General features: G+C 43.0%; 4 protein-coding genes and 4 long non-coding RNA genes across 31 annotated transcripts; 4 read left to right on the forward strand and 4 right to left on the reverse strand.

Annotated features, from left to right (window-relative positions):
- Nucleotides 1–780: 780 nt before the first annotated feature.
- LOC118968478 (uncharacterized) lies at nucleotides 781–27,591 on the reverse strand. 3 transcript variants are annotated; one of them, XR_012129686.1, is made up of 6 exons: nucleotides 27,357–27,589; nucleotides 26,368–26,470; nucleotides 25,957–26,094; nucleotides 24,619–24,690; nucleotides 22,541–22,762; nucleotides 781–1,298 (listed from the first exon to the last, which is right to left on the reverse strand). It is a non-coding gene; the product is annotated as an uncharacterized lncRNA (long non-coding RNA). The 3 variants fall into 3 exon arrangements; XR_005056177.2 differs by having other exon boundaries at nucleotides 24,619–24,695; nucleotides 26,368–27,591; XR_005056176.2 differs by having other exon boundaries at nucleotides 26,368–27,573.
- On the reverse strand, nucleotides 13,655–16,897 carry LOC140848571 (uncharacterized). Its single transcript, XR_012129687.1, has 2 exons — nucleotides 16,790–16,897; nucleotides 13,655–14,226 (listed from the first exon to the last, which is right to left on the reverse strand). It is a non-coding gene; the product is annotated as an uncharacterized lncRNA (long non-coding RNA).
- Nucleotides 27,592–27,785: 194 nt separating the features above from the next.
- HPF1 (histone PARylation factor 1) lies at nucleotides 27,786–45,979 on the forward strand. Of its 2 annotated transcripts, XM_036998933.2 has the most exons (8): nucleotides 27,786–27,932; nucleotides 30,798–30,957; nucleotides 32,137–32,326; nucleotides 33,391–33,489; nucleotides 36,336–36,486; nucleotides 40,361–40,448; nucleotides 43,669–43,841; nucleotides 45,731–45,979. In XM_036998933.2, exons 1-8 carry the CDS (start codon nucleotides 27,885–27,887, stop codon nucleotides 45,860–45,862), a joined length of 1,041 nt encoding a protein of 346 aa, XP_036854828.2. In that variant the 5' UTR covers nucleotides 27,786–27,884; the 3' UTR covers nucleotides 45,863–45,979. The 2 variants fall into 2 exon arrangements, with proteins under 2 accessions (XP_036854828.2, XP_036854829.2); XM_036998934.2 differs by lacking the exon at nucleotides 33,391–33,489.
- A 3,898-nt stretch (nucleotides 45,980–49,877) lies between these two features.
- CLCN3 (chloride voltage-gated channel 3) lies at nucleotides 49,878–117,283 on the reverse strand. Of its 7 annotated transcripts, none has more exons than XR_005056144.2 (14): nucleotides 116,839–117,282; nucleotides 110,649–110,824; nucleotides 84,408–84,565; nucleotides 80,052–80,151; nucleotides 78,570–78,757; nucleotides 75,143–75,265; nucleotides 73,825–74,031; nucleotides 70,994–71,074; nucleotides 69,532–70,077; nucleotides 66,887–67,073; nucleotides 64,083–64,481; nucleotides 57,697–57,913; nucleotides 51,634–52,063; nucleotides 49,878–51,268 (listed from the first exon to the last, which is right to left on the reverse strand). XR_005056144.2 is itself a non-coding variant. In XM_036998831.2 (14 exons), the coding sequence occupies exons 2-14, from the start codon at nucleotides 110,806–110,808 to the stop codon at nucleotides 51,905–51,907; spliced, it is 2,592 nt and encodes an 863-aa protein (XP_036854726.1). In that variant the 5' UTR covers nucleotides 110,809–110,824; nucleotides 116,839–117,283; the 3' UTR covers nucleotides 49,878–51,904. The 7 variants fall into 7 exon arrangements, 6 of the variants coding, with proteins under 6 accessions (XP_036854726.1, XP_017498366.1, XP_036854724.1 ...); XM_036998831.2 differs by adding an exon at nucleotides 53,671–53,737 and having other exon boundaries at nucleotides 49,878–52,063; nucleotides 116,839–117,283; XM_017642877.3 differs by having other exon boundaries at nucleotides 49,878–51,826; nucleotides 51,964–52,063.
- A 12,190-nt stretch (nucleotides 117,284–129,473) lies between these two features.
- Nucleotides 129,474–316,192, forward strand: NEK1 (NIMA related kinase 1). 13 transcript variants are annotated; one of them, XM_036998866.2, is made up of 34 exons: nucleotides 129,474–129,950; nucleotides 136,377–136,535; nucleotides 136,924–137,020; nucleotides 143,272–143,369; nucleotides 153,676–153,759; nucleotides 154,510–154,577; nucleotides 154,712–154,798; nucleotides 156,774–156,828; nucleotides 159,091–159,291; nucleotides 162,617–162,677; nucleotides 165,043–165,194; nucleotides 178,224–178,283; nucleotides 178,516–178,575; nucleotides 178,872–178,946; nucleotides 187,997–188,160; nucleotides 197,149–197,196; nucleotides 197,775–197,877; nucleotides 222,613–222,696; nucleotides 223,119–223,202; nucleotides 223,647–223,724; nucleotides 224,295–224,390; nucleotides 242,153–242,284; nucleotides 244,052–244,117; nucleotides 244,199–244,421; nucleotides 257,274–257,426; nucleotides 270,456–270,632; nucleotides 274,439–274,556; nucleotides 279,494–279,582; nucleotides 280,229–280,476; nucleotides 293,523–293,674; nucleotides 297,094–297,299; nucleotides 298,337–298,467; nucleotides 299,109–299,241; nucleotides 314,907–316,192. In XM_036998866.2, exons 2-34 carry the CDS (start codon nucleotides 136,419–136,421, stop codon nucleotides 314,918–314,920), a joined length of 3,714 nt encoding a protein of 1,237 aa, XP_036854761.2. In that variant the 5' UTR covers nucleotides 129,474–129,950; nucleotides 136,377–136,418; the 3' UTR covers nucleotides 314,921–316,192. The 13 variants fall into 13 exon arrangements, 10 of the variants coding, with proteins under 10 accessions (XP_036854761.2, XP_073088923.1, XP_073088925.1 ...); XM_073232822.1 differs by lacking the exon at nucleotides 314,907–316,192 and adding an exon at nucleotides 301,345–302,858; XM_073232824.1 differs by lacking the exons at nucleotides 178,224–178,283; nucleotides 314,907–316,192 and adding an exon at nucleotides 301,345–302,860.
- A 58,587-nt stretch (nucleotides 316,193–374,779) lies between these two features.
- On the forward strand, nucleotides 374,780–530,040 carry SH3RF1 (SH3 domain containing ring finger 1). Of its 3 annotated transcripts, none has more exons than XM_073232831.1 (12): nucleotides 374,781–374,936; nucleotides 376,474–376,959; nucleotides 482,062–482,337; nucleotides 483,671–483,766; nucleotides 496,796–497,095; nucleotides 500,440–500,547; nucleotides 507,730–507,869; nucleotides 508,889–509,059; nucleotides 511,407–511,663; nucleotides 512,496–512,791; nucleotides 520,702–520,943; nucleotides 527,935–530,040. In XM_073232831.1, the coding sequence occupies exons 2-12, from the start codon at nucleotides 376,567–376,569 to the stop codon at nucleotides 528,101–528,103; spliced, it is 2,448 nt and encodes an 815-aa protein (XP_073088932.1). In that variant the 5' UTR covers nucleotides 374,781–374,936; nucleotides 376,474–376,566; the 3' UTR covers nucleotides 528,104–530,040. The 3 variants fall into 3 exon arrangements, with proteins under 3 accessions (XP_073088934.1, XP_073088932.1, XP_073088933.1); XM_073232832.1 differs by having other exon boundaries at nucleotides 374,784–374,936; nucleotides 376,479–376,959; XM_073232833.1 differs by lacking the exon at nucleotides 496,796–497,095 and having other exon boundaries at nucleotides 374,780–374,936.
- LOC108410131 (uncharacterized) lies at nucleotides 426,154–428,771 on the reverse strand. Its single transcript, XR_012129691.1, has 4 exons — nucleotides 428,632–428,771; nucleotides 428,031–428,149; nucleotides 426,635–426,743; nucleotides 426,154–426,503 (listed from the first exon to the last, which is right to left on the reverse strand). It is a non-coding gene; the product is annotated as an uncharacterized lncRNA (long non-coding RNA).
- LOC140848573 (uncharacterized) lies at nucleotides 426,732–428,633 on the forward strand. The gene is made up of 3 exons (XR_012129692.1): nucleotides 426,732–426,946; nucleotides 427,048–427,264; nucleotides 428,359–428,633. It is a non-coding gene; the product is annotated as an uncharacterized lncRNA (long non-coding RNA).
- Nucleotides 530,041–530,885: the final 845 nt, after the last annotated feature.

A 530,885-nucleotide genomic window follows, 5' to 3' on the forward strand; every position in this document is an offset into this window, starting at 1 on the left:
TCCAACAGGCCCTTTTATGTCACTTTTGTTCTTCTAACAGATTTCTGACTCGACCTGCGCTGGCAGGCTACGCGGTACAAACTGGACGCTGTGCTCTGGGCCGAACTGTGAGCACCGAGCGCTCGAACCTGGGGGTTCTCGTGACGCCTCTCGCGCAGTAATTGCTTCGTGGAATTTAACTTGGAGACCATGGATTGATCTCTTTGAGGATGCTTGGTTTAAACAGGGTGGTCATTTGCCCAAAACGTTCTCGAAAAGATGTGAAAGAAAATGCGTTTATGGCTCCCGTAACAAAACGCGCAGTGAAGAAACAGGCGCTCAGCAGCAGCACGCGCCCTTAGTGGCACCTTCACCTCCCATGGGCCCGTTAGAGCTCAAGCCCAGAAGATCCAATCAGCGTTGGGCTTTGCCCCAAATAGAACAAACTTCAATAAAGGGTGAAAACCATAATCTTTTGCCTCTGGATTTTTTTTTCTCTTTACATTGATTCTGAATCACATCACCAGGTTTGTAATTAAGTGCAAGTGGACAGTCGTACTGGACAATGTATAAATCATCCCCATCTGTGTAAAACACACAGGACGTATGTGCCAGAAATGATAGTAGAGACACTAAACTGATAGTTGCCAAGGAAAGCTCCGTGTATCTCTGCTGCTCATGCTTTTGGGGGGAAGGGAAGGGAAGGCCTTGGGTTTTCTGCAAAGGATTAATTTGGAAAAATCAGTTTTTTATCATCATAACTCATTTATATGTTCGCTCACATATATCAACATTCATTGGTTTGCTGATTCAAAGAGCATCAGATCCTTTGGTTTATTTATTATTTAGATACAGCATTCCAACCCAATTTTATGAGCAACTTTTTCAATCATTTCTACATCTTGATTATTACTCAGTTATAAGAGGTTTATTTTTAAATTTTCTTCAAGGTTCCAACTCTGTTTCCAAGGTAGCTATGTGGAAGTTGGTCACCACAGCCAAACTGCCTCCATGACTGCGGCAAGTGCGACAACCTGGTTTTCTGTGAAAATCGTCATCTCACAGCAGTGCTTCTCAAGAGTGGGTCTCAAACGCCTGCACCAAAATCCCCCGGGATGCTCAGCACATGAGCAGACTCCTGGTCAGCGCCCCAAGTGTATGAGATGCGAGTTTCTGAGAATAAAGTCTGAGAAGCTGCGCATTCAGGAAGCTCCCAGGAGATGTGTGTGCACAGTAATGCCAGAGACTCCCAGAGATGCTGGCTGGAATCAGCTTCCGCTCCTTCCCACTTCACCACTTGACTCATGCACTAGCACAAACTGAAAAAGGAAAAAGATTTAATTATATTTAAAGTTAAGGTTGTCTCGTTTTTCCTTTATTTGTTCAACAAATATTCATTGCATGAGCAGTATAAACAAGGCATTTGACTGGGCTCCAGAGAAACACTCCAGAGAAATGCAGAGAAACCAGTGCACAGAAGAGAAATGTTCCCAGCAGTATGGGACTAATTCGATCAGGGAAGGAAATCAACAAATCATTTCGTAAGTAATTGCTTGATTACAATGCTGACAGGTGCTGCCAAGAAGAAACAGAAAACATTAATGCCAAGAGGAGATGAGCCTGAGAATTTATTTTTGCAGGGTTGCCTCTGGGAAGGGGCACTCACACAGGGACCTGGAAACTGGGTGGGGGAGAGCATGCCAGGCGGAACCATGCCAGGCTCAAAGGAAGGGAAGACCTGACACAGCAGGAGTGCCCTGCTGCAGTCAGCAGGGCCAGGTCCTTCCGGCCTTTTGAGTCCTGTTGAGGACTTTGGATTTTATCCTGAGATCAATAAGAATCCATGAAAAAGTTTTGAATACCTGATTTTCCAGTGAGCTCTGCAGCAGCATAAATGCAGGAAAGAGGACAGGGCCATCAGAGGGCAGGAAGCCTCAGGTAGAGTTTTGCCCGATGACAATGGGGCAGAAATAGGAACTATGCAGTAGAAGTAAAGCTTGTAAGTGCAGGTGTTCAAATTATGTGTGATGAAGGCAGGGCCCCAGATCATTTAAAGGACCTTAAAATCGCGACAAGCTAATTTTGCCAATTTTGAAGAGCTCTAACAACGTGTGATTGCCATGTGTAATCAGTGACAGTCATTCATAAGAACAAAACTAAGAACATGAATGGACATCCAAATTGTTCGTCCCATCCCAAGCCACGGGACTTTACGTGGTTTGTGGCTCAACCCTTTGCTTCTCAAAGAAGTTAGATTTGTTTGGGCAGCGCCACTCTGATTAACATGCGAATTGTAATCACGGTGAAGTTGAGAAGAACAGCATTTAGATGCTGGAAAGTGTTATTCTACAAAGCAAACACCAGGTTTAAAAGGCAATGTGCTGTTTTAAAAGAATCATCAACCACTATTTCAGTCAAAAGCACAAAGTGAGTAAGAGTAACTAAGGACGTCCCAAAGGAAACACAATGAAACCACTTTGGAACTCATGATTGTGTCAGCAGGCCAGCCTCTCTCTTTATCCTGGTTTATAAGAAACAACGAAGCCCTGACTTTCTGTCCTCTGCACACGGATAATGTGGTTCCAAACTCTGATTTGGATCACACGCCATAGGAGTTATGCTCACACATTCGGCCATAACTGAGCTTCTCTGCTGATAGAAAGGTGCTCATAACAACCAGACTTCAAGACCAAGCGTCACTGACTTGAACACCACTGAGTCAAAATCTGTGAGATCCAATCTGATCTGAGGTTTACATTTAATATGATCACGATCAAAAAGTTTATCAAGCACATTTCTAACATAACCATGATTAGAACAATGTGTAGAAAAATCTTAAAATATAGAAGAGCTCAAAAGCAGTCATGATAAAAGCAATTAATATACTATTCACAAGTGTCAACTCATTAATACAAAAGGGCCAGAGTGACCTCTACTGAAAATCAACTGGGAAAGAAAAAAGGTAATCATAACGATGTTGCCACTGGAAAAATATTCTGCAGCATATTCCTGCTGTGACCATAGGACAGCAATTCCTGAACAACAATTTTAAACTTGTAAAAACGTACCCAGAAACTACTGGTGTTCTGTCTTCTATTAAACACGAGTCCACGCATTTAAGGCCCCTCGTCCCCTTAGAGCCACACACGCCACCTTAAAGAGACTGAGCAGTTTTCCTCCCTGGAGTAGCTCAAGCAGGCTGGCTCCTCTGAGGACCAGGCAAACGGGGGCCGCCTTTAGCTTCCACAGCACCACCAAGAGCTGGCTGCCCGCCACAGAGAGTCATCCCCCTCCGACGGCTGCACGCGGACTGTCCCATCTCCCCCAGGCCATTCTTATCTTTTTGTCTTGCATGGTGCCCATAAAACCCTCCCTGGGCAGCCCCCTGATCCTACCCCCCTCACCCACAGGGACGCGCTCCATGGAAGGGATAAACTGAATGTATGAACCGCCAGCAGCAGAACACTTGAAGTCCAGTCCCCACCATGTCCCGTTGCCTAAAGCTCCCTCAGCCCTGCGGGGGTGCCTCCTCCCTCGGGGTCTCCAGCCAGCTGACGCTCTCAGCAAGGACCAGCTGGCATCTGCGGGGGACGCTTGTCTCACAAGACCACCGACAGCCAGAGCGCTGGGAGAAACGCTTCGGATTCCAGGGCCACCCGTGACCGGGCACTTGGCCTGGGGGAGTGTCCAGGCTGTCCTGGGCCTGAACCGGCAGGTGGTATGGGATGTGCAAGGCTGTGCCTCCCTCCTGGCTCTGGCCCTGGGGCGCCCCTGCATGACGGAGGGGTGGACGGACGTGCCTCTCTGGCCCCGCTCTCCGCCCACCCGCACTGCCATCCTTTCCAGGCAAAGCTGAGCCCCGAGACGGGCCTCTGAGCTTCCCGTCCCGTTCTGCAGCCTCTGCTGGAAATGCAACAGTAGCCCTCTGTTCCGATGGCCCACAGAACAATCTTCACAGCGAGTAATACGCTGGAAAGAAAAGCACTATTTCTTTTTGTCCGGTTTTTAATGATTCACGTTAGAAAATAGGAAGAAAGCCTCATTAGTATTGCAGACACTCGCCCTCCGTAGCTGCCGATTTCAGTGTTCCTGCAGCTTCCCTATCTCAGCTGTTAATGGATAATAAAAATTATTAGACCTTCAATTTATATTCAACAGTTCCTCGGACATATCTGGGTTCTGCAGGAATAACTTTCTCCCCAGCACTCCCGTCTCCTCTGGGGCGGATGGGCCTCTTGGGAAGAGCCACGAACTCCCAAAGTGCCTCTGGGTGGGGCCGTCCACTCGCCACACGCTCCCGCCCACGGAGGGAGCCCTCAGCCCTGCCCTCCGCTGTGTGCGGGCAGAGCAGAGCCGGGCCGGGCCGGGGCCTGGCCAAGTGGCCCCAGGCAGAACGGCCTCCACCCCCAAGTGTCACAAGCTGCCAAACCTCACCCACCCAGGGGACAGGCCCTTCCCCGTACACCCCCGCGGAGCCCAGATCACCTCCTCGCCCAAACCCAGAACTGCTGAGTGAATCTGGAAGCTCAGCCACAGGTCGGCACCATGAGGGTGAGAGGGAAGCCATCCACGAAGGCCTCCTCTCGGTCGCTGTCTCGCTGTCTCTCTGATCCTTTCTCTCTCTGTCTCTCCCTCTCCCTCTGTCTCCCTCCCCCTCTCTCGGGAACTCTCAAAGACCTGTCCACAGTAGTTACAGGACAAACTGCTGTATGTCCACCCTCTACAATCCTCTGAGAGTCCTGGGGACACGGAAGCGTTCATAAAGAAGTTCACCCGTTTTGGTGAAGGAGGCTATACTCTGCTGACTGCCTTTAATACACTATCTTGTTTCGTTCTCATAACTACCACAGTACCGCGAGGAGTTATCATTATCCCCAATTTTAGGGACAAGGAACGGCCCTAAAAGCAATACTACCACTGATAAGAATAACAGCTAACATTCGCTGAGTGTTACTCAATTGTCAAGTGCTTTAATGCATTAATTCATTTAATCTTGACGATGATTCTCTGAGGTGGGCGATTCCATTATTATCCCCATTTTACAGAAGAGAAACAAACGAGGCTCAGAGAAGCTAAGTGACCCGACGCAGTTCGCACGCCGAGCAGGTCCTCCCGGCCGCCAACCCCGCCGACCGGTGGGGCCGGGCGAGAAGGAGCTGCAGGCTCAGCGGCTACGACACGGGCTCCCCGCTAAGCGTGGACTTCAGGGAAACAAGGACGAATTTTTTACTACATGCATCTCGCATGTACTACCCGGGACAGGATTATCCTAAAAAAATTATTTGTATTGTTCTAAAATTCAGACTTAATTGAACAGCCTATATTTAAAGTATTTCCAGGGAACCTTCTCATATCTGCTGCTGTATTCGAACATGTTTCTAAATTAAAATGATGTCCAGGCCCAGTTCTGGGGCCGGACTTTGGTCACCGCTGAAATTTATAGGCAGCAAGATCAATGCCACATTCACAACAGAAAACATAGGACCCTGAGCAGCATGACCTTCAGTCGCTCTTAAAGACTTACTCAAAGTCCAGGTCTGGCTCATAAGAAAAATTTTAATATAGACCTGGAGATACATGAAAAAAAAAAAATGAGACCGGGCCATTTGTCTTTCTACTCAGGAATGCCTTTTTCACTTGCGAGCAAGACCACTCGGTTTTCCCAGTATTGAGAGAGCCCCTGGGGCAGGGCTGGAGGGGCAGCGAGGAGACGGCGCAGCCCCCACGCTTCTCTCGGGACTCAGGGCCGTGGACCCACCGGGCGCCAGGACAATATTTAGATTCTGCTCACGGGACATGTTTGAATGGTCCCTCGAAACACAGCACAGCCTCCACATGACTCCGGTACAATAAAGGAATTTTTTAAAAAATCACCAGTTCGAACATTTTTGATGGCTTCTCTTTCAACATCAGAGAGTGTCTTCATGAGTCACACATTTGTGCACCCCCACTCGACATTACACAGTGAGTCTGCAGGAAACGAGCATCTCTACAACACTCACTATTTGCTGAAGACCATCCCAGATACAGCTGCTCTTTAAACAACTTAATTGAACAGCCTATATTTAAAGTATTTCCAGGGAACCTTCTCATAGTAAAAGCTGTCCTCTCCCCCTTAGCACAAAACATTTCAGGGAAGAAGAGAATCCTCATGGAGTCCTGGTGTTCAATATGGCTAACAGGTCTGGCCCTCTCGAGGGAGGAATCAGTCAGTGCAGGGGTCCAGTGACATGACCCCGTCTGATCTGCCAGTGGCGTAGGATTCACTCACAGAGGCGACTCCAAGGGGCATTCACATCGGGCTCGCCATTGGGCAGCTCTGTCGTCTTACCTAAGTCACTTAACCCTTCTCTCCAAGCCTCAGCGTTCTCACCTGTAAAATGGAAAGAGTAGCCGTGGCGGCCCCTCAGGGCTGTGCGGGATTCACGGGCTGGCCTGTGTACACTCAGTGAGCTTTACTGTGTCCTTTTATTTTTGGTCATGTGACGCCAAACAGTGCGCCTGTGGGCCTCTCCCAGCTTCTCCAAAGGACAAGATACTCCTGACCTTGGGCCAGTCCCCGTCCACAGGCCACCCAGCAGGTGACTACGAGGGCTGCCAGGCGGCTGCCATACAGCTGAATCACCGTTATGAGAACGCACCCATAATCGGATTTCAATGTTCTTAAGAAACCAGTTCTCAAGCCACAATTTGCTGGCTTCTTTAGGAGTCCTGCTGATGTGCAGATATTTCCTCAAATATTTAAAATCTTATAGATAGATCAGCTATTGAAGGAAACAGCAATTTTTTAAAAGAAAAGCTTATTCCTCCCTAAGGCTATTTACTATGTATTTAGGAAATAGGTTCATTTTGGAAGGGATTTTCATCTCTGTCAGTTAGTTGAATACTTAAGACTTTGACACACTACTTAAATTGGACTTAAAATTAGATTTTAAGGCAAAAACAATTCTCTGCCTTTAATAACACCATTTAAAATGCAAATTACATTGCAGATAAAAGGAACTGGAATTTTTGTGGCTTAAAAATAAATGGAATTCCGGAGTCAATATCATATAAATAGGTGTCCATCTGGCTAACCTTAGGATTGCCAAATTTCTTCTTTCGATTGTTCATGTTTAACAAGAATTTAAACAGCTCCCTCTTGTGGCCTCAAAGCCACTGGCAATCCAGAATTTGATCGACTTCTGTCATTTTATTCCCTGCACATTTACTTAATAAATTATGTATTGTCTACTTGCTCCAGAGATGGAGAAAGAGAGCAGAAATGGGGGGCGTGGACGGATGTCATCGCCTGTGAGACAGTCTGTATGGCTGTAGTCGGCTTTAAAGTTTCTGCCTGGAACTGGCGCATGGTGTGCATGCTGCTTCTAAATCAGGGCTGGATTTCTGCAAAATGAGGATTGAGCTTTGGCAAAACAGCTCACGAAGTGAGTGGCTACCTATGTTGATTGTTGGGCCGCAGGGTGGTCAGAAATCCTGGGACCCGACTCACCTGTTTTCAGCTGAAAAGCTCCAGATTGCAAAACTAACGTCTGAGGAATGGGAAGAAGGGAGTAAGATTTTAGATCTATTTGAAGACTGTGTTGACAGGATTTGACGAAGAAATGAACGCAAGGCGTGAGGTAAAGGAAGGTTTAAAGATGACACCCAACACAGCAGAGACAGTGAATCATCTACAGCCGTACAGAAAAAGGTGGATGTTGAATGAAAGAGCCCGACACAGAGAGATAAGCCTGCAGTTTCCACTGCCTCCCCTGAAGCTGCTGCGTGCCCGGCCAGCACCCACTGGCGGCATCTCACACCCGTACGGCCCTCTGTCCTCCAACGTCATGCTGCTGAGAACCAACATGGAAAAATCAAAGCCAAAGGTTTCGACAGAGGCGACGGACCCACAAAGTCATGTTTACTTGGATGTTCAAGGAACCGCATAAGCTCCGGGCAGAACATGATGGGACAGGCTTTTCCAGCATTCTGGTTGGTGTGACAGTCTGAACATCCTGGTATCCAGGTTAAGGGAGGTGAAGAGCAGAGAACTCATATATTTCTTTGGAAAGACAGAGACGCTCAGTGTGAATATATGACGAAAGAATTGCTGTGCCACGCAAAACCATGGGAAACATTACTTAGAATTTCCTGCTTATTTTATGCCCATTGTATTACAAAGTTTTCAGCTGCTGAGGTTGAAATAAAAATAGATTTTCTGGCCCCAAAGCAGAAAGCTTTTCCTAATCAGGAAAACAAATGCCAGCCTTTTAATTCTTGTCTGAGAGCTAGCATTGGTTTGAATAGGGAGCCCGGGCCTTTCAGCTGCGGAAAACTTGTTTGAATGTGGGAGGTCATCCAGGGACGCTGAGAACCCCCATCAGAGGATCTGAGAAGAGGCGGAGAGAACAAACCTCCCATCCCAGACGGGAAAGCAAGTACGAAGAGAACGAGGAGCGAGAGGGCGCTCTGCCGGCTCGGTGTGGTCGGTCCTTCCAAAGGCAGACGAGAGGAGAAGGTGCTTAAGCTAATTGTGTTAATGTTCTGACAGTTCCCTCACTGAGCCAGGAATCTCCACCACCTCAGCCCGGGAAGGGGAAACATTATCTTTCCTGTGGCTGGAGGGAGGCTCTTCCATCTGCTTTAGACGGGGTGTTAAGTTGGCCACTGTCAAGAGTTTGGTACATTTGTCTCGTGTTTCATTTTGGGCTTCAGGAAAGACAAACAACTCAGACTACAAGTCCTCAAGGAGAACATGGGGAGACCCCGCAGGTCAGAGGGACTCAGAACTTTCACAGGCCAGCCCGTGCCTCCTAGACACTTGCTGATCTGCCACAGAAGCCCAGGATGGCGGGCCAGAGACGCTGCGGACAGGGAGTCGGGAGCCCCCGCGCCCTGCGGGGCCTGGTAGGGCCTCTGGGCATCGGTCTCAGCTGAGAAGTCCGGCTGGCTCGCGGTCCTGCTCTCAGCCTGCACCCAGGGGCCGGTCAGTGCAGGAAATAAACGGCCCACCTCCAGCCCTGAAATTTAGAAAAACTAAAGAAGTCTTCAGCATCAGCGCTCCCCTGGGGGCAGCCGAGGCCCTGGTCAGGATCTCACCACGCCCGGCCTCTTCCACTGCACGTCCCCCCTCCTTCCCCTCTTGACAGAGGGTCCTGGGAGCCCCCTGACCCTCTCTCCACCGGCTGAGCTCACTCGGCCTCCCGGCAGCAGGGCTGGGACGCTGCGACCACCAAACTGGTGTCCTGCCTGCGTGCTTGTCTTCCTGAGGAACGGGAGGCTCTGAGGCCTGACTCCACAGCCTCTTTCTTTTCTTCGGGGAATTGAAGGGGTGGGATTATGAGAAGTCCCATCTAGGAAAATATTCAGAATCAACTTCTTGTGCTGACAAAACGAGGCAAGCCTCAGCCTACAGCTTAATCTCTGTGGAAACAAGGAACGGGTTCAAACGGCACCACCCTCTTCCCTGGACACCAGGCTGAGACGTCCTCTGGCCCACCTCCTGCGACCAGTCAGTCTGGGTACCTTTTATTCCTGCTTATTAATGAATAGTAAATTACTCAAAGGTACGTAGAAATCAGTGAAAATATTAATTGTGAAACAGACCTATCACAATTTCTCCTTCTTCATCATTTCCACAATAGTAAAAATAAAAGAATAGCTAAGGAAAGCATTTATTTAGTTGAACAACTATACATGAACCCCTCCTATGTACCAGAGGAGGCTTAGAGTTGGGGAAAGAAAATGAACAAGGGATATGCTTGCCCTTAAGAAATTTAACAGCTAGTACAGAGAGTCACAACATCTCTTTTTAAAACAAATATTTTGTAGTGCCACCATTATAATTCTGATATAAAATTCATTGGCAATTTATCTCTAAATTCAAAAAACCAAAGTAACACCCTAATTGTAATATAAATGGTAAAATATGATTGATACATTGTTACAATTATAAAATAGAAACAGAGAACAAGCTGTAATTTTTATTAATGCAGTTCAGTATGTGGGTGCCAGAAATAATACACATAGAGGCACCTTCCAATCACTGTGGCAACCAAAAACTTCCAGAAATTTCTCTGATGCTGCAAGGAGCTGATCTGCCTTCACTGAAAGCTACTACCTTAACCACTTGAGAAAAGGACATTATTTCTATGTGTTTGAAAGGTGGCATGTACTTCTAACATTGCAATAAGGCTTGGGGCTTATGCATCTTCAGGATAAATAGAACAAGACTAGGCAGGCGCACTATTGTCAAACGACACCCTGCTGTGGGATGTGTCCCTACAAGTTCACGCTGAAACCCTAACGCCCTGTACCTGAGAACGCTGGAGACAGTACCTTAAAGAGGAGAGTTAGAGTGGGGTCAGCGGGCTGGGCTGGTCCAGTACAACGGGGGTCCTTATAAGGAGAGGAGACTAGGACACAGAAAACGCAGGCAGTATGACAACCGTGCAAGGGCGTCAGAGACGGAGGTCGGCTGCAGGCAAGGGGCAAGTTCCTGGCTGTGGAACTTCCATTTTCCCTACAGCAAGTAAATGTCTATTTGCATGGTTAGCAAAAGTGTGTTCCAACAAAATGGGAATGAAACGAGGTACACTCGCCGTGTAAGTTGATAAGGATCCATCTGTAAAGCCTTGTTTTTCACGTCTGCATTCTGTTCCTGCACATGTTCATTCTGATGCATTCGTCTGCTGCTGCTCAGACCATTCGACTGCCTTTGCGTTCTGCATACTTTCACCACCACTGCTGATTCACAATAGGCCTGAGTTTAACAAGTAAAAGATGTCTCTCTTATCATCAGCTTTCCTAAGCATCCTCAGTCCTTGTTTCGGAATTGTTGACAGGGCAGCCATGTCTTCCCTAGTGTGGATCCGTACCAGCCACATTCCAATGTAAAGGGAGTGCACCTTTACAATGTAATCCCTTCCTCCAGCAGAAACAGGTATGGCAGCAAGAATGTAAATGCTGCCTGAATGTTGGCTCTGTGCAGTTTTCTTTTTACAGAAGCAGTTAGATATTTATTAAGCCTTTGTTATGTTCTGGGCTCTGCTAACTACTACAGAAATACCCACAAGTGTAAAAGGACTCTTGCTCCCAAGAAATGATCAGCTATCTGGAAAGACCTTAGCATAAAAGAAGCACTTGTTTATAAAGCAATTATGTACTAAACTCTAAGATACTGACCAGGTCTGCCCTGACTGGGACAACAGAGGCCCGATCAACCCCAAGCACCAAGAGCCAGCTTATGCATTCAACAGGGAACACGGGAGCGAAGCTCACCCAGCCCTGGGATGGCACCTGTGACTGGCAGGTACCTCGGCGGCAAGCACAGAAGCCCACATCATGGCTCTGGTGTTTTCCCAGCTCTGCTAATGATGTCTGTCGGCATTCCCAAGGCCTATCTTATTCATGAGCAGTAATGAGTCTGGAGACGAGGGTGGGAGCTCAGAGGACCCCCACGAGAAGGAAGATGAAACCTGAGCGGGGGCAGTAAACAAATATCCTCCGGCCTGGTTCCTGGCCCCCGCAGATGACATCAAGGATGTGTTTGAAACCCAGATACCCAGGGAATAACCACGCGGTCCAGGAAGGCGGTAAAGACAAGAAAAGAGCAGTCTCTGAGAGGCCCTGCCAGCAGCTGGTAGATGCCACGGACCTTTCTTACCGATATAAAGCAGTTTGGCACGGCCTCACCAGCGTTTGCGTGCTGACGGGTCACACAGAGGTGTAGCTCAGGCCAGCCTGACTCCTACCCGGGCCCTTATGACGCAGGGCTTAGCTCCTGGGACGTCCTCCTGCATTATTTCTGAGTGTTAGGGGTTGGGGTCTACATGCACAAACAGCCTCTCAAGTCCTTCCGATTCCCGGGCCCTGTGCTGGCCCCACGCCCGTCTGTGCTCTCTCCCGACGCCCCAGCCGTGGACGCCCTGGCGGCTCTGGAGCCTGTGGTCGTCGCCGCTCCAGTCGCCCTGGTCGTCAGAAGCACAGCAAACGGTTCACTTCCCTTCTCCAGGTCACCCTTCTTCAATCGGGAATGGACACCGAGCTGCAGGGCCCCCAGGCTGCACGGGGGCCTCCCCTCGCCCAGCTCAGGCGCCCCCGAGGAGGGCGGGGAGACACAGCGATGCCAGGGGCCACCCTTGGCACAGCCGTGTGTCGCGCGCTGCCTGCGGTGGTCACACAGACTGACTCAAAGGTCCCGGGAGGCATGTCAGCGCACTAGCCCATCCGATTACCAGGGAGCACCGCCGGTGAGACGCCTTGTCGAGCCGCCCTCGGCCCTCCTCTGGGCCCCCCAACGACACACCCTCCTCCCCTCAAGTCCCCGGTGAAAACCAGCTCCTTAGGGTGCTGGCTCCGGCTGGGCCTCCGCCGCAAGCATCTCCCAAGGGTTATTTTTCCCATCATGGCTTAAAAACGGTTCTTTCAAGCCCCAGATGTCGGGCATTTGGCCATTAACACTCCCTGTACCTTGAGTTTGATTTACACGTCATATTTCCTGGCTGCTCTCTTAGCATCAGTAAGTCATCGCAGGAGGACAGGAAAATCTGGCGTAGGGGCCACTACCCCGGGATTCCGAACCCCAGCAAGGCTCTCAAGTGGGAAATAATGGCCCACCAGGGGACAGGAGGGGCATAGGGGACAAGGATTGCAGAGATGACGAAACAAACATCCTCATCCTAGTTTCTGCCTTTGGCCACTGACCCAGTGGTGGCCAGGGCGCTACAGCCAAGCTGGCATCAGCAATTATTACTCGTCTTGCAGCTCGGGAGGGGCTGGGGGTTTGGGGGGATCCCCGCCCAGGGCAGGTGCTCTGTAAATTCGATGAGACCAAAAATAGTTGGCGGTAAAGGGGGGCGCCCCGTGTGTTCTCACGGCGGCCACGGGTGGCTCGCACCCCCGGCTGCTCCCAGGCCTCCCCGGGCCGCTCTGGGCTCTGCTCCCCGGCAGGAGCCTGGCCCCCTCGGCCTCGCTCCCGGCCTGCCAAGCTCCCTGCTCCCCGCGGGCCTGGGTCTCCAGGAGCTCAGGGGCTCCGGCTCGGACCTCCTCGGCCGCCCGCTGCTTCCCAGCACGGGGAGGGGGGGAGCGGGGTGGGGGGGGGGCACACACTGTGGGCGGGTCCCCGGTGACTGGCAGACGGCTGACCAATCACGCACCAGGAACAGAGGGGAGGCGGGAATGGGTGTGTCCTCCCCACGCCTCCCCTGCGCAGGTCCTCCCGAGAGGGACCATGTGCTGTGTGCACGGAAAACATCCCATAAACGTGCAAACATGCTCTTATTATACACACGATGGGCGCTTTTCAGACCAGGGGGAATCCTGGTCAGAAAGTTCCATTTTCCCCACAAGACCCTAGAAACTGAAAGGAAACAAGCCTCCTACTCCCTCCCTGTCTTCGGCAGCCCCCGACATGCATTTTTCCTCCCCAAGCCAACTCCAATGGACGCTGGAGAGGGCACTTAATTTCACATGTAATAATTTGTGGGCTCTGGTCTCAACTGGACCTCAAGTGTAGCTAATATAAGTAATAAAATCTCAGGGGCTTGCCAGCAAGAGGTATAACCTATGAACAACTGGTTTTAACAGCAATTCATTCTGTGACAGATGCTACGCGATGACTTCCCTAAAAGCATCCCCCGGAAAAAAAGGACCTCTGTTTGCACTGAATATCATGGCAAATGACAATCACAGCCCAATAGAAACTTTTTAAAAGCAATCTAAGATTTAGAAGAACCGGAACTGTGCCGAGAGCCTGGTAAGCGGGAGTGCCGGCTCCGCGTGGGTGCTGTGGGCCCGGGGAGCGAAGGTCGGGCATGCCTCGGCCTGGCAGCTGCAGGAGACGAGAGGGCTCTGCCACTTGGGGGCAGGGGAGAAGTAGGAGATGCAGACCGGTGCGACCATCCACAGCTTCGGTGGGACGGGATTGGGTGGGTGGCCCTACAGGAGCATTTCCTTCCCGTCTGCAAGGAGCGGGTCTTCCTTTCATGGCCTTTGCTTCCCTCTGACGGCTTTTATCCCCTCCCTGCAGCTGCTTCTAGTTGCTGTTCAACAGGCCAAGGTCAGCACTGCGGCAACCGCATGAGACCATTACATCAGCACCAGGACCCCGGGGTTCTCCAGTTTGACCATTCAGATCCACGCTTGTAGCAGGCACTGCCCCTTGCATTTGGATAAAAACTCTTACAGTCACTCTCAAATAACAAAGTCTTCTGGCAATGTCAAGTTGTTAATAATTAATCTTGATTCAGTGATGACAGGTCTAATCTGTTGCAATAAATTGAAATTTAATCTTCATTAAAAGTTACAGTTACAGTCTTCCCTCTTGGCTAAGATGCCGTGGGGAGATGGGGCTCGTTGCTCCTCTCTCCTTGCTGGCCCCCATGCCCACAGCTGGGCACCCACTCACTCAGGGGCTTCTGGGACCCCAGGAGCAGAATTCTCCAAACTCCCTTTTACTCCTCTGGACACTTTAATGCCTTCCACCTGAGTAATGGAGTAAGTTAAGAATGGCCAAGCTGGTTTTTGACTGCCCAAATCATCGATTCACTTAACTGGTGAATGAAAACATTCATTTGATTTAATAACGATCTACGGGATGTCTGCTCTACAGAGAGCACGCTGCTGGTTCCTGCATAAGACACACTCCCTGCCATCGGAAATTTTCCTTTCCTTCTAGTTCAGACGGCAAAACATACACAAGTAACCAGACCAAAGGGCCGTCGTCAAAAGACTTAGTGCTACGAGAAATTAGCAAAGGAAAAGGTCAAATGCGAAGTCAAGAATCAGGGATTCAAAACAACACTGCCCACTGCAGAACCCTGGGGAGAACTTTCCAAAACGGGAGGTGGCGTTGGAGGAGGACATAAACAAGGGAACACAGCAAAGAAAGGCAAAGGACAGTCAAAGGATGGGCTGACATGCATCCCATTTTGGTGGAGGGTATCATCTCAGTAGGAGGTCCTGGAAGATGGGTTGGTGGACCAGTGGGGACGTGTGTCCCGTTTGTGTCCTTCGGCCACCTGCCCCCAACCCACAGTGACCGTCTGGCAAGTTTCCCTTGGGCCTCCCTGTCTGTTACGGCAGCAGGATTTGACCTGGCAGCTCCTGTGCGAGGAGTGCCTGCATTTGCACCGTCCTGTGCGCAGGGGCCTGGGCTGCCCATCACTCTCCTTGTCCACACCCCAGAGGAATAAAAATGCCAGTCAAGGGTCTCCCACAGGCAGCCCACTTTGGACGAATCTTGTGGCACGTTCAGAGGGCGGGATTGTCGGGGGAGACGAGTGAGGGGAGAAAGAATAGTCAACAGAACCACACAAGGGAAGACAGACCAGGATGACCTAGGATGGATCTGTCAAAACTAAGAAATTAATTTATCTGCTCAGAGAAAAACAATCATTATGATTTTCAGTGAGCTCTCAGGCAGTGACATATAGCCACAAAGATGCCTTTATTTTTTTAAGTGTATATTACCTATTGTTATGTTTGGTGATTTATAAATGATATCCTGTGAAATGCTGAAGACTAGTGACTTTTTCTTCAAAAATCAACAATTTGAAGTGCCTCCCCTTCATCTCTCCAGTGGGACCACTTCTTCCCCACAGCTAATGTCTAAGATCATTAACATGCATTTAATCCTAAAATACAGTCATGTACATCATAGAAATTTGGCATTTACTGGACTCTTTTTCTCCTACTTTTTCTCCCTAAACTAAAAAGAAACAAATAAAATGCTAAGTGCAGCATTAGCAGCTACAGGAGGGTGAGTCAGAACTTAAACCGCGGAGTGTGTGGGGCGAGGGGTGGGGGCTTTGGGGGCCCGCCCTACATGTGATTCCTACAGGGGGTGCTGTGACTTCTGTGAGTGAGGTATGGAGGGAATTCCAAGCGCATCAGGCATCGACTAGTTTGTTTTCCACGTGGCTTTTACCATTACTCAAAATAGATACAGTCTCGGATTTTGGATTCTCTTCTCAAGCATTTTCTTTTTAATATAGTATCTTTTGAAACCTTGCTTTTAGTCCCTAAAGAAGAGACCAAATATATATAAACTGCCTCTGTAGGAGATTCAGAGTGAGGTACAGATAAGTTCTGCAATAAGGTATTACATTCAATTTTGTTTCACCTGGAAGACCACATAATTTTCTTTTTATAATAGCTATTACCATCCTGTAGACATGTTAGAAGCACTGGTATAGATTAAAATAAAGATATGCAGAACCTGGCCAGTCAGATTGGGTTATAATAAAAGTCTTTTTGGTTGACAAGAAGAAAAATAGTGGGTAATGCATGATTGTTGGTGTATTTTTCATACGTTAGACATCTATCACTTGTATATTGTGAATATGAACTATTGCTGTGAATTTTTAAATGTCCAAAAGAAATATAAAATATATAAATAGAGTTTTCATTTCGAGTCTCATTTTTATGGTATTTCCCACAGAAACATACTGTAGGTTTCCAGGTAAGTCTCTGGAATTTTTCCTAGTGAATACTGTCCATGTACCTGGGCTACATTCCCTGGCTTCATATGCCACATTTGTATATAGTTCTGACCTACTGAAAACTGCAGAGATACAATTCTGAGCCAGAAAAGTACCACTGTAGGGTTTTTTCCCCCAGAAACTGCAGTGGAGCCCTCCTGCGGCTCATTCAGTCCAGCACATTTTCCCCAACCTAAGCCGGAAAGCACAGAAAGGGCTTTCACTGGGGCTGTAGCTATGCTGATATGCTTTGCATCTAAAGGCCCTGGGAATAAACGGCACTGTGACAAATACGTATTTTCTTACAAAGAGAAAATAAAACCTAAGGAAAGAAGACCAGGGCTCACCTCTACTTAGCAGACGGCGTCTGACACCATTTCCTTCCATTTCATGATGGTGGTTCCCCTAGAGGAAAGGCCTGGGATCCAGGAGCCGTGTCAGCGGTGAGAAAATGCACATATTTGAAAAAAGGAAAACTGCCTATTTCCATGGCCCCAAGTTCCCAAATGTTAAATGAAAAAACAGAATTTTCCATTTATCCAGAAACAATGCGGCAGGCACCGTACACTGAGTGTTTGTACCTCCACCCAGCCCTGAGCCCCGAATCCATGTTGAGAACCTACTCCTCAGTGTGACGGTATTGGCAGGTGGGGCCCTAGGGAGGTGATTAGGATCGGTGCCCCTATAGAGGGCGTCCCCCGCCTCCTCTGCCTCTGAGATTACAGCGATAGGATGACCTTGGTCGAGGGTGAGGGTCACAGACACGGGGTCTGCCTACAGCCTGGTCTGGGGCTCCCAGGCTCCAGAACGATGAGGAATAAATGTCTGTTGTTAGGTGCTCCCCTGCCTGTGGCATTCTGTGTCAGCAGCCAGGACAGGCCAAGGAACTGGTACCTAGAGCGGGCCCTCCTGTAACAAGTGTGTAGAGACGTGAGAGCAGCTTCGGAACCGAGTAACAGCAGAAGCTGGGAGGCTTGTGAGGCGCAGGCAGGAAAAAACACGCACCGCCCCAGACAGACCACTGTGGACGGTTCTGGTGGGAGCCCAGGAGAAGAAGGGAGCTACAGAGACAGCCCGGGTCTTCTGGGAGAGTGTCTCAGTCTTCCCGAGCAGGATTTGGGTGGAGGTTTGGACAGTAAAGGCCATTGTGATGAGACCACAGACGGACAGTGGAGCGAGGGGTCCTTGTTACAACGGGGCAGGAACTTGGCTGCACCACGATCATGCCATGGTGTTTTGTGGGAGACAGAACCTGGGAGCAATAAAACTGGGCGTTCAGATGAGGAAGTGTCAAAGCGAAACACAGCAGGAACGAACAGCCTGCTTCCTCTCGGCTTCTACCGTAAACTGCGGCAAGAGAGGGATGGCTCTAAGGGGCAGTCGTTGATCCAAAGGGAAGCGGAACCTAAAGAAAATGCTGGAAAATTCTCAGCCTATCCATATAGGAAAAAATGAGAAAAGCCCACGTGGGAGGGAACACAGAGAACATGCCAAACATGATAAGGAGACCAGTCTGGGGCAGCCAGGGCAGCAGAGCCAGGAGCTGCTCTTCAAGATGGTGGGGAGACCGGCCAGCCACCCAAACACAAGCCCCCACCTGCTCTCCTGGGCCTCTCCTCTGCTCACCTCCTGTTACCGCACACAAGATGCCGACACCAGATCTGCAGGGTTTCCCCACAACCAGCTCTCCACACCTGTGGGGTGTCCTGCACTTTAACTCAGTCTTGACACTGTCTACCTGGAGATGCATCGGGTCCCACAGGGTGACGCTCAGTCCCACCAGCTGTTCCCACCCACTTCAGGTGTCTCCGCAAGCCCAGGTGGTCACCTGCACTTCCGACCGACCAGCTGTAAACCTGAGGTTCCAGAGACCCCAACTCAGGTTGTTAATTGGATAGAACGGCTCACAGACTCAGGGAAACACCTGACATTTACCAGTTTATTAAGGATGCGATGACGGATACGGACAGACAGCCAGGTGAGGAGATGCCCAGGATGAGGGCAGGGAGGGCCCCAAGCGCAGGAGCGTCTGCCACCTTGGAGGTGGGGTGCGCTACCCTCCCAGCGTACAGGTGTGTTCACCCATCTGCAAGGTCCCTGAAGCCCCTGCCCCTGGGAACCCGGGACTTCACGGAGGCTTCCTCCTGTAGACTCAACTATGACCTCCGAATCCAGCCCTTCTCGCCTCCTGAAAGTCCCAAGCTTCCCAGCATGGCTGGTCTTACTGGTGACCAGCCCGCATCCAGGGCCCACCCAGAGCCACTCAGAGAGCAAGAGATGCTCCTCGTGCTCTCATCGCTTAGGGACTCACAAGGGTTTTAGGGCCCCTGTGCCAGGAACTGGGGCAAAGACCAAGTATGTGTATTTGCTGTCAACTCCCACCAGCCAAGACCTATTGTCCAAAGTGATGGAAGAATGACTCCTGAGACAAGGAGAGCCTCAGAGTGGCTCGTGGCATCACAGGCCCAGAGGGCACGGGCCCCGGGGACAGACAGTCTCAAGGCAGGCCCACCGCCTGGTGTGCCTCCCATCATGGCTCTGCCATGCCTGCTGGGCCACGGCAGGCCCTGGTGAAGCTTCTGCCACGCCAGCAAGGCCTGGGAGGTAGCTACCTCCCCCATCCCTCTAGGGACACCAGCAGAAGCCTCAGGGTCCTGGCAGAGAACCAGCACAGATGGCCCCACAGAACTGAGGCGGTGAACCACCTCCACAACCCCAGACTGGAGTTGCCGGTATGCAGTTCCACTGTAGGAGAGCCCAGGCACATGACGCCAACCCAGGAGAGCCACGGCGTGGGCTGTGCCCAGCACATCGTGGCCAGAGCCGCCCAGAGCACTGGGGCCCAAACCCCACACGGCAGAGGTGGGTCCCTGCCCCAGTGTGTCCGGAAGGCAGGACCTCCACCCCAAAGGACCGAGAGGGCAGAACATTAAGTCAAAGATCACTCTCGCACCTATGGGCTGCTGAGGTCGGCCCTGTGGGTGTTTGCCCTTGCTCAGAACCCTTCCTGTCCTGCTTCCCCACTGGGACGGGAGCGTCTGTCTTACGCCTGCACCACTGTATAGTGGAAGCACAGACCCGGCTTCATCTTGCAGGGTCGCAGCTGGGGAGGAGCTGGCCTCGGACGGACCACTCCTGAGGCTCCCCGCACCTAATTTAGGTGCCACCTAGATGATCGGAAATCGGCTGCACCCTTCCTGTAGCTGCGCGCATCTCCTGTCTGCATGCCTCCCCGTGCTCAGCCGCCCGGTGCCTGCGGTGCTTCAGGAACGTCAGCCACTAACGGCCTAGTGTCAGCTGAGCATGGTCCTCGCGACTCCGTCCTGTTGTGTTTTTGTTATTTCCTGGTAACAACACTACTTGGTCAGAATTTAGGTCTGATCAACTCTATGACACTCAAGGAATACAATGACTGGGGCAGACCTTTTAAGGAGACCGATCTGCAGCAACGTGTCTGGAAGGCGGGTGTGTGGCGATGACTCACCGGCTTCCATGCCTCTTCCACGGGAGTGAGGGGAACCCTGACTATACTCCGTCTGCAGGCCTCCCTGGGAGGCCGTGAGCCCCGGGACGCGGCAGCTGGGTCACCTCCCCTCCTCCAGAGCCTGTCCCTGTCCAGTCAGGAGGTTTGCAGGGGCCAGGAGGTCACAGATGGGGTAGAAGTGTGCGTCAGAGGTGAGCGGGAGAGCGCGTCTGCAGCCTTCTGGCGCGGCCGCCGGCGGGTCCGCCTGCCCGAAACTCCTGCTGACTGCTGACCTGATGCTTCCCACCTCTTCTTCTCTGGACCTACCACAGTCACTAAATCTTTACCCCTAATTAGGTCCCTCATGTTCAACAGTCCCTAACAGGAGTCCTTTCTATAGGACAGGCCAGGGATGTGAAGGCCCTGGGGGCCAGGGTCTGTGGAAGCCAGTGTCACTCTTCAGGGTAGACAACAGCCTTACTCCACTCATCTCGTCCCCGGTCGGTGGGATGCGCAGTTTCCACTCAGAGCCTCGTGAATGGGCTCGTCTAGGGCTGTCACTCCTCAAACGTGTGCCCCTCTGTGGGCTCCCATGCCCTGAACGTGCCCCCTTGCTGAGGGTCTGGCGGCACCCCAAGGCCTGTTATCCTACATGCACCCCATCTTGGCTTTGATTTGCAGCAGCTCTCGTGACAAATGCAGAAAGAAGTGTTTATTCGAGAGGCTAGATGTGACATCTGTGGTCCTGAAAGCATTTAAAAGATTGGAAATAAATATTTCTTTTAAAAAATTTCTCTCTGCTCAGGAGCTTAAAGTTAGCTGACTACTAGAGTCAGTCAGTCCTCTAAAGAACACATAGGGACACTTGTTCCGTTCTCTTTCATTAATGTTTTCACTAACAGCCTCCCACCCAGCCAGTAAGTCTGGTAACTTGTGGCTCTGAGAGATCTGCTTTTCGCAGCTGCTGCTATTGCTCTGCGTGTTTTCTAAATCTGCACTGTGGTGAGGATCTTTTTTTCTAACATTTTATGTGGTAAGAACTTCAAACTAGGCCACCTTAACATTTCACTTATTTATTTGTCACTGTATAATTCTGGTAGCCTGTGTTTGAATTCTCACTCTTTAGAATTCTACAGAATCAGATCCATGTAACTTTTACATATACTTACATAAAACATATATATTTATTGAAAAATAATTGATATACAATATTAGTTTTACGTGGGCAACGTAGTGATCAACAATTATATACTTTACGAAATGCTCACCAGGTGGTAAGTGTGGGTACCATCTGTCACCATACCGAGTTATTACACTATTATTGGCTATATTCCCTATGCTGTACATTTCATCCCCATGACTTATTTATTTTATAATCGGCAGTGTGTACCTCTTGATCCCCTTTGACTGTTTTGCCTTTCCCCCAACCCGCTCCCTTATGGCAATGACCAGTTCGTTCTCTGTATTTTGAGCCTATTCCTGTTTTGTAAAAACATCTATTCTAAATATCATATTATAATTCCTTCAGGGAAAATCAAAGGTCGGGGCAATCACTAATTGTTAGAGTAGCAGTTAGACAGACCTGAGCAGGTGGGGAGAACGGAGGCGGCTACGCGGCCTCCAGAGGGTCTCCGCCCAGAGGCCACCTTGTCCCCCTTAGACCAGCCCTGTGTGGCTCAGCACAAACCGATGAGCAGCAGACGGGGTCCCCGGGGCCTCCCCGACCTTAGAGTGCACGCACCTCCGGAAGGCCCCCCCCCTTCCCTCATGTATCATTCGGGCTGCGGTTCGGGCCCCGCGGCGGTGCCCGGAGACACCCGTGGGAAGGATGACGAGCAGACTCGAGGCTGAAGGGGACGGAACAAGGCGGGTCCAGAGGACAGCGTGAGGATGACAGGAGGGGCGGGGGGAAACCAAGAGGCCCCGTCAGACACATGTGAAGCCCGGCCAGCGGCCGCCCACCCCGGGTCAGTCCCTTTGCTTTGCGGAATGAAGCCCCGCGCGGCTCTAACTCCCTGTTGGGCCTCTGGGCTGAATTCTTTCCTTCGAGAAGACAGGAGCCAAGAAATTCTACAATCCACCGCCTGTAACACAGTCACTTCTACAGAAGCCCACCGGCACCCTCACCAAGAGAAACATCTATGGCAAAGGACATTGGTGATAATGATTACCCTCAATTTGAAATTTTCTTTTCAAACAAAAGAAAAATAATCCATATAAATATAATTTTCTCTCCCCAGCAAGGTCAACACATTTGTACAAATCTATGGACATACTGTAATTAAATTCTGGGGAAACTTCAGTTTGTCACACCAACTAACTTTTATTTAAAAATAATTATCTTTCAATGATACAAATCTCAAGAGGATCTTATTTAAGACCAGTTCACTAAAAGAAGACAAAGGACTGGCAAGATGAGAATTCATGATTTTGAACCACTCCCTCATACGGGTGTTGGCAGAGCGCCCCCAGCCCTATGCTGGCTCACAGATCGGCCCCTGGGCACACAGCAACCACAGAAAGAGGCGGGCCGCGCCGGAGGGCAGGGGCAGGCTTAACAATGGAGGGGCTGACACAGGAGCCTGTTCCCAGCACTGCATGGCCAGATCTCTCCTCCCGCCCGCCAGGATCTTACCGATTATGCAGAGGCTTCATCTGGCTTCAGTCCTGTACCATCCAGAGGGTCTCGACACCACTTCACTGTCTCAAGGCTGTGTCCTCGGGGCAGCTTGTAGTGTGGGGAAGGCAGGCAGAACTCACGTTCCAAGGGCGGGGAGGGGTGAGGCACCTCTGACGGCACAGGTCCAGCTCAAGGGTTAACCAGCTGTGGCACCTCCTGATGGCCTCCCTCGACACCCTGGCAGACAAGAAGGTAAGTGACAGGAGGCAGCAGAAAATAATTATTGTCACATATCCTCATTTCCTGTTTTACTGACCATTTGGAAAACAGAGGGCCCAGAGCTCTCTGATTACAAGGGGTCAGAGAATACAGTCAAAAAGATGGAATCCCCAAGTCATTCCACAGGATAAAAATGCCAGTGGCTCTCCGAACTACGGATCTTTCAGTGCAGTTAGAGGGATGCTCCATAACTGCACTGACGGCTGCAGGGACAGTACTGCAGAGTGCTGAGACGACCCTGGCCTGGCAGACTATCTGGGTACGAATCCACTTTCCGTGCTCATGACCCTGAGCAGCTCAGCAAGCCCCTCTGCGTCTTAGTCACCGTGTCTGTAACCGTGAGACAGGGACCATGGGATTAGGCAGAGTAGGGTGAGGGCCTCTGGAGAAAAAGCGGAGCAAGATAATTCAGTCAGAACAATGTAACAATATGCAAAGAAGTCCCTGTCAAAACTCTGTGTTAAGCATTATGCAAAGTCAGAGTCACACTAATTCTCTAGGGTAAAGATTTGTATACATGACAAGGAATATAGACATTCTTCAGTGAAATCGCTTAAAGCTCAAAAGGCCAGGAGCAACTTGGCCTGGAATGTTTGAGTGTTCTGCAGATAACGAAGGGTATCTCAGCACAAACCATCACTTTATTCTATCAATTACATCGTGACAATGTAAAATTTACCTTATCCTGCTAAAAGGCCCAGTTTATTTTAATTTTAACTACGTGCTATTTTCCCTTCTCTACTAAAAGTAGTCTTTTGGTAAGCAATCTCAACTATAAACAACCCAAGCAAACAGACAACAGCCCAGCCCACCTTGAGGGCAGGGCAGGTGGTCTTACAAGTCTGCACTCCTAACTTCACCCTGATTCCTGAAAATTCTCAACCACGCATAAAACCCCTAGACAATGAGCCAACCACGGGCTCTCTCGTCCCCTCCTGGCGTGAGCCGGGAGCCCTGTCCTCTCACTCTATCTCTAAATGAAAGCCTGTCCCTTGCTCTCCTACCTTGAGCGTTTGTGAAGCTCACTCTTCGGCTTCGTGAACAAGAACCCCGGCATCAAACGGAGACAACAATCCTTGAGGTAACTACTGTTTCACGAGGATTAAATGAGTCAGTATGTCTAAGGCCCGAAGAACAGCGCTCTTGCACAGCTAATGCCGAGGCTGGGAGGGTGAAGCGGCAGAAAGTCCGAGGTCCCTGGCTGCCACGGGAGGAATGGTGGCAGAGGTGGGCAGTGGGGCTGAGACTCACAAACCAGTTGGGATAGGAACTGGCTGGAACTAGACTAAACTAGGATGGTATGCAATTTGACCAGGAACAGACCTCTAACTTCATTAAAATCTCATAGTGAAAATCACAGCCCTCAGCCACAACAGTTTACATTGTCAAGATGACCTCCCAAAGAGACCTAATAAGGAAGAGACCCCCTCTTCCAAGAATCTTTCCCTAGGAACTGTGACTATTCCACCCCCTGCTTTACATACTCATTTACAGTGAAGGCACTAACGAGGCGCCAGGAGAGGGCTGCTCTGCCTATGGGGCGGTCCATTCTGCTTTGCTCTATAATCTGTACCTTCCACCTCTTCACGAATTGGCTTCATGCCGCACCTGGAGTGCATTTGATTTCTGGCCTGTGTGCAGCCATGAACCCTCCACTGCCATGCAGGCCCAAGGGCTGGGGCCTCCCATGTTCTCCTGTAACATTACTGTATTGTTATGTACCAACCCTGGAACACTAAGTTGCACTAAATTCTGCCAAAAATTGCTATTCCTGTGGCTATATAAATAAAACAATGATAAATTAAAACACTTACCACTCATTACTTTGTTTCAAGATGGTGGACATTGACACCCTGAAGAAGTATTCCAGATTTGGTCAAACCTATCTGTTCTTTCAAAATCAGTGTGGAATAAATAAGCAAACAGAATGAAAGACATTAACTGTCAAATGTTGAATTAAAATAAAAGTTTCACTCACATTCTATCAAAAATGATGACAAAATCATCTGGACTATTCAGAGCAAAGTTGTAGTTATGAACTTATAATTACGCATAGCAAGTGAAGTTTTTATAGGTCTCATTTGCCAACTGGGTACAATTCAACTGAAGTATATCAATAATACATCCTCCAGTTAACATATCATATTGAAAACATCCACATTCCTCCACTCCTTGTGAAGCATCACTAAAACAAAATTATAGAGTGTAAAACGGAGTAGGACATAAACCCACAAGACAAAGAGAACAGGAGGAGAGAAAACATAAAAATGTCCACGAGTTCAGTAACCATGTGCTGAGTTGTCTCCCTCCAAAAGATGCATTTACTGTGACCTTATCTGGAAATAGGGTCTATGTCGGAGTGATCAGGATAAAATGAGGTCAGCGAATTGGAGTGGGCCCTCACCTAACGACAGGTGTCCTTACAAAGAGAGGAAAATTTAGACACAAACAGTTGCACAGGGAGAAGACCTCGCGATGAGAGGCAGAGACTGGGGCGATGCATGTATGGGACAAGGACAGCTAAGGGCGGCCAGCAGGTGCCAGAGCTCAGAGAGGTGGGCCCTCAACGCCCCAGAAGGGGCCCCTGTGACTCCGAGAGACTTAACTTTCCATTGCTTTAAGCCACCCAGGTTGTGGTATTCTGTTATGATAGCCCTAGGAAACGGACGCAGCGGTACAGATGGGCTAGTGAAAACTCACTCAGCCCAGAGCAAACTGAGCCCCTGAGTGTCGAGTGTGTTCAAAGAAAGACAAGGCCGGGAAGCAGCCTGGTCACAAGTTGCAGAACCTCACAAAGGCTCAGGAATTGGGAACACCATACATTCCAGATGGGGCGAGATGAAAAGAGGTTACAGGCCTGGAAACACTAGATCCCTAGACTGCCTCCTCCATCTGACGAGGCCAGAGGAACGTGCTTATCCTCCAGTCCCGGCCTGGCACCTGTGGAATTACTTCTTTTTGGAGATACTGAACGCGAAGGCCCATGCAACCAGGCGGTCTTACAAGTCTGCACTCCTAAGTTCACTCCTGACGGCAAGGGCGCCATGACAGAACAGTGTTTAAGGAGTGTGAGACCAGACCTAGCCTCCCAGCCTCCCTTCCCCGCTAGGCTCCGAGAAAGCAGTGCACAAAGCAAGGAATCAGAGGCTCACCCTTTGGAAGAAACAGCTGGGCTCTTGCCCCATCGTCCTATGCCGTGGGCAGCAACTGACCCCTGGACGCAACCACCGTTTTGGAGTATCACCCTTATTCAGGCATTGCCAGCGAGGCCCACACCGCTGGGAACACCTCTGGCACAGAATAGAGACCAAAGAGAAACAACTGAAAAAAATCTCAAAAGAATCAACATCCACGCAGGGTTTGTTAATTTTAAAAATAGAGCTGCCGGTTATTTTACCAGCAAAAAGGGTTTACTTGGGACCAGCAGAGAACTGCAATTCTGCACAAGGTATGGCAGAACGACAAGCACGTGGGAGAACAAAGGCGAGAAGGCTTTCGGAGAGACTGGGGAAGGTTGGGGTTGTTCTAACCAGAAAGCCATTGGAGGAAACTGGGAGGCCCACCTGTCCTGGCTGCTCATTGGCTGAGTTGTGAGCCTCTCTTGCGTGAACTGTTGCCAGGCCCTAAGGGGATGAGCTGGGGAACAGAAACTCTTCCCTTCTCCTACTGGGTGGGAAAGAGGCAAAAATAGTGCGGGTTGTAAGTCGCCCTTCTCTCCTGGGCGGTCTGCAATGGGCCCGGAGGGTGGACGCGAGAGCGCCCCCTGCAGGCCTCCCGCACCACGTCGGCCATGCTTCCTTCTCTCAATTTTCACAGGTTACATAGGAAGCACTTTTAAAATAAAATCCCATAATTTGTCTTGAGAGACAAGAGGAGCTACCCGCATGAAAAAAGAACACGATGTTATAAAAAGAGCAGAGATTAAAAAGAGCACTTAGAAATTAAAGTATAATAAATGAATGAAGATGATTTGAAAGAATATTTGCCAAATTGAGAAAATTAGAAAGTAGAACAAAAAGACAGAAAATTGGGCAGGCAAGAAAACCACCAGTCAAGAAGGCCCAACATCTGGACAATGAATTTCAGAAAAAGAGGAGAGACCACGAGGGAGGGGATGGTAGAGAGGGGTATCAACGACGCAATCCCGGCAGCTCGAGACCCAGGGCGGAAGACGGCCCCGGGAACACGGCCGCCCGCACCGCCCGCAGTGAAGGCGCGCTCAGCGACGTCCGGGCGGCTAGGGGGCTGCGGGGGAGCGCCGGCCCCTCCGAGGAGGCAGGAAGCGTGGGGCGGCTTCCCTACGACGGGCCTGGGAGCCGGCACAGCGGGCGGCCGGCGCCCCGACAGTCCGGCCAAGGCGCCCGCAGGGGACCCGCTCAGGGACGGGCAGGGCGAACGCGCGACGCCCGGGGACAGCGCAGCGCAGACCGCCCGCCCGCCACGCGAGGGACCGCGGGCGGTACGCTCCACAGGGAGGGTTGAAGGGTGACGGACGCTCGGGGCAGACGCCGCGGCCCGGGAGCAGGCGCAGGACGCTCGGGCGCGGTGAGACCTGGCAGGAGGCTGCGCCCTGCAACCCAAGGCGGGAGGCGCCGGGGACGCTGGAAGACGCGGGAAGCGCGCGCAGCAATGCGGGAGGACTAGCCGCGCGAGAGGACGGACGGACGGGCTCTGGGACGCGGTGCCCACGGCCCGGCGCGCTCCCGCCCCCGCCCCCTCTGCCCCACCGGTCCGCTTCCCCGGCCCCGCCCATCACCCCGCGGCCCCGGTGACGGAGTCGGAGGGGCGGGGAGGAGAGACCAGTACTCCGCAAATCAACCTGGGAGACGCAGCGCGGGCTGGGGCCAGGACGCACCCAGCGTGCCGCTTCCCGCCGCGGGCCCCAGAGTAGAGGGCGGGGCCACCGTGTCGGGAGGGGTGTGGCCACGGTAAGGGGCGGGGCGCTAGGGGCGGGGCCATGGTGACGGAAGGGGCGGGGTCTCCCCCATAACAGGCGCTCTCGGGCGGGTTGGGTCTCCGCTGGCGGCTCTTGACGCCGGAAGCAGGCGGCGAGCTCGGACCCGCGGGTGGGCGGTGCGGCATGGCGGGCTGCGGCGGGCGGCGCAGGCCCGGCGGGCAGGGGCAGCAGGTACTGCGGCGGAGGCCGTGCGGGACCCGGGGCGCTGCGGGCGGCGGGCGGGCTCACGCGTCCCCCGCCGGGGCCCGGCTCGCGCCGGCCGGGGAGGCAAGCCGGGAGCACAACCCCCGCGGCGGTACCGCGCGGCGGGCCGGGTGCTGAGATCCGAGGGCGAACAGGCCCCAGGGTGTCCGGGAAGGTTCGGGGCCGCCCCGGTCGGAGCTGCTGCTTGGCGGCGAAGGGAAGCAGGGGGTAGGAAGTGAGTGTGCGGGATGCTTGGGCCCCGCGGGGAGCTGGGCCTGGCTGGGGCCCGGGAGACGCGGGAGGAGGGGGGACCCGACCACAGAGGCACCGACGGGGGGGAATCGGAATGTGCATTTTCTCGTGCTTTTATAAGGTTTCTGGAATCCTGTAGGCACTGCGGTAGCGATGCGGAGAGTCAGGCGGGAAAGCAGCGGCACTGAGGGACTTGGAGGGTTTTTCTGGCCGTATGCAGACTGGGGAGGGTGAGAGCTTTGGAGGGCTTCGTGCTCTGGCCGTTCTTTATGTCGGGTCATGCTTTCTGGGAACACGAGCGTAGAAAGTGCGGCCTCTGGAGGGGACAGCTGTCCCTCAACCAGTCCGCAGTGGGGCCGAGCTGAAGAAACCCTCCTCCCTCTGAAGCTGTAGTGAACTACTTAGACCGAGTGAAGGCATTGGAAATGAAATGCCAGCGCGGCGATCCGTGAACACTGAAGCCAGCAGTAGTGCCTTATGTGCTAGAACCGTTCTGTGTAATTTCACGATCACATTGCGCACAGCAGCCCGGTGGTATGGGCACGACACGTCTACGCCCTTTTCGTAGATGAGCAGACAAGGCGCAAAGAGGTCAAGTACTCCCCCAAGGTAACAGCTGGGAATCGGAGGTCAGGAGCCAGTCCAGGCGACCGGACCACATGCAAAACTGCCTTTCCGGGAGGTAGATTATAAGGCTTTCTTCCTGACATCTTAAATTTGGGCCAGTCTCTGAATCTAAGCAAAGATGGGAGCGGAAGGGAGGTAGTCAGGACTCGGTCTGTACCTCCTGCCCTCTGCTTGGAATTAGAGAAGCTCCACGAAGTGGTCGGTTCTGTGCCCAGGAGCCAGCCCACCTGGGTTTAAATCCCTGATGTTCCCGTTCTAGTTGGGGACCGAGGGGAGTTAGTTCAGTTTCCTCGTCTGTAAAATGTGGGTAGTGGTGTCTAGATCCCCTGTAGTTGCGAGAATTAAATTAGTTACACCATAGAAAGTGCTTAGAACAGTGACCGGGCACATAGTAAGTGCACAGCCAGTGTTGGCACTTACTGTTCCTGCTGTTTGCTGTTATTACTGACATCCATTTTTGGATCTATATTTCAACAACCTTTTCCAGATTTTTTATGGCCTCAGGCATGCTGTAATCCTCGGCATAATGAATTTACCGTCGGTGTCTGCGTGGTCCTCTTTTCCGTACGTGTTAACAGTACGACAAGCACCTGGGAGCCCGGTGCCCACGTGAGGACCGAAGCCCTGAGGGTAGCGCTGCACGTGTTCCTCACCTGTCCTCCTGCCGGGCTTCCTGCAGCTACCATCCTGAATTTTGTTTTCTCCTGCTGTCTTGTTACAGCTTTATCACCTAGGAGGGCCTGCCCGAACAATATTTGTTTTTTACCTTCGTAAAAGGGCTGTCATGCTGCACATAATCTTCAAGGACTTTCTCCTCATCCATCATTATACTGAGACGTGCATATTGCTGTGTGTGGCTTTCCTGCTCACTAAGTGTAACAGTCCACTTTGTGAAAATCCTGTAACTTCCCGTTCTGCCAGTAGATGTTTTCATTTGTGGTTTTCTGCTAGTAGAAACAGCATTTATGAAGAACTCTCTGTGTGTGTCATCTCGTTGGTAAATTGTGTAGGCTTTGAGTGACACAGAGTAACATCAATAAACTGGAGCTTCCTGGAGAAACAGAGGAATAGAAATATGAGAAACATCTAGATTAGGATTTTTCAACCCCGGCCCTGGGGACTTGGGGGCCAGAGCTGTTTGTCAAGGGGGTCTGTCGCATGCAATGTCCCTGGCATCCGCCTCACTAATGCCAGTAGTGCCCGCCCCAGATTTGTGACAAAAAGGTCCCCAACATCACTGAACGTGTCCCCTGGGGTGCAGAACTGCTCCTGTTGTAGGCGGAAAGAAGGAATCAAGAGGCAGGAACTTCATCCAGAAAGAAAGGATCTGGGTTCCTAGAAAGAAAAGCAGATTGCTGCTTACACAACTGAAGATAAGTAAGCCCCAGCTAAGCACTTATCGTCGGAGAAACTTACCAAGTACCTCGGAGGCATTGTGGAACCTAGTGTACTTGGTCATGAGCCTGTACTGCAGAGACTGCTCGAAGTAAGTTTTGTGACCTAGTCCTGGCATTAAGGATCCTTTTCTGAAGTGATGGTTTTAACTGGCAAATGCTCTTGTATCCAGTAATTTCTGACAGTTTGCTTCTGGTTCTGTCACACAGTCTGTTTAAACAAAGGGTGTGATGACACCCTGCTTACCAAGTAAGGCAAAAATTCACCTTTTCCTTATTCCTCTTCTGCTCTTTTACCTCATCTACTTTTTGTTTGTTTTCTGTGTTTCTGTTATCTTAGAGAAATATATGTAAAGACTTGCTGTGGGGGTCCATCTTGACTATGTATTATAAACTGATTTTTTCCTTTTTTCTTTGCCCAAAACAGTCCCCAGATTTTACTCAGAAATACTATTTACACAGTTTTAAAGCAAACACATGTATCTCATAGAGTTGGGTGAACAAAAATGAGCAATATTGTTAAGCAAGGAAAATTATTGGAATTACTTTCAGAGACACAGTTTTATGTGCCAATTTTCAGTGTGGAAAAACAGGTGATGTGAAGAAGAGTAAATCCTGTAAAGCTGACGTCCCCACTGAGCTTCGAAAAGAAGTAGAAAGTCATTATAAGCTCTCAATGCCGGAAGATTTCTATCACTTCTGGAAGTTCTGTGAGGAGCTTGATCCTGAAAAGCCAGCAGGTGAGTCACTACAGAATCATTCTGCTGCTACCAATGGAAAAGACAGTAGGAAATGGGACCAAGGATCTAAGCAGTCATGGAAAGGAACTCTCAAAGATGTTTCTAGTAAGGATTACATAAAGTGACGCTCTAGTGATATGCCGCTGTCGCCTGTTTATGAGCAAAAGTAAACTGTTGAAATGTTCTACCGTGAGGTGGAGAAGCAGTCCCTTTATGCTATAGAAAACTATGAATTGGGCCATATATCAGAACACTTAGGCTGTGCAGTGACTCCTCCGAACAGCATGCCCTCCCTTTAAACTTATATATATATATATACACGTCTGCTCACAGAGGGGGAAGGTCGTCAGCCCTGTGCACCAGACCGCTGACCTTGTCATCTCCAGCGAGTGAGAGGGGTGGTTTAAGGGCCTTGTCACCGTAAGAACTAGTGTGTGCTGCCCTGGACTCCAGCCCAGCTGAAGCATCGCCTCCCAGGAAACTGTCTCCATGCCTTTGTTCATGTTTCCTCTTCCAAAGATGTTCTTCCTCTCCGCCCACCTCACATATCCAGGTCCTGCCTGGAAGGTGTCCCTCCCTCGTAGAGGAGCAGCGGGGACCCGGCTGATGCTGTGAAAGCGAACAGACTTCATGTCTGTGTGGTTCTGTTCAACACTCTCCCTCTGACCTGCGCGTCTGCCAGGATCAGGGCTGGCCAAGGGGATTGCCAAGGACGCGAGGGAATGGAGAGGGCCATCCGCTGGGGTAGAGCGAAGGGAAAAAGATGTTCTCTGTAAATGCACTTTTTTGTTAAGTGTTTACCTTGATGCACATATGTGCCCCTTGGTCCGGGTGTGCTGTGGGTGCTCCAGGCCAACGGCAGCACGCTCACGAGACAAGGTGGGCGTGTGCGGCCCCAGGATGCCCACAGGAGTATGCACGGTCTTGCTTTGGCCAAACTAAGACACAGTGGGAATGTTTAACATATAGTCAGTCATATATTTAAGAGGAAATCCCGCATGTAAGTGCCACCTTTTCATTGATTTCCATTGAGTGTTTATAACATCATGTAACTAATGGTTTTTTTCTCCTTTGAAGCTTTTTAAAGACAATTGCTTAGAAATAGTTTACAAATGAAAGGCATTGTTTACTATCTGCCTCCAGAAAGCCATTGTCTAAATAAACTAATTTCATTTATAGATTCACTTTCCACAAGCGTTGGACTCAGATTAGTGGGTCCTTATGATATCCTTGCCGGAAAACATAAAATGAAGAAAAGCTCAGCAAGCCTGAATTTTAACCTTCACTGGAGATTTTACTACGACCCTCCTGAGTTCCAGACCATCATTATTGGAGACAATAGAACCCAGTTCCACATGGGGTATTTCAGGTACGGGACCTTCTCTCCTCTGAAGTACAGCTCCCGTCCTCCTGACGCCCACAGGGAGACTCAGGGCCGCCCAGGCGAAGGGCGCACGCCCCTCACCGGGGCCCTAGCTGGCCGCCCTTCCTGCTGGGCAGCTCCATCTCCCTGGGGACGGGTGAACTCTTTGGGTCCCATCTCACTGGCTTTTCCCCCGTGCATTTTTCTCTTTGGGTTCAGAAGTGCTCTTTCAGCCCAAGAAAGATGTTTTCGAGCTGCCCCTGTGACTTGTCAGCCCTACTGTTTATCTGGGTGGCCCTCTGCAGGCCACTAGTGGCTGTGACTTTCCTTGACACGGTTTCCTCTCATAAAAGTGAGGATAATCGTACATACCTAATGGGAATATTAAGAGCATTAAATGGATACATGTAAAATACTGAGAATGTTAAGAAATAGAAGTAGGTTAAGGGAACAAAACAGCGTGTCCACTGGTATGGGTAGAGGTGCTGTCATTTAAAGTGGGGACCGGCCGTAGGTGACAGGAAGCAGGGGACTGGGGCCGGGGGCATGTGCAGTCGGGGGAACGCGTGCAGGGCCGGGAGCTGAGCGCCGTGGAATCCGCTGCCTTTAGGACGTCGGCTGAGTCACTTCACCTCTGTACGGGTTTCCTCAGTTTGCAAATAAAGGGATTTGGTTATGTGTGTAGATGGGACCCCTTCACCTCTTCTGTGTCCTAATCCTGTCCTGTTGCTTTTTTTGTTTTTGCCTTTTTTCTTTTTTTCACAGACTAAAATTCAGGCTAAGATGTCCGTGTATGATTTTACCTACTTCACTTGACAGGCCTTCTTCCCTTGTTCTTTGTATTTAGGTATAATAGTAACTGGGTCCTAAAAATCTTAATTTTAGAACCTGTTATATAAGTTAGATTGATCGTGGATATTCCTAAGAAACTTAAGTTTCAACATGGCAAATTCGTTGCAGCTTTTTAAAAACATTCAGATATAGATCGTTGTTGACTTAAACTTCTGGTTGCCTGTCAGTAAAAATTTAGCTGCCCGTTCCATGATTTATTTCATCTTTGGCTTAAACAGGGATTCTCCTGATGAACTTCCTGTGTGTGTCGGTACAAATGAAGCAAAGAAAAGTTGTGTAATTGTTCAAAATGGAGAGAACGTGTTTGCTGCAGTCAAGTAAGAAAACATTCTATCTCAATCCCTCCTATTTATAATACTTCTATTTTGTACTGTATCAGTCCATCACTAAGGGGAATTGTAGTAACCCCCAAATTTTATCTATGAGATCATCTGACTTTTGCAGATAATTGTACACTTTTGCTATTTTTCACCAAAAAATATACCTTTTATATAAATGCTTTAATGAAAGTATTACTTAATATTTCCTTCATTTATCCAGTGGCAAAGCAAAAGATTTTTTTAGCCCTCTTCATTAACACCATCGTTAAGAGTTCATTAAGAACCTGCGATCTGCTGCAGTGAAGCAGGTGCTCGTAAGGCCCTGGGAGGGCTGCCGGGCCTCCGGGAAGGCCAGCTGTGTGGCAGAACTGGCCACCCCCAGAGAGCTGGGAAAGCGTGGACTGCTGCACGAGAAGCCTCAGGACCACACGTCTGCGATGTGATGTGTGCAGTGAAATGGGTGCCCTGCCCTCTGCCCCTCAGCCCCCAAGCTAGGGCCTGGGCACAGATCTTGGGCAGCAGGTGTCCCTGGTAGGGAGGCAGCTGCACGGCCTCCACCTGGTGTGTCTCCTCCCGTCGGGTTTCAGTGAGGTGCTTGAGAGAAGCGAGTCCCGTGTGGGGCCAGAAGCGCAGAGGGGAAGTGCAGCGTGCTGCCGCGTGGAAGGCCAGTCCACGCTCTCCCAGCCACGGGCCCGACGCAGAGCCCCTTGGCAGCAGCTGTGCGGCGCACACTGTAGCAGATGGGGAATGCGGCCTTCACCACCTTGGGTGTAATAAGAGGTCCCATTTCCTGCGGCCTCTCCTGGTACCCTGCTTAAAAGACTTACTCCTTGCAATTTAGTAGCGTATGTTTGCAGAAGGCAGGACTCAAACTGATGTCAACCAGTGTATCTAATGGGCAGTGACACAGGAGGTGCCCAGACGGCCCTTCTGCTCTTCCGATTGGTACTGTGCTAAGTGAACATTTATGCCCTATCTGAAGAAATTCTGGACAGTTACACAAATATGTATGTATATTATAGGTTATTTATAAAAACAAAAAATTGGTAGAAAGGGAAAATCAAGTAAGTATAGAATGTCCATACACTGTAATACCAGGATATTGATTTGTTGATTTGGAAAGATGTTTGATACAGTATGTAAAGAGGTCAAATAATAGAATAGGGTAGAATGATTCCATTTTCAAATTATCTAATACAGGAAAAAATCTAGATATACTCAGTTTTTAAGTACGTATCTTCAGATAGCAAAATTAGGAATGATTATTTTTTTTCTAAAACAATTGTAGCAACAGCTGTGACCTCACAGACCTCCTAAGGTCTTGGGGACCCCTGGGGGTCCACTGGCCACTCTGTAACTGCTGTAGTTTGTGGCTTCAGGCCGGACTAGACACAGAACCTGCTGGTGGGAAGTCCTCCCTCCGACACCACGGGGTCCCCACCAGGACCCCACTTCACCACATCCAGAGCGGCACCTAGGAACACTTTCCAAATACGTGTTCCAGGAACATGTAAGCGTAGCCCAAAACGATACTTCTATAGCTTTAATTCTTGAGTGTGGAAAACTCACTGCAAGTAAACATTTTAAGTGAATGGACACTCATTTTGATGCATGCTTAATGAATGACTGCTTTGTGCAGAGCCCAAGGCTAACTGAAGTGTGTGGTGCATAGTAAAGGGTGCCAGCGGGCCCTCCGGCCCCCGGTCAGCCTGTTCCAGCTCTGCCCCTCCTGCCCGCCGCCCCGCATCCTGTGCCACCCTGTCTCACTGTGTTGGGTCGTAGGCTTCCTGCCATAAGCAATGGTTCTCAAACACTAGATTGCGGTAGAGTACTTCTGACTAGTGACCTGGGTGGTTCCAGTATCGGGTCACACGTGCTGTGCCAGAGAAGTGAGGGCGGTGGGACTGCTCCACCCCGGCCCGCCGGCCAGCTCCTCGTGCGGTTAAGGTGGATGTGTTCCTGGCTGGGCTGCCGGGTGGGCTTGGGGCTGTGAGTAGAGGATGGCGATGGCAGTGGTGGCTGTGTCTGTGGCACTTTAATTGCTAATACCCATGCTACGAACCTGCCAAGTCGGCTCCTCTGTGCTCGTCTCCAGGTTGTAAATGGAAGGGCAGCGCCCGCTCTGAGCACCTACGGTGCCCGGCCCGGAGCAGACTGCCCTGTCCTGGAGAGGGGCGCCCCCTGGGAGTCCGGTGGTGGCCGCCCAGGAAGGGATCAGCTTGTGTGCCTGGCTGCCTCTGGTGCAGCTAGTGAAGACCTTGCCCTGCTCACAGTAAACCACAAGGGTATTTCTGTAACTGGTATTTGTGTTTGTTCACATACCTTGAAATCACTTAGGATTGTGACTCTAAACTTAAAAATAGCTTTGCTTTCTGTTCACATTCTCTTAACTTCATCTTAACACAGATCTGAAAGTAACGTTTCTTAAACCTGTTGGCCTTAAGTATTATTTGTTTTCTATGGCTCTGTCTTAAAAACGCTTTTTGGTGTCTACATACTGTTCTCTTCTGTTTTGCCATACTTCTCCAAACCAGTACGTCCTATCTTAGTACCAAGTACATAATTAAAAACCTTGGCTATGTCCCAGCTTTTTGAATATCCCCTTTGTCGTTACAGTAGACATTAGAGAGATGATACAGACAGAATCGTGTTTGCTGTTTTGTGACTGGCAGCTTTTGGTTAATACTGCTTTTCTCTTGTCTGAAGAAATGTCAGCGATTTGGCGAGAACTGTCGGTGGTTGCCTGGAGACCTCCTCTCGCCTGGGATTCGATGTCTTCAGCCCAGTCCGTGTGCTTAGTTGAGCGGCCTGCCTAATAATGAGAGCTCTTACTTCCGTTTCAGATTATTTCTGATGAAAAAACTTAAAGAGGTAACAGACAGGAAGAAAACGAGTCTCTTGAAAGACCTAGATCACAGACTCACAGCGGCAGCCGGCAGCCTGGGCTTTGCCCTGGAGCAGCGGACCGCGAGGATGGCACAGAGGGACAGGAAGGTAGGGGCGAGGCCTGTCTGTCTCCGGCCAGTCTGCTGTCCAGCGGGGTCTTCCTCTCGGCCCTCCCCGGGTGGGTTTTGCCCTGCTCCCCCACCCTGTACTCTGCAGGGGCCTCCACGGCTGTCCAGGGCCCGCCTGGCCGGGTTTGGGGCGGCTCTCTCAGGGCAGCGCACAGCTGGGCACAAGGCACGGTGCCGATGCCACGGGGGTCACGTCACGTACACCGGTATTTCCCGCTCTGTTCGTTTACCTGCTGCTCATTTCCTAAGATTGAGGAAGGCAGCTTGGTATGTGACGTCCACTTCAACTTCTTTGACTGGTGGCGGTTTGCTGACCAGCGCAAGATGTTCGCGGGGGGATCAGGATCGGGTGCCAGCCTCGGAGCAGTGCCCTTCCGGAGGCGGCATGGGGGCAGACCCGTCATTTGCTCCGGTGAACGTGGGTCCGCAGCCCTCTCCCCCTCATGTCTGCGTCTCTGCTTATGCCTGCAGCCTGAGTGTGGTGTTGTGAACAGCAAATACTTCTGGATTTGGGATCCCTTTGGTTTTTCTCTTAAAATTCCAGGGAAGTTAACATACGGGCTGAAAGAATTCTGCTTTAGAGAAAATTAGCAACCCACAGGGGTGTGTTGCACAAGCTCTGGGAGGAAGGACATTGGTCGCTGAATGTGGCCCTGGTCGTCCCGCCCTGCCCTCCCCTGCCACGTCCACGGCGCTGCTTCTGAACACTCAGGCCAAAGGCAGGACTAGTCGTTCCCCGCCAGCCCGGGTGCCCTCGCTACTGGACGTCCTGCTTCAGCCCCTCCTCTCCCTGCCTCCCCTGCAAGACGCTCCGCTAGGTCAGAGTCGCTCACTGGGCACTGGCCATTCTCTGTCTGTGGGTCTCAAGGCCAGTAGTTCCTCAGAGTGCGCTCTGGAATGAAACTCATTGCAGTGGGGCATTTTTTACCTCGATTTTTGTGGCCATTTTACATTTCTGTGGCTGGTTTTCATAGGGAGCCTCTCCCACCTTGAGCAGAAGGCAGCATTTCTCACCTCTTCCTGTGTGTTCCCGGCTCACTCTGACCCAAGACAGTGTCTCCTGCAGACAGCGTCTGTCAGCACAGCCCCCCTTCAGAGCTCTACTTCCCTCCATTGGCCATGATTTACTGCAGATGACATGTCCCAGTTCTTCCCTGTGACTGTAAATAGATACGATTGGGCTTTAAAATTATGGGTGTGTCTGTCCTGGCCCTGCCCCAAGAGGTTTCTTTGTAGTATTTGTTCTTTTTGCAGAAATAGTCAGTAAAAACATAAAAAAAAACTTAAAGACAACCATGATTTTGCCCTCACAGAGATGTGTTCGTGATTCTGTTTCAGATCCTTTGCTATTATGTTTGTCATTTTACTGTTGTGAGAACTTCATTTAATTCATCTTTTTCTAGTCCTGAAAAACTGTTTCACTAGCATATGTGAGTTAGTGACTTTGTCCTTGTGTATGAGCATAGTACTTCCGTTTCTGGCGTAACCGAGCACCACACAGCCCACCGGAAACCAGCGTGTTTGTGCCGACCACGTGGAGTGCTCGGGAATGCAGAGTCCCTACAGTTACCACTCGGCCAGCCAGCAAATCGGCCACGTAGGCATTATCCTGCTCTGTGGATGGGTAAACCGAGGTTTGCAGAGACTGTTCCTTGTCCAAATCGTAAGGGGTAGATCTGAGATTTTGAGTTCACACTTTTTTTACTTAGCATTCTTTCCACACCTTCCCACTAACTGGCTCTGCCTGCCAATTTACTTTTTTATACCCAGACTGCATATTTAAAATGAACATTTACTTAATGTTGCTGTAAAATGAGGCACATCATTCCGTCTGCCTGACTGATGCCTCTGAACATCACCAACCCTTGGGCAGGGTCTTCCTAAATCTGTAACCCTACTTTTCATAATAAAATCAGGATTCTGATGATCTCATGTTTTGCTAACAATTGATACCTCAATTAGTATAGTTAATCATATGTGAAAAATGTGAAAATACCTACATACCATGGATTTTGCTGTGGGTCAGTCAGCCTGTGTGGGGAGAAGTCAGAAACTGTATTGTTCTTTTCTTTTTCTTTATCGATACTATTTTATGACCTACTTTTTATACTTCAGAATATATTATGGTTATCACCTAATATTGCTAAATTGAAGATCTACCTCAGGGTTTTGAATGGCAGCAGAGCAGTGTGCTTATGTTCCAAGTGTGGTTGTTTAAGACTTTTCACAAATAAACAACCCTGCCATTAACAACCTTTTGTACCTTTATTTGCATTTACTTGATTATTTCCTTAGAAGAAATTCCTTGGTGTAGTACTGCCAGGTTGAAAGTGGTTTTGTGCGTGTGTTATTTTCTCTGCTTTTCTTTCATTCTGCAGGGTCTTACTTCTTCACAGAACTGCCCTGTGTGAGTTACTAGTTTGCAGGCCCCACCACAGGGTGCCTGTGTCCTGCCCCAGGTGTTACCAGCCCCTTCAGTCTTGTCCACTCTGAGTATAAGGTGGGGTGTCACTGTTTGAATTGGAATTTCTTGGATGATAAAGGACTTGGGTTTCCATGTATCTGCTGGCCATATGTGTATGGCCAGAACTTTCATATTTTTCTTTCAGGGTTAGAATTAGTCCTTTCTTGGCCTTATGTGTATGGCCAGAACTTTCATATTTTTCTTTCAGGGTTAGAATTAGTCTTTTCTTACTTGTGCTTCAATTTAGGTGTTAGTCTGTTCCTTTATTTAAGACTCCTTTGTAGTTTAAAGATATTGGTCTTTATTGTGTTGTGACATGGATACATTACAGATGTTTCCCATCAGCTAGTTTGTCCTGTTCGCTTTATGTAGTCGAATGTCTAAGTCTTTTCCTTTTCCGACCCAAAATCATTTTAAAAATTTTGTGTTTTCCTATAGTAGTTTTGTGGTTTGTTTTTATACTGAATCCTGAAATCCAGCTGCAAATTATTTGATATGAATAGTAAGATATAAGCTAACTATAACTTCATTTGCTTTTCCCCCCAAAAAAACAATGGTGAGCAGTTGTCTGAGAACTTTTGAATAATCAGTCCCTTTTGTTGCTTTAATAAAAGGTAAGGAGAGAGCATGGTTGTGGAGACAAACACTAGAGTGGACTCATTGTGCAGCAGAGAATGGAGTTGGATTTTGGGGTTATGTCCACTTCTGTCTTGGGAGTTTTCACTGGGCTGCAAAAAGAAGTGCAGTATTTGAGGCAGGTGTTCTGTTAAGGAGAGGCCTACAGAGCGTGCCACTAGTGTAAGTAAGAAGGTGCAGCCTGGCAGGGTTGCAGTGGCGGGGACCGGCCCATGTTTGTCCCTAAAGGTCACCACAGGATAAAAGTTACCTGGCTAGGCATTTGCCTCCATGAAGGGCACCCAAAGCCGGAAGTTTGCAAACAAGCCGGAGTTTTCCAGGTAAAAATGGGGGACCTGAATTTGGCAAGATGGGTGAGAATCCTGTCCTACCGCATCTTCCTGCGAATGCTGTCCTTCCCCTTTGCGCCCAGTGCCCTCTGCCTAAGGGCGGAGGTGCCCACGGACACTTCGGCCTGAGAGGAGATCAGTGTCCCGGCTTCCCCTCTGCCCGGGGCGTGCTGGGCTCTCCCTGGCACAGTCGGCACAGGCTGGCTGCTTAGTTTAATTACTTCAAGTGCTCAGCTTTTAGCTGATTTTAAAGGAAAGAAGTACCATTAAGCTTTTGCCTTGGAGTCCACATTTGCTGAAATAGAATGTCCTTGGATGTCACGTTTGGACAGAAGTGCTGAAAGTCCATGTGCTGATTCTGGCAGCTGTTTGGGGTTTGGTTGTCCGTTTACCATGATTAAATTTTACTGTTTTCTCTTACTTAGGTTGTGGCAAAGACCTTTCACGGTGCAGGCATGGTTGTCCCAGTGGATAAGAACGACGTTGGGTACAGAGAGCTTCCAGAAACTGACGGTAACGTGTTTCTGACATGCATTGTGTGCGTCTGTGAGTGTGCATGTCTGTATGTGGGGCAGGTGTCCCTCATGCTGATAAGTGGTGAGTACGTGTGCCTTTGGAGGGACTGTGATAAAGAGCCGGGTGTTAGGGCCAGTAATGCCAGAATTGACACTGGTTTGTAGCTTTTTAACCTTAAGTGAATGATTTGACCACAGAAGACTTAGTCTTTCTCACCCGTGAAATGACTGATGGGCGAGCAGCTCGGGCGGCAATGGGTGGCAGTGTGGCAGGTGCTTGCTGGTAGTGCCTGGCTTTGCAGCTGTTGTTCCACATAAGGGTTGGGGCCTGGATGCCTGCCTTTTGAAACAGTTCTAAAGCATCTGTGCTCAAACCTGGCTGTTCAGTCTGCGGCCAGTAGGTCGAGGTGCCTCACAGAAAAACTGTTCATGACAGAGCAACTTTTGCTGTCCCCCTCACAGACGAGTAGGATGGGCTGCGCAGTATGGAGCCACCAGCCACGTGGCTACAGAGCACCTCAGATGGGGCTGTGCCGCTGAGCCGAATTGGCCATTTTGCTTCATTTTAATCCATTTAAATTTAAAAGCTGAAACAGTGCTAACTTTTTTATATTGGCTACATGTTGAAACAGTACTATTTTGGATATATTGGGTTAAATTAAGTATCTTTAAACTATTTTCACATCAGTTTTCTGGGTACTAGAGAGAATCTGTTGACACGGAGAGCCTGCGTGCTACTTGTTGGCCAGGCTGGTGTGTCCCGTGCCCTGCCTGAAGCCAGAGCGGGCCGGGCCCCGGTGGGGGGACTGCGGGCTCTCCCACTGGCTGTCGTCGGCTGCGTCTGATCTTCCCTTCTGCCCCTGGGCCATCTGAAAACTTCAGAGGACAGAACTACTGTCTCATTTGGGGAAGGTTGAGACTATCTGTCACAGTGACAGCAGTCTGGAAAGCTTAGGGGTGGTGGGTGCTGAATGAGTCCCCTGGAGTAAACGCCACACCCTCCCGGGTTGCGGTTCTCGAGTTTTACGCCCAAGATCATTGCTGTTTACCTCTCCTTTCTCCTGACATTCTGGGTGTTTGGGCCTTCCGTGGTTCAGTCACTTCTGGATGAGAAGTGGCGGCAAAGTACAAAAGGCCCAGGATCTTGCCATCGCCTCACGTCTGCCAGGAAGTGTGGCTGGCCGGCAGCTTGTCAGTGTGGGACCATGTCAGCAAGTCAGCCAGCTCGGCCCCCTGCCAGTTCCACCTCTGCAGCTTCTTACACAGAACATTTTACCTGGTAAACAAGATACAGTCTAGTGAGCAACTCATAAATGCCATGTTTGGCAGGTCGAGTGACGTGTGCAGTGTTTCCAGCCCTCCCCAGCCTCTCAGGTGGGCCCGCTCCCGTCCTCAGGAGGGGCAGGCTCCCCGGCTGGGCCCTTCTGGCTGCAGAGGGCTTGCCACCAGTGATTGCGTGGCTCATGCCTGGCTTACACTCTGACACGACCACTGTGGCTCATTAAGTGTCCAGTTGGTGGTGGTGGCTGGGAAAAAATAAGAGTTAGTATTGAAGCTCCTTCACTGACTATTCTGAGGAGTCAGAGAGGGTTTTGTTTCTGTATAGTTAACTTAAGGCTTCACTTGGATATTCTTTAAGTTTTGACTTCTGCTAAGTGAATTTTTGTATAATTTTTTATTGATGGAAAAATCAATGAAGTTTTAAAACATGTTTTTCCTCATTGGTGGTGAGTTGAATCTCTTTATCTCCATTCTTTAGTATTTTTCTAACTTAGTAATTCCTGTAAATTGCTAATTCTTTTCTAACCATATATGAGTTGCCAGTGCTGAAGATAGGAAATATGGTATCAGAAAGTGATAAGCTTTAAATTATCTGCAAACAGAAGAGAGCTGGTCTTCACTCCACGCCGCTGCTCAATGACTTGAGGTGCTGCCCGCGGCGCTGTGGGGAGACGGGACCTCAGGGCCTCAGTCAGTCCTCTGTGGCGCAAGGAGGGGCCCGATCTCCATCCTCAAGGCTCTGAAGGAAGCCTACGTGTTCCCTGGGGATGCTCTGCACTGCCCCCTCCAAGAACGGAAGGAAGCTAGTGAAGTTTATATAAAGTCATGTAAAGGTTTCAGACCAGAATCGGTCACTGTTTCCAGGCAGGACCACAGGTAGTAAGTGTGTCCTGTGTGGGACTCATCTGCCCGAGGTGGAAAGGGGGCGGCACACACTGCGGCTTTCCTGGGCTGTGCGGTGTGGCTGCCGGGCGCAGGCGTGGGTGCCAGTCAGAGCCACTGAGGGTCCTGTGCTTTGGTGTGTGGTCAGAATCGCTCAGGCGTTGTGCCTCACACTGTGACTCAGCATCGGTCACTCGTGGGTGTGACTGTCACGTTGTTTCAACCAGTCCCCCCTCCGGCCCAGCAGCCGCTGTGCCCACAGATGTCTCTTGGCCTGAGTAATCTAACCCATTTTTTCCGACCGGGGACCGTCCTCAGGGAAGCAGTGTGTCGGGACAGCCGGCCCGCTGGATAATGCTCCCTACGTAATTCTCGTGTGCTCCTGGGAGCTGGCACACGTCAGCACCCAGAAATGGGAAAAGTGGTGAAAACCAAAACAGAAGTGTTTTTAAGATAAAATGTAGATGAATGTTAGAAATGTCTATTCTTACCTCAAATAAGTCTGCCGGGCCACACTTCCCATCTTCGGTAAAGGTCTAGCTCCGCAGACTTCTGTCTTACATCGTTGCCTCTCCCTGTGTGTTTCTTTTTTAAATAATTACGGTTGAACAGGGCAAAATTAATAAACTTCATTGTCTGGCCTTTTTTTTTTAATCCAGCTGCTAAAATAGACTAGCCCAGGGGTGGGCTACTTGTGGTCTCTGTCCCCATATTCTTGTGGGTTTTTTTTCCAACCATTTAAGAAATGGTGGGACGTTCTCAGTCTGAGAGCAGTTAGACACGGGGTGGGCCAGGTCTGACTGTAGTTTGCCAATTCCTGTACTCGGCTCTTAAAAATCTTTGAAAGCTAATGTGAAATGGTGATCGCAGCTACGTCCACTGTGAACTAGTCACTTCGCTAATCCAAGAACTCTCATAGGCCATTTTTATGTTTGAATCTCAAGTAGAAAATTATGAAGCAGCTGTTTAAATTATGTGCCGCAGCTCTAGGAGGAAACCCCAGCTTAGCTTTTACCTTTGAGGGGGTCACAGACCCCTGGTGTCACTCCTTCCAGCCAACCTCCGGAGGATCTGCAGGGCGGTTGCCGAGGCACCAAACGATGAGGAGAGACTGAGGGCCTTCGCCCCTCTCCAGGAAATGACGACGTTCGTGCAGTTCGCTAATGACGAGTGTGACTACGGCATGGGGCTGGAGCTGGGCGTGGACCTCTTCTGTTACGGCTCCCACGTGAGTGAGACCATCCCCTCCTCCCACATACACTCGCACACACTCGTGGATGCGTCTCCAGCTCGGGTAGGAGGTGCATTCAGCTTGTCTTTAAAATGAACTTTGTGAAGTGCTTTTTAAGGCACATATCTAAAAATGTTTTTTATTTGGAGTTCATCCTGTCCTGACAGAGGTGAATAACAAGATAATTTCAGGTTGACACTAGTCACTAAATACCAGACGTACCACAGGACTGTGCCCATTTGTGTGTGTGGTGCCCCCGCTTTCCCAGGCTCCGTCCCACCCTCTGGGGCGGGGGGCGCTCTTGTGTCTGATCCGTGGGTGAAGAGCAGAGACCACAGTGCCTGTCTTACCCATGGTTCCAGGTCCCCACAGTCACTGCATCCAGACACAGGTCTTCCTGGCTCCAGGGCACAGCGCCCATAGCACCCTCTTCCCTCCATCGCATTTATAGGTGTCTTGCCACTGCACGTCACCGTGAGGGCCGCACAGGAAGAGAAAGAGACCATGTCCACCAAGCCTTTTATTACACTGCATTGTTAGGACTGTTCTGTCAGCTGTTGCTAATCTCACTGTGCCTGATTTAGAAATTAAACTTTATCCCAGGTGTGCATGTAGAGGAAAACGATGCATACAGGGTTCAGCACTATCTGCACTATCTATCATCTCAGCGTCCACTAGGGGTCCGGGATATTCTCCATGGATAAGGGGGCACCACTGTATTTTAAAATGCTTTAATTTATGTTACTTAAAATACAGGAGAGGCCATTTTATCTTTGCTCATTAAATAGGAAAAACCTACCTAACAGTTAAATCTGCTTCCTCGACCATGGTTGCTCCAAAGCATAGTGGCTGTGACACGTCTGGGGCTCACCTGCTTGGCTTTAAGTCACAGCTTCCCTTCTCAGTAGCTGGGTAGGCCCGGCAGCTTCTCCAGCACCTTCGTGTCTGTCTCCTTTCCTGTAGCGTCTGCGCACACACACCACAGACCATTCAGGCACAATGTGACCTGCGGTCTCCTGCCCAAAGAGGGGCTCAGGTTCACACAGGCAGGCTGCCTCCAGACGTGTGCAGACCAATAGTTCCCACACTGAAGTGCAGAGATCTCCTGAGATGCTGTTGGAATGTAAGTCGTCTGAGAGGAGGCCAGGCACGCATTGGAACCACCTGCAGGGCCGTCCAGATCGGTTCCCACCCCATGCCCCTCAGGTTGGGTTTCAGGTGGGTCCTGACCAGTTACCAGGCTGGGCTGATGGCACTGGTGGGGGAGTCTCCCCTGAAGACTCCACCCTGCACCTCACGACTGCCTCATGTGGCTTTACCACGTGACAGAGCGGTGCCTGGCCCGCCAGCAGACCTGGGCCTGGGCACTGGAGACTGTGACTGGTGTGAGAACAGTGACGTGAGCGCCACAGCACTGGGCACGCTGTGAGCGCCGCCTGGTTACCCCCCAAGAAGTGCCGACGTGCAGCTGCGGGAGTCTGCGGTGTGGGTCAGCCTGAGGCCGGCCTGTAGACGGGCCCGTGTGGTGGGAGTCTGGAGACGGGGCCACAGTGTCCCTGTGCCTACAGTGCAGACCTTAACTGCTGGAGACACAGCGGAAGAAAAGGGAAGCATTTATAGTTTGGGGCAGAAGTTGGTGAACCTCATCCAGGGTATAAAAGGAAGCTCGGGATTTTAACGCGAGTTTCTTCAGGCTACACTGTTAGTCTTACAGCTACAGGATTGCCTCCGGGGCAGAGCGCCAGGCGCCTGGCCGGTCACTACTCCCAAGGCCCCAAGCAGCTGCGGTGGTCTGGGGCTGCTCTGTGAGCTTTCTCGGTGTTTCTGCTGTTCACCTGGGCTTCTGCTGTATTCTCTGCTTCATGTTATGTTCCTTTATCTTTCAGTATTTTCATAAAGTCGCCGGCCAGCTTTTACCTCTTGCATATAACCTGTTGAAGAGGAATCTCTTTGCAGAAATTATTGAAGACCATCTGGCAAACAGAAATAGAGAGAACATAGACCAGCTTACAGCCTGAGTACTGCTGGCTGTGGTACAGAATATTCTAGAGCGTTGCTGTTAACTTGTGAGCTCTTTGTTTTTAAGGAATACAGAAAATAAATTGATAGAAACGCTTACTAAAATTTGTATACAACTCCTCTGGCCTGGTTTTTTTCATGTGCACATCAACAGCAGTAGAATCCTCTGAGGGGGAAAGCACAGCCTCATGGACCTTTCACAGGACGCCGCTGCCAGGGCCCTGGACCGCCCCCCACCGGGCCCTGACTCAGTGGCTCTTCCTCCCTGTGGCTGGGCTAGTTGAGCTGTGCCCCAGGCATGGGACTGGGGGCAGCAGCTGGGGGACCCAACCAAGCCCGGGCACAGCACGGCAGCACCGGCCACTCATGGGCAGGTGGTGCCCCAGGTGCATTCATTCAACAGTCCTGTGGCCGGCGTGGGAGGCTGGGATGGCCCTGACATAACCAGCACACCATTAGTGCACATGGTGAACGTTTCCATTCCACCTTATTCCACTGCACTCATAACACAAACCTGTGGATAGCTGAGTGCTAGCAGATTAAGATCCTCCTTAAGCTGACAGTGTCCTTGAAAACAACAAACCATGAAATGCGGGACAATGAACAGTGAAGTGGGCTACAGAGCCTGAAAGCCTTTTCCCTTTTCTCTGAAGTTTAAGGTAGAGAAGAGCTCGGGTCACCTAGTTCAACCCCCACATCTTGTAGATTGGTTGGACTTATCCCAGAACATCTGTGGGGTCACTCCAAGGGAACTTGCTGTCGGCTGTCAAAGCGACTTGAGGGCCGCTGAAGAAAATGCCCCAAGTGACGTGCAGGTAAAATCGCGCAAGATTCAGGGAACTATTTCATGCAATGCCCATGAGTTAAGGATTCTTGATTTTCAGACAACAGGTCCCGGGCTTGGGAAACTCATCTCCAGTGCACACTGCCCCTGCCTGCCGGGTCCGGCCCCCGCAAGTCTGAGCACAGACCCGTCTATGCCCAGCCCCCCTCAGTCCCCTGAGCCCCAGCATGAGGCCACCCATATTCACCAGACTGCTCGGCACTGTGCACTGCTACCCACATGGCATCCCCACTTGGAAGACTTTTTTTAAGGCATCATTGATAAAGACTCTTGCGAAGGTTTCATATGAACAACCCTGTGGTCACTACATTCACCCATATTAATCAAGTCCCCCTCACACCTCACTGTACTCACTGTCCATCAGTATAGTAAGATGCTATGGTCACTACTGTGCTATAGTCTTCCCCATGACTCCCCCCACCCCCCATCATGTGTACTAATCATAGTACCCCTCAATCCCCTTCCTCCCTCCCCACCAGCCCTCCCCTTTGGTAACCACTAGTCCCTTCTTGGAGTCTGTGCATCTGCTGTTTTGTTCCTTCAGTTTTGTTCACTGTTCGACTCCAAAAATGAGTGAAATCATTTGGTATTTGTCTTTCTCCACCTGGCTTATTTTACTGAGCATAATATCCTCTAGCTCCATCCATGTTGCTGCAAATGGTAGATCTGTTTTCTTCTCATGGCTGAATGATACTCCATTGTGTGTATGTACCACCTCTTCTTTATCCATTCATCTCCTGATGGACACTTAGGTTGCTTCCATATCTTGGCTATTGTAGTGATGTGATAAACATAGGGGTACATATGTCTTTGAATCAGGGATCTTGTTTTCTTTGGATAAATTCCTAGGAGTAGAATTCCTGGATCAAATAGTACTTCCAGTTGTACTTTTTTGAGGAACCTCCATATTCCTTCCCTCAGTGGTTGAACTAACTTGCATTCCCACCAGCAGTGTAGGAGGGTTCCCCTTTCTCCACATCCTCGCCAGCATTTGTTGTTCCAGGTCTTTTGGATGGGGGCCATCCTTACTGGTGTGAGGTGATATCTCACTGTGGTTTTAATTTGCATTTCCCTGATGCTTAGCGATGTGGAGCATCTTTTCATGTGCCTGTTGACCACCTTGAATTTCTTCTTTGGAGAAGTGTCTGTTCATATCCTCCACCCATTTTTTAATAAGGTTATTTGCTTTTTGGGTGTTGAGGTGTGAGTTCCTTATATATTTTGGGTGTTAACCCCTTACCAGAGATGTCATTTATGAATATATTCTTCCATACTGTAGGATGGCTACTTTGAAGTCTGAAACAGCATTAAAGCTACTGTCAAACAACAAAATCCCTCTGTTCATGACCCAAACTGATCCTCCCTGGTCTTTGCAGTTCAGGTGCCCATTGCTCCGTGGCCGCTCAGGCCGACCCCCTGGGAGGCACCCCCACTCCACTCCACATTCAATCCACTGGCAGACCCCGTCCGCTCTGCCTCCCAAACCTGAGGACCTGGCCACATCTACCATCTCCAGTGGGCCCAGTGCGGTGTGAGCCTCCGTCATCTCCCACCCGGGTCACCCCAAAGCACCCACCTCCACCCTGCCCCCCACAGTACGTTCCCCACAGGCAAGGGGTTACTCAGATCATGACATCTCCTATCTCACTCCCCATTTCATTCCAAACAGAAGCCTAGCTCCTCCACCCCCGTCCTCTCCTCAGCTCAACCCCTTTGGTCTCCTCCAGTCAGTGACCTGCTGGTGTTCCTTGAGCCTGTCGGGCACCTACCACCTCAGGATGTTTGCATATAGCATCTCCTCCTCTTGGAACATTCTTGTCACAAGATAATGGATCATCCCCTCACTTTCTTCAGTAGGTTCCTGCTCAAACACCCCCAACCTTGATCACCCACTATAAAAGTGTCCTCCCCATTGTTAATTTTTCTCTGTTAGAATGGGAATTTTTCCTGACTTATGTATGGAACAGAGGAATCATTTTTTTTAATTTGCTGGACTAATTTGTGATGATATTTATCAGCATCTGACATACTACAAATCTCCTTCTCTATCAGAATGTAAGTGTTAAGAACACAGAATAGAGCCAAGCACACAGTTATTCCACAAATGCTTGACGAATGATCAAATGAACTGAGTGATAAAGGATCTGTCCTCAACTTTCTTCTAAGGGTTTTCCCTTTTACTAGAAGTTCAGTATCGGATGACCACTGAGATCTTGACTAACACTGCAAGTGTCACCACCTCCTTGCAGGCAGTTCTGTTACCAAATGTCCAAGGTAACAAAAAAAAAAGTGTAAACTGTTTACAATTTCTCTTTATGCAAATAGCATTTTCTTTCTTAAAAAAGTTTTGAAAGTGAACTGAACTGAAATCTTTCTGCACACCTGCAACTTTTACTTGACAGACGGAGGCTCTGAACTACTGCTGAGACCGTGTGTGTGTCCTGCCACTCAGCCCAGCATCTCTTCTTGTGTTGCCCCAGCCTGTGGAGTACCGGGGGGCTCTGTCACTGGGGAGCCCTCCCAGCCCAGTGCCGTCCACACTGACCGGGCAGCAGGGAGAGTGGGAGGCTGTCAGAGATGTAATCAAAGGCCAGACCACATATTGTCAGATAGATTTTAATCGATTTTCTGATTAATTCATCACAGTGATCACTTCTACTGCGATGATATGCAGCTTTACTACACTAGTATAAATAATAACATAAATACAGCTCTAGGCCACATCACAGATTAACAAACTGAGCGTTCTTCATGAACCACGGCTGAGAACGATGATCAGTAAGAGAAGCTGACACCCTTGCTCATTCTCATCATACCTTTTCAGAAAGGTACTCAAATAAGGCGCTCCACTTGTGGTGTCGGCCTATTAGTTTGCCAGTCAGCCAGGCACATACATTTCATGATCTGTACTATTTCATTGCTTGGTTGAGAAATCAGACACACCTCAACATATCAAAAGGAAAAGTGGAACAGATAGTAACACCAAAGTAACACCGGATGCATTAGAGATACAGCACTGCTCCTGCATGTCAGCAGTGAGAAGGACCAGGGGTGGCAACACATCAAGAAGGAAATTAATATCCACCTTGAATATCCACCCTGAAATGTAGTCTATGAAGCAGGATGGGGCAGAAAGGAAGGCCTGAAATAAAAAAAAGAAACACAGAAAATAAAATCTGAGTTACGTTTAATGTAAGGAAGCTATCTGCAAAGAAACTGGTTTCTCCTTGGAAGGCTTGTAACTCAAGACAAGCAATTAAGTTCTACAACAGCTGATGCAGAGTTTGTGGTCCAGCCGTGCCCTGACGTGCCAGTGCACTTAGCTGGGGAGAAGACATGCAGAGCTGCCACTCCGAGGGCTCACCTGCATGCCCAATAAACTCTGCCCAGGTCAGCAGGAAACCCTGAGGTCAGCCCGAGGCGGGGAACGAGGGCCAAATACTCACTTTAGGCAGATGGCAATACTAAGGATGATGAAATTCCTAAAGTTTTGCTCAATTTCCAGTCATCATTCTAATATGGCTTCATGATCTTATAAGTCTTCAAGATCGTACAGATCCTATGTGACAGACGCATTAAGACCCAGGAAGTGAAGAATTACTTCCAAAATGTAAAACCTGCTGGTTGCCAGTTGTTTCAGAAAACATCAGTCAGCAAACATGAATTTCCTACCAAAAGTGCACACTCACAGAATATTTAGGTCACCCTTCAAACAAACAGCCTTTGCCAACAGTGAATCAAGACCATGATTAAGACACATTTCCAAAAACAAAAGTCCCGAACATACACCAGAACATTTTCAGGTCACCCTGCAAAAACGTGCACTGTGGATGTTCAAACATCACTGACACTTATGGGTGTAACCCGAAGAGTTAAAGATGAAGTTCACATTAAAATTTTAACTGCTACCTTTGCAATTTTACTGTTTTCATTGGTTTGATTTTCTTTTTTAAGGTCAGCACTATTTAATTTCTGGTTTTAATCGGCAAAGTGATTTGTAGTGTGTTTCAACTTTCCAGTTAATGAATCAAAATGGACATAATCCAGGGGATGGCAGTGAAATCAGAAAAGGTTTATGTACACACTGGATCATAAATAACCACAACCTCTTTTTAAACCCTTGCTCCCACTGTAAACTTTGTTTGTATCTCCGTATTTGTAAGTCTGAATTAGTCTATAAAAATCACATTAAAAAGGTAAGTTTAAGTGCGATATTAACTGATCTGTATTTTATAAATTTTAATCCATAAAAATATAAATAAGAATGGTAAATTTTTAAGAAAAGAAATATACATTTAGTGCAAGTTATGAATTACATTTCCTCTTCAGTGTCAGCAGTTAAAGTATCTTGAGGAAAGAAAAAAAAAATGACTGATCTAATTTCAAGAACAAGAAATTCCAGTGTTTAAACATGCAATCAACACCAGACACAGCTGCACAGGGTTCTCCCATCTCTTCTGTCACAGCGGCAGCCTGGCTCCTTACGCTGAATAGTACTTGTTATCACTATAGTTCTAGAGATAGAAACTTTGCATAAAACCAGCTTCACATTATCCATAGTCTGAGAAGAAAAAAAAAAACAGAAAGAAGACTGTTTACCCTTCCAGTCGAGTTTCACTGCAGCTTCTGACTCACACCGCACTCCGGGCTTCCCTGCGCATGGCTCCCGGGGCTGGCGCGACCCCACGGCCAGCAGACCCACACCCTCTGTGATGGCATGAGAGTCACCATGCATCTCAATGTGAGAAAGGACTGTGGCACACGGGCTCACCAACTCAGGGGGGGCTGCGTTACAGCTCCAGAGGGAGGGAGGGATCAAGGAGCTCCGGGACGCAGGGAGGTAATGCTCGGCTGTATGACTCATACCGTAAGCAGAACGGCTCTGGCACTCAGGGGCAAGGCCGTGCAGTCTTACAGACGGCTCACCTCGAAGGCACCCTCCAGAAGCGGGGCTGACCATGCGTGTCTGCAGGGCCGGAGGCCTGCCAACCACAGCCGCGTGCGTCCGGCAGACACAGGGGCCAATGCGTGGCTCTGGTGGGTGTGGACGTGGCGCCTCGTTTCCTTCTCTCGCCGTTCCCTCTCCAAGCAACTGCACTCCACCAGCATTATTTGCAGCCTGTGTTGCAAAAGCCTGGCTTTCATACTTCCTTTTTTTTTTTTTTTAAGGAGAAAACAAGTAGATGGTTCCCTCAGGTCAAAGAGTTGTGCTATTCAACAAATGAGCCTCCTCTTCCGCTTCGTCGCTCTCCTCACCTGTGCAGCTCAGTTGAACATTATTGACGCGGGGTCCTGGTTCGCCGTCTGGGCCATATGGCGCAGGATATCTTTTTTTGTTATAATGCCAAGGAGGCGCCTGAAAGGAATGGACAGAACATTGATATTAAAACGAACAGGAAAGAGAAAGCCCACATCTATAACTAAACCCTTTTTGTTGATAGTAATAGAGCAAAGCAAGCAGCTTGATTCTATAATTTCAGGAGTTATTTCATTTGGAAAGAACCATCCTTTGCTATAAAAAGTATTATGGTCAAAATAGGATGATGTCCACTCCACTGAGACTGAGGCCTGTGTCCTCAGTGAAGAGCTATTTTGGGTAACGTTTGCCAACAAAAAAGTATCACAAGACGGGAGGATGTGTAACAAAGAAATGCTGCTGATCCCCTCTGCACAGAAAATTCATTCCCATCATGGCAAGAAAGCAGTAAAATGTCTGATGACCAAATCCACTCAACATTCCATGTTTTAAAACCAAAATTAACTTCTAAAAACTGACTCAAGAATTGCCCAGTTGTATGCAGAATCTTCAGGAAAAGTGCGTACAACTGAGATAAATGCATATAAAATGGTCGGCACAGAACTTCAATCCCAAACCTCAGAACCCCAGAGATAAAAGACCGCCCAAGTTTCTAGTGCACTCATCAATGTTTTCCTTTTTTGATTTTGGCCAAAAAAGTTAGGATACAGCACTTCTGTGAAAGCTTTAGTTGCTCTTGCTCACATTAAAAGGTAGGTGAGACAGACCCTAGCTCATAAAAGACTATTGCAGGTGAAGCAGAGAGAATAATAAGCAGGCACTTATTATTCGGGTTAGTAAGTTTTTCAAAAAGGATCCATGAAACACTTGTGAAATATCAGCATAAACAGGAAACACAGTTGTGTACTTGAGAAAACTGGGACAGGTTTTATACAGGTGGGACAACTGCAGGACAAAATAATTCCAGGCATAGCTGCGAAAGCCAGACAATTTTTAAGTTAAAAGGTAATTCAAAATTTATCTTTAGTCATGAAACCACAATGACATAAAGCCAGCCAGTTAAATGCGTATGAACCTGAAAGCTGTTCACAGCGTTCCAGAAACGTCATACAGAAGAGGGACACACACAATCTAAAATCCAAGTACAATTTGCTGATGAAATGGCAGGACACACGTCCTTGACACTGGAGTTATACTGGGTACGATATTAGGGTCACAAACACATCCACGTTATACTCTAGAGAGTGTCCCATAAAAAAACCATCTACCTGTCAGCGATTCTAACACTGCTATGCTCATTAAAATCATGTATGAGCTTAGATTTATCACGAGATTACAAGATTAAGAAACATAAAGAAAAAGGGTTGGGTGGTCACGCAGACATCCCCGCCAGTCAGGCACCCTTCTGAGAGTGGCGTGCCCGCCCAGGTAGACGGATGTACTGTGCGCACACCAACACCGTCCCATCAGTCACTCTTCAACTAGCAGACTGCTGATAGCTCTAAACTACAAGCCCCCGTTCCGGGGGGTGAGCTGACGCCCAGGCCCTCCTGTGAGTGGGTCTTACACACCCCCCAGTTTGCCTCGGACACTATGGGCTGGAGTGAGGTGGCGGCATGCAGGTGTCGGGGAGGCAGACGCCCAAGCCAGTCATGATGCACTTCCCCCCCTGAGGCGCCTCATGAGGGGACCTGGCGCGTCGTCGCCCAAAGCGCCACATGCTGCTCAAGATGATCTAACATGTTCTTCTTTGTGATGATCCCCAAGACAATCCTGAAACACATCATTTATGCTAATAACTGGGTGAGAAATTAAAAGAGGTTCCAAACATAATGATATAGAATGAGTGAGAAAATTAAAACATGAACCATAAGAATGCTTTAATGAACTTTAGAAAATTAAAAACAAAAATGGTTTGAAATCCTAGGTCCCATTTGCATAAATTCTACTGACTTTCCTAAGTCACACACTATTATTATAGTATGTCACACTATTATATACATATATATACTATATACTACATAATATGTCACACTATTATAAATATTGGTGGGCTGTTTTCCTTTTTAAATTAAAAATCAAAATTATAAAAGTTCACAATGAGGATGACTGCAAAGAAAAGTACATTAGAGACAATATTAATACAGCTACCAAACTCTTGAAATAGCTTCATTTTCAGTGTTCTTTCCTTGGGGGAAAGTATTTTCTAATTTCTAAGACATCACAACACAGCAGCTATAATTTCAATAATTAAAAGTAGGGACGAGGCTCAGCTTTCACTGCCTATGAGTAGACTTAAGAAATCCCTCGAGTTTTACCATTACTGGAATTAAAATTAAAGGCAATGCACACTAAATAAATAATGCTGACTGATACAAGCAGCACCTTGTTTCCCAGAGCTGCCCAATGCCACTTCTTCAGTGAGTGCTGATGCGGTCATGATTGGGGGTCGAATGACTTCAACTCTGCCATTATTCCTACATAATGACTTCTCAGTTATTACATTATTATAACATCAAGCAAAATGGTGGACACAAATTCTCACAAGCATACTTCAAGACAGACTGCTTTTAGTAATTAAAATTCTAGTTACCGCAGTCAATGAATTCAGCTACAGTGAGTAGCAATAGAGACAGTAAATGTCAAAATCCTTAAAAAGCTTTATAATCATTAAATGCTGGAAGCCTGCCTAGGAGGCCCCTTAGAGGATGGGACATGTCCCCCGCGACCTGGTTATGTCAGTTTGATTCGTAAACTGTGGCTGAACATTCAGGTTTCTTCAAGCATGTCACCCAGGGACTTCGCTGAGGCCAAGTCGCCTTGCCCTACAGATGTCACCAAGCAGCTACCGAGGACCATGCTGGCTTCAGGGCCGGGAAAGTGGGGAAGGCAGGGGTAGGAAAAGGCAGAAATAGGTGCTCTGCTTTTTCTCATTACTGAAAAAGAATGATGTGCTGATCCCTAAGAACAAAGAGCACGGAACAAGCCCCCCACCACGGAAGCTCAGAACTGTCCCACACAGAGCGAACCTCCTTCAACGTGTATCCCTGCCGACCGCACGGGGCGGACAGGCAACAAGCCCTAGACTCACTTCAATTCGAAGCTGGAGTCAGGAAACCCTGACAATTACACAATTCCAGTTTAATTCTTACACACTCTCTTCTGTCCGTCCAGTTACATCCAGTGATTCATTTCAGTCAGTAGATCAGTAAACTTTGCCACAGCTCACAGTACACAAAGAAAACAGTTACAAGTTTATGAAGGACCAAAAGGCAAATTCAGAGGTTTACATGGTAACAGCCCTGATAAGGAGAAAATACATATACTCTTTCTTTTGCTCATGGAGATGACTAGATAGTAACATGGCCAGGCTCAGGGCTGCTTTACTAATTTCAGTGCAAAATTTGACTCATGTAAAGAACTACTAGCTGGTTTTTGTGGGATAACAAGTAATGATGTAACTTGACAGGGCATGAAGTGTCCCGTCTCTGTTCTCATTTTCTCCTTGCATCTAAGGTCCTGGACTTGTATCTCTTCCCCCAAATAGTTACTTTCCACCTCAGAGGACACACTATCAACTCTAAAATGTTGACAATTACCCAGAACTTTATACCTTCCACTAACACCAGAAGATGTGATTTCTTTTCTGGGTTTAAATCATTTAAATGAGAATAAAACACTACTTCAAATACTTTAAAGGAAACAAAGTCCCAAAAGCCACCACCGCAAATGATCTATATATTGATATACAAATACGTATCAATCTATTTTCCTTGAGGGACAGAAATAAGGAAAATGTTACCAAGGCAATTAAACCTACTCCTTTGGGAAAAGCCACCCCTACCCCAAGCTCTCTTATAAGCAGGCAGCATCAGGATTTTAGAATCCTCTCCACCCCGACCACCCCTTGCTATTTTTACACTTTCTTTTAAATGTTTTCCTTTCTGGTATCTGTGCTGAAAACCTGGGATCTCAGCAAAGTTAAAAGAGGTAATTAACTTTGTGATCATAGTTAATCATGACTACAGAATGACTTTATCACGTATTCATGTCATTTGATATAACAGGACAGACCAAACCAGAAACACAGAATAACCCAATGCAACCAAAAGTTTTCAGCTCAGCTTAGCTTCCCACTGAGCCATTTATGACTAAAAGGGTCCAAGAACCAGTAAAGCTTTATGAAAAGTTATTCCATTTAACGTGTCTTATTAAGTTTTTAAACAATGAAGTTTGGTACCATTAAATTTTTTTAATTGAACAACACTGAACAAAAGGAAAGTTATTTTACAACATACATTTCTTCTCCAATCAGCATCTGTGGTATTAATTTCAAACTCCCTGCTCTTAATCAAGAGCTTTATCCTTTTAATGATTTATTTCAGATCTCCTAGGGTTATTTTCACAGGTCACAGAGTGAGAACACCAAACATGGATCTAATTCTCTAGCTTTACTATTTCTAGTCCTAACCCAATACAATGCAATATGCTACCCAAGAAACTCTAAGCAGTTGGAGAAATCACAAAGAAGAGGTCACATCCTGCCAGTTATTAACAAGCAAGTCAGCAACAAGAGACTGGGTTTTAACATCAGAGAGTCTCGATTTCCTCATCTATGATTTGCTAACCACGAAACTGGGCAAACACTACGCCTCTCCAAGCTCCAGCCACCACATTGGTCCAGGAGAGTCTTATGCCTACTTAGCAGGGCTGTTAGGAAGTAACATGAGCAACATGAAGATATTCAAAAAGCCAACTTCCCTCCCTTCTGCTCTTTCCTCTGTCTAGACAGGAGTCATGTGTTTCGTCACCCAGGTGCTTTGAACAAAATGTTTTAAAAAAAAAAACCTGCTGTGATTCTAACTATTAATTTCGACTAGCTTCAGGCTGTACAGGGTTAACCATCCAAGTTCCTCCATGACCCGAGGATGCCCTTTGTTTCTCACTTCTGGCCCTTCAGTTCTCAGGTGCCCCAACAGCAACAGTGCAACAGCAGCGGGAAGGGACAAGCGGGCGTGCATGCGGTGGGACCCAGACCCAGCGGGAGCACCGAGCACGTCTGCCGAGGCCACCTTGGCTCCTCAATCCCCGTGCGTCCGCCCAAGAAGCCGTCCCGTGACTGTCCTGGAAAAACACTGCCATTCTATGCGTGAAGGGCAGGAAAATAATCAGTCGATACATTTTAAGTACATGAGTGTTTATCTGTCCTTAGCAGTTTATGTGAAAGCTCTGTGGATGAAGCAGAAAAGCAGAAACAGAGCTCTTGCCAAAGGAGGTTTCAGCTAATTTACAAATTTCATTTAATTACATATTATTTTCTTCATTACACGACAAATCAAATAATGGCTGAAATAGCAAAATATCTCAGAAGTTATTATTTATACTCTACAAACAAAGTACTTAGAAGAAAACAGGGTCTGGTCCTATTTCCTGCAGGCTCAGCCCACTCCTCCTCCAGGAGAGCACACGCTAAGCACAGCGCGCATGGGGAGGTGTTCAGCGCCTCCCTTCCAACATGGAAGCGTGCGTGACGAACGTCAGTTTGCGTTCTGGCAAGCAGCCGGCACGTCTCTACTCTGCCAAGTGTGCACCTGGCTGGCGCTCTGCCATTCAGCACGCACTGGCAGGCCCGCTTCCCCATAAGCACCGACTTTCACTACCTCTGGAACTGCAAACAGGTTCCACTCTAAAGTGTCAGTTCTGGAAGGGCGCTGGTATCCAGCCAGACTCACCCGTTGTGAGTGACGAGGCACTGCCTCAGCCCCAGCTTCCGGAAAATGTCCACCACTATCTCCATTGGGGTGTGGTCGGTCACTGTGAAGGGGCTCATGTCCAGAATGCTCCGGAGCTTCAGTGGCCGAGGGCTTTCTGCTGGGAGAGATGGCGTGTGCTGTGCAAAACACACACGTGAGCTGCCCACGATACCTTCCTGTTTTTTTCTGGCACTTTCTGAAAACAGAGAGAAGACCAAATATTAAAAACTAATAGGTTTTGTTTGGTTTGTTTTAAGGACAACCTATTATTCAGAGATAAAAAGTTAAGTAAATGTATCCCATGACTTTTGGTCCCTGCATTTTTTGCCTATCTTCTTTACCAAGAAGGGAAGAAAATGAAAAGCCACTTAGCAGTTTCTTCCTTCTGACCGAATGAGGACCACCAATACAAATCAACTCTGGGTAAACGAAATACTCTGGTATCACTGTTACAGCACCGTTTTCTCTGCTGGGGCGGAAGCTATTTCTAACTTTGGGGGACAGGCAGCATTTTGGAATGTGGCCTCGAACACCTGACGCGTTCTGAGACCACAGTCCATGACAGGAACCCACCCCCGAGTGTCACCTGCCTTTGCCAAGTGTCCCCTGCCCTGCAGGGGAGGTGGGACAAACAGCCCCTGGGGGTTAGCTACTCGTTCTCTTTTCTGATGTTAATTTTCTGGGTGAGTCATGAGCATTAACAGATGGGTTGAAACCTTCCTTGGTTACGTACATAATGGGCACAGACTGATCTTTCTGTTTCATTTGCAAAGGTTTGTTCATTTCCCCTCCAGGGGCTCTGCTTCAAGTGCGTCTGTCCCACACCTACTCCCACCTTTCAAAGCGCTAGACAAAAGTGGTTGAGGACAAAACACCACAGCGGAGGGACAGAGAGCACAGGAAGGAGGCGGAACCCATGAAATGGAGAGAACACCAATGTAAAAACAAAACTGTCAACTTCACGTTTCTACTTTGAGTCAATATTTATGTAAAGCTATGTACAAACATGGTACTTGTTATATTAAATGTATTTCAAACATGAATTTTGCTACAAAAATATTTAAGCAAAAATGATAAACACCAGTCCTAAAGTGAGAAGCAGATAAATATACGTGGCTCATAAACCCACACTGCGGGACATTCACGCCTTCCGAGCACCAGGGCCTCCTTTCACTTACTCATTCACATAGGATGGCACTACGTGAAACCAGATGGCCAGTACTCACTGACCCACCTCAGAAGCCTGACAAAAGCACGGCAAAGAAGGAAGCCCACAGCAACTGACACGGAGGATTCTTGAAAAGTGTTCCTTATGTTGCTTTTAACTCACAGCATCTGGCTAATGACTTATGAATGGTGGCGTGTAAATAACTGTCAGCATGTATGACAGACATTCTGAGCTAAAACTAATCCCAATCATCAGTCTTAAACATCTTAAAATAACAAATACATCATCACTGAAAAAATATGCTGGAAGACTGTTTAAATATTAAACACTTGATGATAAAACAATTGCAGAAAATTATAGAAGAAATGTATTGGCCTAATCAATTGAAATGTTCCCTTGCATAAGGCACAAGGCTAGTGGACATGCAGCCTGGCTTAAATCTGTCATATTAACATCATGTTGCACGGACACAGTGTTACTTCAGTCTGTACCGCCCACCAGGGGGTCACTGCAGTACCCGGCCACCTGCTAGGTTTGCTCTGTTGTGAACAAACAGTGTTTTGAACACCATTCATTCAAAGACCTTTGAAGCAGAAAACATTAACTGTATTAATTTTTGAAAGCAAAAAAAGTCTCCACACTCATAAAGAAGTATTTCAACCAACTAAGCAGGTATAAAGTTTCTTTCAACCACCATGAAGAGGAACAGGCTAGTCCGCTTCTCGCAGCTCATGCTACCGTTAGCACGGACGGTTTTGAGGCCTGAGGTGGACGCTGCCACGGAAGGGGAAGCCATTACCAAATTTGCTCTCCTCGGGACACAAGCTCAGGGTCTACCTGAACAAAAGATCTTGTGGAGGAGAAACCACCATCAGGGGGCTGCTCGCTGCCAGCAGCTCTGTGTGTCCAGTTGCCACATTTTCGCACATCAAGAGTCTCCCTGTAAGGCCTACAGGCCCAATAACACACACAGGAGTGAACACGTACACTTTTATACCCTGAGGTGGAAACTGAGAAAGATGACTCAATTCACTCTATAAATGTTAAAAATGGTTCATTTTAAACAAATCTATGAAACGTTCAGCCTCACTTATATATCCTGACACAAAAATGCAGGAGGAAACGTCCCTCCATTTGGACTGAATTTGAACACAGGAAGCCATCCTTCACAGCTGCTGGGAGCCTATGGTATAATCATCACTTGGTGCAATTTGAAAATCTTACAAAATTAAAAACACACTTACTTTTTGATCCAGCAATTCCATTTCAGTAATTTTCCTACATTTGTACATAAGACAAAATACCAAATATATGAGGCAGCAATTTCTGTTAATAGTGAAAGATTGGAAACACCTTAAATGTTCATCAATGAAGAACTAATTTTAAAAATTATGATGCAACTGAAGATACTATTTAATAGAATACTATGCCACTGTAAAAAATGGAACAAAGAGACTCTATACACTGATACACTGATTTGGGCAGATGTCCAAGAAAATACTGCTTAGTGAAAAAAAAAAAAAAAACAAGGTATAGAACTGCATGTCTTAGCACACTACTATGTGTTTAAAAGAGAGAAAATTATACATACTTATATAAGAGTAATATCTACAATACAGATGAAAAATACTCAAGAAAATACTAGCAAACTGAATTCAAAAACACATCAAAAAGATCATACATCATTATGATCAAGTGGGATTTGTTCCAGGGATGCAAGGATGGTACAATATTAGAATATCCATCAACATCATCCACCACATCAACAAAAAGGACAAAAATCACAGATCATCTCCATAGATGCTGAAAAAGCATTCAACAAAATTCAACATCCATTCATGATAAAAACTCTCAATAGAATGGGTAGAGAGGACAAGTACCTCAACATAATAAAGGCCATATATGACAAACCCACAGCCAACATCATACTTAACAGCAAAAAGGTCAGAGCTTTTCCTCTAAGATTGGGAACAAGGCAAGGATGCCCATTCTCCCCACTTTAATTCAACATAGTATTGCATGCAACAGGTCCTAGCCACGGCAATCAGACAACACAAAGAAATTAAAGGCATCCAGATTTGTAAGGAAGAAGTTAAACAGTCACTGTTTGCAGATGACATGATACTGTACATAAAAACCCTAAAGAATCCACTCCAAAACTACTAGAGTAACTGAATTCAGCAAAGGTGCAGGATACAAAATTAATACACAGAAATCTGTTGCATTCCTACATACTAATGAAGAACTAGCAGAAAGAGAAATCAAGAAAACAATTCCATGTACAACTGCATCTAAATGAATAAAATCCCTAGGAATAAACCTAACCAAGGAGGTGAAAGACCTATACCCTGAAAACTAAAAGACACTCATGAGAGAAATTAAAGAAGACACCAATAAATGGAAATACATCCCATGCTCATGGATAGGAAGAATGAATATTGTCAAAATGGACATCCTACCTAATGCAAGCTACAGATTCAATCAATCCCTATCAAAATACCGACAACATTCTTGAACAAACTAGAATAGTTCTAAAATTCATATGGAACCACAAAAGACCCCAAATAGACAAAGCAATCCTGAGAAGGAAGAATAAATCTGGGGGAATTACGCTCCCCAACTTCGAGCTCTACTACAAAGCCACAGTAATCAATAAAATTTGTTACTGGCACAAGAACAGACACACACATCAGCGGAATAGAATAGAGTCCAGATATAAACCCACACATATATGGCCAATTAATATACAATAAAGGAGCATGGATATACAATGGGGAAATGACAGCTTCTTCAACAGGTGGTGTTAGCAAAACTGTATAGGACAGCTACATGTAAGAGAATGAAACTGCTTTACTGTTTAACCCCATACACGAAAGTAAACTCTAAATGGATCAAAGACCTGAATGTAAGTCATGAAACCATAAAACTCTCAAGTAAACATAGGCAAAAATCTCTTGAATATAAACATGAGCAACTTTTTCCTGAATGCACCTCCTCAGGCAAGGAAAACAAAAGCAAAAATGAACAAGTGGGACTACATCAAACTAAAAAGCTTCTGTACAGCAAAGGACACCATCAGTAGAACAAAAAGGCATCCTACAGTATGGGAGAATATATTCATAAATGACATATCTGGTAAGGGGTTAACATCCAAAATATATAAAGAACTCACACCTCAACACCCAAAAAGCAAATAACCTCATTAAAAAATGGGTGAAGGATATGAACAGACCCTTCTCCAAAGAAGAAATTCAGATGGTCAACAGGCACATTAAAAGATGCTCCATATCGCTAAGCATCAAGGAAATGCAAATTAAAACCACAATGAGATATCACCTCACACCAGTTAGGATGGCCACCATCCAAAAGACATGGAACAACAAATGCTGGCGAGGATGTGGAGAAAGGGGAACCCTCCTACACTGCTGGTGGGAATGCAAATTAGTTCAACCATTGTGGAAAGCAGTATGGAGGTTCCTCAAAAAACTAAAGCTGGAAATACCATTTGCCCCAGAAATTCCACTCCTAGGAATTTATCCAAAGAAAACAAGATCCCTGATTTAAAAAGACATACCCCTTTTATCGCAGCACTATTTAATAGCCAAGACATGGAAACAATCTAGGTGTCCATCAGTAGATGAATGGATAAAGAAGAGGTGATACATATACACAATGGAATATTATTCAGCTATAAATCATTGGCAACAAGATGGATGGAGCTGGAGGATATTACGCTCGCTGAAATAAGCCAGGGGGAGAAAGACAAGTACCAAATGATTTCATGCATTTGTGGAGTATAACAACAAAGCAAAACTGAAGGAAAAGAACAGCAGCAGACTCACAGAACCCAAGAAGGGACTAGTGGTTACCAAAGGGGAGGGCTGGGAGGTGGAGGGGTGGGGAAGGAGGAAGAAGGGGATTGCGGGGTATCATGATTGGTACACGTTGTGTGTGGGGATCACGGGGAAGACAGTGTAGCATAGAGAAAACAAGTAGTGACTCTGTGGCATCTTACTACACTGATGGACAGTGACTGCAATGGGGTGTGGGGGGACTTGATAATATGGGTGAAAGTAGTAACCACAATGTTGTTCATGTGGAACCTTCGTAAGATTGTATATCAGTGATTCCTTAATGATAAAAAAAAGAGTAAATCTATAAATCACCTAAGAAACCAAGAAGACAGCTGCCTACAGAGAGTTCAACTGGTAAACTACGAGGTCCTGGGTGAGATTTCCACTAGAGATTCCCTTGAATAACACAGGTTTGTACTGCACAGGTCCACTTATATGTAGATTTTTTTTCAATAAATATATTGGAAAATATTTTGGGACTTATGACAATTTGAAAAAACATTTTCTTTTCCCTGAGTTACTTTCTTCTAAAAAATACAGTATCTAATATGTATAACATACAAGTATGTGTGACCCACTGTCTCTCTCACTCGTAAGGGTTCCTGTGCACAGTGGGCTCTCAGTGGCTCAGGTTTTGGGGAGTCAGGAGCTACAGATTTCTGGCTGCACAGGGAGCTGGCGCCCTATCCCTGTGATGTTCAGGTCAGATGTAATCCCCATATTAAGCACCACCTTAGAATCTAAAGGAATCTGAGGGAAAAGATTCCTGTATTTTCAGGAATGTCAGGACAAAATACAACAGAACTATATACTTTTTCAACCTGGCATTTGACCAAAAATAAAATCTCAAATTTTCACTTTAACTAGAAATGACAAGTTAATATTATAAACTTAAATCCAAAAACTAAAAAAGCAAAACCTTGTGAATCTGATATGAAACAAGCCAACTTTATTAAATGCAGAATGTACTCGGCAGGGTGCCCTGGCACTTGCTACTTAAGGCCTTCTATTATAGACTATTATGAATAACAACTAAACAAGGCTTATCTAACTGGGAAAAGAAAGAATTTGACTGTCTCTGGTAATAATGCGAAATCAGAAGGTAAAACTCTACTTAGTAGGAAAACCACTGCAGAAGCAGAAATTCCTTTCCTAAAAAACAAGACTTCAAGGGACATAAAATACAACTTTATCCAACAACACAACAAATGACATTTTATTGCTCTCCTTTCTTCCAGAAATCTATTATATAACTGTATCTATCTGCGAAGATACCTAGATTCCAATGTACACAGACAGAGATACAGACAGGTGTGTGTGTGTCTATTTTTTAAGAACAGTACCTATTGCAATGGTCAGGTCTCTTCTGAGTGCAAATCCCACTAGTCTCTGCGATTCCTTTGACATTATGACAGGGAAGCCATTGTAGCTGGTTTCGTTGATCATGTTTTCTACATCGTCCACTGTCATATTGTCCTGTGTCAGGACGGCCAAGGGGGGGTCATTCCTTCGAGGCCTCATGACATCGGCAGCCAGGGTGGTATGAGTGAATTCTTCTTTTGCATCCAAGAAAGGGTATCCATTTAACCGGATGTGCGCCTCATAAATGCCTTCCCTCCCGAAGGCATCGCCGACCCATTTACTGGTCATCACTGCAGCCATAAGGGGGACAATGTATTCCAGGCCTCCAGTGAGCTCAAAAACAATGACCACCAAGGAGACAGTCATCCGCGTCACGCCACCTGAAAAAGATGAGCACGCTGGTCAGGAGGGACGGGCCTCCCACTGACACTGGTGGGGCTCTGCTCTAGGCTGCTGAGCACGGTGCGAACGTAGGCTGGTGAAAAGGCTTATCATCAAAAACCACCACTGCTCTCTTAGGGCAATTAGCACTATTCTGTAAGACCTGGAGAAGCACCAATTTCCTTTATTTAAACACAGAGGACTATTAAAATATTTCAAAACCTGTTTACTTCTTCATTCATATAAAAACGACCAGAGCCAACCAACTAAAACAAGTTTGCGTTTCAGTTTCACTGCTGCAGCAACATGTATTTCACCCTTATTCAAGCTTATTATTCAGTATTACGGAATCTGATGAAGCACATCAGAGCTCACTTGTTAAATGTCTATTTACAAATTAAACATCTATGTGGGTAGAATATTAATTCAACACATTTATTTCCTCTCAATCTTTTCAGAGCAAGCGAAGTGTTTTGGTGCCTTGTGATCTATATGCTTCCCCCACCGGGAAGTCATTGCCATGAATTGTGTTCTCTGCACAGACGCCCCTGGCCCGCGGCCCTCCAGCTACTGCTGCACTTGCCCTGTCTTCAGCTCTTCATGCTTTGTTGCTGTGCTTGTCTCATTTTCCTACTGTAAAAAGACTTCACTCTCGCAGAAAACAGCACTTAAAACGCAACTCCTCTTCTTGCCTGAAGAGTCTCCCACTCCAATTCCAGTGACTCCACAGCGGGGCGCGTCCCTCTCAACAGCCAAGAGTCACTCTGGGCTCCTGCCTTTAATCCCCACACCCAGGCTCTCACCTAGTTAGTTCTACCTGATGTGCTTGGCCGACTGTCTATCCATAGGTCCCGTTCTCCATACCCTCACTATTACCAACCTGGTCCGGACCAACGAGACTCAGTTCCATCATGCTAATCCTATTTCACCTTACCTCCTGGACACCGGCTCCATCACCTCCCATCCCTCGTCCAAGCCATTTTCCCAGCTTAGCCTGTCCTAAGAACTACTTCCACCATACTGCTCCTCTGCTCAGAAACCTCCCAGGGTACCTTGTGGTTCCTACTGCATGAAGAGGAAGCTCTTCCTTTTTGTTTTTTAACCTAAAAGCAGGAAGAAAGACTTGCTGTATACTGTGCAACACACTATGCCCAGCATGTTCTGGTCAGTTTGCAAAGGCTCTTTTTAAAGTGAGCACTTGTTTACCAGGCACTGTGCTAACAGCTCTATGTGCATTTATCTCCTTTAACCCTCAAAACAAGCGTAGCAGATAAGTAGTTATTACCTCACTACAAAGATAAGAAAACTTAAAAATCAAAGAAGTTAAGGAACTTTCCCCAAGTCATCAACTCTTGCACAGATCTAACCAATCCCAAATACAAAGTCACCCTCACATAAATCACTACCTTTTCGGAATCTGACTCCTTCTTTCCAATCCAACTTCAATACTGTCGGTCTCTTCAAGGCCCTGTGAATACTAATTGACTCCGTCTCCGCTCGTTATATCCTTCACCAAACTCCTGTCCCTTACACTAAGCAAAGCTCATGCTACCCGACCCGCGCGCTCCGACCCCTCCCTCTGGACTGCCACGCTTCTCGCACTCGGCACCTTGTGAACAGGCCTGCGGCTCACTGCCGCCCGCTCAGCGCCGGTCCGGTCTCCCCCACTGCAGCGCAGGGCCGTGCTTTCTCCCTCTGTGCTGTGCTCACCGCGCCCAGCACAGCGTTGACACAAGGTGGACACTTAATAAACTGCTACTTGGGTGATAATGAGTCTGTCCTTCACTTTCATTTGATATTACACTTTTGAAGATCCATAATTATACAATTTTTACTCACTGAACAAAATAAGTCAAAATACCATCTATTATCAAAGTTCAGTTGACATTTTAAATATCAAAAGAAATAACTGTTTTTCATGTCCAAGAGAATAAATGGACTCAAGTATTTAATGGAGATATTCTGCTTTTCTTTTCACAAAAAGAAGTTACCTTTTTTCACTTTGCTGTAAACGCCCCATCAATGTAGGGCTGGTAAAGAAATCTCTTCCTAAGGCTGACAACACGCCACTGCAAAGCCCAAGTAAAGCTACTGTGAAGCTCTGCTGAGTGAAAGCACAGGAACGCTGCTGCAGCGGCCACAGGCGGGCCGGGATCCTGGACAAGATCCAAACCGAGCCCACGCCATACACCGAGGTTTGCTGGTATTAAGAAGACACTAACTATTATTACGTATTTGCATTAAGTGTCCAGAGACGGAAACAGTGAGGACTACACTGCAGGGCAGCCATCACCGATGGGCTGTGGCACTTCTGTTAAAGCACTCCCTCCTCTCTGGCCTGGCCCCAGTGCCCCTGCAGGAGGCCTGAGCACAACCTCACTGCCGCCTTCTCCCAGGTCCTTACCCAAGCACGCAGCAGCGCCCACCATGGCATACAGGCCAGGCGTGATGCAGTCAGCCCCCACCTCACACCACTCCTTGAAGATGAACCAGTCGTGGTGGTAGTACGCGAGCTGTTCCACAGCGATGCCCACGATCCTTCCCGCAATCGCTCCGATGGCCATGCTGGGGATGAACAAGCCTGATGGAACCTGGAACACAAACCAAGGGCTGAAGGAGGCAGAGATTCGCCATTGATGTACTTGAAACCCACTGGAACGCTTTTGATTCTTTTCACATTCTGTTTATGCAGTGAAGTCCTAGTACAAATAAAACTAGGGCAAAATCTTGTTATGAAAGTACCTTAACAATTCCATGAATTCAGTTACAATGCAACAAACCACATTCTCCAGGCCAAAAAGAAAGTAACCAAGGGTTATTTATCCTTTAGCTCAGGGGTTCCCTAATGCCAGTCCCTAAAAAAATCTTCATTAGTCCATGGTGAAATGGGGAAAGGAAAAAAAAGGACAGTATGAAGCAGTTTTCATAAAACTAAATACATTCAGTTTGAAGTATTAACCTTTAACCAAGATTAGGTCCTTCCTACATTATCTGCTGCTTGTCAAATGATAGAAATGCTATTCCTCTTAAAATGGTACGATGTAAAGTGGGCGATCTTATCAAGTGATATACATGCACACATATATGGATTAATTAAAAGGAGAAAAACATGTATTAAATTTAATGAGAATAATAGCAATAGCAAATACCTTGAGAAAGATCACTTAAAGATTATTAGAAGACCTATAACTCTGAATTGCTCTGGATATGAAACAAACTGAGCATAAATCAATGGTACATTAAGGGTGTGTAAGAATCATTAAAAGGACACCAAAACAAAAGGGATCAAAACACGGTTTATACTCTCCTGCTAGTCGGGATCCTTCAGCCGGAGTGGAGGGCAATGTGAGCTTAGCAAAGGCCTGCCAACTGCTTTCTGTAGCTCAGACAAGGCTAAGAAAGCCGAGATTTACAAAAAATCAACTTACTGCAGCAACAGAAGCTTGACTTGCTAAGGAAAAAAATGAGAACTTTGAGGTTTTCTTATTACTTAGTCTGACACCCTGGACAACTAAACACAGCAGACCCAAGGAGAGATTCTATTTCAAAAACTAACTCCATTCCTATTTTGGTGAAATTAAGGGGCTACTCCGCATAATTTACATCTGTGAAAGCACATGATTACCAGTGAATATAACTATTATTACATGAACTACAGGTGCAATAATTTAAAGAACAAGCTGATTCCTCTTATACATCATGACAGTCGTATAAAAGAATTGTACTTACCGGCAAATCACTAATTAACAAATGTTACTGTCACTTTCATAAGTTCAAAAGAAACAATGTGCCTGGACATAAGGCCAAGATGCCTTTAGTCCTTCATGGAAAAAGGCTTGGTGCTCACAGACCTGGTAACTTAACCCTGGGTCTGTAGTGTCCTTTCGAGCTAATGCCTTCTGGAGATATGGGAAGCGGAACGACAGCTCCTCAAAGGCATCCATATCCTAAACCCTGTGAATTCACTATGTCACATGGCAAGGAGAACTAGGTCACAGACGGAATCAAGGTGGCTGTCAGTGGACCTAGAACACGAGATTATCCTGCATCACCTGTGTGAGCACAGAGTCATCACAAAGATTTTTTAAACGTGGAAGAAGGATTTAGATGAGTTAGTGCCAAATGATGAAATAAAAGACTCGACCAGCCATTGACTAGCCTTTGAAGAGGGAAGAAGGGGGGGGCATGAGCTCAGGAATGCAGGCAGCCTCTAGGGGCAACAAAAAAATGGACTCTCCCCTAGAAACTCCACAAATTCCTGTGGACACCTTCATGAGGCCCACTTCGGACTCCTGATCTCCAGAACTATCACAAATGGGTGTGATTTTAGGCCCCTAAGTTTGTGGTGACGTATTACAGCAGCACTGGGGAACTGATATGTAAGTGCTCTTGAAACATGACCACAAATCACCTGACATTCCTCCCCACAGGGGGAGTGTCTGGCCCTCCACCTGAACCTGGGTGGGCCTCTGTGACCACCTGGACAAGCGGAGTGCAGCAGGAGACGTGCTGCGCGCCTTCTCCGGCATGATCAGAGATGCCCCTGGTGCGACACTTGCTGCTGGAGCCCTGAGCTGCCATGCAAAGCAATCTAACCACCTGGAGGTGACCATGCTGGAAAAACCACAGAGTGAGCTGTCCCAGGGGCCCAGAGGTCCAGCCCCCATGTCTGCATCTCCCAGCCCAGGGGCTAGGCGCACGGCAGTCTCTGAGACAAGCAGCCCCAGCCACGTCCCGTGACGACTGAGTGAGAGCGCGCGAACAGAACGCGCCGGCGGCGTCCTCCCCAAGCCACCGAGCCAACAGAAGAGCAAAAGCAGGAGCGCGTCTGCACAGCTGGGTCTGGGTGCAACCTGCCACCCAGACACCTCGCTCAACTATGCATCCTGAGGAATTTCTGTCATTATTCAAAATTAAACCGAAAAGATAGGGAAGAATGTTTTCTGCCTACACGTATTGAACAACCGCCTTCAGATAAAAATTCTCACTCCACATACAAGTTCTGAACATGCCAGGATGACTCACATGTGCCCTCACACCAGCACTTACCTTGATACCGAAAGTGAACACCGTCATCACAATTTTAAAGACGAGCGCCAGGCACAGCTGCCATATAGCCGAGTATACGCCAAGGCCTGCTGGGCGGTCGGGGATGTCATCGACGACCCTGCTGGCGTTCATGTCGTTCCTGTAGTCACAGAGAGAGGAGGCCTCCAGGGGGCCGCAGTCCGTGAAGAGCTCCCTGATGAGCTCACTGGTGTTGAGCCTCGTGTACGGGTTCGGGAAGGCGATCACGGCGGTGATGGCCGCCACTGCGATGACCTCCAGGACAGGGTACTTCCCAAACCGGGTGGATTTGCGCCGACGGCACCAGGCAATGTTCGCCCTGATGAAAAAGGCTCCCCACAGCCCTCCAAACACCCCGAGCAGGATGAAGGGGAACAGTTCAAACAGGTACCATGGCGTGTGATACTCCACATAAAACAGGACCAGGCGGCTGTTACCAAACGGGTTGATGGATCTCAAAACAAACGCAGCCACCAGGGCAGCAAAGAAAGACCTCCACAGGGTTTTCAGAGGAAAGTAATAGCTGACCTGGGAAAGGAAGGCAGGGGAACCAAGGCTTTGGCTTACACGACGCTCCTGACATGACCTGAATGGTGAATAGTACAGTTCTCAATTTTGCTGCAGCTAGAATTTACATGTAATGGGTTTTAACTGTGCTGAGAAAAATATCTATGTCTGACTGACTTTTGTTATCTCATGATTACAAATTTACTTATAAACAGACTGCAAGTGGTAATAATTATTTAAAATACCCAGCATATTTTTATTTTCAAAATGAGTGTCATCTCCAATTAAATCATGGTAGTTAAGAATAAATGTACCACCACCAATTCTGGTTAGCTCATGAGGAAGCATTTAATCTGCCTCTCCTATACCGAAGAAAAAAGAAGGAAAGAACACAAATGACTGGAAGAGAAAAGTACATTTTAAAACATTCCTAGTCACATTTTTGTATAAATATGTAAAAAGCCTTATGCGCCAATGAGAATACAAAAAAACTATTCCGCTGAAGAAACTAAAATTACTTTCTTAAACATCAGCAACTGCAACAGAAATGATCACCAGGAGAACTTACAAAGCCAATTAAGGAATTGATTAGACATTTTAAAACAAAAACTGGGCTATAATTCAGCCTAGAGAGACAGAGGGTTTTAAATGTTTTTGAGTCAAATTCGCATCTGCTTACTTTTAAGTATGTCAACAAAGTTAAAATTTTAGATAATCACTAATATTTATAAATGAACATCTTATTTCCCCCAAGTAAGAAACACAGCATATTACTTTTTATGTAAGAAGGATTGAAAAATAACTTTATGAACATAAATTTGAAACCTTGACAACAAAGTCTATACCTATTACGCTAGCTGTCAAACTGAAAAGTGCGCCAAAACACATGCGTGGTGGCCATCATGCATGACCTCAGCCACCGTGTGTCTCTGCCTACCTCCTCCAGGCTGAAGAGGACTCCTCCAATGGGCGCACCGAAAGCGACAGAGACGCCTGCCGCCGAGGCAGCCGACAGCACCTGCGGAAGGGGTGCAGCTGCTACTACCACCTCAGATGCCCCGGCAGCTACCACGCTGCTTGGACTTTTGAAGTGCTGCTTCTGAATTTAACTCACATGCCTCCCTCCTCCCCAAGCAAAGGCAAATATTTATTTCTCCTAAAAAGATTTTTTTCCTCTTCTGCTTAAATTGAAAGGTCATTCATATATCTGGTCAAAAAATATCTGTGTGAGACATACTAATGTGGATGTAAAGGAACAGAGGCAATGAATACAGACAATGCCCAAGGGGTGTGTGTAGGCGAACGAAGAGCGCGCTGGCTGGCTGGGGGAGAGCTGTATGTCCACCTGTAACAGGGTATCATCCCTCGGATTTCAGAACTACCTGCTCCACCGTTAATTGTTACTCTGCACCAAATCCTAGTAAATATCCTGGCCACTTAAAACCTACCAGAGGTTCTCTGTATTTTCACTACCCTAAGTTCCTCTGGAAATACACCACTGCCAGCCTGCAGAGCCTCATCCTGAGAACACAAATAGTGGCCACCTGCAAATATGCAGTCTCCCGGGCAGAACCCCTGCAGCAGTTAAAGGAGGAGCAGAGCCCACAGACTTCATGGATCCTCTTCCCAGACCCTCGTCTGTCCTATGGACACTGCCTACTCCCACCAGTGTGCAGCCAGCAACACACATAAATTCAGTGGGCGTTTATGTAACTACTTTTCCAAGAGTCTTTAATTCTTTTGTCTTCCCTCCAGTAAATAGTTGAGCTACCAAAGCACTTCCTCAAATGGTCAATTTTTACATTTTTCAAAGGGAAACTAGAAATAATCAAAATTAAATTATAAATGATTAAAAGCATGTACTCCACAGATAGGCTGCTCTTTGGTAAATAAAAATAAAACAAGTATTTGTTTTAATTAAAGTGTACATGGCTTCAAGAACATAAACTCTGTTTATCTGAAGGAGGAGAGAGAGCAAATTCAACTCACTCTTGTGTTTGCTTCCACTAACAGGACTGCAGACAACAAATGTAGCTGAATTTGCTGGCTCTGCCTTTACTGCAACAGGCAACAGGCTTTTTCAATGAGGCGAACACCCGAGCACCTGTCACTCACACACATTTAATGTTTCATGCATTATCTACGAAAGACATAATTTAAAAACACCACGCAACTCTGCACATAGGAAGAAAACCAAAATATGATGCCTTCATATTTCAGCTTTCAACTAACAAGTAAAACTCTAGCTATTTATAGATCAAGGTGACAATGTCATAAACAATACTAATCTGTACAGTGTATACCTTAAAATTTAGGTGTATTTAATTAACATTTTCTAACAAACCACATTTTGTACTTATAATGACAAATAAAAATCATCCCCAAAATGTCAAGGTACAACAGTGAGTAAAGGAACTGAACTGGGGTGACAGGTGCTACAGTTCCATCTTAGCCACCAACTTCCACAATGGAGTACAGCTACAGTTCTCCTTTGTCTGAACACACACAGACGTGTCCACACAGTCACAGAAGTGTCACCCTAACACTGTGCTATGTAATCATGGGCAAGTTAGCAGCTTTAAGCCCTGGTTTCCTGTCTATAAATGAGGGTAACCGGGCCAAGTCAATAGGAATTAACCGTGGAATTAAATTTTAACATGCAAGTACGTGCTTGTCACAAAACCAGATACACAGTAAGCAATCAATAGTATTAGCTATTTCTGTTCTATAGGAGAGCATTGGGATCCTATTATTATTCACACATAAAACTGTGACACTCTGAAATGTTCTTTTAGACCACTGACTGCCAATACAAGGACAAATATTTCAGTGCTAAATTAAAATGAACCAGAATTATTTCAACTGAAAAATTAAATAGCTTGATAAAAATATTCTACTTTTTTCCTTAAAAACAGCATAAAAAAAACAGCAGATGAAAGGCCTTGTGCTAGGGCCAGAGAACCCAGGATTCCCAACACTTGATGATATATAAAATATACTTCAAAAACACAAAGAGCTCTGGAACATGTAGGCCTGAAGAACAGACTGGCAAAACAGGAAGGGATTGGGCCCCACAGTCCAAAGCTAATACAGAAGATGGCAGGAGTCCACATTGCTTCTAGAAAATATCCAGAGCAATCTAGAAACATCAGGGGACTCTTTAATATGTACGGTTTAAATGTCTCCTGGAAATCTCAGATGATAAAGGAAACTGCCCTAAACAGGGGAATAAAGGACTCCCACGTCTCCTTTAATGCAAATCTCTGGTTTAGACCTCAGGAGGCCCCAGAGGCCCTCAGAACTTTCCCGCAGTGCTGCACACTCTCTGCAGATGGCACCCCCTCCCACTGGCATTAGACATGTCATGATTGCCCAATCCTGGAGAAACACTGCAGGCAGGGAATAAAAGCAAAGACACTGCTACAGTTGGGAATCACTTCAGAGGAGGAAAGGCATAAGACAGAGCAAAAACAAATGGCTCGACCTCTGTAAAATCCCATGGAAACCAATGGGCACAGGCAGTCTGCCTGACTTCTCTGAGACAGAGACAGGAGTGCCTTAGGAGCGATGGGCGGAGGGGGGAGTCTGGAGAAACATTACAGATTATTCAAAAAAGGGAAAAGAAGCACGAATAATTCCCAAGCTAAATTTTTAATCTGAAGACAAAGAGTTTACCCAAAAAGAGTAAAACGTAATCTTTACACCAGGAAATTCTTCAATGATGTAATAACAGATATTTATCTTTCAAATAAACTACAAAAGACTTACCTCCCTTTTTTTAGCTTCATTTGTGCTATACTTTGGAAAGAGGTAGGAAAAGATATTTCCACAGCAACAGGCAACATGAACCAGAGGACCTTCTTTTCCTAAACTCAGACCCGATGCCACAGCCAGTACTAATGTGATGGTTTTAATCATTAAAGTCCACTTTCCCAAGTAACCTCTGATGATGAATCCACTCAAAATAGTTTTAATCTACAATGGAAAGATTAAGATGGCTTAGTTTACTCTAAAAAATATGAGAACCTAATTAACTTGTTACCCTCCTCTTTTACTCACAAAACCACCTTACAAATTTTAGCAGACTATGAACAATTCACAATTAATTTTTCAAAAGCTTTAACTATTACGCTACATATAGTAAATCTGTACCATATTCTAATTCTCTTCCGAAGCAAAGATGGAAGTAGCCCTATCTCATGAATAAAACTGAAATGCCAGGGCACATTAAAGAGAATACAGACCTTAATACTAGGGTTATAATTACAATCAGGAAATGGGAAATCTGAGTATTTCTATTCTAGAAATATAGTACAGCTAAATATATTTCAGGCATTCTACATCAGGAATAAAGATAACATTTTTCTATATATCAAGAAGGATGAGTGACAAATGCTAAATGCTACATGATATGGTTCCTTATTAAAGATATTCTTAATAAATTCAGCTTGGCAAAGAACACTACAGTTTAGTTTTAAAAAGAAATGCACTTGAAAAATTGGTAACTTATTTAAGACAGAAAATTAGAAAGAGGAAAGAAATGAATTCACATCATGTTCAGCCCTAAGTATCCTGTACTATATAAATTACTGTTGTTAATTACTAAAACTCCCAAATTTGTATTATTGACATACTACAATCAAATGTTTATTTTAAAGTGGAAAATGGTCATAAATATTATCTGCCAAATTCAGTAATTATTAACTTTTCTAACTAAAAGGCAGTTATAAAAAGAGGACAACTGTATTCAAATCAAGCTAATAGCAAAGGTCAACTAGTCCATCAAAGAACTTTAGGCCAGAAGATATTGTTTTCCAGGTTGTTGGTGTTTAACGAGTCTTCTGATACTTGTTTTGTCACTTGCTAAATTAGTGACGAGGGAGAAAACCTCCACAGCACATCACCAAACGACTATGAAGAAGAATTCCTCTTGATGTCCACAGTCAGCTTCCATTTATTAAATTTTCTTCTTCATATTATAAACAAAAAATATCCCCAGAAAAACTAGTTTTGTCCCCCAAAGGCAAAAAGATAAGCAATATAACAATTACTAACTGTCTAATGAAACCAAACACCGATGGCTTACCTCCGGAATCCCAGAGCCACAGGCATATGGAGCAAAGACCTTCACAAGGGAAACGGCAAGAAAGGCAAAGCTCAAGGCCCAGAAGATATACATTATGTAGTTCATGATGTAAGAACCAGGACCCTAAAAGGCAAAGCATTCAATAGTATGAGCTTGATTTACAATGCGCCTCTACAGCCACTGCTTGCCACATAAGGAACTTGGGTGGAACTTGAAAAAGTCTCCTCACTTACAGCCACAGTAATAAAACTTTCATATGAACAAAATACTTAAGTAGAATTGAAAACGTATTTCTATACATACCAAGGAGCCTTAATCTACTTAATGTTTCTCCTAGTTTTTTTTCTGATTCCTAGGGTCTTGTTGCCAAAAGTCTCTGCTGTACTTCAGTATCTGCTCACCCACAAGCCACTCTCTGGAAATAGCTGGTGAACACAAGACTTCATTCTCACGGGATTTCATTCTGCTGCAATTCTCCTGAAGGTCAACTGAGAAACAAGACACTGCCTATCTTACCAGAAAAATCTATTCTTTCTAGCTCTAAAACTCATCTCTAAACAAATTTTTAATATACATCCATATATTTGTATGAAACCACAAAGACCCCAAACAGCCAAACCAATCCTGAGAAAGAACAACAAAGCTGGGAGTATTATGTTCCCTGACTTCAAGGTATACTACAAAGCTGCAGTAATCAAAACAGTATGGTCTGGCACAAGAACAGATCCCCAGACCAATGGAACATAACAGAGAGCCCAGACATAAACCCACACATCTATGGTCAATTAATATATGATAAATGAACCATGGATATACAATGGGGAAATGACAGCCTCTTCAACAACTGGTGTTGGGAAAACTGGACAGCTACATGCAAGAGAATGAAACTGGTTTACTATCTAACTCCATCACAAAACTAAACTTGAAATGGGTCAAAGACCTAAATATAAGTCATGAAACCATAAAACTCACAGAAGAAAATATAGGAAAAAAAATCTCTGGAATATAATCATGAGCAACTTTTTCCTGCATACATCTCCTCAGTCAAGGGAAACAAAATAAAAAATGAACAAGTAGGAGGGACTACATCAAACTAAAAGACTTCTTTTAGTTTGCAAAGGATATCATCAGAACAAACAGGCATCCTACAGTGTGGGAGAATGTATTGTAAACAATTTATCTGATAAGGGGTTAACATCCAAAATACATAAAGAATTCATACACCAACCATAAAAAAGAAAAGAAATCCTGCCAATTGCAACAACATGGATGGATCTAGAGGTATTATGCTCAGTGAAATAAGTCAGACAGAGAAAGACAAATACCATATAATTTCACGTATTTGTGTGGGAGAATATATTGTAAACGATCTATCTGATAAGGGGTTAACATCCAAAATATATAAAGAATTCATACCCAGCCATAAAAAGAAAAGAAATCCTGCCAATTGCAACAACATGGATGGATCTAGAGGTATTATGCTCAGTGAAATAAGTCAGACAGAGAAAAACAAATACCATATGATTTCACGTATTTGCGGAATATAAAACCAAAGCAAAACAGAAGGAACAAAATAGCAGCAGATTCATGGAGATACTGAGAAGTCCTAGTGTTTACCAAGGGGGAGGAGAGGAGCAGGGGTGGGGGGTGGGGGAGGTGGATAAAAGGGCACAATAATTCGCAACCACAGTATTTGGTCATGGGGACTGCTGAATCACTGTGATGTACATTTGAAATCAACATAAGATTGTATATTAAAGATATTTTAATAAAATTATTATCTCTAGAGATACATCCTCAAGAATGTGATATCTATGAGTTAAAATAATTCAACAAGGAAGTGACTGGAAATACAGATGAAGGGTTGCCAGGAGCTGGTAATTGTTGAAGCTGAGTGTTGGTTCCCTGGGCATTCCTGGTACTCTTCTTGACACTTTGGTATTTTGACGTTATCCACAGTTTAAAAAAAAAAGAATTCATATACCTCAACACCAAAAAAAACAAATAACCCAATTGCAATATTGGCAGAGGACCTGAACAAACATTTTTCCAAAGAAGAAATATGTATGGCCAACAGGCAAATGAAAAGATGTGCCACATTGCTAATCATCAGGGAAATGCAAATCAGAACGACAATGAGATATGACCTCACAACAGTCAGAATGGCCAATATCCAAAAGACAAGAAATAACAAGAAGTAACAGAAATACTGTATAACTCAGTAATTCCACTTCTAGGAATTTACCTGAAAAAAACAAAAAACAAAAAACCCTGATTTAAAAAGATACGTGCACTCCTATGTTTATTGCAGCACTATTTACAATAGCCAAGACAAAGAAGCAACCTAAGTGTCCATCAGTGGATGAGTGGATAAAGAACAGGTGGTACATACATACAATGAAATACTATTCAGCCATAAAAATGAAAGCAATCCTGCCATTTGCGACATGGATGGACAAAGAGGGTATTATGCTCAGTGAAATAAGCCAAGTGGAGTGAGACAAAAACCATGATTTCACTTATTTGTGGTATCTAAAAACAAAACAAAACGAACAAAGTAGCAGTAGACTCATAGCCAGCATGAGAAGTGACTGGTGGTTCCCATGGGGGAGGGGAGGGGGCAGGTGGGTGGGGAGCAGAAGGGAGATAAAGGGGCACAAAAATTCTCAACAATAATGTAAGTTGGTCACGGGGATGGAAGTACAGCATAAGAGAATATAGCCAATGATTCTGTAACATCTTCCTGTGTTGATAGATAGTAACTGCACTAGTGGGGGTGAGGATTTAATAATATGGGTAATGGTTGAACCACTGTGTTGTACACTTAAAACCAATGCAAGACTGTGTATCAAAGATACTTCAGTAAAAAATACATCTTTATACGATCATGTAACTAGGCATTATACAATATTCTAACTTCTAAATAGTCTCTATTATAGAACATCAAGAATAGTAAAATAAATACTGAAGTACTATAATGCCACAAGTAAAAATCTATGGCTTTCTTCAAGACATCTCCCTTTAGAAGGCTTATTTAACTAATTTTTTAATAATTCACATTTCCTGAACAATCATGGTGCAATATATAAGCATTGTTAATAACATTGACCTCGTATTTACCTTTTGTGGTTATACATATCCTATTTCAATCCTTTCCTACGATAAGAAATAGTTTACATCATAATTAAGTAGATTTGTCTGTGGCTATGCAGCTAGTTAACCAATACACGAGCTTCTTGAAACAATACTGACATTTTACTTGCTGCAATGTTTCTTTACATTTTCCACTGCATCCAATTACATTTCTTTCTTTTCCCCTTTAACGCAGTTGAAATCATCTAACGTGGTTAATTCTACAGTTAAATGAATTGAAGATTCATTTCACTATATCAATTATTAATTCACAAAGAGACAAAGCAAGACCTACCTCTGCCTGACCTATGATTAATTCCGCCCATGTTTTCCACTGCGGACATTTATCCCTCTCTTCGAACGTCGTCTCATTGGACCCCCAGCAGCACTGCTCGTGATTGTACCACAGGGCAGTAAGGCAGACGCCCTCCTTGAGGTCGGTCATCCAGTCAGCAGCAATGTCTATTAATCCAGCCAGTGCCCCTGTGAAAACATACTGGCGATGGTAAAAAACATAGATCCATTTTGGGGGAGTCAAGAACTGTCAAGTTAAAAGGGTCAAGGAAAGCTGGGGACTTCCTATAAATAAAGGGTCACATAGGGACTAATATTAACATGAATTTAAGACTTTCAAATCTTAGTCATAAATAAGTATAAATTTCTTTTAAAAAACTGTGAATAGCTATTCTTTAAAATAAAATGGTTATTCTTTGTTTGAAATTAAAACTGTATTATTCATTGTGATTTTTTTAAATGTGTTTTCAAGACACTAAAACATTTTCAAAAGACAACTACCTGGCAGTAGTTCCCAAGTCCGGTTACTGAAGTCAGGGTTCAAAACTTATTTAATAGATCTACAAATTACCTTAACCTCATTAAATTTTAATGTCTATTAGAAATAACTGTGAAATTCATAACATTAATGAATTAATGTGACAGATTTTCTGTTTTTTCTTAAATTACAGAAAATCAAATATATCAAGATCATTTTATTGACTGAACACAAAAGAAATACAAAAAATTTATGGTCAAAATCTAGGCTCTTCTATACAAAAATGTCAATAGGTCATATACATACTGGCCCCAAAATTCTTGTGCATACCAATTAGAGATATCAGTATTTCCCTCTATTCTCCACATAAATTTAATTTTTTTCTCACATTCTTCTGGATATAACCTTCCATGGGGGAAGCTGAAGGTCATTAAAATAGTTCTTAATGTTTGTTTTCCAATCTCCAACTGCCAGCTTAAAATCCACACATAAGGACTTGTGGGCACTCTAGCACGGTGGTTAAAAGTACAGGCTCTTGAGCTAAACTGCCTGAATTTAAAGATTTGCTTGGCCATTTACTGCAAGTACTTAACACTTCTCTATGCTTCAGTCCCCTCATCTGTAAAATGTAAAACAACAGCACTTACACCGCAGGATCGTCATGAGGGATACACACATGCAGGCTTTCAGAACAGTGCACAACAGGAGGTACTGAATAAAACTGGCTGTTTATGACGCTGATGTTAAAGAGATACTTTATGTTTCACCTGGTCCAAACCATGTATTTTCAGATAGAGAAACTGAGCCCAGAAAGATCAACCAAACTGGACAGACCCTTAAAGTGACAGAGCTGACACACCAGACTCCAAAGCCTCCTGCCTCCTAGTCTTATGTTTACGAATTTTTTTGAAGAAAAATCCAACAGTACCTGAAAAAAAAAAGAAATTATAAGGAGACTATTTATGGTTCTGTGAGTCAAAAAAGGACCGATGGCGATCTCCTCACCTGATGCCAGCCCCGTCAGCGTCACCACTAGCCACCCTGACCACGCGTCATAGAGACTTTTCGCCATTTCCCACGCTGACTCTTTCTTTTTGCTGTTGATCTGAAATTTGAAATGTTTATGCTTCATTTTTCAAACTACAAATAGAAGTCACAATTCTAGAATCCATCAATTTTTCTCAGTTATTATACATGGAACAATATTTTCTAAACTAAAGAATAGGAAAGGTGAGTTCGGGGCAGAACTGTGTCAGACAACTACTACACCTGTAAGCAGATGACAAGCATTTACTCAGAGTCTGTATTTCTAACAAGAAACTCAGAATGTGAGTGCAAACCACACAGAGTCTGACCTAAACTGAAACTGAATCAAATCAAGCTGGTATACATCTTTTATATAAACAGGATATAAAAGAACTCAGTATTACAACTGAAATGACTGTCATCCCATGGTCATCCTCTGGTGTTAGCAGTTAAGTACATTACCTTATTCTTTAAAAGGTTAGGTCAATGAAAGACAGTACCACATCCTAAATGTAGTCACATGAATACAGGGCTGCCACTAACTGTAGGCCTCTAACTGCAGGTCTGAGAGTTCCAATCCTGTCAGTAGGGTCCAGAGGCTCTCTTTTATCACTGCAGAGGGCAGAAATGTCCTCTATTGATACAGTGGAGGAGATAAGATTAGCAGGATCATAAGAGGTTTGATTTCCAGATCTCACTCTAGGAAGACACAAGAAGGCAAGTCTCGGATGTGAGGGCGATTTGGCTACGACATCTGTCACCCATTGATTGTCAGGGTTGGTTCGGCTGATCCAGCTGGCTAGGCGGATGTCCCCTTCCTCCCTCACCAGGCCATGTGCGTCCCTCCGGAAGCTGCATGCTCAGCTGAAGAGTATGACTTTCCCCAACAGAGGAAGGCTGCTTCTCGGTCACGGGTATACGAGTAGCTGTGCTCTTCTGCTAGAACTTTCAAATGAGCTCCCAAGAAGGCAGGCCTCTCCCCTCTTAGTAAGAAGGCACTTCTAGACCCATCCCTAACTAGTCCAAACCTCCTCCTGTTCTACCAGGATTGCTGCTTCAAACAGCCATATTCTCAGCCTAGGACTTTAGTGCCGACTGCCCCCCAGGAGGGCTACAGTTGGAATGCAATGATCTGGTCTATTTTAAGGCACAGGCTCCTTAAGAAGACTCCATAAGTTCTGGTTGAATGAGGTAACTTCACTCCTTCTATACCATAAGCTACCTAACACAGGTATTAGCTACTCTTTAGTACTGAAGGTAGGTCATTTCTTTCGAAGATAATCATTAAATCCCCTGTTGCTTTTTACAAGATAGCTGTAATATTTAATAAAATGTGATACGATTAAGTAAAAATTTAGAAATCATCTAAATGTTCATCAATATAGTACTGGTTAAATAAACTGTAGTACATTTAGGTAATGAAAAACTCTGCAGCCATTAAGAAAGAACGAGATATCTGCAGTGTTACATGCGTCAGGAGGACGCAGGGTAGATGAAAGTGTGTGTAGTATGCTACCATTTACCTAAAAAAGACATGTATATAATAAATACATTTGTATTTTAAAAAATAAAGGGATAAACCATAAAACTGAAAATCTAAATCATTACTTTCAAGGAAGGGAGGCAGTAAGGTGGAAGGGGCAGGGACTTCAAAACAAAGTAATCTGTGCAACCCTAGTGGGAGAAACATTCTGGACAAAAGGGACTCTAAAAAGAGAAAACACCACAACTTTTCAGTAAGCACACCACCAGTAGCAGTGTTGGCAATATTTTGAAACTGCTGTGTGTGCACTGTGAAGTGAATCGAGGGATCATACGTGGGATGGTGAGATTTTGGGTGTGCCTCCAAGGAGATAGAGATTCAAGACTAGAGGTATAGGCTACACATAATGCCCAACCCAAAAATAATAAATGCCTGTAGCACCCAGCCTGCCTATTTGCCATTTCCCTTCAAAGGAAAAAGAGCTCCAGGGAGAGATGGCCGACTCCAGTTTGGTGCAGAAAATGTGTAAGATAAGCTAGGATCGCTTTGTCTTCACAGAATACATCGGTCTAGTAAGGATATATCAAAGGACATAGGTACCCACCTAAATAAGCCCCTACTAGTCAAAAAATTGAACAAGGGTATCAATAGGATAATAATTATGATGATTAAAACACTTAAAATATGCTTATATCCATGAGTGCATGAAGATACAGAAACAAAAATCAAACAAGCAAACATAAACCTCATTGGTCAACTGTGAGGATGCTAAGGAACCATGATTTCACATTTTCTCCCTTTTCTGTACAATCTGAACTTCAGGGAATCCTGAAGTTTTCTTTATAGAAATATTTAAGCTAATAAAAGGTTTTCTTTATAGAAATATTAAAGCTAATAAAAAAGGAATGACAATTAGATAACCTCCATTTTTCAAATACTGTAAAAATACAAAAATCATATAACATTGATTTACTTCAAAATAATTTGGAGTAGGATGGTTAAAGGGTTAATAAGTTCATGGGAGAAGAATTAGGTAAGTATATGTACTGACAGAGAAAGCTTTTTTTTTTTACACGTTTTAAGAACAATAGTAAGAACATCTATGTGTAGAATTCCCCAGCTTTAGAAAAAATTATGCTTATATAAGCATAGATCAAAATGGTATCAACATATCTAAAAAGAGATGACTGATAATGATTAGCTAGGACACTTCATGACTACTTCATACATTATTAGGTTATATAAAATGTCTTCAAGGACTGTGGACCACTTTCATAAATAAGAAAAAAGGGGTGTGTTGTCATTTCTTTAGCTTCAGTTTTCTCTAAAAATTTTAGGAACATCAGTGATTTTTTAAAAATTGTTTAATGAAATGTCAACATTGGGAAGAACCACATAGTGAACCAGTATTTTCCAAATGATCACTATGCGAAGTTACAGTGAACCAATGGATTTTAATAAAAGCTAAAAAGTTCAGAGGCAGTTTCAGGTCCCATGCTGCAGCTGCCCTCTAAGAGATGCCACCTGTCACCCTGGTGTGGTGGCAAAAGAATATCCACAGTGACCTAAAGAGGTTATTTCCAACTACTATTGTGTCAGGCTAGATTTTTAATTAAAACAACTCATTACAAAAGACTGAATGAAGGAGCAGGTATGAGAATCCAGCAGTTGTTATTAACCAGCCAATAATGAGATATATAAAAATGTAACACAACGTCATGCCCTTACTAAACACTTTGTTTGGGAAAAAAATTATTTCTCATAAAAATGTATTTTTATGTTAACATGTAAATGGTGTCTGTTACTGTTATGTTTAAATAAACCAGTATTTTTTTTAACTGCTCTGTTTTGTATCTAATACAGTAAACATCAATTAATATAACCACATACACTAGAGCTCCTTAGGCATCCTCAATACTTTAGTTTTAAAGGGATATGAGATGAAAGTTTGAGAATCATTGGACGGGAACACTGATTTCATGTGTTGTGTGTCTTAATTTCGGTTATACCCTATTTCTAATATTTCCAGAAAAGGTAAAATATTGACTGGAGAATCTCAGAAGCAATTGCTTTTCAAAAAAAACATAACCAAATTTCAATTTCAGGTTTAATATATATACATTAATATGAAAGGTTGTAACTAATTTGTATAAGCAGTGGTTTTCATTTACAAGTATATTTCAGACCTCAAAGTTATAAAAGCCCTTGTGAAATTCCTAATTTCATTTTCAAAGAGATTTTCTTTTCTTAAAAACATTTCAATTACATTATACCAGTAAGTCATGATCAACAATAAAAAGGATCCATAGTTGTACTTTTTTTAGTAAAAGCCAATTCTTGTTTTCACTAGTAATTCACTTCAACATCCAACATGCCCTGCAGGACTCAATTTATTGAGAAATATCTCAGAATTTGAAACCAACAATGGAGATAAGACAACAGCAAAACCTCACAGAACTACCTTCTTTTTGGGCACTAAGACTTATGTAGCAAGTCTTCCTTTTTGCTATAGCTGCTGCACAGACCTAAACCTGCTGACTTGCACATCTTGAACTTGGCTTGATATTCTGAACTCTTGTGCATGATTCCCCTTTCCTTCCTATTCTGTTATCTACTCTGTTGCTGTTACATTACATCAAATCTTTTCTGGATACATGCATATGTGGTATAAATACACTAAAAAAAAAAAAAAAATACATTAAAAAAACCATGTATTACTTACTTATAAAATGTAGAGATTTACTTAAATGTATTTTAATGTATAACATTTTGGTGGACTGAGACACTGGCAGAAATATATTATTAAATGATTTAATTATGCAGTATATTTAAAAAATATTGAAGACACATACCCGTCTATGCCTTTCTCTGTCTTTACATTTCTCTCGTACCCAGTCAATAGTATGGAAATCATCGTATGTACCCACACCTGGAATCGGCTCATCCAGAAGGTCCAGCAGGTGTGTAGAACTGTTGACGCTGCCTCCATTTGTCATCGTGTAGTGAGTTCCTACAGAGCAAAAAAGAATGAGCCTGTTTTATGAGAGACAATGGTGACTATGTAACTTTCTTAGAAGCTCATTAGTAATTCATAAAGAAATAGTAACACTTAAAATAATTACAATAAAATGAAGGAAAACATTAAGAAAAATTATCCAAAACTTGGAAATAAAGCAAAGAGATTATGGCATATCCTTTCAAACTCATATTAGAGAATCAAAGAAAACCTGCGTAACAGTTTTCCAATGCTCAGAGGAAGACAAAGTTGTTTGAACTACTATGTACTAATGATTACAGCTTAGACTTTGCAAAGTTAGATAATGGCTTATAGAACACTGATAAACTGAAAATTGTGACTTTCATCTAGCAGAAATGTAAATGAATTCTGTCTAGTAGACAAATAATGCTGTGGTTTTTTGTATTTGCCCTGTAAGAAAATTCTTTCTCTCACTGACTCTGTTTTCAGTCTCACACACCCTCCTCTAAATTAGTCTTGTCATCAAGCTGGGTCCCTCGTTAGACTCAAACAATCTTCGACATGGGCTCACTGTATACTTTAACGTAAGTGTAACAGACCTGAAGGCACCAATAAGGACACTGAAAGACAATTCACAAAGAAGAAATACAAATGGCTCTTACATGTGATAAGAAGTTCCAAAAGAAATGCAGATCAAATCTACAATACTGTTTTCCTCTGTCCAATTGGTAAAAGTTTAAAAATTGGTTAAAATTTACTCTTCATATTTCTGTGGATCGCTTCCCTTTTACTTTGAAGTCTCAGACCCCTCCCCTCTTCTCCTTGGTTCTGGATGACATGTATACCTCACTCTCCCTGACTGTCTTTGGAACCCTTGTCTATAGATTCCCCATATATACATATACTTTTTTTTCTCCTGTTAAAAAATTTTTTTAAATAAACAAACAGTTGGTTAAAGCACTGAGTTAGCAAAGTTTTGAGCCAAGAGGTCCTGCCACAAAATTACTGGTTTAAATATAAACTGGCATAACCTCTTTGGGAAAGCAAAGCTAACAAAATTTAAAATAAGATGCTCTCCAACCCAACAAATCCACTTCTAGAATTTTCCAGCAGTTATACTTGTATAAACTCATAAATTATGCACAATGAGATTAGAACATCTTACTATTTGCCCTAGACAGAAAGCAGAAGCAAATGAATACCGATATGCTTATAATCTAAGAGCAAGTTCAGCAAAAAAGCGAGTGAGCAAACACTTTAGGCTCTGGAAGCCAGAGCCACAACTACTCAACTCCCCATCTTAGCCCAAAGCAGCACCGGCTGTGTGTGGACGGACGGGTGTGGCCGCGTCCCAACAGTGCCGCATCTACAGATCAGGCAGGGTTTGGCGTGACCCCGACCTAACATTCATACAGCACGGACCCAAGTCAACTGAAGACATTTATTAAGAATCTTCTATATGAATGGCAATCTAGATGACACAGGAGATACAAAGATAATAGGAGTGTTGCCCCTGACTTCAAGGTACAAGATGGGAGTTCCCAATCCCAAATATACCTTAAAACTAACTTCCAATATCAAAGCACTATAAAACCAATTTTAGTTGTGTTACCTATATTTAATCTGTTATAAAGAAATCTTAAGACTGTAGTATCTAGAACTAGGTGGGTTTAATCTAAGAAAACCTCTTGAAGAATATAAATTTTAAAATGAAATAATATGAAATAACTATGCTATGGTTAATGAAAATTACAGCTAACACATTTGATGTTATTAGATATGATTATACTTAATTTTGGAAAAATTAACATGATATGAATACTGTCTATGAAAGACAGTTCATACTACTGTTAGAAAAAGAGTTTGGAGGAAAGAAAAAAAGCTAGTTGAAAAACACTTAATGGTAATCCATCCAAGAGTGAAAATTACCAGATTTAGAGTCTCCCACTGTTGATGAAAGTAGACTAACACAACCATTTTGAACAGCTATTTGGGAATATCTATCAATATACAAAGTTTCTAATTGATTGTACAAGTATACAAAAACTTAGATTTTACTGTAACATTATTTGTAATACTGAAAATGTCAAATGAATAGAATGCCTCATCCACTGATAATTAGTTAAGTAAATCATGTACATACATGCAATGGAATATAATGCAGCAGTTAAAAAGAATGGGGGGATCAAAATATATTGACAATGAAAGTTGGTTACAACTACAGTCTTTAAAAGGCCAAGTGCAGGTCGGCACATTCAATATGAAAATTACTTTGCAAAATGTGTTTTGGCTTAGAAATTATGTTCACATGTATGCTTAAATACAGAGAAAGCTGAATTAACAGACATGAAACAGTTTGTTAATTACGGTCACCTCTGGAAGGTATTACTGTTAGGAAAGCAGAGAATGAACATTCATTTTCCACTTCACCCTTCTAGACTGACACTGAAAGCTACTTTTCTAAACAGACATACACACTGCATTTTAGTAAGGATGTGCAAAGGGCCATGAAATTAAGGAAATTCTTTTTTTTAAATTTATTTATTAAGGTATCATTGATATACAATCTTATAAAGGTTTCATATGAGCAACACTGTGGTCACTACTTTCACTCATATTATCAAGTCCCCCCGACACCCCCACTGCAGTCACTGTCCATCAGTGTAGTAAGATGCCACAGAGTCACTACCTGTCTTCTCTGTGCTGTACTGCCTTCCCCATGACCCCCCTACATTATGTGTGCTAATCATAATGCCCCGAAATTAAGGAAATTCTAATGTATCTGGCCATTATGTAAATGAAAAGCAACAACCACTATCAAAGGCCCAGATTCTAAGCTAAGTAACTTTGGATAAATCATTCTTAAATATTAAATATCTTTATGACATATAGTTTAATAAAGACATAAGCAAAGAAGCATTTGAACTTTTTTAAAGCCCCTTTAAAAAACTTAAAAGCTGTACATAATTTCAAATAGTTGATTTTAGCATTAATGACTGACTACAAATTCTATCTTCAAACTGTGTAGTAGGAATATAGATTTTATGTCAAAAATAATCTACAAGTGTATCATTTTAATGGAAATTTAACTAATTGATATAGAATATAATGAGTGACACTGTACAAATGTTAAACAAACACTGCAAAAATAAAACACAAGAAACCTATTTTATTCTGTGACTTTTAAGGAATGGAGCAAAATTCCCAGACTACTCTTGCAGTCTGATGATTCTGACTCATTTCATCTTGTTTACAAATAAAAAACTATCATAAATGTTAAGTCACTTCACAAAACTATCATGAGGCAAAACCAGAATCTAAACTTTCCCCCATCACTATAAACAATGCCTACCTTACATAAAGAGATTATCTTAGATTGATAAGAGGTTAGGGGAGGGGGAGATGTACAAGAAGTCACCATGCCATGTTAAGGACTGACATTACTGTTAGGATCTAAGCCAAATTAACTATACTGGAGGTTCCAAGCTTTGCTTTTTGATAATTCAAAGAGGTAGTAGGAACAAGCATTAATACAGCGTGATTAGTATTTCAGACAATGTAATAAACACTGAATATTATACTAAAAAACTGGTTTCTATTTACTTCTACCAGACATGGCAGGGCACTCATCTCACTATTTAACACATTTGAATGTTTGCCTTGGAAAGGTGTAAAACTCCTAAAAGGAGAGCAGTGTATCCATTTCAGTGTTCTGGCAGAAGTACTCTAGGAATAAATAATTAATCATTCTTGGTGGAGGGTTTAAAGGCCCAATCCCTGCAGTGGCCCACGTTCATTTACATAAAACACCTAAAGCTGAAAGTACACTAGCCCTTTCTTCCTTCCTCTACCCTGATTTTATTCAGTTATTTCTACTTCAACAAAGCCAAACTGAAAGGCCACAAATTTTCCTAAGAAAAAGCCCTGGAGAATACATACAGTAAGAGCACTTATATACATTGGCAAACTTGAGAATCACCAACTGTTTCCATATGATGATATTAAATTGGTGATTTAAAAAATGTTTTTGGAGGGAACCGTCCAAAATGTTGACAGCCTTCTGATATGATGATAACTGCTATGTTATTCTGGCCAAAAGTGCATAAACTGAATCTTCTAAGGAGAAACAAAAAAAATTCAAACTGATGGGAAGTCTACAAAATAAATGGCTTGCATTCTTTGAAAAAAAACCATCAAAGCCATGGAAGAGAAATAATGATCCAGGAGCTGTTCTGATTAAAGGAGACTAAAGAGACAGGACAACTAAACGCAACACATGCTCCGGGATATTTAGGGCCTAGACCAGGAAAAAACGTTCTTTTAATTAAAGGGCATAGTGGCACATGTGCAAACCTGAGATAGTTGGTAGACTGGATAATAGTACTGTATCATATCAAAATTTTCCGGTTTTGAAAACTGTACCATGGCCACATATAAAGGCAGGTCATCTCAAAAGGAAAGACACCCTACAGTATTTAGGGGTCCAAGTGCCTTATGTCTGCATCTCACTCTTACATGATTCAGAAAAAAGAATAAAGTACATATGCACCGTGTGTGTGTGTGTATAATAGAGTATTTATTTTATATTAGAGAAAAGCATACTCGATAGCGAGAAAAAAACAGACAGAATGAACAAGTGCAGTAAAATGTCAACCTTCCAGGAATCTGGGTGAAGGGCTACAAAGGAATACTTCTTTGCAGTATTTTTCAACATCTCTAAGTCTGAAATTAAGAAGATTCTTTTAAAAGTCTACTGTATTTAACAAACTTCAAACCCCACCCACCTATTGCCCTCATCTGAGTAGAGCTGGAGAGACATGGACTGCTGATCTTAATTACTGCTCTTCTTTGCAAGAATGAAAAGGAGAATTTCAATACCACTTAACACACATCATGTCCCCAGCTCCATGATAAGAATTCCCGAGTCATGTGCACCATGAAGATAATACGGAAACAAAGCATGTATCACTCCAACAACTTACGGACTCAAGCAGAAAGGCAGAACCTGCTCTTCTCATTTTATGAGGCAGCAGAAGCACAGCCCCACAGTAAACATTTCTGTTAGCTGTGTCTCGCCTTCAGTGACTTCCAAACAATTACTCTGCACAAAGTACTCTGGTGTCTAATTTATAAAACAATGTAGTAATTCAGAACATCTGAAAACAACAAAGGTTTCAAGCTCTTTCAACCAGAGGACCCTGCGGATCATTGCTGTGTCAGGGAGCTTCTATGCTGTGACCCTTGGAGCTTCTGGGGCTGCGACTACACACGTCGCGGTGGAAGTCAGCCAGAGCAGTTTGTCCCCCCAACAAACTGAAGACCAGTGTGTCTCCTCTTGCCTGTTTGCTTCCACCTGACACAGCGATGGCATCAGAAGAAAGTAGAGGAGCGGGCGGGGGGGGGGCACTGGCTGGCCATCTTGGTCTTGGAGAAGCCATAAAAACTGAGATTCACTGTTTCTAAGTTATTTCTAAAAGAAGCCTGGGTCTTTCTTGTTAACTCTTGCTATTAAACTGGCTTGGATAGCAACCAAGATGGATTTTGGTATGAAAGTACAAAGTTTTGCTGAGATAGAACTGCTCAGAGTATTTTTCTGGCTCTGATGAATGTAATTAAATGGAATCACCATGAAGAGAAGGCAGACATTTCCATCTGGCTTTAACCTCTTTGCTTTGATCCTATCTCTTACTCACCGTATTAGGTTATATTGAATGTGAAATCAATTAATACATATTTTTGTAACTTAAAGTCTGTTATTGCAAAAGGACTGGTAAATAAAATTTAAGGATCAGCTGACTATACATATAAGATTCTAACTTACTTTAGTATGTATGTGACATTTCACATATTTCCTTTTAGTTTGTTCTGCCACACAAGAAAACCTGAGTTGTACAGAGGAGGAGAAACTCTAAACTGGGTATGGAACATTCATATCTAAAAGGATAATAGATTTGCCTTCATATCCCACATTAGGAGTAATTTTAAAGATATTACGTGTCCTTAAAGTAAGAGTGTTCTGTAAAAATTCCTAATGTATCATTTATTTGTGTATAGTTCACAGCAGCCTAAGTCTGTATACAGTTTGGCTTATGTATGTTCAAATGAGATGAATACAAATAAATTATGTGTGTGTTAATAAAATTTTAGTCAGCAACAGTATAAGCTATCCAACCTCGCCTTTCAATTTCATCTTACAGGTGATTGAAGCATGTCTTGTAGGTAATGAACAAATTAAAGTTTTCTCACACATGAAGTGCACCTCTCTTTCCTGAAATAGTATTTCAAGGGTGGTTAATGAGGAAATTAATAAAGGTGGTGAGGTCACATTTCCCTGATCTCACCTTTGTCCCCAGTAAAAGCTCTTCTTATAGCTGCATTTTAATACAAAAATGACATGATTTACCCTGAGTTTCCCACTTCTCAAAGTATATGTAGCCCTCATTTATTCATCTGTGAAGACAGTAGCAGAGACGTACCAAAATACCTTTTGGAAATACTCATCCAGTACCTTCCAGACCTTGTCCTGTCCACAAATCTTCCTCTACCATTCAGGGAGGCATCCATTGCCACAGGTAAAGAAATACAGAACACAGAGAACAAGATTTAGAATTGTGGCTTCTGAGTTTTAAATTTAGGCTTCTAAAACCCACAGAAAAGACAAAATCTTAAAAGCCAATAACTGAATTGTAAGTGATGGATTTTTGAGTTTCAAATGGCTTTGAAAGTAAAAATGCTTGGAGTTTGGCCAATAAGCCATGGATTAAAAAAAGAACAGATGAAGAACTAACTCTACATAGCTACATAAGGATTGCCAGGGAAGCAAGGAGACAGAATCGAGCAAATAAGACAGTTATAATAATTAAACTGGCAATTAGCTTCAGCCTCTAACATTTTTGTAAGAAAAATGAGATTGTACTAGCCATACTGATTTATAAGTTTTTCATTACTTAGCACACTTTCTAAATACTATCTCCTTTCCTAAATGCATATGCACATCATTTTCAGTGCACTGTACATCACTGTTTAGTTGTTGTGACATACTACAATTTAAACAAACCTTTAGGTTAGTTCGCATTATAAACAGTATGTGCAATGAATATTTGTGTACTGAACCATCCTATTTTCCACTTGATTTAAAATTTTTTTACTTTTTTCCCTATCCTCATGCTGAGATATTCAATTTTAATAAACAGGTGTATCTCCAAACTTAAAATAACCACATTATGCAGTAATGGTCCGCAGGTCAGGATCACTGTTTCTGTAATGGGCCCCTATTGTGTCTGCCCACCTGGCGGCCTCTCCTTCCTTCTGTGACAGACCCTCACTTTCAGGAAGTGTCTGCCCCTCGCCGTGGCCATCTTGGTGAGGGTCTCAAGCAAGATCTCCTCCCCAGCCACGAAAAAGGCACACGACTCATCACCTGTCAGTAGGAATCTATTAATTTTAATGACTGAACTTCAAAAGGATATAGGATAGTTCCTGCTACCCAGACCCCAAGATCCAGGACTGTAAGAAAGTAGCTCCTGAATTTACGACAAGAAAAATAAACTTTTCTGGAGGTCTTACTCCCAGATGCCAGTAACTACCCTCCTACTACCTGATGGCTGAAGAACTGGAGAAAAGATCACTGCCCTTTCAGCGGCCTATGAGAGAAATGACATGGTCAGACTGTATTCTAAGTCACTCTTCAGGTCAAACTCCAGCTCTGTGACCCAGACAAGTTACTGACTACTGTCAGAAGCACCTGGTTTTCTCACCTGCTTCTAGGCTATGGCATGTGGACTGGAGATAAAGCACACAAAAAAATCTAATAAAATATGGGACGAATAGTAGGGAGTCAATAAACACAAGCTATCATTTCCACTTAGATATTTTGGCCTTTAACACTTCATCAGGCTGAATTATATTACTCATCTGATATTAAACTTAGCCAATTGTTGTCAAGATTGACAGTATGACAGAGGGGGAATAAAGAGTCTTAAAATTTGAGCAATGAGTTCTTACTGTATACTGGGCAAAAATCCTGTAGATTTTTCATAAATAACTTAATTCATTATGCCTGGTATGGACACAAAAGCAAATTTTCTAAAATGTATGACCAATGACCAACCTTCCATAAAAGGGTCATTTTATAATTCAAATATCACCAACAGTATCTCAAGTTCAAGTGTCACCAACACTGAAATTCTTCAGCAAGCAGGAAAAACTATCCAATCAATGAGTTGTAACTGACTTGCAGCTTTCTTAGAAAAAGAACTTTGATGAGGACTTTTTGCTTTATTTTTAATCTAGACACAGAACTTTATAAAATCACACATGCCTATGTAAACACAAACTCATTATCTACTAATATCTGTAATCTAAACAAGAACAGTTTTAAAATTAACTGCAGGAAAATCAAAATGTTAATCATTCATTTTTAAGGAAATATTTTCACCAATAAGAAAAGAGCAGTCTTTTCAACAAATGATGCTGGGACAACTGCCTATCCACATACAAAGAATTAAGTTGGACCCCTATCTCACATCATGCATGAAGATTAATTCAGAATGGATCACAGCTCTAAATTTAACTAGAACTATAAAACTCTTAAAAGACACCCAGGAGTGAATCCTTGTGACCCTGGGTTAGGCAATGAATTTTGAGGAAACACCACAGCACAAACGACAAAAGAAAAAAAACAGGAAACTAGATTATGTCAGAATTAAAATAAACACCCCCAACTAAAGACCAGACACTTGTTACTATCTGGGGTCTAACAATAACCAAAAACAACTAAAATTTACTGAATACCTGTTGTGTGCCACTGTTCTTAGCACATCATATTAGCTTCCTTAATCCTAACAAAAACCCCATGAAATCAGTGTAACTGCCTCCATTTCATTAAGGAGAAAAATAAAGCTCAGAGAGTTAGGAAATATGCCTGGATGTCACAGCTGGTAAGGAGCGGAACAGGCATTCAAACTCGGAGCAGTTGATTCCAAAAGCACTTCTCACTACTATGCAGTACTGCCTAAAAAAAAAACTTCCACGGCTTGCTTGCTTATATATTTTGGAACACGCGGACATGTCTCTCTGAGCAGGCCAAGAACTGCGAGGTGGCGCCTCCTCCCCAAACACGTGTGCATGTGCACTGGCTCTCAGAGCATTCCTGCAGTGCTGCTGTCCCCAGCATGGGCTCTCTTCGCCCTCTTCTGTGCCCCGTCCTATTCACCTGACCGTGTCACAGTGAGCACATGCTGCCATCGTCTGGCCGCTCCTTTGCCCCTGAGCACATGGCCACGCTGTAGCAGAGGTCTGCGACAAGTGACATACCCATTGTCCTCCTCAGGCGCCCCAGCCGCATCCCAGGGAACAGGAAGCCTACTCCACCCACAGAGCCAACTGCCCCTCCAGGTGTATACTGAGAAACGAGTTTTCAAACTCTTTGGACTGTGCCCCACAGCAGGAAACATCTCTCACTGACACAGTACACACATGTGTACCTAAAACCAAAGTTCAGTATACTTACTATTTGGCATATGCTCTGATATTTTACTTTGTATTTTCTTTCTTTTTAATCTTGGTCACAACCCAATTGATTTCATGACCGACATGTTGAAACCTGCAACTTAACAAAGACTGAACTAAAGAAATATAAACATTAATGAAACTATCTGCTTTCCCATAAATAAAAACCTTTATATTCCCATTGACTAGTCCTTAATATATATTTGCTGAACTGAGCTAAAGATACTTAACTGTTTCAATTTAAACTTAGCCGTAAATTTCAAACACACATCTCCAGCAACCTAAGTCTTTTCTCAAAGGGGGATGTCCAAGTAATAGTTTTACGTGAAAAAGTAGGTATATATTTATTTGCTAAGACAACTATTACCTCTGGGGTCAATCTCAAAAGATGTGAGAGCAGTGACCCTTGTCATTTTAAGCTCATACTGACTACTGTCCTATTACACACATAAAATACACTTTTTAAAAAATATGGAGGAGGAAGGCAGAAATCTAAAATTCTACATTTTCTCTGACTATACAGTTTCTTCTGTATATTCAGAGCAGGAAGTCTGGTCCCCAGTGTACTTTTTCCTCCTTCTGTAGCCTTACTGGTAAGAAATGGTGATCCTGGTGAGGGAAGGGAAAGTACGTGTAATAAGTTGATAGTGGAACTTCCAGAATGTCAGCTCCCAAGTGAAAGATTACAAAGGTAATGGCAAGAACAGAGCCTAGTATTTAGTAGGTGGTCAATGAAATGTCTGCTGGATAAATGAATAAGATATATGAAGTAAGTGCTCTTTAAATTTGTACTGCCAACCAGAGTATTTAAACTGCAAAGGGCTGGAAATCAAACCCAAATCTCAAAGAACTCGACCACAGATGCACAGTCAGCAGCAATGTGTGGCCCGCTGCCAAATTCAGTTTCCTTCTGTTCTATTGATGCCTCAAAATAAAAGTCACATCCTTAGGTAGAGATGATAAAGTGGATATATAACATATCTGTATAATTGGAAACAAGTTCCAAGTTCATTTATTATCTCTGCATGTGAGATGATTTGTATATCACATGAAAGGCAAGAGGAATAAACTGACAGAAATGAAGGTAAATCCATCTTTTGATCCAGTTAAGACTGCAAAGGATTATCAAAACATCCCAAGTTACACATGTTTATGAGAAAGCAAGAACAAACTTCGAGTAGAGTTCCACTACGAGTCTCCTACGGCTTTATGTAGGCAAAAGCAGAGACCTCAATGCTGGGAAAACAGCCACAATTACAAACCTCTGCGGCAGATCTCACATTTCGAGATCCTGATACACAAAGCATATTTGACTTAAAACAAGCCACAAGATACACTATTAATTATAGTAAAGTATCAGTTATTTTTAGAAAACAGAGCTACAGACAGTAACCTGAGGCAGATTTTATTGAAGGTTTTAAATCCAGATACTGTGGGCAAAATAAATTTGAAGACAGTCTTTGTTTTACCCTATTGTTTTGGAATATAAAGTGTTTCTTACATCAAAGCATCTTTTTTGTTCTTTTAATTTGCAGACCTTAAATGAATTGGTTTGTAAGAAGAAATTTTCTAGCTGGCTAAAAGATTAGACATAAGTAAGGGCCTGAATACAAAACCCATTTTACACAGAGCTACACAAAGTCCACACGGCAGTGAGTGTCATCCATCACCCGAACTTGCAAAGAGAGCAGACAGCTGCCAACTACTGATACTCTTGGGAGAGAATAAACACGAACAAAGCAACTTATTACAATAGGAGCAAAAAAAGCTTTACTTCTAAGCATAATGTCAAGAAATTATTTTAGACAGAAACAAGAAAAGTCTCCAAACTTTTATTTCACAAAGAGGCCAACCTTTTTGTGGCTTAAGACCATTATGAGTCTTCTGGCACACTTTCCCCCCTCACCTGTCTATGCTACCCCCTTTACTGACCCACTGATACAACAAGACTTATTGGGGACAGCACACAGGGCATCCGCTACCACCAGAACATCTTCTCATCTGATCCTCCCCCTCCAGGAATGCCAGGTCAAACTCCCTTGCATACCTGAAGACTTGGTCCACTCTGACAACACTTGCCAGGAGGCTGGTTCCTCCCCGGTCCGGCAGAGTCACCCATAGTGTGCAGTCCACTCCATTCATTAGAACCTTATTAACTTCCTTGGGCTTTTGTTTTTTGTGTTTGAACTTGGGAAGCCTCCTGATGCCCCCTCAGACTCAAAAATGCCATGTTATTATAGGGATACATACAATGAGATGCAGAACACCCCATGATTAGGGCATGAGCCAAATCACTGGGATCTTATACTGACTTTTCTTATTTCTTTATCTCAGTTTTGTCACAGGTAAATGGGATCCCTACTTCACAAGTCAGTGATAAAGATTAAAGTGATTTGTTACACATTAAGTGGACTGATACAATTAAAACAACAGAATCTAGCAAACAGTAAGTTCTGCACCAAGTGTAGCTATTACTAACATCACTATCACCGTCATTCCTCACAGCGCCCAGCAATGCCGTGTATATACAAGAGCTCAGAAAGTACTTTGAATGCAGAATTAATATTCAAATAACTGCTACAGGTCCTTCACTGCTGTTGGTTTCCACATCTCCAGCTCTTTTGTGTCGACCCATGACTACACAAGGTTATAAATTACGGAAACCAAATAACCTCCTACCCATTAACAGGATACTACAGTACAGTCAAGTAAACTTAGTGACTAACTGATCTACTGCAAAGATACAATATTACTTTCAAATAACATTGGCTTATATTAATTCTCAGAGGATAAGGAAACCTATTTGGGCTGCCAGGAATGGGACTGATTAAAACCTTAAGCAAGATTTCCAAAAGACTATTTATGAAAATACAATAAAAACAAAAGGCTTATATTTTAGTAATACCTTTATCAGTAACCATGCCTATCTCACATAAGCTTTGGTTCATTACTATTTGCAGATCTTACGCAGAGATGGAGTTGATAATTAAGTTCTGTCAAAGACGGTCAAACCTAACACTAGGAACTGAAATTTCCCAAGCCTAGGTCTTCCGGTTTATCGTGGTCAACAAAGGGGTGTAACAGTTCAGAGAAAACAGTTTGTCTTGTTTTCCAGTTTAATGACTGATGAGCAACACTGTGACACTGGAACACTACTGCTCATTCACGCTGCTTCCTGTCTGAACAAATCCTTACCAGAAAGGGGATGATGGGAACCCAGGAAAAAGGGGAGCTTATGAACACAGTAAGAAGTGAATTAAAAATAATAACTTTGAGTGGTAAGATTATGAGAAATTTTTATTTTTTAAGCTTTTAGTTACTACTTCTCCAAACGTTCTGAAATAATACATATATATACATATATACAGAAATTTTATGGAGAGCAACTCTAAGAGAAAGCCAACATGATCTCCATGTAGCTCTTCTCAAAATTTAGTAAAAGAAAGCTTTTACTAAAAACAAGATACTATGGAATATACAATGTTTCAACTGTCCAGAGCTTAAAGTAATGCCTAGCACATACAATGCAACCAATGTAAATATTTGTTGAATTTAGTAACACTTTTAAAATCTAATGTAATTTAATACTACAAAAAGTGTTATCAGAATACAAACTCTATTTAAATACAAATAACATGCTAAATATGCTCAGGAAAATCATGATTTCCTTATTTTTACTTCATAAACAGAAGTTTGGGTTAAACCGTATGAGTTCATAGTATCATGCATTAATTCAAGATGATGTGGCTCATAAATGAAGTCATATAGCTATGAGATTTTTTTCTTGAGGTTCACTTTTTTTTCTCAAACAATTGCCAACCTATTTTTAGAATAATCAGTTTAAGAAAAACGAAAGAAGGGCAGTTTAATTAACATGTAATCAGTTTTAGGGCGACGGAGGAAGTGTCTGCCAAAGGTTTACATCAGTGTCGGGTGCTTTTTCGGTTCACAAACTATCCATGGGTATTTTTTTATGTGAAAAACAACCCTAAATGTTTTTATCATATCAATTTTTACAAAACACCTGTGCATATTAATGTTAATCACCTGAAACGCATGTTAAATGCACGCATATTAATATGAAAATTCTTTATTGCCATTTTAAAGTGATCTAAAACGCAGGGAGAGCTTTTTAAATTTACTTTGTGGCTAAAAGCTGCGTGGTAATTGGCAGCAGCTGAAATACAATGGCACACCGACGCTGGATTTCTCTGTGCAAACTGAAGAAAATACCTTTAAGCTTTCTCAAGGAAGAAAAACATTATTATTCAGGTGCCAGCCAACACGGCTTCAGCGAGCCGGACGGAACCGAGGATCCTCACGCGGGGGATGGGGTCAGGGCCCGGCGCGACCCGGGGCGGCGCCCCCCGGCGCGGAGCGACAGCCGCCGGCTCCGGGCCCCGCGAGGGCGGCCGGGCCCAACCCCCGCCCAGGGCGGCCCGCAGCGGAGGGCCGAGCCCCGGGCCAACCGGGCCCGCGGAGACCAGGGAACGCCGGCCGCAGGCACAGCGACAGGGCCCGGCGCGGGGGCGCGTTACCTCGTCTATGCAGCTCCCTCAAGGGGAGACAGTCTCCTCCCCCGTCATAAGGCGAATAGGGATCGGAAGAGGCGTCCATGGCTGGGATTTTTAAAAATAAGAAAAAGAAAAAGAAAAGCTAGCTAACGTGCAGCCCCTGCTCCACGCCTGCCGCAGCAGGCGCGGCAGAGGCCGTACTCGACGAGGGTCAGGGCCGCGCGTCGTCCACCCGGACGCGCTCAGCCGCCAGGCGCCTCACGGCGCGTGACGTCACCGGGGGAGCCGGCGCAGCCCGGTTGCCAGTGGCTACGGCGTGGCCACGCCCAGGGGCGGGGCCGCGCGCCCAGGTCCCGCCGTGTGCGACGGTGACTCAGCTCCAAGGGGACGGACAGAACCGGTCGGACAGTTCCGAAGTGCCCACAATACAGCTTCTAGAACCGCGGCCGGCACTCCAGGAGGCCAATAGAAACATTATTTCTTTCTGATTTTAAGAAAGAGAAAGGAACAAATCATTTAATACAGAGATGTGGAGAGATAATTCTGTATGTAGACAATGCTTTTCATTTCTGATGTAGGAAAAAAGGAGCAACAGTCTAATAAGATTGTGCTTTAATAAGATAAATGCCCTGGTTTGTATACAGTAACGTCATGTGAGTCATCAGGATCGAGAACTGGAACATACCAAAGGCTTCAAGAGACTTGGTTTGAAAAGTTCGTTCCCATTTATCTAAAATGTACTGCAGACTTCTCGTGGATTTAAACATTGGTAACTGAACAGCTGGAATAGTGTTTTCTCTGATCCCCTTCAGCCTCTTTTCCTTCAAGGAACTAGCTGGTACGACATTCTAGCTTTTGAGGAGAACGAAACTTATCAACATACTAAGTTAGCTATTGTTTGTGAAACTATATAAGAAAAAGATTTACTAGGTAGGAGATTTTCCTATCTATTTTCCTACATGTTTCCTACCACACAGAGATTTTGTGCTTTAACAAAAAGGCTTTTAGTAAAATGTGTATCAAAGTATACTCCAATTGTCTCTTTGCTAGAAATTTCTATGAAATTCAAACATAACTTTTTGTTTCAAACTATCATTCCAAAAAGCCCCCTGATGCTGATTTAAAATGAGTTCACATTTTTTACAGCTGTGTCTGAGGTGATAATTTTAAACCAGGTGAATCTCCTAACACCTGTAGGCTGCAGTGCCACTAAATAAAAATGTGCTATTCATTAGAAGCAATTCCCTAAGACTCCATAGGCTTGGTAAAATTTGTTCTTCTAAGCACTGAATGAACCATCCTCTAAGGTCCATAACAATTCAAGGCATTTTATGTAAGAACTGGGGGCAATGGAAGGCGTGAGAGGACTCAGACGGCAGTAAGGAGGAAAATGCCACTGTATTTGGACTAGTGCCTTTTGGATATTTGGAGTCGTTTAATTAGGTCACAAAGTTTTTATATTTCAAAAAGTCTGAACCTCAGAAAGACAGACCCTCTTATAAAATCCAAGCTGGGATTTGGGGAAAAGAGTCCTAGGAAAGGAATATAGACTAAAATTGCTGTCACAGGGATATTCTATCTAATTCTGGGTCAGGCCATTAACATTAATGATAAAATTGTAGGTGATTTTTCTGTTTTCTGTATTTTTCTAATTTTCTCGGAAATAATGGTTTTAAACAACGAAAGCTTTGACAAAGAGCTAAGTTTACTAAATTAACAATGTAAATCTGGCCCTTTGGTATGTAAATTCTATTACAAGACAAAAAATAGACATGGTATTTAAAAGATAATTTAGCTTTTATGAAACTATTTACACTCTTCCATGCCTGTTTATAAAGTGAATGTCTACTCCATAGTCCCCGGTATTGTAGGCACTCTTGTTTTTCCTGGTTTACAGCAAGGTCATAAAGGAAAAATGAAAATGACAGCTAAATGACAATAACTAGAAAGGGAAGAATACCTTCCCTATAAAATATACTGACAATGTTGCATTAAGTAATGGTTTTACAGGATAAGTCAAATGTTTGAATTATTTTTATTTAACAGAAGTTGTGTACATGTAAATGTGTACATATAACATGTAATACATAAGTTGTGTTTTTACAGAGTTAAGTTTAGAAGACACACCAAACTCAACAACTGTTATCACTCAGGAAGGAATGAGATGAAAGGAAGTGTGGGACAGGCTAGTTCTTACTTTAAATAGCTCCTCAGAGTTTTACTTACTTAGTTTTTAGATAAATGTATTACTTTTGCAATAACTTGAAAATTTTTTAAGTTTTAAAAGTAAACAATCTCTTATGCTCTTAGGGCCTGTGGCTTCCACTTTCTCTTGAAGTAAAAGAATTACTACTCAGGCTGAAGTGTTTTCCATTTACACTTTTGAAAATTGGAAGGTGTAGCGAAAGAGGACTTTGACACAGTTTAGGTATTACCAGATTAATAAACTAAATCACAATTAGAGTGGGGCTGAGTGGAAAGAGAACAAAAGACAAATTCAAGAACTCCTGGGCACACAGATGGGGGAAGGGTACGCTGAGGATGGAACCTCTAAAGAACAGAAACACTAAAGTGGGAGCACAAAAAAGGCCTTAAAAGATTTAAAGGGGGAAGATACTTCTACTTCCTAAAGCACCCTGGACGCTAATCTCAGTTTTATGTGGGGTTCTGAATAAATCACAGCCTCTCTGAGGTGTCAGCCAGGAGGCAGAATAGATGACTATAGTATTATAACAGTATAACTGTACCTATATAGCTAAACAGACAATATGTATTATGACTATGGTATTATAACATTCAAACATCAGCCCCTTGTAATACACAGGATCCAAGAAATCTACAACATATGAAGTATTTTTTTTAAATGATGTATATAGCATTAGATCTAATTTAACCAATTCACAGGAAATACAAGAAACAGAAATGTTAACTGACAGCTCAGGAAACACAATCAGGAAAATGCAAACTAGGAAACAAATGGCCTGGTTTCTTCAACAAATAAATAGTAAGAAAAAAAGGGCAAAGGGTAAGGGGGTGTATTACAGAATTAAAGTAAAAAAAAGACTTAGAAGACATCAATTCAATGTACAGTTTTGGGGAAATATGAAATTAACAAGATACCTGATTTTAACAAATTATTTGTATTTTAGATGTAACAGTCTTTATAAGAATTATCTTTTAGAGATACATAATTACATATACATACACACATATACACACACATACATACATACAAAGAAAAAAGAGGTGCACAGTAGTTAAAATGGTAAAAATGGATTTTATTCACACTATTTCAATAGGGGAAAAGAGACTTCCATATAGAACTTGGCTCAATTCCCTATACAACAAGGAAAAGTGGGAATTTACAGCCAAGGAGCAGGGCAGGTGGGGTCAGTGGATGGAAAATTACTGAGAGGAAATATCTGGGGGAAGATGGGACTCTGGCTAAACAGACATAACAGGATTCTTGCTGAAGGCAGGACAGGGTGACCAGATATCATCTGGAAGATGGTGAAGAACTAACGAGACTGTGGGAGGCTGTGGGCAATAAGGGTGTAGGCTTCTGGCTAAACCAATTTGACAGGATTCCTGCCCAAACTGAGCAAAACAAAAATGGACACACAAGTGCAAAGATGAGACCTAGTTGTGAGGAGAATTCAGAGCCTGACTGAAGTTTGATCAAGTAGTGACTCTTTGATCAGTGTGTCTATTTATCTAAAATGATACAATGTTTCATATTTATTTTAAAATAATTAGGAAAAGGGAGTAGATATGAAACAAAAATGGCTGTGAGCTGACAATTATTTAAGCTAAATGGAGAACCAGAAGGTACACAATATACTCCCCTGTATTTCCAAATATTTTTAATTTTCTATAAAAAATTATTTTTAAAGTAATACTTAAGTAAAATCACCTGTATTAGATAAACATTAACAAAAAATATATCCTTTATTCCTCAAACTAAATACATTACTAAATAGAAGTGTCAGATTAAGTGCAGTTAACAATCCATTAAATATAGCTGCTTTACATTTACGTTTAGATATACTATATATGGCATTAAAGTTTAACTTGTGTTTTCAGTTCTCTCTAACCAAAAGAATCAGAAAAAAAAGCAAAGCTTTCTACATGGGCAATCAATTCAAGCTACAGTTAGCTGCAAAGTCATGCAGCACAAAAGAAAGAAAACGTGGGAATTTTTAATTAGAAATGACAAACCAGAAAATAAGCCAAAAAGCAGAATAGTTTTGCCACACTCATACCTCACAGATACAAGACATTTTAGCTCTGAGCATGGTTGTCTGATCACCCAAATTATGTATCATAAAATTAAAAACAAGAAGAGTTTCATAAACATTACACAGTCATCACCTTTCAAAATCAGAACCAAAATGGCCAATATTTTTAATGCCTAAGCAATTTCTTTTCAAGGAATTGTCAAATATACTAATGCATGAACACAAGCTGGTCCAAGGACTGAGTGAAAAACTATTTTAAAAGTTCTGAATTTTAGAAATATTGAAATGCAAATATACCAAATTTACATAAAGTATAAATGCACTAAAGGCTCCAATTAAAACATAAACACTACCTAACTGGATTTTAAAAATTCAATTATGTGATGGCAAGATTTTCAACTAAAACATATAGATGCAGAAAGGCTGAAAGTAAAAAAGGATTTTAAAAACTGAACATGCAAACTCTAATCTATAAAAAATTGGGGAGATATACAGATATCAAAAGAACATAAGTATGATTAGAAATAAGGAGACTCACTTCAAAATAGAAGTGGTTCTGTTCACTAGGAAGCTACAAACTAATATAGAGAAATAATTAATAGAATGACAAAGAGTATGTAAGTCTACAAATAAAGTGATATATTTTAATGGATCCCTATCAAATACTTATAAGAAACAAGCAAGGACAAAAACCAGTAAGGAAATGAAAGATTTCAACAGAAGATTAGCAACTTTACCTAATGGTAGTCAGAGAACACGGCTAACCAAAAACTTGCTATCATGTGCTATTCTAGAGCATATGTGGAACATTTACAAAAATAGACATCTTCTTGGGCCATCACGCAAGTCTCAAAAATTTCAACACATTTTTATTACATAATGTATATTCTCAGATAACAATGCAATAATGTTACAAGTCAATTTAAGACCTAATCAAAAATGTTTGAAAATTTTGAACTACATTTTTACATAACCTATAGGTCAAAATAGATATCATTGTATAAATTAGAAATGATTTTTAATTACTGATAATGATAATAAAGGCTTATGGCATGGAGACAAAAACAGTATCTGGACGGAAATTTAAAGATTTTAAATGTACTTACCTGAAAAGAGACTTAAAATTGAGCTAACCAACCATTCATTTCAAGAAGTTAAAAAAAAAAATACAGCTAAGTAAACCCTAAGAAAGTACAAGAAAATAAGATAGAAGTTAATGAACCAGAAAACACATCCATATTAGAAAAAACAAGAAAGGCAAAACTAGTTCATTGAAAAAACTAACGACTGATAGTACTATATTAATCTACATGATTAATAATAAGGAAAGGGAAGGAAGAAAGGGAGAAGAAAAAGAAATATGAGGCCACAACCAACCATTATCAGGACAAAAGAGAAGACAAAACTACAGAACCTACAGTACGATTAAAACAATTGTATACCAGTAAAATTTTTAAGTAGAAAGGGCAAATTTTGAGAAAAATACAACTTGATAAATCTATCTAAAAAGAAAAAAAATCAGAATGCTATAACCATTAAAGAAATTGAAACATAATTTAAAACCTTCCTACAGAGAAAATTCTAAGCCTAGAATTTCATTAGCAAACTCTAACAAAATTTATGGAAGAAACAATAATGCAAGCTTTATATAAACCCTTTGAGAGACTAGAAAAGGAAGGCATCATTGACTCACTTGATGAGGGAAGTATAACCCTGACACCAAAACTAATGAGAATAGTATGACAAAAGAAAACAACCTCAGTTATAAATACAGATGCAAAAAAAATACAGACACAAAACATTAGTAAACCGAAACCAGCAATTTACAAAAATAATACTGTATTAATGCATCAATGATCAAATTGTGTTTATACAAGGAAATATCTGTAAATCAACTAATGTTTATTAACAGAAAAAAGGAGATATAAATCAGATGATTGTCTCAAAAGATGGAGGGGAAACTATAAATTAAATACCCATGCATGATTTTAAATAGTATGTTCTTAAATCAATGAGGAATAAATGTGAGTCTGCTTTATCTGATAAAAGGTAGCACAGGAAGTCCTGACTAAACTTTATACCTAACCTTTGAGGTGAACACTTAGCAGTGCAACTTTAGGTTCAGAACAAGACAAAAGATACTTGCAATCACCATTTCCATTCAAGAGTTTACTAGAATTTCCCATCAGTGCAGTAAAGCTACAGGGGATTGGGTAAAGGAAAGCTACAAAGATTAGAGAGAAACAAAATTGTCATTATTTGCTAACAATATGGTTACATTTTTAAAAGACATCACAGATCATCAAAATAAGGAAGAGTTAAGCAAGGCTAATGCATTTTTAAAAATCAATATTCAAAAACTGAATTTCAAAATATACCAAAAGACAGATTAACTTTAAAATAAAAATAACATTAAATAGCAATACACTAGAAAAATACACAGGAATGAATGTAACAAAGAATGAAGGCAAAAGTCAATACTAAAGACTAAAACTTTACTGGAAAACATTAAAAAAGACCCAGATAGAGAAAAGTATACCATGTTCATGAACTGAAAGATTCAAACTCATCTATGGCTTCAATTAAACACCATAAAAAAATGCAACAGGCTTTTTAACTGACAAACTACACTAAAATGTACATGGAAATAAAATGGCCCAGGAATAATCAAGACACTCTTTAAGATAAGGTGAGAAGACTTGCTTTACCAGATACTGAGACTGTTTATAAAGTTAAAATGATTAAAGCAGGGTACTTTTGGCATAATACTAGAAAACTAAACCAACAGTACAGACAGGAAGTCTAGAAACAGACCCTCTAATATATAAGCCTTGCTATATTAGAGGTGGCACTGTAGAAAAGTGGGTAAAAACATGGTTTACTTAGTAACTAGCATTGGGACAACTGGTTATAAGGGAAAAAATTTAATACACCCTAATCCATACACATAAACGCACACAAACACAAAAATCTTCAGATGATTATAGACCAAAATGTGAAAGGCAAATAAAAATCTTACAAAATAATGTAAGAAAACACATTCATGACCTCAGGGTAGGGACGTTTTTCATAATCAAAACATAAAAAAGCATAAGCCATACAGCAAAAGATTATTACATAGGATCACATTATGATTAAGAACATTTTTTCATCATTTGTCCATTAGGAGAATGCTACAGAATGATTGTATCCCACCAAAGTTTATATGTTGAAGGCCAGTCTCCTATGTGATGGTATCTGGGGGAAAAGGGTTACTTTTTGGTGGGTGCTTAGGTAATTCATCTCTCATGAATGGGGTTAGAGTCCTCATAAAAGAGGCTTCAGAGAGCTCCCCACAGGACAAAGCAAAAAGATGGCAGACTATGAACCAGAAGCAGTACTCCCCTCACCAGACACTGACTTTGCCAGGGCCTTGATCTTAAGACTTCCCAGCTTCCAGAACTGTTAGAAATAAGCATTTGTTGTTTAAGCCACCCAGCTCTATTTTTGTTACAGCAGCCCAGACTAAGACAGAGATTAAAACACTTTCCATAGGATAAGATATTTTCAACGCATATAACGAACAAAATGCTTGTATATAGAAAATAAAGAACTTTCATGTATCTATATGATAGACACACACGTCAACAGGAAAATGAGCAAATGACTTTAATAAGTACTTTAAAAATTTGTTCAAACAGTTCATTAGCATTAAAAGCTGCTCCCCAACTTCAAGCTCTACTACAAAGCCACAGTAATCAAGACAATTTGATACTGGCACAAGAACAGAGCCACAGACCAGTGGAACAGAATATTCGAGACTCCAAACATTAACCCAAACACATATGGTCAATTAATATACGATAAAGGAGCCACGGATATACAATGGGGAAATGACAGTCTCTTCAACAGATGGTGCTGGCAAAACTGGACAGCTACATGTAAGAGAATGAAACTCTATCACTGTCTAACCCCATACATAAAAGTAAATTCGAAATGGATCAAAGACCTGAATGTAAGTCATGAAACCATAACACTCTTAGAAAAAAACATAGGCAAAAATCTCTTAGACAGAAACATGAGCGACTTCTTTATGAACATATCTCCCCAGGCAAGGGAAACAAAAGCAAAAATGAACAAGTGGGACTATATTAAGCTGAAAAGCTTCTGTACAGCAAAGGACACCATCAATAGAACAAAAAGGTATCCTACAGTATGGGAGAATATATTCACAAATGACAGATCCGATAAAGGGCTGACATTCAAAATATATAAAGAGCTCACGCACCTCAACAAACAAAAAGCAAATAATCCAATTAAAAAATGGGCAGAGGAGCTTAACAGACAGTTCTCTAAAGAAGAAATTCAGATGGCCAACAGACACGTGAAAAGATGCTTCACATCGCTAATCATCAGAGAAATGCAAATTAAAACCACAATGGGATATCACCTCACACCAGTAAGGATTGCCACCATCCAAAAGACAAACAACAAGAAATGTTGGCGAGGTTGTGGAGAAAGGGGAACCCTCCTACACTGCTGGTGAGAATGTAAATTAGTTCAACCATTGTAGAAAGCAGTATGGAGGTTCCTCAAAATGCTCACAATAGAGATACCATTTGACCCAGGAATTCCACTTCTAGGAATTTACCCTAAGAATGCAGCAGCCCAGTTTGAAAAAGACAGATGCACCCCTATGTTTATTGCAGCACTATTTACCATAGCCAAGAAATGGAAGCAACCTAAGTGTCCATCAGTAGATGAATGTATAAAGAAGATGTGGTACATATACACAATGGAATATTATTCAGCCATAAGAAGAAAACAAATCCTACCATTTGCAACAACATGGATGGAGCGAGAGGGTATTATGGTCAGTGAAATAAGCCAGGCGGAGAAAGACAAGTACCAAATGATTTCACTCATATGTGGAGTATAAGAACAAAGGAAAACTGAAGGAACAAAACAGCAGCAGAATCACAGAACCCAAGAATGGACTAACGGTTACCAAAGAGAAAGAGACTGAGGAGGATGGGTGGGAAGGGAGGGATAAGGGCAGACAAAAAGAAAGCGGGCATTATGATTAGCATGTGTAATGTGGCGGGGGGGGGGCACGGGGAGGGCTGTACAACACAAGAGAACACGAGTAGGGACTCGACAGCATCTTACTACGCTGATGGACAGTGACTGTAATGGGGTTTGTCAGGGGGACTTGGTGAAGGGACTTGAATGTTCAAGTAACTGTAGATTAATGATACCAAAAATAAATAAAAATAAAAAATAAAAAAGTAAATGTGAAATCTCAAAAAAAAAAAAGAATGTATACCTAACAAGGTATTGTAGGGAATAGAAAGGGAGAAAAAAGAACAGCTGTGACGAATGGAAAACAAACAGAAATATAGTAGATTTGAACCCAAATATATCAATGATTACATTAAATGTAAATGGATTACACATCAATGTAAGATCAATGGGAAAAACAAAACTCACATACATGCTGGGCTCTGGCAGAAGGATAGAGAACTAGTTCAGTGTAACAGAGCAGAGGGCCACAAACAGACCCAGAGAAGTACACCCACTTGATGTTGATGCCATGCGGGCTGGAGAAGGGAGGCTTTTCAATAAATGGTACTGGGTCAGCTTGTTATCCTCATGGGAAAAAAGTGAAAGTGTACCCTTAACTCCCATCACATAGAAAAATTAGTTGCTTTATAAATCTAATTAATCAATAAGTTGAATTTATAAATTTGAATGTGAAAGAGACAAAAAAATAAAACTTTTTGGAGAAAACAATATTTTCATAACCTGAGGAATGGTAAGATACCTTAAACACAACACAAAAGGCACAAAGAATAAAGGAAAAGACTGACTGGATTTCATTTGAATTGATGACATCTTTTGATGAAGATTACATTGAGAATGAAAAGACATACCACCAAGTGAGAAAAGATATTTGCAATACATATACCTGACAGAGGACTCATAAACAGAATGGAGGAAGAACTCATAAAACAGGCAAAAAGACTCAACAGGCACTTCAAAGGAGGCAATCGATAAAGCCAATAAACATACAAAAAAAAGCATTCAATCTCATAAGCCATCAGACAACTATAAATTAAAGCCAGAATGTAAGGAATGTAAGACTACTGTACCCACACTAAAATAGCCAAAAATTTAAAAACTGTTATTATGAAGTATTGGTGAAGATATGGAGCAACCAGAACTCTCACTGGTAGAATACCGCTGGTAGGCTGTACATTCTACAACCACCTTGAAACTATCCTTGACAGTATCTGGTGGCACTGAGATCCATGTACCCTGTCATCTAAGAACTCCATGCCGAAGTATAAATCCCACAGAACTGTGCACACAGTGTGCACTAAAATACATGTACATGAACATGCACAGCAGCATTAATAGCCAAAATCTGAAAGAAAAAAGATAAATATCCAACAACAATGTACGATGGATAAAATAAACTGCAGCATATTTACATAATGGGATAGTATGTAGCAACGAAAATACATTAAATGTTGCTATTTTCAACATAGATGAATCTCAAAATATAAGGAGGTGACACCAGACACAAGAGTACACAGTTGACCCTTGAACAACATGAATTTGAATTGCATGGGTCCACTTATACATGGATTTTTTTTCAATAAATATATTGGAAAATTTTTCGCAGATTTGCAACTATTTGAAAAACATTTTCTTTTCTCTGGCTTACTATACTGTAAGAATACAGTATATGACACGTACAAAATACATGTTAATCAACTGTTTATGTTTCGGAAAGGTTTCCAGTCAACAGCAGGCTATCAGTAGTTAAGTTTCTGGAGTCAAAAGCTATAGGCAGATTTTCGACTACATGGAGGTTGGCGTCCCTAACCCCCACACTGTTCAAGGTTCAGCTGTATATGGTATAACTCCATTTATATAAAGTTTAAATACTTGCAAAACTAATCTGTGGTGATAGAAATCAAAATAATAGTTACCTCTGATCTGGAAGGGGAAGAAGGAAGGATTCTGGGGGAACTAGTCATGTTTTATTCCCTGATTGAGTAGTTACAGGAGTGTGTTCATTTTGTAGAAATTCGCCAGTTTCCACACTTAAGATTTGATGATTGTTGCAATGGCTAATTTTATGTGCCAACTTGCCTGGGCTAAGGGATACTCAGAGAACTGGGAAAACGTGATTCCTGTGTGTTTGCGAAGGTCCTTCCAGAAGAGATTAACATCGACGTGGTAGACTGAAAAAAGAAGGTGCCCTTACCAGTCCAAGGGCTTTCATTCAATCAGCTAAGGATCTGAATAGAACAAAATGGCAGAGAAAGGTGAATCTCTCTCTGCTTGAACTGAGATGTCTATTTCCTGACCTTGGACATCAGTGCTCCTGGATCTGAGGCCTTGAGACTGAGACTGGGGCCTATGCCACCAGCTCCCTACGTTTCAGGCCTTCGGACTTGGACCGCCACTACACCACCAGCTTTCCTGGGCCTCCGATTTGCAGCTGACAGATTGTGAGCCTTCTCAGCCTCCGCACTCATGTACGCTAGCCCCTCATTACTGATCTCCTTCTACATATCCGTGTACCTACACACCTCCTACTAGTTCTGTCTTGCTGAGAACTCCAGTCACTTGTATGCTCTCTGATCATGCATTTGTACATTTTAAAGTTTCCTTTGGAGCAGTGAAAGTGGGAACTAGACGGAAGTGGTGGCTGCATGACACTGCGTCTATGCGAAATGACTGAATCACACACTTCTGTGAAGGAAAAAGTGACCACAAACTCGACCTTAGTAAATCAATGTATAAACGCATTAGTACATATTCATGGCTACAAATTATTAAGAATTGTAACGCCAAACTTACCAACTGCTGTGTCACCATCTAACAGATTGTCATCCTCAGAAGTCTGAAAGTCCATGATGACACCTGCTCCATCTAAGAGTTCCTCATCACTGCTCGCACTTGTTATACTATTGTAGCTGTTTCTACAGTACCCTCTACGGAACAGTTGCTCAGACTCCATTTAGCTGTCTGATGACCTGAAGAAAGGGGGAAAACGGTTTTAGCATTTACCAACATATAATAAAATTCACTTAGTTTAACATGACAAAAGGAAACATCTGATCTCCATATTTAAAAAAAAATACTAAGTTCATCCACTGTAACAATAGCTAACTCTATGATGTTTACTCTTTTGGGATGACTTAGTAATTCTATTTTCACTATACAGCTGTAAAAAAGAATATATTTCTTCAGGGAATGGTATTAAACAGTATCTAATATCAGTTAAGTTGAAAAAAGTGCAGAGAAGCATTAATAGTATACTGCAATGCATGTGCAGGGATTTTTTTCCTCAAAAAAATGGGGACGGAGAAGAGGAAGAAGTACAGAATATAATTACTTATGTATTTACAGCCTATCTCTGGAGGGATTTTAAGAGAAAGTTGCTCCCAAGGAAAAGGAACAATATGACTGAAGTACCAGATCTGAAAGGGAGACTCTGTCCCTTTTGAATATTTTATCAGATGCAAATGCTAAATAATTCTTAAATACTGTAATTTTTAAAAGTTTAATATTAATTTTGTTCTTTCATCATTTTAAAATTTAAATCTTCAGAGTCCATGACCAAATATCAGCCTTAGAAAATATAAAAGTAACAATTTTTTTTCAAAGCAGATGCCACCTAAGTTTATATTTTCATTGTTCTTACTCCCTGTATTTTAAAAACAGTATTACTCCTAAGTAATTTGATTTTTTTAATACATCAACCTACTTGCTCAGCATCAAAATTAGGGTTCAACATAGGTGTGGTGGACATGAGCAACAGACTTGAAAGGTTCCTGTGAGGGACTTGAAAGCTGTAGTCCTGAGAGCAGTCAAACCAGTAAGTCTTGTAAAACAAGACCTGTTAGATTTAAGTACATACAGAAAACAAAAGATGGATGTAACTAAGTATACTCCAATTCTAGCGCTGGATTCTAATACTGAAGACTTAAGAGTGTTTTAAGACAATTTACCACTTGTCACTGAAAAATTTTCTTTCTGTACACAGGAAAAAAATCTATAATAATTAAAGTTATTTGTAAAGCTTTCATTCTTCAGAAAAGTAAAATATTATTGATAACTATTTTTAACAGATTTTGATATAAAATTCCTAAATTAAAGACCCTTGTAGAGAAGGTGCAGTTTTGAGAGCTCCTTGAGAGCCTGTCTTTATTCTCAGCACATGGTATAGTGACTGGTACGTGATACATGGATAGTTAAGTGTCCAAATGCCACACTGTCAAATTATTCAGTTAATTCAGTTAATGAGGTATAAAAGAGAAATGTATTCAGTTTTTAATAAACAAATCCTCTCTGAAGCAGTATTAATCTGGTCTTGGGAGAATAACCGAAAACTAATACAAAGATTTGCTGCTTTGCAACTTCATTAATGTTTGATGACTACCTCTACGGAAGCCAGCTTAATATACTGAGATCTGATTTTAGCATGTACTAATCAGAGCAACAGCTTTGTATTTAAAGTAAATGTTAAAACAAAACAGTATGAAAATACTGTTCATGTTAAGAACTTTGTGGTGTCCACAGAGGCAATGAAATTAAGTACTGTGACTCTTGAGTAAATAACCAAAAAGGCTTTTTAAAAAATGAGCATTAACAGATCAAGAATCATTTTTATAATGACATATCAAAGCATGTATGTTAAGATTTTGCAAAGAACACGGACATCCTATTCTTCACTTCTTCACATGATGATACACTAGAAGAGCTTAAATACATGTGATAATACACATTAATGAACATTAGCTAGACTAAACTGAGAAATCTCACAAAAATAATTAAAACTTTCTGTGTTCTGGGATATCAACCAGCAAGTTCCTCCATTTTATATCTATCTAAAAGTCCCTCAAAAAACGTAAGTGGTAATTCACAACTGTTTCAAAATGTTCTAAAGACTTGATTTCACTACCACCTCTGAGCCATGGAGACTCCACACCTTTCTTTATGCCCAGAGCAACCAACTCTACTGCAAACGTTTAATAAACTCAGCTCTGCATGGGCCACTATTTCTATAAATTCAATTAACTTAAAAAGAAAAAGTGAAAACTCCTCTTTTACTAACCCAGAAACCTATAGCGCTATACTGTCTGTTCAACAGTCACTAGCCTTGAAACTATGGCTAGTCCAAACTGAGATGTGCTGTAAAATGAAATACCGACTGCATTTCTAAGACTTAATACAAAAAAAGAACACCAATTATTTCACAATTAATTTATATTGATCCCATGTTGAAATAATACTTTAGATGTATATTAGGTTAAATAAAATATATTGTTAAAATTAATCTCACCAATTTTCTTTTTACCTTTCAATGTGGCTGCTAAGAAATTTTAAATTACATTTATGGCTCATATCGCCACTGCAAACACTAAGAAATACACCATCAGAACTGGAGTGCGGGCGGGGCAGAAACAGGAAGACCCTGGCTATGTGTGGCTAAGGGACCACAGCCTACGGCGGGCACATGTCACAGCTTCCAAACAAGTTCTACCTCTCTCATTATGGCGACTGAGTAGGCTGTAGACCACAGCTACGTTTCAAAGTTTCAACCAGCTGGCTGGCTGGCTGGTGAGCTAAACAGAAATACAGGCACAATGTGAACGCAAAGAAGAAGTGAAAATCCCAAATGTTAGCAACTAGAGAAATGGAAAAAAGTCTCAAGAGCAATGACAGGAGGGAAGTGAAACTCTGACTGACCTAACCATTTGCCGGTAGGGAGCATTGTCATATAAATAATTTAAGAACTATTTATGTGCCAAGATATTAAAGATTAAAATGTGACAATTAATTTAACATAATCACTTACTCATTTACTGTTTACAGAATAGCTAATTTCTTTATAACAGAAATTATAAAAAACAGACACGATTTATGATGATTAATAGCATATTTGTAGAAGCCTTACAGCTTTCCGTAAACTTCAGCATAGAGTTAAGTTACATACTGTACTCAAATGGATGTTGTAATATTTTCCTATAAGTTACAATATATCCATATAATAAAAGACAATACCTAACAATGTCACAGAAGACACAAGAACTACTCTAAGAGCTCCGAAAAAAGAACATATCCCACCCTAACTATGAAAAGCCTTCTTTGGAAGAGACACTCTCAACTTGGAACCTTAAAAGGTAAATGAGATTTTATGCGAGAAGGGTTAACTGAAACAAAAGTACTGGCAAGAATCAAACCGTGGAGCAAGAAGGACACAAAAGTATCTGGAGATGAGTGAGCATACACACAACACAAGCCCAGTAAAAGGTTTCACGGTCAATAAGTCTGGGTAATAAAGCATACCTCATCTGTAAGTGTAGAGCTAACAGCTTAAGACAGGTTCTTGAGAAAACCTGCAGTAACCATTAACTCCATAAATAAAATTTATGAAAAGTTTCTCAAATTGATTGTGACAGGGAATGACCCCTCCAACCCATAATAACGTCATGAAACTTAGGTCAGAACATCATCAGAACATCATAGTAATAAGAAAGACTTTTTCCTGATACAAATTGTGGACACATACAAGATATGACAATAATGAAACCGATTTCTCCAAAAGCAATAGTACTTGATAATTTTGTCCCTTGTTCATCAAGTTAGCTGCATGTCCAAATCGCTGTGCCTTATATATTTTTCTTAGAACGAGTACCAAGTGGATAACCCCCTAAGGAAGTAGCTGTCTACTCTGAAGAAAATTTCCTAGATTCATAAAAAGTTTTAAAGCCATTCAAAAGTAAAATGTGAAATGATTTTAACAGGGAAAACACACACACACAAATACAAGATTCAGACCATTACAAGGAAGAAAGGTAAACAATAATCCAACAAAAAGATGTTATGAATACTTGCACTTTGAGACCTAAATAACCTCCATTACTTTACAAGACAGAAACTGTCCAACTACATGTCATAAGGGCAAGAAATGTATTTGTTTAACTTGGTTCCAATCAAAGTTGCAGATACAAGCTCTGCATTTTAGCATGCAAATGGGCAGTTTCCCCACATGGGTTCATCCTCCATTTTATATTTAACTGAAGAACACTTATCTTCAAGAGTCAAAATGAATCATACCTACTATGTTTACACACGAGTGTGCATATGAAAGAAACACCAAAAAAAAAGTTTAATAGAGTGGTAGGATGAAGGTTGTAAAACGATTTTTCAAAGTTTCTGTAATTTTACATTATTTTCATAATTGAAAAATAAGTGAACCTACAGTGCCATATCTCTCATGTCACATCTTCTCTTCTAGCATTTTGACTAGTCCTATCTGCAATATGGTGAGTGCAGCCACGGAGAGCAACGGCTCTGAAATCACACTGCCAGGGTTCAGCCTCAGTCCTGATACTCTGAGACCTGGATAGACTGAAACCCTCTATGCCTCAGTTTCCACATATGTATAATGGGAAAACAAAATGCTTCATGGTGTTGGTGTGAGAATTAAGATAATCCACAAAAAACACTTAGGAAAGACCGTGAACCATATAATTCATTCAACAAATATTAGCACTTTTTATAGCCTATTATACATTTTATATCCTTGTTGACAAGTTTGACAAAAAACTTGACAGAAAGTTCTACAAAAAACTTGACAGAAAGTTCTACAAAGCAGAGAGAGTGGCCAAACCCCACAAGACATACTGCTCTGGTATCTGACCCACTACAGAGATCAAATCTGGCTTCCTGAGAGGTGTGAAGATTATTACCAACATGTCACAACAGGAAACGGAAAGCCTGTCACCAGCATGAGCTGGAAAATAGCCAATTCACTAACATAAAACCATAACCTCAGTAAATCTGTCCCCCTGAACTGTATATATCCAAAAACAGGTTAAACATTTACATTCCTAATGAGCTACGTATGACTGAAAACACAAGCTAAAATACAATTTCCAATTAAAGATGGATGCATTCATACTGACTTAAAGTAATCTGACCCGTTTTTCAAACAAAAAATTCAAAGTCTTTGAAGAGTGTAGGAGGGAGAAGCAATTTGTATGGTGCTGCCAACAGCTGCTGTTCGTATTAACTAGAGGTCATAAAAGCATACTAAATTTGAGAACTTATCTGTAGGTCACACGCCCGGTTTTTAGGCCAAGCTATGTGACAAGAAAACAGGAGCAGCAGCGCCTTTTAAGATGAAAATCAACAATGTATGAGTTAGCATCTTAACTCCTGTATGTACTCTTGAGCTACTGAAGACTCTCAAGTATTTTCTAGTGACTCACAAAGGCACATAACATTGGACAACATCAGTTAAATCATTTCCATACCGACTTCATCACGAAAATAATTTTCTAAATGAGCTCTTTAGGGAGAAGAGCTTTTCTGGAAAGATTCAACAGTCAATGACACAAGGCACAATGATGCTGCAATATTCAGTTGCATGGCTCAAAAAAGTTTAGTATGCAAGAACTGAACTTTCGAATTACCCAAAAAGAAAAAAAAAAAAGATATGGTTACTGCTGACTCAATTCTTATAAACAAGAATTTTTCTACAGAGGAAACAAGCCTCGGCCTCTAATATGCATAATATATGTGTAATTAACTTCTATGTGCTCCAGTTTTTAAATTAAGCGTATCATACGCAAAATTAATCTGAGATTCTAAGGCAGTTTCTGGCTCAAGTTTAAGATCAAAACACAAATGTTATATATACACACAGGCTATGTCTCGATATACACACAAAGCTAAAGATAGAAAAACTGAATATTAACTTTAAATGTGGGCAAATTCAGCAGAAGTGAATCCCACTGAGTTCGAAGTTGGTCTTGTCCTAGAACCCACTCCATTCCATTCAAAGGTCCTCCGACAGCTGCTGAGGGCGATCGGTGACACCGTAAACAAGTCCGAGGGCGCACACCTCATCGGGGCGGGCTTATTACCACACAGGTAAATCTGTAAGCTGGCCCTGGATGGGCGCCCGGGCCGCACGGCCGACCCCAGATCCGTGCACGTGAAGCTCCCGCATCCTTGCTCACAAAATGCAACTCACCGTGCAGCCCAGAGGCATAGTAAAGTCGGGGGCTGCCGCGCGCGCCGCCGCCGGGGTCCGCATCTGTGTCCGAGCTCACCCCTGGCTACGGGCGCTCCGCCTGAGAGGCCGGGCGCCGCCCGCACGGCCGCGGCTTCAGAGCCCCGGGGCGCCCCCAGCGGCGCCGGACGTGCCGCGGGGCGGACCGGTGTGGTGCGCCCGCGCCCGCGGGAGCGGCATGAAGCTCCGCCCGCTGGCTTCGAGGGCCCCGGCCGCGTCTGCCGGTTAGAAACAACGGTCTCCCTCCTCGCTTCCCCTCTCCGACGCGGCGGCCCAGCACACTCTCCGGGCTCCTCACGCGGGGGGCTCCGGGGCGCGGGCGGTCGGGGCCGCGGGCAAGGGCTGCGGGACGGCGCCCCACCGGCAGCCGAGGCAGCGCGAGCCCGACAGGTGCGCCGGCGCGTGACGTCACCACGTTAACGCGGGCGGCCGCTCAGCGCTGGCAGCCCCACCTCGTCCTACTGCGCGGGCGGAGCGCGGCGGCGCCTATTGGACCATGCGGGAGCGGTGGGCGGGGCTCTCGGGCTGGGCGGTGCGGCGTAGGGCCTCGGGGGCGGTCGCGGCGGCGCCGCTTGGGTGCTGCGGGAGCGGCGGGCTGGCTCTGCTCCTGGCGCGGCCCGCGGGGTGGCCGCCTGGGGTGCGGCCTCGGAGGGTGCGCCTCGGCCGAAGCGGCAGCGAGCTTCGTCCTCGCGCGGAGCCGGAGCACTGGGCGCCTCCGCCGCCCAGCCGCGGGCCCACGGACGCGAGGAGAAGCCCGGGGTGCCGGGACACCGCGTCCCGACCAGTGCCCGGGGCCTGCCGGGTGGACAGCCGGCAACGGGAGGGTTCCGCACGGCTTGGCTTTGCGTCCCCGCCAACCCCGAGCTGCCGCGGAGCGTGGCGGGGACCTCGGGACTGGGCTGCGGCCCGCCGTTTGCGGAGACTCGGGCGCGGGTGCGGGAGGGTGCATGTATCTTTTCAAATCAGGAATTTCGTTTTCCTTGGGTAAATTCCTGGAAGTGGAATTACTGGGTCGTGTGGCATTTCAATTTTTAGTTTTTTGACGAACCTCCGTACTGCTTTCCACAGTGGCTGCTCCAGTTTACATTCCCACCAACAGTTTAAGAGGGTTCCCATTTCCCCACATCCTCGCCAACACTTGGTTCTTGTCTTTTGGGTAGCGAGTGTCCGTTCTGCTCGTGTGAGGTGATATCTCATTGTGGTTTTGATTTGCATTTCCATGATGATTAGCGATGTGGAGCATCTTTTCATTTGCCTGTTGTCCATCTGTATTTCTGGGAGAAATGTCTGTTCAGGTCCTCTGCCCATTGTTCAATTGAGTTATTTGTTTTTTTGGGTGTTGAGGCGTACAAATTCTTCATATATTTTGGATATTAGCCCCTTATCGGGTAAATCGTTTATGAATATATTCTCCCGTACAGTATGTTGGCTTTTTGTTCTGCTGATGGTATCCTTTCTAAGCATTAACAGTCTAGATTCAACTCTCTTTTTAAAAGGCATATAACGTATAAAAGGGTTTTTTTTCATCAGGGTAACATTATATTTGTGGTTGCAGGACTGAATTCCCTGTTCTACCACAGGTTGTAGGACCGAGGTCCCTGCTCTCCTTTAGCTGTTGACCAGGAGTTGCTCTCAGCTCCCAGAGACCATCCCCAAGTCCTACCCATCTGGCCCTCTCACAATATACCTTGTTGTGTCCATAGCTTACCTCTTCAAAGTCAGCAAGGTATTTCTTTTGCTTTCTCTTGAATCTATGACTTCTTTTAAGGGGCCACTTACATAGGTCCAGCCCACCCACCATAATCTCATTTTTTTACTAACTCATGATCAATTTTATTGATGTCATCATAGAAGTGAAATCCACCGTCTTCACAGCTCAGCCCACGCTCAAGGAAAGGTTCTTATACCAGGTACTGCATCAGAGCGTGGGAATCTTGGGGCTGTCCCAGTCCACCCTCTGGCCCCTCCTGATACACAGATAAAATACATCCACCACTTCCCAGCGTTCCTAAGGGTCTCATCCCAGTGAAGCATCAGCCTGAAGTCCAAAGCCTTATATAAATCTAAATCTTACCAGCTCATCAGCCCAAAGTCCAAAATCTCTTCTAAATCAAGTGAGGATGAGTCTCTGGCGTGTAACTCCTTAATTCTTCTTTACCTGTGCACCTGTGAATCTAAACAGCCAAGTTCTCTGCTGCCAAAACTGCCAAAATACACCGGTGGGACAGGCCTAAGGTTAACAGTCGCAGGCATTCCAGTTCAAGAAATGGAAGGAAGGAGATAGGGCCATCATTCTCAAATGTGCAGCCACCTGCCACGGGGTCTGAGAGAGTGCCCCTCTCTTCCTGATTGCAGCAGCTGGTTTGAAGGGCTTTTTTGTTTTGGGGGTTTTATTTTGAGAAAGGAAATCCCCTTTGTATTTACCCTCACTCAAGAGGAGTTTATGCCTTAGAAGACTCGTGAACACCAGCCTTTTCTGCTCATACTTCTGTTTCTTGAGAAACAGCTGATTACCTCTCAGACGCGACTCACCATTCACGTTCACTTCCTGACTCAGTACTGGCACCAGTCTGGTTTCTTTCAGTGTGACTCCATTTCAGAATCCGCTTTGCCCGCCCTTGTCGCTAGGTCTTCCATAAAATTATAGCCTTTTATGCAGTAGACTTCCTCAACTCTGAATCTCAAACTAGGCCACTTAGACAACAAACATGAAAAGCTCTTGCCCCCTAATCCTGGGACAATGGGGTCTAGTGACCCAACAGGTCAGTAATCAGAGGGCCACGCAAGTGACCTTGGTAAGATCAAGAAACTCGGTTTCTTGAATTAAAATAAGCTGTACCCTATTATAATGAGTATTCCCAAAACTCTCAATCTGGTTTATTTTGAAAGTCTAAAGATTAAAAAGTCTTCTGAGGACCTGCCAAAATTAGGCATTCTCTCCCTTGTCGCTGGGAAGTCTAAACTGGCATTCTTCTGAGTGCAAAGAGTTGGAAATTATAGGCCATCAGGGTAAAGAGTTTCCCTCTTTTTTATTCTTTATACAGTGCTGAGTAGTATCCAGACAGTACTTGCTTTGTTTTGTGTGGGAAATGACCTCAGGGCAATGATGCCCTCGAAATATACCACCAGATGAGCTATCCCAGAGATCATGAAAAGAAAGGCTAACACCATAAGAAGAAGGGGGAGAGAAAATGGACACACTTAGGGTAGGGTACACGTAGGGTGGGAAGACCATGATTTGGAATCTGTGGTTCCCCAGCGCTCATGTGCGCGCTCTCTGGCACATCGCCTTCCTGCTGATGGAGCAGCCACTGAGGACCAGTGCTGCAGTTTGAGCAAGGTTTCGGGATGGGAGGTGTTGAGCCAGGGACCCACTCTGGCTGTCAGACAGATTCAGGGGCAAGGACTCAGCTGCCCATTACTGCAAGTGGCAGGACTGAGACTTGTGAGTGCTGAATAAGTCATGAATATCTAGTGCTAAATGAATATTAGATGTCCCCTGTATGATTAGTGTTTCTGAATATTAGTGACTTAACCATCTGTGCCTAGCACATGAGTTTTGTCCGTCCTGGTTATTTCTTCTGGGGCAGAATTGGCTATTGTCAAGCAGTACAGCCACGGGCTTCCACGCTGGTGGTGTGTCCATGGTGGTAATGGGGGTGCTCACAAGGCTGTCACACTTCCTGTGACTCATTACTTCTGTCAGGTAGAATTCATGGTAATATCCAAGCACAATTTTATTCCACTTGGGACACTGTTGGACAAGTTTCTTAGATCCTTTTTCAGAAAAATGTTGATAAAACAGCAAAAACTTTTCTAAACTAAGTGGAATTTACAAACATTATATGTTTTCTTCTCTCACTGCAGATATGTAGCCTAATTTTGGGAGGCACGTAGATTTTGACAATAATTGATGAAGTCACAGCCTATTATCAATCACATTTGCTTTCTCTGATCCTCTTGTAAATAAATCCTCAGCCCTTTTATGGTAGTGGATTAGTTCCTATGTGGGGGATCAGCCCAAGGATCTCTTTTAAGAAGGCAAAGTCATGTCTACCTGTACATGTGGCTTTCGGTGGCACTGCTCATATTATGCACTTACCTTATCCCTCTGACATGCACAGCCATCCTGCCAGTAGTTCTCCCCTTCTCGATGCTTCAGAACTATGGGGAAAGCCTCAAAAAAATACCCTTGTTTGACCCCACTCTCAGAAATTGTTTAAACTGTTCCAGATTTGGACCTGAGCATCCATTTTTTAAAAATATTCCCAGTTAGTGAACGGCGCTCAGTCAGAACCACTGCATCAGACATGGGCAATCAACTTAAACCATGTGCTGTGTTATAGGTTGGTGGTAAAATAACAGATTCCATCTGGAGAAAGACTCTTGTAGTTCCTCTGGTATTTTGGTTGGAGAATCTGGTGGTGTTGACTGACTTGGGGTTTCACCTGGTGAGGACTGTAGCCAGGTCCCTTGAACATTTTTCTTTATGTGCTGCAATGTGGGTACTTCCAGCTTGGTCTCATTCCTCCTTTGCAAGCGTTATGGATGGGATCCTCTTTGTCTTCTTAACTAAATCCTTACTTGAAGGGAGATGGTTCAGAAGAGCTTCCTGGGGCTGAGATCATTCCCATAAAGAGATTTACAGACTCAGCTGTGAACTTTTCCACACAATAAGAATTTACCAATCAGCCTGATCTTCATACCCTGCAGATCTCCGGACCCTGCTGACCTCTGGACCCTGCTGACCTCCAGACCCTCCCGACCTCCGGACCGTCCCAACCTCCGGGCCCTGCTCCTGGAATCTTAAAGCCTAGGAGCTCCTGTTGCTCTATTATTGCTATTGTAACAAATCCCCACCAGGGGGTGGCTTGATAAACAGCACACATTTATTACCTTACAGAGCTGCAGGTTAGGAGGCCAACACAAGCCTTACTGGTTGTGGGGAAGTTGGGGTTCCTATGGCCAGGATCCTCACTGAACATAAACCACTTGATGCTGTAAATGGCCTGTTGCAAGGCCACCGCTTCCACACCCATAGGCAATAAGCTATTATTGTGCCATATAGAGAGTTCTGCCCAGTACTCTGGGCAGAGGCAGAGACGCTAGTGTTCGACCTACTGGGAGAACAAGCCAGGTAATAAACCCTTTTGCCCCAAGAACCTTCTGTCATTTCTTTGGTCACATTGAATCCATAGTGAGCTTGCCTGGGGCTGAAACCCATTGTCAAGACACTGGCTAAAACCAAGATGTTGGCACGTGTAGGGCAGAATCCATTTTGTGTCTTTTGCTCTTCTAAAGGTCACTCAGATCGCCTCCTTCCCCCATCGTCACAGCCAGCCACATGGGGGTCCTCATACCCTATCACTCGGAGCTCTTAGTCACGTCTCCCTCCAACTGTGATTCTCTTGTCTTCCCCTTTCACTTTTAAGGACCCTTGAGGTTACTTTGGACCCACCTAGACAACCTAGGGTCCTCCTCCTATTTTGAAGCCTGCTGATTATCAACTTTAATTCTATTTGTGACCTTAATTCTCCCTTCCCATGTGACCTAATGTGTTCACGATTCCAGGGATTGGCAGGGACATCTTTGGGTGGCCATTACTCTGCCTACCACAGGTCTTAGTGTGTATTTTTAAAAGCCCTCAGTGGGGTGGGGGAATTAGCTGAAGGTGGTCAAAAGGAAACACTTCCAATTCTAAGACAAATAAGTGCTGGGGATGTAATGTGGGACACAGTGACTGTAGTTAACACTGTAAATTTGTAAGTTAAGAGTAGATCCCAAGAGTTCTCATCACAAGAGGAAAAAAACATCTATTTCTTTTTTATTGGTACGTATGTCAGATGATGGATGTTAACTAAATTTATTGTAATTTCACAATATATGTAAGTCAAGTCATTCTGTGCATCTTAAACTTACAGTGCTGTATGTTAATTATATCTCAGTAACACGGGAAAACACCGAATCCAAACAAACAAATAGAAGTAAGTAAAAAGCCCTTAGTACATAGGAAGTGTTTGGAGGAAGCAAAGTAAGTTATGTGATAAGTCAAGTTTTTGTGCTTTAAATTTTTTTTTTTTTGGACTGAGCTGAACCACTAACAGCAGCTCATCTCTCCCCAACCTCCCCCACCACCCAGCGAAACCTTTGAGACCTTCAGGAGAGGGACAAGTAGGGCAAAGTTCACCCATTCCCACCGTTAGTGTCCAGCAGAAACGGACGGGCACTGCCCGTGAGCCGGGGCGGGATGAGCCACTCCCGCCGCCAGCATTTCTGCCACTTGAGCAGCGCAGCGTGTACAGCGCTATTGTACAGAATTGGCAGGAGTCGCAAAGGGCACTGGGAATCATATTTCACTTTCTTCTACATTCTTGTCCCCTGGCTCCAGTCAAGGTGTCCAAAGTTTTCCTTAAAGTAAAAAAAACTGGAAATGAGATTATCTGTCATAACAACTTTAAAAAAATACATTAAAAAACAGTTTTATAGAGCAATGAATAAGGCTATATAGATCTGCTTCATGTATTTGTGAGTTGTTTCAGAAAAAGAATTTTTTTGCTTGTGTCACATTGGCAAGAGGGAGTGAAAGGAACTAAGATGTTCCATTAGGAGCACAGTGATAGGGTTCTCAGAATTTCCACCTTAGTTTCACCAGCTTCAGGGAAATAGTTGAAAATGACCTTTTCTTGTCCCTTGCAATGTCAAAATATTCAAAATGTCATCAAGAGTGCAAATGTAGGTAATTTCATGTTCTTGGGGGGAAAAGCAAAGGGTTTCAAGTAATTCTTCCCTAAAAATTTCCCTTCTATGCCTCACTGAAATTTTTTTTTAACTTTTCTTTATTGAAGTATAGTTGATATACAGCCTTACTTGGTTTCAAGTATATGACACAGTGGTTCACCAGTTACCCACAATATTAAATCCTCACTTCCACTGCTGCAGTTACTGTCTGTCAACATAGGAAGATGTTACAGAATCATTGGCTATATTCTCCATGCTGTACTACTGTCTCAATGACCAACTTACCCTGTGATTGTGAATTTTTGTGCCTCTCTATCCCCCACAACCCTCCCCCTCCCACCCATCCCAACCCCTCCCCCATGGTAACCACCAGTCACTTGTCAGTGGCTGTGAGTCTACTGCTTTGTTCATTTTGTCTTGCTTTCATATTCAACAAATAAGTGAAATCATATGGTATTATTCTTTGGCTTATTTCACTTAGCATAATAGCCTCGAGGTCTATTCATACTGTTGCAAATGGCAAGATTTCTTTTTTATGGCTGAATAATACTCCATTATGTGTATGTACCACCTCTTCTTTATCCATTCATCTATTAATGGACACTTTGGTTGTTTCTATATCTGGCTATTATAAATAATGTGACAAGAAACATGGGTGCATATATATATCTTTTCAAACCAGAGATTTTCTTTTCTTTGGGTAAATTTCTAGAAGTGGAATTACTGGGTTATATGGTATTTCTATTTTTAGTTTTTTGAGGAACCTTCATACTGCTTTCCACCGTGGCTGCACTAATTGATGTTCCCACCAACAGTGTTGGAGGCTTCCCTTTTCTCCACATCCTCACCAACACTGTGATTTCTTGTCTGCTGTACAGAAGCTTTTTAATTTGATGTATTCCCATTTGTTCATTTTTTATTTTGTTTCCCTTGCCCAAGGAGATGTGTCCAGGGAAAGACTGCCCATACTTAACATTCAAGAGATTTTTGCCTATGTTTTCTTCTAAGAGTTTTATGGTTTCATGTTTTACATTTAGGTCATTAATCCATTTTGAGTTTACTTTTATGTATGGAGTTAGACAATAATCCAGTTTCATTTTCTTACATGTAGCTGTCCAGTTTTCCCAACACAACAATTGTTGAACAGACTGTATTTTCTCCACTGTATATTCATGGATCCTTTATCATATATTAATTCACCATATATGTGTGGGTTTATATCTGGGCTGTCTGTTCTTTTCCATTATCTATGGGTCTGTTCTTGTGCCAGTACCAAAATTGTTTTGATTACAGCTTTGTGGTGGAGCTTGAAGTCAGGCATTGTAACCAGGAATTGCTTTGGCTATTCAGGGTCTTTTGTGGTTCCATATAAATTTTAGAACTATTTGTTCTAATTCATTGAAATTGCTATTGGTATTTTGATAGGGATTGCAGTGAATCTGTAAATTGCTTTGGGCAGGATGGCTATTTGACAATATTAATTTTTCCTATCCATGAGCATGGGATAGATTTCCATTTATTTGTGTCTTTAATTTCTCTCATGAGTGTCTTGTAGTTCTCAGAGTACAGGCCTTTCACATCATTGGTTAGGTCTATTCCTGGGTATTTTATTCTTTGTGATGCAGCCTTATTGGAACTTAGTGGACTCTGAGCTGTTTCAACCATGTACATCCTCAATGTCAAGATGTGACTCTTTTCAGGCACTGAACAAGTAAGGGCTCATGTTTTGCTTTATTTTTCCTAGAAACAGTTATTGATCTCCCTTCAGATAGCTGACCTTCCTATGAGCTTTTGCAGGTAACCCAATCCAGAAAGTCAGAAACTCAAGAACTGACTAATGTTTTATCTTTGCATATTAAGTTAGGCCTATAAGATTAAGATCCAGTTATTCATCAGGCTGCTACAGTTTGACTCCCATATATATATAACATGGTTAGTTCAGACTAGATAGAGGAGGCTTTTGGGAATGTGACTTAAAACTACAAAGTGCTCTTGTTGATTGTAGAAAGATGGAGCCCTAAGTGCAAAAACACTGACTTTTTTTTCTCTTGGATTTGAGTATTACATGTCTTCAAGAAACCTGAATTTTAGAGAATGTATTTGCTTAAATTTCAGGCTTAAGCCCTTCTTTTCTTCAATCACAAAAGATTGATGGTATGTCAACATAGTCTGAGCAAAAACATACACCTACATAAACACATGGTATTTTAATAACTTCACAAAGGGAAAATATTCGGTGCAAGTCTACCACCAACCTTGTGGTCTAATTGGTTGTCCTCTTGTGAGTTTCATCTTGCTGCCAGCTTTCTGGAAAGAATGAATAACCATCCCTGCCTTGAATATGTCTGTTCCTATCATTTGCAAAATGCTCAATTCACTGTGAACAAATGAATCTTTTTCAGAATATATTCCTGAAAAATCTCTAGTAGAACACTTTAGTAATTTAGCTAGTTTCTTTATGTTCTCCATATTATACCACTATTAATAAAGGCATAAGGAATTTTCTTTTTTTCTACCAGAAAAGAGGTCCACAAGTATAATTTTATAACCATCTTTTATATACAAGGTCTATTATAACTTAGAAGTTAAGTTAGTATTGGCATTTTTTTTCAAAATGGAAATACTGTTATAGCATTTCTAGATTATTAAAACATTATTTTTTAATTGACAAAATGGGTAAAAGACCAATAGGTAAATAGAAGAGAAATCCATAAATAGATACAAATATAAACAGTAAATGTAATATATGATAAAGTTTATGTTTCAAATCAGTGGAAAAAGGAAATCACATTTAATAAATGATCCTGGCATAACTAGTTTTCCTCCAGAAGAAGGTTAGTCTCCCTATGTCAATCATAAAATAAATTTTAAATGTATTAAATAATTAAAACACAAGAACAGATTATATAGATAACTTTTGGGGTGAAGGAATATTTGCTTGGCAACATGAGAAACTTAAGGGACAAAAAGACTGATCGATTTGACAACATACAAATTTACAAAATCTTATATGGCCAAAGGTACCTACAAAATACAAAACATTATTGAGAGACTGATAGGAAATACTTGTTCTGTAGTATGACATAGGGTTAATGTCCATATTTCACAAATGGTAAAATGATAAACAGAAAAGCAGCAAGGGATATAAAAGGTAGATTCACTGGAGGAAATTAAACTTTTTGTGAAACTAAGAGAAACATCTAGTGGTGGTAGAAATAAAGGTATTGGGAATGTGAATTTCTTAAACTTCTGAAAAGTAATCCAGCATGTGTAGACAGTCTACAGAGAAGCCCACCACTGATTCCTCCCCTCCTTGAAAACCCTACCAGGCCTTGAGCGTTGTTTTCAAGAATGTGGCAGAAGTGACTGACAGCTTACCCACTCCTGGTGGGAGCCTTTAAAAGAACTGGCAGCTTCTCCTCCTCATTTGAAGCCAGCTGTTAGGAAAGGGGTCTGACTACCCAGGGACTCTAATGTGAGCAACCCAAGCTATCCAGGAAGAGAGGGGAGCGGAGGAGCATCTCGGCCCAGATGTGAAGCCAGGTGCTTGGACCACCCAGGCCACACAGTAGCCAGCGGAGGGAAGCCAAGGAAGAGACCCTAGTGGAGCGGAAGAACCACCCCACCTGATATCCTGGCCACAAAACTGTGAGGAGTAATACATTGTTTCAGGCCACTACATTTTAGGGTGATTTGTTATGAAGACATAAATAAAGCATAGGAATACCTATGAGAATGAAAAAAATATGCATGCTTTGGACCCAAACCCACTTTTGGGAATCTGTCTTTCAGAAATAACAATGCCACTCTTTGGAAACCCTATCCATGCCCATTGAGTGTGATGTGTTTGGATAGAGTTTGGTACATCCATATCACGGAATCTTGATATTATTAGTAAGATTTAATCTCTGGAGAGATGTTCATGATATACTATAAAATAGAAAATGCAAGTGGCAAAATTATGTGTATATTGTCTCATTTTAAGAGATTAAAACTAATATACGTGAATACATGCACATTATGTTTTTATGAACTTTGAGGAAAAATGTAGATGTGTGTGAAACCATTAACCTTGACTTCCTGGAGGAGTGAGCACAGGGTGAGTTCTGGAGACAGAGACTGAGGGCCTATGTATGCTTTGTATGCTTGTGTTACTGGGTTGTTGCAAAGAGCAAAGACTTCTGGTTGAAAGAAAAATCCAATGAAATAGTCAAATAAAAAAGAAAGAAACCCGAACACACTCTTATTGTATAAAGGAAAACATTAAACTGTGCAGAAGTATATACTAGACAGGGAAATAATCAGGTAATCCTTGTCACCTGCTTTATTTACTTAATACATCAAGAGCATCTTTCTATGCCAATAAAAATGGATCCTGATCACCCTTTTTAATGGTTTCAGAATATTCAATTTTTTAGATATATTATAATTGATTCAATCAATTCCTTATTGCTACACATTTACATTGTTCCTAGTTTTTCTGGTTATAAACAACAGTGACTACTCATGTATATACATCTTTGCCCACTTAGATGTCAAATTGCCATATGCATATTGTTAGCATGCCATCTAACAAAGACTGTAAGCAGTTTATATTCCCACTAAGAGTTATGACAGGACCCTAAAGAATTATTTAAGAGGTGTCTGATAGCCAGTCTTCATGAAATCAGCTGAAAAGAATTAGACTGGCAATTGGAAAATTTTTCATGTTGCTTTGTTGTACTAAGGGACGTGGGTAGAACTAGAGTTATTGTGCATTCAGACACCAAATTCCTACTAACCGAGGGTGGGAGGTGGGGTCACAGGAGGTTAGCCTAGAAATGAGAAAATGAAGAATAAGTGTTTTTGCCTGGAGATTTAAGAGGAGATAAACCAAAGCAGATTTTCTCCAGCTTGGCAGGTTGGATGACTTGCAGTGCCATCTTCTGGCAAAGAAGTCAAAAACATTCAATATCCTGCCAGGAAAAAGTATTTCTTAAAATCACCACTAAACCGAAGACTGGCAGGAAAGCCCGAGAGGCCCTGGTGTTGGCGTGTCGGGGCGTGGAGGAGGGAGGGGAAAGCGGCTTTCTCTGAAGCGAGGACGTGGGTCGTCCGACCCGCGAGGTCCCTGACGAGCTCTGTGCTCCCCGCGACACGCGCGCCCCAGGAGCAGCGCGGGGCTCAGGCAGCGCACCAGCGCCGTCCTTGCGGAGCCCCACGCTCGGCTCCCGGGGTCACTCCAGGTCCGGCGAGCTGGCCGTGGGGTCACCAGGGCGACCCCAGATCTGACCCCTTGTTCCCGAAAAATCTGCATCCATCCGCAGCGGATGCTGTACAGCCATTAGAGGTAGAGATGTAGAAAACCACATTATACTTTTAAAAAACTCTACAAGACTTAAAAATACTTGCTTGCTTTAATCATCCAAAATACACTAGAAAAAGACTTGCTTTTTTTAAGTAAAATTGCTTTTAAATATGTGGCATTCCTAATATCCCTCAAGTAAAAAAACCAAGAGTCCCTTTCTCTGTGTAGTATGTTCGGGACAAATTCATAATACGCTTTACTCCAAAGCAGCTTCAGTGAGTTCTCGCCCTCATCTCCGCCTGACCGCAGCTTCAGGCTCGTCGCTTTCCTTTCCTTTCGCGCTTGCGTGGGTCTCCCCGCGGCGAGCTCCCGGCCCCGCCCCGCCGCTCCCGACCCCGCCCAGCACCGCCCTCCCACGCCACACCTCTCCGCCCCAGCACCGCCCCGCTGCTCCTAGCCCCGCCCCGCCCTTCCCAGCACCGCCGCTCCCTTATCAGCCCCGCCCACCGCTCCTTCACGGCCGCCCCTCTGCGCCCCGGATTCCGCGCGTGACGTCACACGCCGGCGCCGGTGACGCTGCGGCCGCTCCCCCTGTGTCCGCGCGTCCTTGGCCGCTGAGGTGCGGTGCTCAGCGCGGAGTCACAAGCAGGTTGTGCGAGGAGCCCAGCATGTGGAAGTGGCGTGCGGGGCAAGAGGGCGTGGCAGGCAGCTAGCTTCCCGGTCCTAGTTGCGTCCCCGCCCCCGAGGCCACTGGCGGCCACCCCTGCCCCAGGAGAGGCGGTAACGCGGCATTCCCCTCTGCGCCGCCGTTTCCAGGCGCAGCGTGGCCCTGCCTCCGGGCGTGGCCCGAGGCGGGACGAGCCTGGCGTCTGGTGTGGGGTGCCACCGCCCCTCAGACTGGGCCGCGAGCTGCTGCTGGGGGGACAGCGTGGTTTCTCTCTCAGGACGTGGTTTTGGCGCCCTGCCTCGTGAGCCCCGTGGGAGACCAGCCCGGGCTGAGGCTCGTCCGTCCGCACCGTTACTCCGCCTAACGGCCCGCGTCGTGGAGGTGAGCCGCGCCTGGGGGACGCAGACATGCCAAACAGTGCAGTCATTGCAGTGGGCAGACCTAGCTTCTGTAGGGACCACGAGGTGCTCACTTTAAGTGCACGGAAATTATGTCTTCATATCATTAAAATGTTACTTTTCCAGGAAGCAGTATGTATTACAAAGCAATCCTTGGACGTGATTTTAAAAGCGGTAGTGGTAATGGAATTAAAATAATAATATAAATCTTGGTATGGATGATCATTTACATTGCTTATATGTTGTCTCTATTCTTATATATACATTTTAATTAAGAAATGAGTAGCAATGAACTAGCCTGTAATCTTGTATTTCAGTTTCCATAATTTGAAACAATTTCCATATGAAAAGAAGTGAAAGTTCTACTACTTTCAGAGTTCGTCATAACTCTTTTTTATACAGCTCTAATTTTAATTCTCTAAGGTCTACCCCCAAGAAGCAGAACATTTTTTGTTGCCATGTCAGGTTACACCAGAAATATTTATGAAGGATTAAAAGTACCCTTTTCTCATGATGCAGCAGTATTGTAGAGATGATGGAGGGGAGCCAAATGTGGAAAGAAGCAGTCCCTTGTTTCTAGTTGAGGTTTGTCTGCAATTAGAGGATACACAGATCTGTATCATTTAAGACTGACCATTGTTCTAAGTGAAAAGTAAGGAGCCTATTTTGTGGAAAAACAGGTTTTTGCAAAGAGTCACCGGTAGGAATTTAGTAAGAGTCATGACTTGGCTACAGGAGTTCTTTGGAGGTCATTTTAATAATACATAGACATGGTATTCCAAGTAAATTTTACTCTGTTTAATCTTCAGTCATGGGTAGGACACCATTTCATGAATATAAATTCTTCCTTTACATGTTGGTAGTTTCCGCTAGGGAAGCTGTTAATTGTTGTTTGAATGTGATTACACGGAACAAACACATTTTGAAAAAAGTCTAACAGTAATCCCATTCTTACTTTTTGCCCCTTTGCGTAGTGAGAAATAAGGCAGGGGCTTTCATCACTGATGATAACTTGATCCTCTCCCACAATTCGAAATGGTATTTATTATTTTGGGAGGACCATATGTATGGATTATAGCTGCAGACAGTGACATAAACACTTACTGAAATTTGCTGACATTTCTTTATTAATGTTTCCCACCAGGACAACTTTTTCATTAAATAGCTGAAACAGCTGAAGAGACTTAATGTTCTAGATCAGTGATAATTTTTCATTCATATATTCTGACATTTTTGACATTTGGTGCACAAAATTTGACTATGTCAGACATTTATTTGTGGCTCAAAGAAATTCTTAGTAAAATGTGAGGAAACATATCTACTTTGACTAGAGTCTAGGATATTTTTCCTGCAAAATATTTGACATACTCAAAAGAAGAGTTAACGCTGTATAGAGACACTTTGTCAGGGTTAAAAGTTTGGAAATGGGAAAGTTCAAGGACTTTAACTGGAGAAATTGATTTAGCTAGCATTCTTCCTACCTCTGTTAGTATTTATTATTGTTTATAAATTTTAATTATATCTATTTTTTTGAATAAATACATTCTGTAGTTTAAAATTAAGAAGTTACAAAAGAATGGAAAACCTTCCTCAACTACTTAGTTCCCTTCTCTGAAGTCAGTTGATATTACTAGTTTATTGTGTATCCCTTCAGAGATACTGCTTAGATACACAAGCAGTTACATATGTGTGTGTATATGTGTACACACACACACACACATAAATGTAAACATAAGTATAAAAATACATTTCTATATTTCTTTTTAATACCCAAATGATAGTGTGCCATCTGTTACTTAGACATTAATCTGTATCAATATAAATGTTGCTTCTTTTCAATTGATTTGTATATGGATATTTAAATTTTGCCATTTCAAACAGCATTGCAGAGGATAAACTTTGTGTATGTATCATTTTGATACATTTGGAAATATTTATAGGGTAAATTCCTAGAAATGGAATCACTGGATGAAAGTGTCAGAACAGTTCATCTTTTGGTACACTACTGAATTATTTTATCTTAGTATTTGTATCAGTTTGTATTCTCACCATATTCCATTCCCATATATTTCCCTCCAACATGATACATGAAGTAACTTTCTGAATTTGCCATTGTGATGGTTGAAAAATGTTCTCTTACAGTTTTTACTGTGGTAAAATATACATAATATAAAACTTATCTCGTACTTTTAAATTGTATTTCTCTTTATGGGAGATGGGATACTTTTGCACATTTTAACATCAATTATATTCCTTCTCTAACTTTTAAATTCATATCCATTGCCCATTTTTCTGTTGAAATTTCTTTTTATCCTATGAATATATGGGAGCTTTTTATTTATTTGAAAAATAAGCTCTTGATAATATGAGCTATATTTATATGTACATAAATATCTATAAATGTCTTACATATATTTTCTTTTTCTCACTTGAATTTTGACTTATGCTAGTTTTTGCTGTGCAGAATTGTCATGTGGTTATATTAATCCCTTAAGGCTTTTTGGGTTTGTGTCGCACGAAGCTATCTCACTCTGTAAAAATGACTCTCTGTGTTTTATTACTATTATGTTTTTATTTTTTATATTTTGTCAACTGGAATTTGTGTGTGTGTCAAGTGAAGAAAATGGATTTAGCTTTTTTTCCCCATATTACTATCTAGTGGTCCAAATAGTATGCATTTATTTGAAAATCCATCTTTTCTGTAACGATTTGATACATTGCTATGGTCATCTGCCAAGTTGTAAAAAATTTTTGGATGTATTTCTGGATGTGTGATTTGCCTGTTTGACTGTTATAGCATTTTATTGCGTCTTGATGTCAAGTAGAACAAATCTTTTTCATTATTCTTTTTTTTTCAGTACTTTTCTGGCTATTCTTGCTTTTTTTTCATATTAACTTTCAAATGAGCTTGTCTGATTCACACCCTCACCCTCAACGTTTGTGTTTTTAAAAGAGCAGCATTAAATTTAGAGATTAAGAATTAAAAACTTTCTGATATTAAATCTTCCTGTTTTTCTTTCTTCTTTTTTTGGTGTGTGTTTTGTTTTTTATTTGAATATATTCTACTGGCTCATTTCCGTTACTAAGCCTGTCTTCTCCTGTATTCCGTCTGCTGTAAAAACCCATGCAATGAGTTCTTAATTTCAGGTATTTTATATTTTAGTTCTAGAATGTTCATTTAATTTAAAAAAAATATATTCGTTCTTTATTGAAATTCTCCATCTTTAAAAAAATCATTTTTGTTTATATATTCCTCTTATTTTCTTGAATACATTAATCCTATTTATTTAAAGTCCCCGACTGATAACTCCATATTTGACTCATTTGTTAGTCTATTGTTTTTTTTTTTCTTTGGTTTTGGGCAGTGGATTCTGCTCTCTTTACCCATCTGTCAGCCCCAGTGCCCACTAGTGTAGTAGGCCATGGAGTGCAGTGCAAGGAAGGACTCCTGGAGATGCCATCTTGTTAGTGTGGTCCCTTCAAAGAAATTGGCAACTGCATTTTGCGGCATGGGATTAATTTTGTTCTTTCTTGGCAAAAGTCACAGAGTAATGATGGTTGTGAAATAACCTCATTATGTGGTTATTTAATGTAATTTGATTTATATGAAATTTAGTTTTCTAAGATGAGTTTATCTTGGTATTTTTTCTAAATAGGATAGTAATGTAATAAACCTTCACATCTTGGAGAAGCATTAAACTCTGGCTGGTGCCCAGAAAGCTATTACGTCACGTGCCAGCCGACCAGACCCGGGCGGGCTCCAGAGTGTTGGGAGCAATGTGTCTTCCTCAGCTCACAGGGGTTGCTTCAGTGCTACTTAATAGCTCGCTTCTTATTTCTCTTTAAGTTGCTAAAAACCTTGTCTTTCTTAAAGAGATTTTGAAGTGAAAAATGATTATATTTTCTAAGGTAGAGAAGGCTCTTAACCCACAAAATTTCATAAGGCCTAATTATCCCATTGATCTTTACCCCAGGCTGGGTTCTGACCTTTACTCTTACAAGCTCAGAATATGAATCTTTGTCACTTAAGGATATTGGATCATTTTTTTAGAGGCAAAATAAAATTAGATTTAGTATAGATGTATGAAATGAGAACATGGATTTGTTAATTTACAATGAGAAATAAGGTAAACTGTAACAGAAATTTTAATACAGTCTTCATGACAAGCTGGGTGTCTCCTAGGAGGGAATCATACGTACAAAGCCTGCTTGTCATGCATGGCAGCAGAGAAGTAAGTTAGGTGAATTAAATATTTACTAGTTTTAGCTTTATGTAGTGAATTCTTGTATCTCCGCAATAAGGGTGATCTCGCCAGTAGGCGATGCCCGTGATGCCTTTTGTGACTCTCTCTCCACTTCTTCTCCTTCCTTGTCTCCTCCGCCCCTTTCACTTTTTAACCTTTCTCTTGCTAGCATATTGTACTCTGGCATCTGTCCCTTCTATCCTCCTGAAAGTACTATTGCTAAAGTTACTAGTGACCTTTATTAAACATCTTGGTATGGTAAGGGTCTAATTATGGTACTAAACCAAAATATAAATGTTAATAAGTTTGTTTATTCATATCAAAGTAAACTCATATTTAAATAAAATGGAAAGGTAAATAGCATATAAGGAAAAAACATGACAGAGAAGAGCTAACATTTTCATTAAATAAGAAGCTTTTGTAAATTATTAAAAAGAAGACTATTCCAGTAGAAAATGGACAGAGGACATGAACAACGAATAGTTCAAAAGACAAGAAATGCAAATGTTCTTATGATTAGCACACATAATGCAGGGATGTTGTGACCTGCTGAGGTGTACTGGGAATTTACAAAAAGCACACAGCTAAGACAGACAGACAATGGCTGCAGCCCTGATGTGGCGCAGCTCTTTATTTTTATACTGCCCTTCTCGGTCCTCAGCCACGTGCTATACTTACCTTTCCCTACTCTGGGGGAACAGGCCAGAGCATTCTGTTGATTTCTTAGAATCTGCCCAGTAAGCAGGGGCCGTGTTTTCACACGTCCCCAAGGCCGTCCTGTTTGCAGGGTAAGGCATCTTGGCTCGTTTGTGAGAACAAGATATGCGCTTGTGGGCAGATAACTTCCAAGGACTGCACCAGTTGTTTCCAAGCTGGTGCTACAGGTGCTTCCCCATTCTGCATGCAGACACAGGGGAAGACAAAGGCCGTCCCCTTCAAGGGAGGTCATGATGAAGGCAGTACATCACAGAGAAGACAAGTAGTGACTCTGTAGCATCTTACTACGCTGATGGACCGTGACTGCGATGGGGTGTGGGGGGGGACTTGATAAATGGGTGAATATTGTAACTACAATGTTGTTCTTGTGAAACCTTCATAAGATTGCATATCAATGATACCTTAATAAAAAAATAAATAAACGAAGTAAAGGCAAAAAAGAAATACAAATGTTCAATAAATGTGGAAGATTTTTTCAAATTCATTGGTAAGGGAAAGAAATTCGTGTAAAAATAAGACTTGTTTTCCCCATCAAATTTAATGAGTAACAGAGCCAACAGTGATACAGTGCTCACTGTTCTCAATACATCACTGAACTAGTGACCCTCTCAGCACACCTGTGAGTCTGTACGATTCTCACACATTTTACAGGTAAACAATCCAAGCACATAAAAATGAGTGACCTGTTGAAGGTCCTGGAACAAATACATGAGAAAGCCAGGAGTCAAGCCCAGGCTCTCTGACTGACGTTTCACCTGCTTTAACAACTACCTTTACTGCTTCTCAAAGATTTTAATAAATAATAACTGGTGTCAAAAGGAGCAGGCACGTTTAGTCACTGCTCCTGAGAATACAGGTTTCTGTAAGACAGTTAAGCAGTATGTTTGAAAGCTTTATTTAGCATGTGCATATTCTTTGAACTCGGAATTTATCCTAAGGAAAGCCTTGTAATAAGTACATAAAAACGTATGTACAGAAATTTTATCTGAATTTCCTTCATAATAGCAAACACTGTAATTTAAATAACTAATAAGAGATTAGTTACATAACAGGGAAATAGTCTTATTAAACTAACATTCTTATTGGAGATAATAAAGTAATGCTGGTAATTAATTCATGTGGGAGGAATCTGCTGCTCTCCATATACATTAAGTATATACAGTATTTGACTTTCCAGAGCAATGTTATAAAATTGAAATGTGACTGTTTTTCTCTTTTTAGCTATAACTAGGTTGTGTGAGTAAAATTGAAGCAATAGCTTATCTAATATACTAGGTTGCATGAGTAAAATGGATATAAAAGCTTATCTAAGTTTCAGTGAAGATTTTAAGTATCCTTTTTTTCAAGTTAACAAATCACTAAGTAATTAGAATTTGAATTTAACATTAAAATTGTTATAGAAGGCATATTTTACCTTTGTCGACTGTTTTTTTTTTTTTAATGTCTAGCATATCTGTTAAGATGTCTTAAGATGTTTTAGAAAAAGAACCATGGAGAAGTATGTTAGACTACAGAAGATTGGAGAAGGTTCATTTGGAAAAGCTATTCTTGTTAAATCTACAGAAGATGGCAGACAATATGTTATCAAGGAAATTAACATCTCAAGAGTGAGTATATTTTTCATTTGGTTATTTAAATACTGGTCTGGTTGCAAAAGGGCTCATTGTTAGAGAATTAAAAAAACGTAGCAGTGCATGACCTAAAGTGACAGACTGCTGTAATCCCAGAAGGAGCCAGTCTGTCCTTTCAGACCTTTTCCTGTGATGTGTGCTTCTGTTTGTGTGTTTAAAAAAATACACCTACTGCTCTGTAACTTAATCTCATTTGAACATCTTAAATGCTTTTACTTGGATTCAACTCATTAACTACTGTCTATGTTTTGTTATTTTGATTTGCTCTTTTGGTACCATTACTTTTTAGTTACTCTTATGGCTGGACTTGGAGGTTGTTTACTGAGGGTCTAATGTAATACTTTCCTCCCCACACCCATTTAAGATGTCCAGTAAAGAAAGGGAAGAGTCAAGGAGAGAAGTTGCAGTGTTGGCAAACATGAAGCACCCAAACATCGTCCAGTACAGAGAATCGTTTGAAGGTCAGATACGTTTTGCAAGGGGGTCACAGAACTTCTGAGCTGTATGATGACTTGGATACTTTCTTGTGGGGAAACTTCTTGGGAATGTGTTCTTAGCAAGTACGATTGACCTTTGAACAACATAGGTGGGAAGTGCAGAGGTCCACTTCTCAGTGGATTTTTTCCAATAAATATACTGGAAATTTTTGGAGATCTGTGACAATTTGAAAACACATTTCTTTTCCTAGCTTGCTTTATTGTAAGAATAGAGTACGTAATACATAAAACATGCAAAATAGGTATTAATCAACTTTATATTATTAATAAGGCTTCTTGTCAACAGTAGGCTATTAATAATTAATTTTTCAGGAGTCAGAGGTTAGACCTGGATTTTTAACTGTGGGGGGGGTCAGTACCCCAACCCTGCGTTGTTCAAGGATCAACTGTACATCATTTTTGCTTCAATACATAATGCGTAAAAGTATCAACTTGACTCCAGGATAATACTAACACCACACTGTGCCTGTAGAGTTTAATACTGGCTCACTGTTGCTGTGATCACTTAAAAAAAAGCAGTTGTGCTACATGCCAGAATTTGGACAAAGCAAGGACAGTAATTCCATCATTTATCATTTTAAACTAAATTTTTTTGAAGTACTTCCCCTACTGCCATGGAGAAAATGTTCTGATCTGTAGAAAGTATTCCACTCTAGCTTATCCTGTATACCTCATTGTTAAAATACTGAAATATATTGAGGGTTTTTTTAAGGTCTTAAAATGTCATAGTTATATTGCTGTTTTGGAAATATATACCATTATATTTGGTAGCGCAGGAACTAAGGTAAAGGTAAGGCAGAGCTTCCGTAAGAGTTCTGAATGGTTTATTGCCTATTGAGGTCATCCTATTATTATAAATCCCTATAAATTACAAAATAGAAAGATAATCTACATAGAAAGTACAAGATAGTTTAATGAATATTTTAGGGTCATATCACAACTAGTTTCAGAGTCTGAATTAGAGCTAAACTATCTTTGTTCCCAGATAAACTCGTTATCTAATAAAGTAGAACATACTATTTAAAAAATACGGGTCAGTTAACACATTATGTCCTAAGGTGCTCAGTTTTATCTTATGGTGGCAGTGAAGTGAGGGTGTATGCCTCCTATGAGGAGAATAGTGTAAAATATCAGCCCCTTTCCATGACCTTGGGTTTCCTTTATCTTTCCCCTAGCATCTGTCTTTCAGTTTCTTTTTTCTTTTATCTCCAATATGTTAATATTTCAAGTTAAAAGGTTTGAATGTATGTCAACAAATATTCTGGCAGATGTTATGTTGAAGCATCTGAGTGATTCAGAAGGGATAGATAGCACATTCTCTAATAAGGTTGTTTATTACTGCTATTTAATTCTAAAGGAATAGATGCTCTTGGTAAACATACTCAAAAAATGCAGACTGCCTGAGCCCTAAATTCTCTGTTCCTTCCACTCCATCTTCATCCCATTCCCTAGGGGTAAACATTGTTAATAATTCAGTGTCTATTCTTGACTGTATTTTCTTTGCCTTTGTGGAACAAACATATACATATGACTTTTAACATTAAAATACAAGTGGGATCATAGTATGTGTTTCTGCATCTCGTTCTTTTCACTTTATATTCCATGTATCTCTTTCCGTGTCATTCTGTATTGATGCACCTCGTTCTTCACAACTGCAATGGGTACCACCTGTTCATCCAGGTTTCTTGCTACAGACACTTAGGTTTCGCGTTTTTCACATCGCAGATGGTATTGCACTGAACGTCCTTGTACAGGTGTGTGTGCCCATTCAGGGGTGTGTGTGCCCTAGCAGTACCTCTGTGGGAGTGGGATTCTTAGGCTAAATGGGCTGGAAGCGCCTGTGACTCACAAGCTCTCAACTCGAACTTAGAAGGCCACCCTAAAATCTATAAGGTGTAACTTTATCTGTTGATTCTATATGTTTGGTCACAGTCTCTATTTCTGCCTTCCTTGAATGTTGTTTTAATCCATGCAGGCCTTTGGACCTCTTGAGTTTCAAAAGAGCTTCTGACAGCTCTGAAATACAAACAATTATTCTCTAACGTGATTAAAATAACATAATGCAAATTAAATCTGTCAATTTTAAAAAATAAGCAAGTTGGTTACAAATGGCAGTTATGACATCATTTTGAATGTCTGCCATGAAAGATGAGGAAATTAATGTATTGCAATTCCTTCCCACTAACTGATTCTTTGTTCACCTTGACATGGTAAAAATAACAATTTATCTTTTGTTCTGAAACTATAATTCTTAGAGTTGTTTCACCTTGGTTCTATATTTGGACTGATTCAATTCTTACTGTTAGTTCTCTTATGCCTTAACAGCCCCTTTCCTTAGTTATTTGAATTCATATCTTGCTTGGCTGGATTCCTTCAATTTTTTTTCATGAAGATCTTATGGATGCTATATTCCCTCAGTGCAATTAATTCTTGAGTTTCTGAGAATATCTACCTGGTGCTTTTATATGTGAATAAGTATCTTTGATAACCCTTTACCTCTTAAAAGCACATTGTATCTCCAGCATTGAATGTTTGTGTAGAAAGGTTTGAATCCAGCACAATGCCCTTCCTCTTCATGGAAATAATTTGCTTTATTTTTTCTTTATGTCCAAAGGACTCTTTCTTTAGGACTGAAATTCACCAGAATTTGACTTATTATTAATAATCCTGGATATGTTTCTCTTGGAATATTTTGTATCCTTTATGCTTGCAGTCTGGTTTTTCTTTGTTGCAAGAATGTTTTCATTTGACTATTTTTTAAAAATCCATATATACCTTTAAGGAAAAATTTTCCAAAATTTGTTTGCTAGAAAGTTGTCTTAGCTTTAAACCAGTTCTTTCTTACAAAGTCTCTCATATCACAAGATGTGCTTTCAAAAAATTTTAGTACATTGAATAACAAAATGATTTAGGGGAAGACTTCACTGAGTTAGTTGTGAGCACTTGCTTATAAAGGTTGTCAAGCAGAATCAGTTTTAGAAGGAGGCATCAAAGAAATTTGATATTGATGTTATAATTGCAGGTATTAGATACCATTTTAAGTAAGTCTTCTAAAGTCACTTAAAAGGCAGCTATGCATTATGATTAGCATGTATAATGTGGTGGGGGGCGTTATGGGGAGGGCCGCACAACACAGAGAAGACAGGTAGTGATTCTATAGCATCTTACTACGCTGATGGACAGTGACTATAGTGGGGTTTGTGGGGGGGACTTGGTGAAGGGGGGAGCCTAGTAAACATAATGTTCTTCATGTAATTGTAGATAAATGATACCAAAATAAAAATTTTTTTAAAAAGGCAACTATGCTAGGAAAATCATGTATGTATGTCCTCTGGAATGACTTTTTTTAAGTCCCAATATTATGCATATGGGAGTTGGGGATAGAAAAAATTCCAATCACAACATACACAGATTTTTAAAGGGCTTTCAATTAATTTAAAAGGAAATAAAGACCTTGTGTATTGGAAAAGCTGATAAATGAACCATAAAATACATTGATACTGAAGGTAAAGGTGAGAATTTTGGATAGTTGTTTTGTAATACATGAGAGTGGGGAGAAAACAGTATTTCTAGGTATATAAATATATCATTAGATAAATAAATATTATAATTAGGCACTTCACTGTTTCATCTGCATCCGTAACATTCGTGAATTCAAAAAGTTTTGCTCTTGTCACTGAGAAAGGGGATCGCCTGTACCAGGGTATGTCTGGGTATTTGTGTACATGATTTTATTTTCTCTGCTGTTACTCAAATATTACTCTCTGCTTTTGGTTGTCTGTAGCCAACATCTAATTGCTTTCACTTTTTTGTCTTTATTTTCCAACAGCCTGTGTTTAGCCTCTTTAATTTGTTTTATTTCTTACTGCTTCTTAAGTAGCTTTTGCATCCTTGATGAACACTTTTCAATGAAGATAGGTCTGGGCATTCTACTTGTTCCCCATTGGTGGTGCCAAAACCTAACTTCTCAATGTTCTTGAAGAAAGCTTTTCTTTGAGGCTAAATTTGGATTGCTTTTTGCTGCAGGTTACACAATTTGACCACTCTCACTTAAGTGAGAAGGAGTTAATTATCTCCCATAACGAGAAGTCTTAAAAATAAGTAGGCCTGTGACAGGGCGTCTGCGGCTCCCAGCAGTGTCACAAGGTCCAGGCTCTCTTTCTCCTCCACCATCCTCAGTATATAAGTGTTTTGAGCCCAGCGCTCTTCCCCTTGTCCTACGATGGCTCTGGCAACTGCAGGCACAAGTTTGCGTCTGAAGCCGAGAGAAGGGGCAGGCGGCAGCCCCGCAGTCCCTGGGTGTGTTCCTGTCATCGGGCAAGCGAATGCTTCCTCAGAAGCCGCTCTACAGACGCCCTCTCGAGTCTTACTGGCTAAAACTGGCTCAGTGGTCACCTCTAACTCAGGGACACCGGGAATTAGAAAATCTGGGGGTTTTCAGCTTCTGCAGTGAGAGGTGAGTGTAGAGTCAGCTGTCGGGTCAGCCAACCCATACGACCGCTTCACTGACGGTCATAGCTCCCATCCTATTATTGTTGTTCTGTTAAAACTCTTGGTCACTTTCTCATAAGCACTGAGGCTTTGCCAGCCTTACAGGCCTTTTGCTCCAGCCTGAAGCAGCCGCTAGGTGGTGGGGCCTGTGGGCTCTGGAGGGTGCTTCTCTGTTGGCATTTGAGCTCCTTGGTGGGAGGGTGGCGTCTTGCATTCTGTGTCCCTGTCAACAGATGTTTGAATGGTTGAAGAAATACAGAACAGATGAATGCTTCCCTCATGGAAAAAAGACTACTGTTAACATTTATCCATGATTCCTAATACATGTTTAAGCAGCAGAAAACATTATAGAATTCATGTACTAAAGCTCAAATGTTTGCTTAAGGATTGCTTCTCCATCCCTTTCTCAGGTCCTGCTTACTGTCTCTGTATGTCTCACATAGACATACACTCACATTTTTAAAAAATCTTTTGATAGTTTAATTTTTTGATACATGCATATAGTACAAAATTCAAATGTTATATTATCTGTAAAAAGTTTGCCTTCTATTGCTATCTTTGAACCACCTGTTTTCTTTCCTGGAGTTAACCACTGTTACCACTGTCTTGTATCTCCTTTTATAAATACTCTAAGTGTTAATAAGCATGCATAGATGGTGACGTACTCTACACAACTTTTTGCCTTTTGTTTCTTATGCTAAATAAATGGTAACACCCCTTGGGTTTTGTTTCGTTTTTTTCATATTTTTTCATATTGCGATTTCTCACGTGTATTTGGATGATATTTTACATCAATCCTAAAGATTTATACAGATTCTTAATTGACTCAATCACATTAGAAGCAGTCTATCAAAAGGGGTATGAGCACCGTGAGTAACAAAAACGCCACTACAAGGTGTGAGGAGTGGGTCCTGCTGGAGCAAGGCCGTGGCGCAGGGCGGTGAGAAGTGGGGACCGGGCAGCCCTTCTTGGGGGTGCAGCTGTCTCTGCAGTAAGTGGTGGTACAGCGAGTGTTAGAAGTGGTATCAGCCACTCTTCCTGACTTGGGGACCCTGGGTGTAGTCTTACCCTTATGTAAGAGTGAGTGTGGACAGGAGGATTAGAAGTGTTCTTCAGTCCTTTCTGTCCACAGGGAGAGTCACAGAAATCCCTTTTGCTGTGGGCTGAGCATAAAGGTGTGTTAACAGATTATACACAATTTCTAAGAAGGGACAAAATCAAAGTTTTAAGAGAGCAGAGACTATCTTATTCACTGTTGCATGCTCACACCATCTATTATTGTATTTGCTACAAGTAATTGATATAGGGGGTAAAACAAACTGAAAAGTAATTATTAGTTGGGAACTAAGTCAGTAACTTATCTGACAGATTGATTGAAGACATGATTTTATAAATGATGTTTAAGGAAATATACCAATTAAATGAAGTCACATATATCTTTCTGCATTTTATCTATATTCCAGAGATGTATACACGTCAGAGTGGCCACTGCTATCCAAGAGGATGGTGTGTTTTTGGTAAAAGAATTGTTAGTGATGAAGTTGTCTGTTAACCCAAGTTACTGTACAATCTGCATAACCATAATGCTCTGATTTGCACTTTGGAGTGGGGTTCTGTTTGTGGTTTCACAGAATGCAATTGCTGCTTTTTAGGAAACCATTAAGTAGTTTAATTTAGCTAAGCTTTTGATACACATTTGAAAATGTAATGTTTATATTTTGTAGAAAATGGCTCTCTCTACATAGTGATGGATTATTGTGAAGGCGGGGATCTGTATAAACGAATTAATGCTCAGAAAGGCATTTTCTTTCAAGAGGATCAGGTGAGTTAGCATGTAGGAGATTGACTCTTATTCCATATGTTACTAAGAAGTAATTCAAAGTTTGTTTATTTATATATGTTTTGATTTGTAGCTACGAATGATAATTGTAATTACTAGGACAATTGGGTATCATATTCTAATATCTTAGTCACATTTCTGTTCTAATTAGCTCCCACTTTAGTTCCTCATCTCATTTCCTGTCTGTGGTAATACTGTATAGTATATGTTGTATCCCATGTGTATGTGTGTGTATATATATTTATATATACCTAAAGATAGATATGTATATTTATGTATGTAACAGTTATTAATTACAACCCATTAATTATTGTATACCCTGTCAGTCTGGCTTACTGTTGCCAGAACATGTCTCCCAAAATGGGGCTTTGCCAGGTAGCTCCAGCTCTGGAAACTTAGTGTTGGCAACTGCATTAAGTCTAATCTCTGTTTTGATTTCAAGGATTTCTAAAATAAGACCCTGTCTTACCTAAGCAGTCCTACTTTTTTTTACTGTTATTCCCTGGTTGTCCCCTTTTACATTTATTTAGCAGGTATTTACTGAGGATGCATTCTGTGTTAGGCACTGACACACATTTATAGTTCTCATTCTTCTTACGCATTTATTATATTTCTTCAGCTTTGGTAATACTTTCCCCCAAACTGTCTGTTACTAGTATTCTGTTGTTTTTTATAGCTCAGTTTCAGTCCCAGACTTTCCTTTAGATTTCCCATAAGTACTCTCATTGTCGGTGATCTCTGCCTTCTCTAAATTCCTGTTGTGTTTCTCATTATCGCCCATTCTTAATTTTAACCTCATGCTCTTATAGGGGGCAGTGGAGGGAGCACTGTGCTGGGGGGGTGCTGTTCTCCTAGTTCTCATGACCCCATCAATCAGCATAACTTTCTGTGTTTAATAGATAAGAAATCTAAGAGAAGTTAAATAGCTTGCCCCAAACCACATAGTTGGTGTTTGAACCTATTTCTGGCCAACTTCAGAGTTTCTAAAATTTCTTTTTACAAATTTAAAATAAATTATAAAATGATTTAAAAGTTCAGAAATGGAAAGCCTTCGTTCCTGACTCTTCTGTCCCTGAGAGTCCCAGTCTTTTGTAACATTGCAGACTCTATTTTTCCTCCTTGCACATGTGTGTATATAATGCTGAGGCACCTGTGTTCAGAAATGGAATATTATACACACCATGCTCTATCTTGCTTTTGTTACTTAAAAATTGTCTTGATCATCTTTACATGTTGGTCCATATAGATCAATTATATTAGCTTTAATAGCTGCATTATATCCCATTCCAGCAAGGCCTGTGGACATTTTATCTCTTTTTATGCTTTTATCTTCATACTATTCTGTTCCTTCCATGGCAGCTGTTCCAGCATCTTTTATAAATATCTCTCTGTATTTTTGCTAAATGGCTGTCGGTGTGTGTGCGGGTACTAGGTGTGTACTGGCTTCTTCAGTCTTACTCTCCCTGAGGGCTGTGTCTCAGATCCACGCTATGCTATCTGTGCACTTACCACCTCTAACTGCTGAATGAGGCTGCGTGGTGTTCCGACAGGCCTGTACGCACTTTCACTGCCCCGTGCGCTCTTCTTCATGTACTCTAAATACTTCACAGGAGAGTTTTTCCCCAACACGGCTGTAATTTCCTATAGAACAGAGATCACGCTTTTACTTCGTCATCTCAGGGAAGGACATACTTAGGAAAGGTATGTCTGTGGTAGGAACCAACTTGGCACAACTAATCAGTATCAGCTGATTGATAATACCAGATGGGTGGGAACTTCTAGGTTCCTGGCAGTACCCTGAAACTAATAGTAAGGTGAAATCTCAAGTTATATTTTAATTAAGTACAACTAAATAAGGTAATGTAATATTTCTCAAGCTTTTCTTACCTCTTGTTTCCACCATTAAGTCTACTAGACAGAGCACAAAACTTGGAGTAAAAAGCCTTGAGTTTGAATCGTTGTTTTACTTACCAGCTTGGTAATTGTTAACAAGTTGCTTAACTGTTTTGATACTATTTCCTCATTTGTTAATAAGGATGTTCCTACCAAGTAGCTGACTTCACTACGGTGGTGAAATCAAATAGTAATGTATGCTGCAAGTGCTATTTTTTATTAGAATGTTATCTGCTATGTTCCATTGCTTGTGCTTGTTTTTATTTATTTGTCTCTGTTGAACTTTAAAATGCTTACTATTAAATTTCATAACTTTCTACCATAAAGTATATAGTTAATCTATATATTTGGTTCTAGTGATGGATAAATAGTCTTAGTACATAATGGTGTGTGTGTGTACATATTTTTGTATCTTGTCATCCTAGAAATTATTATGGAGAACTACATTATATATTTTTATTCATCTCTGAGACTAATTCCACAATAAACCCTAAAATTTGGGAAGTCTTTCTTGCAAATTAATAGCATTTTTTTCTGCCGTTCAGAATAAGTTTTGTTAGCACAAATAAAGGCATTGTTTATTTTATCCTATTTGAAATGGGAATTATTTAAATAAAAACATTCTAATACTTTCTGGGCTTTGAAGCAGGAAAACAGACCAGAGGCCATTTTTGGTTTAGGCTGCAGGTTAGCATCCATATGAGGTGGTTTTGTCCATTTCTAGAATGGAAGTGGGAACAGAAAGTTTGAAATAAGTTGATTCTGCAATCACCCAAGCCTTCTATTTAGTGATACTTCCATCTTTGCGTCTTTATTGGACAAAAATCTAGTCTAAGAAATTACCTAAGTTTAACTTTTAATCAGCAGTAAACAATGAAATGCATAAATGATCCTTGGATGGCCTTTGCCCACAGAGATATTAAAAGATGTTCTACTGGCTATTTTCGCCTTATTTCCAAGTTTTGGATAAATTTTCCAGGAGTCTCCTCTCTTGAGATGATAAATATTTCCAAATATACATTCTTTCAAAAGAAAGTCTGGTCTCATAAATGTTAGCCCTAATATTTAGGAGCAGTGAGAGTGTAATTAAGCATATAGGCTTCGTTCAGTTTGCTCTGAAAAATCTAGAGCCTTTTAGTATTGAGCAACTACTAAGGCCACAGAATTGATTTCTGCCCACAAGTGTTTATAGGGAATGTTGGATTTGATTTTTTTTAAAACCTATTATTTGCTCTCTTATAGCAAGGCCAGGAAAACAAGCCCAGTTCATTCTCGTCAAATTTCACCTGCAGTACCTATAAATTTGGGTGGTTTGCTCTTTCGTGAGGGTTTACAAATTTGCCAGGGTTTTGATGACCAGCCACCTGTGATCCTGAGACTCTGAGTGAATGAAAATCAGTCTCATTTAAATGAGACACTCCAGGGATGACCTGGATTGCACAATGAAGTGTCCAATTATATTGTGGTAAAAAGGGATAGAGATTCTTACTGACTGAACTGATGAAAATCATCATATAGCCCTGAAAAATAAAACTATTTGAATTCTAAATGGGTTAGTGAGAATCAGATAATCATTTTAAGATACTATGTTTCAGTCTCCAAAGTATAGTCTACTAACCAGAAATAGCTTAGAAGAAAAAATGGACTATATATTCATTAAACATAGAAAAATAGAACATTAAAAATAATACCCATCATATTCTAAACAAACACAATTAAATTGCATTTAATTCAGTTCATTCAGTCCTAGTAATTCTTCTGCTGGGTCCCTTGGGGCAGTCTGCTTTCGTGATATGTGTCAGCTTATGGACTAAAGTCTCAGAAATCTTGACTCGGTCCATTGTTCACTCCAGCAATGTCAGCTCAGAAGTCTGTACTTGAGTCTATTTTTTGAAGTATCAATGGTTCACTGTTCCTAGCAGAGTGTTTCCCAAGAGCCTCTGGCCAGCATCACAGAGCAAAAGCCTGTTTGATGAGACTAGAAGGCTGTTGTTAATTTATTATAGTAGCCAGTAACACAATTAAATGATCTATAGGGACATTTGATAAGGGCATGATGAATATTTCCCTTAAGGGTAAAAATAGACAGGGAAGTCATTGACAGATTTCCAAGACCTTCCCAGAAAGCATGCATTTTCTGGAGTGTTTATATCAATGATAATTTACCTACACAAACTTAACCTGGGACCATCTGGGCATCTTTGTTGATCTGCCAAGTCTTCTCATGCAACTCTTATAATAATGTTGAGCTGAGTAATACATACCAGGAGAGATAGCCTTGCATTTAAAAGTTTTTTTCTAAATTTAGGATCTAATGCTGGAAAGGCAAAAATCTAGAGAGTGGTCAGAGATTTGGTTGCTTCATTAAGGTAGAGTCTTAGGTGCCTGAAAAGCAATATTTGGTTACCTGTTTAATCAAAGGGACAAAATACTTTTTAAAATGAAGATGGAGAGGATTCCGGGAAGCTGGTGGGGAAGAACGAGTAGGAGTCTGTCCCCCACCTACACAGCAACGACAGTGGCCAGTCTGATGGGACTGTTCTGGGCCTCTGGAGTCTCTTGAAGACTTACAACTTCCAGGGGAATGCTTGGATGGGAAATTGTCATCAATTTTGGTCAATTTTTCAGCTGTTAGCCAGGGAGCAGGGTTACCCGTTCTCCGCCTCCTCACCCTGAGACAACCAGCAAAGCGTGCACCCAGAGCAGCCTACCTGTGCCCTGGTGGGGGGCTGGGCGGCACAAAGCTCCCTGTGCTCCAAATACCGGCGTCTGCTGTGACGCGGATCGCCACCTCTGGTCGCGGAGGCACCACCTGGAGGTGGGCACTCCTTGCTGTACCTCCTCTGCTGTTGCGAGCCCCAGCCCTCCTGCTGAAGTGACTTCCAGAGAATTTAGAAGGTTGGTACTGTTTTTTTCCCCTGCTTCATTTCTTTCTTTTCCCCTTTGGACACAGACATTAAAAACTATGACATTCAAAAGCCACCACATATATGAGGGAGATTAGAACGTCTCCATGCCTACCCAGAGAAAGATGCAGGACCAGAGAAGACCTGAGAAGATTTTAAGTTTACACCTCGGGATGATATTGGCTGAGGGACAGCCCACAACAGTCAGCAAAAACAAAAATAAAACCAGTGAGTCCTGGGGAAGGGGAAGAATCTGTTTCCAGACTTACTACATTATTAGATTCAAATGACTACTTTTCAACAAAATGTCACAAGGCATATGAAAGAACAGGCAAGTGTGGCTTATAAAAAGGAAAAACGAAAAGTCCCTGGGAAAAACCTGATGACAATAGACAAGGACTGAACCTGACTGCCCAAAGATGCTCAGAGAACCGTAGGAGGGTGTGGAAAAAGTCAGGAAGACAGTATGTGAACAAAATGGGAGTGTTAGTAAGGAGGTAGAAAACCTAAAAAGAAAGAAAAAAGAAATGCTAGAGCTGAAAAGTAAAATAACTGAAAAGGAAACTCACTAGAGGGCTTGCTTCAAAGGCAGATGTGAACAGAAAGATGAAAGAATCAGTGAACTTGAAACTATAGTGGAAAGTGTAAGAAAGCTACAATAAAGGACAATGGAAATAATATACTGAGTCTGAAGAACCGAAATAAAAAAGACTGAAGAAAAATGAGCAGAGCATAGGGGACCTGTGGATCGCCATCAAGCAGACCGGCTGTACGCTGTGCGGGCCCCGGCGGGAGAGAGTGACAGAGAATATTTGAAGAATTAGTGGCTGAAAACTCCCCAAATTTGATGAAAAACATGAATATAAACATCCTAGAAGTTTAATGAACTCCAAGTAGGAAGACTCTAATAAAGGAACCCCTACAAAGGCATACAATCAAACTGTTGAAGGACAAAAACAGTCTTGAAATCAGCAAGAAAGAAGTCACTGTCCCAGGGGAGCCTCGGTAAGAATCTCAGCAGATTCCTGTTTAAAAACTTGGGAGGCCAGAAAGCAATGGGCTGATAATACGCAAGTGCTAAAAGAAAAAGACCTATTAACAAGAGTCCTGTCTCTGGCAAGCTGTCCTCCAGAAATGAAGGACCTTCCCAGATAAAGAAGAGCCGCGACAAGTTGTTCCTGCCAGACTTGCCCGGAAAGCAGGGCTGCTGGCATCTCCAGACCGAAGTGAAAGGATACTGGCAGTGACATGGCACCGCATGAAGAGATGCAGAGCTCGGTGACGGCAAATACAAGCAGCTGTCGGGGCTTGCACTATAGTAACTGCAGTTTGTAGCTCCTCTTTTTGTTCTTTACATGACTTAGGAGACTAATACATTTTTTAAAGCAATTCTTAGTCTAAAATCTAATGTTACTGTAATTGGTTTATAATTTCACATTTTGTTTTTTACATAATCTGAGAGACTAATGGGGAAGGGATAGGGTGGGTGAAATAGGTGAAGAGGATAAAGAGGCACAAAACCTTAATCATACAAATTGGTCGCAGGGATGGAAGTACTGCATGGAGAATATAGCCGATAGCTCTGTAACGTTTCCTATGTTGACAGTAACCACACTATTTGGGGTGAGGATTTAATAATGTAAATAATTATCAAATCATTATGTTATATATTTGAAACCAATATAATACTGTATGTCAAGTATATTACAATAAAACATTTTAAAAACAAGTGCACTTAAAAAATGATCAGTTTATGTTTTGGACACACAAAGATGTAAGTGCGTCAAGATGTCATGGCAACTGAAAGGAGAGGGACGGAGATGTGAAGGAGCGTTGTGTTTTTAGGATATGAAATGTAATCCTCATGGTAACCACAAAGAAAATAGATATAGAATGTATACAAAAGGAAATGAGAGGTGAATTTAAGTGTTTCACTACAAAAAAATTCACTGAGCACCAAAGAAGACAGTAATGTAGGAAATGAGAGACAGAATAGCTGTGAGGCATGTGAAAAACAAATGACAGAAGTTAGTCCCTCCATATCAGTCAGCCTTAAAAAGGAGGTTCTGGCATACACTACATGGATCAACTCTGAAAACATTATGCCAAGTGAAGTGAGCCCCCACAGCAAGATGGATGCTGTGTATCCCCTGATGCGAGGTCCGTAGAGTGCTGAGAACTAGAGAGACGGGGAGTAGAGTGGTGGCTGCCAGGGGCTGGGGGCGGGGCATGGGCAGCTAGGGTGTGAGGGGTGTGGGGTCCAGTTCTGCAAGATGATAAGAATTCCTGAGTTGGATGGGTGGTGATGGTTGCACAACAGTCTGAACGTGCTTAAAACCACCGAAGTATGCACTTAAAAATGATAAAAGATGGTAAATTGTGTGTTCTATACATTTTGCTACAGTTAAAAACTGAAAAAAATATACATGAAGGCAGTATAATTATATAAATCCTTAGCTCTCTCATAGGTGAGCCACCTTGTTTGAAAAAATAATCAAATGATAAAGTCAGCACAAACAGAGAAAATTATTCCAGTAGATGTGGAATATCTGCTTTCTGGGCAAGTTACACAGAAGGTAAATAGTAAATAAGCTCTTATTACCTCTTGTTAGGAGTGCCAAGATCAATTTACTGTTCATAGAAAGCCAAGTTCTACTTATCCGTTAATATTTGGCAGTAAGTTTCTCAAACTTTTTTTAAATGACTAAACCTATCAAAACAGCACACTTGAGTAAAATTTTAGCACATTTTGCTTCACGAAGAAACCCAAGCTTTGGAGCTGAGAAGGTGGATTACAGTGGTTTCAATGCTTCAAGGCTGCGGACAGTAACGAAAGTAACACATACACATGGTGCTGCAGTCCTGACAGGTGTATCATGATCACCATATGTTGTTTGGCTCAACATTTTACAAATGTTTTCATTTGAAGGCTTTTTGAGCAAGAGAATGCCATTTTCCCAACAGTGTGTTGTAAATATTAATATGAACCAATGTGTACAAGGAAGTAAAAAGGAGAGATTAGAAACAGTTATGATTCAAGGGCGTTGCCTCTCCCCCAACCCTAACTCGAGGTCATCAAGCCCTGATTCAGTAAGAGTCTGAGCTGGTAGACAGGGAATAAAGATGGAGCCTTTCATTCTCAGACTTACCCTCCTCAGCTTTGTTTGTACCTTTCATCCAGATCTAGCTCTGGAATCAGATTCTGTCCAGTTCTTGTTTTCTCACCTCCATGCCGAGGTGGTGGGCCAGAGCCTCACCCGTGGCTCACTCACTCACCTCTCTCAGTGGTGATTGATAGAGGTCCGCAAGCAGTGGTCTGCCTGCCTGCCGTCTTTGTGCATAGAGTTTCATTAAAACACAGTCATGCTTGCTTGTTTGCATGTAACCTATGGTTACAGTGGCAAGCAGACCACATAGCCTGCAAATTCTGAAATACTGTCTGGCCCTGTATAGAATAATTAGCTAACTCCTGGTCTTTGAGCTCTTTAACTTTTTTTTTTTTTTTTTTTACAAATTCTGACACCTATCAGGTACATCATTAGTGCTGAATACATGTTTGTCAAGTCATAAAGAATGACAGGTATGGAAAATCTGCTAATGAAAGACTGTCTGTAAAATGAGGCATAGGCCATCTCCAGGATGTTAGCGCTGCAGGTAGACTGCCTAACACAAGATTCCACCGAGCTTAGCTTTCATCTTTTTGTACCTTCTCCTCACCCTTCCCTGCTTGAATTAATTGTTCTCTTAGTGTACATATTGCTATTATGAACTAGTGTTTTATTACAGATATTTAAAATATTTCTACCACCATATGAACTCAAAAGTCAGAGAATTGTGTTTCATTTTTCTACTTCCAGTATCTTATGTGAATATGGAAAGGAACTTAAAAATATTTTGTAGTCCTTAGTAAATATCTATTGAACTGAACTGAGAGGTTTGTTTTTTTTTAACAGAATTAATTAAAAAATTAATTTTAGGTTATTTTAATGTAATATTTGTTCTTTTTTAAGAAAAATACTGAAGAGATGAATAAAATGTAAACCTTGTTACCTTTCTGTCTTCTGAAAATCTACTTCCCTGAAGTCAACACTGAACTGAAAGGTGGCAGTTCTCTGTGCTTCCATCCTTCTTGCACAGGCCACATGCTCATACACGAATACAGAGTTCCCTTGTGGAATAGGCTTAAAAAAAACGTATGCTGTGCGTACTGTTCTGTAACTTTCTTTTACTCACTTAACAGTATACTTAGAAGCACCATTCTTTTTCAGTGGCTGCATCGTATTTCCAGTACAGTGATACCATGATACACTTAACCAGGCCCCTTGACAGATATTTAGATGTTCATATGTCTTTGCCCTCATGAATAATGCTGCGGTAAACATCCTTGTACATATCCTTTAGTATCCGTGATACTGTATCTGTAGGATGAATTTGAAATTGCAACTGCTCTTTCAAATGGTGTGTGTATTTAACATTTTACAAATGACTGTAATTAACTTTCTCACAAACAAAAAATATGCAAAGATTTATTTCCTCACATTCTGACCAATTGTTTATTATTTAATTTTTCTTAGGTTACAATGGCATGTTGTTTTAATTATTTTTCTTTAATTTGGAGGGAGATGAGTATTTTGTGTAGGTGTTTATTGGCTTGCCTTTCCAGTCTTTTCTCCAGTTCGTACTCTCGCTATAGCATTTTGATCAGTGACTTGGAAGAATTTCGCATATTAGAGAATTAGCAATCTTGTCAATCATGTTGCAGCTATTTTCTCAATAGTAAACCTGATTATGTTTTCTTGTGCAGATGGTTCGCATTGTATATAGTCACCTTTGTCTTTTTTTCTTGTGATTTAATGGGTTTTGTGTCATGTTTTGAAAGTCCTGCTTCAATCAAAGATTAAAGAAAATTAACCTATGTTTTCTTTTAACATTTTTTAGTTTAATTTGTTCATATTTAAAAATGTTATCTCCTTGGAATTCCTTTGGTGTTAGGAATGAGATAGAAATTAAGCCTTTTTATTTTCCAGGGGCCAACTCTACTTGAATGTAGGGAAAGAAAAAAGTCAGAGATGTCTTCCAGCCTGCCAGCCTAATTTTATTCCTCTCATGGTTTTTATTTATATAGAAAAAAGGTATATTTAAAAACAAAGAAAAACCACTCTCCATCATTATATCATAAAATGTAAAGGATTTCCATTCTTCACTCTTTGGAAATTTCTATGTTAATGCTGATGTACGAGAGAGGCTTCAGTAGCAGCCTCTTACATTTAAAGTCAGTGTACACCCTGCATATAATGTGCCATTTGGCTTGAATATCTACTCAGTGTTAGTGATGTTAATTATAATGAAATAAAAAATTATGGCCTACTTTTTTTTTAAGGATTTAGTTTCCCTTAACCCCAAATTTTCCTGAACCCTTTTAGTGGTCAGGGAAAGAGTACTGTGTAATGTCAATTCTATAAGGAATGACAGATCTGATTCTCCCCTAGATTTTGGACTGGTTTGTACAGATATGTTTGGCCTTGAAACACGTACACGATAGAAAAATTCTTCATCGAGACATAAAATCACAGGTATGTTTCTTCTGTCACTTCTACATAGATTCTAACTTCCAAATGGGTGAGGACATGGGGCCCGCCCTGCCCCGCGGCCAGAGGTCTTGAGCCCAGTCTGCCCCAGAGGGTCCACCCTCTCCCTTCTCACCCCCTCCCTCCCTGACGGGGAAATGCCCCGCAGGCGCGGCCTGTGTGGCCGCTCCTGCCCGCTTTCTGCGTCCTCTCCTCCTTGGTGATGGAAAAAGTCCAGAAAATGTGTCGAAGGTTGTTTTTTTTTGAGATCTTGTGTATCTGAAGATTACTTTATCACTTTCTTTTTAATGATAATTTGGATATAAATTTTAGGTTGGAAATTGTTTTCCTGTGCAATTGATTTGCAAATATTTTCTCCAGTTCTGTGGGTTGTCTGTTCATTTTCTTGATCATGTCCTTTGCACAAAGATTTTTTATATTAAAGACAAATAATTTACATTTTCTTTTGATGCTTGTGTCATTAAGAAACCACTGCCTGACCCAATGGCAGGAAGATTTCCTCCTATGTTTTCCTCTAGGAGTTTTATAGTTTTACTTACTATATTCAGGTCTAGAATCCATTTCGAGTTAATTTTGTATATGGTGTAAGATAGAGGTCTACATTCATTCTTTAGCATGTGGGTATCCAGTTATCCCAGCATTATTTTTAAATTGGATTCATTTTTATGATAAAAGTTGTCAACTCAGAAGTGAACTGTAACAATATTTCTGGTTTTTTTCCCATCTCTGTTACAGAACATATTTTTAACCAAAGATGGGACAATACAACTTGGAGATTTTGGAATCGCTAGAGTTCTTAATAGGTAACATAGCAGTTTTACACTTTGTTTTGGTATAATGTTTTCAGTGAAACTTTAACTCATGATGATGCATATGTGATAATTTATAATACATTTAAGTATCTTAAGCTTCTCCAATAATTCTCTTTCTGTTGTAGTACTGTAGAGCTGGCTCGCACTTGCATAGGGACCCCGTATTACTTGTCACCTGAAATCTGTGAAAACAAACCTTACAATAACAAAAGGTATTTAAAATGAGATTCATTACATGATATATTCCCTTTATAATTTCTGTTATACTGTATTTATTAACCGTACTTATTAATGTATACTAAAATCAGTAGTACACATATGTAAATACATTATTTGTGCATATCTACATGTGTGTGTATACACACTTTAAATATATGATGGGGGAATTGTAAAGAAACTTATTTCACTAGTTTGCTGAAGGAACTATAGAAAGAATCACTTAATTATAGTATTTAAGTCATTGAAACATAGAGTGGTTTCTTTGGCCTTTCTCTTTGTAATAGTCCCTATTATATATGCAGTAGTTCAATATAATATTTATTGAACACTTACTAGATGCCAGGCACTATTTTGAATGATTTCTGTGTTAATTAACTGTAATCTTCACAGTAACCCTGTGAGCTGTAGGTAATAGTCATTCCTCCTCTCCTTACACGGAAGCTGGATTGAGAGCGGTGAAGGGACTTCAGAGTCCTGTGCATCTGGCCCCCAAGCCCGAATTCCTCGTCGCTGAGCTGTTCTGTGGCTGACAGATTGTAGGACATGTGGGCGGGAAGGGAATTCTGCTGCTGAATTCCCATTACCACTCTTTCTAATGGAAAAATCCCAACCCAAGAAACATTGGTCTTAATTTTGGAAGCACTCATAGAAGCCAGAAGGGGAAAGTAGCTGGCAGTAATTCATGTATTTGTGATTGCTGTCTCCTCCCCACAGCCCCTTTTTTTTTTGAGGATGGGGAAGAAGCTGTATTTCAAACCTGAGCAGTAGAGGCCAAGAACATCATCCTAGCAATATATTTTTTAAACCAGTTTAAGTTACAATGATCAGTCTAGTCCATGGGATCTATTATCAGTGGATATTCTAATGGACAGCAGCATTTTCTTTGAGCTGAAGTAATTCTACATTTTAATGCTGTTTCTGTCTGTGGATAAGTAAACTCTGAAAAATATCAGTCTTTATCATTAAATTAGGAATGGATTTAGTCATCCTTTGGAGAATTTTATATAAAAGTAATTTCGTGGTAAAAATGGTTTAAAAATATAATGGATGAGCTTCATGAATTATTCTTAGACATTCATATTTTTCTCAATGTCTTTTTAAATGTTTTATTAATAGGATCATTAGTCTAATGTTTTTGTTATATTGTTTAGTTTGTCACATGTACAAGTGACTAAATTGCTTGTTACATTTACATTTTCTCCCACTAGAAACTTGAAATTAAATAGATTTGGGGGATTACAGGTTTTGTACTTGCAGATTTTGTGAGGTCGGGTGAAGATAACCTTAGGATGTCAGTGCTGGGCTTGGTTCGCTCCCAGTAGGTCCAGCTTGCAGGACCAGGGCTTTTTGCCTCTGACTGCCGAGACCACTGTAGCTGCAGACTCTGGGTTTTTCCTTATAAAAATAGAAATAGTCTTCTTTTTTTTAACTATAAAAATATGTTAATTTTAAGGTATAAGAAGAAGAGACCAGGTAAAAAGAAGATAGTGTATTTAATCTTTAAATTAGGATAAAGTAATATATATATTCTTATATAATATCTCAGTTGTCACAGGTTTATTTCAAATTTAATTTTAGTAAATTAATATTGTCTTAATCACAATACATATTTTTTTACCTTAATTACAATACAATACACATATTTTTGTTTTGTAAATAACTGAAAAAAGCAGTTGACCTTTGTGAAGTAAAATAACTAAATGGAATATCCATAAAGTGTACTGATTTTGTTCTCTTAAATATTAAATTTCTTTAATGAAGCTTTAAAATAATTGCTTGGGGTGTAATTTTTTTAATCTGTGAAAGCTGCTTTTGCCACTTGGTTTTGGCAGAAATCTAAAATTTTAAAGGACATGCTTTATAGCACACATTTTTGCAAAGCAGTTTTCTGCTCTTTTTGTTCCTTTAAATGAAAAAAATTGTAAGTAAATTCTGATAGAGAAAATTCCTCATTTTTCTCTTTTCTAGTGACATTTGGGCCCTGGGGTGTGTCCTTTATGAGATGTGTACACTTAAACATGCAGTAAGTAGAAGTTTCTGAAATACTTTAAAAATTATGTCAAAAAGTGCCTATAATATTGCTATTTTTTAAATGTCATATACCATCTGTCAGATAACCCTCTGATACTAGAAATTCTTCTCTGTCAGTTTTAAATTTCTCATCTCTAAAGTATAAATTTAAATAGATTTTCCCTTAACATGTATGCGTATTATATATTTGTTATAACACATATATCATACTTTTTTCTGGAATATTATTTCTAAAGACAGACATTAATTTACTATCTTTTTATGTTAAATTTATATATGAATTTGGTATTTTAGCTGAACAAATTTTATTAGTTTAATTTTAGCAGTTTTTCTCAAAACACCAGATTATTTTGGTTTGGAATTGAAATTATCTAAAAAATATTTTTTACCAAATACATTAAAGAATTTTATCAATTTAAATACACTTTAATTCAAAGTACATAAATATTTACTTTTAAGGCTTTTGAGGTGGCACATAATACACTAAAGGGTGGGGCACTGTTGTCCTAAATAGGTTGATTTTTGATCACTTTCCATTTCAAAATCTTGCCATTTGAAAATGCTTCTTACCTCATTGATTTAGCAATAATGTATTACTACAGAAAACTTAAGAAAATAGGTAAAAATATGAAGATGTGAAGAAATATCAAAAACAATTCTTCTAAACAGCAATGACTACTTGTAATATTTTGTTTCTTTCCAGACTTTCTTTTAGATTAATTTATAAATAGAGTTTAGTTTTTTTTTTTATCGAAAGTTTGATTATATTGTATAAGCAGTTTTATAGCCTGTTTTTATTGCCTTATATTATTTGGTGGGTATTTTTCTTTGTTGTGTTTTTTCATGGTTGCATACCTTCTATATTGCCTTAGATTTTCTTTTTTTTTTTCTTCCTTTTTTTTTTAGGTGATATCTGCTACAAAATCATATTTTATTTTTTTAAAGTTAACTTATTTTGAACTGTAATTGACATACTAATGTTATATGGATTTCAAATGTATAATACAATGATTCAACAGTTACAAATTTTTCTTAAGCATAGGTTGCCAAAGTGATATAGTATGGTGTTTATTTCTAAATAATATGTATTTGAAGATACATGTTTGAAGGATTAATTTTTCCATGACATATAGTCATTTTGGATCTACACAGTATATTTTAAAGAATCTTTTCATCTATATTGTTCTGTCATCACTGCTTCTGTGTTTTGGAATAGTTTATTCTGAAGTGGACACATGAAATTAAGTAATTCACTAACCTTTATGAATAGCTTGTCAGATAAGAGAGGAATGAAAATGGGTTGTAGTGAAGGAATAGAATAACATCTTTTTGCATGTAGGATTCCTTCTTAGGTGCCTAGATATTTCTAGACATGTGAAAGGTACTCAAATTTTAATAAACCGAGTGACCTATTTTAATGTGTAGGAGAATTCATTGAGCAGTGCTCATTTATCCTTGGTATGATCACCAGTGTCTCACTTACAGTATGTTTTGTTTTCCTAGTGTGTATGTTAAGAATGTATCGGCAGTGTACAGCTGTTCTATAATATTTTCACAGAGTTGTCAAAAAGCTTAGTTCTACTTACTTCCAAAATGAAATCTTCAGATTTTAAACTGTCCCACCTCCTGTTTGTGTTCATTGGTTGGTTAGAGGGGTTTCTTTGCTTCAGTTAGAGTTTATATTGTGTTTAATCCTAAAATATACATTCCTATCTATGTGGTTTATATTCTCCTTTGGAATATTTGCTGTATGGCTGATTCCATGGCTCTTGGGACCATCACACTTAAAAATAATAATAATGGGAAGGAAAGTAATTAGTACTTGTGTTTATTATATTCTCCCTGAACACTTAGTGTTCTGTAGTTAATTTCCTATTCTAGTCACCACATCAAGGGCACCAGAAGGCAGGGCTTAAATGGAGGTCATCAGGTTTGTTCGTTTATCATCTTGATTATTGTTAAGTTTTAGAAAATCTTTAATTAGTAACTCTAGTCCATCTTTTGGTGTTTTAAGTAGGTAAAAATTAAGCTTACAGTAAGTTATAACACTTTGTAAGGATTGATACTCTCTTTGAAATATATTTATAAATAACCAACTGAACCTTGCTCCAAAGAACATATGTTGATTAAAATACTTGAAAAAGGATCTTATTTCTGTCCTGTATTGATAGGAAAAGAACTATTTCTCATTGCTGATATTCCTATTTTCAATTTATTTACATTCACATGTGTTGATTTATTTTCTGCGTTTCAGTTTGAAGCTGGCAATATGAAGAACCTGGTGCTGAAGATTATCTCTGGGTCCTTTCCACCTGTGTCCTTGCGTTATTCTCATGATCTCCGCAGTTTGCTCTCCCAGTTATTTAAAAGAAATCCTAGGAATAGACCATCAGTCAGCTCCATATTGGAGAAAGGTTTTATAGCTAAACGCATTGAAAACTTTCTCTCACCTCAGGTATGTTTTCTTTTTTAATTTTATGATTATAATTGAACAGTAGGGTTATGGTGCTTAACTAGGACAAGCCCTCCGACGGGCGGGGAGAGCACATCGACTTTGGGGCAAGTGCCTTTTTCAGACTGTGCTGGGGCCACCTGCCTTTCCGGTCTTCTGTCGCACTTCCCGTCCTGTTTGTCTCTGGGAGGGAAGACATTCCTCCTGTGTTGCCTTTTAACCCTTAACACTTAGCTCTGGCCTTCTGATCGCTGAACATCTGGTAGTTTTTCCCACACCAAGCAGTTCTGTGACACCAGCTGGGTATCCTGCAATTCAGTTCAGTTCTGACCCGTCTGCCTGGACACGGCACAGATCCCATGGGTTAAGGGCTCAGTCCCACCACACTGCCCCCATTGCAGAAGCCACCTGGAAGTCTAGCTTGTCGCCGGTGCTTCTGACCCACCAGAGGTTCCTACCACCCCAGCCTTTGGTCTGATTAACTTGCTAGAGCAGCTCACAGAACCCAGAAACATTTACTTAATGTTTACCAATTTACTGTAAAGAGTATTATAAAGGGTACAGATGAACAGCGTGATGCAGAGGTACACAGGGCAAGGTCTGGAAGGGTGGCAAGTATGGGAGCTTAAGTCCCCTTGTAACTGGGTGCACTGCCCTCTGGGCATGTTTGCCAACCCGGAAACTCTCGGAACCCTGTCCTTTTGGTTTTCCACAGAGGCTTTATTATGTCGGCATGATTGATGAGATCATAGGCACTTAGCGATGGTTCAAACTCCAGTCCCGTCCTCCCCTTGAGGGCAGGGGAGTGGGTCAGACAGTCCCAACCCTCCAATCACGTGGCTGGGTTCCTGAGGGGCTTTCCAGAAGTCACCTCCTCAATATAAATCCAGGTATGGTTGAAAGGGGCTTGTTATGAATAACAGAAGCCACCTTCGTGCTCCCACCATTTAGGAACTGCCAAGGGTTTTATAAGCTGTGAGCCAGGAACTGGGCAAAGACCAAATGTGTATTTCTTAGTATGAATCACAATATCACAAAACCACTCCTCTGACTCTAAGGTTTCTGTTGTTCTCCAAATTTTTATCGTGGTAAAATAACTCCAAATTTTTACTGTGTTAAATACACATAAGATCTGTCATCGTAACCATTTTTGAGTGTATGGTTCAGTGGTATTGAATGCATTTCTAATGCTGGACAGCCATCACTGCCTGCACCTCCAACACTGTTCATCTTGTGAGCAAACTCCGTGCCTCTTGGCCCGAAGCCCCTGGATCCCCCCCTGCGGCTCCCGCAGCCGCCATCTGCTCTGTGTCTTCTTGGGTCTCCAGCTGAGACGATCAAATGCTCCTGTGCCCCTCCTGTGAGCAGTGGGGTCATGAGTGTGTGTGCACCCTGAGATGGTTGTGAGGATTATAAGTTATGATGCACGTAAAGTGCTCAATATATTCTGTATGAAACATCGTGTATTGCTTTATTACACTAACGTAAATGTCCTACTGTAATTTATATGATTATATTCTCTGATGGAAAATGATGGCAAACTTGCTTTGTGGGCTTTATGAGTATGTATAATAGATTATTGACTCACGATTTCCCTTCTTGCACTCACATATAGGTGCATCATAAATATTTGTTGAGCTGAATTGAATTTTTGTTTGGCAAGATTTATGAAAAATTTATATCAAATCAATTAGAATTCAGTTATTGATATGAATATGATCACCTGGAACTGGAATTATTTTGCATTATATGTTTTGTGTGGCTTTTGTTAATTTAAATGATCACTATTAAACTCATCTGTTAATTAGATATCTAGTAAAATCATAATTTTATTACTTTTTTATGCTCACGACATGAGAGGGAAGTGTTGTATGTCCTCTGGCTTAACAGAACATGTGTGTGAACAAATAATCTTCAGAAAACAGGGATGAGAATTTAACTGTTACTACCAGCCAGCAGATGAGTAAGAAAGTCAGTTAAAATTTGGAGGTGAAAGGTCACTTCTATGGGACATAGCAGCAATACTGAAACCTGGGTGTTTTATAAGATCTCCTCTGTTACAAGTAACATTTTCAAGGACAAATTTATGGTACAATATACTACTGTTTTTTAGCAACGACTAGGGAAGAAAGAATGGCTCCATTTAATCTTGCTGATTTTTCTCTTCCCCCATACCAGCAATTAGGACATACAGTCTCAAGACTGAAGCTCTGAACTCCACCTAGCCAGCAGTGAAAAATATGTTCTAGCCTGATACATCAAAACTTACATGGAAAGAAAAAAGGACATGTTTAGTATATGCATAGCCCCTCGTTGCTAGGTAGACACTGCTCGGATTTCATTCTTCATGACAAATTTTATCTTTTGTTCTTAAGATCTCTCTTCTGCTGTATGTCACTTGTTCAGTGTTGTAATGAGAAAGTTTGTGATACATTTTGTAAGGCTTTAACTTTGGAATGGCTTATGAGCTTTATTGCATCATGAACTATTATTTCCAATTTCACTACAATATTCTTTACAGCTTTTTTTTAATCCCGTAATTCTGTCAGTGCTGTGAGCCAAGGTGACGGCCCAGTTCTCAGTCTTGCATATCCTGGAAGCTTCCTCTGGATGTGGTTCGATAGGTCACGGATAAGCTCTGACTCATTAGGAATGGAGTTGTTGCCCATTAATGCTTAAAATAATGTACAAATTGGGAGAGAAAATTACTTGCAGGAAAGGACAATGATTTTGGCTTCTCAAAATACGTTCATAAATGCTAGGGAGTAAGTAATGGAATGTTTTACTAATAGTAAAAAAACACACTTGTTAAATTATGTAAGAATGTTCAAATATTTATGCAATAACATGTTTACAATTACATATTGATAAAAGTGAAAACTCATTGGAGAAGCTGAGAAGATTCAGAGTAAAGTTGAAATAACTGAGGGGTTAATCTGAGAAAGGATTAATGAAGTGACTCATTACAAGTTTTGAAGTAAATGAGGGATATGGATGCTTATACTGGGAGGTCGTTCCAAACAGGAGGTTTTATATTAAATTGTTGAGACATAGAACAGGCAAGCGGTATATGGGAGCTTTTGTGGCCATTAGGTTAATTTGAGAATAAAGTTTGTCTGGAGAAGTATTAAAAATAAACTGGTAGGATTGGGGGGAGTTGGCATGAGAGGAAGTTGGTGAAGAGATTACTTGGGCTTAATTAGTCCACAGTTTATTTGGCAGTATAATTGTGACTGTAAAAGGGAAAAAAATGTATTCTTATTAAAGAGAAGGTTTTTTATTTTGGAAACTTAACATCTTTTCTGTTTTTTCCTCTTTCAAATCTAAGCTTATTGCCGAAGAATTTTGTCTAAAAACATTTTCCAAGTTTGGAGCACAGCCTATACCAGGTAAATGGAATTTAATTTGAGTCCTTTCACTTTTTTGCAAATAACCAATATACTAATTAATAATATCTACTAATTATACTAGAGATATATGTAGATATAATAAGTTGGGATAATTACAGATAAAAATGCAAAGGAAATGCATTTTTAAATTGCATATATGATAATATATAACACCTTTTTATAACAGTGTCCATTTCTTGTTGGCCTTACATAAATGAAATGTATCTTGAAATCTATCTTATCAAATACTTAGCTGATATTCTGAGAACATTGTCATAGAATATTATAAAATGTCTTAAGTGTAAATTGTTGTGTTAAATACTTTTCTTTGAGAAATACTTAATATTCTGAAAATTTTAAAAACAAAGTTAATGTGAAGTCAGGCATCTTACCAAGGATAGTTTTCTTCTAAACGAGGCCAGCAGCAGTCGGATGTTTGTGCCGTCGTGGGTATGGTTACAGGCTGTGTATACACCATCCCTTTATGTGAGAGGGGAGTCATTTTTCTCTAGATAGAAGAGTCTCAGAGTGGATTTCTAAAGCCAGTGGGAGTTAAGATTTGAAGAGTATATTATGCCTCAGACATACTGCTTTGCATGGTCTACCCCATTCTGAGTTTGAGTAAATTAGTAAAAATAAATACCATATCATAAGACAGAGCCCACGTAACTTGAAGTGGTGTGGCGGTGGGTTCGCAGGGAGGCAGCTGTGCTCAGCTCTCCTTAGAGATGCTCCGACCCGCCCTGTCAGTGTGCAGTCAAGATCTGGAGGACGATTCTGCAGCTTCTCTGGGAGCTAATGGGAGCCACTCACATCTGTTTCCTGGACATCTCCATTTGTGCGCTTTTGTGCCTCTAGCCCCTTTGCTGGCCGAGTGACAGGGCTGTGACTTTGGGTATCTGCCTTCTGATTGGATCTTACAGTGGAACTCTCAGAGGCAGATGTCAGGATACTGTGGGAGTGTGTGTTTGGGAAGCCTTACCCTATCTTCAATATACGTTACTTTTGAATCTCTAAAATGCCAACTAAATGGCTAATATTATTTTTATCTTTATAAATAAACTGTTAATCATGTTATATGAGTAAATGTCATTATAAAAATTTAAAAGAAAATAAAAATTGCCCCTAATTTTAATACACACTGTCATATTTGGTGTGCTTTTTCTGTGGTAACATATGCATAATCATTGAAAATTGGAACAGTGTTAGAAACAAAGGTTTGTTTCTTTTCATTCACACTGATATGGACATTTTCTAATGCAATTATTCTTTGAGAACTGAGTTTAATGTTAGTATTTCATTGTGTACTACCAATTAGATTTTCTTCTTACCCCTCCTAGAAAGGAAGAATAGTTGTTGAAAGGGGCTGATCTGAATTGATTCAGCACATGATAGAAGCCTGAGAGAGACCAGGCTGCAAGAGGAAGAGAGTGAGGTTCTCCTGGGGCTTGGGGGGCCGGATCAGAGGGGCCCCTTAGCACGTGTGGAAACCGGGAGGGAGGGGGGGGTCTGGTAGGTAGAGACTATATGCTTTAACTTCCTTTATCATCTTTGAGAGATGTAAATCATAGATTTACTTCCAGTTTCTTCAGTTTAACTTTTTCTTGAATTTTTCATTATGACGGAACCTGGTTACACTTCAGCAAGAGTTTAATACATACTGCTGCAGGTATTATCCTCGTGTGTGAATTTTTTGTTTCTCTGATCTCTTTAAAAGCCATTCATAAACATTATTCTTGATAAAGATTGCCCTTCAGAAAGTTTGACCAATTTATATTCTCACCAGCAGTGCATAAAGGAATCCATTTCATGGAACCCTTAAAAGTGTGTTTTCAGTGAGTCTGTCCATATAGACATCATTCTTTGAAGATCATATATGAAGAAAGTATTAAAGTTGCTCATAGTGATGGAATTAATTAATATTTAACAGTTGCATTTAAAGTTTATGTCCTAATTTTGAAAGTAATTTCTGAAACAGTGAATGTTATTTTTTAAATTTATTTTTAACAGCTTTGAGATAAAATTCATATACCATTCAGTTCACCCATTTAAATCTATGATGCAGTGTTTTTAGGATCTTCACAAATATGTGCAATTAGCACCCACAGTCACAATTAGTGATGTGCTTTTTTTATTTGGGAAATTCCAACCTCTTAGAGAAATGAAGCTCTTTGTTTCTTTCAGAAAAGTGGCTTTAGTGTAAAAGCTCTAATGAGGACCTGCTCAGGAGTGAACAAGATGTTTCATGGGGAGCTCTGAGTGTCGCCGGTGATCGTGAAAATGAAAAAGTGCCGTCTTGATGGATTTTGAAATTAAAGATTTAATATAAAGAACTCTAAAAAATTCCCTGTGCCTTTTCATACAGCTAAAAGACCGACTTCAGGACAAAGCTTGGCTTCTGTTGTGCCTGCTCAGAAAATTACAAAGCCTGCTGCTAAATATGGAGTGCCTTTAACATACAAGAAATTTGGAGATAAAAAATTGCATGAAAAGAAACCACTCCAAAAACATAAACAGGTAGGATCATGTTACAAACTGTGTATTAGTAACAAATTCAGTTTGACCCTCTTTTATTTCAGCTCAGTTCAGCTATTTTGATATTAATAGGATCGTTTTTATTAAGTTGCTGAAGAATGGTGCTGTTCTCTGCTTTACCTGTCTTCTGAAACTAAGAAGCTTCATAGAAGTCATGAACATTAAGTACATGTATTAAGTAAAGTAGTTGGTGCTATAAAAAGAAAATGATGTTATAAACGAATTTTCTTTTTTTTTAATTTTTTAATTTTGATATCATTAATCTACAATTACATCAAGAACATTATGTTTACTAGGCTCCCCCCTTCACCAAGTCCCCCCCACATACCCCTTCACAGTCACTGTCCATCTGCGTAGTAAGATGCTGTAAAATCACTACTTGTCTTCTCTGTGTTGTGCAGCCCTCCCTGTGCGCCCCTGCACACACTATACATGCTAATCGTAGGGCCCCCCTTACTTTTTCCACCCCCCTTATCCCTCCCTTCCCACCCATCCTCCCCAGTCCCTTTCCCTTTGGTAGCCACTAGTCCATTCTTGGGCTCTGTGAGTCTGCTGCTATTTTGTTCCTTCAGTTTTCCTTTGTTCTTATACTCCACATATGAGTGAAATCATTTGGTACTTGTCTTTCTCTTTTGAATAACCAAACCAGAGCCATTTGTTTCTATGCATAAAACAAGTGAATATCTATGATACACTTGATAAAAATCTGGGAAAACTTTGTATTTGAGAATTCACAATCAAGTAAATAAGGCAAAGTCATAGAGCTGGGAGGAATGTGATCATATACTCTGTTGTATTTCAGATGAGAAAATTAAGGCCTGTAACATTTTGGTGACATGCCGAAGAACACTTAGTTTTAGGAATTTGATATTTTTCTTCACATCAATAGCTGCATACTTTGACCTATTTTGTTTTGGATTACATATGCACGTAATATATATATAATACACACACATACACATGTTCAGATACACATGCATATATATGTGTACACACTGCTTTAAGATAAACTTCAGAGTAGGAATGATCAATTACTGGTTAAAATTTATCATAAAGTAAAAATTATGTATCAGTCTTCAAATAAGTTATATAAGTCAACATCTGCTCGGGACAGAAAACAATATTTTGATCAGGAAAGTTTAATATAAATAATTGTTAACTATTTTTCTGAAATTAGCTTAAAGGGGTAAAAAGAACTCTAAAGAATGCAGAAATAGGAGTTACAGGAAGCAGCCACTGTCCTGGTGCTGAGACAGAGCACCTGCAGAAGGGACACAGTTTGGAAGCTCTCCCAAGCCCAGCCTCAAGGCTGAGATTCAGACCTTTGTGGGTGTGGAATGGCTGTACCCCCAAAGGTGGAGTTCACTGAAGCGCTGTGAGTTGAGGCTGGCAGATGTGAAGCTGTCCACCACGGAGCTCATGAGGCTCTCTAGAACCCGCCTACAGAGCCGGCAGACGTCCTGGGAAGCTGCTGGGGGAACCGCGAACCTGCCGGGGGAACCGTGAACCTGTCGGGAAGCCTGCTGAGGTGCTGGTGAAGATAACTGGACACTGCTGAACTCTGGGTAGTGGCTGGAATGCCAGCTGGGCCACCAGCAAGACTGGGGAAGCTGGCCTTAGGGGTGCTGCTAAAACTCAGTGGGGAAGCTGGCAGGGACCCTGGCCGGAGGCCCCTGGAGACTCCCCCCAGAGGCAAGTGCCATGGGTGCCCGCGTGCTGCAGTAACAAGGAAGGAAGCCAGCTGGTCAGCAGAGGCCGTTTCCTGCCGCAGGGTCCCTCCAGCATGGTCTCCTGGCCAGTGCTAGCCATGCCAGCAAACGCGGGAAATGTTTCTGTGTCTGTCCGTTCCCTGGCACAGGAGGACCCGTGAATGTGCAACTCGAGTCTTGCTTCATGTCTCTGGAACCGCGTTGATTCGGGCCTGAGTGCACCAGACCCATCGCACCGGTTGACCTTCTTTGCTGTATCTCCACAAGAAGCCAAGCCCTAGGCTTTCCCCGCTGGCCCGTCTCAGCTGCACAGGGCTCCGCTCACACCCTGACCTCCTCCTGCCCCCCACACAGCTCCCCCAGCCACCCCCAAGCCTTCACAGGACACAAACGGAAGGAGAAGTCACCGAGTGTTGAGGCCGGGGAAGGGAGCACAAGTGGGCCCTGGACGACGGCGTGGAGGGGCCGACGCCATGCCCAGGGCTGCTTCCGAACAGTGCTGGCAAAGCGGGCCCTGGGCAGACCAGGCTCGCGGGACAACGCGGAGAGAAGAGCTGGAGGCGGCAGGCAAGGCTTCGGGAGAGCTCTGCTGTCAAAGGGAGCAGAGAAAGAGGACACGAGCAAGGTCTCTCCGAAGACTGAACACCCGAGAGTGACAGTGACACCGCAGCAGAGGATGACGGGGGCCGGCGCCCTCAGCGGTGAGGGGGCAGGGGGGCCCTAGACGGGCACGGGGACAGATGCGCCCTCAGGAAGGCAGGCGGGGCATTCGCGAGCAGACAGGGCCGACGGGCAGAAGGGGTCGCGAGTGTGGGATCGTTTTCTGCCACTTGGCTCTACTTTCTCAGTGAAATGGGAAGGACGGTACTTGGCCTGAAATGAAAATGAAAAACAAAGCGGAGGCAAGAAATGAACGCCTAGGAAGTGGGAGAGGCAAGGGGCGGGGGAAGTACAATCGGGTGGTCGGGAGACGCCCGCCTGGCCCTGCGGATCATAGTGTAAGGGGGGACCAGGTACACCAGGAGTTTCCTCCGACCCCAGAGCACTGCCCACGTTCAGGCAACAAAGAGGACGCAGCTGTGTTCACCATGTCAAGTTTTTGCCAGGTGATTTCTAATAATGGGAAAAAATGGCAAGAGATTTGAGGTTTGGGAAACTATTATAATGAGAGAACATGGAATTTAAGCCAGAAAAGGAAAATAAAAACTCGGAGAAGAAAAATGAAAAAGCTAGTGAGATCCACGGCCCCACCTGGGACAAAGACGTCTGCAGGCAGAGCCCCTGAGGAGCCAGACACGGGCAGCGGGCAGGGAGTGGGACGCCTATAACTGGGGCCAGGGCCAGGGACTCTGTCCGTGGCAAGTCCGGTGCAATGTCCGCAACCGACAGCTCCATGGGGAGCTGAAGACCAGACCGCGGAAAGAGAACAATCGAGAGAAGAGCATGCACCACTGGAAAGACCATCATTTTGGATACTGAAATCGAGAATTATGGCAGTTGTGAAACATAGTTATGAAGTGACAATGCGTCAGGTGTTAAACTCTTCAGAACACGAAGGGCTGCAGGTGACCTTAACGTGGAGGGTCATAGCAGGCGACACAGTGTGGCAGCACGAGCCCCGGAGCTTTGGGGGGTGGGTCAGGGAGCAGGGAACGCACCTCCCTCGTCCTCCCTTGTCCTCCCTCCAGACTGAGCGGTGTGAAGGGACCAGAGTGAAACCAGTCGCCATGGTGGAGAGCTGCTGACGGTGTGTCCAAGTTTTGCAGAAAACATGGTACAGTTACACTTTAGAATACGGGGATCAGCTGATTCGTAAGCACCCTGTTCACTGGAATCCCACCCGGCCTTGCGTGCTTGGTCCTCCTGCGCGGCCGGCCGCCCTTCCCAGCCTCCTTCCCGGGTTCCCCTCACGCCTGGACCTCCAAACGCTGAAGCGCCCTGGACGCGGTGCTTGCTGTCCGCCCTCGGTGCCATGGCATCCTGGGATCCGCAGCGTCTGTGCACCGACACCCAGGTTTACGTCTCCAGCCCGGGTCCGTTTGCGGGACTCCAGACGCGTATCTGCCCCAGCCTCTCTAATTGGGTTTCCAACAGGCATCTCAGGACTGACGTACATGCAAGAGCCCCTAATCCACCCCCTCCCCGAGTGGGGCCTTCTTATTTCAGTCAATGGCAACTCCGCCCCTCCATGACCTCCCCAAAACCTCTGATCACCGTGATCCCCCTCTCAGCACCGCAGCCCGCTGACCCTCACGGTCAGACGGCCCCTCCGCCTTCCTGGCACATCAGCCCTGGCCGCCTTCCCGGGGCTGTAATGGTCATCTCCTGGCGGAGCTCGCCGCCTCCGCTCTTAGGTCTTTGCACCTGTTCTTACCGGGGCAGCCTGAACGCTGCTTCCGAAGTGACAGTCAGGAATTGGGCTTCTCCTGCCCCGACTCCGAGTAAAGCCCAGTTTTTTTGACAGCCTAACGTGCCCTCTGCTGCCCCATTACCTCTCCCAGCCCCGTTTTCCTCTCCCCTCTTGCTGCTGTCAGGCTGGCTATGCCAGGAGACCTCGTTGCCTGCAAGCGTGCCAAACACTTAAATGAACAATGCGTTTCTTCTTGCTCTTCTGTTTTGGAGGCTCTCCCTTGAGAAACTGTGCCGTTTCTCCCTTCTGGTCTGTGCCCAAAACTCACTGTATGATTAGAGCCATGTCAGATAATGGCCACCCTCAACCCCAGGCGCACAGTTTTTTATTCAGCTTCTTTATTCAGCTTTAGTTTTCCATGTTATCACTGTCTAGCATTTCCTTTTATTTGCTTATTGCCAGTCCCCTGCATTACCACGCAGGCCCCATGAGCAGGTGGGAAGTGACCCAGGTGTCAGGGCACGTGGTGAGGTGAGTGTTCCTTGGGTGAGTGCACGTGAGCTGTGACCCGGCTGTCAGGGCACGTGGTGAGGTCAGCGTTCCCTGCATGAGTGCAGATGGGCTGTGACCTGGGTATCGGGGCACCCAATGTTAATTCTTTCAAAGAATGAATAACAAGCATTAAGTTTAGTAAAACTCTGAAAAGGCCATTTTATTCTTGGAAAATTTGATTAACTGTTAAGATATAAAAGCTGAAGAGAAAAAAGTGATAATGGCCTACTGTCTTGAGAACACTGAACACTGTGTCTTTATTCCATTAGGTCAATGAAGGATAAAAATACTTTCAGTAACTATTAGTTAAAAAGACAAGTAGTTTACCAAGATGATTATCAGTAGTAGTACTAAAGATAGTAAAAATTAATGTTGATTCCTTCAACTTCCTGTGTTAACGCAGATGTTTAAATCTAAAGATGCCTAGACCCAGGCTTTTTTTACATAGGAAAACATAAAGTCTATTCGTGTAGATAGTATAGTGCCCTGGAGGCCTGCATGCCCTGGGCCTGCATTCAGCGACCAGTGCTCCATAATGCCCCTAAATTCTGAGTCTGAGCTTTTTTGGGACTTAGCAATAGTTACTGACTGTACCGTGTGTGTAGTTTTCTTTGTTCTTTCTTCTTTCCGTACCCCTCTTCCTCTTTAAATGTTCTTTGTCTCTCCTCCGTGGGTACCTGTGGTGCTGCACTGCCCTTGGAGAGGACAAAATTAAGGACCATATTACTTCTGCCTCAAGTCCTATAGTCCAACTAAGAGACAAAAGCCTAATAAAGGGCAAAAGGAGCACTTTGTGTGATGAATATTCACACTCTTGGCTTGCAGGTTAGAGAATATAATGTTGGCATTTTGTCCTGGGACACTGCCACATGGGCAGTGGTGGCATTGAGGGCCCTGTTCTGCACTAATCTAAGGGATGTAGGGAACAGTGTCTTTTTTTCTAAAGACCTTTCTTATTTCTCCCCTAGTTGTTCCTTTTCCCCCCAAAAAAGGCAGGAAAATAATTTATTCCTTATCCTAACTCCTTTAGTACCTCATAGGTATTTCTTAATGCTGTATTTATTAGACTGTCTGCTTTTCAAAGTCAGGGACCATGTTTTATACATTTAATACAAAGTAAATGTCCTGTTGTGTGTCGCCTCGCCAGGAGTGGTGGTTTTGCAAGACCTTGTCTGTGCTTCTCCTTCCTGTTTCAGTGTCGTCCTTTTATCCTTTGCTGCGGAAAGAGGTTCGTCTAGTTTTCAGATCTTTTTCAGAGGGAGACGATCCACATGTAGCTGCAGATCCTTGTGTGTCTGTGGGGGAGGTGAGTTCAGGATCTGGGATCTCCCAGTGCCATCTTGGACACCCTTCCATAAATGTCATTTCAAAAAAATCATTCCCTGGATCAAAATTTCTTTGGAAATATGTTTTATTTCTTTTCACGTAGGTCAGTGAAATAGGCAGTGTAATAGGCATTCTTCATAGACAATTTTTGAGATCTTTATTTACTCCAGAATGGCATTTTACAAATATAGCCACACATTTGGTATATATATATATACAGAATCTGTATTCTATCAGGGAATGAGTTCACCCTTGGGGAGAGGTATGTATTTATCTTTTTTGTCATTAGCTCAATAAGGAATACACACTTAGGCGACCTGTAGAAATACAGTTGTCTTGTCTCTTGACCAAGTTGTAGCCTGACTGAATGGAGAGACCAGAACTCTTAGTGAGACTGGGTTACTGATACAAAGAAGGCTCCTCACCTTTGGGTGTAATTGTAGCCAATTGTTTATTTTTTCATACAGCTGGTAGAATCAAGTAATATCTTGCTTTTCTTAATGTTTCCCTCATTTTCAATTAATATTTATTCAGTACCCAAGAGCAGCCTGCTGTCAAACTTTCAGATTCCAGTTAATAATATTCTGAATAATAGATACCATTTTATCTAATATTCTGAAAGACAGATAAATTATTCAGATGATAGTACAAAGTACTATGGATTTCAGGTAAAACTGTTGCCCTTAAACATTTTAGGCAAGTAAACATGATTTTCTAAACCAGACCACTGAGAACCAAATACTGATTGGCCTTTGTAGTATCATAGAGCTTACTTAAAAACATCCCACTTAAAGCTATATTTCTGTGCACAGCAGTGTGAATGTACTTAGTGCCACAGAACTGTACATCAAAAAATTGTTTAAAATGGTAATTATTACTTGTATTTTGCCACAGTAAAAAAACACACACACAAAAAGATGAAAATAAAATACAAACCACAAAAGATGTACAAAAAGTTTTTCTGATTTAACAAAGGAGCTAAAGGAAAAAACTAAATGTCCCAAGTTATTTTAAATGTTTTTTTTCTTTGGTTTAATATAACTCATAATTTTTTTGAAAAGACTTTTTTTCTCCCATAAAATCTAAAGCATCTTTTACATTCAAATATATATAATAGCTGTTAGGAATTTTTAACTTTCTGGCAAGCTTAAAAATGAGAAGTTTATAAAGAAAAACATAACCACTTAGGATATTGTCTATCACATTTTAATCGCCAAAATTTAAGCTAATGCATGTTATTATCACTCAGTTTTCATAAAAATATTTGCATGTCATAAAAACTTGCTCTGCTCCAGTTGGAAGAATTTGAGGATAGGTTTAAATCTTTAAACATCTGGCAGAATTCACCAGTGAAGCCAGCCCTGGATTTTTGTTTGTTGGGAAAGTGTTGGTTATTGAGTCCATCTCTTTTTTAGTAATCAGTCTATTCAAATTTTCTATTTCTTCATGATAAAGATTGTAAATTTCTAGGAATTTATTGATTTCTTCTAGGTTGTTCAGTTTGTTGGGGTATAACCATTCACAGTAGCTCTAATGGTCCTTTGTATTCCGGTAGTATCAATTATAACTTGTTTCATTTCTATTTTTCTTTCTTTGACCCCTCTTTTTTCTTGGTGAGTCTTCCTAAAGGTTTGTCAATTTTGTTTATCTTTTCAAAGAACCAGCTCTTAGTTTCATTTATCTTTTCTGTTGTCTGTTTTATGTTTATTTCAATTATTTCCCCTCTGATCTTTATTATTTATTTCCTTCCTTCTGCCCACTCTGGGCTTTGTTCTTTTTCTAGTTCCTTTAGGTGTAAAGTTTAACTTTTTTTTTTAAGATTTCTCTTGTTTCTTGAAGTAAGTGTGTATTGTTATGAACTTCCCTCTTAGAACCACTTTTTCTGCAGCCCATAGATTTTGGCATGTCATATTTCTCTCTTCATTTGTCTCTAGGTATTTTCTGATTTTGCCTTTGTTTTCTTATATGACCCAGTATGTTGTTTAATCTCCACATATTTGTAGTTTTTTCAGTTTTCTTCTTGTAATTGATATCTAGTTTCTTGTCATTGTGGTTAGGAAAGATGCTTATTATGATTTCAGCCTTAAATTTATTGACGTTTGTTTTCTGGCCTAACGTGATTTGTTTTGGAGGATGTTACCTGTGCACTTGAGAAAAATGTGTTCTACTGCTTTGGGAGGGAATGTTTGTATACATGTATTATGTCCATTCGGTCTCATATATCATTTAAAGCAGATACTTTCTTATTGACTTTCTGGATGGATAATCTATATACTGATGTAAGTGGGACATTAAAGTCTCATATTATTATTACTATTAATTATTAGTTGTCATCATTTTATTAGTATCATTTTCTCCTTTTGTGTGTCTTTATACTTGTTTTATATATTTTGTTCATTGTTTCTGGCTGGTTTTGTTCCTCTTGGTTCTGTTCTCTTTCTCTCTTCCTTTGTGGTTTGCTGAGTTTCTTTAGAGTTATGTTTAGATAACTTTCTCTTTTTCGTTTGTGTATTTGTTATAAGTTTCGCTTTGTCATTACTGCAAGGTTCACATATATCATCATATGTATATGAGAGTCTGTTTTAAGTTCATAGCAACTTAAATTTGAATATACTCCAAAACTCTACATTTTTGTACCCCAATTTATGCACTTGAAGTCACTTTTTACACCTTTTTATTTATTTATCCCTTAACTAATTATTGTAGTTTTAATTAATTATGCTACTTTGTCATTTAACCTTCTTAGTGGTTTTATAAATGATTAATTCACTACCTACTTTGTGTCTTTAACTTATCTAGTAAGATTATTTTTCTTTCAAATATTTTCTTATGATTAGTACCATTTCTTTTTGGCTTAAAGAGTTCCGTTTAATATTTCTTGTAAGGCTGGTTTAGTAGAGATTAACTCCTTTAGCTTTTGCTTGCCTGGAAAACTCTTCTCTCTCCTTCAAATCTGAATGACAACCTGTTGGGTATTCTTGGTTGAAGTTTTTCTTTACAGCACTTTGACTAAGTCACAACATTCCCTCAAAGTTTCTGCTGAGAAATCTGAGAGCCTACTGGGATTTCCTGGGTATGTCACCAGACAGGCACTTCTCCCAGAGGAGCAGGGGGTGTACCCCACACTGGACACCCAGGCCCTAGGGTCTGCACCAGAAAGACGAGCCCCTCAGGATACCTGGCTTACAAAACCAATGGGCTAATGTCCAGGAGTCCCAGAGTGCTATAAGAAACTGAGATTTCCCTGCATGGAGGGGTCATCTGCAGTCTTGCTCACCAAGAGACCCAGTGGAAAAACAGCAGTTTGAAAAGCATCTAGACTGCATGAGGGAAGTGCAAGTCTCTCACATCTGCTTTAAATGGCCCATGAGACCAGATGGATATAATAGATGTATACAAAACATTCCATTCCAAAGCAGCAGAATACACATTTTCCTCAAGTACACAAGTAACATTCTCCAAAACAAATCACAAAACAAACTGCAATAAATTTAAGGCTGAAATCATAATAAGCATTTTTCCAAACCACAGTACAACATCCACCTGCTCATCTAGGCATCTGCTGGAAGGGCAGGGACAGTGAGACACTCCAGGGAGCTGCCGTGCCCTCTCCCCACAGGCGGGTGGTGAGCTCAGACGCAGTGCTGTCCTGCCACTTCGCTGGGATGGGCGGGATGACTGGTGGAAATACCTGCTCAGACTGAAAACTGCAGGTGGTTGCAGTGCTGCCCCGCCTCTGGCTGGGAACGCAGGAGAGCTCACAGGGTCTCGAGCGCTCCTGTGCCCAGCTAAAGCTGTGAGTGCAGGCGGCTGTGACACCCCCCACGCACCAGCTGCAGTTGCTAGCACAAGCCTGGGTACCACCCCACTCACGGCCTAAAGCCACTGCGTGTGCAGACAAAGCTCCCCCTCATTGTGCGGCTGAAGCCGCAGGGTGCAGAGAAGACTCTCCCGCTGCCTCTCTGAAGCTGGCAAGTGTGCCCCCTCCACTCCTTTCTCTGGCTATACGAGATTCCTCCCCATGGGTCACTGGCAGGTCTTGGCACACCCTCAACAATGGAGACATATCAAGAATAAACCAGGTGGTTTAGACAATCACAAATGTTTGAGAGACAACTAAAAGCTAGGACAAGTTTGAACAAGTAGGACCATTACCTACACGAGGCCACTCCTTCCAGACTGGGAGAGGCAGCTGTTTCACCTGATGCCCAGAAGCAAACACAGACTGTCCAGCAAAATGAAGGAACAGAAATATGTTCCAGATGAAAGAATAAGGCAGAACCTCAGAAAAAGAACTTTATGATATGGAAATAAGTACGGTGCCCAATAAAGAATTCAAAGTAACAGTCATAAAGATGCTCACCACACTCGAGAGAATGGATGAACAGTGAGAACTTCAAGAGAGACAGAAACCATAAGAAAATACCAAACAGAAGTCATGGAGCTGAAGAACAATTTATTTTTCTCTTCTTTTAAGATTCTTTCCTTATATGTAACTTTTGAAATTTCAAGTATATCTTGGTGTGGCTCTCTTTAGGTTCATTTTATTTGGAATTCTTTTGGCTTCCTGGAACTGAATGTCTGTTTCCTTCCCTAGGTTAGGGATGTTTTCAGCCATTACTTCTTCAGAGAGTTTTCTGACCCTTTCTGTCTGTATCCTTCTTGGGCCCCTGTAATGTGAATGTTATTCTGTTTAATGTGGTTACAAAGGTCCTAGAGGGCCTGTAAATTATCCTTTTTTTAATTCTTTTTTTTTTTTTAGCTGCTCTGTCTGTCCATTGCTTTACCTTCCAACCTGCTGAATCATACTTATACTTTATCCAGTAACAAGACAAGCATGTTTGCTGCAGTTGCTGTTTTTTAATATTATGCTGGAAATCCTAACCAATGCAATTGAAAAGGGGAAGAAAGAAGAAACAAGTTTTGGGAGAGAAAACAGGCATTATTTACAGATATGACACCCAGAAAATCCTAGTGAAGCAGCAGAAAATTATTAATGAATTCAGTTCAGTAAAGTGGCCTGATAAAAGCACAACATGCAAAAATGAATAATCAGAAAACAAAATGGAAATAAATAGTGACAAAGCCCCCCAATCTTCAGAGTAGAGCTAATGGAAAAAGTTACAAGACAACTGAAAGAAAGGGATCAGCATCAGTGGAACAGTGTGTCAGTCGGGAAAATGTGTGGTTACAAAGTAACAGGTGAATCTTGAAAACTGGAACAAGGAAGTAAAATGCAAAAGGATATGTATTGTATAATTTCATTCCTGTAAAATTCAGAAACAGAAAAAATACCAAACTCTACTGTTCAGGAAAGAATATGTAAGTGACAAAACAATAAAGGAAAGCGAGATGGTAATTATACAAGTCAGGGTGGTGGCTACCTCCGTGGTCAAGGTCAGACTGTGGACTGGCACGGGGAGGACCTCTGGGTATTGCCAATGTCCTCTTTCTTGTCTGTTGTCTGGGGTGGTAGTTACATGGGCGTTTCCTCTGTGTTTGCTGACCAACTTTTCTGTAGGTGACTTTGTATCACAGTAAAAGCAAAAGGAAAAGAAAAAGAAAGACAGGGGTAAGTGGGACAGAGTAGAGAACGCCAGAGCTGAGCCATATGTGTGTGAATGTGTTACATGATTAATGAGGCGTTTCAAACCAATAGTGAAAAAGACGTATTAGCCAATAAATAGCTAGGAGATAAGTATTATATAGTTGGATTTTCTACAGAAAAAAAAACGATACCGAATTCATTCCGTGAATAAAAAAATGTATTCCACATATAGACCTAAAAATAAAAATCTAGCTGTAAATATTTAAAAATCTAAATTAAATATCTAAGTATAAAAATGAGACTAAGTAGAAGAAGCAAATGTAATATTGAAGTACTGAGATCTAGAATGTCTTTTTTAGCAAAAACTATATATGCAGATATAAAGGAAAAGATTGGCAGATTTAATTATAAATTAAAAACTGCAGTGAAAGATACAGTAAACTACAAGATGGTGGGAAAAATATTTGCAGCATCTATAATAGTCTTATTTCCATAATATATAAAGAGCTCCTGAAATTGAACAACCCTAAAATTAGATGAGCAATTAGTGTATACAAAAACAAATGTAAATCTCTAATATATTGGAAAGTATTCTTACCCTTACCAAAGAGCAGAAATTCAAGATGATTGATAATATTCAATATATTTGAGGTTGTGGGGAAATGAGTTTTTTGGTGGGAGTATAATTTGATGCAGCCTCTTGGGAAGGAAGTTTTTCTCAACATTTAAATTATATTTTTACTCTGTAATTCCATGTCTTTAAAAATACCCTTAAAGACACGCAGTATGGCACAAAAATGCACGCATGAAAGAAGCTTCTTACAGCATAAGGTAGGAAAAAGTGGAACCAGCCCAATGTCTAACCCTAGAGGAATGATGGTTCAGTGAATTATTGATGCCCGTGGTCTGGGCTGTTGCCATTGTTAATCTGCCTGCTATGACTCGAAATGGTGCAGAACGCTGTGAGTAGTAAAAGCATCTTCCATCTAGTGGCACTTTATTATCATATTTATGTGAAAAACAGAAAAAGCTAAAATTCAATGTATGTACATATGTATGTACTTAAGTGTGTCTGGAAGGACACTTGTGAAAATATTAGTAATGGTTACCTCTGGAGATGGGACATGAAGTAGTCTGACTTTTTAGTCTTGTTTGAATTGTATATAGTGAACATTTATTGTGTAATTAATTTTTTTTTAGAAAAATTTATCTCTTCAGTTTTGGGTTTCTCAATGACCTTCTTCAATAATATTAGAAAATATAAAATTAACATTTGTATCCAAGGACAGACTTTTTACTTGATTGGGGAAGACCTGTTTCCAGTTTCTTTGAATGTAATATTTCTCTTTATTTAACAAACAGCATACAAACACTACAGCAGTTCTTTATTTTTAGGGGTAATATATTTGGAGAGCTACGGCAGTATTGGCTTTACCATTTTCTTATTTTACATTTCCATAAACTTGAGTAATTCAAGTGGGTACCTCAAAATCCTTATCTAATTTGTAGTTTTACTTTTTGTCCAGGCCCATCAAACTCCACTGAAGAAAGTGAATCGTGTAGAAGAAAGGAGGAAAATGTTTGAGGTATAAAGGCATCTGTCTGCTTATTTTAAAGCTTTGCAGAAATAAGTACAAGAAAAGAACAAATCTTATAAAACCTCCAAACCTTTCCTCCTTATTTCTTTCAAGCAAATACCTTTAACTTAATTTTTTTTTAACCTCCCTGGCATACATCTACCACTGGTGTACTAACTCTCCTGAGGAAACCAGAAAACGTAGAATTATTACTGATAAAAATGTTCTTTCTTTATTTAAGGAGGCACCAAGAAAGAAAAGGTCGGAATTTACTGAAAAAGAAAAGAAACAAAAGGATCAGGTAGTTTTTTTGTTCTTATTTTTCTTCCCCCGCCGAGTTGTAGATGATAATAGCTTCAAGGGTTCTAAGAAGTCAGTTTTTGAAATTGTTACGTGTCAGTTTAATGAAGGCAGAGCGGATGGAAAGGGAGGGGAAGAAGGTGCAGGGACGGCCTGTTTCCCGGGGCACATTCCACCTCCCTGCACAATTCCTTTGTTAAAGGAATACCCTGATTTCCATTTTATTACTGAATGTATTTCATGTATTTTATATTAAATACTTGAAATGGTGTTTTGTTTGTGTCCTTTCCCCACAAGTTGGAGAGAACAAATAGGGCCAGGGAGCAAGGCTGGAGAGACGTGCTAAGTGCCGGAGGAGGTGGTGAAGTGAAGGTAGGCGTTGGATTCCAGCATCATTTTACTGCTGCTGTTTTTCCCCAGCTTCACTTTGCTCTTGGAAGTGTGTGTAACTGTCTGTTCTTTTTACCTGGAATTCTTCAGCAGCTGTTACGAATTCTTAGTTTTCTTGTGTGTATTTGATATGTAACTTGTATTGATAACTAGTAGGTAACACTGTTAGAACTGCTTAAAACTTTGATGTGAAGGCTGTGAAACATCATTCCTGCCCGAAGGATCTTTTTAATATCAATACAGTTTGTCACACCCTTGCCTAAAGCCCTTCTGTGGCTCCATGGAGCCTGAAGGAGTGAGTTTTCAGAAGACCTGCTAACCTGCGTGTCTGTCAGCCTGTCTCCCTCCGTCCCCTCCCCCACTGGGTGCTCCGGTGCCAACCCAGGGCCTGTGTGTCGCTGCCCTTCTGCGCGTGGCCTGCGCAGTCTCTGTCTTTGCCCTCATGTTGCCCTGCCCTCGGTAGCACCCCTCCCTCCCTGCCTGCTCTCTCCCTCCTCCATCCAGGCAGCAAGATAACTACTCCCGCCGCTGACTTACCTAGGTACGTTAATCCAGACACTTCCTTTGGGTAGATCCAGACTGTGTGACTTTGGGTGAGGTCTTAACTTCTCTGAGTCTTCACTTCTTTTTTTAAAAACAAGAAACATTTTAAGAACAGTGCCTGGAGCTTGACTGGCAAGGGCTCATATTAATTCCCTTTTCCTTTCTTCTGCCATTCTGAATCCTTCATTTCCTCCTCCACTGTCCCGGCATCCTTTACGTATCTGTGGTAGGCTGAATTCTAAGATGGGCCCCCAAATTCTGGCCGCTGTTTTACCCGCCTTGTATCATTCCCTCCCACTGAGCTCTGGGTGGGCCTGTGGAGTTGCAGGTTGGTGGGCACGAGCAGTGTTGCCGCCATCCTGGCATCCCAATAGCATTTGGTGAGGCTCCTTCAGGGCAGACTTGTGGGGAGAAGAAGTCAGAGGGATGTGCTCGGCTGGTCCTGGAGAAAGCAGCACCCAGTTCACAGGGCGCGGAAGTGCAGGCAGCCTGCAGGAGCTCATAGTGGTCTCTGGCCAGTCACTAGAAAGAAAGCGTGGCCGTAGCCATTCCGGCCACAAGGAAATGAACTGCCAAGAACCAGTGAGCTGGAAAAAAAGCCCAGACCTCAGTGAGAATTACAGCCCCGACTGACAGCTTGATTTCGTTGCGTGAGATCCTGAGCAGGCGGCCCAGTGAGGCACACCGGACTCCTGAGCCAGAGAAACCGAGATGATAAATGGTGGGTCTAAAGCTGACAGGTTGGTGGTAGTTCGTTAAACTGCTATAGTGTATTCATTTTTCATATATATATATATATATATGAAAAATCAATACACTATTAATCCATTGCATTATAACTTTAATTTGTATCATTCATTTCAGCAGTCAGGCAGCATGTCTTCAAATTGTGAATCCCCTGGCCTGTGCTTGTTAAACTTCATATTCAGGTACCCAGGAAGGTATTTGTCAGGTTAAGTTGATGACCGTTCTTATTTGTTTCTTTACCCTAAAAGTTATAACCTGAATAAAACTTGGCTTTGTCTGTTTCATGTAGAAATTTATGTTCTGTGCTGGTTTTCCTGATTTGTTTTTCAGTCTCAGATGCACAAGTTTTTCTGTCTGTCCATTCATTCATTTATTCATTTAATCATTGATAGACACTCTTAAGAAGATTTCACATGAAAAGCATTGTGGTTACTACGTCCACTCATATTACCAAATCCCCCCACACCCCATTGCAATCACTATCCATTAGCATAGTAAAATGCCACAGAGCCACTACTTGTCTTCTCTTTGCTACACTGCCTTTCCCGTTACCCACCCCCCCACAGACTGTGTGTGTTAATCATAATGTCCCTCAATCCCCTTCTCCCTCTCTCCTCATCCACCCTCCCCCACCCCTTCCCTTTGCTAATTGCTAGTCCCTTCTGGGGGTCTGTGAGTTTGCTGCTGTTTTGTTCCTTCAGTTTTGCTTTGCTGTTACACCCCACAAATGAGGGAAATCATTTGGTACTTGTCTTTCTCCACCTGGCTTATTTTACTGAGCATAATACCCTCTAGCTCCATCATTGTTGCAAATGGTAGTATTTGTTTTCTTCTTATGGCTGAATAATGTTCCATTGTGTATATGTACCACCTCTTTATCCATTTATCTACTGCTGAAGGCTTAGGTTGCTTCCATACCTTGGCTATTGTAAATAGTGCAGCAATAAACAAAGGGGTGCCTATGTCTTTTTGAATCAGGGATCTTGTTTTCTTCTGGTAAATTCCTAGGAGTGGAATTCCTGGGTCAAATGGTATTTCTATTTTTGAGGAACCTCCATATTGCTTTCCACAATGGTTGAACTAATTTATATTCCTACCAACAGTGTAGGATGGTTCCCCTTTCTCCATATCCTCACCAGCATTTGTTGTTCCATGTCTTTTGGATGGTGGCCATCCTAACTGGTGTGAGGTGATATCTCATTGTGGTTTCAATTTGCATTTCCTTGATAATTAAGGATGTGGTGCATCTTTTCATGTGCTTGTTGCCCATCTGAATTTCTTCCTTGGAGAAGTGTCTGTATCCTCCACCCATTTTTTAATCGGGTTATTTGCTTTTTGGGTGTTGAAGTGTGTGAGTTCTTTATGTATTTTGGATGTTAACCCCTTGTCAGATCTGTCATTTATGAGTATGTTCTCCCGTACTGTAGGATGCCTTTTTGTTCTGCCGATGGTGCCATTTGCTGTACAGAAGCTTTTTAGTTTGATGTAGTCCCACTTGTTCATTTTTGCTCTTGCTTCCCTTGCCTGAGGAGATGTTTTCAGGAAAAAGTTGCTCATGTTTATATTCAAAAGATTTTTGCCTGTTTCCTTCTAAGAGTTTTATGGTTTCATGACTTACATTCAGGTCTTTGATCCATTTAGAGTTTACTTTTGTGTATGGGGATAGACAATAATCCAGTTTCATTCTCTTGCATGTAGCTGTCCAGTTTTGCCAACACCAGTTGCTGAAGAGGCTGTCATTTCCCCATTGTATATCCATGGCTCCTTTATCGTATATTAATTGACTGTGTATGCTTGGGTTTATATCTGGGCTGTGTATTCTGTTCCACTAATCTGTGGATCTTTTCCTGTGCCAGTACCAAATTTTCTTGATTACTGTGACTTTGTACTACAGCTTAAAGTAAGGGAGTATAATCCCCCCAACTTTATTCTTTCTTCTCAGGATTGCTTTGGCTATTCCAGATCTTTTGTGGTTCCATATGAATTTTAGAACTGTTTGTTCTAGTCACTGAAGAATGCCATTGGTATTTTGATAGGGATTGCATTCAGTCTGTAGATTGTGTGAGGCAGGATGGCCATTTTGACAATATTAATTCTTCTTATCCATGAGCACAAGATGTATTTCCATTTATTGGTGTCTTCTTTAAGTTCTCTTATGAGTGTCTTGTAGTTTTCAGGGTATAGGCCTTTCACTTCCTTGGTTAGGTTTATTCCTAGGTATTTTATTCTTTTGATGCAATTGTGAATGGAACTGTTTTCCTGATTTCTCTTTCTGCTAGTTCATCGTTAGTATATAGGAATGCAACAGATTTCTGTGTATTAATTTTGTATCTTGCAACTTTGCTGAATTGAGTTATTAGTTCTAATAGTTTTGGGGTGGGTTTGTTAGGGTTTTTTATGTACAGTATCATGTCCTCTGTAAACAGTGACAGTTTAACTTCTTCCTTAGCAATCTGGATGTGTTTTATTTCTTCGTGTTGTCTGATTGCTGTAACTAGGACCTCCAGTACTATATTGAATAAAAGTGGGGATAGTGGGCATCCTTGTCTCGTTCCCAATCTTAGAGAAAAAGCTTTCAGCTTTTTGCTGCTCAGTATGATGTTGGCTATGGGTTTGTCATACATGGCCTTTATTATGTTGAGGTACTGCCCTCTATGCCCATTTTGTTGAGAGTTTTTATCATGAATGGATGTTGAATTTTGTCAAATGCTTTTTCAGCATCTGTGGAGATGATCTGTGATTTTTGTCTTTTTTGTTGATGTAGTAGATGATGTTGATGGATTTTCAGATATTGTACCATCATTGCATCCCTGGAATAAATCCTACTTGATCATGATGGATGATCTTTTTGAAGTACTTCTGAATTCTGTTTGCTAATATTTTGTTGAGTATTTTTGCATTTATATTTATCAGGGATATTGGTGTGTAACTTTCTTTTTTTGTGGTGTCTTTACTTGCTTTTGGTATTAGAATGATATTGGCCTCATAGAATGAGTTTGGAAGTATTTCCTCCTCCTCTACTTTTTGGAAAACTTAAAGGAGGATGGGTATTAGGTCTTCACTAAATGTTTGGTAAAATTCAACAGTGAAGCCATCTGGTACAAGTGTTTTTTCTTAGGTAGTTTTTTGATTACCAATTCAATTTCATTGCTGGTAATTGGTCTGGATTTGCACAAGTTTTCCATATTACATATCAGTAATTCAGTAAGAGTCACTTGTTTCTAATTCTGTATTAATGTAGATTTAGTAATATAACTTTATCTTTAAGGTTATATTTTGCTATTTTTGTACTGTTCCATCAATGTGAAATAGAACTTACTACCTCCTGAATGGTAAGGAGTGACTTAGAATTTGTCCCATTCTTAAAAACTTACCCCAGATCTTAACCAATTGGAAAATAAAAACTTACCAAAGTGTTGGCTCCCAGATCTTTTCAAGTATTTTATATCTAGTCTGTGATTTGGGTTGTGAATTTGGTTATATTTTCTTTTCCCCTTGCATATATCTTCTTTTATGTGATAAGGTATTGTTTTTTTCCTATGGTGTCTAAAGCTGTATTTAATCCCAAAATCCAGTTTTAATCACTGTTTGATAACTAATTGAGACAATTTTCCAACAGTATTAAATACTATGTGCTTAACAGATTTCTGCTTCACTTTATAAATTTCTGTAGTGCTTTCATTGAGGAATAATAAAACAATTTATTTTCTATGACTTAAATTCTATGTCAGTTTCTATACTTATTCTTCAATATCTAACTTCTTAAGCTTCCTGATTTCTGTGCAGTTGATAAGGACCTGGAGGTTTAGTGTAATGGGAATCAAATTAAGGAGAACTTCCAAATAAAGATAAAACAAAACCTGAACATTAAGGGAAATATTTCAAAATCAATACTGTTATTATATACTTCTAAATAGTAAGACATTATTCAGAGTATAAATAACTACCGGTCTTTGTTTATTTAATATCTTCAAACTCTGGGATGTTCCGCTTCACTGTTTTGATGTATCTTCTGGTGAATGTGTGTTTTTAGAAAAATTATGGAATAATCCGTATTTATCATTTGATCATATGGTGTTCATGATATATAAGAAATGCATCTATTGTTTGAAAATATATGGGAATACTATTCAGTAATAAAAGGAAACAGCCTTTTTATACATACAACATGGATCAATCAAAAACGGTACACTGAATGAAAGAAGCCAGGTGTCAAAAATCTCTTGACTATAAACATGAGCACCTTTTTCCTAAATGCATCTCCTCGGGCAAGGGAAACAAAAGCAAAAATGAACAAGTGGGACTACATCAAACTAAAAAAGCTTCTGTACAGCAAAGGACACCATCAGCAGAACAAAAATGTATCCTACAGTATGGGAGAATATATTTTTTAATGACTCTTCTGATAAGAGTGAATATCCTCATCCAAAATACACATACCTCAATACCCCAAAAGCAAATCACCCAATTAAAAAATGGGCAGAGGACCTCAACAGACACTTCTCCAAAGAAGAAATTCAGATGGGCAACAAGCACATGAAAAAGTGCTCCACCTTGCTAATTATCAGGGAAATGCAAATTAAAACCACAATGAGATATTACCTCACACCAGTTAGGATGGCCACCATCCAAAAGACAAGGAACAACAAATGCTGGCAAGAATGTGGAGAAAGGGGAACCCTCCTACACTGCTGGTGGGAATGTAAATTAGTTCAACCATTGTGGAAAGCAATATGGAGGTTCCTCAAGAATAGAAATACCATTTGACCCAGGAATTCCACTCCTAGGAATTTACCAGAAGAAAACAAGATCCCTGATTCAAAAAGGCATACGCACCCCTATGTTTATCAGAGCACTATTTACAATAGCCAAGGTATGGTGGCAACCTAAGTGTCCAGCAGTAGATAAATGGATAAAGAAGAGGTGGTACATATACACAATGGAACATTATTCAGCCATAAGAAGAAAACAAATCGTACCATTTGCAACAACATGATGGAGCTAGAGGGTATTATGCTCAGTAAAATAAGCCAGGTGGAGAAAGACAAGTACCAAATGATTTCCCTCATTTGTGGAGTATAACAGCAAAACAAAACTGAAGGAACAAAACAGCATCAGAGTCACAGACTCCCAGAAGGGACTAGCGGTTACCAAAGGGGAGGGGTGGGGAAGGGCGGGTGGGAAGGAGGGAGGGAGAAGGGGATTAAGAGGCATTATGGTTAGCATACTAATGTGGCAGGGGGTCACGGGGAAGGCAGTACAGCACAGAGAAGAAAAGTAGTGACTCTGTGGCATCTCACTACACTGATGGACAGTGACTGCAATGGGGTGTGGGGGGACTTGATAATATGGATGAATGTTGAAACCACAATGTTGTTTGTGTGAAACCTTCTTAAGATTGTATATCAATGACACCTTAATTTTAAAAAAAGGAAAGAATGAAGGCAGGCACAAGAGTACATATTGTATAATTCCATTTATATGAAATACAGCAAAAGCAAATCGAGTCCATACAGCCGCGAGCAGAACAGTGGCCGCGGGAGTGAGGAGGCACAGGCTGCAGAGGAACCTGAGGGGGCTGTTTGGAGCCATGGCTTGTGATGGTCAACTGTGCTTAATAGTCCGTGAATAAGGCCCCGTTTGAAAGACCATATTGCTTCAGTATTCCAGTGCAGTATCCTCAGTGTTACTTCGAATACTGGCATCTTCAGAGATGTTTTGCTTTGGCAAACACGCACATGTGACACAAGACTAAACCTAAGGAGTCATGAGTCTCAGGGTCGCTGTGACCACCTGTTACCAGGATTCTGGTTCTGGCCGTCAGATGCACACCTTGGAGGTGTGGGTGAGCATCGCCTTAGTGGGGTTTCCTGCCTCGTCAGCTGTCTCTTTCTACCAACTTCATCTCTTGCCATTCAAACATCTTTAATCAGCTGTTTTTAATTATCTTGAGCAGATTTTTTTAAATCTTGTGCTTTCTTATTTTGTTGTATGCAACTTTCTGTGTTAAGGTCTTAGCACAAATTTTACCTTGTTTAGGACAATGGTATTTCCTTTTTGTGATGCGAATATTTTTTCTTTGTCTCTCTCCTTAAGTTACAAAGACTTCTTCTTTCCAGTGTTCCACTTGGAATTTCTTCTTTACTCTCAGTGTTCTGGCTTCTGTTCGTACCACTCGGGAGAAACGGCTTTCAAATGCTGTCCCTCGGCCTCAGCCGCAGCCCGGGTCCCACGCTTGCAGCTGGTGACTTCCTCTCCCAGAAGAGCTCCCACCGCGACCTGGGTGCCTTATGCACATGCGCACTTTTGCCCTTCTCCTTTCCTGACATCTGTTCTCTGACAGTTCTATGTGGATATCTGCCTTACCCTTCATCATTCCTGCGGGGAATCCACAGCTCCCTTCGCGTGTACTTTTTCGCCCATTGCATCTGTTCGCTCAGGCTGCCTGGCTGGGTGTCCGTGCAGCAGCCGCTTGCTGTTTCCTCGGCCTTGTCTCTCTCTGACTCCTGCTTATTATGCACAGTTTGACTTATGGGCCTTCCTAAAACTGTTTGCTTTTAGGAACGCTGCTCTTGGCTGGAAGTTTTTAAGTGCTTTCTGTTGTTATTTCATGAACTCAGACAGCTGGACTTGATGGCGGCTACACCAGCCTTGTCGGACCGAGCACAGGGCCTCCTGTGTGCCTTCCTGCCCCTGCGACACCCAGATGTATTCATACATTGCACTTTAACACCTTGGTTCATACTTTTCTTATTGAAGTATCATGGATGTGCAATCTTAAGTTGGTTTCAAGTATACAACACGGAGGGGTGAGAGTTACCCACATTAGTAAATCCTCACCCCCACTGGTGCAGCCACTGTCTGTCCGCACAAGAGGACATTACAGAATCGTTGGCTATATTCTCCATGCTGCACTACCGTCCCCGTGACCACCCTGCGTTATGATTGAGAACTTTTGTGCCCCTTTATCTCCCTCCTCCTCCCCACCCGGTTCATTTAATCATTTAATCTCATTATTACATTGCTCTCAAGACTGGGTTGAACAATATATTCTCTAGTGATTTTTTTTTACAGATTTGTACTTTTGATAGTTTTTCTGTTTTGTGAGTTTGCTCAGTACTTGTACTTCAGAGGGTGCCTGTGACCACTCATTTACCACAGACATGAAAGGTTTTTCCAGGCTTGTGCTTTATTTCCTGACTTGTTTATAAACTGCTTAAGGATAGATAGGATGTTTCACTTAATTTATTTATACCTGGAATATGTTTCAATGGTTTTTATGTCTGCATTGTTTGTTGAATTAAAGGTTTTGGGTTGTATGAAAAATGTATGCAAATGCTTTTGTTAAATATAATTTGAATGTTACAAAAGCAGGCCCAGCTTTACTTATAAGTTATACATATTTAAACTTAATAGAATGGGATCACATAAAATGTATACCGGAAACCTGTTTCAAAACTTAAGACAAGATTTTTCCACATTTACATGAATTTAGGTGACATTTTATATTTTTGGTGGTTACATTAAATTATGCTTTACTGTTAGTAACAAAGTATACTGCTCTTTTGGTTGTTAATGGTTATAATATAGTGGGAAAACATTTTGTTTTAGGCTGTATGTCTATGTTCAAATTAGGTAATTGCTTTTTAAAGGCCAAGTGCTGAAATGTTTTCTTTCGGGGAGAGCGCAGGCCCTCAGACCATGCGAGACAAGCACGTGAGAGCTCTTTGTTTGATTCCTAGGCTCCCTTTTTTGGCAGTGGAGGGGCTGTGGCTGCATCTTCTTTTGCTCCTCGAGGACAATATGAGCACTATCATGCTATTTTTGATCAAATGCAGCAACAAAGAGCACAAGATAATGAAGCTAAATGGAAAGGAGAACTGTGTAGCCGAAGGCTTCCAGAAAGGTATGTTCTGCAGAAGCCGCTTTTGCTTTGCTTCAGAGAGTAAGGACATTGTCGTGCTTCTATCCCCAGAGGGGTGCCACCTGGGCGCATCCAGGGCTCACCAACAGGGCCGCGGTCGCCGCCAGCTCCCTGATGCTGTCGCTGCTAGAGAGACTTTGAAAAGGTTGCAGGCTGTGCCTGAGCAGCCAGTGCGAACAGGTCGGCCTGTGGCGATCCAGACACTCACCCTTGTGTGTGATTCTGTCTTACGTCATGTACAGCTTAGTACCTACACTTTGTGGATGTTTTCTCCTCCACTGACTACACAGAATATTTTTTGCCTGCTGGATGCAGTCATTTTTATAGGTGTACATTTGGCCCTTCATTACATGTGGCAAACACGTAGCTCTGCGATACAGCCTAACCTTTTTTGCTTATATCTATGTTATAGGCTGAACATACTATTTAAAGGAACATGTAATAACTTTAAGCCAATATGGTTGCAATAGCTTCGTCCACTTGCTTTAAATAAATCAGACTACATTTAAATGGAATCACACTTTATGCAAAACTCAAAAGCATGCTTTTTAGTGTTTCTTTTCCTCATCACCTGGAACGCCACTTCTTTCATTGTTTTGGCTTGTTTTCTCTTCACATTCATCTCTGGTCCTATTCATCAGTTTTCCTTTTCTTCCATTGAGCTAATACAGTAGCAGTCAGTACTTCTAACTTACACAGTTCTTTTTCCTTAAGTATGCATACACATTTTCTTGGACATTCCAATTTCTTCTGTAAAATATTTTGGTAAAGGAAGAAGAGATATCATTTTGTGAATATTTGGTTGTGTTGTCTTTCCTTTTCACTCTAAGAAGACTTTTGAGTGTAATAAAAATTTTTATGAACTCCCCCACATTGATGATTAAAATGTAGTTGAGCAAAGGTAAATAGAGTAAATATAAATTAATATTATGAATTATATACAATAGCCTAAAGTGTTAAGGCTAATTATAGATTCTCCTGTTGAGAAAAGGAGGCTATATATTCACATATGTGCATATTTGTGACAAAATGGCAAAGAAATTTTTGTGGCTTTTATTCTCCAGTGGTACTGATCTTCTAGCATATAATTTATTAGGCTTTATTTTATTTTATAGTAATTAGATCTTCTAAAATAAATGTGGGTAGTGTAAAGAAAATAGAGAAAACTGTGTTTGCTTCATTACACTGTTCATATTGCAGAATGTTTCTTAGTTTTTCAGTTGAAGTGACAAATAATGGGCTACACTGGGCCATTTGTTCCAACTCCTATTATGACCTTGAAATATTTGCATATATTTATAAAGTGTTGCATTGTCCCCAATGGTGTGAATCTGTTACGTCTTCCACTCTACCCGCCATTCAGTCTTTCTTTGAGCATCAGATAATTGTTTCACTATTTCAATTTCCAGTTTTTAAACCATTGTAGTTGTGGGATCATTTATCATTTCATTTATATGAGCTGTGGTGGGCTTAGCAGTACACAAACATACAATGTATATTTTTTATGTTGTAGTAAAGTTACTGTTTTTGGTGTTGGTTATAGATATTTGTTGAACACTTGTTATATACCAAGTTGTATTTATTCATCATGGCAGCCCTTTGAATTAGATACTGTTCTTTTAATAAAGATGAAAAACAGGACTTACAGCAATTTAAAACTGGGGCAGGGTCAGGCAGCTAGTAAATGCTCGAGCTGGGCTTCAAACTAAGTCCATCTGACTGTAGCGTTCAACTCCATAAACACTATGTCGCGAAGATTTATCAGCTTAAGATACTACCACTGATCAGACTGAAGAACTAATGATTTAGTTGGTCATAAAATTTTAAAATATTGAGTACTTTAAAGAGTAAACATGATACGAAGTTCTAAATTAACTTTCATATATGCCCATTGAATTTATTTTGATTTTATCTGAGGAAAATGAAAAAGGAAAAATTGGTAGAAAACTGAAGATTATCAAGTATTTAATTTTCAAAAGACAGATTTTATAAGCTGGACTGCTTTTTTTCGCGTTGATCCCAGGCAAGGTTAGACATCTTAGGAGAAAGCTGTGATCATCCTGATGGCAGTATAAATTCACAGAGAATAGATCATGTCAGGTACATCATGTATTTCCTTTTCGGGTTATCGGCTAGAAGTCCGGTTCTCAGACTGTGCTCAGGCGACCTGGGGCATCCCAGTGCCTGGGCATCTTATAGTTTTGAGGGAGACACAGCTGTGTCTGTGGGCAGAGCACAGACCGCTACTCTTAAGTAGTTTGGGCCCAAGTACGTAATAAATGGAACTGCTTGGTATTTTTGTTGGCCAAGAGGCATTGTGAAAAATTATTTAGATACCCAGGAGAGTATATAAACTTGAGCAATATATTGCTGCTAACATGTCTCAATGTAGAAAAGGTGAAGAAATATAAAGATTGTTAGGTGGCTTAATAACTGGTTAAATAATTGTATCTAGAAGATGCTGGCTAGTATTTTAATGTCATCCAAATAAAAAAGTTTGAAAAGCTTGTCCTCCTTAAACAAATCTTGATTTTTAAAGGGGGAGTGTAGAAAAGATATTCAAAGGATATAGTTGTCACAGTTCCATGAAGTGGAAAGTAATAATGAATCTGTAGTACGATTGATCAGGAAACAAAATAATTTCAGTAGACCATAGCTACAAACAACTTGATTTAGATAATATTTAACAGTGATAAATTTGATGTACTTTTTTTTTTTAATGTACTTTTAAGTCTGCCAATCTGTCTGGACAAATCAATACACACTTGGAAAAGATTTATAAGTAGCATATACTTAAAAAATTGAACTGATAAGCTCTATTCTCTTTGGATCAGATCACAGCCCGTAAGTGGGCTGCAGGTCAGGTGGCGGCCTGCGCACTGCCACGGCCCTTCTGCCCCCGCGCTTGGGGAAGGCGCAGGCGCAGGCGCAGGGCCGCTCCCCCAGGTGCCTGCGCCCCGCTGCTCCCTCTGCCCAGAATGCCTTTGCCTGGCTAGGCCTGCTCTCTTCTGGCCTGATGTAGGCCGGCAGTTATTTACTAGATGTATAAAATAAAATAAAATTGGAGACCTGATGAAGGATTTGCAACTTTTGATTTTTCCAGAGATAAGCTCTTTAAAAAGAAAGGATCAGCTCTAAATCCATCCTTTTTACTGTGAAAATAAGTAGGTTGACATAATCTTAGAATACAGATTATCCTTTTGGGGTAAATAAATTTGGACCTGTAAAGATTGTATAGTTGTTTCTTACAATGTTGACAACTCTTGAAAGCCTAGAGGCGGACAAGCGCTGACCAGAGAACAAACACTGGCCGGTCCCGCTGCCGTTCTCAGCCTGGGCTAGTGGGTCTGCCAGGGCGCTCTGGCGCCCTGAGGTCTGCCTCCCTCCAGTAGAAGCGGGCCTTTGCAGAAGCGCCGCGAGGCCCTGAGTCAGGCCTGGCGGTCCCCGGTCGTCGTGTGGAGGCTGCACAGGGAGCCGCTCGGGCACCCTCGTCTCCCCCGCCATCCCCTCCGCCTCTGCCACTGTCGCCACCTTAGGTTCTTTTGTTCATACACGGTAGTATGGTCACCTTTCAACAACACTTCGCCTCTTTCAGCAAGCATTCGTCTCATGAGGGTGGCTTTACAGCTTTTTTTCTTTTTAGTGTGTTGATTGTACAGCTTAATATCGAGTAGTCAAATTCATTTCCCTTATTTTCAGATCCTGGTAGCGTATATACTCCAGTGGTTTATATTAGGGGAAAGAAGCAAGTTTTAACCATACTCATAGATCCGCAGGTTTAACTGTTTGAAAGGTTTGCTTCTCTCATGTAAACTTGTAAATGAAAAGGAAAAAGAAAAAAGCCTTCAAACTAGTATAATTATATTTTGCTTTAAGAATAAAAATATTCCTAGTTAGTAATCATTGGTAAGGGAAAGATGCAACTACTGTCTGTGCGATACTCTCCTACTTGCGTGCTCACTGACAGACCCTGGAACCCTTTCCCACCGTCACAGATCAACAACTTTACTCCTCCATCAACCTTAAGCTATTGTCTTTGTGCCTCGGTGTTTTGTTTTACTCAAAGGCGTTCGTTCTTTTTTTTTCTTCTCATCCTTACCTTTCCTTTTAATCCTGTTTTCTTTGCCAAGTTCAGGACTGCTCATGAGTTTCCTATTTTAGAAATACTAGTGGCTGAATACCTTGCCATCTTCCTTTCACTTAGTGTTCTTGGCCAGATTTTATACCTTTCTTTCTCCCTCTTTTGCTCAGGGAAATAGCAAATACAAAGAAAAGTCACAAGTGGCTCTTCTGCCTTCCCTTCTGCTGGCCAGCGTGATTCAGGTCGGCCTTGGAGAGACTGGAAAGCATAGGGCGGTGTCAGGGAACAACAGGAAATTAGTCTCATTCCTACACAGGCAGCCACTCTGAGAGAAGATTTTGGTCTATTTTCTTGCATTCTTTTTTCATATTTTCCCCCTGGTTGAGATCCAATCACATGCACAAATTTGTGTATAATGTTTTATAAAATCGGTTTTGTATGTAACACTTTTACAATAAAATTTCCCCATGCTACAAATTGTTTTCAAGGGATTTTTGATGTCTGTGTAAGATTCCAGTGTCTGAATTACCATAATTTATATAACAAATCCCCTAATATAATATGCTGTTTATAACTTTTCATTTTTTAAAATATTTTTGTGCTGTATTTTATTTTTCATTTCTCTAAGATAGATTCTTAGAAGGGCAATTACTGGGGTAAAGGAGTTGGTCAGTTCTATTCTTGACAAAGACTCTAGAAAGAAATACTACTAAATTTATTAACTAAATTTACTTATTTAGCTAAATTTATTAACAAGATATTACTAAATATTTTAGAAAAGCTGTACAAATTCATGCTCAACCTATCAGTGTATGTCAGTGCCCGTTTTATTGCCCCCTGGTTTGAAGTAGTTTATGCACATAGTCAGTCTTCCTTCGTGGATTGCATGGCTGAATTTGGCTACTTACTAAAATCTACCTGTGACTCCACAATCACTGCGCCCAGCGCTTTTATGTTCATGTGTGGATGTAAGCAGAGCAGCAAAAATCTGAGCTGCCTGATGTACATACCCTGGCTGATGCTGAGCAAGGCAGCCCTCTGCTCTCATCCCAGCACAAACAGCGGGCTTTACGTTGTCTGCTTAGTACCAACTTGCTTGAATTTTTGCACATTCTGTGGGTGATCCCATCGTTTACAATGGTCCTCAAACATAATGCAGAAGTGCTGTCTAGTATCTGTAAGTGCAGGAAGGCTGGGATGTGCTTATGGAGAAAATAAGTTGTGTCAGATCAGCTTTGCTGAGGTGTGTTGGACACTTGAGTGTTAATGAATCAACCATACATGTTAAGTAAGCTGTCATTAAACGAGGTTATATGTCAATCCATGGACACAGATGTTGAAAGAAAAGGCTGGTGGAGCATGACCCTGTGTTTCTCCTACAGATAATATTTGGTTTTCACTGCTTCAGTGTTCCTGTGACTTTGTAGTTTAGGGGATGTAGTTCTCATCAATGCTATGATTAGTATTGTTTATCTCCCTGTTTTACATATTAAAAATTGAAGCCCTGAATAAATAAGTCATTTGTTAAGCCATATAACTTTATCAGTAAAACCAGGAGTTGAAGTTGGACAGTTAGATTCCAAAGTTGACTCACTGAGATGTTGTGCTATATTGACTTTACTGGACTTGAAACAAGTTAGGAAGAAAATTAAATGAGCTGGGGAAAGTCGGCCACCTTTAAAGAAAGCATGCTTATAGACGCAAGCTCAGGAGAGCTGGACGGCCTGTGTGTAGATGAGGAATCAGACTCCTTTATATTCGCATAGTGTTGAGTTACTTTGATGAGGAGAAGCAGAGGGACAGGTTCTAGCCCAGCGTGAAGGCTGTTCAGTGGGTGGACCGTCATGGGAGTCAGCGAATGTCCTCACACTGGAAGCACTAAGCTCGAGGTTTGAATGACTATGTGTCAGGGATATTTATAATTAGCTAGGAATGTGGGAGTACTTTATTCTGTGAGAGGTTGGATTAGTTAATACTCAAGGTCTCCAATTTGAATATTATGATTCTTTTGTACTTTTTAGTGGCCATTGACATTGTGGAACATTTTCTCCGCACTGCCATAACTTCTGACTTCTGATTTTCACTCCGATGTGTGAAACATTTCACTGCTGGTCAGTTCTTTTCCCCAGTCCAGCTGAATCAGACTAAAATCTGTAATCAGCTAAGTCTTTTTCAAATTCTCTTTTCCTTGTATTGTAGATTGCTCATATTTGCCTGTTCCTTCCTTAGAGTATTAATTATTTTTCTTGTCCCGTTCTTATCAGTAACTCTGGCCAGTTCGACTGCTTCTATCCATGCCTTAACATATCTCTTCGATTAGCCTTTTTTTAAATGACGTCATTTTTTTATTAAGGTATTATTGACATGCACTCTTATGAAGGTTTCACATGTAAAACATTGTGGTTACTATTGTGTTGTTGACTTCATTTTTTTAAAGCAGTTTTAAGTTCACAGCAAAATTAAGTTCACAGAGAAGAGATTTCCCATATACTGTCAGTTACAGCTGATAAACTTACATTCAGTTACTTTTCAATATTACAATTTCAGCCACATAAGACCATTTTATAAAACTATTGAGTGTCTTTTAACATCTGTTTTAGAGTACTTTTAACTTTTCCAAGTGTCTCTATATATATTGCTTTATTTCATTTGAGTAAAGCTGAGAATAATTCCATTTTGTCAGATGGATGTCATGGCACTTAAACAGAGAAGAAAGCTCAGTGAGGGGGCTGTTGCATCGTTTTTCCATCCGCTGACCCTGTGCCACCCCAGCTCTTCTACCTAAAACCGCATGGACTCTTTTTTCATTTCTCAGTTTATTTCCGCTACCTAGACTGCTATCTATTTTTATGTTGTTTTCACCTCAAAAGTAATCTATTTACAATCATTCTTAAAATTCTTTAATTTCCTCATCAGTAAAGGATTTGAGCCTGTACCCTGCCTACATCTTGCCACTTATTCATGCATTTGTAATAAGGAAAGAATTTACTCCCTTTTTTTCTTGTCAGGATAAAAAAGGAGTTTGTCTCAGAATAATTATTTCTTCTTAACCTATTTTAAAGTCTCCATGTTTTACTTTCCAAATTCATAATTTCTTACTGTATATTTGTGGTTCATATTATCATTCCTTTACTATTAATCCAGATTACTGTTCTGTGATTTCAGTGGTATGATTTTGGAGTTCAAAAGATAGTATATTAATCTGTCTAAAACAGAGTATGTGCACATGAATTCTTAATGTTTAATGAAGAGAATCAATGTTAAGAATGAAATTGACTATTTTCTTTTTATCCCCATGAGCCTAGCACAAACACATAGTTTGTGCTCAAGTTTAGCAGTTTTACTACTTTTGAGAGAAGGAATAAGACTATGAGTATAGGTTCTTTTCTTTGGTGGATATGATTTAGTAAACAGAAATGCATTTGAAAAATACAGTTTATAGGTTTTGAAACATTACAAGGAGTCATAGACTCATTCAAACTAGCTTCACCCTTTATTCTTTTAATATGGCATCTTTCTTTGATTGATTTTTGTATGAACCAGCCTTGCATTCCTGCAGCACTGACATCTTTATATCTTCATTGCCAGATAGAATACTGACAAACAGTTTAACACCCAATAAGTATTTGTTTAATAAAATAAGAAAAGAAATAATGTTAAGCAAAAATCACCACAGTTTTTTAGTTTGTGATTGAAAGCACCCAGTTCTGAAACCCTCCTTTATTTAACCAACTTGACTATTCAGTGAAGTAAAACTTGTAAATCATATAAATAGATAGAGCAGGTATTACTATGTATACATAAATGGTATAAAAATCTGTGAGTCAAAGCTATTAAACATTTGACCAGGTTCTTAGTAAAGTAATGCTGTGCCACTGCAGTGTTAACGTATGTCAATTGAAGTTGTTCAGACTAACAAATATTGAACATTGTATCTTAGGATGGGACCTCAATCGTGAAGGAAGTTGATGCATCAGGATACACAGCAGAGCTATCAGCAATTTTGTCTAGTTGCAGATGGTAGTGTAAGCTTCCAGAACCCCCCCAAAAAGACTGACCAGTCAGGCATACAGTTTTGGATTACATGCCTGAGCGTCAGATCCTCTGCAAGTTTATTTGCCCTCCTTAGGCCCAGCCTTATGTAAACGAGGCTTTGGGAGACTAGGACACAGCCTTGCCTGGACACATGGAAGAGGCACGTAGCATGTAGACCAGACGTGCCTCGGGGCTTGGAACGACGGCCGAGGACGGCATGAGGAGCTTCAGGCTCATCGTTCCACACCTAGTCAAGCTGCCCTGGGTGGGTGATGTACATCTAGATTAAGATGTAGCTCCCCACACATATCTGAGGGTCATGATGAAGAGTCCTTGACCAGCTATGGAGATTATCTAATCCTAGAAAACTCCAGTGAAGGAGCTTGAACAAGATACTCTTTTAAGTACCACATTAGGTAAACGAACTTTTCTCCAGGACTATTCATAGCTTTGTGGTGAAGCAGATTTTAAGCTGTTGCAGCTTAATTTCAAACTTAAAATACGTTTTATGTTTCAGTTAATAGTTGTTGCCAGATGATATAAAGTAAGTGATTGTTTGGGGCATGAAAATCGTAAGTGTTTAAACTTACTGGAAGACAGAAAGGCATATGTCATATATTTTTCAGAGTATGACGTAGAGTCCTAACGAGTGGCCACGGGAGCTTGTGCGCCTCAGTGACCGCAACCCCAGGGCTGGGGCCAGTCACTCCCATCTTTCTTCCCACTGCGGTCAGCACTGCGCTCTGCGTTCTCTGGTCCTGTTTTACCTCCCATACTTAGCACCGTAATGGGCACAGTATATATTCAATATTAAATACACGTTGGTTAATGACATTTTTTTATTTATATTCTAGGCTCAGGAATGTTTACATTCCTTCATATTGTCAAAGATACATAGAAAGGTAATTGGGGAAGGTCAAAACAAATAACTGTGCTTTTAGTTTTCTCTCCAACCTGATTTACTTATTAATACTTGTAATATTCAGGGAATTTTAACAATGCTTTTCACTCTATTTTTTGCACACTCACAGAAATAAACTGCTCCTTCTTTTTCAGTTTTGAAATTGGTATTATATGCTTTAATTTTACTTCACTACTGATTCAAGGTTATTGTATATTTGATAGAGTTCTGAAATAAACTTAATTACTTGTAAACTGTTGAGATTCTTCTATGATTAGGTATAGCCTAAAATAATTGTATGTGTCCATAAGTAGAATAGATTGAATAAATGAAAGAGAAACCTTGTTAAGATTTGGAGCAGTAGTATAGATTTTACCTCCATTTGAAATACATGTAGGTAGCAGGTGTGAATATATGTGTACCTGTTTTTCATTACAGAGGAAATTCTTACTTCATATCAGCCTTTCTTTATATTCATTCTGCAACAAAGAAAATATTTAGAATATGTATATATTTTTAATTTTGGGGGATATTTAATGTTGAGAGTTTCTGACTCCCCTGTGTGTACCAATGGCTCAGGCAGAAGGGACGGCAAGCTGCGGACAGGGCGCGGCAGGTGGAGGAGTTCCTGCAGCGCAAGCAGGAGGCGCGGCGGAACAAGGCCCGGGCGGAAGGACATACGGTACGCTGCTTCTTTTTAACGTTTGAACGTGATAGTATTCACAGCAAAGTCCTGGAGTAAGGTAGGTATAAGTGAAAAGAATTGTAATCTTTTGCCAACATTTAATCTTTTGCAGAGTATGACGTTGTGGTATATTTTAACTTGTTTAACCTCTCTTCTGCTATATGTTTTATGCTAGGGGGGAAATTCTATTTTTATTTTGGTTAATCCGTTAAGTTCGTAATTGTATCCTTCCTTTAAAACTAAAAAAAACAACAACTGTATCCTTCCTTAAAAAAAAAAAATCTAAGAAAAAATACTTTTAAGTAACAAAGAATATTGGGAAAAAATGGAAAATAAACATTTGGATAAATATGTGTAACTATGCATTTTCTCAAAAGCATATTAGAAGCAAAAGTATATTAAAGCCTCCAGTTATGCCAGTTAATTAAGTCACGGATCCAAGAAAATATTGACAGCTCTTAGATAATCATTTCGGCAGTTAAAACTGAATAGTTTTGACACACAGAGATGCACAAATGCCTTTTGACCTTTTGTTCACAGAACTGATGATTATTTCTTCAGCCCAGCACCCCATGAGGCGTTGTGCACACGTATGAAATAGGTTGATTATGTGGTCATACACTTTGAGTAGACATGACATATCTACTGTAAGTTCATCTGTAGCATCTTTATGAGTTAATTAATGTAACTATTCCAATCAGGATATTTTTTCTTTGAATTAATATCATAAAAAGATAGTTAAATATTTTAATGGTCACCCTTCATATTTTTAACATACATCAGTTGATGTTTTTCTAATATTTGGAATTGATCTGTATTTGTATCCTTCCTATAGATAGTAGAGGAAAACCCGCATCTTCCCTTGCTCCATGTCTCCCATGTTAATAGTATCTGGAATTTTTATTAGATTTTAATTTAAAATATTTAAAAATTATTAGACTTGTCAAGATTTACAGATCACTTTCTCAGCATTGTTATTTACAGCTGACCATTCTCCCCTGTTTGTTTTTCTTCATGCTGGAGAATATCCTCTGATAATTCTTTGGAGACAAACTTCCAGGATTTGTTGGGACACGTGTTTGTCCTCATGCTTGAATGATGACCGTAGTAGGTGGTCCTCTGGTGGATGCTTAGCAGCATTTGTATGTCTGAGAAAGTATTTCGCCTTCTTTTCTGAAAAATATTTTTGCTGGCTATAGTATTACAGGTTGAAAGGTTTTTTTCATTCAGTACTTTAAGGATGTCCATCCACTTATTTTTTGGGCATGCCTGTTTCTGACAAGAAGTCTGCTGTCATTCTTATCTTTTTCCTCAATATGTAATGTCTTTTTTCTCTGAGGACTTTTAATTTTCTCTTGATCACTGGAAGCAGTTTGATTATGATGTCTCTTGGTGTACTTTTCCTTATGTTTATTTTGCTGTGGATTATTGAGCTGCTTGGATCTGTGGGTTTATAATTTTCATCAAATTTTGAAAAATTTCAGCCAATTTTTCAAAACATTGTTTGTTTTTCACTTTTTCTTTCTAGGATGCTCAGGACCCATATATTAGACCAGGTGATGCTTTCTCAACAGATCACTGATGCTCTCTTCATTTTTTTTTTCAGTTACTTTCTGTTTCATTTTGGATAGCTTCTATTTCTTTATTTTCAGGTACATTAACATTTTCTTCTGCTTTTTTTACTTTGCTGTTAATTCCATCTAGACATTGTGTATTTTTCATCTCAGACATTGTATTTTTTGTCTCTTAAGGTTTATTTGGGTCATTTTTATACTTTCTGTGTCTCTGTCTATAATAGTTGGGCTTTTTGTCTACCTTCTTGAGAATATGGAATATAATTATAAAGCTGTTCTAGTGACCTTGTCTAGTGAATCTGTTGTCATCATCACTTCTGAGCCTGTTGATTGGTTTTTTTTTTCTCCTTGTTTGGGTCATCTTTTCCTGCTTTTTTACATATTTGGTAACTCGCAATTGGATGCCAGGCATTGTGTATTTTATTTTGCATTTTAAAAAAATCTGATTTGTTGGGGCTTTATTCTGGGATGCTGTTAAGTCACTTGGAAATAGTGAGTCTTCCAAGGCTTCATTCTCTGGGCATACCCAGTACAGCCTTTAGTCTGGAGCTAATTTGGCCCTGCCGCCGAGGCAGTGCTGAGTGAGCCATGCCCTGCAGGTTTGGAGTCCGTTCCCCTCTGGCTGTAGGGGGCACGAAGTACTTCTGGTCCTGATGAACCTCGGGTATTGCTGGCGGTGTGAGTTGTCCAGCGGGAGACTCAGAGGAATCCCTCCCTGCCAGTGCTGCCAGTGCCCTCGCCCATGTGGCACTCTGTTCTGAAAACTGTTGTGAGCTCCAGCTCCCCAGGCTGGGACTGCTGTTCCTCTAACCTGGGAAACCTCTAGGCTCTTGGGACCCGGTCCTTGTGCCACAGCCTGGAGTCCTGCCTGGCAGTGAGCTGGGCAGCTGTGGGCCTGCCTTGGTGGTCTGCTTTCTCCCAGGGTTCACATGCCATGGCTGCCTGGTATCCAGAGCCTGAAAACCATCATTTCATACCTTTTGTCCAGACTTTTGGTCGTTTAAGATGGAGGGTAGCTCTGGTTCCTGTTCCTGCATCCTGGCTGCAGGTGAAAGTCCTGCAGGGTCGTTTGGCTGGGTAAAGAATGGAAGTTTGGAGTTCTTTCCTGTACTGCCTGTCTGTGCAGGTGGTCGTGTGCTGGGGGCGGCTGGAGGCACTGCTGCCTGCTCCTCAGGCCTTCCCGAGCTCTTGCTTCCAGAAGGTCTCCGAGCGCACCTTCTGCAGTAGGACCCTTCCGACATGCCTTCGATTGGGAAGGTCTTACCTGAAACTGATCCTGTGTACTGTCCTTATCTCTGGATCTCTTCTATTCTTGGGGCCACCAAGAGTTTTGCTTGTTTTTGAATGCTGATATATATTCACTTAAGACAACAACTTCTCTATTATAAAGTTTTGCAAGGGACGCTATGTTGTCACTTTTAACATCTTGTGATTAGAAATTAGTATTTTCATTTTATTGTGTCACCATTTTTAAAAAGCATGCTTTAGAGAGCAGCAGTGCCTCTCAACAGTGATTTTTATATGACTTTCCAAGATTCGTTTTGTTAAACTATATAGAATTTCTTCATTCCCTGAATAACTAAGTATGTACATAAAACTTTGCTGTAGAAAGCTGTGGCCAAAAGTAAAGAATTTCTACTTATATAGAGGTGTGTGCATCATATATATACATATACATGTATATATACATATAGTTTTATTCACTTATTAATAATAAGACAGTGTGTTAAACACTTTGGGGGTAGTAGGTTAATAACTAAAGGTTATTTCTTCAAAGATCAACAGGCAGTTTGTCTCTAAAGTAACTTATAATCTAATGGTAGACAAGACTATAGATAGTAATGTGAGGTAGCGAATAAACGTGAGGGCTGAGGTTCACTGTGGGAAGGGTAGAGGCTTCACAGATTCTAAGTTCTAGTCAGAACTTTTGTATGATGAGGTGGAGGCGCTATTCCACCTTTGTCACTCTGTGTTCGTTTTCTATTGCTCTGTAACAATTACTATAGACTTAGTGGCCTAGAGGAACACAGGCTTCCTATTCGGCTCCCATGGGTCAGGACTCGGGCGTGCTTTAGCTGGGCCCTCTGTCGCGGCCTCCAAGCGGACGGCACCGAGACCTGCCGGGCCCTCCCCTGGAGGCTCGGCCGGAGGAGGTCTTCCTCCCGGCTGCCTCGTGGTGCTGGAGGCGCTGACTCCCGAGGAGGACTCCCTTGCTGCTGTGGGACCGAGGTTTCCACATTCTGAGCAGCTTCTGACCAGGCACCACGGTGTTTCGAGAGACCAGGCTCAGGGCTTCGCCATGTGGCCCCTTCGCCTCAGCATCCAAGACCTTCTGTGTATCAGAGCCCGTGAGCTTCACACGCCCACCGGCAGCACAGAAAACTCTGCTTGTAAAGGGCCTGTGTGATCTCAGGCCGTTGGGTAACCACCCTGTTTAACATAACACAATTATGGGGGTAAAACCCATCCTATACATTGTCCTGGGGATCATGTGGCCTCCGCACACCTGGTGGGGCTGTGAGGCGTGGCAGGAAGCTTGGGGGGGACGGTTCTTAAAATCCCCTTCCCACCCTCCCCTTCCCTTTGCTTTGAACACCAGCTTGGGTGAAGGAGCTACGCGCTTGACGGTACAAGCCACCCAGGCCGCCAAACAAGAACTTTAAAAAATGGTTTATTAAGATGAAATTAAAACTGAACAGAATTCACTATGCTAAGTGTATCTTGATGAATATTAACAAATATCATGGCTTAGCACTATTCTGTCATCACTGAAAAGTTTCATCTTACTTGGATTAATGATTGTACATTGAGCATTGACCCCCCTATACTGAATTTTATTGTTGTTAACAACCATTTGATCAATAAATATGAGAGATGCCCTCTCAAAAAAAAAAAAAAGGTTTCATCGTACTACAAGAAAAAGCGTTCTAAGTATATGAGATGATGGAAGTCGACTACGCGTGCTGTGGCGGGCACTGCTCAGCGCGCGCCCGCAGCAGGTCGTGCTGTACACCTTCAACTGTTGCAGTGTCGCAGGTCAGTCGCGTCTCAGTAGAGCAGGGCCGGGGGTTTCCCTGCGCCCTTCTGCGGCCAGCCTACCACAGGCTGTGCGCTGCCACCTGTCACCCCGTCTGTCTCCTCTGGAATTTCATATAAGCTTATCAGTCAGTCATATGGTATCTAGTTTTTTGAGGCCAGTGTGTATCAGTGGTTTGTTCTTTTTTATTTCTGACTCTCATTCCATTGTGTGGATGTGCAATTGGTTTACTCATTCCTCAGTTAACGGGCACTGTGTCGTTCTCGAAGGAGATGCCTTTAAGCTCACTGGAGTAACTTGAGAAGCAGTTCCGCTCATTCGCACGCCTGCCCGTGTGGCCACGGCCTGCCCTGCCTGGGGGCCTTCCTGCCGAGCTGGCGCGCCCCTCCTCACCGTGGGCGGCCCAGCCCGCGCCTGTTCTTACTCCTGCTTCTGAACACTGCTGGAAGAAGTTGACGCTGCAGTGGTCAGTGTCCCAGCAGTCGTGGTCTCCGGTCTCCCCCAGGCTGCCGGTCCCCCTCGGCGGCCCTCTCATGCCGTCGCGGGCAGCAGCCCCTCCCTGAGCCCTCAGTGGTGGCCCTCACTCTTCTGTCCTCCACCCCTCGGTGTGCACATCCCCTTTATGGAGCAGAGTGGCTGAGAGTCCACGTATCCTCACACCGTCTGCCTCCCTGCTTATAAATGTGTCCATGCTTACACCCAGTCTTTCTTTTCTCTAACCTCAGAAAGGGATATAACTTCCTCTGTTCAAAAGTAATCTTTTTCATTCCATCCTGTTGGATAATTATAGTACTAATAATTGTTACCCCTTGTCGTTTGTTGGGAGCTTACTGTGTGTCCTCTGCCTGTATGAGCTCAGCGCTCCAAGCAGGGCTCTGAGGTGGATTCTGTTACATTCCCACCTTCTTGCTGGGGCACAGAGAAATCAAGGTTCTTAGCCGAAGCTTTACAGCCACTGAACGGTAGAGTGAGTGAGTGAGTGAGTGAGTCCCTGTAGTCTGACTTTGGAGCCCACACGTTTCCGTTTCTTCTCTGCCATACTGTTCCGTTTACTTACGGGCCTTGTGTGTTCCAGCCATGGCTTCCTCTCCTCTGAGCCTTCCTTCTCTACTGGCACCCTCCCGTCGCTGCAGGTGTGCTCGTACCGCCCACACTCCTCCGTGGTCGCGTCCTGCCTCGTCCTCCCCTTTGCAGAGACCCCTCAAAGGAATGAGGCTGCTGCTGGTCGGCGTCCATCATAAGCACAGCTCATCACACCGTCGCCCGAAGCCGGTCCGCAGGAGCCATCCTGCCAGAGTATTTTAGACCTTTATCCTGCTTACCTTTCGGTGGCATTTGCTCTCATGAACTGCTACAAAATTTCTTCCCTGCCTTCTGTGATACCATTTAAAAATACCCAATTCAGTAGCATTAAGTATATTCACAAACTTTTCCTTCTGCTTGATTTCTGTTTATTTTGCTCTTTTCTAGTCTTTTAAGGTTGAAGCTTAGATCAGTGAGTTGAAATCTTCTTTTCTAATACTGGTATTGTGTGCTATATATTTTCCTCACAGCACTGCCTTAGTTACATCCCACTAATTTTGCTGTGTTGTATTTTCATTTTCATTCTGCTCAAAATGTATTCTGATTTCCCTTGAAATATTCTGTTCAGCCCATGGATTACTTAGGAGTGTGTTGTCTAATTTCAAGTACATTTTCCTGTTACTGTTTTCTAGTTTTATTGCACCTTGGTCGGAGAACACACTTCACAGGAGTTCACCATCCTTTTACATTTGTCCGGGTTGTGCTTTGATCTGTCTTCATGAATGTCCCATGTGCACAAAAAGAAAGCATGTCCATTGTTGGGTGGAGTCTGTAGAAGTTTCAGTTCAGAGCAGCTGGTTGGTGGTGTTTTCAGTACCTAACCTGTGCTGCAGTTCTGTCTGCGTTATATTCGATGCTGCGGTAAGAGTGTTGAGTCTTCAAATATAATTGTGGATTTGTCTCTTTCTTTCAGTTCTGACAGTTTTTCCTTTCCTTTTCTTTACCCCTTTACAGAGTATACACATTTAAGAATCTTTGGGTTTTTTTTGTGAATTGACCCTTTTTATCAAAATGTAATCTCTTTTTGTTCTTGTATTAGTTTTCTTTGCAGTGTAACAAATTCCTGCAACTTGGTGGGTTTTAACGACACACGTGTATCCCCTGACGGTGCCCGCGTCTGGGCAGGGCTCAGCCAGGTGCTCTGCTCAGGGTCTCACTCGGCTGCAGTCAGGGTCACTGGGCCACCTTCTTACCTGGAGGCCCAGCAAGGGAAGGGTTCTCTGCCAGGCTCACTCATGTTGGCGCATCAGTTCATGTCCTGGGGCTCAGGGATGTGGGCCCCAACTGCTTGCTGGCTGTTGGCTGGAAGTCTCCCGCCATTCCTCAAGACCACCTGCGCTTCCTTGCCACGTGGACTTGTCTGACCTGCCTGCACACTTGAGTGAGCAAGGGGAGTCTCCAGAGGAGTGTGCTAGCCCCAGGGACACGGTCACCGGGAGCGCCAGGCCGTCTGTCAGCACCTTCCCCTGCGCCTGACCCTCCCGGTCCACGTCTGGCAGTGACGAAGCCCGTACCTCTGCCTTCTGAATGCCCTGTGCCCTTCTCCTCTCATGTTCCTCATTTCTGCCCTACTGAGGTCCCTACCTCTCGCTGCTCTTTTCGTCTTTTTACTTCTAATCTTGGATCCTTCTAATGCATCTTTTACTTGAGCTGCCAAACTGATCTTTCTAAAGCAAAATTGAACACATTTTGTTCATCTGCTTAAAGTCACCGAGTGGCTCTTCATTGCTTGGAGGGCTACCTGAAAGCTCTCTAGCCCAGCACGCAGCTTCCATCCTCTGGCCTTCTTGGTGCTCCTGGTTCTTCTGATATATTCTTTCATCCCTTAAGCTCCAGCAATACCAGACTGTCTGCAGTTCCTTGACGTGCCGTTTTTAATTTTTACCTGAGATCCATATCCCTTGTCTTATCGGAGATAAGTTCATACCTTTCTGTGACTTTATTGGCTTGGAAACTGCTGCAGAGAACATAGGAGAGGTTCAGAGGGGAGAGTGAACATGTATTCAGTGCCACTGCTGTGGAGGAGATGACGAGTAACTATAGAAATAATTTCCATTAACCATTAATATGGACAAACATGTTATGTGGTTTACAAAAAGCTTTCTGATCTTTTTGGCCTTCATTGTCTTCACAGCAACTTCATAGTATAAACATTGTATTATCACTTAAGAAAATTGTTTATACTATGCAACAAGTATGTATTATGCATCTGTATTGTGTAAGGCATTATTAAGGGCTGAAGGCACAGCAGTAAGACATCCCTTCAAAGAGTTTATCAGCTCTGATTAATCAATTGGAAAGGTGAAGTGTGGAGGGGAGAGAGGAGAATGGTGAACAACTCGTGGAGTCTTTGAAAACATTATCAGAAGTCTGTCGGAACAGTAACTCAGTGATGTTCTAAGTCATTCAAACCTTTGTAATGTGTAGGAGTCTGTCCTTAACTCAGCATTGTTGATACTGGAAAAAGATCACTTAAAGTAAATCCAGCTAAAATAGAGATATTTTGTAGTAAAGAGTGGGAAAAGATTTGATTGGGATTTTACCTTGAAAAATGCAGTAAAAATTCTTTTGTCTTATGTTTATCGGAATTTTGGTTATATTTGCAAGTCTATATTAATTCCGAAAGTAATTAATTTGGGGAGGATTGTAAGTTTTCTGATAGTTGTATAATTAATACTATATGAACTTTATTAAATCATAAGGCACATTGTTATTTTACATGTGATTAAAGGCGAAAAACATGTTGCTAAGTTAACTATAACACAGTGCTTTTTATCCCTTGACCTTTTTATTTTATACTTGCTGAAATACCTATTTTATATTTACATTTTTTTATTATATCATTCTTGTGTGTCCATAACAAGGAAAATATGAATGAAATATATTGGTAAAGGTACTCCTTCCTAAATTAACTTCACATTTGTAATTTCATTTTCCATTCATTTCCTTTAAAATTAAGGTCATTGACATTCTTGTTTTCTCAAATAATATTGTCCTCTATGCCACCAAGAAGAGTTGAGATTTCAACACTTCTTAAAGAGTACTACAGTTTTCTCTCTGGGATTTTCTCTTAAGGAGTCCCCACCAGCTTACAAGTTTTAATGCTAACTCTTTATTGCTTTTATCGGAGGGAATCAATGGAATGTTTTTCAGCAACTACTAGGTCTCACAGTTCTTCTTGAACAAATCTGTAAGTCATTTTTTAAATTGAAACTTTGAGGAGTTTGGTTGTCCATTTATGACAACAGGAAACAAAAAACTAACAAAATTCATGCATTATTCAGGCAGTAACATCTATGTTTAACTGCTCTCTGGCCAACAATTTATAAGATTATAACAGATTATAAGATGCCATTAATTAAAAGATGTACCCGATTTCACAGATGTTAAAATATAAAAATATTCATAATAGAAATGATGAAAGATGGTATACCCTCCATGTATTTTTTTTTTTTGAGAGGGCATCTCTCATATTGATTAAATGGTTGTTAACAACAATAAAATTCTGTATAGGGGACTCAATGCACAATCATTAATCAAACCCAAGCCTAATTCTCAACAGTCTCCAATCTTCTGAAGCATAATGAACAAGTTCTTCCATGGTGAACAAGTTCTTACATGGTGAACAGTACAAGGGCAGTCATCACAGAAACTTTCGGTTTTGATCACGCATCATGAACTATAAACAATCAAGTCAGATATGATTATTTGTTTGATTTTTATACTTGATTTATATGTGAATCCCACATTTCTCCATTATTATTATTATTATTGTTATTATTACTAGTAGTAGTAGTAGTAGTAGTAGTAGTAGTAGTAGTAGTAGTATTTTAATAAAATGCTGAAGTAGTAGGTAGATGCAAGATAAAGGTAGAAAACATAATTTAGTGCTGGAAGAGGGCAAATGTAGATGATCAGGTGTGTGCCTGTAGACTAAGTATTAATCCAAGCTAGACAAGGGCAGCAAAACATCCACAGATGCAGAAGATTTCTCTCAAAACAGGGGGGGTGAGGATCTAAGCCTCACCTCTGTTGATCCCCAATTTCTCACCTGATGGCCCCCCTGCGACTGTGCCTGTCTTAGGTTGTTCCTCCCTTGAGGAATCTTACCCGTCTCTGGCTAACCAGTCATCTTGCGGGGCCATACAGGGAGATGTAAAGTTGGTGAGAGAGAAGCAATATTGTTTGAAAAGGTTAGCTTTTTACTTCTTTGCAGATTTATGCCCTGTGGCTTCTATGCCCAGCATTTGTCTTGAGGTATCTCTACCATTTGGAATAATTATGATACTTGGTAATTTTCGATATGAGGCACGAATTTTATTAAAGGGTTGTAATAGGAAGTAAGAAGAAAAGCTATAGAAGTAGCAGACGGAAGAAAACATGGGAAGATTGATTATTTCTTTGACATATCTTCTTCTACAGTAACATAAGCATGTATAGATTTTAAACTACTAATTAAATTGCGTACACACATTAACATAATAGGAATACAGCTACATAACAAAAGCAGACCTACAATTACCAGCCATATCCAGTGAAATCAAGAAAACCAGTTATATACCCTAGGCATTTGTGAAAACTTATCACTGATATGATGGATATTATCTATCTGAATTTGAATAGTTTGAGAAAAATCAGACAAATTAAAACAACACATTCCTGGGAACTGTTCATATCCCGTATGTTCTTTTAACGGTAGATAGTCTATAGTTGCACAATTTTGGAGCACTGCAACTTGCACTTCTCCTAATTCTTGGTTGAGTTCTGACAATATAGAACCAATCAAATTTGTTGTTTTACTGTATGCACAGGCCAGCTTAGCTATCTCCTTGCCATTCCAATGGCAAGTCCAGGAACCAGTGGGATGAATGCAGCTACAACTGCTACAGCGCCAGGATCTTTGTTGAAGTTTTTTGATGATCATTTTCTGAAATGACTCTTCCAGAGGATGTTGATGTTGGAAGTTCTTCTTCATATCATATCTTAATTCATTTTCTGGGTAGTCAAATTAGGCTTTGATCCTCTGTATGAACACAAACAAATCCTTTGCCCACACTTTGATATGACCTTTATACCATTGTGAAGAACCTATTGGAGATCACCACACAGGAACTGCTTTTTTTTTTTTTAAGAGAAAGGAATATTATCAGAAAAATGTATTCCATAGCTGATCATCTGACACCCTTTAAAAGATCAAAATTAAGGATATGTAAAGCATGCATTAATCATTGATTTGCAGTTAGTTTTATCCTATCAGGACATAATCCCCCTTTTCTTTCTCTCTCTTTTTTTTTTTTGTTATCATTAATCTACAATTACATGAAGAATATTATGGTTACTAGGCTCTCCCCTACAGCAAGTCCCCCCCACAAACCCCATTACAGTCACTGTCCATCAGCATAGCAAAATGCTGTAGAATCACTACTTGTCTTCTCTGTGTTGTACAGCCCTCCCCTCTCTCCCACCCACCCCCGTTATGCATGCTAATCATAATATCCCCTTTCTTCTTCCCCCCACTCATCCCTCCCTACCCACCGATCCTCCCCAGTCCCTTTCCCTTTGGTACCTGTGAGTCCATTCTTGGGTTCTGTGATTCTGCTGCTGTTTTGTTCCTTCAGTTTTTTCTTTGTTCTTACACTCCACAGATGAGTGAAATCATTCGGTATTTCTCTTTCTCCGCTTGGCTTATTTCACTGAGCATAATACCCTCCAGCTCCATCCATGTTGCTGCAAATGGTAGGATTTGTTTTCTTCTTATGGCTGAATAATATTCTATTGTATATATGTACCACATCTTTATCCATTCATCTACTGATGGACACTTAGGTTGCTTCCAGTTCTTTGCTATTGTAAATAGTGCTGCAATAAACATAGGGGTGCATCTGTCTTTTTCAAACTGGAGTGCTGCATTCTTAGACTAAATTCCTAGGGGTGGAATTCCTGGGTCAAATGGTAAGTCTATTTTGAGCATTTTGAGGAACCTCCATACTGCTTTCCACAATGGTTGAACTAATTTACATTCCCACCAGCAGTGTAGGAGGGTTCCCCTTTCTCCACAACCTCGCCAACATTTCTTGTTGTTTGTCTTTTTGGATGGTAGCCATCCTTACTGGTGTGAGGTGATACCTCATTGTGGTTTTAATTTGCATTTCTCTGATAACTAGCAATGTGGAGCATCTTTTCATGTGTCTGTTGACCATCTGAATTTCTTCTTTAGAGAACTGTCTGTTCAGTTCCTCTGCCCATTTTTTAATTTGATTATTTGTTTTTTGTTTGTTGAGGTGGATGAGCTCTTTATATATTTTGGATGTCAAGCCTTTATCGGATCTGTCATTTACAAATATATTGTCCCATACTGTAGGGTTCCTTTTTGTTCTATTGATGGTATCCTTTGCTGTACAGAAGCTTTTCAGCTTAATGTAGTCCCACTTGTTCATTTTTGCTTTTCTTTTCCTTGCCTGGGGAGATATGTTCAAGAAGAGGTCACTCATGTTTATGTCTAAGAGATTTTGCCTGTGTTTTATTCTCAGAGTTTTATGGTTTCATGACTTACATTCAGGTCTTTGATCCATTTCGAATATACTTTTGTGTATGGAGTTAGACAATGGTCCAGTTTCATTCTCTTAATGTAGCTGTCCAGTTTTGCCAGCACCATCTGTTGAAGAGACTGTCATTTCCCCATTGTATGTCCATGGCTCCTTTATCAAATATTAATTGACCATATATGTTTGGGTTAATGTCTGCAGTCTCTAATATGTTCCACTGGTCTGTGGCTCTGTTCTTGTGCCAGTACCAAATTGTCTTGATTACTGTGGCTTTGTAGTAGAGCTTGAAGTTGGGGAGTGAGATCCCCCCCACTTTATTCTTCTTTCTCAGGATTGCTTTGGCTATTCGGAGTCTTTGGTGTTTCCATATGAATTTTTTAACTATTTGTTCCAGTTCGTTGAAGAATGTTGCTGGTAATTTGATAGGGATTGCATCAAATCTGTATATTGCTTTAGGCAGACTGGCCATGTTGATGATATTAATTCTTCCTAGCCAGGAGCATGGGATGAGTGTCCATTTATTAGTGTCCCCTTTAATTTCTCTTAAGAGTGTCCTGTAGTTTTCAGGGTACAGGTCTTTCACTTCTTTGGTTAGGTTTATTCCTAGGTATTTTATTCTTTTTGATACAATTGTGAATGGAGTTCTTTTCCTGATTTCTCTTTCTATTGGTCCATTGTTAGTGTATAGGAAAGCCACAGATTTCTGTGTGTTCCATTTTGTATCCTGCAACTTTGCTGTATTCCGATATCAGTTCTAGTAGTTTTGGGGTGGAGTCTTTAGGGTTTTTTATGTACAGTATCATGTCATCTGCAAATAGTGACAGTTTAACTTCTTTACGAGTCTGGATTCCTTGTATTTCTTTGTTTTGTCTAATTGCTGTGGCTAGGACCTCCAGTACTATGTTAAATAACAGTGGGGAGAGTGGGCATCCCTGTCTTGTTCCTGATCTCAGAGGAAAAGCTTTCAGCCTCTCGCTGTTCAGTATGATGTTGGCTGTGGGTTTATCATATATGACCTTTATTATGTTGAGGTACTTGCCCTCTATACCCATTTTGCTGAGCGTTTTTATCATGAATGGATGTTGAATTTTGTCAAATGCTTTTTCAGCATCTATGGAGATGATCATGTGGTTTTTGTCTTTCTTTTTGTTGATGTGATGGATGATGTTGATGGATTTTCGAATGTTGTACCATCCTTGCATCCCTGGGATGAATCCCACTTGGTCATGATGTATGATCCTTTCGATATATTTTTGAATTCGGTTTGCTAATATTTTATTGAGTATTTTTGCATCTACATTCATCAGGGATATTGGTCTGTAATTTTCTTTTTTGGTGGGGTCTTTGCCTGGTTTTGGTATTAGGGTGATGTTGGCTTCATAGAATGAGTTTGGGAGTATTCCCTCCTCGTCTATTTTTTGGAAAACTTGAAGGAGAATGGGTATTATGTCTTCTCTGTATGCCTGATAAAATTCCAAGGTAAATCTGTCTGGCCCGGGGGTTTTGTTCTTGGGTAGTTTTTTGATTACAGTTTCAATTTCTTTGCTGGTAATTGGTTTGTTTAGATTTTGTGTTTCTTCCTTGGTCGGTCTTGGAAGGTTGTATTTTTCTAGGAAGTTGTTCATTTCTTCTAGGTTTTCCAGCTTGTTAGCATATAGGTTTTCATAACAGTCTTGAATAATTCTTTGTATTTCTGTGGAGTCTGTCATGATTTTTCCTTTCTCATTTCTGATTCTGTTGATGTGTGTTGATTCTCTTTTTCTCTTAATAAGTTTGGCTAGAGGCTTATCTATTTTATTTTCTCAAAGAACCAGCTCTTGGTTTCATTGATTTTTTCTATTGTTTTATTCTTCTCAATTTTGTTTATTTCTTCTCTGGTCTTTATTATGACCCTCTTTCTGCTGACTTTAGGCCTCATTTGTTCTTCTTTTCCCAGTTTCGATAATTGTGATATTAGACTATTCATTTGGGATTGTTCTTCCTTCTTTAGGTGTGCCTGGATCACTATATACTTTCCTCTTAAGACTGCTTTTGCTGCATCCCACAGAAGTTGAGGCTTTGTGTTGTTGTCATTTGTTTCCATATATTCCTTGATCTCTATTTTAATTTGTTCATTGATCCATTGATTATTTAGGTGCATGTTGTTAAGCCTCCATGTGTTTGTGAGCCTTTTTGTTTTCTTTGTAGAATTTATTTCTAGTTTTATTCCTTTGTGGTCTGAAAAGTTGGTTGGTAGAATTTCCATCTTTTGGAATTTACTGAGGCTCTTTTTGTGAGCTAGTATGTGATCTATTCTGGAGAATGTTCCATGTGCACTTGAGAAGAATATGTCTCCTGTTACTTTGGGATGTAGAGTTCTATAGATGTCTATTAGGTCCATCTGTTCTAGTGTGTTGTTCAGTGCCTCTGTGTCCTTACTTATTTTCTGCCCGGTGGATCTATCCTTTGGGGTGAGTGGTATGTTGAAGTCTCCTAAAATGAATGCATTGCAGTCTATTTCCCTCTTTAGTTCTGTTAGTATTTGCTTCACATATGCTGGTGCTCCTGTGTTGGGTGCATATAAAGTTATAATGGTTATATCCTCTTGTTGGACTGAGCCCTTTATCATTATGTAATGTCCTTCTTTATCTCATTACTTTCTTTGTTTTGAAGTCTATTTTGTCTGATACAAGTACTGCAACCCCTGCTTTCTTCTCTCTGTTGTTTGTCTCAAATATGTTTTTCCATCCCTTGACTTTTAGTCTGTGCATGTCATTGGGTTTGAGGTGAGTTTCTTGTAAGCAGCATATAGATGAGTCTTGCTTTTTCATCCATTCTATTACTCTGTGTCTTTTGATTGGTGCATTAAGTCCATTTACCTTTAGGATGATTATTGAAAGATATGTACTTATTGCCATTGCAGGCTTTAGATTCGTGGTTACCAAAGGTTCAAGGTTAGCTTCTTTAGTATCTTACTGCCTAACTTAGCTCGCTTATTGACCTGTTATTTACACTGTCTGGATATTCTTTTCTTCTCTCCCTTCTTATTCCTCCTCCTCCATTCCTTATATGTTGGTTGTTTTATTCTGTGCTCTTTCATGTTTCTTTTAACTGTTTTTAGTGGGTAGTTGATTTTATTTTTTGCCTTTAGTTAGTATTTGGTTGATCTGCTTTCTTTGCTGTGATTTTATTTTCTCTGGTGACATCTATTTAGTTTTAGGAGTGCTCCCATCTAGAACAGTCCCTCTAAAATACCCTGTAGAGGTGGTTTGTGGGAGGCAAATTCCCTCAACTTTTGCTTGTCTGGGAATTGTTTAATCCCGCCATCATATTTAAATGATAATCGTGCTGGATACAGTATCCTTGGTTCAAGCCCCTTCTGTTTCATTGCATTAAATATATCGTGCCATTCTCTTCTGGCCTGTAAAGTTTCTGTTGAGAAGTCTGATGATAGCCTGATGGGTTTTCCTTTATAGGTGACCTTTTTCTCTCTAACTGCCTTTAAAACTCTTTCCTTGTCCTTGATCCTTGCCATTTTAATTATTATGTGTCTTGGTGTTGTCCTCCTTGGGTCCTTTCTGTTGGGGGTTCAGTGTATTTCCGTGGAGTGTTCGATTATTTCCTCCCCAAGTTTGGGGAATTTTTCAGCAATTGTTTCTTCAAAGACACTTTCTATCCCTTTTTCTCCCTCTCTTCTTCTTCTGGTACCCCTATAATATGGATATTGTTCCTTTTTGATTGGTCACACAGTTCTCTTAATATTGTTTCATTCCTGGAGATCCTTTTATCTCTCTCTGCATCAGCTTCTATGCGTTCCTGTTCTCTGGTTTCTATTCCATCAATGGCCTCTTGCATCTTATCCATTCTGTTTATAAATCCTTCCAGGGTTTGTTTCACTTCTGTGATCTCCTTCCTGGCATCTGTGATCTCCCTCCGGACTTCATCCCATTGCTCTTGTATATTTCTCTCTGCATCTCCATCAGCATGTTTATGATTTTTATTTTGAATTCTTTTTCAGGAAGACTGGTTAGGTCTGTCTCCTTCTCAGGTGTTGACTCTGTGGTCTTTGTCTGCCTGTAGTTTTGCCTTTTAATGGTGATAGGAATAGTTTGCAGAGCTGGTACGAGTGACCGCTGGAAGAGCTTTCCTTCTTGTTGGTTTGTGGCCTTCCTCTCCTGGGAGAATAGCGACCTCTAGTGGCTTGTGCTGGGCAGCTGTGCACAGACAGGGCTTCTGCTTCCTGCCAGGCTGCTATGGAGTTTATCTCCGCTGTGGCTGTGGGCGTGGCCTGCCTCGGGCAGCTGCTCCAATATGGTGGAGCTGCATTTTAGGGGGAATGGCCGGGAGGCTGTTTATCTCTGTGAGGGCCCTCCATGCTCCCTGCTGCCCAGGGGGTTAGAGTGCCCAGAGTTCCCCAGATTCCCTGCATCTAGACCAAGTGTCCCAGGATGCTTCTGTTCGGCTGTGTGGTCCCTGTACCTTTAAGACTTCCAAAAAGTACTCGCTTTTCTTTGTCCCCTGGGCACCGGCTGTGGGTACCCGCTCACAGGTCTTACTGTCCTGTTTCCCTAGTATCCAGGGCCCTGCGCATGCACTGTGTCTGTGCTCTGGTGCGTACGGCTGGGGCTGGGTGCTCAGCAGTCCTGGGCTCCCTCTCCCTCCCCGCTCCGACTCCTCTCCTCCCGCCCGGAGCTGGGGGGAGGGGCCTTGGGTCCCGCAGGGCTGCGGCTTGTATCTTACCCTTTCACCAGGCGCTGGGTTCTCGCAGGTGTGGATGTGGTCTGGATGTTGTCCTATGTCTTCTGGTCTCTCTTTTAGGAAGAGTTGTCTTTGTTGTATTTTCAAAAATATATGTGGTTTTGGGAGGAGATTTCCACTGCTCTACTCACACCACCACCTTGGCTCCACCTTCCCCCTCCATGTATTTTATGTTTTGCTTTTATATTATTAAAGAGAGCCATTTTTGCAAAAGTGACTGTGACTTTGGCAGTTTTCCAAAGATCATTCCTTAATTTTTTAATACTTTAATATGTAATATAATATTTTGAAGGGAGAACAATGTAATTTGTTGCAGTTTTCTTTTATTCACTTATCTAATACTGTCATATTTGTAGATGATTTTGCGTGTGATTTGAACAGTTTTGCAATTATCAGTGTTATTACCTTCATGATATCCTTCGTCTTTTGCCAGATTTGCAATTTCCTTTGTTAGTCAATACATAACATCCAATAATTAGGGAGAGATTGATCAGCACAATGAATGTGCATAGAAACTGGTGTTGAGTGGGGACTAATTTTAGAGTGGTCACTAATGCATGTTTTGGGGTTGTGACAATTTTTCCTTCTCATTGTAACCTCTGAGATCTTTGTAATAACTTACCTATGGTACAATACAATGATGGATATTTAAAATAATACAAATTTTTCAATTTTTTTCAAGAAAAATATCAACATCCATGATTTAAGAAAGCACTTAAAGTTTTCCTTTGATAATTATCAATGCCCATGTTTCTACAGTTTGAAAATATATACCCATTTACACTGTGGTTTATCCTTATTATAACTATTCATAAAATCTCCATTTTACTAATAAAGAGAAGTGATATTAGAGAGATTGTAACAGATGCAGGTCTTAAACCTAGTATGTGTTTTCTAATAGTTTAAAAAATCACACCATAAATAACCAAACCTAAGTATTTAAGATTAAGTATTAAGTCTTCAAGATTAATCCTTTGGAGTTGGAAAATTGCTAATTATTATTTGATCAGTATATTATTTTAACTTCTTTGGGAAATCATAATAAATTACAACATTATTTCTATGGCAAAATGAAATCGAAGTCCCTGACCTACAAATAAGCATTTGGAACATAAATAATATTTAGGTTGAATTGTAATTTATGGAAACCATAGATTTCAAAATAATTTCATATGCTCATATATAAATTCAAAGTTTTCCCTTTGAGGTAACTGAAATTTTCAAAAAGTTCAGGTCACGAAAACTAACAAAGAATACTTTTTGTCCAAGTGGTTTGTTTTCTTCTGAACAGTGGTAACAAAAATTAACTGAAGTAACTGAGAATCTAATCCTGACAATAATTCTCTTGGGTGAGGATTATTGTTCCTGAATCAGAGGTTCTGAAACCGGCTCAGTCATCAGTACTTTCCCCAGGATCGCCTGGTGTGACTGGACAGCAGGCTCCACCGCCGCCTGATCCATCCAAGACGCAAGAGACGGACAAGCAGACTTTTAGTCACCAGGCCAGCCGGCTGGGAAATGGAGGACTGTTGTCCTTAAGATGCGTTTTAGCTCAGAGTTGATTTCACACTCCTTTTATGCTGGAGGGCAGGGGAATGGAGGGAGCAGGATTTAACAGATAACCCTGGGGCCTCCGGGCCTCAGCGAGGGTCTGAGGGGCCTGAGACGCTCTGTCCTTGGTGGGCCGATGCCCATCAGCACAGGTCTGGTCCAGATGTCCTGCTCGCTTGAAGGATAAGGATTGCGTCATCTCCCAAGCTGCGGGCAAAGTCATGAGCCAGCTGTGGGCAGAGCCGCAGTCACTCTGGCAAATCTATCAGGGAGTGTGTAGGGCTCGTGGCCTTCATTCAGGTCCTCCCCTTGGTTTGTCTTTGGACTATTTCTGTCTCTAAACTCCAGGCGCAAACTTGACAGTGTTGCCCTATGCGTCCCGGCTGTCCTTATCGTGTTCCTGGTGGCCCGCAAGGTGCTGGAGACCCAGCTTTTACCTCCTCCAGCCCAGTTACGATCATATGTCCAGAGCAGGATGCAAGTTCCGTGTGTTGACTTGCAAGATTATGCTTTTAACTCTTTTACTATGTTCTCTGTTCCTTTTTAAATCCCATATTAGTATTTGCTTTAATTTAGGTAAAACTTGTAGATGTGATACTTTTGCAGAGCAGGGAATAGGCAAACGTTTTCTATAAAAGGCCAGATAGTAAATATTTTAGGCTTTGCAGCCCACATGATGTGTTTTGTAACCTTTTAACTCTGCCCTGGTAGGGAAGGCCTAAAGAAAGGGAGTGGCTGTGTGTTCTAGTAAAACCTTAAGTACAAAATCAAGCAGCAGGCGAGATTTGACTACATTATAATTTGCTAATTTGTGTTACAGAGTATCAATAATAAATCAGTTCTTCGACACTAAGTTGTTTATTTTTAAAGGATTTTTTTTTTAGTTCTTCTTTAAAAATTACCCCCATATTTTCCTTTTAAAATAAGTTTGGTACATAGAAAGTGATACACATAATATCTATGTAAATTGTAAAGCAAAAGAGTATACCCAGGAGGTAGAACACTAAGCTCAGCGTATATGCTGCTCCCTAGTCTCGGGGTTGGCTGGCGTGTTTCTGTGAAGAGCCAGACAGTAAATACTTCAGGCTTCCTGAGCCGCAAGGTCTCCGTCACAACAGCTGACTCATACCGCAGCACAGCAGCCGTGGACTGTGTGTGAACGAGTGAGTAGCTGAGTTCTGGTAAAACTTTACTTATGGACACCAGAATTTCAGTCTCGTATAATTTATATGTGGTAATGAAATATTATTCTTTTCATTTGTGTCCACCATTTAAAAATATGGAAACCATTCTTAGTTCATGTGCTGTACAAACACAGGTGGTGGTCTGGATTTAGCCCGTGAGCCACAGTTTGCCGACCCCTGTCCTAACCTGCTCCTCTGTCTTCTCCCAGAGGTAACCGTTGTCTTGAATTTCAGATTTATCATTCCTATAAATTTTTTAAATACTTTTTCCCACATATGTATATGTACCTTCAAAGTGTATTGGTTTGTTTTGCTTATTTTTGAGCATTGTAAAAATAAACCATACTTTGTAGATTGGGACTTTCTTTTTTCATTCAACATTTTTCTAAAATTCTTTCATGTAGTTGAGTATAGCTGTATAATATTCCATTGTGTGAGTATACCACAGTTAGTTCTCATGACAACTAGTAATAGTTGGTTGTAGGTTGGTTCCAGTTTTGCTTTGATAATTCTTGTATGTCTTCTGTACACATATATAAGAATTTTTCTTCGTTATTAATTTTCTTCTGTTGAATAACTTAAAGGAAAACTTCTGAATTTTATAAAAAATGAAGCAGTATTATTTCTCTTGAGAAATATTTCTGTGAACTCATCTTAAATTATTCTGTATTATGCTAATGGAAAATGCCTTTAATAATCTATACTTAAACATTTCATTCATTCATTCATTTAGTGTTACACAAACACAATGTCTGCAATATATTAGGTTTGGTGTCAGCAAGAGAATTTGATAAGCAGTAAAGTAGATAGACAATTAAACCAACAATTAAGTAATAATAACAACTTCTGTTGAAAGCTTACTATGCCAGACTCCATGTTAAGCAATTACATGCAATATCTCTGTATTAGTCTGCTAGGGCTATTTTAACAAAATATACAAACTAAGTGGCTTAAACAACAGAAATTTATTATCCCACAGTTCTGGAAGGTGTAAGTTCAAGATCAGCATGTCGGCAGGGCTGGTTCCTTGTGAGAGTATAATACTGGTGAAGGGATAGACATACAGATTAATGCAACAGGATGGAGAATCCAAAAATGGATCCACACAAATATGCCCAAGTGATTCTTGATAAAGAAACAAAAGCAATTGAAGACAGGAGTGATTGCCTTTCAATATTAGTGCTGGAGAGATTGGACATCCATCCATAGGCAAACATAATAACCTTGACCTAAACCTCCCATTTTATAATCAATTCAAACCAGATCATGCACTTTCTTGTAAAACAAAATCATAAAACTTCTAGAAAAAAAATTTCATGACTAGGACTAGACAAAGAGTTCTTACATCTGACACCAAAAACCTTATCCGTAAGAGGAAAATTTGATAAACTGGAGTTCATCAAAATTTAAACTTTTTGGTCTACATAAGACCCTGTTAGGAAGAAAATACAAATTACAGACTGGGAGAAAATATTTGTAAACCCCATATTCAACAAAGGACTTGTATCTAGAATATAAAGAGTCACCAAACTCAACATTAAAAACCCAAAAGAATCCAGTTAGAAAATGGAACAAAAGACATGCTAAGCATTTCACTGGAGACAATGGCAAATAAATACACAAAAGGTGTTAAGCATCATTAGCCAATTGGGAAATGCAAATTAAAACCACAATAATGTATCTTACACACCTATCAGAGTAGCTAAAACAAAAAATAGTGATAAAAACCAAATGCTGATGAGGATGTGGAGAACTGTACCACCCACATTGCTGGTAGGAGTGCAGAATGATACAGCCACTCCGCACAATAGTTTTTCAGCCATTTTCAAATTAAAAATGGATTTGCCATACCAATAGCAGGTGATTACCCATTCTTGGGCATCTATCCCAGAGAAGAGAAAACTTAATTTCACTTGGGAATTTGTACTTGAATGTTTTTAGCAACTTTACTCAAACGGCCAAAAACCTGAAACAACTCCAGTGTCCCTCAGTAGTCAAAAAAACACCTAATGGCAGACCCGTGCCGTGGTGTGCTGCTCAGCAGTGCGGCGGGGCTGGCCATGGCTGTGTGCGTCCATGCCGTGGAAGTAGTACTGAGGGAAGAGCAGTCTCGGAAGGAGGCACACTGTAGGATTCCGTGCATAAATAACTCAGGAGGTGCAGTTGCAGATGGAGAGCACATTGTTAGTTGATGCTGTCAGGGATGAAGTGTTAGAGTACGGGTGCAGTTAAGTATCTTGATTACAGTGATGGTTACAGAAAGCTACACGTGTGATGAGATCACACTGGTGCAGCGCATGTATGATGGTGAAATCTCTGTTGTTTGTCCCAGAGCCCATTCAGATTTGGTAGTGTGCTGTGGTGTTTTGCGAGGTGATAAATTGGGGGAGACTAACGAAGGGCTCTTGGCAGCACCCTGTACACATCACCCTTCTGTGAATCTATAACATTTCAAACTAAAACATTAGAAAAATCACTTCAAAGTAACTCAGCATTTTTTACTCCTCATTCTCAAATCCCGTGAAGGGAAGACGTAGTCTCCAGCCCCGTCCTTTAAGTGGCTCTTGGCTCCCGTCCACTGTCCTGTGACTGTGTAGACAGCCGGGACATCTTCTGAGAGTCCCCTCACCTCCTTGCCTGGCCCTGCCTGTTTCTTGTTTTCCTTCCCCTTTTCTACTCTCTGACCTATGTTCCAAAAGCTCAGGTAAGGACAAGCCAGCACCAAGCTGTCCTTGAAGAGGGAGGAAACCGAGTGAGCAGTCGGCCCCTGCCCCACGGGAAGCGCATGCAGAGCTGGCCCCTGCGGTTAGGCGGTCTGCCCTGCACGCCCACCGAGCAGGCGGTATTTTTACGCCCAGGCGTACAGAAAGTGCCCGGGATTCTGCTGACGGTCAGCAGTAGCGAGGTGGCATTGCAGGCAGGTGAGATGACGGGCTGCAGAGTCCGTCGCCGCCCTTGCCCCTGGCCGTCGGGGTCCCGCCTTCCGCCGCGCCGACACCCCGGGGTGCTGCGGGGCTGGCTGAGGACGGTGGCCCCACAGCTCACCCGGGGAGGCGCGGCAGGGCTCCCAGGGGTGGCTCATTGAGTTGCGTTTTGCAAGATGAGTAGGTAGCCGTTTTAAGAAGACGGGTGCGATCGCGGCCTAGTCTGCGAACCGCGAGTAGTAGCTGTGGCCGGACGCGGGCTTTGGGGCCGAGCAGGGGCAGCCTGACCTTCCGCTCCACAGGAGGACGGCTGTATTCTGAAGGAGCAGCGCGGGGCCTGATGCGGGAGGATGTCAGGAAGGTGATGTGGCTGCACCCTAGAGAGTAGACGGGGTTGTGAGAAGAGACAGAGGAGAACCTGCGCCAGGGCAGAGACGAAGGGGGGGGCGCGATGGGGTTCACAGGACGCAGGATCGGCGACTGGCGGGCAGGAGAAACAGGCAGCGGGTGCTCCCGGCGGGCTGGCAGGGGTGGCTGGTTGTGCCCAGTAACCGAGGTGAGAATCAGGCCACGCAGTTAAAGGAACGATGAAGTCAGGCTTATAAACCGAGCTGGCTTTGTTACGCTGAGAGTAGAGTTGTCCAGATGTCAGTTGCACATACACACAAGCCAAAAATAAAAGGGCTGTGAGGTTGGTTTAGATCTGGGAACTGGCAACATGTCTTGAAGCCCGGGAATGAGAGGAGCAGGCAGGCCAGAGAATGAGTCTCCAGAAAATACCGGCGTCAGCCGTGAGCCAAGGAAGAGAAGAGCCTGTGGAAAACAGTGAAGACGGGACGGGCGCAGGAGAGGGTGCTGCCGTCACACACGCTGAAAGAGAAGGGACTTTTTTTTTTTTAATATGTGAGTCACAGGAATATTATGAATATTATATAGTCAATTAAGAATAATGTTTTTAAGGGTATTGAATGTGGGAAGAGATTCAGTGTTAATACTGAGTAACACTAATTAGCAGTAAGTAAAAAGTCAGAATATTTATAATACAATCCCAATATTGTAAAGTAAACATAAATGTACTCATACATATGCATAGAAAGAGATTTGGAAGGGAATACCCTTAAACTTTAAGTTTCTCAGATGGTAGATTTATGAATGACTTATATTTATTTTATAATTCTTCTTTACTAAACATGATTTTTAAGAAAGTAAAAATACTTATGTAAATTAAGTGGATTCAGTCAAAACTAATTTGCAGCAGAAATATTAATAGCCAAATTTGCTCAAAATGGTCCAACTGAATTGTGAACTAGGGATCATTGGTAAATTTATAAAAATATAGGGTGACAGTGGGATCAGAAACCCAATTGGAGGGATTTAAAAAATAAGTTAAAAAAATTTCCTGGTAAGCAGGAAAACCAAAGGTGAAGTATTTGAAAAGTACACTTTCAACAAGCTGATAAAAGACTTACGAAAGTGGGACTGAAGGACTGAGGGCTTTTCTAAGTTGGGAGGAACTTAAAGCATAGTTTTCTGCTGAAGGAAGAGAAAGTGGATAACTTGACAATCTGATACTATTTTTTGGAAAGATAAAATTAGTAACTTCTAATGAGATAATTCCAAGTTCATGATAAACTATGTTAAAGAAAAAAGAGTCAGTTTGTAGTTAGGTGTGATCATTTGCAAGACTAGAATAAGATGTGCCTGAATGTAAAGAATTTGAGCTCAGATATTTTATGTTGTGTGTGTGTATTTAATATTTAGTATTTAGTAAACATATACATGTGAAAATGACTGTCCCTTTATGGAGGAAAACTCTTGAGTTGGGGTTTAGCTAACCTCCAAAGCAGTTTAAAGAACAGCTATAATAAAACGTAGCTGGTCTCTGTCCTGAGTGGCTCTGTTGGGGGGTCAGTTGCTTCCTTCTGTCCTCCTGAAGGTTTTGGCTAAGTTGATAGAGGAAAATGCCGGGGTTGGTTGTCAGTGTATCGGAGGTGGTCAGCGTTTGCCAAAAGCGATGAAGTGGCACCTGGATATCCTTTTAAGATGCTGATGTGGTCTTAGTCATTCCTTAAACTTAGTACATTAAATGATGAACAGGGGATCCTGCAAACGCTGGCAGCTCTGTATGGAGGCAGGCCCAGCTCTTCAAGAGGAGGGAAGCCGAGAAACAAAGAGGAAGAGGTACGCCTCCCGCATGCTCGCTGCCTCCGCCACATCGCCATTTTTTGAGTTTATTGCCTTTCTTTCCTGCATGGTTTCAATTCTTAACAGTTATCTGAGGACTTTGTGGGTCTACAGGGACCTGTTAATATATTTTGACTGACATGCTGTGTCATAATTTTGCCCCATAACTGTTTCAGTATTCTGAGTTCAATTTCTTTTCTTTTGATAAAATTAAACATTTGTAATGTATTTCTTTTCAGAAATAAGTTGATCTAAATTAAACACTTGAAAGCTAATAATACATTTCCATTAACCAGATTTTAAAACTTTTATTTCTTGTGTTCAAATTAACCCTTTTCTTTAAATTAAAAAATTTTTAGCAGTAACATTGTTGATAGTTTTTCTTTTAGATTAAAATGTGCTTTTTTTTCTCCCTGTAGGTTTATCTTGCAAGGCTGAGACAAATAAGACTGCAGAATTTCAATGAGCGCCAGCAGATTAGAGCCAAACTTCGTGGAGAAAAGGCAAGTTGGAAGTCAGTGTTTACAAAAAGTTGAATCCTGTCACAGTGGGTTAGGGCAAAATGCTGTGCCACTAACGCAAAGTGAAGTGGGTGAAGGCCGTGGAAGTCCAAGACCAGAGAACTGTTAGGGATAGTCAGCCTTAGTTACATGCTTCAAAATTGTAAGACCATTTGTTCCAGAGGAATTCAAGAAAGGAAAATGTTAGTAGCCATGGACAGTACAACATGGTACATTTTATATCGTTCTCCTTTCTCCCTTTTTCCCTTTCTCCGTGATTTGATAGTTGTGGAGAGTTTGCCTGCAGCTGTGAGGGAAGATCACAGCGATGCACAGCTCTCCATTTCACATTTTTAGGTGTCGGTTTATTCATATTGTCCTCCACAGAGCTCTGTGCTGAACTGCAGGTTCCTGCCTAAATGCTTTGCTTATCTAATTATTTTGCAGAACGAAGCTGATGATTCGGAAGGACAAGAAGGAAGTGAGGGAGCTGACCTGCGGCGTAAGAAAGTGGAAATGCTCAAGGTACAGGCTAGAAGCGATGCAGGTTTTCTTAGAGAAAATTGAGACCGGAGATAGAAGGTTGTGTTCGTAAGTCTCAGGCGGTTAAATCACCTTAATTTTCTGGAGTTAATTTTTCATTCTCCCTTTATGCCTAACTTTTTGGTTTCAGAAAAATAGCGTTTTTCTCTCTTTATTGTCTTGCATCTATGCTATATGAACAGTTTGATGAAACTGTTGCACAAATATGTTAAACTGTCACACAAGTAACCTAACAAAGAAAAAATGGTGACCTTGAAAATGAAAGCTGCAATTGCCCGGGTCTGTGGACACGGGTGAAGTCGGGGTATAACCATCATAGTTTAGAATCCTTACATTTGGGTTCCTGTTAGCTGGTCCCTGCGCCCGCCTTCACTCGGCAGGCACAGCGCCGCTGCTGGGCACAGCCCTGGTCCGGGCCGGGTGGAGTGAGCCGCGCGCACCCACGCCTCCCTAGCCGCCCCGGGCCCAGGGGGAGACGGAGGCCTGGGGAGAACCAGGAGCCCCTCGCCCCGCTTGCTGGCGTCCGATCGTGCTGACGGTTGTCATTCGCAGGCCCAGGCGAGCGCGCGCGCCGCGGTGCTGAAGGAGCAGCTGGAGCGCAAGAGAAGGGACGCCTACGAGAGGGGGCGCAGGGCGTGGGGCGAGCAGGTGAGCCCCGCCGCCCCGGGGTCTGCCCTCCGGGGCGCCCCTGCGGGCTCGGGCCGGCGGCAGAGCCCCCGACTCCGTCGTCCCCCGCCCCCCCCACCCCCCGCGGCGCGCTGTCCTTTGTATCTAAGGACCATCTGTGTGAGAGTCATGTCGGGGTTTGATTTGGGGCGAGAACCTAATTCATTTGCTCGTCCGTTTTATTTCTCACCATCGTCAAGCTCCGGCACCGCTCGGGGGCCGCCCCTTCCCTCCGCTGCCGCTCTGCAGCCCTGCCTCTAAGACACGGAGCGGGACGCCTGTCGCTCTGTCCGTCTGTCCGTCCGGCCGTCCGGCCCACCGCTGCCGGCTCCTTTCAGTGACTGGGGCCTTACAGCGTATTCCCTCATGTCCCCTTTACTCTTCTTTTTACATTTTTTTTCCTTAGTTATTTGCTCTCTTTTTCTTTACTGGATATATTTTAGGTAATTTCTGTTGTTGTTAAATCCTGTTGGAATTTTGATGGGTATTACCTTAAACCTACAAATGAACTGAGGAAGCATCAACATGTTTTTAATAGTCTTTACCAGGAACATACTAAACACCTACATTCACTCATTGTTTCTTTTATATATCTCTTACTCAATTTTGATCATTTTTAACTCATATTTGTTTTATTTCTTACAAAGGTTATTTCTCAATCATTTATAATTTTTTTCTGTTTTTAAAGGTTTTTGATTTCCTAAAGGATATTGCTGATAGTTGGAGAAATTGTTGTTTTTTGCTTATCTCTTATGTGATGGGTTGGTTTGCTATTCTACCAATTTTCAGTTAATGTTCAGGTTTTCTGCAGGCTCCTCTATCATTAGCAAGTAGTCATGACATATAACGAGCTCCTAGGGTTCATCAATTGCTGGAGTTCACTGTGTGCCAGTCACATTATAACCACCGCACCTGCATCGCTGTGATGCCTTTACATCTTTACAGAGCAGATACTGAAAGAGTGAGACCGTTGCCACATTTCCAGTAAGTGCGGAGCAGGGATTTGAACTGGGATGAAGTCTTCATTCTTACGCACTTATTTTACCGTTTCTCTAAATTGTCCCTTTTGCTACCATTTTAGTCTTATTGCATCGGCCAGAACTGCCAAGGAGATGTTAAATAATAATAGGGATAATATTTTGTTCCTATTGTCAGTGGAAACACTTCATTTGTTTCTCTGTTATGCGTAGTAAAATAGAAAGGAATACAGGACTACAGTTCCCATTAATCTCTAGACTTTACAATTTTTATCAGAAATGTGTTCTGGAGTTTTTTGAAATGTCTTTTTGTATGTCTATGAATACGATTACGTCTCTTCTCAGTCCACCCGTCGGTGCAATAGACAAGGGGATTCTTTTCCTACCAGATGCCATTTAGCTGCGAGAGTAACGAGTGAAAGAAACTGGGCTCCAGAATCAGATTAAGTCTTGGAGTTTTTTGATGATGCCCTTGTTTTCTCTTCAAAGTGAAATAAGGTCATAACTGCTCTGTCTTCGCCATCCTCTGCAAGCTGTGTTTTTCTCTTTGGTTTGAAAAGTGCAGTCCTAGTGGCCTCTCACCTCGTTCCCCTTTGCTTTCCTCCCTTCAGACGGTGGGAACAGGCTCGAGTGTGAAACAGTAACGGGCGGCGTATCCGGTCTTCCCGGGAGTGCCTCGTAGGGACCTCCTGCCTCCAGGCCAGGACCTCGCCTGGCTCAGGTTATCATGCTGTTCAGGTCGTGTCTTCAGTCCGTGCGCTTTGTTTCAGACAAGGCACAAATAGGGCACGAGAGTGAAACAATCACGGTGCTGACTTACCTGCTCTTCGCCAAGAGAAAGTCGCACTGACCAAATTCATCAGAGGTAGAAATGATTCACCTTTGTAGTCAGAGCCAGTGATTTCTCTTATTACCCAAATGCCTTTGAAAATCACCCTAATCTTGAGAACAGTGTGAGCCTCGCTTGGGCAGCAAACACATGGGCAGGTGGGGACCGGCCGCTCCTGTTCCCTCGGGGTTTGTACGCTCGGCACATTCCATCCTAGGCTGGCTCGCACACTGGGGCGCAGCCTCTCTCAGGATGAACCGGGGTGAGACCCCCTGTGTTCTTTACAGTCAGCTTCCTCTCGGCACACGTGCCACTGCCATCCTTGTGTTCGGCTGCAGTGCCCACCGTGGGCTTTAAGGGCCAGTCCGCCTGGTTGTAGTGCGGTCTCCAGTGACCTGCTCCAGCCGTCCCCGTAGCACGTGGCGGTGACTGGGATAGTGATACGTCCGTTAAATAGGATGGACTTAGGCTTACTGTGAATCAGCCAAGTTCTTAAAATGTGATCTGTTATGAAGAATTGCTTGGGCATCAGAGCATTTGATAATAGCCGCCCGTGTGGCTTTGATTCTGTGATACCTGTAGTCTTTCGGGGTCAGCTACTCAAGTCTGTTCCCATCCGGATGCACACGTAGCCCCGCCTTGGCAGCAGGCCTACATATATAGTCCACCTGGCACACTGTGCCACCCGTTCACACACCTTGTATATTCCCCACATGGTAGAATAGCAGCTCTGAGTAGTCATGTTGTGATTGGCACGTGATATACTGAGGTAGCATATTTATCAGTGTGAGGTGTTTCCTTTTCTTCCAGTCATGTAGGAACTTCTTCCTTTAGTGATTCAGAATGTTATTCTAACAGCAACTCAAGCCACCTAATCTCAGAGAACACAAGCATGAGCTTTCACATCGTGTTTGTTTTCCAAAATCCACCCTTGGTAGACTAAAACATAGCCCACAAACATCTTTGAATGTGGTCTTAAGTACATCTTGTATAATGGTTTTCTGAAGCACAGCTCCCTAAAAAGGCTTCCTTTTTAGCTTGCTTCCCATTGCCCTGACCCTTCAGCAGGAGCCTGACCACCATCCGAGAGTCCAGAGAGACGTGGGCCTGGTCATCCAGTAGCTGCGCGTGGCTGACTGTCACACTTACCCCTTTGCCTTCCTCCCCCATTGGCACTTGCACTGACATCCCTGGGCTGCAGTCCTACACTTGCAGGTGGAGCTGTGCTACCTTGATTTTCATTGAAATTGCTCAGCACGGTGCCCAGTCGGCGTATCTCTTAGCACCAGTCCAGGCCACGCGCCCAGGAGTCTGTTCCTTGGTCAGGCTGCACTGTGCTTTGGGTACGAAGAGTCCCTCCTTCTGCCATGTCTCACTCTTTTTTGTGTGCTTAATTTCTGTCTCTGTCCCATTCTTTGGACCTGCCATACAGGCCCGTAAGGTCACACGCTCCCCAACTCTGGCTACTCAGAATGGTCTTATCCCTAGTCGTGAGTCGAGTCTCACCTGTTTAAATAGAGACATCGTGAGGTCAGCTTGGAATCATGACCCTGGGCTGGTGTCACTGAACACTGGCAGCGCTTCAGCGCCGTTGGCAAGGTGTGTATACTTGACGTGAAGGGTTCAGGACCATGAGGAGGACCAGGATTCCACGTGTGCCAAGGGCCTGTCTCTCAGCTGCTCTGACGACCTGCCCAGCACTGAGCTAACTTTCCTGAGAACAGGAGCTGGAGAGGCCCAGGTCGGGCGGGCGGTGGAGGGGGGCGCGGCGAGCCCGCTGGAAGCAGCGTCAGGCTCCATGTTTCAGCGCATGCGTGGCGTGGATGAGGCCCTGTGCAGCTCAACCCTGAGCAGGTGCTCTGCATCCTTCTTGCACGACAAGCGTTAGAGCTGTTGTCACCAGGCAGCTGGACCCCTGCACAGGAGCGCGGTTCTGTTTCCCCGGGTAACCGGCTGGAGCCGGGCGTCTCTCCTTCCAGAAGGCCACACGGGCCCCCTCACACCCACCCTGCACACTTTGAAGAACGTTCACATACAGCCCAAGAAAAGCACCCTGAAAGAGTCTGCCTTTACACTATGTAAACTAGAGTAAAGGATTTTTCCTCTGTATGTATTTTCTCTCTTTTAATGGTAGATATTAGTTCTAAAGAGCACACAAATGGCATTTTTGTGACCTCTCATTGACAGACAATACTAGTTTCTAGTATGATACAGCTTTGTATTTCCTCATGCTCCTTCAGAAATACTTCTCTGGTGGCAGCATTAAACTGTGGTAGGAGCCTGGCCTTTGAGGTCCAGCACACGAGCACCCCATTTTCATCTGGGGGGAAGTGTTTCATGGTGTGCAGTTCTGGTAAGACCATCAAAGGGGTCCCGTCTTCTTTTGGCTGGGCTACGGGTAGGTCGTCTAAAGCAAGACCCAGGGCTTGAAGCTTGGGCAGAATATCGCAGGAGTTGAGGTTGGAGTCTACTTAGCCCGGTGAGAGACCCTGATAGGCCATAAGGTGCTCCCTGCCGCCTAAGCTGGTCTCTCCGCTTCCCTCTGCCCCCCACTTCCTGCCTTCCTCCCAAGTTCCTCTGTGTTTGAACCACAGAACCGTAGCTGATTCAACATGAAGAATGCCCAGCGTGGTACCTGGTGAGTAGTGGCACAAATAGATATTTTCATTGGGAAATCTGTGGGCCCTGATATTTTCAGAGGTACGCACAGAGGAATTTTTAGTAAGCGTCTGTTTGGTGAATGCATCCTGATACGGTGAGGGAACAGATGAGTCCAAGAACCGGAAGGGCTGACGTTTTGTTTCAGCGCTGCCCATTAGCTGGCCTGTGTGGGGAACTGGCCTCATGTTCGGGCCTTTACTTCCTCCTCTCCTAAATGAAAGGCTTACCTCTGATGTTGCTCTGCCCGAATTGTCTAGAAAAATAGTCTTCATAATGTAAGCACTTAAGTCTAGTTTAATCTACAGAAAATGGATTCAAGTAATTATTTCAAAAGGAAGGCTAATTTAGCATGATCTGGATGTAGGATGGGGGCTTCATCTGTCCGTATTTACTCAAAGGACCATTGCTGTCACTCAGGAGTGGTTAACATGGTATTCAAATTAGAGTTCAAACTATTAACTCCCTGAAATGTTAATTATTTGTATGTATGTTGATGCATACCTCAAAAGTATCTTTGATCTAACAAATGGTAAAAACCGTTGCCTTAACTGCCTTAATCTGATTTCTTGGCATGAAGGCCCAGTTTTGTAAATTTTTCTCTTGGACACATTTACTAGTAAAAATTGTACTGTGAAACAGGACTTTAATATGGAGAGTAATTTTGATGTGTGGTGATAGGATTTTTTCTCCCAAATAATACAGTGTTGCCTTTCTCGTCCAGCAGGTATATATTGTGAGTGAAATACAGAGGGAGGGTAGACTCAGTTTTTTAAAAGGGTAGCAATGCATTTAAAAATTAAAATCCAGTGAAAAATTGAACTAGGGAAATTCTGTCTTGCTTAGGTCAGAGACTGTATTTTGGGTATGATGAGTTTCGTTGTAATTGTGTTTAATCTTATCTCGGGCATTTCATTTCTGTGTATTTCTGTCTTTGTCCTGCTCTTTGGATCGCTCTGCGAGGCTTCCTCTGGTGTGGGGACACTCCTTCTGGCCGCCCTGGAATGTTCTTATTCTTAGATAGATGTCCTTTTAAAATGCATCGTAGCTATGCTAGTTCAGAAATACTTTTCAGACAGAAATACTTTAATAGTTTTTGTTCTTCAAAGACAAGGTTTTGAGAAGTTAAATACGAATTTGATTAAATTTGGCCATGATGTATCTTTAGGCATATAAAGTTATGGGTGAAATTGTTTTTACGTTCAAAATATGAAGTTAGGTCACTTTATATTTTCCTACTACATATGAAATCCTTACTAATCGTTCAGCATATAGAGGTGAAATAGCATTTGTATTTATTGATGCCTCCGGAGTAGGTAAATGGATTGTTTCTTGTGTTTAGAAACTTGTCCTCTCTGCTTGGTGAAATTTTTATTTTTGTCATTTGGTGGCACTGCTGTTTAATTTGTCAGCAAATAGTAAAATTGACTCATAACAAGCAGTTTTATGGTGGTAATTAAAAATCTTTGTGGGTACATAAGCAGTAAAGAAAAGTCTTGAATTTATGAGCCAGGTGATAAAATGTCTAGGAATAAAGCTCCTACAGCAGATTGTTTTTTGACCCTGACTAAGGAAGCTTTTGGGCCAGTGTTTTATTCCTGTTGCAAATACCTGTAAAACTTTGAATTTTGAAAAATGTGCTTTGAGTGAAATACGTATTCTAGACTTAATTGGATGATCGATTCCATGACAAAATTGTTTTGTTTTTGTCTTCTGTGAAACTTTGTTTTCTCAGTTGAATTTTTCTGTTGTTTGTCATATTGGATCAACTTTCTGAACTAAGGACTCAGTCTAATGTTTTCTCTTTTTTGACAATTTAAAAATACATAATCATTTTCTATCTCAAGATTGGTTAACATAGAATAGCCGTAACATTCAGGTAGTAAGTATGTGTCCCTGATGTTTACACAGAAGGCTCAGGTTCTGTGCTGATAACAGGGTGACCGTGTGTGTTACCTTATCTTGTAATGATGTTGCCACACCTCAGTAGTTACTCTGAATCACCTTTATATTTTCAGTAACTGACATCGTTCTGTTATTAAATAATATTAAGAGTATGTTGATTTATTTGCCTTTGTTCTTCAGTTAGATTTCATGTGTCTGAGTTTCTTTGCTTGTTCATTATTTCAGGTTCTTCTCAGGAGAAAAACTAGCATTTGTTTGATTATGGAACATTAAGTATTTACTACTGAAGGTTGCTGAAGATCATTGTTACAAGGTGCCAGTAACTGTCTTATACATTGGGTCATATACAGACCTGTCATTGGCCATGTTTGTAGCAGCCAGGGAGCTTTTAAATTAATACAGAGTGAAGATTCAGTAGTGATGTGTGAAACATTTTCTTTATTAAAAACATCTGTTGAAGAGGTGAGGCTTAGAACCTCACCCTCTGTTTTGAGAGAAATCTTCTGCATCCGTGGATGTTTTATTGCCCTTGTCTAGCTTGGATTAACACATAGTCTACAGGCACACACCTGATCATCTACATTTGCTCTCTTACAACACTAAACTATGTTTTCTACCTTTATCTTGCATCTACCTACCACTTCAGCATTTTATTAAAAATAATAATAATAATAGTAATAATAAAGGGAGAAATGTGGGATCCACATATAAATCAAGTATAAAAATCAAACAGATATTCATATTTGACCTGATTGTTTATAGTTCATAATGCATGATCAAAACCAAAAGTTTCTGTGATGACTGTCCTTGTACTGTTCACCATGTAAGAACTTATTCACTATGTAAGAATTTGTTCACCATGTAAGAACTTGTTCGTTATGCTTCAGAAGACTGGAGACTGATGAGAATTAGGCTTGGGGTGGATTAATGATTGTGCATTGAGTCCCCTTTACAGAATTTTATTGTTGTTAACAACCATTTGATCAATAAATATGAGAGATGCCCTCTCAAAAAAAATTAATAAATAAATAAAAAATTAAATAAATAAAATAAAATAAAAATAAAAATGCCGGTAGCTTCCCAAAGTCCACCTCTTAGAATGAAAAAAAAAAAAAAAATCTGTTGATTAAAAGAAAAGATTTGCTTCTGTAGATACAAAGATGAAAGTATGAGTAGAATTTAATAGAGATAGTCCATATTCTAGCGTGACCCTCTACTGTACTGAATTTGATTATCTCTGGTCTCATACCCTGTTTAACTCACAGCAGTTTATCAATCAAGAGATTTTTGTTGCTGTTACATTAGGTTTCTCTTAAAGTTAACACAGAAATACCTCTATTTAATATACCTAATGATTTTAGAATATCAAAGCAAGGTAAAGTGTTTTCAATCCCTTTATGTGCCTTTGGCCATTTAAGGACGAATATGTAACTATTTGCTATATAGGCTTTAAAAATTTTTTAGGCCACGTCTACAATTGCAGAGGGCTGCACCAGTGCCTTGCTTAAACTGTGTAAGAATTACGTATGCATGTGTGTAGAAGCATTAAAAACAGTATAGAAAATAAAGTGGAGTGAATCTGAGCAGTAGGTGTATAGGGGACATATTTTATTTAAGAGTTTCCTTAATGTTCTTATTATAAGCATCTGCCCAATAATTTTGGAAATGTCTTTTACGATAATCTCTATCAGTCTAAGTGAAAATGTATCATAGGTTGGGAAAGGGAGTCGGTGCAGTTCTTTAGCAAAATTGGTTAAATTTATAATCTCGATTAAAGATGGTGGCGTGAGAGGAGAGGCAGAGGCTTCCTCCTAAAACTGGATACAATTAGAAAATTTAATTGGCGCAACTAATCCTGAGAGAGCAACAGGAAAGAGGATGCATCAGACTGCACACACCTGGAGAAAAGAGCAGACCTCACCGAATGGGGTAACGTACCAGAGCTGTGGCTCCGCGGGACCTGAGCCCTTCCCTCACCCCAGCTCAATGGCGGGAGGAAGAGAAACTGAGCAGGGAGGGAGTGGAAGACTTGGGACGGCTGAATACCCAGCTCAGGAGATCTGCGCTGGGAGCACAAACCTACATTTCATGGTGCTTTCATGAGACTCGCATGACTACCGGGTTGGAAAGTTAATACAGGCAGAGTTCCTGGGGAGACTGGGATTCCGGCTGCTTGTGGAAAGCAGTGATCCATATCTGACTGCTCTGGGACAAAAACTTATACCTGTGTGCCCGGCCCACTGGCTCAGGCAGTGGAGACAGGCACAGGAGCTCTTTCCTGCCCCAAGTACCACTCCCCTGCGACCCCCGACATTGCTTCAGGGGCTCAGCAGCTCCAGAATAGAGCTTCTGGACACTAGAGGGCGCCATATACAACATGAAACGCCAAAGGAACCTTGTCCAGAGTAAAATTGTTAATACAACTCCCGAGAAAGATTTAAATGATATGGACCTCGTGACTCTTCCTGAAAGGGAGTTCAAAATAAAAATCATCAACATCCTAATGGAGGTATGGAAAGACATCCAAGAACTCAGGAATGAATTCAGGTCAGAGATCCGATCGTTAAAGAACACGATGGAGGGTATTAAAAGCAGGTTGGATACGGTGGAGGAGACGATAAATGAAATAGAAACTAGAGAAGAGGAATACAAAGAAGCTGAGGCACAGAGAGAAAAAAGGATCTCTAAAAATGAAAGAATATTGAGAGAACTCTGTGACCAATCCAAGCGGAACAATATTCGCATTATAGGGATACCGGAAGAAGAAGAGAGAGAAAAAGGGATAGAGAGTGTCTTGAGGAGGTAGTTGCTGAAAACTTCCCCCATCTGGGGAAGGAGATAGTCTCTCAGGCCATGGAGATCCACAGATCGCCCTACACAAGGGACCCAAGGAAGACAACAGAAAGACACATAGTAATTAAAATGGGAAAGATCAAGGATAAGGACAGACTGTTAAAAGCAGCCAGAGGCAGAAATAAGATCACATACAAAGGAAAACCCATCAGGCTAACAACAGACTTCTCAGCAGAAACCTTACAGGCCAGAAGGGAGGGGCATGATGTATTTAATGCCCTGAAGCAGAAGGGCCTGGAACCAAGATTACTTTATCCATCGAGATTATCATTTAAATTTGAAGGAGGGATTAAACAATTTCCAGATAAGCAAAAGCTGAGAGAGTTTACTTCCCACAAACCATCTCTACAGTCTATTTTGGAGGGACTGCTATAGATGGAAGTGTTCCTAGGGGTGGATAGCTGTCACCAGAGGTAGTAAAATCATGGTAGGGAGGGTGGAGCAGCTGATTGCGAAGCAAATGCAAAATTAAATTGACTATCCCCAAAGCCAATCAAGGGATAGAGAAAAAGTATGGAATCTGATACCTAATATATAAATAATGAAGGAGGAGAAATAGAAAAGAACCTTTAGATTGTGTTTGTAACAGCATACTAAGTGAGTTAAGTTAGACTCTTGGATAGTAAGGAAAGTAACCTGGAACCTTTGGTAACCACGAATCTAAAGCCTGAAATGGCAATAAGTACATACCTATCGATAATCACCCTAAATATAAATGGACTGAATGCACCAATCAAAAGACATAGAGTCACTGAATGGATAAAAAAACAAGACCCATCTATATGCTGCTTACAAGAGACTCACCTCAAACCCAAAGGCATGCACAGACTAAAAGTCAAGGGATGGAAAAAGATATTTCATGCAAACAATAGGAAGAAAAAAGCAGGTGTTACAGTACTAGTATCAGACAAAAGAACTTCAAAACAAAGAATGTAACAAGAGATAAAGAAGGACATTACTTAATGATAAAGGGCTCAGTCCAGCAAGAGGATATAACCATTCTAAATATATATGCACCCAACACAGGAGCACCAGCATATGTGAAACAAATACTAACAGAACTAAAGGAGGAAATAGACTGCAATGCATTCATTTTAGGAGACTTCAACACACCACTCACTCCAAAGGACAGATCCACCAGATGGAAAATAAGTAAGGACACAGAGGCACTGAACAACACACTAGAACAGATGGACCTAATAGACATCTACAGAACTCTATATCCAAAGCAACAGGATACACATTCTTCTCAAGTGCACATGGAACATTCTCCAGAATAGATCACATACTAGGCCACAAAAAGAGCCTCAGTAAATTCAAAAAGATTGAAATTCTACCAAACAAATTTTCAGACCACAAAGGTATAAAACTAGAAATAAATTGTACCAAGAAAGCAAAAAGGCTCACAAACACATGGAGGCTTAACAACACGCTTCTAGTCGATGGATCAATGACCAAATTAAAATGGAGATCCAGCAATATATGGAAATAAATGACAACAACAACACAAAGCCCCAACTTCTGTGGGACACAATGAAAGCAGTCTTAAGAGGAAAGTTTATAGAAGTCCAGGCAAATTTAAAGAAGGAAGAACAAACCCAAATGAATAGTCTAACATCACAGTTATAACAATTGGAAAAAGAAGAACAAATGAGGCCTAAAGTCAGCAGAAGGAGGGACATAATAAAGATCAGAGAAGAAATAAACAAAATTGAGAAGAATAAAACAATAGAAAAAATCAATGAAACCAAGAGCTGGTTCTTTGAGAAAATAAATAAAATAGATAAGCCTCTAGCCAGACTTATTAAGAGAAAAAGAGAATCAACACACATCAACAGAATCAGAAATGAGAAAGGAAACATCACGACGGACCCAACAGAAATACAAAGAATTATTAGAGACTACTATGAAAACCTATATGCTAACAAGCTGGGAAACCTAGAAGAAATGGACAACTTCCTAGAAAAATACAACCTTCCAAGACTGACCAAGGAAGAAACACAAAATCTAAACAAACCAATTACCAGCAAAGAAATTGAAGCAGTAATCAAAAAGCTACCCAAGAACAAAACCCCTGGGCCAGATGGATTTACCTCAGAATTTTATCAGACATACAAAGAAGATATAATACCCATTGTCCTTAAAGTTTTCCAAAAAATAGATGAGGAGGGAATACTCCCAAACTCATTCTATGAAGCCAACATCAGCCTAATACCAAAACCAGGCAAAGGCCCCACCAAAAAAGAAAATTACAGACCAATATCCCTGATGAACGTAGATGCAAAAATACTCAATAAAATATTAGCAAATCGAATTCAAAAATATATCAAAAGGATCATACACCATGACCAAGTGGGATTCATCCCAGGGATGCAAGGATGGTACAACATTCGAAAATCCATCAACATCATCCACCACATCAACAAAAAGAAAGACAAAAACCACATGATCATCTCCATAGATGCTGAAAAAGCATTTGACAAAATTCAACATCCATTCATGATAAAAATGCTCAGCAAAATGGGTATAGAGGGCAAGTACCTCAACATAATAAAGGCAATCAGACAAAAGAAAGAAATACAAGGAATCCAGATTGGTAAAGAAGAAGTTAAACTGTCACTATTTGCAGATGACATGATATTGTACATAAAAAACCCTAAAGATTCCTCTCCAAAACTACTAGAACTGATATCGGAATACAGCAAAGTTGCAGGATACAAAATTAACACACAGAAATCTGTGCCTTTCCTATACACTAACAATGAGCCAATAGAAAGAGAAATCAGGAAAACAATTCCATTCACAATTGCATCAAAAAGAATAAAATACCTAGGAATAAAACTAACCAAAGAAGTGAAAGGCCTATACCCTGAAAACTATAAGACACTCTTAAGAGAAGTTAAAGAGGACAACTAACAAATGGAAACTCATCCCATGCTCTTGGATAGGAAGAATTAATATCATCAAAATGGCCATCCTGCCCAAAGCAATATACAGATTTGATGCAATCCCTATCAAATTACCAACAATGTTCTTCAATGAACTGGAACAAATAGTTCAAAAATTCATATGGAAACACCAAAGACCCTGAATAGCCAAAGCAATCCTGAGAAAGAAGAATAACGTGGCAGGGATCTCACTCCCCAACTTCAAGCTCTACTACAAAGCCACAGTAATCAAGACAATTTGGTACTGGCACAAGAACAGAGCCACAGACCAGTGGAACAGATTAGAGACTCCAGACATTAACCCAAACATATATGGTCAATTAATATTCGATAAAGGAGCCATGGACACACAATGGGGAAATGACAGTCTCTTCAACAGATGGTGCTGGCAGAACTGGACAGTTACATGTAAGAGAATGGAACTGGATCACTGTCTAATCCCATACACAAAAGTAAATTCAAAATGGATCAAAGACCTGAATGTAAGTCATGAAACCATAAAACTCTTAGAAAAAAACATAGGCAAAAATCTCTTGGATGTGAACATTAGCGACTTCTTCATGAATATATCTCCCCAGGCAAGGAAAACCACAGCAAAAATGAACAAGTGGTACTATATCAAGCTGAAAAGCTTCAGTACAGCAAAGGACACCATCAATAGAACAAAAAGGTATCCTATAGTATGGGAACAAAAAGGTATCCTACAGTATGGGAGAATATTTTCATAAATGGCAGATCCGATAAAGGCTTGACATCCAAAATATATAAAGAGCTCACATGCCTCAGCAAACAAAAAGCAAATAATCCAATTAAAAAATGGGCAGAGGAGCTGAACAGACAGTTCTCCGAAGAAGAAATTCAGATGGCCAACACATGAAAAAATGCTCCACATCGCTAGTTACAGAGAAATGCAAATTAAAACCACAATGATATATCACCTCACACCAGTAAGGATGGCCGCCATCCAAAAGACAAACAACAACAAATGTTGGCTAGGTTGCAGAGAAAGGGGAACCCTCCTACACTCCTGGTGGGAATGTAAATTAGTTCAACCATTGTGGAAAGCAATATGAAGGTTCCTCAAAATGCTCAAAATAGACTTACCATTTGACCCAGGAATTCCACTTCTGGGAATTTACCCTAAGGATGCAGCACTCCAGTTTGAAAAAGACAGATGCACCCCTATGTTTATCGCAGCACTATTTACAATAGCCAAGAAATGGAAGCAACCTAAGTGTCCATCAGTAGATGAATGGATAAAGAAGATGTGGTACATATATACAATGGAATATTATTCAGCCATAAGAAGAAAACAAATCCTACCATTTGCAACAACATGGATGGAGCTAGAGGGTATTATGCTCAGTGAAACAAGCCAAGCGGAGAAAGACAAATACCAAATGATTTCACTCATCTGTGGAGTATAAGAACAAAAGAAAAACTGAAGGAACAAAACAGCAGCAGAATCACAGAACCCAAGAATGGACTGACAGTTACCAAAGGGAAAGGGACTGGGGAGAATGGGAGGGTAGGGAGGGATAAGGGGGGGGGAAGAAGTAAGGGGGTATTATGATTAGCATGTATAATGTGGGGGGTGGGGGAAAGGGGAGGGTTTTGCAACACAGAGAAGACAAGTAGTGATTCTACAACATCTTACTATGCTGATGAACAGTGACTGTAATGGGGTTTGTCGGGGGGACTTGGGGTAGGGGAGAGCCTAGTAAACATAATGTTCTTCAAAAAAATAAAAATAAATAAATTTAAGAAAATTTATAATCTCTCTCCTGTTTATTTACAGTTAAATTACTTTTTAATCTTAAGGTTTTTTTCATTTATAACATGTATTTCTGCTTCTTATCTACTGCTGTATCATTAAACCTTATACAATCCTAAAACTTTAGATTCTGATTATGTACAGATGGGAGGTTTCTGTTTTTATTCTGCATTCTAGAGATCAGAAACTTGCTTTGGGAAAGTTTATTTTGTCAGGAACTAAAACCAGCCTTTAAGTGTTTAAGACAAATAACTATATTTACTGGAAACTAAATAAATGTCTGCTGAACTGTACTAATTACTACCATTTATTAGGCACACAGCTGTGCAATTTACATACATTATCACATTGAATCCCTATAGCAAGGAGACAGTGCTACAACATTCCTACTTTAGAGAGAGAAAATTTGAAGTTCAGAGAGTTTAAGAACAATGAAAAATCACAGGGCTAGTAAGTGAGTTTTGGGATCTGAGTATAGAGCTGTCCCACTTCAGCTGCATTTTATGACCTTAGACAATGACGGGCTGTTCAGAGTGGCTGCTCTACAAAGGTCGTGGTCACCAGCCCCCTCCTGGCTTTACATAGTCCTTTCTCTGACTTTTGTTTTATTTGTTTATCCCCGGATCATTTAGCACACATTTATCTGCTTTTATTTTTCTGTAACATATTCACTGATTTATGTGTCCCCCTTTCTCTTCCAGATTAGGGTCCTTTGAGAGACAGTCTTGTGTCATCATTGTTTTGTCTTTTCTTTTTTCTTAATTGTGGTTTGAAATTATTGCAGTTAGCTCTGGTCTGCAGTATGTTGGGTTTTTACCAGCTTCATTGATGTGACCGTCAGATGATATCGTACGGGTGGTACGGTGTGATCACTGGGTCCATGTGCGTTCTGTGGGTAATCGCCACGGCGAGGTCTGTCGGCGCATCTGTCGCCTCGCGGACCTACCACATGTCACTGGTGGGGTGTGCCCCTCATCTATCACGGCGCTGGGCACTGGGTTCCTCTTTGTATATGTTGACTAATTCCTATTAGATATTGTGTACTTTTTTCACAGAATTCTCATCAGATTTATTTATTGAAGTAGCAGATATCACTTCTTTAAATGAATTAGTATAAAACAGTTGATAAGTATGTGTGGTAGAGAAGTAATTACAGATTTTAAAAAATGTTAAGATTTGTACATATAGATTAATTTGTCTCCACGAAATAACATACTTTTCTAAAAATGCTGTTCTTTCTTTAAAATCAATTGGAGCTTGGTTGTATTTCCTTGGAATTCATGGTACCTTTTTTTAATATATGCTATGATAATACAATCATAAAGTTTCAAAATAGAGATATTTATAATAACATCTTAAATATCATAATACTTTTACAACAGTGCCTAACTGTGGATTAAAGCAATATTTTCATCTTTCTCTTCTTTTTTTTAATAAAAACTTGATTTTGTTTAAACAGTTTTGGGTTTATGGCAAAATTAGAGACAGGTATAGAGATTCTCCACACCCACAGCCCTGCACACATGTATGGCCACCCCATTATCAGCATCCCCACCAGGTGGGACACCTGCTACAGTAGATGAGCCCGCACTGACGTCATCACCCCGGTCATAGTCCACCTGAGGTTTCACTCTTGGTCATATAAATTCTGTGGGTGTGCACAGGTGTGGAGTGACACACAGCCGTCATCACAGCAGCGTACGGTCTTCCCACTGCCCTAGGGACCCTCTGCACTCTGCCTGCTCATCGTCCCACAACCCCACTCCTCCGCCAGCCCCTGGCAACCAGACTGGCCACTAATACTCAGTGACGTACGTTTATGCTTCCTCCATGTCTTTGCTTGGCTTGACAGTCCATTTATTTTTAGCACTGAATAATATTCCATATTTGTACCAGATTTTTTGTCCTTTTACCTCCTGAAGGACGTCTTGATTGCTTCAAAGCTTGGCAGTCATGCACAAACTCCTCAAACATCTGTGTGCAGGTTTTTGTGTGGACATAGGTTTTCAGCTCCTTTAAGTAAATACCAAGGAGAGAAATTGCCCTACCTTGTGGGAAGAGTTTAGTTTTGTAAGAAGCTGCCAAATTTTCTTCCAAAGTGGCTGGCTGCACCAATTTCCTTCCATCAGAAATGAATGAGAGCTCCTGTGGCTCCATGTCACCGGCAGCATTTGGTGTTGGGGTCTGGCTTGCAGCTGTGGTAGCAGGTGCACAGTGGTATTGTGTTTCAATCTGCAGTTCCCTCAAGGCATATGATGTGGCGCATCTTTTCATACATTTATTCGCTGGCTATATATCTTCGCTGATGAGGTGTTTCTTCAGATCTTCAGCCCACTTTTTAATTGGGTTGTTTGTTTTCTTACTGTCGAGTTTTAAGAGTTTTTTTAAACATTTCAGTTGACTTTTTTAAACATTTCAGTGCTTTATGTCTTTGTCTTTGCACATGTTTTCTCCAAGTCTTGGCTTGTCTTCTCATTCTCTTGACAGTGGCTTTCACAGAGCAAAAGTTTTCAGTTTAATGAAATCCAGCTTATAAGTTCTCTCTTTCATGGATTGTTCCTTTGGTGTTGTATCTCAAAGGTCTTTGCCAAACTCAAGGTCATCTGAATTTACCTTCTAGGAGTTTCATAGTTTCACATTTTAGTTTAGGTCTGTGATCGATTTTGAGTTTTTTTTGTGACGAGTGTAGGCTCTGTCTCTATGTACACTTTTGGGTTTTGCCTGTGAATGTCCATTTTTTGAGCACCACTGTTGAAAACACCATCCTTCTTCAGTGAATGGTTTTTGCTCCTTTATTAAAGGTCGGTTTAGTGTATCTGTATGGGTCTCTTTCTGAGCTCTATTCAGTTCCCTTGATCTGTGTGTGTTCTTTCCCCAGTTCCACCCTGTATCTCTATGGTGAGTCTCAAAGGGGGTAGTTCATTCCTTGGACTTTGTTCTTCTGCCCGAGTACTGTGTTAGCTATTTCTCTCTTCTTTTGAACAACATAGGTACTGGTATAAGGTGGAAGTCCAGAAGACTAAACTATATGAATTGTATTACTACCTTCTGTTTAGAAGATGCTCAGTAAATACTGTGTTTGAAATACCTGCCCCCAGAAATTCTTGCAGACTGGTTTGAGAAGAGGCAGGGGTAGGGAGCAAACTTGCTGCCATGTTCCTGAGCTGACCTGTAAACATCGTTTCCTTGTGTTTGTTAGATGTTCAGAGTCATTTTACACTGTTAATTATCTAAATGGCAAGATAAAATGAACACATACATCAGTGTAACATGGTATTTTTAGTGACACAACTCTTAATACTGGTACCTTTCACTTCTGTCCTCATTTATGTTGGCATTTTTATAATGAGGCTCTGACGTTTGATGATTGATGTTCAGACTTTAAGAAGGTTGTTCCAAACTTGCAGAAGTTACAGAAGCATTTCTTTCTGAAGTGTAAGTTAATAAATAAAACATTTTTCTTCCCACCAAATGTTATAATGGATTAAAATTAAAGTAAGAAGACCATATTTAATCTTTTAGAAAACAGTCTGTTTTTTAAGATAATTTTATGAAATGTTGCTAGTGCAGTGGAAAGGAGTTACTCAGTACAGCTCACACGGGATGGCGTTCGCGTCTGAGACTGGAGGTGTCTCTGCAGTCACCGGTCTTTGCCCAGAGCCTAGACCATCGCCTGCACAATAAAACTGAGGAGTGAAAGAGCTGCCGGTGGGCAGAGCAGATCGGCAGTGGTTGCATGTGTCGTCTTATCTCTTCTTGCAAATACAAATTTCCCAGTGTGCTGAAATTCTTCATCACAGCTGGTGGCTGAAGGAGCGAAGGGTCCCGACACACTCGTGCCTGTGGGACAGCAAGGAGCGGGCGGCTCTCCGTCGAAGCGACAGAGGAGATCTGTCATTTCTGTCACTTCAGCTTTGAAAGAAGTGGGTATGGTAAGTTTCCTAAAATTTAGAACTCAAAAAATTATTAAAAGGATTAAATTTACTGAAATTACAATGATTCCTAATGTACCATTAGATCTTTCTAGGGAAAAAAATTGCTTCTTAAGATTTTTGTGTGTTTACCCTGAAGATTAGAGCCTCACTATTCATAGGTAGCTGTCTAGCACCACCTGGTAGGTTAACGTGTATGAAATGATTCTCTATATTTTTTCTTTAAAAGAATATTGAACAAATAATACATATATAGAAATGTACTGAAAATAATGCCATGAGCATTTTTATACCTCAGCTCTCACAATTAACAAAGGTTCACTTTAAAAAAGAATAATAATGTGTCTTTGGTACTTAATTAATTCTAGGAATAGAGTCCAAGACATGTTTGCCTTTATTTTAAATCTTAGGCATAGCAAATGTTAGAGGACTCAGTATAATTACACTTAATTTTTCAATTATTTCTTTTACCTTCTACCTCTGAATCTCTGTCATCCTGTGTGGGTGGTGAAACAGAGAAGCCCACGCAAGTAAGAGTGTAAACTTGGGAGTGTGTCAGGTATCCATGTAAAACGTGAAAACTCTTCTGGGGCTGAGGCAAGTAAACGCCTGTTTCCTAGTCAAAGTTTTTAACTTAATCAGGTGTTTGCAGGCAACACTGACACTGTTGATACAGTTATTTACAACCTTGTGTTTATCTTACTAAAACTGAGTGGGAGAATACAAGTCCCTTGGTTGCGCTCAAGGATCCTGTGTGAGAGCGTGCCGCTCCTCAGTGGGGTCGGCCTCCCCCTTTCTGGCGATGACTTTGCACATGCTGCGTTGTTCACCCCAGCTCTAGGCGCCGCTCTGTGGGTCCCTCCCCGGCACCCAGGCTCCCAGCGCCCCCAGGCTCCCAGCCCCAGTAGCTGTCCGTCTCTCTCATTGTAGCAGCTGCTAACTCCCGACTGCTCCACTGGGTAAAACGCTCTTCGTCTCCTTTACATGTATTACTTTAAGACTGACCGCTATGCTCTTGTTTGTGTTCTCAAATATTATACAATCTTTGTAATCCATGTAACTAAATGGATTTCTTGGTAAATACTGCTTGCTTACGATTTTGAAAATCGCTCTCCCTCCCTCTGAGTCCTCCAGATATGTTTGTTTTGTAGCTTTCATAACTTCTAATTCCTTCTTTTCACGTATTCAGAAATCCTAGGTGGTCCAGATCATTATGCTTATACTAATCCACAGATAGAATGTATATGATCATCGAACAGAGGGTCAGAACTCATTGTTACTCTCTTTGCCTAGGGGGAAAAGCCAGTTCTCAATTATGTTTAGTAGTATGGCTTAGTAATATTCACATGAAGTGTAAGGACAGCCTCAGAATAACACAGCCTATCTTGAATTAACTTCACCCGTCAAAATTTCCTCTAATTAAGAGATTCTATGAATTAATTTTCTTTTTATTTCTATCATTGACTTAAAATTAACAAAATCAGGTGCCAAAGAGAAAGAAAATATAATTAAATATGTGATAAGTAATTCAAAAGTGTGACAAATAATTGAGAATTGGTCCTTCTACTATACATTAAGTCTACTGCTTAATTACATTTAACTATTTCTCCTTTCTGATAATGAAGGGCTATGTTAACATTTTACAGGAGTAAAAAAATGCACAAGGAACAACTTAATGAAAAACAAAAAGTAACAAAATTATCAAACTTTTAAGGTAGACTTTTAAAATAACATCATATCTTACTCTGTAACTGTCTTTGTTTAAAGGACAGCAGTTTAACTGATACCCAGGAAACCTCAGAAGAAATGCAGAAGACTAACAATGCTATTTCAGTAGGTACAATTTTCAAATTTTCTGTCAATCATTTTACTTAATCATATACATATTAAAATATAACACTATAACTCTTTCAGAGTAAGCGAGAAATACTGCGTAGATTAAATCAAAATCTTAAAGCTCAAGAAGATGAAAAAGAAAAGCACTCTGGTGTGTGTGAGATAATTGTTCATGAAGCTGCCAAAGAATGTGAGCAGGAAAAATCGGTTTCTTCTGATCGGAAGAAATGGGAAGCAGGGGGTCAGCTGGTGATTCCTCTGGGCGGTTTGACGTTGGATACGTCCTTCTCTGCAACTGAAAGTACGTATAGAAGTGTTCCTGTCCTGCTCGGTTCTAGCACACATGGGCACTCGTACCTGGTCCCTCTAGAAGGGAGACCTCTTAGAGGGATCGAGAGAGGCTGGGAGAACTATCCAACCTTCAGAATATCAAGGATGGATTTATTACAAAAGTGTGTAGTGTGAGAGAGGAAACTAAAGAAGCATATTTAAGTTATATTACTTTAACCTTTCTACCATCTGATTAATCTGTTAACCAGGAGTAATTCTTGATGAGAACCAGAGCAGTGAACTTTGACAAAATCTGATAAAGTTCCCTTAGGCATTTGGCTTTTGAGATCTCACTGCTTCATTTATTCAGCAGTAATTACCGAGCACCTATTATTTTATTGCATTGTTCCAGGCGCCAGAGATCAATAGTGGGCTAGCAAAACGTGCTCTTGTGGAGCTTATGTTCTAAAAGGCAGTCTGACTCACAGCTAACTAATACAGTTTTAAGACATTTTTTGATGGACTATTTTCCTAGAATTCTTTCTTGCATTAGAGATAAGCCCAAAGACACCATAGCATTTATTTTCTTATTCAGCAGTTACTTATTGAGTCCCAGTATATACCACAAACTCCTGAGCAGTGAGGAAACAATAATGGTTTGACACAGGTCCCTCCCCGTAAGGAGCTTAGGGTCCAGTGGAAAGGGAGGCAAGTAAAGAGGCAGTTACACTTGATCGGTCGTATGATCGAAGTGATGACAGGCTACTCAGAGTGTATCAGGGCATAAGTCAGTCCTGGGAGAGCCAGTGGAAATGCCGCGCGCTGCGGACGGGCAGTCAGCTGAACAGGACGCCCAGCAGAATGATTTTAGGCAGAGAATGGCCAGGACCCAGAGGTGAGGGAGTATGTGAAGCTCGGGGAGATGGGTTTGATTCAGCATGGATGGCTGAAGTTCAGAATTCAAGACAAAGAATGGTGATCAGTAAGTGGTGGAAAAGGTAAGCAGGGCCCGATCCCAAAGGGTCCGATGCGCAGGCTCCATCCAACCGCGTGAACTACTCTGAGTGCGCAGGGGAGTCCAACAGGCTAGCAGATGCTTCCCTGCGGGGACCGAGGGTGAGTATTTCCGGCTTTGCGAGCCAGGAAGACTGTTGTAACCTCTGTGTCATAGTGTAAAAGCCGCAATAAGACAGTACACAAAGGTTTTTGCATGGCTCCGTTTCTAGTAAAATTTTATTTACACTGAAGTTTGAATTTCTTACAATTTTCTTTGTTTTTTCTATTTCTTTTCTTAGACTTCTTATTTTTCCACTACTGTCAACTGCTCACGATCGTTTCCTAGGGCATTGTTATAATAACTTTTAAAGTCTTGGAGAATTCCAACATCTTTCTTGTGTCGGTTGTTGGCTTAAACAACAGAGACAGCCGCCAATCTTCTCCTGTCAAAGCAAAGACTTTCCGGGTCCTTCTGATGCCGAGTGACTTTGGATTGTATTCTGGCCCTTTGAATATTCCTTTATGAGACTCTGGGTGTTATTTCAATCCTACAGAGCATATTGAAAACTTTGCTTTAGTATTGAATTCTTTCTTGCATTGGCCCCAGTTAGGCAGGTTACAAGTGCCCATCTACCTTCTGTGGTTCCAGTTATCAGCTCATTTTTCAAAGCCTGCCGGTGTCACTGTAAGCTGTCCAGCACGCGTGCCACCCAGTGATGAGGCTGGACCTGGGCAGTCATCTGCTTGTTAGCTAACATTTCAAAGTCTTTGATATGCTGAATAGCGTCAGATCTGTGCATAACCGTATCAGGGATGTGCCCAGGTGATAATAAACAACTTTATGGGGTTGCTTCCTGAGTTCCTTTGTCTTCCCTGTTTCCCTGGGGCCCCTGTCTCATCTGAAAACTTGCCTTCCGTAGCTCTGCTGCGGACTAGAGCCGTGTGACCAGGAGCAGAGTGCGACAGCAGTGGGAGCTGGCCGCCACCAAAGGCACCGCCTCCACTGCACAAGGATGCCTCTGCCCCCCCCAATTCCCCTTCTGGGTGCTCTGATTACCAGATGCTGTTTCTGCCACCGGGGGACTGGGGGGGGGGGGGGAACTGGGGAAGGAGATGAGAGTAAAGGGAGATAGGGGAAGTTCCTAAGGCTCTCTCACTCTCTTCAAGCATTAGGTTTGCCCTCCCCCTTCCTTCAGCTAGAACTGGGCTGCTTCCGGAACTTTCTCTGTCTGCAGCCAGATGCCCACTTACGGGTTTCAGGCACGTTGAATCCCAACTGGGGTGTACTGGAAAGGGAAAGATGCTAACTTACCACAGGTTTAGTGGTATTTTGAATTTTTGTCTTCTCTAATCCGGCTGCTAATCAAGGTGTCAAAGAGCTGCTTCATGCACTTTTCTGGTTTTTCTGGCGGCATTCAGTGACAGACGCAGGTCCACATGTGCTTATTCTATCTTCCCAGGAGTTGGAGCTCTAATTATCCTCTACAGCGATCTAATAAGAAAAAAAGTCTTTTTATATCTATTCCAGGTAGTTACATTTCTGTTCTTAATTTTTTTGTTTGACTTAATATAGCTTTGTATCATTTTCCTTCCAACTAAAGGAACTTTTAACATTTCTTGCAATATAAATGATAGATTCTTTCAAAGTTTATATCCTGAAAAGTCTTTCATCTTAAGTTTTAAAAGGTGTTTTCTCTGGGTACAGAGGTCTGGGCTGGCAGTGTTGTCTCTCAGTGCTTTAAAGATGCTGCTTTTTAAAGAATTGTGATTTTTTCACATTCTTTTCCGTGGGGTTTGTTGAGCATCTTGGGTCTGTGGATTTGTAGTTTGCATCAAATTGGAAATTGCTTTGCCAGTAATTCTTCATGTTTTTTTGTGCCTCTCCTGCTTCTTTCTCTCCTTTGGGGACTGCAATTTCAAGTATATTAAGCAGTGTGATGTCTGCCCAAAAGCACAGTGACATGCTTCTCATTTTTAGATTCGTTTTTTCTTTGTGTTTCATTCTGGATAGGTTCTGTTGCTCTGTCTTCAGATTCACTTACTTTTTTTTGCATTGCCTAATCTGTTAATTCCACCCAATGTATTTTTCATCACCAGGAGTTTAGTGTGGGTTTTGGTTTTTTTTATCTGCCATGTCTCTACTCACTTTTTGATCATATGGAATACAGTCATAAAAACTATTAATGTCCTTGCCTGCTAATTCTATTAACTCTCTCAGTTCTGGGTCCATTTTGATTGGTTGATTTTTCTCCTCATTATGTCATATTTTTCTGCTTCTTTGCATAATTACCAATTTTTGATCGAATGTCGTACATTGTGTATTGTGTATTTTACCATGTTGGGTGCTAGGTATTTTTGTGTTTCTATAATTATTCTGGAGCTTTGTTCTGAAATGCAGTTAGTTGGACTCAGTTTCCATTCGTACCTTATTTTTAAGATTTGTCAGGTGAAATCAGAGCTATGTTTGGTCTAATAATAATTTTTCCCCACTACAGAGATAAAACCCTTCTGAGTACCTAGTGCACCATGAATTATGTTATTTTCCTGTATGGCTGCTGGAAGCAGAACAATAGTTTGTTCCTTTTTTATTTTTACTTTTTTTATTGACATATAGTTGAAATATAATCTTATATTAGTTTCAAGTACACAGCACAGTGGTTCACCAGTTACTCACGTTATTAAATCTTCACACCAAATAGCAGTTACTGTCTGTCAACACAGAAGGATGTTATAGAATCACTGGTTATATTCTCGATGCTGCACTTCTAGCCCCATGACCAATTTATATTATGGTTGAACTTTTTTTGCCCCATCATCCCCCTCACACTCCCCACCTTCCTACCGAACCCCTCCCTCATGATAACCACCAGTCCCTTCTCAGTGTCTGTGAGTCTACTGCTCTTTTGTTCATTCTGTTTTGTTTTGTTCTTATATTCCACAAATAAGTGAAAACATATGGTATTTGTCTTCTTCCGCCTGGCTTATTTCACTGAGCATTATACCATTTGGTTTATCAGTATTGTTGCAAATGGCAGGATTTCTTTCTGTTTTTGGCTGAATAATATTCCATTGTGTGTATGTACCCCCTCTTCTTTATCCATTCATCTGTTGATGGTCACTTTGGTTGCTTCCCTATCATGGTTATTATAAATAAAGTGACAGTAATCATATGGATGCTTATGTCTTTTTGAATCAGGGATTTTGTTTCTTTGAGTAAATTCCTACAAGTGCAGTTACTGTGTCATATGGTTTTAATATTTTTAGTTATTGAGGAACCTCATACTGCTTTCCCAGTGGCTGCACCAACTGTCATTCCCACCAACAGTGTAGGAGGGTTCCCTGTTCTCTACATCCTTGCCAACACTTATTATTTCTTGTCTTTTGAAAAGTGGCCATTCTAACTGCTGTGAGGTGATAATATCGTGGTGGTTTTGATTTGCATTTCCCTGATGGTTAGTGATGTGGAGCATCTTTTCATGCACCTGTTGGCCATTTGTATTTCTTCTTTGGAGAAGTGTCTGTTCAGGTCCTCTGCCCATTTTTGATTGGGTTGTTTGTTTTTTGGGTGTTGAGGTGTATGTAAGACCTCATTATATATTTTGGATGTTAATACCTTATCAGATAAATTATTTATTCTCCTATACTGTATATCTTCCTATACATGTATATTCTATACTGTAGGTTGTCTTTTTGTTCTGCTGATGGTGTTCTTTGCTGTACAGAAGCTTTTTAGTTTGATAGAGTCCCACTTGTTCATTTTTTATTTCGTTTCCTTGTTGGAGGAGGTGTGTGCAGGAGAAAACTGCTCATGCTTTTGTTTAAGAAATTTTTGCCTATGTTTTCTTCTAAGAGTTTTATGCTTTCATGACTTATATTCAGGGCTTTGATCCATTTTGAGTTTACTTTTGTGTATTGACTTAAACAATAATCCAGTTTCATTCTCTTGCATGTAGGTGTCCAGTTTTCCCAATGCCAGTGATTGAAGAGGCTGTCTTTTCCCCATTGTATATTCATGGCTCCTTTGTCATGTGTTAATTGATGATATGTGTGTTGGTTTATATCTGGGTTCTCTATTCTGTTCCATTGATCTGTGGGTCTGTTCTTGTACCAGTACCATACTGTTTTGATTACTGCAGCTTTGTGGTAGAGCTTGAAGGCAGGGAGTGTAATCCCCCCAGCTTTATTCTTCTTTTTCAGGATTGCTTTGGCTATTTGGGGTCTTTTGTGGTTCTGTATAAATCTTAGGATTATTTTTCTCTACTTCATTGAAAAATGCCATTGGTAGTTTGATAGGAATTGCATTGAATCTGTGAATTACTTAGGGCAGGATGGCCATTTTGACAATAATTAATTCTTCCTATCCATGAGCACAGGATAGATTTCCATTTATTGGTGTCTTCTTTAATTTCTGTCATGACTGTCTTATAGTTTCTGAGTACAGATCTTTCTTCTTCTTGATTAGGTTTATTCTTAGGTATTTTATTATTTTTGATGCATTTGTGAGTGGAATTGTTTTCCTAACTTATCTTTCTGCTAGTTTGTTGTTAGTGTATAGGAATGCAACAGATTTTCTGTGTGTTAATTTTGTGTCCTGCAACTTTCCTGAATCCAGTTGCTAGTCTAATAGTTTTTTGATGGGCTCCTTAGGGTTTTGTGTATATAATATGTCATCTGTAAATAGTGACAGTGTTACTTCTTACTTGTCAATTAGGATTACTTTTATCTTTCTCTTGTCTGATTGCCATGGCTAGGACCTCCAATACTATGTTGATTAAGAGTGGTGAGAGTGGACATTCCTGTCTTATTCCTCATCTTAGAGGAAAAGCTTTTCACCATATGGTATGTTGTTAGCTCTGGGCGTATCTCATATGTCCTTTATTGTGTTGAGGTTTGTTCTCTCTATACACAGTTTGTTGAGTTTTTATCATAAATGGACATTGAATTTTGTCATACTTTTTCAGCATCTATTGAGATGATCATGTGATTTTTATCCTTTTTGTTAATGTGGTTTATGATGTTGATTGATTTAAAATATTGTACCATCCTTACATCCCTGGAATAAATCCCACTTGGTCATGATGGATGATCCTTTAGATGTCTTTTTTAATTCAATTTGATAATACTTTGTTGAGGATTTTTTCATCTATGTTCATCAGGGATATTGGGTTGTAATTGTCTTTTCTTGTAGTGTCTTTGCCTAGTTTTAGTATTTAGTGCTGGCTTCATAAAATGAGTTTGGAAGTATTCCTTCCTCTTCTAGTACTTTTTGGAATACTTTAAGAAGGGTGGGTATTAGCTCTTCTTTAATTGTTTGGTAGAATTCAGCTGTGAAACCATCTGCTCCTGTACTTTTGTTAATTGGGAGTTTTTTGATTACCAGTTCAATTTCATTCTTGGTAATTTGTCTATTCATATTTCCTGTTTCTTCCTGGGTTGGCCTTAGAGTCTCAAAGAAAATTTAGAAATTTGTCCACTTCTAGGTTGTCCAGTTTATTACCATATAATTTTTCATAGTATTCTCTAATAATTCTTTATAATTCTGTGGTATCAGCTGTAACTATTTACTATCTATCTACTTTGTTTATCTCCTCAAAGAACCAGCTTTTGCTTTCATTGATTTTTTTTAGTGTTTCACTCTTCTCTACTCTATTTCTGCTCTAATCTTTATTATGTCCCCCCTTCTACTAATTTTGGGTTTCATTTGTTCTTTTTCTAGTTTCCTTAATTGTGAGTTTAGACTTTTTATATGGGATTGTTCGTGTTTCTTGAGAAGGGGCTGTATTGCTGTGCACTTCCCTCTTAGAACTGCTTTTCCAGTGTCCCACAGATATTGGACTGTTGAGTTTTTGTGTTCATTTGTTTCCATGTATTGCTTGATTTCTTCTTTGATTTGTTCATCGATTCGTTGATTATTTAGAAGCATGTTATTTGGTGTCCATGTGTTTGTGGGTGTTTTTTTGTTTGTTTTCTTTATGTAATTTATTCTTAGTTTTATACCACAGTGATCCGAAAAGACGCTTGATACAATTTCAATATTTCTGAATTTCTTGAGGCTCTTTTTGTGTCCTAATATATGTGATGTATTCTGGAGATCATTCCATGTACACTTGAGAAAAATGTGTATCCTGCTGCTTTTGGGTGGAATGTTCTATAGATATCTGTTAAGTCCACCTGATCTAGTGTGTTTTCCAGTGCCTTTGTTTCCTTATTTATTTTCTGTCTGGTTGATCTGTCTATTGATGTAAGTTGGTGTTTAAGTTCCCTAATGTAATTGAATTGAAGTCTCTGTGTCTCTTTAGTTCTGTTAGTATTGGTTTCACATATGTTGGTGCTCCTGTGTTGGGTGCATAGATATTTATAATGATTATAGCCTCTTGTTGGACTGACCCCTTTATCATTAGGGGTCCTTCTTTGTCTCTTGTTACTTTCTTTGTTTTGAAGTCTATTTCATCTCATACAAGTACTGCAACTGCTTTTTTTCCCCATTATTTACATGAAATATCTTTTTCCATCACTTTACTTTCAGTTTATGTATGTCTTTCAGTCTGAAATAGTATCTTACAGGCAGCAGTAGATGCATCTTCTTTCTTTATTCATTCTGCCACCATGTGTATTTTGATTGGTACATTCAGTCTATTCACAGTTAAGGGGATTATTGATAGGTTCACATTTTTGCCATTTTATTAATTGTTTTCTGGTTATTGTAGGTCCTCTCTGATCCTTTCTTCTTCTTTTATACTCTTCTTTTGTTATTTGATGGTTTTCTTTAGGTTGTGATTGTATTTTTTTTTTATTTTGTGTATCTCTTAGACTTTAGGCTTGTGGTTACCATAAAGTTCATGGATAGTTTCCTAAATATATAACAGTCTATATTTGGTCTCTCTATTTCAAACACATTCTAAAAGTACTTCTTTTTATTCTTTTCCTTCACACTTTATATATTGTCATAATCAGCATTTTTGTGTATCTCTTGACTGATTTTGTGTATAGCTGGTTTTACTACTTCTGCTTGGTTTTAATTTCATACTTGCTTGTACTTAATTGGTCTACTAACTTTACTATGGGTTCATTTTCACTGATGAAAACTATTTAGGCTTAAGAACATTTCCATCTTCAGATGTTCCTTTAACATAGCCTGTAATGCTAGTTTAGTTGTTATAAATTCCTTCAGCCTTTGTTTATCTGGAAAATGTTTAATCTCACCTTCACATCTGAATGATCATCTTGGTGGACATGAGTAATGTTTTGCCTCTCTCTAGATGCTTTCAGTACCCTCTCTTCATCTTTAATATTTGTCATTTTAATTATTATGTATCTTGGTGTTATCTTCCTGGGATTCCTTTTGTTACCAGTCTAGATTGGGAAAGTATTCATCAATTAATTTTTCAGAGAGAGTTTCTATCCCTTTGTCTCTCTCTTCTCCTTCTGGTACCCCTTCTGGGCAAATATCATTTCATTTGGATTGGTCTCACAACTCTCTCATCATTCTTTCATTCCCAGAGATCCTTTTTTTCTCTCTGTTCCCCAGCATCTGTGTTCCTATTCTCTCCTTTTCATCTCATTGACTGTCTCCTCTACTTGCGGTGACCTACTCTTCGATCCCTCCAGTGTATCTCTCGTTTCAGTCACTGTATTCTCCAGCTCTGAGTGGCTCTTTTTCAAGTCTTCTATCTCTTTGCTGAGGTCCTCCCTGAGATCCTGAATATTTTTCTGAAAATCAGTGAACATGTTTATGACTTCTACTTTGAAATATTTATCAAAAAGATTGGGGAATCTCCATTTCCTTTAGCCCTCTTTCTGCTGTTTTATCCTGTTCTTTTGTCTGTAACATACTTTTCTGCCTCCTCCTTTTGTCTGGGTTTCTGGGTTTCTCCCTTTGTATTAGGTAGATCCACTCTGCCTCCTGGTCTAGAGAGTAATGGCTTCTGGAAGGAGGCGTTCTGTGGTGCCCAGAAGCTCAGGACTCTGCTCGCCTGTGCCTGGTTCTCCTTTGCTGTGGATCCCCAGTAGCTGTTGGTGGGCTGTGGGCAGGCCTGCCTTCCTGCCTGTGTGCTGGCAGTGGCTGATCTCTGTTAGCAGAGGTGGTGCTGCTGCCGGGATCATTGCGGTGGGTCCACTCTCCGCCTGCCCTGCAGCAGTGACAGTGCTGCTGGGCCAACCGGGTGGGCGGGCAGGTTTTCAGCTGAGTGTGGCACAGGGCTGGCCCACTGTCAAGGAGGAAGGAGCATTTGGCACTGATTCCCACAGTCACCTTCCAAGTTGTGCTGAGAGAGGACTGGAAAAGCTGAGAAAGCCTCTCTCTGCCTGCTGGGAAGGAATGTCTGACTGCTGCAGGGCCTACTGGGCTGGACAGGAGGGTGCACAGGGAGCCTCTCATTACTGAGCTGCCAGTGAGGCAAATGGAGTTTTGGGGGCTTGCTCCCACCAGTGCCTGACCAGTTGGAGTAAAGCAGGGCTGGGTAGGTCATCCACCTGCCCTTTCTTCTGCGTAGAGAGCTCTGTCCAACTCCTATCCTTGTGGCACCCTTCCTACTGCTGGTAGATCTTTCAAATTGCTACTTTCGTGTTGGGTCCCAGTGGGACTAATGGAGCATGCTTGTCCTCCACGATTGCAGGGTTCTTAAGCTCCCAGAGTGCTTTAACTCTCCCTGGTGTCCAGCCTCACTAAGCACCAGAGCCCAGTGCGATGTGGACTCATGTTCCCAGAGCAGATCTCCAGGCCAGGTGCGCAGGGCGCCTGGGCTCTCATCTCCTCCCACTCTGTTCCTCTTCCCCCTGCTTGTGGGCTGCGGTGGGTGAAGGCCTGGGTCCTGCTCTATCACGGCTTCCATTCTACCCTTCTCTGCCTGGCCTCCTCTCCTTCCCCAGGAGCAGGGCCTGTCCTGCAGGCCTCGGGCCACCCTCAGGGTCAGCTGCGTCTGCTGGGGTCGCCTCCTTAGTCCGCACGAGGACATTCCCGCCTGGCCTTCCCGCTCTACCACCTTTTTCACTACAAGTCAGTTCGTTTCTTTTTAAAACTAATCCTTTATTTGAAATTTACTTTTATGCTGATATAATCACTTTTTTTTGCTCAGTATTTGTCTGCTATATCCTTATGCTGTAACACTTTCAGTCTATGTGTGTCATATTTAAAATAGATTTCTTGTAGGCAGCATATTGGGTTTGCTCTTTAATCTACTGTTGTGACCTTTAATGGCACTGTTAGACCGTTTACATGTAGGTGGTTGTCAGTAGGGTTGGATTTAAATGTACTATTTTGCTATTTATTTTCTGTTTTATCCTTCTTTGTTCCCTTTGCCTCCTGTTTAGTCTCTTCTGGATTCAGTATTTCTTATGATTCCATTTTTTCTCTGTTATTGGATTATTTGCTCTAACGCTCATTGTTTGTTTTTTAGTGTTTGCTTTAGAGTTTATAGCATTCATTTTTTACATTCACAGTCTATCTTTAAGTGATTTATTATATTTCACATGTAGTGTAAAAACCTTATAATGGTATACTTAAATTTATTCCCTCCCAGTCCTTTTTTTTTAACTGATGCCATAAAAAAGTAATAAGAGAAAAAGTCTTTTGTGTCTGCCCTTATAGTTTCTATTTCCAGTGGTCTTCATGTTTGTGTAAATCAGATTTCTATTTGGTATCTTTTTTTTTCCTTGAAATACTTCCTTTAACATTCCTTATAAAGCAGTCTTGCTGGCGATCAATTCTTTACATTTTTTGTATGTGTGTAAGAGTGTTTATTTTGTGTGCCTTTTCCAAAGATATTTTTTCTGAGTATAGAATTCTAAGCTGACATTTTTTTTTCTTTCTGTACTTTGATGATATTGCTGCAGTGTCTTCTAATTTGTATTTCTTGTGATTAGAGTCTTCTGTCATTCTTTATTCCTAGGTATATAATGTACCATATTTCCTCTGAATTTTTTTACCTTTTTCCCCTAAGCCCTGGTTTTAGTAAATTAGATAATGATGTACCTTGGTGTCATTTTTTTCATGTTTCTTTTGCTTGGTTTTGTTGAGCTCATTAGATTTGTGAGTATATAGTTTCACCAGATTTGGAATGTTTTTTGCCATTATGTTTTCCAACCTTTTTTTGTATGTCTTTCTAGGTGTTCAATATGGATATTTTAATGTTTTCCTTTTCTCTAATTATCATTGTCCATCTTCTCTCTAGCTTATTGAACATCTGGAATTCAGTTATCATGATGATTATAAATGTCCTTGTCTACTAATTGTGTCATCTCTGTTATTCCTGGGTTGGTTCTCATTAGTTGATTTTTTTCCTTCTTTGTTATCTGAATTCTCCTGCTTCTGTGTATGCTTGGTCATTTTTATTTAGAGGCCGAACCATGAATTTTACGGTGATGGATGCTGTATAATTTTTATGTTCTTGTAAATTGTCTTGACCTTCATTCTGGGGCACAATCCAGGTACTTTGTAAATAGCTGGACCCTTTTAGGTCCGGCTTTAAGGCCTGTCAGGTGGAGCGAGAACACCCTCTGGCCCGGGGCTGGGCTTCGCTCCTTCACTGGGTCGGAACCCTTTCTGAGCGATCGCCTGATGCCTTCCGAATTATAAGGCCCCCTTCTGTCTGATGGAAAAGAGACTTTCTGATCTGTTTACATTACAAGTATCATTCCCTCCTCTCCGTTCCATGGCCATTTCCCCTGACTGCAGTGATTCCCGCACACATGTGTTGGTCGGTACTCAGCTGAAGCCTCAAGGGGCTCTTTGCAGCCTTCCTGGCCTCCCTCTCTGTGTGGCCTTCGACACTTGAGGACCCCGTCCTGCCGGCACTAGCTGCTTCCGCCTCACTAGGCTTCCCGCTCTGCCACCTCAGCGCAGGCCGCCAGCCGCACTTGGTCTTTCCTCCCTGCATCAAAGGAGGTGAAGTTCTTATTTTTTCCACACAGACATTCAGTTTTCCCAGTTTTTTTGTTAAAGGGACTTCCCTCCCCATTAGATGGTTTGGCACCTTTGTCAGATACCAACTGGTTGTAAGTTATTGGTCTATTTCTAGGTTTTCTACTCTTTTTTAACCTGTTAAAAGTTGTCTTCCTATTGGTCATCATTCTGGCTGTGTAAAACAGTACTTCTGCTAATTTGCAGATGCTCACTCTCATAGAACTGGTATGAGATATAACTGGTTTATGGTGATATAAACACAAAAATTTTTATCAACATGTATTTGGCTACTACTGAAAGTTTGTATGACTTACACCCCATAATATTTGAGACTATATCTGATTACTGCGAGGCACCCTTATGCTTCATCTAGTATTGCCAAACATTCTGAAGACTCAAACTTCGGTAGACGATTTTCTAATTTTTCTTTGCTAAATTTTATTTAAAAGATTTACTCAAAATTATTCTTGTCAAAAAGTATCAGTTGCCTACTTATAATCTAGAAGCTTTTTCTCAGAAATACTTTTCTCTACTTTTAATCCATATGCATATTTATTTATCTTAGGATTTGTTTTCTATTCCCTTCAATTAAATTGGTAGAAACAAAATATTAATATATTTTATATGTTTTTGTACCTCTCCCAATTATTGCTTAATTAGGGTTTTTTCTCAAAGAAAATTTTATAAAAACATCATTTTGATTTTTTTCTATTTTTATATTCCCTAAATCTAGAGTTAATTCATAAATATTTAAAAGGTAATTATAAATCTTTTTAGTTGGTAGTATTAGTTACTTCTGTTCTTTCTATCATTCATCACTCAATCCTTGAAAATATTTTTAAAGCAGCAGCAGCCTTTATGATATAAACCTTTTTCTTTGTGAAGCTCCTGATTGGGTAGAAGACCTTCAATCTGCCTTACAGTGCCATAGTATTTTCATATTCTGTTGCTGAAATTTTTTTTGTTCTTTTATTCTTTTTTCTATAGAACATACAGTGGGTGAGGTTATTAAGTTAGATCCTGGTGGATCTCCAAGAAAGGTCTGGGGAAAAAGTCCTACAGATTCAATTCTGAAGTTACTTGGAGAAGCTGAACTACAACTTCAGACGGAACTATTGGAAAATACATCCACTAGAAATGGTAAGCAGAAACTAGTTGTTTCTCTATGCTAGAAGTTCTATTATTAAAAGTCAATTGTATTTTTTAAGATGTGGGGTTTTTTTTAAGTGAATTATTGATGATAGATTATCTTTTTGTTGTGGGGGCCCGGCCTACGGCCGAGGCTGAGCCCCACTCTAGCTGGACAACGCCCTAAAGATGGAGCCTGCTTCCTGGACACCAGCCTTCCTGGCCCTACAGCTCAGCGCATAAGGAAGTCCCCATGATTGGCTTGACCCCATTTCCGTGCTCGTGCTCATAGCATGCTTTTCACATGTTTCCAATAAGACTGAACCTGGCACGTGATCAGTCAGCTGATTGGTTGGGATATGCTATATAAGCTGCTGCCCTGGAGGAAGTGGTTGTTGTTGTTTTTTGCCTTTGCCTTTCGCTAGATGGATGCTCGGACGCCCATAATAAAGATTCCTAACGAACCAGGCCTTCGGTGATCGTTCTCCTGCCGTCGCCCTAGATGGCGGGACGCGATATTTTGTTATAATAGTTTTTAGCTGGAGGGAGAATGGTTGCATTTTTTGAGAAATTGTTTTGAATAGTAGTCTTCTTTTGATCTGATATAACCTGTATGGGATCTAAAAATAAAGGGAAAAGGAAGTGTGTATGGGGGAGTCAGAAAGACATTTTCTGCGAAGAAAGCTATACAAAGAATGCACCGAGTAAGCGGTGTGCATGTTAATGGGGGTCTGGATCTGGCCGGCCTAAAGGGATGTGTCAGAGGCGTGACGGGTGCCATCCCGGGGCAGAGAGACGAGATGTTCTGAGGCAGGAAGGAAGCATCGTGGCCTCCGAGCGCTGTGGGTCCTGGCACTCGCCCTCATGCATCAAGAGGAGGGTCCGTGTTTAGGAAGGAGCTTTCAGACCCAACGGTTCACTCAGATGAAGAGGAAGCTGAATATGGTTTTTCTTTTTTTGGAATTTGTGTCCAGGCATCAAGGCATATATGTCGCTCCTGTGTCCTCTCTGCCTCTACCTCTGTCTCTTTTTCTTTCTCTTTTTCTCTATCGCTCCTTAAAGCTTAGAGTGAAACTCATATCTGAAACAGAAACATAACCTGGGAGCGGAGGTTATTCACATTGTGTGTAAAGGAATTAACCGGGTGCTGATAATTGGCCAGTGAAATGAATCTATGCCGTTACTAAAGTGTAAAAAACAGGCTGCTGTTCCCTTATTAAGGGTGAATCTCCTAGTCATTAATCATCCTAGCATTTTCTTTAATAATAAAGGGAAAAACAAAATTTGAATAAAGTAAATGTAATTACTTGTTTGAAAAAAGGGCAAGTACACATGTGTATATTTGTAATTCATTCATTCACACTCTTGTGTCTAGAAGCTGTGCAGTTGTATGGCAAACACTAATCAAAACAAAAATATCGGTAACTTCATATTCTTGCATCTTAGTCTGAACATATTCTCAAAATGTCCCAGTCTTTATTCAGGAAAAAAAATGCCTCCAGACTAAGACATTTTTTAAAGTAATGATAAAAATTTCAGATTATTTTATAGTCTTAAAGTCCTGTATATGTCCATCCCTGCTAGAACTATTACTTTTAAAATAAACATCAGATTTCTGATTCATGTAAAATTTTTATTGCTTGAAGATAAGTAACTTGTGTACAATTATGCTTAGTGTAAAAGAAGGGCTTCCTTCTCCATATTCAAATAATCCATCTGCATAGAATTGGAATTGAGAAGTTACTTATTTTATGATTTGTTTTACTTTTTAAAATTCAATTTACCAACTATTTATGGAATTCTTATTAGCTGGCCTACTATTATGTGTGAGGTGTTTAAGCTGAAAAGAGTGGAAAGGTCATCCTTGCTCTCAGAGGACAGACGCAAATGAAAACAAGTAAATGATACTGCATGGAAAGAGCAGGAATAAAAGTTACAGCAATGTTTCCATAGTTGTCTTTTGACCTTATCATTTGTCATCTGCCCCCTTTATCTGTTCCCTAACTGCATTTACTTAGAAGAGTATTCTCTGTGCTGGGATTTCAAGACAAAGAAGTCATACTTGTCACCATCAGGGAAACTATGCGTGGGAAATCTGTTTTGGGAGTGATGTGTGCGGTGCTGTGGGACCACAGATTAAGAGGCTTCTTGTTACCAATGCTAAACAGTTTCACTCATGGTAAGGCCATGTAGGGTCAGGGAGAGCCACAGAGAGAACAGGTGATTTTGAGCCAGACCACAGGTGAGAAAAAGAGGGCATTGGGGAAGTAAGGGCGAGCACAGCGTGCCAGGCAGTGCACAACTGCAGAGTATGCGAAGCACAAAGGTTCGTTTAATACATGTGTGGAAGCAGCTTCATGTTGTGGGAAGAGAATGGGCTTCGTTCCATTTTGGGGCCCATCATATGCCCAGCAGACATAGGCAGGTTCCCCTGTCTCTGACATTCAGTTTCCCCTTGTGTGGCCTGGAGCTGTTACCAAGGATCGTTGTATAGACTGAATGAGAAGCATCCTCTTGGAACCTGCAGTGTTCTTCAGTCTTCCAGCCCTAGTCAGTGTCTCTTTCATCAGTGGGATACTCTTAAGCTCTTCCTGTAAACATTCCTCAGGAAGGGCTCGTGTGAACTGGACAACCAGACATTGCATGTTCATAACAGTTTGTCTTAGGACTTAATTCAGGTCAGCTTGGCACAGTATAAATGCTTGGCTTATACTATCTTTCCTTGAGTGTTGGTAATATATACCCTGTTGTATTCTGGCATCAAGTTTAGATGGCAGAAAATCTGGCAACAATCTTATTTTCTTTCCCTTATGACTTGGTCTTTTGCTTGAATACTCAAAGGATATCTTTCTTTCCCTTTACAGTCCAATAGATTTCTTAAAATATACTTTGGTGTTGTATTTATTTTTCTAGTAGGTGGTATGTTTGTTTTAACAGACTTTTATTATAGAGTAATTTGGGTTCATAACAAAACTGAGAAGAAAGTAGGGAGAGTTTCTATATACACCCCATTCCCCATGCACATCCTTTCCAACCAGCAGCCCCTCCCCGCAAAGAGCATTTGTTACAGTTGATGAACCAACATTGACACAGTATCATCACCCAGATCCATAGTTTACAGTACGGCTCACTCTTGCTGTTGTACCTTCAGTAGATTTTGACAAATATATAGTGATGTGTATCCACCATTATATTATAAAGAGCAGCTTACAGCTCTAAAAAAATCCCTGTGCTCTACCTGTTTGCTCCTTCAGACCCCCAAACTCCCAGCCATTCACCTCTACCCTGTCTCCTTAGTTCTGTGTTTTCTAGAATGGCATAGTTGGAATCAGACAGTATATAGACGTTTCATACTAGCTTCTTTCACTTAGTAAAATGCACTTGTTCCCTCCATGTCATTTTTTTACTTGATAGCTCATTTTTTAGTGCTAATACAGCACTAATATTAGCACTTTTTAATAATATTTCATTGTGTGGATGCACCATGGTTTGTTTATATGTTAACTCAATATGTTTATATAGGTTATTCCTCTACTGAATCACATCTTGATTGCTTTCAAGTTCGGTCAATTATGAATAAAATTGCTATAAACATCTGTGTACACGCTTTTGGATACATACAAGATTTCAGTTCATTCGAGAAAATACAAAGGAGCATGATTTCTTGAACATAAGTAAAGAGTCTGAAATTTTCTTCCAAAGGGGCTGCACCAATTTCCTTCCATCCGAAATGAATGGGAGCTCCTGTGGCTCCACGTCGCCGGCAGCATTCGGTGTCGGGGTCTGGCTTGCGGCCATCGTAGCAGGTGTGCAGTGGTATCGTGTTTCAATCTGCAGTTCCCTCCTGGCATATGATGTGAAGCATCTTTTCATACATTTATTCGCTGGCTATATATCTTCGCTGATGAGGTGTCTATTGAGATCTTAAGCCCACTTTTTAATTGGGTTGTTTGTTTTCTTACTGTTGAGTTTTAAGAGTTTTTAAAAAATATTTCAGTTGACAGTGCTTTGTGTCTTTGTCTTTTGCAGGTGTTTTCTCCCAGTCTATGGTTTGTCTTCTCATTCTCTTGACAGTGTCTTTCCCAGAGGAAAAGTTTTCAGTTTTAATGAAGTCCAGCTTATAAGTTCTCTCTTTCATGGATGCTTCCTTTGGTATAGTATCTGAAAGGTCTTTGCCAAACCCAAGGTCATCTGAATTTACCTTCTAGGAGTTTCATAGTTTTGCATTTTAATTTAGGTCTGTGACTGATTTTGAGTTATTTTTGTGAAGAGTGTAGTGTCTGTCTCTATGTACCTTTTTGGTTTTTGCCTATAAATGTTCATCTGTCCAGCACCATTTGTTGAAAAGACTGTCCTTTGTCCAGTGAATGGCCTTTTGCTCCATTATTAAAGATGAGTGTGGCATACTTGTGTGGGCCTATTTCTGAGCTCTGTTCAGTTCTATTGATCTGTTTGTCTATTTTTTCTCCCAATACCACCCTGTTTTGATTGCTGTGATTTTAATAAGTCTTGAAATTGGATAGTGTGTTTCTCAGACTTTGTTCCTCTCCTTCAATATTGTTTTGGCTTTTCTGGGTATTTTGCGTCTCCACATAAACTTTTAGAATTGGTTGATAGCCACGAAATAACTTGCTGGTACTTTGATTGGGATTTCATTGAATCCGTAGATCAAATTGGGAAGAACTGACATCTTGACAATATTGAGTCTTCCTATCCGTATTTATAATTTATATATAATTCTTTGATTTTGTACATTAAGTTTTTACTTTTCCTCATCATGATTCGTCCTATTAATATATGGTTTCCAGTCTTCTCTCTTCCACCATCAATTTAGGAGTTTTCTTTTCTGTTCTTAAGACTACTTCGGAGTCTTCTACTATGTATATTCGGGTTCTTTTACCTTTTTCCAGTGTCTGTCGCTTTCTCCTAAATCCTTTCTGTTGCTTCTTTGTTTTTGTTTTGTTTTAGTAAAACTGTTTTCTCCTTTTCAAATTCCATATTTCTTAAGATATTGTGTGTTGTGCTTGTATGACATTATCTGTATTCTAGAATCTTAATTTTAATATCTTTTTTATTTTTTTCTGTTTTTTTACTGAGTACTATCAACTGCCTCATTCCTAAATATTTTCTCTTTATAATTTATTTTCTTCTCTTATGTCTTCTATCAATTCTTAATTTTTCTAGTTAATTTTTAAATAGAAGGTTATCATTTTAGTCTTGTAGGTTTTCATTATCTATGGTAGTAGGTGATTTAGCCCACTGAGGGCACTTGGCATTGTCTGGAGACATTTTTGGTTGTCAACTGGGAAAGGGGAAAGGTACTACAGGTTTATAGTGGGTAGAGACGAAGAGACCTAGCATCGAGGTCAGGAAGCCCTGGTCTGTGGGGACATTATTCCATTTCTTACTCTATTTTTTCTTATAACTTTGTACAAAATTCATCAGTAATCTTTTTGTGTTATTTATTTTTATGTGAAATTAGACTTCCTAGACTTTTGGCGGGATAGACTGGGTCAAAATAGCTTTCTAAATTAATAGCTTACAGCTTCATCTTATTTTCATGAAGTATTTAAAAATTATGGCCTTGTATAAACCCACAAGTGAGGGTAGTAGACCAATTTACCAAGCAACTCTAAAATTAAAACAAAACAAAAATAGTAAAACCAACTATAAACAAAATCAGTTGAGGGTTACAAAAAAAAATACAGATTATTACATCTAATACATAAAGTGTGGAGAAGGAAGAAGAAAAAAGTAGCAGTTCTAGATTGTGTTTGAAATAGATCATCAACTTAATATAGACTGTTACATAGTTAAGAATCTATACATGAACCTTATGGTAACCAAAAACCCAAAGCCTATAATAGACACCCAAAATTTTAAAAAGAGAAATCCAATCACAACCTAAAGAAAACCATCAAAAGAGAGAGAGGACCTATAAAAACTGCCAGAACACAATAAAATAGCAATAAGTACATACCTATGAATAATTACCTTAAATGTAAATGGACTGAATTCACCAATCAAAAGACACAGAGTGGCAGAATGGGTAAAGAAGCAAGACCCATCTATATGCTACCTACAAAAGACTCATTTCAGGCTAAAGACATACACAGATGATAAGTGAAGGGATGGAAGAAGATATTTCATGCAAATAATAGGGAGAAAAAAGCAGGCATAGCAGTACTTATATCAGACAAAATAGACTTCAAAACAAGTAACAAGACACCAACGACATTACCTAAGGATAAAGGGCTCAGTCCAGTGAGGATATAACCATTACAAATATCTTTGCACCCAACGTGGGAGCACCTAAATATGTAAAACAGATACTAACAGAATTAAAGGAGGAAATATATTGGAACACATTCATTTTAGGAGACTTCAACACATCATTTACATCAATAATAAGATCAGCCAGACAGGAAAAATATCAGAAAGCAGAGGCGCTGAACAACACAGTAGGTCAGACGGGCTTAACAGGTATCTACAGAACACTGCACCCAAAAGCAGCAGGATACATGGAACATTTTTCTGAAGCATACATTGTCCAGAACAGATCACATCCGAGGCCACAAAAAGAGCCTCGATAAATTAAAAAAGAATGAAATTGTCTTCAGGAACTTCTCAGACCACAGTGGTATGAAACTAGAAATAAATTACACAAAAAAAACCCAAAAAAACCTACAAACTTGAGAAGGCTAACCAACATGTTTCTAAGTAATAAATGGATCAATGAACAAATAAAAACAGAAATCAAGCAATACATGGAAACAAATGAAAAAAAATACAACAGTCCAAAATTTGTGGGAAGCCACAAAAACTGTTCTAAGTGGGAAGTATATAGCAATACAGGCCTATCTCTAGAAACAAGAACTATCCCAAATAAACAGTCTAAACATGCAGTTAAGGAAACTAGAAAAAGAACAGACAAAACCCAAAGTTAGTAGAAGGAGGGACATAATAAAGATTAGAGCAGAAATAAATAAAATAGAGAAGAATAAACAGTAAAAAAAAATCAATAAAAGCAAGAGCTGGTTCTTTGAGAAAATAAACAAAATAGACCCCCAGCCAGATATATCAAGAAGAAAAGAGAGAGGACACAATCAGAGACAAAACAGGAGTAGCTCCAAGGGATGCCATAGAAATACAGAGAATTATCAGTGAATTCTATGAAAAAATATGCCAATAAATAGGACAAACTGGAAGAAATGGACAAATTCCTAGAAAAATATAACCCCCAGATTGACCCAGGAAGAAACAGAAAATCTGAACAAACCAATTACCAGCAATGAAATTGAATTGGCAATCAAAAACTACCAATAAATAAAAGTGCAGGACCAGATGACTTCACAGCTGAATTCTGCCAAGCATTTGAGGAAGAGCTAGTATCCATCCTTCTCAATGTATCCTAAAAGGTACAAGAGGCGGAATACTTCCAAACTCATTATATGAGGCCAGTAGCATTCTAATACCAAAACCAAGAAAGACACTACAAAAAAAGGAAATTATAGACGAATATCCCTGATGAACATAGATGCAGAATTCCTCAACAAATAATCCAAACCAAATTCAAAAATAATCTCAAAAGGATCACCCATCATGACCAAGTGGGATTTATTCCAGGGATGCATGATCTTTGTAAATCAATCAATAACATATACCACATTAACAAAAAGAAGAATAAAAACCACATGATCATCTCAATAGATGCTGAAAACCCATTTGACAAAATTCAACATCCATTCATGATAAAAACTCTCAACAAAATGGGTATAGAGTGTATGTACTTCAACATAATGAAGGCCATATACAGCAGACCCATAGCTACCCTCATACTAATGGCGAAAAGCTGAAACCTTTCCCTCTAAGATTAGGAACAAAACAACAATGTCCACTCTCACCACTTTTATTCAACATAATACTGCAGGTCCTCGCCATAGCAATCAGACAGCACAAGAAGATAAAAGGCATCCAAATTGTTAAGGAAGAAGTAATACTGGCACTATTTGCAGATGACATGATACTATATATAGAAAACACCAAAGACTCCACCAAAAAACTATTAGAACTAGTAACTGGATTCAGCAAAGTTGCAGGATATGAAATTCATACACAAAAATCCGTTGTGTGCCTATATACTAACAACAAACTAGTAGAAATAGAAATCAGGAAAACAATTCCATTCATAATTGCATCAAAAAGAATAAAATACCTAGGAATAAACCTAACCAAGGAGGGGAAATACCTGTACTCTGAAAACTGTAAGACACCCATGAGAGAAAGAAGACACCAATGATGGGAATCTATCCCATGTTCATGAAAAGGAAGAATTGATATTGTCAAAATGGCCATCCTGCCCAAAGCAATTTACAGATTCAGTGCAGTCAAAATACAAAAACAGCATTCTTCAATGATCTAGAACAAGTAATCCTCAAATTCATATAACCACAAAAGACCCCAAATAGCCAAGTCAATCCTGAGAAGGACAAACAGAGCTGGGGGCATTACACTCCCTGACATCAAGCTCTATTACAAAGCCTACAGTAATCAAAACAGTATGCTTCTGGCACAAGAAAACACCCATAGATCAGTGAAACAGAACAGAAAGCCCAGATACAAACCCATGCATGTATGATCAATTAATATATGATAAAGGAGCCATGAATATACAGTGGGGAAAAGACAACCTCTTCAATAACTGGTGTTGGGAAAACTGGACAGCTACATGCAAGAGAATGAAGCTGGGTTACTGCCTAACTCCATCATAATGTAGACACAGAACAGATCACAGACCTCAGTGTAAGACACAAAGCCATAAAACTCTTGGAGAAAATGTAGGCAAAAATCTCTTGAACATAAACATGAGCATTTTTTTTCCTGGATGCATCTCAGGCAAGGGAAACGAAATAAAAAAAGAGAAAGTGGGACTACATCAAACTTAAAGGCTTCTGTACAGCAGTAGACACCGTCAGCAGAACAAAAGGGCAACTTACAGTGTGAGAGAATATATTCACCAACAATTTATCCAATAAGGGGTTAACATCCAAAATATATAAAGGGTTCATATGCTTCAACACCAAAAAAACAAAGAACCCAATTCAAAAATGGGTGGAGGACCTGAACAGACACTTCTCCAAAGAAGAAATACAGATGGCCAACAAGCACTTGTAAAGATGCTCCACATCACTAATCGTCAGGGAAATGCAAATCAAAACCACAGTGCACTATCACCTCACTCCTTTTAGAATGGTCACTATCCAAAAGACAAAAATAACAAGTGTTGGTGAGGATGTGGAGAAAAGGGAACCATCCTACACTGTTGGTAGGAATATAATTTGATACAACTGCTGTGGAAAGCAGTATGGAAGTTCCTCAAAACTAAAAATAGAAATACCATTTGACCCAATAATTCCACTTCTAGGAATTTACCTGAAGAAAACAAAATCCTGATTTGAAAAGGTATATGTACCGCTATGTTTAGAGTTTTTTTCTAGTTGTCTTTCTGATACTGCTTCCTAGATTCATTGTATTGTGATGTAGAAAATCACACTATGCACGATTTCTATCCTTTCAAAGTTTTGAAACTTTATTGCCCAATTTATGGTCTTTTTTGGTAAATATTTCATATGCGCCTGAAAAGAATGTGTATTTAACAATTCATGGGTATAGTAGTATATGTGTATATGCTGTGTCACGTTGTTCAAATGATGTTCAAAGCTTCTATATTTTCCTGATTATTTTTGTCTGCTTGTTACAAGATCTGAGGGAAGAGTTAAAAATCACCAAACATATTTGTGAATCTGTCAGTTTTTGCCATTTGTATTTTGAAGCTAAGTTATTTACTGCATACAAATTCAGATTTTTACATTGATTGTTTAGACTGCTGCATTAGATTGTTTAGGTTGTTGCATTGATGCTTTTATACATTTTCCTGTAACATTGACCCCATATTATTTTGATATGTCTATTCTTATCATATTATTACTTCCTTTAATGTCTGTTTTATTTCATATAACTACACTAGCAAGCATTCTTTTGGTTAATGTTTGCTTGGTATATCTTTTTCTGGATATTTTTTTTTCAGTTTCTCTACTTTTATTTAAATATATCTCATCTCAAATCCAGCCTGACAGTCTTTGTCTTTTAATCTATTTAATTTATGTATAATGTCATTATTATTGTTTGATATTTATTCTATGTACAATCATTCTGTTTGTTTTTTCTTTGTCCCATCTGCTCTTTGTTTATTGTTTTATTCCTTTCATTCCTTTTTCCATTGGATTAATCAAGCACTTCATTTTTCTATTTTTATTTATTTCTAAATTTTTTGTTGAAGTATAGTTGACATAATATTGTATTAGCTTGAGGTGTACAGCATAGTGATTCAACACTTATATACATTACAAAATGTTCACCACAATAACTATAGTTACCATCTGTCACCAAAGTTACTGCAATATTATTGATTATATTCTGTATGCTGTACTTTTTATCCATGTGACTTACTTATTTTATAACTGGAAAATTGTACCTCTTAATCCCCTTCACCTATTTCTCCTATACCTCTCTCCCCTCTGGCAAACAACAGTTTATTGTCTGTATTTATGTATCTGTTTCTGGTTTTATTGTTTTGTTGTTATTCTGTTTTTTATATTCCGCATATAAATGAATCATGTGGTATTTGTTTTTCTCTGTCTGACTTACTTTGCTTAGCATAATACCCTGTAGGTCTAATCATATTGTCACAAATGGCAAGAGTTCCTTCTTTTTTATGCCAGAATAATATTCTATTCTATTGTATAGAATAGAATATATATATATATACACATCTTTATCCATTCATCTATTGATGGACACTTATGTTGCTTCCATATCTTGGCTACTATAAGTAATACTGCATAAACATAGGGGTACCTAGATCTTTTCCAATTGTTGTGTTCATTTTCTTTGGGTAAATACCCATAAGTGGAATTAATTAATCATAGGAAGTGTTTCTATTTTTAGTTTTTTAAGGAACCTACATACTGTTTTCCAGAGTGGCTGCACCAGTTTACATTCTCAAAAATTTGTGCATTAGGAATCCTTGTCTCCATATCCTTTCAAATACTTGTTTTTTCTTGTCTTTTTGATACTAGCTATACTAGATACCTATGAGTGATATCTCACTGTTTTTTGCATTTTCCTAATGATTAATGATGTTGAGCATCTTTTCACAGCAATCTGTCCCATGTGTCAAAATGCCCAAGGCCATGTAGTCTCCAGGTTGCTCTGGGACTCAGTCACACAGTGTGCACTTCTGATGGGGCTCTCCTGACCTTTTCAAAGGTCAAAGGCAGGCCCCAGACAGGCTACAGCCTACACTGTGTTCTGCCCGAGGCAGGCCGTGCTGCTAGCCAATGCACCTGGGCCAGTGCGAAAGGCAAACAGTCTACAAGGCGCTGCTGAGGCCCCAGCCACAGCCGTCTTCAGTCACACGGACATCCAGCTCTCAAGGCCCTGATGGGTCTGTCTCACTCAAGGCCTTCATGGCCTTGACTGTCCATTAGATTTTGCAGCAGCAGAGCTAAATGCACACATTTCATGCCAGCCCCTCTGATGCCCTTTCATACCAAATGGCATAAGAGCTTCGGAATTTGTGCCAAGTGTGGAATAAACACTCTCCAGTAGCCTACAAGACCCAAAACCTCTTGAAAAAATACCACATTTATCTGTAAGGTAATCCGACATGAGTGTAATATCACAAACAGTATTAGATGCCCTATTCCCAAGGAGATTCAGGCTTGTTCCACTCAGCCCCACCCTGCAAATAGTAGATGGGGGAACGGTCCCTGGAAAACCCTGCAGGTTGCAATAAATCATGGAGCATTCAGCTTCTGTGTCCACCAGTGCCAGGACATGTTGTATATGCACAGGGGACTAATAAATGTTTTACATGTGGCCTCTGGTTCCCACCACATCCCCCAAGGTGGGGGCCATGACCCTCCCCTTAGTCAAACCGCCATGCCCAATCATCCTCCTGTGGGGGTGCAGGCCCAGGCGGAGCCTGAGTACTGTCCCCCAGGAAGTCTTGCAGGACACAGGCCAGACATGGGGCCTTGCCTCCAGCTTCTGTGTCCTGGACCTCAGCAGCTGGAACTGCTGCTCTGGCTTTAATTGGTGCCACAGTTCTAACAATATTCTATTGGGCTGCCCATCCAGTTTTTCTTTCACTACCCCGGCCTTTATCAAATCAACCCACATCTGTGTCCTCGAGACCTTTGCGGGGCCTTTTGCACCTCTCCTTTCAGTTGTAGCCCTTCCATGCCCTTATTGTTTCAACCTCCAACCTCCCCCAGATCTGCTAAGTACAAGTAGCCTCACTTATGGGTTGCCCTATGTCGGGGGCAAGAATAGTCACTAGAGACCCAGAGAGAGATGGGGGAGCTGTATGCAGCACCAGATTTCTTATTCCTATGATGAACAATTCCTCATGGGGGCCCTGGGGGTCCATATTATAGATGATATTTTTCATGCCCAATTTCCGAAACACCAGTACTGATGTAGATACAGAAATTAACTAAATTGGTTAATTCAGAACTAGTGATGGGGACACCTTCTGACAGTGAGCTAGATCTTCAAAGAATGAATGAAAGTGACCTGGAGATCCTGTAGGTAACTACAGTAAGTTGTTCTGAGGCAAATCCATTTTCTCGTGGCATCAATTTTAAGTATGGAGAGTTTCTGAACAACTAAAAGTAACTAACACTTACTAGAAACAAAAACAATTAGTAATTTTAAAATTACCATTCTGACACGTACATATTAGTTTCACAAAAGGGAAAAGTAAATGATATGTTAATCACCCTAGAAATCACTGTGTATAATTAGAACAAGCCTTGGCTATCATTTATCTTAATCATTTATTAATTTCTAACATACAGCAGAGCTTAACCCGTAATTATCTGTTGTAAGAACATGCAACTTTTGAACTTTGTTCTAAATGCTATTACAGAAGTCATTTTGAGAACGTAGCATAATTGTTCTTTTTTATTGTTTCAGAGATTTCTCTTGAAGGAGAGAAGTACAAACCGTCAGTTACTGGGGAAGAAAAAATAACATGTATTTCACTTGAAATGAATCCATCAGCTGCTGCTGGTTCCCCCACTGAGACGGACAGTCCAAAGCTGAGTGAGACACCTCCACGTGTGTCACTGAAAGCAGAAGGAAATTTGGATGGTATGTTTTAATGAGTCAAAATGAGCTGTATTTGATTTAATAATATTTTAATTTCTTCTTTAAAAATGTGAGTTTATAAGCAAGTCATCAACATATGTATACAGTTGACTCTTGAATGATACAGATTTGAACTGCACAGGACCACTTATAGGCAGGCTTTTTTCAATCCTGTGCAAAACTGTAAATGTATTTTCTCTTATGATTTTCTTAATAACATTTTCTTTTTTTATCTTTATTGTAAGAATTAGTATATAATATATATACAAAGTATGTGTTAATAGAGTTTTTATTTTCTTATTGGTAAGGCTTCCAGTCAACAGTCAGCTATTAGTAATTAAATTATGGAGGAGTTAGAAGTTACATGTGGATGTTTAACTGTGTGTGGGTTCAGCACCCCTAACCCCAGCACTGTTGAAGTGTCACCTGTATATGTTTGGGTGATTCATCTCAAATTCGGTTGATGATTTTTATACGTTTAGTTACTAGTCTGGCTCTTTTATTGTTGTGTAACAAATCACCCTAAAACATAGTGTGAAAACAATAGTGATTTTATTATGTCTTGTGTTTTTTTGTGTCAGACACTGATTCTGGGCTTGGCTGACATGATTTTTCAGACCCCCATGCTTCAGTCTGTGGGACCGCCCGTGGTATTCAGCGGCGGTCAGGCAGCTCTTCCCGCCCAGGAGCTTCCCTGCTGTCAGGGGAGACCGTGTGAAGGCCACGCCCGGCTGGGCCCCTCCCTGTCCTCACGTGGCCTCTAGGCCATCCTGGGCCCTCCTTCAAGCAGGAGAGTCTGACTCCATACATAGAGGCCGAGGCGCCCAGACACCTAGGTGAGAGCTGCTTGTGCTCTTAGAAGCCAGCCACAGAACTGACAGAGCTAACAGACTTACTGGTCCAAGCAGTCACAGGCCAGCTTAGACTCAAAGGCCCACCTCTTGAAGACTGTTTAAGAACTTGCAGCCGTCAGTAATCTGCCATACCCTGCCTTTGACCAGAAATTATTTATGTTCCCCCTACATGTGGCATGCGCCCACCCCTTCTCAAAGCCTCATCTTGTTAGGACACTGGCTCCGATTCTAAAGGTGCTGCCCTCACAGCCAGGCCTGTGTAGAGACGAGCTCCCTTGGTCCCAGTTGTTCGAGTAGTTACTCTCGATTGAAGACTTGTAAGTAAAAAAGACAAGTCCTTTGCCTTCTATATATCTAACACACACTGGTGAAGCAGGAACAGAGACTCCTTTTCTAAGAAAGGACAGTGTCAGCACCATGCAGTCCCTGGTCCGTAGGCGTTCTGACAGCTGGCCGGGCGTGGTACCGGCAGCCACAGCCTGTGCCCAGGAGCCGGGGTCCTGCGGGCTCTGCCCCCTGGACTGACTTTCTTTCCCTCTCAGTCCAAACTGGTGCTGCTTCTGCAAGTACAGTTTTCTTAAGAATTTTGTATGACTTGAATAAATGATATCGACATTAACTACATTTGACAAAAGCCACTCTTTCTTTCTTTCTTCCTTGTTTTTTTGAGACTGGCCATTCTCTACCGTAGTTTCCTGTGAGAATGCGGTGAGACAGTGCGCTTCAGAGTCTTAGAAATCGTCTTGTCCAGCAAAAAGAGTCTGGGGAGCATGCCCTGAAGTCCTCCTAGCCCGTAACAGGTGGTCGTGTCGCCACTCGCTTGGCTTCCTCGTTGCCGTGAGACCACGTTTTATTGCCCTGAATTAGTGTTTGTCTTGAGGCCAAGTCTTCCCTTGACAAACTTTTGTTGCTTAGAAGGAATTATCTTGGGCTTTCTCTTCTAAATTCTCATAAACTGAACAGTTCTTTCTTCAGTTAATCAGTCTGTGAACTTTATCAGAAGCTACTAGAAGAAACTAGCTGGCACATTGAACATTCTGCTTAGATAATTGGTTAGCTGGATCATTGAATCTATTGTATTTCTGTCATCCTTGTTATCGCAGGTACCAGATTTTCTGCCACCATAAACAAGAATCCCTTTTGCTCCAGCCTCCAATAATATTTTTTTCTACTAGCCAATCTCTCGCCAACAGTCTTCTTGAAGATTTTTCTAATTCTGCCTGCTGTTTAGTCCCAAAATCAGTGCACATGTTCTAGGCTTTTGTTTCGACAGCGCCCCATTTACAGATACGAAGTTCTGTTCCAGTTATCTATTGCTGCAAAACAAATTACTCCCAAACTTTATTGACTGAAAGTAACTATTTTATTTCATCTCACACTTTGTGGGGGTCAGGAATTGGGAAGGTTCTTCTCCATGTGGCATCCGCTGTGTCACTCAGTGGCATTCAGCTGTCGGACGGGCGTATCCTGGAAGGCGCAAGACGACGCCTCTTCCATGCCTGGGGTCTTGGCAGGGTTTAGCGGCCTGTCCAGCCGGCTCCTCTCATCTCAGTCTCAGGGTCTTGCCATTTGGTCTTTCTATGGTAGTGAAACTTCTTTCATGGTGGCTAAGGCTTCCAGATTCCAGGGTGGCAGCTGCCAGTTCTAAAGACTAGACCTAGACCTGTGCTAGCAACACTTTGGCTGAACCCCATTGATCGGGTGGTCTCAATGACAGCCCAAATTCACTGTGAGGAGAAATGGAGCCCCCTCTACATGAGGGAATCAGAGGCCTTGCTGTAGATGTGACCATCTTTAATGCACCACAGTGACTTAAACAGTCCTACTCATTAGAATCATAGTCAGGAGGTGTCTTATGCCTTTTCTTTAAAAAACAAAACCCTGTTAGAGATATAATAGAGGCTACATAGCCTAGAGCAGGGGTCAGCGATCTTCTTCTATAAAGAGCCAGATAGTAAATATTTTAGACTTTTTCTGGCAATACAGTCAACAAACCTAGTTTGAAGAATGAGTCATAATGATAGGGCTTGTGGTGATAGTGAAAAATTACTCATTTAAAAAGAAAGGAAGGATTCCCCCCCACACATACTTATCTTGTATGAGTAAACAAAAAAAGCGTTTGAATAATGATAAAAACTTTAAGGATGGGTACAGTGTCAATTATCTTTCTAAATAAGACAGCTAATTAGAAGCTTTAAAACTAGAGAAGGAAAGAGATTCCAGGAAAAATGAGGGGGTGTGGTGGCTTAAACCATATAGTATTGACAATCTGAATTGGAGAAGAAAAAGAGAGGTTAACAAATGAAGAAAGTTCTTATTACTATTTACTTTCAGAAAATATCAGCCAGGTTAAAAAGGAGCCAGTGCCAGAAACAGAGGCAGTACCTTGGGTATTAATTATTTGAGGGTCTAGGAAAGAAGATTTAGTATACTCTGATTATGTGAAATTCTTAATATCATTGTAAAAGCCCAGGTAATAGGTTATTTTTTTCTGTTTTGGTGGTTGAAATATTTTGGTGACTGAACTTTCGTGTCAGTTACTAATGAATTATAGTGTTTTCTTATTTTCTTAGTCCATTCTACTACCATATTTCTAACCACAGATGTCATTATTCTTTAAACTAGTTTGTGTATCTTCTTTAAAGTAATTTACAGATACTGAAGTTTCAATGAAAAGGAACTTTTATATAATCATGAAAAATACAGCCTATAAGATTTCTTTTGAGTATTTTTATTGCAGTGAAAATGCAAAAGAAAAAGTCTATCATTTCAGAAACAATGGAAGTAGAGTACACAGTAAGATTAAAGATATATAGATAAAATATTTAACTTTTTCTGTTACGACTAAAATATCAGCCTACAACTAGATAATGATAATTTATAGAAAATTTATTCAGTTTTCCCTAAAAAAATTTTGCTCTAAGACGTGTTTTGTTATATGTGTTTGCTTCTCAGAACCTGATGACTTGGAAACAGAAATTCTGCAAGAGCCAAGCAAAGCCAACAAAGACGGCAGCTTGGCACACGGGGCCGTCAGCGTGTGGGCCAGTGAGACAGAAGGAGAGGGGACCGAGTATGTCACCTCTTTCTCCTTGCGCTTCAGACCCTGAGTTCTCTTTGCAATGCCTCTGTAGTGAGATACCATGAGAACCTAGTTCGCATTATATCTTCTTACTGTAATACCTTATAGAAATAATTTGATTTTTTTTTACTAGAGATTACATTCTTGTGGTTCAGAAATCAATAAGTATATAAAGGTGTACAGTAAAAAGGCTCTTTCCCACCTCTGTTCCCCATCCAGCAATTTCCACTGTCTCCTCCCAGATATTTTTACTGTATACATAAGCAAAAAACAGATACATAGACCTTTTCTCCTTTAAATCATTAATGTAATGTACAGTTATATACAGATAGTTATATTACAGTTAGTATAATGTACACAGTATTTTCCACCTTTTTAATTTTTAGTTAATTATCTGGGAATTTTTTAATATTAATACACAGAGGCTTCGTCTTTTTTTCTCATTTTATGGCTACTTGGTATTCCATCCATTCCATGGATGTACTGCAACTCAGTAAGTCTACATCAGTTGATATTACAAATGGTGCTGCCGTGAATACCTTTTACATTTTGCACATAATACCAGTAGGTTAGCTACACAGAAGCATAATTGCTGGATCAATTGCATTTTTATAAATTGCATTTGTAATTCAGTTGATCTTCTTCCCAGGAGTTGTACTAATTTACACTCTCAGAAATAATGTATGAAACCTATTTTCCCCACAGCCTTGCCCAACTGTCACTATCAAAAATTTTTTTTTTGCCTATCTGATAGGTAAAAAAATAGTTTGTGGTCTTAGTTTATCTCATTATTGGTAAAACTGAGCACATTTTTTCAAATATTTCAGGTTTTTTTATATTTCCTTTTCTGTGAGTTCTCTGTTTATATCTTTGACCCATTTTAAAAAATCTGGTGGGTGGTGTTTTATAAATCATCAGTAACTCTAAATATTAGAGATATTTGCCCCAATTGTTATGTGAATTACCATTATATTTTCCCTCTTCACCATATATATATATGTCATTGTTTTTTTAGTTTTGTCAGGCAGACCTGTTTTAGGTTGTCTTATTTATTTACCTGTGTTTTGGTAATTAAGAGAAACTTTCTTTTTAAGGTTATTAAAGACTTGTTAATCTTTTCTGGTACTGCTTTTATGTAGGTCCTTTTTACATGTAAATCTTTGACCTGTTTGGAATTTACCCTGGCGTGTAGATTCAGCCTTTTTTCCAGACGGCTGCCCAGCTGCCCCAGTTCCATTTGTTAAGAAGCCGTATTTCCTGCACAGATTTAAAATGCCCCTTGTAATATGCACTAAATTTTTAAAATTATTTTGGGTCCTTTCTGGTTTGTTTCCCTGTTTTCATTAGTCTTCATACAATGTGCTTGTATGCACTACTTTAATTAGAATGTAAGGTATATTTTTAGATGATTAAGGCTAATTTCCTTTTATCACTCTTCTTTTTTGGTTGTGCTGGCTAATATTTCATCTAATATTTTATCTTCCCCCAAGGAAAAAAAAAAATCAATTGGTATTTAACTGGGATGTTAAGTTCATAAATTGCCATAGAGAAAGAATCGACGTGTGTTCTTCCCGTCCAAGGACGTGGTAGGCACCAGTCCAGTCGCGTGGCACTGGGTTCTTGCCCTCCGGTCGCTCTGCTGAGCGCCTGCCACACGGTAGTGACTGGGGAGAGCAGGAATCTACTTGTTCTGGACTTGAGCAAAGATGAGTCATTTGTTCACCTTCATTAGGTCTGACTACTTTTTAGTTAAGATAGGTTTTCTATTCATATTTTACTTACTAAAAAAAAAGCATTGGATTTTGTTAAATGACTTTTCAACCTCTGGAACGATTCATATAAAAATATTTTTCATTATCTGTTAGTCTAATGAATTATATTAATAGATTACTTAATATTGAACCACCCTGCAACTCTAGTTGGTCATGATGTATTATCTTAATGTACTTCTATATTTTAGATTTTTTTGTATTAATACTTGCAAGAGTCATCTGTAGTCCCTTTGTTAAGGGAAATTGTTGAATTTTGTTAATCATGCTATACTTCCTTCATAAAAAAGTAACTGGAAGTTCCTTCCTCTGCCATGGTCTGTAACAGGGATTGTCATATGTTTTCTGTGAAGAACTGGGTAGTGAATACTTGGTCTGTGATTCAGCTATTCAAGTCTGCTTTCATTGCAAAAGCAACCAGAGATAATCCATGAACAAATGAGTGTGGCTGTTCCAGTACAGCTTTATGCATAAAAACAGGAGGCTGGCTGCACTTAGAAATGGGCTCAAAGATGCACATGCAAGAATGCTCACTGCAGGAGAGTCATAGAAAACGGCTTGAATTTGTTTAAATAATCATTAATAAGGGTGTGGCTAAAAATATTGTATACTACATTATGCACAGCATGCAGCATTTAAAAGAAGAACAATTCAGAGAAAAAAGTTCCATTTCTAAGACCATTCAATAAAACAATAGACCTCTAAATGTAAAAGAAAATAAAAGGAGGTAACTTAATAGTTAATATCCAAAATTCATAATAAACATATGCAAATTAATAATAAAAAGACAAAGTCCAGGAGAAAAATTGGGGAGAGTATGAAAAGGCTGCTCACAAAGAAAGAAACTCGTATACAACTGTATGATACTTGGTGGATTCTAGGAAGCCAATAACATGAGAAGAAAGAGATCAGATGTTTAAGTTCTTTGACTGACTTTACTCAGGGGAGAACTATGTACAAATGAATGTCACTGCTAGTCAGTTTCCTCTCTAAGGAGAGCAGTGAAGAAAAAGCAGGGCAAGCGTCCAAATGTGTTTTCAGTGAGTTTCTCCATAAAGTAACGTGGAGCTGGGGGAAGTGACAGTAGTTTCGGTGAGGCGTTGGGAGTTGGGTACTTGGACATCCCGCAAGTGCACATGTGACTCAGAAGAGCTGACCTGGAGATCCCCTTGCCAACTGTAATAGTTTAAAATGTGCACATCGTGTGATAGACCTTTTACTTTTTGTTATCTCCTCTCAAGGTCATCCACACATGGGCACAAAGATACATATACAAGAATGTTTACTGCAGTAGAGTCAGCAAATAATCTGAGATAGTGTAAATAATTAATAAGGAAGCGGCTGAAAATATGGAAGTCTATGCCGCACCGTGGACGGTGTGCGGCACTTACTGGGGTGAGATGGAGCTCTATGTATTGATAAGTAAACACAGCCCAAACACCGAATGATTAATGAAATAAAATGATCTTGTATAAAAAGTGGTTGCATACATTAAAATAACGCTGTGATAATTATGTGTAAAAATTATTATATACTCAAGTGCATATATATTGATATATTTTAAAGGAAATGTATCATAAGGTACCAAACTGATCATCAGTAAAGACAACTGGGATTTGCATGGTTAGGGAAATCATAAAAGGAGCATTACTTTTTAAAAAATTAAGATAAAATTCATAGCATTTACCATTTTTGCCATCTTAGAGTGTACGATTCAGTAGCATAGAGCACACGCGCAGCGCCGTGCGGCCATGACCACCGGGTGGTTTCAGATGCGCTCATCACCCCACAAGGAAACCTGTTACTCGTCAAGCAGCCACTCCGTTCCCCCGACCCCCACAGCCCCTGGCAACCCCTGACCTGCGGTCTGACTCTGTGGCTTTGCCTATTCTGGGCATTCCTCGTGGAATCACACAGTATGTGGCTCTTTGTACCTGGCTTCTCCCAGTTAGCACAGATTCTCAAAGTCTATCCATGTTGTAGGATGGTGTTTCGATTCTTCATTCTTCGAAATGTCTCAGTAAATCCCACGGCATGAATACGCGCGACCGCGCCGTGTACTTTCGCTCGCCCAGGAGGTGTCGGGAGCAGTGCGTCCGTGGGCCCCTGTGCCCGGCTCTTGGGGTCGCAGCCGGCAGTGGGGCGGCTGGGCGCTCTGACTCCGTGCTTACCTGCTTGAGAAACCAAGGAGCGTTTCACTGGGGATGAAGAAAAGTGCTACTCCTATGATTAGACACAAAGTAACACTTTGAAAAATAAGAGTAGAAAATTATTCAAAATTTTAAATGGGAAAAGTAAAAAATTATTTAAATTTGAGATGGATTAAAAAGAAGAAAACAAAAACTGCTTATAAGCCAAACTCCCAGAAATACATTTTTGGTACCAGTGTTTATTCTTCCAGTGTTTAAATTTTGTTTAAAAAGTATAATACATGAGTTTAATTCCCAGTTGTATTGAGTTTAAAAATAGTGAGTTCTTTATCTTTTTTTTGTCCTCAGTGAATTCATTCCTTTAAGACATTTTTGTGCATATCATTCTATTCCTTTTACTGTGCTACACACCATTTTTTTGAAACCTAACACCTTTTAATACAAATTGGTCTGCAAATTATTTTGCTTCCTTAAAAAATATATCTTGATTGTTGTTTATATCAGTTCATATAGATTTGTTTCATTCTAGCAGCGGCATGGCATTTCATAATATTGGTATATCATAATCCTTTATATTCTCTGCTATTAAGGGGCATTTGATTGCTTAAAGTAGTTCTCAAACATTAGCAAGCATCAGAATTACTTGGGGATTTATTAAAATATGTTGCTGGGCCTTATCCCCCAAAGCTTCTGGTCACAGGTCTGGTGGGGCGGGCATCATAACTGCACCCCAACGAGTTTCTGAGCATTGCTGGTGTTCTCAGAGCACACTTTGGGAACCACCAGTATAAGAAATGGCCAGGCTGGTTGTTGTGAATGGTTATGATCTGTGAGGGTTTGAACAGGGTCCAAAATAGTATGCTTATGAGAGAAAGTATATATGCAAGTGAGAAAAAATATTTAGAAGAGAAATCACAGGATGCTAATGAACTCGTGTTCCATTTTTTCTCTGTTCGAGAGCGCTTTCCTTTCTAGTGGACTGTTTACTGATAATATCCATCTGCGGCAGGTTGGAAGACAAGGTCACCGTTCAGCAAAATGAAGTTTCTGAAGATGGCATCTCAAGGACTGTGGACCACGGTAGTGAAGTTCAGATAGGTGAGTATCAGCGTCTAATCACTGTCTAAAACCATCATTGGTCTAATTACTTTCCAGAGGGTTTTTTTAACCTGTTTTATTTGGATGACATATTAATAGAGAGCATTCCTTATCAATCACCTCAATCATTTAAAATATGTAATAGGCATAGAGCATTCAATGCTTCATTCATAAGCCTAGATTGTAGGCAACATGGGTAATAAAACTTTTTGGTCACTATTTTTATCAAAAGTTCAAAACAAAAAGAATTGCTTGCCAAAACCAAGCCAGTGTGCTAAGGACATTAAATATGTTGTCCTCTTGATTTTAATAGTACTAATTAAGTATAATAAATATAATTTTTCTATGCTATAGGAATAAAGATAGACTGGAAATAAATATGTGTGTCTGAAAGTGTATTTTTTCACATTTCTTTGCATTTATGTCTACATTTAGAACTTCCATATAATGGAAGTATATAGCAAATTAAATCTGCTTTCTGAAAAATAAAGATTATATATATGTACATATATATTTTGATTTTTGTTTTTCTGATATGTAGTTTTATGTTGGAATTCATGTTAAATACTGTGCCTTTTCAATATTACTTAGGACTTCATTTAAATACTGTATAGGCTTATTACATAATCTTTCCTTTATACCCCAGAACCTGGAGTAGATGGTTCTCAGCCCTCTGAGTGTGATGGAGAGAAGTCTGTGCAGCCAGAGCCGTTCTTCCACAGAGTGGTTCATCCCGGACACCTGCTCACAGCCCCGCAGGTCCAGTCAGCTCTCTGCTCACCAGAAGAATACTTTCCACTTCGATGTCACTCTGATTCACCCCCAAACCACAAAAATAAGAATTCCTTGCTGATTGGACTTTCAACCGGGCTGTTCGATGCAAACAACCCAAAGGTGAGTGTGTGCCCCTCAGATGGAAAACAGCTTTTATAAAATTGGGTACTGTTTTTCTTTGATAAACAGTGACACTGAGTTTTATTCAGTTAAACACACACACACACACACACACACACACACACACACACACACACACACACACACACACACATCAAAGCAACAAAAATAACAGACAGAATAATTTACCTTTTCTCTTCTGAGATACTGGAAAGAAATTACCCTTGAGAAGTACAACTAGGAAAAAGACTACTTCATCAGCTACCCTTGCAGGATTCTTTTTTTTTTCCTCTTTTTTTTCTTCATCTTTTTTTATTAGGGTATTATTGATATACACTCTTATGAAGGTCTCACATGAAAAACAATGTGGTTACTATGTTCACCCATATTATCAAGTCCCCTCCACACCCCATTGCAGTCACTGTCCATCAGTGTAGTAAGATGCCACAGAGTGACAAATTGCCTTCTCTGAGCTACACTGTCTTCCCTGTGATCCCCCACACCATGTGCACCAATCATTATACCCCTCAGTCCCCTTCTCACTCCCTCCCCACCCAGCCTCCCACACCCCTCCCGTTTGATAACTGCTAGTCCCTTCTTGGAGTCTGTGAGTCTGCTGCTATTTTGTTCCTTCAGTTTTGCTTCGTTGTTATACTCCACAAATGAGAGAAATCATTTGGTATTTGTCTTTCTCTGCCTGACTTATTTCACTGAGCATAATACCCTCTAGATCCATTCATGTTGTTGCAAATGGTAGGATCTGTTTATTTCTTATGGCTGAATAATATTCCATTGTGTATATGTACCACCTCTTCTTTATCCATTCATCTACTGATGGACACTTAGGCTGCTTCCATTTCTTGGCTATTGTAAATAGTGCTGCAATAAACATAGGGGTTGTGCAGGATTCTTTTTATAGGGTCTACTTTTATTTGAGCAAAAGATCCTTCCTCCACTATCTCCCTTTTCCACTACCTGATCCAGCTTTCATTTTTAATACGAGACTAAGCTTAAGAAATATATCTTAAATGGACATAAATGGCATCTTGTCTAATTTGTATGTAGAAATATTGATAGATGTAAAAGTTTTTCAAACCTCTTACGTTTTCTCACTTGCTATTTTTAAAAATATATAACTTTTTTCTTAAGAAATAGCATTATCTATAGAAAATTAAAAAATACAAATAAAGACATCATATCATTTTGTTATATTACTTTCCATATATGAAATTTTTATAACTTTTTATCAAAATAGGATATTATGCATATTCTTTGTGTAACCTACGTTTCTATTTAATATGTATAGTAAAAATACTACAAATACTATATTACAAAAACAGCATTTTATCATGTTGTCAAATATTCTCTCATATCATCTATATTGACAAGAAATTCCATTTTGCTGTATCATAATTTTTTTTATCTAACCTATGTCTATTGTTGGGTCTTTAGGTTTCAATTTTTGTCATTATAACTACATATACCTCTATCTTTGTACATATCCATAATTATTTCCATAAAATAAATTTCTGTAAGTAGAATTCAAAAAGCTTTATTGTATATTTCCTGATTTCCTTTCAAGAAACAGCTTATAGTGCCATCAATAGTGTGTGAGATCCCATACCCTAAATAGCACCAACTGTTATCATTTATTTTAAAATTGTTTGTTTAATGAATGAGCAATGGTGTTTCTTTTTAATTTGTATTTCTCTGTTAGTGAGGTTGAACATTTTTCATATATTTAAGCCTGTGTATTGAATTGCCTGAATTCTTTTCTGTGACTTTTTAACTATGTCATTTTGATTTTCAATTTAATTTTCCAATTGGATATGTTGGTATCTTGTATAGTATTTCCTTATGCTTATCTTAAATGTAGATTGCTAAATTCTCTCACTTGTCTAATAGCTGTCAGAATTTCAAAAATATGAACTACCAGAAGAAATTTATGATCTTTAGAGTCAGAGAAGAAGGCTTACTGACAGGGCGGACAAGGGTCGTCGTGCGATTCGTGCACTTCCTCGCGCAGTGAAGGTGTCCGGCGTGCTTACCCCAGAGCTTTTTAATGACGTAGTGCTATGAAGTTGATAGTCCTTGCACAATACATGTGATTACTTGGTCTTCTTTCACGACCTTAATTCAGCCTTAGCGGTTCCCTAGAGAGTCACTCGGAAGTAAGCACGGCCAAGCGGGCCCACAAACAGGACTGTGAGGGGGCAGGAGACACTAGAAAATGGAAGCCATCTGCAGCCTTTCGGGCCTGCCCCGCAGGTCTCTGAGGTCATGACATTCACCTCCGGGCCCCAAGAGTGAATCGTCAGTGCTCGTCACGGTGGCCTTGAGTCAGGAAGAAGAGGCGGACGTCATTTATAGGCACTTATATCATCCTTGCACTAAAATAGGATCATTTAACCTCTTACAAAGATTTTTGTCAGAAGCTCATAAAAAGTACTCGGGTACACTGCTTGTGTCCTTTCTTCTATCAAATAACATCCTTCCTGTGTTTTGGACTCCAGCCTGTCACCCTCTCAAGGATTCCTGCCTTTACTTTTGTCACTTGACCTGTGCCGTCCTCTTCCTCCTGTAGCGACCGTTTCCTTGACACACGTGTCCCAGTAGGTCCCCTCCTGGGTCGCAGGCGTCTCCTGAGCCCGTGTCCTTCCTGGCTGCCATCCGCATCTCTGCTCCCCGTACGGACGCCGTGAGCTTGCATCGCTGCCGTCTTCGCCTCCCTCCGCTCGCTCTGTGAAAGCTGCTCTTGTCAAATTCATCCATTAGCAGCGCGTGGCCAAATCTCCCGTCCCTTTTTCTCCCTCACCTTTCTCGACTTTTCTTCTTTAACAGAGTCGATGTCCTCCTTACTTTTGCCATCGTTCTCTCTGTTGGCCTCCTTTATGTCACGCCTGCTGCTCTCCTCGGCACCCAGCAGTCACCCTAGGCTCCTGCGCGGGCGGCTGCTCCCCCAGGGGACCTTCTGGGAAGAGTGGGTGCGCTGTTCTGTAAATGTCGAGAATTACCTCCCGCTGGTTGGTAGGGTTGTTCGAGTCAGTCTTCTTTATCCTCACGGACTCTGTCCACTCTAACTAGCAGTTGCTGAGAAAAGACTGGAATCTTTAAAACTACACTTGTATTTACCTACTTATCCTTTCAGTCGTGTCCATTTTTGTTTCATGTGTTTTGAAGCACTGTTACTGAGTGAGTAAGAATTTAGAATTGTCGTTTACTGTGAAGAAATGACCCTGTTTGATAGTGCTGTCCCTCCTCTATATCCTGGTTTTCTTTCTACTTGTTTATCAGTTACTGAAAAAGTACTGAAATGGCCAGTCAGTTGAATGTGAATTAATAATATTTATGTCTTCCTGATGAGTTGACCCCTTTATCATTATGAAATGACTCTCTTAATCCCTGGCTATATCACCTTGTTCTGAAATCTGTGTTGTCTGGTTTTAATATAGCCATTCCAGCTTTCTTATGGTTAGTGTTGATATGGTACATGTATTTTACAGCCTTTACTTTTACTTAAACTGATTTTACCTGTAAAGAAATTTTTTGCAGCCATCATACACTCAAGTTTGCTTTTTGACCAATCTGACAATCTTTTAAAGTGATTAGGCCATTCATGTTTCATGTGTTTTTCAGTACATTGTTGGTACGATGGAGCGTAACCCTACCATTGTGCAATTTGTTTTCGATTTGTCTCATCGCTTCTTTGTACCATTTTACTTTTATGCTCCTTTCTTTTGGATTGTTTTTAGCATTTTGTTTTTTCTGTACTATTTACTTATGTTTTCTTGTTGTCATTCTCGATGTTCATGGTAATCTTTAGATTTCTACAGTCTTCCTTGAAATAATGTTACACCATCTCACAAGAAACATAAGGACCTTACAGCGGTGAACTCGCCCTGCCGCCTGCTCGCCTGCCCTTCGTGGCACTGCTGTCATTATTTTACTTCCACATGTGGGACAGACTCCATAATAAATCATACTGTTTTTGTCTTAAACATTCAGCCATCTTTTACAGAAAGTAAAAATCGAGGAAGTCTTTATATTTGCCAACTTACCATTTCTGACATTCTTCATTCCTTTGTGTAGAATTCAAGTTTCTATCTGGTATTATTTTTTCTTCCACTTTTAAGAACTTCTCTCTTATGCAACCCTATTGGTGCTGATTTTTTTTTCAGCTTTTGTTTGTTTAAAACATTTTATTTCACTTTCATTTTGAAAAGGTATTTCCATAGATCTGGAATTATACTGTCTTCTAGGGTGCACTGTTTCTGACAAGAAACACTAAATACAGTAGCAGCTTTCCTGAAGTAGCTGAGCTTGATAAGGTTGAGAGTATAGCACTTAATGCAGATCGCTGAAGGTACATTCATAATAGGTCAGAGTAAAATAGTTTACAGGTGTGATCTTCTCATGATGAACTTACCGAAGAATAGAGCCCAGTTCACCAAAGGCCCTTCCCTTTAGACCTTCCTCACTTTAGGGGACAGTGAATAAGGGGGGAGAGAAGCCACATGTGTTCCACTGATACTTTTTTCATATAGGGAGTAGAATGGAAAACTGATCTTTATGAACACTTGAGAATTTCTTTTTATTCTTATAGCAGATGTAGAGTGGGGGGAAGATTATGTTCAGTTCACAAATAGCACATGTGGCTTAAGTGTCTTTTGGTTTTGCAAAAATACAAATTCTTAGAAAATGTCCATAATTTTTGCCTTCGGTAAATGTTCATAGTTTTTACATTTTATATGAAAAATGCTACAGATGAAGAGGTGAGTTGACAGTATTCTTCTCCTTAGAATTTCATGGGAAGTTCTGTTAGTGCAGTTAGTATGTAATTCATTCACTGTCTTACGTGGTCCTTCTCGGTTCTGAGAAAAAAACAGACCTTAACAAAACAACAAAATCTAAAGGAAGCATGTATTCTTAAAAAATGTTTTAATATTTCCTAAAACATTGTGTTCCTGTTTGATTTTGTAATGGTACCAAGTGCTAGCTGTGTAAATTATGCTGCTAAGAATCTAGAGAAAAGTTAGTCTGACTATGAATGAAGTAAGATCGTGGGTAACATGTTATAGGTGAACAGCTGATTTCAGGGGTATGTCTATGAATATTAAAACAACAGAGTATTTTATATAATAAATTTAAGCAACATGAAAAATGTTGAATCAATTAACTATAAGAGTTCTTATGTAATACTTTTCTGACTGAAGATGAATATCTTTTTTAAAAGTTTAATAGTTTATCAAAGAAGACTGTGGACATAGGGGTTTTTAATATAGAAGAGATAGCTGTTGGATTGACAGTATTTATACCCATACCGAAAGGAAGGTTTTCAAATTACATACCCCTTGAAATTTCTAACTGTATTATTTTGTTAGGTTATGAAAGTTATTTTAATTAATGGAAGGAATAAACTAGAATAGAGATTATTTTACCAAGGCTAAAAACGAATTTCAGCCTAATTGCATCCTTTTGTATAGTCCCCTTGAATTTTGGTGTATCGTGCATATGTGTTTATTTTTATTGATTAGCATGTATTTGGAGAAATTATTACTGGATGCATATCCTGCATCATGCTAGTTTATAATATACATGGTTCAAAACATTAAAATAATAAGCATAAATTCTCCTGACAGAGGGATATTCAGCAAAAGAAATACTTGCAGTACATCGTGAAGTGCTCTGACAGCAGTCTATCTTTATTCACCCTCTTGTAATTCATAACCAGTTTTTCCTCTTGAGTGCTATAATGTGTAACTTCTGTTCAAATAATGGAAATCTGTCCTTTTTTATTCTTAGAAAAACAGACTGTACCAATAAAATTGGCGAAGTATATAAATTTTCATTAATATGCTAAACATTGTGTTTTCTTCACAGCCTGCCATCTGGTGTAGGGTTCTTATAAGGGCCTTAGAAATCTTGTTTCCAATATCACAGATTCCTTAGGGGTGACCAACCCCTGAGATTTAAATGTATAGATATTTGTTTCATAGCTCTGTCTGTGCATCACATTCTAATTTTGGAAGGTTGGTGAATAGAGGCAACTCCCGCCATCACTGGTCTTACCAACACAAATCAAATTTAAACACTTCAACTGTGTTTTTTTCTCAACTCGGTTTGCTGAGTTTCTTCTCTGCTGCTGTGAGTGATTCTCTTGTGAACTTCAGGATACCTGCCTTTCCAGGCTTCCCTTCCATTGGGAAGGGGGCTCTGCTCACCATCCGTCGTTGCTCGGGGAAGTGACGTAGACTTTTCCTTGCGCTAATTGGAGGTCCTTGATTTCACCTGTGTTGGCTGCCAGCCACTCCTACAATAAAATGATACAGAGGGCCACCACTTACGTGTGGTGGTGCTTACCCACGCTTCAGGCCAACTGACTCCAGAATTTGGGCAAAAACATATGAGGAGGTTTGGCCATAGGACAGTGAGAGTCTGAGGGAAAATATGGACCATGAGTGAGAAGCAGCAAATTGACAGTTTCTGTTGTTGCCTGATCCCTACAGATTTCCAGTTCTTTCTGTGTGCATGCCCCAAATGAACCCCTCTCCCTACCTGTAACAGTGACTTAAATGAATCCCTATATGTTGAAACCAAGCATAATTCATTTAGTTTCCTCACTGCAAAGTATTGAGCTGAAATTCAAAATAACTAGGTTTTAACTACAGACAAGTCACCTCTGAAGCTTCTACCAATAAGTACATGACATGTATGTACATACATTTGTATGTAATAGCAAATATTTGTTAGCTCTAATTTTATGATTTTTTTCTATTTCCATTTTTCTTTTTTTTTTTAATTGATGTATTGTTGATATATAATCTTACATTAGTTTCAAGTATACAAACAGTGGTTCAACACATCCATGTTATTAAATCCTCACCCCCACTAGTGTGGTTACTATCTGTCATAGGAATGTCATACTACTAACATAGGAAAATGTTACAGAATCATTGGTCATATTCTCCATGCTGTGCTACCATCCCCATGACCAACTGATTGTGAATTTTTTTGTGCTTTTATCCCCCTCACTCTCACCCCAAACCGTTGCCCATGCTAACCACCAGTCACTTCTCAGTGTCTATGAGTCTACTGCTATTTTGTTCATTTTGTTTTGTTTTTTGTTCTTTTTGTACTCTACAAGTGAAATCATATGATATTTCTCTTTCTCCACCTTCACCAATTTACATTCCCACCAACAGTGTAGGAAGTTTCCCTTTTCTCCACATCCTTAACAACACTGTTATTTCTCATCTTTTGGATGGTGGCCATGCGAACTGGTGTGAGGTGATATCTCATTGTGGTTTTGATTTGCATTTCCCTAATGAATAGTGATGTGGAGCATCTTTTTATATGCCTGCTGGCCATCTGTATTTATTCTTTGGAAAAATGTCTGTTCAGGTCATCTGCCCATTTTTTAGTCAGGTTGTTTTTTTGGTGTTCAGGTGTATGAGTTCTTTATGTATTTTGGATGTTAACCCCTTATCGGATAAATTGTTTACAAATATACTACCCATTCTTTAGGTTGCCTTGTTGTTCTGCTAATGGTGTCCTTTGCTGTACACAAGCTTTTAGTTTGATGGAATCCTACTTGTTCATTTATTTTGTTTCTCTTGCCCAAGGAGATATGTCCAGGAAAAAATTACTCACGCCTGTGTTCAAGAGATTTTTGCCTATGTTGTCTTCTAAGAGCTTTATGATTTCATGTCTTACATTTAGGTCTTTGATCCATTTCAAGTTTACTTTTGTATATGAAGTTAGACAGTTTCATTCTTTGCATGTAGCTGTCCAGTTTTCCCAACACTAGTCATTAAAGAGACTCTTTTCCCCATTGTATATTCGTGATGCCTTTATCATGTATTAATTGAATATATATGCATGGATTTGTACCTGGGCTCTTTATTCTGTTCCATTGATCTATGGGTCTGTTGTTGTGCCGGTACCATACTGTTTTGATTACTGTAGTATTATAGTACAGCTTGAAGTCAGGGAGTGTAAGCCCCCAGCTTTGTTCTTTCTCAGTATTGCTTTGGCTATTTGGGGTCTTTTCATGGTTCCATATGAATTCGAGGATTATTTGCTGTACTTTATGTAAAATGCAGTTGTTATTTTGATAGGAATTGCATTATATCTGTAAAATTGCTTTGGGCAGGATGACCATTTTGACAATATTAATTCTTCCTATCCATGAGCATGGGATAGATTTTTATTTGTCTTCTTTAATTTCTCTCATGAGTGTCTTACAGTTTTCAGAATACAGGTCTTTACCTCCTTAATTAGGTTTATTCCTAGGTATTTTATTCTTTTTGATGCAATTCTGAATGGAATTGTTTTCCTTATTTCTCTCTCTGCTAGTTCATTGTTATTATGTAAGAACGCAACAGATTTCTGTGTATGAATTTCATATCCTGCAACTTTGCTGAATCCAGTTACCAGTTTTTTGGTGGAGTCTTTAGGGGTTTCTATAGTATCATGTCATCTGCAGATAGTGCTAGGTTTACTCCTTCCTTACCAATTTGAATGACTTTTATCTCCTGTGTTGTCTGACTGCTGTGGCTAGGACCTGCAGTACTATGTTGAATCAAAGTGGCGAGAGTGGACATCCTTGTCTTATTCCTGATCTTAGAGGAAAGAGTTTTTAGCTTTTTGCCACTAAATATGAAGTTAGCTGTGGGTTTGTCATATTTTGCCTTCATTATGTTGAAATACATAAGCTGTTTAGTTTGATGTATACTCATTTTGGTGAAAGTTTTTATCATGAATGGATATGAATTTTGTCAGATGTGTTTTCAGCATCTACTGAGATGATGATGTATTTTCTATCCCTTTTTTTGTTAATGTAGTGTATGATATTGATTGATTTATGAATAGTATACCATCCTTGCATCCCTGGAATAAATCCCACTTGGTCATGATGGATAATCCCTTGTTGTATTTTTGAATTCAGTTTGCTAATATTTTGTTGAGGATTTTTGCATCTATGTTCATCAGGGATGCTGGTCTATAATTTTTGTTTTTTGTGGGATCTTTGGTTTTGGTATTAGAGTGATGCTGGCGTCATAGAATGAGTTGAAAGTATTCCCACCTCTCCTACTTTTTGGAATACTTTAGGAAGGATGGTGTTAGCTCTTTAAATGTTTGGTAGAATTCATCTGTGAAGCCGTCTGGTGTGGACTTCTGTTTGTTGGGAGTTTTCAGGTTGCCAGTTTAATTTTGTTACAAGGAATTGGTCTGTTCAGATTTTCTGTTTCTTCCTGGGTCAGTCTTGGGAGGTGGTATTTTCTAGAAATTTGTCCATGTCTTTTAGGTTGGCAAATTTAGTGGCATATAGTTTTTCATAATATTCTCTAATAATTCTTTGTATTTCTGTGGTATCTGTTGTGATGATTCCATATTCATTTCTGATTTTGTTCATGTGTGTACTCTCTTTTTTTCTTGTCTGGCTTGGGGTTTGTCTATTTTGTTTATCTTCTTAAAGAACTAGCTCTTGGTTTCATTGATTTTTTTTCTATTGTTTTATTCTCTTTTATTTATTTCTGCTCTGATCTTTATCCCTCTTTCTACTAACTTAGAGTTTTGTTTGTTCTTCTTTTTCTATTTCCTTAATTGTGTGTTTATTGTTTATTTGGGGTTATTCTTGTTTCTAGAGATAGGCCTGAATTGCTTTGTTGCCCCTTAGAACTGCTTTTGTGGCATCCCACAGATTTTGGACTGTTGAGTTTTTGTTTTCATTCATCTCCAAGTATTGCTTGATTTCTGTTTTGATTTGTTCATAAATCCATTTATTACTTAGAAACATGTTGTTTAGCCTCCTAACATTTGTAGGATTTATTGTTTTTTGTGTGTGTAATTTATTTCTAGTTTCATACCATTGTGGTCTGAGAAGTTGCTAAATACAGTTTCATTCTTTTTTTAATTTATCAAGGCTCTTTTTGTGGCCTTATATATGATCTGTTCTGGGCAGCATTCCATGTATACTAAGAAAAATGTGTGTCCTGCTGCTTTTGGGTGGAATGTTCTGTAGATATCCGTTAGGTCCATCTGATCTAATGTGTTCTTCAGTGCCTTTGTTTCCTTTTCTATCTGGTTGATCTGATTATTGATATAAGTGGTGTGTTAAAGTCTCCTAAAATGAAGGTGTGCAATCTATTTCCATCTTTAATTCTGTTATTATTTGTTTTACATATTTAGGTGCTGCTATGTTGGGTGCAGAGGTATTTATAATGGTTATCATTATGTAATGTCCTACTTTGTCTCTTGTTACTTTCTTTGTTTTGAAGTATGTTTTGTCTGATGTAAGTACTGCTACTTCTGCTTTTTCTTCCTATTATTTGCATGAAATATCCTCTTCCATCCCTTCACTTTCCGTCTGTGTATGTCTTTGGGTCTGAAGTGAGTCAGTCTCTTGTAGGCAGCATACAGATGGGTCTTGTCTCTTTATCCATTCTGCCACTCTGTGTCTTTTGATTAGTGCATTCGGTCCATTTACATTTATGGTAAATTATTGATAGGTATGTACTCACTGCCATTTTATTAATTGTTTTCTGGCTGTTTTTATAGCTCTTCTCTGTTCTTTTCTTACTCTCTTATGTTCTTCTCTTGTTATTTAATGATTTTCTTCAGTGTTATGATTGGATTTCTATTTTTTAATTTTTTGTGTATCTGTTATAGGCTTTGGGTTTTTGGTCACAATAAGGTTCAGGGCCTGCTTCCTGACTATATTACAGTCTATATTAAGTTGATGATTGCTCTATTTCAAGCACAATCTTAATGTACTTTTTTCTCCTTCCTCCTCCATACTTTATGTATTAGATGTCATAATCTGCATTTTTTGTGTATCCATTGACTGATTTTATGTATAGTTGGTTTTACTACTTTTGTTTTGATTTAATTTCATACTTGCTTGATAATTAATTGGTTTAACACCTTTACTGTAGGTTTATTTTCACTGCTGAAAACTACTTAGGCTGAAGAAATTTCGTTCTACGGAAGTCCCTTTAACAAATCCTGTAATGATGGTTAGTGGTTATAAATTCCTTCATCCTTCGTTTATCTGGGAAATGTCTAATCTCTCCTTCAAATTTGAATGATAATCTTGCTGGATAGGGGATTCTTGGTTGAAGGTCCTTCTGTTTCAGTACATTAAATATTTCATGCCAATCCTGTCTGGCCTGTAAAGGTTCTGCTGAGAAGTCTGCTGATAGCTTGATGGGGTTTCCCTTATAAGTAATCTTTTTCTCTTTGCTTTCAAAACTCTCTCCTTATTCTCAATCTTTTCCAGTTTAATTATTATAAATCTTGGTGTTGACTTCCTGGGTCCCTTTTGTTAGGGGCTCTCAGCACTCCCGTGACCTTGAATGTCTATTTCCTTCCCCAGATTGGGGAAGTTATCAACAATTATTTCCTCAGACTTCCTATCCCTTTGTCTCTTCTTCTGGTTCCCCTGTTGCATGAATATCGTTCCCGTTGCAGTTGTCACACAGCTCTCGGCATCCTCTCAGTTTGCGATTCTTTTTTCACTCTGTCCCTCAGCTTTGCTGTGTTCCTGCTCTCTGATTTCTACCTCTACTTGCCGCGGTCTGCTCTTCATTCCCTCCATTGTATGTCGCTTTCAGTTACTGCTTCTTCAGCTCTTGTGTCTCTTTGCTGACATCCTCCCTGAGATCTCCAAAACGTTTCCACAGATCAGTGAGCAGATTTATAACTTTTACTTTGAAATCTTCGCCAAGTTTGGTGACCTCCATTTCCTTTAGCCCTCTGTCTGATGTCCTATCCTGTAGCTTTTTCGGAACATATTCCTCTGCCTCCTCATTTTGTCAGGGTTTCTGTGTTTCCTCCTTTGTATTAGATGGATCCGCTATGCCTTGTGGCCTAGAAGGTAATGGCTTTATGAAGGAGGCGTCCTGTGGTGCCAGGAGCTCAGGGCTCCTTCCCCCCAAGGGCCTGCTTCTCCTTTGTGGTGGAGCCCGTGGCAGTTGGTGGGCTGTGGGCGGGCCGCCTTTCTGTCTGTCCACCGGCGATGGTAAAGCTCCGTCTGCCCTGATGGCAGTTCACCTCAGCCGGCCCACTGTAGGCAGAGCAGCTGTACTCTGCTGGGACCACTGTGGGCAGGGCTGCCCTCTGCCTGGGGTGGAGATGGTGGCTTCTGGGTTAACAGGGTGGACGAGGTGGTCTGGGGTGGGCATGCGTTGGCAGGTCACATGGGGTTAGCAGGACACAAGATTGCCAGCTGGGCGCAGGGATGCACCAGGCAGAAGTGCCGCACTGGCTGGGCTGCCTGTGAGGAGGAAAGAGGCTTCCACAGGTGCCTCCGCAGCTGCACTGAGACAGGGCCAAGAATCTGGGCCTGCCTGCCAGGCAGCAAAATCTGACACTGCTGGTCTAGGCAGGCACACAGGGAAGGGTCTCAGGGCTGGGCCGGCAGTGACAGGGATGGAGTGTTTGGGGCCTCTGCAAACACACAGCCAGTTGGGCCAAGGGAGGTCTGGGGAAGTGTTGTCCACCTGCCCTTCCTCTCATGGAGAGAGCTCCATCCAACCCTCGCCCCTCTGGCCCTCCTCCCACTGCTGGAAAATCTTTCAAACTGACGCCCGTGTGCTGGGTCTCGGTGGGACCAGTGGAGCATGTCTGTCCCCCATGAGGGTCGGGAGTCTCCAGCTGTCCCTGCTTTCCAGCCCCACTGATCACCGGAACCCAGTTCAAAGGGGGCTTGTCTTCCCAGAGCAGATCTCCAGGGCCAGGTGCACAGAGCACCCTTCCCCTCCCTGCTCCGTTCCGCCTCTTCCCGCTGGTGAGCCGGCGCTGGGGAAGGGCTGGGGGCCTGGTGCATCAGGACTCTGCCACGTTGTCCTCCCCCGTGTGGTCCTCTCCTTCCCCAGGGGCAGGCGGTCTGTCCTGCAGGCTTCCGGCCGCCCTCAGGGTCAGCTGTGTGTGAGTGGGAGGAGGTTTCCACCTTGCCTTCCTATTCCGCCATCTTTTTCCTCCTCCCTCTTTTTTATTCTCTGATTATCTTGCTCCTAAGAAGAAACCTGTTGAATGTTTTTTAGATGTTGAGGACATGTTCACTCCCAGATCTCTCGAAGCTCTTCAGAACTCTGATGGATGTTCCCACTGTAGGGGATGCACGCCAGGACAATCTTGAAATAGATGAACTGGAAGATGAGCACATTAAAGAGGAACCTTCTGATTCTGAAGACATGTGAGCATGATGTCATTCATAAGTGATGGCACTAACAGAATTTCAAACTTTATGTGTAAATTTTACAGATGTGCCTTACCCAGACCTTCTTAAAAATTATCTGTGGCTGACTTTTCACCACTCCTGTACCTTTTTATAGCACATTTAAAGTACAGTCAGGCCCATTTTGGTATGTATGTATGCCTCTAATACGATGACTTAGTCTCACTCGAGGAATACAAGAAAACCGTTTCTATTTGTGCTCTTTCTCACCTCTGAGCGTCCAGCACGCTGGCCTGCATATAGCGGGCACTTGATAAACGACGGAGAGGCCAGTGCAGTTGGCAGGCTGAGGACTGCTTCGCAGTGTGACGCACAGGCGGCCGGGATGCAGTGGGAGCTTGCGAGTCCTCACACTCTGCGTTGCCCAGGCTGCGACCAGAAGCGCTGCCTCTCCCGCCGCGTGTGATCGCGCACCCTGGTGGGGGAGGGGCAGCAGGGGGCCTCGCTGTTGTTTACATGTGCTGTGCATGTGCACATGCGTGTGCACTCGTGCAACCTAATCACTTTCACAAAAGTCCTTTCTCGTGGTTCGTAGGGAGTCTAGAATCCAGAAGTGAAATTTAACCCCTGCCGGGAGCAGTGGGCAGTGAATCCCAGACAGGACCCTCCCTCGCCGTCTCCGACGTCGGTCGCCCCTCTCAGCCCCTCAGACTGACATCACCGGCCGGCTTATCGGGGCAATAAAAGCAGAACACTCTGGAATGAATGGGTGTTTGAGGACGCACAGTGCAGTCACATCACCAGGAAAATAAGCTATGAAATACTAGAATTTGTATGATTTGTGTGGTGACTTTTCTTTTAATGTAGATTTCTGCATTTCACCTCTGCTTTTCAATAGAAAGGACTTGTTTGTATCCGATGGAAAGCATCGTTTCGGTCCCATGATTTTCTCCCGACAGCGCGTGAACCAGGGCTACTGCTTACCTGGCCCGTTTACTTTTCTTTTTTGCTTTTGTTAAGCCTTTCCTCTTGCTGCTTAAATTTCTTACCAAATTTTATCTTTACTGCCTCTCCTTTTTTCATTTTTCATGAAGTTCTGTAGTTGGTTTGGTGCCCTCAGATTTGGAGGAAATGTTACCTTTTTATGCTTGTTTTCCCCTGCTTGGCTGTGGTCATGAAGCGCTTTTCGTTTTCGTTACGCCTGTTGGAGAACATGGCCTTTCAGCTCCTTTTTGACTGACTAGGCGCTAGCTGAGTTTTTCCTCCAGGTTTTTATAAAACTGTCCACTTTTATCTGAGTGAACTATCCCTTATGTGTGGTGTGTGTCCTTTTAATTACTAGTTGATGACTAGATTTTATTTTAAATTTAAGTTAGGAGCTTTTTATATTAATTTGAAAAGCTAAGTTGTTTTTTAAAGTTACTCTGTATCCACACAGGGAAACTTCACTTGATGTTTTCCTTGTTTTTTTTGGTTCAAAGTTTACTCAAGGTCATAATAATACAAAAGCCTACTAAAAAGTGGGTTCAGGACCAGATTTTAAATTTCCTAAGACCTTTTAGTGCTTATTTCAGAGAATCTTAATCTTCCCATACTTTTCTTACAATGGCAGACCAGCACCCCTATCATTTACTTTAACAGCATCTGTGGAGAGCATTACCCCTGCAGGCCCGCCACCGGGTTTTACCGACAGGTGAGTGGTTGGCATAGTGATGTACGTGGCAGGTGTGTGCGGCCTGTTAGTCTCATTAAGTGTAAGTGCTTCCCATCAAATCGTCCACGGATCTGATGGCCCCTCATTCGGATTAGATGCTTTGCTTCCCTGTTGCTCCTGCAAAGTGTAGGTGTTTGTGCACATAAATAACAAAATAAGGATATTTCTACATTAAAAGATAATTTTCTTTTTCTGTTAATGGAAATTTTATTCAAAGTCTTGCATAATACCATTTGTGTTTTAGCTCTTCAGTAAATATTTGTTTATTTCATTAGAGCCTAAATTTTGAGGATGGTCTTAATCAGCCCTGCGTCCTATTTGTCATTCTTTTCTGGTAGACAAAATTCTCAATGTGCGTACATAATCCCATTCAGATAACTTTATATGTCCAAAACCTCAATTTATTCCCAGTCCACAAACTTTTCCATTTGCTACTTTAGGAGAAAGAAACAAATCATAAGAGAAATAAAGTTGATGAGTCCTTTTCTTGGGTAACACAGAAGAGGTGAAAATACCTAGATTTGAATCCTCTGTTTCCTGTTTATTGACTGGCCTTGAGCAAGTCACTTAAATACTTTCAGTTTTCAGATTTCTGAAGTGAAGTTTGTATAGGTTAATTTAAATAATAGGATAAAATTATTGAATTAATGTACTTAATGAATTAAAGTAGTATGTAAATATAAGGTATTAATTCCATAAATTAGTTCATTCCAACATCTGTAATACCATGAAAACAAAATGAATATCCTGAGCCATGCCTTGGGAACATAATTCTCCATGAATATTACTGTGGTTAGTATATAACACAGTAAAGGCTATTTATCAGGTATTTGTAACTCCTGGGGGAATGCACCTTCCCAGCCCAGGACAAAATACCTTTGAAACTGAAATCAGTCAAAGAGAGAAATAAAGTGTGAGAGACCCGTTTATTGCTTACAACAGTCGTCCACCTCTGCTCGCCCGTGTCTCTCACAACCTGGCTGCAGAAAGGGGCCCCACCCAACCTCTCCGGTCCAGATATGCCCTCCCTCCCCCTTGTAATTACCTATTGGTGTAGAGATGGACTGCTTCCCTCCGCCTCTTGGGAACATCTGTTGATATGGACACGCACTGAGGCCGGGTGAGAGATTCTGGAAATGCTCTAGTTTTACCCACAGCATTTTAGAAACATCTTCAAGAATTAGCATCTAAAGATAAGTAGCTCTTTTGTTCTCTAGATATTCTGTTAAACTAAACATGTAGCTCCCTCAGTATTTTCATTTCTAGAGGTTCAGATGCCCAGTGAGTGCTAATGCAGTGTGCTGTCATACATCCACACCAAGATTTCACTGTTTCAAAATTACATTAAAGAAAAACATTTGCAAATTAGTATTTGTTTTCAGGTAGTGAAAAACCTCCTTCGCCTGGCCTCTTCAAATGTTGAAACATTCTTTCAAAATTTAAGCAGCAAATACAGCTGATGGTGTGTGATTTCCTTTGGCACATCAGGACCATTTTACGCCAGTCGTCTTCCAGCTCGCGTGTTCCAGAATATATGTCATGTGCTATGTTTATCAATTGTACTGATCTCCATTTCCTTTGTTAAATACTAGGTAGGGTTTTTCAGATTTCTTTTTATCCACTCTTAGTACTTTTAAGTAGAAAGGAGTGCGTGGCATATTAAGTTGAGGTAAAATTTCAGAATGAGGTAAAGTCTGGTTAATGTGTGATTTGTACATTTCAGTGTCTTTGAAGAATCGGACACAGACCTGCAGGCGCTGCAGGCCTCAATGGAGCAGCTGCTCAAGGAGCGGCCAGGGGATGCGGGCAGCGAGGAGGAGGAGCCGGGGCTGCAGAGCAGGCCGGGGGGGCCCCCCGCCCCCGGGCCCGAGCTGGCGGAGGACGACAACCCCAGCAGCGAGAGCGCCCTGAACGAAGACTGGCACTCAGGTGCGCCCGGCACCGGCCTTTGCCCTCCCAGTGTGTGCAGATGTTTCCGGGGTATTTTTCTAGCACCTGATGTGAACCATTTCCAGCTCTAGAATGAAGACCGAAGCACGCGTCTGTGTCTCAGACATTATTGTTTTTCTTTCACATCAGTGTGCAAACATGTTACTCCATTTCTTTCTCATTAAATTATGGAAATGCTTTTTTGAAGTATTTTTTGTTGTTGTTATCCTCCATTTCTTCATTTATCTTTCTGCTCATGAAGATAATAATTTAGTGCCTTAGCACTTTGTTTTACAAAGAGCTTCCACGTGAGCGTGACTGACCATTAGGGCTAATGTAACACCAAAAGCAGGTTTTAAACTTAAGTATTCTACTTTTAGGTGTGGAAACTATTCTTTGTTCATAGCATCACCCACAAGATGCATAGAAAATTTGTGTTTTTCAGGAACTGTGTTATGTGTATTTGGGAAGAAGAGCTAATGTGTAAAAGAAATTCTTCAGTAATTCTGTCTTTTAATAGACTTTTCCAAGAATCCTGGACATCTAAGTGACATAAAACATAGAGCATTTATAATACTTTCTAGGCACTTTCCTCAAGTTCTCTGATAGGCATGTTAGGTCACCTGCCTTCTGCATGCTTTTTCATGTTTTGGCCCATGTTCAATACCAACTTTTTAAAAATTAGCAATTAGGGTTCATTGTCCCAATGCAAAACATATAGGTACACTTTTTCCATTTATACTAAACTAGATAACAGGTCTATGAATTTTCTTATTCTGACCTAATTTGCTTTTTGTGTCTATAAAAGTTTCCCAAAGTAACTTTCTTATTAAGACAGACAGATTCATATATACATCGATTACCTATGTAAGTGGCACATATTATCACAACAGAAACTGCATATTGAAAATACAAGGAGTCTACTACAGTGACATTGTTCACTTGTCATAGAATTTTAGTCTGGTAAGGTAAGAAATCATTTTATTCAGTCATACTTTTTAGTCACAAAATACCTTCTCTGTACTCGTGTTTTTCAGATGACAGCGATGGTGAGATCACTAGTGAATGTGAATGCGATAGTGTCTTCAACCACTTAGAGGAACTGAGACTTCACCTAGAACAGGAAATGGGCTTTGAAAAGTTCTTTGGGGTTTATGAGAAAATAAAGGTAAGTAAATTGTCAGTTAAAACCTTTAATTTGAAATATGCCCTTGTTACCAAAAACCAGTCCTTGTCACCAGTCAAATCACAAAACACAATGACAAGGTTTTAAGGAAAGGAAAATATATTTATTAATTAGCCAGCAAATGAGGGAGTGGCAGGCTCCTGCCTTAAAGAGCCACTGTCCCCCGCAAAGCACAAACAGGGCTTTTAAAGGGGAAACCTGTGGGACAGAGGCTGTGGTGTGCATGGCCACAGACACATAAAGTAGCCACTTGCAAGGATCTCGGCAGACATTCTTGCACTGATTGAATTGCTCTTTGTTTCTCTTATTGGTTCCTCCTCAGTCCCTGGGACAGGAAGGCTTGGCTTCTGCAAAGTCAGCTTTCTGCACGCGGGCTCAGAGACGGGGGACCAAGGGAAACTGCCCCCACCGCTAGGGGTTTACAGGGTTGGGGGCTCCTCAAGTTCATTTTCAAGTCAATGTTAGTGTTAAATTTTAAACCCAGAGATTTAAACTTTCCCCTGTTACACTCTGTTTGAATTACTAATGAAATGTCAGTGGTTTTTATAGGTTGAAAGATTTATTGTAAATAATAAACGAAGTGAATATTCAGATGTTAATTTATATTGGGTAATCTGGCATAGGCTATTCATGAGGATGAAGATGAAAATATCGAGGTCTGTTCAACAATAGTTCAGAATATTTTGGGAAATGAGCATCAGCACCTTTATGCTAAGATCCTTCATTTAGTCATGGCGGATGGAGCCTATCAAGAAGGTAAGATTCCCTCACCTCTTCATATTCTCAGTAAACGCACAAAAACCAAGATGACAAATGTGAATTGACAGCTTATATCACGTGCATTTTGATGAACCACCAGAACCATATCTAGTACTTTTAAACAATTATCAAATCAATCATGTCACATACTTGTACAGATTCTGTGATACACTTTTGTTGACATAAGTACTTTAAGTTGACTTTTTATTTAATTTATAGGTGCATTTGAATGAGATTTTTTTAAAAGCTTCCCTATTGGACTGCTCTAAAAAATGATAATACTTTCTTATCAAGGATGTAATATTAAACTTTTAGACACATATACTTGAGCAATATTTAAAATTTTTCCTAACTAATACCAAATATAATCTCTTCAATTCAGAGTAAATAGAGTTCATCTATAGTGATTTGAACATAAACTATTTTTATAGTTGGAAAATATTTACCTATAGGATTACTCAAAATATGTTAGGACTTTTTAAAAGTAACTGAAGTTGAAAATCGTTTTTCCTCTTAAATGTAGTCAAGAGCCCTAAACCTGGAACCAAGAGAACAGTATATAGTCCTGCCTCTGACAAGCTAGTCATGTCACACTGGGTGATTTATTTCATCTAAGTTTAAGTTTCTTTTGCTATAAAGTAAAGAGATGATCTCCAATCTCGCGTACTGTGAGTTCTCTAAGTACCTGTGCACGGGTCTGGTGTGCCTGGCAGTTATTTCTGTGGACATCATCTGTGCTTATGTTGTGTACAGTTTCCTGGGAGATGAGACATAAATATATATGAAAGTATAAAACTATATTAAATTTTCATTCTAAAATACTTTTCAGTGCAGCTGGAATTAGAGAAGGGGATGTTGGGCTGTGAAAAATGGAAAGAAGTTTAGTGCTTAACTTGTGGGGAAAACAGTGAACCAGTAATTAACGCGTATTAGGATTAAGTGGGTCATACTGGAAACTTCTTGTTGAGAATTATTCTTCATGATAAGATACTGTAAAATGCTTAAACTACTTGGAAGGATATCAGTGAAGGTTTTTGAATGAAAAAACTGACAGTGAAAGAGGTGGTTTATAAAGTTTAATCTGGCAGCAGTATTCTGGTAAACTCAGAGAGTTCTCATGGAGAGTTGTCATCATGGAGAGTTATTTCCAACCAGGATCGGAATAAGATCTGTCTTGAAGCTACAAATGCACGTCAGAGCCGTCATGGGTCTGGCCCCAATGCCACCGATAGAGCAGGTCACATGGACTGCCTGGCCCCCAAGCGCCTGTGTAAGTCATGTGCACACTATACTGTGGTCTCACTGGTGTGCAGTGGCACTATGTCCAAAAAACCATACATGCCTTATTTAAAAAAATCCTTTTCTTGTGGAGTATAACAACAAAGCAAACCTGAAGGAATAAAATAGCAGCAGACTCACAGACTCCAAGAAGGGGCTAGTGGTTACCAAAGGGGGTGGGTGGGGACGGAGGGAGAAGGGGATTGTGGGGTATCACGATTGGAGCACAGGGTGTGTCTGGGGTCACGGGGAAGACAGTGTAGCTCAGAGAAGGCAATTTGTGACTCTGTATCATCTTACTACACTGATGGACAGTGACTACAGTGGGGTATGGGGGGAGTTGATCATGTCAAGGGTGAATATAATAACCACATTGTTTTTCTTGTGAAACCTTCATAAGATTATATATCAATGATACCTTAATAAAAAAAGAAAATATTTAAAAAAAATCCTTTTCTTGCTGAAAAACATACTAACCATCATCTGACTTTTCAGTGAGTTGTAATCTTTTGCTGGTAGAGGGTCTTGCCCCAGTGTTGATGGCTACTGACTCATCGAGTGGTAGTGGCTGCTGAAAGCTGGGGTGGCTGTGGCCATTTCTTAAACTAACACACCGGTGAACTTGGCCGCATCAGCTCACCCTTCCTTCCACAGACGCCTTCTCTGGAGCATGTGATGCTGTTTGATAGCATTTTACCCACATGAGAACTTTCAAAACTGGAGTCAATCCTCTCAAACCCTGTCACTGCTTTATCAACTAAGTTCATGTAATATTCTAAATCCTTTGTCATCATTTCAATAATCCTCACACATCTTCGCCAGGAGTAGATTCCATCTCAAGAAACCACCTTCTTTGTATGTAAGAAGCAGCTTCTCATCCGCTCAAGTTTGATCCTGAGACGCAGCAACTCAGTCACATCCTCAGGCCCCACTTGCACTTCCTGTTCTCCTGCTGTGTCCGCCACGTGTGCAGCGACTTCCTCCACTCAAGGTGTGAACCCCTCCGAGTCACCCGTGAGGGTGGGAATCAACTTCTTCCAAACCCCTGTGAATGCTGGTATCTTGACCTTCTCCCATGCATCACGAATGCTCCTAATGGCATCTAGAATAATAAATCCTTTTCAGAGGGTTTTTCAATTGACTTTGCCCAGATCCTATGGCAGCTGTAGCCTCATGAAATGTATTTTTAAGATAATAAGACTCGAAAGTCAAAACAATTTCTTGATCCTTGGGCTGCAGGATGGATGTAGTGTGAACAGGCATGAAATCAACATTCATCTCATCGCACATCTCCGCCAGAGCCCTTGGGTGGCCAGAGGCATCGTCAGAGAGCAGTAATATTCTGAAAAGAATTTCAACACTGGGCTAAAAATATTCAGTTAACTTTGTTGTAGACACACGTGCTGTCATCCAGGCTTTGCTGCATTTATACAACACAGGCAAAGTAGATTTAGCATAATTCTTAAAGGCCCTAGGATTTGGGGAATTGTAACTGGAACATCAGCTTCAGCTGAAAGTCACCACCTGCATTAGCCCCTAAAAAAAGAGTCAGCTTGTCCTTTGAAGTTTTGAAGCCAGGCATTGACTTCTCCTCTCTTGCTATGAAAGTCCCAGATGGCATCTTCTTCCATAGAGGCTGTTTCTTCTACACTGAACACCTGTTGTTTAGTGCAGCACCTTCATGAATGATCTTGGCTGGAGCTTCCGGGTTACTTGCTGCAGCTTCTCCATCAGCACCTGCTGCCTCACCTGCACTTTTATGGAGACAGTTCCTTTCCTCAAAGCTCATGAACACCCGGGACGCGAGCGGAGGGGGAGCGCAACACTGCTCAGTCCCTCGGCGCTCAGCCCTCCAGTGACCGTGAGTGGCCAGCACATGCAGGGAGTCTCAGGAGTCCACGGCCACCACCGTGACTATCACGACACTCAAGGGGGCTCTTCTCTAAAGGATGGCTGTTCAAGGACTATGAAATAACACCACCACTTTGGGGGAAAAATGGGAGAACTTACATATCCCAAAAAATAATAGTTTCTTCAAAGTGGGATATAGGCTTTTCCTAATGAAGATGTTCCATCACACAGAATATCTTGAAACTTTTGAAATTTCCCTGATAGTTTATATACCAGGGTCTTTTTTTATATATATACCAAGTTCTGTAGATAGTCCTTGATACAAGCCTTTATTCTGGGAGCATTTAATTTTTTTGTGAAAAGCTTTAAGTTACTTGACACCAAGTTTAGTAAATGAAGTGGTAAGCAAGATAAATAATATGTGGTGTTTTTGTTTTTGAGTATCTCATAATGAAGTAATGAGTTTACTTTTTAAATAAATTTGTAAACTGATTCTAAATATTCTGGACAAGAATTCATTTCTAGAATATTTGTCAAAAAATTAATCCTGTTGGAGGCGGGAGCCAAGATGGCGGCGTGAGTAGAGCAGTGGAAATCTCCTCCCAAAAACACATAGAGCTATGAAAATATAACAAAGAAAAATCTTCCTAAAATAGAGACCACAGGACACAGGACAACATCCAGACCACATCCACACCTGCGAGAACCCAGCGCCTTGTGGAGGGGGTAGGATACAGGCCCCGGCCCGGCGGGACCCGAGCGCCCCTCCCCCCGGCTCCCGGCGGGTGGAGAGAAACCGGAGCAGTTTTTTTTTTTGGCGAGCGCTTTTTGGAAGCCTTAGAGGGACGGGCCCCCGTTGCTGGGGAGGCAGGGTGGCGGGACCGGTGAGGAGGTGCCTGGGAACAGCGCCGGAGGACAAAGAATATCCCGCGTTTCTCCCTGCGAGACCTGGGGGCGGGTGCCTGAGACCGGTGCCTGAGGACGGAGGAGGTCGCGCGTTTTTCCCCTTTTTTTTTTTCTCTTTATGGCAAGCGCTTTTTGGAAGCCTTGAAGGGACGGGGACCCCAGTGCTAGGGAGGCACGGTGGCGGGACTGGTGAGCGGGTGGCTGGGACCGGCGCCTGAGGACAAAGAATATCCCCCGTTTTTCCCTGCGGGACCGGTGGGCGGGTGCCTGAGACCGGCACTTGAGGACAGAGGAAATCGCGCGTTTTTCCCCCTTTTTTTTTCTCTTTTCTGCGAGTGCTTTTTGGAAGCCTAAAAGGGACAGGGACCCCGGTGCTAGGGAGGCAGGGCGGCGGGACTGGTGAGCGGGTGCCTGGGACCGGCACCTGAGGACAAAGAATATCCCGCATTTTTCCCTGTGGGACCGGTGGGTGGGTGCCTGAGACCAGCACCTGAGGACGGAAGAAATCGCGCGTTTTTCCCCTTTTTTTTCTCTCTTTTTGCCAAGTGCTTTTTGGAAGCCTTGAAGGGACAGGGACCCCGGTGCTAGGGAGGCAGGGCGGCAGGACTGGTGAGCGGGTGCGTGGGACCAGTGCCTGAGGACAAAGAATATTGAGCGTTCCTTCCCTGCGGGACCGGTGGGTGGGTGCTTTTTGGAAGCCTTGAAAGGACAGGGACCCTGGTGCTAGGGAGACAGGGCAGCAGAACCAGTGCGCGGGTGCCTGGGACCGGCACCTGAGGAAAAAAAAAAAAAAAAAAATCGCGTGTTTTTTCTTTTTTTTTTCCTTTCTGTTCCCTCTCTCATTGTTGCTGTTGTTGTTTTGGTTTGGAGAGTGCTTTTTGGAAATCTTAAAGGGGCAGGACAGGTCACTTAGACCAGAAGCAGGGAATCTGGGGATCTCTGGGCACTCTAACCCCCTGGGCAGCAGGGAGCACAGAGGCCCCTTACGGAGATAAATAGTCTCCTGGCTGCTCCCCCTCTAACGGGGCTCCACCATTTTGGAGGAACAGCCCCAGCCAGGCCAAGCCCACAGCAACAGTGGAGATAAACCCCAAAGCAACTGGGCAGGAAGCAGAAGCCCTGTCTGCGCACAGCTGCCCAGCACAAGCCACTAGAGGTCGCTATTCTCCCAGGAAAAGGCTACAAACCAACAAGAAGGGAAGCTCTTCCAGCGGTCACTTGTACCAGCTCTGCAGACTATCTCTATCACCATGAAAAGGCAAAACTACAGGCAGACAAAGATCACAGAGACAACACCTGAGAAGGAGACAGACCTAACTAGTCCTCCTGAAAAAGAATTCAAAATAAAAATCATGAACATGCTGACAGAGATGCAGAAAAAAATGCAAGAGCAATGGGATGAGATGCAGAGAAAAATGCAAGAGCAGTGGGATGAGATGCAGAGAAAAGTGCAAGAGCAGTGGGATGAAGTCCGGAAGGAGATCACAGATGTCAGGAAAGAGATCACAGAAGTGAAACAATCCCTGGAAGGATTTATAAGCAGAATGGATAAGATGCAAGAGGCCATTGAAGGAATAGAAGCCAGAGAACAGGAACGTATAGAGGCTGACATAGAGAGAGATAAAAGGATCTCCAGGAATGAAACAACACTAAGAGAAATATGTGACCAATACAAAAGGAAAAACATTCGTATTATAGGGATACCAGAAGAGGAAGAAAGAGGAAAAGGGATAGAAAGGGTCTTTGAAGAAATAATTGCTGGAAACTTCCCCAAACTGGGGGAGGAAATAATCGAACAGACCATGGAATTATACAGAACCCCCAACAGAAAGGATCCAAGGAGGACAACACCAAGACACATAATAATTAAAATGGCAAGGATCAAGGACAAGGAAAGAGTTTTAAAGGCAGCTAGAGAGAAGAGGGTCACCTATAAAGGAAAACCAATCAGGCTAACATCAGACTTCTCAACAGAAACCCTACAGGCCAGAAGAGAATGGCATGATATACTTAATGCAATGAAACAGAAGGGCCTTGAACCAAGGATACTGTATCCAGCACGACTATCATTTAAATATGATGGTGGGATCAAACAATTCCCAGACAAGCAAAAGCTGAGGGAATTTGCTTCCCACAAACCACCGCTACAGGGCATCCTACAGGGACTGCTCTAGATGGGAGCACCCCTAAAAAGAGCACAGAACAAAACACACAACATATGAAGAAGGGAGGAGGAGGAATAAGAAGGGAGAGAAGAAAAGACTCTCCAGACAGTGTATATAACAGCTCAATAAGCGAGCTAAGTTAGGCAGTAAGATACTAAAGAAGCTAACCTTGAACCTTTGGTAACCACGAATCTAAAGCCTGCAATGGCAATAAGTACATATCTTTCAATAGTCACCCTAAATGTAAATGGACTTAATGCACCAATCAAAAGACATAGAGTAATAGAATGGATAAAAAAGCAAGACCCATCTATATGCTGCTTACAAGAAACTCACCTTAAACCCAAAGATAAGCATAGACTAAAAGTCAAGGGATGGAAAAACATATTTCAGGCAAACAACAGTGAGAAGAAAGCAGGGGTTGCAGTACTAATATCAGACAAAATAGACTTCAAAACAAAGAAAGTAACAAGAGATAAAGAAGGCCACTACATAATGATAAAGGGCTTAGTCCAACAAGAGGATATAACCATTCTAAATATATATGCACCCAATACAGGAGCACCAGCATATGTGAAGCAAATACTAACAGAACTAAAGAGGGAAATAGACTGCAATGCATTCATTGTAGGAGACTTCAACACACCACTCACCCCAAAGGATAGATCCACCGGGCAGAAAATAAGTAAAGACACACAGGCACTGAACAACACACTAGAACAGATGGACCTAATAGACATCTATAGAACTTTACATCCAAAAGCAACAGGATATACATTCTTCTCAAGTGCACATGGAACATTCTCTAGAATAGACCACATACTAGCTCACAAAAAGAGCCTCAGTAAATTCCACAATATTGAAATTCTACCAACCAATTTTTCAGACCACAAAGGTATGAAAGTAGAAATAAATTCTACAAAGAAAACAAAAAGGCTCACAAACACATGGAGGCTTAACAACATGCTACTAAATAATCAATGGATCAATGAACAAATCAAAATAGAGATCAAGGAATATATAGAAACAAATGACAACAACAACACTAAGCCCCAACTTCTGTGGGATGCAGCGAAAGCAGTCTTAAGAGGAAAGTATATAGCAATCCAGGCACACTTGAAGAAGGAAGAACAATCCCAAATGAATAGTCTAACATCACAATTATTAAAACTGGAAAAAGAAGAACAAATGAGGCCTAAAGTCAGCAGAAGGAGGGACATAATAAAGATCAGAGAAGAAATAAACAAAATTGAGAAGAATAAAACAATAGCAAAAATCAACGAAACCAAGAGCTGGTTCTTTGAGAAAATAAACAAAATAGATAAGCCTCTAGCCCAACTTATTAAGAGAAAAAGAGAGTCAACACAAATCAACATAATCAGAAATGAGAATGGAAAAATCACGACAGACTCCACAGAAATACAAAGAATTATTAAAGACTACTATGAAAACCTATATGCCAACAAGCTGGAAAACCTAGAAGAAATGGACAACTTCCTAGAAAAATACAACCTCCCAAGACTGACCAAGGAAGAAACACAAAAGTTAAACAAACCAATTACAAGCAAAGAAATTGAAACAGTAATCAAAAAACTACCCAAGAACAAAACCCCGGGGCCGGACGGATTTACCTCGGAATTTTATCAGACACACAGAGAAGACATAATACCCATTCTCCTTAAAGTGTTCCACAAAATAGAAGAAGAGGGAATACTCCCAAACTCATTCTATGAAGCCAACATCACCCTAATACCAAAACCAGGCAAAAACCCCACCAAAAAAGAAAATTACAGACCAATATCCCTGATGAACGTAGATGCAAAAATACTCAATAAAATATTAGCAAACAGAATTCAACAGTATATCAAAAGGATCATACACCATGACCAAGTGGGGTTCATCCCAGGGATGCAAGGATGGTACAACATTCGAAAATCCATCAACATCATCCACCACATCAACAAAAAGAAAGACAAAAACCACATGATCATCTCCATAGATGCTGAAAAAGCATTTGACAAAATTCAACATCCATTCATGATAAAAACTCTCAGCAAAATGGGAATAGAGGGCAAGTACCTCAACATAATAAAGGCCATATATGATAAACCCACAGCCAGCATTATACTGAACAGCGAGAAGCTGAAAGCATTTCCACTGAGATCGGGAACCAGACAGGGATGCCCACTCTCCCCACTGTTATTTAACATAGTACTGGAGGTCCTAGCCACGGCAATCAGACAAAACAAAGAAATACAAGGAATCCAGATTGGTAAAGAAGAAGTTAAACTGTCACTATTTGCAGATGATATGATACTGTACATAAAAAACCCTAAAGACTCCACTCCAAAACTACTAGAACTGATATCGGAATACAGCAAAGTTGCAGGATACAAAATCAACACACAGAAATCTGTAGCTTTCCTATACACTAACAACGAATCAATAGAAAGAGAAATCAGGAAAACAATTCCATTCACCATTGCATCAAAAAGAATAAAATACCTAGGAATAAACCTAACCAAGGAAGTGAAAGACTTATACTCTGAAAACTACAAGTCACTCTTAAGAGAAATTAAAGGGGACACTAATAAATGGAAACTCATCCCATGCTCATGGCTAGGAAGAATTAATATCGTCAAAATGGCCATCCTGCCAAAAGCAATATACAAATTTGATGCAATCCCTCTCAAATTACCAGCAACATTCTTCAATGAATTGGAACAAATAATTCAAAAATTCATATGGAAACACCAAAGACCCCGAATAGCCAAAGCAATCCTGAAAAAGAAGAATAAAGTAGGGGGGATCTCACTCCCCAACTTCAAGCTCTACTACAAAGCCATAGTAATCAAGACAATTTGGTACTGGCACAAGAACAGAGCCACAGACCAGTGGAACAGATTAGAGACCCCAGAAATTAACCCAAACATATATGGTCAATTAATATTTGATAAAGGAGCCATGGACATACAATGGCAAAATGACAGTCTCTTCAACAGATGGTGCTGGCAAAACTGGACAGCTACATGTAGGAGAATGAAACTGGACCATTGTCTAACCCCATATACAAAGGTAAACTCAAAATGGATCAAAGACCTGAATGTAAGTCACGAAACCATTAAACTCTTGGAAAAAAACATAGGCAAAAACCTCTTAGACATAAACATGAGTGATCTCTTCTTGAACATATCTCCCCGGGCAAGGAAAACAACAGCAAAAATGAGCAAGTGGGACTACATTAAGCTGAAAAGCTTCTGTACAGCGAAAGACACCATCAATAGAACAAAAAGGAACCCTACAGTATGGGAGAATATATTTGAAAATGACAGATCTGATAAAGGCTTGACGTCCAGAATATATAAAGAGCTCACACGCCTCAACAAACAAAAAACAAATAACCCAATTAAAAAATGGGCAGAGGAACTGAACAGACAGTTCTCCAAAAAAGAAATACAGATGGCCAAGAGACACATGAAAAGATGCTCCACATCGCTAATTATCAGAGAAATGCAAATTAAAACTACAATGAGGTATCACCTCACACCAGTAAGGATAGCTGCCATCCAAAAGACAAACAACAACAAATGTTGGCGAGGCTGTGGAGAAAGGGGAACCCTCCTACACTGCTGGTGGGAATGTAAATTAGTTCAACCATTGTGGAAAGCAGTATGGAGGTGCATCAAAATGCTCAAAACAGACCTACCATTTGACCCAGGAATTCCACTCCTAGGAATTTACCCTAAGAACGCAGCAATCAAGTTTGAGAAAGACAGATGCACTCCTATGTTTATCGCAGCACTATTTACAATAGCCAAGAATTGGAAGCAACCTAAATGTCCATCTGTAGATGAATGGATAAAGAAGATGTGGTACATATACACAATGGAATACTACTCAGCCATAAGAAGTGGAAAAATCCAACCATTTGCAGCAACATGGATGGAGCTGGAGAGTATTATGCTCAGTGAAATAAGCCAAGCGGAGAAAGAGAAATACCAAATGATTTCACTCATCTGAGGAGTATAGGAACAAAGGAAAAACTGAAGGAACAAAACAGCAGCAGAATTACAGAACCCAAAAATGGACTAACAGGTACCAAAGGGAAAGGAACTGGGGAGGATGGGTGGGCAGGGAGGGATAAGGGGGGGGAAGAAGAAGGGGGGTATTAAGATTAGCATGCATGGGGGGGAGGGAGAAAGGGGAGGGTGGGCTGCACAACACAGAGAGGACAAGTAGTGACTCTACAACATTTTGCTAAGCTGATGGACAGTAACCGTAATGTGGTTGTTAGGGGGGACCTGATATAGGGGAGAGCATAGTAAACATAGTATTCTTCAGGTAAGTGTAGATTAAAAATTTAAAAAAAAAAAAAAAAGAAAGAAAGAAAGAAAAGGGGGATTACTCCTTAACAGGATAAAACTATTGGTAAATCAAAGATCAACGCATGCTTTAAATATCCTTAATGTTGATCACTTAAAGGGTGTCAGATGATCAGCTATGGAGGTACTCTTTTCTGATAATATTCCTTTCTCTTAATTAAAAAAAAAAAAAAAAAGCAGTTACTGTGTGCTGACCTCCAATGAGTTCTGCACAGTGGTATAGAGGGCATGTCAAAGTGTGGGCAAAGGGTCTGTTTGTTTCTACGCAGAAGATCAAGGCCTAGCTTGGATACCCAGAAAATGAACTAAGATACGATATGAGGAGGAGCTTCCGGCATCAGCACTCTCTGGAGGACTCGTGCCGGGGGATGATCATCAAAAAGCCTCCACAGGGATCCGGACGATGCTGCGGTTGTGGCTGCATCCAGCCCACCATCTCCTGGACTTGCCATGAGAAGGAGGAGGGAGATGTCTAGGCTGGCATGTGCATACAGTGAGACAACGAATTTGACCGGATCTGTCTGTTGGAACTCAACCAGGAGTTGGGAGGGGTGCAAGTTGTAGCACCCCAAAATCTCATGACTATAGACTATCTATGGTTAAAAGAACATATGGGATGTGAACAGATCCCAGAAATGGGCTGCTTTAATTTGTCTGATGGTTCAAGTACAGTTGGAAAATATCCATCATATCATAGATAAATTTTCACAAATGCCTAGGGTGCCTAAATGGTTTTCTTGGCTTCACTGGAGATGGCTGGTAATTATAGATTTGCTTTGTTTATGTCACCGTATTCCTATTATGTCAATATGTGTGTGCAAATTAGTTAGTAGTTTAAAACCTATACATACTTAAGGTACTATACAAGAAGATATGTCAAAGAAATAATCAATCCTCCCAAGTTTCCTTCATATGCTACATCTATAGCTTTTCTTCTTCCTTCCTAATTACAAACTTTAAATAGAATTCGTGCCTCATATCGAATTTACCGAGTATCATAATTCCTCCAGGTGGTAAAGATACCTCGAGACAAGTGCTGGGCATAGAAGCCACAGGGCATAAATCTGCAAAGAAGTAAAAAGCTAACCTTTGCAAACAATATGGCTTCTCTCTCACTTACCAACTTTACATTTCCCTGTATGGCCCCGGAAGATGACTGGTTAGCCAGAGACGGGTAAGATTCCTCAAGGGAGGAACAACCTAAGACAGGCACAGTCGCAGGGGGGCCATCAGGTGAGAATTTGGGGATCAACAGAGGTGAGGCTCAGAACCTCACCCCCCCTGTTTTGAGAGAAATCTTCTGCATCTGTGGATGTTTTGCTGCCCTTGTCTAGCCTGGATTAATACTTAGTCCATAGGCACACACCTGATCATCTGATCATCTACATTTGCCTTCTTACAGCACTAAACTATGTTTTCTACCTTTATCTTGCATCTACCTACCACTTCAGCATTTTATTAAAAATAAAAATAATAATAATAATAGGAGAAATGTGGGATCAACATATAAATCAAGTACAAAAATCAAATGAATATTCATATTTGACCTGATGGTTTATAGGTCATATTGCATGATCAAAACCGAAAGTTTCTGTGATGACTGCCCTTGTACTGTTCACCATGTAAGAATTTATTCACTCTGTAAGAATTCGTTCACCATGTAAGAACTTGTTCGTTATGCTTCAGAAGATTGGAGACTGACGAGAATTAGGCTTGAGATGGATTAATGATTGTACATTGAGCATTGACCCCCCTATACTGAATTTTATTGTTGTTAACAACCATTTGATCAATAAATATGAGAGATGCCCTCTCAAAAAAAAAAAAAAAAAAAAAAAAAAATTAATCCTGTTGCTTTAAAAATAAGATTTCTAGGCTAAAACTGAGGCTTTACAATGTTGGTGCTTAATTTTAGCAATATAAACTTTTATAAGATGTATTTATATTCCATCTTGTTCAAAGAAGTTTAAGATTGCATTTTAAAATGTATACGTACAAGGTAAAATTAAGCTCAAAGCAAGTGTTTGGGAAAGTCAACGTACTGGGCAAAATGAGCAAGCTAGTAAAATATAAAGCCAACAATGAAGTAAGAATACACGAATTTGCTGATCTTTCTAGCAAAGCAGGAAACCTGATTAATTACATGAGTCAGTGTTCATGAGACAAAACATGTCAGTTACGCAGAAGACAGCTTCTTTTGGCCATGAAACAAAGGAAAAATTTTCCACACTTGTCAAAAAGGGCATGATCATGCAGGCGGCTCGAACTTAAATAACATATGGATTCTTTTAAAGGGGAAGATTTTTTTTTCAGATTCTAAGAATCTAAGTTCACCTCAGTCTAAGTTCACTCTAGTCTTAGTCTTTGAAAATGTGTCGTGAATTATTATAAAATAGATACCTTTTTCCTAAATATTAAAAGATTGTTTTTCTTATCATCAAAATAAATCTGTAAACTTAAACATTATCCGGAGCTTGCGGATTTCCGATTCGATTGAGAGCTTAGACCCCATTGTGTGGAACCCCGTGAGGGACTGAAAAGCCCCGCCGGTGGGTCTTCCGACACTTGGGTCCCCGGGGCCCTTCCGCGCCCCGCGACGCCCCTCCTGACCGGCAGGCGCCCCGAGGGTGACTCCTTCCAGCAGGTCGGTGCGCAGTCCCGAGCTGGCCCTGTCCGCGGGTGGCCGCCGCCCGTCCGCCCGCCCCGGTGCAGCCTCCCCGATGCCCGCGGCGGGGCGCGTGCCGGTCGTGTCGCGGGGCAAGGGCCTGGGGGCGCCTCGCGTGCGCGGCTCTGGAGGCCCGCCGAGCCGCGGGGTGCCGCTGACGCCCTGTCGGCAGCTGAGTGGCTCCCAGAGCAGCAAGGCCGCTTCCCCTCCAGACCCCCGAGCGCCGGCCAGGCCAGCACAGTACGCAGGCAGCAGCGCCGGATTTCCCTCCCTCGCCAGTGGGCAGGGGAGGGGGCGCGGGGGGCCTGCACGAGGCCTGGTAGCGGTACCGGTCCCATAACCTAGAAAAAAATGCACAACTGTTAAAGCGAAACGCCTACCTTGGAAACCTGTCTAAAAAAAACATGACGACTTACTGACATAGCGACTGTCTAAGCTGTTTGTAAAATGTACATTACATTATCTGAATAAGTTAATTTGCTTTTTTGTATTATTGATCATAAGACAGTTAAATGTCAGACATTTAAGTAACTGTTTTAGAGCCCTTCTTGCTGGAAATACTTAAACCTGGTCTCGCTGTCTACAGCTGCCGTCTTCTAGGCCACACGTGGGAGGTAATAATAAAGTCGTGTCATCTGCGTGTGGTACTGACATGCTTTTATTTTCTGTGTTGGGGGAGGGGGTTGGTGGGAGGGGCTGTGAGAGCGTCCACAGCTGCGGCGGTGGGTAAAATCATGCCAGTCCATCGCCAGGCACTATGCAGTCAGAAGTCAAGTAGAGCTAGTAAAATGTGTTTTTTTCGTACCCCTAAAATACTCCATAAGGAGAGAAGGCGTACACCTGTGGCCAGTGTGGAATCGCCGAGACCACCACGTCATGCAGAGCATTGGTTTTAGCAGCCCAGCCTGTGAATTAAGGAGGCACATACCTCCTTCCACACTCCTTTTAGATAAACTTTTGTGCTGTTTATGCAATGAAATTCTGTGTAGTAGTTAAAACAGTAGATTCCATCAGTAAATATGGATAAGCCCGCAAATATGGTGAGTTGAATAAATATTACATGGCTTTATTTAGATGTGCCTATGTGTAATAAAAGTAAAAATCCATGGGCAGAAAGGCTACATACACATCAATTTCAGGACAATGATACACCCGGGAGAAGAAGAGAATGCACTGAGATCAGGAAAGGGTCCTCTCTCTCTGCGACTTGTTTCTCCTTGTAAGTAATCCAAACTAATTCAGCCAGAAGTTAACTCTTCTGAAGTCTAGGTATTAGGTACATGTGTGGTTCATTAGTTTATTCTCTGTACTTTCCCATTTGAAACCTTTTGTAATTGTAAAAAATAAGTGAATTATAGTAGAGTGATCAGCAGACCGTCAGGAGCAGAAGACGTATGCCACGTCAAGTGAGGATCCAGCTAGTTTGGAAGAAATGGAGATGCCGGGGTAGTTCTTCCTACGGGGCAGGAAACCGGATTTGGATTTTGAAAGATGAATTGGAATTTACCCCACATCAGTATGTGAGAGGGAAGCAAAATACTGTATTAGGGAACTATAACCAATTCAGTGTCACTAAAGCATAAATTACAGGAACCGCTGGGGAGTATCAGCGATGGGTGTAGATCAGGTTGGAAATATTAAAAAGGCCAGATCATCAGCCGAAGGGCTTTGCAATCCGAGGCTCCATCCTGAGGCAGTGGGAGCTCGCGAGCTCGCAAAGGGTTTTACTCAGTGCGGGGCTTGAGATGACACTTGCGTTTTAACCAAAGATCACTTCTGCTGGAATGTAGAAGACAGTAATTACTATGTAAGATTAAATAAGCCTGTTTAACTCATTCAACAGTACTTTTTTAAAGTAAAAAAAAATTGGAAATAACCCTTTTATTTCATATAAGATATTTTGTATGTGAGTAAAAATGGCTAATTTAATTATTCTATATCCATAAAATAGTCTTTTTCAACAAAGTAAAATTTTCATCATATGCAAAAAGTTGAAGGAAATTTGCAGTTAACAGCCATATATCTACCACTGAGATTCTGTCATTAACATTTTATATAATCTTGCTTTATCACTTACTTAACCATCTTTAAATCCTCTGTGTCGCAAGGGGAAAAACAAGTCTCAAACTGTATTTTGTTGTAATTTTTAAAAAGATATTTGTATATGCATAAGAAAGCATCTGAAGATTTATATAAAATCACTAACATTGGTTATCTTTGGCTTATAGATGATTTTGTTCCCTACTCTATTCTTTATTGTATTGTCTGCATATTTTATACTGAGCTTGTGGTATTACAACAAAAACTACATTAAAGCTCTTTTCCTTTAGTGTGAAAAAAAATGTTTTTTACCACATAGATACATATAGCTTGATGTGCAGTGAAGTGACTTAAATTTCTTTCTTTTGTCTACAGATAATGATGAATAATCCTCAGAGTATTCTTTAATCCTCACCTGTATGGAAGCATTCACATTTGGCTCCTAAGAATAACAAGCTTCAGTGGGAAATGTAGCAATATTTTATAAGTGAAATATCAGGTTTAAGGTGGGCATGCTGAGTGCATGAAAAAGATGGAGAAATATACCATTTTCAACTAAGTTTCTGGCATTTTATCTATTTTATTTTGTTCATTGAGTTCTTTAGTTACCACCTACAGAATACGTGCTTTATAAGTCATACAAGGAAAGTTTAAGAGGCTGACAGAACTGGTTGTACTCGTTTTGAAGAAGATTTACCGCAGGCCCAAGAGGCTGACGGAGAACTGGACTTCCTGGTTTGAAGATTCACGAGCAGCAAGGTAACTTTCCCTTTCAGCAAAGGCCTTCAAGCTGCAAGACCTGCTCATGTCATGGAAGACCTGCTCAGGGCTTTTCAGTCGTGGGTTCAAGGGCGACCTTTCTTCTGTCCGCCTGTTTTCAGGGCCGGTTACTTGGTGTCGCCTTGTCACGGGCCCTGTTCAAGTCTCTACATTGTGAAGATGGAAATTTTAGCCTTAAAGTTTGTATTCTGTTCTTTTTCAACCAGTGTGTCTCCTGAACTAGCTCAGTGGAAACAGGCTGTAGAAAGTCTTAGAAATCATTGAAAATTCTGATTACAAAAGAATGGCAGAATTGTATTTCCTAATATTTAAAGTTGGTTAATTGCTTCTGTTTCTCTTTAAGGACCAGAGCCAGGAATATCCTATACAAAAATTAGCCTGTGAATCCTGATACTGGCCCAGTGGATGACGTAGAATTGCCCTTTTTGTTCCTCACTTTCTCTCATGCTGTGCTTCGAGGCCAGTATGAAACTAAAAAGGAAAAAGGAATTGTTTTTATTTCGACCCTGTGACAGTTCTGGTAACTAGTATTCCAAAGGGAAGAAATGTATGCCTCTTTTATTTCCATTATGAGAGGCTTTAGTTAAGTCATTTAGATGATGGTCACACAGCTTCAGCTGCAATATGCCGAGTATTACGTTTCATTAGACGTGTCTGAAATCCCAGATGCTTTTAGTAGTAAGAGCAGAATTTTTGAAATTCTGAATACAAAGCAGCCTGATCGGCATAATTTACAATTTGAACAATTAAATCTTATCTTGCAGCACTATCAGTACAATGCTGAATTTGTTACGTATATTATTTCTAACATCCACAACTAAATACTTGATTTTTATACGTTTGTTTATTTTATGGTATTACTATTAAATTTTTATTAACTACCTGAAGTGTACACTGTTGGTTGTCTTTTATTAGCACTATTCTCAGTAGAATGCATTTACACAGAGCTGAGAATACTTTCATTTGTTTTACCTGATGACTTCTTTTTTTTAATGGAAAAATATTTGAATTCTGCACTTTAATTATCTATAATCCTGAAAGATGAGAATGATTTGACAGGGGGTGGAGAGGGTGGGCAGAGGAGCAATTAATTGCTAATTCTTAACTTACTATAGCCATTATAAAAACAAGTATGGGTATAATCGTAGAAAAAGTTGTTCAGCCATATTTCAAAAGATGTCATATATACAAGAATAGGGATGACAAGCAGGCTTTGTGCCACCTCCAGTCAATGGGTAGTGAGTGGCTCTGGAGTGTTACTATGGAAAGGTTGTCTGTGCCAATGGAGAAAAGGGCTATTCTTGCTCAGTAAGGGCTGTTACAGGTATTGGAGGTTAAGTGTACAAGCATCCATAGGTTCGTGGAACATTAAAGCTAGAAAGGTTTATCGGGATAGTTTAGTTACGTCTCCCTCTAGCAGGGAAGGCACCGAGCTGTAACATGAATGAAGTCCTTTGCGTGAGTGGCCACGGTCGGACCAGTTCCAGGTCTCAAACTGTGCTATCAGTTGTACAACTCTTTTAAATTTTATTTTCTCTAGAAAGTGAAAAAGAATAGATTCCATAGGAAAAAGTACATTTAGCATTAATGCATTAAGGATTCTATAGAGATTTCCTGTTTTGGGGAATAACACACTATTCTAATTAGCTTCCCTGATGAAAACAATTTTTAAACACTAAGTAAAGTGGTTTTTCCCCCCTAGACACATACTCTGCCCTTTATCACTTTATTAAGGGTGGATCTTTGAGAATTTGTCTGTGTCTGTGTAAAAATGTACACCTAAGAACACAGAAGGTGTGAGAAGAGGGATTGCAAGGCCAGAGCCTCAACCCAGAAACCAGCGCGGTGTCGGAGAGGAAAAGGGCGCTTCTGACCCAAGACTATGGGCAACACCTCACACTTTGGTGTAGTGGGTCCATGCAGGAAAGGGGGTACAGGGCAGAAACAAGTGCCATCCAAGTTGGAGAATCCTCTAAGACACCCTGCATTAAGGTGGGACTCTAAAAGGTTGCATCCTCACATAAGGGAGAAGAAAGTAAACCCAACCCAAACTCAGGGACTGAAGGAAGAGAAAAAATAAGGGCAGAAAATTCCTGAGAAGTTGTGGCCACAGACCAGCCATCAGGTGGTTTTATACCTTAACATGAAAATCTGCACGGGCCGGGGAGCCCCAAACTCCAGCATAGTTGGAGGGAGTTCCTAACTGGTAGCGTCCCCATGAGCCTCACAGAGGTCATTCCAGTGCCTCTCTGAAGGAAGGCACATTTATTTTCTGTCTTGAAGACTACAATAAATAAAATTTTAAGAACAAGAAAATAGTACGCAAGAAATCAGGACCATACAAATGGGAGGTAGCAGGAATGGGATGTTCACAGACTTTAGATTCAAAATTATCAGAAATCTATTATGAAACAACTACACTTAACTATATTTTTAAATGGTCAAAGATTTGAAAATATCTTCAGGGAAAGAAAAACCAAAAAGTGATGTGAATTTGAAGAACCAAATGGAATTTATCTACATGAAAAACACAGTAAATTTCAAAACTTGGTGGACATGCTTGGCAGCAAACTATACATGGCAGAAAAGAGAAAAAAACTGAAAGAATTAGCCATAATATAGTACAGAGAGAGAAAAAGATGGAAAGTGAAGAACAGAAGCTAGGAGAGATTTGTTAACAATGTCTAATGTATATTTGATTGGAGTCCTAGAGAAAAAGAAAGAATGGGGTAAAATTACTTGGAGTTTTTTAAAAGGCTGAAAAATTTTCCAAGCTATTGGAAGACACCAATCCACAGTTTGAAGAAGCCCTTGCATTTCAAGCAGGATAAAGGAAAGGCATGCATAATGTCTTCACAGTAAAACTGGAAAATCAAAGACAAAAATCAAAGTCAAAGATAAAAAGGCATTCTAACTTCAAAGGAATTTAAAGGCTGACAGTTTTTCAACAGTAGTAATGAAACAGTGGAATAGTATCTTCAATGTGCCAAAGGATTATAATTGTCATAGCAAAAATGTGTTTGATGAATGAAAAAAATGAATTCTGCCTACCATCATTGGCCATGAAGAAGTAAAAGGGAGTGGGTTTACCTTTCCACCTTTACCAAGTCAAACACTAGATGAAATACATGAACCAATGCTTTTCAGACAGTGGGCAACAGACAACAAAGGGCAAAGATCCATTACAAAAGTGAAATGAATGAAGCCTTGTGATTGCCCAAGTTTACTGCATAGAAATAACACAGGACCCTGGGGACCCATACAAAACAGGTTTCCCTAAGTTGAGGAGACAGAACTTAAGAGAAAGCAGCCATAATTTGCAGAGTGGAGTACAGAGAGACCTGCACAGAGCTGCTAGAAAATCCCCAAATACTTGGGAACGAAACAGATTTCTGAATGACTCATAGATCAAATGAGAAATCACAGCCAAAATTAGAAAATAGTTTTAACTAAATGAAAATTTTAAATGATCCATATCTAAATTTGCACGGAGCTAAATTTAGCAGAGCTTACAGTGAAATTTATAGCACTAAACACATACATTATAAAGAAGCGACTCATGATTTGACTTCTACCTGACCAGAGGGAAAAAACAGCAGCAAATCAAACCCAAATTAAGCAGAAACAGGGAAGTGATTTTTTTAAAGGCATGGAAATCAATGAAATGTAAACAGAAAATCAGAGAAACCAAAAGCTAGTTCTTTGGGAACATCAATAAAATTGATTAATCTCTAGAAATATCAGGAGTGAGAAAAGACCTATCACTGCAGATCTAAGAGACATTAAACAACAGGGAAGTAATAAGAATATGCCAATGTATTTAACAACGTAGTAAAAATGGCCACATTTCTTAAAAGTCAAAAACTATTAGCTTGGGCTGCTGTAGTAAAATACCATAGACTGAGTGCCTTAAATATTGGACATTTATTTTCTCACAGTTCTGGGGCTAGAAGTCCAAGATAAAGGTTCCTGATGATTCGATTTGTGGTGAAAGCTCTCTTCCTGGCTTGCAGAAACCACATTTTCTCTGTGTCTTCACATGGCCTTTTCTTGGTCTGTGGGATCAGGGACCCATCTTTACGACCTCATTTAACATTAATTACTTCCTTAGAGACCCATCTCCTAGGCACACTGAACGCTAGGGCTTCAACATACTGACTTGTGGGGACACAGCCTTCAGTCCGTAACATTACCAGAGCTCTTCCAAGAACACATAAATGTCGGAATGGTCTTATATCTAATTATGAAATTTAAATTTCAGTTTGAAACATTTCCATAAAAGAAACTTTGGACCCAGATGGCTTCAGTGATCAATTATCTCAAACATTTCTGGGAGAAATAATACCAATTCTACACAAGCTGTTCCAAAACACAGGAGTGGAGGGAACATTTTCACACTTTTCTAAGAGCACAGCATTACCTTGTTCTTAAAAAAAATTACAAGGTTTATAGATTCATAAATCTCATGAACATAGATGAAAAAATTCTTAAAATTTTAGCAAGTCAAACACACTAACATATAAAAAAAGACAATGCAGCATAACCAAGTGGATTATATGCCAAGAATGCCAGACAGGTCTTACATTCAAGCTGTGTTACTCATCGTGATAACAGACTCAAAACAAAACAAAAAAACCAACCATATGATCATCTCACTAAATGCAGAAAAAACATTTAAGAAAATCAAAGTTTTGGCAAACTAGAAGTAGAAGGAAATCTCTCGAGCTAATAAGGATCAACTTGAAAAAAAAGAAAGCCAAGGCTAATATAACTTATGGTGAAATAAAGTATTCTTCCTAAATGGAAAAAAAAAAAGGATTTCTGCTCTCATAACTTATAGTCTACTTAGTACTGGAGGTTCTAGCCACTGCAGTACTATGGAAAAAGTAAACAAATGCCTACAGATTGAAAATAAAAACTGTCTCTATTCACAAATGATGTGATTGTCTATGTAGAAAATCCTAAGAAAGCTACACAAATACTATGAAAACACAAATGAGAGTTAAGCAAGATTGCAGGATACAAGGTAAAAATTAAAAAACCATTTCTATACACTAGCAGGAAACAGTCAGAAATAGACATTTTTAAAATACCAATTATAGAAGCATCAAAAATTAGGAAATAAGAATAAATTTGATGAAAGATGTGCAAGTTCTGTGCACTGAAAACTATAAAACATTGCTGAGAGAAAGATGACCTAAGTGGGCATATATACCATGTTCATGGATCAAGAGATGCAGTATTGTTAAGTAGAAGAAAACATAGGAGAAATATTAGTTACTTTGGATTTGACAGAAGATCCTTAAACAGACTTTAAAAATACAGACTATAAAATATTTTAAAAATTTGAATTCTTCAAAATTGGAAATTTTACTTTTCAAAGGGCATTATTAAGAAAATGAAAATGCCAGCCAGCCACAAATCAGAAGATGTTTGTAAAACATATCTGACAAAAATGTTATTTACAGTGTATGAAGAACACATATAACTCAGTAAGACGATCTAGTTTGACACTGGGCAAAACATTTGAATACACGAAGATGAAATAAATGTCAAATAAGCTCATAAAAAAGTATTGTTATTAGGGAAATGCAAGTGAAAACCACAATGAGATATTACTGTACACACTCAAATTATTAAAGACTGTTGAGAATGTGGTGCAGCAAAACTCTTACACTGACAGTGGGTATGGAAAATGATTTAATCATTATGGAAAAGCAAAGTATGTGAATGTTCATACCAAATTAATTCATAATGGTGCATAACCAGAAACAACCCAAATGCCCATCAGCAACACAAAAATGGACAAAATGTGGCATATCTACAAAATAAAATACTTAGCAATAAATATGAATGAACTTTTGACACAGCACATTTGAGTCACAAAAACGTGCTGTGTGAGAAGAATAGAAACAAAGGAGCATGAGTATACAACTCATTCATTCAGAACCAGAAAGCGCTGCTCACGATGACGGACTGGCGGTCGTCTGGGGCTAGGCAGGGGAAGGCGCTGAGTGACAGCGGGCAAAGCAGCTCTTTTGGATAGTGGAAGTCTATATTTTTATTGTGAGTTTGGTTACACAGTGTTTACATTTGCCAAAATTTATACTATGCATTTAGATGGTTTCATTCCTTTGTATATGAATTAGACCTCAAGTTCATTTTTGAAAATATATTAGATACACAAAGAAACATTAAAGCGCAACTCATGCTCAAGAAAAAAGGCCACAGGAGTCAATCCCAGGTTTTTGAGGTAATGCAGTTAGGAAAGAAGGACTCTTAAGATGGTTACTGTAAATATGTTCAAGGATTTAAAGGAAAATACAGTTGGGATTAATGGATGGGCAGAATTTTTATAGAGAAAAAATTCCAACTTGTTTTATTACTCCATATTACCCTGATACCAAAATTGGACAAATACACTGGGTGGAGGGAGAGGAGGAAAGGAAAGGAAGACAAGACAGGAAGGGAGAGAAGGAGGTAAAAAAAAGCTACACACCAGTATCTCTTGTGAATTTAGGTAAAAAATCCTAATAAAATTTTAGCAAACAAATCCAACAGTGTATAAAAAGTTATACATCACGACCAAATGCGATTTATTCCAGATGTGCAAAGCTGGTTCAATATTCAAAAATTGAACAATGTAATCTATTATGTTAACATGCTAAAAATACTATCAATTCATGATAAAACCTCTTAGAAATTTAGAAATAGGAACTATCTCATCTTGATAAAAAGCATCTATAAAAATCTTACAACTAGTATCATGTTTACTGGTGAACTATTAAAGACTTTTACCCTAGGATCAGGAACAATGCTCCCACTTATGTCCACACCCACTAATTGTATTTAATATAGTACTGAAAACTCTAGCCACTACAAAACAGCAAGACAAATAAGATGTGTGGGAATTTGAAAGGAAGAAATGCAGAGACAAAACTCCTGGGACTAACAAGTGAGTCCCGCAAACATACAGGATATAAGATCAGTACACAAAAAACAAGAAACACAATGTGCAGAAACTGAAGTCTAAAGAACAATACTATTCATAGTCAATCCAAGGTGAATAAAATACTTCCCAAACCATACATAGGACCAACACAATCTGTATCATGAAAATTACAAAATGCAGAAATAGAAATCAAAGAAGATGAATAAATGGAGACATAACTGAGTAAACAGATCTAACATAGTAGTTATGTCAATTTTCTCCAATTGATCTATGAGATTTCTTATCAAAATCCCAGTAAGGATTTTTGGAGAAAGACAAGTGTACTATAAAATTTATGTGCAAAGTCACAGCCTTAGAATACCTAAAACAATATTGACAACAATAAAGTGGAGAGACTAACCTTACCCAAGTTACGGCCTACTATCTAGCTACTGTAATTAAGAGTGTAGTATTGGTAGAGAGAGACACACATAGATCATTGTAGAACAGAATAGAGAAGCCAGAAATAGACCCACACATACATGTCCAACTGATCTTTGGCAAAGGTACAATTGCAACTCAATGGAGGAAGAATATCCTTTTCAGTAAATTTTGTAGGAGCAAATGGACATCTAAGGAAAAATGAAACTAAACTTGACCTAAACTTCACAACTTATAAAAAAATTAACTCAAAATGGACTTTGGGCTTAAATGTAAAACATAAAACTATAGAATTTTTAGAAAAAAATAGAGAATAAGATCTTTGGGATTTAAGTGTAGGCAAATAATTCTTAGACTTGACACCAAAAGAATGATCCATAAGAGGAAAAATTGATTAATTGAATCTCATTAAAATTTAAAACTTAGGCTCTTTGAAAGATCATGTGAAATAGATGAAAAGACACACACTGGGAAAATATTTACAAACCACATGTCCAACAACAGAGGACTGTTATCTACAATATGTAAAGAACACTCAAAATTCAACATTAAAATCAATCTAATTAGGAATGGGTGAAAGACACAAACAGATATTTCACCAGGGAGAAGAAATAAATGGCAAATATGCACACAAAAAGCTATTTAAAATTCTTTGCCATCAGGGAAATGCAAATTAAAACCATGAGAAATCACTAAGCACCTATCAGAATAGCTAAAATAAAAATTAAAGGCAATACCAAATGCTGATGAGGGTGCAGAGAAAGTTGATTTCTCATACACTTTTGATGAAATGTAAAATGTTATAGCCACTTTGGAAAACAATTTGGCAGTTCCTATAAAATTAAACATTTAACTACCATATGATGCAAATATCTCAGGTACTTATCAAAGGGACCATTAAAACTTCTATTTTCACAAAAACCTCTACAGAAATGGTCATAGCAGCTTCATTTGTAATAGTCCAAAGCTGTAAACAGCTCAGATGTTCTTAGCAGGTAAAGGGTTAAAAACAATGGTACATCAATACATGGAATACTACTCAGCAATAAAAAGGAACACACTATTGATATACATAACAACTTGGATAAAATCTCCAGAGAATTTTGATTTTAAAAAAACCAATTCCAAAAGTTCAGATACTGTAATAACTCCATTTACATAACATTTTCAAAAATGACACAATTTTAAAATTAAAGAAAAGATCAATAGTTGCCAAGAGTTAGGGATGGGCCAGAAGTAGGAAATGGGTGTTTACAAGAAGGCATTATGAGGGCTTTTGTGGTGATGGAACTGGCCTTTATCTGACTGATGATAGATTCATCACGACCATACATGTGATAAACTTGTATAGAACAAAATACATATCCATGTGATAAATTTATATGGAATTAAATACACATAAATGAGTATAAGCAAAATGGGAAATTTGAGTAAGGTGCATGCATTGTATCAATGCCAATATCCTGGTAACAATATAGTACCATAGTTTTGCAAAATATTGGCATTTGGTGAAACTGGGTAAATGTACACAGGATCTCTATTATTTCAACTGCATGTGAATCTACAATTATCTAAAAATTTTCAATCAAAAATTTTTATTATAGCTGTATTATATATGTTCAGCAAGGTAAGTATAGATATAAAAGAAATAAAAGACCCAGTGAAACTTCTGGAGATGAAATCCACAACATATGAGATGAAATAACCATGAATGGAATTAATGGCAGAAAAGACATTAAAAAGAAAAGATTATTAAATTTGGAAACACAACAGTATTAACTACTCTTCATTGTAACAAAACAGAGAAAATAATTTAAAACACAGCACTAGTGATCTTTGAAACTCTAGTGAGCTTTGGAATGGATTCAAGTGACCTAATATATATCTTATTGGACTCTTTGAAAAAGAGAAATGGAAGAGACATAAAAATATTTGAGAAAATAATGGCTGAAATTTTTCAAAATAAAATCCATAAACACAATGATTCAAAAAACTCAACAAAACTCACACACGAGAAACATGGAAATGCTACACCAAGGAACATTCCAATCAAAATGCACAAAACTCACTGACAAAGAGAAAATTTTAAAATAATCCTAAAATTCGTGTAGATCCACAAAAGACCAAATAGCCAAGGCAATCCTGAGAAAAAAGAACAAAGCTGGGGTGCTTATGCTCTCTGACTTCAAGCTATACTACAAAGCCACCGTAATCAAAGCAGTACGGTACCGGCAGAAGACCCATGGATCGTTGGGAAAGAATGAAGACCCAGATATAACCCATGCATATGTGTTCAATTAACATAAGACAAAGGAGTCATGAATATACAATGAGTCCCAGGGTAATTTTATCAAAGAAAATATCTTTGGGAATGTTTCATAAACTGCAGCCCACTGAAAATGTTAGCTTTTAAAAAAAAATTTAAGGCACTAAAGACTTTTGTTTTCTAGGTATAAAAGTGAGATTCTGAAGGTCTAGAAAAAAGAATTACTGCCAGCCTGGAACCATGAGGAATTTTCTATCTATCTTTCTAAAAATGTACTATTGGGAGTTGTCACATGTTAAAGCAGACTTCTGGGAGCAGTAACTGTACCTACACAACTTCTTACTGAGTTTTAAAAATTACGAATTCTGCCTCCAGGGAAAAATTACAGATTCTATTTACATGGTGAAAACTAATTTAATGCAAGACACAGTTCCTTAAAATTGTATCTGATATTATGTATTAAGATATTGAAATGTACCTTTAATGGGTTAAAAACAGTTGTAATTATTTAATTTTGCTTAAACCAGAGTCCCCAACAATTAGAAGGGAAGTCGTGTGTAATGCTTTTCATGAAAATTGTAGTAATTTTGTAAATTATTCAAAGAAATCACTTTAGAGAATTAATGTGAAACTGTTGGTTTCGTGCTGACAGGATCATAGGCATGTCTCGGCTTCCAAGGTGAATTGTGGAAATCCTAAAACTTGAATGTGCCCCGAGGTAGAGTGGGCAACGCCGGCTCTCGTTTATCGAAGCCTCACTGTTAGAGTCCGAATACTTTTTCCCACTGGAGAGGCGCGCAGGGCTCTCACCCGTACAGTCCACTTCCCTGGGGAGCGAGGTCGCCATCCTCCATTCGTATCCCACAGCCGCGGCCAGTGTTAGCTGACACGGACGTGTCGGGCGTCGGGGGCTCCAGGCCTGAACACGGTCACAACCAAGTCTCAGCACTCGCAGAAGTGCACACTCCAGAGGTGTGGCCTGCGAGTATAAAACCAGCCCGTGCTCTTAACTCACCTCAAGCAAGAAAGTTCTGAGCTGGACCCCGTTTCCTGAGGTTACAAGTGAACCCTCTCAACGGTGTTCATTCTCTTATTCGGTACTTTACCAGTCTGTACCGTCCATGTGGTTTTACACAAAACGTTATTTTTATCTATTTATTCAGGGTGGTATAGAATTCCAAGAGGGTGATTTTCTGTTCTTCTCATTGTTGACATCTTTCCAAAGTGAAATCAGAAGGAGGTGAGCAGGGATGTCCGAATTAAAAGGGATCCGTAACATAATTTTTGAAATAGAACAGGTATTAAAAAGGCCAACATTGAGAAATAAGGCTTATTAGCAGCACCGGGTACAGGGCCTGGATATAACGGGCACTCAGGAAATCCCTTCTTTTCATATTTAAATAAAATGGCTTGAGACCTCATTCCAAGCTCTGTGGGAACCCGGCACGCGCTTCCCGGGATGCCCGGGGCACAGGCACTTCTGCCATCAGCTCGACCTCATCTCCCACTTCCATCCGACCCTCATCTCTTCTCACAATCGCCTCCTTCCTTCTTGAAGTACCTTTTTCTCCTTCTTTCTTCAACTTGTAAACATTTATGAAATGTCCCATAATCATTGAATATATGTAACTTGCATAACTTAGAAAGCATAATAATAAACACCTACATAGCCAGCTTGAGAAACAAACTGGTCATTTTTCATTAAACCCGCTCGGCCTCTGCCTGATCACGTGCCTTGTCTCCCATCCAAAAATAAGCATCCTCCCAAGTTTTACCATCTTTTGGATTTTTTTGCTTATATGTTTGTACCTAAAACATATGTTGTATGATTTTGCCTGTTTGAATGTTGCATAAATAACGTTATATTGTATTATTCTCCTACAATTGGCTTTAAAAATTTTAAGTTTATATTTATGAGATTCATCCATGTTGAATCAAATAGTTGCTTTCATTCATTTTACCTGCTAAAAAATTCGAATGTGTGAATACGTTAGTGTTCCACTGCCCTATCAATGGATATTTGGAATATTTCTAATTCTTTCCCCCTGTGTAAACAATGATGCTCTTATATTTGTCTCCTGGTAGGTCGTGTATCAAGAATTCCCACCCAAGAGGAATAGGATTATTGGCTTATATGAATAGTTTGAATTTACATGGTAATGGCAAATCATATTCCCGACTGCTTGTGCCAATTCGTACATTTACCAGCAGTGTGACTTCCTACTGTCCTACGTCACCAGAACATATTATTTTAGTCTAGTGGGTGTTAAGTTGGTTTCCACAGTGGTTTCTCTTTGAATTTCCCTGATTACTAATGAGGCTGAGTACCTTTTTATTTTTCCACTGGCCGTTAGGTTTTGTTTTCTGGCATATGCCTGTTAAAGTTTCTTATTTTTTTAAGCTTCATTCTTTATCTTGTTGATTTTAAGGAGTAAACATCTTCTGAATACTCATCTTTGATTGTTATATGTACTATGTATATCTACTCCAAATTTGGTGTTGATTTTCACTTTTAAATGAAGTCCTTTTATATTTTGTCCTTTTTGCACTTTGTTGAGACACATTTTGATACTGAGGTTATCAATATATATAGTTTTTTATTTTTTATTTTTCATTAAGATGTCTTAGATATACAATCTTACAGAAGTTTCACATGAGCAACATTATGGTTGTTACATTCAACCATATTATCAAGTCCCCCCCCCACACCCCATTGCAGTCACTGTCCATCAGCCCAGTAAGATGCTGTAGTCTTCTCTGTGCTGTACTGCCTTCCCCGTGACCCCCCTAAATTGTGTGTGCTAATTATAATGCCTCTTAATACCTTTCTCCCTCCCTTCCCACCCACCCTCCCCAACCCCTTCCCTTTAGCAACTGCTAGTTCCTTCTTGGGTTCTTTGCTTCTGCTGCTGTTTTGTTCCTTCAGTTTTGCTTTGCTGTTATACTCCACAAATGAGTGAAATCATCTGGTACTTGTCTTTCTCCTCCTGGCTTATTTCACTGAGCATAATACCCTCTAGCTCCGTCCATGTTGTTGCAAATGGTTGGATTTGTTTTCTTATGGCTGAATAGTATTCCATTGTGTATATGCACCACCTCTTCTTTATCCATTCATCTACTGAGGGACACTTAGGTTGTTTCCATATCTTGGCTATTGTAAATACTGCTGCAATAAACATAGGGTTGCATATGTCTTTTTGAATCTGAGAAATTATATTCTTTGGGTAAGTTCCTAGGAGTGGAATTCTCAGGTCAAATGGTATTTTACATTCCCACCAGCAGTGTAGGAGGGTTCCCCTTTCTCCGCATCCTCACCAGCATTTGTTGTTCTTAGTCTTTTTGATACTGGCCATCCTAACTGGTGTGAGGTGATATCTCATTGTGGTTTTGATTTGCATTTCCCTGATGATTGGTGATGTGGAGCATCCTTTCATGCACCTGCTGACCATCTGAATTTCTTCTTTGGAGAACTGTCTCTTCATATCCTCCACCCACTTTTTAATCAGGTTATTTCCTTTTTGGTTGTTGAGGCATGTGAGTTCTTTATATATTTTGGATGTTAACCATTAACAACCCTTCTCAGATATGTCATTTGCAAATATATTCTCCCATGCTGTAGGATGCCTTTATTGTTCTGTTGATGGTGTCCTTTGCTGTACAGAAGTTTTTAGTTTGATGTAGTCCCATGTGTTCATTTTTGCTTTTGTTTCCCTTGCTTGAGGAGATGCATTCAGGAAAAAGGTCATGTTTATATTCAGGAGATTTTTGCCTAAGTTGTGTTCTAAGAGTTTTATGGTTTCATGACTTACATTCAGGTCTTTGATCTATTTTGAGTTTACTTTTGTGTAGGGGATAGAAAATGATCCAGTTTCATTCTCTTGCATGTAGCTGTCCAGTTTTGCCAACACCAGTTGCTGAAGAGGTTGTCATTTACCCATTGTATATCCATGGCTCCTTTATCATATATTAATTGACCATATATGCTTGGGTTTATATCTGGGCTCTCTGTTCTCTTCCACTGGTCTATGGGTCTGTTCTTGTGCCAGTTTGTCTTGATTACTGTGGCTTTGTAGTAGAGCTTGAAGTCAGGGAGCATAATCCCTCCAGTTTTATTCTTCCTTCTCAGGATTGCTTTGGCTATTCGGGATCTTCTGTGGTTCCATATGAATTTTAGAACTATTTTCCCTAGTTCATTGAAAAATGCTTTTGGTATTTTGATAGGGATTGCATTGAATCTGTCGATTGCTTTAGGCAGGATGGCCATTTTGACAATATTAATTCCTCCTATTCATGAGCATGGAATGTATTTCCATCTATTGGTATCTTCTTTAATTCCTCTCATGAGTGTCTTTTAGTTTTCAGGGTATAGGTCTTTCCCTTCTTTGGTTAGGTTTATTCCTAGGTATTTTATTCTTGTTGATGCAACTGTGAATGGAATTGTTTTCCTGATTTCTCTTTCTGCTAGTTCATCATGAGTGTATAGGAATGCAACAGATTTCTGTGTATGAATTTTGTATCCTGCAACTTTGCTGAATTCAGATATTAGATCTAGTAGTTTTGGAGTGGTCTACTTCTTTTAATGTGGTTTTACTTTCTCTGGTGACAGCTATGTAGCCTTAGGAGGACTTCCATCTATAGCAGTCCCTCCAAAATACACTGTAGAGACCGTTTGTGGGAAGTAAATTCCCTCAACTTTTGCTTTTCTGGTGATTGTTTAATCCCTGCTTCAAATTTAAATGATAATCTTGCCAAGTAGAGTATTCTTGGTTGGAGGCCCTGGCATTAAATATATCATGCCACTCCCTTTTGACCTGTAAGGTTTATTCTGAGAGGTCTAATAATAGCCTGATGGGTTTTCCTTTGTATGTGATCTTTTTTCTGTCACTGGTTGCTTGGAGTGCCCTGTCCTCCTTGTCCTTGATCTTCGCCGTTTAATTATTATATGTCTTGGTGTTGTCCTCCTTGGGTCCCTTGTGTTGGGAGATCTGTGCATCTCTCTGGCCTGAGAGATTATTTCCTTCCCCAAAGAGGGGAAGTTTTCAGCATTTATTTCCTCAAAGAGACTTTCTATCCCTTTTTCTCTGTCTTCTTCTTCTGTACCCCTGTACTGCAAATATTATTCTGTTTTGATTGGTCACACAGTTCGCTTAATGTTCTTTCATTCCTAGAGATCCTTTTTTTCTCTGTGTATCTCATCTTCTTTGTATTTATGTTCTCTAATTTCTATTTCATTTACCATCTCCTCTACCTCATCTAATCTGCTTTTAAATCCCTCCATTGTATGTCTGTTTCCTGTCAGATACTTTATTTTTCAAAGTTTCTCTCTTTCTTGAAGTGCTCCATGAGGTCTTGAATATTTTTCTGTTGCTCTATGAGCATGTTTACGATTTTTATTTTGAAATCTTTATCAGCAAGATTAGTGATTTCAGTTTCACCTGGCGCTCTTTCCAGTGTTTGAGAGATTTTGGTTTGTACCAGTTCTTTTGCAGTTTCATATTTCTAATGATTCCTATGGAATAAGCACTTTATGTAGATGGCACCCTCTAGTGCCCAGAAGCTCTACTCTCTGGAGCTGCTCAGCCCCTGGAGTGATGGCTGGGGTGGCAGGGGAGCAGCGCTGGTCCCTGCTGGGAGGAAAGAGCTCTTTCCTGTTTCCCAGCTGCAGTGCCTTCATGCAGAGCCTTCATGCTACCCCCTTGTAGCTGCTGTAGCCGGGGCCGCCCTCTGGCTGGCCTGGCACAGTGGTGGGGGCAGCAGGTTTGAGAGCCGGTGCTGGCCAGGAGGAAGGAGCAGCAGGCTGCCTATCACAGTGGGGGGCCATGGAAGATACAAAAATGATAAACTGTTTGAGATGAAAAGTGTAATATCTGAGATGAATAATACAGAGGGTGGCATTAGCAGGAAATTAGACACTGCAAAGGAAGTTTAGGGAACCTACAGAACTGTCCAGATGAGTCATGGGGAGAAAACAAGAGAAAAGAATGAAAAAAAAAAAAGTGAACAGAGGATCAGTGAACTGTGGGACCCGTTCCAAGCCATCTAACATGTATGAACGGAGTTCTTCAAAGAATATGGAGTGATTGCTTGATTGCTCATATTAGCTCAAAATAGACAAATAATTTTGTGTATACAAGGGTGAGCATTTTTCCTTTTGTAGGGAGGGAGGTTTATATTGTCTTAAATCAAGTTCTTCAGAATCAGGTCCCATCCCAAGGATTTGTGTCAGGAGGTTTATTAAGGAAGTGTGCCTGGAGAAAGCTAGTGCCTGGGAAGGTGGAGGTAAGACAGGGAAGGGGGCCATGTAAGGAACGTTCTGGAAGGGGTGTCTTCTGCCGGGTCTCTCGGTGGAACTCTGACAACTTGTCCAGATGCAGCATGATCTGGGAGCAGGGCTTTTGGACTCTCCTTCCTCTCCGGCACAGGTTAAATGCCACCCCTGGGATGTAAATTCCCGGTACGGGGGCTCTGTGTGTGTGGGGACAGGGTGGCTCTGATAGCTCCAGAGCAGTTGGTCAAAGCAAAGGCGCAGGTGTTGGCTGCTGGAAGCCAAAGCACACTGTTGGGAGGGAGCTCCCAAAAAATGTCCAGGAGTGATCCAACAGGAACATTGTCCACTGCAAATATTGTTGGGAAAATGTAGTACATCAAAGACTGAATGTAATTTTTTAAAGTGAGCCATTGAAAAGAATAATGTCAAGTAAATTGTGGCATTCAAGATATGTCACATAAAAATTAAGTTGGCGAAAAGGTGACTGCAGTTTGGCACATGTTGGTTTGTGTATTTGTTTCATTCATATGCTGCCTTCAGGAGTTGAGTTGTTATTTGCTGGTGGCTGCATCCATCTTCTCTGAGATTTCCCACACCCTCTCACTATCCCAAGGCAGCACTAGTAACCCCTTCCTCTGTGAACACCTGAACACTATGCTCTGCAAATTTCTGTATTTCCTACACTGCATAAAAATATCAATTTAATATTCCTTCCTTAAAGGCTTTGTGAGGTTCTTAAGAGCACGGACTGTGTCTTCCTCATCTTTGCCTTTTAATGTCTGGCTCCATGCCTGGCTTATAGTAGGTCTTCGATAAATATTTGTTGAGTGGATGAATAAGGAATTCCTTTACAGCCTGAGGAAATTCTAGAAAATAAAATTTATTTTCAGCGTAAAGGTTCTGTCTTGTTAGACAAAAGCAATTTAAGATTATAAACTACCTCCAGCGCCCAGTAAGTTACGGAGCCTCCACCAGATAGCTTGTACACTTGGCACAGAAAGGGTCTTATCCGAAAATGGAAACATAAAACTTTGGTTGAGAAAAGCATTCTTGATGAAGAGCACTTGATGAACAAGAGCTCATTACCGAAAAAAAATAGCAATACTATTTTTATAAGGACTCAGCATCTTTTGGTTCCACGCTTCAAGAGGCAGCCCCCTCTGGCAGCCGTGGCCCCTCCACCTGCCAGACTCAGTATCCTCGGCTGGCCGTGCCCAGCAGGGACGTCACTCCGGAAGGGGTCATCGGCTGTTAGCACACCCAGCTCTGAAGGGTGCAGTCGGATGCGACCACAATGACAATAACCGAGGTGTTTCTTTTTCTTTTTTTCTTAACAGCACAAAAATGCGTCTTAGAACATTGACGTTTATGACAATTATAATGGAATGTACCTGATTAAAGGTGACCTATAGATATTCAGGCGAGCAGAAAAACTGTTTTAGTAGGTGAATGCTTTTGGCTTTTGCTCCAAAATCAGATGGGGAAAAAATGTCTGTGTCAGATTTTTATCTTCCCCCTCTGTCTCCCACCAACGTATCAGCCATTCTTGCTGCTGCTTCTCACTAAGTGTGGGTTCTCTTCTACTCTGCTCGCATCTCCAACAATTTTCCCTGGAGAGGCGACACCAGCGTTCTGCCCCTCGCCTGCTGGGGTTCCCACCCCCACCTTCAGGAGGGCTCGGGGGTCCTCTTTCCTGTTTGTGAGGACCGGGCTTTGTTCTCAAGGCGATGCTCGGTCAGTGTGGAATCTGTCATCTACATCTGTGTAAATCCCTTAGTCCGTCTTTTGATCATATTAGATTAAAACTGCTCAGAAGAACAACTCCGGATTCCATCTCCTGTGACAAACTAGATCGTAGAAGAGGAAAGATTAATTTGAAGGTGACCCTAAATTATAGCATAAGTATTTTAGGTCTCACTTCCTTCTTCATTCCTCATTCTGGGAATGAATTTCCAATGTGGCGCAGTTAGCTTTGAAGATTTAACATTTTAAAAGAGTCAACTAACTCATAATTTGAGCCAAAGATTGTTAGAAAATATATTCTTCAAAGTAAGTAATCAGATTAAAGACTTGAATTGTGAGCACAGAACTGTAATGGAGTTCTCACCTTTATTTGCAACATGTGCTCAGCTAACCAAAAGGTCACCAGGAATATCTGAGTTCCACAGCCGGAAGAGGGACTAAGTGTAGCTCCCTGGATTTCTGTAGGGTGTTCAGCATGGAGCTTCCGAAATGTGTTAGAGTTTTATTAACATTCTTATTAATACAAAAAAGAGGCCCTTTAGGTCACAGACTTTTACACAAAATCTTATACTCTGAGGAAGTTACTTAGACTGATGAAACTTGCCCCAGAAAGAAGCGATTTTTGTCCTGGTAACCCAGCTCAAATCACCGCTCAGCCTGCACACGAGGTAGGACTGCCTGCAAGGGCTGTTGAGGCTAAAAGAAATAACATGTAAAAATGCCTTGTTGAAGTTTAGTGAGTTAAAATATAAAATGGACCTGGCCCACAATGACTGTCCACTATGTGTAAGTTTCCTTTTATTCTTTCATGTTTTATCTTGAATAATTCCAATGCATGTGACAAGCTTGTATTTTTTTGTTGTTGTTGTTGGTATATAGAAATAGTTTACTCTTTTTTTTTTTTTGAGAGGGCATCTCTCATATTTATTGATCAAATGGTTGTTAACAACAATAAAATTCAGTATAGGGGGGTCAACGCTCAATGTACAATCATTAATCCATCTCAAGCCTAATTCTCGTCAGTCTCCAATCTTCTGAAGCATAACGAACAAGTTCTTACATGGTGAACAAATTCTTACATAGTGAATAAGTTCTTACATGGTGAACAGTACAAGGGCAGTCATCACAGAAACTTTTGGTTTTGATCATGCATTATGACCCATAAACAATCAGGTCAAATATGAATATTCGTTTGATTTTTGTACTTGATTTATATGTTGATCCCACATTTCTCCTATTATTATTATTATTTTTATTTTTAATAAAATGCTGAAGTGGTAGGTAGATGCAAGGTAAAGGTAGAAAACATAGTTTAGTGCTGTAAGAGGGCAAATGTAGATGATCAGATGATCAGGTGTGTGCCTACGGACTAAGTATTAACCCAGGCTAGACAAGGGCAGCAAGACATCCACGGATGCAGATTTCTCTCAAGCTTGTATTTTTTTTTGAACTATGAATTATGTAATTGATCACATTTCTGTCGTTGGATAGAAAGCTTAGGACAAATTTGTTTAAATTTAGCAAGTCTATAAAAATTCATATTTCACTCCTAGTTCTGTTTTAAATTATCATTTTTTTCCTTTGGCAACATATTTTTACCTGCATTTAATTAATGTGATCATGGTATATTATGTATTTTTTAATAAACTGTCTTAAATCTTCATGAATGGGAGACACTGAAATATGTAATTTATATATGTAATGTTTTAGTAAATACATACTAGTTCATAAAACAATTACATATATGCATTATATGCAAATATACTTATATGAATACATAATGTAGTTTATATAATGCACGCTCATCAAAACTGTTCGGCCTTACTCGGTTTCTTATTGGCGTGGGAAAGGAGTTTATACCCCCCACGGCACCCCTCCGCCCGCGACACCTGGCCCGCCCCGCCCGGGACCCGAGGACGCGCGCACCTGGCCCGCCCCAACCGGGACCCAAGGACGCGTGCACCTGGCCCCGCCCAGGACCCGAGAACGCGGACACGTGGCCCCGCCCCGCCCGGGACCCGAGGACGCGTGCACCTGGCTCCGCCCGCCCGGGGCCCGAGAACGCGGACACGTGGCCCCGCCCCGGCCGGGATCCGAGGACGCGGACGCCTCGCCCTGTTCCGCCCTGAGGACTCGCACACCTGGCCCGACCGAGACCCGAGGACACGTGCGCCTGGCCCCGCCCGGGACCCGAGAACGCGGACACGTGGCCCCGCCCCTCCCGGGACCCGAGGACGCGCACACCGGGCCCGCCCCGCCAAGGACCCGAGGACGCGCGCACCAGGCCCCGCCCCGCCCGGGACCCGAGGACGCGGACACGTGGCCCCGCCCCGGCCGGGACCCGAGGACGCGGACGCCTCGCCCTGTTCCGCCCCGAGGACTCGCACACCTGGCCCGCCCCGACCGAGACCCGAGGACGCGTGCGCCTGGCCCCGCCCGGGACCCGAGAACGCTGACATGTGGCCCCGCCCGGGACCCGAGGACGCGTGCACCTGGCCCCGCCCCGCCCGGGACCCGAGAACGCGGACACGTGGCCCCGCCCCTCCCGTGACCCGAGGACGCGCACACCTGGCCCGCCCCGCCCGGGACCCGAGGACGCGTGCGCCTGGCCCCGCCCGGGACCCGAGGACGCGGACACGTGGCCCCGCCCCTCCCGTGACCCGAGGACGCGTGCACCTGGCCCGCCCCGCCCGGGACCCGAGGACGCGCGCACCTGGCCCGCCCCGCCCGGGACCCGAGGACGCGGACGCCTCGCCCCGTCGACTCGCACACCTGGCCTGCCCCGCCCCCTTTGCAGGCAGGAACCGCCGCCTCCGCCTCCCGGGACCCAGTGTGGGAGCCTCTCATTGGCTGCGTCTCAGTCACATGTTCACTCTAGTTGCATGGGAGACTGGGAAAATTTGTGATTTTTTAAAAATAATTTTTCTGCTCTGATCCTTTTCATCTTTACAGTGGAAGGAGGGATTTGTGTCTCTCCTCGGTCACCCAGTGGAGAATTTCCCAGAGGTAAGAAGGTGCAGATCCTGGACAGCAAAATAATGACAGCTGTCAACTCTATTTAGCCCTTTGACGGTCACACACATGATTTTTTATTCATACCTACAATCTCTTAAAAAGGACATTTATCCAAATAAAATGTTCCCGCAAAACCACACTTCTAACACATTCTCTTCCTGATGGGATATAACTCAAAGCCCGATGCGTCACTGCAAACAGCTTCATCCCCCCCTCTGGTTTGGGCACAACTGTTCCAGTAGTCTACAACCTATTTAAGATTCACTATTAATAAAACACCGTATATAAAATGTAGAAAAGGGGGAGAGAAACTTTCAATTTAGTGAAATATATGAACATACATTCATTTAGTTAAAAGGAAAGCAGGTAGACACTATTCCTTGTACATATTCTACAGAAAAACCTGATCAATATCAAACCTTTGTGTTTTATTAAAACGTGTACACACGAAAACAAACTTCAAAATGTTCATTTCCTGGTTAAAATTCAAGTAATACCTCAAGTATGGCTGTAATTTGTCAACAGAAGCATAATTGAGCTGCAGTTTGCTCTTGACAGAATGCTATGTTTTACTGGGATTTATGAACTCATTATTCTTGTAGATGGTTTAATTATGTAGTCTTGCCTATGTTTTGCATATAAAATTTCAATAATCGGGACTTCTAGCATCATAAGGTTCAAGATGAAGCATAAAAGCTATGGTTAAGTTACATAAACTAACTTTTTGAAGTATAGGAGCCATATATATGTTACCTATCTCCAGGGTGCCTGCCCACTTGGAAAAAAATAGTCAACATTTCTCTCTAAATGTGCAAAGTAAAATTTCTCCCTAAAAACTCTCTCCAGAATTAAACAGCATATGGTTCTGACTTCCTTTTAAAATACTGGAGTTACCAGAGACATTTCATTGTCTTCCTCTAGGAAAGAATTATAGTCACAGATATTTAATTCCCTACTATAATAAGTAAAACAGGCACCAGACTCCTTAAAGGTTGGAGCTAGAGGGCCCACGGAGATACATAATCCCATCCCCTTCGTGTTGGAGGCGAGAGCCGGGCCAGCAGGATGAGGTTGGTGTCCGTGGCCCTTCTGCTGGCAGCCACCCCGTCATTCACAGACCTGGCGATAGATTCCTCTGGACTCCTGCATCAGAGATGGCTGCGGCTGAAGGTCTGGGGACCCTGAACCTCCCGTCGACCCCCATCTCCATCTCCAGCACCCTCAGCCTGTGGCGAATACTGTGGTGCACGGGTGGAAATCTTATGGGCCCACGACAAGAATGTCATGGGTCACATCTTAGTCTCCAGAACACGACCAAATGTTGCACTTAGCATCACTGGACTTTGTGTTGAATGCCGACTTTGGCGTCCAGCCAGTGGAATCAGCTGAGAGCTTCGAGAATCATCGGTGCTGACTTAGCCTAGTGGGCTGAGTTAATTTGTCTCAGGTGCGGTCTGGGCATTAGGATTTGAAAGTATCTCCAGATGATCCCAATGAGCCAGGGTTAAAGAGCCTCCGACCTAGTCTAGCTGCTCCCCAGCCCCCGCCCACGTTATTTCTGTAGTTAGTGTAAGACTTGGAGAGCTGGGGTCTTGCTCATAATCGCCAGCTGCCTGGTGAGAGTTAGTTTACCACTGCAATTTCGCCATTTTCCCAACTATGAAACAGGGCTGGTGAGTGACCTTGAGATTCTCACCCGCAGCTCCACGTTAGGCTGTCAGGACACCAGGAGGCATCTGTCCTCCGGGACCTCAGAAGGGCCACACACAGCCAGCCTCTGTTATTGGGCGAGACATCTCTGTGAGGCTGGCACGAATTACCCTCGTTTTATAGATGATGAAATGGGCATGCAGATAGATTTCCCCAAGGTCACATAGTAACATTAGATTCTATGGAGGCTTTTGAGTAAGATCCTGTTACAGTTACCTCTAAAAAACGTCCAAATTATTTTTACTACTAGAAATCATATTCCTTGTCTCACTCAGCACTTAAAACGTAATTGCTTCCCCGCGTCACTCATAAATTAAGTGCAAAGAACCATTCTTCAAATAGAAATAGAAGTGTATTATTGTATGAGGGGATAACACTTCTACCCTTGTGATATGGTTAACAGGATTTTTTTAATGCCAGTAATTTATTTGTAATGGCATTCATATAAGAGGATTTTTCTTCAAGTAAGGTCTCTTAAGAAACAAAATCTAACAGGAAATACTGAATGAGCATGAGTAAAATGCATGAGATCATGTGTAAAAGGATCATACATAAGTGACTGCATTTGTGAATCCCATTCTGAGAGAGGGAAGTAGTTGTGGCTTCACTGCGGAGGCTTGTTGGAGGGAGCATTGACCTGTCAGCCTGCTGGCATTTGGAATACTGTGGACAGAAGTCCCTCTGTCCCCACTAGGTCTGGGGCTGGGGCCTGGCCCTGAGGCAGTGGGGGCGGGGATTTGGGGGGGGGGAACAACCCCCCTTTGGTGAACAACATCAGCCTTTTGTTGATGACATGGGCTGAGTGCATGAGAAGCGCCCCAGACTGGTGATTCACAGTGTTCCGAGGAGACAGTGTGACCGAGGAGACAGTCACATCGTTCACACGGTTGCTTCAGCATCATTTTTGCCCCATCAGCCTAATGATTGCCGAAAATGTGCTGCTGTGGGCGGGCAACCACTTCGCAGCTTCTCTAGTCTCGTTCCGTTCGCTGGTCAGACCCGCAGACTAGCCGGCTGCCTGCTCCTTCAGCCCCTGCAGAAGCCCTGTCTGCCTGCTGATGCTGGACAGGGGACTGGACCGGCTCGTAGTCCTGGAGGCGTGGCAACGGCCCGTGAAGCCTGCTGGCCGCGTCCTTTGTCGTCTTTCTATAGGGAAAGTGGGAGGAAGAGGGTGTGAGAATGGTCTGGCTCTTTAACTGGGATGAGGGATTTCCAGAATGTCACAGTGTGTGTTCATGTACAGTATATAGATAGGTAGACAGACAAATGTCCTTTCTCCCCCCTCCCAGTGTGTGTGTGTGTGTGTGTGTGTGTGTGTGTGTGTGTGTGTGTGTGTGTGTGTGTGTGTGTCCTGCTCTCTCAGCAAAGAGAAGAATGGAAGGAAATACACTAAACTGGTAAATAGTCGTCTCTGGACAGTAGATGATTCTCCCCCCACTTCGTTGTGGCTGTGCCTTCGAAATGTTCTGTCATGAGCTATCTTATTTATATTTACAAAAGTACATATAAAATCTTTTCCTGTGAAGAGTAGGCCATCTTATCCTTTTGGTCTGTGGCAAACAGTCTAATTAGGTAAATCACTGATTTACCTTAAAACCAAGAAGATGGGTTACTTAGAGCCTATTTCTTCACAGATAAAATGAAGGGTTGAGTTAGCTAAGAAAGCCTATTTAGAGAGAACTGAGGAGGCTATAAGAAGGCAAAGCGAGGGATCCTGGTGGGGACTGAGATGCTCTGTGTCTTGACTGTACCCATGACAGCATCCCGTTTGTGATATTGTCCTGTGGTTTTGCAAGATGTGATCATTGGGAAAAATTGAATAAATGGTATAATCTCTCTGTTATTTCTTACAAACTGCATGTGAATCTATAATTATCTCAAAATGAAAAGTTTTATTTTTAAAAAGCCCCTAAAAGATATTGCTCTGCTATTTCTTAGGTGCATTACAGACAGAAAGGCTTCATCATTATTATCCACCTCAGAGTCATTCTGGAGGTAAATATTTAATATTCTCTCCTGATAATATTGATGATACGAGTGGAATTCCTGGGTCAAATGGTATTTCTATTTTTAGTTTTTTGAGGAACCTCCATACTGCTTTCCACAATGGTTGAACTAGTTTACATTCCCACCCACAGTGTAGGAGCCCCTTTCTCCACAGCCTCGCTGACATTTGTTGTTGTTTGTCTTTTGGGTAGTGGCCATTCTGACCGGTGTGAGATGGTATCTCATTGTGGTTTTGATTTGCATTTCCGTGATGATTGATTAGTGACGTGAAGCATATGCTCATATATCCATTGCCCTTATGAATGTCTTCTTTGGAGCAATGTCTTTTCAATTCCTCTGCCCATTTTTTAAATAGGATTATTTGTTTTTTTGGTGTTGAGTCGTAAGAGTTCCTTATTTATTTTGGATATTAGCCCCTTATCATTTGCAAACATATTCTCCCATACAGTAAGCTGCCTTTTTGTTTTGTTGATGGTTTCCTTTGCTGTTAATAAGCTTTTTAGTTTCATGTAGTTACACTTGTTTATTTTTGCTTATGTTTCGAGATGTGTCCGAAAAAAATTGCCATGGCCAGTATCTAAGAGTTTACTGCCTATAATTTATGTTAGGAGTTTTATGGATTCAAGTCTTACAGTTAGGTCTTTAATTCATTTTAACTTTACTTTTGTGTGTGGTATAGAAAAGTGGTGTATCATTTCATGCTTTTGCATGTAGCTGTCCAGTTTTCCCAACATTGTTGAAGAGGCTGTTTTTTCCCATTGTATATTCTTGCCTTCTTTGTCGTAGATTAATTGACCATATTTTTGTGGATTTATCTCTGGGCTCCCTATTCTGTTCCACTGAACTGTTTCTGTTCTTGTGTTAGTACCATACTGTTTTAATCACTGTAGCTTGTAGTATAGTTTAGAATCAGTGGGCATGCCACGCCTAGCTTTGTTCTTCTTTCTCAAGACTACTTAGGCTTTTGGAGTTTTATGTGGTTCCATACAAATTTTAGGATTATTTGTTCTAGTTCAGTGAAAAATGCCATTGTATTTTAATAAGGATTACATTAAATCAGTAGATTACTTTGGACAGTATGGCCATTTTAACAATATTACTTCTTTCTATCCGTGAGCACAGAATAGCTTTCCATTTATTTGTTATCTTCAGTTTCTCTCATCAATATGTCATATAGTTTTCAGAGTACAGGTCTTTTACTTCCTTGGTTAAATTTATTTCTAGGTATTTCATTATTTTAATGCAATTATAAATGGAATTGATTACTTTTAATTTCTCTGTTAGCGTATTATTTGTATATGGAAATACACAACAGATTTCTGTATATTTTGTGTCCTGTGACTTTACTGATTTCATTTATAAATTTTAGTAGCTGTTTTGTGTTGTATGTGTGGTGTGTCATGTGTGTGCTGTGTTGTGTGTGTGGTGTGGTTTCTGTGTGTGGTGGAGTGGTGTGCTGTGTGTGGTCGTGTGGCATGTGTGTTAGTCTTTAGGGCTGCATGCGTCTGCAAATAGTGACAATTTTACTTCTTCCTTCACAATTTAGACCCCTTTTTCTTGTCTGATTGCTGTGACTAGGACTTTGAATATTAAGTTGAATAAGAATGCTAAGAGTGGGCATCCTTGTCTCATTCCTGATCTTGGAGGAAAAGCTTTTAGCTTTTCGCCACTGACTATGATGTCAGCTGTGGGTTCGTCATATATGACCTTTATTATGTTAAGGTATGTTCCCACTTTGCTGAGAGTTTTGATCATAAGTGGATGTTGAATTTTGTCAAGTGTTTTTTCAGCATCTATTGAGATGGTTATATGGTCTTTATTCTTCCTTTTGTTCATGTGGTGTATTGCACTGATTGATTTGAGGTTGTTGAACCATTCTTGTATCCTTGGAATAAATCCCACTTGATCATGGTGAATAATCCTTTTACTGTATTTTTGAATTTGGTTTGCTAATATTTTGTTGAGAATTTTTTCATCTATGTTCATCAAGGATATTGGTCTGTAATTTTCTTTTTTTGTAGTGTCCTTGTCTGGTTTTGGTATCAGGGTAATGCTGGTCTTAAATGATGAATTTAGAAGGATTCCTTCCTCTTTTATTTTTTGGAATAGTTTGGAAAGGATGGGTATTAACTCCTCCTTAAATGTTTGGTAGAAATCACCTGTGAAGCCATCTGGTATTGGACCTTTTGTTTGGAATTATTTGATTACCAATTCCGTTTTGTTACTAGTAATTGTTCTGTTCAGATTTTCTATTTCTTCCTGATTCAGTCCTGGAAGATTGCATGCTTCTAGGAATTTATCCATTCCTTCTAGGCCGTCCAGTTTGTGGCATATAATCTTTCATGGTGATTTCTTCAACTTGTTTGTATTTCTGTGGTTTGGTTGTAACTTCTTTTTCATATCTGATTTTATTTGAGTCCTCTCTTGATTTTTCTTGACCAGTGTGGGTAAAGGTCTATCAATTTCATTTATATTTTCAAAGAACCAGCTCTTAGTTTCATTGATTTTTTTTCAATTTTTCTTAGTCTCTATTTCATTTTTTCCACTTTGATCTTTATTATTTATTTCCTTCTATTAATTTTGGGTTTTGTTTATTTTAGATGTAGGATATAATTATTTATTTTATATTTTTCTTGTTTCTTGAGGTAGGCTTGTATCACTGTAAACTTCCTTCTTAGAACTGCGTCTCTATGTCCCTAAGATCTTAACCATTGTGTCTCTACTTTCATTTGACTCCCTGTGTTTTTAAACTTCCTCTTTGATTTCAACCCCATTGGTTGTTTAGCCTCCACATGTTTGTGTTTTTTCCATTTTTTTCTTATAATTGATTTTTAGTTTCGAACTGTTGTGGTTAGAAAAGATGCTTGATACAATTTCAATCTTTTAGATACATTGAGACTTGTGGCTTAACATGATATCCTGGAGAATATTCCATATGCACTTGAAAAGAATGTGTATTTTGCTTATTTTGGATGGAATGTTCTGTATATGCCTGTTAAATCCATCTGGTCTAATGTGTCATTCAAAGCCACTGTCTCCTTACGGCTTTTCTCTCTGGATGATGTATCTGTTGATGTAAGCTGGGTGTCAAAGTCTCCTATTTTACAGGATTACTGCCAATTTCTCCCTTTATGTCTGCTAATATTCACATCATATATTTAGTTGTGCCTGTGTTGGGTACATAAATATTTACAGTTGTTATATCCTCTTGATGGATTGGTCCCTTTAGCATTATGTAATAATTTTCTTTGTCCCTTATTATATTTGTTTCAAAGTCTATTTTGTCTGATATAAATACTCCAGCTTTTCTTCCACTTTAATTTGCTTGGAATATCTTTTTCCATCCCTTCAGTTTCAGTCCGTATGCGTCTTTAGGTCTTAAGTGAGTCTCTTTTAGACATAATATATATGGCTTTGTTTTCTTTTTTCCATTCAGTCACGCTATGTCTTTTTTTTGGAGCATTTAGTCCATTTACAGTTAAAGTATTTATAGGTATGTACTTATTGCCATTTTGTTTACCATTTTCTGGTTATTTTATTGTTCTTTTCTGTTCCTTTCTTCTCTTGCTCTCTTCCCTTGTGACTGATGGCTTTCCTTAGTTTCTCTTTGTTTTTGTGTGTATCTGTTACAGGTTTTTGGTTTGTGGTTACGTGAGGTTCATATATAGTATCCTATATGTATGGCAGTCTATAATAAGTTGGTGGCTGCTTGAGTTCAAACACGTTCTAAAAGCACTACATTTTTATTATTATCCATTCCATGTTGTTGTATATGATGTTTTACATAATTTACATCTTTTTATTTTGTATATCCTTTGATTTTTGTGTATTAATTGATTTTACTACTTTTGTCTTTTAAATTTCTACTAGATTTATAAGTGATTGAACTACTTCCTTTATTAGTATTTTTATCAGTGAAATTTTGTTCCTTTCCTAATTTTCTTATTTCTAATAATGGTCTTTTCTTGACTGCTTAAAGAAGTCCCTTTAACATTTCTCGTAAGGCTGGTTTAGAGGTGATGAACTCCTTCACCTTATGTTTGCGTGAGAAACTCTTTATCTCCCCTTCCGTTCTGAATGATAACATTGCTGGGTAGGACCCTCTCGGTTGGGGGCTGTTTCCCTTTCAGCACATTGAATATCTCATGTCACTCCCTCCTGGCCTGTAGGCTTTCCACTAAAAAATCCAGCTGATAGTCATATGGGGTTTCCCTGGTACATAACTGGTTGTTTATCTCCTGCTGCTTTTAAGATTCCCTCTTTACATTTAATCTTTGCCATTTTAATTATTATGTTTAGGGGTGTTGGTGTGGACTCCTGTGGGCTGATCTTGTTTGGGGCTCTCTGTGGTTCCTAGACCAGGATATCTGTTTCCTTCCCCAAATTAGTGAAAGTTTTAGCTATTATTTCCTCAAATAAGTTTTCTGCCCCTTTCACTCTCTCATCTTCAGGTACCCTTATAACGCAAATGTTGTTTTGCTTGAAGTTGTAGAAATCTCTTAACATTTTCTCATTTTTTAAAATTCTTTTTTATTTTTGCTGTTCATCTTGCTTGCTTTCTGCCATTGTCTTCCTGTTTGCTGATCTGCTCGCATCCTCGGATTTCATGCTGACTCCCTCCAGGGTATTATTGTCTTCCTCAGCTCTGACTGGTTCTTTTTATACTTTCTGTCACTTTGTTGAAGATCTGAGTTCATCTACTCTTCTCTCTAGTCCAGGGAGTATCTTTATGACCATTACTTTGAAGTCTTTGTCAGGTAGATTGCTTCTCTCCATTTCATTTAGGGATTTTTCTGGTTTTTTTCTTGTTTCATTTGGAACATATGCCTCTGCCTCCTCATTCTGTCTGATTCTTTGTATTTGTTCCTGTGTATTAGGTAGGTTACTGTGTCTCCTGGTATTGAAAATAGTGGCCTAGGTAGTAGGCACCCTGTGGTGCCCGGAAGGGCAGTCCGTCCAGGTACCAGAACAGGTGCTCCGAGGCTGTCTGTGGTGTGGGCTGTGCGCCCGTCATGGCTGAGCCGTGACGTGTTAGCAGGCTGGCGAGAGAGTCCAGCCCCCAGCCCGCCTGTCAGCAGTGGCTGGCCAGACTACGGTGAGCGCGCCGGAGCGGCGGGCCTGTTCCTGGTGTGGCTGCACTTAACCGCACGCTGGGGGAAAAGTAGCTTCCTCTCGCTCGGGGCTGGCTGCCGGGTGTGGTGGGGTGGCAGCCTCTCTGGGGAGATGCTGGTCCTCACTCAAGCTTTCCACTGGTATCGTGGGGCGGGAGTTGCTTTGGAGGGGTGCCTGCTGTGGAAAGCAGATTGGGTGGAGGGAGTGCTCAGGAATATGGGGTGGGGCAGGAGGTGCTGGTGGGTTAGATGGAGGCTATTGGTACTGGCTCCTGAAAATGCCCAGCCTGCTAGCCTGATGGAGGGTAATAAAAATCGTGCCTGCCAGTCCCTCCTCCCCTGGAGAAAGTTCCTGCCGATCTCCACGGCTCCAGAGCGCGTCCCAAGGTGAGTCAGTGAATTTCCTTCACGTACAACCCGGGCACTGTTCAAACCGCTGCCTCTGCACCAGGCCTCAGACCGATCCACGCCGCACGCTGGCCCTCCAAGAGCAGAGACAGGCTTCCCACAGCCCTCTGTGTCTGCCATAGTCAGGTCCCACCGACTTCCAAAGCCAGATGTCGTGTGGGCTCGTGTCTGTGGCGCAGGTCCCCAGGGCCAGGTGTGCCAGCTGAAGGGCTTCACCCCGCGCCTCCGTGTATCTCCCTCCCCCCCACTTGTGGGCTGAGGTTGGGGGGTAAGGGTTTGGACCCCAGCCACGGCTCTGCCCCTTTCCCCTTCGTGGTGTGGCCTTTCTGTCTTCCACTGTGGACGACCTGTTTGGCCAGTTGTCGCATTGTTATTGGAACAAGTTGTAGCTGCTGCGGTGTGTGTGTCAGAGGACGTCTGACTGCAGGAACCTCCTATCCTCCATGTTCCCAGAATCAAAGCCAGGTGCGTTTTTATTGAGAGCCACACACCAGCAGATTTGGTTCTGGGAACTGTGGAGACAAACTGGCTGCTGGCGGAATCTCCTGGTCATTCCGACAGACACCCTCACCGAGGGCCCTTTCTCTGCTGACACCAGCTGGAATCCGGCTGCCAGCTGGGCCTGCCCCTCCCTGGGCGTCGCTGTCACTGCCTGGCTCCATCGTCCCAGTGGACACAGCAGCACTTCCACCAGGAGAGCTGTGGCCCAAGAAGAAGATTCTGTGCTTCTGACGCAGAGGGCCCCTCTGTACACCAGGCTTGGGATCTCCACCACAAATCCAGCATTCGTCTTGTGGAGAGGAATGCCAGGATGGAGGACTTACCATTGCAGACAGAGTGAGTAAGCTGAAGCGTTGACCCTTCTAGGGGCGATCTGGGACGCCTCGCCATTGCTGACACTTTTTTAGGTTGTGCTCTTGCTGTTTGGCCTGAGCAGCTGAGATTCCCCGCACTACCGTGGCCCCTAAAACTTTTCTGCGGCAAGCTTTGGCCTTTCTGAGTAATTTCTGTCTCATGATAGTGACCTTTTATCACAAAATCTGCAACAAAATGCTGATGACAATCAAAGTATTCAGTGGACCTTTTGTGCTCCTTTCAACCCACAGACCTGTTGACCATTAGAATTTCTTCCTCAGCAGCCAACTCAAAAATGCTTCCGAGTCAGTCTCCCCCCTTCCAGGCCTGTGCCTAAGACAGTGTGGTCACTGAGGAGCTGTCCCCGGAAAGTAAGCATCTCTTCCAGCCACTTTCTAGGGAATAACATGATGAAAGTGGCAGGGAGGTCGGTTTTGGGGCTTCAGGGTTCGGCCCTGACAGTTCCTGGGCAAGGTGTGCCTTTCTTTTCCCTGACGGCAGCCCTTGGCCGGCCTGGTTGGCCGCAGCCTGTCCCAGATGGAGCCTTTGGAATTGAGACTTGATTCTGGATCAGATACCTGGGTTCGCTCTTTAGATGGACGTGTCCTGGGTCGTCAGAATGACGGCCACTCAGGTGAGCGTACGGCTCAGGTCCCCCCGTGGCAACCCACGGGGCCAAAGTGGAGGGCACAGTGGGCCTTTGTAAGGTTCATAAAAACGTGCGTGCTCCGTCTAGTGAAAAGGTCTGAGAGCCGTATGATCGGAGTCAGAGCCCCTGGAACCGGCGCGCTGATTCTGGCAGAACCTGGGCCGGGGACACCTCAGACCCTGGGAAGGGGCTGTCTGAGGGGAAGGTTCACTGGCAATCTTCACCCTGTGGAGTCCCCTGAAGCCTTCCCTGCAGAGACAGTGACTGGCGCCTTCAGTGTCTTGCTTTCCACCTGCTTCTGGGTCTGCCACCCCCTGCTGGGCCTGTCTGATGGGGACTTGATCTCCATTCCCCTCAATCCGAGCAGAAAGCCTAATGGACAGCTTCAGGCCCCGTACCACAGTGGCCAGCACCTCTGGGCACCTTCACAGGTGGCACTCACTCGTTCCAGGGAGCAAACACATGCCACCTAGTGGTGGCATGGACGGAAGGACAGGCTGGACTGACAGCCGTCAGGGAGCCCCTCTGAAATCAGATCAGACTCAATCACTCTACGGCCCTAGAGATCCTAATGCCTGCCAGCCAGCCACAAGGTCACGGCCGAGGCACTGTCAGGCACGGTCCCCAACTGATGTGGATCCCATTGGAGTGACACCAACATTTGTAAACACGCTTTCTTTCCAGGACGTGATGTGCGCTCTGTAAACTGTGATTCTTACGTGGAAGCCAGGTATGCCTCCCTCCTGGGGATGTAGTGGCAGGCACATTAGCAGTAGTCATCAAGATCTGCAAGTGTGTACAGATGCAAAGCTAAAGCCCTGGACGGTATTCAGATAACTTCCAACTACCTGGCCAGGATTGTTCTGGAAGATGGAATTGCCCAAGGCTTCCTCTCTATGCAGTTACTTGGAATAATGCCTTGAGCCAAGTGGAAAGAGGAAACCACTTCGCTTCCTGAGGTGTCCTGGGGCCGCCAGAGCCGGAGAGCAGGGGTACTGCAGCTCTGGAGGGGGTGTGGCCATGCCTGTGGCTGGATCCCAGCCCCCCTGCCTGTGTGAGAACAAACACGTGGGCCTCAGCCACCAGTCTGCAGTGGGTCGGTAGGACATTCTCAGAAAACTAAAGTAATGGCATTGAAATGAGGGTTGGCTGTTGGCAGGCACTTTTCCATGAGCATCTCGTTTTTCTGTATGTCTTACAAGCCAGGCACCGAGGGCCCTTTGTTCTGGGTTATCTTTTCAAGGAAGATAGAAACAGTGTCTTCCTTTGGAGCAAAGGGCAGTTAGGACGACCAACTCTTACGAAAGATGTAGTTTCCCAGAGCTCAGGTGTCTCCCCCGTGACACAGTCTGCTGTGCATTTGGGAGACACGTGGCCCTGGTCATGCCACCCGGGAGGAGGTAACTTGGAAGACTGGGGTGAACGCTGATACTTTGGCACCTGCTTTTATTGTATTAAACTGTTGCCTCTAACCCAGAGCCTTCAGGAAACTGGCACCAACTGGTTAGTTTGAATGCAGGCTGAGTGTCAGCCTCTGCACAGTTGCTGACAGATATTGTTCAGAAACCTTCTGCGATTAGGCTTTGAGTCGCATGTCAGCTCTGTCCCCACTTCTGTAAATGCCTAATTTACTTCTGTCACCTTGCTTAGAGTTCTCTAAAATTATGTGAACGTTATTTGCCATAGGATCCAATGGACAGATAAAGCTGTAAGGAGACTGATTCATTATAACACTTGATATTTTCATCCGCCTGGGAAGGGGGGTGAAGCAGAGGGAAATCTTTTGCTTTCAAAAATCTGCTGAGTCAGGGAGTGGAGACATTGATGAATGTACGAACATGAACACATTTTATTACTTTTCAGAGTCACATGGAGTCAAGAAGCTTTAGTTAGCATATATCACCCCTACGTGTCACCTTGAACAGGAAGGAGAGAGGATTTGTTGACAACTTTTCTCCAGGCAAGAGACACGCATTCCACACCCTGGCTGCCCCCAGCCCGAGAGCAGAGATAAGGAATCAGAACGGTACATGCTGAACTTTGCAAAACGACTAATTGGTGCCAATTGTGGCCAAATGTTGTCGACGCATCATACCAACAGTCCTGTCATCATTCAAAACTCGGCAGGAGACGGGATCGGAGGAGCATCTGTCAGCAAGCCTAAGCTGGCCAGGGTGGCCGCGGGCACCGTCTGAAGCTGCTGAGGCCTGTCCCGGCGCCACCACCCCTTTTCCCAATCAGGGCCTCTCACCAGGGTCCTGCCCTCCAGCCGCCTGGGCCCTCTTCTGCGGTAGCAAAGCTCTGGCCCCCCTGCATCCCTAACACGCATCAGAGCACACCTGCCGGGAATTCCCAAACTGCCCTCTTCTGAACTCGCTGTGCCCCCTCGTCCTTCCTTGCGTTTGGATCCTGCAGGGCATCCTGAGACGGAGCAGGTGGCATGATGGACCGACAGCCGTGCACGCGGCCTGGGAGGTGGTATCTGTGGTGGGCTGAGGTGAGAAACGGACGTCTGTGTTGTGCACCCTCTGCATTTTACTTTGAAGAGGACGGGAGGAGCATGAAGAGGTGGAGGAAGCCCGCCTTCCCGTAGCTCTGGGGCAGGGAGGGCGGGGCAGCCAGGGGCCCAGATAGTGACTCTGTCCTGCGAAGTCTCTTCCCAACTGGAGAACCGTGCCTCCTGCCCGCGGGGCTCCATGCTGACCGCCGCGCTTGGGGGCGTCCAGGCCTGCGCAGCGCGGCTGCGGGCGGAGCCGTGCGTGGATCGGGCCATCCAGAACCGTGGGGGCAGACCTCCCGCCCCGCCGGCCCTGACCCTCCGCGAGGGGTCACCGCGGTGTCGTCGACGCCCATTCTGTCCAGGCGGCACAAACCCAGATGGAACTAGTTCAGCGAAGGAACGGACTTGCTGACCCGCAGAGCCCAGGCGGGGGTGGAGGGCCCGTTGGGGCTCGGGGAGCTCCGGCGTGGCCGCAGGCACCCCCCTCTCTGGCCTCTGCCCGCCTCTCCCCCGCCCTCGGTCGGCTTCCTTCCGAGCCTCGCGGGGCGCCTTCCCCGCGGGGTGGGGTACGGGGCGCCGGGCGTCTGTCCTCTTGCTCAGCAGCCCCAGAGGAGGGAAGCTGCGCGCGTAGTCTCAGCGATGCGGACTCTGGTTCCGGCCCGGGCAGCACACCTGCTGGGAGACCCTTCAGAACCGGGCAGGGGCGCGGGCAGCGTCCTGGGCAGGGAGAGCCCCCAGGGGGTGAGGAGGGACGTGCTCCCCAAGGTGGCCAGTGCTTCTGGGTGACGGGAGTCCGAGTGGAGAGGCCCTGGTCGGACCTAACAGACGCCGCTTCCGAGGGCTTCTGCAGACAAGCTTCCGCATGTGGCCTTACCAGAACCCCCAGGGCGTCTGCAGAAGGAAGACTAGGCCATAGCACCACTCCCGGGTCAGGCGTCCGTGCGCGGTGCGTAGCGCTCACCAAGTGCCCGTCCGCCGGGCCGTGCTGGGCACGGAGCGTGGTGGGGAGCCGGCGGCCGGGAGGGAGGCCGCCTTCCCCGCGGGCAGCCAGTGGGGGACGCTGCTGAGCACAGGAGCACCGTGCAGCGAGGCGCGCACCGGGCGGGGAATCAGAGGGTTTGCAGAAGCCTCTGGGCCTGGGCCCAGGCGGGGCGTCAAGCGAACCTTCCCCAAGGAGCGGAATCTGAGCTGAGGTTTGAAAGCTGAAAAGCAATCAGGCGGAGAGCCAGGGAAGGGTGTCCAGCGGGGGGAGGAGCCCCGAGGTGAGGCAGACGGCGGAGGCAGCCTGGGCCCCCGGAGAAAGCTGGATGCAGCCGCAGGGCCGCCAGGGAGACGGGGCCTGGGCGCGCCCTCCCCGGAAGCGCTTCCCTGGAGAACCCTGAGCATCGCACCCTGCCGGACCCCAGACAGCCTGGCAGCGGGTGCTGCCCGCACAAAGGGGTCTCGTGCCGGGTGCGTAGCCTTAGCAGTGACGTGCGGACAGATGCAGGTTATATTTATCTCTAATAGCTGGAGCCCATCTTAATCTTTCAAAACGACTCCTGGGAGCCCTCCGGGCGTTCCCTTTTTTACCTTTGGAAACCTGACATCCGTTCCCCTCTTGGGAGCATGCATTTTGGGTTCCTCCTGCATCTGTGCTGCCCGGCTGCGGTGCCCAACACCTCAAACAAACGCGCGGTGTGCTTCCCCGCCCCGTCTTCTCCCGGTGGCTGGAAGCTCAGGTCAGCCGGATGTGGGGACACGGCGGGTCGGGAGCGGTGGTAGACTGAGCGTCACCCTGAGGGTGCTGGGAGCCGCCCACGGCTTCTAGGCAGTTTGCATTTTAGAAAAACTACTCTGGCTGGTGGCAAATGAAACAGGAGAGGATGCGCCAGCCAGACCGAGGCTCAGGAGGCGGTCGGGCAAAAACCGCGACACGCCGGGCAGGAGGCGACGGTGGTCCGTTCACCGGTGGAGGCCAAGAGGAGGCGCACGGGCGCGGGATGCACGGAGAAGGCGACCTCCGGAGGTGGGTGGCATGCGGTGGGTGAAGGAGGAACGTCATTTGGGTTTCCCGTCAGGCAGGGAGGAAATGCACCACGATGCTAAAATCGTCTGTGAGTTGTGAACTTCTGGGTGATTTTTCTCTTCTTTATAGTCTATATTTCCCAGTTGTCTATAAAGTATTTATTCCTTTATAATGAAGAAAAGGTTATGAATAAAACTGCCTTCTTGTTCTCGGCATCTGTTCCGTAGAACTCAGCTCTGTTCTAGAAAAACCCCACGGCCCACGCTAATGGAATAATGGTCTGCCTGACGCTGCGCTCCCGTGGGCGCTGGTTTCTGATAGCAGCTTATAATCCCGAAGGACTGCATGGTCTGGAGGCTAGCAGTTCACATGAAAAAGTGGGAAAATACCAAGTTTTTCAGAAGAGGGAATCTCCTGTTTACTAGCTAATGGTCATGGAAAAGTCACACCTAGATGTCCAACGTTCAGCGTCAAGTGTAAAAATGTGAGTGAAAGTGCTTGTCAAATGCCGCAAAGATGCCAGTAGCTACGTGGCACTGCCACAGGTGGAGTTCCTTTCCTGGCATGTGGGTCCTCGACCCACTTTCTTGACGTGAACCCTCCAGTTAACCTCACATTTCCCTCTCAGTGAGCCTCCCCACAACTACACCCCACTTTCCCAACCCCTTGGACATTCAGAACTTACGGCTCACTTGGTCTGCAAAGTTCTGTGCCCTTGAGGTTCACTCCCATGCAGCTCAGACCTCAGACAGATTAGCTCTGGACGTGAGCTCCCTGACCCGATCCATACATTGGAAGTAATCCCCACTTGTCCAAAAACCAGGACACACAGAACTCGGTAAAGCCCGTGGGGAGACCGAAGGAAGGTTTACTCACCACCATTGTCCTTTCCGGACTGACATACACTTTCAGTGGGCGTGTCCCCTGGGAAGTATAGAATAAGAAAGAACCATGCATAGTGTAAATAAAAACAAAATGCCTCTGAAGTTCTATTAAAATTTGGTTTCACTCTTCCAAACATTCAGACTGCCAGCTGGGTCTCACACCCGTCAGAAGCTACCTCTTCCCGCGTAATGAGACGGTGTCCCTGGCAGCAGCCACCAGGTGCTTTGTGGAGAGCTGAGCTGAGGCCCAGGGATGCCCCAGCAGCACGTCAGCCAGGAGCCCGGACCCAGGAGCACCGACTGGCTCTCAGCAGTGCGGCAGGTCCAGGGCTGGACTTCTGGCACAAGGCAACATTTTTCAGTTGGCCTTTTGGGAAACAAACATTTCTCTGCCCTTTTCTAAGACCAGGGAAGCCAAATTCCATTGACCATTGTCCCTAGAATTCTGGCAAGAAATGGTGTCCTACGGGCTTTCATGCATCCTGCCTGGTGGGGACTCGCAACTTAGGAGGCAGATTTGCACGGGGGCAAAACTACGGAGGCCCGCGCCCCTCGGAGGAAACCCCGCAGAGTCGGTTGGCACAGACCTCCCCACAGAACCAACAGTGTCCCTTTGGGTTCCTCTCCCAGGGATGATTTAGCCTTATTCCTGGTGAAATAATTCCTTTTTTTGTCTCTGCTTGGGCAGCCCTGTGAACACAAGTCAAATCAAACTACTAATATGGCCATATTGCTCTTCTTGTAATTTCTTCTGAGATCCATAGATTGTCTTGTGCAATATCTACTTAGATAACTTCAAGAAACGATTCCACTTTCCTTTCTCTACTTTCTGATGCTTCCTTGGACGTTTGAGAAAGTGATTTACTGACAAACAGGAGCGCTTTGCAGACGGCTTTTCTCCCAGAAGAAAAATGTCTAGAATAGGCTGTAAATTAAGATAATCAGATGCACTGTTTCCCAGAGATGACTCTCAGGATTTTAAATGTTTGGGGGACTTTATATAGAGTGTGTGAGACTGTCTGACCCGTGCCTTCATCTCACCTCTATTTTTAGGGTTGAGGGAGACACTTGTCTATGAGAGAAGTGGGACCCGGGGGAGTTGGGAACCAGGGGGTCCCCAGGGCAGCGCACTCTGAGGCAGAAGCAGTCACATGTCCAGGCGATGCGCCCCAAGGCGTCTGGCTGGAATTCAAGCGAGCGTGCCACTGGCCTGCAGCCAGACCGTGTGCTGCAGAAACCATCTGCAGTCTGGCCGCCTGGAAGGTGCTGGGGATTCTGCAGTGTGCACACCCAGGGAGCCTGTGAGGGGCTCACATTCTTTCCACTTGAACTCCAGAATCATAGACCCTTTCTCTTAGATTCTGTGAATTTAGCTGCATTCCATTTCTGTGCTCCAGTTTTTAACAGAAGAATTGGCAAAATACCTATATTCCTATACTTCACTGGAAGAGAAGTGTCTGCATGGATTGTGTTAGTTTATGGGCTGAAAAACCATATAAACTGCTTGTAGTTCCTTGGGTGAGACGTGAAGCCGTGAGGGGACTTTTCACAGGCATCTGACACCTGAGAAAACAGTCCTCTGGTTTTGAAAGCTTTTGTTTTACCACATCATGTAGAAATAAAGGTGCAGGGTGTTTAAAAGGCACAGGCTTCAGAGACAAAACTTCTCAGCTGCTTATCAACCGTGTGATGTCTCATGAGTGACTCCTTTGTGCTCTGCTGTTCACCAGGATACCAACACCGAGTGTCCATGGGCTGCGATGAGGTTCCCTGGCAGCAACACCTAGCCTGTGGTGGGCAGGCAGAAACAGTGGGTTCCTTTCTTTACCTTCAATTTTGGCTTGACAGCTCCAGGAACATGATGCCAGCCCATTCATTAAACATGAAATAAACCCCGATGGTCCTTTCTGAATGCTGGGACGGCTCAAGAGCACACAAAATCCCCATTGCGGCTCAGTACAATCAGGCACACTGAGGAATATCTGAACACTGTAGACTACATAAAGAGCCCTTACAAGTCAATAATCAAAGGACAAGCCAATCACCCAGGATATACAAAGGCCTCCAACTCAACAGCAAAAAGACCACCCCCAGTGACAGGCAGGCCAACCACTGAATAGACATTTCTCCCAAGGGCACAGCTAAGAGGCATACAAGACGACGTGGTCACCAGGGAAATGCGAGTGAGAAGCACAGTGAGACGCCACGTCACACCAGCCAGGACAGCTACAGTGTCAGAAAGGATGTGGACAGATCGGTGCCCTCGCACCCATGGATGGGAACGAGAGGTGGTGCAGCCCCTTGGCAAAACAGCCTGACGTTTCTCCAAGACTTAAATATAGAGAAGTCAGCATATGACTGAGCTGTCGTGCTCCCAGGAATACACCCAAGAGAAACGGTGCTGTGTCCACACTAAACCTCGTACAGGGGCCTTCGGAGTGGTGATGACCACATGCTCACTGGTGGATGATGGGCACCCAGGTTGCAGGTCGTTCGCCTGCAGGAACAGACCGCATGCCACCCCGACTACGACATAGATGGGCTCTGAAAACATGGAAGTGAAAGAAACTTACAATGAAAGATTGCATATGACGGAATTCTATTCAAGTGAAATATCCAGAGTAGACCGATCTGCAGGAACCAGAGTAGGGCAGAGGGTGCCTGGGGCGGGGCTCGGGGCCTGGGGGCCCTGACTTCCTGGGGCCATGAGACAGAGGCACAGCCAGGCGCTCAGAATGATGGAATTCCTGCTCCGGAGCTCCGGAGGCGAGGCGCCTGAGTCAGAGCAGACCGGGCCACGCTCGCTGCATAGGACCCGGGAGGAACCCTTCTCTCCTCGCCCAGCGTCTGGCCGCCCACAGCCCCCAGCTTCCCTGGCCTGCGGAGGCACTGTTCCGTCTCTGCTCTGTCTTCACATGGCTCCTCCCTGGGTGTCTGTGTCTTGGTGGCCAAATTTCCCTCTTCTTATAAGGACATCTGTCATACTAGGTTTAGGGACATCTGAATCCAGTGACCTCATCTTTGATGCGTGGGCGAAGACCCTGCTTCCCGGTCAGGTCACTTCCAAAGGTTCTGGGCTCAGGGCGTGACCCTGGCTCCCGGGGGACACAGTTCAGCTGCAATGGGAGAAATGGGCCATGACTGCTAACAGGGTGGGAACAGCACTTCTCCTGGGAGGGTGACATGCTTTGGCATGAGGGTGATGATGTTGGCTAACTGCAAAGATACTGAAAACTGTTGGCTTGGACGTTTGGAGCAGGTGAATTGTATGGTATGTGAATTATATCTCAAGCAGTTATTGAAAAAATGAAATGCTAAAATGCAGCCCCTGCCCTCCTGCGGTTTGTGGTCTAGTTAAGGAAACCTCTTGGTTCACGGAAGCAGGGCACAGTGGAAGTCTCCGGAGAGTGAAGTGTCAGGTTGTACAGCACAGTGGCCGATATCGCAGACGCTTGGAGGCTTGGAGGGGGAGGTGCATGCGAGCAGTGTGTGCCCCAAAGCCTCGCCCATAAGGAGCTTCAAGCGGGACCTTGAAAAACACGTAGGATTTAGAATGACCTCTTGGGCACCTGCTCCGGCTTCTGAGCTGTGTCCCCACAGGAGGCTGGGTGCAGAAAGGTCCTGCTACACCCCTGCTGAGGCCCGTGGTATGGGGTGGCCTCTGGGTGCCCCTCAGGTGGCATGAAAAGGACGCATAGCCCTGGGAGGGCAGAGCTGGTTTTGTACAGTTTTCTGAACTCTACAGGCCAAATGACTGGTTTTCTTTCTGGCGAGGGCCTGTATCTGCAGGGGGCACCTGGCAGGTGTCATCTGCTTGCCCCGTCTCCCTTTAGGCCACAGCAGGCAGAGTCTCATTTAGGACAGTGTCTCCCAGAAAGCACAGCTCCAGGGCACGGACCCTCCACGCTTTATCAGATGACTATGCTATTCAGTTTATTTCCAGCTCAGCCACCAGGGGTGCTTTTTTCTTAATACACTTAATACTGTCTTAATTTCTGAGGAAAAAACAACAACTATTTATTGTAGATTATTTGAACATAAATCTTAATAGAGAATGATTTTCATACATTTGTACAAAGGTCAAGTAAAATTAAGGCAATGCGCTGATAGTATTAACACCGTTAACATTAGCCAATGTTCATAATATGGAAGGTATTTTCTTGTATCATATCACACCATTTATCTACATTCCCTTTCCTCCAATAAAAACATGGGTATTTGATAACAAATAGCATGAAAACAGGCCCGTGATCCCAAAGCTGAGGCGAGCATTAGAGCCTGGGGGTGTGTGGGTAGGTGTGGATCCCTGAATCCCAGCCCTAGAAATCCTGATTCGTGCCTGTGAGGCACTTCAGAATCAGCGCTTTGAACAGACACCGACAGCAGCTCTGATGCAGGTCGACCTGGGGAGATGCTGCTGTAGAACCCCAAACCTGAGGATCAGGGTCAGGGAGAAGCAAGCACGTGAAGGTGGTGACTGAATGCAGCTTACAGTTATTTTGAGATTTTTGGCAACTCATACAAAAAAGAAAGAAAGAAAGATGACAGTGTACAGGGCTCTCAGTACTGGAGAAGCAGAAGCCAGCTATTCCTTAGTCCTAACATGAGACACTAACGCATATTTCTTATTATAAGGGCTTTGTGGAGCAGATGCCCAGTGTACTCGTAGGGCGGCCGGGCTGGGCCAGCGCGGGCTGAGCTGAGCGAGGGGTTGTCCCCAGAAGACTGTTCTCAGGAATGCAGCTGCAGGAGCAACGATGGAGCCCAGTGCAGGTGAGTTCCGATCAAATATCTGTTTGCCACTCACTGTGTGCCAGACGCTCTGCTCAGCGCTGGCGAGAGCAGCAGAGGGCCCCACTGCCCACAGCCAGTGGCCAAGGGACGTGGTGGAAGAGGCCCCGGGTTGTAAGCTGAGCTTGGGACAAGTTCAAGCCCGGGACGCAGGCTGCAGACTGTGTGGGACGCTTCCTGACCCCTGCACAAGAAGTGCCTGCGGGCGGCGTGGAGGCAGGGCTGCAGGGGCTTTTCAGGTGGGCTTACTCAGCTCACAGCATCAGGGCTGCAGAGGCCCCCAGGTGGTCGTGTCTGGGGACCTGGCCCTCCACACAAGTAAGGGTCCACCTGAGGGTGTAAGAAAAAAATCACACTTCATAAAGTTCCTTATATTGTCCATTAAATAAAACATGTATGTGCCACACATGTAGGACTATGCAGTGTGTAATAAACAGAACATATGCAAAATAGAGTTTTTACTCATTTTAAGTTATATCATTTAAATAATTGGCCTCTTCTTACCCACTGTCCAAGCGTGTGTGGTTGCTTCATGTAAATTAAAGTCATGTATGATGCGATGCACCAAAATGGATGATGTCCTCAGTGGGATTTTTCCATTTATTGCTGCAAATACAAACCAGACTTCACACGAGTGGCACTGAGAGCCCTTCCAGCTTGAGTGCTAAACACTGAAATGCAGTCAGTCAGGGGGATTCCAGCACGGGGTCTGTGGGGCCCACCGCACAGCGGTCGGTGGGCTGACCTGAAGTGAGGTAGGATTTGGAGAGCGTAGTGCCGCTGAGCTCTAGTGCTTTGTCCCCCGACATTCCCCCCACACGGCCCCTCTGTAGGGGTCTTTGTATGGACTGGGGGCGAACATTAATCACTGGCTGCCCGGTGAGGGCTGCCGCTCTGGTCGCAGGTGCGGATTCAGGCTGCACTTTAGGGAAGAAAGGAGGCGCGGGAAGATACGATGCTCCGCCGTGGAGGTCCCACAGCCTGGCCCGGGTCCTTGTCAGGAGGCCCCATGTGTCCCAAGAGGGTGGCCGCACAGATGGGCTTCTTCTCAGGACAGCTTTGGACCACCTTATACTTAAGTGCCTGCTACCTGAGACGCTGAGCTGCCCCCTGTGAGGCTAGGCACAAATAGTTTTGGTCTGGACGTTTTCCAAGTAGATGCTGCTAGTTGCCTCCGTGGACCCAGGAAGCCTTCCGGGCTGGACTGCCCCACGGCGAGCAGCTGGCACATCTCCACGGGCCTTTTGAACAAGCTCGTGCTGAAGCGGCCAAGGTTTCCGACCCTCTCTGCCTCCAGCTTGCTTCCGTCGCAGCCGGGCTCCGGCCCCCTGCCCGCACTCTCCCTGACACCGTGTCTCCCTCCCTGGGGCCGGGCCGCCCCTTCCAGTGCTGACAGCTCACAGTGACCTCACTTGCTCCGCGGCAGATGTAGGCTGGCTGCTTTGTCACCAGTCACCTGGGGATGGGATTCCGCGACAGCGCGGGGCAGAGGGCCCGAGTCCCAGAGCGCAGACCTCGTGACACAGCTCATCCACAGGCCACACGCTCTTCCCTGACAAGACTGGCTGTCTGCTGGGACTTGCCTTATGTACAAAGTTTATTATTTAGTTTGAGGACATCATGGTCTCAACTTGCTTTCACACTTGCATGTTTTTTACCAAGTTTGAAATACACACACAGATTGGCTGCCTCTGAGGTCCATCTCCGGGGCCAGCCCAGTGGTTCGGATTTCCACAGCACCTGCTTGAGGCACTCCTGGGTCTTTATCCCCCAGGTTCCGAGGGAAGTCTTGGGGTAGAGCTTGTCTTGTCATATAATGTGTCACACACAGGAGATCAGTCCATCTCAGCAGGGGCAGGTCTTGTCAGAGGCGATGTGAGTTGGTTCTCAAGCTATAAGCATTTTTCTAAGATGTCATCAGTATCTCAACACTTTGTTAAAGGGTGTGGCTCCAGTCTTCCTACAGAACAGCGAGCCTACAATGTCCAGGACTGATCCTCGATCAGGTGGAAATACCAAAGTGGATCGGGCTTACTATAGGGTGGACAGAACTCCTGAAGCCCCTAGCAGGCCAGAGGTGGGGATTGCCTGTAGACCCTTGCGCTGCCCCTGAGAGGGGATATGTGGACGTGCAAAACACTTGGGTGGCCTTCTTCGCTGTATCTGCCACCAGGCTCGCTTCGCTGAACCTGATGGCATGTGTGGGAGTCCATACCTCTGAAGGACCAGGAAGCTGGGGCTCAGGAAGGTTGGTAACTTGCCTGAGGTCATCTACCTAGTAGGTGGCAGAGACAGAGCTCACATCTGCCTCCATGTTACCATATCAGCCAGTCGTCCTGGAAATTTGAGAAAATTCATTGTCTGGATGGACTGCAGCAATCCGTTCACCTACTGAAGGACATTTTGGCTGCTTCCAAGTTTTGGCAATTATGAATCAAGTTTTCGTAAACTACATGTGCTGGGTATTGTGTAGATATAAATTTTCAGCACCTCTGGGGAAATACCAAGGAGTACAATTACTGGATCATGTGGTTATAATAGCATGTTTAGTTTTGTAAGAAACTGCCCAATTGTCTTCCAAAGTGGCTGTACCATCTGCATTCCCACCAGCAATGAATAAGAGCTCATCTTCACCAGCATCTGGTGTTAGCTCTGGTTTTGGCCATTCTAATAGGTGTGTCCTGGGATCTCACTGTAGTTGTAATTTGCATTTCCTGATGACATCATGTGGAGCACCTTTCTTATGCTTCTTTGCCTTCTGTGTATCTTCTAAGCTGTTTGGCCCATTTTTAAATTGTGTTGGCAGCCGCGCTCAGAAAATAGCGCCCCATGCAGGGCAGCCGGAAGGCCCCGAACTTCCTAATGACAAATCATCCCACACCACTAAACTACATGCTAATTGCGCCTTGGCATAAGGACCAATGAGACCCACCAAATGGTTATGCTAATAAGGCATATGGAGCCGCACCAACCAGGTCAGAGCATGAGAACTATATAAGCAAGCCTCTCCTTCCCCTCTGGGTCCTGCCCAACTCATTTGTTTCACAAAGAGCTGAAGAATAAAGCTTTCTGCAGAAGAATCCTGCTGTTGTTGCGTGCTGTTCTTGCCGGCGAGGACGGGGCGCGCGACAAGTGGTGCCGAATCCCGGGAACCAGAACATCACCGGCACAGGGAGGACCCTTCAGACGTCTGGAGAGGATTCAGAACTGCAGGTCAGAAGAAAGCCCGGAGGGGTAAGTTCCGAGAGGCCCCTGCTTTTTAGGATGATGGTTGATGGTTCTCTGTAAATAAGGAGGCACCATGGGGAATGCACCGTCATTAGTCACGGCGCTGCAGACAGCTCTCAAAGAGCGAAACTTGAAGGTCTCCAGCAAAGTCTTAGGATCTTTTGTGAAGGAGATAGACCTTGTGGCCCCCTGCTTCATTTGTTCAGGGTCCCTCTCAATCCCGAGCTGGGACAAACTGGGGAAAGATCTTGATAGAGAGGAGGAGGAGGGTAGCCTGAGGGGAGGCACCAGGCCCCTCTGGAAACTGATTAGAGCTTGTCTGCAAGATGAGAGATGTGAAAAGGTAATAAAAGAAGGTCAGAGAGCATTGACAGATATCCAAGAGAGCATGTCAGAAACGGAACGGGAAACAGAGAGCGCGCGCGGCCGAAAAAAGGCCACAAAAACGAAAGTAAAGAAACCTCAGAGTGAGGGAGAAAGCCCGCCTAGGGCAAAAGCGAAAGAGCCCCGAGAAGCGAGTGACGATCGCCTCGGAGAAAATAGTAAATACCCCTGGAAAGAGTTGAGGGACCTCCAACTCTCCAATAGGGAATCTGAGGAGGAATTAACGTCCGCAGAGGAAGGGGAAGAAAATAAAACCGCAGAGTGTAGAAGTAAGGGAACCAGCAAAGTTGAAAAGCGGACCAAGGAAAAAATGAAAGCAGGGTGTCCCCCGACGCCCTTTGCCCCGCCACCTTACGTGAGTGGCGCACTCTCCTTTTGCCACCCAGATACTCTTCAGGCAATTAGACAAATGTTTCCTGTATTTGAGGATAATGGCGTACGCTCTCACCAGCCCCTGAGCCATAAACAAGTTAAGGAGTTAGCAGAATCCGTTCGGGCTTATGAAGTCAGTGCCAACTACACCATAGCACAAGTTGAGAGATTAACAGAGACAGCCATGACACCCGCAGACTGGCAATATGTAACTAAGGCATGCCTTTCTAGTATGGGCCAATACATAGAATGGAAGGCATTGTGGCATGATATCAGCATGACCCAGGCACGCGCAAACGCGGCCGAAGGACAGCCTGCATGGTCATATGATATGCTGACGGGCCAAGGACAGTGGGTAGCCAACCAGACCGCCTTCCCCTTACAGGTATACGCACAAATAAACACGTGCGCCGCCAAGGCATGGAAAGCCCTCACCAACAAAGGAGAAGTATCAGGCAATTTGACAAAAATTATTCAGGGGCCGAGCGAGCCATTTTCTGACTTTGTCGCTCGTATGATGGAGGCCGCAGGCAGAATATTTGGAGATCAAGAACAAGCGATGCCCCTGGTAGAGCAATTAGTATTTGAACAATGTACCAAGGAATGCAGACAGGCGATAACACCCTGGAAACAAAAAGGGATACACGCTTGGTTGAAAGCCTGTAGAGAAATAGGAGGGCCACTCACCAACGCGGGCCTAGCCGCAGCCATATTACAGAGCCACAAACAAGCCAGGATCACTAACAGAAGTATTAAATGCTTTCACTAATCTGTCACGAGGCCTGTCCCAGTATCTTTCAGGAAACTGGTCCCAGGACTTTGATGGAGCACTAGAACTGCGGCGAGAAATTATCCACATCAACTCCACCCGTCTAGATATCTCCGTAGCGGAAGGACTCTCTTCCTGGTTCCTCAGAGCTCTCTCCCACGTCAAGGAGTGGGCGGGCATGGCTGGGATGGGCGTGTTCCTGCTTGGAGGTCTCATGCTCTTACTCTGGTTGTTATGCAGACTCCGCAATCAACATAAGGACAAGGTGATCCTTGCTCAAGCCCTAATGGCGATAGACATTGGCGCCTCTCCCCAAGTGTGGCTCAATATGCTTAAGAAGGAAGCTCAGCTTTAGCTTGAGGTAGCTCTTGCACCCTGAGCCCATGTGGCACTGCACCAGGCCCGAGTACCTCAATGCTTAATCACAGCTTTCTTTAAGAAGCTCATGGTGCAAGAGGGTTGAGAAAAAGGGTCCAAACCCTTTGTACCAAGCGGTCCCAACGCCAGCCAGAGGATGCGAGGCAAAGCACTGCAAGAGGTCTTGGACCCCTCTGAGAGGCATGCCTGACTGCATAGGGGTAGATGCCCAGAACCCCTCTCCAAAAAGGGGGCATCAGGAAGTATGATGGAGGTCAGGCCTCTGTCTCCGCCTATGCTGGCACGTTCCGCCTTGAGCTTCTGTTAGACAAAAAAGGGGGAGATGTTGGCAGCCGCGCTCAGAAAATAGCGCCCCATGCAGGGCAGCCGGAAGGCCCCGAACTTCCTAATGACAAATCATCCCACACCACTAAACTACATGCTAATTGCGCCTTGGCATAAGGACCAATGAGACCCACCAAATGGTTATGCTAATAAGGCATATGGAGCCGCACCAACCAGGTCAGAGCATGAGAACTATATAAGCAAGCCTCTCCTTCCCCTCTGGGTCCTGCCCAACTCATTTGTTTCACAAAGAGCTGAAGAATAAAGCTTTCTGCAGAAGAATCCTGCTGTTGTTGCGTGCTGTTCTTGCCGGCGAGGACGGGGCGCGCGACAAAATTGGATTGTTTTCTTATTGTTGCATTGTAAGTGTTCTTTGTTTATTTTGCATAACAGTGCTTCATCAGATATGACTCTTGCAAATATGTTCTCCCAGCCTATAGCTTGTCTGTCATTATCTCAACAGAAAATAGTCCCATGGTGTTGTTTGGAATTGAAGTACCTTCAGCTCATAGATGACAATATATACAGATACAGGAAAACGTACAGATGCAGATGTGTGTGTGTGTGTGTGTGTGCGCGCGTGTGTGTGTTTGTGTATATATGTTCCTTATCCACTGAGAGTGCCTGAGTCTGGCACTCCAGAAGCAAAGAGCACAGGAGTCCTAGGATCTTGTTTCTGAAGAGTGTTCTCCGCTAACAGGAGCCAGGGCTCCTTGGAGAAATGAGATATCAGGGCTGGGCCAGGCCAGTCTGAAAGCAACCTGGTACATCTTACAGTGCCAAAGAGCAAGGAGGTGCTCAGAGAATTGGGGCACGTAGCAAAAGGATACACAAGCTAGTTTAAGGGATGCCCGCAGATCTGGGACAATTTAAGCATCAAAATAATTACTGATAGAAATGCAAATAACCTTTTGAATGAATGGAAATCATGAGAATACATATGTACATATGAATAAATCAGAAGATTAATAATAAGAGAGTATTTCCTTAGTGTCAAAATCTTTCCTAAGAAAATACTACACAAAGAAATAACTTTACAGTGGAGAAGACTGGAAGACACCATCTTCAACAAGTCATCAAATTGGACAACATGGAATCCCAATCACTAACAAATTCAAGAGAAAATCCAAATGACAAGTGAACAATAAACAAAAAGAAATTATCTCATTTAGTGTCACTGATATGCAACTTAAAATATTAATCAGATATCATAAGACACCTATCAAAATGACAAACATTGAAAAGAGTGGTAGCAAGACATGTAATTTTGGGATGTGGAATGACTGTTGTTTATTTTATTTTATTTATTTATTTTGCTTTCATTAGTGTACAATTACATGAACAACATTATGTTTACTAGACTCCCCCTATTATCAAGTCCCCCCCACATACCCCATTACAGTCACTGTCCATCAGTGTAGTGAGATGCTGTAGAGTCACTACTTGTCTGTGTCGTACTGCCTTGCCGGTGTCCGCCCCCCCCCCCATTTATACGTGCTAATCGTTATGCCCCCTTTTCCCCCTATCCCTCCCTTCCCACCCATCCTCCCCAGTCCCTTTCCCTTTGGTAACTGTCAGTCCATTCTTGGGTTCTGTGATTCTGCTGCTGTTTTGCTCCTTCAGTTTTTCTTTGTTCTTATACTCCACAGATGAGTGAAATCATTTGGTACTTGTCTTTCTCCGCCTGGCTTATTTCACTGAGCATAACACCCTGTAGCTCCATCCATGTTGTTGCAAATGGTAGGAGTTGTTTTCTTCTTATGGCTGAATAATATTCCATTGTGTATATGTACCACATCTTCTTTATCCATTCATCTACTGATGGACACTTAGGTTGTTTCCATTTCTTGGCAATTGTAAATAGTGCTGCGATAAACATAGGGGTGCATCTGTCTTTTTCAAACTGGGCTGCTGTATTCTTAGGGTAAATTCCTAGGAGTGGAATTCCTGGGTCAAATGGTATTTCTATTTTTAGTTTTTTGAGCATCTCCATACTGCTTTCCACAATGGTTGAACTAATTTACATCCTCACCAGCAGTGTAGGAGGGTTCCCCTTTCTCCACATCCTCACCAACATTTGTTGTTGTTTGTCTTTTGGATGTTGTCCATCCTTACTGGTGTGAGTGATATCTCACTGTGGTTTTAATTTGCATTTCTCTGATGATTAGTGATGTGGAGCATTGTTTCATGTGCCTGTTGGCCGTCTGAATTTCTTCTTTGGAGAAGTGTCTGTTTAGCTCCTCTGCCCATTTTTTAATTGGCTTATTTGCTTTCTGTTTGTTGAGGTACATGAGCTCTTTATATAATTTGGATGTCAACCCCTTATTGGATGTCATTTATGAATATATTCTCCCATACTATAGGATGTCTTTTTGTTCTGCTGATGGTGTTCTTTGATGTACAGAAGGTTCTTAGTTTGATATAGTCCCACTTGTTCATTTTTGCTTTTGTTTCCCTTGCCCGGGGAGATATGTTCAAGAAGAAGTTGCTCCTGTTTATGTCCAAGAGATTTTTGCCTATGTTTCCTTCTAAGAGTTTTATGGTTTCCTGACTTACATTCAGGTCTTTGATCCATTTTGAGTTTACTTTTGTGTATCAGGTTAGACAATAATCCAGTTTCATTCTCTTACATGTAGCTGTCCAGTTTTGCTGACACCAGTTGCTGAAAAGGCTGTCATTTCCCCATTGTATATCCATGGCTCCTTTATCGTATTTTAATTGACCGTGTATGCTTGGGTTTTTATCTGGGCTGTGTATTCTGTTCCACTAATCTGTGGGTCTGTTCCTGTGCCAGTACCAAATTTTCTTGATTACTATGACTTTGTACTACAGCTTAAAGTAAGGGAGTATAATCCCCCCAACTTTATTCTTTCTTCTCAGGATTGCTTTGGCTATTCCAGGTCTTCTGTGGTTCCATATGAATTTTAGAACTATGTGCTCTAGTTCATTGAAGAATGCTGTTGGTATTTTGATAGGGATTGCATTGAATCTGTCGATTGCTTTAGGCAGGATGGCCATTTTGACAATATTAATTCCTCCTATTCATGAGCATGGAATGTATTTCCATCTATTGGTATCTTCTTTAATTCCTCTCATGAGTGTCTTTTAGTTTTCAGGGTATAGGTCTTTCCCTTCTTTGGTTAGGTTTATTCCTAGGTATTTTATTCTTGTTGATGCAACTGTGAATGGAATTGTTTTCCTGATTTCCCTCTCTGATAGTTCATTGTTAGTGTATAGGAATGCCACAGATTTCTGTGTATTAATTTTGTATCCCGCAACTTTCCTGAATTCAGATATTAGATCTAGTAGTTTTGGAGTGGATTCTTTTGGATTTTTTTAATATACAATATCATGTCATCTGCAAACAGGGACAGTTTAACTTCTCCCTTGCCAATCTGGATGCCTTTTATTTCTTTGTTTCGTCTGATTGCCGTGGCCAGGACCTCCAGAACTATGTTGAATACAATTGGGGAAAGTGGGCATCCTTGTATTGTTTGTTCTCAGTCTTAAAGGAATGGTTTTCAGCTTCTTGCTGTTAAGTATGATGTTGGCTGTGGGTTTATCATATATGGCCTTTATTATTTTGAAGTACTTGCCCTCTATACCCATTTTGTTGAGAGTTTTTATCATGAATGGATGTTGAATTTTCTTGAATGCTTTTTCAGCATCTATGGAGATGATCATGTGTTTTTTGTCCTTTTTGTGATGTGGTGGATGATGTTGATGGATTTTCGAATGTTGTACCATCCTTGTATCCCTGGGATGAATCCCACTTGGTCATGATGGATGACATTTTTGATGTATTTTTGAATTGGATTTGCTAATATTTTGTTGAGTATTTTTGTATCTATGTTCATCAGGGATATTGGTCTACAATTTTCTTTTTTTGTGGTATCTTTGCCTGGTTTTGATATGAGAGTGATGTTGGCCTCATGGAATGAGTTTGGGAGTATTCCCTCCTCTTCTACTTTTTGGAAAATTTTAGGGAGGATGGGTATTAGGTCTTCACTAAATGTTTGCTAAAATTCAGCGGTGAAGCCATCTGGTCCAGGGTTTTGTTCTTAGGTAGTTCTTTGATTAGCAATTCAATTTCCTTGCTGGTAATTGGTCTGTTCAGATTTTCTGTTTCTTCCTTGGTCAGCCTTGGAAGGTTGTATTTTTCTAGAAAGTTGTCCATTTCTTCTAGGTTATCCATTTTGTTAGCATGTGACTTTTCATAGTATTCTCTAGTAATTCTTTGTACTTCTGTGGTGTCTGTAGTGATTTTTTCCTTTCTCATTTCTGATTCGTTTATGTGTGTAGACTCTCTTTTTTTCTTGATAAGTCTGGCTAGAGGTTTATCTATTTTGTTTATTTTCTCGAAGAACCAGCTCTTGCTTTCATCGATTCTTTCTATTGTTTTATTCTTCTGTATTTTATATATTTCTGCTCTAATGTTTTAGATGTCTGCTCATAATCTTCATTATGTCCTGCCTTCTACTGATTTTGGGCCTCATTTGTTCTTCCTTTTCTAGTTTCGTTAATTGTGAGTTTAGACTGTTCATATGGGATTGTTCTTCTTTCCTAAGGTAGGCCTGTATTGCAATATACTTCCCTCTTAGCACGGCCTTCGCTGCATCCCACGGATTTTGTGGTGTTGAATTATTATTGCATTTGTCTTCATATATTGCTTGATCTCTGTTTTTATTTGGTCATTGATCCATTGATTATTTAGGAGTATGTTATTAAGCCTCCATGTGTTTGTGGGCTTTTTCATTTTCTTTGTGTAATTTATTTCTAGTTTCATACCTTTGTGATCTGAGAAGCTGGTTGGTACCATTTCAATCTTTTTCAATTTACTGAGGCTCTTTTTTTGGCCTAGTATATGATCTATTCTTGAAAATGTTCCATGTGCACTTGAGAAGAATGTGTATCCTGTTGCTTTTGGATGGAGTGTTCCGTAGATGTCTGTTAGGTCCATCTGTTCTAATACATTGTTCAGTGCCTCTGTCTCTTTATGTATTTTCTGTCTGGTTGATCTGTCCTTTGGAGTGAGTGGTGTGTTGAAATCTCCTAAAATGAATGCATTGCATTCTATTTCCCCCTTCAATTCTGTTAGTATTTGTTTCCCATATGTAGGTGCTCCTGTGTTGGGTGCATATATATTTATAACAGTTATATCCTCTTGTTGGACTGACCCCTTTAAATGTAATGTCCTTCTTTGTCTCTTTTTACTTTCTTTGTTTTGAAGTCTATTGTGTCTGATACAAGTACTGCAACTCCTGCTTTTTTCTCCCTATTAGTTGCATGAAATATCTTTTTCCATCCCTTTACTTTCAGTCTGTGTATGTCTTTGGGTTTGAAGTGAGTCTCTTGTAGGCAGCCCATAGATGGGTCTTGTTTTTTTATCCATTCAGTGACCCTATGTCTTTTGATTGGTGCATTCAGTCCATTTACATGCCCTCACCTTTGAAAGATTTGGGAGCTTCCGGCATCAGTTGAAAGGGAACAAAGACAGAAACAAAAGAAGATAATAAACATGTGATTTAAAAGTATGGAATTTTGGTAAGGGGAAAATGCCCCCAAATACTTGAAAGTAAAAAACTCATGTTAGTGCTAATACTAACATCAATGCTAAGACTAGGTAAGCTCTCCTGGTATCTTATGAAGTGCCATATAAATATGCTTAGCATTTCAAATGTACCCTCTCTTTTAAGCTTCACAACACCCTATGAGGGCAGGTGCCAGTATGTACATTTTACGGATGATGAACTAAGGCTGACAGAAGTCAAATAACTTTCTTAAAGTCACACAAGTAAATTCTCAGAGCCAGGATCAAACCCAGGTCATCTGACTCCACAGTATTAATTATTTTGTTTGTACAGTAGTTGATATTTATGATGGCCTCGAAGTCGTCTGTACATGTTAGTTTTATGTGTCTTTCATTTAAAAAATTAGGGAAACATATTTAAAATATTTTCATTCAAATAAGAGTTGGTTTTTCAGAGTGACCCATTCTTCAAGGATTCTGTATAGCTGAAGGGGTACCTGTACTTTATAGTTTCCTGCTAGATTCCAACAATTAGAGCTCTACAAACTGATTGAAATGAGGTGTAAATAAAATTTTAATGAAACACTATTAAGCATATTGGTTGTAAATTCCGAGTACTACATAAATTCTATTGCATTTCCTTGCAAACTTCAATTTAAAAAAAAGCATTTTAAATGTTTTTGGTAGGATTTTCTTTTCTAAATAATACTTCAGTATGGACTTTTTCTTGGCAATCTATGTGATTTCCTGGAAGTTCCTGCTAAATATGCACTTATTATGTAAACATAAAACGTGATTCCCCCAGTAACAGCATCAACCACTTGCAAATGCCAATAGGCTTTATAAGCAATTTGAAGCTTGTGAATAAGTTCATCCTCTTTTTTCCATTATTTCCTCTAATGCTGGGAGTTTGGGCCACAGAACTCTTAGTAAGGTTAACTGCAAATTCTCCTGTGCTATAAGACCTCCTGACCTTTTGACTAAACATTCCTTCATTTTCTTGGAGTAAAGAATCTGATTTAAAAACTCTAGCCAGCTTACCTGACCACATTTCCTGCATTATGTCAACCTAGCCATAAGTGCTTTGAACACCTAACCTTTCCTTAACCTCTGTCACGTATATACAACTACACATAACAATATATACAGTTCTTTTTCATTTATCAAAAGAAAGAATCCTTGGAGAATAAGGATTTGACAGCTCCTGTTACAAGATAATTGTAATACTTAAAAGGAGAGAGAGAAAGAGATGAGACAGATGGTGTATATTGGAGACATGCAGAAGTTTGCTTGGAAAATAGCTTCAGAAATTCAACTGAGACTGAAAAGAAATTATGCAAATTATCACTTTTGCATAAAAACATCATTGAAAACAAGGAAATTATCTTAATCTTTAGTCTTTCACAATCTTGTCAAAGAGAAAGAATGTCAACTGGACTCATACCATCTTGGTCCCTTTTTTAAAAAACTGTAGCCACTCATTTTGAATTACAAGGAAAAGAGATTATTTTGAATGAGATGATTAGAAACATTATCTTCTGTTTTGCTTTGCTCAGGTCTAATTCATTCACATCAACAATTAATACATTTTTTTGATGAGATAATCCTCTTTACCATATATTATATAATATGCATGGGGAATGCTTCCTAATAAATTGATTAGGTATTTCATTAATTAATTTATATGGCATAAATGATGGAAAATGGAAATTTAATTTTAAAAGCTATGCTTATTCCTTTAAAAAAAGGTTTATGAATTGCTCCTCTAAACTTTATATGCTTGCCTGATTCACATATTACACAAAATTTTTAAAATAAAGGAAACATAAAGAAGCTATGAGGACAGAAATTGTAAGGAACAATGTGAAGTTTGGGGTAAAAATTTTGGCAATTCAGGTTGAGAGGAACAAGGGGCAGAAAAATAGGAAGGAAACTGATTTCAGTAAAAAAAGGAAAATGATATAGGAATTCAGGCAAATATTCAGAAAAACAAAAGTGTATCATGATCAAGTACCTTGTGTGATGAAAGTTATACTTTTAAAAACAAACACCTTTTATTTAGGAGCAGTAAAGAAAGAAGGTGAAGCATTAGCTACAGACAAAAGAAAATATTATAATAGGATCATTTCTTCTCATTATGAATTCACAGAATATAGGCTTGTATTGAATATACATGTGGATTAGGATGGATGCAATGGGAAAGGCCCACATCTTTTGCCTAATATTACAGCGATAAACCTGGGTCATATCGGTCTCTAGTGAATTCATGTACCTGCTTTCCTGCGTGTGTGTGAGTTTGGAGGGTTTGTTTACATGTACTAGAAGAGTTAACTTTTATCTTTAAATTTGATCAGAAAAAAGGAAGTCTGGAAATAGATAAACAATCTTTAATAGATTAAGATGTGTTACCAAGAAAGATAATGGAATATTGTTTCTCAGAGATAGGTAGGTAAAGTAATGGATATTTATCTACTCTCTTTCCAATAGTTTGGGTTAGGTAGAGTTTGCTAAGAAGCAAAAACGACTACTTCAAATTTAAAGTTTTGAAATGATAATGGAAATTTGACAAGAGAAAGTATTTTTAATAGAAAGGAAGAAATCCCATTTTATTTTCACCATATAGGTCAAATTTATCTTTGTGCTTGGGTCAGAAATATATTGGGAGCGTCTAGTGTTCAGGCATGTTTCCATTAAGGTTTAATAGTACAAAGCAACAGGACCTTCTGAGTCCTGGGGTAACGCGGGTCAGCCATGTGTGTTTCTCCGGGCAGGCTAATATTTTGGCCCCCGTTGTAAGCTGATGTTCTTTTAACAGTCTGTCCAGCACTGTACAGGAGAGCCTGAGCACTGCCCGCTGGATTGGGCAGGGATAGGGGGTCAGGCTGGAATGAATGAGGTCGCAACACTGGGGGGAACGTCTGCTGTCCCCAGCAATCCGGCACCGTCCCCAAGCTACCATGGCCTTCTCAGCAAAACCAAAGCCCCAGAGGGCCCTTTACAGACTGGCTTCCCTGGTCAGCACCGGAGTGTCTCCCTTTCAATGGGCCCGGGTGGCTCTAGGTTAGCTCTTCTCCAGGTGTGGTCTTTGCACCAGCTACGTCAGAATCTTGACTCACCAACCCCTGCTAGACCTACAAAGTGAGACCGTCTCGGGCAAGGCTGCAGTGTCTGCATTTTTAAAGAGCTCTGCAGGTTGCTCTGACGCAGTAGACAGCAAGGCCCACCCCCTCAGGGCTGGGCTAGTGCTGGAGGCCGCTTGGAGAACTCCAGCTGTCCCCAGGTTTTTGCTGTCAAACGTCTCAGATGTTCAGACCTGCGTCAGGAAGGCTGGAGGGAGATGCCGCTCGGTTGCCGCCCACTCACCAGTCTCTCCCCGGCATCCGCTCTGACTGAACTGAGATCCTCGGGGAGTGCCTATAAATACTCCATCCGCTCAGGTTTTTTGCCAGATAGAGGAGTCTGCACCACCTTCCCACTACTGCAGACCAAAATAGCTTCTCTGGGTTTGCCTGACTCTATTAAGAGCCCTGTTTCCTGACAACTATGGAGCCTCAAGATTACTTGGCTTCTTACAAGGGGATCCCACTGCCCTTAGACGTCCTTTATGCAGTTAGGATGGAGATAGACTCTTAATGCTGGAAAACCTTAGCGATGACCCAGTCCAGTCCACTCTAATGATACGGAAACAGACGCAGACGGATCTACAGAGAAAAGGGAGCAGGGAGCATTTTATTGAGTCCCCACTATGTGCCAGAAAGGCACTATGCTAGCTTTTTCAATGGAGTTTTTCACAAGTTTGTTTCATTTTTATAACAAGCCTTCAAAATGAATAACATTAAAATCAGTTGTATAGATAAGGAAGTGGAAACTCAGAAAATTAAAGAAATTTGCAAAGTCATTCAGTTAACAGGAAGTGGATCCGGGGTTGAGTCTGTATTCTAATGACAATCATAAATTGACTGTCATTTGTTAAGTGCTTACCACCTGTTGGGCATTACACCAGGCTGGCGGGCGGTGGGCAGCGCTCCTGCCGGGGACCCGGACGCCCTCGGCCCGGCCCGCCGCGGGCATTGTTCCAAGCGTTCTATTTTTTATTAACTTACGTAAAAGCTCCACAAACACCCTAAAGCAGGCAATAGAGTATTATGCCCGTTTTACAGGGGGAGACCAGGTACAAAAGATACAACTTCCCTGAAGGCCACCCGGTCAGCAGATTCAAGAGTCTTGGACTCTAGAGCTCTCTCCAGAATCCGGTACACAGAGGGACACAAAGCAGGGGAGGTCGTTATTGTTTAGGTAGGAGGTGAGCAGGCCTGAAATGGGGATTGGGAAGAAGGGACACAGATTTCAGGAGCACTTCCGATGATCTCTGGATGGCAGTGGACGGGGAGCAGAGGAGGAGGAGAAATTGAACACAGTTGCATCTGCTCTTTGCTTCGGGAACTAAGTAGATGGTGACATTGTAAACTAAGACCTGGAATGGAGACAAACTGGCATTGCATTTGTGCCATGTTACATAGCTGGCATTTAGCTGTTTCTCCACTTAACTGTTTAAACAGAAGAGAAAGAATCGTGTGTCCTCATTTTCAGCGACAAAAAAACCATTAATAGATTGTAAAGAAAACTTTCAATGGAATTTGAAACCTTGCCGGCCTGATATCCTGTCTGTAGGGCAATACTACATATATTTGTGGCTTTAGGATGGTAAAAGACACAATTCTCTACTTGATTAACCCCTTATTTGTGAATTATTCACTGGTACTCACCAGGGGTTGACTGGCAAGGATACACTGGTGAAGGAGATAGACCCAGTCCACGCCTTCAGAGAGCTTATATTCAGGTAAGGGAGACAGGCAATAAATAAGGAATCAAAAAATTGGATTGTAGAAAATACTACAAAGAAGGTAAGTGTGAGTGCCGTGGCAGAGCATGAGGTGGGGACTCCAGGACACCCAGCGGCTTCTGTAAGATGCAGAAGGTGTTTGGTTTTTATCCCAAGTACAATGGGAAGAAAGGATGATTCTTGAGAAAGGTATTAACGATGTATGATGCGTTTTTTGTAACTTGTTCTGAATGATTCTACGCCCCGTGCAAGATCATGGGGACACGAGTGGGGCAGAGAAGCTGGCCTGGAGGCCAGAGGCAGAGTGCAGTGGAGGCCAAGACAGGTGGGCAGAACCTGAAATACGTTTGGACGGTAGCTGGAAGGCTTTTGGAGAAGATGGAGAAGAAAAGGGGAGCTCATGGTGACACCCGGGTTTCTGGTTCAGACCACTGAGGAACAGGACCGCTGTTTGCCAGCATTGTGGTGACTGGAGGAGGAGTAAGGTGTGAAGGAAAGTGAGGCACTGCTTGCACAGGCACGTGTAGGCTTGTGCCAAAGCTCACAGTGCAGGGCTCTGAGCTGGGGATGTGAAAGCCCGATTCGTGACAAGTTGTCACGAAGAGCAAAGGCGTCTCCACGCGTCATTTCCCATCGGCAGCACCGGGAAGATCATATCTGTCTTCACTGCTGCAGAGACGCTGGGAAGGTCAGTGAGGTGACATACGTGAAAGTACTTAGCAGCCCTGGGAAGACAAGAATGGCGTAAGCCCAGGTTTTCATCGTTACATGCAAGGCCCGCCCCTGGTTCTCACGGACCCGCCTGGAGTGGGCGCAGGCCCACCGCTCACCGTCTTGCCTTCCCGTCCGGGCCCCTGAATGCTTCTCTCTGCAACTGCTCCTTCCCGTTCCGACAGGGTTTTGCAGGATTTAGTTTATCTCTTTAAAGACCCTGGGAAGAAAGGATGTTGTCCAGAATAACCCTGCCTGGGTAGTTCTTGCCAGATAATAACGACGGGACCCTTTTTTAAGTGGAGATGCGCAGAACCAGCACGGTGCCTCACCGGGTCCCCCAGCAACTCTCTGAGAAAGGTAGTATTTTTTCACCATTTGGCAGAAGGAAGATGGCTCGAGATGGTTGCCCAAAGCCGCATTTGGGTAGTTACGGCCAGTAGGAGTCGTGTTCTAAGAAATACAGAGAACTAGCAACGGGGACGGTCAACGAATGGCAGCCGTATCCCAGATTATGTCCATGGCCCGTGCGGGCCTTCGATCACCGCAGTGTGGGCACCCCGCCTTCGTTCCTTGCTAAGGGGTGTGACTGGTTTTTCCCAAGGGCTTCACCGTCCACCCACGGCCTTGTGCGCCCTTCTCTGCAAAGACAAACCGACAGAAAACCAGCCGGAAAGCAGGACCGAACCAAAGCGGTCCCTCCTCCCTGGAGGGATTCCCGCCGGGGGACAGCCGCGCAGGGAGGCCCCGCAGCGCGAGGCCCAGGCAGTGTCAGCCCTGCGGCCCGTCGGGCCCCGGCGGCCTCGGCGGCGCGCGGACCCCCGAGTCCCGTCCCGCCTGCTGCCGCCGAGGCGCGGCGCGCTGTCGCTCCCGGTGCTGGCGCGGCGGGCGGCTGCCGCCCTGCTGTCCCGCGCGCAGTTCCCCTCCGTCCGGGCCGGGCGAGCCGGGCCCCTCCGCGCCAGGCTGGCGGGCGGCGGGCAGCGCTCCTGCCGGGGACCCGGACGCCCTCGGCCCGGCCCGCCGCGGGCAGGGCGTGTGTAAGCGGGTGGGAAATGCCGATGAAACGACTTTGGGGCAACGGCAGCATCTTCCCGTTTTCCCTCCGACCGAGTCTGACGGCGAACCTCCGAGCCCGCGGCCCGCCTTTCCGAGTCCCCAGGTGCGCCCCGGCCCCCGGCCCCCGCCGCCCGCCGCCTTGCCGGGAGCGCGCGCCCCAGGCTCCCGCCCTCGCCGCGCCCCCTGCGCCCGGGCCCGGCCTCCGCGCGCGGCACCGCCCCGGGGGAGGTGCTGCGGGTCGGGCCGCCCCCTGGCGCCCGGGCTCCCGCCCTCGGCCGCGGGAAGTGGGAGGTGCGGCGGCGGGTGCGCGCGGGGGGCGGCGGCGAGGAGCCTCCGGCGCCGCGGCGGCGGACACGGGAGCGGCGGGCGCGGCGGGGCCGCATCTGCATCGGCCGCCGCCGCCGCTGCGGGGCCGCGAACAAAGAGGAGGAGCCGAGCGCGAGGTAGGGCCGCCGCCCGGTCGGGCTCCCCGTCCCTCCCCGCCGGCCGCCCCGGGCTCCCGCCGGGATCTGCCGCCTTCCCGGCAGGGAGCGCCCGGCCCCCGCGCAGCCCCGCGGCCCGCCCCGCCGTGGCTCGGGCTCCCGGGAGCGCCTTGCCTCCCCGCAGCGCTCGGGCGACTCCGCAGGTCCGGGCTGCGAATCCGTCTGCGAGTCCCCGGGAACTTCCAGCAGGCGCCCCGGGGGCGGCGCCGGGCCCGGCGGGAGGGAGGGGGCTTCCTGCGGGGGAGGCTTGTCGGGTGGGCCTCCAGCCCGGGACCCTCCTCCCCAGCGGGGACCGGCCCCCCGTGCCCGGCCCCCTCCTTCGCCACTCCCGGGACCCCCCACTGCCCCGGACCCCCCCCCGCCGCCCACTGCCGCCCCCCCTCCCGCCGGGATCCCCCGCTGCCGGGATCCTCTCCGCCGGGCCCTCCCTCCCACTGCCCCGGACCCACCCCGCTCCCTGCCGGGACCCTCCCCGCCGGGATCCCCGCTGCCGGGACGGTCCCCGGCCTCGCCGCCCACCGGGCTCGGGTGTGTGGGGCCGGCAGCCGCCCGCCCCCGCGGCTCGGGGTTCCTGTGCGCCGCAGCCCGCCCCCCCCCCCCCCCCCACGCCAGGAACAGCAGCAAACGCTCCATCAAAACCGTGCCCGGTTCTCCCGGGCATTTGTTTGCATTCACCGTGCCGGGCGGGGAGAGCGGCAGTCTTTGGCTCAAATGCTTTTTCCTGAATGGTCTTCATACGCTCGCAAATTTCAGTTTAGCATTCCATTGTCAAAGTATTTCGGTGATAATTTTGCCAGATTTTCTGAATGGGATTAGGACAAGCCGTTCAGAAATCCCTTCAGAGTTTGTCAACCGCTGCCCCGAAGGGTGCTCTCCACTCAGCTGCTGTCGAGCAAACCTTCAGGCGTGTCCTTTACATTGTCAGCCTTCAGCTCCTTGCTTAGGCGAGATTAAACAGTTGTGTTTTTAGGACCAGTGAGGAAACATGATGTATTTAATATTGTTGGGATCATTTACCACAGGTGATCCCATGAGGCATGGCTTCCTAAACACTAAAGTGGCTTAAAAATTGGGAACTTTGTTGGATTCAAAAGTAATTTCAGGTAAAGGGCTCTCTCAGTTGCTTCTGTTCCGTTTCTCCCAGGAGTTGAGGGCTTTATTAAGGCAGCCAATGTCACTTTGAGAGCTGAAGAATTTATGTTCTTTATTGCATTCATAAAGCCTGTTTATTGAAGGAATCCTGGATACTACTTGATAGCCGTGTTTCAGTGAACTCCTAGATATCTTCAGGGAAATTTTGAATTGTTTAAAAAGTCCATTTTGTTTTTAATTGTTGACTTTGGAGCTCAGCAGGGACATTCCAGAGCAAAGCCACACTGTTCAGAGGAAGCACTTTGTGTACTTTTTGGTTCCTGGCTCTTCTGTGAATTTTTTCCCTAGATAACAATACTAATTTTCTTGCCTTTTCTCCGTCCCCCCCCCCCCCCCGTGACCCCAGAGCAGCCTGACATGGACGTCACATGAGTCGATCGGAGGGGTGCACTCCGCCATGACCGTTTGCGCGGCCTTTTCCTCAGCGCACTAGATAAAGATGGACGAATCGGCCTTCTTGGATCTTCTGGAGTGTCCCGTGTGTCTGGAGCGGCTCGATGCGTCTGCGAAGGTCTTGCCGTGCCAGCACACATTTTGCAAACGGTGTTTGCTGGGGATTGTAGGCTCCCGGAATGAACTCAGATGTCCCGAGTGCAGGACCCTCGTTGGCTCGGATGTTGAGGAGCTCCCCAGTAACATCCTGCTGGTCAGACTCCTGGACGGCATCAAGCAGAGGCCTTGGAAACCTGGCTCCGGCGGGGGCAGTGGGACGAACTGCGCAAATGCGTTGCGGGCCCAGAGCAGCACCGTGGCGAACTGTGGCTCGAAAGATGTGCAGAGCTCCCAGGGCGGACAGCAGCCGCGGGTGCAGGCGTGGAGCCCCCCGGGCAGGGTGAGTAGCCTGCAGAGGCAGTGGTGCCTAAAGGGGGTCATGGCCGCACGTCTTTATTCTTCAGCTTTCTGTTTTCCAAATCAGCTCGTTGCTAAGCAAGTCACACTTACTGCAACACGTAGAAAACTGTGCCTCAGGATATACTTTTTTCTTGTTGGACTTGGCTTGGATATAAATAATACATTTTCTTGTTTTTAAAATTCTCTCCAGATAGTCTCTATTACCTTTTAAGATATATTTTGGGAAACAGATGGCAGTTATTCAATGAAATCTAAAATACAGCAGTAACATTTTTGTGCCTGTTTTATAATGGAATTTGGTATGGTTTTACCTTTTTGATGAAGTTGGGAGAGCCATAATTAGGTATATATGTGTATATATGTGTTACAGATATGTGTGTGGGTAAATCCTAAGTAGGAAATCAAGCCTTAATTTTTACGTTGCTTAACAGCCTTTCTATTGGTTTTGTGAATGCACAGCACAGAATTTACTGGTTGGAGGAATTCTTAACAAATCATGGCCACAGGTAGCAGTTTTGTTGCCGTAGCAACGGAATGTCATTTAGGACTGCTGAAACAGACTCTAGCTTTATGGTGGGTTTTACAGAGAATGATATGAAGTGTTAAAATGATTTTTCTTGGGTTTTGGGTTTGAGCTGAAATAACTTTAAGTGAAGCTAAATATTTGGACAGTTACCACAACTCAGATTTCTAGAAGATAAGGTATTCTGAGTAAATCTAAACTACGTTGTGGGTGATGGCCCTCCAGTATAATATGCTTTTCTCATTTTTGTAAAAATAAAAAGTAATTCTGGACATCAGATAATTAACTCTGCTTTAAAAATAGATTTTATCAGTTTGGCCAATTATGTAAATATCTCTTTTAACAAAAATGGAATTGTTTTAATCTGGGTGAGAATATATATTTTTCAAATATTCACACTAAACACTCAGAACTGACTTTCATTTACTGTAGGAACAGCCCATTGGGATGGCGTTAGATAGTGTATGTTCACAGATGTGAATGTCAGATAGCTGTAACAGAGTAATAACTATAACCTTACTTCCTTCCCAAGCTCACCTTAAAATGTTAGGAAATATTTACATCACTGGATGTAAAGCATGTAGAGCCCTTTAATCATTAGAAAACAATTTCATCCCTAGGCTACTAGATTTCTTTTGATTCATATTTAATTTTTTTAAAGATTGTAAGAACTTTGGGTTAGGAAGATTTTCTTAGCATATTTGAAGGCCACATGTTCGTGAAGTTGGTCTGCTTACAGCATTTCTCTTAAATTTTCTTCTTTAATGGAGTTTACTGATGCCTTGATTAGTGTCTGTGGACTCATGGATATTTTAACCTTAGAACCATGATAAAGTTGATCATTTCTGAGACACCTGGCCCAGGTCTGCTTAGCTTAATTAGAGAGTAGATTTGTTTCTTTGGGGAGATTTTGTTTCCTTGTTAATTAGGCTAGAGAAGGCATCGCTCCTGGCTATGAATAACAGTATCTTAGTTGTTGACACACAGCCTTACCTGTTGGGAGGAATGCTTTGGATGTTTGATTACAGATAAAAAGGAATTGAAGGGCTAAAGCACTCAATTTAATGTCCTTTGAATTTAAGTTTCTTTCTAACTGAGAAATTGCAGTGCTGTGATGTTCATTTCTTTAATTGTTACGCTCCCAAAATGGAACTTCATTTTAATTAGGTAAATTATTTTGAGATTCTTGGTTATGTTAGTATTATTTCTCTGAGTTGTGTGATTTTCCTAATTTGCTTCATGTTTCTTCTTTAGTATGAGAAAACTTGCCAAAGGCTTGGCTGAATTTGAGCCTTATAACTTGGATAAAATGATTTAGGTTGATATGACCAGATACTTGTTAGTTTTTGGGTGGGGGAGAGGGGGGGCATGGGGAGTGGGAGACAAAGCAGTTAACAAAATTACTCTTGAGTCATCTGAGTTAATGCAAATGCTACAATACTTATAAAAAGGACAGGTTTTCTTTCCTAGTCTAAAATTTCTCATTAGCAGTTACTAGGACCTTTTACTTTGAAGCATTTAGGACAACCAGGACGACACAAATAGTCCACCTGAAAGGTAAATACATCTCAGAAAATACTCCTTTTACAAGTAAGCAGTCTCATGTGCAGGCATGGGGAGGACACTCCGTGCTTCTGATGCACTCCATGCACCTCCCCGAGCTGAGCGACCATAACAAATCCCAGACATGCATCCTCCTCCCAGGATGTCCAGACACGTCCAGGTGCTGCATGACGGCCAGTTTGCACCACTCGAAGCTGAAAGTGGTAACGTGTGGAGGGCTGCTTTAGTTTCTTAGTTACCTTCACTGTACATTGGATTGGGACCATGTGGCTTCCTCACGTGTGTAGCTGAGATAGATGGAGTGTTATCAGCAGATAGGAACATTTCCAATGTGTGACACACATCTTGTTCCCAGGATTTTAGTGTTTCTTACCTAATATAAAGAAGAAAAGAAGTGTTAGATTGGAGTCACCACGGGAATCTGTCAGTTCTCTCCAAGTGAAGAATTCCTGTTCATTTTAGGCCAAAGCTGAGCAGTGGAATAAGCTCCTGGGTGAGGGTGACTGCTGGTGTCTTTTTCAGTGGACTGAGAAAATAGATACAGAGGGTAGATTTTACATATACACATTTTGCAGGCATTTTGTATATGTAGTATTATGTATATATACAGATCTTTTATCTCTATATGTACAAAATTAGATATGGAAACCATATTTAAGTAATTGCTGTAGTATCATGACCTGGTGGAATTTCTGCTTTCTATGTGTGGTTTCATTGGTTCAAGATCTGTTAATGTCAGTGCATGTGCCTTTCTAGGTATTATCGCTTAATCACTTCACTGTGCTTCTACTCAGTTAATTTATTCAGCAAAAACAGATCACCTAACCACTGATCTACTCTTCCTTTTTCCAATAAATATTTATTGAGCACTTACTACCTGCTGGGCACTGCCTAGCTGCTGATAATGCTGGATAAACCAGGTATAGATCTTAGGAGCTTCTGAGTATGTGTCAGTCTCCTGGGAGAGACACAGATTAGTGACCCGCTGTGGGGAAAACGGAACTTTCTGACCAGGATTCCCACGGCCTTAGTAGCGCCCAATGTGTATATGATGACGTTTGCACATTTATGGGATGTTTACCTGCGACAGAACCTCTGGTCCGTCTCCGGAGGACCTGTGCAGGGGAGGCGTGGAGAGGACACACCCATTCCCGCCTCCCCTCTGTTCCTGGTGCGTGATTGGTCAGCTGTCTGCCAGTCACTGGGGACCCGCCCACAGAGTGTGTCCCCCACCTGCTGTGCTGGGTGCCGGGAAGCAGCAGGCAGCCGAGGAGGTCGGAGCCGGAGCCCCTGAGCTCCTGGAGACCCAGGCCCGCGGGGAGCAGGGAGCTTGGCAGGCCGGGAGCGAGGCCGAGGAGGCCAGGCTCCTGCCGGGGAGCAGAGCCCAGAGCGGCCCAGGGAGGCCTGGGAGCAGCCGGGGGTGCGAGCCACCCGTGGCCGCCGTGAGAACACACGGGGCGCCCCCCTTTGCCCCCAACTTCTTGCCCTGCCTTTCTTCAGTCTTAGTGAATTCATAGAGAACTTGCCCTGGACGGTGAACCCCCTCCTCCCAGAGCTACGCATGCATGTAATGAAATACGGTAAGTTTATCACAGAGCTGGGGTGGGGCGAGGGGTGAGGGTGTGCGGGGTGAGGGTAAGTGTGGTCTTCAGAAGTCGCCTTGAGGACCTTAGGATGCAGTATTGATGAGCTGGGTGGTCGGGATGGGTGCCATGGGTGCCAAAGACAGGCCTCAGGTGCCGTAGTGTGCGAAGCATCAAGAGCCGCCCCAGGCCACGTGGGGCTAAGGGCCAGATGACTGGTTCGGCTGGTGAGCGCTCTGCGTTTGGGATTAGAGGGACAGGTCACTGCGGCTGGACGAACATCACGGCCCAGAACAGAAGTAAGATTGCGGCCTGGTGTCAACGGACTGAGAGGCAGGGAGGGGAGGGAGGGAATTTGGACTCGAGGGAGCACAGGTGACATTTCCTGTGTCATGCAAGACCCTAGCACGCTTTCCTTTCTGCACAGCTGCTCTCACACCTCCCTCTCCCTCGCCCTCTTGCTGACACTTATGGGCTGAATTGTGTCCCCCAAGCCCCTCAGGACCTCAGAAAGTGACTGTGTTTCGGGACAGGACCTTTGAAGAGGTGGCTAAGGTAAAATGAGGTCATACGCTGGGGCCCTCATCCCCAGTGTGACAGGGGCCCTAATGAGAAGAGGAGTCAGGACACGGACCCAGAGGGAAGGCGAGGTGAGGACACAGGGAGAGGACAGCTGTGCAAGAGCCAAGGAACGAGGCCTCCAAGAAAACAACCCTGCCTGGACCTTGGCCCCAGACTTCCAGCCTTTAGAGCCTGGGAAGTAAATGTTGGAAAAGCCAGCCAGTCTGGTGCGCTGTAATGCATCCCTGGCTCAGTGACACACTAACTGTGGGTGTGCTCCTGAAGGCAGGACCCTTGGGTGGCCTTTCGGAGCACTGCCGGCCCCGTCAGGCCTCACTGTGTGGTGGTCAGTCGTCCCGAGGTGCGGTCACCTTCAGAGGTCGTTTGGTCCCTCTGCACCCCCTCCACTGCCCACATGGCCTGGCATAATTTCATAGACCAGGCAGGAGGCTCACGTGACAGTACACCAGGTACGCAGTTTTGGCGTTGCGGGAACGAAATGCCCAAAGGAGAGCCCTGCGGCTCGCTCACCTCTCAGGAGCTCAGGAGTGGAGTCTGGGGAGGGTGCGTCATTGCTCTTTGTGGTGTCCCAAGCTTGACTCAAAGGAGGGGCATCAGAAAGAGAACTTGGGGGAGGCCGGGGACGATGTGGGAGCCTGGGTGTGCTGGGGGGGGTGGGGCGCCCCGTGGGCCCCCAGGGGTCTCCAGGGCTGGTTATCAGGCCCCTGTGGAGAGTTTCACGCAGGCTCAGTTCTGCTCTGTGGTCTGCCCTTCCGTCTCAGGCCTCCTGTCCCGCCTGCCCCTGACCTTTACTGATTCCTGGGTCAGGCCCCATGGTAAGGCTCAGGGCTGGGGTTTGGGCCAGCAAGGATGGCGGGGAGGAGGGCGGAGTCTGGTGCACACTGACTGGTACATAAAAAAGAAGTGCTTAATGATTCTTTTTTATCTCACATGAAGTTGTAACCATTTTCATGTAAATCTCATAATAGACTCTGGGGTTAAGCACCATTATTAGTAAAAAGTGAGAAAGAATGCAAATTTCAAAGTGAGTTCCTAAAAACATTCTGGTTGTAAAAAGATTTAAAAATTCAACAAAATGTAAGTATAGTGTTATGAAGTGTACATCCTTCCATATCTCTTCATATGCTTTTATGCGTATGCATATGGTTTTTTGGGTTTTTCACATAAATGGAATCTCATACCCTGCATATTTGGTGACTTTATAGCTCATTTAACATATCTGGAAAGTCTTTGCAGGTCCCAGCACATACATCTGCCTCATTAAAAAATAAATACCACCTCTTATTGAGGTATAATAAGAAAGGCATGAAAAGTGCACATATCGTAAGTGTAACCCATTGAATTATCTGCTTCACCCTTTTAAATGACTATATAATGTTTTTCTTTTTAAAAATTAAAGGTAATGCGTGGTCGCAGTAAGAAATCGAATGGTAGGAAAGGACATAAAGGAGAGGACCGAGGCGTCCGTCTCTGTCCCTCATACTCGGGTGGGGGGCGCTGTCTGGAGGCTTTCCGGTAGAGCTAGGGCCGCATGGCGTTTGCTGCTCCTCAGTTTGAGGTCTTCGTCGCGATGGCACGTCTTTCAAGCTTTCCACATCTTCTCCCACTGATCTATAAGAAGGTGTTACGTGCTGTCATTCTCACTTTCTGGACATGGAAAGGATGCTGAACGGGGCTGGATGGCCTGTCCAAGGCCCCCTGGCCCTTGCGGGGTGCTGACAGGAGTCCGCCCCAGGCCTGTCTGATCGCAGCACCCCCTCCCCTTAGCCGCAGTCTGCGCGAGTGACGGGCATTCTCCCTGGCCCTCCTGCCGCAAAGGGTGTTGTTAGTTGTGACTAGTGGAGGTTCTTTTCTCCTTACAGTCCTTACTGCCTTTTTTTTTTTTTCCAATAATAAGGGGACAATTGAAGCTCCTCTTCAGTGAGAGGGGACGAGGAAATGACCTCCTTTCTGTAGCCCCGTCTGTGTGGGGAGTGTGGTGTGGGAGTCGTGGCCTCTGGTTCTTTGGCTTCATTGCTTCACAGACACGCAGAACCGTAGGTCCCACAGCTCCATGCAGGGGTGGGGGGCAGATTGCTGAGTTTGGTTCATTGCTGACCTTTCAGCACCCTGTGTGGTATGTGGCACGTACTGTGCACTCCAAAGAGGTTTGTTGAATGAGTGTGCATGAGTTTCCTGGGGCTGCTGAAGCCGAGTGCCCTGAGCCGGCTGGCTGAGCACAGCAGTTCATTCTCGCAGTTCTGGAGGCCAGAGTCTGAAACGCTTGGCAGGGCCATGCCAACCTGAGACCTTCAGAATCCTGCCTTGCCGCTGCCCAGCTCCTGGGGGTGCCTGGCCGTCCTTGGCGACCTTGGCTTGTAGATGCCTTGCTCCAGTCTCTGTCTCCCCTTCACATGGCCTCCTACCCTTTGTGTCCGGGCACATCTCCCTCTTCCATGAGGACACTCATTGGGTCAGCACCCACCCTCAGCTAATAGGACCTCATCTTAACTTGATTACGTGTGCTAGACTCTGTTGCCAAATAAGGCCACATTTTTAGGTACTGGGTGTTAGGACTTGAACATACCTTTTTGGGGGCACAGTTCAACTCATAACAATGAATGAATGCAAGAATGAATGAATGATGAGTGATGTGAATTCTAATCACCCTTGAGGGATCCATAGCCATACGTTCTTTCACCAATTTATGTGCTCGTAACCCCTTTCTTTGTGCTCTTTCCTCATAATCTGTGCAGCAGGGTTAACACTTCCTTCACTCGTCAATAGGTTGTCCTACAGATAAATGCAAGAACTGATGTACAAACATTAAGAAAATTATCAGGTCATTGTGAATGGATGTGTTATTATTAATAACATTATTCCAAAATAATCATTCTTCCTCATGAAGGAATATAGTATCATTTCTGTCTGGGAGGACAAGAACCAAAGTCATTGAAAAGATCGCAAAATGGACGTGGAGCTGCCCGGAACAGGGGCTGGAACTCAGTTGTTTGGGTCTTTCACGTGGGAGAAGGCCTGATGAAGGCTCGCCCTCCCTGGCTGCCTCTGGGGGCTTCTTTCCCGGTCCCCCCCCCCCCGTTTGCATCGCCGTGCCCACAGCCTTTGGCGATTTCTCCTCTGGGCGGCTGAAAAGGGGAGAGGGGAGGGGAGGCTGTCCCCTGTCAGGGGCTGGGTGGAGGGAGGGAGGAGAAACCCAGTGTGCTCTGGTCGGGGGGCCCTGCTGTCCCTGCCGCCCTGAAAGGCCCACCACTGCCCCTGGGCTCCGGCCTCGTGGCTCCCCCCACTGTGCTCGGGCATCTGTCCTGGGGACCCTCTGTGGTCAGCTCATTGTCCTGCCGTCCGTTCCCCCTCCTCGCCCTGTCTGCATGTGGTCTACATTCACCAGGTGGCTGAGGGGAACGAGGAGAAATGGGGGAGCAGAGGGCGGGGAGAGGAGGCCTGCACTGTCCCCAGGGTGGGGTCGGGAGGGAGGGGGCCGGGCATTGTCCCCAGGGTGGGGTCGGGAGGGAGGGAACCTGCACTGTCCCCAAGGTGGGGTCAGGAGGGAGGGGACCTGCACTGTCCCCAGGGTGGGGTCGGGAGGGAGGGAACCTGCACTGTCCCCAGAGTGGGGTCGGGAGGGAGGGGACCTGCACTGTCCCCAGGGTGGGGTTGGGAGGGAGGGGACCTGCACTGTCCCCAGGGTGGGGTCAGGAGGGAGGGGACCTGCACTGTCCGTTGTGCCCCTCCAGTGGCCCTTCCTGGCTGCTGCCCAATCGCTCTCTCTGATGACCAGTGCGTGGGCTTCTGACAAGGAGTAACAAAGCAGGGGGACGGGAAGGCGTGCGGGTCAGTCCGTGTCGGCTCCTGCTGCTGTTTTTCCGTGGTCTCTGGTTTCTTCCTCACTGTCCACGGCCCCGGGCTCCGTCCTGCGTGTCCCGCCCCAGGCAGGGACCGGTGTTTAGCGACACAGTCCCTCTGCAGCCGTTGCTTTAAATGGTTTAAGCAAACCTGAGGCTGCACGTGAGAAGACTTTTCATTTTAAGGTCAAAAGGCAAGTGACTGTGTAAGTCACTTTGTAGCAGACTTCTGGAGGAGCGTCCACAAGCATAGGTCGCCCCAGCGTGGGGAGGCACCCTCCTGGCAGCAGCGGCGTGGTGGGGCGGGTGCCAGCCACCCCGGGGGCCTCTCTGTGCAGACGCGGTGCAGGAGGCGCCTGAGGTGCAGGGGTGCCCTTGGAGTGGCTTTGCCGGGAGGCACCTCACAGTGGGGCTGAGACCCCTTCTCTCACCCCCAAGGCTTTTATCTATCATAAAGAGACCTATGTCCACTTTTTTATCTCTTAAATTTCAGAGACTTCGGGAGTAGTAACCGTAAGAAGAAAACTCCTGAGCCCCAGCCCGCCTCATGGAGACCCCACAGCCCTTGGGGTGCTTCTGTCTGCCCCTGCCCCTGCCTATGGGGGATGAAGCAGTCGCCTCGGGAACGGCACCCTCTGGGGCACCGAGCCAGCCTTTCGGGGTAGATGTATGAGTGGGCTCGGGGCTGCTGGCAGGGAGCACACCTGCCATCTCAGATGGTTCCAGTCGGGAAACGCGGAGAAAGAGCAGCAGGGGGACGTGCAAATGGGTTCAAGTTACATCAAATGCAGTGAAGAGAAGCAAAGAGTGTCATGTTTGAACATTTTTCTTTTAGCCTAAGGAAATAAAAAATTCATTAGAGCATTGTTTTGCAAGACAAAAAGTCCTTTTGAAACACTGCATGTTCATTGTTTATAATTCAGCAGTGAATGAACAGGAGTGAATTTTCATTATTTAGAAATGTACTGAGTGGCCCTAAGCAGTGAAGAATTACACAGAAATGAAGTTGAAGTTTACTTTAGGGTGCTCCATATCTACTTTTAATTTAGGGGCAGTTCCTCCCCTTCCCCTGCAAAAAATACAGTAGCAATAGAATAAGTTTGGGAACATGTATCTGAGATTCCTGTAAGTGCGTCTGAGCACTAATGTTTAAAAATTGACCTTTTGATTTGTTAGGAGAATTGGTTCCTTTAGAGCTAAAAATATTCATTCATGCACCCCTGATATTCTGTAACTGCTTAGTTTTTAAAGAACTTTAGAAGTATTTTAGCACATTAAACACATAGATTAAACATTATCATATGTAATAAAATTAAATTTCAGACCCTAGATTTTCAGTTGCCCAGCTTATTCAAAATGATATTTCATTAGCAAATCTCTCAGTTTTTCTATTGTTAAACTTCTAAGCACACCCTGGTAAATTACTTACAGCATTTCCTGTGTTTTTACTTTTTCCCACCACAGTTGAGCACAATTGAAGAGCTTCAGTCTGTGAGGATAAATACTTTTGCCGTTTTTTGTAGGTTTAATTATGTTCATTCAGTATCATGTGTTTCATAGTACGTCATACTAGGTACTTTCATCACCGCTTCATTTTTCTGTTTTCTCCTTATTTTTACGGAACAAGTCAGGAACATCAGAGGGTACGTGAAACCTTAGCTGTGTTGTACAGACAGTGGTGTCTCTGAGCCTGGGGTGTCGATCGGGAGCCGGCATCGGGGGCAGCAGGAAATGTTTGCCTCTTCCAAGAGGCCCAACTCTGGCACTAGGGGCGTTGGGGCTCAGTGTGCAAGTGAGGAAACGTGTGATGCGTGCAAGTTGGGCTCGCCTCTGAGGCCTATAGTACCGGGGTCCAGTTCTGGCCCTGCCGCAGACCTCACGCCGGTGATTTCCCTTCCGTAGCCATCGTTTCCCCTTCTAGAAGAAGTCCCTCTGTGGCCCTGACAGTTCTGAAATAATCACCGAAGGAAAGGCCACTTCTCTACTGAGCATTTAGAGCAAACTTGAGCTTGGATGTCCTCGGGGCCATGAGATGAAGTGTGCAGTCTCGCAGCCCCCCAGGGGCCCTGGCCATGTGCTCTGCTGGCCCCCTAGACGTCCACACTGTGTCTGCACAGGGACCTTCAGGTGACACCCAGATCACCCCAGAGGTGACACAGGACAGAAAAGCAGGGGCAGTTCAGGAAGCCTGACTGGGGATCCGGCCCCAAGCAGGGCAGATTGCCTGACGGGCCTCCTCTGTCCAGCAAGATCTACCTCTCTTCTGCCTGAATGTTACTTTCACGTAAAGCTGCCACTGCCCGAATTTCCAATAGTCAGAGATTGATGCCCAATATTAAAACGGCCTGCTGTTTGGAAGGCTGTGAACCCAGCTGGCTGTGTCCCCTTCCCTGTTCTCATGATGTGGGACAGACAGGCTGCTTATGCTAAAAAGGGAAAGGGAGATGAAAGACAAGGGCCCCTTTGGGGGTCAGACAAGCCTGCCTGGGGCAGGGCGGGAGGGGCTTAAGCGGGGTGACCATGTAACTTACCCTCTGCACGGGGACACGAAGAGTGAAAAGGGATGCTGTTGATAATTTTGCAGAGTTAGCAGGAGTGAACGGGGTGGGGGGCTGTCTGGGGCAAACGAGGCCACAGGTCACTAGCTGAGGGCAGTGTGAGTGAGCCCAGGCTGTGGAGAAGGTTTCCTCAAGGGTGGGAAGATGCCAGAGAACACGGAGGGGCACCGGCGCCTTCCTCTGGATGCCGCCTCCTATGCGCTGGGGTTTCCTGTAAAGTGTGTAGAAAAGGCGGGGCATTTAGCCGGAGGCAGGCCTTGCTCTGCTACTTGCTCTCAGTGTGGGTCTTTGGCACGATACTTGCTTAGCCTAATTTCTTCATTTGTAAAATGATCAAGATCTGCTTTTCAGGATCGTGAGGATTATGTGAGATAAGAAATGATCAAATAAAATGTAAAATTCCTGCAGATGAAATGGGAAGGCAGAAGAAGTGGGCAGTTAGAAGAATATTGGCCCCAAGGGACCCTTTCCAGTCCTCAAATCATGAACCAGCCAGATACAATGTGGAATATGCCCCGGACCCCAGGCTCTCTCGTTCAGAGACCCGCGGAGCTGATTCTCTGATTGTTCTGGTATCAGACATTCGTGGCAACACCGGAGTTACTATGACCTCCCTCAGGACTGCGCGCGTGTGGTTCTCCGGGCCTCCCCTGAGGAAGGAGGTGGTGGGCGGCCCTCTCCCCTGCTGCTGCCCGTTCTCCTGTCCCGGAGGAGCCCCAGCCAGCGGAATTCATTATGTATGAGACCATCTGTGGCTGTTTTCATTGCCTGCCTGCCTTCTCCTCCCCTTTCTCCCTCCCTTTTTCTTTCTTCTCTCCCTCCCTCCTTCCTTCCTTCCCAAAGGTATGGGGAAAAAATAGCTCAAATAATTTAAAATACTTATCTTTTGACTTTGATCTTTGGCACAGTATTGAAAAGTCTTGGACCCCTAAGACTTCTTTCTGCAGGGGAAGGTATGGGGGCTTCTAAGTGCAATTCTAATTTTTAAAATTAGTGTCAGAAAAGATGATTCTGCTCCCCCAGGGGCTTCTGTGCCACTGTTGGATACAGAAAGTGTGTGTGTGTGTGTGTGTGTTGTATTCCTTTGTGGCTTATTTTTCTTTACGCCTCCTAGCCTTTCCCGCCCCTCCTGCTATAACATCAAGACTGTGTCCTTAGATAGATACAACTTTGGTGAGCTTATCCATGTTTTGATTACTTTATATCTCCTGTCTAGAGTAACCGATCGCCTTTTTTATGGCAGTAGAACCATTTCTGGCGAAGTAAGTACGTTTATGTAACCGAACTTTCTGATGAATCTTGAAAATGCTGTTATGCCTCAACTTTCGATCAGTTCGCACGTTTTCTTTTCAATGGCGCTTCTATTTATAGTTAAAATATTCACTCCCTGATCTGTGGTGTAGAAAAAGACACCGAGGGAATGTTTGATGAAGATGGTCGTCCGCTGTACTTAAGGACGACTCTGGAAAAGGACCTTTCAGAGGCTCGTTGGCGACCGAGTCCAGCACCAGCTTCTCAGCCAGAAAGTTCTCTCTTTCTTATCGGATTCCGATCCCTGCCCTTGCAGTTCGATCACAGTCCTCTGGGATCACCCTGATGGGAAAGTTGTGCTCCCGGTGCGGCTCATTCCCGCCTCCTCCCCGGCCATCTTATCCGGCCTGAATAATGTGTTTCCTTTGCCAGTCCGCCTAGGACCCGTTTCCTCATGTTCTGTTTATTTTAGTCCCTCTCGGGATGGATACTCCCCAGTGTCTGCTGTCTTGCCTGGGTTCAGGGCCAGAGTAGCCGTCAGCACGGCGATCACGTTCCGAATAGGGGGGGTGGAAGGGGCCCCCGATTCCTCCTGGGCCCCCGGCTTGTTCTTTCCTCCTCATGCTGTGTGTCTTTAAAAGTGACTCACTGCATTGCTGATTCACACTTGGCCTGGACCCTCCAGTTTTCTCTTTTATCTGTTTTTCGCTAATCTCTTATTTGCGCAGTTAGGTTTTACTACCTTCCTAATTAAACTGCCTCCTGTCTTTTCTATAATTATGGTAGTGTCAGCAGTTAGTGACTGTCAAAAGGAACTGAAAAATGTCAGTGCAAAGTGCCACTCTTAGAGTAGAGGCTTGTGATTATATGGATGCCTGATCTTAAACACATGTGTAACTTAATGCATTTCTTTTGAGTCATCATCCGTCCCCACTTGGTATTTGATTGCTCTCTGACTGATTGTGTTTTAGTTTTGATGCCTGCACCACCCTGAGAGCAGGGACTCTTGTGTTTAACCTTGTTTTCTGTTCTTTGTTGTTGAAAAAGTAGTAGGTGTTCAGTTACTGTATCTTGGTGGGACTGATAGACTGTTCACGTTCCAGAATCTCAAGGTCCATTTGGACAGGGTCATGTCTTCATTAGGGAGGGTGCCCAAGCACAAATGTATTTTTGGTATTCTTAATCATGTTCGTTTCTCCATTGTTGAAGTCAGCAAAGACAGTTTTACCCTAAGGCTGGGTAAACCCTCATGAAACCTGGCTGCAATTAGATCCTGAAGAACAGTTCTCTTAGGGTGGCCCAGAAACATTTGTGTTGCACCTAGCATGGTGGTCTAGAAATAAGTCGTCCTAGTTTATTAGAAAGAATGTTTTGCCTAATTAAATCAAAACCCTTATAAAAATGGAAATATGTGATCTGTTATCTCCTACCCCCAGGCACACCGTCATGTTGACATAGAGGAAATGAAATGGATTTAGTAGGTTTAGCTGTCCAGCAGTCATGTTCGTTTTTACCAAATGCCTGTGATTTCTCTGCCTGCAGATTACTTTTTGAATGAGAATGTTAACGAACAAAGGCCTCTGTTTTGATGCCTGTATGCTAAGCTAATTCCACTGTGGGTGATCCTGTGGTGGTAGGAAGCACAGGTGACAGCCTGGCCAAGTAACAGCGCCTCCACATTCTAAATCCAAGGAGAGGCAATATGCGAATTCAAAATAAAATACCTGCAGATGAAGTGGGAAGGCAGAAGAAAAGGGCAGTTAGAAGAATATTGGCCCCAAGGGACTCTTTCCAGTTCTCAAATCATAAACCAGCCAGATACAATATGGAATAGGTCCAGGACCCCAGGCTCTCTCGTTCAGAGACCCGCGGAGCTGATTCTCTGTGACTGTTCTGGTATCAGATATTGAACTGTGATGCGTGGAAACACCTGACTTATCATGACCTCTCTCAGGAGGCTGTACTGTATGATACCTACAAATGAGTAACTGGATCTACCTAACATCTCATCACAGATGGGAGGGAATGGCGTGCCTTGAGGCGCAGCGTGTCAGGGAGGCTTGGTAAACGAGAGGTGTGTCCCGCGTGGCTTCTGGGTGTGCCATGGATGGAGAGCTTCGTGTGGAAACCGTGGGAAGGCTGGGTGGTACTTACTATGTGAATTCAAGTGTGGTACTGGGTTCAAGTTTCTTCTTTGTGATCCTAGCTTTCTTTTTTTCTGGACTGAGAGGCAAGTTTATTTTTCACATTAACCTGATATGTGAATTTCTCAGCCCTCGCTGGTGTGTTTTTTTCTCCTCCCAGTTTAGTGGTATTAGGTCAGTACCTGGGCAGCGAGTACCCATCATTAATTAGTTAGTGTCTTTGTTTACCTGTAGCCACGCTATACTCTATCCATCCCTCCTGTAACTGGGGATTGTTGGCCAGTTGGGGGTTTACTTAACATGCCTTATGTTCAAAGATATATGTTGAAATTTAGAATGTTGAAAACACAGGTTATATTTTGCTTATGCATGTATCAGTGATTCCGTACACATTTCTTCTCTGTGTCTGGACTGAAAGGTCACCATTTCTTAGCACTGTTACTAGGCACACTGGGATATTAAGCTCAAGATAGATAGGTGGTTTAAGATAGATTGAGGACAAAATTGGTTTACAGTTCGATGCATTGTGTCTGTTTTCTTAGTTGAGTGTTACCTGACAAGGATGCTGATTGCTAATTCTCGGCAGCCATGTACTGGGTAATATAATCTGCAAAGTTGCTTATAAAGGGAGTGATCTCACAGCTCTCTATCTGTAGCTTTAGGGTAAAAATTGTAGCAATTTTAGTTAGCAGAATCCCTCTTAAATGGTCATGAAATCATTTTAAGAGCTACTCCTGTGGAATAATGTATATTCTGATTCAAGAAAGTAAATTCTTGACTACCTGACCTTGGGAACATATGTAGCAAGATGTTTTGTGATCTTGAAAGAGTAAGGTAACTTATTTTAGTAACTCTGTGTTGTGTTTGTTGAGTCCAGGTAAGGCATGAATGATTCATTCTGTTCCCAGAGAACTTGTTTTGCATTGGTTTTAAATGACTGTTTGAAAAAGGAAGTTGTGATAAATTTTATAAGCTGGAAATTCAAAAATTCAACATGCCCTAGCATGTGAAAAGGCAGGGCTTCTTTTTATATGCTAAGTGCAACCTGAAACATTGGGTTAATCGCCTTTACCTTCCGCAGTCTTACATGGTTCTGGAGTCTCTGGACAGAATGCCAGAACCCTTATGCCAGGAGGTATTTGTAGATAAACAATCTATCGTTGATAGTCTCCAACTGATAAATACACTTATTTGGCACAAACACATAAGATCAAAGGTGATCTGAACAGTATATACTTTTGATTAATGAATATGCTAGGCTTTTCTGTAAGGTTTGAAGAAGAATGATGTCACAAACCGTTTTGTTAATGAAACAAACAGAGGCTGGAACTGTTTCTGGTAGACTGTGCAACCCTAAATCATTCAGAAGTAATGAAGCAGTTTCTGAGGCAGATTGTGTTTCCTTGCGAAGGAAGCCACCTTTGTTCCCTGTCGCATTCCTTATAGGTGAGGTCACTCTGCATTGCTGATATCTTTTTCCTTCATAAAAGGGCGATGTGGACTGCGCCCGGTGCATTCCATTTCTCACAGTCCATAAAACAAGGCTTACACGTACCTGTCCATTAAAAGCTTTTGAAGGAAGAAAGCCAGCCTCAGAGGCTTTATGGGCCATGAATTGACAATAAAAGACAGTACGCTTCTGTTTTTCAAATAGCCTGTTTAAGGACAAAAGAACTATTCACTCCTACGTGAGTCTCATGTAGTTATAATAAAAGAGAGGAGGATGGTCATCTTGTTCTGTGCATGTTTTTAAGGCTGCTTGACTGAGACTCTTTGAAACAATAGTTTCCAATTATTCAAACTAATGGAGTCACTGAGAGGAGTGTGTTATAGAGTGTATTTTTTTTAGGTAGAATTAAATTAAGTGGCTCCCCACCCCCTGTGAAATCCAAAGGATGAAAAGCATTTAGAGAATATCAGATTAAGCTCTAACTATGGAAGCGGTTTCCTGACCCCCCCCCTCCTCCCAGTCTTAGAGCTGCCCTCTGCGTCACTCTTAACACCTTCTTGCTCAAAATCATGTAACGGCCCCTTGGACAGAAGTAGTGTGACTGAGCCAGGCCCTTCCCTTCACCTTATTTTTTCAACTTATGTATTTTGCTCCAGCCATACAGGTTTTCTTGCTATTCATCAAACTGCCAAAACCTGGCACCTTTGCACCTGCTCTTTGCCCTGCCGGGAGGAACGTCTGCTCCCACCCAGATCTTAGCAGGGCCTCCTCCGTTGCTTCAGTTTGATCTCTTCTCAAGTAATGTCACTTCCTTAAAAGAATCTTCTCTGCCCACCACATCCAAAAAGCCTCTCACTTTACTCCTGCCAATCGCATAGTCTGGCCCTGTTTTATGTTTCCTTGTAGCACTCACATCCATTTAAAATTATATATTTATTTGTTTACTCTCCCCCCCTGCCCCCCCACCCCCCCCACCACAATAGACAGTGAGCTCTGTGAGGGCCAGGACTTTGACTACTTGTGTTCCCGTCTACATCCCAGCAGGTGGGTCCCTGCCTGGCACATAGTAGGCCCTCAATAGCAGCTTGTTAAACTAATAACTCAGTGAGTGAGTGTTCCTTGATGTATGTTGGTCTTAATCACTATGCAAACCTCATGTTGAAAAAATACGGCAAATGGGAAAATGTTCATCTTTCAAGGTGTTTAAGTTGCAAAGAACGTGTATAGGTGATCAAGTTTAAGTGTCATAATTGCTTATTTTGCAACTCATTTTGTATTGTTTTCTTTTGTGAAGATAAGGGTGGAATGATTTAAAAAATAATCTTGCCATGAGCCCTTTTTTTTTTTTTTTCAACCCAAGAGATGAGCAGAGCGACGTTGTTGCAAAGGAGAGCAGAGTCTGTTTTTAGCTCTCGGAAATGCATACGCGCCGTGTAACTGACAGTGTCGGTGCGCGTCAGTACGCACTTCTAAAGCTCCCGGAACGCCACATAATGAGAGCATGGAAAGAAACACTGTTCTTTTTCATATATTTCTGCAAACTCCTCAGCTTAACATTTTCTTGGGAAGAGGAGTGACATTGTTTTCTGTACCTAAAACTGTTTAAGGAGTGGGTGGAAATACCTATTAATCTTGGCTGTGTCGTGACTCGAGAATATTTCCTTGTCTCGTGTGAATTCAAATTAGCCTTCAAATATTTTTCTTTTTCCCCCCGGCCTTTGCAAAATAATGCAGCTGAATCATGAGTTGATTGTGTTGCGTGTCCTTAGCCTGTTGATTAATGTCAGAAATGAGCTTCCTTCTGATCTGATCATGGCTGCATGCAGTCGTGAGTGTGAAGTTTGCTCACGGGGCTCCGTGGATGTACTCATAAACCAGACTGTGGTCACATGTTTTGCCAGTTATTACACTTAAACCTGGATGTATTTTCTCTGGCTTATTGACCTGGGGAGTCACAGCTTGCTGAAAATTTATCTTTTCCATTGTTGCCCTGTGTGTGTCCTAAAGGGGAATGGATCTTTGACTTTTTTCACTAACAGGTAATTCAGCTCTACCATGTACTTGGTCTGCTTTCCACACAGAATTAGAGGCTGTCCCTTCTACCTCCTCATAATTCTGGGCAGTTCCGTGAGGTCAGTGTAAATAGACAGTGTAGTCCAAGCCAGAGGAACCCTTGGAGTCGCATCGGACAGTCACAGACACCTGCCAGGTGGGCTGCTCCAAGCCCTGCCCTGGGAAGCAGGACTCTGCCCGTAGGTGTTTCCCTTTATCTGCGGGAAGGTCAAGGTAACTCCTTAGACTGAGATCACAAGGCCAGAAACCCCACTGTCGTCTTTAGGACGGTAAGGTCACTCTCCCCGGCCCCAGCCCAAGTTCACACACACTCTCACCCCCTCCAAGCGATGCCTCCGTCTTCACCTCCCCAGATTCCACCTTAAATCCTGTACTTGAGTTTGCCCACCGGCTTCTTCTGACTCCCACCTTCAGACTGAAGGGTGCAGCTCTGTGGCTTCCCTCCCTTGTCACGTGTCAGTCACCATCCCCTGGATCTGGGGCACCCCAGGGTGTTGCTGTGGGTGCTGTTCACCACTCAGTCACTCAGTAAATATTTATTTGGGAGAAGATCCCGAGTTAGTTTGACCGCCTCTCCTGCTCACAGGCCGCGATCTCTGCCTGAACCTCTAAGCCTGCTCTTTCTCTGTTTGTGCTTCTCACCTGCTATTTGCCTTTTGTCGTCCCTGCTGCCACCCTCTTCCAGCCCCGTTCCAGTGTCAGGATCTGAGCCTTTGTCTTCAGTCCTTTCCCCTTTCCAATTTGCATGTCGGGCCTTATTCTGTTAAATAGCTACTTAATGTCCTTTTAAAATTCCTTAACTACATTTGATTTATGTTAGAAAAGCCAGTAGATAATAAAGTAGGTGGTAAAAGGCAGCTTTAATAGTATAGTTCTCTAATTTTCCTGCAAAAGTGGAACATTATCTCCTTCCAAATTCTTTTTTAGATGAAGAGCTGTAAGATTGTTCAGGTTTTTCTATAGCAGTTATGCAAGGTTGTCATATTTACCAGGGAATTATTTTGCAGATGAAAAAAAATTGAATTGGCTTTTAGGTTCAGAGTAAAGTAATTGCTAGTTAAATGACTTACATCAGTGGGTCAGACCCAGTTAGTGTAAGTTTGTGTCTCCCTTAAAATAAAAGTTGAAAAATTTTATTTGTTCCTTGCTAATTCGATTTGTAGGAAGTGAGGAACAAAGGATTCCAAACAGGGCTTTTAAAATCCGTTCTAATTAATGGTGTGCAGATGCATCAGCTAAGATTTGGAGGGAATTAGTCTAATTATGTTTAAAATACAGTTGCATAGCTAAATACATAATCACACCCTCAGGCCTGCCTATCTTTTCCTACTTTCTCCTTTAGGCACCTAGTGAATGTTTGGCCGTTAAGCCTGACCTCCGGGTGTCTGTGGAGGAGGATGAAGTGACAGAATGCAGGTGGGGCAGGATCGCACGTTCTCCTCACCCCAAATTCGGTCTGTTGGTTGTAATATCCGCAGGATGTGCCTAGATGGGAGAATGAAGATGTGCGAGGGAGAATTTATGTTCTTTAGTTGACCTCCCCCAACACTCTTTTAAATCTTATTTTTGGAAAGCTGAGCTCTAATTTGGACTAAACTGTGACTGAGTCCTATTCTGAGCATTATCAAATAGTTTGAGTTTCAGAGTACAACTTGAATAGGTAACACCTTGCCTAACAAACAATATACCACCTACGTGGAAAACTCCCCTTGCAGGCAAGGTGGGAGCCTGGTGAGTGTCCTCTGAGCTGCTGACATAGTTTTGTACCCATCTGGTGTTCAATTGCTCTGACTTTGGAAGTGACAAGTCTGGCAAAACTGGTTTTCTGACTTAAGTCGTTGGTATTGGTACAGGTGGATGGACAGAGATGTTTTTCCGGCCCTTCATTAAAACCTAACTTGACTGTTTTTCTCTGCAGCTGATTTAGTTTCTTTGGAAGAACCTACTGAAGGCAGCCTTGTGTAAATACTCCCCTACTGCCCTTCCTTTGACTTCTGGTAGCATTAAAAATGATTTAAAATTACATTTTGATTTTATAGGATATCCTGCAGTTACAAGACTACAGTCTTTATTACCAGCCTACCGCAGCGATCTTGCCTTTTTCTTTCAGCTGCATTTGCTCTCTTTCTGACTATGTTATTTGTAGCAGAAACTGAGATTTACTATCAAGGCTGTATTTATAGCTGGACTATGTGGTTTTCTCCATGTAGGCAAGAACAGGATCTTCAGGATCGGGATGATTAAGCTTTGTTTCCTGGACTACTTTTGCTAATCCTGCTATGAGAGCACAAGCTTACTTCCTCTGGCTACCAGAACATAATGGATTTAGGTGGACGATAGACAAACTCGGAGATCTGAAACGCCGGCATTCAGGAATATAGATCACTGGTCAGCACGGCCTGTGCTCTGGCTCGAGCGCTCACCGTCAGCAGGGCCTCCATTCGCAGCGCTTCAGTCTGAGACACAATGCAGAGGCGGCAGTTGTTTGAGGTTACCTGTCAGAGTTGGTAGAGTTAAAATAGATTTCTTCCCATAATCTTTGAAACAAACTACTTTTCTTACTATGGTAAACATAAATTATTTTTAAATTCCTTAACTACATTTGATTCACCTAAGATACCTAAAATCTCAACCAATTCAGAAATTTGGTTTATAATTCAGCAAAAGAGAAGTGTATTACTTTAGCAGATGATTGATGCCAACCAATAGACTATCTGGTTACAGAATAAGGGTATGTTTACTGCAGTGTATTTATTGTGTGTATGCAGTGATCTGTGCATGTATGTGGCCAGTATTTTGTGTAACCTTCACTAAAAAGTGGGTAACTCATATTTTTGGTTTCTTATAGGTTCAGTATCTCTTTTCATACAGGGCCTTATATATCATCTTTTTTGTTTCTTGCTAATAAAATGTTTTAAAAATACAATTTAGAGATAGTAAAGGAATTAGCAGGTTATAACAACAGAACTTTTTCTAAGTTAGAAAACCTCAGCACTGTAGAATTGTTTGTCTTTGTGTCTTGGTTAAGTATATTCTACTTAAATCATTCTGTCCTATGTTTACTTTATTAAACTTCCTTCCTGTATCAGTTTATTTAAAATATTTCCACATGCACTCTGCTTAGTTAGGACAGTGGGTTTTGTGTGTTTTTCCCATTCAGGTAATGGCTGGTTATAGTTAGATGAATTTAAATTACTAATTATGGTCTAGGAGAATTCAGATTGATTGACATTCTGGCATTAGCAGTGTAGTATATTCTTGAGTCCACAAAAAAGATGTATTGTGAAACTCTAGAATTGGGTAGGAGATCATCTCCATAGTGGCTTTAAAAAAAAAAAGACTGGGAAGAGCTTTTACAAAAGCAACAGGAAGTACTTACTGAATCAGCACTGGTCCATTGTGTGGAGGGGTTTGCAGATTTCTAATCAAGCCACTAGATACTCTACTCAGTCCTGGATTCACAGGGAAGTTTTTAAATGGTGGTGAGGCACGTGGACGTTTGTGTAGAGCTGTTGCATGTAATAACTTGATAGTGGAAAATTTTTTTTAAAAGCGTGGACACAGCAAGAAAAATGGAAATAAAGTATCTTAAAAAGAATAGTAGAACAACAATCAAAAAGTCACTCCGCGCAATTTCGAGGTCAGACAAAGGGACAGTCAGAGCAACTGTGGGCACGCGGAAGCCTGTGGCTGAATCAGAAGCGAGCAGGAATGCAGTTCAAAACCTCATTCTCTCCTCTTTACTCTGTTGCCCTAGAGACAGACCGAATATACTGGCTTTGGCAACTCCAAGCAACTCCAGGGTAGCTTGCCAGGTCTGCAGTTATTCAAGTGAAAATCTGAATTCGTGATTTAAGAACATAAGTTTACTGTATTCAGTGCAACAAATTATGTTTGTGGTTGGGTGGGAATTTCCAGAAGGTTCTAAGTGATCTTAAGTAATGAAATAAATATATCAGATAAAGAATTCTGATTCTAAAAAGTTTAAATACGAGCACACAGCGAATGAAAGCAAGACTTACTGAGAACCCAGTGCGAGAGCCCACTGAGACTGGTCTGCATTCCAGGCACCATCTCACTTTGTAGCATGTATGAGGTAACTGGAGGAGGTAGATAGCAAAATTAGTAGTCCAGGGAGTGCTTAAAATACTTTTTTAAAGATTAAAATGAGAATTAGTCTAGAGTGATCAAGATCTCTCCCAGTTCTAATTTTAAATCATTCCTTAAAGCAAGTGAGCTTTCCAGCTTTCTCGATGCCCTGCCTTTGGCATTATTGTTATTGTGTAGTTGGAGAGAAAATGACATTTTGAAGATTTTCCTTGAAAAACACTAATTCATCTAGGGATTGTTTAAAAAGTGTCAAATGAAAAGAAGTCGTGGAGTTGGGAGAAGAGGCATGAAGACTGGACAGTTATAATGGACATTTATTCTCCTCCCTGCGGTGCTGTTTTTCAAGACCACCTGCATCAGAAATACCAGTTGCTAATTAAAAATGCAGATTCCTCCTCCCACCCCAGACCCACTGATTTTTACTTCCTGGGGCTGGATTGCAGGAATCTGTATTTTGAACAAGTTCTTGAGCACACTAATGTTTTGGGGAAAACACTTCCAAAATGTAAATGCAAATCTTATCTACAGAGACACAAACTTAATGTTTCAAATCTCTCTTTCCTCTGGGTACAATTTTGGAAATGGTATTTCATCCTTAAAACATTGCTTGGTAGAAAAAGGTCACTTAGAGAGTAGAACCTGGGCCACTGCACAAGTAGGGTGCCTGTGTGGAGAGAAGAGTTTTCATGGAAAGCAGTGTTGTGTGTGTTATTAAATCACACATCAAATTAATGATCGAAATGCTTTTAGGCAGTGTAGTTTCCTTTGGGGAGAGTGACAGAGAATCACTTAGCATTATAACTTTTACTCCTCTGTTAAAACAAAAGTACTAATTGAAACAGAAAAATACTTGACTAAGAATCAGATCCCTGCTTTACCACCAAAGGATCTTATTTTTAATTTTTTGGGCATATAAGCTTTATTATTCATATATAATCTGATTTTATTCAAAATGTGAATGACCTGAAACTCAAATGATCTCTGAAACTTTATCTTGCATTAAAAAAAAAGTCTTTAATGCTGTGTGTTCTGCTGTTTAACTGCCTGGTCAACAACTTAGGGACTCTGGCCATCAGGACCAGAGAAACCTGCACGGACTTTGCCAGGCATCTGATGGCCTCGTAGGAGGAAACTAGATCCTGTATTTCCAGAGGTACAGTTTGTATTTCAGAAACCACATCACCTGGTCAGGTGGCCCGAATGACCTCAGCAGGATCACGACCTGTGCTTCTGATTTTTCATTTTAGAAAGATAGCAACATTTTCCTTTTGGGTTGGGTTTATTTCCAGAGCGGCTGCAGTTGGTCCCTGCTCCAGTGCTGGCTGGCCCAGCGTCGGCCTAGGTAGAGCTCAGGAGCTCAGTGGTGTCTCTGGGCCTGTGTCAAAACACATCTCCCTTATTCAGATGCTTTCCAACCCCTCTCTACTCAGGGACTGACTTCATGGATGATACTTTCAAATGCAAGCAGAACTCCCCCAAATTAGGCCAATCAGAGAGGGAATTGGGGGTTGTCTGCCTGTATGCTGAAGGGTAAATTTGTTGAAGAAAATATATTCAAGTCCACTCTAAATAATGTTTAGCATATGTTTTCTATATTAATTTTAATGTTTAAACCTGGTTTATTTCTCATAGACTCGAGCAGTGGCATAGGTTAAAATATAGCTCCCACTGCACATTTTACAAAGAAGGCTCACTTCTTTGAATATGGTCTCCCTGCAATGAAGGGGATGATCCGACCGTTCTAACTTAGGTCTCGTGAGCACATGGATGGTCGTACTGAACGAAGGGCTCATGTGCAGCAGCGTAAGCAGGGTAAGGAATGAGGCAGGTCAGCATTCTAAATTGAATGCAGTTTCTCAAACCGCTTCCTTAAATAATTAAGTGAAACTGAGTTTATTATATAATGCTTTGAGAAGTTTTAATTGACTTTCAAAAAGTTGATTGTCTTAAGACTCTACTCTTAGACGTTCTGGTGTCCACTTAGTGTGTGCTTCATAATTATAGATCTTATTTTTAAAGAAAAGTTCTTCACCGATAGGTCATGTATCAAAAGTTGCAGTTAATTAATTGCATTTGGTCTGAGTACTTTAAAATAATGTGCTTATTCCATTAAAACAAATGTTTGGTTGTGAAGTAGACATTGCTAAAGCTGGAATGGGTAACCCTTTTAAATCTTAGACAATGCCTTTTAATTTCTTTGGAAAAGTCTTTGAACAGTTACTTAGTACAAACATATGCACACATCTGCGAAGCAGTGACCAGGCCAAGGTTGACCTTTACGGATGTCTCCCTTGTGTTCTGAAGTACTTGTGAGTCAGGGCTCACTTACTGACCTCTCGTTATTTCCCTCCATGGTTGACTTCATGAACATGAGCTTCTTTCTTGCCCACTTGGCCTGCATTATAACCTTCATGGTTTAGTAGAGATACGTGATGATAACAAAATACTCCCTTTATGCAAGTAGGTAGATTTATAACCTTTCTTATTGACATATTCTTGTCCAAAAGATAACCCACATATGGTTGTGAAAAGATAAAAAATTCCCCACTGAAGAGGGAAGTAAATAAGAAATAGATCAATGAAGCATTACTTAAATGAGCCAAATCTATCTAGTATGTTCTAGTATATTTAAGAATTGACCACGGACAGTGCTGAGCAGGTAAGATACCATTTTTTTTTTTTTTTACCCTTTTATTTTTATTTTATTTTATTTTATTTTTTTTTTGAGAGGGCATCTCTCATATTTATTGATCAAATGGTTGTTAACAACAATAAAATTCAGTATAGGGGGGTCAATGCTCATTGTACAATCATTAATCCATCTCAAGCCTAATTCTCGTCAGTCTCCAATCTTCTGAAGCATAACGAACAAGTTCTTACATGGTGAACGAATTCTTACAGAGTGAATAAATTCTTACATGGTGAACAGTACAAGGGCAGTCATCACAGAAACTTTCGGTTTTGATCATGCAATATGACCTATAAACCATCAGGTCAAATATGAATATTCATTTGATTTTTGTACTTGATTTATATGTTGATCCCACATTTCTCCTATTATTATTATTTTTATTTTTAATAAAATGCTGAAGTGGTAGGTAGATGCAAGATAAAGGTAGAAAACATAGTTTAGTGCTGTAAGAAGGCAAATGTAGATGATCAGATGATCAGGTGTGTGCCTATGGACTAAGTATTAATCCAGGCTAGACAAGGGCAGCAAGACATCCACGGATGCAGAAGATTTCTCTCAAAGCAGGGGGGGTGAGGTTCTGAGCCTCACCTCTGTTGATCCCCAAATTCTCACCTGATGGCCCCCCTGCGACTGTGCCTGTCTTAGGTTGTTCCTCCCTTGAGGAATCTTACCCGTCTCTGGCTAACCAGTCATCTTCCGGGGCCATACAGGGAAATGTAAAGTTGGTAAGTGAGAGAGAAGCCATATTGTTTGCAAAGGTTAGCTTTTTACTTCTTTGCAGATTTATGCCCTGTGGCTTCTATGCCCAGCACTTGTCTCGAGGTATCTTTACCACCTGGAGGAATTATGATACTTGGTAAATTCGATATGAGGCACGAATTCTATTTAAGGTTTGTAATTAGGAAGGAAGAAGAAAAGCTATAGATGTAGCATATGAAGGAACTTGGGAGGATTGATTATTTCTTTGACATATCTTCTTGTATAGTACCTTAAGTATGTATAGGTTTTAAACTACTAACTAATTTGCACACACATATTGACATAATAGGAATACGGTGACATAAACAAAGCAAATCTATAATTACCAGCCATCTCCAGTGAAGCCAAGAAAACCATTTAGGCACCCTAGGCATTTGTGAAAATTTATCTATGATATGATGGATATTTTCCAACTGTACTTGAACCATCAGACAAATTAAAGCAGCCCATTTCTGGGATCTGTTCACATCCCATATGTTCTTTTAACCATAGATAGTCTATAGTCATGAGATTTTGGGGTGCTACAACTTGCACCCCTCCCAACTCCTGGTTGAGTTCCAACAGTACAGATCCAGTCAAATTCGTTGTCTCACTGTATGCACATGCCAGCCTAGACATCTCCCTCCTCCTTCTCATGGAAAGTCCAGGAGATGGTGGGCTGGATGCAGCCACAACCGCAGCATCGTCCGGATCCCTGTGGAGGCTTTTTGATGATCATCCCCCGGCACGAGTCCTCCAGAGAGTGCTGATGCCGGAAGCTCCTCCTCATATCGTATCTTAGTTCATTTTCTAGGTATCCAAGCTAGGCCTTGATCTTCTGCGTAGAAACAAACAGACCCTTTGCCCACACTTTGACATGCCCTCTATACCACTGTGCAGAACTCATTGGAGGTCAGCACACAGTAACTGCTTTTTTTTTTTTTTTTTAATTAAGAGAAAGGAATATTATCAGAAAAGAGTACCTCCATAGCTGATCATCTGACACCCTTTAAGTGATCAACATTAAGGATATTTAAAGCATGCGTTGATCTTTGATTTACCAATAGTTTTATCCTGTTAAGGAGTAATCCCCCTTTTCTTTCTTTCTTTCTTTTTTTTTTTTTTTAATTTTTAATCTACACTTACCTGAAGAATACTATGTTTACTATGCTCTCCCCTATATCAGGTCCCCCCTAACAACCACATTACGGTTACTGTCCATCAGCTTAGCAAAATGTTGTAGAGTCACTACTTGTCCTCTCTGTGTTGTGCAGCCCACCCTCCCCTTTCTCCCTCCCCCCCATGCATGCTAATCTTAATACCCCCCTCTTCTTCCCCCCCCTTATCCCTCCCTGCCCACCCATCCTCCCCAGTTCCTTTCCCTTTGGTACCTGTTAGTCCATTTTTGGGTTCTGTAATTCTGCTGCTGTTTTGTTCCTTCAGTTTTTCCTTTGTTCCTATACTCCTCAGATGAGTGAAATCATTTGGTATTTCTCTTTCTCCGCTTGGCTTATTTCACTGAGCATAATACTCTCCAGCTCCATCCATGTTGCTGCAAATGGTTGGATTTTTCCACTTCTTATGGCTGAGTAGTATTCCATTGTGTATATGTACCACATCTTCTTTATCCATTCATCTACAGATGGACATTTAGGTTGCTTCCAATTCTTGGCTATTGTAAATAGTGCTGCGATAAACATAGGAGTGCATCTGTCTTTCTCAAACTTGATTGCTGCGTTCTTAGGGTAAATTCCTAGGAGTGGAATTCCTGGGTCAAATGGTAGGTCTGTTTTGAGCATTTTGATGCACCTCCATACTGCTTTCCACAATGGTTGAACTAATTTACATTCCCACCAGCAGTGTAGGAGGGTTCCCCTTTCTCCACAGCCTCGCCAACATTTGTTGTTGTTTGTCTTTTGGATGGCAGCTATCCTTACTGGTGTGAGGTGATACCTCATTGTAGTTTTAATTTGCATTTCTCTGATAATTAGCGATGTGGAGCATCTTTTCATGTGTCTCTTGGCCATCTGTATTTCTTTTTTGGAGAACTGTCTGTTCAGTTCCTCTGCCCATTTTTTAATTGGGTTATTTGTTTTTTGTTTGTTGAGGCGTGTGAGCTCTTTATATATTCTGGACGTCAAGCCTTTATCAGATCTGTCATTTTCAAATATATTCTCCCATACTGTAGGGTTCCTTTTTGTTCTATTGATGGTGTCTTTTGCTGTACAGAAGCTTTTCAGCTTAATGTAGTCCCACTTGCTCATTTTTGCTGTTGTTTTCCTTGCCCGGGGAGATATGTTCAAGAAGAGATCACTCATGTTTATGTCTAAGAGGTTTTTGCCTATGTTTTTTTCCAAGAGTTTAATGGTTTCGTGACTTACATTCAGGTCTTTGATCCATTTTGAGTTTACCTTTGTATATGGGGTTAGACAATGGTCCAGTTTCATTCTCCTACATGTAGCTGTCCAGTTTTGCCAGCACCATCTGTTGAAGAGACTGTCATTTTGCCATTGTATGTCCATGGCTCCTTTATCAAATATTAATTGACCATATATGTTTGGGTTAATTTCTGGGGTCTCTAATCTGTTCCACTGGTCTGTGGCTCTGTTCTTGTGCCAGTACCAAATTGTCTTGATTACTATGGCTTTGTAGTAGAGCTTGAAGTTGGGGAGTGAGATCCCCCCTACTTTATTCTTCTTTTTCAGGATTGCTTTGGCTATTCGGGGTCTTTGGTGTTTCCATATGAATTTTTGAATTATTTGTTCCAATTCATTGAAGAATGTTGCTGGTAATTTGAGAGGGATTGCATCAAATTTGTATATTGCTTTCGGCAGGATGGCCATTTTGACGATATTAATTCTTCCTAGCCATGAGCATGGGATGAGTTTCCATTTATTAGTGTCCCCTTTAATTTCTCTTAAGAGTGACTTGTAGTTTTCAGAGTATAAGTCTTTCACTTCCTTGGTTAGGTTTATTCCTAGGTATTTTATTCTTTTTGATGCAATGGTGAATGGAATTGTTTTCCTGATTTCTCTTTCTATTGATTCGTTGTTAGTGTATAGGAAAGCTACAGATTTCTGTGTGTTGATTTTGTATCCTGCAACTTTGCTGTATTCCGATATCAGTTCTAGTAGTTTTGGAGTGGAGTCTTTAGGGTTTTTTATGTACAGTATCATATCATCTGCAAATAGTGACAGTTTAACTTCTTCTTTACCAATCTGGATTCCTTGTATTTCTTTGTTTTGTCTGATTGCCGTGGCTAGGACCTCCAGTACTATGTTAAATAACAGTGGGGAGAGTGGGCATCCCTGTCTGGTTCCCGATCTCAGTGGAAATGCTTTCAGCTTCTCGCTGTTCAGTATAATGCTGGCTGTGGGTTTATCATATATGGCCTTTATTATGTTGAGGTACTTGCCCTCTATTCCCATTTTGCTGAGAGTTTTTATCATGAATGGATGTTGAATTTTGTCAAATGCTTTTTCAGCATCTATGGAGATGATCATGTGGTTTTTGTCTTTCTTTTTGTTGATGTGGTGGATGATGTTGATGGATTTTCGAATGTTGTACCATCCTTGCATCCCTGGGATGAACCCCACTTGGTCATGGTGTATGATCCTTTTGATATACTGTTGAATTCTGTTTGCTAATATTTTATTGAGTATTTTTGCATCTACGTTCATCAGGGATATTGGTCTGTAATTTTCTTTTTTGGTGGGGTCTTTGCCTGGTTTTGGTATTAGGGTGATGTTGGCTTCATAGAATGAGTTTGGGAGTATTCCCTCTTCTTCTATTTTGTGGAACACTTTAAGGAGAATGGGTATTATGTCTTCTCTGTGTGTCTGATAAAATTCCGAGGTAAATCCGTCCGGCCCCGGGGTTTTGTTCTTGGGTAGTTTTTTGATTACTGTTTCAATTTCTTTGCTTGTAATTGGTTTGTTTAACTTTTGTGTTTCTTCCTTGGTCAGTCTTGGGAGGTTGTATTTTTCTAGGAAGTTGTCCATTTCTTCTAGGTTTTCCAGCTTGTTGGCATATAGGTTTTCATAGTAGTCTTTAATAATTCTTTGTATTTCTGTGGAGTCTGTCGTGATTTTTCCATTCTCATTTCTGATTATGTTGATTTGTGTTGACTCTCTTTTTCTCTTAATAAGTTGGGCTAGAGGCTTATCTATTTTGTTTATTTTCTCAAAGAACCAGCTCTTGGTTTCGTTGATTTTTGCTATTGTTTTATTCTTCTCAATTTTGTTTATTTCTTCTCTGATCTTTATTATGTCCCTCCTTCTGCTGACTTTAGGCCTCATTTGTTCTTCTTTTTCCAGTTTTAATAATTGTGATGTTAGACTATTCATTTGGGATTGTTCTTCCTTCTTCAAGTGTGCCTGGATTGCTATATACTTTCCTCTTAAGACTGCTTTCGCTGCATCCCACAGAAGTTGGGGCTTAGTGTTGTTGTTGTCATTTGTTTCTATATATTCCTTGATCTCTATTTTGATTTGTTCATTGATCCATTGATTATTTAGTAGCATGTTGTTAAGCCTCCATGTGTTTGTGAGCCTTTTTGTTTTCTTTGTAGAATTTATTTCTACTTTCATACCTTTGTGGTCTGAAAAATTGGTTGGTAGAATTTCAATATTGTGGAATTTACTGAGGCTCTTTTTGTGAGCTAGTATGTGGTCTATTCTAGAGAATGTTCCATGTGCACTTGAGAAGAATGTATATCCTGTTGCTTTTGGATGTAAAGTTCTATAGATGTCTATTAGGTCCATCTGTTCTAGTGTGTTGTTCAGTGCCTGTGTGTCTTTACTTATTTTCTGCCCGGTGGATCTATCCTTTGGGGTGAGTGGTGTGTTGAAGTCTCCTACAATGAATGCATTGCAGTCTATTTCCCTCTTTAGTTCTGTTAGTATTTGCTTCACATATGCTGGTGCTCCTGTATTGGGTGCATATATATTTAGAATGGTTATATCCTCTTGTTGGACTAAGCCCTTTATCATTATGTAGTGGCCTTCTTTATCTCTTGTTACTTTCTTTGTTTTGAAGTCTATTTTGTCTGATATTAGTACTGCAACCCCTGCTTTCTTCTCACTGTTGTTTGCCTGAAATATGTTTTTCCATCCCTTGACTTTTAGTCTATGCTTATCTTTGGGTTTAAGGTGAGTTTCTTGTAAGCAGCATATAGATGGGTCTTGCTTTTTTATCCATTCTATTACTCTATGTCTTTTGATTGGTGCATTAAGTCCATTTACATTTAGGGTGACTATTGAAAGATATGTACTTATTGCCATTGCAGGCTTTAGATTCGTGGTTACCAAAGGTTCAAGGTTAGCTTCTTTAGTATCTTACTGCCTAACTTAGCTCGCTTATTGAGCTGTTATATACACTGTCTGGAGAGTCTTTTCTTCTCTCCCTTCTTATTCCTCCTCCTCCATTCTTCATATGTTGTGTGTTTTGTTCTGTGCTCTTTTTAGGGGTGCTCCCATCTAGAGCAGTCCCTGTAGGATGCCCTGTAGAGGTGGTTTGTGGGAAGCAAATTCCCTCAGCTTTTGCTTGTCTGGGAATTGTTTGATCCCACCATCATATTTAAATGATAGTCGTGCTGGATACAGTATCCTTGGTTCAAGGCCCTTCTGTTTCATTGCATTAAGTATATCATGCCATTCTCTTCTGGCCTGTAGGGTTTCTGTTGAGAAGTCTGATGTTAGCCTGATTGGTTTTCCTTTATAGGTGACCTTTTTCTCTCTAGCTGCCTTTAAAACTCTTTCCTTGTCCTTGATCCTTGCCATTTTAATTATTATGTGTCTTGGTGTTGTCCTCCTTGGATCCTTTCTGTTGGGGGTTCTGTATAATTCCATGGTCTGTTCGATTATTTCCTCCCCCAGTTTGGGGAAGTTTTCAGCAATTATTTCTTCAAAGACACTTTCTATCCCTTTTCCTCTTTCTTCCTCTTCTGGTATCCCTATAATACGAATGTTTTTCCTTTTGTATTGGTCACATATTTCTCTTAGTGTTGTTTCATTCCTGGAGATCCTTTTATCTCTCTCTATGTCAGCTTCTATACGTTCCTGTTCTCTGGCTTCTATTCCTTCAATGGCCTCTTGCATCTTATCCATTCTGCTTATAAATCCTTCCAGGGATTGTTTCACTTCTGTGATCTCTTTCCTGACATCTGTGATCTCCTTCCGGACTTCATCCCACTGCTCTTGCATTTTTCTCTGCATCTCATCCCACTGCTCTTGCATTTTTCTCTGCATCTCATCCCATTGCTCTTGCATTTTTTTCTGCATCTCTGTCAGCATGTTCATGATTTTTATTTTGAATTCTTTTTCAGGAGGACTAGTTAGGTCTGTCTCCTTCTCAGGTGTTGTCTCTGTGATCTTTGTCTGCCTGTAGTTTTGCCTTTTCATGGTGATAGAGATAGTCTGCAGAGCTGGTACAAGTGACCGCTGGAAGAGCTTCCCTTCTTGTTGGTTTGTAGCCTTTTCCTGGGAGAATAGCGACCTCTAGTGGCTTGTGCTGGGCAGCTGTGCGCAGACAGGGCTTCTGCTTCCTGCCCAGTTGCTTTGGGGTTTATCTCCGCTGTTGCTGTGGGCTTGGCCTGGCTGGGGCTGTTCCTCCAAAATGGTGGAGCCCCGTTGGAGGGGGAGCAGCCAGGAGACTATTTATCTCCGTAAGGGGCCTCTGTGCTCCCTGCTGCCCAGGGGGTTAGAGTGCCCAGAGATCCCCAGATTCCCTGCTTCTGGTCTAAGTGACCTGTCCTGCCCCTTTAAGATTTCCAAAAAGCACTCTCCAAACCAACACAACAACAGCAACAATGAGAGAGGGAACAGAAAGGAAAAAAAAAAGAAAAAACACGCGATTTTTTTTTTTTTTTTCCTCAGGTGCCGGTCCCAGGCACCCGCGCACTGGTCCTGCTGCCCTGTCTCCCTAGCACCAGGGTCCCTGTCCTTTCAAGGCTTCCAAAAAGCACCCACCCACCGGTCCCGCAGGGAAGGAACGCTCAATATTCTTTGTCCTCAGGCACTGGTCCCAGGCACCCGCTCACCAGTCCTGCCGCCCTGCCTCCCTAGCACCGGGGTCCCTGTCCCTTCAAGGCTTCCAAAAAGCACTTGGCAAAAAGAGAGAAAAAAACGGGGAAAAACGCGCGATTTCTTCCGTCCTCAGGTGCTGGTCTCAGGCACCCACCCACCGGTCCCACAGGGAAAAATGCCGGATATTCTTTGTCCTCAGGTGCCGGTCCCAGGCACCCGCTCACCAGTCCCGCCGCCCTGCCTCCCTAGCACCGGGGTCCCTGTCCCTTTTAGGCTTCCAAAAAGCACTCGCAGAAAAGAGAAAAAAAAAAGGGGAAAAACGCGCGATTTCCTCTGTCCTCAAGTGCCGGTCTCAGGCACCCGCCCACCGGTCCCGCAGGGAAAAACGGGGGATATTCTTTGTCCTCAGGCGCCGGTCCCAGCCACCCGCTCACCAGTCCCGCCACCGTGCCTCCCTAGCACTGGGGTCCCCGTCCCTTCAAGGCTTCCAAAAAGCGCTTGCCAAAAAGAGAAAAAAAAAAAAAGGGGAAAAACGCGCGACCTCCTCCGTCCTCAGGCACCGGTCTCAGGCACCCGCCCCCAGGTCTCGCAGGGAGAAACGCGGGATATTCTTTGTCCTCCGGCGCTGTTCCCAGGCACCTCCTCACCGGTCCCGCCACCCTGCCTCCCCAGCAACGGGGGCCGTCCCTCTAAGGCTTCCAAAAAGCGCTCGCCAAAAAAAAAAAACTGCTCCGGTTTCTCTCCACCCGCCGGGAGCCGGGGGGAGGGGCGCTCGGGTCCCGCCGGGCTGGGGCTTGTATCTTACCCCCTTCACAAGGCGCTGGGTTCTTGCAGGTGTGGATGTGGTCTGGATGTTGTCCTGTGTCCTGTGGTCTCTATTTTAGGAAGATTTTTCTTTGTTATATTTTCATAGCTCTATGTGTTTTTGGGAGGAGATTTCCACTGCTCTACTCACGCCGCCATCTTGGCTCCCGCCCAAGATACCATTTTTGAGAGTGCATGGAAGACTGATATGCTATCTTGAAACTGGAAAAGGGCAAGGGAGGAAAGGAAAAAATAATTAACTTGGAGATTATTTACCTGTCCACTTTTATGCCTGAAATAGTTAAATAGCCTAAAAAATCTGATAGGAAGGAAAAGGATAGGGCAGCTGTAAATAACTGCCTCAGGAGTGGTGGGAGGCAGGATTAAACAGGAGGCCGGGGAGCAGAGGATGGCGGTAACTAGAAAGAGTTCTTTGTGTTGATGTATTAGCACAACCAAATGTTTTCAGGGTGAAAGTGAATATCCTGGAGCGAACGAGCCTGTAATGAATTCTACTTGGCAGTTAGGTGGTGTGGAGGGGTGAGGAAAGAGCCCTGGCAGAATGGGTGGCCGTGCTGTGCCAGAATAAGGGAGGCAGGGACTTGCTCCCCGTGAAAGGAGCACGGGGCTGGCCCGTCGGACCTTGAGGAGGTCGTTCCCCGCGGCAGACAGCCGCCCACTGTCCCCAACCTTCCTGCCCCGCCGCCTCCTCTGTGAGGGCACAGCTGACCTGCAGGACTCTGCCCTGTGTCGGCTCGGGGCATCTCACAGATTTGAGGTATCGGTTATTCGGGGTGGGCAGCAGACTATTCTGCGCTCTCCGTAGTGGCAAAGGGGGCGTGTGGGGCCACACCACTGGCCCGGGCCCCTTCCTCTCTGCTGCAGCCAGTCTCACCTGCGCCCACGGTCTGGGGCTGCTCTCCCAGTTCTGGAGAAGCTCAGAGATGCCCTCGAGTCCCAGCGTCTGTGGTGACCCTGCAGCCTCAGCGCTGCCATTTCTCACCAATGTCACTGTAGAAAGAATCCCTGAGCAGCATGTTTCAGGAGGGCTCCTGGACCGGTGCCAGCTGCCCTGCAGGCTGGGCTGCCGGGGGGCTTCTCCCCTGTTCCGATCTTCAGTCTCCAGTCAGGTGATCGGTTTTAGCTTCCCATCTTCTAATCCCCAGAAGAGGAAGTTTTGATTCTATTTCCTCATTTCTTCTCCTTGATCTTGACATAAGCTTGGAGTGTCCAGAAACCTCTGATGTTTTTTTCTTGTTTTTCTTTTTTCTTTTATTTTTTTATTAAAGTATTGATAAACAATCTTATGTTGGTTTTAGATACACAACACTGTGGTTCAACATTTACCCATATTATCAAGTCCTCACCCCTTCCAGTGTGGTCACTGTCTATCAGCGTAGTGAGGTGTTACAGAATCATTAGCTGCGTTCCCTGTGCTGTACTGCTGTCCCAGGGACCAACCTATATTGTGATTGCGAATTATATTGCCCCTTAATCCCCTTCCGTTCCCCCCACCTCCCCATCCCTCCCCCTGGGTAACCACTGGTAACTTCTCACTGTCTGTGAGTCTACTGCTGTGTAGTTCCTTCTATATTGCTTTGTTTTTATATTCCACAGATAAGTGAAATCATATGCTATTTGTCTTTCTCCGCCTGGTTTATTTCACTGAGCATAATACCCTCTAGCTCCATCCATGTTGTTGCAAATGGTAGGATTTGTTTTCTTCTCATGGCTGAATAATATTCCATTGTGTGTATGTACCACATCTTCTGTATCCATTCGTCTACTGATGGAGACTTAGGTTGCTTCCATATCTTGGCTATTGCAAATAGTGCTGTGAGAAACATGGGGGTGCAGATGTCTTTGAATCAGGGGTCTTCATTTGTCTTTCTTCTGAGTGTTTGTGAAGAATCCTGTGTGTACATGAACTTCATTATCTTTTTCCTGGAGAGAAGGTCTACACACTTTCCTTAGACTCTTCCAGGGCTCCATGACCCCAAAACATGGATGACCGTAGGTCTCGGATAAGCTTATTTCTTGTTTCCTGATTAAGACCAGAGAGTGTTCTTGCTGCAGTCTTATCGCTTACCTCTTATCAGTGTTATGTATCCATTTGACCTTCACCTTTTCTACCTTACATCTCTTGTTGACCTTTCTGGTCTCAGGACACTCTCCTCAATTTTTTCAAAACTTGCTCTAACCAGGAGCTCCCTGGATCCCATCACTCTCAAAGGGCTCTGCTGGGCGCATCATTCCCTTCCATTAACCACGTTCAGAGCCAGTTCAAATCTCATTAAAAATATGTAGAACCTCATATATATACATTTTCTTGCACTAGCCCCTGATTAGGTTATTTTTTAGTAGAGCAGGCTATTTTTTCAATGTGTAAATGTGGCTCTTCTCTCCCTTTAAGAAAGTCTTCCTGTTTTCTTCATCAAAGCCACATCTAATAAAGACTTCAGAACCTTGTGTTTGCAGCATGCTAGTTGACGGGGGCAGCCACCTTACAGGCATGTACAACATCCATTTCCCCTCTCGAAATCCGCTGTACTTTTCTCCCGAGTAAATAAAAAAGCACCCGGTGGAACTTGTCTCGGGACGGTGATGCTCTTCAGAATGTTCTGTGGTGTGAGCATGGCTCTTCTGGACCTGGTCACCTTGTGGTGTGAACACTCGGGGCTGGTTTTCCCCATCCTCTCACCCATTTTCTCTCTGCTTGTTCTGTTCCCCGCTCCTGGGCCCCAGGTGCCGGTTCATCAGCAGACATTGCTGTGCGCCTCTCACAGCCGCCGGTGCCTTCAGACGAATCTCCTTCTAGTTGGCCAGCGCCTTGAATCTGCTCACTGGGGAGACTGTGTGTGTGTGTGTGCGTGCGTTTGTGTTTGTTTATATGTGTATTACTGGCAAAGGCCGAGACAGAAGCAGAAGTTGGGCTGGTTAAATACGGTCTCTCTCTTCTATGTTCTTTAGCTTTTTCCTTTTTCATCATTTTGAAAAATGACCCCTCAGCCATGACCCCATTAGGGGAGGTGGGGAAGTGCAGTACTGCCATAAGCCCAGAGGGAGAGAAGGACTGGGGTGTTTGGGAACAGCCCTGATAATGGCCACAGTGATACGGACGGGACTGGAATCCAGGTAGGCCGCCTACAGTGACCATGTGTCACTGCAGTGCAGTGGCTATAGATGCAAGAAGGTACATCGCAACTATCCTGAGGTGTGTGGTCCACATCGATTTTGTCCCTTAGGGTGCAGAGGAAATGTCACTGAAAGAATTTAAATTCCCCTATACTGTGCTCATTATTTACGATCTGTAATTGCTCGTATGGCGAGCTCTTGCTTGGGAAGCAGGGCAGCTTCAGAGGTAAGAGCACCGGTTCTGGGGTTCGGCTGCCTGGGCTGAAATGCCAGCTCCGTCACAGACTACTGTGTGGCTTTGGGCAAGTTATTTACCTCTCTGTTTAATTACCTCATTTAAATGGGAATAATGGTAGCAGCCATCATGCAGAGTTACTGTGTCATTGAAAACGTTTTTGAAATGGTGTGTGTGTGTGTATGGCCATTAGAACAGTAACTTTGGAATACATAGTAAGTGTTGAATAAATCTTAGCTACAATTGTTTATTGCGAATTTCATCATGGCACAGAATAAATGACATCACTAAAAACTTAACTATAAACAGAAAAGTTTGATGGCCAGATCTGTTGGTTAGGATATCACTGTTGTATAAGCCAGATTATCATAATGCTTGGGTATTGTTTAAAGTTATATGTTTCCATTGGTGCTCATTGAGAGTTAGGGAAGTACAGTACTAGTCTTGTTTTCCATAGTAGGGTTATAGCTGGAATCCTGTTTTAAGAATATTACCATAAAAGAACTTGTTGATTTAATCATTAAATACCTCTACCCAGTAAACCTAATATATGAAAGTCTAGAAGTGGGAAGCCTAAGTTAGAGGGTTTTTTGTTTTTTAAAGCTCCCGAGCAGTGGTTGTCGGCCGGAACAGGGGAGTGATTTTGCCCCCCGGGGACACTTAGCGGTGTCTGGAGGCGTCGGTCATCCCGGACCTGGGCAGTGTTCCTGCTGGCAGCTAGTGAGTAGGGCCAAAGCTACTGCCTGACATCCTGTGAGGCTCAGGACAGCCACGCTCCCCACAAGGAGTTATCAGGCCCAGCAGAATCATCAGTAGTGCCAGGGTGGAGAAGCCCCGACCTGTAAAGAGAAGTCAGTTCACCGTGACCTCCGAGCCCAGGGAACCCTTGAGTGCAGGTGGACCCCTCGCGAACGCGGCTGAATGGCGTGGTGCAGACAGCGCGGGGCTGTGGCCGCGCACGGCCGGGCTGCTGCATCTGAGGCATGAGAGGCCTGGGGCCAGAAATGTGTCAGCTAACCTCACCTTGGAAGTGGCTGTTAGGGTGCCTCTGTTTACATGTCGTGAAAGTTCTCCACCAGTGAGGGTGTTCTTCAAGCCCTGTGGGGGTGTATTTGACGAGTTAGATGTTAATTTGCTTCGTGAGAACTAGAAGGTTGTGGTACTTGATGTGAGATCATATTCTAGACTGCGGTTTCTCACCCTGGAGCCCTGGACATTCTGGGCTGGGGGATTCTTTTCTGTGGGGACTTGCATGCGCTGTAGGAAATGTGCCCACTAGATCTAGGAGTACACGTCTCCCAGCGCCCGCCATCTGACCAGGAAGCTGGCACTGCCATGTGCTCCCTGGTGGGGGCGGGGTGCACCCGGCTCTAGGGTGGTGTGGAGGAGGGTGCTGCTTCTCGGGCTCAGGTCAGCCAAGCGGACAGGTCCTGCTCTCAGTAGGACGGGAACAGCCAACCCCCGAGTCCTGGAGCTTCTGGGCACATAGAGAACACGACGGCGGTCGGGGCGTATTGCCAAGTACATCCCGGGAAACGGGTGGTGAGCGGCAGGGACAAAAACATGTACATATAGTTGCTCAGGGGCAGGGGTGAAAATAGAGAAGTTGAGGGGGAGGGAAGACCCCAGACTTACCTAAGGCCAGATTTTCAATCATGTCCCTTAATGAAATGTCAGCTCGTAAGGGCAGGGCTGACAAGGAGGAAAGAGTAACAGTCCTGTGCAGCAAAGGGTACAGGGTGCGGTTTGCTGATTGAGTTGCTCATTATCTGGAGGCTATGAAGAAAATCAGTCAGTGAGTTATTGTGATGAAATACAACTTTGATTTTTCCAGAAGCCAACCCACCAAAAAAAAAAAAAACCCACCTAAATTAACCAGATTTGTTTTTCACATTTACAATTATAATTCTTGTTTATTGAATTATGTATGAGTTAACGAGGTATAAGGCACTGAGTTAGTGGACATAGAACACGAAGAAAGAGCACCTGTCCCGGGGCAAGTGTTTGATGAACGTTAGTTATTATTAGCTGTTGAAGTGATGGCCACGATTATCACACTCAGTGTGGGTTTAATTTTAAATTATTTTATTCTTATTCTTTGAAGATTTGGTCATTGCTCTGTCGATATATGGACTACATATTAAATTCCTGAGAATCAGAATATAAAGTTAACCAGAACTTCCAGTTTACCAGCTTCTCTGAGTAAACCAAGTTTTATTTTATTCTGCTGCATATCGAGACTTAATATTTACAGCCAGGCAGTTTCCACCTTGAATCGGAGTCATAGATTATAATTATATTCAGAGTTTAGGGATTAAACTAGAGTCCTGCTTAATTGTTTGAAGGGCATGAACCTTTTTGGGGGGTTTGAGCACATCCCTGAAGAAGGGTAAAGGATATTTAGTAGCAGCCAAATTTCCAGACGAAAGCACAGTCCGTAAAAATTTTTTGAACCGACTTCATTGTGTACAGCTGTGGAGTATGTGCTGTGCTGCTGGAATGAGGAAGTGTCTGACCAGCCAAGCCTGGTTCATTGCCTGAACTAACCCCAGCTGACCGCTACTCTGGGATGTGACGTGACTGAAGTTTGCCTTTTGTTTTAAGTGCAGGGGTTTGAGAAGAGCAGGCGAGGGGAATGAGAGGATGTGGATTTAGGGGCCATTGAGCCACTGTTTCATCAGCATTGTGTGACCTTGGGCAAGTCTTCTGACCCTGCTGAAGCTCAGTCTCTGACACCAAGTGGGGGTGATGATGCCGGCTCCCCACAGAGTTGCCAAAGTGAACTGACCCTGACGGCACTGTGAGAATCACGGAGGCTGATGACTCGGTCTGTGGTTTCTACCTCCACTGTTTTATTATTTATTTTATTGCCGCAGTGATCTTTTCCAAATCTGGGTCTGAATGCTACCCCTCTGTTGTATAGAGAATAAGGTGCAGCAGTTCTAGCACCATCTCCAAGAGCTGCCAGGGCAGGTAACAGCGTGCCCTCTGGCTTCCCAGTGCCGAGGGTCCTCTGAGCTGGTTCCTGCACCCCTGCCTGGTGCTGGCCCCTCCCCGCAGCACCTGCTCTGTCCTGCCGGCCCTCCCCGGCCCAGGCACTCTGCCCCCAGCGATGCCCTGGGTCTTCGTTCATGCCAGTACCAAGTCTGAGTCCATTTCCATTCTAGAATTTTTAAGCTGCGGAAATACCATTTCTCACTTTTCTTCTACACTGATAGGTTTTAAAGGCAGGACCTGATACTCACATATCTTTATCTTTCTAATGTCAAATGGTGCCTGGCATATAATAGGTATTTGATGAATATAGTTGAGTGAATCAATAATTGAAGAGGAATACTTCAGGCAGAAGTAGGGAAGGCCCTGTTCAGGACTCTGATGGGAGCAAAAGTGGGTAGTTGGTCATGTGGGTAGTTGGTGTGTAGTTGATGGGTGTGGGCAGCTGGGGACGGGAGGTAGTGGACTGGGAGGTGGTGGACACGCTGAATCCAAAGCGAACTTGCCCAGGGTTGAAACCCATTGGCAAGACATTCTCCATTTGACATTTGCAGACACTTTTCATGAGCTTTCGTGGGCTAAACTGGAGTTGGCTCTGTTCCCAGCTGTGATGAGGATCTCTGAGTGCCCAGTAAGTGATGCTGTGTGGAGATCTCTCTACATTAGTATTCTCTTCCCACCTGTCTCAGCCCAGGGTATTATAGGCGTACTGGGAAAACTTCCTGAAAACAGTGAGGTTGAGCAGTTAGAGGTTCAGTGCTGTGGGACTCGTTAAGAGTTTTAAATAGTATGCATTGTGACCCTCTAAAAGCAGGGCATAGTATCCATCTTTTCCTAAATGTTTGTGACCACAGAATAGGGTGTTTTGTTTTGTTTTGTTGAGGTACACCAATTTACATTTCCAAGTGTTCCAAGTCAGTTTGAGGAACAAAGAAAGTCATGTATTTTAGAGTAAGTTATGACTATTTAAATTGCTGTTTTGAAGATTCAGAAGTTGCTCCGTTGACCATTATTTAAAGAAAGCGTCCAACAGAAGTGTTAGAGTTGAATTTGTCCCCCTCAAAAAAAGCCATTTTTTAATTAAACTAAAATATTATAATTATTGGATGTAAGTGTCTCTACTTAATGAAAAAGGAGAATTGTAAAGATGAGTCCGTTTTCCCACAGCTGAGGTTGGAATTAAACTGTCATGATTTATTTTTATTGGAAAGCAGTGACAGCTGAGACAGAGTTCAGATCTCTCTGGTTAACCAGAGACCGTGAGAGTTTCTGGAAAAACTCACTCTCCTGAGATAAAGTAAAATTAACTTAACAAAAGTGTACCCGTAGGTCAACCTGCCCATAGCACAGTGAGTTATAACTGATAGGAGCTGTCTTGCCAATGGGTTTCAGCCCCGGGCAAGTTCACTATGGATTCAATATGACCAAAGAAAATGACAGCAAAACTTTCTTGGGGTGAAAGGGTTATACCCAACTTTATTCCCAGGTGGCAGGTCAGGCACTAGAATCCCGTCCACTCAGAGCGAATCTGCATGCAGCACGGTGGTCTCTGCCTCTGGGCCTCTCTGCCCGCACAGCCGTCCTCTGGGCCTGTGTCCTCGGCGCTGCCACCACTCCAGCCTCTGCTCTGCTCTCCTGCAGCCTTGCAGCCGTGTCGCACCCAGAGCACTGGTCAGAGCTCTTTTTATAGAGTCCACAGCCATGTATTGCCCACAGGTGTGCAGTGAGCTCGCCAACCAGGGCCAGGGGGGAATCCTGGCACAGGGACTCTCCTTTTATCCACAGAGGCCCTTGGATCTTTTCCAGAATAAGCCCTGAAATGTGATTATAATGGATACCAAACTATTTGTGAATCTGTAAGAGCTCTTTGATGAGGCTCTTATGCTTTTACTATTATTTTTTAATCAAAGTAAGATATTTTTCTGGTTTGCATCCTTGGAACCATAGGGAATTTCAAGGACAGATTTTTTTTTTTATAATTAAATTTTAACTCTAAGTTGGCTGTGGAACTATTCAGCAGGGTTAGTCTGGAATTCATAAAGTGGAGCAGAGAAATACCAGAATATTTTTTGTGTGTGTATGGATATGGTGTATGTCTATGTTTGTACAAAAAAATAAAATGGCATATGCACTATAGATGGTTACAAATTGTGACCACCAGAACAATGTCCCCTTCCCCCACATCCTAATACCTGGAACCTGTGACTGTGTTGTCACAGGGCAGAGGGGAATTCAGGTGGCAGGTGAATTGCTTGTCAGCTGACCTTGAGAGGAGGAGATGATGGCTGAGTATCCAGGTGGGTCCTTTAGCAGTGGACAGGGAAGCAAAGCAGGAGGTCAGAACTGATTCCATGTGAGAAGGACTCAACGCTCCGTACTGGCGCTGAAGGATGCGGGTTCCCTCCATAGGAGATGAGGCCAGCAGCGGATTCTTCTCTGGCGCCCCAGAAAGCAGTGCAGGCCTGAAGAGACCTCGACTGTAGCCAGGTGAAATCCCTTTTAGACTTCTAGCCTCCAGAACTGTTAACATAGTGTGGATAAAATGAGAGTTCCTGTGGCCAGGATTCTCACCTGGCCCTGGTCTGCTAGCTCACTACACACATGTGGGCGATGCAGTGCTATTGACTTTATATAAAGAGCTCCGCCCAGTGCTCTGGGTGACACGGGGGCAGGGCTGCAAGGCTGCAGGAGGGCAGAGCAGAGGCTGGAGTGGTGGCAGCGCCGAGGACAGAGGCCCAGCGCACAGCTGTGTGGGCAGAGAGGCCCGGAGGCAGAGACCGGCTTGCTGCATTCAGGCTCACTCTGAGTAAACGAGATTTTAGTGATTGATCTGCTGCCGTGGAAATAATGCTGGTTATAATCCTTTCACCCCAAGAACATTCTACTGTCATTCCTTTGGTCACATTGAATTCATAGTGAACTTGCCCAAACCTGAAACCCATTGGCAAGACACATAGTAAATTTGTATTTAATACAGCAGCCCAGCAAAAGCACACAGATACTCTGTTAAGGTGGCTACCTGTGTTTGAAGACCACTTTACTTAATAGCCAGTGTTTTCCAGTGCGGAGTTCTCATTCTTATAGAAGGTAATGCATTTAGAGTATGTATTCAGAGATGATCTGCTTACTGCTCATGGAAACAGTTTAAAAAGGGGGATAGGGGAACAGCCTATGGAAGAAAGATCAGAACTAAAAGTGCATCATGTTACTTTGATTGGAAATAAAATCTTTAGTACAGTTCAGATCAGGCATTTTGGATGCAGAATCACGTCATGCAGGACTCCAGAATTTATGAGTTCCCTTCATTCAGTCTTGTGGAATTCTTTTTAAAGCTTTCCCTGTGAATTTCCTGAATTGAAGCATTTTGAGATGCAGTGGATTCTGTTTCAGTAACCAGGGATGGTGTTTCCTGTGGGAAATTCCATTGTAGCAATTGCTTTGCCCTTTGACATTCCTCTTAAAAGTGGCTGGGTTTACCTCCATGGCCCCGTTCTGCCCCCTGGGGGCATGGTCTCTGCTCTCAAGTCGTTTGCAGTCCACTGGTGGAGAAAGGCACACAGAAAATAATTATAGATCAATATGGTAGCATAGTGAAATAAATAACGCGTAGATGTTAGGGAACACCGAGGGATCTCGACTTCCCCTGCCAAATGTTGTCTCGGAATATAAAATGCTAATTTAGATTTTAAAAGGAACATTATGTTGCTGTGAGCTCCATTATAAGTTGTAAAGCATAAATTCCAACTTGACAACTGATACCTGTTAAGAAAACCACATATTTTTGTGGCCTTGGATGGTCTCCATGAATCATTGTGCCGGGTACCTGTCAGTGAAAGATAAAATATTTAGTGACAGTTTAAGAGGAACATTTTTAAAATACGTAAAATAGGGACTAGTCCTTTGTTTCTCATTTTTCCATTTGAAATCTTCTTAGTGTTTAATAAATGAAGAGTTTTGTGAAGGTGGGTGATTGATGTTATGATCTAGTGGAGTTTTTATTCTTTCTATTCTTGTTGTTTTGTAAGTGGAATTAATTGAACTCTCGATTCTTTTTAATGTGTTCTTAAAACTAGTTTGGTAATTGAGATAGTATGACTTAGCTTTAGAATTAGAGGTAACTAATGCAATTTTAACTCGTTGAATTCATCACCCAGTCATAGTTACTAAAAGACTAGCTTCACTGACTGTTTTCGCACACTGTATAAAATTTAGTTACAAAGATATATTTTCATCCTCTATAGTAGTTTCCTATAAAATGAATGGGCATTATGGACAAGTATTTAAAAGGCTCCTGACTGAAGGACTGCTGAGGTGTGCTTTTTCTGTACCTCCCATTTTTGAGGGGCGTTTTAAATGAGGTTGGCATGAACCATGGTTGATGATCTCATTAGGCGTTTAGTTCGTCTGTGTGTTCTGTACTTTTCTGCTCTTCTTTTTACTGGGCTCCATCAGGTTTTTCCTCGTCACCGCATTCTGTGTGCTTGGCTTCTCTCTGCTGTGGAGTGGTGGTATGACGGTGACAGGGAAGAACCTGATGTGCAGAAGTGACAGCCACAGGGAAGACAGTCAAAGTCCTTTGGATTTAGGAATTTAGAACTGGATGATTTTGAGAGTAGGAACCAAGTAGGAGTTCAATGAATTTCAGAAACAAAATACACGCTTTTAAGTAGTGTGTGTTGTACATTGTCTGTAAGGTTCTTCATTCACTTACCGAAGGTACTTCAACTGCCCACCTCGTTCATTCACATTAAGTGCATAATCAAGGGACAGGCTGCCTGTCACATCTGTTGCCCTGATGTCACAACATTAAGTAGGGTAATGGCCTTAGTCAGAATACTGTCTCTCCTGACCGTTGACCCTGTTGCCAGTGGAAGACGTGTCCCTTCTCCTTGCCAAGGGTGACCTCTGTCCCTGTGTTCGTTACCTTGCCCCTTGGTAGGTGATGTCATCCTGCAGTTTCAGTCTCTCGCTTTCAATTGGGTTCTTCGAGCTTCTCAGGTTAATCTTCACCCTTAAGACACACACACACACACACACACACACACACCCTCCCCTCCCCTCAGCTGTGCCACTCTCTCAAGCTACTGCCTGTTTTGTAAATGAGCCTGACAGGCCCTCGCTGCACCCCTGGGCTGACTCCCTCTGGGTGCGGCTGTGCCCGGGCAGTTCCTTGCCCTTTTGGCCACCCCCCTGCCTTCACGCCCTTCTCCATGGCAGCTCCCCTCGCTGCACACCACAGGATCCATCAACCTGCCCTGCCTTTCTGCTGTCGCCACCATTCTGCATCCAAGGTCTTCTCCGCTGCCCTCCGTCCTCTGGTGCTGACCCTCTTGTGGACTTGTGACCTCAGAGGCCCTCCCCTTGCTGATGACTCTGTGCCGTGATCTCCAGCCCTGCCTGGTGCCTGAGCTCTGGCCGCACGTACCAGCTGTATTCCTGCCGTTGGGGTTGGCCAGCTCGCAAATGCAGCACGCCTGAAGCTGGAGTGGACATACGGCCTTCTGGAAGCTCTCTGCATGATGCCTGGCTTAGGTCATGGCCCAGTCACCCCTCCACCAGCCAGGGTGGCATCTCAGAGCCAACCGGCTGCTAGGCCGCACTGCCCTTGTCCCTGTGATGGAGTCACTGGTGCAGAGCCTGCTCCCCCGCCCCAGGGACGGCTGCCGCTGGCCCCCTCTGCGTGCCCTATGTCTCCTTCTCCTGGTTCCCCTCCTTCCCCTTGTTCCCCTTGTTCCCACTAGCCTGCACGCTGCTGTTGGGTGACTCTGCTTACGGCGTGGGGTGCTTCTGTCACCCTGTCACCTGCAGAACAAGACTGCCTGTCTTGGCTGGCTCTCCGGGCCCTCGGAGGCCCTGCTGCAGGTTCCCGCTCCAGCCTCGGCTTTGCCTTCCCCCCTCCAGTGCTGTGCTCCGGCTGGGTCAAGTCTCAGCGGGCAAAGTGATGCCTGTGTCCTCAGGACGCCCCTCGCCCTGCCACTTGCCAGCCCCGCTGCCGGGACCACCCTAGTCCAAGCTGGCTGGCTGCTGTGTGGCCTTGTACTTGGTGACTTTTATCTAAAAGCCGCTGCTTTTACCTCCTAGAGCCAGTTTTTCACACAATAGACAGAGACACGTTTTTCAGATAAAGCTCAGGCTGCAGCTCTGGAGATGGCCATTTCCTCCCTTCACAGCTCTGTGGTGGCTTCTCTCTCTTACACTCCGAGCAAAGTCATGCCAGCAAGGCCATGCAGGATCTGGCTCAGTGGGAGACGCCCCTGGCCTGTCTCCTGTGAGAGTGTTTGGAGATGAGTGGGGGCTTCCCTGGGCATTACAGGGGTGGCTCTGCTGGTCCTGGGCCTCCTAGGCGGGCCAGGGTGCTCGTGGGAACAAGACCACACTACCTGCCCCAAACGGCGATAGTGCCCCTGTTGAGAGACACTCGCTCTCGCCTCTGCTCACCTTCCTGCAGCATTTCTTACCTCTCACTCCTCCATTTATTCCGCTCCAGCGGTGCTGGTCTCCTAACTGGCCTTGGAATGCGCTGTGTTCGCCACAGGGCCTTTGCACGTGCTTCCCGTCTTTCTTCTGTTTAATCACTTTGTAGTTGGTTTGGGTCTCTGCTTACGTGTCACCTTCTCATTCATCACTCTTACAGAAATCCCCGTAAATCGCTGTGCCCTTCCTCTGCTTTATCTTTCTTTGTAGTCACCACTACCTGACATTAACTTTTATATTATTTTGTGGATCTGTTTGTGCATCTCCTCCGCTGGAAAATAAGCTCCCTGAGAGGAGCGACTTCCCTGCCTTGTCCACAGTGTATCCCAACGCCTGGAACGCTGCTGGTGCCTGTGAAGTGTTCAGTAACGCTTGTTGAACGCTAGTGGTTTCTAGATACGAGTCACTGCAGGATGTGCAGAAGAATAAGTTCAAGACATTAATTGACCGAATGAGCAGATGCTGTGCACGTGCCAGCCTCATGCTGTGATATCCGCTCTTTCTTCACCTAGTTGAAGTGTATTTTTTTGCATTTCCAGTTCCTACCCACCCTCCTAGGGCCTTTTCAGCTGGACACATCTTCCAATGCCTTCTCTGACCTTGCTAACTCTCAGAACTCCCGTAAAACTTTATCTATACCTCCTATTTTATGTGCTGACTTCCGCTGGACTGTGTGGTGGTTTATGTTTCTTTTCTGTCTCCCTTGCTGGTCATGGTCAGTGTCCATTTCAACCTACTGTCTCTGTGTGCTGAGCAGAGCACCTTGCCTGCAATGGGTGTCCATTACCTGTCTGTTGAACAGGTTTCCTTTTGTGTCTTTCTGGGGGAAGGGCCCCCCAGGAGGTTCGTGCCTAGAGGGCCCTGGGGGGATGCCATACGGTAGTCTGTGTGTAGGAAGGCTGCTGCTGCTCTGGAAGAGACCGGAGGCAGGACCGCGTGCGCGTCTCCTTTGTGCGGAGGTGCCGCTGGGCCAGCCACCTGAGGCACAGCCCCGCCCCTCCCATAGATCCACAGGGAACAGAGGTGCTGTCCGCACAGGCGTGTACAGCCCTCCGGCTCCATGGACAGCCCCGAGCTTCCCATCTGGGGCTGAACCCTCAGCTGCGCTCCTGCACTGGCCACGTGGTAGAGAGCAGGTGGGACACGGGCAGCAACCGTGTTCCATAAAAGTTAAAGTGTCACAAAGCAGAGAATTGTTAACGTAAGTACTTTTTCACTTTCAGTTGTAAAAAGTATTTTAGAAGGTGAAACATTAACAAGGGAAGCAATAGAAAACTAAAGCTTGTCCTTGGATTACAATTCCACTTTTATTGAAGCTGACTTGTTATTTTGTTATGGTATTTATCTGATGTTAACTTGGAATTAAATTCTGTTATCTTAAAACCCTGAGGAACATGTCAGAAGATACAGAACAACCAATGATTTATAATTTAAAAGCATATAATAATTGCCATGTTGCTGACTTTATATTATGGTAGGTTTTACATTAGGAGGAAAACAAGTCAACCTTAAGATGAGCTAGTGAACTAAACATTTTATTACCACATTGTAGAGATCTACACTTGATAACATTGTAAGGAAAAAATTAAATTTTTTGGATGGGTGAGGGGAGGAAGGCTTACTTTTAGAAGTGAAGTTTATTATTTGTTATATTATGTATAGTTTATTATTATTGACGTCTGTCTGTCAAGCACTCAGGTCATGTTTTAGCTTAGCAGTTTGCTGTGTGTGCTGTGTAAAGACAGGATCCCCCTAAGAAAGGCTGTCAGAATTGCAGGGTGTGTATGTTATGTGAATGATGAGTTTCATGACAAGTTGTACGGAGTAACAGATGAAATGTGATGTCATCTTGGATTTAACAGCTACATTCTTCTATTATAAGGTGTGGAAGATACCCACTTTAATTATAGTTATAAGGTATGTTACAAGGGGTGTAATGTTTACATGTTAACGTGAAATGTTACCATGTGGAAGGATCTAGCTTAACACATATGTCTGCTGAACCGCCTTCTTCAACATTAATGTTTTCTAGATGTTCCCAGAACAGATTTGTTGATATAGCTGATGATGGCAAATCTTGTAATCCATCACTTTTCTTTGATGGAGGTCAAAACTAGCAACTTGGGCAATTCTTAAGTTTTCCATTTTTGTGGAAACTAGGTCTTACAAGTGCTTCCAAATCCATGTCTGCAGGATGAGGACTCTGCCGGTTAATTGTCTTTTACAGTTTATAGGAAAGACCTATTTTTTTGCATTAAGGTGATTCTCAGAGTTCTGTTTATAAACACTGTCAGAAGCAGGGAGTGTTAGGAATCCTCCACTTATAAGAAAAACGACAGAATAAAATCATTGCTCGACTTGCCCAGGATTTGGTGTTCAGCCGCTCGTGTTGTTGCCATTCAGGAGGCATTGCTCACTGGAGGGCACAGAACAATGTCCTGTCAGCACGTTGAGAACAGTGTAAAATTCAGTGAGTACCTCTCATTTTTGATTAACTGCTTGAGACCTTTTGGCATTAAAGTTAAGGTGTGTTTAAACTGTTTTGACCCATGATGTTCAAAGACTGTATTTTTAACTGAACCAGAATAGTTTGTGTGCCAAACTTCTGCCTTTAAGGCAAATTTTACCTGACTGATGTCCAGTCTCATTAATTTTCAATAATAATCAAAACCTCTGCAATGACTTTGTTCTTAAAAATGATAAATACTGGGGAGTAAAGATGTTCCATAAAAGTTAAAGTGTCACAAAGCAGATAATTGCTTTGTGTGAGAGGTGAGACAGAGAACTCCTCCCAAAACCACATATAATACGAAAATATAGTTAATACAACTAATCCTAGAACAGCAACAGGAAAGAAGGCTGCGCCAGGCTGCACACACCTGGAGAACAGAGCAGACCTCAGGGAACAGGAGTGTATATCGATCATAACTTTAAAAAAAAGATAAATATTAACCTGATAAAATGCATGGATGCGTAATTCTTCCTCCAGATTGTGTTTCATGTAATTTCAAGTTCCTCTGTGCACGGCATACCAGTAAATTGTAAGAGGTTGATTACACACAAGCTTTGTGCTGCCTGATGGTGAACAACGTGTGGGTCAGTTATTTGCCTCAGGGACCCAGGGCCGCGAGCAGGGGCGCTGGGTGCCCTGGAGCCCAGACTGCTGGAAGGTGTGCAGGACTGTGGACTGCTGAAATCCCGAAGGCCAGCAATGGCCACTCTTGGGACAAAGCAAGTGTTCCCCGTCCCAGCACCTGCCCCACACTCAAGCTATGCACTCTGAAAGTACTAGAAAAAGTAAAATTTATCTTCTGGAAAAAAGGGTCAAACAAAAGTTCCTTTGGTTCATTTGACTGGGAAAGCTAAGGTAAATATTTAATCATAGAACTTGTGAAACGATATGTATTTCAAATGAAATTTATTTTTCATCAGTCTGTGAAGAGTCAGCCAGCTGTCCAGTTATAGTTATAAGAAGCTGATAGGAAAGAAAATTATGTCAATTTGAATTTCATTATTAAAGCAGTCAAAATTGCACTGTTTATAATACAGAAATATTTCCTACATTAGTTACTTTTGTCTTAGTTGTAGACTGGAAATGTAATGTGAAGCATGCTCCCAGGCAGATGATTCACTTTGATTTGAAGTAATGTTCGTATTTCTTTGAAGCATAAACCAAAAGTTCTTCTTTTCTTTTTTCTCTCTTTCCTCCCTGTCTTTCCTGTAGAGTTCTTCAGACAGCTGAAGAAAAGATCTGAGAGTAAAAAGGATGACATTTTAAGTGAATAAAATGATTTTACACAGGGTGACAAGTAAAGAGCTGTTTCTGATGGTTGCTTGATATGGGAAAATAGTTGAGAGGCATAAATGAAGACATAGCCTCACCTTTAAAATCTATAAGCTCTTGGTTTCAACAGCACAACTGCACGGACAGGAAGGGGTCTGGAGTTCGGGCTCTCTGAGTGACCCGGGCAGCCGCCCGCCGGCCCTCTGTCTGCAAACAGCCCCAAAGGAACAAAAAGACAGTAGACAGACGGACAGGTGCAGCCTGCCCCTGCCGCACATCCGTCAGAGGTTTGCTAAGGGATTTCAGAGGAGAGCACGTTAGCTTTTTCTCAATCTTTGATAGCATTGAAATAGTTTCTTTTAGGAAGAAGAACTTGCAAATAATGCAGGTGCTCCTTTATTTGACCTTAGGTAGGTAATAAGGTATTCTTATGGATGGGTACTTATCTCGCGAGTTTATTGTGTGAAATAACGGAGTAAGTTCTCTTAAATCTTCCCTTAAATACATCCAGCACTGCCCACATTGACCGAACAGAGACCACAGCCTGGATCGGTGCTTTCCTGAGGGTCTAGGATCAGCGCCCGGAGCACCCCTGTCGCCCGCGCCGATACCCCGTCCGGTGTTGGTCTGTTTCTCTTTCTGCCTCTTGTAGGGGTCAGGCCACCCGCTGTCGCCTCTTTCTCATCATCAGCCTTGTATCTACCAGCTACTCCTCCTGATTTTACTTGGTGAGTTGAGAAATCAGATATCTAGGGTTACTGTGAGTTCTCTGTTATGTATGAAAGGGTTTTTAAGGAGTTTTGAGTACAGAGGGTTTGTGGTCAGTTGTATACACGTGGAGGAACTGAGCTTCTAGGCTCAGGGCTGTGTTTTAGAGGGTGGATCTGTCAAAAGTCTGACTTCTAAATACTATAAATTCTGCGTTTTAAAGGTATCTTGAAAGATTAACACCTAATTACATTGAGCAAAAAATCTTCTAGATTAAATTTGTTCAACATTTGTTATTCTTAAAATGATTAATTCCCGTGATTGATTAATTCATGTATTAGGCACTACACTACCTGCTTTGCATACCTTCAAGTGTATTTCAGTATTAGCTTCAACAAGTTTTAATTGGGCAGTTAATGCTCTAATTGCTCTAATTCTTAAATTAACAATAATAAGTGACTTAGACTTTATGTGCATTTTAGATCATGGGTGGTAGGATTCCCTTTTGGGGGCTGCCCTGCAGCCTTCCCTCTGGGTTGACTGGCTGAGTCCCCACCCCCAGGCACCCGGTCCCAGCTCCAGGGACACGATAGTTTCAGTTCAGGCCAGTGATTTTTATGGGGGGAGGGGAAAACATTTCATTTAAATATTTAAAATAATAAAATATTTGCCCCCTTCCAAATGTTTGTGTGTATATGTACGGGTGTGTGTGTGTGCATGCATGCATGCATTATATGTTTATGTGTGTGTACACACACATTTAAAATAAAGATGGCTGTATCATACCTGATTCTGACGCAGCCCCTCCATGCTATGCGCTTTTCTATAGGGAGAAAAGCATTCTCATTTGAATTAACTTTTGGCTTGAAGTTCCATCCGTAGGCTATTCTTTGCTCTGTGGTGATCTGGAGGATCATAGGAAGATTCTTAGGAAATTGCAGAGACCCAATATCTTTGTTCAGTGATGCTAAATAACAATTTTCCCCTCATTTTTGAAAAATTTCTTTTTATTGCAGTAAAATGTATATAACACAGAATTTACCATCTTAAAGCGTACAGTTCTGTGGCATTTAGTACATTCACACTGCTGTGTGCCCATCTACTTCTCCCCCAGCTGGAACGCTCTGCCCTGAGCCGTGCCTCCCTGTCATCATCCCCCAGTGCAGCCTGCGTTTCGGTCCCGCCGTCAGGTCACACCTGCTGCCCCTCCGCCCGAGGCCTGTGGCATCACCCTTTGTCCGGAGCTCCTGTTCAGTGAGCCGCCCTGTGCGCCCTCCAGGCTTGAGCTCTGCCTGTCTGCCTGCGGCACTTCTCCTTCCACCTGCCTCTGAGCTCCAGACTCGTGTCCGGGGCCCCTTGGCCGACCTCCTCTGATTTTGTCAGTTACCTGCCCGACTTCCTGCGTCTCTGACCCGCTGCCTGGTGACAGACGTTCCCGAGGGCGACGGCTTCCATTTCTCGTTGCCCAGCTGTCGGCTTCGGGGTCCGCCTGCCGGCTTCTGGACTCCTTCCCACCGCCGCCTGTACTGGCCTCGGTTCCTGCCCGGCCAGCCCAGCTCGCGGTGCTGAACCAAAGCCTTGCCTAACTTTGTAAGAACTGATTTCTGGCGGATTTCAAGTTCTAGGCTCGCTTCTTTCATGGAAGGCCGTTGTAAGTCTGTTATACAAAGTGCTCACTGGTCTTTTGCTCCATTATGATATGTAACACTGAAAAATGAAATACCAAATGTATTTCACTTATGAAAAATGGAGATAGTAGGAAAAATACAGAAGGCTGTTAACTTGCTTTTAGAAGTAGTTTATGAGTCAGCAATTAATGGATAACAGAATGGATTTAAGAGTAACTCTCATTAGTAAATTTGACATGTTTAAGAAATCTGTATTAATCCAGGCTATGAAGCTAGGTTCCTGTGTTGTCATATTGCTTTTTTTTTGCTGTGTGACAAACCTCCACTAAATCTGATGTCTTAACACAACAAATAATTTTTCTCCCGTTTCCCAGGTTGGATGGGGTCGGTACTTAGGCTGCGTCCGGCTGGCAGTCTAGCCGGGACTGGAACGTCCAGGGGGCTTCACCCTCACGTGTGGCACCTCAGTAGAGGCTGCTGGGCCTGTGTCCCTTGACACGGTCTCTCCAGCTAGTCTGGCTTCTTTACGTGGTGGCAGTATCCCAAGATGGTTTTTATTCTAGCATTTTTAAAGATTTCGTAACTAATTTGATTTAATGAGCTTGCTGTGAACTCTTTAAAAAAAAAGTTAAATACACCCAAGTAATTGTTTGTTATATATAGTTTATGTGTGTGTGAATCCAGTAGACTAGATGCTTGAATAACTAGGCAGTTATACTACTTTACACATGTAGATATAATTTTCACATGAATTGCCCTTATGAGCTGTTCCCCATATATTAGAGAGTGACGTGAGTCAAAACATTTCTCGTTTCTGAACAGAGATTTTTATGCTCCATGGTAGTCAGTACATAGATCTTATTTACACTCATAATGACAACAAAATAAGTAAAAGGGCAGTTACAGAAAATTTTACCTAGGAAACAAAATATTTCAAAAACAGAAAGCAATTATAAGTAGCTAGGTGTCTTTAATTCAGGAATCATGATGAATGTAAATAATTAAAAAAATACTTAAACCTCTTCATTGTAAACATTACAATTTCCAGTTTTCCTGAACCTTTTTACAGAATATGGACTTTTAAAGATTAATTATAATTATTGTTTACTTGCCTTGGGAATAATGGTTTAGGCATATAGCTAATATATACCACATATGCCATATTACTAGACTATTAGAAAAGAAATGAGTATCCCACATATTGATAGATAATAAGTCTGAATTTGGTGTTTCTAAGAGAAATAAAATAGAACTTTCATTGTAAATAAAAATGATATAAGTGAATAGGCAGTCTGAATAGGGCTATATCTATTAAAGAAATTGAAGCAATAATTAATAACCTTCAAAATAGAAAGCAACAGATGGGGTTCACTGGTAAACTGCACCAAAAATTTGGTATAAAGAAATTATATCAACTCTCTACAGTCTCTTTAAGAAGACAGAAACAGACATAATACTTACTAATTCATTCTATAAGGCCAGTATTACCCTAATACCAAAGTAAAACAAAGACATTACAAGAAAAGAAAGTCACAGACCAATATCTCTCATGAATAAAGATGCAAAAATCCTGAACAAAATAGTAGCAAATTGAATTCAACAAAGTATAAAAGAACTACATACCATGACCAAGTGGGATTCATCCTGGGTATGCATCCTGTCCTGTTCAACATTCAAAAATGAATTAATGGAATCACATTGACAGGCTTAAGGAGAAAAAAAAATCTCATGATTGTCAATGCAGAAAAAAATTTGACAAAATCCAAAACCCATTCATGATAAAACTCTCATTAAACTATGAATAGAGGGGAACTTCCTCAACTTGATAAACAACATCTACAGAAACTGTACAACTAACATCAAACTTAATGGCGAGAAACTCAAAGCTTTTCCACTAAGATCAGGCACAAGGCAAGGATTTACCATCTCACCACTCCTTTTCAGCATTGTACTAGCAGTTCTAGCCAATGCAATAAGACAAGAAAAGGAAATGAAGTGATATTGGGAAGGAAGAAATAAAAGTGTCTTTGTTCACAGATTGACATAGTTGTCCATGTAGAAAATCCCAAAGAATTAACCTAAAAAAACTAGAACAAATAAGCAATTATGACAAGGTTGTGGGATATAAGGTTAATATACAAAAGTCAATTGCTTTCAGTATGAACAAGTGGAATTCAAAATTAAAAACACAATACTTTTTATATTACCACCTCCAAAAATGAAATACTTATGTATAAATCTAGCCAAATAAATACACAGCCTATATGAAGAAAACCACACAACTAATGAAGAAGTCAAAGAACTTAATAAATGGAAGCTAGTCCATGTTCATGGATAGGAAAACTAAATGTTGTCAAGATAATCAGTTCTTTCTATTTGATCTCTAAATTCAGTGCAGTCCTACTCAAAATCCCAGCAAGTTACTTTGTATCAACAAACTGATTCCAAAGCTTAAATGAGAAACAAAAGACCCAGAGTAGCCAACACAGTATAAGGAGAACAAAGTTGGAGATATAATGCCACCTGACTGTAAAACTTAAAATAAAGCTAACAGTAGTCAAGAAAGCATTGGGTCAGCAAAAGAATTGACAAAGATCATTGGAACAGAATAGAAGACTCAGAAATAGATCCATATAAATATAATCTACTGATCTTTGACAGAGGAACAAAGACAATACAATGGAGAAGAGATAGTCTTTTCAACAAATGGTGTTGAAACAACTGGACATTAACATGCAGTAAAATGAACCTAGACACAGATCTTATGCCCTTCAAAAAAGTTAACTCAAAATGGATCATAATGTAAATATAAAATTCAAAAGTATAAAACTCCTAGAAGATAACATAAGAGAGAGAGGTAACTTGGAATATGATAAATGACTTAGCAACACCACCAAAGGAGGGACCCATGAAGGAAAACTGATAGGCTGTACTTAATGACAATTAAAAATTTGCTCTTCAGAAGTCACTGTCAAGAGAATAAGAAGACAAACTATAGACTGGAAGAAAACATTTGCAGAAGATATAATCTGACAAAGGACCATAATCCAAAATGTACAAAAACTTAAAATTCACCAAGAAGAAATAAATAGCCCTATGAAAAGTGGGCAAAAGACCTGAACACACATTTCACCCAAGAAGATATGTAGATGGCAAATGAACATATGGAAAGGAAGATGGGGAAAGGGCAGGTTGGGAGAAACGGTTTTCTTGCTCACAGCTCAGTCTCTCGCGTGGTGCTTTCTGTCCCCTCCCACGTGGCTCCCCCTGGCACGCTACCAAGTCCTTCCTCTCTGGCCCCCACTAACCAGCACGCTCTGACTGTCCCTCTGGCTGCAGTGCAGGACCGCTTTCCCCACCCACCCCGTTCCGGGAGGAACTCCATGGGCAGGTCCCTGGTGACTGGCAGGCACCAGACCAGTTATGTACCAGGAACGGAGGGGAGCAGAGAATGGCCATTTTCTCCCCACCCCTGGTCCCAGGTGCGGCCCTGCTGTGGCCCATTGATATGCGGATGGACCCTTATCTGTGCACCACTATGAAAGCCTGGTGGAAATTCTGTGTGAAACATTCCATTTACCCCACAGCTACGTATTGTATGATTCCAACTCTAATGACATTCTAGGAAAGGAAAAACTATGAACACAGTAAAAAGATCAGGGGTTACTGGGGAAGGAAGGGAGGAATTTTGGAACAGCAAAGCTATATTCTGTATGGTATTATATGGTGGATGTTAAACATTTGTCAGAACCTGTAGAATGGGCAACATAAAGTGAGCCCTGATATAGACTTTGAGTGATGAAGCTGTTCAGTGCGGAAGTTAATATCACTTTGAAAAGCCCCTCTGTGAGAGTCAGGACGGTGGCCGCGTACACGGGGGCCTTGGGTGGGGTCAGTACGATTTTGCCCCAGTTTCATTGGCACCTGACATTCCCTGATACACATGGAAATAAAACTTCTGAATGCTTTGCTGCCCAGCCAGACACACACATTTATGCATTTGTTACCTAAGCTTTCCTGCTCACAGAGCTCCCCCTTTAATTGTGAAAATGCTGTGGAAGCACACAAGGCCTTCGTTCAGAGCAGAAAAAGTCTGTGAACAGTTTGACTTCGTTCCCGTTCACGGGGGGACGGATGCTGATGCGGTCACCTGCTCACTGCGAGCTCCAGGGAACAGCGCCAGCACGGTGACCTGCGCGTGGTCCCTAGGGGGTGGGTGCAGACACCAGCCCTGCTCGGCGACGGGCAACAGAGCAGAGACTTTTTATGGGACTTTGAGTTTAAGGGTCTAAGCATTTGTCTTTGGTTTTTACTTTGTTCTTTGAGAATAAGTAATTGTTTTGATAAAATTGGGGTTTTTTTGAGAGCATAATATTGAAGCAGCATCACAAAAATAAAGTAATAATTATGGAAACCACTACATGATACTATGAAAAATATTTTTCATAAACCATTTAGGTAAAGGCGGTTCTATTTCAGTAGTTTTTTGCTTTCATTTTTGTTTTAAATTTTAAACACCCTTAGGCTTAGATCTCTTCTGGAAATAATGAACCCAAGTCTGCATAATGTTTTATTATAATTTATGAAATTAGTATTTGCTTCAATTTTTGCATCATACTATAAATAATCATAGATTAAAACATACCTGGAGTGTGAGCCAAGCAGTCTCAGAAAGTTTTGTTTTACTGTGAATCCGAAGGTAAAGTTCCCAGTTTTCAAATGCAAAGGATTCTGTGGTCAGATGTAAGTGGACAGCTAGGCAAGCACAGAAAGAGGAGCTGGAGGGAATGGCCAGAGAAGGAAGGGGTGCAGTGGCGGAAAGGTGCTCGGGAGAGAGGTGGGAAGAGGGGGTCTCAGCGGGGGATGGTGGGGGGCGGGGTCTGGGAAATCCAGGAGATGTGGCAGAGAGGCTGCAGGGCTGATGAACGGCGCGGAGAAAGCAGGACATCACGGCTCACGGGGTGTCCCGAGTCCTGCCGGCCCCTTTCCGGCGCGGTGTAATCTGTCTCGTCATCTCGCTTTTTCAGGCGAGGCAACTCGAGTCACTGGGAGAGTAAATGGCAGAACCAAGATGTGAGCTCATGTTTGATTTTTCTGGTGAGTGTTTCCTGACTCTCATCACAGGCCAAGCTTCATGTCAAGAGCACTGCAGGCTGTCCTCACGCGGCTGCATTCCGGGGGTTCGTGCGTGCTGGGGGCTCCGTCCCCGGAGTCGTGGCCGAGGTCGGCAGGTCCTGGGAGCTGGGCCTGAGGGAGGGGGGCAGGGCGGGCCTGCTGCAGCCCCAGCCGCCCAGGCGACGCTTCACCCAAGACTGGCTTGCCTTGTTCTGTCCCGGGTGCCGGACAGGCTGAGCTGGTGTCGCTAAGACGGCTAACTGACATTTACTGGCCTTTTAGAGTAGGTGTATTTGATTTAATAGAAATGAGAATAATTATAATTTTTTGCTGATCTTTAGGAAAAAAACATCTGACTTTAGCGAGTTTTCAAATTTTGTTAAAACTAACAAAATAGATTGTGTGTGTGTCTATATACACACATGTATGTTTTGTGAAACTCTTGTGTTTGTCTTACTAAAAAGTGTATCTTTATGGTGCTAAAATTGGTCATCTTTTATTCCTCCCTATCCAGTGATAACTATTTTCTTTCTCTGTTAAGAATTTCTTTAACTCAGAGAGAATTAAAGAATTTCTTTAATTCAGAGGGAAATGAGGGCACAGTGGGTTTCAGTGGGTAAGAAAAGTATGAATGGAATTCCTGTAGAAGATAAAGTGGGTGGAAGGGCAAAGGTCATTTAAACTCTGGACAGAAACTGCTAATTCTTGGGGTCAGTCGCTTGGGGGGGATGTGGATGAAGGAGGGTTAGTGAAGGAATGCAGGTTTCCTTTTACGAAAACAAAACTGGGGGCCTTAAATAAGCAAGTCTGAGCTAAATATTCACATTTCTGAATAAAGGTCTTTTTCTGGAGTGTGTTTCATTTTGTCAGACATGGAAACCTGGCCAGTCAGACTAGAGACTGAACTCCAGGGTCTTGTCTGGCCAAGACTCCCCCCAGACCCTGCTCCTCTCTCCGTGCAGGATCCTCCCACCCACACGGACACCCCGGCCTTGTCCTTAGGCCTGTGGTCTGAGCCCGGCCCTGCAGGGAGGGCTGCTCTGGGGGTGCCCTTTGGAAAGTGGCACCTGTAGAAGCAGCCCCATCCCCTGCTGTCCTCTGTGAGGCCGTGGTGACAGAGAAGAGCTGCAGTTAAGGAACGGGGAGTTTTGAGTGTGCCCCACAGAGGTAGTTTGGCAGGAACTGGCCCGGCCATTCCTTCTGCTGTTGGGTTCACCTTCCCAGCCGGGACCACGGCAGCCAGAACCTGGGCCGAGCTTCGAGGAGACCCCTGCCAAGTTGGCCCCGTACGGGGACCCGAGCGTGTCAGTTCCTCCTGGGGTAGTAGTGATTCAGACGCCAGAGTCTCACCCTAAAAGGCTTTACTGTGTTGTGGCACCCTGCTTTAAAATGTGGGTATTTTGGTTTAGTGGACGGTATAGCACAGAGAACCGACCTGTTCTTCATTCTCTGGTGGTGGAATGACAGCCGTGCCATGACGGCCTTGCGTCTTCCAGGGCTTGTGCTCTCCCGCTGCACACCTGGTAAAGTTGGACCTTTGATGCACCCGGGGTGTCCTGCGAGCCTGCGGCAGGGGTTCTCGGTACCGGCTCCCCTGCTGTTGTTTCTGTGAAAGCGTCCCTGAGGCAGGATGGCAGGAAGCAAAGAAGCAGTTACCCTTAACTTGCATGGAAAATTTTTTGAGTGTTCCTAGGTCCCCAGAATGGCCTCTCTTAGACGTTTCTGATCCCTTAGGACACGCCTTGCTAATGGAGTACAGATAAACCGAGTTAAAGCACAGACGTAGACACAGTTCAGAGCTGGGACGCCTGATGCCCAATGCTGGGCGTGGTTCCCGGGAAGGGGCCCTGCGGCTGCTCTGGGTGCCCCGCCGCTGTGAGGCCTCGCTTGCTGCAAAACACACGCGGACCACCGTTTTCCCTTTTCCCACTTTTCGTAAAGGCAAATCCTCAGGTTTCTTCTGGTCGGCAGAAACAGGTACTGATGTAGATCTTTCCTAAAAGTGAAGTGGTGTAAGTGCTTTCAGACAGCGGGGAAACCGGACTAACACAGGGCTCGTGGAAGAAGAGTGGCACAAGGAGGGGACGCCTGTCAGGCTCCCCTGTGCGCGCCCTCGAGGAGCGCTGCACACGGCGAGCACTTGGCCCCGATGCCCCTCTGCTTATCTGTTTAATTTGATTGTGTCCTGCCAGCATCAGACTTCAGAACGGTGTTGGCAGACGCCTGGGTGGAGACTGGCTGCTAAATGACTGTCTGCAAGAGGTCACAAATCCAGGGGACCTCCGTGCATCCCCCGTCCCCCGAATCCTGTGCAGGGCACACACAGGTATTTTCAAATGTGTGGAAAGGCTGTGTCATTTATAGCAGCAAGTATTTCACAGGTTTTGTCATAGTTTCTCAGCATTCTCTTGAAGTGGTCTGATTTTCAGGAGTGTTCTTCAGAACCCTTGTTCTAAATTCCTTGAAATTACTGACCCGAGAGACTTCAGTTTGCTGCATCCGTTGTGTTCCAGAAGTGCATCGCTATTTATCCCATTTAAAAACATTAATTAACAAAATTACTTTAGTTCTTGTGTTGGGTGGTGGTGAGGGGAAGAACGGACTGTAAAAACCCCCAGTTCCAAACACAGCTAGAATGTCCTTGTCTCCAGAATGTCCTTCCTCTCAGAGGCCACTGGCCGGAGGGGATTTGGGAGCTCCTGTGGATGCGGTTTGCTTGCTTTCTCAAGGCAGGTTACGGGTATTTTCCTGTGTGCTTGTGTGTTGGTAAGAAATTCTTTAAATATTTCTGGGTCTCTCTTCTTCCCTTGAGTCAGAAAATTTCACTCAGTGTCGCTGTGGGACATCGGCCAGTTTCGAGAAAGGGAAAGAGAAGCTTACAGGCCCAGTGAAGTGCGTGCTGGGCCTCCTCTCCGTTACCGGCTGCGTCACCAGGCGCAAAGCTAAGCTGGGAGATTTTCCGGCCAGGTCAGTGTTTGCCAGCACGTTGAGGAGAGCGAATGGCCTAAACAGTGATCCGAGAAGGAGCTCTGCACTGCCTGCTCCCCTCAGTTTAGGGCTGTTTATTTGACGCGCCTGGAAATTGACCTGCATTTGTAGGTGATTTGATCTTGTTTTTACAAAGTTAGTTATTCATATGAGAGAGACAGCACATGGGAGAGTTCGCCAGGCTTATTACTGCTCTGTCAGTGGGATTGCAAAAATATAAATTCGTTTTTATGATAGAAATCTGACAAGTCGTTTCTGTTTCTCCAAAGCCATACGTGTGGTGTTAATTTTGACCTAATTCATAGGTCCTCTGATACCCTCACACACAAAAGTGGGCAAAACAGCTACACTTACTGGCATCAAGGCTCCTGCAGCTCTTGCCAACCAAGAAGCGCTGCTGCTGCTAAGTGTGAGTCGGGCTTCAAAACAAATGTCAGCATTTTAAAACACTGGCTTTACTGGAACATAAGTAGCACATTTAAGGAAGCTTTCTCTTGACTCCCCTGTCATTCTATCAGCACATCCAGGCACTCCACCTTGCTTGTGAACTTCCATTTTAATGTGGGATTCCTATCTCTGTTCGCTAGTGACGGCCACCGAGAAAGGAAATCCAGCCCTCTTACAAAGGCTTTTAATTAACAAGGCAACTTCTCAATGTTATAAATTGCTTCTAATTCCAGGAACAAGACAAATAAGATCTTACTCATCAAAGGTGAGAGGTTGATATCTGTAATAACCAGGCAAGAGTCAGTCTTATTTGTGTAAATTAGGTGTATACTAATACCCAACTGCATGTTTTTAGTGAATATGGAATGTTGAACTTGGTTTACTTTTGGAAGTTTTTGTGTTTGAGGGTTTTGGAGGAAAGAGATAACATTTTATCATAAAAATAAGCTGTTTTGATTTTGAGGACAAGAAAGTCTTTGAGAGAGAAAAAGGCTAATTTATGAAATTAAGTGCTGGAAGTTGCTTTGAATCAGTTTGATTAGAAGAAGATGTACACCTCAAAATTAAAAGAAACTACAATATTTGAGACTTAGGAAAAAACATGGGGAATAGTATAATAGTCTTTAGAAATGAATTCTCTCTCATACTTAGTGTGGGATTTATTTTGGCTTACTTAATGTGATTTGAGAATCCACCATGAAGTTCCAACCCCTTGAATTGCTCTTTCCTGAGGGTTTGAATCAGGGAAGAGAACATGAGAATGAGGGCGGGGACCCGATGACAGCGTTTGGATCCTTCTGAGCGCCAAGATCGTGCCTGGCACTTTCTTCACAGTAGTCTGGTGGGATGAAAACAGTTTTAATTTCCATTTTGCAAAGAGTAGCTGCTCGGGATCACACAGCTGGTTAGTGGTGCACCCAACTTGAGACCCTACTGGGTTACTATCAGTCCGTGCTTTTCTCTGTAATGAGCCAAGTATGTGATTTTGTAGAGTCTCAGATTGCTGCTTCCTTTCCAGGAGTCTGGAAGAGCAGATCAGAAGAGTTACCTCTTGACTAGGATTAAGGAAAAAAATATGATTATTCAGTCATTCACTCAACAAATATTTTAGTGCCGTCTACTGTTCTGGGTGTCTTCAGACAGGTAGAGCATCTTCCATTTGTTTCTATCGTTAGCTCTGACCGATAAACTTACAGGAGAGAGTTCTCACTTCCGGCAGGGAGGGTTGAGCGGTTGGAGAACGATCCCAGGGTAGTTTTATTTTGAGGGAACTACGAACAGCAAACTGTTAAGAGTTGTAAGTTAATACTCCATAATGCACTGTATACATCGAGTAACTGTGTTGATACGTGGCATGACTGGGAAGTACTGGATGACAGTATTTATGTATGTTCTATGAGGTATTTGGTCAGAGAATTGGGAAATGCTTGGTTAAATACAAATACATGTTTCTTTCTTAGAGTCCCTGCTCTGTCATGCGCATTATCCATCTTGGGCAGTATTTTCCGAGCTTGTCTAACCACAGACCTTTTTCCTAAGAGCTCTCCAGCCCAGAAGTGTTCAGGAGAACTTACAGTGCCATCTAGATACTTTTTTCTTTTTTTTTCTTTCCTAGTCAGCACACAATTTCATCTTTCAAGGTCCCTTCTGTTGAGGACCCCCTCGTTATTTCCAGTGGTATATTTATTAAGCTTTACTTTGGGTGCAAAGATGAAGCATCTGATGTCAGCAGTGTATCTCAGGTACTCCAGAGGGTTAGGCTTTCGTTTTGTCCTGAACTGCTTCTCCACTTGTCAGGAAGCTGCTAGGTCAACTTATCATGTCATTTCTTTGGAAATAGGCACTTGCGCAGGCTCTGAGTTAACTGGTACTGTGGTTTCTGAAGGTAGGTGTTTACCATCATTGTGTTTTCAGAGGTTCAGACAATTGTCACTATGCTTTAAACATAAATAATAATTATAAGCTGCTACAAGCTGAAGACTTTCATTCATTTTAAGTAACCTTTAAAAAGAAGCACATTCACCCTTCTCATGAGATGGTGAACTGGAATAGTACTGCCCGCCCTGGACTCCATTTCTCATCTGCACAGAGGCTCACTGTTTGAGGTTGTTAAATGTGTAGTCTGTTTGCCTAGATGTGTGGGCACAGAGCAAATAGAGAGGGCGGTGGATCAAGGTTGGTCTCACCCAGGAACCAGCCTCCTACGGAGGGAGTGGGCATGAGCTAAAGAGCGGGGTGAAGAAAGTTTTTGTTAGGGGCACAGCACAAACGCTTTCTTTATCCTCCCGGCACCCAGGCACTGTGTGGCACAAAGTAGGCACTCAGTACGTATTTGCTGAGTGATTAAAACAATAACTTCCTCTTTAATTCTGTGTCCTGAGGTCAGCCTGTAATGTGTAAATTCTGAGGAACCCAGGAACGTTTCTCTCTCTGGCTGACGTTTGCCAGGTGCTGTGCTACGTGTTGCACGTACACTGTTTCATGGAATTCTCACAGCAGCTGAGGAGGCACTTTTCCGTTATCCGGAAGCTCAGAAGCATCAGGTGCTGGGCACGAAGGCCCGTATCCCCTGACTTGCGGAGCCCGACTGTACATCGAAGCGGACTGACCTGGTTCTTGGGGTTTTAACCAGTACCCTGTCCTGTTTCCTCTACTTGCCCCTGTGGTGATGATGAATGGGGTTTGAGTTTTAAGACCTGATCTCTAGAAAGTTTCATAGTAAATCTTCTGTTTACATTGGAAAGAATAAAATCAACATACAATTTTGACTGGGAAGCTGGAGCTGGAGGAGAAGTCAGTAGTGTTTTCTCTGTGACATCACAGGAAGTTACCATGGAAATAATCATGGTTTTAAGAACACAGAATTATAACCTTGAGTGGGAAAAAAAGCTGCCGTCAGAGACAAAACGCTGAGGAATAGCGAAGCCTTCCTGAAGGCACCTTTTAGATTTTAGATGAACAACATGAGGTCTAAATGGCTGGTCTCTTTCAGCTTTCCAAAAACATCAGTGTTAAATTATTATTTTAACTCTCCCTGGTTTTCTTACAACTTTGAGAACTTGTTGAAAGTAAAATAATTCTCATGTGTGCATACATGTTTTTAGTTTAGCAAACACTGTGCTTTTCTCAGACCTGCCGCCCAGCCGCCCTGATCTCTTCTGCATGATGTTCCCAGTGGAGATAAACTGTTGCTCGGTTCTGTATCAACAAATTCCTCACAGTGAATTAGCACCGCTGTTTGTTATTTGTTAAAGCCAACTCTAGCATTTGAAGGGAGGGGGTGTAATAAAAAACAGTATTATTTTTCCAATAGGAGCTTTAATTCTAAATTTCATTGTTTCTATTGCTATTCAGTAATGCAATCCTTTCCCAAAAATGCTCATTTAAAAAACACCGGTCAAAAATTTTAAACTGTATCACAGCAGGTGGTTTAGATCTGCAGTAATTAGAGGAGGCGGGCAGTGCCACGTCACTGTTCACCATCCAATTTCTTCATATTTGGAAACCTCTGGCATTTTTATTAGTTCATCATATCTGATTTGCTGCAGGGCAAACTGAAGGCTTCTCTCTCACTGCTGTCATTTTACTTCGAAAGGGCCGACAGCTGAGGACAGGCATTTCGTGGTTGTTTGGTCCCTTAAACTAGAGACCTGTCAGTTTGCTCCCTTCAGTTAGCACCCCACATTCCTCTGGGGTCTGAAGTATCTTTCTCCCCATTCTGTTCTGGGATCTGAAGTAGCTTCCTACCCAGTGCTTAGGAAGAGAACAGTAAATAGCAGTGAGGCTTTCTTTTAAATAAAAAGTAGTTTTAAAATGGTGAAAGGAACACCTGGAGGGTTGGTCACGGATGTCTGTGCCAGTGGGTCAGATGGTAGTGATGTTTGGTACATAGGAAACACAGATGTGCCATGAAGCTCACATACGTGATGGTGAACCTGATGCCCTGATGCCAGGGAGGTTGCATGTATGTTCTCCCGCTGTTCACTCCTCCACCAGTTTGTGGGTAACAGCCACGTGTCTTCTGCAAATAGAGGTGTGTAGTTTGAAGTCAAGCTGAAGAAATCGTAGCACCTGACTGTAGCGATGTGTTTTTTCACTCGATACTGTGTTTGCCATTCATCCGTGTTGTGAGCTGTGGTTCATTCTTGCTGATGCGTGAATTTCCTTTCAGTCTTTACTTTGATTAATGTGTTATTTAGAAATGTTTTAAAATTTATTAACATATGGGGGTTTAAAATTTATATTACTGATTTTTTACTTAATTGGTCTGTAATTTGGGGGCATGGCCTATATAATACTTATTCTTGGAAATCCATCAAGACTTGTTTCATGGCCAGTGCATCCAAAATCTCTGGAAATGCGCATGTGGAAACAATGTGTACTCTCTCTCTCTCCTCATTTGCATGTGTCCACATCGAGTGAGGTTTGGAGACCCCTACTGCGTGATGTGTCTGTTGATTTCTCTTTTTATTAAATTTTGCTCTATATGTGAGGCTATTTTATTTTTATAAAAAAAAATAAGACATTGTAGTTAATGTGTAATAACTCCTTTTAGTTTGCTCATATTGAGGTACATACAATAAGTGCATAAATCTTAATGTACAGCTTGATGATTTTTAACATATGTATATACTATTTGAGGCTATTTTAATAGGTGTATACACATACAGAATTATTATGCCTTCCTGTTAATTTTTCTATCATTATATAGATGCTTTTTTTATTCCTTTAACATTTTATTGTTGTTAAGTTCATTTAAGAAATGATATTATGTTTTAATAACCTTTATTGAGGTTAATATTTGCCTGGTATATTTTTTCAACCTGTCAGGTTATATTTTAGGTATGTCTCTTATAGATGGTATATGGCTCGGTTTTATTATTATTGCTCCAAAATACATTATAACAGTTTCTGATATTTAACTGGCAGATTAATTTACATTTTCTGTGCTTATATTTACTGTGTTCCATGTTGGTAGCTTATACTTTCTATTTGTTTCACCTTTTGCCCCTTCTCTTTTCTCCTTTACTGTCCTTTTTTGGTTGGCTGAATTTTGTTTGTTTTCTTATTCAGCTGCACTGCCCCACTGGTTTGGAGGCTGTTAGCTGAGCTCCTAAACCTACAGCCTCCTCTTATCTTGAGCATAGAGACTACACTTCCACCCTCCTTGCTGTTAAGCCGTTACCCTGTGACTGGGCTCTAACTGGTGGAATTTGAGTGGACTTAATGTGTGCCGCTTGGGGGCTAAAACTTTTAAGGAGTACCTGGTCCTCATCCACACTCACCTGCTTTCTGGATGTAGAAGATGATGAAACCCTAAGGTCTGTTAGATCTGGGGGTTTGTTGCAGCAGCTAATGCTTTCCTGAGTAATATAGAAATTATACACTGTTTTTATTCTTTTAATGGTCCCTTTGAAATTGTCCATGTGTACCTAGTAGAGTCTGAAGTTAAACCTGATTTTAAACCCCTCCCGAATAATACAAAGGTCTCAGGCCACATTCCTGTTGCCCCTTCTCCTGTCTTACATGCTGTTCTTTTTTTTAAACCTTAGACATCATTATTGTTTCATTGACTTTTTAAAACGATTTGCCTCAATTTTACTAATTTATTTGCTTACCTTTCCTTCATGCACTCAGACTTGCTTCTAGGGTCATTTTTCTTCTTGGACTCTGTCCTTTAGAAGCTCTAGTGGGGATGACCCTGCTGGTGATAGACCCTTCCAGCCTTCATCTGTCTGAATATCTGTCCTTATGTTTCTTTTGTTCTGTCAAGTCTATGCTGAAACTTATTTTCTTTAAGCACTTTAAAGATAAAGTCCCTGGCTTTTGGCCCGCATTGTTTCTGTTTCTGTTGAAATCTGTTTTCAGCCTGTTTGTCATTCCTTTGTTAGACAATTCAACCTTTATTCTCTTTTAAAGTCTTATCTCTGTGTTTGATCTTCTATGATTTCATTCTAAGGTGCCTAGATAGGATTTCTTTTTATTTATCTTTTTTTGTATTCATTTTGCTTTATACATTTTATAAAGATTCATACATATGGGATGACCTAAAAAAGGTCAATCATTTATTTCCATAGAGAATGCATTCTTTATAATAATATTTATTTTCAAATATTATACAAATCGGGACACATGTTTGTACATATATATTGCACATGACATAAAAAGTAGGAACAAAAACAAATGTGTGTATTTTTTGGACATTTACAAAGGTATATCATTTCAAACACACATTTATGTTGACCACTGGAAAATTACAGCACATAAAGAGTTAAGAACTTGGTGATTTAACACTCATCTATGTATAGACAATGTGCTATACGGAAGGACAGCACTAATATTAATATAACAAGGGAAGTTAAAAGTATTCATTTACCTGTGTTCTGAGAATTAGGCCTTTCATTGTGGTTTAAAGCATTGAGAACTATAGTAACCTGACAGTCAGTTTCTGATTATAGAAAGCAAGTGAAAGGTAGAGACAGAGGACCTTATTTCTGACCTTCTTGTAAGGTAATTGACCTTTTTCTCAAGCCCAAAAATATTACCAGAAAGGGCAGAAGATCTTACTAGATGTAGTAATTTTGGATCAATTGATTTTTCTTAGCACTATTATGAAATGATTTTATTTTTCCCTTCAAAAGAGAATATTCTGATTTCAAGGGTAACTTTTTAGCATTCTGCACAGGTGTATCAATTGTAGTTTTCTTATATAACACAGACCACTGAAACTTTTAATATTTTCCATTGATCAGTGTCCTTTAGTCAAGGGTCAACTTTTAGTCATATTTTAAAAGGATATAGTATTATTTTAACCAAAATGTGCTATAGAAGTTTCATCATTTATTAAAGCTGTAAGTGTGGGAGGTCCGTTTAATTTGTGATTTCAATATAAAGTGTCAGTTTTTTTTATTAAGAGTTATTATGCCATCCCAGATACAGTTTGTTTTATGAAACATAATACAAGTATAGTTATTATAGAGTGGACCTTTGTACTTAAAAATAAAAGTGATAGAATTATAGATAATTTTTTCTTTTTCTTTAAAGAAAAAACCCCCGCAGTTTTTGCCCATATAGTTGTAGAGATTAGAAGTACAAGCCCACGGGGTTGGGAGGGTTGTTCTCTCCGAGGGCCTCTTTCCTTGGTTTGTAGATGGCCCGCTGCTGGTGTCTCCACCTGTTTTCCCCTCTGTGTTTTGTTTTATTTGGGTGCTTTTTATTTCACTTTGTTTCTTTTTCAGTAGTTTAACAGTAAAATAGTCAAAACCGTTTAAAGGACTTAAATAGAGAACAACGTGTCTTAGTGGATAAAATTAAAGCAATAGTTGCAACATTCACAGGTTAATGTATGGACAGGCTTTGAGGAGATACAGTAAAAGAACAGCCTGTTAATATAAACCACAGGGCCAGGGGAGTAGACTGGCTGATTTGGGTTAACCCTTCCACTTAGAAAGACCAGACAAGTTTAAAATATAAAACAGTCTTCTTGGAGTGACCAAGGTGTCTTTCAGCAGCGGAATGGATAAATACTCCCGGTACACCCAGGCATTGGGGTATTACTCAGGGCTAGAAAGAAAGAGGCTCTCAAGCCATGAAAAGACATGGAGGAATCTTAAATGCGTGTTGTTAAGTGAAAGAAGCCAGTCTGAAAAGGCTACTTATTACAGGATTTCAACTACATGACATTATAAGAAAGGTAAAACTGTGGCAGTAGAGAAGGATCGTTGGTTGTCAGAGGGTGAGGTGTGAGGGAGGGTGACTAGGTAGAGTGCAGAGGATTCTTAGGGCTGTGAAAATACTTGGTACGACACTGTAATGGTGGGTGCATGTCAGTATACACTTGTCTAAACCCAAGAGTGAACCGTAGTGTAAACTGTGGGCTTTGGGCGATTATGGTATGCAAATGTAGGTTCATGAGTTGTTACAGATGTACCATTCTGGTGGGGGATATTGATAATGGGGGAGACTGTGCATTTGTGGGGATAGGGAGCAAATGGAAAATCTCTGTATTTTCCCCCAAATTATGCTGTGAACCTAATTGCTTAAAAAAAATTTAAGTATTTAAATGGAAAAAAAAAAGTTTAGTTTGGAGGCACAGGGGAAGTTATAAGATAGTGAAGAGTTATGGGGCCAGGGTCAGGGAGAATGGAAGCTCGGCTTCTGATCATCTCATTCCCTGAATCAGACCAAGGTGATTCCAGAGAAGAGTCCCAAGGTGTCTGGCAGAAACAAGCTTAAATCCCCTCTAGTCCTCAATTTTTTTCCATTGACAGATTCACAAAAACATCAGCTGACTAAAAAATTAACAAAGTGGAGGAGGAAAGACAATATCAGCAAAACTCAGGAAGACAATAGCAATAGAAAAATGCATAGAAGGTTCATACTGGTTATCAGAAACAGACTTAAATGATTATGTTTACTATTTTTAAGGAAACTTAAGAATTCAGAAAACTAGAAAGTATGAGTAAGAGCCAAGTGGAAATTCTAGAGCTTCAAATTACAGTAACCAAAGTGAAGATCTCAGTGGATGGGTTTAATGACAGGTAAGACAGAGCCGAAGGTAGAATTAGCAACCTGGAAAATAAGTGAAAGAAAATATGCAAAATAAAACACTGAGAACAAAGGATGGAGAATAGAGAAGAGAGGTTAAGAGACATACTGGATGTGGGGAGAAGTCTTGACATCCTTGCAATTGGGATCTTGGAAGGAAACGAGAGCTAAACTGGAGCACAGCAATATTTGAATAGAAAATGGCTCTGAATTTAATGACTGATAACCTCCATCCACAAACTTAAGAAAGATACCCGGTGAATGCCAAATGCCAAGAAGGATAAGTAAAAAAGAAACAAATACCTAGATGTATGATGCCCGATAAAAGCAAAAGCAAAGAAAAGAAAAGGAAAGAAAAATTACTTCCCAAGGAGGTACGTGTACATCAGCAGCTGACTTCTTAGCAGACACAGTGGAAGCCTCAAGGCAGTGGCATGATATCTTAGAAATGTGGAAAGAAAATAACTGTCAACCTAGAGTTCTCTGCCCAACAGAAACCTTCAAATATGAGGGTGAATGAAAAACTGGCATTTTCAGACCAACAAAACTCAGACGACTTTGTCACCAACAGATTTTAGCCAAAGAAAATACTAAGTGGTGTCATTTTAGTAGAAAAATTATCTCAAGTGATCAGAAATACAACTGTAAATGATGACTCTGAAGAGAAATATAGTAACTACTAGCTGTATAAAATAGTAACAGTCCCTTGTTGGGTTTAAAATATAGAGAGTTAAAATATACGACAAATAGATTTTGAAAGGGTGCTCAACATAATTTGCTATAGGGCAATGTGAGACACAGCACAGTGAGATGCCCCCACAGGTCACCAGGTGCGGGACGGTATGGGGTGGCTGCAGTCTTTGGGAAGTACTGGTGGGGACTATGAACTGGTCCAACCACTTTAGGGAAGTGGTATAATCAATAAACCTTTATGCTATGCATACCCTGTGATCCAGCAGTTTTACTCTTTAATATACACCCAACAAATGCATATAGAAGGCACATTCAAGAATGTTCATAACAGCACTATAAATAATGACTAAGATCTCCGAAGAACTCAAACATTCACCAAGATTAGGTGGACAACTTGTGGTATATTCATTCACAGTAGAATACGTATGAGTGAAAAGGAATAAACCGATGACAACATGTAACCACCTGGATCAACTTTACAGACATGATGTGGAGCAAAAGAAGCCAGACGCAAAAATGTGGACTGTGTGATTCACTTAAATAATATTTAAAAAAGGCAAAGTGAAACTGTAGTGTCTAAGGATGCAGGTGTAGGTAAAAGGATGGCAGTTGCCCTTAGGGAAAGGGAGGGGCTGGTTATTAGGATCATGAGCAAGACTTCTGGGTTCTGGTAAGTTCTGTTCCTTGACCTGACAGTGGTTATGTGACTGTTTCCTTTGTGATAAGTCTTTGAACTGTACAGCTGCTTTTGTGCACGTTTCTGTGTATGCTTTATTTCACAACAAAAAGGGTTAAAATACATGCTTCTACAATTTCGAACCACACAGGGAATTTTTAGATGGGGCACTATGTTAACTTCGTATCACTGCAGAGTATGTGTCTGTCTGTCTCTCTTAGACACTTTTTTTGGAGGTTCTCCTGGTAGTTTTTCAGCAGCTTGCATGCTAGCTGACAGGAGTAGGCTGGTCCTCCAGCCCCCTTTTATTACTCTGGCCCAAATAGGAGCAAAATCCCCATCCCCTAGGTTGCCTTAGCAGCTGAGGAAAGATTTTACCAAATATCCAGGGAAGGAATGGAAGACAAAGAACCACTAACAACAAAGGAACATAAACCTAAAACAGTCTCTTTTGTTTAGATTTTGAGTCTACCAACAGCGAATTTATTCTCAAGGCTTGTAGACTCTGTCCCTTTCCATCACTGAGAGAGCGTCTGTTAACCTCTCAGTGGAAACATCATCGCCGATTCCAGTGCCCAGGCCTGGGACCTGTCCTTCAGGTGACTGGCGGGCGTGTGCTGAGACCTCGCCTCCTTACCCCACTGATGACGCTTTCCCCGGTGGGGCCTGCGCCCTGCCATACGCCAGGCATCCTTAGTAACAGGCCAAAGCCTATTTATTTGTCCCCAGGGGAACAGTTTTAGAAGGACAGTTTTAACTTGCAGACCTAGTGTCTGTATATACTGAAGCAGAACATAGCAGCCCTGGAATAGCTACAGGCACTTATTTATGTTTAAAGGGAAAGATACGCCCCAAATAACACTCCGGGGGTGGAGCCCTTGTGCTCTGTCTGTTGAAGGCTGACACATCTGCAGTGTTTTTGCTGAAACTTGAAAGTTAAACCTAAGCTCAGCTGGGGGAGGGGAGAAGAGGAAAAGCAGCGCTTCCTGAGTGCGGCCGGCCTCTGTAGCCTCTGCAGCCTCCGCTCCTCGGCTCCTCGCATACCTGCCTTCCCTGCAGCCTCACAGAACTGAGGCTCGGGAAGTGCAGCAGCCTACCTGAGACGCGTGGCTGGGCCGGTGGAGCACGAGTGGTCCCAGAGCTTCTTCGGCTCCCTGCACCCTGCTTTCTACAGTGTCAGGAAGCACTGCTTTTATTTGCAACCTAGGATATTGCGCTGATGGCCCTTGACACGGGGACTGTGTGTGTCAGTATCTGTAGGAGAGCGTGTGGAAGGGGGCAGCAAGAGCGTGCTTGCCTTCGCACCGTTTCTTCCCCTGGCTTTTTATGTGCAGAGCTGTGGTAAGAAAACTCGTGCTAACTCGCCGTGACTTCCACCCTGCGTGGCCTCACGTGGCACCCTTCGAGGTAGAATATACCAGACCCTTAACGGAGACTGTCCTACTGGGTCACGAAATAGAAGCGCTGACGGTTTCACTGCCCAGTCACGTGTCCAACCAATCGCCGCCCTTCCTGAACTGATGTAAACACTTTGGAAAGGGAATTGTGTTCATCGTTGTGATAAATGTCCACTTTTTCCGGGGGCACTTGAGTCGTAGCATCAGTAAAAATAGAACCGTGAAAACTACAATGTGCTTCATCTTAGACACTTCGAAGGGCTTCTACCTGAATTGGTAAGAGTCTCTTGAGAGTCTTTTCATAACTGTTTCAGCCGAAGCTATCTTTAACTAGAATGAGGAGGTTTAATTGTATCCCCAGAAATTTTCGTTTTCATTGTGTGTGTATCTATATTTATAGGCATATTGTTTTGTTTTTCCACTACAGCTAACTTCTTGAAAATGTCAAGGTGATGACATAATTCCATTGAAAAAGTCAATTACAAGTGATACATGGGTAAACTATTTCCTCAGTGATGCAGCCACCAAAATATTGGAGAAGAAGAGAGCATGTGTTTAACACTCCCTGCTGAAAACTCAGTGCACACACAAAAAATTGATACAAGAAGTATGAAAGAACTTATTTTGCCAATTTTGGCTACTTCCTCCCGCACACAGCTTTTCATTTAGGATTCACTGAACTGCAGCAGGCAGGTTGGAATTATTAAATAAGCCAGCAAAGATTTAAGGAGCTTGAGTATGTCCCTGTTTAAGTTGTGGGCCTTTTTCCTGTCATATTTTCAGTGAAAATGATGATTGCAACTATGGTCTCACTACTTCCGTCATGTCTGTAAGGGAAGGGTTTTCAGAAGTGAGTGGAAACGCCAATATCACAGTGGTCACGCCCGGCAGCATAACAGGCTTGCACGGTGCCCTTCCTTCCCGTGGCCCCGTCTTGCTTTAACCGCGCAGTGGTTTAGGGGCGCAGAGATGTCGGGGTGTGTGACACTGGGATTGCCACGGGAGCGATGTGGAGGTGTGAGGGTTATGCTTTGTTAATATTAAGCAGGCATTTGCACCAGTGCTGTACATCTTCTGTTGTAGGGCGGAATGTCATGGAAAAGCTATTTTTCTCCCATCATGCCTTTCAGTCAGACATACTGTACTCCTAGGGCCACGGGAACAAATTGTCACGAACCGGGCAGCTTAAAACACAGAAATGTGTTCTCTCATAGTCTGAGGGTGAGGGTTCTGAAATCCCAGTGCTGGCGGCGGTGCCCCCCAGGGGGTGCTTGTCAGGAATGCCTTCTGTCTCCCCAGCCCCTGGCGGTCCCCAGTTACCCCTGGTGCCTTCTGGCGGCACCATCCTCAGTCAGGTCTGCCTCTGCTGTCACACGGCCTTGATGTAAGGACACCCGTCATTGGGTTTGAACCCACGGGAATCCATTGGGACCTCATTTCAATGAATCACACCTGCAGAGACCCTGTTACCAACATTATGAGGTTCCAGGTGGTCGTGGGTGCTGGGCTGTTAGATCCAGTACCGATACCCTTCCTTCCTGGGGCCACAGCACATCTATTTCACTCTACTGATACCTCGTTTAGATCTGTTAATAGCTTGCTTACAAATGTTGATTTATAGGCTGTAGATGAGATGCCTGATTAATTAGTTTTTAATAAGCCCTTGACTATTTTGTTATAGCTGGACGCTGCTCTTGTGAAAAACAGAATAAACTTAAATTGCTTGGCAACTAGAAGAGAGAGGGGGGGGAAGGAATTTGCTATGAGGAAAATGCAACTGTGTGAAACAAGCTGATTTAAGACTTTTAATCAGAAATTAGAAGAACAGTTGCTAGTAGCCCTAATAGTTTAAGAAATATCAAAGAATCTTTAATGTAAAACAGAGACCTTGAGATTTTAAAGAGAATATTAATTTACCTTGGAGGGGAGATGGTGCTATAAACTGAATTTAAAGGACAGATTCCTTATTGATAAGCTATTCTAATAGGAAAGAAAATGTTTGTGTCTGTGGAAATATTTATATTATTAACATTAGTATTTTCTAAAGAATATTTTGGAACTTATGAAGTTAAAGGGGTTCTTTTAAAACAGTAAGTGTAATTTTCATTATTTCCTGCACCTTAGACATACTTAGGATACTTCATAATGAAATCGGAAAGAAAATAGGATTTGATATAAATAATCATAGGCACTCTTTGAGAAGAAATACCTTCAGCTTTATAAAGCGAGACACCTAACCTGCTCCAATTCCTGAAAGCGGGTTTGGGTCGTGCTCAGGAAACAGCATTCTGTACTCGTGTTGGAAGAGGGAATCATTTCTTGCTCTAAATTTTCTGTATAATCTGCAGATCCCTAAACTTTCAGCTCTGTAACTGAGCAGTTAAATAAATGTATGTATTTTGGCCAGTCCGTGTCCTTCCTGGGGTTTCTGAGGACGCTGGGGAGGTGGGCAGTGGAGGGCACGTCAGTGGGGTCTGTGTGGGGGAGGCGCCTGCCTTCTTCTGGTCTCCGGCCTCAGGCCCCTGCTCCCTTCATACTGGTCACCCCGTATGCTTCTCCGCAACCTCGACTGCTTCCCTCTCTCAGGTCCCATTACCTCCTCGGGGAAAATATCCCTTCTTCCTAGTCCTCAAAGCACCGTTAACCTAGAAATGTTGTGTTTGACAGACTCTGCTATAGGCCTGGGGGACAAAGGGGGCTGAATTGCAACATAGCTTCAAACAGACAATTAGATGCCTTTGAGTCCCTATTAACCTTGAAACCTAGGGCTCAGGGCTGTGGCTGCTGTGTAGGCCCATCCCCACCGTCACCTCCCACCCAGGCCCATCTCTCTCCTCCTGGGGTTTCATCCTGTCCCCCCTCCCCCGGGAGGGAACGGGGGAGCGGAGCCTGCCCAGCGCTCCAGATCCTACTAACTCTAGGGAACAAGCCCTCCTTGTATGGCTCTCCTTCCTGTCCACACTAGCTTTGAGGGTGGAGATGCGCACTTGGTAATCATCTTTCAACCAAAATATTTTCCTAAAAGAAAGGAACAGTGCTCCCTAAGGGTAATTTTTTTTTCTTGTGTAGCTAAAAAGATCATCTGAGACTGTAACTCACTTTAAATATTTTAGAGTTCTTTCCTTTCCCACACATCTAGAATATTTCAAGAGTTTGAGAAGTTTTGGAGTCTCAGGGTCCCCCTTTCCTCTTGGCACCAGCCTCAGTTCAGGTGTGGGCTTCTGGACTGCAGAGGCTGTGTCTTTCCTGCTCATTCTTTCATTCTCAGTGTCCAGCATGGTGTTTGGTGTGTGGTAGGCACCTAATAAATATTTGTGGGATGAATGAGAAAAAGGAAAGAACAGCCTTTCTCTATAAAGGGAAATACCTAGTAAAACTTGTTCCTTTCCATCGAAACTTCATCCGAGGGAGCAGAGAACACAAATAACACACTTAAAAAACATTCAGAATAAAGAAGCCTTTATCCTGGTGGTCCTGCAACATCACTATTTGAAAAGTAAGATGCGACACAAAGAATCTGAGTTGGCAAATGAGCCTCTTTGTCTCGCAGATGATCCCTCACGTGATGAGTCTTGTCCAGGGCTGTCTGTTTTCCACTTCTTGGTCCAGTGTAGTTTCAGGTGACGCTGTTTAAGATGCAATTTAAATTGTACACCTTAGGGCACAGACTTTGTCTTGGCATATTCCACATTTAGCCAGCATGCAAAAAAATAGAACTGTATTAGCTCAGGAAATCGGGTAGTGAGGACCCTTCCCCGCCCGCCTTCCTTGCCTGGAGACACGCATCTTCCTTGCGGTGGCTCATAGTTAATTAGCAGTGGCTGTGGATTGCTTTTAAAGGTCATAAGGCTTAGTCTAAATTTGAATGGCTCAAAAGGAAAAGAAGAGCTTCCCTCACGAGTGGCTCGGGAGAGTAAAGCAGCTCATGATGAAGTGAAGCAGCCTGGATTCAAGACCGGGTCCGACTGACTTCACAGCATGTTGGTTACGTGCTCCATGGCCTCCCCATCTGGTTCTCTCAAATCTTTAAGTGTGGAAGGTCAGATCTGTTTTGATATGTGCATGCGTGGTGTGACCTGGTATTGCACATGGAGCTCAAAACACCTTAAAATACTGAGTTAGATAAAAGCGTTACTGCAAAGCATCCAGTGAGTAATTTGCTCTGAAAATACAGGTGCCGTGTAAGGGTGCCCCTGCTCTGTTAAGTGGATTTCAGAGGGAGGGAATGTGGGCTCACAGTCAGCCTGCTGACGGGGTGCCCTGAGGTCTAGTACCTCTGGAGGGTGAATTTCCATTAGTGACCAAGGATTGATTGTATTTCCAGCCCCCTTACTACTACATCCAGGTAACAGATTTTGGCAGAAGGAATGACATAAACTGTTACTCTTTTGAAAACAAACAAACCTTCCTGTACCCTTGCTAATGGAGATAATCCATCAGCTTTATTTCTGTAGTCTCATAAATGGCATGATTTTATAGGAATAAAAAGCCCCTTTCCTACATTCCTATTATCTTAACGAAGGCTTCCAACAAACCGTCATGTCCTAACTCATTTGTTTCTTGATGACATTTTAGAAAGTCTTGAGAAAACCTAGTAAAAGCCACCTTTCTCCTTTCACTTTATGATACAAAAACAGCAGTCTGTAATTACTAACCTGTTTCGTAGTGTATTCTCTTTAAGGGAACAGAGCAAACACTGTAATGCCCAGACAGTCAGTATAGTGTTATTCTCTACGAAGGGGAGGACTGCTTCGCCTCCTCTGCGTCCTGTTAAACAAAAATCCAGCTGAGTAAATTTAAAGATCAAATTGGCTTTATTAACAGTTCATGAATTGGGCAACATCCCATCTAGCAAATAAGAGAGAGGAGCTCTGCTGAGCTGGAGGAAAGGAAAGGTTTTCAAGGGGGGAGGAAAGGGGGAAGGGGGTAGTAAAAGTGTTCTTTCAGGCTAAGTCGCCCTCCCAGGGAGAACAGAGGGAGGGGCTGTCGGAGATCACCAGGTAGTTCCAGGCTGACAAGGGGAGGTCCTGTTCCTGGGAGGGGCTGGAGCTACAGTCAGGTGGGGTATTAAGTCTCAGTTTGCTGGCGAGGGGCTGTGCACAAGGGACTCCATTCATGGCCTGTTTCTTTCCCAGTGATTTACCTCTTTTGATCGGACTTCCAGCTCAACTGAGAAATGTGATCAAAATGTAAAGCATTAGTACCACTCCAAGCTGCTACTCTGTGGTTCTCATGACTTCTGTTGATCCTTCGGGTGGTATTCACAGGTCATGATGATTTTTGCTTAATCTCTGATAGGTTATGACATCCAGTTCACAGTTTTTAAGTTGGTTATTCTCTTCATTCCTTTTCTGGTTTTCTAGACTTAGGGAGATCGTTTGCTTGGCGGTTAGCGGTTGTGAGTGTGCATTTAAAGTTTTTGAGAAAATATAACATACCAGGGGTATTACTATGATTATTGTAAGCTAGGTAATTCCCAGTGTCTGGAGTGTGCTTTGTAGCCAGGGTCCCCAAGACTCAAATCAGTCAAGAGCAAATAGGTGAAAGAAAGATCCCACTGAAGGAGCTGCCCTTCTAAGCCCTGTGGCCTGCTCAGTGAGTTTCAGCTTCCCCAGAAGTCTTACCCCAGATGCAGGAGGTGGTGTCGGCCACAGCACAGATACTTCCTTGCTTGGCTAGAAGGTAATCAAGGACTGTCCTAGTATCAAGAACAACTTTGGCCACAGAGTGGAAGGGTTTTCGTTGGGCAGCAGTCATCTTAGCTGCAGAGTCTGTAGTCCCTTCAGGAGTCAAGGAGAGGTTTCTAACCATAACCTCCTTTGCATATACCCCTGACCAAGGAAATACAGCCCAGCCAGAGGAAGTGAATCCTGAGCCACAGTAGCCTCTTGGCAGGGCTGTTCTTACTCCGGGGCATGAACCCGAGGGAACTGGCCAGGGAGGTGTAGCAGTTTTGGGCATGGTTAGAACACCTAAGAGGTATTGCCCAGTTACATGCCAGCTCTCTTGGGCATTCACAGTCCCATGGAGAATGATAAACACCACAGGTGAAAATAAATCCTGTCAGGGTACAAATCACTCCTGCTAAGATGGTATTGTTAATGGACAGATAGGAGTTCTTGATAATAAATCCAGCAATCTGAAAGGTAAAGTTACCCCTTTAACAACAGCCTGGGAGATACGGATGGTGGTGTTATCTTCCTAACCCAATGCCAGAGTAAAGAGAGCAAGAGAGAAGAAAGGATTCTGTCTGCCTGAAGTGCGAAGTCTTGATCAAGCACATTTGGGGAAAGCGGCCTCCCTCTTTGTCAGCTACTTCTCTTCCCAGTAAGTTGATGTGGAGGTGTCCGTTTGCAGAGGACCCGTGCCAGGTGCAGCCACCTTGAGCTATGAGATGCGTGTGCAGCGTCCGGGTCCCTGCAGTCGGGCTGCCGTCTGGGTATTGAGGAGGACCCGGTTATGACCCCTTCTGAGGAGATTCAGGGGCAGCGTTTGTTCTCAGCGATTCCAAATCAGAAGGTTGGGAGAAAATTTGGAAACATTAGTTTGGTGAATCACAGCCAGATAATTGAGAAAAACAGAAAGATTCAAGGTCCAATCCAGTTGACTGGTGTACAATAAACCCTCCAAGACATCCAGCAGGATTAGACTCTAATACAGATAAAGGTAACATAATTTTCTCCCTGCAGTTTTCCCAATGGATAATTACAGTAAAACTAAATTGTATTATACTTGGCCTGATTATTTACAAAAGTGCAGCAAAAATGATGATTGATCATATAAGCTCTTTTTAAGATTGCTTTAGAACCTTGTAAGCAAGGTACCAGGCTCATATTTTCAAAGAGGCTATATTGTCACCATAAAGTCAACCTTAGTTCCTTAAAACTCGCCATAGCTGAGCCTACACATCCTTCAAATAGGACATTCTAGTCAAAGCTTTGGTAATGTAACCAGTATTTCCAATTGTGCCCTCTTACAAAGAGATCGGATTCTCATTGAATTTGTGCAAATATCTAACTACATTGCCATGAAAAGAATACTTAAGAGTTTCTGAATTCTGGAGGGATTAAGTAGGGAGAAACAGTAAATGTTTCATCTTTGTTCACAAAGGTGTAACTTACCAAATTGTTGATAACTTAAGGGAAAAGAGTTTCCTAAAATCTGGAGAAACAAAGCATTAAAGGACCTGCAGTGCTTCATACAGGAAGTTATAATCCTCCTCAGTTCATTCAGTCCCATGTAATTCATACCTGTTCGGCTTGAATCCAGTGTTTTCACTGGTTCTAGATATTCTTACCCAGTTCAATGTCATGATCTTAGTTATCAGAAACCTGTATTCTAGAATACTTTCTACAAGTCTCCTTGAAGATGAAGCACTTTTTCATAAGTCTTGGAGTGAAATGATCATCTGTAAATGAATGAGACTCAAAAATGTCATTGATTAAAGATGTGTTGATAGTTCATTACAATGCAATTGACAAATTTGGTTATTTCAGTGATAACAATGAATGACAGACAAAATTTCAAGAATAATTAGAAGTGTAAGTGATAACATACCTGGACATATCACTTTCATACAATTTCTGAGACACTTACATTAGTAACATATGTCCATACAAATATCATCTAAGAAGGCTTAGCATCACTTACATGGCCATGCTTCCCATGTAATCTAACATACCTAATAAGCCTAACTAGTTTGAACTTCTCTCTTTTTATTAGGAAAGAGAATAAATCTTTTGAGATGTTCTAGGAAACTAACTTTCCCAAAGTTAGTTCCAAGTTAAAAGGGGCTTTATTTAGAATTTGATTCTTGAAAAATTTGTCAAAAATATCAAATGGTTTGGTATCAAACACTTGGTCAAATAGGATCATAGGTCACTGGGAAGCATACTTAATTATCCACTTAACCATACTGACAATTAAAGACTTTGAGGGCAAGTATAGAAAGCTAAATAGTTGCAAAAAAAACCCCAGAAAAAAACTTTCACAGAGAAAACTTAGCTTAAGTAATGAAGACCTGATAGACACAAAAATTATTTTGACAAGACACAAAATCTTTGGACTTCTAGGCAGGTTACTTAAAAGGTAAAGAAAAACCTTTGACAATGTTCTGTCAGCAACAGACTGATAGTTGAAGAAAACTTTGTCCTGTTAACAAAAAAAACCAAGTTCTAATTTTGTACTGGTTTACTTTTGATATTAAAATTAATTTTTAAGTTACATTTATTCTAGTCTTAGCCAGCTTGACCACACATTAAAATTCCTTTCCAGAGATTCCTTTTCCACAGACCGTCTATAGCTTTCTTTTTTACATTTAGATTTTGTCCTGTGCCTTTACTCTTTCCCATTTTGAAAAAATTAGCCTCTCTTCAGTACAAAATTACTTTCTTTTCCCTCTACACTTCATTTTCATTCCTCATATTTTCTTTTACTAAAAACACACATCCCACTTCCCTTGCATTTGGAGGTGTTCCCTGTATTATTTTCTTGTGGTTTTAATTACATATATTAGATTTTTAACCCTTAAAAACCTTAATTTTTAGTGAAAATAAAGAAGTAAACGATTAGGGACTACCTTTTATATTAGCATTCTGTGGCTTGGCAAACTTATAATACTTCTTATAACTTCCAGAAACATATGCTTTCTTACAGTAAATTTTGCAGTGTGATACAAAACATGTTTACTTAGGCCCAAATATCTTTAGTTGCTCTGAAAAAGGAAGCAAAAAGTGGGTAAGCCTGTGTTCGGTCATTGGTGCTTCACTATTTTCTCTTATTTCGAAATGATCTGGATATTTACTGAATTTAACCTAACTCACCATTTAGCTTAACTTATAAAAACTTTAAGGTTTCAGGTTACCAAAACGATTTGGGGAAACCATTTTAAAAAGTTCACCTTAAAACTTTTTATTTTACTTAACACCTACTTAATTTACTTGTTCGTAACAATCATGTTTAGACCACCTTCCGAGACTCCACGAGGTGTTAGACACAATCGGCCGTCATTCCAAGCTGCTTTCTTGCTGACAAATTTTGTTAACAATGACACAGACTTATTTGATTAGAAACCCAGGTGGAACAGAAGTTGTATGTCTACATTATATTTAATGCTGATAACTCTAAATACATGCCTATTTTTTTTATTAAGGTATCATTGATATACACTCTTATGAAAGTTTCACAAGAAAAACAATGGTTATTACATTCACCCTTATTATCGAGTCCCTCCCCACACCCCACTGGAGTCACTGCCCATCAGTGTAGTAAGATGCCACAGAGTCCCTATTTGTCTTCTCTGAGTTACACTAAGACATGCCTATTTTAATTAAACTAAACTAGCTTTTATTTGTCAAAGATTATCCCAGATTTCATGAACCTGGAAAGTAGGAAGTTAGTTTCTACTATATCTTTGAGAATTTTTTTGAAATTCTTTGTATGGTGCTTGACTTCCCTTAAACCAATCAAATAGAGCTTTTTTACAAGTTAATTTGGGCAGTACTGTCCAGAGGTAGAGGATACCACACATCTACAACACATAGACACACATAACATCTGGACTGATGCAGAGAACTTTGAGCTTCCATACCCTTAAGACTTACATTTGCCCAAATGTCAAGTGACTTTTCCTCCTTTTGTTCTTCTTTAGATAACAAGTTTGTACTTTAACATTTATATCTCCAAGGCACAGGAAAAAATGCAAGTTACAGGCAACTTAAATTGCAACTTAAGTTACAGATGATCCACCCATAAGCCCCTTTTTAAGATAAATAGGGAGGGGAGGTTTGCGGATTGATAAAAAAGAATACAGTTGACCCTTGAATAACATGGGACTTGGGGAGTTGACCCCCTGCCTGCACTTTAAAAAAATCCACATTAACTTTGGACTCCCCCAAAACTTAACCTCTAATAGCCTACTGTTTTTACCAGAAACCTTACCGATAACATAAATAATCCATTAACATGTATTTTGTATGTGATATGTATAATACTGTATTCCTACAGTAAGCTAGAGAAAATGTTTTGCCAAATTATCTCAAACCAACAGAAAATTTTCCACTCTATTTATTGAAAAAAATTTATGTATATGTGGACCCACACAGTTCAAACCCCTGTTGTCCAAGGATCAACTGTGTGGATCTATCCTGGAGATGGTGCAGGCTCCCTCTAGACCACCACAGTACAGTGATTATCCCTGTAAAGTGAGTCAAATGAATGTTTTGGTTTTCCAGTGAATATAAAGGAAGATTTATACTGTACTGTAGTCTATTAAGTGTGTAATGTCTAAAAAATGTTCATAGCTTAAAAACATTGTTTAAAAAATGCTAACCATCATCTGAGCTTTCAGTGAGTCATAATCACTGATCACCGATCACCGTAACTAATAGTAATAATAATGGAAAGTTTAATGTATTGTGAGAATTACCTAAACGTGACACAGAGACGTGAATGGGCAGATGCTGTCCAATAGACTCGCTTGGCTCGGGGCTGCCACAGGCCTTCAGCTGGCAAAAAGACACAGTTATCTGTGAGGCACAGCAAAACAAGGCATGCCTGTAGGTGAACCTGGAGTTACCTCTAGAGCTGCAATTTTAGTTTTGCAGAGATTTGTGAGGTAGGGACAGTTGCTCTCAGTTCTTCAAGGAATTGGTTTGCCACTTAAATTATAGGCTGATCCACCCGTAAATCCTTTTACAAGGGCTTTAGAAGGTTTTTCTTTTCTTCGGAGTACACAGTTTTATTTTAGCTTAGGGGAGAAGGCTAAAAGTTTTTTCTATCAGGCTGTGCAATTTGGCCAGTTTCTGACCAGACAACTACTTTGTAGTTTTTAGCTGGGACAAACAGTAAATATTTTTGGCAGCATTGAATAACCCTTTGCACTCAAAACATGGCCCCAAAGAGAGTGCAAAAGATCGTTTACTGTCCTCTTTCTACTGGGTACCACAGGCAGAGGTCTGGGAGGCTGACTGTTAAGAATCCTTTTCTCTACTGGCTTCTGCTTGTGTTCCCAGGATCCCATCTGCAGGCTCCAAGTGGGACTTAAAGTAGGGGGTGAAGCTCCAGGATCCAGAATTTGGCAAGGTTTTTCATTTAAAAAAATTTTATTTTCCCTTAGCTGTGTAAGGGAATAATGTGGCACTTTACCAGAAAATCCTTCATCAATGCTGAGAGGAGCCCATATGGGGCCTTCCATTTGCATTGATGAAAAATTTGCACAGGCCCTTTGAAAGACAGTCTCTTTCCCAGGATCCCAGCTCCTTGCAGCTGAGACATCGATCCCTGGCCAGCGCTGAATGACGGCCCCTAGGAGGGTGTGAGGTGGGGGCCCTGGGGTGCACTCGGAGCTGCTGCAGCTGTGAGGCTAATGTTCTGGCAGACTCTTGTTTATGGTGGGTCTTTACTTTTGTTTTTGTGTCTAGATTTCCATTAGCCTTTGGCAACAAGTTTTTTAATGAAGCTATTTCAGAATCTCAAAGCCTTTTGGAAGCGTCTGCATACCAGATAGCGGACGGGCCGCTCTGTTGGATGCGGGCCCCCGTGTTCCAGGCGCACTTCCTAAGTGGCTGATCTTGTCTAGTTGGAACGTTCCCCAAACAGCCGTTGTCATTCTGGGTTGTCTTTGGTAAGACTTTGCCATTTCTGTAGATATTTACAGCTCCTGGAACCACAGTTCTTAGGAAATAAGCCGGCATGTTGGAGGGTGGTGTGCTCAACTCTGGCCTTTGAGGATGACATTTTTAGTATTTACTGAAGCCTTTGGGTCTCGGGGAGCCAGACTAATACCTAAGGGGTATGTGCCTTGGGGTTGGGAGTCGTGTGATGCTTTGTAGTACACCTCGCTGCGTGGAAATTCCCTGAGGTTGGTGGGTGATCTTGTACCAGTTTAATTCATTCTGTGACCAACTCACCCTGACACAGGCGTCTCTGAGTTAGTTGGCAAGCAGCTCCAACAGCCTCTAAGTGCTTGACTCCTGCCCACCCACTTGGCAGCTTCCGGCCTTCCAAGAGTCCCATTAGTAACTAACCTTTCTCTACACAAAACAAGACAAACGTGTGCACCTTAACACACCAGCAGTAACCATGGGATGCTTCCATGGATTGACTGCACCACCACACTCCCAGTGCAATCAAACCAGCATACCCAGCAAATGGGGACTGCAGACTGCAGCTGGGGGACTGCAGACTGCACCAGGGCTGGGTACTTGGCCTCTGGAGAGATCCCCCGCCCACTCAGGGTGACCCACTCAGCCCTGGACTGGAAAGCCAGTCAGATTGGGAGCTCAGCACAGAGAGGGCAGAGCCCAGAACGAGAGGAGCTTATCCACGACCCTCCACAGGCAGGGAAGAGGGCAACCCAGAGGGCCCACAGCGTCTCCCCTGTGTATCGTATCTTGTCCCTGAATGCCGTCAGAAGTTTGTTTCAGATCCAAGAACTGCCACCAATCTGTTAAAGAACAAAAGTTCAACTGATAAAATTAAAGATCAAATTGGCTTTTGTTCAGTGATTGATGAATAGAAAGGAGTTCTGCTAAGCTGTAGAAAAGGAAAGGCTTTTGAAAGCAGAAAGGGGGAAGAAAAAGGAAATTAGCAAAGAATGCATCATTTCAGGCAGGGTTGCTCTGCTGACAGGAACAGAGTGGTGTTGTGGGCAGACAACCTCCGTAGTGCTCACCAAGTTGTTCCAGTTTGACCGGTTTAAAGGTTATGTTCCTAGGGGAGGTGGAGGCTGCAATTAGGTTCAGTATTAAGTTTTGGTTTGCTGACATGGGTTTAGCACAAGTGACTCCATTTGGAGCCTTTGTCTCTTTTTTAACAATCCTTTTGCAGTAGAACCAACTATGAAGAGAGGTAAGAAATGAACAGTGGCCACGAGCAGGGAGCTGGAACGGATCGTGTGCTCAGGAAATGCGTTTCCCGTAAGCCCTTTGTAAGTCACATTAGAGCAAGATCGGATCTTAAAATCCCAAAATTGAGGCTTAATAAAATGTCTCTTTAGCTTAAACTGTAGAGGTTGGTTTTTACGATATGTTAGTTTCCCTATGTTCTGATGTTTCCAGCATAATGTTTTTGAAGAGCTTTAATTTTCTAGGTAATGTTAGGAAATCAGGAATATTTTGAAATGAAAATAATTTTGGCATTCTTAATCACACATGTTGAAACTGTGTAAAGCTTCATGTTTCATGCTATACTCTGTCCTTGTGTGTAAGTAGATCTCTGTAAGTGATTTTTTTTGTCATCCTCCTTCCTTAATGATTGTGTTGTACTTAATTTGAAGATAAAAATCAGCTGTTCTAACAAGTCAGTTGTAATAACAAATTATTTTCCTTTTCATTTACAGAGTAAGATGGAAATAACTTTGAAATTACATCGACTGCATTGAAGCAATAGTATAAATACATCAATCACATATTTGGATTTTTTGGAATAGTCTCCATTTCAAATATTCTATTCCATTCTCCTACATAAGCTGCAAAAACTCCATTCATTTATTCATTCAACAAAAATTATTTGAATACTTCCGTTATGCTGGGCACAGCTCTAGGCACTGAGGATATATAACAGTAAATAAAAAAAATATGGTCTCTCTCCTCATTTACGTGGAGAGTTTTGTTTAATAGCCAACAAACAATAGATCTCTAACAATACATGTGTATGTGTATGACAGATATGAAGTGGGCTGTAAATACTGTAAAGAAATGAAACAGAGTAAGGGAAGTGAGAGAGTGGTAGAATAAATATCAGATCATTTTTGTCAGACTGTGCATTTTAATTTCTAGTGGGAAAAATTTATTCAGGAGGGTGGCTGTTGGGCAGTGGCTTTTCCCGGTAGGGTTGGTGAGACTGAAGGTAACTTGCACAAGCCCAAGGCCACTTGCAGGGTGACCATCAGGTGAGGCCTTGTCACTTCCCAGAGCTGGGCTCCGTCCTGCTGTTGTGTGGCACCACAGGCTCAGGAAAGTGAGAGTGAGGGGAGGACACAGTAGCAGTTTCAAATGGACAGAGTGGGCAAGACAGTGGATTCTAAGGGTGTAAAGTTTCAGTTATGCACAATGAAGTTGTAGAGATCTGCGGAGCAGGATTGTGCCTACAGTTAACAACGCTGTGTGGCACACTCAGGTATCTCTTATGAGGGTAGATCTCATGGTAAATGTTCTTAGCACAGTAAAATAAAGTAAGAAATAAAACCTGAGCAAGATAAGGGGTTCACGTTATGTGAATGTAAAAGATGAGTCATCCACGTGATAGGTGGACATGCACTGGGATAGTTCATGCACCGCGTCATCAGGGTGTCCAAGACAGCACCACTGTTTTCAGTTCTTTGGTACCTAAAAGGTTGCATTGATCTTAGGAGGGTTCTGTTAAAAGGTGTTTCCGAAGTGCGTGCTGAGAGAGCTTTGGATGTGGGGCACAGGGTGGGAGGACGACAAGGGCCAACCACGTGCAGGAGGGAAGGGCGGGAAGATGACACAGAGCCGTGGTCTCGGTGTGCCTCCTGGAGGGCGCTGCCAGCGCCCTGTCTTTCCGCCCTTGCCCTGGAGCAGAGGCTGGAGCCGCTGGCCCTCCATGGGGTCTCAGTGGGGCAGGTCTCTGGGGCTCTGTGGTCCAGTCATAACAGGGCAGGAAGGGCACTGTGGTGCTGTTCCTTCTGTGAACAAGGGGGTGAAGCCCATGAGCTCTGCACTAGGACTGTGGCCTCAAACTGCTGCAAACGGATGCTTGGCACCCCATGGAAGGGTTGGGTGCTGCTCTGCAGTGTCGTCTGAGAACATGCAGGGCACCCGTGGTTTTCCTGCACACCTGGGGCCGGGCTGCTTTTCAGATTTCATTTGCTTTCCTAGAAAGGAATCCAGCACCCTCTGTTTCCTAGATGAACTCGGGGTTAGAGAGAAAAGTAGGGGTCACTGGCAGGTGAAGCTCTCTGGCTAGTGAGCGGAATGCCAATGGATGCCCTAGACATCTGAGGATTTTTGGGTAAGTGTTTGTGTAGATTAGAACTTAAAAAACTGAAGAATAGAAAGTGAAAGTGCTGGGTTTGAGTTGTGGGGTTTTTTTTTGGAGGGGGTTATGCCAAAGTTCATAAAGTTTGAAGAGTCAAAGCATTTGAGTCTGTCTCATGTACACGCTAATGTGATGGAAGTCAATGGCTTTACACTTTGTCACAGAGGATATGAGGTGCTTTTACTGAATCTTATTTACTTAATTCGGCAGCAACCAGAAGCTGAACCAGCTAATGATGGAAAGCAAATGGGGCGGGGGCGGGGTGGGGGGCCTGGAACCCCTCCTGGAGGCCGACCGCTCGTTCAGGCCCTGTTAGTCCGCATACTAAGCGCTCAAATCTTTTCTTTCCCTACTTTTGCTTTGAAGCCCAGCACAAATGTAGCTGGTGACAGGCAATTCACTGGAGTAATTAAAATTCCTCGGGTTGTGGCAGCGCGTTAGGCTGTAGTGTCGTTACTGTAACCGGCTGATTATGTAATGGCAGCAGCGTGGTGAGGTGGCGGATCTGTCTGCACAGAGCCGGACTCGGAACACAACCTTTTAGAGCCTCTGGTTTGGGCACATTTTTCTCATCTACAGGTTTTCAGTTTAACTCCTTTTTTTCCCAGCACTACTTTATGGTCCGTGGATAATCCCTTCCCACATTAAGACACAGGAAGTTGAAAATTGGCAAGGAAAGAATCAGTTAAGGCTGGGTTGCATTTTCCTTGTCTTGCCTTTGTTGTTAGTGCAGGTGCTGTGGCTTTGGGGGTTCAGAGCTAGAACTACGAGTGTTCTTTAAATTCTGCCTGCCCTCCCCGTGCAGTGGCCCAGTTTATCAGGCTCCCTGTGCATTAAACTTAAGTTATTTGCTATATTCACACCTTCCTCTAAGAAGCTTATTGCAGAATGGAAATATCAGGGTTCACGTCCATACCGCGCTCCCCCAGGATCACCAGGGCCCCTGTTTATGACTCAGTGGGTGGAATGTGTCCCAGGGAAAACACACATGATTCTAACAAGATGCTCTTTGAAAACTCCAACCAGCTGTTTGAAGTAGAACACTGTAAAATGTATTCAAAGTCGACTGTATTTCCCTTGGAAGAAAATGTAGTTCAAAGAATGAGCTAAAGTAAACAGTGAAATTTAATTCACTCAAAGTTTGTGCAGCGTTTTCTTTGTGTGGGACTCTCAGCAGCTCCCCTTCCTGTCACCGAGCCGTGCGCCCTTGCACGTCGCCCATCCTCGTCTCCCTGGGGAGGGTGGGAGGCTCCTCAGAGGCAGGTGATCTCGGGCTGGCCTGTGCCATGGGGCCCCAGACCTCCGGCCCCCCAGGGAGGAGGACGTCATGTTCACACAGCGGGTCAGGTCCCTTTCAGCGCTGTGACAGGTCACTGCAAACACAGTGACTTAGAGGGACACAGATTTACTGCCTTAGGAGTTTGTGGGTCGGGGGTCCAGCATGAGTCTCGGTGGGCTGAGATCAAGGCTGGGTGGCTTTTGGGGCGCCCCAGGAGAGGATCTGCTTCCCGGGCTGTGGTCTCCCTCCAGGCCATCGCGGGGAGGATGCTGCCGCCTGTGTGGTGGTCCCCCCCTCGAGTCCCCCGCTGGTGCCCCTGCCTCCGGCCTGAGCTCGCCAGGAATGCACCCGGCCCAGGGACCCTGCGCTGAAGCGTGCCCGCCAGGCTAGTCCAGGATGACCTGCCCAGCTCTGTGCTTTTAACTTCAGCAAATGCTGAAGCCGCATCTTCTCCAGTTCGCAGGGTCTGCTTCGCCACTAGCCAGCACTGTTTGGGCACTTGGTTTGCCCTCCTGTCCTTGTGTGGGGGCTCGAACAGTCCTTAAGGTCCCTGTCAGCCCCATCCTACTGTGACTCTGTGCCTCAAAACAGGGGCAGTTTCATAATTTATAACTTTTTTTTTAACTTTCAAGGGTATCATTTGCCAGAACCAAGGCCTGGCACCGTTATGTACCAGTAAGTGAGGTGGGTGTTTGGGCCTCCCTCACACGCTGAACGCCTCCCATCCGCACGTGCGGGGAACTGTGTCTGTGAACTCCATGTAGGATCTTTCCTCCATCTTTTAACCCTTTAAGTCCATGGAAGCCTGTTTACATATATGTAAGCAACCTGAAAATACAGGGAGATTTAAAAACATTTGAAGAGTTGGTTTATTTTAAAAAATAGTCTACCACACAGTTAACACATAAAATATGCCTCATTGCAAAATTATTAGCATATAAATGGTTTTTATTAGACTGATCCTTTTAGTGATATGGACATATACAGTAGGTCATGGATGTTCTTGTTTAGAACAAACTTTCACTGCATTTAAAAATTCATTGCGTGTTCATCAAAATCAGTGTAGGGGTCTTTCAGTGCTTAATTTTATAACTCTGTTCTCGTAAGCATTGGCCTTTGTTTAGTTGATGTCTTCTTATTTAATCAGAGAATAAAAAATGTTTCGTTTGGTACAAGTGGGTGTTTATAAAGACCTCTAGAGGACAAGCCGAGGAAATCTTTAGGAGAATATCTCTGTTTTCTGAAAGGGTTTAAAATTGGAAGACAGAGATTAAGCAAAACCCCCACTGTGAGCGCATTTTCATCCACCACGCAGCTGTGTACAGGGTTGGTATAGGATGACATAACATCCCATACTTGTTTTTATGATAATTCAATTACGTGCAAGTGCTGTATGTCAGTGTAATGAGCTGACACTGCTTTGAAGAATTGTAAAAATTACTGAGCACTGCTCTTTGCTGTGGATTTGAAGTGGGTGTTTAGACAGAGGAGGAAACACGTATGTTGAGAACCGTGCTGCGAGGAGGGACGGACCCCAACCCTTCCCAAGCTGGCCATTCCCTGGGCAGCCCGCTGACCGACTGTATCCTGCCTCCCCTTGAATACTTGTTGTTGACCAAGAGCTCTTTATTAGGAAAGTTCCTAATTACACTGCAAATGAGCTTGGCCCATTGTAATTTCCTTCTGCTGTTCTAGAACTGCAAAGAATAATCTAGTATTGCTCCCTGTGTCAGCCCTCTGAATTTTTACAGACGACCTGCTGAGGTTGTGCGGGCTCTGGGGTCACACTGCACCGCCTCCTGGAGTGTAACGTCGAGCAGACGGTACAGCCTTGCGGGGCGTGGTTTCTACAGCTGTTCATGGGAATGATGAAACCCACCTCATGGACACACTGTGTGTGCAAATGTATATGTGGCACATTGAAAATGTCATCGGCTACGGATTATTATTATTGCCTTTGCTTTACATCTTTTAAGTTCTGCAGATACATACATGGTGTCTCTCACATGATTTATCAACCAGTTACCCTCCTACATTTAAAGATCATTTTACTCACATTCCTCTTAAATTGGAAGACACAAAACTGAACAAGGTTCTCCAGATGTCTTTGGTCAGTCAGTGCGTGGAAGGATTCACCTGATGGCCGCCAGCATCTCACGCATGCGGGCTGATGTCCCCGTCGATTTTCACAGGAGCCTGACACTGAACTTACAGACAGCAAAAGCCCTCGAGTCATTTCCATTCAATCTGCTGTGAAGGCAGCTTGTCTGTAGTTTTTGATGCTTGTGCAAGTGTTTTAAACAGTGAAATACACTAGTTAATGTTCATCCCAGCAGATATTTGCTGTTTGGTCCACATTGATGATTAGTGAAAATCTTGCAGAATCGTATTTCTGTCATCCAGCATACTAACTAACCAGCTCCCCTTTCTAGCTTTGCATCGCTGGCAAGTTAATCCTGCCCTACACCCCTTCCTCCAGATCATCGGTACACGTGCCGAACGCCCCCAAGGACAGACCCTCGCAGGCTCTCAGGCATATCACAGAGACTCCATCTGTGCTTCCTCTCGACTCATTCATTCTTTATGCCCGTGTCTTCCGTCAGTTTGGGCTCCTACAACGGAACACCACCGATGGGGGTGCTTGGCCAGCAGACATTCATTTCTCATCGTTCTGGAGGCTGAGGAGTCCGGGGCCCAGCCCTCCGGCAGATCAGCCTCTTGGGGAGGCCCGCTCCCCGCCTCGGCGCTGGCCGCCCTGTCGCCGTCGTGCCCACGGCCTTTCCTCGGTGCAGGCCCCTGGCGGGAAGGGAAGATGGAGGACGATCTCTCTTGTCTCCTTTCACAAGGGCACCGATTCCACCATGAGAGCTCCATCCTCAGGACCTCATCTGAACCTAATTAGCTCCAAAAGGCCCCTCTTGCAAACACCATCACACTGGGGGTGAGGGCCTCGGCGGTGGATCTCAGGGAGGGGACCACACGTCCTTCGTCACTGCCAGCATGCGCTGAGCACTCACAGCTTGGAAGGCGCAGACACACACCAGGATCCTGCCCTGAACAAGACAAGCTCATGTTCTTGTGTTTTTGGGTGGGTGGGGGAGACAGTAGGCAAGCCTTACCCTTAACAATGGTCAGGAATAAGCCCATAAAGAATACTGCAGGCACAGGGAGAATGAGAAAGACCCTGGAATAGTCAAGAGCAGGAACAGGCCAGGAGTCGGAGGTCACAGGGTGGGAGAAGCTGGACACAGAGCCAGGAGGTACCAGGGGCTGCACGATGGAGGCTTGGGGTCCGGGAGGGAAGCCAGCTGGGGGTTGACAAGCAAGACCGGGTGGGCGGCTGCTAGAGGTTCCAGCGTGGCGAGTGGAGACGGTGTTGCCTCGGGTCAGGCTGGTACCAGTGGCAGTTGTCGAAAGTGGACTGTTTGGGTTCTGTTCTGAAGTAGAACCAGCAGGCCTGCTGGCTCTCGGATGTGGGGTGTGAAGGAATGGGGACAGAAGCATCATGGTGAAAGGGAGCCCAGTCTTTAAGGCCAAGCAGCTGCGTGGACGGTGGGGCCACTTACCGATATTAGAGAACCCGTATACGAGGAGGTTTTGGTGGGGCGGGTGGAAGCCCAGGGGTCTGTTTAGACAAGACAGTCTGGAGACGCCTGTTGGAGTAGGTGCTTGAAGCGCAGGGGAGAGGTCGTAGGTGAGATCAGGTCTGGGAGACATCAGTATGTAATCAACAGACCCCACCCTTTCTGCAGGAGTCATTAAGGGGCTTTTAGGAAACCTATACCTTTGACCCAACCTTATCCATTTTTATTTTGTTGGTTTGGGGTGGATCCTTAGATTACTTTAAAAAAAGAAGAAAAACTCTCTAGACTGATGCTCACGTGCAGTCAGGGTCGGTAACAGCTGGTATGAATGGTTTTAAAAGCAGGGACTAGATAAGATCACTTGGGAATGAACTTAGAAAAGGGAAACTGTCAGAAGATTGAGCTCTGGGGCGGCCAAGGAAGAGCAACCAGCCGAGGAGATTGGGAAGGAGACCGATCCCTGATCCCCAAGCGGCTCGGTGTGGTTCCTGGCCCCCCGGCATCTCCGTCACCTGGTGCTGTTAGAAATGCAGAACCTCTTGGAACAGGAGCTCCAGGTGATTTGTTCGTTCATTAAAGTTTGAAAAGCACCCGTTTGTATTGTTATCCGGTAGAGGTGCAGGAAGCCTGAATCCAGTAACCCATTTCTCTATGCATAATGATGTAAGTACGATCTACACCGTTGAAGTCACATCAGTGGTGGGGCTGCCCTTACATTTCTAAAAGGTTTTGTGAAAAAGAAAGAAATGGCTTTATTTTGAACATATAAAACCTCATCTCTGATCAGTCAAGTTTTTGTGACCATGGTTCTAAGAATCCCCACCCTGTTGGCTTGCTTTATCCCTGCCCCTCTTTAAAAGCAGCCAGGATCACACTTCAGTATCTTAAGTTTGCATAAAGGGTAGGTATTTTTTAAGGTGACATGATAAGTGACTTCCACATATTTTACAAGTTCAGTAAACTAACCCCTCTTGAATTGCAGGGAGGTACTTACATTTTTATTATTTTCTCCAAAGCTAACATGGTAACCCCCACTGTGTGTCAGGATCACCAGCTCCTAGACTTAAACTCTCAAGACATATAGTTGATATACAATCTCAGTTACTTTCAAGTATACAACACAGTGGTTCACCAGTTACTCACATTATTAGTCACCCCCAACTAGTTACTGTCTGTCACATAGGAAGATGTTACAGAATCAGTGACTATATTCTCCATGCTGTACTACTGTCCCCGTGACCAGCCTACGTTACAGTTGAGAATTTTGGGGCCCCTTTATCCCTCTTCCCCTCCCCCCCTCAATCCCTCCCCCATGGTAACCACCAGGCCCTTCTCGGTGTCTCTGAGTCTACTGCTATTTTGTTCCTTTTGCTTTGTTTTGTTATTAGATTCCACAAATAAGTGATATCATATGGTATTTGTTTTTCTCCGCCAGGCTTATTTCACTGAGCATAATACTCTCTAGGTCCATGTTGTCACAGGTGGCAGGATTTCTTTCTGTTTTGTGGCTGAATAATATTCCATTGTGTATATGTACCACCTGTTCTTTATCCATTCATCTGTGGATCGTCACTTAGGTTGCTTCCATATCTTGGCTACTGTAAATAATGCAGCAGTAAATATAGGAGGTGTATATATCTTTTCAAATCAGGGATTGTGTTTTCTTTGAGTAAATTCCTAGAAGTGGAATTACTAGGTCATATGGTATTTCTGTTTTTAGTTTTTTGAGAATCCCCATACTGCTTTCCACAGAGGCTGCACCAATTGGCATTCCCACCAACAGTGTAGGAGGCTTCTCTTTTCTCCACATTCTTGTCAGCACTGTTATTTCTTGTCTTTTGGGTAGTGCTCATACTAACTGGTGTGAAATGGTATCTCATTGTGGTTTTAATTTGCATTTCCCTGATAATTAGCAATGTGGAGCATTTTTTCATGTGCCTGTTGGCCATCTGTATTTCTTTGGAGATGTGTCTGTTCAGGTCCTCTGCCCATTTTTTAATTGGGTTATTTGGTTTTTTGGTATTGAGGTATATGAGTTCTCTGCATATTTTGGATGTTAATCCCTTATTGACTAAATCATGTACAAATATGTTCTCCCATACTGTAGGCTGCCTTTTTGTTCTCTTGATGGTGTCCTTTGCTGTACTGAAGTTTTTTAGTTTGCTGGAGTCCCACTTGTTCATTTTTTATTTTGTTTCCCTTGCCTGGGGAGATATGACCCCAAAAAAACTGCTCATGCTTATGTTCAAGAGATTTTTGCCTATGTTTTATTTTAAGAGTTTTATAGTTTTATATCTTCCATTCAGGTCTTTAATCCATTTTGAGTTTACTTTGTGTATGGAGTTAGGCAGTAACCCAGTTTCATTCTCTTGCATGTAGCTGTCCAGTTTTCCCAACATCAATTATTGAAGAGATTGCCTTTTCCCTGTTGTATATATCTTATATTAATTCACCATATATGTGCAGGTTTATATCTGGGCTTTCTGTTCTGTTCCATTGATCTATGGGTCTGTTCTTGTGCCAGTACCATAGTGTTCTGATTACTGTAGCTTTGTAGTAGAGCTTGAAGTCAGGGAGTGTAATACCTCCAGCTTTGTTCTATTTCAGGATTGCCTTAGCTGTTTGGGGTCTTTTGTGGTTCCATTTGAATTTGAGGATTATTTGCTCTAGCTCATTGAAAAAATGCCATTGGTATTTTGATAGAGATTTCATGGAATCTGTAAATTGCTTTGGGCAGGATGGCCATTTTGATAATATTAATTCTTCTTATCCATGAACATGGGATAGATTTCCATTTATTGGTATCTTTTGTAATTTCTCTCATGACTGTCTTATAGCTTTCAGAGTATAGGTTTTCACCTCCTGGGTTAGGCTTATTCCTAAGTGTTTTATTCTTCTTGATGCAATTATGAAGGAATTGTTTTCCTGATTTCTCTTTCTGCTAGTTTCTTTTTAGTATATAGGAATGCAACAGATTTCTGTGTGTTAATTTTGTATCCTGCAACTTTACTGAATACAGTTATTAGTTCTCATAGTTTTATGGTGGAGTCTTTAGGGTTTCTATATATATAATAGCATATCATCTGCAAATAATGATAGTTTAACTTTTTCCATACCAATTTGGATTCCTTTTACCTCTTTTGATTGCCATGGCTAGGACCTCCAGTACTATGTTGAGCAAGAGTGGGGAGAGTGGACATCCTTGTCTTGTTCCTGATCTTAGAGGAAAAGTTTTCAGCTTTTTGCCATTGAGTATGATGTTAGCTGTCGGTTTGCCATATATGGCATTTATTATGTTGAAGTACATACCGTATATACCCGTTTTGTTGAGAGTTTTTATCATGAATGGATGTTGAATTTTGTCAGATGGTTTTGAGATGATCATATCTATTGAGAAGATCATGCAATTTTGAATCTTTCTTTTTCTTAATGGTGTGTATCACATTGATTTACAAATATTTTACCATCCTTACATCCCTGGAATAAATCCCACTTAGTTTTGATGGATGGTCCCTTGGATGTGTTTTTTGATTCAGTTTGCTAAAATTCTGTTGAAGATTTTTGCATCTGTGTTAATCAGTGATATCAGTCTATAATTTTCTTTCTTTCTTTTTTTTTTGTAGTGTCTTTCCTGGTTTTGGTATTAGAGTGATGCTGGCCTCATAAAATGAATTTGGAAGTATTCCCTCCTCTTCTACTTTTTGGAATACTTTAAGAAGGATGGGTATTTGGTCTTCTTTAAATGTTTGGTAGAATTCAGCTGTGAACCCATCTGGTCCTGCACTTTTGTCTTTGGTAGTTTTTTTGTTATAAATTCAATTTCATTGCTGGTAATTGGTCTGTTCAGATTTTCTGTTTTTTCTGAGGTCAGTCTTGGAAGGTTTTATTTTTCTAGGGATTTGTCCATTTCTTCTAGGTTGTCCAGTTATTGGCATATAATTTTTCAGTGTTCCCTAGTAACTCCTTGTATTTGTATGGTGTCAGTTGTAACTATTCATTTTTTGTTTCTGATTTTGTTTGTGTCCTGTTTTTCTTGCTAAGTCTGGCTAGGGGTTTGTCTATTTTATTCATCTTCTCAAAGAACCAGATCTTGGTTTCATTGATTATTTTTTATTATTTTATTCTTCTTTATTTTATTTATTTCTGCTCTGATCTTTATTATTTCCCTCTTACTACTGTGGGTTTCTTTTGTTCTTTTTCTAATTTCTTTAGTTGTGAGTTTAGACTGTTTATTTGGGTTCTTGTTTCTTGAGCTGAGACTGTAATGCTGTGCACTTCCCTCTTAGAACAGCTGTTGTGGTATCCCACATATTTTGAACTGTTGTATTTTTGTTTTCATTTGTCTCCGTGTATTGCTTGATTTGTTCATTGATCCATTGATTACTTAGAAGCATGTTGATTAGCCTCCATGTATTTTGGTGTTTGTTTTCTTTGTGTAATTTATTTCTAGTTTCTTACCATTGTGATCTAAAAAGATGCTAAGATGCTTGATACAGTTTCAATGTTTTAAAATTTATTGAGGCTCTCTTTGTGTCCTAGTATATATCTGTTCTGGAGAATGTTCCATGTGCACTTGAGAAAAATGTGTATCCTGCTGCTTTTCGGTGGAATGTTCTGTAGGTACCTGTTAAGTCCACCTGATCTAGTGTGCTGTTCAGTGCCTCTGTTTCCTTATTTCTTTTCTGTCTGGTTGATATTTCCATTGATATAAGTATAAGTGTAGTGTTAAAATCCCCTAATATGACTCAGTTGCAGTTTATTTCTCTCTTTAGTTCTGTTAGTATTTGTTTTACATATTTAGGCGTTCCTGTGTTGTGTGCATAGATATTTATGGTTGTTATATCCTCTTGTTGGACTGATCCCTTTATCATTGTGTAATGTCCTTCTTTGTCTCTTGTTATTTTCCTTGTTTTGAAATCTATTTTGTCTAAGTACTGCTTCTCCTGCTTTTTTCTCCCTGTTTGTGTCTTTGATGAACAGAATTTTTCAATTTTGATGGAGTTCAGTTTATAAAATTTTATGGCTGGTCAGGCTAGGCTTTTTTATTTTTTTCCTGCCTTATCACTAAGATGTTAGTTTTTCTTAGAACTTATACTTTTATAAAACTTACAGTTTTAGATTTTACATTTGATTCTGAGGTTCATCTGACATTAATTTTTGTATATGATCTGTGGAAGGAGCCAAGACTCATTTTTCTCCCATGGGCTACTAACTGTTCCAGAACCATCTGTTGAAAAGTCTTTCTTTTCCTCAATTGAATTATCTTGGCACTTTTGTCTAATTGGCCATATATGTGTGGGTCTATTCCGATGTTTTTTTAATCCTGAAATTATGAGCTATCCTTCACATTTAATGCTGTGTTTAAATTATATGAGCTCCTCTCCCCAGGATATTAATGAAGACATGGGACAAAAATATCTAAAACCAGGCAATCGAATTGGGCTGAGATTTTATCTGACCTTTATATTAATATTAAAGTCTGCCCCCACACACCTCTCTCCCTTGGTATTTCTGACTCTCCCCACCTTCCTGGGTTTTAAAAGAAGGGCCATGCAGACTTCCTCATCCGCCATCATTGTTCTCTCTCCAGTCCCCTGCCCCAGAACAGGTGGGAGGCTGAGGCAGGGGCAGGGGTGCATTGCCTTGCCAGTAATCAAGCTGTTTTCCAAAGAGATAGAAACTTTACCTTTTACCAGGAAATAACCCTCATCCTGCCATGAGGCCTCAAGGTGGGTAGCTCAAGTTACTGCAGGGAATTTTCCCAGTAAATTTTCCTTGTCTTTGCAAAACACTTTTGTAATTATTAAACATTTGGTGAAACAGAAAACTACTATTCAGGGCAGTGAGTGACATTAATTTCCTGCATTTCATTTCAGCAACTGCATTCCATGGTTATCTTCCCTTAGAGAAATTCATAAGATTTGTTTTCTTTAATGATTTGTCTGTCAGTTGGAGTACTCCCATTTTTAGGCCAGCCAAGAAGAAAAGCTATTTCCTCATAACCTCCAAATGAGTTTACAAGGAAAATATTTGTTTGCTGTGGTTTGCTACATAATTTGTTTCACATTTTTCAAATGCCAGTTTGCTTAGCACAAAGTATTCAGCTGCCCATTTCCATTTTGTGTTTTTAGTTAGTTTCCAGAGCACAGTGGCATGCTCACTAACCTTTCCCTAGGTTTTCCTATAGCACTGTGGGTCCCAGCAACTAGGAAATGGGGGATGGGGTTCCTCCGGCAGCATCCCCGCTCCTCCCATGGCCCAGTGTCTAGTGCTCACCAGGTACCTACGTGGTCCTGGGGACAGTTTCAAAAGGTCGGCCGTTCATGAAGAGTAACCAGAGCCACGTACATATGGGAGCACGTGTATTGTGCAGTGTGCTTATACTGGTGGGGCTATCCACAGAATCGTCTTTTAAGTTGCTTTTCCTCTGGGTATGATATATTTCTGCTTAGTTGTTCACATTGTAGCACTCAGCCCACTAGAAATAATATTTTATCATTCATTCACCCAGCAAGGATTTATTCACAGACGGTGAGGTAGGTGCTCATGATATAAATGGAAAGCACATAGTGGCGGGTCTCTAGGAGGTCCGCCCAGCGGGGGAGCAGCCCAGTGAGAGGAAGGCTGTGGGGCCATGTGCATGGCGCTCACTGCGGAGCGGCAGTGCCTCCTCCAGGCCCACCGAGGCAGGCGGGGAGCCTCCCCGAGAACCAGCGACCGCGGCAGCTGGGCAGTGGAGTGTGTCCTACTGACCTGAGCCAGAATCAGTCTCTGATCTTGGCCTTATGTGTGTCTGACTCCAAACAGCAGAAGCAGCAGTTACAGAGAGACATACAGATGCGAGTGGAAGGTGCACCTTCACAGATGGTTTCAGTGCAGCTGTAGAATGATGCATGCAGAGGGCTGGGGGCTCTCAGGCTGCTCTTGGTGAACACTGGCGAAGGGGTGTCCTAGTCCACTTGGGCCGCTATAATGGAGTACCACAGCCCAGGTGCTTGTAAACAACAGACATTTTTTTCTCACAGCTCTGGAGGCTGAAGTCCCCGGGTCAGGGTGCAGCAGGATCGGGTTCTGGCAAGCACCCTCTTCCAGGTTCTCAGCTGGCACATTCTCTCTGTGTCCTCCTGGGGTGGAGGGGCCGGGAAGCTCTGCGGGGCCTTTATAACCACACTAATCCCACTCAAAGGGCTCCACCCTCACAACCTAAGTGTCTCCTGAAGGTTTCTCCTCCTCACTCTTGGAGCTAGGATGTCAACGTGTGAATTTTGGGGGAACACAAACGTTCAGACCATAGCAGGGGGGAATGGCACGTTTGGGGGAGGAGGCGGTGGCAGCAGGTGGTTTGCTTGCTGAGGGTGGACGTGTGAAGTGGAGCAGCCGATCCCAGTGCAGCCGTGAAGCTCATGATTTCAGGACTCTGATCTGATTGGAGAGCTAACTGGAAATTGTCTCCAGACTGAAGACGCAGGTATCAGAGCAAACCCTGCTTGAGGAATCATTCTTGCTTCTGTGGTTGTATTCTGCCTGTTCTCTGCCAGCCTCTCCGGTTCTTAGGTCTCTCTGATCCCCTGAGCACAGGGGTCGGCTGACAGCGACCTTAGTCCCCGTCTCCCTGTGGCCGCCTTTCACACTGTGCTCTTGGGCACTCCCCATAGGCTCTCCTGGGCGAGTGGAGGCTGGGACCCCGGCTGGGCCCGATTGCACCCACACACAGGCATTTGTCTGTTCTCCGCATTTAGTTCCTTGGGGAAATTTAACCAAGTGGCTCACATCATTTTCTCTTAAGTTTGAACAACTCTGCTCTTCAGTTTCTCTCTGGATGTTTGAACATAATCTTTTGACCTCTGCTAGCTTCACTGTGTATTTACATTGGTTAAGTGAATGACAGCATATTGTCATTCGATGATGTAGAGTGAGTGCCGCCAAGAAAATGGGGAAGAGAGCTGCTGCTCTGTCCCCTCTCCTTGTACTCCTGGTTTGTGGTCCCTCTGCCCCCACCCTCCTCCAATACCACCAAACATCAAGGCTGAAACTATGAACTGGATGGTTGCTGTATGGTCACGAGAGGCTCCGTGAGGTTGTTGGGGCTGCAGGAGCCAAGCATGCGGTGGGGTGGGGGGCACGTGGGATGTGAGTGGGACCATGTGCGCAGGGGCCTGACCGCAGGGCAAAGCCTGGTGCATGGGCCAATTTTCCTGAGGCCAGTAGGGCCAGGAGCAGGTCTGGAGTGAGGGGAAAGGTTGGCAGGCTGCAAAGGTGCACTTAGAGAAGGAAAGGAAAAGGGGACAGGCTGATGGCGGGGTAAGGACAACAAAGAGAACAAAGAGGAGAACATGCTTGTTTTCCATTTCTGTTCATTCACAGCTGCCATCCTCAAAGTGCTGGTAGGTATGATTAAAGTTAGTCTGATTATGAAAAATTTTATTTGGCAGATGGGGGCGGTGAATGGGAGTCAGAAGCTTAAGAAAGCGGTCATCGTATAAAAAAGCCCCAGGAGAGTGGACTCCACAGATAAGCACTGAAGGAAAGAACAAATGAGGAGATGGGCTGGTGTGGGATGAAGGGGGTCTCAGTGCCTTCGTATTGCTTTGGGAAACTAACCTTAATATTCATCTTGTTTATTGAAGTTGAAGCATTTCGAGTGACCGTCAAAGAAAACTTGAGTGATAATCTAACCTAGACATCTTGATAGCAACACTTAAGACTTATTAACTATTAAAAAATCAGTATTTTACTGAAATACTGATATTATATCCTTATATTTATAGGAAAAGGCCAACATGTATTTTGTTGCACAGAGGACATTTTAAAAAGTCCCTTCCTCAATCCATTCTGCCACTTGTTACTCTGTCACAGCACTTCCCAGTACTGTCATTTCTTTGTGTCCCAGTTCTTTCTGGGAAGTTTTTGGAAGTCAAATTGAAATCAGCCAGCGTTTGTGCCAATTTGGATGTAACTAAATTATTAAATTATGCCATTTTATTGCTGTTCCCACGACAAGAGTATCTTCTGGATGTCCTTTTAGAAGGTCATTGAATCTCTTACTTGATGGAACAGTAAGAAGTGCATGAAGGAATTTGAATTTAAAGAGGCTGCCCTCCATGTATATCTGGCATCGGCATTTAGAGTCTATAAAATAAATTGGCAGTGACTGTTTTATTTACCTGCTGGAAGCACAGCAAGATCAGCAAGGAGTACTTTCCAGTTATGGTGGGATACAAGCACTTAACCAAAACCATTTGTGTGCGTGTCTCATAAGGATTTTAATGTTGTGTAATATACCTGTATATATAACTAGAAGCAAAAATTATTTGAGAAGTAAAACTGGCCACTGTCATATTCATTCTTTTTTGTATGAGCAAAATAGTCACTATTCATTGAAGTATAGTTTAGATTAAGAATTGTTATTGTTACAGTCATTCACCTGTCTAAAGTGCTAAGCTTTTTGATAAGCTGGCAGCATGAACGATAGCTGTGAACCCGAGGGTAGATGGCAGAGTCAGTTCTCTCCGGCTTTCTCTCCTTTTAAGCCTCCGTCTTGTGTGTAGCCAAGTGAAATGGAAGCTCTGAGATCCGCAGGGGCCTTGATGAGAGGGCACAGGAAAAAGCAGCAGTTTGGGAAGCTTGCTGAAGGCACAGAGGGCAGAGGGCCCGGGTCGTGGCGGGCCTCACAGACCTTTCTAAGGAGACGGACAAGAAGGCAGTGTCCCCGTGGGCCCTGGACGTGTCCTGCCCACAGGGCAGTCCCAGGGCATCACCAGTTGTTTGGCTTTACCCTTCAGATGCTGCAAGAGGAAAACACAATCTTTTATTGCTCTTCCAAGTCATTTAGCTGTTTTTCCTTAATCATGTGTAGTCTGTGTGGGAAAAATCTTTTAAATATTACTGAACTTTGCTTGATTTGAAATCAGAGTAGAATTCATTTTATTTAATGTAGGAAACCATTTTTGGGGTAACTTGATACAAAGTGGCTTTTTGGCCTCTTAGAATTCATGAAAATGAATACTGCAGAGAAATAGAGCCAGATACATAAATGCCTGCACGTGAGTTAGAGGGCGGTAAGCTTTAGGACTCGTTGTCTGTGATAACTGGCCGCTGAGGGTCACCTTAGCAGTCAAGACTGAGCGAGTCAGTGTGCGTGGTTTTAGATGGCAGCCTCAGGGTTATAACGAGGCCCCCACATGTGCGTCACTGTCAGCGTGTAAGTTTATCCTTGCCACTCATTATATTAGGCATGTTTGATGATTTTAGGAATACTTAGTAGATTTGCTTTGGTGGAAAACTTAGGAAGTCCATTAGGCCACTGGTGTGTGGAAGTGATCCACAAAGAAATAAATTCCTTCAGTTCCACATCAGCGTGTCACAAAGGAGCCGTACCATGGGCGCTTTGGAATTCACAGGCCTCTTCGAGGAGCAGCTGAGAACGGTTTCTAAGAGTGCTAGATCTGTGTCTGTGTGCATGGGTTTGGACAGAGTGGGCCAAATGGAGCTAATTGAGGTGGGGAAAGATCTGGAGAACAGGCCATGGTGGTGAATAGAGTTATTTGTCCCTGAGTCAGTAATAGGCTTTTCACTTAATTCATGCAGGCTTCCAGTGCCTTACAGTAGCCCTGTCAAGATGAACTGCAGCCACATCTAAAATGCCACCCCTATTAAACGGTGCATGGCAGTGAATTTGTAATTTCTTCTGCTCAGTCAGAAGATGAATGGATCCCACTCAGAAAACAAATGTGTGTTTCAGAAACGCACATTTTGAAAATTCTGAACACTTCCTAGGAGGCACATTCTTTGCATCTCTCTGCAGTGACTGTGCATTAAGAATGTAATTGCTGTGTGAATTCGTCCAAGAGGAAAAGTGTCCGGCTGCACGGAGGCAGATGCATTTGAGGGGCTGTGTTCCCCAGGGAGCAGGTTCCCACTCTGGGCGATGCTGGTGCGGGAAGCGGGTCTTGCCTGTGGGGCCGTGTGTACTAGTTTGCATACGTTACCTCACTGACCCCTCACAACCCCCCAGATGAAGAAACTGAGGCTCTGAGAGGTCAGCCTGCCCAGGATCTCACAGCAATTGAGAGCGGCCTCACTGGGATTCAGAGCCAGGCTCACTGGCCATTTGGCCTGTGTGCCCCCTGTGCCCAGTGCCAGCCACTGTGCCCTGGGAGGCGGCTCACTCTGGCCGGGTGGTGCCTGCTGTCTCTCACGTGGAGATATTTATTGCCCTGTGTTCTCACTGTTACTTCCTCAGACTTATTTTGGGAAATATTGTTAAACTGTGATAACCAGACTTCAAGAAATACGCAATAAAGTAGAGAATTATTGTTAAACTGTGATAACCAGACTTCAAGAAATACGTAATAAAGTAGAGAATGTAGTGGGCATCTCTGTGAGTTTAGACAAAAACTGGAATCCTTGCAAGGCCGGGCACTGAATGAACCGACGCGTCCCAGGCCTGTGAGGCACCAGGGTCCCAGATGGGCGTTTCCCTTCCTGGGTGACCAGGGGGCACCGCGGACTCGTTAACGGTCAGGAGGGGCCGACGACGGCAGGCGGGGTCCGGGAGTCAGGGGCACAGGAAGGCCCCGCGCTGCCTCCCCAGGACTCCGGCCTTGGGCACGGCTCCGACCCACGACGCGCGCCTCACACGGGCCGGGCCGGGACGCCTGCCGGGGGCGCTTGGAGAGCCCATAGCTGGCTGCGCCCCCCACCACCCCTTGTGACCCAGACACAGGTATTTAACAAGAGTAGCTGGGCTGGTGGGTAGTTCTGACTCTGAATATCTGACAAAACTAAACCGATGTTTAAAAGCTCTGGAGTGGTTTCCATCACAGTGAAAGCCCCGACTGTTTGGGGTGGGCAGGGCGTGGGGGGCACAGGGCACAGGGGCGGTCCTGCAGCCCCGCCTCACCGGGGGACGGCGTTTCGGCCCCGCTGGCCTGCGCTGTGCTGTCGTGGCCCGAAGGATGCAGCGGCTGGAGCCCCAACACACGGTGCCCGGGACCCTCCACACACCAGCCTCTGCCCGCCTCTCCTGCCCTTTGCGTCCCACGGTTCCTGCCAGGGATGCGCACCTGTATGAAAGCCCAGTCCCCGCGCAGCAGGCCCCACGCCTTTGCTCAAGTGCCCCCCTTTCCCTCATCCTCCCGCTCAGCGCCCTGGCTCGTGCCCCTGCCCGCTGCGCCCCAGACGCCTCGGCCCTCGGCCCCTGCCTCGGGCGTTTCCCCACCAGTGCGTCCCGACATCGTGTCGTGATCATTTCTCGTGTCTCAGCCCTTAAGCACGGGAACTGTGCCCTGTTCCTCTTCAGATCCTCGGCACCAGCACATCACCTGGTAGCAAGGAACCGTTGGGCGATGTTCTGGGGTGAATGAATCAATGAGGGAGTCCATGAAGAGAAGGAGCCCAGAAATCCCGTTCAGCGAATGACTGTGGTGTGCTTGATTTGCCATTTATGCTCTGAATCGGTGATATAGGGCGCAAAGCTCCAGAAAAGCCAGACATGATCTTCAAGGGGCACCTGATGCTGGAGACGGCTCTTCCGGGGCCACTGGGGAGTGTCATTTTTGATCTGGTGCATGATTAGGTCGCCTTGGGGCTATGCACACTTTTTTTTTGGTACATTTCTTTTTTATTAAAGTATTATTGATGTACACTTTTGTGAAGGTTACATATGAAAAACAATGTGGTTACTACATTCACCCATATTATCAATCCCCACCCATGCCCCCATTGCAGTCACTGCCCATCAGTGTAGTAAGATGCCACAGATTCACTATTTCCTTCTCTGTGCTACACTGTTCTCCCCGTACACACACATTCTTAAACCCGTCACTTGAAGCTGTAATGTAAGGCAGTAGCATTGAAAACCTCATGCTGTGCTCCCTAACAGGGGAAGAGCAAAGGTCCGTGACCTTGTGCAGCTTGAAAAGATGCGTGTCTGTACAAATACAGGTCATAGACTCCAAGGGGGCAGCAGCTATAACTTACCCACTGTTACACTCCAGACCGTGGCACATAGTAGGCCCACATTAAAGGACAGGTTTTGCCAACACCCAAACTGCTGCCTGTCAGTCAAGCTTAAGGCAGTTATCAAAGCGATGAATTGTGCTTGTTTGAATTTTTCTTCTCAGTGCTTATAATTTATCCTGCTAAATAAAGTAGTTAATATCAGATACTAAGTTTGTTTTTTATGAGTTCTTGAATTTTATGCCAGGGAACCAGACGCAGCAGGTTGTGTGTCCATGTGCTAAAATCCCCAAACAGCCAGTCGCGCTGCTAAATCAGACCGGGGCACGGAAGGCTCTGCTGTTCTTATCCCACCGCGACGTCTGTGTTGGCTGTTTCGTGAGATTTCTTCACAGGGCAAGGTGTGGTGCTGGCCTTGACCTGAGAACTTGACCTGAAAGCACAATTTCATTTTCAGATGTTTCCTGGCCATCCTGTCATTCAAATGCATCTCTTTCCTTAAGGGCGTGCCTCAGTTACCGTGTGCTAAAGCGATACACAGCTACGAAGGGAAAGAGCCGGGGGACCTGAAGTTCAGCAAAGGCGACCTCATCATACTGCGGCGGCAGGTGGATGAAAACTGGTTCCACGGGGAAGTCAACGGGGTCCACGGCTTTTTCCCCAGCAACTTCGTGCAGATCATCAAGCCGCTGCCTCAGCCCCCGCCTCAGTGCAAAGCACTTTATGACTTTGAAGTGAAAGACAAGGAAGCAGACAAAGACTGCCTTCCGTTTGCAAAGGTGAGTGCGAGTGAGCCCGGCCGCCCAGCCTCTGTTCCCCGCACCTGGGCGCACGGAATGTGGCTTGTACTTCCTTTTGCAAAAAGATGAACTGTCTCACTGTGCTTCTAAAAATACCTGGAAGCGGTCCTCTTAAAGTCACAGAGAGAGGAATTCTGTGCGTAGCCTGTTTTCATGGGAAAGATCATTTTGGTGGGTGCTCTCTGTGGTGCCATTCTCATATTTGGAGCCTAAATTTAATTCTCAGCTACTTTATAGGGTGTTTATATGCCACTCAGGGATTTTAATTCCCTGCATTATGAATAACAAGATGAAAACATCATGACTTCCTTATTTTACATAAAAATCTCTTTGCTGGAAAGCACGCAGGAGTATATCAACTGAATTGATAAAATGCTTTGGAATTTTAAGCAGAGTATTATGTTCTTTTGTGAAGAAAAGAAGTAGGATATGCATTTCAACAGGCGTTTGCTGTATTTTTGGAGAGAAAGTGAAAAGAGCCCCAGAATCTGTGCAAAGCGGACGTTGAGGAGGCTGGGTGGGCAGCGCTGGGGGGTGCGATCTGAGCCTGACAGCGACCGCTCAGGCCGTGACAGTATTGGATTCAGGTGCTAAAGAAATGTCAGAGCATTTAATTTTTTTCAATTTTGACTCTTTTCAGTTTATTTCATGAAGGGGTTACACTAGTCCAAGTCAAAAGCAGACCCAAAATGGTTACATTATACAGGCTGTGAGGTTTTTAAACTTCCTACTAAGTGCAAGGAAATTCTTGCTTACGCGTCAGGGAGCCCAAAGTTCTTACCCCCCCATGAGCCTCCAGCTGGCTGTCTTCACCCCGCGAGCCTCTGCCAGGAACCAGCATGTGTCTCGTGCTGGTCACCCTGTGGCTGACTTACTTCTCCATATTCTGGACGTTCAATTATAGTACCATTCAGGCAAATTTCTTCTTACATGTCTTCACTTTTTTTTTTTTATCGTAATCATCCGTGATCCCTTGTACAGTATGAGGGTCTTCCTGCCATTTCTCTGCTGAATTCTTGCACGGATGTAATCCTCGGGGCAGTAGGACACAGGTCATCACCCTTCTTGCATAAGCACAGGGGTGCAAAGAGTGGAGGTTCTTAATGGTGGACGTACCCTACGATTCCTTCTCCCCCGCGGAAAGGGCCTGTAGGAGGTGGTCGGGGAAGCTGCTGAGTCCTGGGAACTTATGACTGGGTCTGTCGCAGCATTTAAATTCATGCATCCTTAAAACTCCCCTCCTTTATTGAGAAGGAAAGTTAGCTGACAGGCTCAGTGGGGTCAGGGAGACTAATGTTTGCTGTTTCTTCAGGACGATGTTCTGACTGTTATCCGCCGAGTGGATGAAAACTGGGCTGAAGGAATGCTGGCAGACAAAATAGGAATATTCCCAATTTCCTATGTTGAGGTAAGTTAATCTGCAGAAACTTCAGTCTTGTTAATATTCAGCTTTGCAAATGAATCTTAATTATACAATTTGAGTATTAAGAAGTCCTCACAATCATTTTGCAATACATACACATAGCAAATCATTATGATATACACCTTAAACTAACACTGTTGTGTGTCAATTATATCTCAATAAAATTGGAGGGACAAAAAATCAAAGACAAAAATCTAGCCTACAAAAGAAGACGTTTTACAATACAGAGCACAGCGCCGCCCTGTTCCAGGCCATCGGCTGGGTGAGGAAGAATTCCTCCATCCTGCCCTACAGTTACTAAAGACCCTGAAACATTTGAGACCCTTTTTGTCCCCTGCTGAAAGCATTCCTGTGTCTTGTTCAGCGTCACTGTACGCATCCCGTCAGCACCTGTGCTGTTCCCAGGTGTCCACTCCATCCGTCAGCTTTAGGATCGGAAGGTTGATAGGTTCCTGAGTGAGGTGGGAGATGAGTGTATCTGTTTACTTATTTCTTTTGTTATTTGTCACATCAGCAGAACTTGATTTGCAAGTAGGCCTCCAATAAACATTAAATGAATGAACGATTCTCCCTCCATCCCACCCCAGCAACAACTTAGTCCCCTCCCTTCTTTAATCAGCTTTACTCGTGAAGAGTGTGGCCAGCCAGACCATGAAGTCTTTTTAGAGAATATGTATAAAGTAACCTGGTCATATTATTTTAAAGGATAACACAATTAAAAATGAACCAGGAAGTTACAATTTAGGATACGCTTTCATTACATCATGTGTCCTTCAGTCAGAATTTTTGCTGAAAACAAATGAAGGCATTTTCAAAGGATGAAACAAGCCCAATGACCACACAAGTTTAGCTGAGGTCACAGAAGGTTCTGGAAGGAGCAAGTTCTTAGTGGTATCTGTGTGAGAGGCAAATGGGTGAATCAAGAGAAATGAAAAAGGTACATTTTTATGGCAGGAAGAACATCCATGTGGAAGACCAGCATGTACCAAAGCCAAAAAGAGCGCAGACTTGGAAGTAACTCTGTTCTTTCGGATATCAAAGCACAAATCTTAGGTGTGTAAAAAAGAAAACCACCATCACTTATTTTCCTATCTTTTTACCTGAGGCATTTGTTTTGGCATGCTTCTGAAAACTAAAATGATAAACTGTCACTGTCGCCAGCCCTCAGTTCCCCCATAGAGAGCGAGGCTGCTAAAGTTTTCATAAAAATCAGTTTGACTACCATATATCCACAGAGAGTAATTCAAACCATGTATGAGCCTTAAATTTTATCCATCCCCCTCTGATGTTCCTGCTTACTGAAATATTTTTTCCTTCCTTTGCAAGTAAACAACAGAAAAAAATTATTAGCTCTCAGGCAACCCTTTCTTTACATTATTTATATGTTCTAACCATGGATCATGGAAAATTACAAGCATTTCCAAGTCCTTGAATAGTTATGCTGAAAAGCCTGGGTAAGCATGAGATTAGGAATGAAAGCCTGTCTTTACATGTTAGGTATTGTCAGTATTACATGCCGATACTTGGTTTGTGATGCATGAGAAAGAATTGCTGTACTTTTGTGACTGGGCAGGTGTGGAATTGTGCAGAGAGGCATGAAAGATCCACCCACGGCAAACCCAGTCGCTCAGCATCACTTGAATCATTAGGATCATTTATTCTAAAGTTGGAAAGATAAACTCCTGCCCCAGTAGAAGGTATTTTCATTCTTCTGCCTCTTTTCTTTCAAATGAGTATTTCCCTCATTTGAACCAGAATTTGACCAACGGAGACGAGGTAAATAAATCACCTGTCTCTAGGAAACTGAACGTTTCTTTGATGTCAGGCCATTGGATGACGTTTCTGTGGGAGGGGATCATCTGAGAATTAGTGATGCTGGTTTAGCCTGTAGGGAAATAAAGGGGATGCAGATTTCAACAGTGACCTACCAAAATTCAGGTATTTAAATAAAGTATAGAGTGTCTTACAAGACAGTCTCAGATTGCCAACTGTAGGGATGAAAAACTGGGCCTTTTTCCTGTATAGAAGTTTTTCTATTGCTCTGAAAACCACTTCAGAGCTCAGACTGTCCCCAGTATAAAAACAGGCTGTGTTTCAAAAATCCATTTGTAAGTCATTTTCCGACATACTGCAAGTACACGTTTCAGGCTCCGCCAGTGCCCGTGCCTCTGCCTTTAAATAGTGCTGCAAATGTGGCCCTCCAGATGTTTGGGAGGATCGACTGTAGTGATGTTTTTCAAGGGGCCTGGCACTGCTGTGTCCTCTGCGTGCATATTGGAGCTCTGATCAGCCTAGTCTAGAGTCTGCCAAAATACAGTGGTGACCAAATAAAGGAGTCGCACCGCCACGCGTAACGAGGGAGATGAGTCAGGACTGACTGCCGAGTGTCCAGACGTCTCTGTTCACCACAGGCCTGTCCGTGGGAGCCCGTTGTCGGCATTGATGGTGGAAATCCCCAGGGACCTTGGTCGGGGCGTGAACTCTAAACAGGAGGGCCTGGGTGTGGCATTGTGGGCCTGGAGCAGAATCTCTGGGTCAGCTTTGGAATTGGGGGCAGCAGGTTGAAAGGAGCTGAGCATTAGAGGCAAATCAAGAGAGAAACTGAGGGCCGAGTGGGAGGTACAGAGGCTGCGTAGTGAGGGCTGCCCGGGAATAGCTCACCCCCCTTTCAGCCATCCTCCGACCTCCCAGCATCCCGGAGCCGTGGACTGCGACCTCCACTCGTGCTAGAATAAGGCGGGGAGGCCCTGGTGGCGTGGTGACTTGTGCTTCTCTCTCTTAAAGTACAAATTCTTCAAGGTTTGGACGGAGCAGAGTTCCTGGCTGGGGGTGAGTAGGGGAAGGACGGCGGTTAATGGCCTTGAATCCGACCGCATTGAGTCCTGGCCTCTCTGTTTTAACTCGGTTCGGGACTCTGTCGCCTCCACTGCACTCACCTTTCCCTCTGCAGATTCCCTCGTCAGAGTGCTGTCCCAGGGGCCGTTGAGGTCACAGATGCTCTTCTGTTCAGACAGGACCTCCCTGGACATGAACCAGCAGCAGTGTAGAGAGGGTGGGAGTTTCCTGGGGAAACCCAGGGAATTCCCGGAGACTTCATGCCAGCGTATGTAAAAGGGTGTAGTTGTCACGGACCGAATGCACTTTAAGAAAGAAATCACTCGCTTCTTTGTTCAAAATGCCGGTCTTCTGTATAAAACAGGATGGATCTCAACAACCTTGTTATTCGGAGCTGACTCATTCAAGTGTAATGGTCATTTGGACAAGGGTGACCTAATCCTTAGCAAGCAAAAAATTGCAATGAAGTAAGTGCTAAATATGGGAGTTTGGATTTTTTTCCAAACATTATTATGTGTTATATGAATTATGGTGAACTACAAATTTTTATTAAGTTTCATTGTTTTATTTTGGTTCCTAGTCTTTCATTTGAAATATTAACCTTTTTTTTTTTTAAACAACAACAAAAAGTTGTTTGGCAACTTGCCCTCTGCTATAGATGTAACTTAAAGTAAGGATGGCCTGATGGGCCACTATTCCCAGTCCTCAGTTACTGCCGGGTGGACGGCTGCGCTCCACTTTCTTCATCTCTCTGCTCAAGCATCGCTTCCGACGGACGTGCCCTCGCCTTCCCTGAAGTGACTCTCCTCCCCCCTGGCCTTACCTCCCCCGTGTGGTGGTGTGGTCCTGGGGAGAGAAGCGTGGACTCTGAGCCCAGGTGGCTGGGGTTCAAGCCTCGGCTCTGCCACTGATGGTCAGGTGACTTTGGGCTTTGTCTCCGTCTTTGTGAAAGACGGGCCCTCTTGGGAAGGTGAGCCCAGCCCAGGAGCACTCAGGACAGTGCCCGGCTCCTCGTGAGTGGCAGCTGTGGTCGCCGCCCCCGTGTTGTTACCGACGCCTCAGCATTTTCCCTCTCGGTGACGACTCTGAGCTCTTTGCTGTGGTCGCCGTCCCCCAGCACCCCCTGCCCCTGTGCAGTGTGAGCTCCGGAGGGCCAGCGTCTAGTCTCCCTGCCACACCCCAGCCCTCAGGTCCTGTCCAGCACCTGCCCAAAGGGGACTCCCAGTAAGCACGGCTGCGGGATGGGTGAGCAGCCTAAGAGACTTTACAATAAGGCTTCTAAACCAAAGACAAACTCTGGGTTTTAAATGTTGCTGGCTTTACGTTTTTCAGCTAATACTTCATCATTCTCTACTTAGGCATATATTTATCATTGGTTTATCTTGGTGCTGATCAGGAAGTTACGCTCCTCAAATCCAGAAGGCCTACTGTGTGACCACAGTGAGACCTTTTCTTAATGAGGATGGGTTATGCCTAGTTCAGAATTTTTCCACACTGAATAATGGCAGCCATTCTCCATGACTTAGATCTTAGAGGCTCTGCTGATTATTTATCTCTAATACAGAGAATCCTCCCTGGAATCTTCTGAGATGAATTTTTACCTACTGAGATTATTCCTTTGTCTTAGTTTGAGCGGAAGTAGGATGGCCTTATTGTCAAGGATTATTTTTTGCAATCACTTCATTGAATTATAAGTGACATACAGTAAGTTGCACATACATAAAGAATACAGTTTGAGGCAGTTAAATGTGGTTTTCAACTTTAAGAATCAACCCATAGGCAAATCTTGGTACGTTTCTATGGCTAGGGAACAGAAATAAGTGTTATCAGCGGTAACAGCGAAAGATCCTGTGTGCAGCTCTCATGAGCACGGTGGCCCTCAGGGTGGGGGTGCCAGCTTCCTCTTCTACAGAGCTGGGGCAGAGACACTGCACCCCAGGAGTAAGAAGTGGAGGCCCAGGCACTGGCGTGAAGATGCCGAGGTGGCCTTGGGGAGCTCAGAGCAGCAGTGACTTAGCATCTTGACTTGAAGCCTTTGCTGTAGAGAAGAGTGAGAGCAGAAAACCGGGACCCTAGTCCTTTATTTAATGTTTAGAGAGAGTTGTACAGTGCAAAAAGATATTCTGTCATTGGTATTTCTAGATGGATTCTTTTCCTTTAAAATTAAAAAAAATGTTCAATTGATTGAAATCATTTTTTATAAAAGAAATGTAGGAAAACTTGGGGGACGTTGGAAAGAGAAAATAGCTATATTGTGTAGCATCCAAATTTCCCTTCAGTTCCAAAGTAAATTGGTTTCTGTAGAGGAAATCAAGAGAGATGGTCAGAAAGTCAGATGGACAGAATTACCATGTGCTCTCCACACTAACTTTCTTCTCGTTTCTAAGTTAATTCTTAAAAATGGAATTTAGAGATATGAGAAGTCAGTAAGGGAGAATTACTCTGCTGCTTAGCATCATACTTGCATTGCTGATTTTGATAGACCACAGGGGAGTGGCATTTTCCAGCACGGTGGGCTCTGTCCCGTGCTGCGGGTTGTCATCTCTTCTGAGTGTTGTCAGCTTGATACAAGTAATTATTGCCTTTTGCTGTGCCACAGTGAAGGAAGGAAGAATAAGCAGCAGTTTCTGAACTTCTAATGGCAAAGGCAGATCTCTGGGCTCTAGGAACAACTGCTTAATACATATGGCTTGAGGCGACCTGACTAGACGCGATCTGACACGGAGCCCTTTAATTAGGCAAGGAGCTTCATGCAGGCATCTGTGATTCAGAAGCCTCTTCCTAATTTAGGAGCTTCCTTTTGTCTTTCATCAGGAAAACATTCAGGGAGCTGAGGTTCTAAAAATCAGTTAATGTTTATTGAGGTCTCACTGCATGAAGGGACAGTTTCCGGAACTCTGGGTGGTTTTATAGAACATAAAAATGCAGGTATCCTGTAAGCCTTACTCAGAGGCTGAGAATAATGACCAGCTGGTGTCCAACATCCACAGTGATTCCCCAAGGAATCCTAAAGTTATCTGGCCTGGCCATATCCTCCTGCACGTGACCAGGGCCCTAGCTAAGTTCATCTACTGATTGTTCCTGGAAAACATACCTTGGAGTTTCTGCCTTTAGAGCTCATCTGGGATATTTCTTTGTCCACAGATCTGTAGAAAGCTCACCCTTCCTTCAAAGTCCAAACGAATACTATCCTTTCTCATGATGAAGTCTTTCATTCCTAATTTTCTTAGGCAAAAACAAAGACAGCCTCTCATTGCTCCGCACTTGTACAGCACCCAGTTTTACCGTTACAGACCTGGCACTCTTAGCAGAATGGAGTTCTGTGTGCGGGTGATTTAATGTTTTCCTGGGTTCCTTGAGAGCCACACCTTATGTAAAGAGTATTTTTCATGATATTATTTCTGTAAGATAATCACATTGCCGAAAAGTTGGAAAGGAAAGAAATAACCCTTAATCTCATCACATATGACTTTGGTAAAGATCCTTCCATCTTTCTTCCCTATGTCCTAATAGTACTACACATGATTTCGCCTTTCTGTACATTATTATAGTACTACTAACTATCAGTTTTATGACTACATAATAAATTTTCTAGTAGCTAAACCATAATTTAGTTAAATTTGTTCCCCAATTTTTAAACAAGTGATGTGTCTTGTTCAGGGACACACAGCCAGTAATTGAGAAGTGAATTGGGGTCTGCCCTGCAGTCCGAGGCTGCCCTGGGCCCCTGCCCTGTGCCAGGTGCCCGGCATGTGCAGTACCTGTGCCCCTCACATTAGTACATGGCCACTGCCATTTGCAAGCTTTGCTCAGAAGTGTGTGGGAGGCAATTTGTATTTTCACCAAAAATAATGATCACTTCTCAAGTTCCAGCACTTAAAAGGTTCATCTACAGAAATGATTAATTATTCAACAATTTCAAATACCTGAGGTTGCCTTTTTAAGAGAAAAATCACAAATTTATTAAACCCCAAATATGTTAAAGTCTAAAAATTTTATTAGATTGCCACATACGTTGTAAATTTGGTGGCAACTTAGACTTTAAGAAGCAAAGCAGGTTCATTTTAATGAACCAAGGGTAAGTCCCGTCTCATCTCTGAAGGACATCAAGGGAATGTGCTGTGGTGTTTGCACACTTAGGTGCACGTGTGGCACGTAAGTGGCGTGAACAGAAGCATCTTGGATCATTAAACCACCGGGGAGCAAGCTTCTATGTAGTGAGATAGAATATGTTTCAGGAAATTTTTTCCTAAATGTGAAACAACATTGCCCTTTGTAATTGAGTTCAGCAGCAGTGTACCTTTTAGTCCTCGCGTACAACGGAGCAGAACTTCCCTTTGTGCCGAGGAGAAGGACACGCTTAAACAGAAGCGCAGTCAGGATGCCAGGACTCTGAGCGTGTCCTGTGCTGGATGCCCCCTGGCCACGACCGCCTCCCCACCCCACCCCACCCCCGCTGCCTGAGGGCCCTGCACAGGTTTGCTTGGGGCGCCAGGGCAGGGCGTGTGTTCGTTCACTGTTCATTGGCCTGTCAGCTCTGTGGAACTTCTGCCAGGGTGTCATTTCAGGGCGTGAAAACACTGACAAGGTTTTACTTAGAATTCAGTGATATTGTTGACCTCCTGAGATACATATTTCTTCCATAATATTCGTGCACCTGGTAATGAGGTCCTGCAAAACAAACTGCATCATTGGGATGTATCCTTTGGGTTTGTAGATGTTCCTTACTTCTGGTTTGCATTTGTGAACAAATAGCAAATAGAAGGAATCCCATACAGAACCCAGTGCCTTGTCAGGTCCGTTAAGTACAGGGAAGCGAATGGAGCCCCATTGTTAAGTCACCCCCCAGTCCCTTCCTGGCCCCCTGAGGCTGCAGATCAGCGGCCGGCCACAGAGGGACTGGCCTGAGCTTCAGAGCAGCCCCCGCCCCCGAGTCCCCCTGCTGGTGCTCGTCCACCGGCCCGCAGTCACCCCGCTCCTTCCAGGTCTCTCGTCCTGCGGGAACCCGGTCTCATCGTATTCAACTCCTTTTCCGCCTTCGGTTTTTGCTTTCCCCTGGCTCCCCCTTAATGTAGGAAAACGGTCCGCTTTTCTGCTCACCTCAGAACTGCATCCTTTGACAGGACTCGCCTCAAGCTACGCGCTTCTACCCCCCTCCCTCCCCTCCTGCCCGGGCTCTCCCACCAGTCCCCTGGCCGCTGCCTTCCTGCCCCTGCGGCTCGCCTGTGGCCGCTCCAGGCCCTGAAATCGCCCTCCTGCCCACAGCTGCCTTTTCTTAGCTTTTCTTGTTGTTCTACCCTTCCAAGGACATCTTTGTTCTTTCTTCTTCTCCCCTACAAAATTAGCCATCGCAACCACTCTTCTTAATTTCCTGAAACTCTTCGCCTTTTCCATTTGGGGCACCGGTTGGCTGTTTGACCTGGGAACCTCGGCAAGGTTTTCTGTGGCCTGACGCTCCGAGTGCTTCTGCTGTCCCTCCGCCCTGTGCTGGCTTCCTGCTCTTTCCTCCCTAAGTCAGGCAGCAGCAGCCAGTGTGACCCCACATGACTTTTATGCTTGGCTTGCAGAGTGTTTTTGTTTTAATTAAAGATGGAGGAATCAGGCGATTTTACACAGGCTTAACTCTAGCTTTCATTTAGAAAAATCAGCTGACCCTGGCAAGCAGCTGCCCCGTGAGAGAGGCGCACACTCGCCGGCTCAGGGTCCGCCGTCCCCTGCTGGTCTCTGGCTGGCTTCCTCGTTGACCCACGTCGCCTGCTCGGGCCCTGCTGACGCGTGCGGTAGCACCTCGTGACGCCATCCTGCTACTTCTAGGTCTCTCTTCTCAAAATCAGAGGGGGTGTTTCTTGGTGTCCCCTTTTCCCCACCCCGAACTGTGCCTGGCTTATGAGAGTCACTCAGAAAATACTTGGATGAGTGGAAGGCTCTGGCAGCTTGGGTCGTGGTCACAGGCCTTGGAGCTGTCCTGGGGGCTCTGTCCTTGGCACACGGCCCTCCACCTCTGACCATTCTCAGCGCAGTATTTCTGTTTGGGGCTGACAAAAGGTATTTGTATTTTGCATAGGCATAAAACTTTACAGATCGTCAAGTCCAAGTTCATGTCGATGCGAGAAGCAGGATGCCCAAGATAAGTGACTTGCGAATAGTGAGACTGCTCACTCAGGCAGCACTTGGAGGTGCAGCAGTTTGACCCATACTCACTCCTGCCCGAGGTGTGCAGAGCTGGCACTTCCTTCCCCCGTTACACAGCTAAAGAAGCAGAGGCCATGGATCGTCAGCGGCCCCTCGAGCGGCTCCCTAAGCTGAAGCTCTTCTCAGGCTGTCAGTGAGGTGCACCCGCCCTTTGTCCCTTACATTTCAAAATGAGAAACTTGGAAAAGAAAATACTGGTTTCTTTATCAGTTTTTAACAGCTGGGGGCCACAGAGGTGAAGTAACTAAAATAAGAGAGAAGCTCAGTTCGGTTTATTTGTAGGTTTTTCTAGTGCTCAAAAGCTAGAGACTGATTCATCTGTAAAGTTTCATATAAAATAGTGACTATTCAACTTATTTCCCATTAAGAAATATTTTTCTTTTTAAAAAATGTAAGTCCTGTCTTTTAAAAAGGCCATACTCCCTTTAGCAAAGAAGACAAGCGCTCACACAATTACTTTGATATGTTAAAGCTGTCTTGTTACTGTTATTTATTTTTTTGTCAGGACTTCCTTTCTCATGTTTATTTATACTTCTGGTAATTCTCTTTCTAGTTTGAGGGTTCCCCCAAAGAGGACATTAGAGTTTTAAGATCAGCAAATCCTGACAGTCCTGCTTTTAGCTCCATGGGACCGAGTTCTACCTTGTCTGCCACCTAAGTTACATCAAATACTCCTTCCCACGTGCTTGGAAGAAGGTATTTTAGGGTACAGGCTCGCTTTGCAGGTGATGAGAGCACCCCTGCACTTACAAGTCATAGGAAGCCTGCCCCCCTGAGCACAGACATTCACGAATGAGCTTTATCGGAGCTCCATTGGGGGCTGCCAGAGCCTCGCTTCCCTGTTGTTACTGAAGGTTACATCACAACTTAAACCAAAGCATCTTAATGTCTCTGCCTAATTCACCTGATGCCTCCACCAGACAGTCTTTTCACTTTAAGGCTTCCTTTGGGACCTACAAAGATGGCAGGTAGTATTTTAGGTACTGACGTCTGCTGCGTGGGGAGGAGTCTGAAGTAATTTTAAGGTGTGGCAGTGTCCTACTCACAAATACTCCTGTCCACATGTAGAAATGGAAAATGTACTAGGCTGTTTAGAGGATTAGAATTAAATAGAAGGATGAGCTGCTTAAATGCAAAAGTACACATCTCTTAAAGTGTGTTTTTTGCATTATTGCAAAAAGCATTATTGTATTATTATACATTCAAGAGCTAAAGAAACAAAAAGATCATTGGCTCCAGCTTCCTCATTTATAGATGAGGACGCTGTGGTCAGGAGGCAAATGGCTCCCTGAAGGCCACAAAAGTGGCTAAACGTTGTGCTGGGACTAAACTGTGGTCTTCTGTCTGCAGTTTGCTAGGGCCGCCACACCGTGGTATGTTTACCTGCATGCACACGCTTCTGCATTTGAACCGTATTTTCCCGAACATGCCAACTTCTGCATTTGAACCGTATTTTCCCGAACATGCCAACTCTGTGGCCCAGCAGTTTGCCTCCTGGGCACATACCCAACTTCCAAACACATGCTAATGCCACCGGAAGAGCTGCATGAGGTCATTCATGGCACCACTGTTCTTAACAGCTGAAATCTAAAGGAGGGAAGGAAGGAAGGAGAAAGGGAGAAGGGGAGGTGGAGAAACCCAAATATAAATCAGCAATAGAATGGGTAAATAAATCATGGTGTATCCATACAAATAATATCACGCAGCAATTTTAAGAAAAGAATGATTGATGGAACAGTACGGGTAATCTCAAATAGCATGTTGTTGAGTGAAAGAAGCCAGATACGTCGGAAGTATGTGATACAGAAAAAGATACAGGGGAAGCACCCAGTATTTTTCTAATGAGGAAAACAGCAAGAAATATGGGTAGCAATACTTTATTTCTCGGATTTTATACTGGAGCACAGCATATGGAATCCTGAAATGTTAGCACAGTATTAACTTCAGCCGACACTTGGCTAATGAGCATGACTAGACTGGTAATATTTCAGACTCTTTCAGAGCAGACACCACTGAGGGAGCCTCTGGTTTGGCCCCAGAGTTAATTTACCTGTGGTGGTGAGAAGGCATGATGGTTCTCTCTGCTCACGTTTTTGGCCTCAGCTCCTGCCGCTGTTCCTCACTCCACGCCAAGGTAGCCGGTCAGATTCCTGCAGCCCGACCGGGTGAGGCTCCGGAGGGCTCGGGGTCTGAGTGAGCTCCCACGGGGAGAAGACGTCCCCTGGCTCCTTTTCCCCTGGCAGTGCCGAGTGTCTCTCCTCTCATCGGGATGGGGGACGGAGCAGCTTCTCTGTCTGTTTTGACGGCAGACTCTGACGCCCAGCCCCTGTAGGGAAGAGCACGCCACCGCCACATGGCTCTGCGCCGCTTGTCAGAGCTCCACAGCGAGGTCTGGGCCACTCCCGTCATGATCCTAAGCGCTGCATGGAGGCACTGGGCATTTGATTCTCTTGGGGACCATCCGAAGGTGGGAAGGTAGACTGCAGCAGGATAGGAAGTTCTGGATCTGATCAGAAGCTATTATAGTGTGATGGTGAGGCCATCCTTCAGGGGAACATCATTGTCCACCCCTGCAGCCAGCACACGGCCCTTGGGGTCACCTTCTCCTGCCATGAACACTTCAGGCGTCGACAGGCGTTACTGTGGCATTACTGCCTGTTACTGTGGGAAAAAATCCTTGAAGTCTGAAGGAGAGGTATGCTTGTGTTTGGAAAAGATGCACCCTGCCTATCATAGACTGGACAGGCCAGGAGGAGAGCCCCCGGAGAGCCGCAGGAGCAAGCTGTCGGCGAGTTTGCCGTCATCTGCGGAAGGGCTGGTGCTGGACCACAGGTAACACAGCTTTGTGAGCGGCCAGCTGTGCCCAGGCAGGTTCGCTCTGTTAAATATTGACCGACAGCATTTCCATTCTTCTGGTAGGACATTCCCCTCACCAGGGCGAGGAGACATAGGCCTAACTGTTTAGGTGGGTGGAAAATAGCATTTGATGACAATACTTTATCTACAGGCGTTTGCGAAGTGCTGAGCATGCAGTGCTGAAATGGGGAAATCTCTATTATCCTTGATGTTACCTAAATTACCTTTGAGAGGCTTATTATTTCTCATCTTAATGTGCTTTATGAGAGGTTAAATTATGTGCTGAACGTTTTCCCATTATTGTAATGTCTAGGTAAGTTAGATGCAGCCTTTTATCACTGAGTCTTTGCAGAATCATTTCATCCTCAGGGGAAACAAGAGCTCGTGTCCTTTCCTTCCATGCTGGTGTTACCAGCCTGTTGCACAGCTTTTGACCCCGTGTCCCCTTACTTCACACTCATACACCTTTTCAAAGAGACTCATCAGCTTTTCAACAGGACTTGAATTCCATGTTTTACCCTGTTATTTAAATTTTTAAGCACATGAAAATAACCGATACAATGACACAACAAAAATGTATCAAGATTTCCTCCCACTGTTTTGTGACATTCTCCCAAATACCTAGAGGCAGGAGGTCAGATTACATGGATGTGCAGGTGTTAACATTTAATGGTTTCCTTTTTTTGTCGTCTTGCCCATTTTTACGGAGCCCAGAGGTCGCTCCTCTGAGGCTCAGTCTGGCCCTGAGCAAAATGCCCAGCCGTCACTGCAGCAGTGTTCACTCACTCAGACACACGTGCTCTTTCACTTGTTCTTCTCTAAATTTTATCAGTGAACGAATTCATTACTGGCAAATTTTAAAATGAGATATTCTAAAAATTTTTGGAAGAAAATGTTTTGACCTTGTCAGTCTTGCACTGGAATTGTTTATTCTTGAGTTGATGTCTGTCTCGGATGGAGATGCATGAAAGCCCAGTGTTGAGAGAAGAGACATCTCACATGCAAACAAAAATCCACCCTTGCCAGTGCAGACTCTGAAGTGCCCCCGTTAGACTGGAGGTACAAGTGTACTGGAAATATTTCTCAGGGAGCCCTTGTCTGACCGCCTTGTGTCGCCTGGTTGGTTTGCAGTTTAACACAGCTGCCAAGCAGCTGATAGAGTGGGACAAGCCACCGGCAGCCGGGGGTGAGGCGGGAGAGGGTGCCTCGGCAGCCACCCAGAGCACCGGGCCGAAGCCCGCGGACGCCAAGAAGAACACCAAGAAGCGGCACTCCTTCACCTCCCTCGCCACGGCCGGCAAGTGCTCCCAGGCCGTGCAGAACCGCCACTCCGTGGAGATCAGCCCCCCGGTCCTCATCAGCTCCAGCAACCCCACCGCGGCCGCCAGGATCGGCGAGCGCTGCGGGCTCTCCTGCAGCGCCCCTTCTCAGGTAAGCCAGCGGCAGCCTGGGGTACCCGGGCGCAGAGGGCCTCTCTGTGGACACACCTGTCTCCTGCCTGGAAGACACTGCTCATCTTTGCCTGCAGAGGAGAGTGGCTTTCCTGAGAGGCAAAGGCTTTCTTCATGCTGTAGAAGGAAAAACGGAGAAGGGAAAACTAGCTTGAGTATGTTAACCCAGGACTACTCGCTGTCAAAGGAAATGCCAGAAATGACACAACGGTTTAGGTGGGACTTGGTTTCCCCAAGCAGTTGCTCAGTTTAGCAGAAGCTTTTCACAAAGCTGCCTTGGGAGATGGTGCCAACCAAAACTTTTATCTCCACCCAAACTGAAGACGCTGTGGCTGAAACTCGTCATTTGAAGTTTCCTGTGTCTGAGTAACTTACCCTGATATTTAGGCTTCCATGAGAGTCAGAGAGAAGGAAGAGAAAGAATGGGAAGAAACATTACGTTGGAAATTGGTTTAGCCTATTTTTAAAGCTCATTAATTCACCAAGGCATTGGGCTGTCTTATAAAGTAGCTACACGTTATTCTCATGTGTATAAAAATGCCCGAGATGATTGGGAGTATCCATTCATTCATTTGGCCAACATTTACTGGCTACCTTATTATCAGACCCTTCCTGGCACCGTGTATATGGTGATGATAAGGTACAGGACTTCCCTGCATCAGGCCCTATCCTGGACTGCAGGAGAGCCTGCGTGGGCTGCTGCCCATGCCACTGGGCTGCCGTCGTGGCCCAGTCAGGTGAGAGGTGTCTCTCCCTCGGCCCAGAGGTCACGGAGCCCAGTCCAGAGCTGTGTTCCTGTCAGTGTGGGAGAGAGTTCTTCCAAGTTTCATGTTTCATTTTTAAAATTGGTGCAGATTTTAGAGTGCACACACACCACAGTGTAGCTATGGTTTTTAAAAGTAGATAAAATTAAATTATTGGCCATTAGAGAAAGAAAGAAACACACAGTCCTAGTCCTCAAGAGGTTTTTTTTCCTAAGTGCCTGTTTTGGACCACAGAGTGAAATTTCACAAGATTATCTCTGTGCCTCATTTATTTGACACTGCTAACTTTAGATTAACTGGGATGTGTGAGTGTTAAATGCATTCATTTTCTGAATGGGACTGTGGTTTGCTGGTGTGTTTTACATGGTGGGGCCCCATGCTTTTGATCTTATGAGGTAAGTCAGTGCGCATGCACACGTGTGCACACCCACACACACACACACACACACACACACACACACGCACACCCAGAAACGGTGAGGGCAGAGGTCTTCATTTTGTTCATCAGTATGTCCCAAATGTCAGATACACAGTGAACACTACTCAATAAATACTTACTGAGCAAATGAGTTGCTTGGAAAATGGGTAGGAAGGAAAACCATGTTGTTTTACATGCCACGAGTTAACCCATGTGAAAGCCAGGCGTGAATCAGAGATCAGAGTAAGAAGCACCAGTGTGGTTTCTCTGAAAAGATTCAAATCTGAAGATTCTTCCCTAAGGTTCTGGCAGAGGGTGGCCAGTAGAGATGGCCGCTCACTAGTGGAAGGTGACGCCCCCTGACTCCACGGTTTTTATTTTGTGGTCTAGCATCATTTGCATAATGATGTTTCCTTGGTCTAAAATATAAGCTCCTGCTAAGAGTAGTGGCAGGTCTGCATAGGAAAAGCCTTGGAAGCGTGGCCGGTGATCTGGGGGCAGCAGAGGAAACTGGGAGGAAGGTACGCGGTGTCTGTGTTTGTCACGGAACTTAGGTGTGAGCCTGCCCGACGCCCTGCACCACCGCCCAGAATGGAGACACGGGCAGAGCCGTTCTGTATTGGTTTGAGTAGCTGAGGCCTTAAAACCGCTCCCACCTCCCACTGCTCCTGTATTCAAATGCCTGCTGTTCACAGTGGCGGTGTGTTGCCTGGGGAGAAGTTCTTTCTGAAAGGGGGTGGGCGGTGGTTCAGGTGCTGCCTTGCTTCTGCAGCCAGGTTTACACCGGGTTACACACTGGCGGGAACTCCAGGCCACAGCAGAGCAGCAGGCAGGCGTGGCACGCCCGGTGGGCACTGTCCTTTCTGCAGAAGTCAGTGGCTAGAGGGAGTAGCCCATGGGGGGATGTCTAGCTCAGGGCTCCCTTTCCCACCCCACCCCCCACGCTAGAAAAGGCCCTGTCACAGATTTGCCTGCGGCCTGCTGATGAGCGTGAACCCTGCTGCAGGCCTGTTCTCTGTCCTGCCTTTTCTCAGCTATGTTTGGCTGCATTCATTAGAAAATCCAGTAAGAGGCCTGAGGAAGTGTTCATTCTTCTCTCCCTGAATGCAGCCCCCAGAGAGGCAGTTCAGTGCCCTTCAGCCGTGGGTGCAGGTCTCTCACGTTTCCATACGGGGTGGTGGGCCCACCGTCCAATCCAGACGTGCACAGACCCAAGTAGCAGAGGGCTGGGTTGCTGTTGTGTTTGGCTGAACTTGCTGATAATCTTTCTCTTAGTTTATGGGAATTGAGAAAACTTATTTCGGGTTAGGTTTTTATCATAAAAGGCCTTGCATTTTTGGTGTATGATTGTTCCCTTGGGGAAATGAGGTACCGGCCAACTGCAGCCCTTTGACGGTGGAGGAAAACATCCTGTCTGTGCAGGAACCACAGCCCTGCTTCCGTAGCATCGGGATCCTACTGGTTCTGACAGTGGACCTGACACGCAGTGGGAGTAGGACCGACCCCGTAACTGAACACAGGCGTTGAAACAGCCTGAATAACTCAATTCCTTTCTAGTAAATTAATCTTCACTAGTATCATAGATAAGACACCTTTGAAAACAGCTAATTTGGCGAGACATTACTGCTTGAAAGGGTTTATAAATAATCACCTGCCATAGCACTGCATCCTAGCTCTGTGTCCCCACTGAGAGGAAGAAGGCACCAAAACAGGTCCCGAGACTAACAGCACGTGGAGCCCTTCACATAGACGGACATGCGGGCAGCAGGTGGGTGCGCAGCCACGGCCTCAGGAACAGGGCCTTCAGGGAAGTTGTTCGTAGGCTGGCAGACACCAGGCCGCCATCCAAGAGGGTGTTTTGGTTCACAGTGTCCCAACGGAGCGTGTGACTGTGGAAGCCAAGAGCAGGTGGATTCTACATGCAGACCGCCGCAGTGGCCACGGCTACACGTGCCTCCCAGTGTCTGAGACACGTGAGGTGATCTGTGAATTTGGACTAAATAAACCAAAAGGGATTCTGCCTTCCCCAATAACAGAAGCTACAGGCGTTTTAGAAAATGGAGTTGCCTTCCCAAAGTGTAGCCAGTATAATCTGTTGTATTAAACGGGGTCTTCTGTTTATTAACTTCTCTCTCTCGGCAGGTTCATATAAGCACCACCGGGCTAATCGTGACTCCGCCCCCGAGCAGCCCCGTGTCCGCCGGGCCCTCGTTCACCTTCCCCCCGGACAGTCCCTACCCGGCTGCCCTGGTGAGTACCGCGCCCGGCTCCCTCTCCGGGAGTTAGTCACATTGATGGGCACCCTCCACCTCCCAGGGCCTCCAGTTCACATTTGCGCTTGTGAGGTGGGGTGGGTCTCTACCTGTCATCTGTTATCTCTGAGTCCTACAAAAATTAGAAAGTCTGTTGTCTCCAGTGTACAATATTTTCACCAGCAGCCTGAAGTGATGAGAGCTTGAAGTCCATCCTGATTTCCTGAAGGCTTCACCTTTATTTCTTTTGAGTTTCTAGACTTTGCTTACCTCTTACAAAGACACATTTATAGGAATACTGAGGAGCCTGGGATCCCAAAGGCTAAATGGTTTGCTTTGAGGACCCGGTAAGTTGGTCCCCAGCCTCGGTACTGATGGCTTTTCCCTTCGTTCGCTGCCTTCCCGAGCGGCCTGCTGCCCGGGAAGGCACCCTCAGCTTGTGTTGACTTTCCTTCTGGAAACAGAGCAACATCCTGCAGACGGAGCCTGAACACTAATTGCTTGAAAGCCCAGGGAGAGGATACAAGCACACTGTGGAGAGAAAATGAGCAGGGAAGACAGAGCGGACCTGGCCTTAGGTAGCAGAGATGCGATGGTCTAAGTCCCTGTTCCCTGAAACTGCAGGCGGGCTGCAGGGAAGCCGCATCGGGAAGCGTCCCAGCCCAGCCAGTGCCTTGACCTGGATTCAGGTGCTTTCTTGCAGTGCTGAGTTGAATGACGATAGAAAAGTTCACTGAGCTGGATCTCCCCAGCCCTGTAAGCTGCTTTACAGAGGCTCCCCTCATTGGGGTGCTGCAGAGAAGCAGTGTGGCCTGGTGCGGGGCGCAGCCCAGGCGCCCACGGAAGCTGCTCAGCCTCCTGAAGCCTCATGTCCTACCTTTCAAATGAGGCTATAGTGTCTGCCTGGGAGACTTACCCCAGCCTGGAATGTAAAGGGAGGGATGGCTTGCTGACCCCGTCATTGGCCTCTGCTGAGGGCCGTCTAGAGGCGGGCTGGGGGCTCCTGCCACCGGTTCACCCCCAGAAGGCCTTGAGGGCTGGGTTCATTTTCTTGGGGTTTACCTGCTCTCTGTACCAGGAATAGTGAGGCTTCTAAGCAGCTAGTTTGTTCTTAGGTTGTGGGTTTTAAATGTGTTGTGAAGATTATGTTTCCCCCTCCTAGAATGCTTAGAACAGATGTACACCCCGTTCCAGCGAGGGCCTCACAGCAGCTCAGCACGATACCCAAAATGCTGGCCCCGTCTGATTTTGCTATCCTCATTTTCCTTATTTTATATGTATTTTGTCCTTATACATTTTATAAATATTTTAAAACTGACTTTGAAACAAGGTGGGATATAAATAAATGCAGTTATTAGCTAGCTTGACTTAGACTTGAAGCTTGAAAACTTTTTTATAGAGTTAAGCATGTTTGTATATTTAAATGGAAGTTAATAGTGTCTGGTTAGAGGTGAAAGATTTTTTAATATGTATTCCCAGAATGAGTTCGGCTTCACTGATAGTACAACTGTTTGGTGCAGGAGGAGAAGTTGCATGGATTTCTCTGGAGAGAAGATGAAATTCAGTTGACTTTTACTGAAATGTGGTTTCCATGAGCTTCTGCTAGACCAGGGTGTGCTGGCCAGGGCCAGTTCCATGGTCACCTAACCCTCCCGTCTCCGGAGAGGACTCTGCTGCTCGGCTTCCCTTCTTCCCGGTCCTGATCCAGTATATATACAACAACTGGAGTTTTCATTTGCAGACGACTACCTCACACGGAAGAATTCTAACTTGATTTCTTAAGGGAAAAAGACTACCTTTTCTGATCTTAGTAAAAATTAAATTAGTAGGAAAGACATAGAGCTGGCTGAGTTTCAGCCCATGTGGGCTGAGTATTTTACGATATAGCAAACGGCCAGTTGCTCTCAGCTGGAGGGACTCTAGGGCAAAGCAATGGACAGGCCACAAGACAGCATGGAATATACAAAAATTAACTTGTATTCAGCTATTTCACCCTAGGATCATATGAGAAAGCCTGTGTGTTAACTAAGAGGAAGGCTCATGTCTACTGTGCCCACTCCATTTAAGGAAGAGCTAGTCATACACAGACCTGCCTGTCACCCAGGAGATGTCTCAATCTCAAAGTCCCTGGTAGGGTGGCAGAAATTTTTGGACTTAATACATTAGGTTTAAGTGGGAAAAAATCTCGGTAACCTGTACCCTCTGCATCTCACATTAATCATGGTGAGTGTCGTATTTAAAATCTGAAATATCTCCCAAGGCACTGAGCACTGTCACGCGATGGTGCGCAGCTTGTGGGGGGAAGCCATGCTTTTCGTGGTGTGGACCAGTGGGTAATCAATGTACCAGCATTTCATTGGGAGATGAAAATTATTTCTAGTACTTTTTTCGTGAATTGAGACTTTTAATCTTTTATGAAGAATGAAGTTGTCTTATATGTTTCACATGTAACAGTTAAAATGTTAACTATTATTAGATGCAAAACTGGAATTAAGTCCATCTGATTCGGACATCAGACTCTTAATGGCCATGGGGGCTTTTTCCAACTGGTGTTTTGAAGGGAGGAGGGTGAAGATCTTTGTCCTGTACCTGCTGTACAGTTGCAGAACTTCTAAAGCAAGTGATTGGTCATCCCTGACCCTCTGTGCCCACAGAGACCTGTTAGCGGCAAGATGTCACAAGGTAGCCAGGTCAATAAAGGTCAGATACAGCCCAGGACCTGCTTATACACAGATGGCATTCCAAAAGGATTTTTACACACGCACAGTGTGCATGTGTATACACATGTATTTAAAGAAACAAAACCAAATGTCAGGGTCCCAGAAGCCAGCATGTTGTTAGTCCGCAGTGGCCCACATGGACTGCAGAGTGGAACCCACTGCTGTCTGCAGGGTCAGGGAAGGGCTCTGGCAGCAGGCGATGGGACTGGCCACCTGGCTGGTTTGAGAGGTAGAAGCAGAGCCTTTGAAACTGGCAGGGTTTCTGAAAAGCAGGGTGAGGAGTGGGATTCATAGTGACAACAGGAAAGGACTTCAGCATCTCAGGAACCGGATCATTTTGTTTTTGGGGGTGGAAGCACAGAACATTTTCTCATTCAGAAGCACTCACCGAGGGGTGTTGTCTGCAAAGCTCCATGACCCAGCACAGAGATGGCCAGGGCGGCTCACGGCCTCACGAGTCCAGGGCCCGTGTCCTGAGCGTCTGCCGTGCGCCCAGGCACTGGGAGAGGCAGCCTTCATACACCAATTCTAGCTACGCCGCCGCCCGCAGATCAGTGTAAGGCAGGGACCTGGTTGGATACGGAGCCTGCCAGTCGCCATTGGCGTCTCTTCTCACAGATCCAGTGCAGAGCAACAGACCCAACCGTTTGTGAGAGAAGTCCCATTCCCAGAGAGATGTTTAAAAATCACCAAATTCTTAATTACATCTTCCCCTTTGGACATAATCTTCTAAGAGCCCATTTCTAACATTTTAAAAAATATGTTAATTTTTTTCTTCATAGCTGTATCCATAGGGCTGGCTTAATTCCAGTGAACATCCAGTTTAGACAAACAACTCACTACTTTCCATCTTTACCTTAATTTTATTGAATTCCAACCCCTAAGTTTTTTTAATTGCTGGTGTCCATACTTCCATTTTTCTACTTACTACTCATTGTCCTAAAACTAAGGCAAACTCCTTGAATGATTACATAAACAGCGCTGTATGCAGACGGGGACACCCTTGGCCTGGGGACACAGCCGCACCGTGAACTGCTCTGTCTTCGGCCAGAGCACCTGTGCTGAGCCCCGTGCACAGAGGGCTGTTGAGAGGTGTGCGTGTGTCTAGGGTTGAAGTTGAATTGGAAATCTTGTGTCTAGAAATAAGTGAGGGTGGCTTGGGGGACATTAAATGGCATTTACCCAAGAGACCAGAAATGCCACTCAGCTTTCTAACTGGGGAGGTGCGTGAGGGAGAAGCACCCACAAAGGGCCATTGGAGAGAAAATAAACCTTTTATTGTTAGCTGAACTTGTGCCCCAAACTCCAGTGCAAAATACTCTCCTGGTGAGGTCCTGACAGATCTGTCACCTGTGAGCCACATCCAGCCCTGCCCCCCTGTGGGCTGGCAGTGTGAGGGCGACAGGAGGAGAGTGCACCAGAGGGAAGGGCTTCACTCCCACGTATCTGAACTTTCACTCACCCACCAGTGGCCTGGAGTGCCCACGGAGAGTGCATTTCTTTCATGGTGCTCACTCTAACAAACGAGGACAGGACAGGGGTGCCCTCAAAGCTGAGCCAGGATTGGAATCCGTTTCTCTGACCCCAAAGCCCTGCCTCTACCGTGTAAAGCTGCCTCTTCTTTCAAAATGATCAGTGAATCGAGAGAACAGAACCTAGACCTGAAGAACAGGTCCATTTCACATTAACAGACGACAGAGTGCTGCTTTTTAAGCTCAGTATTATTCAGGAATTGTATTTCTCGCCTTAGACCATTACCACATGCTGGCAAAGAAGGTCTGGATCTGTACCTCATTTTTAACAAATACCAGAGGAACACACGGTTCTGTACGTCAGTGCGCCTGGGGCCTGGTGCATGGCTGTGGACAGCCTTCCTTTGGTGGTGCAGACCTGTTGCATCTGCATGAAGCCAGAATTACATGTGATGAGGCGTTCCGAGCCCATTCGTCTAGCATACAGCATCTGGTGGGAATGGCATTTAAGGGTGGCATTTGTGTCTGAACAACATTAACAAACTACTGTTAGCCCAGTGTGACCCGTGCCTCCGACAGGCCTCCTGGTCAGCCCGGGTAGGTGCAGGCCGCAGTTGCTCTGCAGGGAGCCCGGGTCCTGCAGGACGGCTCACTGACACTGTGCGGAAGCCCACTGCACAGTGATGACCTTCTGAACTTCCACATCACCAGATTTTTTCAGTGTGGTTTGTTTATAAAGCAACCACAGAACTTCCCGGTCCGTCCCAGCCCTGGACTCAAAGAGCCCTGTCATTTACCAGCCCCACGGGGCTGAGCAACATCTAGGAATCTGATTTTAATCAGACTTCTCTCCTGGTCTGTGTGCTTCTAGCCTGTGAATACGCATGTGCACATACACACATTTCTCCCAAGTTAGGTAGCCCAGCATCGGGGAGGAATCACCCAGGTTTACTCAGGGCGTCTGTGTGTCTCGGCTGCAGGGAGAGCTTTGACTGACCTTTCCCTGAAGTACAGCCTCGGGGATCTTTCAGAAGATCCTCTTTGACGCCATATCTCAAGTGCCTACCAGCTTTCTCTTTGTAAAAGGAATGTACGTGAAACATTTGTGTATTGTATTTTTAAACTATAAGAGGTTACCTTTTTACATTTTGTTAGCAAAATGTGACATGTTTTATCTGGTCCCTAGAGGGTTTTTGCCTTTTCTTCTTAGAGCTTATTTAGGACACCTTCTGTTTTAATAAAATCAAGGTATAACTAATGGGCCATTGTAGTTTCCCTTCTTCTTAAAAACAGAATTCTACCTAGACGCTTCCCGGCTCTGTGCCTTCGGCACCATTTTAAGTAATTTCCAGGCGCCACCACTGTTGGGCCCCCCGTGGAACATGTACCCTGTGTCTTCTGCCCTCCTACAGCTGGGATTTCTAGAGATGGGTTAGGAAGACTTGCATGGGACCAGTGAAGGGGTGTCAGACAGTCTCGGTGCGTCACTCAGTGCACAGCCCGGACGCATTAGGCCCCTGAGGCACTGGTGTGTTATCAGCCCCAGTGACCTGCCCAGGCCATGTTTGGTGAGAGTTTCTCCAGGATTATCCTTACTTCTCCCTACTTTGTCTCTGGGAGGAGACCGAATGGAATGAAGGCTTGAGCTTCTCCTGGTTACTGGTTCTGAAGGCCCTGAGCCCCAGCACATGCAAACTCCAGAGCCGTAACGAACCTTAGTGCTGCCATGTTCCCTGCGGAGGACAGGGAAGTCTTGCTTCTGAGCTGACCTCTGTGTTGTCCAGGTTTGCGCTCTGTAAGCAGTTCTGCACCTTGTTTATTCCGCAACAACTCAAGCTGCCATATGAGGAAAGTCCTTGAAAGTCACTTTGGCAAAAAATTAAATGTGTGAAACCACTGCATCATATGTCTAAAAATTCAAAAATTTTTTCTACTCAGTTGATTGTGTTTCTGGAACTACATACATTAGCAGGCAACTGAAGTACATGCTGATGAGATTCAAATTTTTATTCCAAAAAATAGAAGCAAAATGACTGTGATGAACTGTGTTCCAAAATCACTGGGGTTTTCTGGCAACGCCGAGCTGCGGAAGCCATGCACACTTCCCCAGGCGCTTACTTTAGTCTCCTTGTTTCTCTTCTGATCGTTTTTTACATCTAGTGCTTCAGAGATTTGGGGGGGGGGACAAAGTGGGGGTTCAGGCGGGTCTCTGTGTTCCTTCTTTCCCAGGAGTTTAGATATACAGACCCTACAGAATTATCTGGGGTTCCTAGATTGGAAAGTAACAATTGCTCCATTGATTTTCAAAAGGCATGGAATCCTGTAGGCAGGACCCCATTAGTCTGTGCCCATAAAGGAACCTGCAGCTTTTCACTGGTGTGCTTGTTAAAGATTACCAGCCTTGATAGTACTGAATTTCAAAGGCTGGCAAAGCGAAGGAAAGATTAAGCAGAAATAGGAACAATAGCCCAGTGATTGTGGCTTGCTTTTATTTGGGAGACCAAGCATCAAAGGAAATTTTCTTCTGAAGGAATGGTTAGAGATATAGTACAGCTAAATTGTTTTGTGTTGTATTTAAGTTTCAGGTTACAGAAACAATCACAAATTAATTCCCAGCAAGCAGTGTGTCATTATAGCTGCCCCCATGAAGAGCATTCGGATTCTTGTCCAAGTCTATACTTAGAAGTGCTATTAATCTTAAAATTACATGCAACCATTTCATTTATTTCCCTCCCTTTTCCCAATTGTGATTATTCGCCTATTTGCTGAAAAAGTTACTGTGGCTTTAGGATCTTAAAGGAGAACAAGCGATGAGTTTTTTTAGAAAGGAGGCTTTGATACCAGATAGCCTGCTGGTTCCTGCTCTGTGTGGATTCCATTAAAGTCCTTTCTCCTTGAATTTCTGATTCCTTTTCCCTCCCACCTACCATAAAGAGGTAAATAAATAATGTGTGCCTTCTTTCTCCCTGTGTTTCTTTCTGGCACCAGACTGTGAACCCCCCTCTGCCCCCGCCCCCTCTCCTGGCCTCCACACCACCTGGCGCGGCTGCTGCAGGAACGGGGTCACGGCCTGCAGCGGGGTCCGCAGACCAGACTGCCCATTCACGGCCCCAGACTCGCCCCAGCGTGTAAGTGAGGTCAATATTTATTGCAGCTTAGATGTTCGTTTCAGACTGAGCCCTAACAGCAGAGGTAGTGGGGTGGGGGAGCACCCTTCCCATGTGAGCTGGTGAGGGCTGATGGCTCACCAGAGTGGTTTGTGTTCTGCAAACGTTTACCCAGTCATGCAAAGAAGTAGGAAATGCTGGAACAAACTGGGTCTAACGAGGAGCTCGCCAGGCCCCCGTCCTGCTGAGAGAAGGCCGTCTTTGGTTCAGGGGAACAGAGCTGTGGGCTGCACACACGTACACGGGACTGCCTGTGTGTGAAAGGCTGGGAGCCCCCAGGCGTTAGGATCCGCCTGATTGTCCTGTTGAGAGCTTACCAGCAGCAGGGCACAGGGAGGCGCAGGGATCCTGCACTGGGCGAACTCATGCAGGGACTGGTCTGGGGCCTGGGGGAAAAGCGGTCTGCGCTGCCTGCCTGGCTGCCGTGGGTGGTGCGGGCCCCTTGCGCCGCGGGCTGGTTTTGCACTCCCCGCGAGCTGCACTGTGCTTCCCTTTGATTTGTTCCAGTTCAGTGTTTTCCCTGGCTGAGCACGTGGAAGCAGGCGCGGCCCGAGCCTCCCGCCGGCTTGCCTGTGGAAGGGGGCGTGGGGCTTCCCGGCGGGACTGCGTCCCATCTGCCCTCATTACAGCTCCGTCCCGGGTCCACCAAGCCCCAGCTGAAGGGCTCAATTTTCCCCGTGGGCACCTGATCCCCAAGAGCGAGTTCGGCACCCCGGGGAGCTGCATGAGCACTTTCACAGCCTGCCAGGACCGTTGGGTGGGATAGGCACCTTCATGTGAGGACCAGGTGGCAGGTGTTCATCAGGAAAGCCTCTGCCTTTTAACTGTAGGCGGCAAAACCTCTTCCGGTGGACGCTTGACCAGTGCTGCCCACTAGTTACGGGAGCGTGCTTCCTGTTGACACTCGCACAGCACATGCGAGGCTTGGTGCCGGGGCCGGGCGTCCTGTGCTTTGTGGCAGACGTTCTTCTCTGTTGCAGGTATGTCGCTGTGTACCCGTACACCCCCCGGAAGGAGGATGAGCTGGAGCTGAGAAAGGGGGAGATGTTGGTGGTGTTTGAGCGCTGCCAGGATGGCTGGTTCAAAGGGTCATCGATGCAGACCAGCAGGATAGGGGTTTTCCCTGGCAATTATGTGGCACTGGTCCCAAGGTATGGGTTCAAATAAGTCGTTTACTGAGTTCTGAATAGAAGCTTTGTTCTTTTCCGTGGTTTTCAACCTATTCAGGCTTCCTTCTCACATTATAACGGCCTATTTTAAAATAGCCAACATTTTAAAAGTTCATACCTGCATTTGCTGAAATCCCTTCTAACTCTAAAATTCTTAGCTTACCTTTCACATGGATATATGTGGAATCCTAGGTGTCTACCAAGCAACATACTGGGTTTTAAGTTACCTGCTTTCAGTTATATGTGAAAAGAATCAGTTACACCATTTTCGGTATTTTTCTGTTAGAAAATAAAAAATGTAGTGTTTAATATGAACAAAAGCCATATTACTAATACTGACGTGTTTTTATACCATGTGCCAGGCAGTCAGATTTCTAAATGTGTCACACATATTATCTAAGTTCTTAAACAGTCGTTGCTGTGCCTGCTCTCATCATCCGCTTAATAGGTGAGGAAATGGGGACACAGGGAGACTAAATAAATTGCAGTCACATTAAAAAGAAGCGCTCAAACCCAGGCAGTCTGGCCCTGCATGTATTCCAGTAGCTTGGCGATCACCTGGATTCTGACAGTCAGAAGTCACACGCCCCAAACATGGCCTAGGTCCTCCTCCTCAGCCGAGGCGCGTCTGCCCCCCAGGGAGCCTGGCACGTCTGAGCGTCTGAGTGTCCCTGCAGAGCCTGTGAGGGGAGGCTCCTGCTGGCCTCGGGGACACGGACGCTGCGGATGCCGCTGAACGTGACACATGACAGGGCATGATGCATGACACATGACAGGGCATGACACGGCTCCCACAGGAGGGGTTATCTGGCCCAGAATGTCTGAGTTTGAGAAACCCTGTAAGAGGGTAGTAGGACGTAAGACTTTAGTTATACAGAATACCCTTTATTTAAAGATAGTCCACCTTCTGGTCACTGAGGAAAGTGGCCTTGGAAAAATCAATGGAAATGACCTATAATGGCCTCAACATCGTGGGAGCCCCAGTCTTTGGCCACTGAGCTCTTAATAAATGGTTCAAGTTTAACTGTGAAATCATTCCTCCAAGCCCCTGATGTTGAATAAATGGCTTAATGAGCTGACATGTTTGAGCTGTTGGCCTTGATTTATAGGTTGGCCAGTAGCCTAATCAGATGAAAATCATTAGTGGTGCAGATGGTGACAGAATGTGGGCTCTGATTTGACTTGCAGATTTCTGATCAATACAAACCTTCTTTTCTGTGTATGTTAAAATCTGCATTCAGTGTCCAGAAGATAGACCTTCCCTGGTGGGAGACAAACAGACAAAAACAAAAAACCAGAACAAGACCTAAGGGAAATAAAACAGACTGAACCACACACACAAAAAAATAAGTTAACGAAGGAAAACATTTTCATAAGATTCAAAAACGGATTCTTAAAAATCTAATTCACTATGGTAAACAGTAAGGATGTTCAAGTTAACAAAGTATCCTATTTAGTGGAAAGTTACTGCACATAGAATTGTTCAAATGAATTTAGAATGTAGAAAAAATACATCACACAAAACTACGCTGAGTCTAATTTAAATTCAGCCAGTAAGTCCTAGTATAGAGCTGTCTGTACCCCTGTGACTGCAGAAGAACATTTCACACTGGCCCTGTTTTCACGTGACTTTTACTGAGTCAGGAGTAGTTAATAGGGAATTTACTAAACAAACCCAAACAAACAGGAAAACATCACATTCTGTAATCAAGGGCCATAGAAGGAGTAACTCCCCGTGAAACAGTAGAACCATGAGGTCTTAAACCACCTTGAGCGATGCTTCTAGAAGGACAGGATTTCTGCTGGATCTGAAACATAAATGAGATGCAGAGAGGCCAGGAGAATCCAGAAAGGTCATTCTAAGAGAGTGTGTGTGTGTGTGTGTGTGTGTGCGTGTGCATGTGCATGTCCATGGACACAGGCACTGTGTGGCGCAGGACTAAGAGCAGGTCGGGAGCAGGGCAGAAACATGACAGTGTGGTTTGTAAGGTGGCAGACCAGGGTCCCCAGCAGATGAAGCGGGAGAATCCAGGGCCCGAGACGGTGGAGATGGTCACCGTTGCTACAGAAGGCTGCACCCAGTCACTCCATATTCTTGAGCAGAGTCTGATGTGTGATTTTCTGTGATCAGAATACATTCAAGACCTTTGTGTGCCTCAGGGCCACTGTTCTTTTGAATGTGCTCTTTTTTATACTTCCGTAAAAATAATTCCATTCCTTTTTAATAATGTTCTGTCTTAAAGACCTGAGTCATTTGTCTTGCACATAATTGTTCTGAGTCCCATTGTGCTGACGGATTGGGCTTCCTGCCTGTGTTCTGTCCTGGCAGGGCCCTGACAAATGCTCCCCAAGCTAAAGCCCCTGTGCCGACGGCTGCCCAGGCAGGTCGAGGGGTGATCACCGTCAGCGCTTCCACGGCAGGAGGGCTGGCCCAGAAGCTCCAGGGAGGCGGTGTGGCCGGGAACCCCAGCATCCCCACGGCTGTGGTGCCAGCAGCACACATCCAGACCAGCCCTCAAGCAAAGGTCTTGCTGCACGTGAGCGGGCAGGTGACTGTCAACCAGGCCCGCGGCACTGTGAGGACAGGTAAGGGGGAGCCGGCCTGCAGAGTGTCAGGAAAGGGGTGCCTGCCTGTGTCAGATGTTGGAAGAAGCAGATGTCCTATTAAATTAGTGAATAACATTAGGAAATAAAAGCAGACCTGGTCTAGTCAGTGGCACTTCACATCTGCTTATTTCGGCCAGGTCTGCCCTGCACAGTAATTCAGGCTTGATCTACAGATACAAAGCCTAAAAGAAATTAGGCCAGTCCCAAGAAAGTCAGTGGTACCTGAAAATACGTCTCACGTAGTCAAGTTCAAGACCCCAAACCTCACCGCCGCCAGCCGCGTGACCCCTGTGTGATGCCCTGCTGAGCAGTGGGCTGCCTGCTTTTGGTGAACTTGGGCACAGGTCTGTTTTAGACCCAGTGGGGTCTTAAAGTTTCCCCTTTCTATGGTCCTGGAAAACTACTGAGAGTCTTGGGTAACCATGTTGGATACACTGTAAATTCTATCAGAAAAAAACAAAAGAAGGAAAATAGTTAATAAGGAAAGAGTAATTTCACAAAAGGACGGAGAGCCAACCCAACTGGACACTGTAGAGTGCCAGCAGAAACTGGCTCTGTGTCCACAGTTCCGTGCAAAGGCCCTCCTGGAGCCACAGCTGAGCTTCCAGGTACTCACCAGGTCCAGGAAAATGTATCTAGAGGCCCAGGTAAGACGAAGGGCCTTGTGACCATCACGCATCCACCATTTATTGTAAAGATGCAATAGCGGCCTTTCTTTCACTGTGGTCTGCTGAGGTGAAGTGACTCGTGGTTTGTTGAGAAGCATTTGCTAGACGTTGAGTTGTGCTGTGTCCCTCCTGTCATCTACTAGTGGCGGCGCACAGCCAGGAGCGCCCTACGGCAGCGGTGACGCCCATCCAGGCCCAGAGCTCCGGCTACCTGGGCCCGGCCGCCCACACGGCTGCTGTCAGTGTGGGCTGGGTCGGTGCCCCCCTGGCCTGCGCTCCAGCCACTGCGCTGACCTCCCCGAGCATCGCCACCTCCTCCCTGGAGACAGAGCTGGGCGGCCGGGTGGCAACCGTCGTCCCTGGACCCCCCGCCTCTCCCGACAGCGCCTCAGCAGCTGGTGGGAGCGGTTCAGCCTTCAAACCAGAAAAGGATAGCAAGGTAAGACTGGCGTCCCATCTCGCTGCTGTTGGGCCCTCGCCTCTGCTCATGGAAGGACATGTTGCTCAGCAGCCCTGTGGGTGCATGTGTGTGAGTCACCCTGCCAGGTTCCTTTGCATCTCAGCACCCACTGGTCACCAGGCCCCTGCCGGGCGCGGGAGGCCACAGTGCGTAAGACCTGGTCACTTCTCAACAGCTCACCTCTCGGGGGGACCTTCCCATTTAGTCACACATCCTTCCATTTTGCTGTCCTTATGGCTCTGTTCAGTTTTGCTTCTTGATAAGAGTTCTGGGGGAAAAATTTAATATACAAATATGTAGATCAAAAGTGTTATTTGTGGGTTTATATTTTTCTACAGTATATTTGATTATTATCAACGTGGATACTTTTTTCTCGACTTGAAATATAGGAAAAGTTGTTTTCGAAATCCACAGATCTTTTAAAAAATCTAATTTGGGGGAAATTGCAGAGAAGATATGAATGTAAAGGTGCGTTTGAAAGATTAACCTATGGTCGTGTTTGGAGACGGGTGTTTGGAGACAAAGGGAGGCTGGTGGTGATTAGATGTGAGCAGAAGTCCAGTGACGGCCCTGTGATGGTGACCTTCCTCCTAGTGGTGCCTGCATGTCCCCTAAAGCCATAGGCCAGGGCGGGGAAACTTCAGGGGAATCGTACACTCTTAGCCACCTGGTTCAGTGGTCATATATGGTGCTCTATTTAAATGGCTAAGTGAGCCTGTAAATTGGAGTTTATAAGGAAATAAACTTTATAGCCTACTAAAAAGTTAATATTTAATTGTTGGGTTAACATGAGCATTTTTGAAAAAGATTGGTATCAGTTCAGTGTTTATAATTAACTATGTTAAACCTGTTCTCAAGCTGGCCCATTCAACTTTGTCAATATCTTTTTAAGAAATGGTTTATAGTCTAGATTTTAAGGTTTGGGGACAGAACCTGTCAGGGCCCTCGTCACCGAGGAGAACAGGGACTGTGCAGCCCCCGCCTTCCCAGGAAAGAATCCAATTGCTCTGAGGCTTGACGAGGACCTGTGTTAGAGTTGTTCCTCCCCAAAGATCCCCACGGCCTAACCCCTGAAATCTGAGAATGTGATGCTTGCATAGGAAAGGGGGGTTTGGTTTTACAAGTATGATTAAAATGAAAGGTCTTGCCGTGAGGGACCATCCTCGGTTACCCAGGCGGGTCCCATACAGTCACGGTGGGAGGCAGAGGTGATGTGGCATCAGAAGCAGAGATGAGAGTGACTAGGGGGAAGGAGCCACAAGCCAGGAAAGGGAAGCAGCTCCTACAGTCCCGGGAAGGCAAGGAAACCCTTGTCTAGGGCCTCCGGGGGGCGCGGCGCCGCGGCCCCAGTCCTCAGCGGGAAGTTTGCAGCGGGCGATGCGGCCCTGACGGGCTCTCCTGCTAGAACCCGGCCTGGACGGGTGGCCGCAGTCTGTTTGGACACCCCGTGACCATGAGTGCCCTGTTGCCAGAGTGTCCCGTGCCTTTTTTTTTACCTTCATTTTGAGGAGCTTCATAGCAAATGTCAATCTCCTTTGTATAGGATGCCTTGATTTCAGGGTTTTCTTCTTTTTCTTAAGGCTACAAAGCGTTTTCATCATCCCTCATGTCACAGATTACAGATTTTCTCTTCCTAAATGTACTGCTTTACTTACTGTCACAGGAGAGGTTAGCAGATACCTGCTGAGACCCCTGTGTCCCTTGCTTTCTCCCCCCGAAGGGGAGCAGCGGCCCTGTCGCTCCAACTGTCACTGTCAGCAGGCGTGTCCTGGGGAGCAGGCCCCCCCCTGAGGCTCACCTCTTCCTGAGAGCGCCTCTCGCTCAGTCCAGTGTTCTAGCGTTTTCCAGCTGCCCTGCGGAGTGTGCTTCGTTGCCGTCTTTGAAAACCAGGCCTGCACGTGCCCTCTGGGCCGTTGTGTGGACCTGGCCCCAGGCTCCCCAGGACCTGTCACAGGCTGTCGGGCTATTTCCCACTATTATTTTTCTGCCTCGTAGGCGTTCCTCTCTCAGTCCCAGCCTCCTCCTCGAGGTTGGCTCCTCCTTCCCAGGCTGGACATGGTCCTTCCCTGTCTTCCCGCCACCCACGAGCCGCCGTCCGTCCCGAGCGGCAGTCTGTCCTCCTTGCTGCTTGTTTCAGCTCTAAAGCAGCCCCCGTCCTGTTTTACTTCCGTCCACAGCCCTCCTGCGGGCCAGCGTCCGCGCTTCTTACGGGCTCTTCTCGTGGTCGTTTTGTGAAAGACCCTTAACATATGTGAGCCCGTCAGGCCGCTCCCTGGAGGGTCCCATCGGTAGCTCTGCACCCCCATCTGCAGTTATTGGGGAGCCCCCCCATTCCCCTGGAACTTCTTCCCTTTTGAGTCGCAGGCCCTGCATGTATTTTCTCTGATCCTTTGCCGTCTGTGCTTCCAGACTTCAGAGCTCAAATCCGATGGCCACTTGCCCTCCCTCGGTGCCTGCTTCTAAGTTTGCAGTGTTTCTGCTTCACGCACCGAATCTCTTTGCCCATTACCTGGCCACTGCCTTTCGCCTAGTTGATCAGATTTACATCCACAGTTAGATTGAATTTTCAGCAACTCAAGGAAAAAGAGTCTCAGACATTCTAGTTTTAGTCGAGACTTCCAGTAAGCCGGACATTCCCATGTCCCTCCCTCTTCTCTCGGCCGCTTTGGGATCAGCATCGTCAGGTCACTCACACGCTCCAGGCAGGACGCGGCCCTCTCGTCTCTGTACAGCAACTGTGCCGTGGGCTGCCACTGGTGCCCATGGGGGCACACAACTTCTCCGTGTGCCCACGGGGCCGTGCACCTCCTCACTAACTGGGCTGTTCCTTGTGAACAGTATTTGAAAGTCCTGTCTCAGCCTCAGGAACCTTTTCTTTGTCCCTGACTGAAAATCTCCAGCTAATTGTGTCTGGTAACTGCATTCCTTGGTTCGGTAAATAAGCATCTGAAACCGTCCTATATCTCCAAACACCGTCTCAGTGATTGCTCGACATTCTGGACCTTTCTGCCATTGTCATTCTTTCCGTAAGATCCCTGATGTCTTCTACAGTTACCAGTTTAGCAGCTTTATCTGGACATTTTTCTAACTTCACATTCAGCCTAAAGACATCATTATTTGATTAGCTAGTTTCCAGGCATATGTGCCTCCCCATCCTTGTGAGATACTCTCTATGTATATTGTTTACTGTGTTTTCTTACTATAAAAAGTTTATTAGAAATACTTATTTAGATGTTAGAGAAAATCCAAACATCCAAACAGAAAATGGGTTTCAAAGAAAGTCACTAATACTAGGGTATACATATATTTTTCCTTATATATCAAAATGTAATATTATTTTGATATATTAAGCTTTCATTGAGAAAATGAAATCTTTGTCTTCAGCATGAATTATGTAATTATTCTTATATTCGCTGAGTTCTTTTAAAAGATAAATTGAGGCATATTAGGAATTTTAAGAGTTTATTTAAGCAAATAATGTTCAGATGAGATAGCACCCAGCCAGAAGTGTGTAGGAACACCGTACCTGGGAGCCGGGGCAGAACTCATGGAGAAGGTGTCAGAGATGGCAGTCACCTGATTGGCTGGTTGTGATCGGCTGTCCTTGCATTTAATATTTTGACCTTGGGGCCTTTACAGGCTTCCGATTTGGTTTGCTGACATAGGCTGATGAGGTTAGACCCGCTCAGTCTGATGGCCTCTAATGGTTTGATTGATTCAACTGTTCAAACTATCACATCAGAGAAAGAAGAAACTGACTGGTACCCCCCTTACCCCAAGAGCTTTCACGTCCTGCCCCCGCCTTCATAGTCTCTAGGCAGGTCTGAAGTCGTCTCCGACACTGTCATCACTGTCGCACTGCCTGCAGGGCGGGTCTCCACCCTGTCCTGCACGTGTCCTAACAGGTGGCACGCCTGCAGGTCAGCCATGAGAGGCCGATGTCTGCGCCTCATGCCCCCCCTACCCCGACCCCCACGGGCCCGATGGCTCCCCTGAGCGAGCCATGGGTCTTGTTTAGGAATTTGCTGTTTGAGGACCTTTGCTCTGGGTTTTCTTAAGCAGAGGGTCTGTCTAGTTCTTAAACACCCATTTCCTTTTCCAAACTTGTCCTGAAGTCCCTACTGACCGCCTTCTTTGCTCACATGATTTCCCTTCCTCCTACTTCTTATTTCACTGTCAGGAACAAAACGGTCTGTGGACTTCACCATTTCATTACCTTAAGGAGAAGCCACCTGCCTTGGTAAGTGGCCAGATTCATGTTTCTGCCCCTGCCAATGGCTGGGATCCAGACCAGGTCTGAACAGTGTCAATCTGCAAACGGAGTTCAGCTCAGGGGCCTTAACCGATCTGCAGCCTGTAGGAAATGTACCTGCTCGTACCACTCCACTGGGTGGGTTCGCTTCTAGAGACGTTGCTTCCGCTGAGCTCACGGAAGAGGAGAATAGGGGCCCATGGCTCAAGCTCCCCTCTGCCCCCCTCACTGGCAGTGTGACCTTAGGGGAGCTTAGGGAGGCTTAGGCAGTGAGAACAATAGTGATTCTTATCTCACGAGGTGCATGTGAGGAGCAAAAATCCTTGTAAAAGCGTTTAACTGGATTCTTGAACCATGTAGTGTTTAGCTATTTCTAGAATTTCACATGACCTTTCCCGCTGTCTACACACTTTCTTAAAAAAGCTGTTCCTGAGCCCCCACACCTGGTCACCCCCTCCCGTGACTGCTTTATTTTTCTGCAGAGCCTGATGTGTGTCTGTGGAGAACATGAGCTCCTTGTCTTATCCACCCTTACATCCCCAGAGCTCAGCACATTGTCGGTTCATGTTCGATACTTAATAAATATTTGTTGAAAGGGAGAGTGATCATTATTAGACAATCGTGAATTAGGTTTTTAAGGTTTCTTACCTAAGGAACAGTGACTCTGGTTATTGGGAGTCTGTCTGGCTATGTAGATTTTGGATACTCCATGACCCAGAAAACCATTCATCTTTTGCTATATTCTCTGTAAATCTGAGGGCAAGGAGAGAAAAATTAAGTGGGTAGAATGTGGCTAATTGTGTTCAAATAAAATTTATTCTTGCCTGGGAAGGAGCTCTGACTTGCTGTTCTGTGTAATGTACTCACCCTCTGTTGGGTGACTAATACTGGTTGAGTTGATGTTCAGAAATTGTGTTTATATTTAAAAATTACTCTTTCTGGTTATCTGGTGGTTATTTTCTGACCCAGATAGTTCTTTTTTTAATATGAGATGTAGTTTTAAATCAGCAAGTCTTCTGGAGATAAAATTATGACTATAAAAACATTATTTCATCTAGGCATAAATTCTTGAAAAACCCACAGGAAGAATTATTAAGGTTTGTGTTAAAAAATATGCCTTTTTCATGCGTGCTAACATTACATTTAAAACACTGCTGAAGCAGTCTTCATTCATCTGTAGTTTTTATTTCTGCTGGAGGATTTTGAAAAACAAAGGTGCAAAACTCTGGCAGCACATTGTTCTGCTGAGATAGAAAACATCAGAATATGGTATCAAAAGCACAGCTCCTCGGACCTGGGCTGCCTCGTCTGCGGGGTAGCACCCCCACCCCAGCTGGGACACCTGATCCTCCGCCTTCTGCCCCGAGGGCAGTGGGCACCCTTGATCACAGTAGCACCCCCATAGATATTGTTAAAGCAAGCTGTGTTCAATGTGTTTAATCATTTCAGAGGAGCAAGTCATCTTCCTTCTTGATCACTTTAGAGTCTGTTCCCTGAGCAACATTCAGTTGACTATATTTTTCTGAGTGCCCAGAATGGAGCTTTTCAGAAACACCTTCGTCTGTGGCTTGCTGAGACTGTAATTTATCAGTGGGCTTGATGTTCTCGGAGGACCTGTGGGGGTCCAGGGATGAGAGTGTGCTTCCTGTGTCATGGCGGGAAGGGCAGAGGTTGAGGCTGACTGCTCCTGTAAGGGTGAGTTCTTGGATCGCCTTCTTTCCCAGATCATTTTGCAGCCCTCCAGACTTCAGGCTCCCTTCCGGAAGTGTGGTGGCGGCTTTTCATCAGCCCACTTCCTTGGCCACTGTGGGAGGGAAGTTTCTCTCCTTGCTGGGCCTCGCAGTGCAAACTCCCCAATCCTGCTCCCATAGCCCTGGGCCTGGCCGGGTATTGCCTGTCTCCCGCCCTCCAGCCCAGCCCCGGGCTCCCGTGTAATCAGATGCATGGGGCTCAGGCATGGCACTCAGGTAGTCGGGTTTGTAGGCCATCTGGTGGATGCAGGGTAGCCCCCAGGAAAACGTGAAGCTGAATGAAGCAAAAGCCGGCATGGTAAGTAGACCAGCCTTGAAGAGAAACCGCACAGACCTCCTGGGAGCTTGGGGCAGGGGGAGGCCGGGTTGGCTCCGAGCCTCGGCAGCAGGTTGAGCTGCGCAGATGTGGGGGCAGTGCTCCCTGCCCCGTCCCCTCCCTTGGTCACCAGCCCGAGGATTAGCTTGGCTGTGAGCACAGAGGTAAAGGGTGCCTCCGCCCCCAGGGTGCTCTTCCGTCACCGGGGGAGTGATCACTTGGCCACCTCTGCAGCCTGTCTCTGATGGACCTGGGTTACCATGGAGGCAGCCTCTTTCCCCCAAAGGACTTTTGCTGCGTGTGAACTAACATCTTCTCAAGAGAAATTCCTCAAAAAAATTCCTTCAGTCTCCTTGTGGGCCCCTCATCATTCTGTCTCCGTATCAGTGGACAGAGTCAGTCCAGTTTGCCCATAGTGATCGCCTACAGAATTATTTCTCCATGAAATGTTTTGTTTTCAAGTGATGTTCCCATTCAGAGAAGTTTATTATGTAGTTGACATCTTAGTAAAACATTTTAGAATTATGATTGTTCCCTGTGCTTGGCGATCAGAAAGGACACTGGTGCTCAGGGTTTGGGAACGCCAGAGAGCTGGCTGCAGATGTGGTTTCTGTAGCAAAGAGCGGAGTGTGGAACGAGGCGGGTTCATGAGATGGCTTCTGGGGTGAGATTGCTGGGGAAAAGCCTTTTTTTGTACATTTGCTTGCAGAGAGAGGCACAAAGCTGTTTTTTTATTATATTGAAGCTTTATTTTAAATTGTGTGAGATTGTGTTTGGCTTTCTAATCCAGAAGATACTTGCACGATAGAAATGGGTTGACTTCTGTCCTTAATGACTTGTTAAATTTCATCAGGGCGGCGGGCGACATGTGGGAAGTGGTTGAGCCCTTAACCCTGGTGAAGACATAAATCCCCATAAATGATAAGAATCGAGTCTGCACACGGAAAGCAAAATGCTATTAGGTTTATGTTTAATTCAGTATGCAGGAATTAGAGATAGGATAGGCATAATTTCAGGAAATTAAATCTTATTCTGAAATATCTGTTTTTGTCCTCAAATGTCTGCTGCCTTCCCCAAGCCAAAATGTGAACCGCTGAGGTTTCTTTTCCTCTTTTTCCTCTGCTTGTTCTGCTCCAGTAGAAGGCAGTGAGCAGAGGCGCGTCCCAGACCAGCAAGAGCGCGGGAGGGGAGCCAGGCGAGTGGCCGGGTTAGCTTCCTGCACTGAGGGGCCGGGCTGACGCCCTGCAGGTTGAGGGAGAGAGCCTGGCCGACGCCCTGCAGGCGGGGTGGCATGGGGCCGGGCTGACCCCCTGCAGGTTGAGGGAGAGGGCCTGGCCGACGCCCTGCAGGCGGGGTGGCATGGGGCCGGGCTGACCCCCTGCAGGTTGAGGGAGAGGGCCTGGGCCGACGTCCGTGGTGGCATGGGGCCGGGCCGACGCCCTGCAGGTCACGTGCCGGCCCGAGAATGACCCAGTGCCTGCGGGAACACTGACCCCCCAGCTCCCCGGGGTCCCCAGCGCCCCAGTCCTTAGGCCCCGTGCCCAGACCCCCCTCACGTCTTCTTTTCCAGAAAGAGAAGAAGGGGCTGCGGAAGCTGCTGGCGGGCGCGTCCGGCAAGCGCAGGGCACGGTCCTCCCCGCCGGCCTCGCCCACCCCGGACGCGGAGCCGGGCCCGGACCGGGACGCGGAGCCGCCGAGCGCCCAGGACGCAGCGCCGCGCAGGGAGCCCGCCGCGCCCGTGGCGCCCCCGCCGCGCCTGCCCTGCTCCTCGCTGGGCCCGGGGACCGAGGCCAGGCCCGCAGCCTGCGAGCGGTGAGTGCGGGGGGTGGGGGTGGGGGGGCGCAGCCCCGCCGCCCCTCCCTCGGCGGCCTCCCCTTGTTTCCCCTGGAAAAGCGCCCCGGGTTGCCACGGATGCCGTGGGTCAGGCACTTGCGCGTCCTTCCCGCGTCCTTCCTTTGCCTTCTCGTTGGAGGTGGTCCGGCACCTGCTGCTTGTGGGGCGGCCGGGCATCCTGCCCGCGGGAGGGTTCTCCCTTTACCCTTCCCCAGCCGGGCGGTGCCTAGGCGCGCAGACCCCGGCCGAGTGCCCGTCGCCCTACTCCCGGAGCAGGGAGCCGGTCTCATGGGGTCTGGCCCTGGGCAGTGACTACTAACGCGGTGCTCTGTTTGATGCAGCCGCTGGGGCCCTGGGAGTGTGCAGGGCGGAAAATTTATTTAGCAAGACAAATGTCAGCTAGGATTATATGAATTAAAAATGGAGCATGTTGCTTGGCCAGGGAGTGTCATGAAGTACAGTAAGAATAGCAGACCGTTTTCACAGTGCAGGCACACACACACATTTGTTTTACAGTGTCATCTGCTTTTAGTGTTTCTGCAAGCTTTGTAACCTCTGTCCCAGCATTTCATAAATAAAAAACATTTCTCATTTGTAGAGGTTTTGCCTTTCATAGCGTTTCCTATATTACGATTGGAAATCTTACCATAAAGTGTTATACTTTAACATGTCGTAAAGTCACCTGAACCCTGTATTTCATGTGAACATTTATGCCCACCAAAATATGAGGCCTTCATTCATATAATTTGGAGCTCATACTTTTTTACCAAAAAAGTAAGCTGGAAAAGAATAAACTTCAAACAACCTATGTGCCTTAAGAACAAAGTACACAACAATGTATTTTAGAGTGAGACCAAATAGTTTTGTCATTCTGATCTTTATAAAACCGATTTTGAAATGAGCTATTACTCTAAAAAGCATTCCTTCCCCACAAACAAAATCGTTCCCTTTCCCCTCATCTCTTGTGCTCTTAGTGAAGTTTTGGAATTTTGTCCTGAAGTCACTTACTCCTTCACTCTGGGTGTCACCTTTTTTCCTGCAATATTACTGCTTTCCAGGGCAGCACCTTCTGCGTCCACTGACACGTTTACTTCTCTTTAGTCACAAAGGCCTCTGCCCTCCTCCTGCGTCACCGATCTGCTGCTTTGCCTTCAAGGCCTGAGTCTGTCCTCCTCCCTGTCATCTGTGGTGTGTGTGACAGCCCTGAGCGGGTAGCTCACTCTGCCCACGCTCTCCCTGGGCGCTGTTGTGGCCCTGCTGCCTCCCTCCCACAGTAGGCATTCCTTTTCAGTTGCCAGATGTCCTCAGTCTCTGTGGCTTCTGCATTCCAGCTCCTTTCTCTTAAAGGACCTCATTCTGTTTCTGACAGCAGGCTCCTGCAGCTCAGTGCATCTGAAAAGGAGAAATTGCTAATGCCGGCAGGTGATGGCGCCCGCAGGGCCCTGCACGTCAGATAGGGAGCACAGAGAAGTTCATGGTTGGTCAGATGAACAAGGGCGAACCTTAATTCTCTGGCCGGCTTTTCATACAACTGTTCCCATTTTTACAAGTGGGAAAGGGGTCTTTGGAGAAGATTTCTGCCCAAGTTTCTATTTTTATAGTCCATATGTTCAATGGAAAATTTAATATAATAGCCAGCCTGCCCAACTTCTCACAGCCCTCTTGCCTTCCAACCGTGATGGTGATAGTGTTTATTTAACTTGGATTCTTAGGTCTACTTTACTGTAAAGACAATAGGAAAAATGTGTGGAAACAAGTAGTGTAGGAAAACATCCTATTATCCACTGGGAATAAAATTCTTTCGCTAATAGAAAGCCACCAAGTATATCATTTAGGGATTAACTGTTTTGATATTTGAAAAATGTCAACACAGTATAAGAAGTAGAAGTACTCAGTGCTAAAAATGAAGGAAGGAAAAATTAACTTTCACATCGGTAGGATTCTTGAAGCACTTTAGGGTCTTAGATTCCTTGGTTCACAATCTAACTCCTGCCCTGGCAAAGTGCAGAAGCCTGGGGCTCTTCTGGTAGAACTTTCACTGATAGAATGTCATAGAACTATCTTTCATTGTATAGTATTGGCACAGTACGAGAAATGATTCACCTACAGATTGCAATGAGAACCAGCATGAGATTGCTCTCAAACTGCAACCCTGTCCCATAAATAAGAGCATGTGACTAGGGCAGCCAGGCGTCAGTGGAAAGAAACATTCGCGTGATGTAAAGACTTAGCAGTCTCATGGTAAGGATGAAACCCGAGGTGCTGGCGGGCCTCAGTGTCAGCCGAGACCACTCTCTGGGGAGCAGAAATACCCTGTGTGTCTGCTGGAGAGACTGAAGAGAGCACACAAGGAATAACACTGTGTCCCGGAGGCAGAAAACACAATTGATGATGGCAGAGATGATAGAGTAAGTATTTCAGGCTTTATTTTGGAGGGATCGTGGGAAAATAATCAGGAAATTGCAAAGAGAAAATAGAAATAAAATATTTCAGAAGGGAAGGCAACAAAAGAAAATATGCATGACAGGTTTCTTTTCTAATACTTAAAAAGAAAAAAAAAAGGGGCTTAAGGAGACACAGCAAGTCACTGAATAATTTTAAGTCGAGGAGTTAAATCGATAACCACACACACCTATAAGCCCATTTCCTCAACTGGAAAAGAACCTATCATCTTTGATCAGGGATTAAGCTGGAACGCTTGGAAACATAACAAATTGGATGGAGATAGATTCACAGGCGGTCGGGCTTTTCCAGGGCAATTAATTTGAGTCGGTGACAGTGACCCCCCTGGGGGAAGCCTGGGCACAGGGCACTGGGATGCGAAGCAGCCACAAAGCGAGCTCGTATGGTGTTCCAGCAAAACACCCAATTGGATGTTAGATTGCTATAGCAGTTGGCAGAAAGCAGTAGATGGTCACCCACCCAGACCCAGGTGATGGGCAGGGTACCCCCAGAGCCACAGGGGGTCTGATTTGGGCTGTTCCAGGAGAGACTAGAGACAGACAGGAATGAATTGCCACAGACAAGAGAGAGACTGATAAAGGAGTAGAGAATGCACGCTAACAAGCTCCAGGTGCGCGTCTGGCTGAAGCCAGCACAAGGTCTTCCTCTGCCAAGCCTGTTTCCTTAATTCTCCCTGGTGACTGTCTCCAAAAACTGAGTTGGTCACACAGCCACCAAGAGGCAGAGCTGTGGCCACACTATGTCTGCCATGTGGGCCCCCAGTGCCTCTGCAGAGGGGGCAGGAGGTGCTTTGGCTACGAGGCTGCCCCTCAGCTTTGAAGCTTTTCCTTTTTCTAATCTTTACATCATCTTTATTCACTCAGTCATCTTATTTTTTAAATTGTGGTACAATACAGATGAAATTACCACTTTTTCACATATGCAGATCGGTGGCATTAAGTACCTTGCCATTGGTGTATGACCACCATCCCCCCCATCGTCCCAAACCAAGACTCTGCACCCATTAAACACTGACACCCACCCACCAGCACCCCACCTCGACAGGCCCCACGCTCCTTGCGGCCTGTGTGGCTATTCTGGGCCCCTCATACCTGGGACTGTGCAATACCTGCCCTTTTGTGTGTGAGACGTATTTCCCTTAGCATACTATTTTCAAGGTTCATCCAAGTTTAGCTTTTGTCAGAATTCCATCCCTTTTTAAGGAGCTTCATGCATTAAAAAAAAATCGTTTTACTGTACAGTTAGCCGTCTGTCCCTCCTCATGCTTGGAAAGAACTGTCGTGTGCCCAGTGCTAAACGGTGTGAGGCATGCAGGTGAATTTACCGCCCTCCTGCCCCTCAAGCACCTGTGGTCGGGGAGACTAAACGGGGTAGGGACACAAGCTGCCGGTCAGTCCTGTGTGGGGTGGCACAGGGACAGGGGGATGGGCAGAGGACGTACCGTGTGGGGGGTGAAGGGGTTGTCCACCAGGGTGCTGGTGGTGCTGATGAGGAGAACAGACGGAATGCAGGCCCGCGTTGGTCACGGGACAGTGGGGCCTTTGGTTCCCCAAAGTCCCGTTCACCTAAAGCCGAGCATGATCCGAGGGAGGCAGCGGGGCACAGGCAGGCGGCAAGGCCTCAGCTGCGCCTCGCGTCCATCCCTTGGCCTGGGATGTTCTGCCTGCCCGGCCTCTCCACGCCTGAGAGAGGGACCAGGGGGCCCAGCATTCGGCTTTAAGGGTGTTAGAATCTGTGCGCAGGCCACGTCAGGAGAGTCCAGGCAGGATGAGGGCTGGAAGGTCCCCAGGACAGTCTGTTGCCGCCCCACCCGGTTGTCTTCTCGCCGTCAGGGCCGCGTCACCGTTCCTCTTGATGCTCACGGTTTCTCCCTTCTCCCCCCAGAGGCCTATAACTGAGCAACAAGAATGTGCTCCCCCTGGGAACTTGGCAGGAGGCTGGTGGTGTTCTTAGCCCAGCAGCAGTTCTGGTTCAAGAAAATTTTGACAAAATTGGTTTAGTGCATTTCATAAAATGCAAATATTAATCTAATTCACTTCAGGTTTTTCAAGAACTATTTTGGTTCCATGTCACCTTTAAGGGAGCTCACAGAGACCAGTGGGGAATACTTAACATGACGGATCTACTCTGAATAGTATTTGAGTCAGTTGGACACTTTTTTCAAGAATTAATAAAGCTTTGTTCAAATTTTAACTTGACCCAAATGGCAACTTTTTACGTTGCACATGGATTTGTAGCATATTTGCATCAGACTTGAGAAGTCTCACCTGGGTCTCTTCTTTTAGAGAAGTTCATGGTGAAATCATCTGTCCTGCTTTGACAGGTGTCAGAAAGCCCAAACCATGCCATTCTGAAGGCCATCAGGTCTCACTGTCGGGTGGTCTTTAGGCTGTGGCCTGAGTCTGAGCCCTGGGCAGAGGTGCCAGCTACTCTCTGGCTCTTCCTTCACCTCCTTGAAGGGCCTAATTTTTTTAGGCCATTTTACACCTCCTTCACCAGGCTGTTGCCTAAGGCATACGATCATGACGGGAGGGCATTCAGGTCATGGACTGTGAGACAGACCTGAGAGCATCCCGCACTTACCATCTCACTGCAGTGCACGGTGTACATAACTACTCACCACAGTCCCGTGCTCCGGAGGAGAGCCGAGCCGATGGGCCAGCGTTCCTCTGCTCCAGGTGACCTCTAAGGCCGTGTCAGCCCCGGGCCTGGCTGCCCCACAGCGCCGGGCCTCCTCTCTCTTTCCATGCTTGATGGAGCCCTGAGCCTGTTGTCTGTAAATGTTCATATTTGGATTCACTGAGCCTTTCTCGGAAGTCCTAAGCCAGCCTGGTGGGGGCTTCTGGTTCAGGCCTTGAAGGGTCACTTGGTCCGTGCGCCCAAAAGCTCCGGCATCATCTGGTCAGCCGCTTGGCTTGGCAGAGACGCCTTTCTTACAGACTAATAGTCTGGGACTCTCTGTGCTCCTTAAGGGGATTCTGGTTTTCATGGGATGGATGTTGATGAAGCCGGCCATCTTCTGAAAGGCTTAGGCTCTGATGGGTTTCTTGAGTCTGGGGGCAGCTGTGTAGGTTGTTACATCATTTTAAAGCCAAAGCACCCTTTACTTAGAGTCAAGAGTGGGTCCTGTGAGGCGGTAAAGTACATTCTGACTTTGAAAACTGAATGAAGGTAGAACTTGAAGTCACCTTTATGGCTAAATGTGACACAGCACACACAGACAGATGTATATTCACATTTTCTGGTTGTCCATTGCTATGTAACAGATCCCCACCTCACCCCCAAGTTTAGCGGCTTAAAACAATACATGTCACGGCTTCTGTGGTTGGGGCTGTGTGAACCGCGCATCTAGGTGCTGTGGCTGAGGGTGGTCCTCGAGTCTGCAGCCCAGATAGCCTGAGCCATGGCCAGCAGGAGCAGGTGGACCCCCAGCGTGTCCCTCACATCGCCATCAGCCTCTTGGCTTTGGCTTTGGGAAGTCCCACGCCCTGCGTTCCCTCCGTAGGGATGCTGAGTTTTCCTAGGGAGTGTGATCTGGAAGTGTGTAGAAGCCACTTGCCTTCACGTCACACACTGTTGTGTTCCCAGTATTTATGGGTCACACAGTCACCCCAAGCATTGTGGGGCAAGACCACATGAGAGTATGGCTGCCAGGAGGCAGGGGTCACCAGGGCCACCGTGGAGGCTGGCTGCCATTCGCCCCCTTTTTCCTTGTTGCTGGGGAAGGAGAGAGAGCAGTAATGCCAGAAAGATGGAGGAGGTCAAAGGACGTGGAGCATAAAGCGAGTCGCCGGCCCCTGGCTTCCACGGCAGCAGGTGAAGCCTGTGGAGCAGGGGCACAGACACCGTGAAGCCAGCTGGGCCTCTGGGGGTGCTGACTGAGAGCACCTTTCCCATGGTAGCCAAGTCGGGAGGCAGTGAAGGGACCGATACGGCTGTCAGACTAAGGGGGCTCGGAAGGCCGGCTCGCTCCGGGTGGGGCTGCCCTGCCACTAGTCCCCCTCCCCACCTAGACCTTGGGACAGCCCGGGGGCTTCTTAGGGTTCTGGCCTCCTCCACGTCCAGCCGAAGGCAGGGCTGAGCCTACCCAGCCTGGAGGCGGGCAGTCATGGGGGCCAGCGCCCACCCACTTGGCTACCTTTCCCAGCCTCAGCCATCAGGTCAGTTCACTCTGCCCCTTGGCCAGGAGGATGTTCAGAGACGCTTGACCCCCTGGGAAGGTGAATCAGACTTCCCTGTGTGTGGCCAAGACACAGACGCTTGCAGGGACAGGAATCGCGCTGCCTGCCGAGCCCCCCCTCAGACACACCTGTCTGGGTCAGCAGTAGCAGACTGGTGCACTCGTCCCAAGCCCGTGGACACCAAGTGTGTGCCAAGGAGAGAGCAGTGGTGTCTTGGGTCGTTTACACATGTTAGAAAGAGGCTCCGCTGTTTGCGCCTCTGCCTCTGTTTGCGGCCGTGCAGACTGACAGGAAGCCGCTGTGACGGACGTCTCTCTCCTTCCCAGGCACCGGGTGGTCGTTTCCTATCCTCCTCAGAGTGAGGCAGAACTTGAACTCAAAGAAGGCGATATTGTGTTTGTGCATAAGAAACGGGAAGACGGCTGGTTCAAAGGCACCCTGCAGCGTAACGGGAAGACGGGCCTGTTCCCGGGAAGCTTCGTGGAGAACATCTGAGGGACCGGCACTGGGAGGCGCGTGGTCCCACGGCACAGCGCGCAGAGCAGCCCCTCGGAAACGCACGTGTGCAGACGTCCAGGTGACCGGGACGCGCACAGGACTGGTGTGGCCCCGGCGCCTCGCAGCAGTGAGGCCAGCGGCCAGCGTGAAGGAGGCGTGTGTGTGAGTTCGCCTCTGGGTTCTGAGGTGTAAGCTGTGCCTCGACCTGTCGAATTTCCTATACAGAGAAACCTTTTTTAAAAACGATATATAGCAAAAATGGACAATTGTTTACAAGGCTTAACTAATTTATTTGATTTTTTAAACTTGAATTTTTCTTGTAATAGATAAATTCTTTGGATTGTGATTTTAAGAAATTATTAATTTATGAGATGATAGCTAAGGAGAAGCTGGATTATCTCCTGCTGAGAGAAAGAGGTTCTTTTTGATGTAGAATGACACCACCCCCGAGCCCCAGCCTCTTCAGGACAGAAAGGCCAGTCCCCTGGGGGCTTTCCTCTTGGGAGAGCACAGCACGTCGGTCAGTGAATGTCAGTGTCGGTCAGGGCCCAGGGCAACGAGACGGTACTCGGGGAGAGAAGTGGGCAATCCCTGCCTCTCCGGGTGGGTCGGGCATCACCCTTAAGGCCTAGTCCTCAGTTTGACTTTGTGGGTTTTTAATTTCCCTAGAAAGAAGTCAATGGAGTGATAAGAATAAAGCACAACCCTTGAACAAGAGTGTGTTCAGGAATATATTTAGTTATATAAGAGAAGCAGCTCAGGTCATTGGTTGGAAATTGAGAAAATTGAGAATGGCTGTGAAATGTAATTACCCATTTTACCCCCAAGCGATCTGCGTCCGGATGCAGGACACAGGGAAGCATTTGTGAGATAAGTGATACACTCGTGCTAAAGTCAAAGGCGATAAGAACACTGAGAAGTTGACGTTCCCCCGTTTGTGACCCCCCCTCCCGGCCGCGCATGTCACGTGGCGGTGCAGCCTCTGTGTGGTGTGAGCCTTTCATGCGGGTTCCCGTTGAGGTCAGTGTGTGCCCAGAAAGCGCCAGCGCAGGTATAAAATAAGCCGCTTTCTTTTCTGCACCCGAGGCCACTGCCGACCACGGCCTCTGAGGGTCCCCTCCCTCCCTGCTGAGCTTGCGTGTTATGTCACTTCTTGGACGTCCTTGGCCTCTGCTCCCCGCTTCAGTCACTCCGGGACCACGCCGTTTTGGGTCTGGGTTCTCAAAACAAAAGGAGGGAGAACAGCCAGTAGTGAATGAAATTGTTGCTACAGTTTACCCGTGAAAAGCGAAAACAAAAACCTTTTTATTTTTTACTTTTAAGAATTATGACTGGGAGATATCGCAAGAGATGTCATGGTCTTAAAAAGGTATATTATATGGTTGAAATGAAATCATTCCTAAATTAACCATTTTTTTATATAAGACACTGTACATTATGTTCCTGTATGTTGAATTTAAAAAAAAAATACTTTACTTGGATATTCATGTAATATATAAAGGTTTGGTGAGCTGAACTTAGGAAAAAAAGCTGGCATCAGCTCTCACCCGTGTAAGTGGGCACCAGTGTGTTGTAATCTTTATTTTGGGAAATCAGTGTATTTTATAAAAAATTTAAAAAGTAAAAAAGACTACTACAGGTTAAGATAATTTTTTTACCTGTCTTTTCTCCACATTTTAAGCTATGTGATGAAGTACCTCTGTTAATAGTTTCCTGGTATGAAGTTCATTAAAATTTCATCTGTTGATAGATCACTTAGATAATATAATGTATGGGTTTTCTATTGGGGTTTTGGAGAGAGTAGATTGAGATTTTGTAACAAGGGCTTGTTACACAGAGATATGGTGATAAAATTGCAATTTATCATTCCTTTTCATGTTAATAGTTTGAAGCCTGGAGAAAATGTTCAAGATTAAAATTTGATGTTCGGCCTTTATGTGTCCCTGTGTCAATCCTTAAATTTCTTTTCTTTTTTTTTTTTTAAACCTGGGACACATTTGACTTCATTTCTACTTCATAAAAATTCTTTGCATATACCTCAGGTGGAAGATACCTATAGTTTGGTGGCTGTGATTCATTTTATCTCTGCAACTAACAAACCTTATTTGGTTATTTAGTTACCCGAAAAGTTTATAGTCTTCTTACAAGAGTCACCTGGGCCTGCTCCCCACATTCCTGCTTGCCTTGCCCATCCACAGTGACTGACATGGTCTAGTCACAGCTACAAGTTTTCTCCTGGCCATGGGGGACCCCTGACCAGTGGTGTGGTAGCTCATGGGTCTCAGCAAGGCTTGGGAATGTAATCTTTAGGCTCATTATGATTTTACTCTTTCACAGAATGCCAGTAAGTCCTAAGTTTAAAAAGGTCCTGTGTGTCATGTTAAAAAATAGTTTCCTAATTTAACTTTCAGTTACTATCAAATTACTTGTCAGAATAAAAGCCAGGAATTTGCAGCCATTGGGCACGTCAAGTGTCACCGTTTCCCCCACGACTGCCCGTCTGCCTCGCTGAGCGAAGACAAGGAGCAGACGTGTCACTGTTTGGAAAGGGCAGTTTTAATAGTGGCATTGTTTTCTCTCTAGTTTCAGATATTTCCTCTCACTCTCTTGGAGGGCACGCATGCAGTGCCTTTCCCAGGTGTGACTGGATTTACAGGGGACACATCAAAGTGACCGCTGTGTTTGCAGCTGCTGTGTGTTCCCTCTTCCCGATGAGAATAGGGCGCTTTTCATAATAACCGCCGCAAGTTCAGATGGGTATTTAACTCCACAGCGCTAA

This window comes from Manis javanica, chromosome 3 (genome assembly GCF_040802235.1).
Source record: "Manis javanica isolate MJ-LG chromosome 3, MJ_LKY, whole genome shotgun sequence".
NCBI classification, from domain to species: Eukaryota; Metazoa; Chordata; class Mammalia; order Pholidota; family Manidae; genus Manis; species Manis javanica.

Bases quoted from the DNA above. Each gene is read 5' to 3' on its own strand.
- HPF1 (XM_036998933.2), top strand. From the start codon at position 27,885: ATGGCGGGCTGCGGCGGGCGGCGCAGGCCCGGCGGGCAGGGGCAGCAG. The intron at 33,490-36,335 runs GTAAGAAAACAT...CTTCCGTTTCAG, and splicing joins AACGTGTTTGCTGCAGTCAA to ATTATTTCTGATGAAAAAAC. The intron at 43,842-45,730 runs GTGAGTGAGACC...TTTATCTTTCAG, and splicing joins TCTTCTGTTACGGCTCCCAC to TATTTTCATAAAGTCGCCGG.
- CLCN3 (XM_036998831.2), bottom strand. From the start codon at position 110,808: ATGGAGTCTGAGCAACTGTTCCGTAGAGGGTACTGTAGAAACAGCTAC. The intron at 84,566-110,648 runs GTAAGTTTGGCG...TTTGCTCTGTAG, and splicing joins AGATGGTGACACAGCAGTTG to GAACTCACTACACGATGACA. The intron at 67,074-69,531 runs GTAAGTGCTGGT...TTTGTGTTCCAG, and splicing joins TGTTCACTTTCGGTATCAAG to GTTCCATCAGGCTTGTTCAT.
- NEK1 (XM_073232822.1), top strand. From the start codon at position 136,419: ATGGAGAAGTATGTTAGACTACAGAAGATTGGAGAAGGTTCATTTGGA. The intron at 224,391-242,152 runs GTGAGCCCCGCC...TCTTCATCACAG, and splicing joins GCAGGGCGTGGGGCGAGCAG to CTGGTGGCTGAAGGAGCGAA. The intron at 299,242-301,344 runs GTAAGATTCCCT...CATCTTCGCCAG, and splicing joins GGATGGAGCCTATCAAGAAG to GAGTAGATTCCATCTCAAGA.
- SH3RF1 (XM_073232831.1), top strand. From the start codon at position 376,567: ATGGACGAATCGGCCTTCTTGGATCTTCTGGAGTGTCCCGTGTGTCTG. The intron at 500,548-507,729 runs GTGAGTACCGCG...TTCTGGCACCAG, and splicing joins GTCCCTACCCGGCTGCCCTG to ACTGTGAACCCCCCTCTGCC. The intron at 507,870-508,888 runs GTAAGTGAGGTC...TCTCTGTTGCAG, and splicing joins CCCCAGACTCGCCCCAGCGT to GTATGTCGCTGTGTACCCGT.